The sequence below is a fragment of the Thermobia domestica genome, chromosome 18, assembly GCF_964235325.1.
Source record: "Thermobia domestica chromosome 18, izTheDome1.hap1.1, whole genome shotgun sequence".
In the NCBI taxonomy this organism is placed as follows: domain Eukaryota; kingdom Metazoa; phylum Arthropoda; class Insecta; order Zygentoma; family Lepismatidae; genus Thermobia; species Thermobia domestica.
The window spans coordinates 134,252,776-134,829,491 of NC_137471.1; the positions used below are offsets into that span (position 1 = coordinate 134,252,776).

Here is a 576,716-nt window from a genome sequence, read left to right on the forward strand (position 1 = left end):
AGGGTCTCCAGAAAACTTGTATCGAGTTGCCTTCGTCCATCCAATTTATAGGGTCCTTTTGGGTGGCGGTGGCGCTGCTGCTCCGATGTCGTCTTCTGCTCCGTGGGAGGGGCCAGAAGCCGCCGTCTGCATGTGATTATAGGTCCCTCTGGTGGGAGATCCTCTTGCCGAACTATGTGGAGCTGTTTGTAAACATTGATGTGGAATTGCTTGTTTACCACATCACATAGGATATTACAATATACTTATGACAGATTTTGCCGGACCATCCAAGCTTGCCGCTCCACGCAAATGCACGTGTTGCATATATGGTAGAGTCGGCTCTGCATATCATATATATCTAGTCGACAAATTATTTATATATGACATTTAGAAAAATACTATTAGGCAAATTAGTATTAGTTTTTGCCTTTAGACAAGTTATTGGATACTGTTCGTGACATTATTTTTGTACTTATTAAAGGCCTGCTTTCACGAAAAAACAAAATTTCATTTCAACTTTTATTTCTTAGTTGATAGTGATGAAAACTGCTGAAACCTGAATAGTTAATAGGTATGATATTCATGTAAATTGTAAAATATTTGTAGCGTATCAGTATCTAGCGTATAATTTATGTTGCACTTTACGGTAATTACACCTACATAAAAATATTTCATACTTAAATTGACGTAAGATGCATTACAAATGACTATTTGAAAAAAAACGAAATTTAGAAAAAAAACGAGAGGCAATGTTTTTTTTCTAAAAAAAACGTAAATTTCTGAAAAAATACGAACCGTTTTTTTTCTATTTACAACACTAGACAGACCCAACATTCTGAGTACTGTCTGGCCTAAATCCCTAATTCAGGTATCGCCCTTTATTGGACAACCCTTAAGGAAATAGCTAGCTAACAATCTTTAATAAGAAAAAGGGAAAGGGAAAGGGAAATTTCCTTCATTTAGGAATAAGCACCTTCATTCAGGCTCGGTAGTAGGAATAAAACTCAAAACAAACAACAGCCTGCCATCCCCTTATGTGAGGAATCAGCTGTGAAAAATCTAATCGGCTAATCAAATACAACCAAGAAAAAAATATTTACCGGCTCGGTTGCCATAGCAACAGCATTCCCTAAGAATCAAAAGAAAAAATTTTCTGCAAACATACAGCGTCCAAAAAGAACGTTGCCACAATAGATCTAAAGATCCCTGCTAAAATTCATTTCCTTAAAAATTCCTAACCGGGAATCGAACCTATCCTTAGACTATAAAACCAAAGGACATACAATCAGAATTTAAATATTCTGATTCGTATTCCGCTAAACAAATCTAAAGGTTGATCCTATACACAGCCATCTCCTTCGGCTGTACCCCTGCTCTGACTTAAAAAGAAAAGTCGCGAAGCAAAAAGAGATTCACGGAGCATGAAAGCTCCTCCCGTAAGCAATTCCGCCTCGACTATATGAAAGAATCCTGAATCTGCCTCCCGCTGTTCTTTCCCTTCTTTCTTATATACGAACTTTACAGGCTCCCCCTCTCCGCAACGACTAGAGAACCGTCGCCCAGCTTATCAGTGTTTCCAAATAGCTACTAAACAACTTTAGCCTTACTTGGAATTATTTTTCTAAAACTGAAAAGAATAACTTTCAAGATTAACATATACATATATATATATACATTAAACAATACATAAATGCACACATGAAATATATAAATTTATATAAAGATTAATAGGCATATACCAAATCTATAATAATTTTACCAGCGCTGGTTCTTACCACTAATTGTATATGTATTAATAAACAAAGAATAATATGAATATTATATACCTTCAATATATATATATATATATATATATATATATATATATATATATATATATATATATATATATATATAAACTAGCAATGGGCCTGAAAGTGCTCATTGCACAAATAAACATTGGTAATAACTGAAATGTCTCAAACTTGGAATCTCAGTACCTGTTTTCCTTCTCATGCGGAAATACGCTTCAACCACGCACAAAAGGAAATGAAAAACTGTAGCGAAATCTTTGAAGTTTTACGTCTCACGGTTATGCAGGCTAGGCTAAAGGAGACGGTGATGAGAATTGGATGAAATAGTGGAATGAAGAAAGTGGGAGGAAATGGGAGAACCTCGAGAAAACTCACACACATGTGCTTGTCCACCAGAGTTTACTTGGCGCGAGCTGAGATCGAACCAAGGACCCCATGCACCACCAGGCACGCACAAACGATGAATTTATATAATCAGCGTAGTTTCAGCGTCAAATTCAGTAATTTCCCAATTCACAGCAACTTCCATTGTTTGAAAATCGACAAAGCGCACTCAATATTAATATTTATTAAATTATCTTCAAGAAAGAAAAAGTAAGTAAGAAAAAGTTTAGATTTCATGGCTTTTCTATAAGAGCAGCACATAAAAATATACAGTTCATTGAAACTTTAATTTATGTCTTCCTTGTTAATATAAAAAAATAATCATTTATATGCTAAATAATTAAATAGCTCTGATAGACAGGTAATATAACCTAGTAATGATGAACAGTGCAAAAACGTACATTTTTGTCTCCTGCAACATGTCATAATTAATTGAAATTCATTTAACACACGAAGAATGGAAACGTAACTGACTGCACCGGGATTTGAACCCGGGACCTCTGCCGATCTGTTAACCACTACTCCACCCAGTCCGCTTCCAGGTCGTCAGTCAGTCATTTGTTCTCTCTTTGTGTTATAGAATTTGCATAGAGGATCAAGTGTGTAAAAAATCGGTTGTTTCATACTTTCACTAGTATAGATGAAATCACAATCGGCATAAGGTGTTCGGTATATGGACACAGGATTGTCCAATCACAGTAGGGGTCTGTGGTACAACCCACGTGGGCCGAGATGAGAGCACCGACTCTTGAGTTTTTGTTTCTTTCTTTCTGATTTCGAAAGCACGGGTTTTTTTTCACCTGAGTCCTTGCTCAATATGTATTTGTCAGTCACAATTTCGACAAATTCTGGATTCTACTCAGTAGTACTGGAAAACACACGAAACTACAGCTCTTGCGGTTTCACATTTCCGCATGATACAAGTGTACATTATCATGCATTTTCTTTCTTCCTCAAAAATTAAATACCTTTTTTATTTAATTTTCTACCTCTTCCTGATTCTAAATTCGTTGTCCCTAAGTTTTCGTTCTACAGAAGTTACATGTTAATAGTTTTTAATCAATCAATCCAAATTGTATCTCACTACTTTTGGGTTCGGTCACAACAATTTGATCAAAAACTACGGGTACTTGTGAAATTATTACAAGTGTAACTATTGTTGCGAAATGAAACAAACAAATTACAAAAATATCATTTTATTTATGTACAAAAACGGAACATATAAAATGTATGATAGATCAGCTTTCTTGAATGAAGTAGTGTGTATATGCCATTATACCTACAAAATAAAAACAATAAAAAAAAATCGTAAGTACATATTAAAATTTTATATTCAAATAAATTTTATATACAAGAGATTAAAATAGTTGATTCTTTAAGAGGAAATAATTTTAACTAATGAAAATTTGACAATAACAGTAAGAAAAGTAAAATAAAATAAATTAAAATGATACAGTACAACCTCCTTTATCCAGATTAACTGGGACTGAAGGCAATCCGGAAAATCGAAAATCAGAATAATATGAATAATAAGCAAAACAAATCCTTAAGGTTAATGTACAGGAACAAGTTTTGCCAATAGATGTCACTACAGTCCTCGTATCTTTCCCATGTATTTTTTACCTTTCACGAAAATTTACAATTTCTTTTATAAATTTCAACCTAGAGACTTCAAATTTTTAGAGAAGGAACTTCATAACCTATTGAAGGGAACAATCCGTGCCGATTTTTTATTTAGAATTTTCTTCATTGTTGAAACAGTTTCATTGTTAAATATTTGGATATCCATTTGAACAATCAAGCTACTTCAACAATGAGGAAAATTCTAAATAAAAAAATGGCTCAGATTATTGCCTTCGATACATTATAAAGTTCCTTTTCTAAAAATTTGAAGTCTGTAAGTTGAAATTTGTAAGAGAAATCGTGAATTTTCGTGAAAGATAAAAAAATACATGGGAGAGATACGGACTGTAGTGCCATCTATTGGCAAAACTTGCTCCTTTAAACCAACCTTAATAAGCAGACATACCGTTTTTTACAGTAACTTTTCTCACAATTTCTTAACACAGAATTAGTAAATTGTCTTCTGTGTTAAACACGTGTACCAAACCTTTCTTACACTTGACAAAGAGCATTTTATGTACAGTATTACCATAATTTATTATACAATCTACGCAGGAATTGTACATTTAATCAAAACCGAATGTCTGACATACTTATAGTTACGTTTCTGCTATCATAGTTAAAAATTATTATGTATATGATCATTAAATAAAAAAAAAAATGTATACAAATCTGATCCGGATCAACGAGGGCCGGATAAACGCGGTTGTATTGTACTACTTTGTCAGATGACACATTCGTAACTAAAAAATAGATGCATGGTACCGGTTTTCAACTTCGGCGAATGTGCCCTTTCGTCGTATAAGCGATAATATAATGCAGCTACAAAATATAATCAGTAAGTTAAATATATTTGAAAACAGGGGTGAACTACTGTAATACTAAAATGATTTTTCAAATTAATATGCATCCATACATATAATCTTTATAGCAAGTCACTATCACTAGTAGCGGAAGTAGTGGAGGGTACAAATTCAAATAAACGATAGTTGGAAAGTTCTTGAATGAGTTATAATGACAACGTCACTCCAACTGGTGAAAAATGTTCCATAAAAATGTACGAACAAAAAGGGAAAAAAATACTATAATTTCTGTGTTCACTATATGTTACTTTCATCTCTCTGATAATCAATGTCAGTTTAAAAAATTATTTATGAGTTAACGATATAATTTTATGTTATATTTCAGTATCGATACTGAGTGCTGTCGTCCTGCCAGTGTCATAATGAAATGCTTGACGGACGTATATCTTACAAGGAACGGACATGAACCTTTCATCCGGACATCCGAATCAAACCTAGTCCATTTTATGCACAAAAAATTAGGTGCTATGGACAACGGAGTAAGTCCCTGGGCCCATTAACCCTGTTAGTATAAAGACAATCATAGACTCGCAGTGAAATAGCTATTGTATCAACACTGTTCATTAGAAAGTCATAGTTTATAGCTCATTTTCTTCAGCATGAAATAAGCTTTCCAGAGGCGCTATGTATTGGAGTCCATAACGTACTTGAACAGGGAAAATTGGGAGAATGTCGGGAAAATTCCCTCCAGAAATTCCTCCCATCAACTTTGCACCCCTCTGGAGTGGCCCTGTATAAAAGCATACAATCCAGATGTATTTTGAAAATTACTATAGGAGATAAGAAATCAAGGAATACAAGGACTTTCGGACACTCTGGATTTTCGTGTTACTATGAGGGACGTTCCAAAAGTAAGTTTCGTCATTTGTTTTCATTGATTGATTGAGGACGTCAGCAGCGAGGCTATTTGTCCTCGTCTCGAAACTTCATTTGTTTCGAACGAGAAGATGGTACACCGGGTGAAACAAACAATTACCATAAGAAATCATACCCGTTGCTTGTTCAACGACGGAAGGAGAGTAAGCACAGGCCGAATGACGCATGCACAAAGCGCAGAAGAATAGAAAGTAGCAGAAGATCCGAGCCCGAGAGAAAGTAGCAGCGTGCCCGACGTTATTCGAGTACAAATTACGATGGCATACAGACGGGTGTTGGCAACATTGTCCTCAATAAAGTATGTGTTGTTATTCGGTATGAATGGGCACGTGGGACTAGTATGTACATCATCCATCAACGCCTACAAACCATGTATGGTGAAGAGGTCATGTCTCAAGTAGTTGGTCGCTGGTGTTGCATGTTCAGTGAAGGTGGCAGAGTGTGGAGAATGAAGGTCGGAGTGGGCGTAACTCCATATCCACGAATGAAAACAACATTGCTAGAGTGCAGGACATGGTATTAGCGGACAGGAGCATAACGGTATCAGACGTGGCATTCACATTGCGTATCGGTCGTGCTCAAGCCTATCACATGCTCCATGATTGTTGCGTTACCGAAAAATGTATGCAAGATAGGTGCAGAGAAACCTGACTGCGGATCACAAGAGTGCAAGAATGGGAATCAGCCTTGATCACTTGATGCGGTACGCGCGAAAGGAAATGAGTTCCTGTTCAGAATCATCACAGGCGATGAGTCATAGGTGCATCACTTTAACCCAGAACCAAGGCCGGCTCAATGACGTGGAAGCATCCCAGTTCATCAGTGAGGAAAAAATTCAAAGTGTCACCCTCCGCAGGAAAGGTTATGGCCACAGTGTTCTAGGATGTGTAAGGTGTGATCCCAGCAATGTCGCACGATACCGCGACACCCTCACCAAACTCAGGTCCATCATTTGACGAAAGAGATCGGGGCTCTTGAGTGAAGGCGTTGTGCTCTTAGACAACAACACAAAACTACACATAGCAAGGCTCACACAAGATAGATTCATTGCTTCGGATGGGAGAAATTGGACCACTATGCCTACAGGCCCTATCTGCCTTATCGGACTTTTATCTGTTCCCCGCATTGAAAGCCACACTCTCGAGACGTCACTTCCAAAACAATGCTGCGGTGGAGCAGGCTGTGTGAAAATTCCTTGCACCGCAGGGCACAGAGTTTTACCAGAATGGTTTCTTCAAACTGATTGCACGCTACGACAAATGTCTCAGTGTCGGTGGCGACTATGTCGAAAAAGTGCAAGGTGTAGAGTTCATGATACCATGGTGTATTTGTGTTTGGCAATAAAGTTTCCGTGAGAAAAAATGACGGAACTTACTTTCGGAATGTCCCTCGTATAATAATGTGAACTGAAATGATGAGTATGATACATTTGCTTATGTAAAGTAAGAAAAATGAGAATGATATTTTATTAAATCTTTCAGTTTTACGGTCCCACGGTATGCAGGCTAGGCTAAAGGAGGTAGATTAAGGATTTAGATTTCTGGGCTTTCAGCATCTATAGCCATTTATCCCCTCACGTTTGAGGGATGACGTCCCTCGGCGAGCATACCATCCAGGGAAAGAAAAGGAAGGAAGCGACCTTGGACCAATAAGTTAGGTACTATCCTGGCATTTACCTGGTGTGAACGAGGAAACCCCAGGAAAACCTCATTCAGGGTGGCTGGCCTGAAAAACCGTTTTACACCTTTTTGGACCGAGTACCTGACCGCGAATAGAACCTGGGACCGCTTGCACCACAAGCAAGAATGTTAGCGACTACGCTACACGAGGCCACCCTCTAAAGGAGACGGTGATGATGAAAAACGAATGAAATGGTGGAATGAAGAAAGTGGGAGGAAACGGAAGAACCCCGAGAAAAAAACACACACACACACACACGATGTTTGTCCATCACCAAGTTCACTTGGCGCGAGCTGGGATCGAACCAGGGACCTCATGCACCACAGCTGAAAGCTCTCCACTGAGCCACCGCGAAAATGGGAATATTACTACTACGAAATCAAATGGTCGTTCCCATAAACAAAGCAGTATTAGTTTTAAAATAGCGGACTTTATTGTTAGAAGTCTCTTATATTTACAAGAAGCATTCAAAGTAATATGATTGAAGGTTTTCATGCAAACATTTAAAACTATCTGTAAGAAAATGTACTTACTTTCGATTCTCTTTTTCATCTCCTTTTCTTCTTTGAACGATCCCAGTAATGTAAGTACAGAATTGGAGCTTTTGAAATCTGTTCCTTTTAAACAAATATGCATCTTCATACATCTATAAATACGTTAAGTTTAATAAAATATCCAGGTATTAACTACAAGTACAAGAATATAAATTACATTCCTGATCTTCAAAACATCTTAACTTAATATCTTATAAGGAACTGGACTTTTACATACGAAGGATTCATTCACCTTAGATGGTCAAGACTTGTCACGGGCACACGCACACCTTATGAGGAGATAATGTGTTTCTCAGGCTATCGAATGCTGCAATGAGGCAAATGTACAGAAGGTCGTTTCATCCTTATGGTATAGAATTACACCCGCTTGTCTTAGCTGTGAAACTCTTGTTCCACCACCGATCACGTTCAGTATGATAACCCTGGCGACGAACAATTGCACGACATCTGAGTTCTCATTGAAGGAAGCTTCTATTCAGTACAACCTGATCCAGTTTTATCTACTCTTTTTTGCATACTTTTCTGAGTTCCTCAAGTGCTGTGACTTGAAGTTTTGTGATGTTCCGTTTTAATACGCCTTAAATACCAAAGTCCATACGTGACGCATTTGGCGATTTAACAGAGATGTAGTCCTTCCAGTTGGTTTAGAGGCTAGTGAGTGCGGCTCAGGTGCACATGGTCTCGGGCTCCATTCCCAGTGGGAGAGCACCAAAAATTTATATTCAGAATCATTCGCCTCCTTTAGAGTAAAGGGCATAAACGTAAGACGTTAAACTAAAAACAGAGATGTGTCTAAATGGGATAGCTTTGATACCTGTCTTCTGTTTCATATGACCCATGTAAGCTACCGCTGTTTTGGCAGTGTGACTGTTGGCCTTGTCTTTTGGGTGGATGTGGACTTTGGCAGTCTCATTGCCATATAAAGCAGGGGCATGTTGGTGGTATACAGGACCTAAAATATGCTGTATATTATTATTATTAAGTATTCTCCCTTTCAGCAGGTTCTGAGACTAATGAAGTTTTATGTTTCTTTTCTTCTTCTTAGTGTACGCGCCTTTGGCGTGGGAGACCTGGGTTGAATTCCCGGCGGGAGCTAATATGGTTCGGATTCCACGTTAATCAGTAGGTCCATATAGCCTCGTATAGCCTCGCTGCTGAACGGGACGTTAAACTCAAAATCAACTCAACTCTTTTCTTCTTCTTCAGTTTCTGTTTGGGCCTGGAAATGTTTTTCTTCCATGTTTCTCGCTTTTCAGCTTTCGCTTTTAACTCCCAATATTTTCTTCCCTTTTTGAAATCATCTATCACATGTGTTCTTCTTCTTCCTGTTCCTCGCCTTTCTTCCATCTTTTCTTCTATGGCGGTATGAAGAAGTCAATTTCTTTGCAAGATGTGTCCTATCCAATTGGCTTTTCTACGAAGGATGCTGGCTGCGTCCTCTCCTCTCCTATTCGTTTCAAAAGTCTTCATTTGTTATTCTCTCTGTACTTTCTTCTTGATCTTCCTCCAACAACTCATTTCGAAGCTCTCTAAATACGTATTTCTACTATTACTTCATTCATGTTCAAGTCTCTGAAACATAAAGGTTGCTAATTAAGAGTGACTTTTTCTTGTTGAATGCTTCTTTGGCTAAGGCAATTCTCGATCTGACCTCTTCGGTGCAGTACGCATCTTTCGTCAAAATGCTTCCCAGATATTTGAAATGATCGACCTCTTCAAGTATTCTTTGTTCTACTCTGACCCGTAAGGGGTACATTTCCACGGGATATTCTCATGACTTTCGATTTTTTTTTCGATATTGATTTCCATTCCATATAGTTTCTCAGTGTCAACTATTTCCCAGTGTATATTAATGCTGTATATAGCAAGCAGCATTTACTTTCACATTAAACGCTGGTCTGTATACAGGAAGCTTCCCTTTATTACAGTAACCCGGCATTGATATAAACCATTTAGGGAAATTGCCTTGTACGTGCGAATCCATTGTGCATCCATAGTGGGGCCAACGCTCGAACTTCTAGCGAAAACCCAAAAAATAAATATTGGAAATCCATTAAAGTAAAGCATGGAATGTATTGCTAACTGTCCATAGAAAGAAGCTCTGCTTAGTTGCAAGTAAAGGAGGAAGTGCATGCTTAAACGCGTCAGTTCTTACAGCTACTGCTCACCATCGCATTTATGCCTGGCTTCCGGGACAGAGTTCAAGTGCTCATATTTCTTCAGTACTATTAGTCGGCTTCAAGACATCATTTATATCATTATTCATACCATGTTTGTGCCAAAAGTGCTAACAGAAGCTGCGTATATTTACCCTTTTTCGACACATTGAATTTGATTCTATAGATTAATGTGCACAAGTGCGGACACACACGCACACACACACACACACACACACACACACACACACACACACATATATATATATATATATATATATATATATATATATATATATATATACAATGCTGTGAAAAGGATACAAGGCATAGTAGTATCTCCAAATATCTTCTACCCATTCAAGCAGCATATACAATGATGGTTGTGTTGAAGTTCCAATAACAAGGTCCGTTTCCATTTGCCTCACATCTAACTTCTGGAACGAGTTCTCTACCGACACTTGGTAGTTTCTCAATTCTTGATTCATGGAATTTAATTCTTGGCTGAAAATTATACGAATTGAAAAGTAAATTATGCATTGATAGCAAAAATTCCAAGGACAAAATAATCATGAAGAGAATATAGTCATACTTACAGGCTCGAATTTATATATATATATATAACAACTGAAACTATGCATGCAAAAAATGCACTAAAAAGCTACAATCCGCAATATATAAAATAATATCCACTTAAGAAATCACTTAAACATTTTAGATTATTTTTATTTACATTATATGGTATGTGCACGATGAATTTTCAAACTACATTAATGATATGAATATGCAGGATGAATTTCACACGAATTTTCACACATCACTAATATCTAAAATCGACTACTTTAACAGGGCGAAGTGAGCCAAACTTAGAAACTCCCAGCGTGTAAAGCTGTAGAACACAGCCTCTGTTGTCGAACCGAGCCTGTCCCTGGCCAAGTTCGGGCACCAAATATAGTGATCTTTAGTTCTCAGGTGATGGGTTACTTGCCCAGCGAATTTCGTTCAGATCCGGCCAATAGTTACCGAAAAAAATAAAATACAATACACACACCTTGAGTTAAACTATAAGCTTCCGTATGCCTACGCCGGGAGAAGAAGAAGAAGAAGAAGAGGAGTACTAGTAGTAGTAGTAGTAGTAGTAGTAGTAGTAGTAGTAGTAGTAGTAGTAGTTGTAGTTGTTGTTGTTGTTGTTGTTGTTGTTGTTGTTGTTGTTGTTGTTGTTGTTGTTGGTTGTTGTTGTTGTTGTTGTTGTTGTTGTTGTTGTTGTTGTTGTTGTTGTTGTTGTTGTTGTTATTATTATTATTATTATTATTATTATTATTATTATTATTATTATTATTATTATTATTATTATTATTATTATTATTATTAAGGAGAGGCTACAATCAGTAAAGTTTTGTCGTTTTACTATCTCATGTGAACATGATAATGCGACTAGTTTATCTTTCAAGAGATATCAATGACGCAAAGGATGGTTCTGCACTTAAACAAGAAAATGAAATGAAATCTTTGAGTTTTACGTCCCACGTGTATGCCGGTTAGACTAAAGGAGACGGTGATGATGAGAAATGAATGAAGTGGTGGAATGAAAGTGGGAGAAAACGGGAGAACCCTGAGAAAACCCACGAGCACGGTGTTTGTCCATCACAAAGTTCAAACGGCGCGTGCTAGGATCGAACCGGGACCCCAAGCACCGGAGATTAACGCTCTACCACTGAGTCACCACCCCCTCCCCCTGCACTTAAACAAGAGTTCGATCTTCGGCCACTGATGTTGCCTGCGGTCTTGCAGTTCTGGGCTTCGACCTAGCCCTCTCTATCTATGTCTTCGCATAACAATCCAACCACTTCCTCACAGTTCTAGGTATGTTGACTCATCCCAATTCAATCGCAGATAAAATACTATCTATGGATGTTGGATTAGTGATGCAGAGCTCATCTTTGGTGAGAGAATCTCCTGATTTAATTCCGGGCCATGTGAACTTGTGATAGACATTGTGCTTCTAGTTTTCCTCGAGGTTCTTCAATGAAAGACTGAATGTAAACACAGACTTGTGTTGAAGATCAGAGTAAGATTTTGTATACATTTATTTATTGTCTTGTTCTACATTTATGAGTGCTATTACCTTTATTTTTATTCAAGGATAAGCTCTACTTACATATACGAATATAATTATCTTTGGGGAAATTATGGTAAGTGTGACTTATTAAAAAAAATCGTGAAGCTACTTAATGACTTCTATCAGTACATAAACCTTGCCTATAAGTCACCACTGAAAGTTAAATTACCTCAGGCATTTTTGAAATGTGTATTTGGTTTCTGTTTCAACTGTAAAAATACTTTTTTTATATATAAAACTGTGACATTCATTACAAAAATTAGTGTATTTTCGGGATTATAAAAATCGATCAGTTATTACGTTTGTCAATAAAACATTGGCATTATTTGCAATTTCTTAAATATATGTAAAGAAAAAACTAGGTTTTGACCTAAAAACCAATATATAATGTAAAGTAATCTCATTATTTATAATGATTTATAAACAAACAGAAAAGTATGAGATTCAGTAAGCTACTCGTGGATTTCATAAGTTGGTTACAACAACTATTATAGCGACAGATCATTAAATTTGTCTTGAGCTCCTTAAGACTTACAGCTCTTAATATTTCTTCAGATTCGGTTAACAATCGAATTCAGGATTTATATTTCGAGGTGAGAAGTCACATATACTAATCTATTCAAGGAACACATTTCAACTTATAAGGAGGAATACTTTCTACAATTTTAATACTTTGCACTTCTTTGCAGGTATTTTAATATGAACTACTGCTTCATTTATCATAGAAATATCCATAATGTTAGTCACATTATCTTTGAAAGTTTCAAGTATAAATGTATTCATTCCAAAGTTATAGTTTTCCATTTACTTATGTAAAGTGCTTTCAAAACTAGAAACAAATTAACAGCTCAAAAGCAATGCAGATTTGTTTTGAAGAAGGAGCTCTACGTCACATAGTTATCGCGGTCACTCAGCGAGGGTCGAATCATAAATGTCATTTTAGCAACAGTGGGTGGAGGGTTTCCTTGGCGAAACAGACCTTAACATTCCAATGTTGCCGCTAGAAAGCACGTGTTTTCAGAAGGAAAGAAGCTATTTTAGTCTTTCGTTTGTTTGTGCGTGGTAATGATTAAAAACCACATACACAGCCCTCCTTTCCCAACATGCACAAATGGGACGAGAAACATAACCTTTCATCCATCCAAACGAACCAATATTTCGAGACCTTCCTTTTCGTTAAGACTCACAGCACAGCTCCTGCTGATGACTTACCGGAATGCGCACAAAGTGGCAACAGCGTACCACATGCTTCTCCAAAGGTCAATTTTTTTCTAGTTTTGAAAGCACTTTAATTAAACGTAATACCATAGTAACATTTGAATTATATTCGGTCTTTTGTTTAGAACTAAAGGTTGCTATTTTATCTCTTTAAAAAAAGTTTCAGAAATATAAATTATGGAAGGCGATGTGCTGACCATCCATCAAATAACTGAAGTTAATCTGGCCGATCATAGTTGTTTATCGACTGTAATGGAAGAGAATTTAGCTCCCAGCCATAAACCTATGACTCAGAAAAATCTAAAACTCTCTCTCTCCTCTTATAAACACATACTTCATCCTCTTTATTAAAAAAAGAAAAAAAAATGTGCAACAAAGAATAGAACACAGGCCCCGAACGGATGGTACAGAGTATGGATCCATTAATCTAAAGAAAAACATATAACACCGCTCATGTAACCTATAAATATGAGCTATATCTTTTGATTTAAGTTGTAAAAGTATGTAACAGCTCACTAGTTTTATTCTTTCTTCTTTTTGTTAACTTTTATCATCTTTCTCTAGTGTCCTGTGTGAACTGCAATATATATATATATACACAGGGTGTTTCAAAACAACACCGACAACGTTTGGCAGGTGATTCCTGATACCAAGATAAAACAAAAAGTATACATCAACTTAGGTGCCAAAACAGACTACAAAGAGAACGCAAATGATTGAAAACACAAAAAACAAACAGAAGCCTACCATCTTCTTGAAAGCAAAAGAAAATGAAAATATTACCACAGTTAAGGCGAACTTTGTCAGATTAGTAAATCCCGCTAAAGAAAAAATAAAAATAACAGCAATGAAAGAAACGAAAAATACATTAATTGTGGAAACTGCCTCAAATGCAGACATGGCTAAGATAACGAATAACAGAAACCTGCATCAGATGGTTAAAGTCGAAAAGCCAAAAAAGAAAAAACCGTTGTTGATAATATATGATGTTCCAGCGGAATACACCAACGAAGAGCTGGTAGAAACATTGGTAGAAACATTAATTGAACAGAACTTTGAGGAAGAAGAAATAGAAAAAGCGAAAGAGGAAATAAAACCACGCTTTAGAACGGGACCCAAGAACAAAAGCAAATGCCATCTCGTAATCGAAACGAGCGCCGGGATAAGAAGGAAGCTCATTGGAGAAGGTAAAATATATCTGATGTATGAGGTTCACGGAGTCAAAGACTGTAACTATCCCAAGGTTTTGTTTCAACTATGGTCACGTGAGTAAACATTGCAAGGAGGAGGAAAAAATCTGCATACAGTGCGGAAAACATGGACATGAACGTTCAAATTGTATTGAAAAAGACAAGGCAAAGATCTGTATACCGTGCAACAAAAGAAAAAAGAAATGTGAGGCTAAATCAGAGAAGGACTGCGCGACCTACAAAATGTTTTACGAGCGCACCATCGCAAGGATAGACTATGATGGATAAGTATCCTGAAAGATTTATTTATAAACAACAAGGAAAAAACACAAAAAGTAAAAAGAAAAGTCAGTCCAATATAATAAGAGATAAAAGTAGGTCTGAAAATAGAAGCAAGAATTTCTTAAAAGCAAAATTTGAAGATTGGCTAGAAAAATCAACACCAATAAGCAGCGCAGAAAAGGATATTATAATAGAAGGGGGATATATCGATCTTGAAGATACGAATACGTGTGTAATGCATCTCATTAATCCTGATTTGACAACATTCCCAAAAGGTTTTGCTGAGAACGTGGTTAAAACTCATGAAAACTTTAAAATAGACAAAATGTATTATGTGGATATTAAAGAGGGAGACAAAGTCATCAGAGTAAATTACTCCTCGAATAAGTTTCGCACCAACTTCATCCATATAAGATCAAATAAAGAATCGACTCTGGAAGACCTAGAAATAGTGTTAAGATTTATTTTAACCCTGGAGATAAGTAAAGATAAAATAAGAAAAGAAATTCTAGTTCCAGCACTTGCGATGGGGTTATGGAGCAAAAAGCCGCAAGAAGTAATCCAGAGATTATTCAAAACAATAAAAAATACACAAAAACTAACTCTAAAAATGAAAATAATGGACTCAAGACTCCTCAGTAGCTCAAAACTGGCACTTGAATATTACGAAAAAGAATGTAGCGAGACGGTTTGTCATGGGTACAATGAGAATGAAGTTAGAAAAGACTTAGAACACCCACAAACAAAAATAATGAAAGAAAGTATTAAAGAGATGGAAAAGAAAACAGATTGGGATGCATCTGACAAGATGGACAGACTACTAATAGGAAGGGAAAAATATGAGAACAAAGAAATACCGGACACGGAAAAACTATATAAAAACATTGAAACGCAGATGATCCTTGGAAGATTAGAAGAACCTAAATTGCTAACTACGGCATTGAGACACTTAGTGCGACAACATATTGAACTCGGAAAAACCATTGTCTTCCCGCAGTTGGAAGACGTGGATGAAATAGAACTAAAGGCAAATGGGATAACATCTGATCCATACCATCTTTTAGAACATGTCAACAAAGTATACAAAAGAAGAGAAATGACACTGGACTTGCAAAAGGTGTATAGAGAGTTCGCTAAACAATATGGGAGAATCGTCTATGACCATAAAGCAGAGTGGCCACACTGCCACGTCAAAATTTTTAATCCTTGACCATCAAAATGGTTGAATTAACTGCAAACAATACGACTAAAATCATGCAGATAAACGCAGGAAACTCAATAACGGTCATGGACGAGATTCAAGAATTAGCAGAAAAAGAGGAGATAGATATTATTCTCATACAGGAACCCTACACCAAAAACAATAAATTAACGGTGATGGGATCAATTGAAGTTATCTATGCAGGAGAGAAACCTAAAACTAACGCAGGTGATAAACCAGGCACGGGGGAGAAACCGAACAAAAATAACACAGGAGAGAAACCAATGGCAGTTATAGTAAATAGAAACAAGAATTTCAAAACATTAAATTTAATTCAATTTAGAGATCCGTGGACAATTAGCATCGAACTTAAAACAGAAATGGGAAATTATAAAATCATAAATTGCTACTGTCAGTTTAGTCTGGACATCGAACCTTTTTTAATAAATTTGACAAAAATATGCGAAACATATAAAAACGACGAAATACTTATTTGTATGGATGCAAATGCCAAATCACCAATCTGGAATAGTAGGATTACAGATGAAAAAGGGAAGAAGCTAGAAGAAATGATCGCGCAAAATGAGCTAGTGGTTATAAACGAAGAAGGACATCCGCCAACATTTAGAAACACGCAAGGTGGGGAATCGAATATAGAAGTAACATTATCAACATTACATTAACTAAGTAACAGAATATGCAACTGGAGGGTCTTAGATACGGCCACGCTAAGTGAGCACAATGTTATTATGTTCGAGATTGACGGTACAAATGTGAAAGAAAATATGAAAGCACAAGAAAACACACTAGTCTACAACACCAAAAGAATAAACTGGGAAAAATTTTGGAGAAACATAAACTTACCGAATATAAATGATGATGATGATGTGGATGATTTGTCAGTAAAAATAGAAGCCGAGATAATAAACGCTATCAAAAGTTCAACAAAAACAAAATCACAATATGACAAACCGATTAAAACAAAAAAATTTTGGAATGGGGAGTTGCAAAATCTAAAAACGAAAACCAGAAAAGCAAGGAAATTATACCAAGCCACGTGGGATGCCGAACTCAAAGGAAGAAGATTAGAAAAATATAGAAAAATTAAAAGCAAATATCAAGATAAATTAAAAGAAACAAAATTAAAAAGTTGGAAAGCATTTTTAAGGGAAAACATAAATCTAGACATATGGGGCGAACCATATAAAATAATTAGTAACAAAGTAAACAAGCCAACAACACTTTCTACCCTCAAAATGGACAATGGAGAACATACCAAGGGTTGGGAAAATACAGTAAATTATTTAATGACAAAGCTCTTACCGACTGACGACCCAACTAAAGACAACGATGAACATAGGCAGGTACGAAATCAGATGAAAATACCACCTAGAAATGATGAACAAATAGAAAAAACTACAAACGAAGAGATAATAGCATACATAAAAATGCTGAAAAACAAGAAAGCCGCAGGACCGGATAATATAAAATCAGAAATATACAAGGATCAAGTGGAGAAATGGGCACCATACTTATCAAGACTGTACAACTTGTGTCTAAAACAGAGAAGGGTACCTAAAAACTGGAAGAAAGCCAATTTAGTCATAATCAAAAAGAATGACGACAAAATGAACGACGATCCAAAAGCTTACAGACCAATATGTCTCCTAAATACAATTGGCAAACTCTTCGAAACAGTTATCGTAAAAAGATTAAACAAATACGGAAATATAATGATAGGCTACAACATGGTTTTCGGAAAGGAAGAAGTACTGAGACTGCAATAAGGAGACTTTTGGAACTAATTGAAAAGGGTAAGACGGAGAAATATCAGGTAGTAATATACGTAGATATAAGTGGGGCCTTTGATAACCTATGGTGGCCATCACTATTTAAGCAATTTAAAGAAATGGGGGGTACCAAAGTCTCTGTATGAATTGATGATAGATTACTGTACCGATAGGAACACAACATACATAGCACCAAATAAAAATATAACTACATACAGTACAAAAGGATGCCCACAAGGATCCATATCTGGCCCTACATTGTGGGATATTGTAATAGATCCATGTTTGAAATGTCTTAATCGACTTGAAGAAACAGAGGGAGTAGTTGGTTATGCTGATGACATAGCGATAGTGTTGTCGGCATCTTCAAGACACGAAGTAGAAAGAAAGGGAAACATAATACTAGAAAAGCTACAAAAATGGTGTTCAACAAATAATTTAACACTTTCCGGAACAAAAACAAAGTATACAATTTTTGGACAGAAAATTCAGAGAGGTCCTATTCTAAAGATATCCAACAAAAAGATAGACAGAGTTTAAGTACCTGGGAGTATGGATAGATGAAAAATTAAATTACGGAAAACATATAGAGGAGATTACGAATAAGAGCAAAAAAGTAGCACACAAATTACTAACAATAGCAAGAAGAGACTACCAAATCCCTAAGAGGATATTGCAAACTTACAACAAAACAGTGATCATGCCAGTACTTAGCTATTGTGCCAGTGTGTGGTGCCACAGACTTTTTATGAACATAAAACTAAGACAAACAATAAATCGGGCACAAAGAGGGGTACTTATAAGAACCCTAAATGTAATAAAAACCATGTCAACGGAGGCTCTACAGGTACTGGCTCAGGAAGAACCAATACATTTCCAGGTACTAAGACAGGCCTATAAAATGTGGACGAAAAATAATGAAAATGCAAAAATTTTAGAAATACTAGGACAAATTCCAAATAACGAAGCAGAGTTAGATAAAATTATTGAAAGGAAATGGCAACGGGAATGGGAAAACTCAAGTAAAGGACAGAAACTAAAAGAATACATACCGACGATACAAATAAGGAAAGAGATGCCAAACCTAAATAAGGAGACCATGGAGACACTTTCTGGCCATGGACCATTTAAGTCACATTTATACAGGATCACCATAGAAGAAAATCAGACATGTATCTGCGGAATGGCCCAGACACCCGAACATGTAACATGGACTTGTGCACACTTTATAACTAGAAGATATAATAAATATTAGAGACGAACTCAAAAATGAAACATGGGAAAACATCAGACAGGATAAAATAAAGCTACAGAAGTTCCAAGAATTGACAAAACACGTAGTGGGAAACATGTGGAACAGAAGAATTGAAAATAGAAGAAGGAGAGAACGGAACACAGACTAGTTTTAGAGAAAATATAACATACAGAATTCTGCTTACAAATAATAAATGCATTTTATAAAATTCCTGGAATGAAAACCGGAATAGGAAGACGCTACTCTTGTTTTGTGTTTAGTGTTTAGTGTCAGTGCTAGTGTCATATTGTTAATTGTGTGTCCTATATGTGAATGTTTGGTGCGATCTCAAGAAATAAACAAATAACATAAAAAGAAGTAATAAAAGCCAGGAAAAACTCTGAAGAAATTTGTACAAACCAATATTTGTTTCGCACTGTCTCTCTTGTTGTTATATTGCTATTAATGTATATTCTTTTTAATTTACTTTCAGGTGGCGGTAGAGGAAACAGCCCAAAATAGTGCAAAAAAAAAAAAAAAATTTTTTAATGAATGACAACTGATAAAAAAAAGAAAATTATCTTTTATATATTTGTAATATTCTTTTACAGGTTTGTCCGTTTTTTTGTAAAAAAGGAAAATAATAATAATAAAAATGAAATAAAAAAATAAAAAAAGGTACATTAAAGGGCATGGTTTAAAGTATTAGATGCCATGCTAGTAAAATATGCCTCACCTCAACCTGCTGAGGAATAATAGCCGAAAAAAAGAGATACACGAAAATAAAAGTAAAGAGAGAAAATAAAGGCAGAGGCAAAGTAGCGACTGCCCTATAATAAGTCCAAAAGTAATTGGCAACGGCAGGGGAATGTAGAGGCCTTAAAACAAAACAAAAAAAAAAAAGGCAAAAATGATTCCTTTCGGAGTTATAGGCTGCCGAAAACACTAAAAAAATGAACTTTAAAGGTCCATAGCTCCAAAACTATGGGACCTACCGTAGTCGGGTCAAGACTTCACTTAGGAACTGGTATGAGCTCTATCCAAGTATCCAACTTTCAGAATCCTAAAGTACTCACGCAACATTTTTTACGGAAGGAGTTTGGCTACGGGCATATAATCTGAAGTACTCACAAACTACCTCTATAAAAATAGTTGAGGAAGTACCGCAGGATTCTGGAAGTCGGATATTTGGATAGGGCACATACCAGTTCCGAAGTGGTCTTGAACCGACTACTATCGGTCCCATAGTTTTGGAGCTATGGACCTTTAAAGTTCAGTTTTTCATGTTTTCGGAGCATGAAGCCGAAAGGAAGCATTTGTGCACCCAGGTTGCTCTATACTTTTTGTCCTATCTTGGTATCAGGAATCACGTCGCAAACGTTGTCGGTGTTGTTTTGAAACACCCTGTATATATAGATTTTGTTAGGGATTTTGACTTTCAAATCTCTAGGATTTTGTTAGGGATTTTGACTTTCAAATCTCTAGAACATTTAATTAAATTGTGAAGTTGTAGAAAGTTACGCATACGGATTTTATCCTTATATTAAGGGCCAAACATTTTTTTATTATGCAAGACAATATAAGCCTATCACAACACCAAAACAATGTCAGAATTTTAAAGAAAATTAAGAAATGTTTTAAACTGAATGTACTGTCACAGACTCTATTCAAGTCAATTATTAAACTTTTATCCGTAATTGTATTTTTAGTGGTGGCCCCGCATAGTGTAGTCGCTAACGCTCTATACGCTTTCGGTGCGAGCGGTCCGGGTTCGATTTCCGGTGAGGGCACTCGGTCGAAAAATTGCAACAAGCGTTTCCAGGCCAGCCATTCTGATTGAGGTTTTCCTAGGTTTTTCTCATTCACACCAGGCAAATGCTGGGGTGGAACCTAACATGTAGGTTCCAGGCCGCTTCCTTCCCCAATCATTTCTTTCTTCCCTTTCCCTGGATAGTGAGATCGCCGAGGGATGTTATCTCTCAAAACGTGACAAGCTAAATGGCCATAGGTGCTGAACGCCCAGAAATCTAAATCCCAATCTTGGCATTTTTAGTTAATTACTCTTCAAATAACACACAAAACAATTAAAAAAAAAAAAAAAACTTTAAATATTTCAAAACTCAACTGTGCATTCTTTATCTGTAAAAACTACTATGTAATTATGTCTTTACATTTGATTCCAAATACTGGAATTATCTACATTTCATAAGTCATAGTGTAAGTTCGTGCATTCACAAATTGATGAAAGAAGTATATTCATAGGTACACGTACTTACGATTTCACCACGAGTTCAGTAAGTGCAACCTCAGTGCGAAAAAAAAAAAAAAAAAAAAAAAAACTTTGCATTCCGAGTTAGTATTAGTTGCAACAAAAATCTCAAAAACGTTGTATCAACACTTTGGAGCTAATCTCACCATTAAAAACACACAAAAGTATATCATCAACTGAACGTCTTTTAATCATTATCTATAAATCTAAGGAACGTATTCGTTTCATATTTGTCAATGCCAACTCATAAATCAATACTTGCAAAGTTTCAGCGAACATAAATCAACATAAAATTACACACATTAAAATCGTTCCCCCAAACTCTATTCTCTCATTTCACTATAAACAAAATATTCACAAATATTGGTATACAAATCCTCAATGTCTAAATTAAAAAAAAAAAAAAAAAAAAAAAAAAAAAAAAAGGTTGTTGCTATATAACTACAATACCTCTCGCGTATGTCTCGTCCTATGTTAACCATGGAAAACACATAATGTAACCGCAGTACCTGAAGGTAGGTTCTCAATTGAGTGAACTAGATACACTCTAATTAGAAATCTGCAAAATACGCCTATATAAAATTATTTTTTAATAATTCCAAATTATCTCTAGAACTATATACCACAGTATTGCGAGTGGTGATGATATTTAATGAGAAATGCAAACAGGCTACTACTCACCGCAAAAGATCTCTAGTAGAGTTTCCTTCTACATGTAACAAGTAGCGCTTTCGGAAGAAAACCCTTTCTTCATCGGTTTGCTTAAAATTCAAAAAGGATTTAAAACATGAAGGAGAATTTGGAAGGGTAAAAAAGGTAAAGAAATGTAGAAAATAACTCTGTCAAAAAACTTAAACACATGGGAATAGCACTCATTACACACTGCTGTTCACTGTTTACTTTTCTTGCTTTCCAGATGGCGAAAGCATGTAATGAGATTACTCTAAATAATATTTATTGCTCCTCTATCCAAATTACGAATGTCTCTCTCTCTCTCTCTGGATATAATATGATTCTTTGATGTTTCGTTCCGTTGTTGTTTTTACATTTTCAATCAAACAGGACACCGCGATGTGACGGTTAGAATCTCTCAGATGCGTTGCTAGACCAGACAGCTGTTCTCTCGAAACCAGGAAGAAAATTAAACAGTGAACAACAGTGTGCAATGACAGTGAGTGCCATTCTCATATGTTTAATTTTTTGGCTGAAGATTTGTTTTTTTACATTTCTTAACATTTTTTACCCTTCCAAATTTTCCTTTATGTTTTAAATCCTTTATGAATTTAAGCAAGCCGATGAAGAGGTTTCTTCCGAAAGCGCTACTTATCACATGTGGAACACTCTACTATAGATCTTTTGCGATGAGTAGTAGCCTTTTTGCTTTTCTCATTATCTCTAGAACTACCTGGCTTATTTTTCCAGACAAAGTCAATTTTCTTGACTTTTCCCAATTTTTCAGGATTCTAATTGAGCAGTCTTCTGCAGATTTCTAACAAGTGTTCCATTGGAATTAAAACACATTTTGAATTTATTGTTTGCACTACATATTACTACACTTACGTAAAAACACTAAATGTTTAGAGCATACCTTACACTAGTCAATGTCTTTAACTCCTGATCTATTTCACATTCAATTTTACAAACTAATCTCTCCTTAATTTGTGGGAATCGTCCAAGAGGAAACCCTTCTACTTCAACTCTGAAATAGAAAGAATAAAAAATGTGATGTAAAAAATAAATAAATAAACAACTAAAAATAAATTTCATAGTTATTTTAGCTCAGTTTAATATAGTAAAGGAAAAAATATATCATTTTAAATCTTGTTGAATGCAAATATATTTTAATTATTTTAAAGTTTTCTTTATCATACAACCTGAAGTAGATGCAGTCAAGTTTTCATCAATTATTAGAACGTCATTATTGTTTCTGTTTTCTTTGTATATTGTTGAAACATCTCCGCTAAAGTGTTTTCTAATCATCATTTGGCGAGATTTGTACACTTACTGTAAGACGTATATGTACGCACTTGCTGCACCACACTTTTGACCAAACAGAACCGAAGTCAAGAGAGCTGTTATTGAATATTCTCATATAATAAGAAGGATCTGACGTCGTAGGATATCCACGTTGACAGGGTTACTATGCCATATGCTAGTGACAAATGAAATTAAATCTAAGTTTTACGTACTACGGTTATGCTGGCTACGCTAAAGGAGACGGTGATGATGAGAAATGGTGGATGAAGAAAGTGAGAGGAAACGGGAAAACCCCAAGAAAACCCACGCACTCAGTGTTTTTCTCCACCACAGAGTTTGTTTGGCGCGAACTTGGGTCGAATCAAGGATCCCATGCACCAGAGGTAAGCGCTCTACTATTGAGCCAATGTAGCCGACAACAATGAAACAGTCATCTGAATTCAGGGAGCGGAGAGCTTGAAGGTGACTCTCTACCAGGAAAACCTAATGAAGCAGTAACCACACCCAAATTGCTAGATAGAGGGCTTATCAACTGTAAGTGTTGACAAAATTATCACCTAGCATTAGAAATGAAAAAAAAAAAAAATGTCAGCGAGATTGGTACCTAAGCCCTTGAACCTTGATCGAAAGACTACCAGATGCAACTATTCGAGGGACAATCTTCACTTTTGCGACCATATCAGATTCTTTTCTGACTCGATTCTTAACACTAGATCCGGAAAATGAAAATGAAATGAAATCCAAGTTTTACGTCCCACGATTATGACGGTTAGGCTAAAGGGGACGGTGAAGATGAGAAATGAATGAAATGGTGGAATGAAGTGGGAGGAAACGGGAGAACCCCGAGAAAACCCACAAGCACGGTGTTTGTCCACCACAAAGTCCACACGGCGCGAGCTGAGATCGAACCAGAGACCCCAAGCATCGGAGGTGAACGCTCTACCACTGAGCCACCGCGCCCCCCAACACTAGATCCGGGTCCATCAGTATCAACTGGAGTCAAAACGAAGTTTTAAGCAATAGGAACATTTATCATTCACACTTGCAAAGAAGACTTAAGTTATTTTTGGAATTTGGATCGGGTGATGATGGAAGATTATCTTCCAAAAGAACAAACAGTAATTGAAGATTATTATGCAAACCTCCTATGAAAGCTGCATGATCATATCCAGCAGAAGGTTGACGGGATGCTCTTTTCCATCTGGACAATATCCCCATCCATCATTTTTACCAGTGCATAAACGCACTAAACACCGATACATCGATGGGCAAATGCTTTGAATTGTCAGAGGACTATCTTCAAAAGCAACATTAAACTTAAGCTCTCAGCTGCTCCTTTTATGGTTAGATTTAGATTTTTTGTCACAATTCTGGTATATACGCTCTCACGCACACTCCGAAACAAAAAAGAATCATCCATCACTTTTTCTGTGCAAATCCCATTCATGTGTATTTGTAATTGTGTTAATACATATTCTATCTCGCGTATGCTAAATGATTTCCGCACCTGAACCATCTGAATCTGTTTTGAATAATTTCCCATATCTTTTAATGGACTGTCAAAAGTTTTAATGTCTTCTTGGCATCTTTTGCAGTGTTCAGGAAGATGGCGGAGCAACTTCTTTAACTTGAAAATTTTAAATGGGGAACCCCATTTGTTATTGCACATTTGGATTCTCCAGAAAAACTGACGGTGATTTAACCCAGAATTGAAAACAGTACCTTCAAGGATAGCGCTTAAATGACACGGAAAAAAGCGAGGGAACCAAAACGTTATGAAAATGAGAATTGTCAATCCCGTACTCTGTGGCCATGCGGTTAGCGTACTGGACTGCGTAATCAGAGGTCCTAAGTTCGATTCCTGTGCTGAGTAACATTTTTGTGTGCATTTTCTGTACTCAAATAATGAATTCATACATTTCAACTTCAATAAAAATAATGTATAAGGTCGATGCATAAGTTCGTGCGTTGACTTTTGGGTTGGCAACAATGCAGCGTGAAGCGATTGTTTATCGTTATTCTGTTGTTTTATTGTAATTTGGAGTTTGTGTGTTATAAAACACAGGTTTTCTTAATTGTGAACGTGTTATTGCATATATTTCAAACTAATATGAAATCTTAAATTGAGAAAAGTAACAATTTCCGTCACATTTTACTCTTCGAGTTTAACCGAGTATCCAGTGCAGCAGAAGCTACGAGAACAATTGTGTAGTGTACGGGAAGGAAGCAACTGCTGAAGGAACAGTACAGAAATGGTTTTCCCATTTTTGAGCAGGACGGTTTGATTTGTCTGATGATCTACGTTCTGGAAGACCTTCAGATTTTGACGAAAATAGCTTGAATGAGTTGCTTCATGAGAATCCTCGTCAAACAACGCGGGATAAAGCGCAAGTTTTTGAATGTGATCAGTCAACTATTGTACGCCATTGGCATTTGATGGGTAAGGTACAGAAATTGGGTAGATGGGTATTACATGTGTTAAGTGCCAGTAACAAAAATCAACGAGTAAACATCTTTTCGTCATTGCTTGCCCGGCACCGGTTGGCTTGTGATAGGCACAAAGCATTCCTTTCGAACACTGTCTCAGGTGACGAGAAATGGTGCCTGTATGTCAACATGAAGAAGAGGAAAGAGTGACTCAGCCCATAAAAAAAAAGTAACTCCCAGTGCCAAGGATGGTGCCCATTCACAGAAAATCATGTTGTAGTTTGATGGAACAAAGATGGCATTCTTCACCATGAACTTCTTCCGAAAAACGTAACGATTACTTCAGCTGTGTATAGTGACCAGCTAAGTCGGCTTGCTGTTGCTGTTGAAAACAAAAGACCGGGACAACTTGTCTTATCACTCCATGATAATGCTCGCCCGCATACGACGAAATTGACCAAAGATGTGATTGTTGAACTTTCCTGGGAACTACTACATCTTTCGTATTCCTCTGACCTTGCCCCCTCAGATTTACATCTTTTCAGCTCTCTCTCTAACCACATTCAGGGGCAAATGTTTCCTGATGAAACTTCTCTTGACCAATGGCTAAGAGATTTATTTCAGTCAAAACCCAAACAGTTCTACAGGCTAGGCACTGAACTGCTACCTGAACGTTAGCAGGTCATAATAGTGGAGATGAATACATCACTGAGTAATTGTGAGTGACAGTAAAATGTATGCAATGTATTGTTACACTCGTAGAATATGTTAATGTTATGTCTATGTTGTATTTGTATTTGAATTAACAGAACAGCAGAATAAAAATAAAATATAAAATATAAGAACCGCACGAACTTATGCATCGACCCAATATTTGTCCATAATTTATTAACTTGCAAGAAAATACAAATGGCTAAATGACAACAAAAATGGTTTGTTTTTGTTGTAAATATTCGTATGAATTCTAACCCTAATAGCCCTATTATTAAGAAACACGTCATAAAGCTAGTTTGCAAAACAATTATTGAAATTTTTATTGTATGTAACTTGAAGAAAGTACTAATTGAAGTTAAAACGTATGGACTTATTTATGGAAATAACAAAAGAAAAAAAGATTGACTTTATCAGGGATGGAACTTAGGACCTCTTGCCCTGCAATCCATGAAGGCACTGTTTTCAATTCTGGGTCAAATTGATGTCACTTTTTCTGGAGAATCTAAATGTGCAATAACAAATGGTTCTCATTTAAAATTTTCAAGTTAACCACTTTACTCCTGAAGGGGTGGGGATAGAGGGTTGCGTTTGGTATCATTGGGTAGCATTTTTTTAAACTATTTAACACGTGTTTTCTTGTTTTGTTTTGTTTTGCTGATCTGTACATTTCGCGAGATATTGGACCGTTCCGGGACTTTTTTTCCGCACGTCCCACGGTTATGCCGGTTAGGCTAAAGGAGACGGTGATTATGAGAAATGAATGAAATAGTGGATTGAAGAAAGTGGGAGGAAACGAGAGAACCTCGAGAAAATGCACGAGCACAGTGTTTGTCCACCACAAAGTCCACACAGCGCGAGCTAGGATCGAACCAGGGACCCCAAGCACCGAAGGTGGTACTCTCAACAGTAACGACTGGTACAGATTATGTTTAACTAATTTTCTTACGTTCCATCCACCGTCATGTCATACTGCTTCAGTTGTTTCTGATTCCTTTGTCTCTCTCCCAACTAAGATGTTTATCTGTGTTAGACCAAAGTAGGAAGAAGACAGGCAATTACCAATCTCAGACCAATAAAGAAAGAAAGAATATGCAAATGGTGTAGAATAATGTGCTCAAAAGTACTACGAAAAAATTCTCGTGCCTCAATAAATACTTCACCCAATCAACCTATACACTTAAATTTTTTTATCCCTTGAGATTGCAGTTTTTTCTTGCATTGCTTCTAATGCGTCCTAATTTCCAAGCTCTTCATTTCGTCGAATAATGTTAGCCACAGCTTTATAACAGTTTATAATAAATACATATTCTTTATACAATTTAAATTCTGTACACGTTGTTCTCTCTATATATACGAGGGTGATTCAGAAAGTAATGCCTCCAAGGTGGTATCTTTAATTTGTATTTGACAGAAAACACCGATACAGATATCAGTGGAAAGCTTGCAATGTCAGCTACAAATGGTGGCATTATCTTTCAACATAGTCCCCATTACGGACAACACACTTGCGCCAACACGAAACAAGGCTTTTCATGCTGGTGGCTGCTGGAGACACTATTGCCAAACTGCTGCTTCCACCTCCGCGTCACAACTGTAGCGTTGGACCTGAAGGTGATCCCTAAGTTTGAGGAAGAACCAAAAGTCTCACGGCGCAAGATCCGGATTATGGGCAGGATGTCAACAAACACTTTGCCAGCACATCGGACAACTTTGAATCTTTTGGCGGAGGAGTGGACGTGTGGCTGTACTCCATCGACTGACTCTTCGTTTCTGAATAGTAATGGTGTATCCACGACTCGTCGCCGGCGATGAATGTTCCTTCCGCAGTCCGAAATTCAATGACAGCCCGCTGATTCAACCGGACGTCACCACTGGATTCCATGGATTGCTTTATTACTCTGGAACGAGAAGAGATAGGACAGTGAAACAAGTGATATTCTATTGCTTAAATATCAGTGAATTAATGATAAACAATTCACAATGTTTGCAGTACTATTGGCCAAGTAGTGGGCTTGGAGGCATTATTTTCTGAATCCCTCGTAGTTTACAGTGGCTTACAAAAAAGTTCAACAACTGAGACAACTTAACAACGCATGATGCATGAGTGAAGTACACGATACAGATTTTCATGTAAAAATAATGTGTTTATCCAGTGGCGGCTCCAGAGTTCTACAAGAGGGAAGTTCTATCATAAATGGCAGTGAAACTGTTTTTACTCCTCTCCCAGTAAAATCAATCCTTAACTTAGAGGCCTCCTATGATATTAACTTTGAAGACATTCATTAAATTCTTATATTGGCAGTAACGTACGTAATGGGGTCAGGATTTAAACCTTCCTGAGCAAGATGTTATGGAACAAAAAACATTTATTAAACCTATATTAAGATATGAGACAGAGTGCTTAAACCGCACCTTGATGAAATTCTGCGTACACCACTGTATGTGAGGTACAAATATTACTGGAAAAATAACAACGAATTTGTCATTGCATAATCTCATATCGAGTATACTTAATTTTACATATTTTACTTAACACAAATAGTTCAAGCTATTTAAGAAGTGAAAAACAATTGATCTTTAAACTTTCTTTTTTAATTTGAATTTCTCAATCAATTCTGTAAAAATCATCTAATTGCATATTAATTAATATACGTACTTATTAATAGTGTGGTTTGAAACGGAAACAAAAAACTAAGTAATGACTGAAACGAAGACCTAACATTCTTTGATAATTTATTCTACTACAAGACAACTTATCAAATCCCATCCTGTGGGAGCCAATTTATGCAACGACCATATTTATATTTTTCGACCTGTGTTTATTGGGCTGAAGAATAAATTTGCTTCGGAATCCAGTCGAAAAAAAAAAAAAAAAGAAAGAAAGAAATAATTTACAATGTTACATTGATTAATGTTGATTTTATACACTTTATATTTCAAGTTTGTATTGTTCATTTGTTCTTACAATACCGATTCGCTTTTGTTCATGATTGCTTAGCAACATATAGAACGAGTTGTTTATGAAAAGTGGTGAACGTCGTATCGAATCTTAGTACAGAATAAGTGTAAAAACTTATGAGTTCAAATAATCTTTTAAATGCTAATATAGGAAATTTTGATCACTCTGGCATATATTTTCTTGGCATTTATTGTTTAAGCAACTTTTAACCATGGATTACAAACCATTCGTAAATTTTACGAAACAGCATGTCCAAAATTATTGAATGCGCTGAACCGCGAATACGCGGCCGCCCTCCTTCCCAACAGACCTTCCTAGTTCTTACAGCAGAGGCCAATTTTGGTTTGAGAGCCATGTCAGTCGGTTGTATGATAAGTATTTTGAAGGTCTAACAGGGTGTCTAATAAAATTCCAAAATGAAATTTCGTGACTTTTTCGTGACCTTTTCTTCACCAAATCATAAAATTTCCTAACATTTTCAAGAGCAAATTTGGGTGCGAATTAGGCCGAATTTTCATTCATGCGATAGAAACGTACTTTGCTTGCGATTTGGTAGCGTCTAAAGCCGGCCATAGACATTTTTGATGGTGAATTTTGACGTTTTATAGAACAAAATTTTCCAATCTCTACTTACATGTGTACAGCTAAAAAAAAAATCGTGACCCAAAAGCTAAATTTCATGACTTTTTCGTGACTTTCATGACCGTTTTCTGATTTCGTGACTTTTTTGTGACATTCGTGACTTTCGTGACCGATAGACACCCTGTCTAATAGTAATTGGTGCGAAAGGTTTGTAACCACGTTAGTTACTTTTTACAAATTTTAATAAATGTATTTTCTTGTTTTTAACATTAAATGAGTGTTTTCTGGACTATAACAGTGCAAAGAGTTGTGTAATAGCATTGTAACTATTTCTTATCTTCGTTGGTGGAGAAACTATGGGTGGCAGTGAGGAAGAACGTGAAAATAATCAAATAAGAAGGTTGTTGGATGAGATAGCTCCTGATGAAGACTCTAGTGATACTGCTAATGAAGCGCACCCCCATCACTAACCCTATCGCAAACCCGCCACAAGGAGCAAGAAAAAATTGCTTTTACTGTCCGTCACTGAAAACGAGAATGACAGCACACTTGTGTAAGCACTGGAGTTAGGCGATTTGTGCTGAACATAGAGCTGTGTGTTGCGTGGTGTGTGACGAGGGAAAATAACAAAGCTTAGAAAGACAACTTTCAAGTATTGCACCTAACTACTTTCTTCGAAGTTTATATGTAAAATACTACGTTTTTTAATTGCCTTGGTTCTTTTACTTTAGTTATCTATTATAGTAATATCTATAAAACAATTTACCCACATAAATGTAACTATTTCTTCGTGACTTGTAATTCAAGTATACAACTAACAAGTTATATACAAAACTTTTTACATGTACTTGTTCAATAAATTATTCCAAAGGCATCCAATATTATTGTCGATGTAATTTTATTGCCGATTAAGATTTAAAAAAAAAATGTACTGTAATAATAATTAAAAAAAAAAAAAAAAACACAAATTGAGTCGTGAAATGTATGAATGATTTGTAACCACGTAGACACAAAATAAGGTTTGTAATCCAGGGTTAAAACGATAAAAGTGCCAAAATATTGAGTTGGACGAAGTGGTAGGTTATATATAACATAATAGGTTATAATATATAAAAGAGTAAATCCACTGACCCACTTACCAACAGATCTCTGAAACTATTAGGCATAGGACCTTGAGATCTTGTACAGTCCGCAGCAAAAAACCTGCAACATGAGCATGTAAGTTTATTGTGAAACGACGAAGTCTTTTGCTCCAAAATAAGTGTGCAGGGGAAGATGCCGAGGTTTCTCCTGCCGTGATTCGTGCCACTTAGACGTTATGTTGATTCCCTGCGCTGTTAGGCGTAGTTTCACAATAAACTTACATGCTCATGTTGCAGGTTTTTTTGCTGCGGACTGTACTAATGTTTTCCATGGGTCCTAGGCTGTAGATAAAAAGGGATTTTGCGAAACCATGGAATAAACAGGGAATAAAGGAGCCTTAATGGTATTTTGCCGTTCGCCAATCTCCGAAACGATCACGCACAGAATCTTGAAATTTTGTATAAATGCTCCCCTTGCACTTTAATGTTTAAATAAAACAATACTTTGTGAAATGCGACCCCTAAGAGGAAATAAGGGACTTTTAATATTTATTTTGTCGTTCGCCACATTTCCAAAACTATTAGGCGCAGAATTTTGTATAAATGTTTTTCTTGCACTCGAAGGCTCCCTTGTGGTAACATGGGTCGCTTACGCGCCTTTAGGATGTGAAACGCAGAGTCGATTTCCGGCGGGAACTCATGTAGTTTGGATCCCACATTAAGCTGCAGGTCTACGTCTCATATAGCCACGCTGCTTAACGTAACGTTAACAGTTCCTACATGTTCTGATTAAAAAGAAATCTCTGGCTTTCCATGTCTTTTTATAAGATTCCATGATTATATGCAATTCGTGTGAAAAAGAAGGCCTCTTCTCCCCATACAGCTTTTTTTTTTTTAACTGACTGCTTTTATATCCATATTTATTGTCACTATATTTTCATTTCTAAAAAAATACTCCACACTTGCCTACAAACAAGATTACGTATCTCTACATAAAATGCGTACAAATATGACCAGAACTTTTAAATAAAGAAAGGAGAACGGCAGTTTATTTGAATTAAAACTATTAAACTATAATTAAAAAACACGATTAACACAAAATTGTGACCAATGACTTTCGCGGCAGGGAGTTACAGAAATTTACGTCAATAAAGTCCTTTGTTCTTGCTCTAATTCAGTTCGGTATCAATAGCTTCCTCTTTTTCATCACTTTTCCATTTCAGGTGTATCTTCTGTTGCTTTAAGTCTCTCAGTTGTGCACCCAACATTCTCTTCTCAGCTTCCTTTTGTTGTTGTCCTCATTTACCTCTTTCTTCTGCTGGTGCAAATACCCCTCGTAGCATCTCTGAAGCCTTTCATATAAAGCGAAATCTTCTGGTGATTTGTATGGATTCAATGCTTATCAATATGCCTTTCTGTTGAAATAGTCTTTCCATGGCTATCTTCCACTAACAGAATACTCGTTGTTTGCACGGGGAGAATACATTTCATTTTGGACATAAAGTACTAATGTAGGCTGAATTTGGATTTAAATGGCATTGGAAGTGTTACTGTTCATCTCAGTGGCCCCGGAAACTATGGATTGACTAATATCGGTCATTTTCGATTAATTGTATATATATCTCCCCCTTCCCCAAGTTGCGGAGCTGAATTTGGATTAGACGGCATCGGAAGTGTCACTGCTCATCTCAGCAACCCCGAAAACTATGGATTCGATACTAATATAGGTCATATTCGATCATTTTTAAATATCTCCTCCTCCCCTAAGTTGCACCGTGAAAGTGAAATAGTTGCACCGTGAAAGTGAAATAATAGAAACAATCCCAGGCCCGAACATCATGTATGTGGCAAATTTGATCGAGATCGGTCGTGTGTGTCAATGGTTATTAAGTTTTATGTATATTTTATATATCTTCCTCCCTCCACCACGATGTACAGTCAAAGTGAAATGATTAAAACCATTCGAGGCTCGAACCTCATCTGTTAAAAATTTGATCGAGATCTGATCGAGTCCTTTCATTCTTGTATATGTTGCATTTTCATGCGAGAATGACAATACAAATTTTACTACCTTTTATGAATGTATTCTTCAGTGCCAGCAAGAAACTTGCTGCAAGCTGGGTCACATCCTAATTCGTTACAACTCTGAAGAATGAGGGAAGATATGCATTCTTTCTCCGAGCTTTAAGCATGCGCATCATCTATGATATCAGACACATGAAGTTCGTCTAGAAGATGAGAGAATCTCTTTTGACTTACATGGGGTGAATGCTCGTAACTTAGGATCTAACGAACACAGGACTTTAGCTGCTTTGAACTCTAAAGAATTACTCCGCTGAAGTTTGGTAATCATGGAAGTTTGGGTACAACAGCAGTAGTAAAAATTCCTGTTTCTGTTGCTTCCTAGTTACTGTTCCTATTTGTGACAGAAAACATCAGGCAGTAAATCCAATTTCAACATTTTTAATCACAAGACTTTCTGCTTCTGTTCCATCAACAATCAATATGCCTGTATCTGTCAATTTCAGCAATTCTGGTTTCATACATTGAATCATGAAATCTTGTAAAAGTTTTCTACAGCTTCAAAGACGATGGGGCCAACGGTCTTGGAAGTCTCAACCTACGCAGGAAGGGCTGACATTCAATGGCTACCATCTTGCAGAAAGCCAGTTTGTATTTTATAACTGGATCGCTTACTGCCTGCTTCAGCTGATGGTATTCGGCAGCTTTGTTTGTTGTAGAAATCTAATTACATAGTCCCAAATTTCTAGCACCCTCTGAAAAACAAATGGCATCTAATCAGCGGGCATCGCACAACTTCCAGGAAATTTTGTGTTTTATGCGAGCTCAGCAAACTTTTCTCGGCTATCTGGAGAGTCACTGAATAAGCAGTGCAAGAGACGTGGTAAGTTATACATATGCCAGTCCCCTGATTAATCATGCCATTAATCTGGCTTCACTTTACAGATAGTTCTGTCATTTTAAAATGTTCACCATTTATCAAAACAAAAACATCCGAAGAAACGTCAAATTTTCCCCTGATTTTTAATCGGTTTCCATGACTCTCTGATTTTCAGTTCATAGTAACCATGCCTAAATTCAAAGCAAAACAAATGAAATACCCTTGCGCGCTCTAAACTGTAGATACATCTTTTTGCGAAATACGATCTGTTGGGGTGGGGGAGGTAGTAAGGAGGTTGAATATTATTTTATTATTTTGACAGATTTCCGAAACTATTAGTTGTAATATCTTGAAATTTTTGTATACACGTTTTCCTTACACTCTTAGGTTGTAGACAGACACCATTTTACGGCCTCTAAGGGTGGATAGCGAGACTTGAACGATTCCCCCCCCCCCTACATCTCCGAAACTATTACGTGTCCCCCCCCCTACATCTCCGAAACTATTACGTGTATAGTCTTGAAATTTTGTATAAATGGTATAAATGTTCTCCTTGCACTCTATTTAAATATGTCTGTATGCGGAAGGGAGGCTTAAATACTTTTGCCGTTATCTAAGAAACTATTAGGCGTAGAATCTAGAAATTTTGTACATAAATATTTTCCATGTACCTAGACTGAGGAAATAAAGAAGATTTACAGGTCGAAAGTGAATCTTGAGCATTTTCTTCGACTTTTACCAATCTTTGGAACTCTTGGGCATAAGAACTTTGCACTTTGTACAAACGTTTTCCTTGAACCTTAGGCCGAGAGTGATATTTACGAGGAATGAAAGAAAAAGAAAAGGCTACAACTACAAAGTATAAGACTTTTATGTTATTCACTGTAACTTCATGAAAATTTATTTGTAGATTAATAACATATCTGCAGGTTTGAAGACTTCGGATTCTGATCATGTACACCCGAGAAGTGGATATTAAAAATGATGACTCGTCTGGAAAATTGGTGAAGAGTAGGAACAGGTCACCTGTGCGGTTCCTAGGGGGGAAAAAAAAGGAAAGAAAAAAAAAACTATACTTGCTGACATTCATAGGCAGATTGTAGATGTGTATAGGAAGGGCTAAATTTCACAGCAATTGTATAGGAAAGTGCTGTCATGCCTTCAAAGAAAGACGGACCAATGAAAACCCTGGACAACCTTTCTACAGTCCTGACCTAGCCCCAGTGACTAGGTCACCCTTTCACCTTTTTCCTGTTCTAAAGCAAAAAATGCCTTGCTACCATTATCTGGCATGTGATTATGTCAAAACCGCTGCCCCACGGTGGCTACGAGAACTTGACGCAGATTTCTATGCAAATGGTATACAAAACTGTATTTGCCGTTGTGATAAGCGGTTGAACAAAAACTGCGATTATATCGTGGACTATTGTTGAGTGCTTTCTATCATCAGGTGTGTTGATCTTCCAGCTATGTTTCACAAATAAACTATAATAGCCTTTGTCTCAAATAGCCTCGCTGCTGAACAAGACGTTAAACTCAAAGTCATAATTGGTTTTGTAACTGTTTTTAAATCATCGCTCGTAGAACGGAATGACACTCTACAGGGAAGAAAGGGAACCTTAAACTTCTATCAGATCTTTGGAACTCTCGGATGTAAAACCTGAAATTTTGTACGAATATGCTCACTAGATCCTAGACTGAAGATAGGATGAAGTTCTACGAAAAGTGAACCTAAGGTAACGGAGGACGAGACGTCGATTTAGACAGCCCCCCCTCCTTCTCAAAATCGTTTCGAAAATGGTGTCAATCGTTTGTGCATCGTTTGTGCAGAAATGTGCAACACAAATTTTCGTTTGTGCAACAATGAATAATAAGTTGGAACAAAAACAAAGTGGAAGCTGTCTAAACGTTGCCCCCACCTTGCCCAAATTGGTCGTAAATGGAGTCAATCGTTTGTGCAGAAATGTGCAACACAAATTCTCGTTTGTGCAAGAACGAACAATGAGCTAGAACAAAAACAAAGTGGAGGGGCTGTATAAACAGTAAAGCCTCCACCTTGTCAAAATTATCCAAAATTGGTGTCAATCGTTTGTGCAGAAACTTGAGAAAATTGGTGTTGCACATTTCTGTACAAACCATGCACAAACGTTTGAACCATTTCGATCAATTTTGACAAGGTGGGGTGGCTACTGTTTAGTCAGCCCCTACTTTGTTTTTCTTCTAGCTCATTGTTCATTGTTGCACAAAAGAGAATTTGTGTTGCACATTTCTGCACAAAAGCTTAACTCCATTTTCCACCAATTTGGGCAAGGTGGGGCTAACGTTTAGACAGCCCCCACTTTGTTTTTGTTCTAGCTCGTTGTTCATTGTTGCACAAACGAAAATTTGTGTTGCACATTTCTGCACAGACAATGCAGAAACGATTGTCACCATTCTCGACCAATTTTGACAAGGTAGGGAGCTACCGTTTAGACAGCTTCCACTTTTTTTTTTTTTTTTTTTTTCTAGCTCATTGTCCATTGTTGCACATTTCTGCACAAACGATTGATACCATTTTCGAACAATTCTGAAAAGGTGAGTGGGCTGTCTAAATGGACGTGAGGAGGAGGGGAGTTGGCTTGGACTGTTTGTCGCTATTCACTCTTCTTCACTCTTCACGCCAGGCAACTGGAAATTTATAAAAATATTTCCCTCCGTCTCTTGACTACGGATAAGTTTAGCGCTTTTCTTTATTAGTTTAAAAGTTACAATGAGGTTTCAAGATAAATTATCCATGCTATATATGCGTTTAAATATGACGTATCATTTAAAGAAGAATTTTAGAAAACCTAAAAATGGATCAAAAGATTGCGATGTTGATTAGTTTTTGTATCCGGCGCTACAAAATTTTTGAATGGTCCCTACATCGAATTTTCGTATTTACTACGGAATAAAAACATCATACTGAGTTAAATGATGGTTTGGGTTTGGCTACAATATATGTAGTCCTCCAGACGTAAGGCCTGTAAGAAAAATTTTGATTGAAATATATTCGATATTTTGATCCAAATTAAAATAACACGTGAAATAATCTAATAATAGCGTTATTTTTTAGAACACGTATACATCTATACACTACATACTCGCAGAAAGACTAAGAATTCGAGTCACAGATATTTTACTGTCGAAGTGTGACGAGGAGATAATACAAACAATTAAACAAGAACACACAAAATCCAATCGAATTGTCAATCCTCAGCTATTTTGTGTCATCGCACAACGGAACGTTTAGCTCCAAACTTTTGTTCTGATGAAACAGGAAACAGTTTTACTTACTCCTGGATCATTTGAAGCTGTTCTGCGTAATTTCTTAGAGCTTTCAGTGGACTGTCTGCCTTTTTCATGACTTCCTGCCATTTTTTGCAATGCTTAGGAAGATGGCGGTAGAACTTCTTTAAATTGGAATAAACGTCTTCCATTTTAGAATTGTTGCCTCATCCACACAATTCTGAAAAGAAGGAAATAATAATAATATAACAATGAAGTAGAAAATGTATGTTACTATTTATCTGAGAATATATATATATATATATATATATATATATATATATATATATATATATATATATATATATATATATATATATATATATTTCAACTATTTATACATTAATTTAACGCATATTCCTATTTTCTATACACAGAAAGCAACTAAAGTTTTACTCATTTATGAGAACATATATTAAAATCAGGGTTGGCTGTTTTAAACCAGATGTTGTTTTTTTTTCAAAATAAATAAATAAATAAAAATTGTTTAAACCAAAAGAAAGAATAAGAAACGAACAATGCTTTAAATCGTGTGAACTTTATGATGATGTTTCCACATATCAAATCATCTGCATTAGTTTTATCTCCTTTTCACCTTTTAATCAAGGCGTCCCATTTTCAATCCTCGGTCGAACCACAACCTTTCTTTCAAATTTAAGTGACACTTTATGTGAGTCTTCTCATTGATAACCTCTGTATTACATAAGGATGTTCAAATCAAACCCATCAAATTGCATATTTCTGCTTGCCTGAATGCCTGTTTTTTATAAAGAAACAAAGTTGCTTAAATATATGGATAGAAATTGGCAAAATTTATCAACTGCCTACGTAGTTTCCAACATTAGCTTTGATCGGACTTTCTTTTAGTTTTATTGAATGATATCTACATACTAAATTTGTAATTTAATCCCTCAGTTTTAACGCACTGATTATAATACGTTTACCTTAAAAGTTTACATAAGAAGCAATAACGGGATTTTCCCAATGACTAAGGCGGAAGTTTCCCGATTTATATATAATGATTTCATTTGTGCAAATGTTTATCTTTTTGTCCTTCTGAAATGACTCTTGACGATTATATTACAAGTATGTGAAGATCAGTACAATGTATTTTTATCAGGAGTGCTTCGTGAGTGAGTCAGCAGACTCATCGTATTTGTAGCCAAATAGTCCCGGTGTGAATCTAAATGGAGGACAATTTATTTCGGCTGTAAGCCGAGAAGCAGTTTGGATTCCGCTTTAAGCTTATGTGACTCCTTCCAGCACAATCCTGTTGTTGCATAATACACCAAGGCAAAACAAACTTATTTCTGTCCATATGTAATACTAGCAGCGTTCACCCCGCTTCGCTGCGGTCACCCCGGAACGCAATAAACTTTGTTACTTAGATAATTTTTACTTTTTCGCTTTCAAGTGATATGATAAAAACCATAGAAGATTGCAGTAAATCTTAACATTATATCGCCTGTCATTTATGTTAACCCGCCCCGCTTCGCTGCGGTCATCCCGGTGCTGGCATATTGTAAAAGTGTCTGTAAAAATAAGCAAATCAATTAAAAAATTTTAAACAGAAGATTCAAGCTATTTTCCGCTGTATATCGCCTGTCATTTATGTTAACCCGCCGAGTGACACGGTCATGCGGGTTGCATATAAATACGTTTATTTTTACCTATGATGAACTAATAACAAAGGATTTGTACGTTATGGACACTTGAATGGTCAATTATCTCAAGACACTGGTAATTAAAAATTAAAGTGATATGATAAAAAACATCTAGGGTCCAAATCCTAATAACCCCCCAAAAATGAAAGAAATTGGTTCAGCCGTATTAGCGTGATGAGCGGACAAAATTTTGTACGTTCTCTTTTATATATATAGATAAACACATAGAGCAAATCATTTAAACCAAAAAAACGGGTTTAAACCAAAAAAGAACAGGTATTTTGGTCTTTTCGGGAAAAAAATATGTTTTTTGTCAACTCTGATTAAAATAAAACTATACTTTTCGTTTACACTCATTTGAGGTATTGACAAACAAGTATAAATACTAACCTACAAATTCAGTTTGTACAATGTATATAATGAAAGATGAATGATATAGCGGAAGGCATCAGGAGAAATCTTTATTGAGCGTGTTTCACGTTGATAGATAAATCAAACATTACAATTACGTGATGAAGAATTGTAAAATATATACATACTAGCGGTGGGCACAAAAACCGGTTTCTAGTTTTTAGAAAAATGAGATGAAATGAAATTTTTGAGTTTTATGCCGGTTAGACTAAAGGAGACGGTGATAATGAGAAATGAATGAAATGGTGTAACGAAGAAAGTGGGAGGAAACGGGAGAATCCCGAGGCAACCCACGCACACGGTGTTTGTCCACCACAAAGTTCACATGGCGGGAGCAGGATTTGAACCCGGGACCCCATGCACCAGAGGTGAACGCTCTATCACTGAGCCACCCGGCCCCTAGTTTTTAGAAGAATCAAATTGGCTTTAAAACTTTCGAGAAGTCTGTTTTTTGATAACTGGTTTGCCTTTCCATGAAAATAAGTTTTTTTATTATCAAAATCTGTTTCAGTTTACTATCAAAACTTGGTTCGGTTTTCTATCAAAAGCAGTTTCGGTGAAAAACAACCGATTTTGAAGAAAACTGAAATGTCGGTTTTTCCGATCTCTAATGCTTATACATAAATTTAGTTAATGTATATACACCAGAAGTATAGTTCAAAGAAAGAATCCCCTCAAATAACCGTACCTACTAAAAGTGGGCAGTTGCATATAAAATATAAACATTGAAGGCATTTGTTTATTGCAATAAAGAAAGGAGTAAACTTCGTTAGTTTGTATCTCACGAAAATAACATTTCATAAAACTTAGATGGTTTCATTATATATTTCTGAAAGAAATTTGCCAAAGTAGAAAGAGTAGAAAGAGAAGAAAACTATATATAAAAAAGAAACGAACTAATTACACATAGCGTAATGCACAAGGTTGTAATACGGCTGCGATGTAACCCTTCCTATTTTCATTTTTAACGATCTCCTTCCAAAAATATAATTAATATACCACTCTTTCAATATTTAAGTGGCCCCGCGTAGTGCAGTTGCTAACGCTCTCGCCTTCGGTGCGAGTGGTCCTGGATTCGATTCCCGGTAGGGACACTCGGTCGAAAAAGTGTAAAATGCTTTTTCAGGCTATCCACCCTGAATGAGGGTTTCCTGGGTTTTCCTTATTTCTCAGGCAACTGCCGGGATGGTACATAACATACAGGTCCCAGGCCGCTTTCTTCCTTGTCTTTCCCTGGATAGTATGCTCGCCGAGGGGCGTCATCCCTCAAACGTGACGGGTTAAATGGCCACAGATGCCGAAAGAACAAAAATCTAAAACCTAACCTAAGCTAATCTTTTAATATTCAAATAATTAATTTCAATTCATGCACGTTTACGAGTAAAACAACTAAAAGCATTACAAAATGACACACAATTATAACATCGACTTCCGACAAACAGTAAAATAAAATAAAACTACTTGTTAACCGTATTTCATGAACATGTAACTCTCACAACCACCAGACAGACAACAGACAACTCGACGGCGAAAGTGCAAGACCTCGTTTCTCCCTTTTTATATATATATATATATATATATATATATATATATATATATATATATATATATATATATGGAATTTTAGATTTTGTTTGCATTCAATTCCCCACATCTGAATCTACGTGTGTGCAAAACCTCATAAACGAAAACCCAATAAAAACGTAAAAACTAACTTTTTGAAACCTTGTATCGCATTTCTTGTGGTAAAAGCAGAACGATTTTACTACTCTCCTGAAAAGTTTGGTTTTGCACTTTCGCCGTCGATTTATCAAACAGCAACATTACGTCACCAATCATAAAGCTTAAAAATCAGTAATCGCCACAGAAAAGTGTATATACAACCAATTCACTGTCAACCAAATCAAAATGCACTCTCTCCAAATACATGTTAACTTGGGATAAACACATTCTCAGTGAAATGAGGAAAGCAATATAAATCAATGGGTAAACACCAAACGACTTCCAAATTGAATTTCTCTTAACATGAACAAGTTAATGAGGGATAAACTACGGTCAGGGTGTCCATACAATTTGGGCAAAAAAATTCCCTGACTTTCCATGACCAAAGTTCCAGATTTCCCTGACCACTGCATAATTTAAGAATATAGGAAAAAATGAAGATACCCTAGTCTCCACCATTCCCATAGCTGGCCTTGTTCTATCTCCACTTCTATTTCTTTTTTTCGATTTCCTTTAATCCAAAAGAACATAAATTTACAAACATATGCATTAGATTGATAGTGATTACATATTACACAAAATGTAAAGTTACAAACGAAAGTGTGCAGTATACAGAGACTTAAGATATGGAAAAAAAAAAAAATTAGACATTACATGTTTACACATTATAATACCAATTACAAAGCATTATAATACTGCTTATAAGTTCTCAACAATGAGATTTTTGTTTATTGAAAGAAACACTTTTAACAAATGCGTTTCCGCAAGAGAAGACAAAACACAGCTTCATAAAAGACCATAAGTCAACAAAGTCCTTCTCATTTCCTAAGAGAAGTAAAAAAAAAAAATCATCAAGTTCAATACTGTCCCTGTCCTTAGCTATGAAATCATTAAATCCTTAAATCCTTAAGTCTGAGGTTTTACTGTGAGCTGAAGATACTGTTTCTTTGTGTTCCCAATTATTAGTCCAGATACCTTCTTGACACCATGCAATTCTTCTGGAACAGCATCTACTCTTTCCAGCCCCTAGCTAGGCTGTGCAAAATAACTTTAGGGTCAAAGCATGATAATCCTAGAGCAAGATGCGATATCAAAGGTCTTCTTTCTTTCCGCTTTTCTATCATACTCAAAAAATTTCCGTTTAAATCGCAATATCTAGAAGTAGCTTTCCATCTGGATTGTCAACTGTTAGTGTATTCTGAAGTTCCCTTAGAAAACTTAGTTTTACATTGGGGCCGTCCATTGAAACCTGCAACATATTTTCTCAAGGCAGCTAAAGACCTTTGGTGAATACTCGAAGTACACCACACGGTCATAGCAATTCTTCAAGTCTTCCTCCAAGCACTTTCAAAAATAAGGGGCTAACCCATGGTTCATGACATAAGATGCTTTAGTTATATTAGATGAGAAGTTCTGAGCAATTTTGTTGTCACGAAAGAGACTCCTAAAAGTTGAAGAACTTCCATCACATGAGTTCAAAGACATATGTCCAAGGACAACCTCCACTCCCCCATACGATCTCTGCTGATGTAACATCATCATCATTCACGGTGAATGCCTATACATGTGTCTGCTGCAATACTGGAACAGGTTTAAAACCACAGTCTGATACCGGTAACAAAATCGCTGAACTCCCAGGACGTGAACTAGTTGATGGTGAAGGGACAGAACATACGTTACTTTTTTGTTTAGTGTAAAATGAAATGTTTGGCTCTGAAGATTTAAGTGGCACATCCTTCTGGTGTTTTGTGTCCTTTGCATGAGATACAACAGCAGTTTTCCCCATGTTACTTAGTTTAAAAGAGTTAAAGCATAACTTTGCAATATGCATTAGATGGGTCCCCTGGAACCACATCCAACTATCTGGCAAATTGTGGATACAGTTTACCACTGCTCACTGAATGTATACTGCTTAGCCATACTAGTCCTTGGTTGTTCTTGAAATCTGGAAAATAAATAACGAATTTTAGAATCAAAAGAAGTTAATTAATTTAATCTCATAATTATTCGACGTTATACAACACATGCTAGAAGAATCTTAAAACAAATACCCTCTCAATTTCACAACCTGCCTTCTTACTAGCACCTATTTTTAAATTAACAATGCAAGTTCCGCGATATTCTACACACAATACACTTTTAATAATGGCTGGATATAAAAGCAAAACTGCCAGGATGCAGCTAGATGTGTTTTCTCAGAATACTAGTTCCAACAACTATTTCAGAGAACACTGTCTCCCTCAATACCATCAATGGGAACACCACTTTTTACATCCAGTAATCCAGAAACAGTAAACAAATTAATACTTACTGTTTTATAAATTCAATAATTGAACAATGGACCTAAAACGACCAATCTGACCAATCTGCCATTTCCCTAATACATTTCTTTTTCCCTGACTTCCACTGACTAATCATGTGGACATCCTGTACGGTACTAAAAAGTTACTCTCTCGAAGCATGTGTTCACCACTCTTGGGAAGTAACGTAACGGAAGTACCGCGTTACTTGTAACGCATTACTTTTTAAGTAATGATTCTTAGTAACGCGTTACATTTTTTCCAAAGTAACTGTAACAGTAAAGCGTTACAAATTTTTACGTAACGTACCTAGCTTGCGTTACATTTCGAATGAGTAACTATATATATATATATATATATATATATATATATATATATATATATATATATATATATATATATATATATATATATATATATATATATATATAATATTTGGAAACAAATGTTTCTTTCCTGTAAGTAAATTTCTCAGAATGGAGGAATGAAGCATGAACTACGTCAGTGACAGACAGACATTCACCGACTCCCAGAGAAACAGATATGATCTTAGTGGCACTTGCTGTTTTTGGAAGATGAGGATAACCTCAGAGAAATCACGTGTACTGATTGCAAACACCTGGAAAATTTTGTCATTGATGTTGAAGTTCAAATCAATACATTCAGTGAGTGAACTGCGAGTGCAATGGTAGTGTAGTTTACTTTGGTTGGTATTGTTTTTATGAAGATGGAGAACGAAAATATCTTACCGTTCGAACATTTGAAAACATACTTTTTCTTAAAGGTGAGGATGATGGTGGATATAATTTAAAAGTAAAGTGTCTGACGTGTCCTGGCGGGAAATATTTATCAACAGGCAGGAGTTCGTACACAAATTTGAAGTTTTTTTCTTTTTATTATTATTTTTTATTTGAATTTCTAGAGTAGACCGAAACAGCACACACACAAACATTTGGGAACAAGGTACTGTCCAAATGTTAATAACTTGTTTACGCGTGCTCTTATTAATATTATATTAATACTTTATTCTTATAAGTGCTATTCTGTTTATGCTTATGGAGACTTTAGAAGTTGCAGTTTCTTCATGGAAAAAATGTTTCAATTGCAACAAAGTAAGAAAAAAGATAAGATTTCATTTTCTCAAAAGATTAAATACAGAAATGTATATTGAGTGTAGATGAAGTAGGAAGTGTAGTATGTTGATTAGTTATCGTGACAATGGCATAGTGATTTTCTAAAATATACTCTTTCAACTAGAATAAGTAAATTTTAAATTAGTCAAAACTTTGATGTAAAAAATATTATAAATTCTTTTACAGGATATGATTATCCTTATATCTCAATAATTAAGAATCATAATTAATATAAATATTTTTTAGTTTTCAAAAAAAAAAAAAAAAAAAAAAAAAAATATTTGTCAATAACCATGTTTACATTACGCTACAACAACTGCAAATAGTGCAACATGCATTTTTTTTTTTTTTTTTTTGTACGCGTAAACTGCAACGACTTTTCATCACTTCTTTTACATGAATATGGGTACAACAAGAGTGCAACTTGTATACAAAATGCGCAGAAACTTCAAGGGTGCAAATCGTGCACATTTCTCATACGTTTTGTACACACTTTGCACTCTTCCTGTCGTACACACATATATATATACATGTAAGACAAGTGATCACAAGCAGGGTTTGAAAAAACCCGGGCTTTTTTGAAAAAGCCCAACCCACCTGGGCCCATATGGGTTTTTTCGGGTATTTTCGGGTTTAATTGGGTTTTTTCGGGTTTAATCGGGTTTTTTCGAAATATTTCAATGTCTTTGGGGTAAAAGTGTTAAAAGGTGATTTATATTTCATTGTCACAACTTGCAACTATTTTCTATTCATTGCCGTTTTGTAAAAAGGGCCGCCATTTTGAAATTTTACATTTGATCGCCGAGAAAATCTATACAGCAAATTTAACATATCTTGTGCTTCCACCGTCAAAATTTCAACTTAAAAGACTGAAAATTGCGCTTCGTAGCGTAGATACTCGTTGTTTTAAAAAAATGACCGCCATTTTGACATTTTACGTTGGTATGCCGCCAAAATCTATACAGAAAATTTAGTGTGTCTCGTGCGTGTACTCTGAAAATTTTAACTTAAAAGGCCGAAAGTTGTACCCTGCAGTGTGTGTGGTAGAGGCAGACATACGAATTGAGTTGATTTTGAGTTTAACGTCCCTTTCAGCAGCGAGGCTATATGAGACGGGACCTACTGATTAAAGTGGAATCCGAATTACATGAGCTCCCTCCGGGAAGCAATCCCAGGTCAATCACGCCGAAGACGCGTACACTAACCGCTTAGCCATGAAGGATCTCGGCAGACAAATGAACAAATGTAGATCAAGTCATCCAGAAGCCTGACTGACGTTCGCCAAATATGAATACCAAAAGGGGGTCTATTAATTTAAAACAAAGATACAATTCATGTTGTATGAAATAAATAAATGTTTCAAAATGCCTTACATGAAATTAACATCTTCCAGCGTAAATAAACCTGCCATATTTTTTCCATGAGAATAGGGACACCTCAGATTCTCCCCCCCCCCCTCAACTTTCCAACACAATGAATTGAACTATAGTCTGGTTAAGAACAAAGTGTAATAGGCCGCGTGGCTCAGTGGTAGAGCGTTCACCTCTGGTGCATGGGATCCCTAGTTCGATCCCAGCTCGCGCCAAGTGAGCTTTGTGGTGGATAAACACCTTGTGCGTGGATTTTCTCGGGATTCTTACGTTTCCTCCCACTTTCGTCATTCCGTCATTTCATTCATTTCTCATCATCACTGTCATCTTGAGCATAGCTGGCATAACCGTGAGACTAAAAGTAAAAGATTTCATTTTATTTATTTTATTTATTTTTTTTTTTTTTTTTCAAGAATATAATTGGCGAAAGTTCACTAAGCAGCAGCTGCTTTTCTCTCTTCGTACCCTGCAATTAATTGTATGGACTAAAGATGCCTAAAAACTTAAGATGTGCTATAAAAATGCTTTACAGGAAAACAATATGCAAATTATTTAAATCAGTGGTACAATCTACCTTCAATATTCTTCACGCGTTTAGCAATATTTATTTACATGGCTGTATTTGCCAAAATTACGTTCGTCAGTTTAATCTGATGAAAAGCTGATTTTTCTCCCTGTATCGTGTGTAATTGTCAGGACCAGATTTACATTTTTCTAAGACCTGGAGCAAAGCACAATTTTGTGCCTCTAGCCTCTGAAAAAGATTATAATTCTTGTTAACTTATCTAATGTGTTGCTGGAGAACAGGTCAGCCATCTTCCCTGTGTTTGTAAATGTAGAAACACTCAAAGCCTTTTTTTTTTTCTTTCTTAATGTTCCGGAGAGTATCCGAGTTTCCATCAAGTTCAATGGAAAAAGTAGCATTGCAAATTTCACTCGCTATCAAGTCGAACAGGGTGGTGTAATAACTTCCTCCGAACTGCTACATGCAACAGCGTACTGTTCATTCACTAATTACAGGATTCCCAGCCAATGTCAGAATTTTTTGTTTTTCACTTTTCGAATAAGCTGATATTGTTAGCAGAAATGTAACGGAGTTAAAATATGGACATTTCCCTGTCCCGACTAAATTTACGGGACGTATAGCAGGCTTAAGCGTAAAATAAATAGTTTTATTGTTGAAGTATTCATTTCCGATCCTTCTGCGTTTAATTCGGGAATTTCCCGAGCACTTCTTTCACGGCATGTACATCAAAACTTCCACTAGTACGGAAATTTGAACTCAGCACTTGAAATAGTAAGCGTTACATAGTCTTCGGAACCCCGAGCATTAAGCTTCTTAAATCTGACAAGAATTTTTACGCTATTGCTGGTGTTGATTCTACAGAATGCTTATTTGAAGAGTAGCAACAAATGACCGAACTAAACCGTTATTGTTCAACCAGATTTTAGTTGAAAAAACTTGCGTTTTAGAACAAAGGTAAGAAATAATACTAATAGTTTTACTAATGTATTTACATATGTACTGTTAGTACCGGCACCTATGACCTTAAACCCGTCAAACGTATGAGTGACAACGTCCCTCGGTGTCGCCGAGTCGATGAGCACACTATTCACGGAAAATATTTTCTAAAGTAAAAAATTACTTATTTTACTTCAAAAGGCTATAAGCATAATCCATACATTAAATTGTTCTATAACTATCTCAAGCTAAGGTAAGTTTAGTTTTTTTTTTTTCTTTCTTTTTTAATTCATTTAGTGCATTCAGAGCTTTATAAAGGTCTTATGTTGAATGTTGTTGTATACCTTAATGTGAAAGCCTCTAATTCGTCCAAGGAAAGTCTAAAATCTGATAAAAATCACTTACAATGTGATTACCTTAGTTGTACCAATAATATACTAACAAATAAGTCAAAAACCCAGGTGGGCTTTAAAGTGGGTTTTTTCAGGTGGGTCCAACCCGAAAAAACCCGTGGGTTTTTTCGGGCTGGGCCCACTTGGGCAAACCCTGATCACAAGTCGATGTAGCTTACGCGTACAAAAAGTGAACATTTTATTTACTTCGCATTACAGCATTTCAATAATAGCGCATATTGTATACGCGCTATATAATATATATTACTGTGGAAATGTTTGATGGGTGCCATAATTGACGATACACAGTAAGGGGTTAATATGAATAAACTGTGACTGATGAGCAGGCCAGTTTTGTTACTAGAAAGAAGAAGAAGAAGAAGAAGAAGAAGAAGTAGTAGTAGTACTAGTAGTAGTAGTAGTAGTAGTAGTAGTAGTAGTAGTAGTAGTAGTAGTAGTAGTAACAACAACAACAACAGAAGGAGGAAGAGGAGGGGGAAATTAAAACAATAAGATTATTTTTAGATATTCAAAGTTTCGGACCTAAAAGTAACGCGTTACATTTTAAGGGAAAGTAAAGTAATTTGTAACGCGTTACATTTGTACAAGTAACTTACCCAACACTGGTGTTCACACAATAACAAACCTACTCAAAAAGTAGGAGGTGCAAGTTAAGCAGTAGATGTCGATGACACAATAATATAAAGTATTTTAGCTCCCCCCGTAACACCAACTTTCGCCTTGGTGTTATTATGCAACAACCGGTTTATGCTGGAATGGGTCACTTACGCATAAAGCGGAATCCAAACCGTTTCTCGGCTTACATTCGAGAGAAATTGTTATTCATTTGAACTCGAAACCAGGACTAATTGACCACAAATGCGATACGTATGACGACTCACTCACGAAGGACTCCTGATAATAATACATTGTACTGATTTTACATACTTGTTAATTTAATTGACACGAGTCATTTCAGAAGGACATAAAGATAAGCAGTTGCATAAGTGAAACCATTATACAGAATTAGATACGGACAATTTCAAAATACTGTAGAGTACAGAAGAACTAATTTAGTCCAAGTTAGTTCACTACGACTTTTATTAGTCATAGTTAAAGAAATATGACAACTTGATTTGCATATCAGTGAGAAAAGTGAATAAAGATGCGAATTATTTGAGTCCACTTTGGCTCTGACCCATTTATACATAAACAGATAGCAAAGATGCTTCTGATTTCAATAAATGCCTTTCGTATGACCCCTCCCCCTGTCGTATGACAAAAAAAGTACACCATTTCGATGTATTTTATCAACAGTAAACATTATTAAAACGAAACAATATTTAAGGTTTTATTTGATTGCAATTGCTTAACAAGAACAAACTATAAAGAAAATCACAAAAGAAACATTCATAAACTTATATTTGAAAAAAAAAAAAATCTGCTTTTGTAGTATAATCTCTGATTAATGAATGGGGAATTTAGGTCTGAAAATAATACGAATAATATACGGGAGTGAAACGTAATAACCAACAAATGTGTCTTCATTAAGATTTTATAAACAGTTACACTTTTACGAACATTTTGCGTTTTTTGATTTAAACCAGTCAACCTTGCAATAAATATTTAATAATTTAAAAATGCCAACGTAACACATCAACATTGTAAGGTACACTTGTAAAGTAATGGAGTACGTACAATTGTAAGTAATGATATACATTTTTGTAGCCCACATGTAAGCTCTTAAAAATTAATATGATTTAGTTGAATATTTTCCGAAAAGTAGCCCCATATTATTAACCAGCATTACGAATTTTGATATTTGAACAATTGTTTGGAGCAGCTTTCCAACTTCACCAGTATCATGAACAGGTCTTCTCGGGCTAGCAGCCAGGTAAATACTGTTATATCTTGCGACGTTTCGAGGGCTGACATCGTCCTCATCGTCAGGCGAATATGATGGTGCAATGGAGTGTATGGAATATATATAGTCATGTATGTATGATTGGACTCTTCTGATTGGTGCTTGAAATGGCGGGATATGATTGGTGTCCATGTTTTACTCAGTTGGAATCCTGTGTCTCTGTTAAGGTTCGTTTTTTCTTGTGTGATTGCAACGGCTTCTTTTATCCTCCTGTCTTGAGTGAACTCTTGAGCATATTGCTATTATTTCGGCATCTGTAAATAAAATCTTATGTTACTGTTTGCTGCTATGTTCAGCCAGTCCGGATTTTTCTGGTTGGTTTAGTCTGATGTAACTGTTGTGTTCTTTGCATCTGGCTTCGATGGTTCGTCCTGTTTGTCCAATATATGACTTACCACATTCACATGGAATGCGGTAAACTCCAGGAGTTCGGAGGCCCAGGTCGTCTTTGGTTGATCGTATTAAGTTTATTTTTGCTGGAGGCTTGTGTATTGTCCTAATGTTGTACCTGGCAAATTGTCTGCTGAGCTTTCCAGAAGTGTTCCCGGTGTATGGGAGGCAGATTGTGTTCTTCATTCACAGTTTCTTCTGCACTTTTGTCCTTGTTGTCAGTCACCATTTCAACCACCAATCAGAAGAGTCCAATCATACATACATGAGAATACATATTCCATACACTCCATTGCACCATCATATTCGCCTGAAGATGAGGACGATGTCAGCCCTCGAAACGTCGCAAGATATAACAGTATTTACCTGGCTGCTAGCCCGAGAACACCTGTTCACAATACGTCGCCAGGAAAGCTTCAATAGACACTTCACCAGTATCAATTGAGAATTATCATAAAAAACCAAATCACTCGGTGTAGCAGCCCTTTTGTGGGCCCGAGGCGCTCCAATGCCATCTGTTACCGACCAGATAAACTACGAACAGCGTGGTCAGCGCGCTGCGACTCCCTACTTCTAATGCTTATCACGTGTACCAGAAGTGGCCGTCACGTTTTCCATGTGATTGCCCAGTTTGACTGACGACGCTGGGCGGACGCCGAAAGTTTGATACTGGTGACCAGCACCGGCCTGAAATCGAACCCAGGACCACGCGGACATGAGTCCAATAGACTAAGATGTCCCTGTATTATCCTAAGAGCCAATGCAAATATTGGTCAATATTTTACAGAAGGGTCCACACATTAAGGACATAAAATGTATGTTAATTTAGAGTGGATTAGGCCATGGCACGGTTAGAAAGAGTAGAGTATGATAACATATGTGAGGGTAGGCTGCATCTGGAACTCTTTTGTAAAACTTTATCCCAAATATTTTAAAAAGAATATATCTCTGGTGAAAAAATAAATAAATAAATAAATAATAATTCCAACAGATGTATAATCATTTTTATTAAACTATGGTTTTTTAGCTTGCATGAAATCAACTACCAGACACTTATCTTTCAGCCTTGTGTTCTGCAGAAGATCGGCCAACAATAATGACACAAAAATGTGTATAAATACAGTGTGAGCATATGCTATAAAACACGAACCGGTGCAGGTGCAGAACATTCCGTCAAAATAAAGAACATTCTTCAAACGATTCCCTAAGACATTCAGGTCTGCTACCTTAGCTCGTGCTCAAATAATTGCGTAGAATAATAACTTGACAGAATGTGTTACCCCTTCCAGGTATAAATACGTGTCCTGACGTACGTCATAAAAATGCTTCACGGAGAAACACAAACTACTTGTGCTAGTGGCTGCTAAAAGCGAGGATGTTATGTAACCTAGTCAGAGGAGGTGTAGCAGTCGGAGCGATGAAAAGCAGTGCGCGGGGGTACCTCTATAGGGAGTGGACGCATCAGTGACGGAGGGGATGCGCATAAACAAGGTTAGTGATTTAAAAAAAAAAACACTAGATATCACATAAAAACATACAGGTTAGATCATTAGTGATTGTTTCATACAGTTTCACATTAATAGCTCTATACTTTTAAACATGAAATAGAAGTTCCCCACATCGTTTAGAAATACTCCCCCGGTAGAAATTAGGAGATAAGTTCTGTTAAGTACCGCCAAGCCAAATCTTACCTAACCTATTCACAAGTCACTTTTGTCATGTTGAAAAGCTTGCTGGAGTTAACGAAATAAATGCCGAACTTAGTATTTTCTACAGCTCTTACTTATTTCAATCCTAATGTGATCCTTGTAATAGTTTGAAACACCATTTCACTTGTAAACGTAAAATACTTGTTTCCTACATTATCCAGAATTGATCCGATATTCATTAATATCCTATACTAACCTTTTCGATGCAGTTTAAGAATAGTCCATCAGATTAAAAAAAATAAATAAATAAAATAAAAAACATGTCACTTTTCTTGTTTTAAATGACTCTTCAGAACGTTGACACTGTTACTAACCTGGTGCATATCCAAATCCTTGCGTACAGATTAATAATATGCATGCAAAGTGCATTAATAATATACATGATTACGCGCTATCCTATTATTCGCTATTATTTCAACATAAAAAAAATGAAGCTGTCTCTTACGGTAAGAGTTGCATTTATGAGCGCAGATTTACTTTACAAGGACTGGTGTACATCACTGTCAAAAAAAAAAAAAAAAAAAAAAATCAATCTGACTACTAACTCGCCATCACATGCTTTTGCCTGCTCATCGTGTGAATTGAAAGACACAAACCAACTTGTGTTACGTAGTAACTAAAAAAAAAAGTATCTAACCAAGTCAGCACAGGGGTCACGCGCAGTAGTACGTCCGCGATGGAGGGTATTCTCATAAACCAGCGTGTAGGCTTACTTTTGGCGCACCACTCGAAATAATTGTTGAAAAATTATAATCTTTCAGTACGTTTCTTCTTATTGTCTACAAAATGATTTATGCTGGGCGACATGAAAATATTTCACTTGGCATAGATAAAATTCAAGGGTGTCATCAGAAGTAATTGTTGAAAATTAACAATTATTTCAGGATTTCTGTATAAATATGGCGTCCGGATGTAGACACAAAAACTACAGTTAAAAACACAAAGCAACCTGTGCTAGGTGGCCACTAAAAAGCATGAGCTGAGATGACTTTAAGTTTAACGTACCTTTCGGCAGTGAGGCTATACGAGACGGGACCTATTGATTAACGTGGAATACGAACCACATGAGCTCCCGCAGGGAATCGAACCCGAAAGGCGTACGCTAGTGCTTAGTCAAGAAGGAGCTCTAGCACGAATGATGTCTAACCGAGTCAGACAGAGCAAAACCGGGGACCATAATGGAGCGAGGGGATGCGCGCGAAAGTAGCAGGTGCGTCAGAGACGGTGGGCATACTCGTAAGCGAGGGCAGTAAAAACAAATAGGTCTTGTTAATGATACAAGGTGTCGCGGTCTCTTACTAGTAGCGCTCCACTTGTAATCACAAAATATAGCTTCTATACATTGTGCAGAAATACACCGCCCGTAGAAAATAGTATCTAATATAGTCATCTTTCACATGTACTTATTATCTTATCGCTCGTAAAATACTTGTAATTATTTTAAAACAGTAACTCTACACGTGTAAACCTAAAATACTGGTGTATTACTTTGTATTTAATTCAATCGCTTGAAGAAATCTCTTCTTTATTAATATCTCTTTTCATGTAAAGTATTGAATTTTACCTGTAAATCTTGCAAAATGTGGTGCGCCAAAAGTAAACCAGCACTTGAACAAGGTTAGTGCTAGTTGATATTATACAGTTAAGAGCACTTATAATGGCTTCACACTTTTAAATATTAAATTTTTTGCCAATAATGGAATTTATACATTGTTCAGCGTAAGCTCTAAACTCCGATAAACAAAGTATTTGTATCCTTCCGCTTGTCACAAATACGATTGTATAGTGATGTATCACTCCCACTCCCCACGGGGAGGAGCAAATTATACACGTGCATTTTGACAATATTGTCTCGTGTTGTCCAGATACTTACAGCAGCAGCAGAAAAGAAAGAAAATTAACTCGAAAGATTAAAAAAAAAAAGTATTTGAACTTCGCTCGTAAACAATTGTTGCTTAGTGACTAAAGGTTTGCGTTGTTGGTGTTTCACCACAACACTCGCGGAACCGGGATTCATGCCAGTCATCTTTCAGACTTTAAAAGCAGAACACCCGTCCACAGTTGAGTTGGCGCCATAATTACTGCGCATGCTTACTGTTTATTTCTATTGTTTCATTAACCACACTCGAGTGCAGTATTATTAGATAATCCGTATTATATTTTTGTCATTTATAATAATATAGCAGTTTTATATGAAGCTTCATAGTAAAAGTCATAATGCAATCACATGAACTATTTTGCGGAGGAGTACAAGCGTCGGTAGGACAACAGCAAATCAGCGAGATTTAGTTTCACCTGGCTTTGTTTATCGCAGTTTAGAGCTTACACCGAATAATATATAGTACCCGGCAGGTCTTTATTCTGACAGTGACTTCAATCGGTCCTTATAGCTTCAGTCATATCCTGGAAATGTTTGTGTCTCAGTCAGTTGTTGGAACTGTCTGTACCTTTGGTGCGACATCCTTGGTTGTCAGATAGATTAGTGGTAGGTTACATTTTTTTTCCCTAGGTGTCTGTCTCTAAAAAATATGGTAGTTCGCTACTGTGATGTCACGTGTTCCCTTTTATCTACTTATAGTCGGTGTGTCAGCTGTTAGGCTTGTGCGGTTGTGAAATACGTTGAAGCGCGTAGTTCAAGTTTCCTTTCATGGCTAATGAACAGTTAGCAAATGCGATTGAAAAACCGTTTAATGAATTTGACACAAAGAATTTGAACTTTTCTCTTTTGAATAAGTTTGTATTAGAATCGGAAATTGTTATCGTTTTGCAGCATTATGTGGTTTAATTGAGTTAGATAGTTGTTATAGAAGGCTGGAGCTATTTCCGACGTATGGTAAAACTCGACGTTTATTGATTTCCCTTGTCTGTAATAACAAAAATTGTGCTCGCTTTATTAAATCGACGTTTGTACGGAAACCAACATTTTTCAGTAATGTGAAATTGAGTATTGGCCAAGTGTTCTTGTTTTATTTTTTCGTATGCAAAGTCAGTAACTACGAGTTTCTTATTAATAAGCGTTCTGGTATGGCAAAAACTTTCAGTACCGGTACTAAAACTGCCTACGACTGGCTAATCTTTTGTTGGAAGCTCTGCTTAGAAACTTTAGTTAAAGAATTAGGTGGTTTAATAGGTGAGGCTGGTTTGTATGTAGATGTCGACGAGCATGCTGGATCATTAGTGGTGAGTGTTTTTTATTTGTTAATTAACATTATTTTTATTCTTGATTTGTTTTGCATTTGTGCAATTTTTTAAAAAATTACGAAATGTTTTTATAGATTTTATTTTATCCAGCTATATTTTAGGGTGGTTTGGGGAGCTCCAGCCCCCCACCTACTTCCGAATACAAGCTGTTCACATTTTACATTTTTTCTTCTTGAAACTTTCAGCTGAGGATTAAATATCGTAGTTGAAGATTACGGATAGTTTGGATTAGGTTAGTTTAAAATCTGGTTTTCACTTCATTTGAAGTATGTTAGTTCTATTTGTGGCTGTTTTTGGAGAACTTGTGAATTACGGTTATTTAAGAATCGATTTATCTGAACCGGTTTCCAGAGTAGTTTGGGAAGCAATTCCTAAAGATGCTTCTATTCTCCGGACTAGTCTAGGAGTGAGTTCTGGGGGGAAAAGTAACAGGCTGTCCGTTCCGAGGAACTGACTCCTAGACTCCAGTGATAAACTGAATCGTTCTTGGGAAATACTTCCTAAGAACTGGGAACTAATAACTGCTTCGGGAACTGGGTCAGGTGAATTGGCTGCAGTCACTGTCCGAGTCAAAGTAAAGACTTGCCCAGTACCCTACACAATCCTCTTTCATATGCACTCGCTTACGATAACAGTAAAATTACCGTTGTAATGACTGAAAATGAAATGAAATCTTTGAGTTTTACGTCCCACGCATATGGCGGTTAAGCTAAAGCACAACCTTGAGAAAAACAAAGCACACGGTGTTTGTCCACCACAAAATTCACTTGGCGGGGGCTGGGATCGAACCCGGGACCCCAAGCACCAGAGATGAACGCTCTACCACTGAGCCAACGCGACCCCTGTAATGACTGAGTGTTCTTAATCGGTACCCCCTTTTTCCATGTACACTCATGCATTTTAATTCTTAAAATTACCACTTTTGTAATGGACTATTCTGCATTAGTACCCATGAACCTAACCTGTCCTAGCTTACCACAGAAAAGTACACACATTTGACGCTTTTATATGGATTTATAAAAAAAATGTACAAGAGTCCGGTTCCATTTTTCCTTAAATTTTATAAAAAATTCCCGATGTTGGTCCCATTCTGCGGAACAAAACCCAATTATTCATATTAACTATTTCAGTTTTAAACAGAAAATTTCGGTCTGGATATTCTCGATCTCCGTTGACATGATCGAGTGGTATGTTTCTTTTCAATTCTTTCAAGCAAAGTTGTTTTCCTTGCTAAACACTTAAAACAAGCCTTTAAAATGTATTATTTCTTAGTTTCATACTCACGTGCATTTTCAGTAACCATTACTGTACATTAGAATTTGCAATGGAAATATAAACACAGTTATATCTCTTTTCCTAACAAGTATTATCATTTACTATTTACATTGAAAACGCCTGAAACCACATTGCAGTTTTAAGCAGACTTCACAAATGTTACCAGGCCAGCACAATCAGTGCTGCCAGACCCACCATGGGCAAAAATCGCACACGAAATAAAAATGGTCCTTTTGCCCTCTGCAGAGCCGTAGAAAAAAAAAAAATCATGAGAAACCACTTTGCATTTGAAACTTTAACGTATCCAGACATTTTCATCATTTGTCTTTAGGGAATAATTTAGTTTCCGGGGGTGGGGTATAATCAGCAACGAAATATATCAAATCTATATATCAATCGAATCAGCTTGGAAAAACAAATCGATCGATACTAATTTTAACTACTTCCGGTTTACTGAGCCTAATATAGTTTCCGGGGGTGGGGTATAATCAGCAACGAAACATATACAATCTGTATATCAATCGATTCAGCTTGACAAAACAAATTGATCGATACCAAATTTAACTATTTCCGGTTAACCAGATCCCGTTTACTAAGCCTAAATTAGTTTCCGGGGTCGGATTATGGAAATGTCAAAATTCAGAGAATTCTTTCAATAAAGTGGATACTTTCAAATATCTACCATAACAGTGCTAGGCATGTGCCATTTAGGTGTCTGAGCTACTTTTTAGGTACCCGACACTTCGTACATATGGTATTCATGTGTTAAGTATGTATTTCAACTAGCTAAAGTTTTAGGTGGTTGTTAAACCTAATTGATATTTGCGGCTATGTACCACAAGTGTAGCAATTATATACCTGGCTCAGTTTAGCACTGTGATGATCATTTATTTTTATATCGTCACTTGGGACATATATCTTTCATGTTCGAGGTACTTACTTTAGGTGCATACTTTTTCAGATACTTATGACATAATTGTTATCTGCAGCGACACACTAATGACAGTCAGCTCTTTGCATTTGCTCATGCGCAGTAACATGCAATGGTTTCTCGCGTTTTTTGCTCCACTTTCTGTCCTAGTACACAATCGCTTAGAAAACGTAGCAACAAATGAATGAAGTTTGGGAGATAAATATAGAATAAAGAAATGACATAACTGATGAATAAAAATTAAGATGAATCTTTCATACATATGTGAACAGTTAATTATTTACGTAAGTAGGGATAAAGAATTGTACTTTTTAGATGTCAACTATCGCCGATCATTTGAAAGTGAAAATGGAAAAACCATGAAATAAAGTAAAGAGAAGCGCGTCATTTTGTTATAAAATTACATGGCAAGCGGATTTTATCTGATCTCAAATGGTTATCATCGAATATACAGGGTTACAACAGCACTCTGATTAGCCAAATTAAAAAGACATCAAGGATTTATCCATCTACAAGCAACATTTTCCCCATCGACTTCGTGGCCATGTCGGAAGAGAACGCGCCTAGTAATCAAATGGTTGCTGGTTCACACCCACCCTGAGGCACATTTTTTTTACTTGGTTAAAGTGTTTTTTAGACTCACCTTAATGTAAATATATTACGCATATAGGTGATTTAACATATTTTGGGTGAATAATTATGTGGTTCATTGATGCTTGCGGCATGGGGAACCTATTTGGAACATACTAGGTAAGTTTCCCAGGTACATATGAGCCATGTTCTTAGGGGCGGACATAGACTGTGACTATCACTTGCCATCCATGTGGTTTCTCTTTCACAGGTATTTACATAAGGCTCATACTGGGAACATTTTCATGTACCTGAGGGAACATGATAGGCATATGCCTGCTATATAATTGTGCTGTTAGGGTAGGATCAATATTAACAGGCCAAAACGATATCTACGAAGAAATAAGATCTCGACTGAAAGCAGGGAATTTGTGTTATTATTCAGATCTAGGGATGCGCACGAGTCGAGTCGAGTCGAGATTTAAGCCTGTCTCGACTCGTCTCGAGAAAATGTTGTCTCGACTCGAAAATATGTTGCTGGCTGTCTCGACTCGACTCGAATTCGAGTCGAGACATCTCGAAATTCGAGTCGAGACAAAATATACGAGTTAAAATATACACACACATCAGCCAGATCATTATGACTACCTACCTAATTGTTAGTATGTGCACCTTTTGGCACGAATAACAACGGCAACGCGTCTTGTCATGGTCACAATGACCCTCGGTGGGTCGCTGAAGAGAGTTGGCACCACATATACACACATAGGTCATCCAATTCACGTAAATTCCGGGGAGAGGGTGGTGCACCATCACGTCACGTTCAATCACATCCCAGATGTGATAGATTGGGTTCAGATCCGGAGAGTTTAGGGGCCAGCACATCACTTGGAACTCGTTCCTGTGTTCCTCGAACCACTTCATCACACTCCTGGCCTTGTAACATCTTGTCGAAAAATGCCACTACCGATGGGAAACATGGCCGTCATGAAAGTGTGTACGTAGTCTGCAAGCAGCGTGCGACGCCTAGGCCGTCATGGTGCCTTGCTCGAGCTCCACTAGACACATGGATGCTCACCTGAATGTTCCCAAGATAATAATTAAGCCGCACCCAGATTGTCTCTGTCCCGCAGTACAGATGTCAAGGAGCTGTTCCCTTGGAACACGACGTATTCGCACCCTCACATCGTCATGATGAAGAAGATATCGGGATTCATCAGACAATGCAACGCTCTGCCATTGTGCCAAGGTCTAGTGGCGATGGTCACGTGTTCATTTCAGTTGTAGTTGCCGATGTCTGTGTGTTAACATTTGCCATCGTTAGGAGTCTTCGGTGCACTGTGTGTTCGGACTAGTGTTGTGAAGGCCTGTGAAAAAACGGAAATTTTGGGTTAAAAAACAGTTTTTTTACGGTTTTCCCGAGCTGGGGAAAAAACGGAAAATTTGGGTATAATCAGGATCATCGTTTTTTGTTAATCACAGAGTCATTTTAGTTAATGTTAAATCAAACATATATTTCATAGAGATATCTTCATTGTTCTATGTAGAATTCCGGAAATTTTGAAATCATTAGAAAAAAATAATTTGTTCGAATATATTGACAAAAACAGGAAAATATAGTTTAAAAACTATTGTTGGCCTGATGCTAGTAATCTTACTTGCTGTAACGTCTGCAACATATGCAGTGGGAAGTCGAAAATCCGGACTAATTGGGACCACAGGTAGTTTGGATTTTCAAATTGTTCGGATTTTCGAAAATGACCAAGAAAATGCCATTTAGGCTTACATATACTGTACGGTATGTTCCTCTATCGATACAGTGGTTATTCAGTATATACAGTAATTACAATACCGTACGTAAGGCTACTTACATTTAATGTTTCTGAAGAACGTGCTTGTACTCTAAATAACACTGTTCTTGTAAGTCACACTTAAAACTTATAGGCCTAAAAAAATAAAAATACATGATAAACAGTTACATATAAATGAACTTTTGTAGAAACACTGACTTCACATAACGTCGATGGACACGCTATTAATTGTTTATCGCTAGCGTGAAGACAAAATGTAAAAAGCTTCTAGGACTGCGTTCGGATTTTTGACGTTAGGATTATCGACGTCCTACTGTATATACAATGTATTTCGCTAACGTAAAAATGCTTAAGCAACAGGTTTTAATTCTACTTTACACACATATACCGCACAAGTGAGTAAATTTGAGCAGCGAGAAATATATTAAGTGAAACTTCCGTTAGTTATTATTACAGACTAGCAGAATATCCGTTCTTCGCACGGGGAGAATACTTTCATTTTGGACACAAAGGGCACCAAAACTGTAACCAATGAACTTGTGGAGCCCCAAAACTATGAATTTGACATTAATATCGATAATTTTCAATTATCTTTACATGTCACCATCCCCCTTAGAGTACTGATGTTGCTGAATTTGTGGATTTAAACGGCATCATCTGTTCATCTCAGCGAGTATGGATTCGAGGCCATTTTCGATCATGTATATATATATGTATCATATAAGGGGGGCTATAGGCTCCCCTTCACACTCGAGTATACACTGCATAAAATGGGCTTCAATCCTGCTTTACACTGGATAAAACTGCAAACTATGGTTTAGCCCCTCCCTTGCTCATATCCTGGATCCGCCACTATATATATATATATATATATATATATATATATATATATATATATATATATATATATATATACTTACTATATTGCTCAAAAAAATTAGGGGTTCAGCTGAAATATCATACAAGACCTTAAGATAGTGTATGAATAAGCTTGTGTTTGACTCATATATATCATACAAGAATGAATGTTTTAAGATACACTAGAAAAATGGGGCACATACTGGTGTTGGGGCACGGAAAACCTTGTTCACATGGCTCATGACACAAGACGGTTATGTGTGCACTCTCGAACTGCTCACAAACAGGCAAGACAACAACACTGATTGTTTCTTAATATGTCATATGATCACTTCGAATAGCCAACACAGCCTCGCACCTGCGTGGCATGGATTCAATCAGATTATCGATGAGTTCTTGGGGGATGTTGTGCCACTCATCCAGAAGAGCGATTTCTAGCTCTGGAATGGTTGTTGGATTTACTGGCCTAGCGGCAATTCGTCTGCCAAGCATATCCCAGGCATGCTCAATTGGAATGAGATCCGGAGAGCATGCTGGCCACTTCATCCGAGTGATACCCTCAGCATCCAGCATCTCATCCACTAACCGAGCTCTGTGAGGATGAGTATTGTCATCCATGAAAAGGAACGAATCACCAATGGCACCAGCATAAGGAAGAACAAGAGTTTTCATGATTCTATCCCTATATCTGAGAGTCGTCATAGAGTCATTTCGGATGATGTGGAACTCAGTATGCCCACCAATGCTGATTCCTGCCCACACCATCAGTCCACCACCATGATACTGGGATCGCACAAACACGGGATTGTGTTCCACACTCAGATGAAAACACGTCGATTATCAGACTCCACACTGAATCGAGACTCGTCAGAGAACAAAACATTGCCCCATTTATTGCGTCCCCACGCACGATGTTCCTCCGCCTACGCTCTTCGATCAACACGGTGTCGTGCAGTTAATGGGACACACACCATAGGCCTACGTGGTTAGAGACCACCTTCTCGAAAACGATTGCGGATTGTTTGAGTGGATATTGTGCGTCCTGTTGTTGTTCGGAAGGCTCGCCGGAGCAGAGTTGTATTCTGACGCCGGTTTCGACGGGCTGTTAACAAGAGATAACGATCGTCTCTGTCTTTGGTTGCTAGTGGGCGGTCCTGTCCTTGTCTTCTTCGAACATTTCCAGTTGTTTGAAATCGATTCCACAATCGGGAAATCACACTTTGTGCCACTCCTATGGCATATGCCACCTCCACCTCCCGCTGTGACTGACCAGCTTCCAACCCGCCGATAGCTCGCCATGCCAACGATTCTGGCAAATCACGTTGTTGCGCAATTTCACTACGTTGATTTGTGACGCACTAAACACAATGAAAACAAAGGTATCCTGGAGCTGGAATGTGTTGGCAGCGCTACACTACAAAATGATATCTGGTAGCGCCACGTCACCGATCACGTACACAGATGTTCCAAACGGTTTGCTTGCACGTTGGACCTTCATGATTTTTATCTGAACTGGACAAGATACAGTGTTCTCACATTATTCGTAAGAAGTTTTACATGGGTTTTCATCTGATTCCCTAATTTTTTTGATCTGTATATATATATATATATATATATATATATATATATATATATATATATATATATATATATATATATATATATATATATATATATATATATATATATATTAGCTAAATATACCCATTCTTCGCATGGAAGTCAAGGCCTGTGGAAGTATTACCCTCATTACCGCGACCGCAAAAACTATGGATCTGAGACTAAATCGGTCATTTTCGATTACTTTTACTTGTCTCGGTATCCCTTCCCCCGCTGACTCCCGGCCGACATACAATTTTAGCTGAATTTGCAAATCATCGCTAATGGAAGTGTCACTATTGATCTCAGCGACCGCGAAAACTATGAATTCAACACTAATATAGGTTATTTTCTGCTACTTTTACATGTCCCGGTAAACGACCCCTGAGACTCCCCTGGTTCGAAATTTGAAAAAAAATGTTCGTCTTGATCTGGGGCCTAGGCCAAGGTACGCCTGATCAAAATTTGGTAACTCTCGGTCTACTCGTCTGGTCCCCAGGCCGCACAAAGACAGAAAAACACAAACAAACTCTTTTATTTTATTTATATTAGACAGCTGAATATACCCATTCTTCGCATGGGAGCAATATTTGGAAGACAACGCCTGTTGAAATATTACCATTCATTTCTGCGACCGCAAAAACTATGAATTTGACACTAATATCGATCATTTTGAATTACTTTTACATGTCTCGGAATCCAACCAGGGGGTCTCAGGGGGCGTTTGCAGGGGCATGTAAAAGTGGTAGGAAATGGCCGATATTACTGTCGAATTCATAGTTTTCACGGTCGCTAAAATCAATGGTGAAACTCTGATCGCATTAACTTCCAAATTCACCCTATTCGGGCCGGGGGTCACCGGAGGGCGGATACTGCCCCGCTGAGAACCCTACTAACTCCGGGCTCGCATGCAATTGTAGCTGAATTTGCATATCATCGCTAATGGAATTATCACCATTGATTTCAGCGACCGCGTAAACTATGGATTTGACACTAATAACGGTCATTCTGGATTACTTTTACTTGTCTCGGTATCTGACCCCCCCCCCCGGTGACCCCTCGGCCCGAATAGGGTGAATTTGGAAGTTAATGTGATCAGAGTTTCACCATTGATTTCAGCGACCGCGAAAACTATGAATTCGACAGTAATATCGGCCATTTTCTACCACTATTACATGTCCCTCTAAACGCACCCTGAGACCTCCTGGTTCGAACGTTGAAAAAAAAAAGATTCGTCTTGATCTGGGGCCTGGGCCAAGGCACCCCTGACCAAAATTTGGTAACTCTCGGTCCACTCGTCTTGTCACCAGGCCGCATACAGACAAACACACAAACTATTTATTTTATTTGTATTAGACTAGATAGACTCTTGCAAATTATGCCAGATTTTCATATTATCTTTCCGAACTAATTTTAAAGACCCGCTCCTACTTATTCTTTATATATATATATATATATATATATATATATATATATATATATATATATATATATATATATATATATATATATATATACAGTATATCTTTATTTATATCTATCTATATCTATACATGTATATAACAAACGCAGGAATTACCCTCTAAATAACACTCCTGGAGGACCTCTTTCTCAAAAAATTTGCTGGGGAAACACTTTTAGAAACTTCAGTTTTCGTGCCGGACGATTACCGAGACCTGGTGAAAAAAACTCCTTTAGCTATCGAATTAAAAAAATAGTTTTCCTCAGGTTAGTATTCACTGAGAATATTTTTATAAAATTTAAATTTGATGGGTAAATCAGTGGACTTTGAATACATCCACATCGTATCCACTGAGTTGCGAAATTGTGTACCTCCAGACATGGGCGGCCGAAGACAATTTTCTAGGGGGGCATCTTCAATATTTGTTATATTAGTCTGGCATTTAATGTGCATGGTTTGTTATATTACGTATACATTTTCATGAGCCAGGGAGGTTCATTCTTATCAAACACGGAGATTATGAAGGAGCAGATCTACTGTACAAAATATAATAAAAACATCTCTTTCGGATTTCTATCATCCCGCAGTCCAACCCCGAGACGGAAACATAAGAGCTAGGCTTTCTTGTTTTTAAACAAGATAACATGCCCAGCGAATGCTTTACATTGTGAAGATTATATTAGTGAAAATTAAACGAATATAATTTAGTAATATGTATATTAAGTTGTAAAATGTTGAGCTCCCCGTTGCTACTGTATGTGGTTAGCGTATGTCCTTTCTCGAAACGAGGTTTGATTCATGGTAGGAGTTCATGTGTTTCAAATCCGACGTTAAACTGTACGTTCACGTCTTGTAGAGCTTTGCTCCTGAAAATATAATCTAAAGTATAATCTAATTTAATATTACTAAATATTAAAAAATAATGACTTACCAAGGTGACTTCAATTTGGCATTCATCAAATCCATTTTATACTTTCACTTAATCCAGTGGATATTAATATAACAATTACAAGACACACGCGCATATAAATACTCAGAAACAAGCACATACACACGTACACACACACAAATATGAACACTTCAAATCTATTTACATGTGGTGGACTGCGCTGCATCAAGCACTGTTATCTTCGTCATCATCTTCTCACGTATCTGCATTATTTGATTCATCCACAGATTTGTTATTTATACGCATCATTCATTTTAGAATTTTCGGGAGGGTTCAGGGTTCTTTCTTCATTTAAAGAGTCGGTTCTCTGTATTGAAAAGAGAATCAGGAGAGGAAGGGGGAATTTATACTTTATGAATGGATAACATTTTAAGAAATATATACAAAACATGCCGCTTCCGATGCAGCACTGAAGCATTTCTGACGATCATACCCCCTCCCCTCTCAAGTTGTAAAGTGAGAAGGGACAGAAACATCCCAGACACTCAGGGCTCAGTTGACAATAATAAAACTATGGGTAAGTAAACATCTTGTGCAGAGTCACGTTTTGCTTATTTTTGAACACTTCTGTGAATTCAACAATACAACAGCGGAAATACTAACTGCTTTTATTACTCCAACCATCGCTTCAACTAAGGAATAATTCCCAACGGTCAGTGAGCCATCTAAATTGTCGTTCTTTTTCTATTCTCCAGAGGAAAGAATGAGATTTTGCCAAGATGCTAAAGTCAAGATGATAGATGCTAAAAAGGAGTGAATTATGTTAGATCTAGCACCAAGATGCCACATATGGCTTCACTGGCGGGCTTTGATATCTACAGAAGTTTCTGCCAAAGCATACAAAGAAACAATAGCATAATAGTTTCGATAACATCTGTGTGGTCCTTCAGTAGGCTACACATCCGGTAAGAAGCTCAATCCTAATTGTAAAATTGGTAGTAGGAGAGTAGTTTGGACTGCACCCGTGGCCAAAACAAAAGACTCGTAGCCGGCTTGTATAGACAATTGAATTCAAATTTTCTAGTGTCCATTTACTGAATGCCCATATCGTGTATGCATGCATTATTTGATAAGTAAATAAATTACACACACAATGAATTATGTCAGTGGTAAATGGTGTTTATTGAAAAAAAAAAAAACCTCTCCAAACAATGAAGATTAATCTTAGACTGGAGAAATAGTTATCCTTCGTTTTCATTATCATTTGGCCATGAAAAACGCCTGACAGATATACAACCCCTATATACAACTATGTGATGTTGGAATATATAGCTCGTAGGGTATGATGCTTTACTTTTTCAAAAATTTGAGTACTTCTAGTGAAATGATGTCTTTAGTTTTACGTCCCACTGCTATGCCGGTTAGGCTAAAGGAGACGGTGATGATAAGAAATAAATGAAATGGTGGAATGAAAAAAGTAGGAGGAAACGGGAGAACCCCGAGAAAACCCACTAGCAAAATCCACCACAAAATCCACACGTCGTGATCTGGGATCGAAGCAAGGACCCCAAGCACCGGAGGTAAACGCTCTACCACTGAACCACCGAGCCCCTACAGTACTTCTAGTGTACCCCTAAAAATGTAATAAAGAACTAATGGTCATTTTTTAAAAAATATTCAATTAGAACTGGACAATTTACACAAAATTTGGAATCGACAAATGAAAACGGCACGTTTCTAGCACTTGTGGGTTCGAGATCTCATTGTTGAAAGGATTGAAGACAAACATATAAACTTGTCTGTGAGGAGAAACATATACGCGTAAATCTAGTATTTTAATATATAGATAATAATTGGAATGGTTTTATTTTCGAGTCCTATTTTTTAATATTCGCAATACTTAATTTTTTGAACTTACATTTTTCGCGTGTTTGAAAAAAAAGATATCATTACTAGTAATATTAACCTAATATAAACATATTAATTTTTTCAATTTTTCCGGAAAATCGTAAAAAACTTTTTTTTTAAAAAAAAAAGGTTCAAAATTTCCGGAAATTTGACAATACTAGTTCAGACACACTTGTACTTTGCCCAGCATTAAACTCTGATCTTAGTTCCGACCCAGTTCGCTGCCTGTTTTGTTTTACCAGTCTGCCCAGCCTACGACGTCCGACATCTGTAATGAAGTGGGGGGCGCCCAACCCCTCGACATTTGGACGTCTTTTCCCCTTGGTTTCGCCACTTGTTGAAGACAATCACCTCAGCACTTCTCGAACACCTGACAAGTCCTGCATAGTGATGAGCAAATGCAAGACCAAGACCAAGACCCGGGTGGTCTTGGTCTTGGTCTTGGTCTTGGTCTTGCACATGCGGTCTTGGTCTTGGTCTTGCACTGGAACCCTCGGTCTTGGTCTTGGTCTTGGTCTTGCACACCTAGTCTTGGTCTTGGTCTTGGTCTTGCACACCCAGTCTTGGTCTTGCTTGCAAGAGTCTTGCAAATTTTGCTTTTAAGAAATCTATGATTTTCATAAGTAAATTTTACTCTGGATATAAGGAATAATAAATCCTACATTGCGTCAATAGTGAGGGAAATACAATGTATGTTTCTAAATGTAATATATTTTACCTTCGTGTAAGTGTGATGATACTGTATAACATAGGCGATGACCTTTACTTTTTTTTTCAATGGGTGATCACGCTTCACTACTTAGAAGATAAATCACAACATTTCGTAATATTTTTATGTTTTAACAGATACAATACTCCACTGGTTCCCAAACTGGGGAGGCTAGCCCTGACAGTGAGACGCACGAAAGAAAACCAAGACGGCAAAGATTACTGAAATACCATAAATTGCAAAATTATTTTTACACTCTAAAGGTGTCAGATTTTTTTCTTTCCAACCACGATTAGCTCATCTTTGTATTAAACAAACTCCCAATTAAATATTGAAATTTTGTTTTACTGATTCTAATATGTACTGTATGGGGCAGAAACAAGGACATTAAGCAAAAACGATGAAACAGTTAGACTTTCGAAATGTGGGCATGGAGTAAAAAGGAGAGAATCAGCTGGGTTGAACGGAAAACGAATGCGAAAGTTTTAGAAATAGTAGCAGTAGGGGAGAAAAGAAGAATTTTAGATGTAATGAAGAGGAGGACATTGGCTGAGGAGGAACTGTATTATGAGGGACATGCTAGAGGGAGGGGGCGAAGGAGATTGTAGTTGAAGAAAGATATTAAGACAGAAAATTGCTACGTTAAGACGAAGAGACTAGCTGAGGACCACATCATTGAACCTTCTCAGCTGCAGCAAGTGACCTGCCAATAATGGCAGAATAGCTATTATTATGACGATGATGGTATGTTTTGCAATATTGACCAAAATAGAGAGAAAAAAATAAAATAATAATAATAATTAAACCTCTTAATATTTTCGAATATGAAATGAAATTAAATTTGTGAGCTTTACGTCCCACGATTATGCCAGCTAGGCTAAAGGAGACGGTGATAATGAAAAATGAATGAAAATGGTGGAAAGAAGAAAGTGGGAGGAAACGAGAGAACCCCGAGGAAACCCACGCACACACCCAAACCCACGTTTGTCTACCACAAAGTTCACTTGGCGGGGGCTGGGATCGAACGCGGGACCCCAAACACCCGAGCTGAACGCTCTACTACTGAGCCACCGCGGCCCCAATATCTTAGAATAATTTGAGTGAAAACTGAAAATGACTCAACTGTCTATGTCTTTTGTGTAAACTCAATTTATGTAAATACTTTTGACCTACATTAGAAATACATAATAACGGCATCAAACTTCAAGTTATTTGAAATAAGTACGAAATCACTCTCAGTTGTAAATATAGATTATTTATTGCTGTATAATGTTATATCGTTAAATCCTAGATATGGCGTATACCTAAGGGGGCTATAAGTTATATTGATAAACAATTATTCAACGTATAAGCATCCACCTATGAAATCAAACTTGCGGTCACATGCGCTAAGTTTTTGTCAATGTCATGAAAATGTTATTTCAATATTAATTTTATAAGTACACATTAAACATTTCCAACGGATGCTTGAACCTCAGAGCCAAGGCCACACCCATGTAGTCGGCATGTATGGTGTACGGAATTGCCGATGTTCAATACTACATTTCTTTAGTTTTGGAAGGAAGAACACCATTAATATGTTTTGAAATGAAATGAAATATCTACTTTAACGTCCCACGATTATTACACTGAGGCTAAAGGAAACAGTGATGATGAGAAATGGTGGAATGAAGAAAGTACGAGGAAACGGGAAAACCCACGCACAGGGTGTTTGTTCACCAAAGAAGCTCACATAGCGCAAGCTGCGATCGAAACAGGGCCCCATGCACCAGAGGTGCACGCTCTGCCACTGAGCTACCGTGTCCATAACATGCTCTAGTTTATTTTTGCTTATTCACTTCTTATGGACACAACTATTCTTCGTATGATTTCCCAAAATCCAATCATGGGCCGTCGTGAATGATCAAATGATGACCAAAGTAAATCAGACACTGAAGTTATTATAGCTTGTAACAATTCATAGAATTATGCTGTCGGTCGTCTCGTGAACAACCGATTCAAAAAACGACATACTGTAGCTATATGTTACAGGAGCAGATCGACTCACATGGATTGCATAAACTACTGGGAACAAATTCACTCCGGCGGTATTTTCACTGGAGCCAAGAAGTTCACGTGAAAGATGTAATGATTTTTCCCCTTCCTTTTTACATTCTATAAAAAATCAAGTAGTACCATACTTATGCAAGACTCTTGCGCAAGAGTCTTGGTCTTGCAGGTATGGTCTTGGTCTTGGTCTTGGTCTTGCAGGTATGGTCTTGGTCTTGGTCTTGCATCGGGATTCCTGGTCTTGGTCTTGGTCTTGGTCTTGGTCTTGGTCTTGGTCTTGCATGCAAGACTCTTGCAAAAACTGCAAGACCAAGACTCTTGCGCTCATCACTAGTCCTGCAGTTTCCGAAATTCTCTTGCCGAGCGTTTCTGAGTGAGTACTTTCTTCAAAATAATATTAAAAATTATAGAAAGATTTTCGAGACATTCGAGTCGAGTCGAGATTTTAACCAGCTGTCTCGACTCGATTCGAATCTCGCCTCGAAAATTCGAGTCGAGAGATACGTTTGTCTCGACTCGTCTCGGATTTTACAAAGTGTGTCTCGACTCGTGCGCATCCCTATTCAGATCAGAATCTTTTATCTTCAAGAATTCTGTCGTACAATTTGAAGCTTAACATCTAAAAAACGATAATCATCCCTGTTGTACTTTATGGTTTTGAAACTGGTCGCTTACTCTGAGAGAAGAACACAGACTGAGAGTATTGGAGAATAAAATCCCTAGGTGAGTATTCGGTCCCAAGAATGACAGGAATGGGAAATGGCGGATAACGAGGAACTGCATAACTTATATTGTTTATCAAACATTATTAAGGTTATGAAATCTAGGTAGCTCAAGTGGGCAGGTCATGTAGCCAGAATGGAAGAAAGCAGGAGTGATTTGAAAGTTTTAACTGGAAATCCAATTGGAGAAAGACCAATAGGAAGATCCTAGGTGAAGATAGGAGGACAATATTAAGACGGATCTCGCAAAACTGGAGTATAAAGTAGAAACTGGATCCTGTTGCCTAAGGAGAGAAGTGAATGGAGAGTTTTTGTGAATACAGCATTCAACTTTCAGCCTCTATAGTCCATAGAGTTAGTTAGTTAGCAGGCCTTTTTGCTTAAGAACAAAACAGAAACATGGAAAAGCATTACATGAACAGAGAACATTAAGAATTTCGATGTTTTTATTTCGGTTATGTAGTTACATCTACGTGAAGTTAGCCCTTGCTTTCAAATTTCGATTCGATACCAAAATCTTTTGTTATTGATTGTTTTAAAGAAAAACTCGTTTGTTTCGAAAAAATAAAGAGATATTTACAAAATAAAGTGGAGGGGGAAGGATAACTTTACACTGGCCCTGTGCTTTAAAATATCAATTCGAAATCGAAGCCAATCATTTGTTTCATTTGATATTGATTGTTTTGAAGGAAAAAAAATGTTTCAAAGAAACAAAACAAAACAAAACAAAAAAAGCAACGTAAGGGTTACAAAGTACAGTTGGGGGAGCAACTTCACACTGGCCCTTCTTACTTTCAAATTTTAATTCGAAAACGAAGTCAAGAGTTTGTTTATCGTTTGTTATTGATTGTTTTGAAGTAAAAAATGTTTGTTTCGAAAAACGTAATGAGATATTTATCCAATAATCGAGGGAGTTCCGAGGCAACTCCACACTGGCCTCTCCAATACTTTCAAATTTTGCTTTAAAGTAAAGCCAATCATTTGTTTTCTCTTTTGTATTAATTGATTTGAAGGGGAAAAAATAGCTTGTTTCGAAAATAGTAAGAAGATGTATAAAAAATAATGTTGAGATGTGGCCAAATTTAGCCAGGTTCCTATACTTACAAATTTTGATTGAAAACCAAAATCAATTGTTTGATGTTCGATTGTTGATTATTTTGAAGAAAAAATAGTTTTCGAAAAACATAAAAAGTGTTTACAAAAGAAATGGGTGATGAAACTTCACACTGTAAAAAATCGTGTTATTTCAACGACATGCCTATGTGTTAACACGATTATGTTAAAATATAACACAAACAAGTGGTTGGAACAACCCACTCTCCATTTGGAGTTGTGTGTCAAATGCCGGTAGTTGAAATGACACACAGCCTGTGTGTTAAATTAACCCAAGTGTAGAATCTTCGGTGTTGTTTGCGTGATTGTCAAATATGTTGGGCATGTAATTATAAAGTCTTATGAATTGAAGCTACAAACAAACACAGTAGAAAGAAAAATCTTAAACAAATCCAGGTATACGCAAAATTTCAAAATGCAAACCGCGCGATGTGTTTTCAATTGTTTTACGTAATATTTCTGAGAAAACCCTAACAGCACAAGATGTGCTAGACATATGCCATTTAGGTGTTTTAAATTCATCTCCCGCATTTGATGCATTTATTTTTTCTTTTTCTAAGCGATTGCGTACTAGAAGCAACAAACGCATCAACTTTATTAGATGGCAACTGGCGCCGATCATTTGAAAGTGAATATGGAAGAACTATAAAATAAAGTAAATAGACAGTCATTATTTTGCTATAGAATTAGGTCTACATGGCGAGCAGATTTTATCTTGTCCCGAACGGTTATTATCGAATATACGCAGCTTAAGGGAGCAATCTGATTAACTAAATTCAAAAGACCTCAATAATTTATCCCTCTACAAACGACGATTTCTTCATCGCCTTCGTGGCTAAGTCGGAAGAGCACGCGGCTAGTAATTGAAAGGTAGGTGGTTTGTGCCCCCCCCCCCGTCACTATAGTACATTGTTTTACTTGTTTAAAGTGTTTTTCTTAGACTCAGCATAATGTAAACACATTACGCATATAGGCGATTTAAGATATTTTGGGGAGTAATTTTGTGGTTCATTAACGCTTACGGGACGGCTCAACACCGGTTGTGTGTTACAGACGTAACACACCCCCTGTGTTAAACGCCAACACCACGGGGTCTGTGTTGAACTAACACAACATAGTGGTAGTCACGCTGGAACCACTGCCCTGTGTTAAAATTGAGTTGAATTAACACAACCATTTTTACTATGCACACTGGTAACACCGTCATATTTCGAATCAAGCAAAAGCTAATTATTTGTTATTGGTTATTTTGAAGATTTTTTTTTGTTTGTTTGGAAAAATAGACTTATCTGTTGTTGATTGTTTTGAAAATAAAAATCCCTTTTTCAAAACACACATACAAAAAAAAAAATACGTTTCAAGATATATTTGGTGGTCAACTTCACACTGGTCTTCAAAGTACTTTTCTGCTTTTAGATTTCGATTCAAAATTCAGCCAAATTGTTTATTTTCCTTTCTTATTGAGTGGCTTCAGGAGAAAATATTTTATTTCGAAAAAATTTTAAAGGTTATATAAAAATAAAAGTTGGGTGATCCAATTCACACCGATCTTTCAATTTATTTACTTTCAATAAAAAAAAAATAGATAAAATAATTCTTAAATGTTTACGTTGCCAAGAACGTGCTCATATTATTGTTTAACAGTTCTACCCAAAAGATTTGTTTCTTTGAAAGCACACGACTTTCTTAGTTAAGTTTACGAAATTTATATTTATTTAAAAGCATTTCTGACAAAAAGTAATAATGAGATAAAACACAAAAAGAAAAGAGCGAAAGAAATAAAGCTAACCGGAAGAAGTTAAAATCTGTATCGATCGATTTGCTTGGTCAAGCTGAGTCAATTGATATACAGATTGTTCGTTGCTGATTATACCCCACCCCCGGAAACTAAATTAGACTCAGTAAACCGGAGGTGGTTGTCCGGAAGTAGTTTAAATTGGTATCGCTAGATTTGCTTTGTCAAGCTGAATCGATTGATATACAGATTGTATATGTTTGGTTGCTGATTATACTTCACCCCGGAAACTAAATTAGGCTAATTAAACCGGAAGTGGTTAACGGGAAGCAGTTAAATTTTGGTATCGATCGATTTGCTTTGTCAACTGAATCGGTTGATATATAGATTGTATATGTATCATTGCTGATTATACCCCACTCCCGGAAACTAAACAGGTGTCTAATCATTTTAAATGATAATTCTAATTGCAAATATCAAGTTTCTATCTTAAGTGTTTTTATCTGGCCGTTCATTGCCCACTCACTCACCTAGGGATTAGTGTTATGAGGTTTCACACTCTCCATAGAATATTGGCTTTCTATAGATATGTAATTTTACTAGTAAATCATCCCGTGCCAATCTTCGCAAAATCCTGCGTACGGCAACGCAACGCAAAAAGACAAAAAAGTCACTATAACTGCTATTGAGATTATTGAAAACTAATTAGCAAAATATGTGATTGCTGGATGGAAATAATTAAATGAACAGAACTTTCACAGACCTGGCTGCACTGATTCTCTCATAGGTATGCGCGAACGTGTGATATCTGGCATTCTTGCGCAAGCGTCACGTTGTTCATTTGTTCCTTGTTTTTCAAAGATCCCACAGTAGGAGTGAGAGGCGCTCTGTTGAAACATATTATGACAGTATCTGTTGCGGTGAATGTGCTAGTGGGTCGGTTGTGATACTTTGTGAAATAGTTTGTGAAATTATGTGAGAAAATTTGCGTTGTTAAATGAAAAATAATATAAGACACACACTGATGGAGAGCAACATGAATGGTAAATTACCGGCAGGCGAAGAGTATGCGCTTCAGACGGATTTGCTCAATCCATTTGTGCATCGTTTGGAGCTCTCCACTACCTATGACAAGATAAAGGTTAGTGTTCACAGTCTTCGTATAAGTGTCAATTATGTATATTTTCTGAATGGCACATTAAACTTTTGAATAGTGCTAGTACCAAGTACTCGAAGTACTAATAAACGTGGGCATATTTAGTTATTTATAACGAAGGAAATTGAAAATTCGTGCAATTTATATCGCGAAGGGGAAGGATGAATTTTGCCACCCCTAGAAGACTACGTTGAATGTCGCGTGGTAATAATGTATTTTTATGAGTGTTTCGGAAGAAAGGACACATAATAAAGTATTTAATGTCCAAAATCGTTAGTTTAATCAGGAAAACACAAAATTCACCTTGTTGATACAAATGGCACTTGACATGGTACCGGTACTTTTCCTAACTGCAGATTCTCTAAAGTAATAGCATGATGCTTCGTTCTTGTGATCTGATTTTTTCTAGATCTTCCATTTTCTTACGACTTATATTGAAATTAAAATATGTTGGATTTTTATGTCATAGTTTCGTAATATATAGACTATATACGCAAAATGGTCTCAACATATGGAGTTGATAAGTGCCCCTGTGGTGGAAGACCGGGTTCGATTCGTGGTAGTTCATGTGGTTCTGAACCTACTTTAAGCTGCAGGTGCATTATTCATGTAGCGTCCGCGCTGAATGGGACGTTAAAACTTAATCCAATCATTCCAATTATTTCTAACCGTGGAATGAAAGAATGCACTTTACAGTGTACGCTCGAACTTCGCATTACTTTAAAAAGGTATTGTATAGTAGGGTCGAGATGTGTATGAGAAGTTTGAAGCCATTTTGTCAAAAGTTATTGAGTATAATTCTTCGTTTAAATCTGTCACACGCACACACAAAAAAAGACATGATATTCTTAAGGCTTAAGTTTGAATCTTAACAACAGAACATGTCTCGTGTATCATATGAAAGATGCCCATTCGACTAATATACATTTCAGAACGTATGCTACGATTTGTTGCTTATTGTATTTTGTATACGTGTGTGTCACCAATTGAAATAACGGGTTCGTAATTGAACGCTCACTTCATGTAGGAAGTGCCTCTGGACTGGGCCCCAGGCAAGGGCGTCGATCTTGGGGGGCGAGGGGCCCCGGGCCACCCAGAGGTCATTTGGTACCTCGTATTGTATTTCTGAATATACAATATTTTGCATAATTTGAATGCAATGTCTTAAAGTCCTTATATATATTCTTCATCTGAATCCCCCTCCAAATTTACAGAGGAATATGCGCCCTTGGGGTGGCATTAGTATCTGCCCAAACCGTTTCATGGCTCCAGAACCGCGTGCCTTGTTTTTGTATAAATTGTGATAAAGGTAGGAAAATGGACCCTGCTAGGCTTCTAACCCCCCCCCCCTTCACTCGCTTAGCTATATTTTGTAAAGTAAATAATCTGGAGATAACACTGGAGATCTTATATGTGCAAGATTGAGGGATATACTAAATATCAGCTGGCTTCTATTATTTTGTTCAGGTGTACAGGTCAGAGCCATGAAATATCATAGGTGTGATTTTCTTACTATCAATAGTTCGAACGGGGCCCGCGGTGCGTCAGTAGTAGAGCCTTCACCTCTGGTGCATAGGATCCTTGGTTCGATCCCCGCTGACGCCACGTGGACTTTCTTGTGGACAAATACCGTGTGTGTGGGTTTTCTGCGATTCTTCCGTTTCATCCTACTTTATTCATTCCAACATTATACTCATTTCTCGTCATCACCATCTATTCATTTCAGCATTTTACTCGTTTCCCATCATCACCGTATCCTTTAGCTTAGCCGGCATAAGCGTAGGTCATAAACCAGAAGGATTTCATTTTAATTTCTGTCGTTCCAGTTTATGGTTAGCATGGGTATCTTTGACAGGGTAAACCTCGGTTTGATCCTTAGTGCGATCTCGTGTATTCCCTTTCCAGCCTTAGAAAAAAGTAGATGTAAACAAACCCATCTGACTACTAGTTTGTCGATGGCCAGTGATTGGTTGTTGGTCTCAGTACACTAGTATCCTACCGCAATATAATCCCTACTAAAATAATAATTTCAAATAAAAATATCTGAATTTATCCTACATTTTGTGATAATAAGCGCAATATATATAATATTTACAAACAGATGTAGCTTTATTTCAACCTCACCCAATTCTGGACATATAGTATTTACTGCGCATGCGTATGCGTTCACGCGCCTTCCCCCACTCATTTAAAATTATAGTAGAATGCAGAGTTTCATGGTGACGATGTCTTGTGTTATAAAACACAAAAGAGGACAACAGGAATAGGGACAATCTCGTTTATATAAGGATTTAAGAAAATGTATATCTCCAACATAGCAGTAGTCAGTCAGTCCGTTAATTATTTACCGACAAACTGTAGCCTCATAGTCTGGAAATTATGCGACGACAGTAAGTAAGCAGACGATCTTGCTGTTCACGTCTCTCTCGCTGCCGAAGCACGTGTGAGCCGCGGAGTTATTCATTTCGCTTTGTTTACGCCTACTTTGTTCTAAGGCTGGAAAGACTTTAGTTCGAATTTCTCGTCAGGTCCTGTCAGCCTGGCGCGTAAAGGAACAGTATACTTCGATACCACTAAGCAATGAATGGGCGGCGATAGGTAAGATAAAAGTAAAGTGACTGAAAAATAAAACAGATTTTATCGGCGGATTTGTACGTTACATTGCTCCTATGTAATGGAAAAATGATTTTTCATGTGTCTGATTTAATTGGATTAGATTAAATTTAACGTGTCTTACATCAAAGGGTCTATATGAGACTGAACTGCAGCTTAATGTGTGATCTGAATCAATTGAAATCTTGCCGGGTATCGAATTCCTGTCTCCCACACCACAGGCGTGTACACTATCTACACATCCATGAGGAAGCTTGCATGCCTGTGTGTCCCGATGTATGTGCACGTGTAATACTGTTCACCGGCTTAGTTTTTTTCGGTTTCTATCTTTAACTGTAAATCCAAGTCTCAAATAGCCTCGATGCTGAAAAGGGATGATAAACTTTAACCACACAACAAAAAATTTTTACCAAAGAAAGTTTAGGTGAGGTAGTTAATGCTTGTACACTTAACGCCCCGCGATTATGCAACGAAGCTAATTGCAACGCGAAATTGTGATAGTGGTAGAATGACGGAAATGGGAAGGAATGGGAGAACCCCGAGAAAACCCATCCTCACGGTGTTTGTCCACTACAACCTTATTTGAAGTGAACTGAAGTCGAACCATGGACCACATACGCTAGAAGTGAGCGCTCTGCCACTTGTACACACACATATAATAATGCATGTAATATAAATGAAAGTGTACAAGTCCTAAGTTTTACGTCCCACGTTTATGTTGGCTAGGCTAAAATAGATGGTCATGATGAGAAATGAAGGAAATGGTGGAATGAAGAAAGTGGGAGGAAACGGGAGATCCCACTCACATGGTGCTTTCCACCACGGAGCTCACTTGCCGCGAGCCGGGATCGAACCAAGGACCCCATGCACCAGAGGTGAACGTTCTATCGTTGAGCCACCGCGGCGCGCATATAATATAATATTTAACTTTATTGTTCGTATTATTTGGAATTTTTAGATCTATAATTTCGGCATTTTCAGTTCCTGACACTTTCCTAAGGAAATAATACGCACAGACAAAGAAGAGCTAGTTACCGTATATTTTATGCTATATACATTATCCAGAAGGGATGGTTTATTCTTGAGGTCGAGTTCTTTTCGGAAACTACGCATATTTGTTCGTATTTCTTAAATTTCTATTAAAACCCTACAATGTGGTGTAAGAAATTTCTAATTTAAAATTTTAAAAAATGGAAATAGAAGTTCTTGAGGGTGGGTTTTGTCTTTAGACGATTTTGTTTATATTTTATATAGGGTATATGAAGGTTTCGTTGATAATTTTACATAAGTTTTTTTTTTTGTTAGGGATGAGTAGTTTTTTTAATATTATTATTTTAGATTTGAGTTTTTGGGTCGGTTTTCCCAAGAACTATTCATGGGATTTTGTTCGTATTTCATGCATAAGTGCTTAGTGGCGTTAAGTGATTTCTCATGGGAATCTCTGCAACAGCTAATTTGCTTTGGGGATTTTTTTCGGATAATTTTCTCAACTATGACAAACGATTATATCCATATTTTATAAATAAGTAATTCATTAAGTACGTTCTGATGTGACGTAATCAAATTCTTATAAAGAAAACTATGTAAAGTAGTTTACTCTTCGAGGTGAGTTGGGGCCACGGTGCCTCAGTGGTAGAGCGTTCACCTCTGGTGCATTGGGTCCTTGGCTCGATCCCAGGTGAGTTTTGTGGTGGACAAGCAACCATGTGAATGGGTTCTCCCGTTTCCTTCCACTTTCTTCATTCCACAGTTTTAATAATAATTTATCACAGTCTCCTTTAGCCTAGCCGGCATAACGTGGGACGTAAAACTTAAATATTTCTTCGGATAGATTTCCGGAGTGTTTTATATGTGTATATATTTTGTCATAACATTACATGATTCAATGTAATAAATTGGGTTAGGTTTAGTACAGAGGGATGGGTCGCAATTGTGTAGTGATAGCGAGCTTGGTTCGTCATAGAGACTCCTTGCTTACATCAGAACGTGTGTAAGCTTGTAGTGAGTGACGTCGTAATCGTGGATTCTTCGCGATTCTTCCGTTTTGATTCACTGTTCGATCGTTTCCATTGCGTAAATTCTTTAATTCATCCATTCCTTTTAGATTAAGGGGGCAGACTACTAAATATTTTTCAAAAGCTAACAATTTTTCTTTTGCCCGTTTTTCGTAAGTGAAAAGAGGTAGTGAAATGTAACTTACCACAATAATAGATAATGTTGTTCTACTCCCGAAAATACGAATGGGAAGAATTTTCAATGTTGCCATCCATAGGAATTAGAGTATGACCAGAATTTGAATTACCCAAAAATCTAGGTTATGGCAGCGACTAGAAAAATGAACTCAACGGCAATTGATGGCTTATCATGCTGCCTGTGTTCCTTGTTAATTACTTTTTAAATAATATTTGTATTTTAATTCTAGGGTTTATTAAAAACTATTTATTTTGTACTCTTCATTACAAATTAAATACATTTATTATTTAAAAAGTAATTAACAAGGAACACAGACAGCATGATAAGTCATTAATTGCCGTTGGGTTCATTTTTCTAGTCGCTGCCATAACTTAGATTTTTGGGTAATTCAAATTCTGATCACTATAATTTCTATGGATGGCAACAAATTCTTCCGATTCGTATTTTCAGGTGTAAAACAACATTATCTATTATTGTGGTAAGTTACATTTCACTACCTCTTTGCACTTACGAAAAACGGGCAAAAGAAAAATTGTTAGCTTTTGAAAAATATAGTAGTCTGCACCCTTAAGGACTGTACTATTGTAGGGCACTAAAGGAGTTTCTCTTTCTTTTGTCTGATTTCATATAGTTTTCAAGGTAGTTCTTCAAGCGATTGAAATCTTTCTGGTTGAACAGCACTTTAAATCAACATCCGTTGTCGTAATCGATTGTTATGGGAATCAAGAGCGATGTATTAGATACGCCTTTTGATGCCTTCCCAGTTTAGGGGGCATAAATTGGTAAAATTTACGGAAGAAATAGGTTAGTTGATTTCACAATAAAATTGTATATGTATACAAAATGTATTGAGATCGTACCTCAGATAGATGTGCATATGTATGCGATATAGAAATACGGAATACAAAGTGTATTCTTTACTACGTCTCTATAAGGAAGGCATGAAGTGAATCGTTCTGTAAAGGCAGTGTACAAATGAACACAGAAATGTCGCAAAGTTGTGTCTTACGCAGGGCGTGTGTTTTTATGCCATTTGAAGTGTTTTTTCGAATGCTTTTTTTCTCCCACCGTTACTGACGCACCTGCTGCGCTTCTGTTCTGAATCTGTTAGGTGTCATTCGTGTATTTTAAGGGTAACGTAGCAGAAGTTGGTTTGTTTTCGACTTGGTTCATGTTTTATGCACTGTAGTTCTTATGCGATATATGTGCATACTGTATTTATACTCAGCCCTCCTGCAGTCAGTCAAGAACCATTAATGTAAATCTTCCCTTATAAGGAATAGGAGTGCACTTTATAAGCAATAGGAGTGCATTTCCTGCCGAGTGATGTCGATGTTTAGTGAATGGAAGTATGCTCTCCTAAAATGGTATAGTACGCACTCTTCTTCTGGCAATTTTTTTTAATGTTATTTTTCTGCCTTCGCAAAAAACGTGTATTTTTATTTTGTCAGAAGAGACACTTCTTGTGTTGACAAGCAGAATAAGTATTGTTGACCTGAGGTAAGGAGTGGATCGGTAAATGAGTACAAAGTGTGTCAGCGATGGAATAATGCAATTCTGTTACTCCGTAGAAAATTGGTTTACATTTGGGTGCCCATCCTCCTCCATGGGCAAAGGCGCAACTCACTCCGATTTACTATTTTCAGTTCGATTTTACACATCTTGAATGAGAAATTGTGCCCCTAAATATTCTCGTGAGGGTAATCTGCGCCATGAAACCCGTCTATGGGTACAATCTAATAAGTAAGATCAACGGTCTTTTTCTGAGGCCTTAACTTTTCTTCATTTTACGTGACCCTTTAATTGTGGTATGGTTTGCGGAGCATTCTGAGTTTTAGAATTTTTTGAAAAGCTTAAAAACAATTATCCAGTAAGTGATTATTTCACGGGCGTGCAGGGAGGAAGTCCCGCTTTCCTGAACTAAAGGATTTCTCGAATGTCCGAATGCAGTATGTCCGAACGTGCTCTTTATCGGTTACCAATATTTTCGTAGTACTGTGCTACTTACTGTAGTTCAGGGCCAGCTCTGCCATATGTGCAACACGTGCTTTTGCATTGGGCGCAAGCTCTGTCATAACTATACTATTTAAGATAATTATTTCTAGTTGCAGTGATGATGGTAGTTAAATTTACTAAGCTTACTTATTTGAATTCTAAATTTATAAGTTATGTTTCGGTTGCATTAGTTTAAGATTACATGGACAGTGGTAAAGCGAATAGTCAAAGAAATCCCAGCATAAGTTGCTTGGTTTTTGTCAAATTCAAGAACTCAATTCTCGAACAGTAGTGAACACCTGTTCCCATTAATTAAATATCACAGTTTTGATATGAAAACTAGTCTTTGTCACAAACAAGTTCTTTATCATTGAAGAGTAGCCCCGCGTAGCATAATCGCTAATGCTGTTGCCTTCGATGCGAGCGGTCGTGGGTTCGATTCCCGATGGGGCACTCGGCCCAAGCAGTGTAATGCGCTTTTTCAGGCCAGCTGACCTGAATGAGATTTTCCTCATTCACACCAGGCAAATGCCGGCATGGTACCTAACTTATAGGTACTAGGCCGCTTCCTTCCCCAATCATTTCTTCCTTCCTTTTCCCCGGATATTATGCTCGCAGAAGGACGTAATCCCTCAAACGTGACGGGCTAAATGGCATTAGATGTCGAAAGCCCAGAAATCTAAATCCTAATGCTTATAATTGAAGGTGAACAGTTTTTAAAAAAGAAATCGCAGATGTAGGAGGAAAATCGAGAAATAAAGATAAGAGCTAGTTACTCTGGAATTTCTAACTGGTATATAAAGATGAAGCTCGATATTGAATTCTATAAAAAGTATTAACATCTTTAGTCTGCAGGTTTCTTTGCTTTATCTTTCACTAACGTAATGGATTATTATTATTAAAAAAAAAAAAGAGAGAGAGAGAGAGACTGTATTTGTGGTGTTTAAGTTTGAGTGCGAGTGCGCTTTCCTTCCCTTCTTGTTCATGATGGGGTCGGACAGTATATTTGAAGTCGTGGTTTTTTAGGTTTGGTCTTTCTGGAGAAAGGACTGGGGCAAATGAAAGCATTGCACGAGGCGGCAAATCGCCTATGGCCGGCTCTGCTATAGATTAAGAAACTACAATGGTACTACTTTCACCCCCTGGGGGTAAGATCGTCTTAAGTCATGGCTGTGCCCAGGGGCCTTCGGCTCAGTTACTTCGTGTTTGTGAATCTATATTATCCAGTATTCTCTCAAGAGCTTACATTACGAAGAAATTATGTTAAGAAGTTATCCTAGTTGTGCTTACAGTTTGATCTTTTTCTTAATGCAGATAGTGCGTTTAGTAGTGCACGGTAAACTAGTTTCAATTGTGAATGAAGGTAACAGTAAGCATGATGTGCTTTGTAATAAAATCTATGCCTTTTTTGAGTTTCACACTTTGAAATTTTTAGTGAATACCACCTTTAGGCAACTGTGTTTTAGTTAAAAATATTAGGTGCTCTCCTTAAGGGGTATTCACTGTATTTTCATTATATATTTCTGAGGGAGGGGGGGCATCAGTGGCTAAGGGGTGGGGCTTTCACCTCTGGTGCATGGGGTCCTTGGTTCTATCCCAAATAGCACCAGGTGAGCTTTGTGCGCTTTCTTTATTCCACCATTTCATTCATTTTGATCATCAGTCTCCTTTAGCCTAGCCAGCGTAACCGTGGTACGTAAACGTTATAGATTTCATTTCATTTGTATATTTACGGTTCTGAAGATCGTTCATAGGCGTGTACGCATCCACTATATCGGGCAGTTAAATCACATTTTTTCTTCGCTGTTTGCGTGATAAAAGAGGCGTGTTGTGTACACATCAAAGGAAGAATAAAAAAAAAAAAAGTGTATCCGGTGGTGGAGGGGAAGGACAATTCTTCAATGAATCATTCTTATTTACAGTACTTTTTGTTCGCGTGGGGGCGTTACAATGTGTCAGGTACGTCACTTTCATTTACTCGTCAAATATAGTACGGCTATCTATCATGTGTCAAAGAGTGAATAAGGTAAAGTTATAATTATTCGTGTTTTTTTCTTTTCAATTTTACGTTCGACGCTTATGCCTTGTGCACTAACGAATGATAAATATCGGTTGGTTGTGGTTTAGCATCCCTTTTCAAAACCGTTCGTATAGCGTTAGAATCGAGGCTATATGGAACGCAGACCTACAGTTGGAATCCATACAAACGGCAAAGTTATAGAACACAGGTCCACCACCAGAGGCCAAGTTAGTTGAATTACGACGAAATAAACTATATGAAACTATTAAGTGGGTCAGAGGCCCCAACCCCCGACGTATATTGTTTTAGAATTGCGTTATTTGGAGAAATCCTTCATTGCAACTGGAATTTTGGTTAATTAATAATTTCAGATAATTTATTTTGCCGTAATTCACCTAACTTACTCTGAAAAGCAAAAGTAACCACGAACATCAGTAACATAGATAGTGCAAAACAATATCTCCATTGGGAACAAATGAACTTCAAAGAACACTCTGTCACGGAAAAGAAAAGGAAATGTAAACCACCAAAACCCGAACATACATACAAACACATTAGGCTCAAGAAATTGAACACTAAGAGAAACTATAAAATGCACACAGTACACACGATGTATAAAGCAATAGATTGCAATGTATAAATATTCCGACACGTTCACACAATGCAATAATATACCGTGTTTGGCGTCAATGAACAATTCAACATCGACTCCGAAGACGAAGCAAACTAAAATAAAATGTCAAAGATATAGCAAAAAGTAATACTTTATGTATAAATCAAGAGATCTACATAGTGTGGTTAAGAGTCTTCATCCCGGCGAAATTAAAATACCGCTAATTTTACAGTAATTATATGATATCTTCAAATATATAAAGGATAATTAAAATGTGGAACAAGAGCGCCCTAGACAATATTATTTTGCGTGAGGTACCGTTATCCCAAGCCACCTAGTGGTTTTATGTTTTCAGGTGTTTAGAAACGCGAAAATAAATGCCGATTTTCAAAATGGCTCTAAATCGAACGCAGATAAGTGAGTCGTGATAACAGTTTCTCATGTAAAATGGTATTGTCTAGGGCGCTCTTGTTTCACATTTCGATTATCTTTTATCTATTTGAATATATTACATAATTAATGTAAAATTAGCGGTATTTTAATTTCGCCGGGATGAAGACTCTTAAGTAAACAAACTTGATAATGAGCTGTTCTAAGGATAAAGTTCAGCGTTCTTAGTTTCGGTAATAATATGTTGCAATGATTAAAAAGTCCAAAAATTGGAAGAAAAGAATAAGGTACAAAGAGGAACCAAAACAAGGTACGTAAAATATATTTTATTAGTTTTATAAAGGGGGATCTGTGTTCTAGAACCTTCCCAGCACGGAGGTCGTATGGTTAATTAAATGGTTATACAAGAATTGGTAGGGATATACGAGAATACCTAGAAACAGTGTGTTCACCACAAACTTATATGTCCAAGGATCGAACTAGCCGAACTCTTGCACCAGAAGTGACTCCTTTTTCGCCAGTGTTAGAATTTTGCCCAGCCAAAAATACCTACTTCTTTTTCTTTTGGATAAAATCCATATAAGGGATAAAGTAAAAAAAAGTTTTGGAAGTTTAACGCTCGAGTAAATTCGCTTTGACAGTGTTATTATTTATTATGGTATACACAGCACCACCTGTCCACGACGCATAATGCTTTAAACATTAAAAATTTGTAACGGTAGTATCAGTTTGCATTATATGTATGCAAGGAGGGTGGGAGGAGGCAGTTACCCCCCACTTTTTTGAAGTGACCCCTTAATGTATCTACTTTCATTTGTACGTATTACTGGTTCATAGAAAAAAAATGGTGCAATATAATATTTGCCGTAGCGTGATTATGTATTGGTTATTTGTGTTATCGTGGAGTTAAGAAAGCTTCAGGAATTGCGACGGAAATTTAACCTTTTGGAGCGCAGTAATTCCAGCGTAGTAAGGGCTCGATATGTTAGCCACTTTCGCACAGAACATTTCGCAGAACAAGAAAAGTTCTTCACAAGTTATTCTTTAATTGCACAAAAGTCGACAGTTCCTAAACTCTTTTAAGAATCAGCTTATACCTTTTTGGTTGTTTTGCCTACAGGATTTATGATATTTACAGTACAAATGCAGTTACAAATTTTTGGTGAAAGGAGTTTAAAAAAAAAAAAAAACTAGGAGACACAGCAATGTCCTTTTTGCTGGCTTTTTTTCTTTGAACAGAAAACAAGGAAAAAACAGTTGAGAATGCTCAAAGAGCATTGCCAGAACGAAATTAAAAAGAATTATTTTTTTTCGAAATTTATATGAAATTTTATATTAAATGTATTTGATTACATGAATAGATAATACATTTACATATTTGGAACTTGCGTATTAAGAAATCTGTTGAATGGGTTATATTGAGATGTCACTTTTTATCACCGTATATATATTGAAAATGAAAATGCAGCCAGTGACTACCGGTTACTATTTAACAAAATGTTCACCATCCTCTTAAATAATGATCAACACTAATATCATCTCTATATGGCTTACGGTTCCCGAAATGTGGCTTCTTAAATCTCTCGGAATCGGAACATTTTTGGCCAATATATGGGGAACGGTGGCCAGTTGACTAGTGCCACCATTTACTATCTAGTACCAAAATGTTCACCATCCTCTTAAATATTGATCAACATCAATATCTCTCTGACTTACAATTCCCAAGATATGACTTCTTAAATCTCCTGAATTCGGAACTTATTTGGCCAAAATCTTTGCAACGGTAACTCAAGAGATGATATTATTGATCAATACCTAAGAGGATTGCGAATATTTGGTACCAAATAGTGACCAGTGGCTACTGACTAACTGGCCACTGGCCAAATCACAATTTTCCAGACAGAATTTTAAGATGTTCATGAGTAGGGAATCAAATCTCTTCTTCTTAGGTCTTCGTTGTTTACGAGTACAAAGGGCTAGTGCCTATTTGCGTTGCTCTTGTCAATTTACTTAATAAAGTATGAAATACGATATATGGTATTTTAACTGAAAATATTTTATCCTATTAATTATACAACCTTTCGTCAAACAAAGTGTTAGGAACAATCAGGAAAGCTAACATTGATATACAAATACTCAGATAATATTTTGCTCCCTCCCCACTTTTAACGTCCAGTCGCCGCCACTGTATGTATGTAATAGAGACTAGTAAGTGCAATGTAACGTTCAAAGTACATTATCACTCAAGTATCAATCACTGACTTTTAGAACTAAGTTTATACTATATAAGTATTTGCTGCTTTTTAGTACATTTTGTGAGAGCTGGATTAAATTTAGAGGAAATGTATATTTTTTGTGTGGCACCTAATATGAAATGCTGCTTTTTGTCTTTGTATGTCAAGTTTTGGCCTTATATCTAATGTACCGTATTACAATGTTGATAATTTTATTATTCTAAAAATTCCTCATAATATATAAGAAATATGTCCAAAAGTATCGGTATCTGGTATCGGTGCATCCCTGTATGGAAATTCAATACTCGAACTTCAAATAGTGTATCTATAAACTGGTTGCAATAGATTAATAAGATCAAAAGTAGAACCTGTTCCTTGAACGCTGAATCCATGCTTGCTATTCCTTACTATTTTTGTTATATGAAGGTAAAGCTTAAATCCAGAAATCGTTAATTCCGCAGATCTTAAGACCTTTCTCTCCCTTCGTAATCATCTGATGCTCTAGAGAGTTCTCCACCTTAATTCGACAACTGACTCCTATAATCCTTGCAGTTCGGAACCTTTCCTTCTGTTCACAAGAATCACAAATTTCGTCATGATATGGATGCTGTCCGATCATTTTTCTCCACTTCTAAACTTGCACATGTAGATCATTTCCCTCTGTCTCCATATTTAAATCTATCTCTCTTTCTCTGTGTCGTCCATTATGAACGCATATAGCTTAGGATCAAACATTGCGTGACTCTTGAAACCAAATGTAAGCTCTCTAGCATTGTGCTATTAACATTATAGACTTGTTGCTAAAAGCAGCGTCGTTTTAGATTTTGTTTTGGGGGAATTCTCCGCCGACATACTAGTTTCACTTTTGATATCAGTATTTTACTATAAATTTTGGTCAAACGTTGTGTTTATCACACTCAAGGGAGGGGGAATTACACCCTACTATCCTACCCAAATGACGCCTCTGGAACATTTGCCTGCAATTACTGGGAAACAAAATAAAATTAATTATTGAATACCACTCTTTCTGTTAGTAGTTATTAGAGCTCCCCGCATTACACATTTTGGGAAGTACAAAACCTACTGCCGTGATACATAATTTTCACCCACTTCACAAGGAGTATCTTCATATCTTGATGTTATATACACTCTTTAAAGAGGGAAGGATAGAATGAAAATAAAGGCATTTATGGCGCCATGAAAACATTTTGTGACAGTTTTCTTTTTTTATTCAGGCTCTAAAAATTAATTTAAGAATAATTCATTTACATGGCGTTTACATTCAAAATAATAGGAATTTTGGTGGCATTAGTTCGGGTATTCTTCTTTTTCGAAATGAAGACAATAATAAAAGCGATACGCAAAGACAAATAGTATTATCAGTACTAAACTTTATCAATAATGATTGCTAGGAAAGTCTGAATACGCTCTCTTTTATCATCTCTCATGAGCTGCATTCATTATTAACAAAATTTTTTAAAAAAATTCCTTGCACGGGATTCGAACTGACGTCCTTTGCGTTTGTAAGGCAGCACCTTAACCACTACACCAAAACAATTTCTTGGTAAACGTTTAGTTGTCGGTGTGTTTGTTCGTATTTGTATTTTATGTTCCCATTTCGACAATTTTTACTCTTTTTTTTTTTTTTTTTTTCGCAGTTTAGCAGCTGTTTCTGGCTTTCTTTCGGTGTCGTCCTTTATTTACTCTCTGCACTATTCGTATTCACAGCTTGTGCCCCTCTGCAATGTCTTATTCAGATTAGACTTTTCTTCTTGCCCCCCACTAAACATTTGATTGATTTAATTCTCATTCTTCATGGCTGGAGCGCAGGAATGCCAGACTCTAGGAGCAGGTGTAAATTTACTTTCCTGACATTGTACATTTCTGTGCTTGTAACAGTTACGATTTCTTTCTTTGTTTAAGTAATGTGTATATTTAGAACAAACTGTACGACGAAAATGCTGTATATACAACAAAATGACAGAATAAAATTTGTACAAGAGTATATAGAGCACAGTAACTGAGGCAAATTAGTAATAAAAAGTCTATAATTATTTTCTTAGAATAGATAAACTTTTGCGTCACACACCAGTTGTCAAATATTGTATAGGTGATTCTTTTTCCTATTCTGTATCTTATTATAAGGGATTACTCACCGCTTTGGTACTCAAGAAAATTGTGTACTTCCTTCTTTCTAGAAATCGAAATGGGGAAGTGTCAACGCTGTAACGTGAAAACACTGATGGGGCTTCATGGATTCAGTTTGTGCAACAACGATTGCATAGTTTAAAGTGTAGAATAGGACATGAAGCCTTAAGAGGCCTAATCACTACGAAATTAAAATACCGCTGATTTTACAGTAATTATGTGATATCTAAAAATTAATGAAAGATAATCGAAAAGTGGAACAAGAGCGCTCTAGACAATATTATTTTGCATTAGATACAGTTTTCACGAGTCACTTAGTTTCCCGTTTGTAGTCATTTACGTATAAACGCGAAAATAAATGCCGATTTTCTAAATGGCTGGAAATTGAAAGTAGGTAGAGAGTCGTGATAAGTGTCTCATGTAAAATAGTATTGTCTAGCGAGCTCTTGTTCCACTTTTCGATGATATCACATAATTACTGTAAAATACGGCGGTATTTTAATTTCGCCGTGATGGGGTCTCTTAAGTGGAATTTAAGTAGGAGTACGGCTTTAAACGTACGTACAAAATGTAATTAAATCCAATTTTACCCATTACAAACCCACTGGACTATTAAAAAAAAAAAAAAAAAAAGCTGGGTTTTCCACAACCTTGTTTGCCATTAATCACCTTGCCTTGTACTTAGTGAGTTTTCACATTTCCTACTGATTTGATTCCCGGTGTGGGGGAGGTGCGCTTGCCTCTGGTGTTTGGGTTCCTTGGTTCGATGCTAGCCAAGTAAGTTTGTAGTGGACAACATTGTGTTCGTGAATTTTCTTAGGGTACCCCTTTCCCCCTTAGTTTCTCATTCCACGAATTGTTCCATTATCTTTTACTTGCCTTAAAAATCGTTTCCCTTAGCCTAAAGGACAGAGTCGTGGGACGTCAAACTGAAATCCTTCATTTCATTCTTTTTTGCTTCCCGGTAATATTTCATATAGTGATGAGCAAATGCAAGACCAAGACCAAGACCCGGGTGGTCTTGGTCTTGCACATGCGGTCTTGGTCTTGGTCTTGCATTTGCTCATCACTATATGAAATATTACCGGGAAGCAAAAAAGAAAGAATGAAATGAAGGATTTCAGTTTGACGTCCCACGACTCTGTCCTTTAGGCTAAGGGAAACGATTTTTAAGGCAAGTAAAAGATAATGGAACAATTCGTGGAATGAGAAACTAAGTTTTTGTCAATGTCGTGAAAATGTTATTTCAATATTAATTTTATAAGTACACATTAAAAATTTCCAACGGATGCTTGAACCTCAGAGCCAATGCCATACCCATGTAGTCATCTATGGTGTACGGAATTGCCGATGTTCAATACTACATTTCTTTAGTTTTGGAGGAAGAACACCATTAATATGTTTTGAAATGAAATGAAATATTACTTTAACGTCCCACGATTATTACACTGAGGCTAAGGGAAACAGTGATGATGAGAAATGGTGGAATGAAGAAAGTACGAGGAAACGGGAAAACCCACGCACAGGGTGTTTGTTCACCAAAGAAGCTCACATAGCGCAAGCTGCGATCGAACCAGGGCCCATGTACCAGAGGTGCACGCTCTGCCACTGAGCTACCGTGTCCATAACATGCTCTAGTTTATTTTTGCTTATCCACTTCTTATGGACACAACTATTCTTCGTATGATTTCCCAAAATCCAATCATGGGCCGTCGTGAATGATCAAATGATGACCAAAGTAAATCAGACACTGAAGTTATAGCTTGTAACAATTCATAGAATTATGCTATCGGTCGTCTCGTGAACAATCGATTCAAAAAAACGACATACTGTAGCTATATGTTACAGGAGCAGATCGACTCACATGGATTGCATAAACTACTGGGAATACATTCACTCCGGTGGTATTTTTACTGGAGCCAAGAAGTTCACGTGAAAGATGTAATGATTTTTCTCCTTCCTTTTTACATTCTATAAAAAATCAAGTAGTACCATACTTGTGCAAGACTCTTGCGCAAGAGTCTTGGTCTTGGTCTTGCAGGTATGGTCTTGGTCTTGGCCTTGCATCGGGATTCCTGGTCTTGGTCTTGGTCTTGGTCTTGCATGCAAGACTCTTGCAAAAACTGCAAGACCAAGACTCTTGCGCTCATCACTAATTTCATACTATTCGAAACACACATTGAGCTGTAAGATAAGTTTCTTGGGTAGCCACAATGTGAAAAAGGCGTTACACTACGCTCACGTATTTCTTTATTTTTGTTTGTAGTCATAAGATTATGTAACTCGAAAGTTATTTATGAATAACCTGTTGTATAAAGTACGAATAAAACCCATAATTAGACGTCCATATTACTATATATGTGTGTATTTTTCAAAAATTAAAGCCTCGAATAGAGTTCCGTCTTCGAGCTATCATACCAAATAAGTGACATAAATATTTCTGGTGGCCGTTCAATGCTCGATTTCGGCTACTTCCAACAGAATGCTGTGGCTAACGGAACGTCACTACAATTCTTATGCAATGGTTCACATGTAATACGAGTGAAAGCACACATCCGTACTATGTGCGGTCCTACAGTAAGTTCATTATCTACCGTCATTAACTTCAGGAATTTTGATTGCATTATTTCAAATGGCTTTTCTTAGTGTGAATTATGCTCTCTTTCTTCGGGCTGATGCGGGCCGCGTGGCTTAGTGGTAGAGCGTTAACCTCTTGGTGCGTAGGGTCCCTGGTTTGATCCCTGCTCGCGCCAAGTTGACTTTGTAGTGAAAAAGCACCATGTACGTGGGCTTTCTCGAGATTCTCTCGTTTCCTCTCACTTTCTCTATTCCTCCATTTCATTCATCATCACCGTCTTCTCTAGTCTGCACGGCATGGTGTAAAACTGAAATATTTCATTTCGTTATTCGGGCTGATGAAAACTCGTGTAAGGTATGCAGTACCGGCTATTTTTTTTTTTTTTTTAATTTCAAGCTAAGCTATGCATAAGCTAAGTATAGGGAGTCTAATAGAACAGCTGTGTCTATCTGTTTGTCGACTGATACGATCAGGAAATAATTATAATAAAGGATAGAGCCTAATGTTTTCCGATGTGGTTTTAGCATCCCAAGACCAGTTATCTTGTCTGCCTGTACCACTCTACTAAAACTGGAAGTGAATGAAATTCACTCAGTACCGTTCCGTACAGGGGGCAAGTGGGGCGATGGCCCTGGGCGCCGAAGGGGACCAAAAATTCGGGAGAGAAAAGGAAAAGGGAGAGGAAAAAATACCTGGAATATATGTAGGGGCGCCGTTGTATATTCTCGCCCCGGGCGCTGATTTTCCATGGCACGGAACTGAATTCACTGCAACTGTCAGTTTCAACAATGATTCTAGTAGAGCAAAAGCGGCACTGAACAGTTGATAATCAGAGATTGGTAGATCGATCACTTCGCATTTGAATATTGAACCCCTATAATCGGTTTATTGGGTGAAGTTGGAAAAGGGTAGTATCTGTTTTCAGTACCCGGGTTATATGGGACGTAGATTTACTGTTTAACCTTTTCAGGACGGGCAGGGATTTCAAGAAAACCGTAGACCTTTACTTTGGCGGCCCTAGCACCCCTCCTAATTCTTCCATGGGTATGAATTATACCTTGTTGGAAAGCTTATGAAACAAAGATTCTAGTAAGATAACCTTTGGGGCTACCGTACCCAACCCGTAGAAGAAGAAGAAGAAGAAAGGAAGAGAAAAAGTGAAAAAATATTTTTTTCGAAATTTGTGAGAGTCTGGCAACACTGTTTCTAGTCGTACGCTAGAAAAAATATTCTGACCTGTAGGCCAGACATTGGTAATAATTATACCAAAAAATGAAGGGCAAAGGTACAATAGCTAGGTAAAAAAAAAATCGGAAGATAGAATCTAGGTGAATCATCCTGTTTCTATTTTCCCGAGAAATTTTCGTCTACCCTTACGTTGGCAGGCTTGGCGACCTCCCTAAATGTCACACATAAACAAACCATACCTCGTTGGAAACCTTATAGAACAGACATTTCAGCAAAGTAACTTTCGTGTCTCTCGGACCAAATTAGTAAAAGAAGAAGAAGACGAAAATCATTTTTTTTCCAAAAATACAATTCTTCAGATTTTGTCAGACTGTGGCAACGCTGTTATATACCGTACGCAAGCAAAAAAAATCTCAGATTTACGCCAGACACTGGAGACAATGATATCAAAAAATGAAGGGTTTAGATTCAATAGGAATAGAGGGAAAAATTCTGAACACCGAGCCTACGTGAATCATCCTGTATTTTTTCGATAGATTGTGGTATACGCTAACATTGGCAAGTCTGATGATGCCCCTAATTGTCACAAGCATATCAGCCATACCTCGTTGGAAACCTTATGAGACACCCATTTCAACAGGGTAACTTTCGTGTCTCTCGGACCAAACTAGTAAAAGAAGAAGAAGACGAAAGTCAAATTTTTTGCGAAAAAATCTATTTTTTTCAAATTTGTCCGACTATGGCAACACTGGTATTTGTCGTACGCAAGGAAAAAAATTCTTACATTTACGCCAGACATTGGGAACAATGATATAAAAAAATGAAGGGTTTAGGTACAATAGGAATGGAGGAAAAAATTCGGAACCCCGAACCTACGTGAATCATCCTGTATTTTGTTCGAGAGATTGTGGTATACGCTAACATTGGCAGGCTTGGCCACGCTCCTAATTGTCACAAACATATTAGCTATACCTCGTTGGAATCCGTATAACACACACATTCCAACAAGGCAAGTTTCGTGTCTCTTGGGCTAAATTAGTAAAAGAAGAAGACGACGAAAATCAAAATTTTGGTTGGAAAATCCATTTTTTTAAAATTTGTCGTACTATGGCAACGCTGTTATTTCTCGTACGCAAGAAAAAAAAAATCTCACATTTAGGCCAGACATTAGGGAAAATGGTATAAAAAAATGAATGGTGTAGGTGCAATAGAAATGGAGGAAAAAATTCGGAGCACCGAATCTGCGTGGATCATCCTGTATTTTTTTTCGATAGATTGTGGTATACGCTAATATCGGCAGGCTTTGCCACGCTCCTAATTGTCACAAACATACCAGCTGTACCTCGTTGGAAAGTTTATGGAACAAACATTCCAACAAGGTAACTTTCGTGTCTGTCGGGCCAAACTAGTAAAAGAAAAAGAAGACAAAAATGAAAATTTTGGGTGGAAAATCAAGTTTTTCGAAATTTGTCGGACTGTGGCAACACTGTTGTTTGTCGTATGCAAGAAAAATAATTCTCACATTTACCCCCGTTATTGTGAACAATTGTGCAAAAAATAAACCGTGTAAGTGCAGTAGGAATGCAGAAAAATTCTCTTACTAACGGCAGAGAATAAACTCGCATTGGTTCACCTAACATTGTCCGTCGCAAGATCATTGCTTTTCTTTCCTTTTGCTTCGGCAGGAAGATTTTTTTCTAAAACTAAATAACTTGTCAAAGGAGGGAGTTGAAAGAAATGCATATTTACGACCCTTAGGTTCAACTGATAGCTACAGCTGATTTTGACCAGGCTAAAAATAGAACGGTGCGCTCTGAGGTGATAACTGTTTTCCTTTCGCTCTCTCTCTGTGTGTGTGTGTGTGTGTGTCTGTCTGTTCAATAAGTTACCTTGTTGGGATGTCTGTTCTATAAGCTTTCCAACGAGGTATAGCTGATATGTTTTTGACAATTAGGAGCGTGGCCAAGTCTGCCAATGTTAGCTTATACCACAATCTCTCGAAAACATACAGGATGATTCACGTAGGGTCGGCGTTCCGAATTTTTTTCTTCACTCCTATTCCACCTAAACCCTTCATTTTTCTACATCGTTGTTTCCAATGGCTGGCAAATATGTGAGAATTATTTTCATTGCGTACGACAAATACCAGTGTTGCCATAGTCGGACAAATTTCGAAAAATTTTAATTTCCCCCCAAAATTTTGACTTTCGTCTTTTTCTTCTTTTACTGGTTAGGCCCGAGACACACAAAAGTTACCTTGTTGCAATGTTTGTTCCATAAGCTTTCCAACGAGGTATAGCTGATATGCTTGTAACAATTAGGAGCGTGGCCAAGCCTGCCGATATTAGCGTATACCACAATCTATTGAAAAAAATACAGGATGATTCACGTAGCTTCCAGGTTCCGAATTTTTTTCTTCACTCCTATTGCACCTACACCATTCATTTTTTTATATCGTTGTTCCCAATGTCTGGCGTAAATATGAGATTCTTTTTCCTTGCGTACGACCAATAACAGCGTTGCCATAGTACGACAAATTTCGAAAAATTTGATTTTCCACCCAAAATTTTGACTTTCGTCTTCTTCTTTTACTGGTTTGGCCCGAGACACACAAAGGTTACATTGTTGGAAAGGCTGATCTATAAGGTTTTCAACGAGGTATGGTTTGTGTGTCTGTGATAATTAGGAATGTCGCTAGGGCTGTCAACCTTAGAGTACACAACAGTGGATATTGAATAATATACAGGATGTGTCACGTAGGTGTGGGGTTCTGAATTTCTTTTTCCATTTGTATTGAACCGACGGGTTTGACTTTTGTGTATCATTGTCCTAAATATCTGTCGTAAATGTGAGATTTTTTTTTCTTGCGTACGATGGATAACAATGTTGCCAGAGTTCCTCAAATTTGAAATATATTTTTTTGTCTTTATAAGAAAATATACAATAAGAAAAAGGGTAAATTCAATACCCCTCCTATTCACCCCTCTCAAGCCCAAAAGTCATGGACTGGGTATGACTAGTAAGTGTGTTCATTTGTCTCTACGGATGCCATTTTTTATCCTTGTAGCTCCATCAGGGGGGTACCTCCCCCCAAATTCTGAAGGGAGAGAGGGAAAGCTATAAACACCCAACTTTGCCCCCCTCCCCCTTCACGGCGGGACCCACTACATGAATCATATACACAGGATTAAAAAGTTCCATCCTTTCTGAAGAGATACATACCAAAATCATATGTCTAGGTTAATTAGGAGCTGAGCTAGAGAGGTTTGAATTGCTGGCTCAAGGGTTGAGCCGTTCGTCCTGAAAAGGTTAAGGTAAAATCCGAACGACTGTTAGTTCATTCAAATTTCAAGGTTCTCCTAACGTGAAACGTAGCCAGCACCCCGTGTATTGAAGGCACTCATGCGACCCACTAGACCAGTCGTGTGCAAGTTGGAACAGAGGACGTGCCAATCATAAGGAACTTACTGATGTCGAGGGACGTATAACGTTTCCACATTACTAGAATAGCCGTAGTGAATGGAGAAATTTCTTCATTGTACAGTAATACACAGGAATAGAAACATTGCTATAACACTAACCAAAATGTTTACTAACTAAAGGAACTCAGAGAAATCTATCTACGTACTGTTTTAGTGGGAAATTTGATCATTCATGTTTTGAATTAGTCTCTCAATATTCGATGGTACATTGAATATTCCAAAGCGGAGGATATTTCTAAGGTAAAATCATTTACCAGGAAAAAAATTCAATTCAGGTTATGAGATTACGTAAAAATACATTTCCAATAGTTGATCTGGTAGGCTGGATGAAAGGTTCCAGTGGGTCGCAACCGACCCGACGACCGACTGTTGCACATGACTGCACTAGACCATTGGGGAGGACTCCTAGTTTATCTTCCGTAGTTTCGCAATGTGTAAAACAAAAATAACTTATCATATATATATATATATGATGCTTTGTAATAAGGAATATTGTATGCTTGAGCTGTACGCGAATACGGAAGATATATATAAACTTACTATAATTATCTGAAACATCACTGCTAATATTAGCAGCACCATTCATTCCTGGAGCAAATATATTTGATATCGACTTGTTTCTATTATGAGTTTCGCGGCAGTATGATATTCATTACTGTGTAATTTTAATAGGAGATGATAGTAGAACAATAGAAATAAATCCAGAGGTCTTACTAAACGCTTGCAGGGACATGGGTTTAGAACTAATGCAGAGGAAACTAAATATATGGAAGTTCATCTTGATCGTAATACGGCTAATTGTGGATGCGTTAAAATATCAAATAATAGTGTTGCCACGAGACGAGACGGAACCCTTTTAGACGAGACACGAGACGGGACCACTACTTGTCCCGTCTCGTGTCTCGAAAATGCAAACGCTGGCGGGAATGGCCAAGATTGAAATTGCCAGTGGTCATATAGATTGCAAAAGGAAAATCCCCTTTGTGAGAAAACATGTTGAAAAGCCTTCATAGGAAAATGTCCTCTGTCTATTGAATGAATCAATCGTGATACATGAGCTTCCAGGAATATCATCCTTAATGTCTTGTCCCCAATTCCACTTGCTGTAAACTGAGGAATTCTCATTTTTTTTTTTTCATTTCTGGCTGGAATGATGACAAACAAAATCAAAGACAGGGAAGATTTTTACAAGGTCATGAAACCGAACTACCACCCCATCTATTCAATTTGAAAACTGGATAAGGTCTACACTCATTACAGGCTGTAGTTGAAAGTTCTGGTTGAGATGGCGGATTCTCTGGTGGCGGTATTCTTTTTGCTATATGAACCGAAATTAACCGAAAACGGCAATTGAAGTATGTCATCTTGCAACTAATATTTTGTCTTCTCTCTCGTTCTCTCTCTCTCTCTCTCTCGTTCTCTCTCTCTCTCTCTCTCTCTCTCACACACACACACACACACACACACACATACACATAAAAATACACTTTTACCATTTTACCAATCGGTCGCTTATTATACAGCAGTCATGTTGTAAAATTCACCTCTTCGTTTGGAAGGCGGGCGCAGGACAAAAAAAAAAAAAAAAGCAGATATTATCGACGAACCCTTCAAACTGTTTGCTTTCAGCAAATTTATGATACTAACAATAACACTTTAAATGAAGAGGTTTTACAGGGGGACCTTCGTTTTGTTACGCGGAAATGTTTGATCTGACCAGTGTGCGAAATTGCCCTCTGCTTCCAAGGTTCGCCGACCCTACTGTTCCTTTCCTCTTTTAAGGTCGCGTCATAACTACCCTTCTTTGAAAACCGAAGATGCAGTAAAATTGTGACGTCACGGCGGGAGCAGAAACAGCTTTCGCCCAAGGTCCTTGTCATTCACCCTTGTTTGTTTCTTTGATTTTTGCAGGAAAGTGAGTGATTCTTGCTTTCCTGTATTAAGAAAACATTAATTACTGTAGTGCTCGTGTTAGCCTATAAGCATGTCGAATTCTACACTAAGTATTTGTCGCAATTATAGTAGAAATACTACGGGTTCCAAAGTTATTTATCATATATTTCCCTCGGTTCCTTTGCGGAAAGTTTGGCGAAAGAAATGCTATCGGAAAGATATCTTTAAAGTTGAAAACGCCAGCGTCTATTCCGATCATTTTATTCCCGAAGCTTATGGACATAATTTAAAATGTGAGCTTCTAAATATTCTACCCAAGAAAAAGTTTAAACAAGACGTGCCTTCACTAAACTTACCTTTACTATACGGAACCGTGTTGATGTAAATAATGAAAGAATTAAATGTACGGAAGTTAGGTGTTTAAAGAAAAAACAAATCAGACATTGGGGTGCAGCCAGATGAAATAACTATTGTGACTGAAATAAAAAATAACTCTTTGTTTATGTTATTTTTCGTTAATTTTGTGGAGAGTGAGGGGCATAAACCAAAGGAAGAGCTCTCCTTTTTGCGTAAAGAGAACGAAAAACTGAAGTCTAACAGTATGTACAAAGCCAAAATAATATGTTTATTAACGAAGTTAAAAGAATTGGAAAGCAAATATAATAAAGAATTAATTTCAAAGGCCAGTTCTAAAATATAATATTGTGATCGTTTCAATAAAGTGGTTAATAACCGGTGGTGGATATATTACGAAAAAGTTTTATACAGGGCCAAGTAAATATGCTAATGAATGGCAAGAAAAAACTAAGATGGATTGATTAAGATATCATTCGTGCATTAACACAACATGCCTCATTGATAAATTATACAATCATCTGCGGTTACAAGTTCGAATCCCCGTACCCAATGTGTCAACATTTCGACATTGTATGATTGCGAATAGATCACGACAATATAAGAAACTTTAATCCAAAATGGCCACCCAAAAATCAACTTTTTTTAGACCACTAGCTAATCTGGGTATACTGTCATGAGTTTGTTACACAAACGGGACAACCACCATATAGTGGCACACACCCTGCGGTTATGGGAACAGATTTGTACCATGGAGGTGAAGACTGGCCCCAAGCATTCTTTGGTCCGATGTGTCGTTCAGCTCCCATTACTATGGCACTTTAAGTAGAGCTTACTGTGCAGTAACATATAAAATTTCAATCAAATACATTCCATTACTCAATAAAATTATTTGGTTCCGAGCTTTTTTTTAAAAAAAAAAAAAATTGCAACAAATCTAAACATGCTAAAATGAAAAGTAGTTTTTGGATTGGTATGGAAACCTAAAGGCTGGAATATATGAAATCAAAGTGTACACACATATCTATCTCTCTATTTATCTATATATCTTTCCATCTCTCTGTCTGTCTGTCTGTCTCTCTCTCTCTCTCTCTCTCTGTATATATATATATATATATATATATATATATATATATATATATATATATATATATATATATATATATATATATATATATATATATACAGACACTATAAAGCAAGTGGGCTGATAGTACACGATAGTGTCGGGGATGGTGACACCTTTACATCGAACTTTGCTTGTCGTGTAAACATTATTTGACATTAGTGTCTTCATCTTCAACGTACCTATGAGCAATTTACTGTATATTCGTGTATTGAAACTGGTGAAACAAATTTCAATGTTTCAGAATGTAAAAAAAAAAAAAAAAGCCAGGGTCGAGAAGCCTCAGACAACTAACAGCAGAGATATATTATCTTGTAAACTATTTGTCCTTGCCTTGTGAGCTTATTTGAATTTATTTTTAAGACCTTTAGGCAACTTTGGCCCACCCCGAATGGATGATGATGGGAAAATTAGTGGAATGAAGAAAGTGGTAGGATACTAGACAACTTCGAGAAAACACACACATTCGAAAAATGAAATGAAATATTTGAGTTTTAGGTCCCACGGTAATGCCGGTTAGGCTAAAGGAGACGGTGATGATGAGTAATGAATGAAATAGTGGAATGAAGAAAGTGGGATGAAACGGGAGAACCCCGAGAAAACCCACGCACACGGTGTTTGTCCACCACAAAGTTCACTTGGCAGGGACTAGGATCGAACCCGAGACCCCAAGCGCCAGAGGTGAACGCTCTACCACTGAGCTACCGCGGCCCCCACACACATTCGATGTTTGTCCACCACAAAGCTTACATGGCACTAACCGAGATCGAACCGACTACCACATACACCAGAGGTGAAGGCTTCACGGTGTAGTTACCGTGACATTTCTTGTCTTTGTGTTCTAGGTAATACTTGTAACTTAGTTGTATGTTGATTAGCATGGGGCAGCCTGCTACATTTAACTTTCGTTCCCATGGTATGCTGCCATATTTTTTACGAGACAAGATGAGACAAAACGAGACGAGACGGGACAGAACCTCTCGAGACGAGACACGAGACGGGACGAGCACATTTTTTCGAGACGAGACACGAGACGAGACACGCTTTACACGAGACGAGACGAGACAACCTGAAGTCTCGTCTCGTCTCGTGGCAACACTATCAAATAATACTTTCCATAAAGTGGATTCTTTCAAATATCTAGGATCTGTATTAACAGACTAAAACCATATTCACAGAGAAGTCAAATGTCATCTAAAAGCAGGGAATTCGTGTTTTTATTCAATTCAAAATCTCTTGTCGCGAATTCTGTCGAGAAATTTGAAGCTTAAAATATATAAAATCATGCCTGTTCTATAAGGTTGCGAAATATGTCGCTTACTCTGACGGAAAGACATGGACTGGAAGTATTTCAGAACAAGATACTGAGGCGAATATTCGGACCTAAGTGAAACGGAAATGGTTATGACGGAACTTCAAACGAGGAACTATATAATTTATACGGTTTACGAAACATTGTTAGGTTCATCAAATGTAGGAGCCTTAGGTGGGCAGGTCATGTAGCCAGGATGGGAGAAAGTAGGAACGCTTTCGAAGATTTAATTGGAAGATCAATCGGAAAACAGCCATTAGGAGGACCTAGACGCAGATGGGAGGACAATATTAAGATGGATCTCGCAGAAATAGAAATACAAAGTTAAAACTGGATCCAGGTGACTAAGGATAGAAGTCAGTGGAGAGCTTTTGTGAACACGGCATTGAACCTCCGAGTTCCATAGGCCATAGAGTGAGTGTGTTATATTTTCTGAGTTTTTTTTTCCTTCCTTCATAAACATATCGATTTCCTCCTATTCTGGTTTTATCGAAACCCAGTAGTCAGACCGTCATGCCATTCTTATATTTAAAACTTCCGAACTATGCTGTCTGGAAAGTTTTGTAGAACGATTATGTTTGGGTGTAGACAGGAATCACAGCAGTATCGGTAAGGAATGGGTGAAGTTTCTTTTGTTTTAAGAATAGTTTCCGTTCCTCTGTTTGAACCTGGAAGTGACAGAACCTTTCATTTGGGATTTTAATATTGGATCCATATAATGTGGAACTACCGTAGTTTCATGGCCTGAAAGAAATCAGTCGCTTTTGTTTTACTTCTGAAGACATTAGAATGAAGTTTATGATTTTATCTAAAATAAGAGGTTTTTCATAGTGATTGTCAATGAACTTGTGCCCAAGCTGTTGTAGTGTTTATCTTATTCGCTAGGTCGTTATCTGCCAGGCCAGCGTTTCCCAACTGGTGTACCGCGAGGGAATTGAAACAAAATTATCAATTCTTTGGCAACCAAATTGGAAGACATAGGAAAAACTGTATACTTGTATTTTCACATTACTGTGAACCTCTACGATGAAAAAAAAAATACTGTAATCGTAATATATTATTGTACATACAGTTCATTACTGTGTGAGGGACCCCTTTGCGCATTCTTTCCTGCAGTCAGCAGAATTGAATGTTCAGGGAGAAAGCGAATTGGTTGATGTTTGAAGTTCCAGCACTCACAGCAAGACATGACATCATTCTGGACTCCTCTCCGGAGAGAATATCCAGCTATTTCTGCAAAGGCTGTGAAAGTTCTCATTCCCTTTTCAGCATAGTGCTTAAGCAGGATTTTCTGCAATGAACACAATCAAATGTAAGAAAAGGTCAGAACTTAACTCTGGGACACCATATGAGGGTGTGTTTATCAACTATTCATCCACAGTTGACGGATAGTTTCACATTAATTTTGCTTAGTGCAGGAACTTGTTTTCCTTATTTTTGAAAATTTATAACTTTCATATATTATTATTAAACAATTGTAACCTTTAATTGATTTTATTGAAAAATTGTTACATTACTAATATTATTGAACAATTCTAACCTTCATATAAATTAACCATGTTAATAAATTGTAAGTTTAATATTGTGTTGCTTTTCTGTACATTTTTAATGTTGTTAAGTATTTATCGTTTTTATAATCATTATTGTTGCAGACTATTTCGTAACTTAAGATTTCAAAATATCATTCAATCCTTTCGACAAAGCAAACATGCATACAAGTTACCTGCATTTGTGTCTAAAAGGTACAAGATTTGTTTGTTCGTTATTTAGTAATCTTCCTTCCTAGTGAAAGGTTGGATACAGTTTTCAAAAGAAAGTATTTTTTAAAACCTGAGTTCTATATTTCATAGTTTTTTTTTTCTATTTTTAAATAAGAATGAAAAATAAGCATAATAATTTACAAAAAAAAAAAAAAAAAATCGAGGTTGGTTTCTTGTGTGAAGATCAGTAACCACAGGAAAAAGTAATACCACGGTATATTTATTATTATTATTAATAATAATATAATAATAATAATACCTATGAGTGTGCTGCGAGAATTCGTTACATTCGTAGTGTGCCGCAAGTTGAAAAAGGTTGGGAAATGCTGTGCCAGACGCATGTCAATTTTATTAACTTGAAGGTTGGGGAGGTTATACAGAGCTATGAAATTAAACAGATGGCCAGCTTCAAGGGTGTTACTTTGCTGGTAGTGTCTGGTGAAAATGTGTACCAATCACGGATATGTGCTTAATAACACTTGGACCAACTTGAGATGTATCGTGTGCCGTAGAGGAGATTGTTTATGGAGGTTGTTCGAAACAGATTCAAAGTGATTTAGTAATTTGCGTAAAATAATTATAGTATTAATGTTTTTATTTTATTTAAGAACATATGCGGGTAATTCTACCCAATTACAGTGTTCATATCAGAGTTACATAGAGTAGGTGTCAGGCCCGTATCCAAGCAAGGTATAGGGGGGCCGGGCTCTCTAAATTTTTACCGGCCCCACTAAAATTTTCACGGTAGGCTTGCAAATGGACTATAATATGGTTATGAACTATAATATAATTGGATCGGCCCCCTAACTTCTACCGGTCACCCCTATTTTTTTGGGCTAGCTACCGGCCTGGTAGGTGTAATTGCGAAATCTATCCTGACGCATACCATGTATATCCAGAACATTTTTATACTTACTCAGTTAATTGTACATTACACCCATCTTCCATGTTGGTGGTTGTTTTATTGCATTTGTTCGAGATTTCTTACGATGAAAATAATTTCTATTGCCTTCACGTACGTTTCTATTGGGGACTCTGATATGAAAGGGGGAGACCAAATCCATAGTTTAATTTATTTAATATTTTATGCAAGAAAATCATGTCATTTAACATTCTTTTATGGTTGAGCGACAGTGTTAAAATTTTCATTAGGCGAAATACTATTATATATCATACCTGGGGCAGGGGTAGAAGTGCGGGGGGACGCAGTCTTCCCACTTCCAAAAAATATGTACAGCGTTTCCTCAGTTCTTAAAAATGTACAGTGGGCAAAGATAGGCAGGGGACGGTGTGACGTCATGCCGCTACCTACCTTCCCCCTACCTTTTCAGATCCACTTGTACCACTGATCTGGGAAAGATGCCTTGTTCTGTTGTATACCAGAAACCGCAGAAATTTATTTTCAACTCTTTCTATTCTAATAGTCTTTCTTCGTGTGGGGATTCCATATAATAGCCGGATACTCTAATGTTGATCTAACATCTGAAAAATATAGTTTCAGTAAAGCATTCGAATTATTAAATTCCCTTCCCATTCTCAAAATAAATACAAGATTCCTGTTTACGTCATTTACAATTTGATTTCTATGATGCTCAAACGATAGTTTACTATCATATGTTACACCCAGATCTTAGTTTCTTCCCCTTTATTTGTTTATCATGTATCTTATAATGAAATTGAACAACATTCGCTTCTTAGTGAAAGACGCTGTTTTGCATTTAGTATTTCCTTAATACACGTTAAGACAATAGCACGTTAAAGTATATATTATTTCCTAATTAGGGCCATCTTTCGTGTAAGCGATTTAGTGTGGTGGAGAAAGGCGTATGTTATGAAGATCTTGCATAATGGTCTATGCATGCACACCCTGTAGCTGCACCAATTTCAAGCTTCGAACGTGATTTGGAATCCACTGTAATAAAATGAAATGCGTAATGTTAATGTCATGATTACGTCGTGTAAGGTTCAGGAGACGGATGGTTAATGATAGTAAATGACTGTGAAAGAATTGGTGGAATGAGAGTGTAGGAGGAAACAAGAAACTTGATAACTTGTGTTCACCACCACAAAGCTCACGTGGCCTGATATCGAACCATGGATCCATTTCTCCGGAGGTGGGCATTCTACCATTCCCATGTTAATACTAAAGATATACCACATTGACTTGATCCCTAGTCTTCCGTTGCAAGCGCTGCTATCGGCTGAAGGAATTCCACTCACTTTCTCTCGCTTAGCAACAGCTGAACCCTTATTGGCTCAACTCGTGAGGGTGTGAGCTTTAGTTCGCATTTTTGCCACGGCTCAAGACATTTTGGCAGCACAATAGTAGATACTGTTCTTAAAAAAAAAAAAAAAAAAAAGCCTTCCTGTTGTGTAAGGACGTAAAAGACTGAGGTTCAAAGTAGTTTCCTCATTATTGAAGTTGTCTTTTCTGAGATGTTTCTGCTGAGATTTTATAAAGTTATGGAATATTTTAGATGAGTTTAAAGGAACGCTATAGTCCAGAAGGTATAACGTCGTTGGCTTCCCGCGCTTGGACCTGCTCGTCGCTGGGGGTGTGGTGAAAGGGTAGCCAATCACCACCAACCGTCTACGGCGCTCAGCGAGTCACGAGTAACCAAGCTGGCTACTCCCCATAAACGTCACTACAACTTTTCGCGGGAAGCCAACGGACGTTATACCTTCCGTACTGTAGTGATCAGTAAGGTCGCAGCACTTTTTCTCTATCTTATCATTATGTTTTGGTAGGAAGCAACATCATTCACAATTCAGTCAAAATCAAAAGATGGTTTTAAAGGTTTTTGTCCAAAATCAAGTTGAACCTATAACCAAAGGATAATTCTTGGAATTTTTTTTGCTGACGTATTTATTCACTATTTTCTTCATGGCTAAGTGGTGAGCGTACATGCCTTTGGCACGGGAGACCTGGGTTCGATTGCCGGCGGGAGGTCATGTTCAGATTCCTCGTTAATCATTAGGTTCACGTCTCATAGCCTCGCTGCTGAACGGGACGTTAAACTCAAAATCAATAAATCATTTCACTGTTAAGAGATAACGTTACAGGGAGCATTGGCTACATGAAAAGTAACATTAATTGCTCTCGACAGTGAATAAAACAAAATAAAGATTTCCACTAATTATTCTGCTTCTTACAAACTACCTGGTTGGTTGTGATGGACAACATTGTGTCCGCGGGTTTTCACGGGGGACTCTTGTTTCCTCCCATTTTCTTAATCCACCAATTCTTCCATTCTATCTTCCATTGCTTTAATCGTTTCCTTTTGTCTAAAGGGCATAAACTTAGGATGCTAAACGGATTAAAAAAAAAAAAAAAATACTGAGTATCAGAAGTCTGGAGTCTTAGACCAACCCTTTTAGGAGTAAAAGATACGAAAAATGAAAAGAAAAGAAAGCTGTTGAACTGTAGGTTTTCTCTAATCGTATCAGCTGTTTGGGCTCCACACTGATAAGGCGCCTTATGTTGAATGAGAGAGGAACATTTCCAGTTCAACAGGCTGGTCGAACAGATTATAAAAGCACGCACAAAAGACACGGGGAACATGTACTGTACAATGTTATGTGAGGGGAACTTACAACCAGTGCCATGGAAGATAAGCTTTTCCTTGATTTTAAGCACTTTTCATTACTTTTTTCCTTCCATTTTATATGCATGTCTTTTTTTTCTTTCGAATTTTGCGCCCGGGGTCGTCGCCCCGCTCGCCCTCTCTACGGCACGACATAGCCTATAATACCTCGAATCCGTTTCTCAGTAATGCTGTGTTGTTGGTATTATGAGGCCCCAAAGGAACAGTTTGCTGAGCTGGCAACTTTGTTTTTTAATGTAACTTCGTACGCCTTACCAATGTGTGACCGATATGGCTGGTGGGACTGGAATCATCCCACCATTTTAGGATGAAAATAACCTATTTCGAACAATTTTCTTCTCCATTTTCTCCGTATCTTTATTCATAATGGAGTTACACTATAATTCCGGACTTTTGATATACCCTATATATTGGAAAGGTAAGGGAAACCTGCTGTCGTCCTATCAATGGTTGAGACTTACATGAGTACGTAAGAATAGACATGACCATAGCAAATCAATTATAGGTTGAATTTGAGTTTAGCTCTCGTTTCAGCAACAAAGTTATTACGAGACATGGGATCCGAACCATGTGCGTTTCCATTCGGGAATCGAAACCGGGTCTCTTGCCAACAGCCAGTACACTAAGCGTATTTCCACAGGGGAACTCTCAGTTCCACTTCAGTTAAATTTAGTCACAAATATATTCTACTTACTGTTACACACTTTCGTAATTTTGAATGGTTTTACTCTATGTGAAATACTGTACTGTGTGGGGCGGATACATGGGCATTACGTAAAAGCGGTGATATAAAGACGAGAAGATTTCGATATATATGTGTCGAACGGAAAATAAATGAGAGTATTTGCAGTGGTGGAGAAAAAAGAATAACTTTAGATATAATTGAAAAGCAGAGGAACTGGTTGGGAGATTAGCTGAAAAGAAACTTCAGGGTTAGTATAAATGGTTCATTGATTTTGAAAAGGCTATATTTTCAAAAGTATTATTACACGTACATACATGAAAGATATATGAAAAGAACCACAAACTCACCAAATTTATACACCCTGTACGAAGGGCGCCCATATTGTGGTTTCCAAGGAGGGGCAAGTATGAGCGAAGTTTCAAATTTTGCTGTAACTAATGTAAAAATTCTATTGTGTTTTTTGATATTTCCAAGTACAATTTTCTCCAAGGAGGCGAGCGCCCCACCTTGCCCCCCCGTGATGGGCACCCTTGCCCTGTACAAATGTTCAATATGTGCCTCTTTGACATCGAAACGTTGAACTTCCGCATCGCTGGATTGGGTGTGTTGGTGAGTATGGGTTAGCTTTTTCCCTGGCCTCCCAGATCTCCTGATTTAACGCCCTGCGACTACTTCATTTGCGGTTACATTAAGGACCTTGTTTACACCCCCCCCACAGCCACAATTCTTAGTCGAGCTCAAAGAACGCATCAGTGCTGCAGCGCAGACAATTGACAGGGATATTCTACAAAATGTACGTATGGAATGAGCTCGAGTATCGTCTTGACGTATGTCGTGTTATCAAAGGAGCACATATTGAACATTTGAGTGTGTATAAACTTGGGAGTTTGTGGTTCTTTTCATATATCTTTCATGTGTGTACGTCTAATGCTTTTGAAAATATAGCCATTTCAAAATGAATGAATCATTTATGCTAGCCCTGTATATCATGAAGGACGTGCTAGAGGGTATTGTGGTTACAGAGAGCAAAGGAGGCTACATTTGATGGCAGAAAAACCTACGTGAGGATAGAAGTTAGCTGAAGACTGCGGCGCATGGAGGCTTCTTAGTTCCGGCAGATGATCTCGGATAATGTGATGATTACTTTGATCAATCTTAAGTGGCTTACTTGCTTTTACAGAATATTTAAATTGCTTAGTACTTGAATGTACTTATCTGATGTTTGTGATGTTGTCTTATCTTGTAGTTCACAGGAAATTTCCAGTGTTGATGTACTCGACAGCCGACTTCAAGGTTGAATTGGTTTGTTTTCATTCAGCTTCCGCCCCTCCCCATCCAATAATTTCATTCATAAAATTCAGCTATCAGTAGATGTTTTCTGTTTTCCTTGACTCAGCCTATGTTTGATAGGCTTTTGATTTAACAATTGTCCGGGACTTTTTCTTCTAGCAATAAACTTCTCGTCGTGTATGAATCAAAATGCAAGACGATATTCATGAAGCGGAAATGCAAGTATTTCCCGTGTAACCAGATACTGCCATGTGTTCTTTATATGAAGCGTCACCCATGTGTGTTTGAGGTGAAGGAGCTGTCTACGGACATGTGATCTGTCCTTGAAATGTCTGTGCCACGTTGGAGAGTAGAAGAGAACAGTTTGCTGCTATTTTTACTCGCAGAGTTCCGAGGGAAGCCTTCCACGTAGTAAGCTTCTTCGGGCTTTCCCCTGTGACAATGATGATACTGCTTCAGATAAATGTTCACAGAGTTGAGTACCGGTGATTTATTGGTGTCCTTGTTCGTAATGTATTCTTTTCATTCGATAAATCTTTCTGATATGATTGGTTTCAATTATGCTTCAGTGACACACAAATCGTGTTGGGGTTCGCTTGCCAGAATTAGCCATTGTGGACGATTTTTCAGTGTGAATCACAAAATTCTTCGTGAAAGGGGGATGGGCGATGTAGAAGGATGTATCAAGGTCAGGGGCGCGGGAAACACCGGGTCTGGGCCCCACCAAACTTCAATTTACATTTGTACACTTTCTTAATAAAAGTATACTTGTGTAGCAGAGAAATGACTGACGTAGCATAAATATTTGACCTTACAATTCTGTACTCTTTCTTTTCTTATAAAAACAACGTAGTTCCGTCATTTTTATGAGAATATAGACTTGATATTATTTAACAGTTATATTGTCTTTTCGGGAGCAGAATAACACCGATTCAATACTACATGGACGTAATGTCTTGTAGTGTTGGACCTCCCAAAATTTGGACCCCTTCCAGCAAACATTTCTGGGTGTGCGCCTGATCAAAGCTCGTGTCGTATTTTGCTCAATGTTCGCTCACGGTCAGATTGACCCACTCTTGGTAAGATAACGTCTAATATTCCATTCTGGGTCGCCAGATATGAGGAGCAAGGCAGTCCCTGGTGCCCCTGGTATAATTGTTTCACATATGTCTTTCTGAAGTGAATAAAACCTTATCAATTTTACTCATGATGAGTTACAACAGGATCAATAGGTAAAGTCCCAAATAAGAATTTTAGAAGTTTACGAGCTAAACCTGTGCTCTCTACACAGCGCATCATTCGCATATGAGCATAAATATCCTTCTCTTTCCTCACATCTGTACATGTCCCTTTACAGACACAAATGAAAGACGTCTTGATAATAATAATAATAATAATAATAATAAAAATCGGCAAGAGGTATCATAAAGGGGAGATTTTTTCTATTTTTTCTCAATATCTCGCGCCGTTTGCAAGATTTGAGCCTACTTCCGGTTGGAGTTTTTAATTCATGCATGACCAAGTGTTTTCTTTCTTCTTGCATGCAGTATGTAATAAGCAAATACATTACATACACCTTAATTATAATGGCAGTTATATGTGGTGTTCATTGGGCAAAACACTCCAAAAATAAAGATTAATTTTACACTGGAGAAATGGTTATCCTTCCTTTTTCATTATTGTTTGGCCATGAATCAAACGCCTGAGGCATATGCAACCCCTATGTACAACAGTGTGGTGTTGGAATGTATAATGCGTATGATATGATGCTTTAGTGTTTTTAAATTTCGACGCTTCCAGTGTACCCTTAAAAATATAATAAAGAAATAATTGCTTTTTTAAAAATATTCAATTAGAACTGGACAATCTGCGCAAAACTTCCAATCGATCAGTGAAAACGTCATCTTTCTAGCGCCTGTAGTTTCCGAGATCTCATTGTCGAAAGGATTGACCACAAACATATAAACGTCCACAGCATGTAGTTTAAAAGAACTCGGAAGATGGAAGCACAATTCACGTGCATTGATTTTAGAGAAGTCTTATTAAAATACAAAGGCTTTGAGCAATAATTTTATATAATAAACTTTATGAAAAAGATCTAGTTAACTAATTTATTTAAAGTACATAGACTCAAAATGTTTCTTTGTTAAACGTGAAATCGCACATAACCGTAAACGAAAGATTTGAAAGCCCAAGTTATAGGTTGGAGCTCAGGCGCTTTTAATTGCTATTGTAGCATTTTGATAGATATTCATATTTAACCCTGGAATACACACCAGGGTGCTGAAACACCCCAGTAGTTATACTAATCACAACAGTGGCGCTGTTTTCTGGCATATTGGTAAGTACTTGTATTGTCATTAAAGATAGTGACATTCTCAGTGGTAGTTGTCAAGCGCTTTCGTTTCTGAATAAAGACAAATAAGGAGTAGGGTTCTGCAGTACCCCATGTGTGTGTTTACGTGAAATCCGCTGTTGTCGAAGCTGTACATGCAATATTTTCTGATGGCGAAAGTAAGTGCAGGTTCAAGCAAGTTTGCAGACTTCGTACTGAATACAATACACCTGATAGGCCTATTATGCGTTTCTACAAGGAAACAAAAGGAAGTGTTGACTTTCGATCAGTTACTTCACATATATAGTGTCAGCAGGAAAACGCGTCGATCACCTCTGCGTTATCTTTGATATGTTGGATCAGGCTTGTGCTATCGCAATGGTTCTTCTCCAGTATTGTGAGTCATCAGAAGGAAATCTTATGTTAGGATTTTCTTGAAGAACCGGGGATGCAGTTAAGTAGGCCCTACGTGATGGAAGTCTAAAGTTTAATCATCCCACGAACATGTCTATTGCCATCAAAAATATTTTTGGTATTGAGAACAGCCTATCATCTACCTGTATGTTGTTCAACACCATGTCTTCCGAAGCGAGCACTATGTCGAATGTGTTCGAGGTACAAGATGGCTGTTTGAACTGAATACGTAAAGGAAGTATATATTTCTTGCAGTAAGAAATAATTATGTTCAAAATGCCAAGAAATTGCTATTGCGTATCCTTGTATGGAATAAAGTGATATACAGTGTGGCCCAAAAGTAGGTACTGATCAATTCATTGCTTCTTATATTATTTGTTATTGTTACCCATCAGGTAGATCTCTTTATTATTTGTTCTTAATATCTTTTTACTTACAGCTTAGGTTCAGAACAGCCGAAGCAAATAAACCTATAAGCTAGAATGTTATAGTTAATCAATCCAGGGGTGTATACCTACTTTTGGGCCACCCTGTAGATTTGTTCAAGTTCGTTTATTATTGGTTTTAGTAGTATTTTATTAAATGAGGTACTCTGACACCCCCACGTGTGTATTGACATTTAGCAAATTTTTTTTTTGTGCATGTATTCCAGGGTTAATGTTATTTTGTAGAAGTAATCAGTGACGATTAACATATAGTCGCTGCGCCTCGAAGAACCGCTATGTGATTTTTTTTTCTAAAATGAGTTATACCGTGAAAATAAACCTGAAAGCTGTCAGGCAGCGTTCTTTATAATACGATAAATGAATATTCAATTGTTTCGACACAACAGTGAAAAAACAGATTGTAATTGAAGGCTTCAGGTTTTCATCACGTACGTAATGATTAATGTATACAAATCCTCTATGTGCTTATAAAGGCGCAAAAAGTAAACAGACATGTGCCATGTAAACACAAAAATAGTAATATAATATTGTTGAAGCAAGCTACAGCAGTGTCCAGTGCATAATATAAACAGAACTAATTTTATTATATTTTTCAAGTGCTTCCTTGTATTTGGCAATACTTTGACTTTGGAATGTTTTTTGCTTCTGAAAAGTTGTGGTTTTAACACACACCGATTCTTCGAGGCCCAGCGACAATATACTGTCCACTACCAATTTTGATACTGAATATTTAATGGTCCGCCTAAGGAAAATACGTAATAAATATTGACGTTACCCCTTGACTGGGGAACATCAGTTATTGTAGAGTTGGTATAGTTGAATGTTAGATAACACTACTATATCTTGTACTCTTTGGTTGCAGTTACATTAAAATAATAATAATAATGCTGGTAATAAGTATGTTTCATAACATTCGCAAAGTGCAGCCTACTTCTGCTCTACGTATACGTAAGCTGCTGGAAAGTTCTAAGCGTACACGTTAGCTCTTTGTAGCGATGTTTCTTTTCTTTCAGTTTATGTAGGTTAACTTCCGTCAATCAGAAGAAAAAGGTTTTCTTTTTTGTTCAAGAGTATTTCAGAAACGTTTCAGAGACGGCGGTTTTGTTGTATGAAAGCTTCTAACAATAAGACACGTTAACCTACTTTCTTGCTTCTCGTATCCCTGTTGAAGTGTTTATTTTGCTTGAGTACTATGCAAATATTTCCATCGAAGCATTTTGCACTCAGACATTTTTTTTCTTTGAGAGGTGTTGGGAGAATATCTCTCTAACAATGTATCATGAAAACGACGATGGAAGGAGCAGTAGTGATGGTGTACAAAATACTGTATAATGTGGATTTTAATGTTGTAAGATACCTCCCGTTCACTTTGTGCAAGTACTAATTTAGACGAGAGGGCAAATTAGTGAGTAGTCCGTCAGATTCCTAATGAGTGGGAGTGGAAATGCTGCTTCATCTCTCCGTTACGACTAACGGAATTTAATGTACCGGCAGGGTTGTTTTGTTTAAAACAAATCATTAAAACTTGTTTTAAACAATTGATTTTGTTTGAAACAAATTTTGTATAAGTTTTAAACATTTTGTTTTAAACACGTGCATTTTTAAGACTTGTTTTAAACATATATTTATTTTTATTTTACTTTGTTTTTGTAAAAAAAAAAAAAAAAAAAATCGGCCAGAGAAAGAAAATTGTCAAAACGTGCTCCCCACTCCCACTTGAGACTATTTTCTTTCCATGTGAATGTTTTGATTTCTCGTGGCTGCAGCAGGTCAGTGTGCTGATCTACAATTTATTTTGTCTCTTTTTTTTTTCCCTTATTTTTAACGTGTATTGTTTAAATGCTTCTCAGTTAAATTCCGAGAAAGTGTCGTGGTCGAAAGTTCGACTACTTATAGAACTGATATTAATAAATAAATAAAATAATTATCATGGAAACAATTTTTTTTTTGTTGTATTCAGAAAACAAACAAAAGGTTATTTGCTAAATTGCGGTTCTGAAATCAAAATATCGCAGGCATTCCTTGATACAGTACATGCTGCTTCTCAGTCTGCGTACAACTTGGAATCGTCTAACATGAGTTTTGCGGGAAGAAAAAAGGACATCATTTGGAGCGAATTTATTAAAGTAACTCAAACTATATAAGATAAGAAAATGACCATACGAGCTCGTTGCAAAACGTGTAAGAAAGAAATGACTGGTTTAGTTCAAAGAATGAAGAATTATTATGGGAAATGCAATGCTTTGAAAAAATTGGAAACCCAAACAAATGGTAAAAGTGTTGATCCTAAAATTGCTTCTGATGATTCTAACGTCAGTGATATGGGTGAGGCGCAACGGGGAACTTCAGGTAACAATTAATTTTGTATCACCAATTTCTTTTTCATTATATTCTGAAAATTATATTTCGTCCCTCTTTTAACAAAAGAGACACTGACCAAAGCTTAAAACTTTACTTTATTTTAAATTATAATTTCGATCGTGTCTGAAGAAGGATATGCTAGATATCCGAAACAGTTACAAATTATAATTTAAAATAAAGTAAAGTTTTAAGCTTTGGTCAGTGTCTCTTTTGTTAAAACAATTAATCCAAAGCCATGAATAGTCTTACTATCGTCCCTCTTCTTCACCTCCGTTCTAAATTTTCTTAAAAACTTCACACCCTGGCATACCTTATATGAAGGGACCAGGTGAGAAAGCGCAAGTTATGGCAGTCGCCCGCGTAACTAACCATTAAAGCGTGATATTTATTATAACATCAGTGGTTAACGTCAGTGTCTGGGACAATTTGGTCTCAATTTTTTCGTCTGTCTGTATGTATGCACCACGCTACAGGGCGCAATTTTCTGTCTTTTAACATTAAATTTTGAGAGTAGAGGCACGAGATGTCGGAATTTGCTGTATAGATTTTGACTGCGATCCGACGTCAAATTTCAAACTTAGTGGTTCGGATCCCACTTTAAACAAAGATCCTCTGTCTCGTTTAGCCTTGCTATTGATGCAAGACTGTAATCAAACTAAACAAACTAATTTTATGCGTTTCCAACAAACTTGGGTTGGTGGATAAATTTGGCTCCTACTCAGTTTTTATAAAATATTTTTAGACATGGGGCGTTCAGAGCACAAGGGATCCAAGTCCATTTTCGGAAAGGTTCACTTTTGCTCAGCAAACGTAGTATCTTCGTAGCCAAGGGTACAAAATAAATGAAACAAAAACCGCGTGAAAGGGTATGGACTAGAGTTACATAGGACAACCGCTAGACAAGGGTGTTGATGGAATGGGGGAGGAGGGCTAATTTTCCCCTCCTTGCTCAAATTTAAGATATTATGTATACGCTGCAGCGTGGGAATGATTAACAAGTCAAGCTCTGGATGCCAAAGTCAATGATGCATAATTACGTTAAATAAATACAGGGTGTGTCCAAAAGAATACACCAACGGAAAACGTCGTATTTTCGCAACCACGAATCCGAGATGAAAGAAAGAAAACCTACATGACAAGATGCAATCTAGAATTTTATATAATGGCCGCTAGAGAGAGGCGTTAGTTTAGAGGTCATCCGCCCTCTATCCTGAATTTCAGATTTTGAGGGCAGTAATGCAGATTTAGAAACCTTTTGCTGAGCAATGTCCAACATAAAAAATTGAAGTCCTTACATCGAATAAATACGGATTTTGATAAGTTATAATCCATTTCCATTGGCCGTAAGGAGCTATAGGCCTATATGCTCTCTTGTATATTTTTTGGCCCAAGGATTTCGAGTTTGTCTGCTTAAAATTCTGGAAATTGGGCCTAAGCAACTCTCCAGTTTTAATCATCTGTATGTTCTCCGTATTTATTCGGTGTAAGGATCTCCGGCTTGTTCTGTTGGACTTTGCGTATCAGAACATTTCTAAAACTGCCTTACTACAACAAAATCTGAAATTCAGTGTGGGGAAGGGGGCGGTTCCTCTCCTGTTCCACTGACGTCCCTGTCTAGCGGCTGTCATATGAAACTATCCCACGCCCTTTCGCATGGTTTAGTTACATTTGTTTTGGACTCTTGACTGCGATGATATTACGTTTTGAAATAGAATTAATTTGCTGAACAAAATTGAACTTTATTGAAAATGGATTTAGATCCATTGTGCTCTGAACGCCCCAAATATTACCTTTCTTCAATGAATTGACTCGAAAAGCAACGAATTACATAGGCTTGCAGAAAATGTTCTTAAGTTAGCATAACATGAAGTGTGCTTCAAACATTACTTTTCGAAAATTTATTAGCACCAGTGTTATGAAATAGTAATCAAACTTTGCAACAAAAGTATCACCCGCCTCCACGAAACGAGGCAGACTAGAAAACTTTCAGAAGCGGTAACTCCGAAATGACTTGCTTTAGGGCTAAAATAACCGCACAACCGTATTCCTGGTAAAATTCTTGCCTTAAAACATTGCCATGTATATTGATAGATTGTGTGAAATCTCTATAGTAGGTAGATTTTAAAATCTACCTGAAAAGCTTATTACAGCCAAGTACTTACGAGAGTCGCTAGCAAGAGGATGTAATAAAAGGGGGTCGTGATATGAAATAAGTTGAGAATTACTAATTTGTACAGAAATATTCTGTACCCAATACATTGTAGTCTTAACGAGACTAAAGTAGATGAAAAGATCGGTTGCACGAGCAAAAAGTCTTAATAAATATACGTTATTACACGATTTTGAAATATATTATGTTTTAAACTGTTCAAAGTGTTTAAAACATGTTTTTTGTGTGTGTGTTTTAAAACATGTTTAAACATTTTGAACGCATCTTTCATGTTTTAAATATTTTTTGTTCTTTTTTTTTAAAACTATTTTCTCCAACCCTGTGTACCGGGGATATTTTGTTTATCTTCTTGAACTGTTAAAAAATTAGTTTTACGCAAAGCATTACCTACGTTCTTTTTTATTAACAGTAATTACCAGTAGGTGTAATGTAGATTTTTTTTCTTACTTGCGAGCGATGATACGTGAGAAGAAAGTGTGGTGATCGTTAAAGTGATTTGAAATGAAATGTTTGTTTTACGTCCCACGCGTATGCCAGCTAGGCTAAAGGAGACAATGATGATAAATGAATGAAATGATGAAACGAAGAAAGTGGGAGGAAACGGGAGAAACCCGAGGAAACCCACGCACACACCGTTTGTCCACCACAAAGTCCACTTAGCGCGAGCTGGGATCGAACCATGGACCGCATGCACCAGAGGTGAACGCTCTACCACAGCTACCGTGCCCCTAATAATTACTCGAGTAACAAACAGCCATATGAGTAATTCTGCAGATATACTCTGATTAATTCTGCAGTGGACTATGATACGCATACGGTTTCTTGTTTTCATATGTATATTCTGGAATGGTGTTTTTGGACCTGCCATATTGTTCATCATCCTTGTTTTATACTAAGACCTTACTGTATTTCTTTGTGAAAACAAGAACGCATTTTGTTTGTCACGAAAATTTAAAAAGTTCACAGTAGTAATTGAAATTGGGTAATTTCTTCAGATCGTTTGTGTTTCTCTGGTGATGGTCGTTTCCTAGGATTCGATATCCAGTTACATGTTGATCGATTTGAGTTGAATGCTCAAGGCAGTTTGTTGGAAGAGCAAAATTTAATTAAAGAGAGAGGTTTGTATTACATCGTCTTCGTGACAAGGTTGTAATTATAAATGCAAGGCCTCGCATGACATATCGGAATAGCATTTATTAATTTATGAGCAAGTGACCTCTTAAGGTTGAACTGCTAGATCATAATTTTCTAGTTGCGCAAATTCTTTGTAATATGGCAATGCAAGAATATCATTGGGTTATACGAGAATGGTTCAACTTTTGATCGGAAATCCTTATAGTGTACAAAGTAAACAAATTAACTACATTTCTGACTATTACTTCTTTCATCAATTTGTGAGCGCACGTATTCTAGCAATGTAAACTATTTTTTGGACGGTCTGTGAGCCGTCTCTACACATTCTTTGACTTCGTCATTGGAGTTAACCTTCCCCACAGGCGGTCTTTTAAATGGCCCAACTTGGGCCACGGTAGCTCAGTAGTAGTGTTCACTTCTGGTGCATGGGGTCCTTGATTCGATCCCAGCTCGCGCCAAGTGAGTTTTGTGATGGACAAACTCCTTGTGCGTAGGTTTTCCAGAGTTCTTACTGGCCAAGGAAAGTCAGGGAAATTTTATAATATATATATATATATATATATATATATATATATATATATATATATATATATATATATATATATATATATATATATATATATATATATATATATATATATTAACATTAATTGTACACCAATTTTAGCTTAGCCAACCATTAATGATTACGGTATGGAACGTTGCTACGATTTTCTCTATAGAATAAATGTTCTCATATATAAATATTCAGTTATTTTTTCCTTATTTATATGTCATCATCCGACACCTGTCATGAAAGTCAGGGAGTTTCCTGCCAAAGGTCAGGGAGAAGTCAGGGAAATAGATTTCTCGAGATCAGTAGGAACCCTGTTTTCTCAAGAGTCCTCCCGTTTCCTCCCTCTTTCTTCATTCCACCATTTCATTCGTCGTCAACGTTTCCTTTACCCAAGCCGGCATAACCACGGGACTTAAAACTTATACAGGGTGCCTACTAGTTAGGGAAAGTCAGGGAATTTGTAGGGTTAGGGAAAATGTCAGGGAATTTCATTGTGTGTCAGGGAAAAATCTTTCCCAGGATCTCTATAATGGGAACTGACCCAAGGCTAGCTGAGGCTTCGCCCGAAGACCCTCGCGCTAGCTCGGGCTACGGTCTTGCATCTCATAAACGTACAAGCATGCCAAATTTCGTCATTATGGCCCTACCGGAAGTACCAAATTTTGGGGCGCAAATTTGTGCCAATTAAATAAGATGGGAAAGATTTTTCAGTTTTTCGCAAAACTCACCTAAAATTGATTTTTTTTATACTTAGATAACGCTATCAGAAATCCCCCCCCCTGCTGTCCTATTTTTTCCTATATTTTGGAAATTTGTGTATATTTGTCCTATATGTGTCCAATATTTTGTTCTTGTCCTTTATTTCCTGTATTTTTCAGTTATTGAATTATTAAAAGTAACTAAATAATAAAAATAGGAGTGGCTGTGAGGGGTGAAAGGAGGCCACTAAAATAGTCATACATTGCAGATGAATGAATTGGTTCGCTTATACGTTTGTAGAATATTGTATAAGCCCAATATTGTAAGTAGCCCAATCAAGTAAGCCGATACCAATTACTGTTTTCACTCAAATGTGAGAACGCACGTCATCTCAAAGAAATTTTAAAAATCATTCTAAGGTTAGTTTCTTCACTGAGCGTTCTGGAATAATTGGCTGGGCAAAACATTTTTTTTTTTAATATTGACATTAAGATATTATTTACTCCGATACTATTTTAAATTTTAAATAACTTATGAAAAACTATTAATTTATTAATTTGGCAACGAATATTAATTAGCTATCAATTTGGCGTCTTCCACCAGAATTCGTTATCATAGAAATGGTGAATTTATTTAATTTAATTTTTTTTCTAAACTTAGTTTTTTTAAACACATTACTCAGTCGGTATTGAGTTTTTTTATGCTGCCGCGGGAGTTTGCAGCGGGCAACAGAACGGAGTAGTTCCCCTCCCTCCTGAATTTTCAAAAGAGTTCTGTTCTTCGAATTACCCGTCAAAACATTAATTTGCTTACTTTCCAAAACATTAGTTTCCTTACTTACATATAACATTTGTTGTATTTACTGTGATTGAAAAAGCTATGTAATGTACGTCAATAATTGTTTTACATAAAGTGTTAGTGCAATAAGGTGTATGTATTCGTTTGTGTCGTCTCTTTTACCTTTAGAAAAATTCTTGCGGGCGTTTCTGTATTGTGCCATTCCGTTCTTTCATCTGTCTAATTCGGGAGAGTAATGACGAACCCAGTTTATTAGTGCACATGAATCAGTTGTTTGAGACACCCGACTTATCCGTGAAACTCGGTTTCCGCTACAGATAAAGACTAGTCGCCTTGCTCTTGGTTTTTGATGTTTCAGTATCCATTACGGAGACTTCCTATACACTGCACAGGTCAGGTTTTCCTTGAAAACGCCAGATTTACTCTTTGATTTGATTTTAATGTCTGATTCAGCAGCGAGGTTATATGAGACATTGACCCACAGCTTAACGTTGTATCCGAACCACATGAACTCTCACCGGGAAGATTTACTTTTGGCAATTTACTATTTAAATCATAAAATGATTTTTCCGGACAATTCTAGTTTTCCAAACTATTGATTCAAATGTTTTGGAAAGAAGTAGTAATCTTCTAAAGGGTATAGCTCCAAATGCAGTAAATATTTCTTTCTTGCGTTTCTTCTGGTCGAAGGTCAGCATTTTAGGGATATAGGTGATGTGTACAGATGTTTATGGATTGTTGTTTCAGCTCTCCCAATACTGGTGTTCGTTTCTAAGGCTAGTTTCATTTATTATATTCTTAACTGGATTGAGAGTCCCCACCCCCATCACGGCGAAATTAAATTACTGCCAATTTTACAATAATTGTGTGATATCTTCAAATAGGTAAAAAATAATCGAAAAGTGGAACAAGACTTGGTATACAATATTTTACATGTGATATCGTTATCACGACTCACTTAAATGTGCTTTCGATTTCCAGCCATTTTAAAATCAGCATTTATTTTCGCGTTTCTAAATGGCTGCAAACGGAATGCTATTAGGTGAGTGTTGATAACGGGACCTCATGCAAAATATTGTCTAGCGCACTTTTATTCCACATTTCGATTATCTTTTATCTGTTGAAGATATCACATAATTACTGTAAAATTAGCGGTATTTTAACTTCGCAGTGATCAAGTCTGTTAACAACGCTAGCTTGTTGAACACGGCAAAATCCATAATGCCTTTAGTTCTAAACGTTATTCATATAATTATGACTATAGGATGTTCACCGTTGTGAAGTCAATCTTCTGAATGTTTCAGGTGGTTTCACATCATCTTTCGCTATGAGCTTGATGATGACAGTACTCAATACAGTGTTGGTTGCCAGTTTCACTCTACATCGGTATGTCTGTACTTGTCCTAGTTCTGTTTCACTAAAAGTGAAGGATGTTTCTACCGGTGCTTTGAAAGCAAAGTTCGAATTCTGTACAATGAGCTGTAATGAAACATTGTATGTACGTTGAACTACCTTCGTGTATATGTTAGCAGTGTATATCAGAAGAAGCTGAAGATTTTTGTAAGCAAAGTTTTGGAGATTATTTTGGTGTAAAAATAGATGAATAAATGTATGAAAAAAGTTTCACGATGCGGAACTTATTAGGACTTCGTCAGCGAATGTCACGCGGATAATTGAATCAAGACCTCTAAGATGGGTGGACAATACACTTTGTACTAACGGAACATAAGTCTGTGGATGGGTATGGTATGCGAGAGTTGTTACAAAAGTTTTTAAGCCTAAAGCCAGGTTGTTATTTTACAAGAATCTTGTAGCTGTCGTAAAAAAATCTTGCAAACATATTTATCCATGTAAACATAATCTTGAAAGGGTCATACAAAATATATATTGATCTTGCAAGGAGTCAAACCATGTGTAACTTTCTGGGTCGTCTTGCTTGCTACCTGCTATCGACTTTCCGCTGACATAAAGGAAAGGACCAGTTTTGCTGCTTCTTAAACTACGGATTCTTTTGGAAGGGAAGCGCGCCAAAATGCAAGTTTTTAATTAGTAGATTCACTTTTGTTCAGTAGAGTGCAGTGCTGCATGAATTGAGATATCTCTCTTTTTTTCAGAAAGTTGTAATGTGTAAACAGTAAATAGAAAGAGCGGGTTGCAAGATTTTTTAAAATGACAGCTACAAGATTCTTGTAAAATGACAACCTGGCTTAACTACGAACAAGCAGCTGAGAATATAGTGATAATCAAGTTGTGACTGGGGCATTGTTCTGATGAAAAAATACGCCTTTTGTCAGTTTTCGTGTCCTTTTGTCTAATATGATAACTCAGTTTTCGGAGGAGGTCTGCATAATGACTTCCTGTAGCTGTTTTTGCCCCCTTTGCAAGATAATCTGTTATCACCACCCCGTCCTATTCTTCCTCTCCAAACAAAACGGTAGCCATCGGCTTTCCTGCTGAGGGTATTCATTCAGCTTTTGGACGTTGGTATAAAATGTGGGTTGGTATAATAATGGTGGATCTAGGTCTCATCTACTTGTATGAATATGGTCAGAAAACAATATGAATTTGCCTGGTACATTCCCTTGAAATGTTGCACCTTGCTATTTTGGATCTTGTCAATGTTTTTCTGGGTTAGTGCTTCAAGGGACTTCCTGGTTGAGGATAATCTTCCGTATTGATTCCCCCTTCCTGAATTCAGTTGTGAGCTTCTTCGGTGTGGCATAAGAAGGATACAGCTAGAACTCGTATCGAAATGGATATCGTGCAGTGTTAAATCCTTATGGAAATATCCAATAACAGTTCGTGGTGTTAGCTTCTACATTTATCAAAAATTGTCTACCCTAGTGCTTGTTTTTATCAAAGAAAGAAAGAAAAAAAAACAGAAAAAGTAGCTATTAGCATCCTCTAAAGGTCCAATAAATCCTAAATTCCAGTCTAGTTATAATACAGTATTTCTTAACTAGGTTTAGAACTTATAAAACCTGATTTAGAATTGGTTGAATTAGGAAGAAAGTGACATGCTAGTGATGAACCAGGTCCGCGGGATGTGATTTCCTAAGTCATGGAGTATATCAGGACCTTAAAGAAATATCTGCAATTATTTTGGCTTAAATTCGGGCTACTTGTATCTATAGTTGGTTTACTTGACAATATTTTGATGATCGCTTTTATAGCTTTCAAACTTTCCAGAAAAGTTGCAGTTAATCTTTTGTTTTGTTCAGTGTTTAGGTAATAGTAAAGGTATAGGAGTATTGAGCCGTTTGTGCACGAAATGCCGTTAGTGTCCCAAATCTCATGGTATATGAGACACAGCGGGCGAAGCCTAACATCATTTGACAACTGACAGTTGAAGCTAGTAGAGCCTCTCTATTTCAAGTATGTCTTCGAAAAATGTGTGAAACATACTTCGGCCCTATACGTACCAACCTCTTACGGAGGAAACCCTCCCTGCGCTTTGGAGGAAGAAGTGAATGACGTCGGCTGTGTTGCTAATTTGTCATTCAGTCGTTTGGTCTTGACGAATGAAGATCATAAGCTACTTAAAATTGCTAACTAGGCAGTGCACAGCGAAATCTGTGAAATAATTCATTGTGGCAACGCTGGATGCGTATCCAAGTATTGAAAGATCTCGGTCACAGCAACTTGTCCCTCCTCTTTCAAGGGAGGTACGGGAAAAGACACATCGATAGCAGCGCCAGGTGGGGCGCACTTGAAATAGAAACGCTCTAGATGTCCAAAAAATGTTCTGTGAATTGGTGCAAATCGTGTGATCTTCCTCCCTTGCATTCTTTTCTATGGGGTTGGTCAGGTCTATGAGAATAAGTTACGAATAGTTCGCGAACTGAAAGTGTATGTTCAGCGTACTATTGCGAATGCATCTCGCAGTATGCATGCCAAAGTGATGCAAAACTAAACCCTCAGAATCCGTTTCTCCCATATTCTCACCAGTACGAATGTCTTCAAAACATAATGCCGTTGATTGTTTATCTAAATAAGAGTGTATTTCATTATCACTTACAGTTTTCATTGTGTCTCATTTTAAAGTTACGAATCTAGTTGATGTTGGGTAATGAGGCTTAGTGTATGGAATGAGGCTTAAGCAATGCTTTAGGGCGGAAAGTATTTTAGTGTCAGAACTGTATTAGAAAAAGAGAGAGAGAGAAGTGAGAATGTCAACAAGAAGAGTGAGTTATATGTTTTAGAATTTAAAATAAGAAATTTATCGAAGTTTGAGAATAGATTGTAGAAAAAAGAGAGCATCAATTGTGGTTGGAATAAAGAATATCTGGAGAAGTTTGTGGTTAGTTGATATATACTAGCTGAACCTGTGCTCTCTACACAGCGCATCATTCGCATATGAGCATTAATATCCTTCTCCTTCCTCACATCTGTACATGTCCCTTTGATTATTTTTTCTCAATATCTCGCTCCGTTTGCAAGATTTTAGCCTACTTCCGGTTGGAGTTTCTAATTCACGCATGGCTAGTGTTTTCTTTCTTCTTGCATGCAGTATGTAATAAGCAAACACATTACATACGGTACACAATTAATTATAATGGCAGTTATATGTGGTGTTCATTGGGCAAAACACTCCAAAAATAAAGATTCATCTTAGACTAGAGAAATGGTTATTCTTCCTTTTTCATTATTATTTGGCCATGAAACACCTGAGACATATGCACCCCATATATACAACAGTATAGTGTTACAATGTATAACGCGTAGGATATGATGCTTTAGTTTTTTTTTTAAATTTCAACGCTTCCAGTGGACCCTAAAAAGTGTAATAAAGAAATAATGGCCATGTTTTTTTTTTCTAATATTTAATTAGATCTGGACAATCTACGCAAAATTTCCAATCGATCAATGAAAACGTCATCTTTCTAGAGCCCGTAGTTTCCGAGATCTCTTTATCGAAAGATTGACCACAAACATATAAACGTCCACAACATGTAATTTAAAAGAACTCGGAAGATGGAAGCACAATTCACGTGCATTGAGTTTAGAGAAGGCTTATTAAAATACAAAGGCTTTGAACAATAATTTTATATCATAAACTTTATGAAAAAGATCTAGTCAACTAATTTATTTAAGGTACACATACTTAAAATGTTGGTCTCTGTTAAACGTGAAATCACACGTAACCGTAAATGAAAGATTTAAAAACCAAAGTTATAGGTTGGAGCTCAGGCGCTTTTAATTGCTATTGTAGCATTTTGATAGTTTGATGACCAGAAAAGTTACTTAGTTTTAAAGGGAGTTGTGTGTGTCGGTAACAGAACGTTAAATAAATATATTATCATTTTCAAGATAAAAATACAGTTTAACAGTTGGTACATCCTGTAGTTAGCTGAGGACTTAATATATGGCTATCCCCGTGTAAACTTGAGCTCTCCTCCCTTTTTATTGTAACTAATTTTGAGATATGTACAATTTTCACAATTCTTTTGTAGAAAATGTCAATGTATTTTGAATGCGTGCTGTTACAGACCATTTCAGTGTTTTCTTTTGTTAAAACCTGCGCACGTAGGTAATATTCTAAGGAGTGTTGTTGGCTCTTGGGCTTTAAATTCCGCGCAAAGAAAAGGAAGAACAACATATCAACAGAGCAAGAGACGAAGAGAAAGCAGTAGACAGCCTTCGTGTGCTTGCGTCAAACGGCTCATGTAAACATGAGTACACTAAACAGAAGTGATGATTTCACTAGCATTTTCTTACAAATACAGTGTGTTTCAAACTTCTTAAAATTTGAACTTCGTTCAAATTTTTACTGCCATTGAACGCTCTATGCTTTTGAGCAAACTACAATTCCCATGTTCTTATAGTAAACAGGATTTTTTCTCCGTGTAAACAGGATTTTTTTTTTTTTTGATCAAAGATCCAATATATTTCAGTCAAAAATATTCTTGTACGCTTTATATCTGGAGAACTACAAACAGTGTGGCCAAACCCAAACTATCAGTTAACTCAGTATGATGTGCTTTTTCCGTACATAATACGAAAATTCGATTTAGGGGTCGTTCAAAAATTGTGGCCCCTGATCCAAAAACTAATTATTAGCCAAGATTGCAATCTTTTGATGAATTTTTTTTGGGGGGGTCTTTCCTAAAATTATATATTCCAATCTCTGCGAGATCCATCTTAATATTGTCCTCCCATCTGCGCCTAGGTCTTCCTGATGGCCGTTTTCCGATTGGTCTTCTAGTCAAGAGTTTGAAAGCGTTTCTACTTTCCTCCATTCTAGCTACATGACCCGCCCACCTAAGCCTCCTAAGAATATATATAAGCAGCGTTCTATTTATTTTGGTTACTAGAAATTACAGTTTACTTTGTATCTCAACGCGAATAATAATTTCAGCTTGTGTTGGCTTACTGTCAGTTCAAAGAACGGTAATTCTATTTAAAGTTTCTGCTGTCACGCGTTTCATTTTTACAGTGTAGCGGGCTATGAGAACTGATTTTGGTGACATACTATTTTGGTTATGAACGACTTGTTTAACTTGTGACAAATGATCAGGCTTACACTTTGATGGTTAGCAACACTGTGAGATAGTGGGTATGCGCTGTCGATAATACTTTTATTTAAAACCGCGTAAATACGATACAAATTAAAAGGTGCATAAATTAGATTTCCAAATGAAGTATTAAACGTATTGTATGTGAAGAAATACAGATTTCTGTGTACAATACTGGTGCTACAGATGGTCATAGGCGCTTATTGACAAGCGGTTAGCTTTTGCAGAAAGTGGCGGTCGGAATGAACCGCGTTGTCCCCAGACGAAATTGACCACACGATTTCTTCGTAGGAGTACCGAATCTAAGAAACTTTGAGAAGTAAATTATAGCAATCCTGGAAATTGTTGATAAATAGATTCCTTACCTAGGATTTCACTGTGGAATCTACGAATGGTGAAACAGAATGAGTTAGAACACTAAGAACTGAATATGAACTGAACTCAGTTACATAATCATATACTATAGGGATACATTTTCTTTTACATTACGTTAGTGTAGTTTTGTGCAGGTTTATTATTATCCAGGGACTTGTCAATTGTATGGGGTCAAGACTCCCAGATACTGATTTTTGAATTAAGACGCAAGTGGAAACTAGGAATCAAAATGAATAGCGGATGATTGAGCATTCTCGTGTGCATATGCAGATAAATAGGTACCAAAATAATTGGAACATATAAAGAAGTGCAATTTACCTGCTTAATGCAGAGCAAAGAAAAATAAAATGAAATCTTCGAGTTATGCCGGTTAGGCTAAAGGAGACTGTGATGATGATGATGATTAATGAATGAAATGGTGGAATGAAGAAAGTGGGAGGAAATGGGAGAACCCCGAGGAAACCCACGCACACGGTGTTTGTCCACCACAAAGTCCACTTGGCGGGGGCTGGGATCGAACCCATGACCCCAAGCACCAGAGGTGCAGAGCGAAGAGCAGCACTGTCAGCTAGGATAGAGGGGTATATCTGATCTGAAGTCGGCTCCAGAACTGGCCGTACTTATTCAATAATGTTGAGGTCTGGAGATTAGACGAACTGGAAGAGATGCTGTAGTCCATCGCGATGCTCATCAAGCCACACTTCAACAGCTCCAGCAATGTGAGTTGGCTCATTGTCATCTTGGGAAACTGTCATTGGCCGGAAGAACACCTGGATTTAGGATGTGCGTTATTACTTAAAATGTTCATGTAATTAATCCGGCAGTAATGCGTCCTGTGATTGTGAGTGTGAGTGATCGCAGGACCAACAGAATATCGGAATATTATGGCCCACAGCATCGTAGAAAACCTGCCATGGTTCATGGAAGGGAGAAGACAATGCGGAGCGTAAGCTTTTTTCGTTGTCTGCTTTAGCCTAAAGAGTATTTCCGTGTTTTATAGCGGGGCCACGGTGGCTCAGTGGTAGAACGTTCACTTCTGGAGTATGGGGGTCCTTGGTTCGATCCCAACTCGCGTCAAGTTAGTTTTGTTGTGGAGAAACACTGTATTCGTGGGATTTCTCAGGGTTCTCTCGTTTCTTCCTACTTCCGTTATTCCATAATTTCATTCATTTCTCACAATCACTGTCTCCTTTAGCCTAGCCGGCATAACGTAGGACCTAAAACTGAAAGCTTTCATTTTTTTTCCCCATTCTGTCATTGTGTCACGACATGACACCATTAAATTCTCTTCCAATTACGTGTGAATTCGTATTCTGTGTCTAATTTCTTCGAGATGTTTGTGGACTCGTTAGTTCGCTTGTTTATACAAACTAGATTCTTACACTTTATCTACCATTACCTTTTCATTAGCAAGTTTGTGCTAATCATTTTCTCCTTTAGGCTTTTATCCAGAATTATTCCCACACTGTTAAGTTCACTTTTCTTATTACTTGGATGTATAGAATTGAGTTGATTTTGATACGCTTCTGTCTATCAACAAGCATCAGAGTAAAAGTCAATAAGAGGTATTGAGAAATGATTTTAGTTTAGATTCAGTGTCTGAAGAGGTCCCTACTCTTATTATCCCTCTGAAACCAGAAGTGGTATACTTCATTTCCAGTTTCATTACTTATCTCCACAGAATAATAGTGGTAAGAGATATTGAGAATTAGTGAATTCATCGTCTCAATAGATTCTATTCCCGTGATTATTTCTCTATTGAAACCAGAAATGCGAGGTGCGTCTATGAAGTATCTAAACTTAAAAAAAACTCCTTTTAAACTTTTACAGTAGTATGACACCTATGTCTGAGCTTCCTGTTAGCAGGATTTGCCTAAGTGAACCCACTTGAAAAAAAAAAAAAAATCCACCTGGGTTTTTGAGCTTTTTGTTAATATATTATTGATACAACTAAAGTGATCACATTGAAGGTGAGTTTTAATAGATTTTGGACCTTCCTTGAACGAATTAGATGGTTTCACGGTAAGGTATTCAACAACATTCAACATAGAAGCTTTATAAAGTTCTGAATGCATTGAATGAATAACAAAAACTTATTTAAGCTTGCGATAATTGTACAACAAATTAATGTGTGAATTATGCTTATAGTCTATTTAAAGTAAAATATGCAATTTTATATTTTAGAAAATAATTTCCGTGAATAGTTTGCTCGCCGATACCGAGGGACGTTATCCCTGATACGTTTGACGGGTTTAAGGCCATAGGTGCTGGTACTACAGTAAATATGTAAATACATGAGTAAAACTATTAGTATTATTTCTTACCTTTGATCCTAACAGAAGTATTCTTCAGTAAAATTTCCTTTTCCAACATTTGTTGCTACTCTTCAAATAAGCATTCTGTAGAATCAACACCACAATAGCGTAAAAACTCCTGTCAAATTTAAGGAGCTTAATGCTCGGAGTTCCGAAGACTACGTAACGCTTACTATTTCAAGTGCTGAATTTAAACTTCCGTACTAGTGGAAGTTTCGATGTACAGTAAAGAAAGCTGCATTTTTGAAAAAAAAAAAAATCGTGAAAGAAAGTGCTCTGGAAATTCCCGTAATTGAACGCACAAAGCACCAGAAGTGAGTACTTCAACAATAAAACTACTTATTTTTACACTGGAAAATATTTATTTCATATAAGACATTTTGAAACATATCTTTGCTTTAAATTAATATATTTGGTATTCGCGTTTGGCGAACGTCATTGAGGCTCATAGGATGACTCGATCTACATTTGTTCGTCTGTCTGTCTGTACCACATATATTTCAAGGTACAACTTTCGGTCTCTTAAGTTTAAATTTTCAGGGTACAAGCATGAGACACACTAATTTTCCTGTATAGATTTTGCTGGCATACCAACGCAAAATTTCAAAATTGCGGCTATTGGTTTTTCAAAGTATCAGGTATCCATGCTGCAAAGCACAACTTGCTATCTTTTAAGTTGAAATTTTCAAAGTAGAAGCTCTAAATTCGGTGTATGTATTTTGGCGGCGATCCAACGTAAATTTCATAATGGCGGTTATTTTTCAAAATAGCAGGTATCCACGCTACAGAGTGCAATTTTCGGACTTTTCGGACAGGGTAGAAACACGAGACACCTAAGTTTGCAGTGTGGATTTTCTCGGGGGTGTAATGTAAAATTTCAAGATGATGGCAATTTTTTGAAAACAGCAGTGAATAGAAAATTGTTGCAAGTTATGACAATCTTGAAATATAAATCGCATTTTAACACTTAAAATATAAATCACATTTTAACACTTTTACCCCAAACATATTGAAATATTTCGAAAAAACCCAGTTAAACCTGAAAAACCCAATTAAACCTGAAAAGACCCATACGGGCTCAGGTGTTTTTTTTTTTTAAATATATATATTCTGCGTGTTAGTGCTTGTTTAAACCATTTTGTATGTGAGTAAGCCTGCAACAATTGTATATAATTCAGTGTTGTCAGATTTTGGAAATTTTCCACAGATGAGGGAAATATAAACAAAAATTTTGATTGTGGGGGAGAAGGGAATGATTTAAAAAAAGGCATGTGAAATTTTAAGCGAAGAATATCATTTTAAAAGTGGTGTAATTTGTAACATACAGAAAAGTTGATTTGGTTATTTTACCAAAAAAACAAAAAATGTATTTAGTAATATTTGGTAATTAGTGTTGCATGCGCATGATGCAATATACCCCATCCACTGAATTAGTTAATTGTCCCGCGTCTGTCTCCGCTCGTGAGCAACCCAAATTAGAAGTGAAACAATCGAAGTGCGCTGACAATTTTAAAAAAATAGCAAAAATTGAAACTGGTGAAATTGTTGATAATATCAAGACAAGTTAAACGTATTTAGGGTCGTCTTGGATCATTACCATTGATACAGTTGGGTTCCTAATAATTCTACATCGTAATACAGTTTCCTCTTCATCTACATAGTTTCGGTAAAAGGTTTTATCAAATTTCTAACAAATTTTTATATGAGAATGTTCTATTTCGATGGATATGTTTCGTACCACGACTTCACTCTCACATGCATTTGTCGCGGACTTATCCAGATACGAACTGCATCATCCTGATTTAAACAGGCATGAGTAGGTACCGTAGACAATGATCTTTGCAGTGTTGTCTAGTGTTGTAAAATTTTCGGAAGTTTTGAACCTGTTGGTTAAAATGAAAAAATGGGAAAAGAATAAAAATCTTTGCATTAGGTTAATTTTATTACTAATGTATTTTTTAACGCGTGAAAAATGTAAATTAAGAGATTTCAGTATTGCAAATATTTAAGAAGAAAAAATTCGAAGATAAAAAAATGTTGTAATTACTATTTTCTTTGTGCGTTTTAGTAGTTTATTCGTGGATGTGCTTTAATTACAGAACTTTATAGTTACATACAAATCTACTATCATGAAGCAACAATTAGAACTATTGAAAGAAACTGAAATCTTAATGTGCCTTTTGATCCGGTGAACTTTTGTTAATTTTAACTAAATTACTTCATAAAAGAAAGAGCAGTAGGTAAATTTCACTAATACTCGTGCACTAAAACGTATAATTACTATTGTATAATATTCTAATATAGACTTTTATATAAACTTTACATGTATATACAAAATTCAGTGTGAAAACAAGTACCTGTTCTCTACTACGACAAATTATCTTGAATCATAACTCTATCTAGGATTATATTTTAATTTGTTTTGCAGCCATAGTGTGTTGACTATTGTTAACATCTTTTAACAATCTGTAAAATATTAAACAGTCGTTCTATTCGTAATTTGATACATAACTTATACAAATAAGAGAACTTCAAAACGAAGAGAGGGAGGTCAATTCTATCACGATGCTAACTTTAAAGTGTTTGAATGAGTGGTGTATATTTGTTACCAGAAAATTTCCCTATTCTAATACAAGAAACATAAATACTCAATGATCTTAACTGTAAACTAGTAAATTTAAAAGTTCTCATTTTAAAAGCATAATATGGTAAAATATTCGAAAATTTAAAAATTTTCCAAAATTTCCGTTTTTTCTAAGCTCTGGAATAAAACTGTAAAAAATTGTTTTTTAAACCCAAAATTTCTGGTTTTTCATGCCTTCACAACAGTAGTACGTCTGTAGGGTTCCTACTGGTCAGAGAAGTCAGGGAACCTCAGGGGAAAAAGATTGGAAATCAGGTTGATGAAATATATTTTTTCTAACATTAATTGCACACCAATTTCAGCTTAGCCAACTATTACATGGGACGTTGCTCAGATTTTTATGGGAGTTAAGTGGAATGTACGTATGAGCAATTGATTATTATTTGTCTCTATAGAATAAATGTTCTCATATATAAATATTCACCGTTACTTATTCCTTATTTATATGTCAACGTCATCCGACACCTATCATGAAAGTCGGGGAATTTCCTGCCAAATGTCAGGGAAATAGATTTCTCCAGATCAGTAGGTACCCTGGTCTGTCACTTACTACTGTATTTATATTGGATCTCTATAGAGTGAAAACGAAGAAAGGCTGTTTTTATTATTATTATTATTACCATCAAATAGGGCTACTTTGATACGAAAAAAACACTTTCTTAAATATTTTGTGAACAACATGTTGTAAACCCAATTTTATATTTTTATAACCATGGCACAAAAGAGTATTATCACTTTGTATGATAACCATTATTGTCAGATAATGTCTTCAGCTAGAAAAAAAAAATAAATATGCATGTTCAAAGTAGCCCCATAAATGGGGCTACTTTGAACGTAATGTTAATTGTTCTAATAAAATTCTACCTATAAGCTGTATGATATTCTTTGATGAGTTGAAAAGAGGAAAGTTTTATGGACATTTTGATATATATTACATAGTTGTGCGATTTTCTTAACGGGCTACAGAAAATATTTTTAAAATGTACTTACCCAATATTTTCCAAAAGTTGATGTCGATCGTAGCACTATTGCAACATTAATATTTAAAACTTTAAAAGGTCTCTTTTGTAATAGAAGGGCCATATGTTCATATGAATCTAACAGATAAGTTTTTAAACAAAGGCTTTTTTTTTGTACAATGAAAAAGCACTATTTACACTATATACAATTGCAACATGCTTGAAATTATTGCAAATTGAGACCTTCAAAAGAGATGCCATCAAACTTTAGAAGCCCTCGATTAGTAAGTGGGCTCTGGTACCACCTGAACAATGTCTTCTGTACAAACTACATCACTGTCTTCATTTTCGGGCCAATGGAATGTCATACTAGTTCCCGTTTTATTAATGCGCGTAAACTTGACTTTCCAATCGCAGCTCTCTCTGTCTATGATTTGCCCAACATAATGCCGTTTGCGTTTCTTTAGAACATACTGTACTATTACCCACGAACTGATTTTTAGGTCATCCATTTGTTCTATTTCAGATTCTGAAATCCCAAAGGATTCATCCATCACTGATTCACCATCGCTACTGGTGCTCGGAATGTCTTCGCAATCTTCATCGGAAGAAGAATCATCTGATTTTTGTTTGGAAGTGGTTTTGCGTTTTGTAGGGCCTGTTTTTCGGTTTTTACTATTACGATTGAGCATGTCTTCACGGCAATCCTCAGGTGAAACGCTGCAGCCAGCTGATATGTTGAGTTTTTTTCTTTTGGACGAAGTTGCCTTTGGAGTATAGCAAATATCTTGTAAAAGACCAATGATAACATTATTCATTGCGTTTTTCTTTCTCGTAAAAATTACTAGTTTTTCAGTAGTTGGAGTACTGGTAACTAATGATGTGCTGCTTGTTGTTGCTGTACCTTCAACAGATGTTGATACCGGTACCGGAATGGCTTCTTCACTTAGGATTCTAGGGAAATGTTTAAGAACCTGTTCTGCATCCAGAGGTCTAATACCAAATGCAACAAATCCAGATAATATGTTATTTTTAAGCTTAGGCTGTAAAGCCTCGAATAAGCTTAGAAAGAAGTTTAGGGAAAACCTCTTTTGGAAGACTGTCGAATTTCTTTCCTGGTCCTAGGCTCCATTTTTCTAAAAACTGACCGCCACGCCTTTTTCATTGGACCATATACAGCTACATCGAGAGGCTGTGTAAGATGCGTGGTGTTAGCAGGTAAACGTATAAATTTGATATTACTCTCTTTGCATTTTTGAAGAATGTCTACGGAAAAATGTGAAGAGAAATTATCCCCGATGACTACTTTTGGACCGGGAGGTAGCTTGTTTGACCATGGAATCACAATCGAAGTAAACCAATCCCTAAAGGTTACAGCATCAAACCAACCACTTTTTGTCCGATTGTATCGACAACCTTTAGGTCCGCCTTCTGTCCATGTACTCCAGAGTGCTTCAGACTTGTACACAACGTACGGAGGAAGGCACATACCATTATCAGTGACCGCAAACATCAAGGAGAAAGATGTTTTAGTTGAGTTCAGTATTCTGTCTGGCCGTTTTGTTTTAGCTTTAAATATTAATTTTCTATTTTTAGGATCATTTACTAAATTTGTTTCATCATAGTTCAAAATATGTCCTTCAGAAACATCTACCAACTGTTCTTTTAAGTTAGAGAAATACGCTTGAATTTCCTCTCTAGTCGTTTTAGCTCGATTTTGTTTGATATTTTGACACATCCTTTGTGGTAATACTCCTGTGCCTTTTCAGGAACGTCAAAGCCCAGACTCTTCCTGGAAAATTGTCTTTGAATCTGCTAACAATACCCATTGCATCGAGATAGGCTTTTACAAGTGATCACAGTTGCATTGTACTTTGGGGAAATCCCCATTCACTCAATATTGATACACTGTCGACAATTAAGATATCATCTTCTTCTGATAAAGTTACCGGATGTCCTGGCTTGTGCCTATTTATTTCAACTTCCGGCTCTAGTTCATGTTCAGGTACATTTTCAGAATTATCATAATCAAACTGTGCTGAACTTTTCACTGATTTGTATTGACGTACATATTTCACTAAAGTCCCAATACTGATTTTGTACTGTTTGGTGGCATCTCGGAATTTCAACTCACCATTTGCAACGAATTCCACAGCTTCTTTCAAATGTTCATCTGTGTAGTTGCGATAGATACGTGCACCAGGTTTCTTTTTGTATGTTCGCACCATGTTCAAAACGACAACACACAAACACAATCCACGAAGTAGTAATAAGTAACGTTCTTTGTAAGCAGCAGTTTTCTACTTTCCTAATTATGCCCCACTATTACTGGCAGTATACTGGTATGGTGTGTCAAAACCTGTTTTCCTACCACTTTCGTAGATACTGTACAGGACTTCGGTCACAGGAACCACTGAAACAGAAACAATAATACAGCTACCATCACAAACGTTCCAGCGATTAGGTTCATTACATGGTATGTTCATTGAAGCCCCACCAAAATCAGCTGTTCATAGTGACCCCATTTCTTATATAAAACGACATGAGATTTTCAAAAATTCACCAAAATTTAAATATAGGTTCGACAGCAATAGTCTACTGCACTCGATAGATAATGGATGAGATTTTATCAGCAATACTGATTTAGTCAGTTAATGTTTTAAACCCGAGTTCCAGAGACACAATTTTCTGGTCGACGAAAAATTAGAAAAAAAACATCGCTTCATATTTATATATTTTTTTTTCTCATACATCATTGTTAGTAAAGTTTATAGGTTTGTCATGGTTGAATTCAGAACGTTCCAAACTACTACTTGCAATATTCAAATGAGTCGCAAATGACTTTTCAGGACATGAAAATTTTGATTGAAATATTTACGCAGTTTTGTTCAAAGAAGCCCCCATGTTCATAGTAGCCCCATTTGACGGTATTATTATTATTATTATTATTATTATTATTATTATTATTATTATTATTATTATTATTATTATTATTATTATTATTATTATATAGATGGATTGAACACCTCAAGGATAAGTTCTGTCTCCATCGTTCTGCCTTCAAATCGGAAGTATTTGTTCTGTTACTTCCTGTTCCAATGTTTGATCTCTTTTCTTGGGAAGTAATTGCATATTCCTCAATATAAATGAAAGGTCGCATTGGTAAATTGAAGTGCATGTTACCGTGAAATGTTCTTTTCTATTTATTTTTAGCTGCAGTACAGAAATGTACAAATAGAACAGTTTCTTTTTTATTACATTTCAGTTACGAGAAGATATTTATTTGAATGGGCAAGTGCATTAGCGAAAGTGGTTTGAGCATTTTCTCATTGTGACAGACAAAAAAAAAAAAAAAAATGCAGTTTCTAGTCTGTATGAATCTCTTGTTTTGTCCGTCTTTCTGAAATACAGTCTGAGCTCAAATTGCGTGGATTTATGTCTTGTTTCCCGTTATGCCTTACGGCTTCCGATGACCGTGAAAAGCCAGCCATCTCCATTCTCTTTCGTACATGCAGGTCACTAGGCTTGTTTTGCTTCACCCACATATAATTTACTTCTGCTTTCCGATAAGATTAAATAGTTGGAATGTTCCTGAAAAAGCAAAACAAAACAATTTCCTTTACTTTTCGGGCAGAAGTTCCGTAGTTTCGGAACATCGACTGTTAGTCGTCAGATTTCATGGTCATGATCTTTGTCTGTATTCATTTAAAATAGTGAAAGAAAGAAAGAATATAGAATTGAAATTTTATTTATAATTTTTGTAAAGAAAGGATGTTTGAAGTTAAATGGAGTTGACATTCATGGGAACACTGTAGATCTGATAAGTCGCTGTATGTATACCTACATGAAAAAAAGGTCACATATACTATGTATACAGTGTAATTGATATTTTATCATATATGTAATGTATGTATATATATATATATATAATATCATTGGGTTTTTTTGGCAGTACGCAAGGGTACATACCGACACCTTTTTAATAATAACGGAATATTTCCTCTTCTAAACTGAACTGAACTGCTGAACTAAACTGAAAGCCAGTACAAAAATTCTGTTAGGACTCTACCTCTGTACTTTCTCCGCAGAGGAGCCTTTACTCAGTTCCCATTTTAATGTATTTAATTAGTTGTTTTTATTTATTAGTAGGAAGAGGATTAAGTGAAAACATCCCCTAGATTTTTTCGCGAAGTTTATCCAATAATTTAGTAGAGATTTTTAGAATATTTTGGTAGCATTACTAGTATTTGAGAAACATTATGTGAACAAATTACTGCATTGAAAATAAGTGTTTGTGGAACTTTTGATGTCTTCTGAAAACGAACAGTAGCAGATTACTGTCGCCCGTTTACAAAGAGAGAGAGAGAGAGAGAGAGAGAGAGAGAGAGAGAGAAAATAGAACAAATCACTAGGAAATATTGATTATCATTACGTTTATTGTATTATAAAATTAAGATGTAAGAACCAGATATTGTAAAATCATATATATATACGTAAGAATTTTTAGTTACAACACTTAAGTAATATGCTACTGCACTGGACATTATTATTATTACACTGAAATGTATCTATGCAGCTTTCTAACCATTATGAAACTGAGGTCCAGCATACCGCCACCTTTATTCTTAGAAATAAAATACTATAATATATATATATATATATATATATATATATATATATATATATATATATATATATATATATAAAATAGTGATATATATGAAATGCCTGTTTTTAGCATGGGAGAATAATTGAAATATCCTACCCCCGCAGAATACGCTGTCAAGTTGATATGAGTAAAAGACAAAGCTTGCAATGGGTACCATCTATCTTCCAAAAGTCATATCAAATGGGTCAGACTTTTTCCTGTTCAGCTGTCCTGAAAACTACGAATTCGACACACACATGTCATTTTTGACATTGTATTTTTTACTTATCCGCTAAATCCCCCCGCCCCCCCATTGCCGATGAAGATGAACTTGGAATTAAACGACATAGGGAGCATCACTGTTCATTTCAGCGATTTTGAAAATTATGGATTGCACATTCATATCAGTCGTTTTTCATTATTTATACGTCATTCCTTGCAACTCCCATCTCTTGGGGTATCTTATATCCACAGTATTTTTTCCCAGATTGAATGATAATTTGTCTACAATGTTCGGTTAAAATTGCTCCAGACATTTCGCAGTTACGCTGGAGTGTATATATATATATATATATATATATATATCTTGGTGTCAGGAATCACCTCCCAAACATTTGTCGGTGTGTATTTTGAAACATCCTATATATATATATATATATATATATATATATATATATATATATATATATATATATATATATATATATATATATATATATATATATGTGTGTGTGTGTGTGTGCGCGCGAGCAACGCCTGTGCCCCTGCATGTTCCCAATCCAGCTGACATGATCGTTCATGCCTAAACTTTGAATTAAATGTACCGGTAATCGCGATTGTAACCCAACAGTTTGACGAACCCAAACTATGGATTCGGCACTAATCTAAATTGAGACCTTTTATTTTCCATCCCTTTTCACCACCATCATGATGAGGATTGAGCTTTAACGCTCTCGGGGGTGTAATTATTAATCTCAGCGTCATCGAGAGGTATGGATTCAATATTAATGTGTGTCGTTTTTGATTATTTTTACATGACAATTCCTTTCCACCGCTCTAGCGGTGCTAATGGGGGTAAAATGTAGACTTAAATGGTATAGAAAGATTTTTTTGCCAAGCAACGGGACTCCGAAAACTATGGATGCGGTATTAATATCTCTCGTTTTATATATTTTTTAATGCCACTATTCTCCCCCCTTTCCCCCGCGAGGTTTGTATAAGCTGTAAGGGAATACCAGTTTTCATACCTCTAGGCGTAAGGTATCTCGAGACATCCTATTATGACAATTGCGACTCCCATCTTTTTTCGTCTCTTGTAGGGGATATATAACACTGAAAAATATCTTCTAAATGAGAAGTGCAAGCACCAATTTTTGTCTCTAACCTTCAGCAATTCCGAGATACGGACATTGCCACTTCTCTTTTCCCCTTAACCCTTTAAATATTCAGATCTTTCCTTAGTGGTACCTTACATCACAAATTCTGTGCTCCGTCATAATTTTACTGGCTTAAGCAGTTTGATCTGGACATTGATCAGTCAGTCTCTTATTTACTGAGAACTTTTTATAGATATAAATTTCTTCTGCAAATTGATGGAACTACGGTATTTTACTCTGTGTGGTATAGCATCTTTTCAGCATGTTACGTATGTGTATTAGTTATCCCTAGAAAATGTGTCTAGAATGTAATAAATATAATTAATATCACGTTTCAACTTTTTTTGTTAACTATTTTGGTTGATGCAGTAAAAATGATGTTGATTTATGATTTGTTTTGTAGGTGAGTGTTGCAGAAGATGTAGCAGAAAATTGTAGTTGAAATTAAGTGAGTACATGAATGACTTTTTATTTGTGTTTGTTAATTAATAGATACAGTGTATTTATTGAGTGAAAAGTTATTTGTTTTAATAGAAATGAAATTAGAAGGCGAGGGGCCGGAGTCAGTCACTCGCTTTTTCCATATCAACTTAGTTATTTCAATATAAACACTGTCCCGAGGAGTTGAGAATGGTACTCAACCAACATAACGTAAAATGAACATCTTAATAGTAATGATAAAAAGAACTGTTATTACTATTTTATTTTATTGGAGTTGAACACAACAGGTTAGAACCCATTTACACTGTTCATACATTGTTTATATTTCTTTTATAGATACTATATACAGGGTGGCCCAAAAGTAGGTATACAGTACTGTACTAATCAGCTCATTGCATTTTATATCATTTCTTATTGTTATCCATCGGGTGGCCTTAGTTTCTTTATTTGTTCTTTGTTTTTACTTATATCTTAAGCTCGGAAGAGCCGAAGCAAATAAACCCACGAACTAGAATGTTATACTTGATCAGTGCAGGAGTGTATACCTACTCTTGGGCCACCATGTACATTATTAGAAGTTCCTTTTACTATATTTTTTCTTAAAAGTTTGTATCTTACAACTTAAATCAATTTCTTTAATTTTAGTTGGCGACTTATGGAGTATAATAGTCCTTGGTTTTCTGCAATAAAATACATCAAAGTTATCTGGTCGTGTGTTTCGAGGTAGAACGTGAATATGAAAAGATGACATAAGCTCGTTACAGTTAATTTTACCATTAAATATTTTATAAAGGAATGCCATATCAAATACAGTTCTTTGTTGTATACTCATGATATCAAATTTAGTATTTAAAGAGTCACTGTTATCTGTCTGTGGGTACGTGTTTGTTACTTTGTACGTTAGATGCCTTAAAAATTTTGATTGAATTTTTTTTTTCCAGTTTGGCAATATTGCTTTTGAAGAGCGGATTCCAAATTATACTTTTGGAACGAACATAGACTTCATAAAGTCTTTGAAGTTTTTTTTTTTTTAAATTCCGCCCAATTCCAAGTATTAATCCAAGATTTCTATGCTCTTCATTAATGATATTGTCAATATGACAATTGAATGTTAATTCGAAATCATATTAGATACCTAAGTCGCTGTTTCCGGGGCTGGTAGTATCATGTTGTCTTGTAATTGTCATTACTTTACATTTGTTAACATTTTATTTCAAGTAAATTTTCCTTGATCTGTACGTGCAGAAGCGAACCCATAAATCAGCGTTTCCCAACCGGTGTGCCGCGGCACACTGGTGTGCCGTGAATGGACCGCTGCTGTGCCGTGAGGAATCTAAACAAAATTATTAATTTTATAGCAATCAAATTGCAAAACGTAGGGGAAAATGTATATCTGTATTTCACATTACTGTGAAACTCTACTATGAACCTTCAATTTTAAGTTTCATTCCGGGTTACTATTCTGTACATTTCTAATGTTGAAAAAAGTATTTATCATTGTTATGACCATTATCGCTTCTTTATTGTTGCAGACTATTTCGTAACTTGAAAATTTAAAATATCATTCAATCCTTTCGACAAATTACCCACATTTGTATTTTAAAAAGTAAATGAGATTTGTTTGTTCGTTCGTTATTTAGTGATCTTCCTTCTTAGTAAAAAGTTGGATACATTTTTTAAAAAGAAAGCATATTTTAAAAAAAACCTGAGTCCAATATTTCATTGCAATTGTTTTCTATTTTTAAATTAGAATGAAAATAAGCATAATGATTTACCACGGGGAAAAACCAGTGATAGAGCTTTCTTCTCTGTGAGAAGATCAATAATCACAGAAAAAATACCACTGGGTTTCATATTTACAAATAATAATATCTATAAGTGTGCCGCGAGAATCCAAGTAACACCCGTAGTGTGCCGCAAGTTGAAAAAGGTTGGGAAACGCTGCCATAAATGATTACAACCAAATGTTGAAGTTTTCAGTTGTTAAAGAGTTTGGTTTACCAAAACTTTTTTATATATTTACGCTGTGTATCGGTGTATTCGTCCATCCGGAAGACGAAAAATTTCAACAACTATTTGCTTGATTGCCATCAATTGTGGCCAGGGTGTGGATTGGTGGAGGTTATCCATCCACCGGAAGTGGTAGAAATCAACCATTTCCGATTCAAATGTTGATCACCACAGAATACAAACGGTAATAGATAGCAAGTAGCAGTTTCTTGCTATCGGTTAAGCATCCCCAAAATACTTTCATATCCATCCTTAACTCTTACTAAAACCGGAAGTACGAGAGATCTACTAAAATTTCCGGTTCATGTTTAATCTACATAGAACAAGAAACGATTAGAAATGGCGTTTTTTTTTTTAATCGAATCGGTTTAGTGTTCTAAGAATAATAATAATTTTCTTTTCACCCTTTATTCTAGTGATCGTCGAACAGTTTGTCGCGACCTACTTGTAGCTCGCGGGGACATTTTCGGTTAGATCGCGTTAAGAGCCTGCATTACTAAAAATAATGCAAAACTTACCCTTGTTTTTTTGCTTGTTTATTCATAAGTGAAAGGAGATAATGAAATGCAACTTACCACAATTGATAATGTTATTCTTCAACAGAAAATATGAATATGAAGAATTTCAGTGTTGCCATCCTTAGAACTTAGTGTTTCCAGAATAACAACGCCCCTAAAATCTAAGTTAAGGCAGCGTTTAGAGGAACGGTCTCAACTGCATTTGGTTACGTATCATGTTGCTTTGGTTTCCTGCGACCTACTTATTTAAATATTATTATTTAGTTTTAATAACTGTATGTTAAAATTATTTTATTACAAACTAAATACAACTACTATTTAAAAAGTAATTCACAGGAAACCAAAACAACCTGATACGTAACCAAATGCAGTTAAAATCGTTCCTTTAATTACTGCCTTAACGTAAATTTTAGGGGCGTTGTTATTGTGAAAACACTAATTTCTATGGATGGTAACACTGAAACTTCTTCAGCTTTATATTTTCTGGTGAAGAATAATATTATCAATTGTGATAAGTTGCATTTCATTATCTCCTTTCATTTATGAATAAACAAGCAAAAGAAAAATTGTAAATTTTGTTTTGTTTTTAGTAAGTCAGGCTCTTAACACACAGGTTGGCTACCCTTGACTCCTCCACTGAACTGATGCTAACGACAGGGGGCGCTGACGGCAACTGCTTGTTTCTTCCGTGCATTTGCAATTGTCAGCCTAATCTCAGTTGATTGTAAACGCGACGTGTGGGATTTTGTACGATATGTTTTTCGTGTGTATATTAGATGCTTGCTAACTTGGATAGTCTGACTTCATATTTATTTATTTTTTTTTATTTATTTATTTAACCATCACCAGAGGCCATTTTACACTGGATATCCAACAACAACAATGGAAAGGATTTGGGAAGGTATCGGCCAGGTCCTGATTAGTAGGTACCATCGCGGCATTTGACTGGTAGGACTGAGGAAAACCCTGGAAAACCTCAGTCAGGATGGTCGGCAGCGGGATTCGAACCCACGACTTCCCGAATGCGAAGCCAACGCTCTACCACTTGAGCTACTTCGCTCGGTTAAAGAAATGTAAGTTTATAGGCAATAAACAAATGTAAGATTGAGAAAAAAAGTTGGTACTTCTTTTGGTTGGTAGCTCACGGTAAGATCAGAAAACGGTACAGTAGCTCAGAAGCTTCACTAGTTTGGCGATCACTGCTTTATTCAAACCGGAAGTGTTAGGAATCAACATTTCCTGTTTTAACTTTGATCACTATAGAGTTAAAGCTATAGATAGCCAGTTGATTGATGTAATCAGTTAAACGTCCCAAGAGTATATTCAATCTTAATTCAAATCTCTCTACTACTAAAGGCGGAAGTAGTAGAAATCTACTACCACTTCCGGTTTTAATACTGAGAAAATATTCCATGTATACTAAACTCCTTTGCTTGGTGTACACGTTGTTCTGCTATTTGTTAGATATTAAACTTATCTGTAGGAATTGTTACGTGTCTTAGAATCAATGTAGGTATTTATTGGATAGCACATCTGCGTGCATTGGATATTTAATGGACTATAATAGGTATTTTCTCACACACTTTAACTCTGATTTTGATTTCAAAACGGTTCCAAAGAAATATTCAATTAATCCTCCTCGATCACCAAAGCTCCGCGAATTCTGTGTGGTTAAGTTTTTTTTGTAATGTCCAGAAAGCTCGCTGTCTAGTGAGTTGCGCTTCTCTCTTACGTTCTGGTACTTTCCTGTATTAGAATTGTGTTTTAAAACTTTCAAACGATGCTGTGCATAAGTGTCGGGAATCTTATGGAACGGCTATATCCGTCTGTTCACAGGTATCAGAGCAAAAACGGTACGAGATATTGAGAAGCGGGTTTTTGCAGTTGATTCAGCGTCCCAAGAATAGGTTTCTTCTGCGTTCAACTTCTATTCAGACCAGGGGTGGTTGAAACCAACCATTTCCATAACGTTCATCACCACAGAATAAAAACGGTAATACCTAGCAACAAGAGTTTTGTTTTTTAAATCTATTCGGCGTCTCAAGAAAACATGCCGTAACTATCGTAATAACAAACTTATCAATAACTCTTAAACTTAAACTGACATCGAGGTCCTTGTTTCAATCCCAGCTCGCGCTAAGTGATCTTTGTGGTGTACAAACACAAAGTGTGTGGGTTTTCTCGAGGTTCTGCCTTTTCCTCCCACTTTCTTCATTCCATAATTTCATTCATTCTGATTATCAGTCTCCTAGGTTAGCCGGCATAACCGTGGGTCGTAAAATTTGAAGATTTCATTTCATTTTGAACCGACATTGTTTGCACAAAAGTAACATTATAGAACACAGTATTACTAGTATTTTGGTTTATACACTTTCCGCAGATAGTGAATTAGATATTGAAATTACCTTATTGTATGCTATTCCATAACTTGTGAGTGACCCCTCGTAACGTAGTCTCTAACGGTCCCGAGTTCGATTCCCGGTGTGGACACACGGCCGGAAAAATGTAACAGCTTTTTCAGGCCAACCATCTTGACTGAAGTTTTTTCCTGGGTTTTGCTCATTCACACCAGGCAAATGCTGGGATGGTACATAGTATAATGTGGTCCCAGCCCGCTTCCTTCCTTCCCTTTCATTGGATAATGTGCTCGCCGAGGGACGTCATCCCTCATATGTGACGGGCTAACATGGCCATAGATGCCAAAAGCCCAGAAATTTAAATCCTAATCCTAATCAAGGGCTAACATGGCCATAGATGCCGAAAGCCCAGAAATCTAAATCCTAATCCTAATTCATAATTTCCGAAATATTTTTTACTCTCCATCGCTCGCACTTATACTAGTAGTTTAAAAAAATCAAGTAATTTGTTACATACTAGAGTTCTAAACTCATTATAGTCAGAATAATTAAATAATCCTATTTGCTGTAGTTGTATGTTGTCGACTTGAAGATTAACAAATATTTCCTCTTTAAGGAATTCTGATTTTTTATTGTATTTTTAAATGTTTAATTTTTCCAGAGTTAGTACTATTTAATTTTTAATTCATAATATATATATATATATATATTTGAATTTTTGTGTTTCTTTACCCGTCTAACATTCAAGGCAAGTGTTTCGTATTGTTATATTATTCAATTTCCCATTACCTGCGTGACTAGTTGTTCCTCTGTGATAACGAACAATAATATTAATTACTAATGACTAGTTCGGTCTGCTGAATCCGTGGTATTATGCTGTGAGTACACAGGCCTTTTGTTAGTGGTTAACGCTTTGTGTAGATTATTCAAAGTTAAAGTGCTATAGTGGATTTACTGTAATTAGTTTGCTACTCCTTTATTGTGCAAGCCTTACCAGTGACAGTGAATATACGAGGTGTGGCAATTAAATAACGAGACGTGTCATAAATGTGATATATTGCAAAGAAAGTTACAATTGACTGTTATCCCCTTCAATATACCCTCCCCTATCTATACACCGCTGCATACGTGCCTTCCATTGTTCAAAGCAATGCTGTAGGTCATCAGATGTCACCCTGTTCAACAATCTGCCATTTTTCGTTTCTCCTCTTCCACAGACTGAAAATGTATTCCCTTCAATGTACTTTTCACTTCTGGGAATATATGTCACAGAGAGCCCGGTCTGGGGAATAGGGAGAATAATCGAGCACAGGCATGCACTTGGCTGCTAAAAACTGCTTCACAGAAAGGGCATTATGGACACGCGCATTGTCTTGGTGAAGGATCCATACATCGTTCTTCCACTAATCCGGTCTCTTCTTCTTTATTCTTTCTCTCAGCTTGATCAGGACTTCTTTGTAGTAGGTCTGATTCACCGTTTGACCCTGAGGCACCCATTCAGTCATGATGAAACCCCTGATATCGAAAAAAAAAAATGAGCTTTGCCTTCACTTTCGACTTGCTCATTCGTGTTTTTTTCATTCTTGGCGATGTGAGAGTCTTTCAGTGCATGGATTGACGCTTAGTTTCGGGGTCATACTGGAAAATCCGTTTCATCACATGTGATGACATGTGTTATCAAGCCTGGTTCTGCTTTGAGTCGTTCCATGACGTCACAGCAAATAGACTTTCGAATGTCTTTTTGTTCCTGAGAGACGTTTTTCGGGACAGTTTTTGCACAAACTTTTGTCATGTTTAAAATGTCATGCAAAATTTGTCTTACTGTCTCTTTGTTAATGTTCGTCATGTCTGCGATCATCCGAATGCTCAGGCGTCTCTTTCCGCACATGTTCATTAATTTTTTGAACATTTTCGTCAGTTCTTGAACTGAAAGGGCGACCGGGTCGTTCATAATCTTCAGCCTCCTCCCTACCTTCTGAAAATAGATTGAGACATTCGAAAATTCGCGCATGTGACAGCATTATCACCATACACCTCTTTTAACATTGCACAACATTCCGTCGCTTTCTTTTCTTTTTCTTTGTTTTATTTATTTATTTTTTTTTAATTAAATTTCACCAGAAATTGGGTGTTAATGCGCTGCTCAACTTTCCTGTTCACCATGATTCCGGCACTACTATAGAACACTGTCCTCTTCATGCAAGCCTGCAAAGAAAAGAAAAGCTTTCAGAATCATGAAACAGTGGCTGCTCATGAAGGTTTAAGATCAACAACACATCATTAGCTACTCCCCCCCCCCCCACGATCCTGCGCGACAGGAGGTGGGCAGTCTTATTATTTAATTGCCACACCTCGTAATGTCAAACAAGGAGCAATCATGTGTATACAACGTGAAGAAGTTTGGTCTTGTGGCGGGATATTTTCTCAATGAATATAGAAACCGGAAATTGTGGCTTTCTATCACTTCCGGTTTTCGTAGAGTTAAGGATGGAGATGAAATGTGTTCTCGGGATGATTAATAGATTGCAGAAAACCGCTTCTCGCTATCCGTTACAATTTTAGCTCTTTAGTGGTCTATGTAAAAACTGAAAAGGGCTGATTTCTAGGACTTCCTCCATCAAAGGAATTAAATGAAATCTTTGAGTTTTACGTCCGAGGGTTATGCTGGCTAGGCTAAAGGAGAGTGTGATAATGAGAATTGAATGAAATGGTAGAGTGAAGAAAGTGGGAGGAAACAGGAGAACCCCGAGAAAACAGACGCACACTGTATTTGTCCACCATAAAGTTTACTTGGCGCAAGCTGGGATTGAACCAAGGACCTGATGTATCAGAGGTGAACGCTCTACCACTGAGCCAGCGCTGACCCTCCATCAAAGAAATAGTTTCGTTACTTTTGATCTTCTAAAACCTACCCATAACTAGTGTTGATTAGGGATGGTCAAAATTTTCGGGAATCCAAAGTTTCATTTTCCGGATTTTGGTAAAATTCCGGAATGTTCTAGATTCATTTTTTTTCGAACTCCGGAGTATTCCGTGGCTCATTGGTTGAGCGCTTATCTCTGGTGCATGGGGTCTCTGGTTCGATCCCCTGCCACGTGCGTTTATGGTAAACAACATCGTGTTCATGGATTTTCTGGAAGTACTCTCATTTGCTCCCACATCCTCATTTCACAGTTCTTCCATCATTCACTTGCCTTAATCATCCGTCTCCCTTCGCATTGAGGGCATAATCCTGGGATCTGAAAGATTTCATTTCCATTTTAAAATACAGTAGAGCGTCGATTGTCCGAAGTAATTGGGGGACATGGGTGTTCGGAAAACTGGTTTGTTCGGATAATCGAACTGTAATGTTTATTTGCCATGCGCGGAGCGGCACGTCTCAACTCTAAGCTGGCGCAGCTGTTGCTGTGAACAGCTTTGATACTGCCGCTACTTCTACAGCCAGTGCCAAACCGACAGAAGTGTGCTGATTGTTGAAACACAGCGACTGGCGGCTTGGCCGGTCAGCAGCGCCTTATGAAGGCCCCATTAGAAGCAATGTTCCGCCAGCGGTGGCTCAGTGTGGCGACTACTTTGGGAAACTTGGTTTGGGAGTGAGGGGGATGATGGACGGTAGGGTGGGAGAGTAACAGGTGCGAGCGAGTACACAGTTCGGTTAAGCGGTCGTTCGATTGATCGACGTTCGGATAATCGACGCTCTACTGTATACTTAATTTCAGGTAAAATGTATATTCAAGCGTAGGCTTAAATTTAATTTTCGAAAGAATTTATTTTACAAAAAAGTGAGAGTGCTACTTTTTTTTTGGTAACTTTGTAAACCTAGGAGTTTTATGAAAAATGTGACACACGTCCCTTCGTGGGCGAATGGCTTGCGCGCTTGTATTCTGTACGCGTGGTTAAGATTCGATTCCTGCCGGCGTTCGTTGCCTTAGATATAAATTTGATTAGTGATTGGGATCCTGGTTTAAGTAACAGGTCCCGTCTCATCGGCACAGGAAAAGAACGTTAAACTCAGTAATGAATCTACCACCCAAACGTCAGTCAGTTTTTCAGGTAAATAAACTGATTCTGTATTATACTGTATGTGTATTTTAAATGCGTTATGCTAAGTTAAACGCTGGTAATCGGAGAAATGAATTTACTTTTACGTCCACGGAGCTTTTAAATAGCTACTGAAGATTAATCTTAGAATTGAACCCTGGTCTTCACATTCGAAAGATCCGGTATTAAATGCTCAAATTCTTCAGCAAGTAACAGTCAAGCCTAACGTATAGAAAACCTGAAAATTGAAATAATAAAAAAAAAGTAATGTGATATACACAGTGATTGTTTACTTTTCCAACTGTATATACTTTCGCAACTTCAGTGACGTAAAAGTAATAACCAGTTGTCGTAAAGCTTAAAAAAAGAAAATAATAAATAAAAATAAACGATGCAATCTGGATAATTTCGCTTTAGGTTCAATATTTCTGTGTCAGCAGTTTTATAGCCAAATAACAATAGGCACGGACAGCTTTAGCAGTCTAGTTTTACTTTATGCTTAACCAACAATAAAGAATTGCCCATTGCATAGATTCGTTTTGGACTTCATGCAATAAGAAATGTTTCTAATTACGGAATACAGCAATCGTCTTGCTTTCCAGGGAGTAATGCTTAAAATTGGAAATCTTATTTTAAAGAAAGAAAGCATGAATCTAGTTGTTCATGGATTATTATTTATTAGTATTTCTAATGCATTAGTTCGTAATAATGTTACCCACGAATCTAGAAACTCATCTAGACTGGAGAGCAGGACAGGGATTGCGTTTCTCGTTCCATCTCGAAATTCAAAATATTGTCTAGCTCCCGTCTTGTTTTTCGCCCTGTCTACTTGTTACAGTACCGGATGATGTGCAGGATGAACCGAGATCAATGAATAATACAGCTACATTAACAAATACAGCCAAAATCATAATTTAATCATAATTAAAAAAAAAAAAAATCAGAGAACCAACTTTGTCAGCATGACACTTATGTACATTACAGAAAAGTGATGTGTTTAGTGAAGTGATGTGTGTGCAGTGTTTAGTGAAGTAATGTGTACATAGTGATTATTAACCACACAGAGGAAACCATGACACAGGAGAGGAACACACACACAGGTGAAAATCACGTAGGTGAGAAACCAAGATTAGGAAGAGAACAGCATTAAGCAGACACCGAAATTATCTGACTGGAGATCAGAGCATAACAGGAAAATTTTTTCGTGCTATTTTAATGAACTCTAAAATCAATAAGACGAAAATAGAAATTGTAGATTTTGGAAATATTAAAGAATTATTAACATAATATACATGACGATTTAGGTAGGAGCTAGATAGCAATCGAATTCTGTTAAATATTATGATAATAAAATTTGGTAGGAATTAGATAGTAATTAAATTCTTGTTAGTTAGCAATATTGTTGAGATAGCTCAAGTCCATTTTGTTTTTCTTTTCGTTTTCTTTTTGTTTTTCAAAATGTTTTGTTTTGTTTGTTGTTCATTGTTGTTTGATGTTGAGTGTTGTGGTTCCGTCCTTCCCACCCTTTTCCTTGTTCCCTTTTTCCCTTCAATTATTGCAAATAAAGGATGATGAAAAAAGGCTAAAGAAAAATAAAATGCGATGATGATAGCCCGTTTCGGTTAAAGTCTTCAGATGCCGAAACTGAAGAGGCGGATCTGAGCATTTAAAAAAAAAAAAAAAAAAAAAAAAGTACCGGTGTAACTATTCACTGGTCCCAGTACAAGACGTTGTTGAAAGTTGTCATTGATCTCGGGACAAAGAATATTTTTCTCGAAATATCATATTTTGTTTGTCTCGAATCCGAAGGCTTGAAGACTTTTTTTTTTTTTTTTTTTTTTTTAATGAAAGGATTTCTTTCACGCATTACAAAATGTTCAAACGACGGAAGAGTTTCTTCATACAAGACATTCCAAATACTGCTGTTAACTTGAGCGGATCAGTCTTCGGACTCGAGGTATCACAATGTGAATATTCCGATTCTAACAAGCATAGGGTACGATATTGGGACTCGAGTTGTGCAATAAGAGATATATCCTTAAAGAGCATCAAATAGTTAATTACTAAGTTATTAGGTGCAGTCCGCCAATGGTAAACACAAGACAGAAATAAAGCGTTTCTCCAGTGTTTCCTACGTATTTGGGAAATTGAGATAGCGATTCAAATGACATATTGAAGCCACAGAGTTAATGTGGAGAGTAGAAAAAATCGAATTATCCAAACGAAAGCAGTTTGTACAATGTGCACATCTTACAACGAACAAAGACAACGAGCTTTCCGACAAAATTGTTCCTGCGAATGTCACACTCACGAAGAAACTGATCCCGGCTGGATGCACAGGACCAGCGTTGCCAGATTACAGAAACAAATTTATCGTCACAATAACTAAAAATTATCGAATATCAGAAGAAATCATCGTATTTTTCGTGCACGTGTGTGTGTGTGTGTGTGTGTGTGTGTGTGTGCGTGTGTGTGTGTGTGTCTGTGTGTGTGTGTGTGTATGTATGTATATATGTTCCACACATGACTTATAAAATTGTATAATGGGAGGGAAAAGTGAAAAAACAGGATCATCAATTCACTTGTTGTTCTCGCCCATCAAAAAGAGAACCGAGTTTCACTGTGATTTTATGGTCATTTTGGTGACGTGAGATTTGTCCGCTGAAGGGGTTAGGGATTCAAAAAGGAAAATGTCATTTTGTTTCCTCTTTCGTTTTACAGACGATATTTTTGTTCCTTTCCATTTCCGCACAAACAGCTGTTCTTCCTTATGCAAAAAAAAAAAAAAAAAAAAGTATATTCTATTCAACCCTAAAATTATCGTACGTTCTATAATTATTATTTTCTATCAACCGGAGCTCAAAATTATCTTAAGTTTTGATAATTATCGTACAGTCTGGCAACGCTGCACAGGACTAGTGCAGCCCTAGGATGTGTACTTTTTCCGTCCTTACGAAAACTGTCAAATTCGTCATTGACACAATTCCAGGACACGAACATCTGGCACCCTGATAAGTCTTTGAATCTCCAATCGTTTACGCCAGTTTCTTAACCTATGGTACGCGCACCACTGGTGGAACGCGAGCCGCTGTTGGTCGTACGTATGACTAATGGTGGTAATGCTTTGATGGTACGTCAGTGTAAAAGGTTGAGAATCCCTGTTTTACGCGATATCAGTTCTGTGCTCCACTGTTCCACAGCATGGTTCGATTTGCTTTCTACAAAGCAGGATAACTGTATATCGAACCGGAAACACTCTAGATACCCCCATTCAGTACGGCTTCGATTCCCTTACTACTGAATTGTAAGATGTGCACATACTGCACAAACTGCTTTTGTTTGGATCATTCCATCCTTTTTACTCTCCACATCAACTGTATGGCTTGAACATGTAATTTGAATCCCTATCTACCTTCCCAAATACATAGTAGAGACGGAATAAACGCTTTCTTTCTTCTGTTTGCATAGTCCCCAATTTACTTTTGAAGTCCTATCACTTTTCCCTTATTGGCGGACTGCAGCTAATAACTTGATAATTAACTATTTGATGCTCTTTAAGGATGTATAACTCTTATTGCGCAACTCGAGTCCTGATATCATACCCTTTGCTTGTAAGCAAAATAACAGCAAACACTCGAGTTTCATGTCAACTGACGGAAGAGAGCGTATTTGTAATTCAGCTCCACCTCTAAAAACTGCCCGCACTACAAAAAGTACAATATCAACTTTATCATGAGTTTGTGAATGAATAGTGTTGCGCGGCGACATTCTACAATAGCCTATTCAATCCGAAAATCATCATGGACACATTTACGTCGTGACTTTCCATTTGAATGAATTGACGAATGTTCCTAGACTCACTAAGGCCTAGATTTTGCCTGATTATGTTAAAATGTTACAAGCTACAGCCTTGGTCAAACTTTCTGGTTTACATTCGTGAGCAAGGTTACTTGGCGAACAAAGATGGGATTATCATACTCCACTGTGATGCCATATTGTATCCACATGCCAAGGTAGGATGCAAGATCATTGGTTACTTGCGGAAAAACAACGAATACAGTAAGTTGCATTGATTCAGAAAAATAAAAGAACCTTCAAGTTCATTCTGTAAAAGCAAAATAGGTTGTGAATGTTTTCCTAAGAACTGTTATCGAAAGAGAATAGGGTAACTTCTGTTTCTGTTTAGGCTCCTTATCGGTAATCGTAACACGCCTTCATAGTTAAATTCCTAACTGTGGTGTTTTTGTTATATCGTTCTGTAAATCAATATATCAACCTGTTAATAAAAATGCTGTCATTGTTGGTTATCGCTGAACTTCGTGCTTTGTCAGCTGAAGAAATGTCTGTAAATTCTCTCTCAATATTTCATTTTGAGCTCCTCCGTGGCTAAGCGGTTAGCGTACGCGCCTTTGGCGCGGGAGACCCGGGTTCGATTCCCGGCGGGAGCTCATGTGGTTCGGATTCCACGTTAATCAGTAGGTCCACGTCTCATATAGCCTCGCTGCTGAACGGGACGTAAAACTCAAAATCAATCAATCAATATTTCATTTTAAGAAATTGATTCACATTGACTAACGTAATTTTTATTTCGTAAATGATTTTCAATGAAAAAAAAACTTTTCATATAACTTCTTGGAGATCTATAATATGCATCATAAATTTTGATTTAGTTACCTAATTGTTTCCATTTTTTTGAGGGGGGAGGGAGGTCGCTAGTCCGTGTTCGGCTTTCCTATTATGCTAAAGAAAAAAAAAATGAGCACGTTATGAGCATACTGGCAAGGACTTGTATTATAAAAATGCAGTCGAATCTCAGCCGACGGAACACGTTCCGGTCACATATTTCTTGATTCTAGTTGCTGTTATATTTTCCCATTAAACCTGCGAAGCTGGTAAAAGCAGCCGTTTTTCTCCGTCCACTCTTTTTGACGTTAAGAATATCACCAACAACCGTTCCATTCTTTCAAGACACTTCCCGTATCTGATTGTCTATTAGTGCTTATGCAGCCCACAGAATTCTAATTTCAACCGAGAATTTAGGAAAAATGAAATGTAATCTTTGAGTTTTACGTCCCACATTTATGCCCTGTATGGTAAAGGAGACGATGATGAGGGATGAAATGGTGTAATGACAAAAGTGGGAGGAAACGGGAGAACCCGAGAAAACCCACGGTTACGGATTTTGTCAAGCACAAAACTCACTTGGTGCTATCTGGGATCGAACCAGGGATCCCACGCACCAGAGGTGAACTCTCTACCACTGAGCAACTGCGGCCCCAAGAGAATTTAGAAAGATATACATCTGTTTATTTCTTGTCTGTGTGGTTACTGCTGATGTATGGTCATTGCAGTAGACTGGAGTAAGTATGCCGTTGGTTGTAAGGTTTAGTTTTTGCCAAAGAGACGATACGAAACCTAGTTCTTCCTAGAAACGAGACCGGGATACTTCTCGGAATAAGACTGCACTCGCAGGACACCTTTGCGAGACGGGACAGCTCGAAATCGTGTTTCGTGGGTAACAGTTCAATATGAGTCAAAAGTGAATTATAACAATTACAGAAAGGTGGTGATTTTGCTTGGGTGTGCCTTTAGCATATAGTAAATGAAGTTACTCGATTTGTATTGTATTAAAACGGACTCTGCAGCTTGTCTACAATGTACTGTAAATAGTGTAACTCGGATGTGACTGCAAAACGGCATCAGAACTCTGGTAGCAAAATGACCCTAACGCAGGGAAGCTTGCTTCCTCGTGGCTAAATGGTCTTTAAAAATGAACTTTAAAGGTCCATATCTCCAAAACTGTGAGAGCTACCGTAGTCAGGTCAAGACTTCACTTATGAACTAGTATGTGCTCTATTCAAATATCGAAGTTTCAGAATCCTGCTGTACCTCCGCAACAATTTTTATAGCGGTAGTTGACGAGTACTTCAAATTATATGCCTGTAGCCGAACTCCCTCAATAAAAACTGTTGCGGAAGCACCGCAGGATTCTGAAACATGGATATTTAGGAAGGACACACATTAGTTCCTAAATGAAGTGTTGACGCGACTACGTTAGGTCCCATAGTTTTGAAGCTATGGACCTTGAAAGTTCGGTTTTTCATGTTTTCGGCAGCCTATAACTCCGAAGGGAAGCATTTGTGCACCCAGGTCTATACTTTTTTTTTTGACTTATCTTGGTATCAGGAATCACCTCCCAAACGTTGGTGTTTTGAAACACCCTATATATATATATATATATATATATATATATATATATATATATATATATATATATATATATATATATATATATATATATATATATATATATATATAATATTTATTTATTTATTTATTTAAAAAAAATTACATGCTTAGTTTATTAGATATCGACACGGTACTTCTAGGATATATTAATAGTATACCGAAGTTTATTCTATGATGGAACAGTGTTTCCAGCCATAAAATAAATAATTTCCGGTTTTACGTTGGGAATTCGAAAAAATCCCATTTCACTATAATTTCCCTCTTGTTGCCTACATTAGAACAAACTTACTAGTATCTAAAAACCTCCTCTTTGGCCTACACAACGCACCGTAGAATGTTTCAGTAGGATAGTGAAGGGAAACTGCAGCACCTGAATAACATTTGAATTTTGCTTCTGAGGCGGAAAAAGTGTCAAAATTTCATGTGTACGATGTGAGGATTTTTTCTTGTCTTTGTATGACACCCAATGATTTCACACTTTCCCTATGCGTTCTCGACAGACAAAAGAATATTTTGAGATGACCTGGACCCATGTGGCAACGGTGATGCCAGCTGCAGTCTTAAAATTCGGTTAGGGATTTTTGTGAATTTTCACCCCTATATTTCCCTCCATTCCTCCCGTTGGCAACATTGCAATCAAACTTACGCCTTAAAAATTGCCGCATTATTATTCTTAAAAAAAAAAAAAAAAAAAAAAGATAACCATATCAATTGAGTAAATAATCGTTGAGCAATAATTCATTAAGTGAAAGTCTAGGAAAGCGTCAAAAGTGGCTGGTCTCGAAAGGTTTAAACAAGTGATGTATTATTTAAAGATAGTATGATTGCATTCAAAACGTTGTGAACTACATTCTTCCAGAGTATTTTGTCAAAACAATTCACGTATGCAAACACTATGAGCTTTTAGCGTAGTGTTATCTTTTCTTTATCATTTTTCAGTTTATTATAGTCATGTAAATGTGTAAATGACATTGTCGTCTTTCTTACGTGTGAGATAAGAACATGTTAGCACTATAAAAGCAATATATCAAAGCATGTATTAGTTGTTTGTTTATGTGCTTATTATGTTAGACCAGCGTTTCCCAACCTTCTTCTTCTTCTTGGGGCCGCGGTGGTTCAGTGGTAGAGCGTTCACCTCTGGTGCATGGGGTCCCGGGTTCAAACCCTGCTCCCGCCAAGTGAACTTTGTGGTGGACAAACACCGTGTGCGTGGGTTTTCTCGGGGTTTTCCCGTTTCCTCCCACTTTCTTCATTCCACCATTTCATTCATTTCTCATAATCACAGTCTCCTTTAGCCTAACCGGCATAACCGTGGGACGTAAAACTCAAAGATTTCATTTCATTTTTCCCAACCTTCTTCAACTTGCGGCACACTACGGGTATAACTTGAATTCTCGCGGCACACTTATAGATATTATTATTTGTAAACATAAAACCAGTAGTATTTTTTTCTGTGATTACTGATCTCCTCACAGAGAAGAAAGCTTGACCATTAGTTTTCCCCAGTGATAAATCATTATGCTTATTCTTCATTCTAACAATTGCAATAAAATATTGGACTCAGGTGTTTAAAAATACGTTTTCTTTTTCGAAAACTGCATTCAACCTTTCACTAAGAAGGAAGATCACTAAATAACGAACGAACAAACAAATCTCTTTTACTTTTAAAACACAAATGTAGGTAATTTGTCGAAAGGATTGAATGATATTTTAAATTTTCAAGTTACGAAATAATCTGCAACAATAAAGAAGCAATAATAATGGTCATAACAATGATACTTTTCTCAACATTAAAAATGTACAAAAAGTAACACGGTATGAAACTTAAAATTGTAGATTCATAGTAGAGGTTCATAGTAGTGTGAAATAGAAATGTACATTTTCTCCTACGTTTTGTAATTTGATTGTTATAGATTGTAATTTGATTTTGTTTCGATTTCCTCGCGGCACACCAGCGTCCCATTCACGGCACACCAGTGAGCCGCGGCACACCGGTTGGGAAACGCTGTGTTAGACGAACATGTAATGCTATATTTCAATTTTCGTTTAATAAACAAATAGCTTTATTTTTATGTAATTGAATGGGGACGTGAAGGCTTAGTTGCACAGCACTTGTCTCTAGTATGGGGGTCCTTCAATCGATCCTAGCCCATGCGAGTTTGTGGTGGACAACATCGTGTCCGTGGATTTTCTCTGACTTTTCTGTTTCCTTTCACATTCTCATTTCACCAATTCTTTGATAATTTTCTTTTATCCTAGAGGCCATAGACGTATGAAACTAAATTAATTTGATTTTAATAGTGGTGTTCCTTTTTAAGATAATACGAGAAGTGATCAAAAAGTAAGGTTACAAAGCCTGCAGCGAAACGTGTACATATTATTTCATACAACCTATACAGCCAACACATAGTATATACAGGGTTTTCATAAAGTCTGGACGGATTTAATTTGCTTATACTTTTCATAAAAATGCTCATAATGAAATCAAAGTGCAAACGGTAGCGGAAGGATTAAATTTTTACTTGGCAACACTGTTAGATAAGCGGCAACTCTGAACACGTTGAGAGAGGGAGAGGGAGGGCAAGGGTCAGTTTCTTACCAAATTCCATCCATTGTTGTTTTCATTGTTTTTTCAATGTTGACTGTTAAAAGTAAGTTGTAAGCGTTTGGGGCACGGAAAACCCAAAGGAATTTGAGACACATGAGAGAGAGAGCCCTAAATTGAACGTTTGGTGCGCTGTGTCCTATGATCATCTGATTGGACCGTTCTTTTTTGAAGAGGAGACCGTGAATGGAGATTCGTACCTGGATATGTTGCAGAAATACCTCATTCCGGAACTGGAGGCACGTGGAATCCAGAACGACATCGTGTTCCAACAGGACGGGGCACCCCCTCACTATGCAATCAAGGTGAGACAGTTCCTTGACGAGAAATTCCCTAACCGATGGATTGGCCGCGGTGGCCCGACCGCTTGACCGCCAAGATCACCCGACCTTACCCCCTGCGACTTCTGGCTTTGGGGTCATGTGAAAACGGAAGTTTATGCAAAGAAGCAAAGTGGTTTGGAGTGGAGCTGGTGCAGATTACAGCTAAAAATTTAATCCTTCCACTACCGTTTGCACTTTATTTGATTTCAATATGAGCATTTTTATGTAAATTATAAGCGAATTAAATCCGTCCAGACTTTATGAAAACCCTGTACATTAGGTTATTTTTCAACATACTCTCCATATCGGTTGAAGCACTTGTCACATCGTGGAATGAGTTTGAAGATTTTCTCCTGGTAAAAATCCTGTCCTTGCGCTCTGGCGTCTTTGGCATGTAAAATTTGGCGGGGACATCAAAGAAACTGGCAAATAGTATTACCTCGTCCACCTGATTATTATCTTCGATACCATTTGTTACCATTGTTTGCCTTCACGGATTCCCTAAGATATATAATTGTTACAATTGTTTCACAGCCTGAAAATTATATTCCAAATAAATATTATTATTATTATTATTATTTATATGTTATTCTGTCGTCAGTAAATAAATTAAATTAGAATAAAATATTGAATATTTTGTACTTCAAAATATTGGGTGGATGCGTCCCCATCGTCCCCCCTCGCCAGAGACGCCCATGTCCTTGCGTGTTCACTACCGCACCATGTATATCATACCCTCAAAATATCTGGATTACAAGCAGTGTTGCCAGACACGACAAGCAAAATTACACACACCTTCCGTCCAAATTGCACAATTTTACACACAAGTTGTAAGACAGTGCACACATCATTAAACAATACATAACTACCTATCTATATGTATATTATGTCTAATGACGTACATATCTATAAGTACACTCATGTCCAAAATGATTATCGCATATCTATAACAGGCTTGTTGAGCGAATTTATTTGGATAATGATATCGCAGGGTACATTTAACACTCTTACTATGTGTATAATCGGCAGACATGTATGTGGTAAATTTCATGTCAGAAGATCTGTAAATAAGAACAATATAACGAAAAAACTTTTCTTGTCCATTTAGCAACATTTTGATGTACTCATCCTAATTTTCGTATTTATATTTTTTTATATATGAAATTTAGCACAAATATACATGTCCCGATTATACACATAGTAACAGTACTAGAAGTGCCTTGCGAGTTTATTATCCAATTATATTCGCACAACACGACCGTTATAGATGTGCGACAATCATTTTGGACATGAGTGTAGATTGACGAGCCACTGTTCAAGGATTCAGCGTTTGATTTATTATTATTATTATTATTATTATTGTTATGATTGTTGTAAAACCGTCACCCTCCCGCCCATTGTCACTTTCATTTTACTTTCAACCATGCGCGCCGACTACGTGGGTGCTCCACGGCTCCGTCACCCATATAAATAATCTTATGTGTGCGGCGTACCCACAAGATTTTTAGCTTGAACCCGGGTTTGAACCAGTTTCTCTTCCGTTTAAATCAGTCCTGTTACCGACTGAGCTAGGGCAGCCCCAATTTATCCTTATAGTACAGATATATTTTACTTTCTCACAGTACAGGCCTTTATGACAATGTTCATAAAATATTTTAACTAAAAGTAAATCAATCAAACATCGAGACTTCCCTAAAAACATATAGGCCAATATGACCTGTCATTGATATGCACCCACATAAATCTTGGAAAGTCTGCGCCATTGCTTTCAACATACTTAATGTTTTTAATTGGACATCGTTCACTCTGTCGTTCATCTGTTTGCAAAATGGCATTTTCTTGACAAGTGGTGAGAAGACAAGACTTCTTACCACCTCCGCCTCATGTTTTGGCCAACATCAAGGGTCAACATTCATTCACATTGCTTGCTTGAACAAAGCGTCTATGCTTGGGGATGTCATGACACCTGCCTTTGAGAAACAAGAAGTGAGGTACCAAGGAAGCAAGATAGATTTTATCATACTGTAGAGAAAATAACAAGAGGTTAACAATAAGAACAAATAACTTATTTTATCTGTGGTTTTATTGCATTGGCCTGGAGTCAGGCGTTGGAGCTCGTAGTTTTCAGAAGGCAATTAAAAAAAAAAATTAATATAATGAATATTTGAATGAAAGGAACTTGGTAAAAATCATCAATGATCGAAATATTTAATTGTGCCAAATTACACACAAAATGCACACAGATTGGCATTACACACAAAATGCACAAACAGGCCAGAATTGCACACATTTTGTGCAATTACACACACATTGGCAACGCTGATTACAAGACCACGCCAGAAAAGTTCGGGATTACGGGTTCCAGCCTCAATGCTGCAAATATTTTTTTTTTTCAATAATGACCTTGATAGGTTGATTGTTGTGATTAAGTGTTTAGTTTTCTTTACTCTGCCAAACATGCCCTGTTAAATAGACGAAGAATATTTTGTTAGTCTTTGTATAACTAAACAAGAATATATAGTGTTAGTATATGGATTCATATGCATATACAAACCGCTTCATTGTGTAAATTAAAAATATCAGTACCATTACCGTTTAACGAGAAAAAAAATCCTCGAAAGATAAGATGTATATACGAGGAATGATCATAAAGTAAGATTACAAAGCCTGCAGTGAAACGTGTATATACTATTTCATACAACCAATAAAGCCAACAGGTAAAGTACATACATTAGGTTATTTTTCGGCATACTCTCCATATCGTGGGATGAGTTTGAACATTCCCTCCTGTTCAGCCACGTTTTCAAGAAGAGTTTAACTTCCTCGTCTGAAGCGAAGCGACGGCCTCCTATGTGCTCCGTCAAGTGTGGAAAAAGGTAAAAATCACTTGGAGCGATGTCCGGGCTGTAGGGAGGGTGATCGATGATGTCCTAGCAAAACTGCTTCAACAGCGTGGTCGTCTTCTGTGACGTTTTCTCTACCAGATGCACACTTTCGACATCATTCTGCGACATACTGACGAGACATTACAGTATGTCCGTAAACTTCTACCAGCTGCCGGTGAATTTCAGCCGCTGTTACATGTTTCGCCCATAGAAATCGAATAACTGAGCGGACTTCTTCGCGAGATCAGTTTTCCAAACGAGTCACCATTTGTGTTTACACACAATTAGCGCCATAGGTAGCGGGTGGCTGAAACTCTGTCCTGTTTTCAACTCAGTCAATGTCTGTCTGTCTGTCTGTTCGGAAGACAAAAAGTCTCAAGTAGTATGTGATAAATCACCAATTTTCGTCAGGATTTAAGATTGTCAAAAATTAGCAATCTAATTTGTTGGGGATGGAGATATTCAAACCGGAAGTGGTAGAAATCATGCATTTCCGGTTTCGACGTTAGTCACGATAGAGCAAAAACTGCAATAGATATCGAGAAGCGGTTTTCTGGAATCTATTAAGCGTCTTAGGAATAGGTTTCATCTCCATCCTTAACTCTACTGAAACCGGAAATAATAGAAATCCACAACTTCCGGTTTCAGTATTTATCTATAAAGACCAAAGAATGATAAGAGATAGCAAGAAGAGTTTTCTGGGATTGATTCATCGTTCTATGACAATAGATGTATCATTTTACCTCTTAACCCTCTGTTCAAATCGGAAGCTCACAAAATGATTTCCATACACCACGGTCTGCCTGATTCATCTTCACTTGGTATCCGTAATCTAGGACAGCTATCTACAACTAGCCGATCCATGACGTTTTTGCAACCCGAGAAAAGCGTAGAAAAACCCAATGAGAATGGGAAGTGATGGTAAGAACTAGGAGAATGAAGTAGGGAAGTATTTTTAGTGTAGTCATAGTCAGTCATTCACACTTATTACGCTGAAAAACCATCGACTACGTTATCGATGCTCTTGTTTGCCTATCACAACTGTCTTTTTATCAATGTCACGTTACGTATTAACTCCTTCCCCTCTCCGTGTGTTTTACCGAGAAAGGGAACAAGAATCTGTGACGTCACAGAGCATTCAGTTGGATATTACAGGTCTAAAATTAGAAATATTGGCGTTGGGAATCCATTTGAATTCAGTTGAATGTAGTTATCAAATATTAAAAATTCGTTTATGTAAGTTTGTAATGTCCAATTTATAAGGAGTTTGGTTTATGAGAAACTTCTTGCTTTTATACGTGGGTCGTTCAATATAGGTTTCCCTGAGCTGTAAAATATTTATTTTTTAAGATATATGCATAGGCGAGTCCTTGCTCACCTCTCCACGGGGTTTATAAACTCCTCCACATAAACTCGTACATTTTGCTCACCATTACACTAATTTGTCCAAACGCTTTGAAAAAAAAAAAAAGAAAAGAAAAAAAAGTTGTGGCTGTTTAGCACTCATATTCCGCTTTACTTCTTTATCTGTTTCGAATCGTTCAGTTTACAATTCAAACTTAACACCGGAGAAAGATATAAGTAATTCGGCGCTAAATTGAAGCTGTATGGAGAGTGGAACAGCCGTTTCCGCCATAATTTTTCAATTTTGTGTCTTGTTTGTGTGCTGACGGCGGGTGGCGTTATCGTCAAGAAGAGGTGACCAAGTCGCTTATGTCGAATTGCGTTTCCCCCTGAAAGAAGAGTTCAGGTTCGACATAAGCGACCAGGTCTCCTGTGAACTGGTGATGAAGAAGTTAAGCGGAATGTAAGGAGAACGTTAAATAGCCAGAGTCCTGATTTTTTTTTTTTTTATTAAGGATTTGTACAACTGGTGCAACGGTGACGCAAATGTTTGAATCTCAATGCGGATTATGTAGAGAGCCGAGGAAGGACTTGCCTACACATTTATGTATAGTTTACAAATGTATCCTAAAAATACTTTTTTACAGGTTAAAAAAAATATATATATATTGAACGACCCACGTATATTTACGCTATGGTGTACTATGACACTATGACAAACCAAAATTATTCACGTTTTGTACAGTGTGACAAACCTAGATTGTTCATGTAGAGTATGTACACTGTGACAAACCTAGATTGTTCACGTGGTGTACACTGAAAAAAAAAAAGATTGTTCATGTAGTGTACACCAGAGTTGGCGTGGGTCAATAAAAACTTGACCCACGACCCACTGACCCACCACCCACGGTGACCCACTCTGACCCATCACCCACCATGAACTACTCTCATCCACTTTGACCTACTCTGACTCACCAAAATTATAAGAGTGCGAAATTGTCACTAATCGGAGTTTGAATTTCTAGTCAATCGCTCAAGCACAACTCTGTTACAATAACGGTGGATCTGACCTTTACGATATAAAATGGTAAAGTGTTTGTCAGTGAGGAAATTGAAGCAGTTCGAGGTGGGGGGAAATTAGTGTGTGCCTAAAATATACTTGTACTAAGAGTATTCTTGCAAGTGTTACTTTCTGAACGCATTCCCGAAGAAACTTCTATTCGCAGGAAAATATCCCTGTACAATATGGAAAAGGTTATGGTTTCTCAGTTCACAGTATTTTTCTCTCTCTCTCTCTCTCACACACACACACACACACACAAAAAAAAAAAAAAACAACTTAAAATCAGTTTTTCATAGTGTATAAAGGTGGTCTGGTACCCTATGTGAGAGCATTTCCATAAAGCATGCTCATAATTGTAATTTGTGTAATCACTAAAACACCACGTTAAATATGTTACAAATATGAATAATTGCAGTTATTATGAATATTTATTCAAAGTAGTTTACCTAAAGCAAAGAAGAGACTTACTAAAAATTAGGTACAAAGTTGAATAACATAAGTAATTAGCCATTAGTAATACAAGTATACATTTTCCGTAACTCGTAATTTTCCACCTTAAAACAAATCTGAAATCGGATTTATTTCCTGTTGGTAACTTTCTCGTGGTAAATCGTCCGCAGCGGAATGATGTCCATCCTTCAGCCAAGAAATAACTAGCTCGTCTATTTCGAGCTTGTCTAGCGGTGGGTCATTAACATTGATGACCAACAAGTTAGACATTGTTTGAGGACTTAGTCTATTTCTAATATGTCATCTGTAAATTCATAAGGAGAAATCCCCGTTTGCACTCTGTCGTGGAAATTGATAATACTTCTACCCGATTTCTGCAACTTCTCATCGACAATCTACTTGTTAGACTCAAGTCTGATAACGATTTTTCTTGGTCAGGTTTGAAATACTCAGCAAGAAGTGTCATCTCTCCATCACCATACAACATCTTTTCCATATCGACCATGTCAGTTGGCAGTGTCGACCCATGTAGAACAGAAACTTCATCTACCACACCTTTGATAGGGAATCTTGTGAATAAATTATCAGTTAAAGCCTTATAAACTGATGATTTCTTATTTGTTTATAAATTTAATTTTTGTAGTTACACATGAAGGTTTGATACCATTACGAAGTTTCCTCCCCCGTCTAGAAAGCGAAAGGGAACGACGTTCCTGGAAAGTGTTGAGAGGTGAATGGGAATTTCCCTCCTTCCCCTTCAATTACCACACTGCTGTTTGCCATGTGCCAAATTACGATGAATTTCAATTAAATTATCATAATATAATTATTTCCTTGTTGAATTATCAATACTTTTCAGTGGAAAAAAGGATGAAATTTCAAAGTTCCAAATCAAAGTAAGTAGACCAACATAAAGGAAAAAAGTGTAAAATTTTCCATACAATTATGCGTACAATCCAAACTTAAAAGTTCCGTGTAATTAAGCTTACAGTACAAATTTTATGCCTATTTTTCTCACAACTTTATGGGTTGATTGCCCTGTGCTGTAAGCGCTCCATATAATAAACATAAGCTTCAGCAATTACTATAACAGAAAGCAATGGATATATGAAGCCAAGTACTGTATTTTTTGTTTCTGATTTTTTTTTTTTCTTAAATAACATCGATCGTTTTCGATCATTTTTACTAGAGGTGGGCACGAGTCGAGCTGAAACCCGACTCGACTCGAAGTCGAGTCGAGTTTCGAGCCGTGTGAAAGGTTGTTTTCTCGAGTCGAGTTTCGAGCTGAGTTACTGTTTTTGAGATCGAGTTTCGAGTCGAGTCAAGTTTGGTACATGGTTCGCTCGTTTAGCTCGATTTGAAATCATGGCCTGATTAAACTGTAAAGCGAAAGCCATGAGAAATGTAAGCCGTACTGTGGAATACTTTTAGTGTTGCTCACGAGAGGGGACACTGCTTGCATCTCATCTCGTCTCGATAACGAGAGCACAATAGATTTTTTTTTTTTTAATAAAAGGACAGCCTCAAATGTCGTGAGCACCAATATATGTATATACTGTAGTTTTTACCATCAAGGATGAGACCTGCACGGTCGTATTTCTGAACCTAAGCAGAAGCCCAACCCGGGTAGTGATGTCAACGGGCTCGGCTCGGTTCAACTGAGCAAACAGCTCGAGCCGGCTCGGTTGGAATGACCCATCGGCTCGGCTCAATTGAGCCGATGGCCTGAGCCGACTCGTTCGGGATGAGCCACCGAATCGGTTCGGCCCTGGTGAGCCATCGGTTTTTGCCGTCTCGGTTAGGTGAGGTGTTGACTCGGTTCATTTCTCGGTTCGGCTCGATAGTAGATGAGCTGTGAGCGGAGCCACTCGATCCGTTGACAACCCTAAATACGGGCGGAGCACCGCGGTGAGTCAGATAACTGCTAACTCCAGAACAGAAAAAAAAAAAAACAGGGTTGCCGGGGTATTCTAAGATGGATATAGGCCTATACATGATATGTCTCATGTAACCCCTCTTTAGTCAAATTGATGTGGGCATCAATTTATCTCCTGGTATACACCTTTATGCTATAGCCGTGTTGAAGCAGCTCTCACGTTATGAATACTCGTAATTAATTAATTAATACATAAAATTTACCATAGTTTCCAATATTTTATCATATATATCTCGAATAACCCCTCCAACCATAATTATCAACATTAAATCTCCTTGTCTTTATATATGTGACTGTGTATAGCTGTGTTGAAATGGCTCCCATTATGAATGATTAATAAAAGGGATAATTCAAAATCGACACTTTTCTGAATATCTTATCATAGGCTATGTGGAGAAATTACTAATTTTTCAGTATTAACATATTGGTTTATTAGTCTGTTTTTCTGTTAGTATCAATCATTATAAAGAATTCTAGTGACAAAAGAAATCATACTTAACTTTAAATTATCTTCATAATACTCTTTAGTAATATTCCTATATTGTCTTTAGCTTTATAATTTTCCTATGGTATTTTTAAATTCCTCATATTTAGAATTTCTTGCAAGAAGAATAATCGTCATCTAGTTTCTACATATTATTATTATTATTATTATTATTATTATTATTATTATTATTATTATTATTAACAATATTATAAAAAGCCTATTCCGGATAACAATGTTGTTATTTGTATAATATGGGCAGCTCGTGGAAACATAATTGTATGCCACATTTTCTGACTTTCGAGTAAGTATGAAAAGAAAGTTCATCATTCCTATGCAATTCGATACAATGACACATACCAAACAAGTTTCCTTTGTGGTTTAATACCAATCCGGTCCACCTAATAACATAATTTTACCAGAAGTGACAATTGTCATGATGTTCGCTAAATCCTCTCGTATCATGGTAAAAACGAAATGAATCTTTAAGTTTTATGTCCCACGCTTTTGCCGGTTAGGCTAAAGGAGACAGTGATGCTGAGAGATGAGTGAAATGGTGGAATGAAGAAAGTGTGAGGAAACGGGAGAATCCCGAGAAAACCCACGAGCACGGTGTTTGTCCACCACAAAGTCCACACGGCGCGAGCTGTGATCGAACTAGGGACCCCAAGCACCGGAGGTGAACGCTCTACTACTGAGCTACCCCCCCCCCCCCACACACACATCATGGTAAATAAAGTGATGACTTCGCTTCTTCATATTTTGTATGGCCGGAAATTCTCTTTTATCTTATTCATTGGAGGCAAACGTTCTTACAGATTTAGACTGGACTGCAACTGAACACGTGTGGTTTATTGTTCAACAGCCCTGCAACTCTGCAAGTAAACAAGTTACCACCAAACGGAATCTGTAATCAGAGGTCCCTCCCTACAGAGGTTCAGACTTTTCTTTACTGAATAGTTTTAAGCTCTTTCCTTTTTTATAGGAGGCAATAAAAATAGGAGAAGAACAATATTACTTTTCTGCGGCAGTGTGTCATTTATTTGAGCAAAGCTATGGTAGTCAAAATTTGCAGACACTCCTCAAATAGCAGGAAGAATCGCAAAGCTATTTACAAAGGCAATCGGAAAAACAAGTTCATTTCTCTGCTTTCACGAAAATATTTACATGTGTGACACTTTGCGTGCTGAAATTATAATAATAATAATAATCTATATATATAAAAGAGAACGCACAAATCCTTTGTTACCTCATCACGCTAATACGGCTGAACCAATTTCTTTTATTTTTGGGGGGTTATTAGGATTTGGACCCTAGATGGTTTTTATCATATCACTTTAATTTTTAATTACCAGTGTCTTGAGATAATTGACCATTCAAGTGTCCATAACGTACAAATCCTTTGTTAGTTCATCATAGGTAAAAATAAACGTATTTATATGCAACCCGCATGACCGTGTCACTCGGCGGGTTAACATAAATGACAGGCGATATAATGTTAACATTTACTGCAATCTACTATGGTTTTTATCATATCACTTGAAAGCGACAACTTCCGGGGTGACCGCAGCGAAGCGGGGCGGGTTAACATAAATGACAGGCGATATAATGTTAACATTTAATGCAATCTTCTATGGTTTTTATCATATCACTTGAAAGCGAAAAAGTAAAAATTATCTAAGTAACAAAGTTTATTGCGTTCCGGGGTGACCGCAGCGAAGCGGGGTGAACGCTGCTAGTAATAATAATAATAATAATAATAATAATAATAATAATAATAATAATAATAATAATTATTATTATTATTATTATTATTATTATTATTATTATTATTATTATTATTATTAGTAGTAGTAGTAGTAGTAGTAGTAGTAGTAGTAGTAGTAGTAGTAGTAGTAGTAGTAGTAGTAGTAGTAGTAGTAGTAGTAGTAGTAGTAGTAGTAGTAGTAGTAGTAGTAGTAGTAGTAGTAGTAGTAGTAGTAGTAGTAGTAGTAGTAGTAGTAGTAGTAGTAGTAGTAGTAGTAGTAGTAGTAGTAGTAGTAGTAGTAGTAGTAGTAGTAGTAGTAGTAGTAGTAGTAGTAGTAGTAGTAGTAGTAGTGGTGTCATTGATAATAATTGTATTGTGTATGTATAATACTTGAAGAGAGTACTTGAACTACACACACGATTAGGCTCGATTTGGCTCAACTCGAACCAAATTCGAGTCGAGTTCAAACATGTCTGTTTCGAGTCGAGTCGATTTTCAAAGAAAACTCGCTCGAACTCGCTCGTACCCATCCCTAATTTTTACAAACCAACTCACTACTAATTTTCAATATATAGAAAAGTGCCCCTCTCCCACATAAAGGAGAATTTTAAAAATGCTAGGACACATTCTGTTTATTTTCAATAAAGAGTTAATACACTGAATTTCAGCTCCGTAAGTTTAACGGGTTGCGAGATACTCATTTTTTTTTTCCGCAAAAATTTGAATCCTCACTACCTCCTTAGGATATTATGCATTATAATAAAAGCAATATAACATCCCAATTTGGATTAAGGCCGAACTATATACCAAAAGTAATTTCATTTGACTTGGCAATTTGACCGTGATGATCAGGCACACACAGTTACATGCATTTTTTTTTTTATATATTACAGTGATTCAAAAATGTATTTTTTTCCAATAGTTAGCTCTAAAAACTCACAGGTCTCGAAAGCCAAGTTGTAGTGTAAGTCCTATTGCTATTATTACAATTAAAAATATCAATATCCAAAAGTGCCTGAAGTTCTTTTTTCACTTGGTTAGATATACTCACCTCAGGTAGGTAGACAGAAACAAGTGGAAAAGGAAGGGAAATGAAGGTCTTGAAAGTAAAACAGAGACAAATTTACCAGTCTTCAGAAGATACTGTCTACAATGCAGTGAGCAGAGAGGGTCGGTAGACCATACTGAGTCGGTGGGTCACAGTGGGTCATGGTGGGTGGTGGGTCACAGTGGGTCGCATGTTGTTGACCCACGACCCACTGACCCACTCAGAAAACTTGACCCACTTGACCTACCGACCCACTGACCCACTCCAACTCTGGTGTACACTGTGACAAATAAAGATTCTTCACGTGGTGTACACTATGAGTACTTTTTCTTTAAATGATCTATTTCAAGATCGTAATTTAAAATTTTACTTAAAATCATGATTTCTGCACGTGAATTGGTTAACAAAATTAACCAATTTATCCTGAAGCAAAGGAAATCATAGCAGCTGCTAGATGTTAAAAAAAAAAAAAAAAAAAAAAAAAAAAAGAGGGTGATAGGCTGTGAAGTTGACAGCTGCATCTACAATGAAGGAGGGTGTGAAAGCAAAGTGTGTCACGATAGCATTCAAGGTCGGATAGTATGCTTGCTGCGAAACGTTTTTATATTTACAGATGGATGCCTCGCCTCGCGTATAAATATCCTGTAATCACGTTATAATTTGATAAAGAAAATATGTGGGAATGTCTTCCCGCTATTACTGATTTTTTTTTTCTAAGCGGAAAGCAGTTTGCTTGGAAAGAGCTTGGAACCGAAATATTATAATATTACTTAATTTATCACTCAAACGATGAAGACGACAATTTGTTTCTCGTATGTCCTTATATGTCATATTGTATTATACCGAAATTAACCCCTGAAATTATTGTAATTTTTGTATGTTTAAATTTTGCATTTTATAAATTCGTTCTAGTATTTTGAGTCTGGTTTGAATACGAAAGCACCAGTTCTCTGGATTGAAATGTATTTAGCCAGTATGTTTTCCAGAATGTAATTCGAATATTGAGACAAGCCCAAAACTAACTCTATTCTGCCAGCCAGCCAGGGGAAACTCTCAGACAAGGAAATACAAAAGGCATGCGGATTGCATTCCGTCGTTTCAAAGGGACCCTCTGGATTCATTCAATTGTCGAACACACTTAGCTCTCTGGAGTCTTTGTGGTCGTTTGTATTTTTTTTTTTTTTTTTGTTTGTTTTAAGTTACGGAAGTCGTTGTGTGATTCAGCCTCTGAGATAGACTTCGGTTACACAGAATAAGAATGTCAATTCGTCTTGTCTTTTTTGACTATTTTAAGGAGATAGGTTTAATTTACGCTGTCTCTCTCTAACTATCCTGGAGACAAAAGAAATTCAAGAACTGTTTAATGGATCGATATCAATTTTGGTTAGGATGTAGAACATCAGAAGCTAAGAGTAGAGTTCGTTGTTGCTGATATTCGATCCGGAACTGGTAGAAATGAACTATTTCCGGTTTTAACGTTCATCACTATAGAACAAAAACTGTAATAGATAGCGAGGAGATGTTTCTTGTAATCGATTAAGCATCTCAAACATACATTGGATCTCCTTCCGTAACTCAGGCGCGCAGTGGCTCAGTGGTAGAGCGATTATCTCTGGTGCGTGGGGTCATTGGTTCGTGTCCCAGAGTTTTCTCGGGTACTCCCATTTCCTCCCACATTATCACGCCATAAATTATTTCATCATTCACTTGCCTTTCTGAAAGTCTCCCTTAGCCTTAAGGACATAATCGTGGGACGTTACACTAAATAATTTCATTTCATTTTTCTTTCCGTATCTTTCTTCTGAAACCCAAAAAGATAAAAGCAATCACTACAACTTCTGTTTCAATATTGATTTAGTTAAAGCAAAAACTATAGCGATTAGTTTTTTTTAAATCGATTTAGCTTTTTAGGAATAGGTAGAGCAGTGGTGTCCTATTATAATGAACCCGAGGGCCATAACAGTCTTTACTCGTAAAGTGGAGGGCCGCAGCTATTATTATTATTATTATTATTATTATTATTATTATTATTATTATTATTATTATTATTATTATTATTATTATTACGCTAGGAAAGAAAAGTATAAAATTGTATTTGAAATATTATATACCTATTCAATGTGACAAATGAGGGTGACTAGCACCGTTTACAAAGGGCTGGGATATCTACAGCCATTCCTGTTGTTGTGAGCCGCAGCGGATGTAAAAAAGAATAATCTCCAAGGCAGATTCTGAAGCGATTCTTCGCAATTTTAATGTTGGAAAATGCACTTTCACACAAATAAGTATTAGCAAACACTGACACTCTTTTCCGACCAAACTCCCAAGATTTAGGAAAAGATTTTGCCGTGGATTCCCGCGCCTTTTTGTTGTATAGAATCGCTAAATGGATGCCTTATTTCGAAAGAAGAGTGAAAGCTTTAAAAGAATGAATAAATATAAATGAAAATAGTATCAGTAATGACAATCGTAAATCTTAAGAATTTGTGGGCCATAGAAAAAAGGTTTGGTGGGCCACCATTGGATAGCACAGAGGAAGTCTTCTCTCTTGAAAGTGTGAAGTGACAGAAATCAGCCACGTTCGGTTTTAACGATGATCAATGTAGTGCAAAAAAAGGTAATAAATAGCGAGAGGATATTTTGTGAAATCAATTAAGCATCCGAAGAATATATTCCGTCTTCATCCTTATCTCTTTACTAAACCCATAAGTGGTAGAAATATACTATCACTTCCGGTTTCAGTATTGACAAAATATTATGCCATATAAACAAAACTGTTTCCTATAGTGTTCACGTAACATTGTGTACCGTAAGCCAAAACATTAAAATATTAAGGAAAATAGATCTAAATAAATTGTCATAAATTTTGTTATATCAATTAGGAGTAGAGAATTCGTACATCAGATTAAAAAAGAGTAAAATTAAACGAATGGTAGCAATCTCTTATTTCCACAAGTGACAATATTTTATTAATAAAAGAACTGACTAACATTGGTAGTATAGTGGATAATTTTGTAACAATATAAATTAGTTACCTGTAAATATTCAAGAGTATTGAGTTCATAACCAGACATAGTATGTTATCGTAACTGCATAACATATAACTATAAAGTTACTCAATAGTAAGCCAATTATGACATAAATAAGCTGAATATTCAAGTATTTAAATTTGCCTGTTACTTTCAGAAACCTCCTAATATCATGTTTACATACAAAATATACAAAGTTTGCTGTAGTCATACTTTACCTTAGTGCATATTTCGCTTGTTTTTACCAAACAATGGTCTCTCTTGCGGTATTTGTAATTTCTTATAGACCTTTTCATTGTGATGCTGGATGTAGGACCCAGAATGCAGATGATTTTTTTTAGTTGCAAACTTGGTCATTTTATATGGACTATTGTCGTAGTTTGCCTTAATTATTTTTCCTTTTTTACTTTGTTAAAAGCCAATATAAAAATTTACAAAATCTTAGGAAAGTCCTAATTACATTTTTTTTTTTTTTTTTTTTGAAAAATATTGTTATGTATCTGATGTAAAAATAAGTATTTTTAAGCTTTAATTTACATTCAGGTTTGCTTTTGTCTTTTTTTTTTTTTTTTTGTGATTTTATCCAAATTGTTAATTACTACCGACAAGCATTGTTATTTGACTACAGGTGATTCTTGACTATTTTGCTTTTGCTTCCAACGATTTCTTGATTACAAATACTGTCCTTGTGATTTTTAAAACTAATGTTATGCACGTATCCAACAGTTGAGATATTACGAAAAAATTTCATTACACTTTCACCTACCAAATTGCCATTATGATTTTTGAGTAAAAATGATATTTTAATTTTTAGTTCATGGTTTCATTACAATTGGTACTTGTTAGGTTTTCTGCTGTGTATGTCATTCACAGTATTCCTCCTGCTTATGTTGAAAATAATTGATGGTATTAAAATTTCTGGAGCGCTAAATTACTTATTATACATTCTCTTCGTTACGTTGCTTCTGTCTCTCGCAATATTCTATAGGCAACTAGTCTTACAGAGTAGATCGACAGCTAATAGCAGTGTTGCCAGATCTGAAGATTAAAAGGTATTGAGCTCGTGCTCCAAAAGTAGCGGATTTGAAGTACTGTATGTGTGGTCCAAACAAAAATGTCAGATGCCAGGGCTGGCGGAGACTGCAGTTTCGGACTGTTTGCGGGGCTGTGTTAGGGCAAACTCCATGCTACGTTAGCTGCAATAGAACTGTCGTGTGCAATGAACTGAGTAGGCGGTAATAGTATAAAATGCTCGACTTTTCTGATTTTCAAGGAGACATGTTCGCTTAAGTCATTTTTGTGGGCTTTGAAATGCACTACAACGTCTACAGCATGTTTATTCATGTTATTCCTCATTTCTTTAATTCATTTGCTAAATTATTTATCTGGGATCACAAATTTTCGAAGATTTATTGTAATTCTACTTACGCATTATGTCAATATGGATAATACGGGAACAATTAAATTCACGGAGCCTTATGCAGAGTCGTTCAGACGCGTGATTAGTGTCATACTAACGAGTTCGACTAACATATGTTTCCTGCAGTTTTCAGATCCTTAATATGGCGCTAATCATACGTCAAAACGACTCTGCAATCTGCATAAGGCGGACGATGTTTATGTTTACACACCTCCCTTTAACTATTAGCCTCAGGGATTAACTGAGACAGCAATATGGTTAGTGATACTGCTACAACGTAAACTTAACAAAAGCCTAGTTTTGTCAGATCTAGAGATTTAAAAAGTACTAAAACAAGAATTGAACTAGTATCGAACATGTTAGTTTTAATAAAGCTACTCATTGTGAATATATTACTCAACAACAACAACAAAGTTTTATTGTGTTACATAAAACTAAGAGTTTAAGATTTTGTGTATGAAAATAACAAAGTAGCACATTCTTAAGAGTTATAGCCCGCAGATAATTAAAAATAGACCAAAAAGTGGCGTGTCGCCCAATTTGAAATTTTGGTAGCGATTGCACTTAAAAATTCGCCCAATCGCTACTTGTATTGGTCAGGGAAGTCAGGGAAAATGGAACAGGTCAGGAAAGCTCAGAGAAAAAGACTGGAAATCAGGGAAATCTTATAAAATATATTTTTCTAACATTAATTGTACACCAATTTCAGCTTAGCCATTCATTATGATACCTATTATTATGGGAGGTAAGTGGAATGTACGTGTGAGCAATTGATCATTATTTGTCTCTATAGAATAAATGTTCTCATACATAAATATTCACCGTTATTTATTCCGTAATTACCTATATGTCCACGTTATCTGACACCTGTCATGAAAGTCAGGGAATTTCCTGCCAAAGGTCAGGGAAAGTCAAAGAAATAGATTCCTCCAGATCAGTAGGAACCCTGTTGCACCCCAATCTGGCAACACTGGCTAAGAGTTCGATTGTCGGTTAAATTTTTGCTGCATAATCTTCACTGACTATCAGTATCTTATCTAGATGTCACGCTGTTTAGAATCTGAAATGAAGAAATTACTCGACTCATTTACTGTTTTGTCAAGAATTGTATTTTACTTATTTTGCGTATTGGAGCTGCTAATCTTTCGCATTGAAAATATTCCGTTACCCATGTGCTTTCTTCATCTGTATATATACTTCGTAATCCTTTCATCTTCGTTCGTTCCATATCTTGATATCCTGAGATTTAACAATGAAACTTATTAAACGAATAATCGCTCTGTATTGTGAAAATAAACAATTGGCACGGCGTGGGTGTCATGCTCTCAATAGCCTTGAAAAGAGTTACTAACGTTTATATGAGTAGTAATTGGCCCTTGAGCTATCTTTTGTACACGGTGTTTAAATGGAGAGTGACGGAGAAACCTAGAAAGAAAAGATTCATCGTGGGTCACGTCTGTAGTAATCTCAACAATGTTGATTCTCGAGGAAGAACATCTATGTTTTAAGTTCTACAATAGTAAAAGGATATAGGGAAAAGAAGTCCAAAGATGAGGCCTGGCACAAGACACTATGTAGTATTGAATCGGTGTTATTCTGCACAGGAAAAGATAAGCAATTGATAAATCCTGCTACTTGTTTTTAAAGAAGAAAATGATAGAATTGGATTACTTTTATAAGAATAGAAAATACAGATGAAGTGTAAGATAAAATCGTTATGGTATATCAATCATTTCTTTGTTAAATAAGTGTAATTTTGGGGAGCTAAGGTGTCTCCAGTAGTAGCGCTCACTTCTGGTGTGTGGGATCCCTGATTCGATCCCAGCTCGTGCCAAGTGAGCTTTGTGGTGAACAAGAACCATGTGCTTTTTTTGTTTCGTGGTTCTTCCATTTTCTTCACTGTGCCCAGCATATCCTTTAGCCTCGGTGCATAAACTCGAAACTTTAAACTAGTAATTTAATGCCATTTCAATTCGCCCATTTAAGAAAGTGTACAAATGTCGAGTTTCGAACTTTTGGGAGGAATCCGGACCCGGCATACTTCCGTGTAGTTGAGCCTCGCGAGGCGACATAAAATTAATGGCTAGGTCTCGTTAAGCTGAACGACATGAAATGCATAAGAATAAATCTTCATGCGTAGTTTTTGACGAAATCTAGAAAACTAAGTGTCTGTGTCCAACAATAACATGCTCGATAACACACCGCCTGTTAAGTGAAGCTAAAACATATCCCATCAAGCCTATCATTATGATACTAGCAAGAAGAGATTATTAGGATTAGGAATTAGATTTCTGGGCTTTCGGCATCTATGGCCATTTAGCCCGTCCCGTTTGAGGGGTGACGTCCCTCGGCGAGCACACCATCCGAGGAAAGGGAAGGAAGAAATAATTGGGAAAGGAAGGGAGCGGCCGGGACCGATATGTTACGTGTGAATGAGGAAAACCCAGTAAAACCTTATTCACGATGGCTGGCCTGAATAAGCTTTCTACACTTTTTCGACCAAGTGTCCCCACCGGGAATCGAACCCGAGCCGCTCGCACCGAAGGCGAGAGCGTTAGCGACTACGCTACGCGGGGCCACTTAGCAAGAAGAGAGTACACAGTATGGTTAATGAAATATAATAATCTAATATTACGATTCACTTGTAAACTTCAAATTTATACAGTCTTCAGTAATTGTTTTCAGTTATACGCCCCAACTCGCGCCAGGTGGGCTTTGAGGTGGACACCGCGTCAGTAAGTTTTCTTGGTGTTCTTCTGTGTCCTCCCACTTTCTTCATCCTATCATTTGATTCGTTTTAATCATGACAGTCTTTCACCTACATGATATAGTCGAGGGACGTAAAACTAAAAGATTTCTTTTTCTGAATTGGACTTGGCTTATGATGATGTCCATTATGCAAGTGGTTTGCCGTAATTCAGTATTTACTTACCGGAAACTTACGGGGGTCTATGCACTATGATTTTCCGCTGATAGTTTCGTTGTGACGGAACATATGCATGGTGAATGCTTTAGTCTTAACCCCTACTCTTCAGCAAAGTACTATATGTGATAAACATTTAACATATTGAAATATGTGTAAACAATGACAAATGTACTGAAACTATATATATAATGAGTTTAGATGCTTGAACATCGCTCTTAGTGAAATTAAGCACGCTACTCCTCTTTTTAAAATCATATATATCAATGCAATAATCTTCTTCCCTTTTTTTATATGTCTGTTGCATCACTAAATTAATTACCCTGTTTTCTTTAAAAATATATTTCTAAACCTCATACTCGTAGGATAAGCGAGACAGATAGTTAATAAAAGAGAATTAAAGAATTTATGGAATAAAAATGTGGGAGGAAACAGGAGAAGCTCGAGGAAACTCAGAAGCACAGTCACAGATGCTCAGAAAAATGTGAAGAATCGAAATATTACACTTTAAAGCAATTTAGCGAAAGTTGTTTTTCCATAATGTTAAGTTATTCGTAGTCAATCTGTAATCTATCTAATTTCTTTATTTCTAGTAGTTTTATACCTATACCATACAGTAATGTAATTGTTCTCTTCAGCTGAATTAAACACTGCTTTGCACGAAACTGTTGCACCCTGTTAACCACTTAGGTTCCACTCGAATGCCTTAATAATAACAGTACCTTAACACCCATTTATATTCGTGAATTTCAACAACATGCATTACGACTCGTCTCTTCTAGAAAACCAATTTGCTACTCAAATTAATCCTTAACTACACTTTATAATTATTCTGTTAACCTCAAACAACAAACATAGAAACGCCCTTCAACTTTTTCTTTAAATCATAACACTTTGTCCGATTAATTATCAACCTCCAACACATAAGTGCACAGTCTTTTGCCACTCTTGAAGAGTTTTTGCTGAATACGTAATATTTTATATTGTTTATCCTTTAATATTAGATAGGATTTTATTCTGAATTAGATATGCAAGAGGTTTGCTTTTTGGAAAATGGAAGGATTTTTTTGTTTTGTTTTTATGATTTATTTATTTAACAGCCAAAACAGCTATCCGTTTTTTAGTAGTAGATTTTAGTTTACTGATACGTCATAACATTCAGTATTTGAGTCCTAAGATACCACCATCTTTACGAAATCCCTTGTCTTCCAGATCAGGACTGCATGTTGCAAAAGAAGTGTAGCAGCGATGGTAACTACCTACCGAATAGCCAGACGAAGAATCATGTGAAAACACAATTCTTCCTGTCTGTGAATTCCTTCTTGTGAATTCAACACTTATACAGCGGTGTTGAAAACAACAGGAAATACCACACACTGTTCCCTAGTTTGCCGCAAGAGAAAGATGACTATCTATACAAAGATAGTCTTTCCGTAGGAAAAATATCTCCCTCCATTCGGATCTCTGAAAGGAGGGTTTCTTGGGAAAGACTGTTAAGCGAGAAAATAACAAAGTGGGAAATTCACCTAAAGTTTTTTTTAAAAAAAAGTATCAAGAACAATAGAGTTTGGTTAGAAATATGGAACATAGTACCGTGTTACAGAAAGGATAATTAAAAAGTCTTAAATGAGAGATTATACAAAGTTACCTTGATTTGATAGGAGTTTGTGAAATTAGGCTGAGAAGGTAATAGGGAATTTCAGCGAAGAATATAGAATATTTCATTCAAGTAGTGAGAAGGCCAGTATACATGGAAATTTGTAATAGATGCCAAAGATAATAGAGTATGTTTTGATGGAGGAAAATAATATTTTAGTAGGCTAATTAAAAATACTAGCTGAACTTGCACTCTCTATATAGCGCAGCATTCACATATGAACATGAATCTCCTTGTCATTCCTCACAACATCTGTACATGTCCCTTTACAGCCACATAAAGAGAGATCTTGATTTTTAAAAAAATCGGCAAGGGTTATCATAAAGGAGATTTTTCGATTATTTTTTTCAATATCTCGCATCTTTTGCAAAATTTGAGCCTACTTCCGGTTGAAGTTTCTAACTCGTGTATGATCAACGTTTTCTTTCTTCTTCTTGCATGCAGTATATAATAAGCAAATGCAGTATTCATACAATTAATTATAATGTCAGTGATATAGGGTGTACATTGGCAAAACACTCCAAACAATAAAGATTCAACTTAGACTAGAGAAATGGTTATCCGTCATTTTTCACTATCATTTGGCCATGAAACAAACTCCGGAGAGATATTAATCCAGTATACAAATGTGTGTTGTTGGAATGTATAACTCGTAGGATATGATGCTTTTTAAAATTTCAATACTTCCAATGTACCCCTAGAAAATGTAATAAAGAAATAATGGCCATTTTTAAAAAAAGGAAATATTCAATCAGGACTGAAAAATGTACACAAAATTTGTAATCGATCATTGAAAATGACACCTTTCTAGAGCTTCCGAGCAGGGTTGGCTGGTTTAAACCATGATTTAAACCAAGGTTTAAACCAGCTGTTTAAAAAAAAAAAAAAAAAAAAAAGTTTAAACCAAACAACAAAGAAATGTTCGTAAAAGTGTAAGTATTTGCAAAATCTTGATGAACACACATTTGTGGGTTATCACGTTTCACTCCCGTATATTATTCGTATTATTTTCAGACCTAAATTCCCCATTCATTACTCAAAAAGATTATACTACAAAAGCAACTTTTTTTTATAAGTTTATAAATGTTTATTTTGCGATTTTTTTGTAGTTATTATTGTTATGTAATTGCAATCGAAGAAAAATTCTAAATATTGTTGCGTTTCAATGTTTACTATTGATAAATACATCGAAAATGCCGTATTTTGTGTGTGTGTGTGTGGGGGGGGTCATACAGACCCCACGAGAGGCATTTAGTGAAATAAGTATGTTTGTTATGTATTTATGTATAAATGAGTCTGAGCCAAAGTGGACTCAAATAATTCGTATCTTTATTCACTTTTCTTATTGGTATGCAGATTAAGTCGGTGTATTTCTTTAATTTGAACCAATAAAAGTCGTTGTTAACTAACTTGAACTAAATTAGTTCTTCTGTACTCCGTAGTACTTTGAAATCGTTCATATGTAATTCTGTGTAATGGTTTCACTTGTGCAACTGTTTATCTTTTTGTCCTTCTGAAATGACTCTTGAGAGCTATATTAAGAAGCATGTAAAGATCAGTACAACGTATTTTTATCAGGATTCTTTCGTGAGTGAGTCGGCAGACGTATCGCATTTGTGGCCAATTAGTCCTGGTTCTCAGTTCAAATGGAGGACAATTTCTCTCGGGTGTAACTCGAGAAGCAGTTTTTTATTCCGCCTTAAGCTTATGTGACCCCTTCCAGCATAACCCGGTTGTTGCATAATATCAAGGCGAAACAAACTTATTTCTGTCCATATATGATATGGATATATAGAGCAAATTATTTAAACCATAAAAACCTGGTTTAAACCAAAAAAAAACCGTTTTTTTTTGTTTTTTTAATAAAAACCATGGTTTTTGCCAACCCTGCTTTCGAGACACCATTGTCAAAAGAATTCGCCAGAAACACAGTTTTCTTCACCAGACACACACAGTTTTCTTGACCATAAACATAGCATTTTAATATATAGACTAGTACTGATTTTGGTATAACGCTATTTTTGACAATACTAGAATAAATCATTAACTAACTAGAAGAATGTATGACTGACTATTTTGTGCTCTCCTAACAATAACTCGGTATGAATCGCGAGAAAGTCCTACATTTTTGAGAGATGCAGGGCAGCATCATTGGATTGGAAGATGTGAGGAGCTCCGTGGGAGACTGTGTCAGAGAGAATGAACAATAACGTGGATTCCGTTATGCATTTGTAATAAGAAAAAAAAATAATAATAATGATTGGTTACTTTTCACGCTACTAACCTATTTATATGTAGCTCTGTTGTTGTAAGATTTGAACAGCTTTTGTTCTGTAATGCTCCTCCTGAATTGACCTTCTTTGCGTTAATAGACATTTCTCTGAATAACCCCTTCGTATGTGTATAGTAATAATGAAGATATAAATTTAGTGGTTTATTTTTGTGATATGTACTTATATGATGTTCTTTTATATAGGTTTTATAAGATGTTAGGCTTAATATGTGTAAATGAGATATTAGAGGGATAGTTTTTGGATCAAAATTTAATCAAAAATTTTCTTATACGCCTTATATCCGGAGAACTACATACAGTGTAGCCAAACCCAAACTATCACTTAACTCAATATGATGTGCTTATTCCGTAGAAAATACGAAAACTCGATTTAGGGGCCGTTCAAAAATTTTGTAGCCCCTGATCCAAAAACTAATTATTGGCCAAGATCGCCGCAATCTTTTGATCCATTTTTGGTTTTACTAATTTTGTTGTTGAAAAGTCTAAGTTTAAAACGTCTGTTACTATTAATTATTTATAATTAGGCCTGTACTTAATAAAGTTACGCGTTGGATCTTTTAAGTAGTGTTGCATACAAGACGTGATTTGGGGCTTCTTGAAAAGAGGTATGAAAGCAGTGGCGGATGTGGACGGGGGTCTAGACCCCTCCTGCTGTTGAGTGAGAAAAATAATTTAAACTATTTATATATTTTTGAAAATTTATAATCTCATGATATACCTATCATAGTGTGGGTTCTTGCTGCCTTCTAGATCCGCCACTACATAAAAGTGCTGTCTCGTCTAGTGGCTACCACTTTATAACTAAAAATTAGAAACTGACGTTGAAATTATATTCTGCATTTATATCATTGTTGTTCATACGAGAGCCATTATGTTTTATTTTTTTTTTTTATTTCAGTTCTGTGATAAGTACTTAGATAAAAGCCAACAATATTTCGTGTTTCAAAAACTGTATCCATAATTAACTTAAAATTTTCTTGCCAGATGATAATAGTCAAAAACAGTAGGCAGTGGTTTCTCAACCTGGGGGCCACGAAGATAAGCGGAAGAAATAAATGTAATTATAATCTAATACCGGAAAATATTTTTAATATTATTTTGAATTTTGTTCTGATCGGCATATTTTTTTATACATAGTGTTAAGAACCACAAAAATTAGGTTTGTTAAAACATTTTCAGCACATGAAGAGTTGTTTAAAAATCAGTTTAAATGAAAGAGGTAAGATAGCAAATTAATGAGAACTGCATATTGAAATATCAGAAAAATACAAACAAGAAACCATGCATGTTGAAGTACAATTAAAATTGAAAGCTAATGAGATACGTGGACATGTGATTTCTCTAGTGCGGGAATGTCGGTTCAGTCTTCCTGACGCGCATTATCAAGTCATTTAAAATACTCAATAACTTTTTTAAACAACTGTCAAAAGTTTTTTTTAAAAAAAACTAAAATTAGAATTACTTTACTTTTTTCTCGTATAACCCAAAATTAAGGGAGTTATGAAGTTTCAAAATTTTCGAACGGTCTCCATTTTGTAACAGTATGACGGATCTGATTTGGTATTTGTGATATGAATAAATTGACCAAATTTGGTTTTGATCCATTCGCTTTTAGGGAAATATCCATTATATACAAGAAATGGATTCTACTATTATAGAAATAAATGGATATCGTGAGTTTTCCGCAATAGATATATTAAAAATCCCACACAAGCTTATTACAAACTAGAAATTATGAGAAAAGTCGCTGCCAAAGATGTGATAAAATGAGGTAATAAGAATTAGGTTGAGAACCACTATGATAGAGCAATAAACAGAACAGAAACGTACTATCTACTCAAGGCTACTCATACGGGTTGCACATAAATTCTATTATTAATCCCACATTTTCATTCCACCATTTCCTCCTAATCATTCATTTTAGCCATCCGTCCTCTTTAGTCTAAAGGACATAATAATGGGCTGTTGAAGGTATTATGTATATGTATGTTGTATGTGTGTTGGTATTGAAATTTCTTAAGAGAATAGGCTCGGTTATAGAAAGTTTATCGTGAGGATTATTTAATTTCCTAGAATCGTGTTCTCTTATGACCGGCCGTCGTGCGTCGTAACACGGTTGATGATCACATGTACTTGACTATTTGCAAATATTTTTGGGTCTGAGATTTACAGCTCTGGTGATTGCTTCAATAGTTTTAAAATTTGAGGTTTTGAGTTGAAGAATATTTAGAAGTAATATATATATATATATATATATATGTATATATATATATATATATATATATATATATATATATATATATATATATATATATATAATATATATATATATATATATATATATATATATATATATGTATATATATATATGTATATATATATATGTATATATATATATGTATATATATATATGTATATATATATATGTATATATATATATGTATATATATATATATATATATATATATGTATATATATATATGTATATATATATATGTATATATATATATATATATATATATATATATATATATATATGTATATATATATATATGTATATATATATATGTATGTATATATATATATATATATGTATATATATATATATATATATATATATATATATATATATATACATATATATATATACATATATATATATGTATATATATATATGTATATATATATATTGTATATATATATATGTATATATATATATGTATATATATATATGTATATATATATATGTATATATATATATGTATATATATATATGTATATATATATATGTATATATATATATGTATATATATATATGTATATATATATATATATATATATATGTATATATATATATATATATGTATATATATATATATATATGTATATATATATATATATATATGTATATATATATATATATATATGTATGTATATATATATGTATATATATATATATATATATGTATGTATATATATATATGTATATATATATATATATATATGTATATATATATATATATATGTATATATATATATATATATATGTATATATATATATATATATATATGTATATATATATATATATATGTATATATATATATATATATATGTATATATATATATATATATATGTATATATATATATATATATATATATATATATATATGTATGTATGTTACCAGTGCTGTCAATACCAATGTACATACATTTTTCTGGCGGACTGTTTATTTTTATTCCAATACTAGCTGAACCTGCGCTCTCTACACAGCCCATCATTCGCACATGAGCATAAAGATTCTTCTCATTCCTCACATCTGTACATGTCCCTTTACAGACACAAGTGAAAAAGTCTTGATTTAAAAAAAAAAAAAAAAAAAAAATCGGCAAGGCGCATCATAAAAGGGACCTCAATATTTCGCACCGTTTGCAAGATTTGAGCCTACTTCCGGTTGGAGTTTCTAATTCATGCATGACCAGTGTTTTCTTTCTTCTTCCATGCAGTATGTAATAAGCAAATACATTACATACGCAATTAATTGTAATCGCAGTTACATATGGTGTTCATTGGGCAAATCACTCCAAAGATAAAAATTCCTCTTACTGGTTAAACTGGAGAAATGGTTATCGTTCTTTTTTCATTATTATTTGGCCATGAAATAAACGCTGGAGACATATGCAACCCTTATATACAACAGCGTGGTGTTGCAATGTATAACGCGTAAGATATGGTGCTTTAGTTTTTTTTTAAAAAAGTTCAACGCTTCTATGCGTACCCTAAAAAATGTAATAAAGAAATAACGGCCATGTTTTTAAAATATTCAATTAGAACTGGACAATGTACGCAAAATTTCTAATCGATCAGTGAAAACGTCATTTTTCTAGAGCCTGTAGTTTCCGAGATCTCATTGTCGAAAGGATTGGCCACTAACATATAAATTTCCACAACATATAGTTTAAAAGAAGTCGGAAGATGGAAGCACAATTCATGTGTATTGATTTTGGAGAAGGCTTATTAAAATACAAAGGCTTTGAACAACAATTTTATATCATAAACTTTATGAAAAAGATCTAGTTAACTGATTTAATTAAAGTACTCGCACTTAAAATTGTCCCCTCTGTTAAACGTGAAATCACACATAACCGTAAATGAAAGATTTGAAAGCCATGGTTATAAGTTGGAGCTCGGGTGCTTACTCCACCATCCGTACCGACCGTCCCGACCGACCCCTTGGAGGAACAGCAATTCTAATCAAAGACAGTATCCCGTACGACCCTTTCCCTCTACCACCTCTACAATCCCTGGAAGCTACAGGGATCACCCTCCACTCAGCTAATGGACCGATAATAATAATAGCAGCCTACAAGCCTCACAACAACAACCTCAACGCAACAGATCTGCAAGCCCTGCGACAGCTAGGACACCGGATTCTACTAGGGGGAGACCTCAACAGTAAACATCCGGCGTGGAACTCCAATGTGTCAAACGGAAGGATCCTCCACCACGCTCTCACCACTATAGACTTCACTCCCACGGCTCCAACGGAACCCACGCATTATCCAAGAAACGGCGGGATGCCTGATGTACTGGACATGGTACTGACAGCGAACCTGGCAATCCTAGGTGTACCTCAGGTTATCCACGGCCTCGACTCGGATCATCTACCCGTTCTACAAACGATCGCAATCAGCTACCACTTCACAACTCGAACCCTTCCAACTCTGCGCACAACAGACTGGGACCACTACAGATCCTTGCTCAGCGACATGTTAGATCCACGCCGGATAATTGAAACAACGGAAGACATAGAGGCCACCACTGCGTCCCTGACCGCAGCCATCAACTCAGCCATAGCCATCGCCTCAACCACCTCAACAACGACTCATCCATCACACCAGACCACTCCAGAAGAACGACGCACCTCAGCCTTGATCCACTTGAAGCGTTGGGCCCGGAAGCAGTGGCAACGTACCAAATTCCCCAGTTCAAAACACTTTGGAACCACCTAGTATCCAGAGTCAGGAAAAGGCTCCTTCGAATCAAAATCAGAAACTGGAACCTCCACCTCCAGGAGCTAGATGCACCCAGCAGGCAATTCTGGAAGTTAGTGAAAAACATCACAAGACCAGAAGCAAACTCCAGAACACTCACACTTCAAACTCCACAAGGAACAATACACGAACCGGAAGAACAGGCAGAACTTTTCGCCCAGACCCTGGAAACCACCTTCCAGATCAACGCTACCAACACGCCAGCAACCACCACTGCAGCAGTACATAGATCCTACCACCTCTCCCGAATAGAAGACCCACCTCCTCCAGAAGCCCTCACAACACCGCGGGAGATACAAGCAATCATCAAGAGGATCAATGCACACCGGGCTCCAGGTCAAGACCGAGTGACGCCGCAAGCACTGAAGCACCTCCCGAGAAAGGCCCTGGTCCTACTCTGTAAGTTGTGCAACGCCATTATGAGAACCGGACACTACCCAGAAGCCTGGAAAGAAGCAATAGTCATAATGCTGGCCAAACCAGGAAAGAAAAGATCAAACCCGGCCAACTACCGCCCTATCAGCCTGCTCTCGCATACCAGCAAGGTGTTTGAAAGAGTACTGCAGAGCAGACTTCAGCAATTCATAGAAGATCACGACATCATCTCGGACCACCAGTTCGGCTTCAGGAAAGGACACTGCGCGGATCAGCAGCTGGTACGGGTGGTAGAGAAGATATGTGACAGATTCAACGAGGGAGGCCACACCTTGGGGCTTTTTCTCGACATAGAAAAAGCATTCGACAAGGTGTGGCACGAAGGCCTCTTTCACAAGATGATGCTCCAGGGCACTCCGCACTACCTTCTGAGAATCATCAAATCCTTTCTTCAAGGAAGAACCTTTCGTGTTGCCCATGCAGGACACCTAACACCCTCCAGACCTATCCTAGCAGGAGTCCCCCAAGGATCCTGCCTATCCCCAACCCTCTACGCCATGTACACGGCGGACATTCCCACAACCCCCAACACAGCGGTAGCAACATTCGCAGACGACACGGCAATCTTTGCCAGCCATGGAAACATCAGATACGCTGAACTATACCTCAGACGACACGCCGAACTTCTCCACCGATGGTCTGAAGAGTGGAAGATCAAAGTCAGCGAACAGAAGACCTCAGTAGTAAACTTCACAAGAAACAGAAGAAGGGTTCACGTCAGGATCACCATGGCTGGAACACCCCTCCAGAACCGAGATGATGCCAAATACCTCGGAATAATACTGGACAGGAAACTTACATTTGCTCACCACATACATTCCATCGCCAAGAAAGCCAGTCAACGCCATCAAGCCTTGCTACCGCTACTCCTCTCCCCATCCCTCACCCTGAAAACCAAACGCCATATATATCAGATGAGCATTCGTCCCATCCTGATGTATGCCCACCCTGCATGGCAACACGCAGCAAAAACGCACCTCAGCCAACTACAAGTCATCCAGAACAGAGTAGCCAGGGCTATCACTGGACACTCGAGAGACACTCGCCTCGAGCAAATACATGAAGATTTGGAACTCCCATTTCTACATGACTACAGAATTCACAGATCAGCCAACTTCTGGAGGACAATCAGAGCCTCGCCACACCAACACATAGCCACCATAGGAACGGCCAACCCAAGAAGACGAACTTACAAGATGCCGCACCCCTAAAACGCACAACCACTAAACTGACATAGGAACAGCAAAAGAGGAGCGCGACAGTTGCGTCCTCTCTCACAACAAATACGCACGCAAAACAAACGACAGTCAACAACACAAATGGAAGGCAAGGGCCCAAGCCCGGTACTTAAATCAACCACAAAAACCGCCAAGAAATCTCTGCTCTGCTCTGCTCTCTACTTTTAATTGCTATTGTAGCATTTTAATATAGATGATTTTTTTTTTGTAATAAAGACACTGTGGTAAATAACCTTTTCAATCGTAACTATTTTTAGATGATTTTTTTTTGTAATAAAGACACTGTGGTAAATAACCTTTTCAATCGTAACTATTTTTAGTCACACTGAAATCATAAGTAAATGAAACAGTAGAAAAGGTAACTATGATACTATAAGAAAATTGTCATTTTTGTAAACTATTATTATTATTATTATTATTATTATTATTATTATTATTATTATTATTATTATTATTATTATTATTCAGAATTGAAATTTGTATTTACTTAATTTTCGTCGAGTGTGGGCTCCTAAAAACGATGCAACCCTAAGCCCGGGCTTAGTGAGCCTAGTGGTAAATCCAGCGCTGAATAGTGGAGATTAGGTCGAGTAGCCACTTAAAATCAGTGGCGGCTGTTCGTAAGAGGTCATATCGGTAACAATTAGCGTACAATTTTGTCGCTACAACCTGAGGGTGGAAAACTTACGTAGTGGCCTAATTGGGTTAAAAGGGAGTTACTGTGGCCCGGTGTTTTTCATTAAAAAAATAAATAAAATTTAGATATCAATGAACTTTGTCCAATGGCACCACTTTTGATTTCCGGAACCGACTGCCTCAAGGTCAAATTAAGGGTCAAAATAGAAAGTGGGACCATTTGAGCAATGCGGATCAGTGACCGACTGGAACGAAATGGTTGTCATTCGATTCGTATTCATATGTACATAAATAATTGATATACCATTTTCCCGAAAATTAACTAAAATCCGGGATTTTGGGCAATGTGGACCAGCGACTAACTGGGACGAAATGAGTGTCATTTCATTCATATTCACACGTACAGTATATGAATAACTGAAATTCTGTTTTTCCGAAAATTCTATCTTGCCCCCGAAAATTCACAGAAATCTGTAACTTTGAATCTTTATATTTTCATTAATTTTCCGGATCAAATTTGAATTTTTGGGAAAATGGCATATCAATTATTTATTTATTAATACAAATCAAATGACACCTATTTCGTCCCAGTCGGTCACTGGTCCACTTTGTCCAAATGATCCTATTTTTTATTTTTGACCCCTAATTTAACCTTAAAGCGGTCGGTTCCAGAAATCAAAAGTGGTGCCATTGGAATCAGCTAATCGAAATGTACATTTTAAACCCAAAAATGTTAAATACGGGACCACAGTAACTCGCTTTTAACCTCCTAATTATTGTATTCTTGTTAAAGAACTCACACAATGTATTACTTCTTTATACAGGAATACAACAATTAGACCAACAATACAACTACTATGTAAATGTTCATATCGTAGTCTATTCCGATAAAATAGTAATTTTTACCGATGTGACTTACCTTGTGAGCCGCCACTCTTAAAAAGCGTATGTATTATTGATTAGAAATAACCAGACAGACGAGCGAGATGTTTCGTTAGAACAAAAGCAACAGGTGTAGATGACATTCCCGCAGAGCTTCTACAAAATGGTGATGATAAAATGAAAAACATTATGACACGATAACACATGGTATAAAGTTGCCATTCTCAGACTATACAAAAAAAAAAAAAAAAAAAAAAAAAAAAAACACTTTTATAGAATGTTAGCTGCCTTGTCTCGTGGTTACAAAATTCTTCTGAACATAGAAATAAAATGGATTAAATTTTATGTAATGATTTTCGAACAAGAAATGATACTTTGAGATGCAGTAATTGTATGTAAAATCCTAGAAAGAAAACGAGATCTGGAAAACGTACTGATTATTGCTACTTAATGATATAGAATCAAACTTTATATAATGTTCACTAGTGGCTTCTGTTTCAAGCAATGCACGGAATACGACTTGACTAGAGGGTTAGGAAATCTAATACAGTACAACCCCTCAAATCCGAACCCCGGAAATCCGAAAACCCGGCAAATCCGAACACGTTCTCAGGAAAAAAAATTAGCTATAGCTGGAAAATGAAAAAAAAAAATAGATTTAATCACATAAATTTAGTTTTTTTTTTTAAAAAAAAGGTTTTAACATATTTAGACTTAATGATTATTCAAAACGTTATAAAATACAGTTAAGTTAGATAAAATAGGAAATAGTTTACGTTTACTTAGGTATTTCAAAAAATCCAAAACAATGAAATCATTTTAGGTTAACTGGATTACGATTCACACGAAAAATTACAACACAAGATTAAACAAACACTGATTTTTCACTTGAAATCAGTTATCTTTAACTGTCGAAGATTAGAAAATCTTCCCGGGAAGGCAATTCCAAGCCAGCATCGCATGAACATCACGTCGTTTGAAGTGGCTGACGGGTTGTTGTTCCGATCATTTTGGACATGAATGTACACCCACCAGTCAAGGTCAGTGCCCTTTCGACCACTGTGCCACCCTGTCTAACCTCAGTCGTTGTTTTACCGCCAATTCAGTGACGAAATAAGTACGTAATATTATTTCCCGGGTAATCCGAATCCTCCGAAATCCGAACAGGCTTCAGCCCCAATTAGTTCGGATTTGAGGGGTTGTACTGTATGTTGTTATGGAAGTTCAACGCCCCTTTTGAGCATCGACGCTATATGAGACGTGAACCTTTAACACTAAAGGTTGAATCTGAACCACTGTAATGCAATAAAAGTTTTCCCACCAAGAATCGAACCTAAATCCATGTGCATCAAAGGCGTCGTAGCCACTAGACCACCGGGAAGGACGTGGTTAGTTATAATAAATTTTAAATACTGTGTTCTAAAATAAAAATTAATGGTAGGAGGAAAGAAGCAAAAACAATGGCAGTATTACAAGGTTGACCATCATCATCTTACTTGTTGGAGCAAAGCTCCTATGTACTCTACTTAACCGTTCATTTATCCGGATACTCCTCCGAGCAGTGCTTAAAGTGAGCCGGTTATGCATTGGAAAGTTCGAAAATCGGCCGGTATGCCATACCGGTAAATATAACTTGATTTAAATTGTAATTTGCGTGCAGAAAAAAAAAATCTTACACATAGAAATAAGTACTACTCTAGCATTGTCTCAACAAATATGTTCGTACTATCAAAGATTTCCTTGCTGCTGTTTCGAAAGTAGAAAAACATTTCCCCCCATCACCCTATTCAATGGCAAAATTTGTGTTCTTGATTGTTTACAACACTTGTGCGAGCAATTTTATCCTTAAACTGTACCACCCGCCTAAAATGTTTAACCTGGATCTACCCATGGTGTTGACAGAACCTTTGTAAATTCAAAATTATTCTTTCCAAATTATCTGGGCTTCTGTGTTTACAATTGAGAAAATCAGTGTAGACCAGGAGACGAGACCAGAAGTTTTTGAAAAATGGAAATTAGATTGGAAAGATTCATTAAATGCTAGTGGAATACACTTACAATACAATGGAATACAACGGAAGACAATATTCATTGAATACTAAGCTGATGATAATGAGGAGTAAAACATTTACATATTAGTCCTCACTCTCTCTCTTTCTATAGATTTTCACGTCAAAAATGGTGCAAAAATGTCAGGAGTAGAGATGATCTTTATGGTTCTGTCAAAATTACTGCTCTAAGGGCTCATATTTGTTCCATACCGTCACCTCATCTAATGTCACTTTAAACACTGCCTCTGAGATAGCAGAACCATTCTTGACCAAATTTGACATGGTGATTCGTGAGCGCGCGCTGAGTGTTGTAAGGGGTCGCATGACCTGATTGGGTATACCATTGAGGAATAATCATCGAAAAGTGGGATGCCTGTTAACTGACAGCTGACCTCCTTCTCTACGCAAAAATTCCTGCAGCCTCTTCGTTACATTGTTCATGGTATGACGTAACATCTCAACTGGAATTTCGGCAATTACTTCTCGGATTTTGGCTTTCAATTCTTCTATTGCAGCAGGTCGACTAAAGGACATTTTTCTGTTAAGATGACCCCGCAAAAAGAAATCACAAACTGACAAATCAGGGGATCTGGGAGGCCATTGAATATTACCATTTTTCGAAATTTCACTTTTCCCAAACGATTGGCGTGCAGCAGCTATCGGTATTCGTGCTGTATGGGACGTTGATCCGAGAAGCAATTGCCGAATTAAACCATGAATGTAACTAAGAGACTACAGGAATGCTTGCGTAGAGGAGATCACCTGGAAGATGTTATCTTCCAAAACATAAATTGTACTATATGTGTTCTAAAATGGCGTTTAATATTAAATGAGATAAATAATTTAAAAAATTGTTTTCATGAAATTATTTAATTTTCAAAATTTCTAGTTTCTTTGAACCACCCTGTATTTGACTTGAAATGCATGAAAAGCTGAAATGAACCAAATAGAGGTATAGATAGTATTCTCAAAGAATGAAGTACGATATTACATGTATTTATTGGACCGGTAGAAAGATAACATTTTGTCATCTAGAAGTTCAGTGAAAAATACTAACGTAGTGACAAGAGATTATTTATATTCACTATTCTTTTTTGTTTTTACTTTGCTTAGGTGATGTTCGTATTATATTTCAAGGATAGTAGGAAAGCATGCAAAAACATGAACAAGCTAAATGTCTCTTTGAATGCAAGATGAACATCGTTCAGTGTTTAACGCAGAGTATCATTTGCATTAATTTGCATGTTGTCTTTACTTCTAACTAACTTCGCGTTATGCCATTAAGGATTTCAGTTTGTTTAAATGGATAACGGATGTTCTTTAGGTAAATTACAGCTGAAACTATGGCAATCAGTGTTTCCAACTTTAATTAGGAAACACTGATTGCCATAGTTTAATACATTTCAGGCTGTTCCTTTTCAAGGGAAGAAATATAAAAACTAATCATTGTGCTACGGGTATTCTTATATCTTGATCCAGAGATCTTTTGCAATATAATATATTTCAGTGTAGCTTTTTCGTTATTGCATTTTCGCCTATATTCAAATTCTTGGTTGTTAGTTGCGTGTAGGTGCTATTACAGTCATTACGGTTATTACAGTTTCCACTTTACATTGATGTACTACATAATATGTCAATTTGTAGCCTCAGGTAGATCGTAGCAGTGTATTTCTTACTGCTTTAACCGTACTTTTACTAGGGTTCAGATAAAACCTCGTGAGATTTGTAGTTGAAAAAGCTTTGGAACAAAAGTACCTGTTTATCGGCAGCATATACCTATGAGAAATGTAAGAAAAATTTGTGGTTTCACAAAATTCGTCTTTGTATCAGAAATTCTTCTTCTACAACAGCAACAACAAATATCAAACATGATACTCAACATTCAGCTCAACAGCATCTTCTGTTCCAAAGTATTGAAGTGGACGTACTTGCGTTCCATGCTGCACAAGCAACACAAATCATTACTCGTTTTACTCATAATGAAACATTTGCAAATAAATTGCAATGGTTACTATGTTGTCCGGGGAAGATAGAAAAGAAGTGGGGACATTTACCGACAATTATCAAATGCCTTCTTCTGCGTCTTCCGGTTAGAGTTCGTCTGAGCTCCAAATTTTGCACAAAATTAGGGTCCACCTCCTCTCTTCTTTCTTTCTACGTCAAATATACGAATAAAGTGAAACAAGTGTGTAATTATTTTAAAAGTGAAAAGTGCAAATACCGAGTCTAAGACCGCGTTGCCACTTTACATGATCTTGTAGCTGTCATTAAAAAAAAAAAAAATCTTGCAACCCGATCTTTCTATTTACTTTTTACACATTACGATTTTTTGAAAGCAAGAAAGATATCTCCATGTATGCAGCACTGCACTCTAGTGGACAAATAGTGAACCTCATTAAAAACGTATTTTTGCGCGCTTCCCGTCTTCCAAAAGAATCCGTTGTTTCAGAAGAGGCGAAATTGTTTTTTGTCAGCGGGAGGTCGATAGCAGGTAGCAAGCAAGACGACCCAGAATTGCACACGGTTTGACTCGTTTCAAGATGAAAAAATGTATGTCCCTTTCAAGACTGTTTACATGGAGAAATATAGTTGGGTTGCAAGATTTTTTTTAAAAAAAATGACAGCCACAATATTCGTGTAAAATGACATCATGGCTTAAGGGATTCCAATATATAATTGCAACCCCATCCTCCCTTTTCCTTTCTAGATCATAGATATCGAAATCGAAAAACAAAGCCATGCATTGTCTTTTCTGATGCTAAAGAGGTGGTCAGTTCTGAGTTGATACCACCTGGGCAGATCATCAGCGCCAATTTTTACGTGGAAGTCTTCGAAATACTGAAATCGAATCGCATCAGGAGCGAGATTAAGGATTTGTGGAAGCTTCGCCATTACAACGCTTCCAGCCACACCATCTTTGTCATGCGCGGCTACCTGACTCGTATCGGGATTACAACGGTTCCGTAATCGCCCTGCAGTTCTAACTTGACCCCACGAGACTTCTTTCTATTTCTGAATGTAAAATAATCCCTGACAAGACATTATTTGGACGCCATTCACAACATCGAAACAACTTCGACGAGGCTTTTGAAGGACATCCGGGGGACATATAACGCATGGAAACTCACTGGCCAAAATGTATCGATGCAGGAGGTAATTCTTTGAAGAGTCTAAACTGATTGTACCAATCTGCTGATCAATAAACAAACTAGAAAAAGATATCTGGGATAAAACCTGTATAATAGAACTATAGTTAAGTCTACCAAGTGGAAAGACATTTAGCTGCTTCTCGCTATGTAAGATTTACTTTTACGATTCTTTTACAACAGCCAATAAACTTTTTTCATTCCAACAGTCAATGTGTGTGAAAATGTTTGTAAGATCCTAGTTTTACGTATAAATTAACTGAAACTGCGCTGTCTACTCAGCGCATCATTCATGGCCATTGATCTCCTTCCCACTTCGTCACTATATTTGTCCACTTCTCTTTACATACGCAAGTGAAGGACAAGACGCCTGTCAAAGGGACTGAATTGCTATCTATTGTAAATCCATATTCGTCCGAGTAAGCCTCTTTGTGGCTCTCGAGGTGTTTAAAGTTGCTAGTGTGCAATAAGGTTTTGCTATTGAGATTTAAGTAAACCGCCTGCAATGTCCATCAACCCGCCATACATAACTCCTCTTCTGGTTGCCTAACGAGGAAATGAATCAACTTCGTCCTAGCGATAGTGCTAATCTTATGGGCTCAAAACGACCCATCAAATGTTGAATAGAACAATGTCACTTTTTTTTTTTTAATGAATAAGAACTGACAGATCAACACAAAATTTGAAATAGACCAGTGAAAATAGGACGTTTCTAGGGCTTGTGGTTTCCAAGATCTCGTTGTCAAAAGGAATTTGCCACAAACATGTAATTTTTTCTTGACCACAAACATATAAACCTAGCATTTTGATATATAAATAATAATAATGAAACTCTCTATATGGTTTATCGTAGCACCATCTATTGAGCAACCTTGTAACTTATTAAAACTTAAAATATATTTCGCTTTATGGAGATAGATAATATGTTCTCTGTCAAAATTGGTGACTGGTGGAACATTTTGGTTTACATATTTAGATTTAGCACAGCCGAAAATATAAAAATCAACAGTTAACATACCAAGGAGAAAATGTGTGCCGACCAGTGTAATTTCTTACATAACGAACCGTACTGCTTTCACTTGGGTTAGATTTTCACCAATGTGACGTGAAGCGTGAGGTACATGATCCATTATTTCCTTACTGTTATGCAATAGCGGAGCGATTGCTCTACATTGTTGTTGTTGTTAAAGGTTCAAGCTTTTTATTTTAGAATATTATTTAATATCGAAGTGTGTGTCTGAATGTGTTAAGTGTCATTCAGTGAAAGCTATTTTGTTTTTGTTTTGAAAATTGACCAGACTTAAAGTTCAATGGATGAATCATTATTTGCCTAATTATATAAGCTCTTCTTCGTCATAGGTTAAATAATAGTGCGCTTCTTGATGTAAGATATGTATACACATACAGAACATCTGCTGCTGTAAAAAGTGAGATACGCAAACATCTTAAAAGATAGAGAGGATGCATTTTAATTTTTAGTAGTCTTCCGGAGATAATTTGGGTATGCCTTTTCTTTCCTGTCTCGGGGGGGGGGGTGAAGCGGTGGCTCAGTGGCAGAGCGTTCACCTTCGGTGCTTGGGGTCCCTGGTTCGATCCCAGCTCGCGCCGTGTGAATTTTGTGGTGGACAAACACCGTGCTCGTGGATTTTCTCGGGGTTCTCCGGTTTCCTCCCACTTTCTTCATTCCATCTCTCATCATAGTCTGCTTTAGCCTAACCGGCATAACCGTGGGACGTAAAACTTAAATATTTCATTTTATTTCTTTCCTGTCTGTGCAACGATTTGATGCTGATAACAGAGGCGGATCTTGAAGATAAAATCTGGGGGGGGGGGCAACCAGAATCATAATAGATATATCATGAGTTTACTATAAACTTTCAAAAATATATAAATAATAGCTTCAATTATTTTTGTCACTGAAAAAATCTAAGGGGACTTAGGCCCAGGACTAGCTCCTCCTCGGACTGATAAACGCCACATTCCTGCACTTTTAATGGAGTCGCGGTGTCGTAGTGTTAGATCATTCACCTCTGGTGTAGAGGATCCTTGGTTCGATCCCAGCTCGCGCCAAATTAACTTTCTGGTGGACAAACACCATGTGCTCGGTTTTCCTCGGGGTTCTCCCGTTTTCTCCCACTTTCGTCATTCCACCATTTCATTCATTTCTTCTCATCGTCTCCTTTAGCCTAGCCGGCATAAACGTGAGACGTAAAACTTAATTTAATTTCATTTGTATAAATCTTTAAAATCCAATTTTAGTCATATGTATTAAACTAGTAAGGATATTTACTGCTAGTACTTTTCACTTGTATTTATGAAGCTAACCAAAAAAGTTCTGTCGCTTTTTTGGGGAGATCTGTGTTTAATTGACCCTCACACCGTGAGTTGAATGCGAATGGAGGTTAGGCGAAGGTCAGCTGTTGGTGTGGGTGTATCAAACGTAGTGACTGATTGTGGCAGTTCAGTTACACCGTGACCTTATGTAAAGACAGAGTGAACATGGAACTTTCACAGAGCGTCATAAGGGCGTGTATGCTGCACGAGTTCAAACTGGGGTCAAACACCGCTGCAGCGGGACGGAAAATATACCAGGCCTTTTGTGAGTGTATCGTGAGTACGCGGACAGTGCAGCGGCGGTTGAACAAGTTTATGGACGGTGACGAAACACTCGAAGATGCACCACGTGCGGGAAGACCACCACATGTGAAAAATGAAGATCTTCAGGCAGCAATTGAGGCGAACAGTGGCCAGACATGTGAGAAACTGGGACTACAATTCAATGCGAGTGGAGAAAGTATTCGGCAGCACCTCCATCAACTTGGGAAGCACTGCAAGTTTAATCGATGTGTTCCACATGATTTGACTCCGGATCAGAAGGCAATGCGAGCAGTCACCTGTGTTTCTTTGCTGTCTCATATGAGGAAGGAGCCATTTCTGGACAGGTTGTTGACATGTGATGAGAAGTGGGTCCTATACGAAGCTCCACGGCGCCATTATCATTGGTTAGCATCCCATGAACCGGTTCCAAAACAGCTAAAACCAGCACTGCACAAGAATGTCCTCCTGTGTTTGGTGGACTGCTCTCGGCATCGTTCAACGGGAACTATTACCAGCTGGTCGAGCATGAATGCAACTGTGTATTGTCAGCAGTTGAGCCGTGTTCAAGAAAACTTCAAAACTCTGGGAGTCAGAACTTATGAATCGTAAAGAGGCCTGTCTGTTACAGGACAACGCTAAGGCTAAGATGACCCGATACACCATCCTGCGCCTTGGATGTGAAACCCTATTGCATCCGCCATACTCCCATGATATTGTACCATACGATTATCACCTGTTCTATTCCTTAGACAATCACCTTAGAGGAAGCCAGTTCAAATCCCTGCGATGGAATCCATGGCCTTCCAGAACGTTGGTCGTCAATGCTGATGGGGACTATTTTTGATCTTCCAGGTACATCTTAGGTGACATATCGATGTTCGAAGATGGTGGGTGAAAAAGCGACAGAATTTCTTGTTACCTTTATATTTATTACCTTATTCACTAGCAGACTGGCCGTTAATCGCATGGAAAGAATAAGTTTACGAAAAATATTTGAAAGGTAATAGGCTGTGCATTTTTTTTTTTTTTTTTTTTTTTGTTCAAAATACTTGACGCAAGTTTGATTTCACTGCAGTACTAAAACTTTCATCTCAGTTTCTCCTTTTAAAGTTCACATTTCGTAAAATTTCATCTTATTAGCCTTAGGGCACATGGGGAATATTTCTATAAATTTCAGAATTCTGCATCTAATAGTTTTGGAGACGTGAAGAACAAATACAAACATATATACTCCTTTTTTTTTCCCATTACGGGTCGCAGTTTGCAAAATGCTGTTGAAAGTTAGGGTACAAGATTATACTAGCACAATACCCGTTCTTCGCATGGGAAGAATAGTTTCATTTTGGACATATTGCAGCAAAACTGTCAGAGTGAACTTTGGGATCCCAAATGCTATGAATTCGACAGTGTCGTTTTCGATCAATATATATAATATAATATATCGGGTGTTGCAAAATAAGTGTTACAACTCTTGGGAGGTGACTCCTGTCACTGAGACAAGAAAAAAAGTTCTCTTCAATTTTCTGCTATCGGACATAGTTTCAGATCTACAAGGTGCCGAAAGCGTGGGAAAATGACTTTCGGACGCCAATAGTTCGGAAACTATCCAACATAAAGAGGGCGGGTAAAAAATTCACTGAAGAAGTCATACCTGCTCTATTAAATTTGGCATGTTTCACAATCCTACCGTGCACGCGCAAGGGATTCCCCAAAGGAACGTAGGGAGTCCCGGATAATCTGCCAAATGAAACTTGGTTAAATGGATATGAATTGATAGGCTTTCTACCAGGTAACAATAATTCGTTTGTCTTAAGTCGTTATCTGGAACGAATACAAAATGGCGGACACCTTTATGCCCGTTGTGTGTGGTTGCATAATCGCCAGGAACGGATGCTGGCCAACAGTGACGTTCTGAGTATTAATTGTAGCGAATTTGTACTCAAATGCTCTAGAAAGACATCTGGAGTGCCGGTAGAGCATAAGAGATGAAGCAGGGTGATTCACATGTGTGGAAACACTTAACGAAAAATGCCAAGAAATGCACTCATACTCAATAAACGTGAGTTCAAAGCGTCGGAAATGTAAGGATTAGCGTCAAGAACATGAAAACCATTGCCAATTCACCAATAATATTCCCTCAAACCAAAGCAATATGATATGCACGGTTGCATACCAATAAGGATGAGGCCAAGTTCAAATTGTGCAATGGACTCACAAAGAAACTGAAAAACTAAAGGAATGTCACTAGTGGGATCGCATGATCGATATTGAAATATGGCCAATGTGTGTGTTGATATCAACATGTAGCTAATGGACAAATGTCAACATGTCGCACTACTGCCGGGACATCGTCCCACGTGCGAAAAATAGGAAAATAACTACACGGGTGTTGAATCTGAGGCCGTGGGCTCCCAGTAGGATTGGAAACTGCGACCACGCGAGCAAAAGCGAGCGCTCTAGCCCTGAGGTTCGAAGGAGCCTCACTTTCTCTGTATTCATTTCTTTGAAGAGTACCCACTTTGGCAAGCCCTCTTGTACAGCCTCCCGACATACTTGTGTGTTTCATTTTGTTACTTCTACTGCACAGTTGTAAACAATCAGAGCTTTAAGACGTTTCTTTTTATTTCTCATGTCGTTTTATTTTCCATATCTATGGTGTTCCAGCTGTAGTGTTAAATGTGCCAAATCGGTTCATTTTCGTCTTTGTCTTGGGATGTGCACTGTGTGTAAGACGAATTTCTGGAGGTGTTTTCCTATATTTCGAGTACGTCATATGTCTCAGAAGACGTGGGACATGATACAAGTTTGTTATTTTCACGCTCTATCAGAATTTGAACCATGCATTATGAGATTTCTTTCCATATGTGTCGACTGTGGGACAATGTCCCAAACAAAGAGGGACATTGATACAATCGTGTTCTAGTTACGTTCTACCAAAAGGTGCACCAGATGTAATAGCAGAATGTACAACGTTATTTTCCTAGTTTTCGCACGTGAGATGGTGTCCCAGCAGTAGTGCGACATGTTGACATTTGTCCATTAGCTACATGTTGATATCAACACACACATTGGCCACATTTCAATATCGATCATGCGATCGCACTAGTGACATTCCTTTAGTTTACCTAGTTTCTTTGTGAGTCCATTGCACAATTTGAACTTGGCCTCAGTTGTTGTATCCTTATTGGTATGCAACCGTGCATATCATATTGCTTTGGTTTGAGGGGATATTATTGGTGAATTGGCAATGGTTTTCATGTTCTTGACGCTAATCCTTACATTTCCGACGCTTTGAACTCACGTTTATTGAGTATGAGTGCATTTCTTGGCTTTTTTCGTTAAGTGTTTCCACACATGTGAATCACCCTGCTTCATCTCTTATGCTCTACTGACACTCCAGATGTCTTTCTAGAGCATTTGAGTACAAATTCGCTACAATTAATACTCAGAACGTCACTGTTGGCCAGCATCCGTTCCTGGCGATTATGCAACCACACACAACGGGCATAAAGGTGTCCGCCATTTTGTATTCGTTCCAGATAATGACTTAATACAAACGAATTATTGTTACCTGGTAGAAAACCTATCAATTCATATCCATTTAACCAAGTTTCATTTGGCAGATTATCCGGGACTCCCTACGTTCCTTTGGGGAATCCCTTGCGCGTGCACGGTAGGATTGTGAAACATGCCAAATTTAATAGAGCAGGTATGACTTCTTCAGTGAATTTTTTACCCGCCCTCTTTATGTTGGATAGTTTCCGAACTATTGGCGTCCGAAAGTCATTTTCCCACGCTTTCGGCACCTTGTAGATCTGAAACTATGTCCGATAGCAGAAAATTGAAGAGAACTTTTTTTCTTGTCTCAGTGACAGGAGTCACCTCCCAAGAGTTGTAACACTTATTTTGCAACACCCGATATAATGTGTGACAATACACATACACGCGAAATGTATTCTATTTGGCCGTAAGCACGCATTAGTGAAATAGCAGCTCCCTACGAGAATGTTAACCCGTGCTAACTTGACGAGGAAGTCATGAAATGACAATTCCACATTATAATATAATTTAGAATGTCCAATCGTTATAACGGAAAAACCAAAGAAACGAAACTTCACGAAACAACTACAGAAAGGAGGACAATGTTGAACAATGTTGTCAACCCAAGAGGAAGTTAGTTTTTTGTAAATCGAATAACGTAAATTAGATATCAAATTGGAAACAACAATTAAAATAAAGACAAGAGATAGTAAACACAGATCAGCGTTGGAAAGTTTTCGACAAATAACGTGAAACACGTGTTAAATGCAAACGCCGTTGGCAATCTTTTGCATACCACACTTCTCAGCTTTAACAAGATACCGAATATCTGTCAGTACGTGACTTATTGATTTCGGATAACCACAATACTGCTCCTCATGCTCTACCGCCTTGCTTTATAGGTTTTAAACCATATTGCACGAGTGACCTTTTCCGAGTTATTGTACATTTTCCGAACTCAACTTTTCTCTTCTGTTGAGGCAACACTGTTCAACGGACCTTTCTAGACTTGGAGTCAGCATAAACAGTTCATGTCAATATTTTTATTTAATGTGTACAAATCGTTAGTACCTCACTCTCTGTACGCGCCAACTGCGTTTGGATTTAACACATGTTTCACGTTATTTCTCAAAGTTTGCAACACTGATCTGCGTTTACTATCTCTTTTGTCTTTATTTTCATTGCTGCTTCCAGTGATGATATCCAATTTATATTATTCGATTTACAAAAACATCCTGTTGGTTTGGCAATAATATTAATCCAGTGATGTTTGTCAGTACTCAGGACGGTGTCCTCCTTTCTCTAGTTGCTTCGTGCAAAGTTTCGTTTCTTTGTCTCTTTTGATTTCTCCGTTATCACGATTGGACATTCTAAATTATAATGTGGAAATGTCATTTCATGACTTTAAGTCGGCACGGGTTAACGTTCTCGTAGGAAGCTGCTATTTCACTAATGCGTGTTTACGGCCACATAGAATACATTTCGAGGGTTTGAGTCTCTAACACGAAACTACCTTATATAAGGGACATTCCAATATATAATAGGGCCGCGGTGGCTCAGTAGTAGAGCGTTCACCTCTGGTGCTTGGGGTCCCGGGTTCGATCCCAGCCCCCGTCAAGTGAACTTTGTGGTGGACAAACACTGTGTGCGTGGGTTTTCTCGGGGTTCTCCCGTTTCCTCCCACTTTCTTCATTCCATCATTTCATTCATTTCTCACCTTCACAGTCTCCTTTAGCCTAACCGGCATAACGTGGGACGTAAAACTCAGATTTCATTTTCATTTCCTAATATGTAATATAATTGTTATAAAAAACCTTGCTTAAATATATACAAGTTACAGCTATTATTATTATTAAGAATTAAAACCTGTTTTGAGTTGACAGTTGCATTCTAGGGAATACGATTTATGATATAACATTTTCACTGCATGGTGCGATGATTTCTACATTTCTCTTTGTATAAAGGGCAAGGAACACGTGCCAAATGTCTCGTAATGAAGATTGTAGTTGTAATGATGGGATCAGTAACAACAATTGTTTGTAATTAGATCTTCTGTTTATGCCTCAAAATATTTTGCTTCTTCATCACTTAATGAAGCAAAACATATTTAGTATGGTAAACAAGGATGTCATTGATGTTCCGTTACTTTTCGATTCAATACTTAAAACGATGTATCACGAGCTTCATTTACATTTTCTGTTCTTTCCAATGTATCGTGATACGCCAATGTAAGAAACTTGTAAGAAAACAGAAAATTTGTAAAATGTTTCATAATAGAAATCCTAGTCGAGCTTTTATCCTTAAATATGAGTATAGAAACCCTACAGACAATATTAGTTACTATGATTAAAAGACAATTAGTTGTTGTATTTGTTGTATTGAAAAGGAAGTTACCAAAGGATTACTAAAATCCCAACTTTTTAACGGAAATTAGTAAATAAATATGTTTGAATAAAATTTCCTCCATGCTCAGCCACAAAAGAATAGTGGTTTGCAGTACAGTTACACACACATTTCGTGCTTGTCTATTTACGAGGGTGGTTCAAGAAGTGAGACAACAGGACCTATTAGGAGTGTCATGTTTCACTTCTAATTTCTCACCAGGCAGTTACAGTTTCCTGGTTTGCAAACAACAAACTGTTTCTAAACTTCGACAAAACATCTTGCTCATACTTTCATTCTAAGCACACTAAATTAGCACAACATCCAATACTTCGAATAGACGAAAAAATAACGAAGCCAGTCAAAACAGTGAAGTTCTTAGTCATCTGATAGATAATAATGTGTCCTGGTCTCAACATACCTGCAAAATTGTCCTAAATTATTCTCCGTTATTTTTCTAATAAGATCTCTTGTTCCCATATTAAGCAGAAAATCAGTACTAACAACTTACCGTGTACTGTTCCACAGCAAAATCAGATATGGACAGCCTTTTAGGATTCATCCACCGAATTTAAGAAAGATTTTATACTCCAAAGGAAAGTGTCACAATAGTCACTTCAATAGTCACAATAGTCACTAATACTTCATTTTATACTTCTTGCAGATTGCTATTCAAAGACCTAAATATTCTTCTACTTTCATTTTGTGGAACTGTACTAAAGAAATCAGATAAGCATGGATATAATACGAGAACAAAGTCACATCTCCAGGTTTGTCTTCATAATACTACTTTGTTTTCGAAAACAATTGCATACAATTGTGTACAACTCTTTAACTCATTGCCTAATCAAATTAAATCTCCTACCAAACATGAAAGTTTCAAACAGTCAGTATGCACTCTGTTGCTGAATCACTGCTTTTACAGTGTGAGGAATACTTGCAAACTGATCTAGATTTCTGCTAAGTCGTAAAGTAATTTTTGTAATAAAAAAATCTGTCTTCTGTATAGAGAAACCACAATATTTTGTTTTTCTATCATCTAGGAAATATTGTAAACGTAGTTACGTCTTTAGTATAATATGAATATAGGGCCTATAGACTATTTGTATTTTCACATTGACATGTTCTATACCGTATGGCAATCAGCCAATGTAAATGGTCATTTATCGCAATAAAATAAAACTCAATTCAATTGCTTTGTCACGCAGACGTTGGATAGAGCATATCAAACAAATATCGGAAGGATTGCTGCACTCTGCTAATAGGTGTCGCTACATGAGCTGTCACTTCCTTTCCTGACGCTAATAGATGTCGCTATTTGCGGGGGGGGAGGGTTCTGTGTAACAGTCCTTGAATAATTGCATAAAAATATAGTTTGGGGTGGTTCATGGGAAAGTAGAAATAAATGAAGAAATTTGTTAAATGTAAACAAAGTTTTTACGAGAGCCGTTCGGAAAGTAACCTCCGATTGGCTAAAAAAGAAGCACCAGAGTAAATAAGAATTTATTATATACATCTGAAAACTACTTCTTTGCTCTATTTCTCAATATAGTTTCCGTAAACATTCAAGTACTTATCATATCTGTACACTAGCTTAGAAATTCCATCAACATAAAAATCTCACGCCTGTGCATTGAGCCAGCCTGTGACTGCATTTTTCAGCTTCTCATCATCACCAAAGCGTTGATCCTGGAAATTTGTGGAAATTCATCGGAAATCTCCGAGATTGTGAAACGTCGATTTTCACGAACGTTTTCATCAATTTTCTGAACGAGCTCATTAGTGACCGCTGATTGCCTGCCACTCCTCTCTTCGTTATGAATGTTTGTTTTTCTACTTTGAAATGATCGAACCCATTCACGAACAACTCGTTCACTCTTCATACTTGGTCCGTAGATGGCACAAGATTTCCGGTGAATAGGTGCTGCTGGATATTGTTTTGCCATAAGAAATCGTGTAACAGCTCGCATCTCGCACTTGGCAGGGTTTTCTATTGCAGCACACATTTTGAGACGCTACAAAAGTGGAACTATACCCTGGCCGGCGAACGATGATTTCTGACAGCTCAGCTCGCAAGGACGACTGAGGAATATGGTGTTGCCATATGCTTCTCGCGCAAGGGGAGAATCGTCTGCTTCCTCGTTGAGGATGAGAGGGGTAAGTGATAATTTGGCATTCTGCGGTGGTTACCATGGAGACGCGACAGATTCCGAGGCTAAGGCTAGTTTTAGACGGAAGCATTTATCGTAGCAAAAATCGTATCATCGATATCCTACCGTCTAAGTAGCAAATGCTATAGCATTTCCCATGCCATGGCATATCCTATGGCATTTCTTGTCGATGGAACCTGCTCTATTTCGTAGCATTTTCCCCAGCATTTCTGCTCCGATTCCAGCGCCGTGGTGTGTTAAAAGGAAGCGATGTGTGGGAAATTGAATTGTAGTAAAGAAAAAAGTTAGAGTAGGGATACTATTATTATGTTGATTAAAAAAATATGAGGAACATCCTTGTTTGTACAAAGTTAAAGCGCGCAGTTTCACTATACGGATACATACAGAAATTAATTTAAAAAAAACTTTCTCGTTTCATTTATTGGTGTGCTCTTGCATTCTCCGGTGCAGGTTCACTTTAACAGGTGGTAACGTGTAGTTTTACTATACGGATCCATAGTATAAGTAGTAGTAGTAGTAGTAGTTAGAGGAGGAGTAAGTAGTAGTAGTAAGCAGTAGTAGTAGTAGTAGTAAGAATAATAGTAGTAGTAGAAGTAAGTAGTAGTAAGAGTAGTAGTAGGAGTACTTAGTAATAGTAACAGTAGCTGTAGGTGTAGTAATAGTAAGAGGAGTAGTAGTAGTAGGAATAGGAGTAGGAACGGGTCGTAGTAGTAGTTGGAATAGGAGTAGTAGCGGTAGTAGAGGAAAGGGGGACAAAGTGGATATAGCTATGAGGCAAAGCGAATAACGCAATTTACAGTCAACTGAAAACAGAGGGCAGGAAATGTTTGCCCCAGATTATGACGTCACTAGTGAAAGAAGAGAAGGACGTTACTGTTTTGTTTGTACGTGTTGTTGTTTAGACGAGAGATGCGAAAAAAAGAAAATACGCATTTTGCTAAAAAATTCAAGACGTAAGGATTTTGAAATATTTTCTTACTATTCCGTAGAATGTTTGCGAACACACTATGCATGGACAGGGTGGGATCTTACCTTTGTTATCATGTTTGAGAATTATCGTAAATAGGTCGTCCATATGCTGTAGACAGTCTTTTGTCTCATGTGGTAGTGTGGGGCAAAGAGAATAATTTTAGAAGGGGCAAAGCGAATAGCGATTCACTTTGCCCCAAGCATAATGCAGTACTGTTTTAGAACATCTGTTTGGCACTAAATGTGATATTGACGGTACGTATACGTTGCAACGCAGATAATTTGAATATTGAAATTCATATTGAATTTGTTCCGTTAACACTCGCCGAACAAAAACATAGCAGTAGTAACAGCAGTAGTGGTGGTAGTTGTAGTAGAGTAACATCAGTAGTAGTAGTAGTAGTAATTTGGGTTAGGATAGGAATTCAGTTAAATAATCGCAACGGCTATTAACGCAACTTATCCTATATTAAAATATGTAATTCTATACCACTGTTAAGAAACTATTAGTTGATTTTACATCTTTTAAAATGATTTTAATTAACTTCAGTTCTTTGTTTGTTTCTTCGTTTCTATACTTTTTGCCTCGAATCAATTTACGTAAAGTGTTCCATATATGTTCAGTAATAATGACTACAGTGGCGTACGGTGAAATTTTGTTCGGAGAGGGTGGAAGCTTGAGGTCTCTACGTGCAGAGGAACTAACGAGTACCCCTACCAAGGAATGTTTAAAACAGAAGAGTGCGAAGAAGTATAGCAAGTCTACTATGTCTACCGAACCAAGTACGGGTGCAACTTCCGTAAAGGAAGTACCAGAGAAAAGAAGGAAATCTACCATTCAGGGTTCTCCTGCAAGAAGAAATGTTTTGCTGCGGCTATAGCTCTTCCAAGTACATCTGGAATTACAAAGAAAAACATTCAAAATCACCAGAAGGAGACGGTAGTTACCAATGCAAGTTCTGTCATGAATATTATTCAGATCCACTTAATGAAGATTGGATTCAGTGTTCTATTTGTCTGTCATGGTTTCACGAAAACTGTACCGATTATTATAAGGGACAAGACATTTACATTTGTGATTGTGTAAACCAAGCGTGTGATGTGATATTATTTTCAGCCTTAAGCCTTATTGTTTTTTTTTTTTTTTTCAATCTGTTTGCTACTACGTAGATTGTACTCATTAGGGTTACTATAGATTGAAAGAAACTAGATACTAGATGCCTACTTGATAAGAAAAAAAGACTTCTATGGACTTGAGCTTTTTAAACATATTTAGGGATCATGTATATGCAAGCTTTGTCTAGACTTAATTCCATATTTAAATGTGTTAGGCTAATACTCACAAAATATTAAACATTTTAATCTTCTGGTAGGTAAAGCAGTTCATTTAGGTGTCATTCTTTTATTATCTTAGACTGTATACACATAGATTGTTCTTCTATACGATTTCTATTTTGCATATCTGTATTAAACCCTGACTTTTAATATGAGTTTTTGCTTATTCACTTTGCCCCACTATCATGATTCGCTTTGCCCCACCGGTGGGGCAAAGTGAATAAATTGCAGTAGTTCAGTAATTAAGCAATATCATTTATGTATATGCAATCCTTGTTACTATTGTATTGTTATTTGAAAGTTTAATAATCATAAAATATTTCCTCAAAACTTTGGTTTCCTAGTCTTAATTTTAGTTGCCATTTGGGGCCCTTGAAGTTAAGTGATCCGCTTTGCCCTCCTTTCCTATAGTAGTAGTAGTAGTAGTAGTAGCAGCAGTAGTGGGAATGGATTAGAAGCCCCGATGGGGATGGTTGGGTTCTGTTTTCGATACAAAATGGGGAAGTTACAGACCTGCCAAAATTTTATGGCAGCTTATTGAAAATTACGTGCATTTCAGGTTCGACTTTTTAATTTCTATATTTCCACATAAATACGCATCTCAGATGTAAGTGCACGCCATATTTGCATTACTTATACACTACTTTATTAAAACATTAGAAATTTCTTCTGTAAATTTTAAAATCTATGGATCTGTATAGTATAACTGCACCGTTAAAAGTCCTTTGTATCATAATAACCATATGCGAAAACGGGCTTTAGAAGAAATAGTGACTGAAATTTTTTTTTTTTTAAGCCATAATTGCGCTCTTCTCCAGTGATTTGATTTCTACGTCACGACAAAATGCTTATCAACATGCTACCATGAGAAAGCACAATATACTTTTCATGCCATAGAATATTATACGAGATTTTTGGCAGCACATCTGCTACGATAAATGCTTTCGTCTAAAACTGGCATAAGGTTGGTTGGCCCTCTGTCTTCTGCTCGCTCGCGTGGTCTTGTGCAAAGTTGTTAGAAATCATCGTTCACCGGCCAGGGTATAGTAAACAGACAACCTTCACTCTACCACGGCTGAATGCAGACTGATCTACTGCGCAGTCTCTGTGCAGAGGTATAGCACTGTCCATCACTACTTCACACACAGTGACCAATCGGAGGTTACTTTCGGAACGTGCCTCGTAATTAAGCACAATTTTAATCTAATGTATACAGCGGCCAAAAGCTTCGAACAACTAATATTTTGTAAGTAAGAAGTAATTAATTTATTAATTGACCGTTGTTAACAATTCTAAGGCAAAAAAACTTTATTTTGTTCTTAAAGAATAATGATTATGTATTAACTGTTGAAATGACTTACAAAAGAAAACACTAATTTTGTTTCCTGATGCTTACAAATTACTTTCTTTACAATATTGCTGCTGTTGCGCTGACTAATAAGTTTACATTACGCATAAGTAATTGTGATTCTTGTATGCGGAATGTCGCCTAGATTTTGACCTTTCAAATCGGTGACTAAATCACTTGAACTTAATATTTGCATACAATGAGTCATGAATTGTGGTGTGCTCTGTACTTTTTATACTGTTGTCAGCAAATTTATTACAGAAATGTGCACTACATTTTTTTTTTCCGTTAGCATTTGGGGCATAATCCTCAAAAAGCGACAAATTTCTAGTATTAATTTAAATATCTTTACCATCACCTTCCTGTGTCGATCCTAATTCATGAACTAAGTGTTCTTAACTACCTTTCCAACAGGAGTATAGTACATGGAGTTCTCTTAGTTTCCCTAGGTTCCCATTTATAATTTTGATAATCCGTCTGAAAAGTAATTATTGCTTTGCTGATTTCTTTCAACATAATGTTTTATATTTACGAATGATGTTCTTTGCACTTTAATTTTATAACGTTACTAACTTTCAACTATACGAGGGTCACTACGAAAGTTTTGAGAAGTTATTATCAATTTAACACTTATATTTTCTCAAAGTATTCACCATTACACTGTACACACTTTTGCATCCTCGAAAACCACTTTTGGAAGCAGTGTTGCCAGTCTTTTCCTTCAAGTGTTGACAGTTCATTCTCGTAAGCCATTACAGCTTCTTCAGGGCTGCAGAATCTCTTCCCACGCATACGATCTTTGATCCTGGGAATCAGAAGAAAATCACACGGGGCCAAGTCAGGGCTGTACGGTGGATGAGTCATAAGTTTGACCTCCGTAGATTCTAAAAATTGAATTGTGATGTTGGCCGTGTGTGCGGACGCGTTGCCATGATGAAGCAGGATTCCACGCAATCTAGTTCTTGGACGCCGTTCCAGAAGCTTCTGGAACACTTTTGCTAGGCAAACAGTGGTGTACCTCTGAGCAGTAACAGCCCTTTGTTCTTCAAGTAGAACAGTTGCAACATGGCCAGATTTGGAGAAGAAAGTTGCGACCATCTTCTTCCCCACACTTCACGGTCGCTTCACTTTCGTGGGTGGATTTTCGTCTGGAAAGATCCAAACTGTAGACTGGCGTTTATTTTTAGGGTCAAATTGATAAATCCAAGTCTCATCACCAGTAACAATGTCAGAGACGCGTCGAGAATTGCCTCCATCAGATCTTGCAAGCATTTCTTCACACCATTTCACACGCATGCGCTTCTGGTGTTCAGTTCAAGTGTGAGGCACCCAACGAGATGAAACCTTCCTGAGCCGAATATGATCATGAAGAATTTTTGTTACTGCTGGCGATCCAATGTTCACTGTAGATTCAATGTCTATGAAAGTTGTTCGAGGATTTTCTCGAATCATTTGTTCCACAGCGGCAATGTTCTCATCTGACACAGCTATTGCCGGACGTCCAGCTCTCTCTCTTCATCTTTAAGGGAGTTCCGGCCTCTTCTGAATTTACCAAACCACCGAAAAATCTGAGCAAGGTCCCCAAATGCCCCCTGCAAACGGTCAAGGCTTTGTGTCTCGTACAAACCACTTTTGAAATCGTAAAGGACCATTGCCCGAAAATGTTCCCTTTCGAGCTCCATTCTAGACAGCCGAATACTGCTCACATCAACAAACAAGTGAAGGCGATACGGCCACGCCGATAAGCGAGGCGAGTTGAAACTTGCTTCGCTTCTTCGCTCTGGATACCACTACCGAACGCAATTGTTAAAATTCAAATACTGTGCCACAACAATGCGTATCTCAAAACTTTCGTAGTGACCCTCGTATTAAATTTGGACTTTCTAATATGAACTGCTATTCAAGTATTCATACTACTCCGGCAGAATACTAAATTTTCCAGGCTCTCCAAAGAACGTTCTCGGAGTTTGTTTTACCCACTTGTTCAAAATACGATCGTGTCATTTAAGTTACGAAGTTGTATACCACGCAGATGCTCATAATTTCTTTCTAGAATTGAAGAGATACTCAGAGGTAGGTAAGTTGAATAAGGTGGATGTGGGAATATTGCCCAGCGTAATCTTTTGTGAACTTCCATCATTTGGCAGGCAGTGTATCGTCTTGTCACGTTGCACAGTATAGTTATGGAGCTTTTCATGCAATGCTGGATTAACCCATCTCGAGGCCCGCCCGGGTCTAGAAAAAATGTGGCCTCCTGCTGACTTCACCTAATACATTTATGTGAAAGTACAATAGAAAAGTTAAGGGAATATGTTTAATATGCTTCGTCATATTTTATTTTATGATGATTGTATCTTCATGATTCCTTTTACATAATCAGTTGAGATTTTGATCCGAGTGGAGACCCCTATCCACTTGAAGGCCCGGGGCTATATCTCCTAAGCCTCCCTTTAACCCGGCCCTGTTTTCATGCCAGTGTTCAATGAAAATTCGTTGTAATGAACCGGAGGAAAGTGTGTAATTGTGGTTTTCTTTGTAGGTAATCCATAGGGACTATCCCATGACAGTCACAAAATACTATAATCGTTATCTTAGCAACAAAAGCAACATAATTTTCTTTAAGTGGGTGTCATTTTAACCGTCACTTTTTGGAGGGGTTTTTGGTTTCCGAATTGAAGTATGGGATCTTTGTTCTACAGTTAATTTGCCGTTGCCACATTCGGTCAGCATCACTTGAAGTTCACGGAGAGTGTCAGGTTTCTTTGCATTTTCTTCGATTCCAATAGGTTGGGTACACAAAGACCTAAAACTTGTCGACTAACGAACAACCGTGTAAAATCACATGAAGCTGCATGAATGATTTTACTCACGTTGACCTTCCTAATAAATATTTGACAGTTTTCTGCAGGAGATTCTCCATAGTAGCGATATTCACGCCATTTACAAAAGGTTTTGGACACCCATTACGTGAATCATCTTCAAGAGATGTTTTTCCAGCTTTTAGGTCGATCAGTGCATTGATAAAGCGTACCTGCTAGAACTGTGAAGAGAGATCCTAATGGTCATCACCTCTTGCTGGCAGTTCGTTCTGGGTTGTAGTTTATACAGATCCGTTACATGCTTGTAGTCATTGAACGATTGAGATGTCTTAACACCCTGTTTGCACTGGAACGGAATAATAGCTTTTTAAGAATTAACCACGTTTCTCACATTTTTAAAATTAGCATTCAAAATTAAACTGGGGGTCGTCGATTGATAATGGTTAGAAAAACATCTCGCTACTTGTTTGTACTGTTACATACTTCGAAAGAGTTAAACTAGTAAAGAAATGAAGAAAATTATATTGTGCTACATGAATTACTTAAAGGGAACAGTGAATTCATAAATTAAACGAATGGCGGTTACAATGTCTTATTGTCGTGAATGACATATTTTGTTGATGAAAGAATTGGCTTACAACGGTAGTATAGTGGACACTTTTCGTAACAATTAAACTGTGGATATTTAAGTGTTGTGTTGGACACCTGACACAATACAACAGAATTACGTAATAAATAATGTATAAATTTAAAAATGGAATGAAATCTTTGAGTTTTACGTCCCACGGTTATGCCGGTTAGGCTAAAGGAGACGGTGATGGTGAGAGATGAGTGAAATGGTGGAATGAAGAAAGTGGGAGGAAACGGGAGAACCCCGAGAAAACCCACGAGCACGGTGTTTGTCCACCACAAAGTTCACTTGGCGGGGGCTGGGATCGAACCCGGGACCCCAAGCACCAGAGGTGAACGCTCTACCACTGAGCCACCGCGCCCCCCATGTATAAATTTACTCAATACAGAATTAAACTGAATATTTTAGGCATTCAAATTTGCCTGTCACTTTTACAGATCTCCCAAAATCATGTCATATGCAAATAGACATTTAAGTTCTCTCATATTATAGTTTACCTATTGCAGGTGAAGTTTAGCTTTGACTAGTCAGTGTTCTTTCTTTCTGTATTTGAAGTTTTTATGGTCGTGGAAACTTCTTGGAGACTCCTCCATTGCGACTTGGAGATTTGGTGCAGGATGATTTTTGGGTTGAAAACCATGTCATTTTATATGAATTATTGTCCTTGTTTGTTTCAGCTATTTTTCCGTTCTAATTCGCTAAAAGGTCATTATATTGTATTTTAAAGTTTACAAAATCTTAGGAAAGTCCTAATGACAAACATATTGTTATCTAATGATGAAAAAATATGAAGTATTTTGAAGTCTAAATCACCCCAAGGTTTGCTTTCAATTTTTCATTATTTTATCCGAAATGTTAATTACTTTTATCTACTGACAACATTGTTATATTACTACAGGTGCTTTTGACTCTGCAAACACCTTGCTTCTACTTCCAACGATTTAAGAAAGATACCAAATCCTGTCTATGTGATTTAAAAAAATAATACATATTATGCACGTATACAAAATTTAAGATATTACAAAAATGTTAGTTCCGTTTCACCCACAGAATTGATATTATTTTTTAAAATTCATATTTCGTGATTTCATTACAGTACAAACATGGAGGTTTTACTTATCAGCAATACAGAAATTTTCAAAACTGTAGAAATGTCTCTCATGTACATAAGTGCGCTTACTTTATTTAATTAGACTTTTATTCTTTCTGTTACAGGTAAGATGTCGACCTAAAATGTCAAACAAGTTGGAAGGTCTCTGTACCTCTGTAAGTATAAAGTAAACTTGAGCGTGTATACTACTTAACATTTTACGCTAACATTCTAGTACCTTGATCGTCTGAAATAAATTGAGAAGTAATGTAACGTACAATACAGGGAAAATTCCATTGATGTGCCGACATCTGCGGGAAGGCACGTACAAATGCACTGCATATGTCACCTACATGGAGACTTTGTGCTACATACAATAAAGTCATGAAGGATTATAAAGATGTATCTACATTTCATTGACCTGAAAAGTCATTCAAAAAAATTAACATTGAGTGTTCTGTTTTAAAAAAGTTTAAGTAAAATGTATTATTTTAATTTAATCTGTATTCAAGCATCAATTTTTATATTCAAGTTTTACGTTATTTATGTCTAACGTATGTAGACACTGTAATTGGGCAATAGTGCACGTTGTGTCAGTAAGTAAATAAATATTTCCGAATATATTATGTGCTACCTTCATATATTATCGTAATGAAGTTATTGCATATAATAACTTATATGCAAATTATGAAAAGCAGACATGAGTAATGCATTTTATCCCGTCGCGTGGTCTCGAAATTGAATATTTTTTCTGGATTTAAAAAAAAATAAATTTATTAGAATGGAAACAGATTATATAGGCAATAAAGAAAACTCCAATCGAAGCTTTTTTTTTCTATGCTATCAACACAAATGTTTGAATATAATTTCTTGTTTTAAATATGCATTTTACTTAGAGTAATATTGTTACATATGAAATATGGAGCACGTCCGCCTAGTTTGAAAATGATACAAAATTTGTTTTATATTTGATTCATTTTCTTGTAAAATCAAGATACGTGTATAAACTGTGTACACTAAGAATTTTAAATTTCTTGGATATATTGTAGTAGTAGTTGACTGTTTTCTGAAAATCCAAGAAACTAACTTATTTTCTCAATTTGGAAGTTCCTTTTCTTTAGTAAAAAGTGTTAGAAAGGCACCATTTGCATTCTATAGCTATAAGGTAACATTACATCACCTTCAAAACGAGGTATTACTTATATATTTTTGTGATACTGAGTGAGTCAGCAATGTATTTCTTTATAAACCCACGTAATTTACAATAAAATGGGAGCTGTCCGGACAGGTTAAATATTATAAACATAGTGAATGCTCTTCTTTAAATGGATACAGACTCTATAATTTATTCTCGGATATTTATTGCACTGACGGTGAGTCGTATGCGTATGAAACTGTATTAAAATCGATGGCTAGCTCGCTTCGCGTTTGAGATGAGTTTTGTTTAGAGTGAAATTTAGTATACGAAGAATTTAAATTGTATGGTCTGAGACATAAGAAAGTAAAATAATGAAATTATAGTTTATACATAAAGTATGTTATTTTCATCAGTCGATGTTTGTAAAGCACCGCCTGTGATAGACTTTATATTTAGAGTAAATGATTAAAAAGATGAGGTAATCAGTGGCAACTCTTGAGTTATACAAGAGAGAAATCATCGCTTCATGCCAAAGGGAATATAACTTAACTGACGTATTAATTTTTTTATAGTAGTTGTATTTTTCTACATATGTAAATGTCATTTTCTGTATTAATATATAATAAAAGTTAAGGCCTTGTTATGCCAACGTATCTCCTTTACTGAATTACTAACACAGGAATGCATTTACAGAAACATTTCAGACGCAAGTCAGTTTAAAATTTAACTCAAGAGTTATTCATTTATTCCCTATATGCTAGAAAAAAAAAAAAGTGAATACATCAGATGTTAATAAATTTCAATATTGTGAAGATCTGTATTAAGAATGTTCAATTCTCCTTTAGCGTAACCGGCATAAGCGTACGACGTAAAACTTAAAACACTCAAAGAAGGTTCAACATTACTCGAATTAAGAAAGTATGTTGGTTTTTCGTTCATAATCTGTATATAGGCATTATATTTGCTAAAAGACAATCCTGATAAAATTCCATTGCATCGCTTCTTGCCGGGTACTGAACGCTGCAAACGTAGAACGTTCCTTTCTTTCTGTTAACCGTGGAATCAGTGTGCTGTTTATTTTCAGCGCGCAAAGTAGTCGAACAAGTTGTTCCCTACCAGTAAAACATAAATGTGCAGATTCCGCAATATAGGATATTTACGTATAGATTACAACTCTTCTGATTTCTCTCTTCGTTTCTGAGGAGTGTACAAAAAAGAAAAGTCAGTCACATTGAGAGTGTGACTAATATAAAGTGACCCAAAAGTAGATATACACACCCTGCATTGATCAAGTATAACATTCTAGTTTATAGGTGTATTTGCCTCGGCTCTTCCGAGCTTAAGATGTAAGTAAAAACATATTAAGAAGGGACCGCGGTGGCTCAGTGGTAGAGCGTTCACCTCTGGTGCTTACTGTCCCGGGTTCGATCCCAGCCCCCGCCAAGTGAACTTTGTGGTGGACAAACACCGTGTGTGTGGGTTTTCTCGGGGTTCTCCAGTTTCCTCCCACTTTCTTCATTTCACCATTTCATTCATTACTCATCATCACAGTCTCCTTTAGCCAAACTGGCATAACCGTGGGACGTAAAACTCACAGATTTCATTTCATTTCTCACATTAAGAAGAAATAGTAAAGAAACTAAGTCTACCTGATGGATAACAATAAGAAATTATGTAAAATGCAAGACTATACTGTATACCTACTTTTGGGCCACTCTGTATGGTAACAGGCTTGAGCGAACAAAGGCCTACCCTGAGCGTGTGCACCCTTTTGCAGTGCGTACTACAAGAGCAAGGGAGAATGAAGCAAGTTAGAAAATTTAGACCCAAAACCATATCAAACATTTATGCTATCGCCAAATATGTAATGGACAGCAATGAAAAGTTGGTCTTAATTTTGAAAATAACTAAAATTTATGTTCTGTCGTTCTGTAGTCATGTACAAGTTATATTTCCATATTTATTTGTTTTTTTAAAAAAATTCTTCGTTTCAGTAATTGGAAAGGCCTCGTGATTATATAGTAGAGCCGAACCTGAATGTAGTCTTTTTACATAGTAGTTACTTCAGTGCTGTCGCCGTGTAGATGTCACGGTGACTTATTTATTAACTAATTTTTATAATCTGTTAGTACCAGAGATGACGTGGGTCAATGAAAGCTTGATCTATGACCCACTGACCCACCATCCACTGTAACCCACGACTCACTGTGACCCATTCTGACTCGTGATCCACACCCGTCTCTACTGACTTTACACTTGTAATAAAACAAGATTGTGAAATTATCACCAATCTATTTGAATTTCTATGGCCAGTCGTTTAAGCACCGCACTGTTATAATACCGAGGATCTGATCTTGACGATATAAAATGGTGAAGTGTTCGTCAAGGCCATATTACAAATGAATTTCAATTATAGAATTCAATTTCAATGTAATACAGATACATTAAATTACAGATACTTTTCAGTGGAAAGTAGGGTGAAATTTGAGTCTCAAATCAAGGTAAAATAGGCCAAAGGAAAGGAAAAGAGATTGTAAAACAAACTAGTTTAACCCCTATTGCTATTATGACAAAATATCAATATCCAAAAGTACCTGAAGTTCTTTTTTCACTTAGATATACTCATCATAGGTAAGTAAATAGAAACAAATGAAAAAGGAAGCAAAATGGAGGCTTTAAAGGTAAAACGTAGACATATTCACCAGTATTCAGAAGATGATGTTTACAATACACTGAGTAGAGTGGGTTGGTGTGTCAGAGTAGGTCACGGTGGGTGGTGAGTTGCAGTGGGTCATGTCCTGTTGACCCACGACCCAGTGACCCCACTCCATCTCTGGTTAGTACTGCTGTTCGCAAATAAATGTTGTTTAATAGCAAAATTGTAGATTCCGTAGATTAGTGTGTAAGAATTTACATGCTGTACAGCTCCTATGTGGCACAGTGTTTCCACATTTCTCACTGCGTTTGTTAGGGCAGAAAGGACAGCAAGAAATCACTTTGACCTATGACTTGATCCTATAGTCCAGCCATTTTCAACTGGATGCTCTGAGGTCAGTTTTGTGCTCGTATTCTCAGTAAACTTTTCGCACAGAGTAAGGAGAAGGCAGCAAACCTATCGTTGTTAGAAGGCAGTAGTGACAGGCAAACAATGCGTAATGAGTGGTGGCTTTGCAGAAGCATTATTCGAAGCATTCAGGATTAATCGAACACTGGTAACACGTCTTTTCTTCCATTCTAGAGCTTAGCTCACGAATCTCTGCCGCGATTCTAATTCTTTTTTGAGGTCAAACGCGGGAGAGACTCGTGAGCGAAACCATACCCAACTCATTCCCTCCCCTTCGTTGCACAACCTGTTCTTTTTCTGGCTGTAATCGTAAAAGCCAGGTGCTGCGTCAAAGAACGGCGAATTGGAAAAGATTTCTGTAGTCCATTGGTCACCAAACTTATGAAGCTTTTGAAGTACCGTACCGTTTTTAAATCCTACTGTGAACTACCAACCAAAACAACTACCAACTTTTTTTTTTTAAATGTACATTTGTTTATTGCCTATAAACTTACATTTCTAGTAAATATGAAATCAATTTTAATTACACTGTATATAACAAAAGGAAACTTTAATTTAATTGTACATAATAAAGAAATTGTGGTGTAGTTAGTAATAGTGGAAGTCTATTCCCCAAGATTTAGCGACTTTCACCCCAAATTGGCATCACTGAGTAAGATTAGCCAACCGGGGCGTTAACGCGATGTACCGAAAATGTCTGCGCGATCGACGGTTTGGCGATCACTGATATAATCCATACTTTCTGAAGATGATATACTGTTATAAGTAAGGGCCTATTCCGCGGAACGTATGATGGCCTTCCTTCCACCAAATCCACCGGTTTCAAAGGTTAGTGTAATTTTGGAACAACCCACATATAAATAGTAGTTCCCGACCCTCATATCTTCATATTGTATAAAGATGTACAGCAGAAATCAATGTAACAAGCTTTAACTAGAGTCATTAGGTTAAATTTGGCTGCATAACCTTAGAATAAGATGATACGAATATGCTAAAACTTCGTTTCTTAGTTCGCCGTGTATTAATTTGAATTTTTAATTTTTAATTAATATGTGCACTATTCAGATAATTCCTATCCTCTGTCTTCTGGCTTTTAATTAATTTATACTATTCAGGTGATTCCATTCTCTGGATCTTTCTACCTAATGTGCGGTAAAATGTTTCAAAGGAAGTAGGTCATCTCCTTTATAGAACACTTTTACGTACGTTTTATGGCAAGTGATATTCTTTTTATTTCGTGTATATGAAACTCTCGTGATTTAGTAGTAATTAAAAGAGAACGTAATGAAAGAGAAATAAATATATAGTCATCTTAAAATTTTAACATTCACATTTAAAGATAGAAATATACACCTTTACATTGCAAAATTACATATTGATTAGATCTTCCAGCGAAGAGTGTTTGGTTCGGTTCCAGACGATGCGAGTTTGTACTGCATAACATGACGTTGATTTTCAGTCTACGGGATAGAACTGCAGAATATTAAAGATTCAATAAGAAGGCTGTCTAGAAAGTAACAGACGTTTTGAAATAAAAAAAGTAACAGAATGAATAAGCCAAAATGTATTATATACATTTAAATGGTACATTATGTTTTTTTTATATACATAATCGCCATGCAAATTAAGTCATTATACCGTGTCACAAGTTTTTGAAGTACCAGGCAGAAATCTGCCGGCTGCGATTTCAACCACTGGCTTACATCGGCATGGATTTCGACGTCAGTATCAAAGCGTTGTGTAACGAGCATGTCTTCATCGCTGGGAAGAGGTGATAATCGTGAAACGACAAATTGCATGAATTTTGTCGTTGATTTGCCTTACCACTTCATTCGACACAAGGTGAAGCTTACCACTGCGGTCCTCATCGTGAACATTGGAACGATCATTTTTAAAATCAATGCACCATTGCCTCACTCGGCCTTCTCGTTATTTCATATCCGTACACTTCACACAGTTGGCGATGGATTTCAATTGACTTGTGGTTTTTTGCCAACAAAAAGCTAATCACAGAACGCACCTCAAGAGGCGGGCGGAATTTTCTATTACAGCACACATTGAAACACGTCACAGAAAGCACAGTAAGAGCATCATAGTCCTCACGCTACCGCAGTTGGATGTGTTGACAACCTTCTGACACCAAGATTCGACCTAGCTCCGCCCACTGCCGCGATAGGCCAAAACGTCTGGTACTTTCTGGAGAGCCCTCGTAATAATAATAATAAATTCATATTATTGAAAATTACAATAGCCTATGAGTGTGTATAAGGAAAATAAAATCAATTAGAAGAAATATAGTTTGAGTTTGTTATAAGTAATTTTATTTCTTTTTGTTTGAAACAGCCGTATACACACCTAAGCACTATTGTTTTATAGCTTTAATATAACCTCTTGTTGTAAGTCTTCCCATTTTAAAAAAAAGACTTGAATCCAAAATGGCGGATTTCAAGATGGCGGCCATCAAACCTCTGTTCCCATCATCACTTTTTACTTTTCCCGTCGATTTTCAAACTTATGAAGGTGTCCAAGAACTTTTTACTCACCCTGTATATATTCACTTTGACGGTAGAACCTAGGAGAGGGAAAGGGGGAATTTATATATGAAAATAATTGAACCACCCAATCATCTTGACAAAATTTTCAACATAGATGAGGTTCGGGCCTGGAATTGGTATTTTATCTATTCACTTTGGTGGTAAAACAGGGGAGGGAGAGGAACAAGTTAAAAAATAAATAACACTTAATAACTCTTGAACCAAATGATCAATCTGAATTAAATTTTTAACATAGATGAGGTTCGGGCCTGAGATTATTATTATTTTTTTTTATCATTTCTCTTTGACGGTAGAACTAAGGGATGGGGGAATAGGAGGGGAAATATATAAAAATAAATAAAACATAATAAGTCTTGAACCACCGGACCAATCGCAACCAAATTTACAACCTAGATAAAGTTTGAATTTGAGGTGGTTTTTGTCATATTATTTTGAAGGTGTTACTCAGAGGTGGGCGATGGGAGACACATTTAAAAATGACCGGTACTAATGTTGAATCCAGTTTTCGGGGTTGCTAAGATGAACAATGACACTTCTGACGCCGTTTAAATGCAAATTCGGCCCCACAACGTAGGGGGAGGAGGAGGGGAAAATATGATTGAAATAAAAAATATTAGTGTCAAATACATAGTTTTCAGGGTCGCTGAGATGAAGACTTAATATGTCCGATGCCGCGCCTCGCAACATGGGGAGTGGAGGGGATATAAGTGTCATGGAAAAATGAACGATATCAGTGTGTTTTAGGAATAGTAAAAAACGACTGACTGACGGAACATATTACTATTTTTTTCGTAATTTAACCCAGCGAATCGGATAATTGATACAAGTAAATAAATAAATAAATAATAATCATATCATTTACAGTTTGTTATACGGAAATCAGTATTGAAACCGGAAGTAATAATGAATTTGAACCACTTCCGGTTTTGGTACAGTGTTTCGCATAATTATATGTTTTGAAACGCTCAATCGTTTGCAAAAAGCCGCTTTGTACTGTTTTTTTTTTTTTCGTTTTTGGCAATGAACATTAAAACCAAATGTTCTAGTAGATTTGAACCACTTCCGATTTTGATAGTATTGGTGGATAGCCGTGATATATTATCTTTAGACGGTAAATTGTTTGCAGAAAACTGGTTGTCCCTATGTGTTACAATTTTCGTTTTATGGCGATAAACGTTGAAATCGGAAATGGCTCATTTAAACCGCTCCCGGTTTGAATAGAGAATTACGGAGAAATCGATTGCAGAAAACAACTCGATATCGCGTACTGTTTTTGCTGATACCTGTCGACAAAGAGATGACGGACAAACTCATTTTATGACTTCCGACACTTATGCATAGTATAGTTGGCAACATTGACATTGTACTTTTCCATACATATGAAGCTATTCCTTCCGAATTCACTCCAGCCTAACTTAATAAGTCTTTTGTAATTTCTTCTTTAGTGCTGCCATTCATGGATATTTTCTGTCAGTTAGATGTGGGTATTCATTTCTTCTAATTCATAATTTTCTTTAGTTTTGGACTTCCTTGCGAAGTTATTGAAGATCAGTTTAGTCCCTTCCATAGTCTTTTTCAGCCCAACTTCCTTGCTCTTGAAATTAATTTCTTCTGTCATATCTTGCGGTTCTTTTCTGTTTTGAATCAAATGATGCTATCAGCGAAATAAATATGGGTTCCCGTTTACGTGTATTCTTTTGTTCTTCCAGTTGAGAGATCACAACACATTCAAATATATTTATAAGAAGCTTGGAAGAAACAGTATCCCCCAATAGTACACTCCTCTATATTCTTACAGGCTCTGTATTACCAAATATTGAATATTTGTCCTAGCTCCTTTATACGTATTCAACTTCTAATAAAAGCTTCGATGTCATTTGACTTCAGGGCGTTAATATTGTGGCGGGCCGGCGGTATGCGTTTGCGTAGACCGGCACCCACACAAGAGAGTTTTGTAATTTCCCAAAATACTTCTATTTAGTCAACCAAAGTTTCTGCAAAACACCAACTATAACTCGAGCGGTAAAGTTATACTGGAAACAGGAACTCAGCTAACAAAACAGTCTGAAGAATCTTAGTATTACACGGTAGCGTTGGCCGTGGCCAAGACTTATCTTCTAATGGAAACAATGGAATCGTTATCCTGATTAAGGTTTTATAACCAAACAATCCTTTGGGATATCTCTTGAAACAAAACTCGACAAATATGTTCCTTGCAGTAAGCCTGCAGTTTATTGGCTCTAAGCAAATTACAAGAACCAGAGCCGGGGCGATAGTGTAAGTACTGTGTCTATATATAAGAGAGTTTAACTTACGTGGCGACGTTCCAATAGGTAGTAAAAATAACTCACTGAATGTCACTGAATAAAACAAACTAACTGTAGCACTTTTCACAAATAAAACAAAACTGCACTAGACTGGGAGGGCACGAATCAGTCCTAGTGGGTAGGTAGGTAAGAGGTATACTATTTGATCTACCGGTCTGCGAACAGACATCAAATAGGGTAGGCTACCAGAGGTTAGGAACAGGTTACCGTTTGATCTACCGGTCTGCGAACAGACATCAAACAGGGTAGGTGTAAAGGTTACCGTTTGATCTACCGGTCTGCTAGGCAGACATCAAACAAAGTTGGTTACCAGAAGGAATTAAGGTTACCGTTTGATCTACCGGTCTGCGAACAGACATCAAACAAGGAAGGTGTAAGGGTTTACCGTTTGATCTACCGGTCTGCGAACAGACATCAAACAGGGAGTCACTATTTGATTACCGGTGCGTTTTAGGCCAGCTAAGCAATAAACTTAGAGTCTGTCAAAACACACATCAAATAGGGGTGCGACAGAACTTTAGCCGTCAACTTCCTAAGCTTGCCAGCAGTTTCTGGAGCGAGTCCGGGCTGAAGCGAAACTTGCGGAAGTAGATTGCCAAGTTCGGAAGGAGGTAACTTTAGCCGTCAGTTTCCTAAGCAGACCAGCAATTATGGGAGAACCCTGGCTGAACCGTCTTGCTTTCAGAAACAGATTGCCAAGTTACTGTGAGGATTAGGTAGGGTAGTACTTTGACCGTCAGTTTCCTAAGCCGACCAGCAATTATGGGAGAACCCTGGCTGAGCCATCGAGCTTTCAGAAACAGATTGCCAAGTACTGGGTAAACCAAGGTAGTGAGGTAGGTAACCAAGAGATTGAGTAGGCAGGCCTCCGTAGAGGCAGAGAGGTTTGAAGGCAGAGGGATGGACAACTAGAGACTTCTTCGTGATAAGTTCCTGAACTGAGACGTACCTAACGAATTGCGTACTCCTCGTAGTCTGCACGTCTCTGAGGGGTTCAGGAGAGGGACGTTGTCCGACGAGAGAGGCCAAAACATGCGTTTTTAAGGGCCTCGGTCGGAGGTGCAAGCGGCACCAATTTACGGTCTGTGTGCAAAATAGTAACGTGAGCAAACGTTGCACGAGGACCGTAAGGTCAGAGGTTGAGCATGCGTGGAGATCTAAAAAGTACCTAGGGCGGAGCCCGAGGGGGACCAGTATCCTGAAAAGAAAGATTATTGGCTTTGCACACGATTTCGGGTGCAGATGACCTCGGAAAAGTTCCACTCTGAGGGGTGGAGCGACTAACTATTGGAACGAGCCATGCCATTAACATCTAGATTGGCTAGTACAAGGTGCCTTGGGCGGAGCCAGGCAAAAGATAAGATTTTGTGTGTGCGCATGCGTGTGCGTGTGATGTGTAGTCCTTGAGTTTAGGTGTGTGAGCCCCTTTCTCTGGAAGAATGAGATTACATCGAGATATTACAGAGAATGGTACAAATAGTATCTTAAACTATAAACATATACTAAACATAAAAGATTTCAAGTAATAAACTTGAAAGGTTTTATACATAATGAACTCAAGACCCTTCAACAGTTTATCTTACTCGTTTTCGACCAAAGACACACATATATATTTAATGTTCTGAAGAACGAAAAGAATCTTCTTTCAGAAGCAAAAATGACATTTTAAAGATACACAAACTATATGGGTTTTCTTAACAGTATTCTACCACTAATAATAATAATCTAACTTGTTAAAAGACTACATCAATATAAAAAAAAACTAAGCTTCTGTATCGAACCAGAAGGGGAGAATGTTTATCTTAACTGCGGTTGACCTACAGGTCAGAAAGGGGGAACTCGGTGAAGGCAGACAGGATGTCTGGTTTCCAGCTAGGAAAAAAAAAGAACACTCAACACGAATTTGTATTTTAAAAGAAGTAAATGAAATACGAATTCTGTTGCAGTTTTAAAAAAAAATAAAAAGAAAAGAAATAATTATTCGCAAAAAAATAGTTTGCGAATTTGCGGCACTACAATATCCGTCGAGGTCTTCGCCTAATCGAAAGCCTTCTCCAAGTAAATGAACCAAAGATATACAGAGATATGAAAGCTGTTCATACTAGTTTGATCTTTTGATAGCTTCTTCACTACTTTGAATATGATCTGCTGTAATCACTTCTAAATCCAATCTGTTCTGTGGGACGCGGTGGCTCAGTGTTAGAGCGTTCATCTCTGGTGCGTGGGGTCCCTGGTTCGTTTCCCGCTCACGCCAAGTGAACTTTATGGTGGACGAACACCGTGTGCGTAAGTTTTCTTGGTCTTCTCCCGTTTCCTTCCACTTTCGTCATTCCACCACTTCACTCATTTCTCATCATCACCGTCTACTTTCGCCTAGCCGGCATAAAAGTGAGACGTAAAACTTAAAGATTTCATTTCACTTTATTTTCCAACCTGTTTTCTTCATTAGGTGAGGTCTGTTTCTTTAATCAGAGTGTCAGAACTTTGTAAACACGTGAGAAATTGCAGCGAGGTAGATCTGTAGTTGCTCGTATTCTCGGAAAACAATTTTAATAAATATTTGCGTAAAAATCAATGATGGAAGAAATTGGTGGAATGAGAAGATGGAAGAAAGCGGGAGCGCACTCTCTCTCTCACACACACACACACACACACACACACACACACACACACACACACACACACACACACACACACACACACACACACACACATGTCCAAAACTTAAGCATAATGCAAGAAGTTGCATGTAAAAGGCGGGAAGGTCATCGCGAGCACAGGAGTTTTGGTGGGTATTGCTTGTGAGGAGCATTGAACCGGCTATGGCAAACGTTCCCCAGGCCTCCTATGAGAAAAATCGAGAACTAGTGTCTGGATGCAAAAAAAGTGCCTTCCGTGTGTGCAGTGAGTGCAGTATTGTTGTGAGCGGAAGGTGCTGCTGAGTTGAATGTAGCAAGACATTAATGAAATATGGCGCAAAGACGTCAGTTGGATGCGTTTACCAAAGGTCGAATCATTGGGCGCTTGGAAATAGGTGACACACAGACAGCAGTAGCACGAGCCATCAATGTGCCACAAAGTGTCGTGTCTAGGTTGTGGAAACTGTTTTGCGACACCGGAAACTACCACTGTAGGCCCGGTGGGGAACGTCCACGGGATACAACTCCACAACAGGACCGCTAATTAACCATAATTGCGCCTCGGAACCGGACCCTGCCTGCAAGACAACTGTCAGTGGAGATTGCAGCTGCCTCAGGGATGTGAGTGTCACGCCAGTCTGTGTATCGGAGACTGCGTGCCAGTGGTCTGTATACGTGTTCCACTGACGCAGGCACAAAAAGAGACCGTTTAGTGTTGTCGGGAACATCACCAGTGGACCCCCAACGAATGGAGCCGCGTGCTCTTTACTGATGAATCCTGATACAGTTCCCAGAGTGATTCCCATCGTACTCTGATCTGACGCGAACAGGGAACTCGCTTACATCTCACGAACATTGTGGAACGGCATCGATATGGTGGTAGTGAAGTACTGGTCCGGGCAGGCATTATGATGAATAGTCGTACTGACCTGCACATCTTCGATGCTGGGTCTATAAATGGTCAGAGGTACAGAGACGAGATTCTGCATGCCCATGTGCGGCTTTTCAGGGGCGCAGTGGGCCTACAGTTTCTGCTCATGAATGGCAATGCCCGTCCCCATAGGGCCAAACTGGTGGAAATACCTCGAGACGGAAGACATCCAACGTATCGATTGGCCAGCGCGTTCTCCGATTGAACATGCGTAGGACGCATTAGGAAGACGTGTTGCAACCCGCCAGTCGCCCCCCCCCGGTCACGCCAGGAGCTCTGTACTGCTCTTCGAGAGGAGGGGAATCAGCTACCCCAAGAGCTCTTCAACAACCGGATCTTGAGCATGGAACGACGCTGCCAGACATGCATGACTGTTCGAGGTGACCATATCCCATGCTAACCTGTTTTCGATGCCGCCAGTGCGTTTCAGTGTTTTTGTGATATGTATATTATGGTATCACGTTGTGAGTTTGTGTTTTGTGACCCCTTCTAGCATGTTTTCTTTCCAATTTGGCCTGTCCCGTGTTCATGTGGCCTTTACGTGTGATATGTTGGTATGGTAGTTCCATTTGATGTGCCTTCTTGACGTTCTTCGTCCTCTATGTACTCGAACAGTCATTATGCTTAAATTTTGGACACCTGTGTAATAAATATATGTACAAAATTAAATAAAATTTGTTTTTCTCAGTTTTGTTTCAATCATTCCTCATTGTTCACTGACCGAATGTCTCTTCTCTGCGTATACATGAAAATGTTCATAAATATTAAATCTGAACTCCTTAACAAACCCAATGAACACAAAGGCCTGAGAACTCGGAAAGTCCTGGTAGATATTGTTGACAAGTGAGCGTATCAGGTCCCAAAGCTGGCATATCTGTTATCTATATTGGAGTTCGTTATTCGCCAATACAAGAAGCTTTTCAGCTACTCCACTACACTGGCAATAACCATCGATAAATCTGTGCTTCCTGGGAATCAAAGCAGATATACAATCTATATATATAAAAGAGAACGTACAATTCTTTGTCCGCTCATCACGCTAATACGGCTGAACCAATTTCTTTCATTTTTGGGGGGTTATTAGGATTTGGACCCTAGATGGTTTTTATCATATCACTTTAATTTTTAATTACCAGTGTCTTGAGATAATTGACCATTCAGGTGTCCACAAATCCTTTGTTAGTTCATCATAGGTAAAAATAAACGTATTTATATGCAACCCGCATGACCGTGTCACTCGGCGGGTTAACATAAATGACAGGCGATATACAGCGGAAAATAGCTTGAATCTTCTGTTTAAAATTTTTTAATTGATTTGCTTATTTTTACAGACACTTTTACAATATGCCAGCACCGGGATGACCGCAGCGAAGCGGGGCGGGTTAACATAAATGACAGGCGATATAATGTTAAGATTTACTGCAATCTTCTATGGTTTTTATCATATCACTTGAAAGCGAAAAAGTAAAAATTATCTAAGTAACAAAGTTTATTGCGTTCCGGGGTGACCGCAGCGAAGCGGGGTGAACGCTGCTAGTAAATGTTAAACGTTTCAATACATCTTGACAATCTGACGATTTACTGCGATAAATTTGGCTGATCCTCCGGTAGCAACAAAAGTGAATTGCTTCTCTTGGTTATTATTGTTCCTAATTATTATAATAATCCGTAATTATTTTATTTCTAAAGGAATTCTTAATGACTGAACCTGAAATATCATTTTTGTAAAATAGCAGTAGGCAACAGGATGTTTGGAAACTGTGTTGGAGACAACTTCTTGTCAACAGATACTAACCCGTGTCAATTTAATGGAGGAGGGCGCGATGGCTCAGTGGTAGAGCGTTTTCCTCTGGTGCGTGGGGTCCTTGGTTCGATCCTCGACCAAGTAAGCGTACTTTGGTCATTGTGCATGTGGGTTTTCTCTGGATACTCCCGTTTCCTCCCACTTTCTCATTTCACCAATTCTTCCAGCATCATTCACTGTCTTAATCGTAGTCTCTTTTATTCTAAAGCAGGGGTTTTCAAACTGTGCGGCGCGCCTCCCTGGGGAGGCGCCGAAGGTTGTCAGGGTAGGTGCGATGACTTTAAAAATGACCGTACAAAGAAACATAATGCGACACGCATACTCAAGTTTGTACCCTTCTTCTTTAGTAGTACATAGTGGACTAAGCCTTTGTATCACCTCTGTTCCACATACGATCAGGGATGACCCTATCACCGTTTACTTAAACGTCTAATAATACTTGTTAGATGGCCACTAACGATCTTCTACTGTACTTTATCTCTGTAGAATAGTATGTCGTCCTAAATATGTCTGGAATTTCGCGCGATGACATGAGAACTGAATTTCTCTTTCTCTTAATTTTCTGTTATTTTTGGGTCGATTCTTGAGTTTTAAATCTTCTCTAATGCACTATCACCATTCACAAATAGTCTTATTTGGTTTATTTTCATTGGTCGAAGCCGTCTTGCGTCTTGCCATTTCAAAATATGTGCCGAGATTTAATAAATTGTATGACTCAAAACAAGCTCATACATTCCAGTGACTTTGCTCAACACTTAAATGTGCCAGTTTTTATTATTTAAATTCCTTTTGTGCTCGTATTTTTCGATTTTAATATAAATATCTGACAACCACAATTTATAATTAAAAACACCAGCTAATAACATTAAAAACTGGAGTTAGTGTGTACATGATATATTTCCATTAGTGATTAATGAATGAAACATAGTTTATCATAGTGATAGTCTTTCTTTTAGAGATACATGTATTAATGTGGTTGAGACATTTCATTTTTGACAGGGGAGGCGCGTTCAGATTTTGGTGGTTGAGGGAAGCCTCAATTGCAAAAAGTTTGAAAACTCCTGTCCTAAAGGGATATTCGTGGGACATTACACTGAACTATTTATTATTATTATTATTATTATTATTATTATTATTATTTTAGCCTAATGGAAGAGTCATGGCTGAAAACAGTCTCGAATAAGTGTAAAAATTGTCTCTTTATCACGAAAATTCTCCTTTCGTACGTGGGCATTCTTATTTGAAAACGTGATAACACTAAGGTTGTTGGGCTTCCTTTACTGGGTAACTACAAAACAAAAGTGAAACTGCGTGCAATATTTAGGATGTCCATATGAACACAACGTAAGTTACTGAACAATAACGGAGAGAGGTGTTTGAAGTTCTTTCATTTCTCGATCGGAGAAAGTTTAATGTCACACCACTATTTTATCATCCGCAGGAAACTTTCTTTCTTTAATAACAAAGAAACAAAAAGTGGTTGTTGTATTCTTCCAGCATATAACATTTATCCATATATATATATATATATATATATATATATATAATATAATACGTATGTGTGGATGTGGGTGGAGTTATGATCTCAAAGATTTTTAATCTCGTAAGCTGCACTTTGATGAATGAATACTGTACAAGTTATAATCAAGAAACACTTATCAAGTTCAGGTGGGATAAAAGGCACTTTTCTGTTTTCTCAAGAGAAGGATATGTGTGTGGTTCCATTACGTAATCAGTACATTAACCTACAAGTATGTATAGTATTCAAATGTTTTGTATCAAGACATTTGGCAGATTGAAACTTACGTATGATTATGCGTATTCGATTTAAAAAAATGAACAGTAAAACGTTAGTTTTAGTGAATCTCTTGCAGCAATTATAATTTTTTCTCCAGCCACTTCCTTTTGTCTTTAATATCATAGAGCGTGCGTGGGTTTCCTCGGTGTTCTCCCGTTTCGTCCCACTTTCTTCATTCCACCATTTCATTCATTACTCATCATCATCGTCTCATTTAGCCTAACCGGCATAACCGTGGGAAATAAAACTCAAAGATTTCATTTAATATCATAGATCTGAAGCGTAGAATCTCTGGTTCAATCCCCGGCCAAGTAACTTTGTGGTGGACAGCATCGTTAGGGATGCGCACGAGACGAGTCGAGACAGAATTTTCCTCACAAAATTCGACTCGACACAGCTCTTCCAATAGAGAAGAATACATTTTTCGAGTCGAGACATCACATTTACAGCACAATTCGAGACGAGACAGCCTCAAATCTGGTCTCGTGCGCCTCCCTAAGCATCGTATTCGTGGGTTTTCGCGGGATACTCTAGTTTCTTCCCACATTATCATTCCACCAATTCTTCCATTTTCATTCACTCTCCTTAATCATCCGTCTCCCTTAATCTAAGGCATTATCGTGAGACGTTAAACTGATAGAAAGATTTACTATCATAGTTATTATACACTAGCATATAACTAATTAAGGATTTTGAATATTAGATAAGAAGTAAACGTTATTTCGAAACCGAATAGTCACTACACTAATTTGAAAAGGAACGATTTTTTCTTTTTTAATTACCGATGTAATCCATCAAAATCTAATATATTCCTACCAAGTTATACGAGGCGCATGCAAGTTGTAACACCTCCCGTTTTTTTTTTTTCCAGTACTATTAACGTGTTGTGTTAAAATACGCGAATGCTCGTCGATGCGTGACACGAGATGGCAACACCATGCGACACTCTCACTACTCGAGCAGCAAGGGCAAGAGTGATGACCAAGGATGTTATAAATAGAGGATCTGCTCATACGTATCTTCATCATATGAACTGAATGAAGCCGATAAACAACCGAGCATCGTCTGGTTGGCTACTCTCGTTTCGCCATGATTGTTGGCTCGAAACATTGCGATCTTAGTGGCGCGGAGTGGGCAGAGTAGGTGTAGCGAAGCTGTGACGTATGGCTTCACGATTTTGTTGTATGGGCAGATCCTCTATTTTATAACATCCTTGGTGTGATGACTGTTTCTGATACGATACTCGTCGTTTTCTCCATTTGTGTCGTGTGATACTGCTTGAAATTCATCGCCAGGTGAGTGAGACATGCGATGATTGTGTCATGGATGTGTCTAATGTGCATTGGTGGGTGCGCAAGTTCAAAGAAGGTAGAATGTCGTGCAACAACAAACCAAGCACAAGCCGGTCTAACGACATGATTGAACTAGTAGAAATGTTTTGGACGATCGCCGAATGGATGTGGAACACATCGCTTCAAAAATTGACATTTCCGTGGGATCGATGCACACTGTCGCGAGACCTACTTGCGCGAGGCCGAGGTTGTCTTGGTTTGTTGTGACACGACGTTCTGCTTTTTAGAACTGTTGCACTCATGAACGCACATTGGGACCATCATCACATGTCTCACTCAACTGGCGATGAATTTCAAGCGGTAATGGAGAAAACGAATGATTACATGCTGTTTTTGTAATGAAAACGTGGCAATTTTACGAGTATCATATGTATCAAAAACAGTCACCACTGCCGCTCGAGTTCTGTGCGCCGTACGGTGTTGCCATCTCTGTCACGTTGACAACGAGTTCCCACGTATTTTAAAACAAACAGCACGTTTCTGTAACCAGTTCTTGGGGGGTGGAGGGGTGGAAGAGTTATAACTTCAGTGCACTTCGTAGGTAGCGGTGATTGTATATATATAAATGAAATTGTATGTTGAGGGGGTTCGTTTTCACATTTGATAGATGTAGCGTTTCTCAATATATTGATTCCAAAAGAAGAGTGGAAGCTTTGTTTCGATGTGGTCGAGCTGGTGACTCACTGAACGATAGAAAATGTAACACACAATAATAGTTTGTGGAAACATTGAAAGGAGGTACGTTATTTCCGGTTGAAAGGTGTTTACTCTTTAGTGCAAGCTTTGCATGTCAGGCACACAGAATGAGTATGACCTTTCTTTTCATGTATGATATCCGCTCGTTTTGTTGTGATGGTAATTTTAAGATCAAATTACTGATTACGAAAATGTAACTAGAAATAACTTTACCCTTTCGAAGTTACGAATTTCTTTATGCTTCTCCTAAATTAGTTTCTCTTTTGGTAAAGATTAAACAATCTTTAAGTCAATTCTGTTAGGCAAGAGAAACTTCTTGCAATATTTTAAGTGGATATAGCAGTAACGAGGATTGATGGAAAAGTTTCTCCAAACTACTACTAACCTGGTGCTAATGTTCTATCATAAAATACGGAAATATAAACATTTCTATGTTTAAATTATCCTTAATTGTTTGTTTTCATATATTCGTTTATTTTTCACAGTAGTTTAAAGTAGTAGTTCAGTGTGAGAACTGAAAATTTCTCGAATATTTTCTGCAAGTGAATAATATTTTGTGATTTCAAACATACAAGGTGGCCAGAAAATCCATTTATACCCGAACTAAATGTGTGTAACAAAGTAAAATGATAAAATATTTAAGAATTGAACCTCCACCCTGATCATTGATATGGCAGCAATGCTTCTCACGTGAATTGCCACGTTATTGCCGTATAACTGCCGTATGACTGCCTGTGCCCATGTGATGAAACTCGCGGGCGCGGCGGATTGTGATTGTCAACACAGACTATGGGAAATGCTGCTTGATCTCTTGCACCGCAGTCGTAGGACAGTTCTGAGTGACAATCTGCTTTAATGCTCGGGACTTGTCACTGAGGGTTTTCTTCCTACCTCTGTTCTTCTTGGTTGATGTGGTTTTGCGGCGGTGGCGTCATCACCTTGAACACGCTTTAAAGTGACGTATATGTGGAAAATGTTTAAAATGATTGTCGTTACGTATATTATTATAGTGGTAATCTTTGGTAGTTGAATTTTCAAGTTCTTGTAATTACATAATTTTACTCAGTGTTGCAAACTTTACTAATATTCGTCATATCTCTGGAGCGGTTTGACCTATAAAACTGCTGGAAATGACATTATTATTATTTCGTTTATTAGAAATTAATAACTCTTCAGGTAATGTAATCATCTAAGCAGTGTTTCGAAATAAAAATAGTCAAATTTTTAACCCTAGGGCTCCCAGTGGGGTCCAATGGACCCCAAGACTATGTTTGACAGTTCGTCAGTATTATTTTCCGGGATTCTAAGGGTTAATTCGTTGTATAACTTTTTTTCTAATTATTCGAAATGTATCATATTATATAATCATAATATCTGGCATAAGTTTCGTTAGATATGCATCGCCTCGTTGATCTCAGTTGTGTTGTTACTATTGAAGAGTTTCCTACATTTTGGGTGTTTCTGATACTGCAGGACCTTTACTTGGCAACATTGAATAGTACATGTGGTATTGTCAGTTTTCGTTTCACACGTAAAGTTGAAATGTAGCAACAACGTCATCTTTCTAGAGCCTGTAGTTTCCGAGATTTCATTGTCGAAAGGATTGGCTACAAACATATAAACGTACACAAGCGTATAGTTTAAAAGGACTCCAAAGATGGCAGCACAATTCATTTGCAGTGATTTTGGAGAAAGCTTATTAAAAATACAACGGCTTTGAACAATACTTTTAAAAAGATAAACTTTACGAAAAAGATGTCTTTAAATTATTTATTTAAAGTACACATACTTTAAAATATTTGTCGTTGTTAAACGTGAAATCATAAATAACCATAAGTCAAAGATTTGAAATTAAACGTTAGAGGTTGGAGCTGTGGCGTCTCTCATTTGCGGACCACCTGAAGACTACAGCCCAGAGAGCTACAGTACGGTTCAAAGCCCTTTTACCCATCCTTCTAAGTCCTCAACTAACCTTAGAAACAAAACGGCATGTATATCAGATGTGCATCCTTCCCATCCTGATGTATGCCCATCCCGCATGGCAACATACATTCCCAACACACCTTCGCCACCTTCAGGTGGTCCAAAACAAAGCAGCACGTGCCATCACTGGACACTCAAGGGATACACGTATCCTGCAAATCCATGAAGACCTCGAACTACCGCTACTCCAAGAACTACGAACTCAACATTCAGCCAAATTCTGGAGGAATGTCCGCCAATCAACCAACCCAACAATCAACACAATAGGAACAAGAAATCCACCGCGACAGATGTACCGAATGCCTAAGGACGCACAGTAGTGAAGCACCTCCCAAGACGATAACTCCAGGGATCGGCGACAGTCGCGATCCTAAATCTTACATACGCAGGTGAAAAGAAAAACAACAGTGAAGGAAAAACCACACAGATAGAAGGCATGGGCACTAGCCCGAAACTTCTGAAATCAAACATCCGTCAAGAAAATGCCTGCCTGCCTGCCTGCTTTTATTGCTTTTGTAGCATTTTAATAGATAGATGGAAGCGTGCTTCTAGAATGAAACAAGTGTAGGTAAATTTATAATGAATGAAGTTACCAGCTTTGGAAAGAGTAACAGAAGACTTCTTGGTACGATCTCTCGTATTAGTTTAACCTACTTCCAGTAAAGCACCACAGGACAAGTCATATGGTGAAGGTAAACTGTGATTTGTGTCCTTAGAAGGTAAATAATTAGTTGGTAGACTGTGCTTTTAAGAGTTCATAATGACATTATTATTGTAGATTCCTAAAATCCGACGAAGACAGATAGTGAAACTTACGGTATAATCATAATTAGAGATCGGATGTTAAATAAATTGCCTATGTTTTAATATTAAAGATATGATAAAAAAAATGTTTTTAAGTTTGTATGGGAGGTTATAGTTTCGATTTAGGTCAATTTTATTTTGCCTCTTATTGCCTAAATAATTGTTTTATTGCCTAGTGTTGCTCATTCTTTGCATTTTCTTCAAAATAAGACTTCATTGAGAATATGTATGTAATATTCAACCTTCGTAAGAAGATATTAATAAACAGGTATGTTTCTATATTCTTTGAGCATTATTTAAGACTTGATTTTTATTTTTTAATTGTATAGAGTATGTATCTTCATTATTTGCCAGGTTTTTAACGCCTAAACATCTGGTCTCTAATTGTAATATTGCTAGGATAATGTAAATTGATAGTCATTTAGACAAGTAATCATCTGCAAATTTGACTAATTAGATAACGCTCTTAATAATAGTGTGTAACACCTCCGCTACGTAAGAAAAGAAAAAGGAAAAGTTACATTTAACTGAAATATACGGCACTAGAAATAGGGCAAGAAATATAGATAAAGGTAGTCGCTGAGAATACAGTAGCTGAAAGACATGAGAACGTATCAGTTGCAACAATGTTTTCGTTACTTAAAAGTTGCAATATCAGCATCTACGATCTCTCATGCACACACATGTTACATAAATGTTAAGTTCTGTAAACTGAGACAAACAATAAAAACATCACAGTAGTTTGTAAAATGCTCCGTCTTTTATGTTACATAAAAAATCGATGAAGGACAAGGTGAAAATCTCCAGTAATAATAATAATAATAATAATAATAATAATATAATAATAATAATACTAATAATATATGCACATTATCAGTAAGGTGAGTAGTAGAAACACTGATAATCTACTTTCTGACTTTTAACCCTTTGGGGATTTTATGGTACAATTTGTACCATACGCGTTTTTCATGGTACATTGCGTTATCTCTCTCCTATTTGAGCTTTTTCATCCGTTTTTTTTTTTCAAGTACAGAGGCATTGTAGAAGACATTACGTATGGTTTCACACCTTCCTGCGTCCAGACATAGGAGGTGATGACGTCATAACTCTAAAATATATTTTTTCATTTATTAAGCCTATGTTCAATATTTTTTGGCGCGCTTATTTTTGCACGTAGAAGATTGAAATTTTGCACAAACATTCAGTCTATCGAGTAGTATTTACCAGATTTTTTTCCTTCAGATTTGTGAGTTAAAATAAGGAGGGAAGCAGGGGGTCAAAGGGTTGAAAAAAGGGATATTTTTACCCCCAAAATTCCTTTCTTCGGGATTTTTCCGCCTTTTGTACATGATAGAGACACGTGAGTCATACCGTCTGAAAGGTAATTTTATTCTGAAGAGAATGATGTGCAAAACATGACCCTAGGGTAATTAGGGATGTCTCAGGGATTTTTTAAAATCCCTCTGTATACGGGAATATGGTACATTGTCGGTATATATATATATTTTGGTGGGCTTACTTTTGTACCTAGAAGATTGAAATTGTGCATAAACATTCGGCCTACCTAGTAGTATTTATCAGATTTTTTTCAGATCTCTGCGTTAAAACAGGGGGGTCCAGAGGGGCTAAAAGTTGAAAAACGGGACATTTAGACCCAAAAAATCCCTTTCTTCGGGATTTTCCCGCCTTATATATATGATGGAGACACGTGAGTCATACCGTCTGAAAGCCAGTTTTATTCTGAAGAGAATGATGTGCAAAACATGACCCTAGGGTAATTAGGGATATGTCAGGGCATTTTTATCAAAATACACTTCTGTATAGGGGAATATGGGGCAATGTCGGTATATATATTTTATGGCGCGCTTATTTTTGTACCTAGAAGATTGAAATTGTGCACAAACATTCAGTCCACCGAGTAGTATTTAACAGATTTTTTTCCGGATTTATGCGTTAAAACAGGGGGGTCCAGAGGGGCTAAAATTTGAAAAAAGGGATATTTAGACCCAAAAAATCCCCTTTTTCGGGAATTTCCCGCCTTAGATACATGATGGAGACATGTGAATGGTACCGCCTGAAAGACAAGTTCTATTCTGAAGAGAATGATGGGCGAAACATGACCCTAGGGTAATTCGAGATGTCTCAGGAATGTTTTTCCCTGAGATAGTTTTTTTTTTTTTGGTAATTTAGGGCATTGTGGGAATTCTTCATAAAATTTCTCCCGCCATTACTATTCAAGATTGAAACTTGAAATTTGGCGCACACATTCAGTATACCAAGTACTATTTATCAGAGTTTTTTAGATGGCTACGTTCACACAGGGCCTCTCCAGGACGGGCCAAAGTGCGAGAAAAAAATTCCCCTCCGAAATTTTCTCTTTGACATTTTTCCCGCTTCTAGTATATGGTATGAGCACGCAATTGGTACCATTTGAAAGCCAGCTCTATTCTGAAGATAATGAGGTATAAATCATGATCCTAGGGTAAATAGTGACGATGCAGTAGCTATTTGACTAAAAGTCTAAAAAATAGGCCAAAAAGCCGAAATCTGGAAAGGGTTAAGACTTTTTTTTTTTAAGTGATACTTTTTTCCTGCTTTTCGGGATGAATACTAGAACTACCTTTCAAGTAAAGGCCTGGCCGACGTCCTTATCCATTATTGTTCTTGGTTTATTTTTATCGACGACTTCTTTGACATAATGGCACACATTTCTCCAAATTCATAATTTTTGCTGGTGTAGTACAACGAAGAAACAATAAAGCAGTGGTTCCCATTAAGTATATCGCGGAAGATTAAAATTTAAAAATTATAAAGCGTCTAATAAGTAGTTAAAATCCGTTTTGAGACACTTGTCAGTCAGCGTGTTCAGCAGCAGCAACATTGCTCAGTACTACATAGTCAATACTTTATAGAAATAGTCTTACACAACATAACGAGACACACACAGTACAGGCAAGAAAATTTCGTGAATTTAATTTTAAATACTTTCAGTTCACTAGTGGAAACTAACTTGTAAATATATGTATATTTGTTAATTAGGGAACTTTTAATTAACCCTTTCGAGACCGGGTTGCCAAAGTAGCCCCTAAGGTAGGGCTACTTTCTTAATCCTCTCCTGTGTGTATACTAATTACCGGGATGATTTTTCTATGCTAAGTATGGTTGGATTATAGTTTATCCTGATGGTATTTTTTTCCTAAGTGTCGAATTTCCCTCTCAAATTTGATCCCAAAATAAAAAAATTCGAGAATTTTCAAATTTCCAGTTTCCTTTTCTATTTTTTAAAAAATATAACAGTTTTAGAGAGATCTGCCTAGGACTTGTCAGGTATATACCCTATATGAATACCTAATTTTTAAGACCAATTTGAATAACTCAAAATCAGTGTTGCCAACTAGGGAAATTAAAAGTTTCCTATTTTTCGATCTAAATTTTCGAAATTCATGTTTATAAATGCGTACCTATTCGTACGAACGCATGTCAGCTTACGCTAGTCGAACATCTCTCCTTGCTGAAAAAAAGCAAGTACAGATTGTTACAAGTGGGTAATTAGCGGGCGCACGAAAAATTCGAATTTCAGTTCTAAACCTTGATTTTTTTTTTTTACTTTTCTGTTTACCATAATCTATTTTTTTTAAAATTACAAGCTTCGTTTCTGAGATATCGACATGATACTTAGGATATATTAGTGGTGTTCCAAAGTTTATATTAAGATACTTTGCTTCTGTCTAGTAGCAGAGTTTCCAGCCATAGAAAATCTTAATTCCCTGTTTTAGAAGGAAAAAATTCGGAAAAATCCCCTTTTCCCCTCTTGTTGGCTACATTTCCGTCTTTGCCCTACAACACGTACCATAAAAAAGTTTCAATGGGATAATTGAGGGAAGTACAGTTGAAGTTTATAGTAGACCTTGTTCTCTAAGTGGAAAGATAATTGCTAGTTTTTTAAAAAAGGTAGAATGAGATTCTTTTTAATGACATGCTTAGTTTATTAGATATAATCATGATACTTATAGGATATATTAGCGGTGTATCAAAGTTTAACATAGTTTCAACTTGTCTGGTAACAGTGTTTCCAGCTACGTAAAATTTTAATTCCTGATTGTAGGTGAAAAATTCGGAAAATATCCCACTTTTGCTTCTATAATTTCGCTTTTGTTGGCCATATTGGAACGAACGTACCAGTATCTGAAAGCCTCGTGTTTGGTCAACACAGCGCACCATAGAAAGTTTCAATAGAACCATTGGGGAGGCTGCAGCACCTGTATAACTGTTGGTTTTTGCTTCTGAGGGGGAAAAAGTGTAAACATTTGGTATGTAGGATGTGAGAGATTTTTTCTTTCTGTCTTTGTATAGCAACCAACGACTTTCCGTTTTGACTGTGCATTGTGGACACACCAAAGAATTTTTTAAGGTGACGTGAACTCATGTGCAACAGTGGTGCCAGCTCCAAATCTTAAAATTTGGTTAAGGAATTTTTTTGTAAATTTTCATTCCTACATTTTTCTTAATTTCCCTCTGGTTGGCAACACTGCAATCAAACTTACGCCATAAAATTGCTACATCCTTCTTCTAAAAAACAAGGTCTTAACCATATCAATCGTGTAAATAGTCTTCGAGTTATAATTCATTAACTGAAAGTCTACGAAAACGCCAAAAATGAGTCTGAAAAGGGTTAAGTCATTACCAACTTTTTCCAGTATATAAATTTCAGTTACAAACTACCGAAAAAAATCAGAAATTAGTAAAAAAAATATTAATGTAATTTATAGGGCTGAAATTTGCTTGCCTATAAAATGTGGTATGTTTTGTCATTTTCGTATAATTTATCTTATCTTAATAATGCGTAGTAACAATAGAAACAAGTCGTGGTGGACTTTCAGTAATTTGTGTCGTCAGTCAAAAAAAAAAAAAAAATGTTAGAAACCACTCCTATAGAGCATCAGCATTAACAAAAAATGCAAAAAGAAAATTACATTCAAACTTCTTTAGAATGAAAGTGATTCAACTTTGCTCTCTTGTTGAGAACTCTTTAAGTAGTTGTTGTTTTCGTAGACTCAGGTAATCAGCAGTCCTCGATTGCTATAAGATAATTCTTCTCTTCAGTAAATGTTTTTTTTTTTTTAAACGTGGTTTATCAATCAGATTTATTGTAAGAGAAATTACAATGATTGATTCTTCTTGGGTCCCTGGTTCGATTCTAGTTCGCGCCGTGTGGACTTTGCGGTGGACAAACGCCGTGCTCGTGGGTTTTCACGGGGTTCTCCTGTTTTCTTCCACTTTCTTCATTCCATCATTCATTCATTTCTCATCATCACAGTCTCCTTTAGCCTAACCAGCCTAACCATGGGACGTAAAACTTAGATTTCATTTGTTCTTGACCAGGAGTATATACTTACTTTAGTTTAGTCTAGTGCGTGCAAGCTAATGGAACTTTACGCTTCTTTGAAGTAATACATCAATAGTTGAACATCTGACGAACATACGAGGCACGTCCAGGAAATGTACTAGATTTTTGTAAGTTTTAAAAAATGTACTTAAAACTTTTATGTGATTGTATCAGTCCATATGTGAACTATTTTTCCATTTAGTCACCATTCCTCTCGATGTACTTGGCGAGACTAGGGATTGATTTTTTTATGACTTGGTCAAAGAAGTCTGTCGCCATCTCTTCTGCCCAATTCTTCATCTTCACTTCCTCGTCAGTACCCATGTGCATCTTCAAGGAAGTGAACAGATGATAGTCTGAAGGTGCCAGGTCAGGAGAATGCACATATCAGTGAAAATCGACGTCTTCCACTCCTTTGCTCATCATCCACATCACTACGACCATTTAAACACACTTGTACAATTCATAATTCCTTCGCCAGAGACTGTTTTGATCTCATTAAAAGGTTCAGACGAAGGATTTCCCTTCACAACGAGGTAACGGATCTGCGAATCTCGCACTTGGTGGCAGATTTTATTGACTTCTTTCACGGGAGACGTTGCTGTGGCCACAGCTTCGGTCGTACTGACGCGTGATTGGGGTAGGTGCAAAGAGTACGAACTAAGTTACACGGCAGTGTGACCAACATAGCAATAACAAATTCCCTCTGCCCGCAAGGGCCTTAGTTCACTTTATTTTGTGGACGAGCCTCGTAGTTTATTCTTGTTGAGTTTGAGAGAAATTTACATACACTTACAGCCGGATTTAATCATTTGCCACAGTAGGCCGAAAAGTGAACTTCAAAATTTTATCATGAAAATGAACTCAGATAAAGACATATGCAATCCGTAAATCTTAAATGTTTTGATGGTTGATATTATCCTTACGGGAAACGTACTTTTTATGAAGGAATAAGATACGGATAACTGCCTTTTAAACCCCCGTTAAGTGTGAAGATGTTTGTGAATTGACTCGGTCGAGATAATCGCTGTATCTATCGCGAAAAAGAAAAAAGAAAATCAAAAAGTAGTTTTCGTTCATTATCGTATGGACTAACGGACGTACTAACATTACAGTGTTATAATGCTCACTAGCATCATATTTATTTAGAAAAATAAACCTTTTTTACGCATATCTTTGTTTGAATAAATTTTAACGTATTTTGGTATGATAAGGTGTTATGAGGCGCACATGCATAGGAGCGCTTTACGGGGTTGCGCTGTACACCGGTAAACATTACGCGCCTGCCCTACGCCTCTGTCTACTGTAAGTACATGTTAAAATTGCAGTAAGTACAAGTTAAAAGTGGTGCACTCAACTTTTACCACCAATGATTGAAGTCAATACAATTGTTAAGCGATTATTACCTAGAGCGCTTACTTCGACTTTCCTCTTGTTTTATTTTTATTATTATTATTATTATTATTATTATTATTATTATTATTATTATTATTAGTAGTAGTAGTAGTAGTAGTAGTCAACGTTTGCATCAAGTTTTCGTTCAATGTGCGCTCCCCCAGGCCATATAAATTCGGGTCTGCGTAAACTGTAGGGCACATTTCCTACTGAATTCTTATATATATATATATATATATATATATATATATATATATATATATATATATATATATATATATATATATATATATATAATGTGTTTAAAAACTACACTGACGTTTGAGAGGTGATTCCTGACACCAAGATAAGACGGAAAGTATAAACCAATATGAAAAAATGAACTTTAAATGTCCATAGCTCCAAAAGAGACCTACCGTAGTCAGGTCAAGACTTCACTTCAATATGTGTGCTATCCAAAAATACATGTTTCAGAATCCTAAGGTACTAACACAACAATTTTTATAGAGTCAGTTTGGCTACGGGCATATCATTTGAAGTACTCACTAACTACTTCTATAAAAGTTGTTGCGGAAGTACCATAGGATTCTGAAACATGGATATTTTGTAGGACACATACTAGTTCCTAATTAAAGTTTTAGCCCGACTACGGTAGGTCGCATAGTATTGGAGCTACGGATCTTTAAAGTTAATTTTTTCATACTTTCGGCAGCCTATAATTTCGAAAAGAAGCGTTTGTGTACGCAGATTGATCTATACTTTTTCTTATCTAGGTGTCAGGAATCATCTCTCAAACGTTGTTGGTGTTGCTTTGAAACACCTGTATATAATATAATATAATATAATATATAACCAAACATACTGTCATTTTAACTTCACTGCTGTTCTGTGTGTGTTACACCTTCAGTGTGCGACAAATATTTCAACTGTGAAGAATTTCATTGTTTATATTTTTTTCTACGAAGTGTTATTCAACTCAGTTGAACGTGTATGTAATTCTTTATACGTTTATTTAATATCGAAGAAATGAATTTTAGTTCATTTTGTGTGTTCACAAAACTGAATTATGTATGGGGTATGCTAAACACAGACGTTAACACGTACGTGAAGGGTTCGACGTTAAGAAAGAAAGGTTAAGTCTAGCTACAATTTTTGCTCTATGTTGAAGTCATTGAGCCAAGCTTGTGATTCTAGCCGCAGACGTGCAAACTATTGTGCTGGAAATCACGAAGCGTGAGAACGGCAACATACTTTCACTAGTAATGTCAGCAAGACAGAACTTTCTTTACAGAAACCAAAACAAAAAAATGTATATGAAAAAGAAAAAACAGTGCAACTAGCATATACAGAAATTTGTAAAATCCTTCTCTTTTATATTTTTTCTTGCTGAATTCGAAAAACAAACACACACACACACACACACACACACACACACACACACACACACACACACACACACAAACACACACACAAACACACACACACACACACACACACACACACAGAGAGAGAGAGAGAGAGAGAGAGAGAGAGAGAGAGAGAGAGAGAGAGAAAGTTGAATTTTTACAATGTGAATTCTGTTTGGATTTTTTTTTTTTTTTTATTTGAAGGCTAAATTTAGCGTGGTTCCTTTTAGTTCGAGGCTACTGGGAACTCTTACTTGGCAGGTAGTATGTGTTTTTCTGTATATGTTTTCATGTCATTGTTCATCTTATACTGAACACACACAAACTATTACTAGAAACAAAATTAATCTGGAATTAAGTCGTCAATTCATCAATACCTCAGAACAAGCTTACATACGGCGAAAGACATCATATGCGAGGGATATTTGAAATTATAGAATTACGCTTTACATCTAGTCCTTCTTAAGTTCTGGTTGATCATGCAGTTCCACAAAGTACCGTTAATTTTGCGTTATTCTTGTAGAAATATTCTTGATGTTAAACTACCTATAAGCTTTATAGAAATCTGAACTTCGTAATTATACAATGTGGGCATGTATTAAGGAGCGCGCTCATGGTGTAAGGCCACAAAGTACGGATCCCCTCCACTCCCCCACAAAAAAAAAAAAAAAAACAAAAAACTTCGTAATATTTTAAAAAATATAATATTTGTACTTTGTCTGCACAAGGGTTGCACTCAACAGGATTCGCTCGGACCAAGCTCCATCAAATCTTTCGATTCTGGACCCTCAATCAAATATTTCTGGCTGCGCGCCTGGCGTACACTAAAACATGCTGTGCTAAAGATATTATTCTAAAATATACTAAATATTACGGCAGCATCTCAGAATTGGCAAGTGATATTGCTTTTACAGTATATGAAACAGCTGATGAGTATTAATAAAAAATATAACCATTATGTAAAACGTGTAGTAAAGCGTGATTTTTTTTTTTTTTTTTTAACATATCGTCACCATCCCTTTTATATTGCATCATCCGGCGTTCCTCAAGGATCTAAGTTAGATCCTTCATATTACTCGTACTTTTCATTAACAACTTGCCATCTACCGTCAACTACTCAGTCATTACTTTATGCTGATAATCTAAAACTGTATAAGGAGATTTAATTCAATTGCTGATTCTAATTAACTACCTCGATTCGTGTTATCAGTGGAGTGTAATTAACGATTTAACATGTGATGTTAATAAATACTCTGTTATGACTTTTACGAAGAAAAATTGGTTTATAAAATATAGCATCAATGAAACCTCAGTTGAATAAGAACGAGTTTATTGGTGATTTGGGTATTACATTTGATACTAACATTTAATCTGCATTTGAAGTAGTTAATTTCCGAATCGTATAAACTTCTTGGTTTCGTCATAAGAACAACGAAATCTATGACATTTCTGCAATTATTATTTTTTTTTTTAACAACGCTGATTAACATTGCATTGATTTTCTTACCATTATAATGAAATTAACTATGTGATGTGACGTGTACATTTCGCAGAAATGTAACTCCCAGTACAATTAGTAAGGAATGTAGAATCGTGAACTTCTACACAGAAGTGAACCGGAGTCTCCTTGTTATTAAGGAAGCGCGAAAATGTGCTTGGGTACAGGAAGCTTATTTCATAATTTTGAAGCTATATTACACAAGTTCTATTATACCATGCAAAAGGCATCTCTGCGTTCTTGTAACGAAAATGTATGTGCAAGACCACAGTTTTTCTGTTCTGGGATGCACTAGCTCAGCGTTTCTCCCTCAAAGTATGCGTTTATAGTCCTCTTCGATTGAAGATTAATCCAGGAAGACAGTAAAATAACATTCAGTTAATTTCGTACCTGTCACTTACTAGTTGAGAGTAGACAGTCTCAAACAGTTATGATCAAACGAAATTGATAAAATAAAGATTATTACTCGTATGAATTCTAAGAGCTTATTTACGCATTAAAAATATACGTGATGGCCTTCAATTATTAGTTGAGAATGCTCCAAGAGCATTGACAGAACGAACTTAAAAATAATTATTTTTCCTTATTAACTTCTACATTCTTTATACCAATTGTTCTATGTACTTTATTATTATAATCATTAAACAATTCTTGTAATATAATCAATTTATAATTTCCTTGTACTAAATTTTTGCCACATCTTTTGTTTGAGTACGAAGACACATGCTCCAAATGGAGGACTCAAAATTAAAAAACCCACAAAATATCATCTCTGTATGACGTACGGTTCCCGAGATATGGCTCCGCAAATCTTCCGAAATCGGAATTTTTTGTTTTTTGTCAATATCTCGGGAACGGTAAGAGTGACGCGAAAAATCCCATTACTTCTTTGAGATAGTTTTTAATGCTCTATCGAATGGAGAGTTCAAAATTGAAAAATTCTCAAATAATAGACACACACACACACACCACACACACACACCACACACACACACACACACACACACACACACACACACACACACACACACACCACACCACACCACACCACACCACACCACACACACACACACACACACACCACACCACACACACACACACACACACACACACACACACACACACACACACACACACACACACACACACACACAAGTGTTCAGTAACGAAGTTCGTTGAAAAAGAAACAGGCTATGTATTTTCTTCTGATAATACCCATTTAAAATTACAGGAATTGATTTACTATTATTTTAAAATGCCAACTGATGTATACTGAAAACATGAAGTAAATCGTAATTTTGCTTTCGAAGGAGACGAGAATAGGGGATAAGCAGAACATTCTGATAAAAGTAATGTGTGGAAAAAAATGAAATATGCTGCAATAGCTTATCCTTGGTAATGTCTGTTGCTACAACAATTTATTCCGATGTATGGACGGAAAGTTGTTAACATGATATTTTCCTCGATCAGAGTAATGTTCTCCTTCTCGTCAGAGGTTTCAAATATTCGAAAGCAAACCTCAAACTGTTAGCTATATACCACCATCCATAGGTACTAGGGATTGCCAATTCCCCGGAAAGTAAAGTTGAAAAAAAATCGAAATTCGGGAAAATTCCGAAATTCAAATTCTGGATTTCGAAAAAATTCCGGAAAGTGAAATTTTCGATTCCAGATTTCGGAAAATTTTGGCCATCTATTAGGTACGTGTTATTTTCTGGACTAGCACAGAACCTTTTCAGTTTATATACGTATAAAAGTTTTTACTAAGGAACAGTTTGCCAGCCTGAACATGCCTATTGGTTACAAGTCTTACTAGAAGCATTTTCTTCTGTACTCTGCAGGAACATTGGAGATCTCAAATCTGTACAACTGAAAAAGTACCGTTAATCTCTTATTTTTTTCCTTTTCTCTTTCTTTTCAGCTGCTAAATGTGCATGCTAAGCAATCGTCACACACGTTTAAAGTGTGAAACTATTAAATAAAATCTCTTAATGTATGAATTCTATTTAAAAACTATCATTACGGTTTTAACAGTAACCTATGGTAGGTATAGGGAGGAGATTCACCTTTCCACATAAAAAAATAAAAACATCGAAATTGGAAAATGAACAAAGTGTGCAGTAATTAATTTTGCATGCTAAACACCACAATTGTATGCATTAGTATCAAAGTATGAATTCCGTAGAATACATAATGCGAAAACCGGTTCTGCAGTGCATTATGCAGACGGTGTACTTGCATATTCTACTACAGGACATATAATCCATGACTACTTCCTATACTGCAGTCATTTCCAACTGGTCAATGCATAACGTATGAAAATATGTTTACGATCAGAGAAATCAGAAAGATAGAGGAAAATAAACAGAACAAAGGAGAAGAGAATACGGGATAAGAGAACTGAAGAAATAACTGTTGGCGTGGTACGAGTTCATTGATTCAGTTATTTAAGTGCGCAAAATTGTGGATCCACAAGTAGCACTGCATACAAAACAATGGATTACTCTATCTCGCCTGTCACCGCTGTTCATTCTCAACGCCAGATTATCTGCTTTCTCCTCTTAGTGTGGTTTGCTAAGAAGGGGAGCAATAAATTGTGATATAGAGCAAGCATTTAGTTGGAAATGAGTCCTACAGTGTATGCAGACGCACTGTATGGCTTAGGGGGATGCACATTGAACGAAAACTTCAGAAAAAAGAGAGGGGAAATGCAAATGTTGATACCATCACTACTACTACTACTTACTACTACTACTACTTACTACTACTACTACTTACTACTACTACTACTTACTACTACTACTACTTACTACTACTACTACTACTAATAATAATAATACGATTATTATTATTATTCAACAAAGCGCTCCAAGTAATAAGTGCTTTATATTTTTATAGATTGAGACTGAATGTAATAACTTGAGTTACATTGTCACCTAATAGAAATAGAAATAACTATGTGGTAGCTGTTTAGTTACATTCCGAAAGTAATTTAGATTGTTTTTGTACTATTACTAGTTCGAAAACCACGAACAAAATAAGGGTCGATTTTAAATAGTTGGCGTTAACGCTTTGTATTATGGAAAATTGGTTTGCTTTCCATTGAAAAGTTGTGTGGTTCTGATCTCACGTTGTGCTGTAGGTTGCCTCCTATTTAGTAGAAAATCATGAATGAACCACCTGTTCTAAAAAGACATATGCATTAATTTTGGCGAGTGCTGAAAGTAACCAGTGGACCTTTAAATGGGTGAAGGAAAGAGTCATGGTGTCGCTTATCCAGATCTTTCTTCGAAGACAAGTTGCCAAATTTTGTATTCAGAAGGGAAGAAAGGTTGCTATGAGTTATGCTCCAAAAAGAATACGTATAATTGTGTTAATATGGTTTAAATTAATTGGAACAAATACTTCAATAAAAAGTTTTGATCAGTAATATATTAATAAGCACCAAAATACCAAGCTCAATTCTTCATATTCATTTTTAAATAAAGTTGATTTAATTGGCTTCTACCGAGAATTGACCTCAGATACAATCAACCGTCAACCTGGTTACCTGCCAACCAGCCGTTAAAAGTCTACTATTACCCTTCGTTTTGGTGAAGTTCCAACTTCCAGGTAAAACTGTGTCTGGTTTTTTATATTTTTTTCGAAATATCGTGGGAGCAGCTTCTAAGTGGAATTCCTAATTTTGTAAAGCACACAATCAAAATTGGGAACATATTCCACCTTATGCTGAGTCGTTTTGACGTATGATTAGCGTCATACTAAATGCCTGACTACTGCAGGAGACATATGTTAGTCGAACTTTTTAGTATGGCACTAATCACGCGTCAGAACGACTCTGCATTAAGGCTCATTAAGTCTTGCTATTTTAGATCCTGACGGACTAAAGGAGAATTTATACAAGTAAAGTTCGTGATTACGAGTAAATGTTTAGTTTTAAAAAAAATGCTGATGCAAGTTGTCCGTACTCTGTTGAAGTGTGTGCTATAGGGTTACGATGTAATCTGCAAAGACTATTTCATCTATCTATTAAAATGCTACAATAACAATTAAAAGTGTCTCAGCTCCGACCTAACTTTGGCTTTCAAATCTTTCATTTGAAGGGTAAGGGAAAAAAAAAATACAAGGAATGTCCATGTATGTGCTTTATCGGGTGCTTTGTCCTATCTGTTGGTGACACTTGGTACTATTTGACTGTATATGCCATGCATGCGTAGATGGAGAAATGTCCATGTAAAAAGGGGCAAAAATTTAACTAACCCTATTCCTTTTACGCGGTTTTCAATATTAAAACACCGTTTCCTCGAAAATGCAGTTTTGTGACATACCTTCTTTTTTCCCGTCATTTACGGTTGTGAGAGATTTCACGTTTAACAGAGACAAAAATTTTAAGTATGTGTACTTTAAATACATTAACTAGATCTTTTTCATAAAGTTTGTTTTAAAATTATTGCTCAAAGCCTTTGTATTTTAATAAGCCTTCTCTAAAATCAATGCACGTGAATTGTGCTTCCATCTCCCGAGTTCTTTTAAATTACATGTTGTGGACGTTTATATGTTTGTGGTCAATCCTTTCGACAATGAGATCTCGGAAACTACAGGCTCTAGAAAAATGACGTTTTCACTGATCGATTGCAAATTTTGCGCAGATTGTCCAGTTCTAATTGAATATTTTAAAAAATTGCAATTATTTCTTTATTATATTTTTTAAGGGTACACTGAAAGCGTTGAAATAAAAAAAATCATATCCTACGCACTATACATTCCAACACCACATTGTTGTACATAGCTGTTGCATATGTCTCAGGTGTTTGTTTCATGGCCAAATAATAATGAAAAAGGAAGGATAACCATTTCTCCAGTCTAAGATGAATCTTTATTTTTGGAGTGTTTTGCCCAATGAATACCATATATAACTGCCATTATAATTAATAGTGTATGTAATGTATTGGCTTATTACATACTGCATGCAAGAAGAAAGAAAACACTGGTCATGCATGAATTAGAAACTCCAACCGGAAGTAGGCTCAAATCTTGCTAACGGCGTGAGATATTGAGAAAAAAATCGATAAAATCTTCCCTTTATGATACGCCTTGTCGATTTTCTTCAAGACTTCTTTCACTTGTGTCTGTAAAGGGACAGTAAGGAATGAGGATATTTATGCTCATATGCGAATGATGCGCTGTGTAGAGAGCGCAGGTTTAGCTAGTATTATATAATATTTCATATTTGTAATGGTTAAATAGTTTTGCAGAGTGGGTCATAAATTTTTTATTAGTACGAAAGGACCATGAAATTGTGTGTGTGTGTGTGTGTGTGTGTGTGTGTGTGTGTGTGTGTGTGTGTGTGTGTGTGTGTGTGTGTGTGTGTGTGTGTGTGTGAACACAATATAACCTTTATCCGCCATTATACATTTAGCCACAGTTCCTTCCATGGCAGACGCTATCTGTTACACTACTGTTTCACACACACAATAAGTTCTTGGTCACTACAAACTACCTACAAAGATTTTGAGCTTTCAGACAACCAAACAAAAGGAAATCGGACGGGGCCAGGTCCGGACTATAGGGACGGACTACTTCCTATACTTTCTTCTCCATACGTCTGATTTTCTTATGTGTGTTATCAGCAGAGTATGTTTGCTTTCTGTTTTCTTGTGAGCGCGTGTGGCACTCAACGGGTACAAAATTTCCTGTAGCTTACATATACACAACCCACAAATAACAAAGTCGCTTTAACAAGCTGACGTGTGATTACACATCGGTGATTCCTTAATGTGATGTTTGTTAACGTCGTTCACTATAGTGCCGGACCATGGTTTGTCCAGCAGACTGAAACCACCACTGTGGAACCTTTATACCCAATAACTGGAAACGGGAGAACCCCGAGGAAACCCACGCTTACGGTGTTTGTCCACCACAAGGTTCACTTGGCGAGGGCTGGGATCGAACCCGGGACCCCAAGCACCAGAGGTGAACGCTCTACCACTGAGCCACCGCGGCCCCATGGCTGCGATAGATTGGTTGGTATGTCTTTGCATTGAATTGCATTGCAATTATCAATATTCTTTTCGAAAGTTAGAGAAACGTGACATGGCATTATGTCCGCCCAAGCTGCTATATATATATATAATATTCACTTCATAATTTCACCTTCAGCATATAAGTTTTTAAGGAAACGAAAATACATATGTCAGAGATTTCATCAAAGTAACCTTTTGGATTCTTCATGTGCAGTTGAAGGAGAAAAATGAGAGACTTTTTTGTTTCGCTCCTTTCTGATAAGTCCACCTGCAAATTCACCTTTGACGGCGGTTGGAGAAAACAAAGTAAGGATGTAATAAAAGTTCACGCCCGATAAATCGATACAAAAGGTGTTTGGTAAAAATAGGAAAACAAATCGGAAACGAGAAATGGAAAAACACCCGCGAATTTCTTGGTAAATTCTTCATTGATAGCAATGAACAAAATACTGCAACTAATATTGAATTAAGACGAAATGGCACTCTACGAGAACCGAAAGGGACGTAACCGTTCATGCAAATCTATTTCTATGGTTCCATTTTTTCTGTTGTTTTGTCGTTCCGTATTCTGTATCCGTTTTCTGTTGTCTGCGAAACGAGACGAGCCGTTATTTTCTCCTTTCATCTCGTAAATTGTACATTTCTCGTGTCGTCTCAATTTTCGAACAGAGCCGTGGCTAGAGATGTCGACGCCCGGGGCAAAGTAGAATTCGGTGGCCCCACACTCACCTTACCAACCTTTTCTTTCTTTCTTTTCCTTTTTTCTTTTCTTTTTTCTTTTTCCCTTTTTTTTTTTTTTTTACATATAAGAGAAGCAGTTTTTGTTATGCTACGCTGAATTTCTATCGAGTTGCTTGGACAGATAATTGCAACCGTGAAAAGCGATAATTATGTATTCTTTTACAAATAAGAGCTGTTTCCAGGGGTCCTATTTTGGACTTTTTAGTAAACTGGACAAAACTGTTTGGTTGTATACATGTCCATTCGGAGAACAGTTCTGGAAATTTATAACTATTTACAACGTTTCATACTAGCGATAAGAAATGAAATTTCAATGCATTAAAAAGTAGCTATGTGCTTTTAAAATGTTCGAAATGGGGTGACTGCGTTAATTTCCAGAAATAATTGCAAAATTCTGTATGTGACCACACACACAGCATTTTAATTTTTTTTTTTTTTTTTGTTTTTTTACGGTTAAAATATTTTGTGAAATGTAACGGAAATTCAGAAGCTGCCGCCTTTGCGAATCTCTCAAAGCTTTCGTTCTCACTGTCGTGATTAATCTGGTTGGGTAGAAAAAGCGGGATTAACTAACCAAAGTCATCATCATCAAAACGCTGAACACGAATTTAAGACTTTGACCGTTTCTGATTTTGAAAACTCTTCTACGTACACTATAAGTCATTACTCGGTACCTTGTATACCACGTCGTCATTAACAAATCATATATAATAACTGTCTAAAGTAAGAAGTAAAAACTTCTTGTCACTTTTATTGAATCGTTTGGGTTGCGAACGGAGCAAGCAAGAACTTGCTTTAAAAAAAAAACCTTTGTAAACTAGCAACAATATTGATTTAATAGGGCGCCAATACATTTTTGGGGCGACACGTTGTTTACTCATGTCCAATACTTTTTCTTACTTCTTGCTCGTTCGGTGCCCCCTTGCTGTCAGCGCCCGGGGCAACGCCCCTGCTCTCCCCGCCCCCCCAGATCAGCTCTGTTTTCGAAGAGTTCATTCTCGTCTCGTTTTGTAAAGTTATGTATAAAATGTATACGCTATTATTTTCCTTAATTTTTATCTAGAAAGGCACGTACCTAGAATTTCATTTTGGAGAAGACAAGGACATGAAAGTCTTTCAAAGTTTGTTTCAGGAACTTTCTTAGGTCTGCACATTGCGTCTGGGATTATTTATTATTATTATTATTATTATTATTATTATTATTATTATTATTATTATTATTATTATTATTATTATTATTATTCTGCCTTTTGGCAGGTCCTGGGACTAATGAGGATTTTTTTTTTTCAATTTCATGTTTTTGCGTGGGAATGTTTCTTCCACGTTGCTCGGTCTTCAGCTTCCTCTTAACTCCAAATATTTTCTTCTATTTTTCAAATAATCTATCAGATGTGTTCTTGTCTGCTCACTAGGAAAGTGCCATATTTTGAGGAATGATAGTATTGGTCATGACAAGCAATCGATCGAGATATCGATGAAAATTTCACTTTATTTTGTACACACTGCTTCTGAGATACATATCTCGAGAACTAATAAAGACATTGGAGTCATTCAGAAACGTGTTACAGATAGGTAACACACGTATTAGACATTAGGAGCAGTTCACATATTATGTAACGCTGTTTTAGATCAATGTTATTACTCCCTCCCAGGGTTGGCTGGTTTAAACCAAGGTGGTTTAAACCAGTTTTCTTAAAAGAAAAACTGCTTTAAACCAAAAAAAAAAAAAAAAAAAAGCTTGAAATCGTGTGAACTTCATGGTGACGTCTCCTCATATGAAACCATCTGCATTACGTTTATGTACTTTTCACCTTTTAATCAAGGGGTCCCGTGTTTAATTCTTGGTCGAACCACAACCCATCTTTCAAGTGTAAACCAAGTAGCGATTCGAAAGTCTTCTCCGTGATAACCTTGGTATTTCATGAGGATGTTAAGCCTAAACATACGAAACGAAACCAAATTATATATTTCTACTTGCCTGAATGCCTGTTTTATAAAGAAGCAAAGGTTGCTTAAATATATTTATAAAAATTGGCAAAATTTATCAACTGCCTACACAGCTTCCAGCATCAGCTTGGATTTGACTTTGTTTTAATTTTATTGAATGATATCTACATACCAAATTTGTAATTTAATACCTCAGTTTTAGCGTAGTGATTATGATACGTTGACCTTAAAATTTTATATACAAATGCATTTAAAGTAATAACAGGATTTTCCCAATGGCTAAGGCGAGAGTTTCCCAACTTATATATAATTGTATAATGTTTTTACTTGTGTAACTGTTTATCTTTTTGTCCTTCTGAAATGACTCTTGACAATTATATTAACAACTAGGCCTATGTAAAGATCAGTTCGTTTTTTTTAAAACCAGGAGTCCTTCGTGAGTGAGTCGGCAATCGTATTTGTAACCAATTAGTTCCGGTTTCGTGTTGAATGGACAATTTTTCTTGGATGAAGCCGAGAAGCGGTTTGGATTCCGCTTTAAGTTTGTGAACCCATCCAGCATAACCGTGTTGTTGAAGAATAACACCAAGGCGAAACAAACTAATTTCTGTCCATATCTAATATAAATACATAGAGTAAATTATTAAAAAAAAAAAAAAAACCTGGTTTAAACAAAAAACCTGTTGTTTGTTTTTTCAATAAAAACCATGGTTTTTGCCAACCCTGCTCCCTCCCTCTTTGTTACTTAACGTTTTTTGATTTGTTTTTTCACCAATTTTGCTTATTTTGGGAGTTATCACAATAAAAAGAATAATTTTAATATCAGAACTTTTCATTACAAAATACTTTTATTTTAAATATATTTGTAGTTTTTTTTTTTTCGCCAACAAATCAAAGTATTAGAAAATGGTAGTGCCGTATTAATATTTTAACCCCATAAGGTTGTTTATTTAATCAGTTTTAATTCTTCGAAATTCCATACTGTTGTTTTCCCAAGGAGATCGCACCCATCCTCTTAGGTCACCGATGATTAGCAAGAAGGAAATGCTGCGGGAAGATGCAGCTGAAACAGGATCTAGAGAATTGACATTGACCTCTAATTTCGTTAATCCAGGATGCTTCCTGTATTTGAGGTTTCCCAGTGTCGACGATACAAGAAGTTCTGTTCCCCGTAGATCACTGATTCGACGTGGCTGCGTATGTGAAGGAGCCGGGACATCTCGTTTGTGAACAAGCTTTCAGTCATCTCCTTTCGACTTCAGTTTATTCCTTTTCAAATTATTCTTATCCTAAATCAGTGCCAGAATACGAATAAACTCCATTCCTCTCGGAAAATTCAAATCTAAAGATTAAAAAATCAGTATGAGACGAATATCCGACGAATTCGGTATTTAATGTTATATTTTGCTTGGGTCGTTCCGTCGCGGAAAATATTATTTCACGAAAAAGAGTTTCTTCTGTTTCACATGCGAAACTCCTTGGAAGGATAAAGTGAGTAACGATTCAAATCAAAAGTTTTAAATCTATTCTCAGAAATAGCGATACGAGTGGGAACGCGAGGGCATTTTCAAGCGGTAGTTACGATCGCTAACAACTAACTCCAGAAAAGCGTGTACCGTAAATGCATTGCGACGATAGGCACAAAACAGAGCTTTATTGTATTATAATACACGCAGGGTTCGTCACCAGTCATGCTGGTGTCTAGTAGCAAATCCTTTCTACATGATTCAGTTTATACAGGCTGTATGTTTACAATTTTCCAAAACAATATAAATATTTATTTATAAAAATGAAAAGAACTGAGTAAAATTATTTGTTTAAAATATTGCATATAAACCTCAGAATAAAAATAAAGATTACAAAATAGAAACACGTTACGTAACGAAGACGTTAACCCCTCCTCCCTCGTGTCATACTTCGTAACGCAATGCCGAACCCCCTTCCCCCCCCTTTGCCGAGTTACATAATATGTGGACGACCCCTTAGAAACGTATCACATTCATTACACTCAGAGATCCCAGTATCCCGGACAAAATCCCGGAATTCACATTCAAATTTGTCTGTTTATTGAATTGAAACAATTGAAAGTTATTTGTTTTCACAACAATACAAGCGAGCGGGAAAAGTACAAAGGTGCTTTCACTAATTTCTCTCACTTTTCTTGGCCAGGCTTCTTTCTTTCACTGTTGGTTAGGTCATGCGTGTGTGTGTGTTTGTCTTGAGTATAACGAACGGTTCTGCACTGCAAACTCGAAATATTTTAACCGGTTCCAGCAAAGCGGCTGAATAGTACCACTAGTTTTGAATCTCCTCTCGAAAACGAAATTGTCATGTTTCTTGTCTCTTAAAAACATTCTGTTAAGAAAATTACTTTCAATTTTTATTTATTTATTTATTTATTTATTTATTTATTTATTTATTTGTGCACGACTAATAAGTAAAGCATGGAGCACTTTCATATACAGTAACTTGATTTATATGAGAGTTGGAGAACTTATAAATTGATTATATATGAAAGCGCTCCTCATGCCTTTGTTTTCAGTCATGTAAATAGAAAACATGTCTAATTTTTCTTGTATAAAGGTAACCAAGAAAGTTCTCTCGTTTTTGTGGAGCTCTGTGATCAGTTGGCCCTCACACTGAGAGTTGAATGCGAACGGAGTTACGGTGAAGGTCAGTTATTGATGTGGGTATATCAAACATACTACCTGGTTGTGGCAGTTCAGTTACGCCGTAAACTTGCGTAAGGACAGAGTGAACATGGGAGCTCCACAGTGTCAAGGGCGTGTATGCTGTACGAGTTCAAACTGGGGTCAAACGCCGCTGCAGCTGGGCGGAAGATATCTCAGGCCTTTGGTGGGGTGTCGTGATTACGCGGACAGTGCAGCGGTGGTTCAACAAGTTTAAAGACGGTGACGAAGCACGCGAAGACGCACAATGTGCCGAAAGGCCACGTGCCACATGTACAAAATAAAGATCTTCGGGCAGCAATTGAGGCGAACAGTGGCCAGACACGTAAGGAACTGGGGCTATAATTCAGTGTGAGTGGAGAAACCATTCGGCAGCACCTCCATCAACTTGGGAAGCACTACAGGTTTAATCGATGCGCTCCATATGATTTGACTCCGGGCAGAAAAAAACGGGAGCAGACATCTGTGTTTCTTTGTCTCGTGTGGGGAAGGAGCCATTTTTGGACAGGGTGTTGACATGTGGTGAGAAGTGTGTCCTGTACGAAGCTCCACGTCGCCGTCATCATTGGTTAGCATCCCATAAACCAGTTCCAAAACAGCCGAAACCAGCACTGCACTAGAAGAAGGTCCTCCTGTGTGTTTGGACTGCTTGCTGCATCGTGCATCGAGAACTGCTACCAACTGGTCAGAGTATCAATGCAACTGTGTACTGTCGGCATTTGAGCCTTGTTCAAGAAAAACTCTAAACCGTGGAATCGCAAAGGGGTCCTCCTGTTACAGGACAACGCTAAGCCCCACGCTAGGATGACCCGGGATACCATTCTACGCCTTGGATGGGAAACACTATTGCATCCGCCATACTCCCCGGGCATTTCACCGTCCGATTATTACCTGTTTCATTCCTTGAACAATCGTCTTAGAGAATGTCAGTTCAAATCCGTAGTAGAGGTGCAAAATTCACTGTCTTCTTTGCTTCACGGCCCACCAAGTTCTACCGCGATGGAATTCATGGTCTTCCAGAACGTTGGCAGAAGGTCGTCGAAGCTAATGGGGACTATTTTAGATCTTTCAGGTACATCTTAGGTGACATCGATGTTCGGAGGTGGTGGGTGAAGAAGCGACAAAACTTTCTTGCTTACCTTTATACTATCTAAATTGAAAATATAGTAGTACAGTCAGTTACCATTCATGTGTACATTATCAGTCAACTAAGATAAAAGAGAATATGCCACATTCATACAACAGTGATCCTTGCATTATTATTATTATTATTACTTAAATCTTAAGCAAAACAAGTTCTGCAGGTCAGTTGCTGTTTACAGGAGTCTGCGAAAGAAAACAAAGACTGTAGCTGAAGCAGTGTGCAGTCACTTTGTAACAAGTGTTGTTAAGCCTCTTAGTATATGCATCGATGCTTCATCTGATTTGCCAGTCACGAGATGGTACGTGAGTCACAGTAAGAAAGTGTTTATAGCGACCCACTTCGTTACAGGCAACACTATTGTGTTTTTCAGATGTAAAGCATCACGGGCAGTAGCCAATGCTGTGCGATATTCCGCGCGGTGTTGCCGGATTTCGGACTCCCCTTTCCCTTCTCGCTCTTCCTCTAGTTGAGATTATTAAACATACATTGGCAACATTATTCACAATGTAAATATACTATTTTAGCAAACTCAAAGAATTTGGCTGTGTATCCTAGAAGTATATATAGCAACTGAATAACCTACCTATTAACTTATTCCAGTGGAACTGCTAAACGTTCGTCTTCAACACTACTTTCACTATCGTCTATGTCAATTAATATTTCGCCATTGTCTGAATCTGACTCTTGTAAATTTTTTATTATGAGTTCCAAAAATTGTAAACACAAAAAATAATTCTTCGAGCTTCACTTCGTAGCACTTTTTTTTAAAAAAATGAAAATTCCGCACTTGTACTGGGTTTCCTTAAAGACATTGTCAACTATAATTTTGGAGAACAAATGAACTACCACGAAAGAAAGCAACCCAGACACTGATGAATTTTGTTTATGCTAGAAGAGAAGCTGCGTTCCTACACAACACACACAATCAGCTCCTTTGCTTCCATGTCTGTTCCTATAATAACATACTCTTATACTTGATGTAGGTCTCACAACAACAATCCATCTGATTCGTAAGCAACACGATATGGTCGAGTTTGTTTTGGGTTACAATAATTTATGACACCACTCAGACGCCTGGTGCTTTTGCATCCCTGCTAGAGGAATAAAGAAGGAGTACGTAATTGGCCACACATACGTAAGGTATTGAAACGAAGAAAAAAAAATCACACTGCGTTTCTTCTGTCGAATAAGGAAGAATCTTGTATGAAGGCAATTTCAAAACAATATTACGAATGTCCCATACCTTCTGTTCTTCCACATGAGCTCCCGCCGGGAATCGAATATATATATAAAAAAATAGATATATGAATCAAATTGCAGAGGCTTATTATTTAATTCGATCGCTTACTATTCTCAAGGGTGTAGAAACGGGAGAAAAGAGGGTCTTGACTTTCCAAACTATTTCCAGCCCCGAAATGAGATTCATCTGGTATATGTTTAGCAAACTTATTTAATAGTTAATGCAAATTAGGAACGTTTATAATAAAATAAGATTTTTAAAAAAAAGAAAAAAGAAAACATCATCAATACAGTTTCTGTACCTAATTACAAGAACGCTGATTTCTCTGTAAATTGGGGGGGAGTGCATTCAGATGCAGAAAGCATATATGATGATTTTAAGACAAATTGCATTCAAATTATGCCTAATATTGCACATTTACAAATAAAATGAGGGGCCCTGGCTCCCTCAGTCCCCCCAGGATCGGCGCCCTTACCTAATTAAAACAACTAATTAATTATATGCTTTCTATTCTCATTTTCCTAACTGGACGCTCACCGTGTGATCTCACTACTATATTATTGCATAATAATATCTGAGTTGATATTTTTTCGAGTTTTTTATTTCCCTTTAGTATTTTAACCTACATAAACACAAAGTCGGATAAACAGACTGCTAGAAACAGCATTTGTTTTCTTATGAATAGCTTATTGATTTATGTCTTACAATCCAGTTTTCAATTTCAGTACTGTCAGGATCCGTCTTTTGTTAAGGTAGCATCGAGAAAACATAATATGTATATAGTATACATGGTGAGTTAAAATGCTTTTATATTCTGAAAGAGGTCATTTGTTCTGTTCTTAATGTGTGAAAAGCTTTCCTCCCCTGAAAGTAATGTTCCCCTAGAACAACCTGCTGGTTACACCCATGATTATTCTGTAATAAAAGTTGAGTTCTATTTCCAAATTGAAGAAAAATCCACTGGAAATTAGACGCGGGACTCATCACTCGTTTTACTAATTGTTTTATATGGAAACTTTTAAAAGCGTGTATCATAAGAACCAGTTGACATAAAAAGATGTAGTTTTCACGTATGTGTTCGTAATTCTTTTCTCTACTTCGTAAAGTGAGCAGTTGATGTGCTAATACAATATTTCTACTAAGCGCCTCTGGTATTGTCAACATTCGCAGTAGCGCGAGAAGTCAGCGTGCAGAACTGCTTGTCGCGAATTGTCAACACCGCTCAAAGCCAATTGGACGCCGCGTGAAGCCAACTCAAGGCCATGGCGCTTATCATCTGAAATCTGCTTTACTTACATAATTCAGTAACGTCAGAAAGATGAAAGCTTCACTCGCTTCTGCCTTCCATGGAAACCCACCGAAGAAACGCGGAAACAAAATGTTGCATATAATTAGAGATTTGAAATCAAAACATGTTTATAATAGCATGTGACTTCAATATGTAAGGCAGTTGATGCAGTTGATCTGCATCCATATTTATTTTTGAGTGACGTCTCAACCGCATTTATTCTCAGAGTTGTATTAATTCGGTAAATTGTTGTACAATTATTGCGATATAATTTTAACCCGAGAAAGCCCATGTTAATTTTACCCTTAAAAGGCCCAGGGGGTGCCTCTGAGGCTCCCTGCTGCATATAGAAGCTACCTGAACTCACCGCTACTATTTGTATTTTCCGGCATTAATAGGAAAGGCTAGTCACTACTTTGCTATGAAATCATGTGTCAATGGTAATAAACAATATTCCAAAGGGGGCATATTCCAAAGAAATAGGAGAATTCTAGAGCGGAAGACACGCGACGAAACATGTATTAAGAATAATTGCATTAAAAGTGGAGCAGGGTGCCTCTTAGGCACCCCCTGGGCTTTTTCAGGTTAAATTTACATTGTTGTTTTATGTTTCAGCATTTAACAGCTAAATATTGTTATAAATTACAGTTTAATACATAACCAAATTCCCATAAGGAAACTACTGCTTACAGGTTGCTGTTTGTGCTTTCTGGGCATGTGTTGAAACCAAAACTGGTACTAAATTGGTGGTGGTCGTTTTCATAGAGGGATGATTGCCGAGATTGAACTTATTATGTGATGTTAAGTTTGTATGTAAACAATTATTTCTCGCTATCTCCTAACTTCTTCCATAGCAGCCAATATTAAAAAAAAAAAATTAGAGTTCTGCCTTTTCCTGTGACAATGGAGGAATTACGAGTTGTGATAAAAAAAAAATACGGTGAATCATTTAAACAAAGTTATAAGCTTACATGGAATTTGATTTAATCTCCTTCAAAATACTGTTCTTGCCCTAGCAATAAATACATTTATCCCAAAGTTGAATCCATGACTAGAAACATTTCTAGAAGGTTTCTTTTGGAAGGGCATTCAGCTGCTCTGTCGTGGCCCTCTGAATGTCAGGAATGGTGTCATAACGTTTTCCTTTAAGCACGGTTCTAATTTTTGGGAAGAGCCAGAAGTCGAATGGTGCTATATCAGGGAAGCACGGTGAATGTAAACAGACAGGAATATTTTTTTCGGCAAAAACTCACGGATCAAAAGCAAGGTGTGGTACGGTGTTTTCGTGATGAAGGAAGCCATTTGCCTATTTAATCGGCAGTTAAAATGGTTTTCATGGACCTATACAAGATGTTTAGTTCTTCGGAAAGCTCTCCAGTAGTCATTCGCCTGTTTTAACAAATCATTTATGCCTTTTTGCATGTTTTCATCTGTTTCTGTCGTCGAAGGACGTCTGGACCGTTGCTTGTGTTCAACCAATTCCTTGCCGCTTTTGAATCGCTCATACCACTTGTAAACAGTCTCCAATGCCACCGCTTCATCGACATACACTGATTTTGACATTTCGTGAGCATCTTTGACACTTTTTGCAGCTTAGAACAAAAAAACTTAATGTTGGCGCGCCACAGACGCCCTTAACACGCCCTTGCTCTTTTGCCTCTGGAAGCCAACTAACATGTCATAACACATTCAAACTCGATACTAACTATACCAAAGGTTTGGGCTAACAGGCTTTTTAGCTGAAATGGATACGACATCTATAGATGACACTGTGCAATTGCATTCACTGTACTTTTGGATCACACCTTGTATTACAGGGTGAGTTTCGTTTCAGAGTAAAACTAAAGTAGACATGAAAGTAGATTTTGTTTGCAATAGAATTATAAAATGAAATATAAATAGAACCTGTTTCTCGGACGCTTAAGCATATCAGAAAGCCATTAAGACTTACTAGCTCTCTCTTACTGTTTTTGTTCTCAGTTTTACGTCTCACGATTATTCCGGCTAGGCTAAAGGAGACGGTGATGATGAGAAATGAATGCAATGGGTAGAATGAATGAATGGGAGAACCTGAGAAAGCCAACGAACACAATGTTTGCCCATCAGAAAGCGCACTTGGCGCGAGCTGGGCTTGAACCAAGGACCCCACGCACCAGAGCTGAACATTCTACCACAGCCACCATGTCCTCTACTTCCGGTTTGAATAGAGGGTTAAGAAAATGGAACGTATTACTGAAACGCTGAATCGATTTCAAAGATAACTTCTCGCTGAATCTCAGCATTTTAGTTACCTATCCACAGACAGACTGGTCCACGGATATTGCTATTCTATAAGACTTCCGTTACTTATGTATACAGTAGCATAATTTGGGAGTCTAAAAGTAGTTAAGTTCTTTGTTAAAAATTCACACTTTTCTTCTGCTGCCTTTTTCTTCATGATACTGCTGGTATTTAGTTTTGATAGGCATTTTCGTAATTGGCCAATTGCGTGAAATTTCCCAAATAAATGTCTTGTTAATACCTTATAAATAAGTTTGTGTGTTTTAGATGTACTCGAATGGATTAAGTTTAGTCTCTGAAAGACCTGTACAAATTTTTAATAAGTTACACATCTGTTGTTCAACGTTATAATTTTATATTGTTGCCATGAGCAACATCTGTGACGTGCAATGAAAACGAATTGAAATGTTCTATTATCATTGTTAATTATAGATTACCCAGTTTGTCACTGACAACCAGAATCAGCTGAGGAAAACTGATTTCTTTGTTTTTCTTTTTCGTTTCAGACTGCTGTATTTACAGTGGCGGTTTTGCCGTTCCGAGTATTAGCCATCATGATCCTTCTCGTCATGGCATGGTGCCTGGCGTGCGTCGGCCTTGCAGGTCTTACGGAGAAAGAATTGAGGGAGCGACCCATGACTGGGTGGAGGAGGTAGGTGATAAAAAAAAAAAAAAGAGGATCGTTGGTTAGAAGAGGAGCTAGGAGAAACGTCACCTACGCATTATATCACTAAGATTGGCAACTGTAAATTTCTTCAGATATCTTCCTCGTAGATTTTAGTAGCCAGTTTCATTATTTTATTGTTAGCTAAGTTTATTTTTTTTTTCAATTTAGTGAATAACTTATATAATGAAGGATATCAAAAATATAGAAAGGGAGCCAGGTCGTATCTAGACAACGCCAGATCTTTTCTTATAGACCAGAAGTTGGGGTGCATAACTTATGACGTCATTTGTTGGGCACCCTAATTATACACTACGCGGAGCGTGTTGGAAATAATTATTAGTTCATATTATAATATCCTTTACATAACTCTCTTGACAAACAATCTACAGCCGTTAACCATGTGCATCGTACTAAGACTTACTACAGTGGCAGACAACAGGAACATTAGCAACACCGCTGGTAGTGTCATGATGGACTACCAGCGCCACCACCACACTGGAACGTCTATAAACCAGGATTATTATCAGTTCAGCTGGTCATCTCCATTTTTTCAGCTTACCTGGAGCTTTGAAAGGAACCTTGCCCAAAGCGTTTAGTATTTTCGGAGCTCTAGGCCTCCTTTCATACCCACTTAGCTTTTTCGGAGCTCTTTTAGGACACCTAACTTGTCACCTAACTTACTTGGAGCTTTGTGGCCTTTAACCCCCCTCTGCTTGCACGGAGCATTGGGGATCCTAAATCCACTTCACGTAGCTTGCTTGGAGCTCTGTAGAGATCCTACCATAGACTACTCAGATCTCAAGATACCATATTTTACCCAAGAATTAGACGATTTTACATTATAATGATTTTTGTAATACACCGGGGATTTTAATAAAAGTCGATAGTGCGAGAAAGCGCTTACGGACTATACTGTAAGTTTATCTACCTATACCTGCATAAGCAGAACTTTACAATATAATATGTAGGGAAGAGTCTTAGTAAATAAAGTTAATAGATTGAAATTATTGTTCACATTAATATGTACGTACATGATGATGTTCTGATTCAATACTATAATAACTTTATAATCAACACTAGATTATTTTGGTGAATATCTCCATTGAAACTGACACTTCGTATCCAAAGATCATCATCATAGGTATTCTGCCATTATTGGCAGGTCACTTGTCGAACTGTGATGCATCCGTGCTCCACAGTCTTCCGTTATGGGGATATGTTCTCAAATGCGACGTTTATTCTTTATGTTACGGCCACCAACAGAATATTCCGGAACCAGCTGAAGTCACCATTTTACGGTAACTTAATAACCCTAGACCAGTCACAAAAGAACAAAGTTGACTGTGAAAGTTAACATTTCTGGAAAAAAGCTTATAAAATGTTGTACTTTTCGTGTGTGTACAACGCCATGACCTCCATTAAAAATTAACTTTCTTACAACGAAGTAAAAAAGGTTAATTAAATAACAGAGAACAAAGCTTAAATTAATTTTGAACAGGAAACTAAGTGAAAGAAATATATATACTGCTATACCAATCATTTTTTTTGAAAAACAGGGGTAAAATTGAGGGGGAATGCGGGGAATGTCGTTATCCCACTTCCAAAAAGTATCTATGACGTCCCTCCACTTCCTAAAAAACATGCAATCGGCAAAGATAGGCATGGGGGACAACCTGATATCATGCGCCCCACTACCTTTTCAGATTCACTTTTACCCCTGATGAAAAGCAGTCTTATGGTAATGGTAGAGATCTGCATAATTCATGCACATATGCATTGTATTTCTTAATGTATACATGTTACAAATGTCTGATTGATGGAGCTTTGTTGCGATCTGTTCGAGAACTAGAAAGAAAGATAGAAGCGTACACCAATGATAAAAAAAAGTTGAAATGAGTAGGCGAACGTAAAATTAGAAGAGTTTCTCAGTGTCACAAAGCACAAAGTATATAACGCCAGACGAGTCCCCTGCCAATTGGACCGCAGAACAAAAACATTGCGTCAAGAAAGGTCTTTTTCAGAACTTTTTTTCTTTCTTTTCAAACTACGAGTTGGATGCATGATAAAAACTTGCAAAGAGTACTGGATCAAGTCTAGTATTCAGGAATCAACATGATCTTATTATTTTTTTTTTTTTTAATTTTAGTGTGAAATGCCGCAATTAGGCCGCAGTGGCTCAGTGGTAGAGCTCTCATCTGTGATGTGTGAGGTTTCTGACTCAATTCCAGCCCGCGCCAAGTAAACTTTGTGGTGCACAAACACCGTGTGCGTGGACTTTTTCACGGTTCTCTTATTCCCCCCCAATTCCTTCATTCTACTATTATAATCCATCTCATCAGTATTGTCCCCTCTTAGCCTCGGTGAGATGTTAAACTATAAAACAAACAAATGAATTTCGTTCTACAATGTTAAACGGAGGTAGACTTCCAAATTATGAGAATTCAATACTCAAACTTGAAATAATACACCTATAACTACTGGTTGGAAGAGAGGAATAAGATCAAAGATAGATGCTGTTTTTCAGACGCTCAATCCATATCATTCTTGCTCCCTCACTGTTTTTGCTCAATGGGGATTCACATTAAAACCGATTATTGCGTTATCTCCTCTGATGGCAATAAAAATAAAAATCAGAGATAAAGCAAATCCTTTGTACCGAATCCATATAAAAAAACATTTGAGAATGCTCCAAGAGCATTGCAGAACGAACTTTAAAAGAATGGAGAGATGGAGTGGGAAGGATAAGTAGTTGTTCCTGTATGTAAAAGTAAGTCTTTTTATCCGCACCTTCTGTTTCTCGCAAAAATTCGCAAAGCAAGATCTCTCTGACATGGTTTCCGAGATAAGGCTCCTTAAAAGTCTCCCGAAATTCGAACTTTGTTTGGCCAATATCTGGGGAAGGTGGCCATGGTTACTATTTGATACCAAACTGTTCACCAACCTTTTAGGTATTGATCAACACCAATATCATCTCTCTATGACTTACGATTCCCGAGATATGGCTCCTTAAATCTCCGGAAATCGGACATTTTTGGCCAATATCTCGGAAACAGTAAGAGTGACGCAAAAAATTCCATCAATTTCTCAGATATTTTTTGATGCTCTATCGAATAGACGGCTCAAAATTGAAAAAAAAAAAATCGCAATAGAGATACACACGCACACATATACACACACAGACAGAGAATTCAGTAACGAACTTTGTAAGTTCGTTGAAAATCTGTTTGTCGTTAACTATTTCCGTTTTATCCATTTATGCGATCAATGTTGTAATCAAATAAACGTCGATTTTCACTACTGCTGGTTCTAACAGTTAGACAAAAGTCAAGACAGTCATTCTTGGGGCGCTTAATCAGTATCAAAAACTGTTTTTCAATGTGTCTTACCTTTTTTGCTCTCTGGAGATAAGCATTAAAATCGGGAATACTGTAAATTCCAGCAACTTCGTAGTAGTGTTTCGGATTGTGATGATATATTCTCTTGAGACAGTGAATCGATTGTTAAAATCCGATCGTCACTATCTAATAATTTTTGTTCTATAGCGTTCAAAGTTAAATCCAGATACGGTTCATTTTTACTACATTCCATTTGATTAGAGTATTAACACAAGGTATGGGACGTATTCTTCTGGGTCGCTGAATCGATAAAAAAAAAAAAAAAAAAAAAAAAAACTTGCCGATTTTACTCTATGGAAATCAAATATTTAGCGTGTCTATCGGTCACGAAATCAGAAAAACGGTCATGAAAGTCAAGGAAAAATCAAGAAATTTAGCTTTTGGGTGACGATTTTTTTTTATCTGTACAAATATAAGTAGAGACGGAAAAATTTGGTTTCTATATGACGTCAAAATTCAGCGGCAAAAATGCCTGTGGTCGGCTTTAGACGCTACAAAATCGCAAGCAAAGCGCGCTTCTATTGCATGGATGAAAATTCGGCCTAATTCGCGTCCAAATTCGCTCTCGAGATTGTCCTTTAGCTGGCATCAGTGAGCAGTGGCGATACAAATCGCATCGCATCGCCGAAACTGCCTACACATCTAACCAGTGTACTCAACTGTGAGAAGACACCAAGTTTTTATACCTCCAGGAAACACACTTTGGAAGGTAGAGATACCGTCAAATGGGGTGAATAGAAACACATTTTTGGCTATATGAGTATATAAGTCTGGTGATGTTAAAGATTTCGCGTATCTGATTATTCCACAAAAAAAAAAAAGTCTTAATATGCTAATGAAGTTCAGTAAACGTCATATTAATTTATCAACTCCACTTTTCTTCATGTTTCTGTTCACCCCATGCGTAGGGGTGAATAGAAACAATGACTTTATTTTCATTGTTGTTTCTTTTATACTATTGGAAAGGTAAAAAGAAACAGCGTATTTGTTGAAACGAACTATTAATTTAATACCTGCAAGATATAAGTTCAATAAGACCAGTATTACATAAGTTACAAACTTATAAAACAATACAATGCACAATATAGGTACAAACGACCATACAGTTTTGATTATATTTGAACAAGATTTAAACCACTGAAATCACCAGGGAAACTTATCATGAGTTGAGTTGATTTTGAGGTTAACGTCCCGTTCAGCAATGAGGCTATATGAGACGTGGACCTACTGATTAACGTGGAATCTGAACCACATGAGCTCCCGCCGGGAATCGAACTCGGATCTCCCACGCCAAAGGCGCGTACGCTAACCGCTTAGCCACGAAGGAGCCCGAAACTTATCATATACTTAAAGTGTGCTGATGAACTCTTAATAAAACCCAACAGTTTCGTAACAATATCCTCATGTAGTAAGAACGATTCTTCAGAAGTTTCTGAAAATTTCATTGTTTATGTGCTCGCTTCTAAAACACTCCCACATATCCATCATGTTCACATTTTCGCACTTGGGTAGTGAATAGTCTCATCGAGTTTTAGCTTCTCATAAACCTTTACCACAGCAAAATCACCAGCTTTAGAACACCATCATCTAGTTTGTGATCGTCTGGAATGCTGTCTTTCTCCTCTTCCGACAATACAAGGGTAAGTTAAGTTTCGTTGTGATTTGATGAAAATGTATCATTTTCAGAAAACAAACCAAAACTCTTACCAGAAACATCTATTCGTACTCTCTTCTTCCCTTGTTTAATTTTTTCATCTTCTCTCATGCTCTAGAGAAGATCCATAAGGGAACGGTTTACAGTCTGAGATGTCTTTTGCTGTTCTGTTTCTTCTCGCTCGTTGTCTCTTTTTGGCAGCATCCTTAGTATTTGGTCTCGACAAGGAGGAAAAATTCCACACTTTTCAAATCCAGCCCTGATATTTTCCTCCTTCAGTTTCACACTTTTTTTTCTTTTTTTCTTTTCAGAAGACTTGGAAATTTGTTCTTAGAGATGGTTGATTCATTCCTATCAGGTCCTTTTTTCCGCTTCTCAAGGATTTTCCACTCCTCAAGAAGTGTTTCTATTCACCACACTAATTAAAAATCATAACAATAACCCAGTAAAGTTAAATTTTGATTACATATAATTTACAAAAGGAAAACTTTTACTATGAACGTCAGTAAATGAAACAACAAACTACAAAATAGGCATATGTTCAAATGCAACAAATATGAAAATGTCATACTTACCAAGAAAGTTTGAGGAGCGCTAAAATACCGTGTAAGATTTCAGTAACACATTAATGCTACTGCCGTCTACCTCAGTGTTCCCAACTCAGTAAATCATTTTGTCTCTGCTCTGAACACTTTAGCCGTATAAGACTATGTTAAGAAATTTCAGTTTCCTTGATTAATTTATCGTCCAGATAAATCCAAAACTAATCAGGGAGTTTTGTTTCTATTCACCCCCATGCTTCTATTCACCCCATTTGACGGTAATATAAAGATAAGTGCTAAAGAATATAGGTACTGTTGTTGGTTTTTGAATGTCACGAGATTTTATGGTTTGGTAAATAAAAGGCCATGAAAAAGTTACGAAATTTTATTTTGGAATTTTAGTAGACGCCTAAATATTGGAACTGGAAGTATTAGTAAATGTCAACCATTTTCGGTTTCGGTAGTATATTGCAGGTGGTGATGGTATGTTCTTTAGAGACACTGAACCGATTACACTTGTTGCTATCCAATAGTTTCTGTTCTATTGCGATGAACGTTGCAACCGGAAATGGTTGATTTCTACCACTTCCGGTTTGAATAGGGGACCAACGGAGGAAATGAAATCTATTCCTAAACGAAGCAACAATGGATTCCGTTAAACTTCTTAGTGAATAGTGGTTACTATTTAAATTAAAGGCGGTAAGGATTATAATAACAATAGCTTCAGATACGTAAAAAAAAAAATAAATAAATAAAAAAATAAAAATAAAAAAAAAAAATCTTTGGATCTTCCTAAGGGGCTATCCGGTTTGCCATAAGAACCAAACAGTGTCGCGTTATCAGGTCAAAAGTCATGTTGCGTGCTAAACCGAGTCTGGATGTTCCAAAGCCAGATGTGAAAGCACGTAACCTCCGCGTGGGGCGCCCTGGCCAATTCGCAGAAGATGCATATACTTTATCATTATTATTGATTTTACTCAAACAACGTTTGTCAGTATCCTATCCATATTTACCTTACGTACAATACATAGTTTTTAAGCTCTTCATTGTCTTTGCATTAAGGTTTCAATTAGCCATCTCCTTATAGTTTTTGAGATGTGTGGACTTCATTTTTTTTTTTTTTTTTGTTTCGTTGCTTTTCCCCTGACAATGTTCATGTTCCTTGATTCTTTTTTAAAAACTGTCCCATCCATTGTAGGGCAATTTGCTTTTAGAATATAGAATCCATATAATCTCGTCTACATTTGAGCTGAATTTCAGCAATTTCCCCCAAAATCTGTTCACATCATTGTATCCGGTAGGCCGTTTAAATCACTATATTATTATTATTATTATTATTATTATTATTATTATTATTATTATTATTGCTACCGATGTACAGATCAATGCTTTTAATTTAAACTAAAACTATTTCCAACCTCTGTTTAGACTGAAACTATTTACATTTCTTACTTTTGAATCGTCTTCCTGGTGACTACACGAGGGGAAGCTACCCGAAAGAATGAATGTATATGTAGGCAGTTTGAATATTTCTCACATACGAATTAATGAGATTGGTGTTATACAGTTACACAAATGTTTTGTTAGCTACCTATTTAACCAACTGTAGCGCAGTGTGTATGAAAGCATGTATTTTTGTCTTTTAAACTCCTTGCTTATTTATTTTTAATTTGTTTTGTCTGTTTGGAATAAAGAATCCGTTTTGATCACTTATGAGACAAGTCATATTTACAGTTGTTTACGAATGTAACCATGTGTTCTGGGATGACTGTAATTACGACTTAGTTTAAGCTAGGTTGCTATGCTGCAAGAATCTTTTAGTTGTCATTAAAAAATCTCGCAGCGTCATCTTTCTATTTACTAAATTCTATCTATCTTTGTATTTACACATTACAGCTATCCGAAAGCAAGAAAGATATCTTCACCCATGGAGCACTGCACTCTAGTGGACAAATAGTGAACCTCCTCATTAAAAACTGTATTTTGGCGCGCTTCCCCTCCCCGTCCAAAAGAATCCGTCGTTTCGGAATCCGTCGTTTTTCTTTATGTAAGTGGGAGGGCGGTAGCAGGTAGCAAGCAAGATAATCCAGAAAGTTGCGCGTGAGTTGACTCTTTGCAAGATTATATATATATATATATATATATATATATATATATATATATATATATATATATATATATATATATATATATATATATATATATATATAGAGGCCTATGACAGCTATAAGATTCTTGCAGCATGGCAGCCTGGGTTAACTTAGATCAATGGTTACCGAATGACTGCCCGCGATAACATTGAAAAAATAAAGTAGAGGAAGGGCGAGCAAAGCGGGTAACCTGGGCAAAGAGATTAATGTTCATAATCCCTGAGTTGCATACAATAGGGGGCCAAGTGAGAATTATGTGAAAAACAAGGAAGATGGCTTTCATTTCTCAGTGCAAACGTTCTTCTGCTCGTGGCTTTGAACTCATGGGTGAGAAAAGAATCCAACACCCCTTTAAGGCAAGTTATTACATATCAAAATACTATGCATTTTCAATAATTTATGTTTGTCTTGTAAGTTGCATTGAGGTATGAACCTCTATCCACCGGAATACCGCAGTTGTTTTAGCAAGATTAGCTTTAGCGGGCAAAGTGAGTAGACAAAGCGGATAGATATCCAGATATTTTACCACTTCTTGTGAGATTGAATTTGACAAAATTAATACTACATAGAAAGAAACAAATTAGTTAAAATTGACGGATATATATACTTTCTGTAAAGGAAGAAGGTTTTAAGTATCATAATACCATAGGATTCATTCATTCAATAGTATTTTATATATGCCGATAAGATGGTGCTCCACCTGGCTCACACGGGACGTGTATCGACAACAGTTGGATTAACGTCGATGCATTCATAGCTGGTTAAAATTCTTTGTTGAAAATTTGCATCCAACAAATGAAAAAAGTGTTTCTTTTGGACAGTCCGGACCGGAGACTCATAAATATTATCCTACTTTGTAGCACGCCTCTACAGATAATGTGATTTTCCTATTCCTTTCTCCCCATATCACTCACAAACTACAACCACTGGATTTGTCGGGGTTTTCTTCGCTAAAGGAATACTTTCTACAAGAATTAATGATTTTTTAAACGCAACACTAGGGCCGAATCAATAATCAGTATGACACATGCAAGATTTTACACCAAATTATATGAAATCAGTGTCTGCTCAAAATGCAATTTCTGGATTCACAAAAGCGAAAAGATTAGTTGGCCGTATAATCCAAACACATTTACTGAAACATATTTTGCTTGAATAATGCACCATGATTCGTCAGAAAATGCCGAACGAATGTGTGGGTGCAGAACAGGAAATGTGCCAATTGTGTACATTATCTAGGGATGTTTCTTCAACTTCATCGATTAACTTCAGTTCTGCTCTTCAGCGGAAGCTTTATGCATACCTCTATTTCGAATTTCTCAACGAATTGAGTTAGTTCCAGTAATAAACATTCAGCTACACCTACGCAAAAAGCTTCACCTTTAGACATCAGACCTTTGGCGAAACTGGAAGCAGGTAGGCTTACTCGAAAGCGCAGTTGTCAACAGACGTAGGTCCATACTTCCACTTCAATCAGGACAGTCCAGAAACTGAAACATCTCTAGGGAAAGAGCAACAACATTAAAAGAAAACTACTGTGTAAAGATTCTGATAAAACAATCGAATACGATTACAAGAAAACTTGCTGAACCTGCGCTACAGTGCATCATCCACATATGAGCATGAATCTCCTTGTCATTCCTCACAAGATCTGTACATGTCACTTTACAAACACAAGTGAAAGAAGTCTTGATAAAAAGCGGCAAGTGGTACAATAAAGGCAAGATTTTTTTTGATGATGATGATGATGATGATGATGATGATTATTATTATTATTAAATATGTCGCACCGTTTGCAAAATTTTGGGCGTACTTCCTTTTAGAGTTTCTAATTCATGTATGAATAGTGTTTTCTTTCTTCTTGCGTGCAGTATATAATAAGCAAATACAATACACACACAATTCATTATAATGTCAGTGATATATGGTGTTCATTGCACAAAACACTCTTAAACAATAAAGATTCATCTCAGACCATCCTTCGTTTTATCATCATTTAGCCAGGAAACAAATACCTGAGATATACACAATCGCAATATACAAATATGTGGTGTTGGAATGTATAACTCGTAGGATATGCTTTTTTTTTTTTTAAAAAAAAAAATAGTTCCAGTGTACCCCTAAAAATGTAATGAAGAAATGACGGTCATTTTTAAAATCAATTAGAATTTAACAGTATACACAGTTTGCAATCGATCAGTTAAAATTGCATCTAATTTATAGCCTGTGGTTCCCGAGAACTCATTATCGAAAACATTGGCCACAGTTATAAACTTTCCTTGCCCACAAACACATAAACCTAGCATTTTAATATATAGAGGACTTGACAATCAGAGGCTTTTGCTCATTTGCTTGTGCACGAAAATTTTGGTGAGCCTCCTTTTGACGATTGGATCCAATGTAGCGATTGTGAAGCATGAGTATATGAAGGATGCACATCCTACGGTGGTTTTGGATCCTGCTTTTATGATATGTGTCATGAATAGCGAAGTGAAGTGAAAGTGTAACCTAGTTCATTATAATCATTGTTACCTTAAAATAAAAACATCAAGTTCATACAACATACGAGTAACCCACAGGCAATGGACAGAATCTAATAGTGAAAATCAATACATTATCTTTTGTACTACGATAATTTTTAAACTGTTTTACGTTAAAATAAAGTATGTTACAGTAGAACGTATTTTCTGTTACATTTCCTCTGGCATCTGAAGGTTTTATTTTGCCATAGAGATTTAATCAGTTCGTCCGGATGGTTGTGGAAAGTGATAAAAAAAAAATATATATATATATATATATATATATATATATATATATATATATATATATATATATATATATATATATATATATATATATATATATATATATATATATATATATAAATAAATAAAAAAACTGAACAGATCTAAATTTCGTGTTATGTAACTGCATTGTAGCCTCAATTTTAAGGTCTACTGTTTTAGTAAGAACAATATGAAAAGTAGTAGCCCTGTCAATATTTAGTTGTTTGCTATTATTAACGAATAAATAAAAAAAGCTGGCTAACTTAATTCGCTTTGCCCAACCTTCCTATATGATTTCTTACTCTAGGCGCATAAAACAGAAAGGAGGGTATGTACAGGAAAGAAACAAAAATAACATTCAGAAAACTTGTTTTCGCACATTCAGCGAACTGTCATCTGAGTGAAGCAAGGAAAATAAAAACTAGACTTCACGTACAGTTCTTATTTTGTTCTAGTCTCCATTGCTTTAAAATTTATCATTGTTTTAGATCATTAAGTATCTAAAACCACACCGACAAAGTTTGGGATGTGGTTCCTGACACAAAGATAAGACTAAAAGTATAGACTAACCTGGGTACACAAATGTTTCCTGGAGTTACAGGCTGCCGTAAACATGGAAAATGAACTTTAAAATTTTTTATAGAGACCGTTTGGCTACAGGCATACAATTTGAAGTACTCACCAACTACCTCTATAAAAAATTATTGCGTGAGTACCGTAGGATAATCCTACGGTACTCACGCAATAATTTTTTATAGAGGTAGTTGGCTGCAGTACTTTCAAATTGTATGCCTGTAGCCCAAACGGTCTCTATTGAAAAATCTTTAAAGTTAATTTTTCCTCATGTTTTCGGCAGCCTAGTAACTCGAAGGAAACATTTGTGCTACCCAGATTGGTCTCTACTTTTCGTCTTGATGGTAGGAATCACCTTCCATACGTTGTCGATGTTTTCAAACACCCTGTATATACCTATAGTTAATGTTTTACATTCATAGTTTCACAATATGAAATAGCTCATTTATTGTAAGTACACATCGGATTTTTATGCACTTAAAATTTATGAAATATGCGTGCAACTATGCTGTTAAATATGTTAAAATAAGCACTTAATATGCTCTAACAATGCAATGAAAGAACATTTTCAAAACATACAGCGAAGTTGTGACAAAGTTTTGTAAATATAACATCTGAAGTGTTCTTGACCTTTAAGAGAAATATAACACCGAAATTATACTTTACGTTTCAGGAACTATTGTTAAGAATTTATTTTCATGAGATACAGTTTATATACTCCTTAACTTTGTAAAATACACAAATTATGATATATATGAGAATACGGTCTTTAGTGGGTCGCGGTGGCTCATTGGTAGAGCTTTCACTTCAAGTGCATGGGGTCCTTGGTTCGATCCCAGCTCGTGGCCAAGTGAACTTTGTGGTAGACAAACACCATGTGCATGGGTTTTCTTGAGGTTCTTCCGTTTCCTTCCACTTTCTTCAAGCCACCATTTCATTTATTTCTCATCAACATCGCCTTTTTTATCCCTCACAGCATAACCGGTTTACATAAAACAATTTCATTTCATTTTTACATTCTTTAGTTTCTTTTTCTTTTTGCTTTTTACTGTATTTTAGAGTTGTTTGACGAAATAATACGAATGTCACTCTAAATGTTTCCACTGTAAAAAAGAAAGCTTAGAAGGATTTACTCCTTGTCGTAATTAGCCTTACAGTATATCACGAGATGCTTCTCTACATTTTTCATGTCAGTTTGTGACATTCGTATCCAAAAAGTGACCTCTCAATATCAACAGACGTTATTGGACAATATTTATAGAGAGGAGCAAGTTTAGTATCTATTTTCAGGAAAGTTGAAATCTGACTTTCAAGTGTGTTTCTCATGGCTTGAATTGTTTTGTAGACTGAGTTTCTGGTAAGAATATCCGTCAATTTCATTTCCACCCGAATTTATCAGGAACTAACTGGGACTCATGCTGAACATTAACTAGAGCTAACCTTTCACTGACTAGCATTCCTCGCGTCTCTGGTTTCTAAATTGATTTCAACACGATATTAGAACGAGTCTCCATTATTATCAGATTTCTCTTAACGTCTTAGCAATGGTAAGCATCTTTCCTCTGCTGATCAGTTACTAACATTATTGGTCCTCCATAAACTAGCAATTCTTCCATGTTCTCATGCAAGAAACCATTCTGTTGCATAGACATTTTAAACGCATTAAAAATTCGAACTGAAACTGGATATATTGCATACTATAAAAATACATCTGAAATAAAAACTTATAGAATACGCTCTTAAGCACTAATAAATGCGTTAACCTTTGAAATATGCATTTATATGCACTATAAAACTCCAAATTCGAGGTGTATTATTGTTGTTAAAAACCCTTATCAAATTTATGAGATGCATATAAGCTAACAAAATATGCATTTGCATAAAAATCCGATGTCTACTAATTATAAGTAAACAAGGAACAAGTATTAGATGGTCAAACATAGTCAAACTACCGTATGGGAATTCAGTATTAAATCCGAAGTAGTAACTGTAACTATTCCGATTTCAATAGTGGGATGAGAAAACAGATGCTATCTGTTGTTGATGATGAAGTTATATAGAAGAACTAATTTCTTACTATCCTGTGCCGTTATTTTTCTATAAGGACCCAATATTTTAACCGGCAAGGATAGATCTAATTCTGATTTCAGTTGATGAGCGGTAACAATGATGATAGTTACATTCTTGGGACGTTCAAGCCATATCAGAACAACAATTTCTCTCTGTTTTAATATTTTCAACAAACTTAAAAAGTTAATTCCTGAATTCTCTGTCTGTGTGTCTGTTATTTGCGAATTTTTCAATTTTGAGCCTTCCATTCGATAGAATAGCAAAAACTGTCTAAAAGAAGTGATTGTTTTTTGCGTCACTTACCGTTCCCGAGATATTGGCTAAAAAAAAAGTTCGGATTTCAGGACATTGAAGGAGCCATATCTCGGGAACCATAAGTCATAGAGAGATTATATTTTGCGAATTGTTCAATTTTGAGCCCTCCATTTTGAGCATCTCTTTGTGAAACATATCGCAGAACGTGTTAATAGAACTCTTAAACAAAAATGAAAAAAAAATTGGTACTCAAGAAAATTATAAATGGATAGATATATTACAAAAATTGTTTGAGTATAATAATAAAGTACATAGAGCAATTGGTATGAAGTCCGTAGAAGTTAATATGAAAAATTAATTATTTTTGAGTTCATTCTGGGAATGCTCTTGAAGCATTCTCAGCTGGTTTCTTTTAATACCTGTCGAGGGCCGATCGAATAAACTCACGTTATGTTTCTTACATATAGCCTGGTTTGGAAGTCGAAAAAAAAAAGTTACACCAAAGAAAACTGCATCAAAATGCATTGCTGTTCATCTGCAAGAAGAATGACAACTCAAAATTAAGCTTTGAAGCTATTTCCACAAATGAATACATACATCATAGTTGCTGATATTATTTTTAGAAAAGCATGCAGTAAAACATATTCTTCTCCTTAGAAAAGTGTAAAATGAATTTCCCGTGATTTTTGTGTCCAATGGCATTATGGAACTTTTAACTTTTAGTTAAAAAAAAAGTCAGGTACAGACTTAAGAGGCCAATTTACACAGGAATAATTACAGATGTTGAATACTGACTTTTATTTATTTATTTATTATTATTTTTTTTTAGCTTATTCATATGAGAAATGAACGGGGATTTTAATGTTTGATTTTACTGATTTCTCCAGATCTAGTTAAATGACCCTTGCTATCTTAAAATAAATTTCCATTATATTTGTGCCTCACGAAATAAACAGGGGTTTAAGTTTGATATACAGTATTAATATATATAATATTGTGAGATGCATTGCATTTTAGCGCATGCTCAATATGTCTACCGTCATGGTCTTATTTCAAGATTCCAGCCACGTGGTAGAACAGGAAAATGCCCCTGGACAATATCAAAATGGCCGTGTATAGGACTCAAGGCCTTAATCTGACCATTTTGAAGTAAGAACTCTACCCACCTACGTCGATGCTATAAACGCTAATTTCGTTGCCTGCAGTTCTGTTATATAGGTCTTTCGCTTTAATTATTTGATAGCTAACATAACTCATACATATCAAATTAATCTTTATACTTGTAATTAATATTATTGGTCTCAATACTCATGTGAATAGTTCAGAAGAACTTTGAATATGGCGTGGAAGTTTAGCTTTTGTTCTTTGACGTCTGAGATGTCAGTTTTTAATAGAAAGTTATTTCCCAGTCTGAAATTGAACTCGGGACCACGCGTATGAAAACCACTACCGAAATTCCCATATGTATGTATATTATTAGTTCTTCATCTCAGGATGTGAAGATATATTCGTGTGTAAAACTCGGTATCGTTTTTTGCAAAGGAAATGAACTATTATGTAAACCTGCTTAACATGACGGATCTATTCCATGAGGTAGTGTTTAGCCTTGAGGAAGAAGAAAACACTTATAAGGCTTGTCTTCAAAAGGAAGGAAGGAAGGAAGTATATCGTAAGAAAGTCTGTGTAGAGTCATTGACGACGGAGCAGGTTTATTGTATAGTGTATGAGTTCCATTTCCTTTACTTGGATATTAATACAATCATTCAACTTGTTCTTTTTTATTTATTGTTTTTAAAGAAGAATGTTGTTTCCTAGTTACCAAACATTGCATCTTTACCGGAAGTTGGTTGAAAGAAATTTTCACTTTATAATTTTCTGCAAGGTTTTTTGCTAGTATATATGTAGGGCTTTATAGGTGTGAGAGACCGTCTCCTCCCAAAATTTTGGAATGAAGTTCTTATCACTGCCTCTTGTTTAATTATAAAATTGCCTCTTGTATAATTATTGTTCTGAAGATCATCAATTAACTAGTTTACAAATTTCTTAGTTTTGTTCATAGTTACCGATATATACGATTGAAAGAAACGTGAAAACCATTAGGGATGAGCACGAGCGAGTTCTCTTTGAAACTCGACTCGACTCGAAACAGACATTTTTGAGCTCGACTCGAGAACTCGGCTCGAAAAATTTCCTCGAACTCTACTCGAATTTGGGTCGAGTTTCAAGTCGAGCCAAAATTAGCCAATTCGAACTAAACCCTGTATGTAGTTCTAAGTACTCTCAAGTATCCTACATAGACAATATAATTATCAATGATACTACTACTACTACTACTGCTGCTACTACTTCTTTATTATTATTATTATTATTATTATTATTATTATTATTATTATTATTATTATTATTATTATTATTATTATTATTATTATTATTATAACACTGTGTATAACTATGAAAGGTAGGCGACTTGTATCTGAATACTGAAAACTAGTTGACTGTCGATCTCGGTCGAGAAGTCATCAGGAGGCAAGGACGTCATTCACGAGTTTGTGGGTTTGAGTTCCGGAAGAGCAAGTATTCGGGCTCGAACCAAAAATTGTTAAACCTTATAGGGCGCTGGCCAAACATGCTCAAAACTGCTCGGCCTGGGTTTAGGGTTGTTAACAGCTCGAATGGCTCGGCTCATAGCTCATTCACCATCAAGCCGAACTGAGAAGTGACTCGAGCCAACAGCTCACCCAACCGAGATTGGTCGAACCAGTGTCTCATCCGAGCTGAACCGAATTGAGCTGATTGCTCACCCAACCCAGCCAGTTCGAGCCATCGACTTAGTTGAGCTGAGTCGAATCGAGCCGATAGACTAGTTTCGATAAAGCTGGCTCGAGCCAGCTCGAGCCATTAGCTCAACTGAGTCGAGTCGATGGCTTGTCCCAACCGAGCCGATGGCTCATCCCAATCGACCCGGCTCGAGCAGTTCACTCAGTTAAACCGAGCCGAGCCGCTTGACATCACTACCCGGGTTGGGCTCAAATATTCGACAGTGCAAGTCTCAGTCTTGATGGTAAGAATAACATACTTATGTTGGTACTCACGACATTTGAGGCTGTATCGTGATAAAAATCTATTGTCATCTCGTTATCAAGACGAAACGAGATACATTAAAAGTACACCAAAAGATACACTAAAAGTACGAGACGAGATTCACCCCATTCGTTAGCAACACAAAAAGCATTTCACATTACTGCTTATATTTCTCATGGCTTTCGCTTTCCAGTCTAATCAGGCCATGGTTATAAAACGAGTTAAAATGAGCTGAAAGAGCGAGCCATTTACTAAACTCGACACGAAAAATTACCTTTGACTTGATTCGAATTCAACTCTGGTTTCGAGTTGAATCGAGTTTTAGTTCGGCCCGTGCTCATCCCTAAAAACCATGATGTTTCCCTTGATGACGGATGTGGGGCCAGTGCCGTGCTGTGGAAAATCAGCGCCCAGGGCGCCCCTTACATATGAGTGAGGTCAACAGACAAGCCATGAAGCGCCACCATGGTTGGCGCGAAGCGTAAGATAATTTTCAAAAATAAACCCTGCTTTTCCGTGATTTTGAGCACCTATTATTTCTTCCTCCCATTTTATATATAGTCGCGTGCATTTTGTGACCCTGGTCAAATTAAATATTGGATTCAAAAATACTGTTTTTGATCTAAAATTTTCCAAGTAATTTTCCTCTTTTTCTTTCCTTTTTCCTCCCCTTCCTTCGGCGCCTGGGGTCGTCGCCCCGCTGGCCCCCGCAACGGCACGATACTGTGAGGGGACGTGGGGACTCCAGGTGCAGAGCGATCAACTCTCGTGCAGGGGGTGTTTGGTTCGATCCCAGCTCGTGCCGTGAGGTTTGTGGTGGACAAACACCATGTTCGTGTGTTTTCTCAGGTTTCTCCTGTTTCCTCCTACTTTCTTCATTCCATAATTTTCATTCATTCTCATTATCGTAGTCTGCTTTAGCCCACACCGCATCAAGGTGGGACGTAAAACTTTTAAAATTTCGTTTCGTTCTGATGATTTATGTGTTGTTCGTTCTTAAAAAATAATGTTGATGTCCCTCAAATTCTACAGACATTGCCGAAATTACCTACGAAAAGGGGATACAAACCACCATTCACAACACAATTAGGACATGCTGCAGAAAGTTTGGAAAAGAATCAAGATTCAGGCTCAATCTTTCATAATCATAAATCATTTTAATCAATTTTTACATTTAATTTAGGATATTAGAAAATAATTAGTATTAAGTGCTAGTTGTTGCGATAATTCGAATCCGGCCACCAAATTTGGCTTAGCAACTATTACGTGCCCTATTCAAATATCCATGCTTCAGAATCTTCCGGTACTTCTGCAATAATTTTTAAGGAGATAGTTGGTGAATACTTCAAATTATATGCCCGTAGCCAAACTCACTCTATAAAAATTGTTGCGTGTGCGCCTTAGGATTCGGAAACATGGCTTTTTGGATAGGGCACATACTAGTTCCTGTGAGAAGTCTTGACCCGACTACGATAGGTCCCATAGTATTGGAGCTATTAACCTTTAAAGTTCATTTTTTTTCACGTTTTAGGCAGCCTATAACTCCGAAAGGAAGTATTTGTACACCCAGGTTGGTCTATACTTTTTGCCTTATCTTGATGTCAGGAATCACCTCCCATACTTTATCGGTGTTGTTCTGAAACACCCTGTACATATACCTGGAGTGAAACTATAAATTCCCGTATACATACGCCAAGAGTTAAAAAGAACATCTGGATGATAACATTATGTTGGAATATTTTTAACAAACTAGCTTGTGGGTTAGAGGTGCCCTCCTACCTTGGGATTCCACAGAAAGTTTGCAAAAAATCCGTCAACTAAAATATAGAACATGAAATGTGATATGGCGCGCCTAGAAGTCTCGTTACGACGCAGATTTGTTTGGCGATGCGCTAATTAAAGAGAATGAAAACATTTCAGAGCCTTGATAATCAGTCTCTGCTTGTTAAATGCTATCTCTTAAATACATTTGTATGCTAAAATTATATGATTTAGAGTATAAATACTAGTAGAAATGAACGCATAATTTTGGTGATATAATCGTAGGTTTGGGACTGATTAGATGGAGGAAAACCAAAATACTAACATGTACGGTACGTAATAAATACGTTTATTTGTATATTTAAAGAAACTAGATAGATGGAGGTAATGTATCGGTGTTGCCAGAACAGTCTTGTTATTGAGCTATAATAGCTAAAATTATTATTTGACTAAACAAAAAGTGAAATAGCATATAATAACAAACAACCTATGAGAGACTTTTGAAGTTACTCAGCTCAAACACTGAATAGAATAGATATTCAAAATAGGATGAATTAATGGGAGTGCAGCTGTACCTATTGCACTCACTATGCGGAAGCCTTTAGATACTATAACAACATATCTTTTTCAACACCTAAAGCGTCCGGTTTTACGTCAGAACAAATGCATTTCTGTAAGCAGGACAGTTTGAGCAACACGTGCATTACACGGCGCGGCAAAATCGGTCGTAATGATGTTATGTAAAATGATTATTTCTTGTTGGAAACAGACTTCATGATGATGGTAGTTAAATTTACTAAGCGACTCTCTGTTTGAATACTGGATTCATAAATCATGTTTAGATCGCATTAGTTTGTCACATGGACAGTGCTAAAACAAATAGTCAAAGAAATCTCAGCATGAATTGCTTAATTGTTCTTAAATACAAGAACTCAATTCTCGAACGGTAACGAACACTGTTCCATTTAGTTAGTTTTCACAGTTTTGATATGAAAACTGGTCTTTGTCACAAACAAGTTCATTATCATTGAAGGTGGAAACAATTAAAACAAAATAAATTAACAGATGTAAAAGGAAAATCAACAAAGAGCTAGTTGGACTGTAATTGCAAACTAATATATTGAGATTGAAGTTCGATATTGAATTCTATAAAAAGGATTACAATCTTTCCTCTACAGATCTGTTTGCTTTATCTTTCACTAACATAATAGATTTAAAGGAAAAAAAGACACACAATGAGATCGTAATGTTTAGTCCTGTCTGAGTTTGAGTGCCCTTCCGCTCCCCTTTATTGTTCATGATGGGGTAGCATCATGGGCGCCCATCAAGGGGGGCAAGGTGGGGCGCTCGCCTCCCAAGAGGAAATTGTACTTGGGAATATCGAAAACCCAATAGAATTTTTTACTAGTTACAGCAAAATTTGAAACTATATTTCAAACATTGCTTATACTTGCTCCCCCCCTTGGAAACCACAACATGGGCGACCTTGGGTAGCATACTTAAAATCGTGGTTTTTAACATTTTTTTTCTGGATTAAAGGTGAGGGGCGGCCAATGATGCCATTGCACGGGGCGGCAAATTGCCTAGAGCCGGCCCTATCTGTAAAGATAATGAGGCAAAAGTTTGTTATTAAACATGCATTTCATATAAATAGTTACTAGTTGTAAAATTGTCTTCATTGTCGCGACTAACAGTAGACAAACGTGGTCCCCAACATTAATCAATTCGAGGGCTCCTAGGTGTCCCAGTTTAGCAGAGACAGTCCAGGATTTAGATTTTCTATCCCCACAAAAAATGTTCCAAACTTCAAATGATCCATTTTTCCTCTAAAATAAGGATGCGCACGAGACGAGTCGAGACAGGATTTTCCTGACAAAATTCGAGTCGAGACACGGCTCTTCCAATAGAAAAATATACGTTTTTCGAGTCATCACTTTTACAACATATTTTCGAGTCGAGACAGCTACAAATCTTGTCTCGTGCGCATCCCTACTCCAAAACATAAGTTAGTATCATTCGTGCGACTCTCACTCACGTCGGGTGAGTGTTGATGGAACCAGATTGGATCGAACGCCTCCAGCAATGTTTTATGCATGACGGACTATAAATATATATTGTAATTGTGTACTACGTATACTATTTTTGTCTTGTACGTTTTTTATGCAGTTACCCAATTTTGGACACTAGCAGTGCTGTTGTGTCGGTACTTAAACTCTCAGGTGGAAACAAATTTGTAAAATATGTTTGCATAAATCAGAGGAACTTCCTCCTGTCATTATTACCTCAGACGACCAAATGAAAATATAACCTTCACCCAATATGGTGGATTTCAGAATGGCGGCTGTGAACCAGAAGTACCCTTAAACATAGGGCCGATGTTTCGATGTAGAATGACGAACCCAAAAGAATGATATCTTTTTAACAGTCTATATATTAAAATGCTAGGTTTGTATGAATGTGGTCCAGAAAAGTTTGTGAATGTTCATATGTTCGTGGCTAATTATTTTGACAATGATTTCTCGGAAACCACAAGCTTTAGAAACATACCATTTTCCAACCATTTTCCACAGTGATCGATTGCAAATTTTATGTAGAGTGTTCAGTCCTAATTGAATATTTAAAAAATGGTCATTATTACTTTATTACATTCTTTTAGAGGTACACTGGGTGTATTGAAATTTTAAAAAGTGATTCAACATATCGCACGAGTTACACATCCCAACGCCACACATTTGTATACGGGGTCAGTATATCCGGCGTTTCTTTCATGGCCAAATGATGAAAAACGAAGGATAACCATTTCTTCAGTCTAAGATGAATCTTTGTTTGGAGTGTTTTGCCCAATAAACACCATATATCACTGACATTAAATTGTGTGTGTGTAATCTATTTGCTTATTACATACTGCATACAAGAAGAAGAAAAAACATTGATCATACATGAATTACAAACTCCAACCGGAAGTAGGCTCAGATCTTATTGAAAAAAATAATCGAAAAAAATCTCCCCTTTATGATACCCTTGCTGATTTTTATCACGTCGTCTGTTACTTGTCTGTAAAGGAACATGTACATCCCCCCAGGAAAAGTATATCCCCCACATAAGTGCACTAATTCCATTACTTGTGGTCCAGGTCATTTGCAGTTGTGAGAACGCCAAGACAGATGCAACCCAACTTACATGGAATTTTTCTCAACACTGACAGCAGTTCGTAGCCCTAACCTAGTTGTTTATGCAGCTAAAATTATAAAGTAGGTGACTAACGAATCAGTTGTTCATTCTAAGATGAATCACTATGGTTCAGAGCGTGTTGTCCGATGAACACCTTATTATTCCCAATATTGCTGTGTATGTAATGTTTTATGTCGTTATATACTGTATATTCAGAGAAATGAAAATACTGACCACACATGAATCAGGAAATGCTTGAAAGTAGACGCAAATATCACATCTAGAGCAACTGCTGGAAATAAGTTTGTAAATGATTGCTTCCATTGACAGACCTTATCCAATTTCAACATCTTTCTCTTTCTGGACAGAAGATTATCTTGATCGTCACACTGAGCATGCATTGGAATTGAAACATACATAATAAAGTTTCAACCTGGCCTGGATTTGAACCCGTGTCCGTTCATTGCGCTAACGACTTAACTACCGCGTCACTTCAGCTTCCATTCAAGCTTTTAGCTAGTTAAAATCGTTGCATGTAACACTATATACAAGATACTAATGCTCTTATAAGGAGACGTTTCTTCTGTGACTATCACAATGACTTACTGCAGATTTCCTACTTTAGCTAAAAAAACAAGTTGTATGGACCTTCGTCAATGAGGAAAATATCACAAAACGTTCTTCAAGTTGAGGCTACCTCATAGTTTTTAACCAGAATCCAGATTTACATTACTATTCTTGCTCATCTAAACTTGTAATTTCCGAAGAAGAAAAGATAGTAGACATTATTTTTTCATTCTTTGAGTTGTATCAACACGTGTAGAAATATAAAGTTCCGTTTTAAACTTCCACAACTACTAGTTTATTTTCTTACGTTTTTGAATGAGGAATTTGTAGTAGAGTGGTAAAGTATTGAACTCGTATGGTAGGACCTGGGTTCGAGTCCGGTCGTGGCAATTATTTTTTCTTTATGGTAGTTACTGTTTACGTAATTAATATTGTAATTCTGTTATTCCGGTATTATTATTATTATTATTATTATTATTATTATTATTATTATTATTATTATTATTATTATTATTATTAAGTCGTCAAGACTTGGCTACATATTTTATATTTTATAAAGCTTTTGATTGAATTTTAAGTCTCTTTTTTTGGTATGGAAAGTATCTGAAATGAATTGCTTAAAACATTAATATTTTTAGCAGTAGTAGTAGTAGAAACTTACAAGCAACTGTTGGGAAGCAATAACATTTGTGTTTTATCAGTCGTATTTTTGACCCGTACAAACGATATGCCTTACGTATTTATCAATTGTTCCCTTCAACACGTTACGTTCCCAGACAGAACGAATCAAGGTACATACGGCTGACGTCTTACGAGGAAACCAATTCAAGTGTGACACGAAATTGTTAAGTTTATGCGCAAACGAAGTGTTTTTGAGTACAATTAAACCCATTAGAGGGGAAAATCCTCGATCTCAACCTTTCTGGAGATATAGAGGAATAAGGGGAAGGCTGCTGCTCTAATTGCTAAGTTTTGAGTATGTAGCAATAGTACAAGTAAAATAGACTTTCAAAATTGAAGAATTCCTCCATCCACGAAACTTTAGTAATACGTTGCATTAGACATGAAAGGTACAAAACCGAAGATTCCATAAAAGTTCTAGGGGAAGAATGTTTTTGAAGGGGAAGGCGAAAATAACGGTGTTCAATTGTTCCCTCTGAAATAGGCGTGCAAGGTGTCTATGTATAGGTTTCTTGGTACGCTGATTCGAATGAAAACATAATTTGGTCAAATATAATGAAAAATATAAAAGAATGGTGGACCTTTGCAACAATGTGTTTATCGCTCATATTATATGATTTGTTCGTCTATAGCGCTTTTGCACAGAATATGACTTATTTTATTTCACATAATAATGTCTGTTCCTTTGGCAATATAATTAATACATTTTCAGATAACTTCCTCATTTTCTACGTACTAAAGACATGATATATTAGCAAGTAATATCATACAATTTTGTTTTTCGTGTCAATGGCGTTATTCCTCATAGGCCCTTTCTCCTGCCACGAGTAAAGCTACGCCACTCATCTCAACATTCAACACAATTTTAATTCGCTGTGGTGCATCTTTCTTAACGTTTAAATACAATTTTCAAACATATTTACTCGCAACATAGCCGATAATCTACAAAATTTCAGAGCACCAACTTTCCTCTTACCCCTCTATATATCCGGAACGGTTGAGATCAAGGGTTTTTCACTCTAATGGAATTCATTGTTCACAAAAACACTTCGATTGCGCATAAACTCGTCCACAATTTCGTGTTACACTTGAATCGAATTCCTCGTTAGTCTTGAGACGACTTTCTTCAGTGCACTCGCAATAGAACAGTGACCAACGAAACACAAGATGACATCAGTCGTATGTACCTTGATTCGTACTGTCTGGGAACGTAACGTGTTGAACGAACAATTGGTGAATACGTAAGGCATATCGTTCGTATAGGTAAAAAATACCACTGATCAAAAACAAAGGATATTTTTCCCGACAATTGCTTATGTTTCTACTTCCTCTACTACTACTACTACTGCTAGAAGTTTTAATGTTTTAAGAAATTCACCATTTCAAATACGTTCCATATCAACAAAAATACTTTAAATTGAGTAATCAAAAGCTTCATATAATATAAAATATGTAGCCAAGTCTCGACTTTCTAACAACAACAATAATAATAAATAAGACTTACAATACCAATTACGTAAACAATACTTTCCAACAAAGAAAAAAAATGCCGCCATGGAATTCGAACCCTTGTCGTTGCCATACGAGTTTTATGCTTTGCCATTTTTTTTAAATATAAATCGCCCAAACCATGGTATTGTTTGTGAGTGGCACCTTAAATGCTTTCCACTTATTCCAAACACGACAGGAAGAAGAGAACAGTTAAAATTCCGACTTTGCTCTTCAGAGTGATTCGAACCCCGAATGGGCTTCACCTCTTAATTTTCAGTAATCTGCTTCAAATTCCTCATGCAAAGGTAAGAAAATAAACTAGTAGTTATGAAAGATACAAATAGAACTTCCTACACGTGATGATACTATTTAAAGAATGAGAAAATGTCTGCCGTCTTTTCTTCTTTGGAAATTTGAAGCTAGAGGTGAGGAAGAATAGTAATGAAAAACAGGACTATCGTTAAAAACGATGATGTAGCTTCAACTTGAACGTTTTGTGGTATTTTCCCCTTTACGAAGGTCTATATAACTAGTTTTCCAGTTAAAGAATGAAATCGCGAGTAAGTCATTGTGACACTCATATAAGAAACGTCTCCTTATACGATCACTAGTATCTTGTTTATCTTAGTCTTATATATAACGATTTTAACTAGCTCAAGTTCGAGTGAAAGCTGAAGTAACGTGGTAGGTAAGTTGTTAGCGCATTGAACTTTGACTATTCAACGGAGCCGGGTTCAAATCCCGGCTAAGTTGAAACTTTTTCAAATGTTTCAATTTCAATACATACTCAGTGTGACAAAGAAGATTTCTCTAGATGTTGGAAGGAGAAGATCTGTCAATGGAGGTAATCATTTACAAACTTACTTCGAGCAGTTGTTCTAGATTTGATATTTTCATCTACTTCTAAGCATTTTCTGATTCATGCGTGGTGAGTGTTTTTATTGCTTTGAACATACAGTATATAATGAAATAATACCTGTACACACACAGCAATATTGAAATTCATATATGATGTTCATTGGAAAACGTACTCTGAACCATAGATATTCATCTCAGAATGGAGAAATGTTTCGTGCGTCATCTACTTACAATTTTACTTGCATAAAGACCTGACTCAGTGCTACTAACTGCTGTCAGTGCGGAGGAAAGTTAGGTGTAAGTTGGGTTGCATCTGCCCAGGCGTTTTATAAAGTGCAAATTATCTGAACCCGAAGTAATGGAATTAGTGCACTTATGTGGGGGAGATAATTTTGCTGGTGGCTGTACAGATATTATGAGGAATGACAAGGAGATTCATGTTCATATGTTAATGATGGACTGTGTAGAGAGCGCATGCTCAGCTAGTATATTCTAATTTCATTATTGAATCACTTTTGATATTGGACAGAAATTTGCCTAATGAGCAAATGCTATTCCATATGAAAAGTTTCCATACAGTTACAGTTAAGAATCCAAACATGTTCCACAAAGTACAGGTGATCGATCGGTCGTTTCAAAGTGATATGCTAGATGTTGCTTGGTAACGGACAGAGAGGGAGATGTTTTGCTGTTTGAGAGAACGAGACAGAGAATGATGTAAAATTTCCCTCCATTAACCACGTCTTATTTTGATTTCACGTTTTGATGTACAGTCACACTCAAGGGCGAATTTTTGCAAGTTTTCTGTGCCTGTAATTTCTAAATGGTACCGCAGAAATGCACACACAGACCCTACCTTTTGTTTTTGTCAGCAACTTACAAACAAAATTGATCACTTGGAATATAATTCTGGTTTTTGATTGATCAATTGATTGTTTTCGAGTATAGCTTCCATTTTCAGCAACGAGGGAGACGTGGATTAGAGTTGTATACGAGGTAGTGGCGTTGTCGCTAACGCTCTTGCCTTTGGTGCGAGCGGTCCCGGGTTCGATTCCTGGTGGGGCCACACAGTCAAAAAGGTGCAAGAGCTTTTTTTCAGGCCAGCCATCTTGAGTGAGGTTTTTCCTGAATTTCCCTCATGCACAGCAGGCAAATGCCGTCATGGTACGTAACAATGGTTCGAGGCCGCTATCTTCCTTCCCCAATCCTTTATTCCTTCCCTTTGATCGGATAGTGTGATTGTAGAGGAACGTCATCCCTCATATTCGTGACAGGCTAAAGACCTTAGATGCCGACAGCCTAGAAATCTAATTCCTAATTGTATACGAGGTAGCAGCTGGAGCTGTTTCATCCCGAAAAAGTATCATAAAAGTGATGCTGCGAATACTGTCTAGTCTCGTGGGTAACCCTAACGTGAAATCTAAATCCTGGTTTACTGCGTCGAAGGGCATATGATGATAACGAGGGGCGTTCAAGTCAATCCGAGACTTAAATAGAAGAACAAATTTAAAGGAATGTAAACTGCTTTTATTTTCTCATAACGCCCTGCTAGTTATACATTTGTACCAGCGCTTAACAAGTGCTATAAGGTTTTGGTATAGGAAGATTTGTCAGTATGTGTAAACCATTCTATGTAGAACAGCCTACTTCACTTCATCACTGTGGGAATGTTTCGATCCAGAAATTATTGCAGGGGCCGTGACGGCTCAGTGGTAGAGCGTTCACCTCTGGTGCATGGGGTCCTTGGTTCGATTGCAGCTCGCGCGAAGTGAGCTTTGTTGCGCCAAGTAAGCTGGGATCGAACCATGGACAAACACCGTGTGCGTGGGTTTCCTCGGAGTTCTCCCGTTTTCTTCCACTATTTCGTTCATTTCTCATCATCACCGTCTCCTTTAGCCTAGCCGGCATAATCGTTGGAAGTAAAACTTTAAAAAATCATCTCATTTTTCCCCCCAGAAAATACTGACCTCTTTTCATAGTCGATTCAGTGCTTCAACTCTTTTTATGGCAGTCAACAGTGGAGAGCTGTTCTGAAAGCCAGCGTGCACTCACTTTTTCAGAGCAGAAAATGATAGTGAATAGACGTATTTATATGTTTACTGTTCCTAACGGAATATTACACACCTTTGGTAATTTCACGATTAGAGATGGAGTGGGCCAATGGGTCGTGATCATGATTTGAGATTGGGTCGTGGGTCAACAGGATGTGACCCATTGCGACCTACCACCCACCGTGACCCACTCTGACCCACCGATCCACTCTGCTCAGATCATTGTAAACAGCATCTTCTGAAAACTGGTAAAGTTGTCTGTTTTACTTTCAAAGCCATAATTTTTCTTATTTCATTTGTTTCTATTTACTTGCCTGCGATGAATATATTTTTAAGTAAAAAATAACTTCAGACACTTTTGGATTGATATTGCTAAGTGTCTTGCAGAGAACAACTTTTTTTTTTTTTTTTTAAATGTAATGAGCCATATTATACATATTGTATGTGAAGTATATGTAAACTTGTTATAACACACATGGCCTATTCAACCTTTTCTTCGAATATCCTAAATACCACATTTCATACAATTTTCGATTGTGTTCAATACCATATTGTGTACTGATTGGAGGTGTAAAATACGTAATTAAACTAAATCACTCACTCTATGGCCTATGGAACCCGGAGGTTCAATGCCGCGTGCACAAAAGCTCTCCACTGACTTCTATCCTTAGCTAACTGCATTCAGTTTCTACTTTGAATTCCAATCTCTGCGAGATCCATCTTAATATTGTCCTCCCATCTGCGCCTAAGTCTTCCTAATGGTCGTTTTCCGATTGGTCTTCCAGTTAAGACTTTGAAAGCGTTTCTACTTTCTTCCATTCTAGCTACATGACCTGCCCACCTAGGCGTCCTAGACTTGACGACCCTAACAATGTTGGATAAACCGTATAAATTATGTAGTTCCTCGATATGAAGTTTCCGCCATTCCCGATTTTCGTTCCTCTTGGGTCCAAATATTCGTCTCAGGATCCTGTTCCCAAATACTTCCAGTCTTTGTTCTTCTCACAGAGTAAGCGACCATGTTTCGTAACCATACAGAACAACAGGCATGATTATGGTTTTGTATATTTTAAGCTTCAATTTCCTCGACAGAATTCGCGACTACAAGAGATTTTCAACCGAATAGTAACACGAATTCCCTGCTTTTAGTCCACATTTAATTTCTTCGTGAATATGATTTTCCTCTATTAATATTGATCCTAGATATTTGAAACTATTCACTTTATCAAAAGTATTATTTAATATTTTAACGCATCCATAATTTGCTGTATTCCGGTCCCGATGCACTTCCATGTATTTAGTTTTCTCTGCATTTACTCCTAAACCCATGTCCCTGCAAACGTTTAATAAGATCTCTGTATTTGTTTCTATTGTTCTCCTATCATCCCTTATTAAATTTACATCATCAGCATATGCCATGACCTGATGAATACCGTTCAACTGTAGGCCCTGGTTGCTATCTTTGATTTTCCTTATAGCGTATTTCAGAACAAAGTTAAATAACAATGGCGACAACGCATCTCCTTGTTTCAGGCTATTTTTGACGTGAAAGCTCGTGGACAAAAATTTTCCTATCCGGACTTTACTTTGGGATTCATTTAAACATATCTTAATTAATCTAATTAGCTTTCTCGGTATTCCAAGTTCTGTAAGAACGTTGTATAATGTTTCTCTCCTAACCGAGTCGTACGCCTTTCTAAAATCAATAAATAGTTGATGTACCGGGGAATTGTATTCCCACTTTTTTTTTCTCGAGTATTTGGCGAATGGTAAATATTTGGTCGATAGTTGATCGATTTCGTCTAAATCCGCACTGATAATCTCCAATAATTTCATCTGTGTTGGGGGTCAATCTTGCTAACAGAATATTTGAAAGGATTTTATACGATGTTGACAGAAGAGAAATGCCTCGATAATTATTACAGTCAGTTTTGTCGCCTTTCTTGTGAATTAGAACAATGATTCATTCTTTCCATTCTTTTGGCAATTCATCCTTGTTCCAGATAAGGAGAATGAGTTTGCGTATCTTGTTCCACAATTTTTCGCCTCTAGCTAAAATTAACTCATCCGGAATTTCATCTACACCCGGAGATTTGTGTTTCTTTAATTTCTTTATATGGGTTTCTGCTTCTATTCGGTTGGGTTCTGGAATATACGGTTCTGCGGTGTGTATCTCCTTTTCTCCACGCACACTAGTTTTTGGTTGCGTGTTAAGCAAATCGTCAAAAAAATCTTTCCATCTATTTAAGATGCTATCCGTATCAGGGAGAACTGTACCGTCAGATTACTTTAATATATAAGCACGAGGTTGATAACCTTTTTAAAATTCGCTGATCCCCTTATACATGTCCCGGATGTTTTTATTTTTATTAATATCTTCAAGTTCCTTAATTTTAGCTTTCAGAAAATCGCGTTTTTGTTCTAAATGTTTTGGAAGTTTTCCGCCTGGTATCTGCGAAATTTTGTGTAGTTATTTCATTTGGATTTTGTAGCCAACGTAACTTTGCCTGTTTTCTCTTGTTTGCTAGTTTTGTGCATTTCTGGTCGAACCATGGTTTGTTCCTACGTATTTCCGCGTGTCCCAATTTTCGTTTGCTGAAATTTTATTGCTATCTCTAATTTCAATCTAGGTATCCTCAACACTAGTGCACTCCAAATCTTCTAAAGCCGAGAATCTATTCGAAACTTCAATCTGGTATTCCTCTCTTACCTGGCTTTCTTCTAATTTCTTTAAATTGAATCTCTCCGTTTTCGGACAATGAATATTACCTTTATTCAACGATAATCTCTCTCGTATTACCGCTGCTATCAGGTAGTGGTCAGTGTCACAATCATCCCCTCTAAACGACCGGACATCAATTATGCTAGATTGCCTTCTTCTATCTACTAAAACGTGATCAATTTGATTATGTGTTTTTCCGTCTGGTGATGTCCAAGTGTATTTATGAACGCCGCGATGTGGGAATTTTGTACTCTTCACGATTAGGCTTTTGGATGTTGCAAAGTTCGAGTCTAACACCGTTGTCATTACTTTCCTTATGCAGACTTGCGTTCCCTATAATCGGTTTGAAAATTCCTCTCGTCCTACCTTCGCATTGAAATCCCCTAATAGAATTTTCATATGGTATCGCGGGAGTTGGTCAAATATCCGTTCCACTTCTTCGTAAAAACTGTCTTTTATATCGTCATCCTTAACTTCAGTTGGGACATGTACATTTAAAACAATAATATCACACCACCGTCCCTTAAGAGTAATAAAAGAAAGTCTGTCAGTAACAAATTCAACCCGTTTAATTGCTGGTAATATTCGTTTGTGAACGAAAAACCCTGTTCCTAACTGGTGATTTTTATTTCCTTCCCCGTAAAAGAACGTAAAATTTCCGGGATTCACAGATCCATTTCCTTCCCACCTAACTTCCTGAACTTCTACTAGGTCCATCCTATATTTCTCTAACTCACTCGTTACGGATTTTAACGCGCTTGCCGTATAAAGACGTCTAATATCCCAAGTTCCAATACGGAAAAAAAAAAAAAATCCAGTGTAATCTGTATATAAAAGTAGTACTGACTGACTGATTAACGCCATGCCAAACAACTTAAGCTAGAAACTTGAAATTTTGACAGTGCATGTAATTTGTGACATAAGATACCACTAAGGAAGAATTTTTCGGAATTCGACGGGGAAGGGGAAGAAATGGAGTGTTAATTATTATAGTAAATTCTCCATATCTCAGACTCTGAAGGGTGGAGACATGAAATGTAATATGCGGGCTTCCAATTGTAAGTAAACACGTGTTGACCGTTTTTAGACTTCCAAACTATGCTATGCAAAGTGTTGGAAGTATTATAGAGCGGCTTTGTCCATCTCTCTGTCGCCAGATATCAGAGCAAAAACTGTAAAAATATTGAGGTATGTTTTTTTGCAATCGATTCAATGTACTAAGGGTAAGTTCAGTTTCCTTCGTTAACACACTATTCAAACGGGAAGTGGTTCAAATTAGTCATTTGCGGTTTAAACAGTTTCGCCATAGAACGAAAACAGTAACAGGTAACGAGAAGTGTTTTTTGCAAATGATTCAGCGTCTGACAATAAATCATGACTATCCACAAAATTCTACAGAAACCGGAATTGGTTCAAATTTAGTACTACCTCCGGTTTCAACAGTGGTTTCCACTGCAAATACTGTAAGATATATCGAGATAATTGTCTTCAGTCGATTGATTGTGCGAAAAGTAGGTTTGATCTTCATTAACTCTTTTCAAACCGGAAGTAGTTCCAATTAACCATTTCCGGTTCCAGGTCAATTTTCATATTGCAAAAAAAAATTTAAGTGATATTGAGTTTTTTTTTTGCAATCGAATCGACATCGCAAGAATAGATTCCATTTCCTTCATTAATTCTCTATTTAAACCGGAAGTGGTTCGGATTCGTTATTTTCGGTTTTAACATTTATCTTTAAACAAAAACGGTAACAGATAGCAAGAAACTGTTCTTTTTTGCAACCGATTCTCAAGGTAACGTACTACGACTGTCCCCAAAACCTCTACCCCAACCGGAAGTGATTCAAATTTAATATTACTTTGGTTTGAATACTGATGTTCACAGAGGAAGAACGGTAGAGATCGAGGTGCAGTTTTCTGCAATCGATCCATTGTCTTAGGTATAGCGAGTAATCGGTTTTTCGAATATATTCAGCGTGTGAGGAACAGTTTTTTGATCTTTATTACCTATTGCAACTAGTAACTATAGATGTACTTCTTCAAGTTTGAGTATTGAATTCCCATAATTTGAAAGTGTACCGTGGTTTCAGACTATGAAACGATACTCACTTGTTTCACGTTTCTCCCTAGAAGGGATGTAGAAATGGTGGGGGTTGCAACTGTTAAAATACGATGGCCATATATATCAGAATTTGTTAGAGTTAGCGATATGGATTTTGAATTTTAAACTTTTAATTTAAAATAATTGGAGACCTGTTTAACCCGTAAGTACTCGGCCCCTTTTTTCTAACACCAGTACTCGCGCGGGGGTCCAGTAGATCCCCAAATTGATATTAGTTTTTTAAAATAAAAAAAAACATTTTTTAATAATTAAGATAATGTAGCATAACTCTATACACTTTTTAAATAGTATATGCTGCAATTAATTTTTTTTTCGTACTCGTTTTGAGATATTTTTTGGGGCCGTGGTGGCTCAGTGGTAGAGCGTTCACCTCTGGTGCTTGGGGTCCCGGGTTCGATCCCAGCCCCCGCAAAGTGAACTTTGTGGTGGACAAACACCGTGTGCGTGGGTTTCCTCGAGGTTCTCCCGTTTCCTCCCACTTTCTTCATTCCACCATTTCATTCATTACTCGTCATCACCGTCTCTTTTAGCCTAATCGGCATAAGCCTGGGACATAAAACTCAGATTTAATTTCATTTCATTTGGGATATTTTAAATATTTTTTCGTTAGGTCTTGTAGCTAACACCAGTTACCTCTTTCGGGGGTCTGTGAACACCCCGCGCGAGTACTTAAGTGTTAAGGCTTTTTAGATATTTATCCTACAAAAGGGAAGGGGGGGGGGAAGCGGGAAGAAAAAAAAGAATGGGTGTTTGCAATTGTGAAAATCTATCTCGCTCTCTCTCAATGCTTTAAGGTTAGAGACATGAAAAGTGGTATTTTGGCTTTTAATATAAAATAATTAAAGACATGTTTTCTTTATTTTGTTTGTAATATTTTCCTTAGAAGAGAAAAAAGGGTGATGGTTGGAATTGTTATAATAAAATGGCAATATCTCTAAATCCCTTAAGATTAGAAACGGTTACGGATATGAGAGATGCGTGGCATAGGCTGAGGAAATGCTGAGGTTTTCGGGCGAAGTCCTCAGCTACCAAGAAGCTAGTATTATGTAAAAGAAATTATTGTTATATGTGGCACAGGTATATGCGTAAAAATTAAAACTGAGCCTTTGAAAGGAAACAGAATAATGAGATACGTGTCCTGTGTGTGTAAGTTACATTTCACTGCACAAATAAACAAACAAACAAACAAACAAAAAAAAAAAAGTGCGAAGCAATTGTCTTCGTACTACTACGCAACGGTATATGATGTGCAATGCAGCAACCTCGATGAAGAGATGCATTTATCTTCGGAGAGTAGAGAGGTGTGACTGAGAATGTGAATACGTGTATGTGTGTTAGTGTGTATGTTAACTGCTGAGAGGAGAATGCGGTCGGTAAAGTAGGTAGAGTTTTAGCCCTTCCGTCGTCACGTGACGTGCCTTGGAGCTCCCGGAAATCGATGAGCGGGTGAAGCGAGGCTGGAATCCTGGCAAGGTCGTGGGCAAATTTGGTCGCTGTCCAAGCGAGCGACTGCTCTGTGCTGGCCCTGCTGCTTTCCAAAGGCCGCTCAACGATTCTTTGGGATGCTGCGACCACGTGGTGCAGGCCATTTACAGTCTTTGATACCCCATCTCGCCGCAGAACATCGACCTTGAATTTCTTTGAGTTCAAGTGCAATTGCGAATGCTCCGTTCTTAGAGTACATCTTTTTATTCTTATTTTCATGTTTCTTTGTTTCAAAAGTTCATCGGAGGTGGATTTAAGTGTAATGGGAGTATGTTAAAACTCTTTATTCTGTAGAATTGATTTTCCCTTTTCCAGTCGAGAAGTTCCAGTGTAGTGCTCCTGTGCATATCACTATGATTTCGCTGTGGCCGCGGTGGCTCAGTGGTAGAGCGTTCCCCTCTGGTGCATGAGATCTCGGGTTCAAACCCTGCTCCCGCCAAGTGAACTTTGTGGTGGACAAACACCATGTGCGTGGGTTTCCTTGGGTTTCTCCCATTTCCTCTCACTTTCTTCATTCCACCATTTGATTCATTTCTTATCATCACCGTCTCCTTTAGCCTAGCCGGCATAATCGTGGGGCGTAAAACTCTAAAGATTTCATTTTCGTTGGATTTCGTAATAGCACTTTGATTTTAGGAGCGATGAAAATTGTCTCATCCCTGGACTGGATTGTTATATAGTACTAGGGACCGCGTTGACTCAGTGGTAGTGTGTTCACCTCTGGAGCGTGGAGTCTGTGGTTTGATTCTCACTTGCGCTAAGTGAACTTTGTGGTGAACAGACACTGTGTCGTAGGTTTTCTCGGGGTTCTCCCGTTTCCTCTCACTTCCTTCATTCCACTATGTCATTCATTTCTCATCACAGTTTTCTTTAGCCTAAACGGCATAATCGTGGGACGTAAAATTGATAGATTTTATATAGTACTATTGCTCATTCGCTTATGATAGTATGTTTATATTTAGGTATGCAAGTTCGTGAAAATGAATTTTTAAAAATAATATCTCTAAGTTTGTTTCTCTTCAGCAGGGCCGGATTAACCTATCTTGAGGCTTGGGGCTAGAAAAAACATGTGGCCCCTTCTGACTTCGCTTCATACAGTTCTGAGAAAGTACAGTAGGAAAGTTAAGGGAATATACGTAATTCTCATCAACCATGTGATACATTAGATATTATACCTAATCGAACTTTTGGATGTGGATGTAACAAACGAAGAAATTTGTTTCATATTTTGGTCATATTGTATCGTATGATGATGATTGTATTGTGTATTACTTTATATATATATATATATATATATATATATATATATATATATATATATATATATATATATATATATATATATATATATATATATATATATATATATATATAATATAAGCCATTTGAGATTTTGATCAGAGTTGAGATCCCCGCCTAAGCCCCCACTTAATTTGGCCCTGCTTTTCAGTACATAATTATACGTGACGCAAATCTTCAATTTAAGGTGGAATCCGATCTGAAGTATTATGTGTTTAATGCTCTTTCATCGAGAATCGAATACAGGACTACGTGCAGACAGAAAAGACGCGCACGCTATCCATTGACAAGTGGGAAAGACGCTCCTTCACATCTTTGGCTAGTACAGCAAAAGAGGTCGATAAATAAAAAAGTCAGGGAAATGATTAAGTGGGAAAATGAGAAAGTCAGAAGAAAGTAGAGGAAACACAGACATGATACCAGGTTGTCTAAAAATATTAAACCTTTAAAGGTCAAAATTAAAAATATATTATTTATTTAAAAATAACATTATAAAAACATATATGCACCATTTTGTTCGATTACCTTCTGCCATTTTCCTGGCAACACCCATTGCTGTAAAACTTCAGGTTTCTGGTTAAAAGAAAAAAAAATGTTTTCTCAGGCCTCTTACGAAACTAGCTCAGCACCATTCAGAGAGGTCAGAAGAGACCGAAACAAATGATAGACTGATGGTGCTACGTCGAGGTTGTACGGTAGATGCATATGGAAACCTCCCAGCATAGTTTGCTGAATTTCTGATGGGTCGTTAAAGATGTATGCGGTTTGGCATTGTCATCGTGTATAGGACACCCTTTTTGTTCAACAGTTCCGGCCGTTTTGTTTGAATTTCTATAAGTGCAATCCCACTGATACTCGACAGTAGGTGTACAAGCTCGAGTTATGCCCGGCAGCAACAGCTCGCGATGAACGATGCCATTCCAATGCTACCAAACGCACAACCGAACCTTCCTGGGCGTCAGTGTAGGCTTTGCCTCAGACTGACGAGTTTTTCTCTTTTCGACCATGCTTCCACCCCCCACAGATTTCGTAGGTTATCAACTTTTCATTCCTCATCAACCGCTTCAGAAATGACTCGAGTTTGTTCAATTTCAGTAGATTCACAGATGAAAATTCGATCCAGTAAATGATTGACAGTTTAGATCTTGTGGTACCCAAACATCGAACTTCTGTTTGTAGCCAGGTTTCTCGAAATAGTTAAGTCTTCATCCCGGCGAAATTAAAATACCGCTAATTTTACAGTAATTATGGGATATCTTCAAATAGATAAAAGTAATTGAAATATGGAACAAGAGCGCCCTAGACAATATTATTTTGCGTGAGGTACCGTTATCACAAGTCACCTAGGGGCTTTCCGTTTTCAGCTGTTTAGAAACGCGAAAATAAATGCCGATTTTCAAAATGCCTCGAAATCGAAAGCAGATAAGTGAGTCGTGATAACGGTTTCTTATGTAAAATAATATTGTCTAGGGCGCTCTTGTTCCATATTTCAATTATCTTTTATCTATTTGAAGATATCACATAATTACTGTAAAATTAGCGGAATTTTGATTTCGCCGGGATGAAGACTCTTAAACACTGCTTAGTGATGAATGCTTATATCATTGGCGATGTCATGACTGCTTACATGTTTGTCTTGCTGGACTTTTGCCAGAGTATAATATATTGCTGATTTGTCATCCATTGCAGGGAGAATGTTGACCATCGGAATTTCCAGAACTAAAGCGACAGAATCGCCATTGAACCATTGCTTTTGATAATTTATCTTGCCTATAAACAACTCAAGTTTCTGGACGGACCAGCACAGCATTTATATCTTTATCAAAATAAAATTGTAAAATGTAGCACAGTTTTGCGGAAAATTCACTAATCTTTGCGGCGCACTATCTTAAGTCTGTTTAGAAGAATTCTTCCCACCCCCGCATCTATTAGGCTCAACTGTCAGCTGTGAAATGACGTTAGGTCTGACCTGCTGCGAGGAATACCCTGATATTTGGGACACTAGCGCGATCTCGTGCGCAAAAAGGCTTACTAATTTTTGGACTCTTGATAACACCACAAACTTACATGATCTGATAAAATTGCGATCAACTTGAGGGCAGGAACGTAATTTGACTGCTTATTTATTTTTTGAACACACATTTATGTAAATACTTAAGTAATCAACTAAAAGTTTCACTGCGGGCTTCTTTCCCTTGTCCATCCCCCAGCTATAAGCTTGTGCAAAATCTTGCGCGAAAGCGAGCGACGAAAGACATGAAACTGCATTTACGGAGCGTTTTCCAGAATTGTGTGATGGCCTAGGTGTTCGGGTCTACAAACGCCGCAAATGACACTCCCCCCCTAATTCCGCAGCTACGGCGAAACAGGGTTATAAGAGTAGTGCGGTTGGTGCATTGTCGCGGTTCAAACAATGCATAAACATTAACTTCATGTGCAAATTGGGGAAATCTGCTTCAGAGACTTACTTTGATAACCTAAAAATCAGTTGATGATGTCAGTGCTGTAAGGAAAACAGCACCGATGAAGACATTAACGCGACGCACAGTGGGGCGAAAACGCAAAAAGCTGGCCAAAATCTGATAACTATATTCAAATTGAATTAAATTTAGTATTAAGGGGTTATTGAGGTTGCTGATTACGATTCTGCAACTCAAGTTGAAAAAAAAAAAAAACAAAATGGCGGAATAAAAAGAATGTCAACATACTTCGTAATTTTCACAATGTATCTTTAACAACATTCACTTTTTTCACATATTTTGATGAACAATTACTTGTTACTTACGTTCTTATTTATTAGAAATGTATTATTACTTAAATGACACAAATTATTGATATTTGATTCGGTTATGGTAACTGCAACTGCTTGTCACTGTAACATTAAATGAACCAGGGGTGCCCACAAGGGGGGGCTATGACGCAAACTGCGTCATTGAAATATTGGGGGGGGGTTAAAAATCTATATAAATATGTTCGAGAGGGTGTAAAAATTAATCGAAAAGATTTTTTTTCTTTCATGGAAGAACACCTACGGATTGACAATTGACGGGGGTGCGTCATGGACATGAGGGGGGGGGGTGGGCACCACTGAATGAACAATAATTAACATCAACACGCTTCGTAATTGGCACGTTTTGCCAGCTACGTTTTTGTCGATAGTATTAATTAATATTCAAACTACCATTCTACAAAATATGAACGTGGTGCACGAGGGCGCACATAATGTTTTCAACGCTTTAAGTTAATAAAATATATAAACAGTGTGAAAATTTTGCCTGACTTGCGATTCAAATTATAAATTATTACATCATTATTATTAATTTTTCACTTCATACTCTTATTCTACTTACCAGTACGATATAGGAAAACTTTACAGATTTAAAAACTATGAACGCGTTCGAAAGTTACAACCGTTTAAACGGACGCGTCACAATTCTTCTATTCTTCTCTACGCACTTGACCTGCTGAAGGATCTACTTAAGAGTCTCTCAGGTAGTCGGAATAAAGTAAAAACTCTATTCTATTTATGGATTTGGGCCCTTCTAACATCACTCTAGCCAACTACATTAAAAAATTGCTATATTACTAACTTTCGTTTTTAACTTTTGGTCAGCTTTTTGCGTTTTCGCCCCACTGTGCGACGGCTGAAGTTCGGAAGATACCAAAAGAGGACTTTCGGTGTTTTCAGCAACAGCAGAAGCGGTGGAAAGAGTGTGTATGAAAGCGATTAAGTAAATGTGTATTTATATTATAGTAATAAAGAGCCACAATACAATTCCGGGAACTCCTTGACTGCTCCTCAATATATATATATATATATATATATATATATATATATATATATATATATATATATATATATATATATATATATACATACAGTGTGCGAATTAGATAATCTATATTGGGGGGGATAAAATTAGGCCAAAGGACATAGTCTGAAGGTTCAAATTTCAAAATGAGACAATAAATGCTTTACCCCCCATATATATATATATATATATATATATATATATATATATATATATATATATATATATATATATATATGTGTGTGTGTGTGTGTGTGTGACCTGTAATAAATGAGAGATTTATTAATTTAATAAATCTACCGACAATAACTATGCACATATATATTGTCTGACATACACACACTCCACTAAACCTTTCTGAACGTGTTTTAATGTTGTACTCACTCTTGTCCCCATAGCTCTCTAAGATTTATTTAGTTAATAATTTGGCTCAAGCGATAGCCATGATCACAAGCATATGTTAATTTTCCCACTCATATTGAAAGCTTCCACTTTGCATTAATACATACAGGTTGCGAAAAGAAACCTACTTCAGTCTTGTGAAAACCACTAAAATTATCAGTTAAACCAGGCATTTTTTTTTTTTTTTTTTTAAGAAAATCTAGATATTAGCCTATCGAATAAGAAATGGATTGTTGCTGGTCCCAATTTCTCACATCAAGGTCAAATCGAAGGCCAAATATTTAAAATCTCTCAATTCAAATTTCGAGCTTGTGCTTCTACTTCCCCCTAAAGCTATGCTCATCACAACTTTTTTTCTCCAAATATCGATTCCGTGATGGGCACGGAAAGTCAACACTTAAAAATTACTTTACTGTTAGGTTGAAGATGAGTTGATTCATTATGGGCTACGTTATTTAAATAAAGTAAAACATTACACTGAAGTTTTTCAGACAACATTAATTGCGTGGACAGCAAACTGTACAGCGAAAAGATGGAAAAATGAAGGGTTAACTTTAAAAAAAAAAACCGCTCCAGTTGAAATGCTTATACAGACACGGACAATGACACGGAGAACCAGTCGTATTAACAAATGCTGAAACAAATCTTGAATTATTCGCTTATTCACCTAAAAATCACCTTCATTAACATGTCTGCTCACTAGGAGAGTATCCCCCAGCGTGTACGTTAACATATACTTACGAGAGAATACCTATATCTCAGATTTTGAGTACAGTTTCAAAATTTCATTTCCGTAAACTGTAAAAGCAGTGATTACTATGCTAATTATCACAAATTAAATGCAACTTTTGAGTTGCATACACACAACCTACTAGGGAATGAAGACCATGTGCTAACAAAGAGTACACTGGAAAATGAAATAACATGTTATAACAAAAATTAAAATAAGATGATAATCGATACAAATATAGAGGATGAATAAGACATATCCGAACTTCGCCAAGTATGGTAGAAGCTGCTGTTTGTTTACTTCTTTTTGGCCAACCGCTAAGAACATTTATAAATCTATATGCGGCATTGTTATACGCAATTAGTACATTCAAATTCACAAACGATGACGAACTGAAGGGTACGAAGGTACAGTTGCAAGTAACAACCGTAGTCATAATAATATAGTTCAACTAAACAACATTGAAAATAGTGGGTAATTAAGTGGTAAGTAGAAATGACCAAAACTGAACAGTTTACATCGATCATTTCGAAATACAGCTAGAAGATTAAATTTACAAGAAATAACAAAAATCAGTGAAATTTGGAGTTACACTAAGCATAGTTTGAGGGGGAAAGCGAGCATCCCCGGTGGGGATACTTCAGCTGACTTCTTTGGGGGGGAACAAAATGTGATTGAGGGGGAAAATCCCCCTCATCCCCCCGGTAATTCGCACCCTGTATATATATATATATATATATATATATATATATATATATATATATATATATATATATAATATATGTGTGTGTGTGTGTCTATATATATTTTATTGGTTTTTACTGCCCCATGGAGATGCATGTTTTGCACACACGAAAGAGCCGCCCCTGTATATATAAAAAAAAACAATAAAGAATTGAAGATGTATTTAAAAGTATTATATTAGAAACACAAATGAAAAGGAAATTGTGTGAAAGGGAGAGTTTTTTTTTTTTTTTTTTAACTTTCTGTTTGATACGAAAAAAAAAAAAGTACTACATGCTTATTGGGAACTAGAAACCGGTATGTCCAGCCTAAGCTACAGTATCACGTCACAGTATTCAAAAACTAATAATTCAAGTTCTGAAAAAAAAAGGGGGGGGGGAACTAGAACCAATTATAAACACGTGAACCATGCAGCTACAGCCACAGGAGAAAGTATTTTCGTGTCTGGAAAGAGTAAGCAGGAAACAGTGAAAACAAGAGGAGGTGCAACATGTGATGCGGTTTTCCTTGGCATTCTTATGGCATATTAACTACATGTTGAAATTATGTGGCCGGTGAAGCACTATACTAGTTTGTATGTTGCGTAAGAATTAGATTCAATAAAAGTAATGATAATAATATTAGGTGACACTTACCTGCGTAACTAGAAAAGTCTTCCTCTTCCTTGACTTACCAAGGTCAATGCCACTTGTATCAGTCACCTACTGACACGTGGAGAAAGACCGAATGACACAGAGATGTTCACCCTCGCGAGGGTGGCCCTCTCGAGGGCATCCTCACCCTCAAGTTCCCTCGCCCACAGTGACGCGAGGGCGAGGGAGCGCGAGGGCGAGGACAAGTTTTGGCCGCGAGGGCGAGGGTGCGCGAGGGCGAGGACAAGCTTCGATGGCGAGGGTGAGGGTGCGCGAGGGCGAGGACAAATTTTGGCCGCGAGGGCGAGGGTGCGCGAGGGCGAGGACAAGCTTCGATGGCGAGGGCCAGGGTGCGCGAGGGCGAGGAAAAGCTTCGACGAAGAGGGTGAGGGTGCGCGAGGGCGAGGACAAGTTTCGGCAGCGAGGGCGAGGGTGCGCGAGGGCGAGGACAAGTTTCGATGGCGAGGGTGAGGGTGCGCGAGGGCGAGGAAAAGCTTCGACGAAGAGGGCGAGGGTGCGCGAGGGCGAGGACAAGCTTCGATGGCGAGGGTGAGGGTGCGCGAAGGCGAGGACAAGTTTTGGCCGCGAGGGCGAGGGTGCGCGAGGGCGAGGACAAGCTTCGACAGCGAGGGTGAGGGCGCGCGAGGGCGAGGACAAGCTTCGATGGCGGGGGCGAGGGTGCGTGAGGGCGAGGAAAAGCTTCGACGAAGAGGGCGAGGGTGAACGAGGGTGAGGGTCAAGTGTTACTGCGGGAGCGAAGGTGCACGATGGCTAGAGACAACTTCCTTCAGGAGAACGAGGGCACGCGAGGGAAGAGGACAAGCTTCCTTAAAAGCAACTGTTTTGGAGTTTGCTGTTTGACCTCTTTTGGAGAGAGGCAAAATTTAAAATATCATCTGCCATGTCCCCTAGATGAAAAGTTAGTGTCATAGCAAGGTTATACATTGATCGTATTTTTCCTTTCAATTAATTGCAGTAGACAATTTCTCGTGTGTACGTACATAATTATTAAAAATAATAATGCAAATAAGAATAATATTTGATTTTTCCCATGAAAGTTTCCGGGTAGAAAAAGCGCTACATTATGAAGTAAGTGTGCCTCATTGTTGCCTTCTCTGTGCTGGAGACGTTTTAGATAAGAAGTGTCTACTACACTGTCATGTTTAAAGAGTGTTGGTAGACACACAGACAGTCACTCACGTCATTCAGCAGTAAATGACAAGAGCGCTGATATCTGAACAAACACAATCAATGAGAGAACCATCAGAATGCAGTAGATCAGATGGAAAAAGACTTGATGGAATGACTTTGGTTCATAGATGGCCATTTTGCTCTGGACTCTCTCGGACTCGGGGTAATTTTTTTCAATTGGGCTCTCGCTCATTTATTCCTTTGGGAATCGTGCTCGGGCTCACTTCCCTCAGTTGGACTCGCGCTGACTTATTTCATTGGCGCTCGGGGTAGCGCTTAATTATTGAAGCCGAGAACGGTTGAGCGCGAATACCTTGCTAGCGAGCGTTGGGCTCGTGAGTTTGGATGCCCATGAAATGGGCTGATTAATAGCATCCTCCTCCTCCAACCACTGATGAAGTTGTTACAATTAATCGGAATTTTTAACTTTTCATAGTTTTGTGACAGCTCAAACTATTATCTGAATCGATATTTGTTAAAATAATGTCAGTCACTATTGTATCGATTTTCATTGTTTCTGCTTTTATAATCTACGTGGGTAGAGCTATCATTTAGTTACAAAATAAATAATATGTTTTTTCTTGTCCTTAAATAGAAATATCTGACACGTTAATACTGAAATTTTGTTAAAAGAGCTGCTTTAACAAAATAAATTTAATAAGTTCCACAAGACATAAGTTGTTTATGCAGCCGAAATTTGCAACTGTTGACTGATTGCCGTTTAGCGTCCTCTTTCTTCGGCGAGGCTATATGAGAAGTGGACCTATAGGTTTAACGCGGAATTCGATCCACTGTCGTTCAATGTTCTCCCACTCGGAATTGTCCCCAGGACCCCATGCACCAAAGGTTCGCGTGCAAGCCAGTGAAATATGGTTTGTATGTTGTGTTGTTAAATGATTTTTCTTAGGAATAAAATACGTTACAGGATGATATACTGATTGCAAATATTATAGTGCAAGTATTGAACGATTGTGTGGTAAAAGGAGAAATATAAATTTGGACAAATTAAAAAAAAAAGGCCTGAAAAAAACTGTAGGATATATGAAACATATAAAACTTAGGAAAAGCCACTTCAGCAAAACGAGCAGGATTTTGTTGTGGGTAAACAGTTTAATCATATTATTATTAATTTCGCACAAATGTGCCACACATCATAGCATGGGCGGCGATTAGGGGGGAAAGGGGGGACAGTTACCCCCCACTCTTTTGAAATGACCCATTAATGTCGCTATATAGTTTCATTTGGAAATATAAAGTTTTTGTATGTATTCAGGTTCATAGAATGAAAATGGTGCCATAAAATATTTGCCGTTCCGTGAGTACATATTAGTTGTCTTCCCGTGAAGTTAAGAAAGCTACAGGAGTTGCGTTTTAATTGCCACGAAAAATGGCTCAAAAATTAACCTATCCGAGTGTACTTTCATATTCATTTCTTCTTACAAGGGCTCGATGTGTTAGTCAGCCGCTTTAGAACTAATTGAGATAACATTTCGCAGAAAAAGAAGTCCTTCATAAGCAGTTTTTTTTTCAGAAACAATGTTCTGGGGGGGGGGCCACTTGGTATCCCGGGGCGGCACTGCAGGTACTATTCTATTCATTATTATATTATAGACGTATTATTTTGGTCTCCTTCGGGGGGAGGCTCTCAGAGCTTCGGGGGGCAGTACCCCCAAAAAAACATGTCTGGAAGAAACACTCTTCACAACTTATTCTGTAATTACACAAAAATCGACAGTTCCTGAAATGTTTTTTCTTCTTTCTAATAGTAAGGAATATTTGATTTGATTTTTTAATATCCCTTCAGCAGTGAGACTATATGAGACGTGAACCTACCGATTAACGTAGAATACGAACCACATGAGCTCCCGCCAGGAATCGAACCCGGGTCTCCCACGTCAAAGTTGCGGCATTGTTTTGCAGTGTAATATACGAGTTCAGGGGTGTACATATACAATTTTGTATATACAATTAAATTTAGTGAATTCAACATAATTCTAGGTTTTAGGATTATTTGGGATAACTGGAGTGTGGTGTGATTCTAAGTATTGTTGAAATGAAATGAAATGAAATCTTTAAGTTTAACGTCCCATGGTTATGCCGGTTAGGCTAAAGGAGACGGTGATAATAAGAAATGAGTGAAATGGTGGAATGAATAAAGTGGGAGGAAACGGGAGAACCCCGAGAAAACCCATGAGCACGGCGTTTGTCCACCACAAAGTCCACACGGCGCGAGCTGGGATCGAACCAGGGACCCCAAGCACCGGAGGTGAATTACTGAGCCATCGCGCCCCCTTAAATATTGTTGAGTTTTGATATATTCCAAGAAAGTGAAAACTGCACCTAATGGCAAAAGTATTTCTTTAAATGTCGCAGCATATGCTTGTAGTATTTACTGTCTTTCTAAGAGTAATAACATATAATAGCATGCGTGGAACTAAAAAATATAAATTGCTCATTAATTCCCAGTTTCAATATAACTTTTGCAAAACAAGCCTCATTTTTCATTAGTATTCGATTAATATTATTCTTTCTGTTTATTTGTTTGCAAATTTGTTATTAAATAGGCCCCTAATCTGATCATACAAATTTCCAGACAGAATTATAAGATATTCATGCATGAGCAAGGAATCCAACCTCTTCTTACACCTTCGTTGTTTAAGAGTACAAAGCGCTAGTATCTACTTTGCGTTGCTCTTGTAAATTTACTTAATAAAATATGAAACGATATATGGTATTTTAACTGGAAAAGACAGTATCCTAATAGTTATACAACATTTCGTCAAGAAAAATGTTAGAAGCAATCAGGAAAACTAACATTGATTTACAAATATTGAGATCATGTCTTGCCCCCTTACTTTTAACGTCCAACCGCCGGTACTGCATCATAGCCCAAATACTGAACATATTTACCTCTTCTGGGATGCTTGTCTATCAGCAGACAATTATCCTGGACATAACAGACATCAAACATTACGCATAAATATCTTTTTAAAAAAAAAAAAAAGAAAAAAAAATTTAGAAGGCAGCTTTATATCATGAGATCGAACCTTTGGAGTTATAATTAGAAATTTAAGGAGACTTTACAGGTATTCAACATTCATGAAATTACAGAACTTATAATCACAACTGCTAAACGTTTCTCCAAGGTGTTAAACGTTTGGTAAAGGAAGTAACAGGATCTGATATCAGTGATTACACGTGTTGGTTAAAACCATTTTATAAGAAAACAGCTATTTCTGCGGAAACTAAAAGCAAACCAAGAGGTAAAAAGGAACTTTCTCTAACCCCTTCGTATCGGTTTGAATGTAACACAAAGAAATAATGGTACTTCAGAGGGTACTGCAATATCAATGGTCTCTTTCAAAATATACGTATTTCAGTTTATTTAATCAACTTTGGTCTCCATCCAGCCCATCTAAAGGGAGGGTGCTAACCAAGGCACTCGTAAGAGTGAACGCTTTTTGAGAAATTTTGACAGTACCTCCCGAGCACTTACCTTTTTATATGAAGAAATACTACAGTGGTCTTTTACTGCAGAAGAATGTGATTAAGAGAGAAGGAAACGTAGATTTTTTTTTTTACATTGTATTTTTAATTGGAGTCGGCTTGTGAGAGAAATAGCACGTAAAAATTAAAAGATTTTTGTTGCTTCAAACTATTAGAAAACTTTCCAAAGGTCGTAATATGACCCCGTACGATAATTGTAAACAATGATCAGGCCCGGAATTGGACCGATTTCTCCCAATCTAGCCCCGCGCTAGAGTGTTATCCAATCCATTCGACAGTGTCGTCTTAGCAGCCTAATGGACCCTGTAGAAACCAGTGTGGCCCCTACGACTAAATTTTGCAAATAATACATTATAATATATTCTATAAGTAATATAATCTGCTTGCGGGGCCCTCGGCCAAGTGACCATCAAGTGGCTCTGTTACTTTTGGCTTGTGAAGTACACATATCATGTTGCAATACAAGCACATCCATGGACGTAAATAAGGGAGCGTATGGTCTCTACCTAGAATTCAAATGAATGAATGAATAGTTTGTATTGTTTCTGGAAACAAGTAATATGTTCTAAAGTTGATTTGAGCTGGAAAGTTTATTTCTTTACGTTTCCAGCTTCTGTTGTAAAAGTATATATTATAAGTGATATGTGATATGATACCTCCATTAACATCCGGTTGGTATAACCTCAGTGCGATTTCTTTGTATGTTTCTTTCTCTTGTCCCACCCAAAACCAAGACTTATATGCTCTCTCTCTCTCTCTCTCTCTCTCTCTCTCTCTCTCTCTCTCTCTCTCTCTCTCTCTCTCTCTCTCTCTATATATATATATATATATATATATATATATATATATATATATATATATATATATATATATATATATATATATATATATATATATATATATATATATATATATATATATATATATATACATGTGTGTGTGCATGTATGGCTTGGGGCAATATAGTATGTGCAATATGTATGCAGGTTATTTGGGAACCTGGGGGTCCCGCAATAATGTTCCCAATCGGATCCTGCACCTTCTAAGTCCATTAGATTACCTTTTTTTCCTTACATTGAAGCAAGAAAGGTTTAATTTTTTAACTATGTGACTTCCCTCAGGAACAGCCTCTATCTTTAATTATGTGTCCTGCTAAAATACATTAAATAGTATAATTTCTTAATTAGTAATGAAGGTCGGTCGGATACGTGTTCTTATACTGCATCAACGAAGAACTGGATGATCTTTGCTTTAGACGATAGACTATATTACCTACTCACCAACCAGTACGGAGTACGCATTCCTTGGAAAAGTCAGAACAAACCTTCAATGTACGATACCCGAAAAAAAGATTTTATCTGCAGCTATAACGCGTACAGGTAATCTAGGTTGGAATTCATGGTTGGATTTACGACGGGCTCCTGGGGGGGGAGTGAAAGAATCCTTCGATGATCTGAAGCTGCCGCACAATAGTGTCGCTATGGGGAGGGGCAAACGGCACTTCGTCCTGTGTTTATGCAAAGATTTCTTTGAATTTAGTACAGGTGTCTTTCTCATCACCATAGTAAAAATAGAAACTAACTTCTACACACACAAGTGGCATTTGTATTCAAACTAAAAAATGGATCAGAGATTTTTGCACATACGAAATGCATATATACCACATATTACAAAGGGTGTTATTGCTGGAATTGTAAACGAAATTCACGAAACTAATTTCGTACAAATAACTAACTCAAATCTTTACGTACATCTTAAATATCTCCTTATATGTTAATAATTATAAGAAACAATATGTTGAAAGCAACACTTTTTATACCTCATCACCGTTATAATTAATATAAATAGCACTACAAGACGAGAATTTTTTCGAGTCTTGTGAGCAACATAAGTTTACCCAAGTTTTAGGTCTCAAGCACTATTTTAGTGCTAAATGATCCGTATGTAAAACCTATAAATTGATAAGAGTAATTGTACGATCATAATGAAGAGCATTTATGAAGGTAAATCACAATATATTATAATAATATATATATAGTTTAAATGTTGTTAGATACACCCTTCTTACAACTCTCGTGACGCAGAAGGATTCTGAGAACTTCTAGATAAAGGAATATATTTTGTACGTAAATTTACAGAAAGAGACGAGAAATGAGCCGTCGAGAATCGAGACAATAAAGGAGTTTCCGAAAATTGAGACGAGACGAGACTTCTGTAAGATTTATGAGACGAGATGATAAACCTTATTTCTCGTCTCGTCTCGTCTCATGCTCAACATTAGTTTGCACCGAAAGATGTAAAGGAAACTATTCAAATATTGCCTGAACATTTTCATGGTAATATTAAGCTTGGAGTACTTAATGATTTCAGTAAATGCTAGTAGGTATTATTTTTGGGGAGGGGGGATGACCACAAACTTTCGCTCATTCGATTTTCGGTAGCTGACTCAAGATTATAGAACTCATATTTTTCTTTTCAATTCTAGTTTCTTTATCTACATTGTGGCGTATCAGAACGGAATAAAATAAACTTGAAGGAATCAATTAAGAGTAAGGATGAGGGCATCATTAATATTTGAGTGTGATGACGAGTGAGGGGAGTGTGAGGAAGTTCTCTGAGAGTGATGTGAGGGTTAGGAAAGAAGAAAGAAGGCTATCACGGAGATAAAATCCTGAAGGATGTTTGTTTAGAAAATTGTTGAAATAGCACTTTTGTGCGAATTTCAAATAGAAAAGCAAGCTGGTTGGCATGGAGAAACATAATTTGATCGCAAATGAATTTATGTTTGTAATTCTTTCGTAATTACCTTACATACATTATGGAAGTAATAAAGATGATAACAGGTTGAGAGTGCGGCTATGTTAGTTTAAATATTAAACTTATCTTTTTGTCGGGGAGAGCATGGGAAATGGAGTATGTAGTGTATAGTGTTCCCTCACATTTCGTTTATCGAATAAATAAATAAATAAATAAATAAATAAATTTTATTGATGTAAGTGGCCAACATTGCTCCTTTCGTCCGAGCGATCCCACGATAGATTTTAATTCATTTACTCTCGCGTACCATAGTGGATCCATACGTCTAGAAAGCAGAGGTGGGGTCGATAGCTTCTTGTATGAAATGTTGACCTACAGAGGGAATCCGAACCACCCTAATGTCTTCAGTGCCCTCCAACAAAAAATTGAACTAGTAAGCACGTGATCCAAAACCGCACGCGCTAGCCACTAGGCTATCTGGGAAACAAGAATTTTTATGACCTATAGGCCTATGTGCTGTGATGGAAATTTACCTGCACGTACCATATTTTTTTCTTTTTTTTAACGTACGAACGAACTGTTTGATTTGAGTACAGTTGATTTGCTTATGTAAGCGACTGAAATCTATAACCTAACTGAAGAAACTTTTTCTAACCTATTATAGGCTGCAGAAGAGGTACAGAGTGGACATGTATTTTTGCGTCCGCATATACGTGTAATATAAATAGTATCAACTATTCTACTCTTATCTGACGGATGTCATTTTTATATTAAATTTAATGCACTTTTTTTAAATCTCCTGATCTTCCTCTTCCGTCTCGTTCTAATCTCGAATTATCGAGAGTCTCGGTCTCGGTACCATCCCTACCTATTATTTAGAAATGTTCTGGTTATTTATCGCGACGCAGTTGAGATTCTTCTAAGCTAATGTTATTTATTCAGTTATTTATTCATTATATCCTAATATTAGAATATGTATTATATTCTAAGAAATGTTCAAGTAAATGAAGTAGTTAAAGTCATGGAAAAATAAGGAATGATCGCATTGTCTACTGAGAAGGGTTTCTATTCTAAGGATTTAGTTTTAAGGAATAGTGGAATGAAACAAGAGAGAGGAAAATATATTGCAAAACTAGAAATGACCATTTTTACGTCAGCAAATTTGCAGTGCAACGTAATCTACGTACTCTTTTTAGTAGAGGCAAATAATGGACACTACTAACGATGACAGAACATTTATGATAATGAGGTAAGTATTAAGATGGTATCTTAGATGCTGACAAATTACATTTCTTTTCAAATGTTTCCTTTATAGTATTAACCATTGGTAAATGTCCTCTGTGTTGTATTGTTATTGTTTGGCTTCTCACACCCTTCATCAGCCAATTCACATGAAACGAGACTTACAAGTTAACGTGGTATCTATCTAAGCTACATGACCAAGCGGGGGATCAAACTCCGGTCTCCCGCACCACTTAGCCACGAGGGAGGGAGTTAGGTTGTATTTTGTGAATTTAATATATCCATATTTAAAAACGTTCTGTGTTTAGAAGGAAAAAATGTAACTAACAGGTGAACAGAATAATTTTTTTCAAAGTGTAAAAAAATAAAACTGTTGGGTGTCACACTATTCTTTGTTCGTGGAATTTTCCAATGACTCGTTTGAGTTCAGAGGTACTTGTTTGTGTCGCTTCCCATCTCAGGTAGAAATATCTTAATAGTAGCCAGCAGGGATTTGCAGAGGTTTATGCCTTTGTCGGAAATATTTTTAGCGATCTGATTCACATCTCTGCAATTCATTCTTCAATAGTGAGACTGAGACTACCAAATGTGTCACTTTGAGCATAATTCAATTCCTAGAATTTGCCAAGACCAAAGAATTCTGTGAATACAAGTGCTTCGTTTAAAAGTGCGTCCAAGCGTAAAATCATGTGATGCTTGTTTGAAAACAGAAATTTCAACAATTAGATATTCATTTGATTAGAAAGCTCGTTCTCTTTTTGTTGGATGGAAACAGATACGTTGATCATAAACCACAAAGCAATGAAGGAAAAGAAGGGTTATATTTAACTATGTGAAGCTGTCATACATAACAGAGTAAACTTTCGAAGAGGTCTCGCGTTCAATTCTGACTATGATTTTTTTTTCCTGGGCGTCGTAACGAAGGGCTTGGGTGGTCGCGTTCCTCCCAGATTTTCGTCACACGTATGTAAGCAAACTAACAAAATAAAAGCATATATTCAGGGGTGTAGTCGAGAGTATACGAAGGTGTATTGCTCAATCTTAGTCACTTGCGCATACTTTCTGCTTCAAGGCGTTTATATTCAAAACTAGCATATATAACCTGTGAAATGTTTAAGACTAGCGTATACTCTGTGAAAATTTTAAGACTATGGTGTACGCCGTGTGAAATTTTAGGACTTGAGCAGGAAGTTTTTGATAGTCTATTATTGCAACACAGCCCCTAGTTATTCGCCTCTACTTTCTAAACATTTTCTATATATTTTACATCCCTGGAGTTGGTGGCCCCGCATCGTGGAGGTTGTGGGGACATTATCTAAGCCTTTGGTCAAGTGACCTTACATTTGGACCTGTCAAGTGACCTTACATTTACATAGATTACTATTAAGATAAGTGGGTAAAACTGCATTCAGGTTTACACCTACAATTAGTGTTCATCCTCCCGAAGGGGAACTTTCGAAGATGTCCTCAATTCTAACTATAGAGAAACGTTCTCACACAACAGAATAAACATAATTTCAAACCGTTCATGATCTATATTTATAAAAAAATAGCACTCTACTAACGTAATTTGCTGTTTTGGAAAATATAAGTTTAGCTTATGAATATCTGGGAATCAGTCGATCTGTCTGTATTCTGACGTATTAGAGTTAATGTCCCTTTATAATTCATCACCGATGCCGATGCTAATTGGTACGTGAATCTATAGTTTATGGTAGGATCCGAACCACCATAACGCGTTCAAACTTCACTCAAGGGAATCGAACCTGAGACTTGCTGCAAAGCAGACATGCTTGCTAGACACTATACTAACTTCCTTTGTATATTTCAATATCATTAACTTTCAGTAATCACCGGTAACCGACCTATAACCAGAGTCGAAGTCTAAGAGGGAGTTATTGAAAATGTTTAATTATCCTAATTTTTATGTAAATATTTCACTTTAGAATATTAGCGTTTAAATACTCCTCTCCCCCATACAACCATTACACACGCTAATACTATGTAATAAGCAGTAACGACTACATATTATCAGCTGCAACATTTAATCAATCAACATATAACATATAAAGCTTATAAAATTTTAATTAGTCAGCTGGATTACATCTTATGAAAAAAAAGTTGAATAATTTCCACCTTATATGTTAGTTGTTTGACGTAACGTAAGCATGAAGGTAAGCTTAGATCTTTGTTCGAAATTCACATTGAAATGATATTCGCAAAGAATCTTCAGTGGGCTGAATCTCTTTCGTTCTAGGTTGGCTACAAGACTGCGATAATCGTAGGACGTAAAAATGAAGATTTTATTCCCCAGTCAGAATTTTTAAACTATCCTATCTCTTCAAGTCAATAATTGTCTGTTTTGCATTATTACTTTTCAATCATAGAACAAAATAATTCAGTCACTCTACTCCTGTTTTAATGATTTATGGCAGCGTGTAACAAATTGTCGCGAGGTCCTGGGCAAGAAAAGTTTGTGATCGCCCTTTCAGTTTTTAATTGCTAATTATAATAAAATTTCTGGAAATCAATTAATCTACACATTTAGTTATTTGTGCTAAAGAAAATAAAGGTTTGTTCTCTTACTTTTCCGTTCCACCATTTCTTTCATCATCATTCACTTGCAATTTCATCCATCTCCTTTAGCAGTTACATAACTCTGGGGCGCTAAACTAAAGATTTCGTCTTTTCTTTCATTACTACAATCTTAAAGTTTGCACGTATTCAAGTTTGCACTATTCAAGTTTGCACGACATTATTAATTGTTGAATTGGTGGATTTATAAAAGTCAGTGCTAAATCATTTTAGGCTCGATAATCTTTCCAAGGCCCCTGGAGGCGCTAAGCTCTGAGCGTGCCATTTAGGGAGGAACGGTGGCTCAGCGATAGAGAAATTACCTTTGTTCGAAGGGTCGCATGTTCGATTCCCGTCCAAGTAAGTTCGTGGTGGAGGACATCGTGTTCGTGGGTTTTCTGGGGATTTTCCAGTTTCCTACCACATTCTCATTCAACTATTTCTTTCATCATTCACTTCTGTCTCCTTTAGCATTTAGCTTGCATAATCGTGGGATCTTAAACTAAGGATTTCATTTTTCATTTGCCTTTACGTATTTGTAGTGTAAGGATTCCTTGAGACAATGTTTGAAAGATATCATTTCATAATTGTGGGAATTACTGAAAATAAACTTTCCAACAATGATAGCTGCCAAAATTGAACCAAGACCAAAGTGATAAAGTGCATAAATTGGCCCCTAGAGTAGTTTCTTAAGACAAAGTTTCATATTTATGGCAATTATTGAAAAAAATTAAAAATTTTAACATTGTTAAGGTAGGACAAATGTATCTCTATTAGTGGTGAATATTAACAATATTTGAGCATCGAAATTAACCTTACAAGCATATTGACACATTTCAGTTTATATTTTAAAATACCAATTAACTTAGATTCACATTCAAATCAATGAAGTCATTCATGTTATAGGTTAGAGTGGGTAAATATTTCCGAGTGATAATTCAACAATAGTGTTCTGAAGTATTTTATTTGTTTGCTGACGGAGTTTCAAAATTAAGCTCTTTAGATCTTTCCTTTTGAATTTGTTCAAATTCCTCAGTTACGCTACATACATCAGGGATGGCCAACGTGTTGACTGTCAAATTCTGACAGATAGTCCGCGGCAGTCACTCTACCGCCACTCATCAAACCTTGATTTCACCCTCACCCTCATGAGAGCCGCCCTTGTGTGGCTGAATACTTATGCTTGCATCGTAGTTCAAGGAACATTTTGAAGTAAAGGCATTGGATACTGTTGATAAATGATGTAAACGTCACTATCGACCGAGATCTCCATTGTAACAGTTGTTCCATTTTAGGTGTTCCACAGTAAGTTATACGATGATATGTTTAGTTTCCTTTCTTTAGGACGTATGTTAAGCAAGGACGGATCCAGGACGGACTTCTGGTGGGGGTGGTGGGTTGTAATACTGCTACTTAGAGCCAGAGATGGAGTGGGTCAGTGGGTCGGTGGGTTAAGTGGGTCAAGTTTTCTGAGTGGGTCAGTGGGTCGTGGGTCAACAGCATGTGACCCACTGTGACCCACCACCCACCGTGACCCACTGCGACCCACCACCCACCATGACCCACTGTGACCCACCACCCACCGTGACTCACTGCGACCCACCACCCACCATGACCCACTGCGACCCACCGACTCAGTATGATCTACCGACCTTCTCTGCTCACTGCATTGTAGAGAGTATCTTCTGAAGACTGGTAAATTTTTCTCCGTTTTGCTTTCAAGACCTTCATTTCCCTTTCTTTTCCACTTGTTTCTGTCTACTTACCGGAGATGAGTATATCTAACCAAGTGAAAAAAGAACTTCGGGCACTTTTGGATATTGATATTTTAAATAGTAATAATAGCAATAGGACTTACACTACAACTTGGCTTTCGAGACCTGTGGGCTTTTAGAGCTAACTACTGGGAAAAATACAATTTTGAATCACTGTAATATATAAATTATTATATAAAAAATTGAATGTAACTATGTGTGCCTGATCATCACGGTCAAATTGCAAAGTCAAATGAAATTACTTTTGGTATATAGTTAGGCCTTAATCCAAATTGGGATGTTATATTGCTTTCATTATAATACATAATATCCTAAGGAGGTATGAGGATCCGAATTTTTGCGAAAAAAAAAAATTAGTATCTCGCAAGCCGTTAAACTTACGGAGCTGAAATTCAGTGTATTAACTCTTTATTGAAAATAAACAGAATGTGTTCTAGCATTTCTTTTAAATTCTCCGTTATGTGGGGGGGGGGCACTTTCTATATATGGAAAATTGGTAGTGAGTTGGTTTGTAAAAATGATCGAAAACGATCGATGTTATTTCAAAAAAAAAAAAATCAGAAACAAAAAATACAGTGCTTGGCTTCATATGTCCATTGTTTTCTGCTAAAATAATTGCTGAAGCTTATGTTTATTATATGGAGGGCTCACAGCACAGGGCAATCAACCCATAAAGTTGTGAGAAAAATAGGCATAAAATTTGTACTGTAAGCTTAATTACACGGAAATTTGAACTTTGGATTGTATGCATAATTGTATGGAAAATTTTACACTTTTTTTTCCTTTTACGTTGGTCTACTTACTTTGATTTAGAACTTTGAAATTTCATCCTTTTTTCCACTGAAAAGTATTGATAATTCAACAAGGAAATAATTATACTATGATAATTTAATTGAAATTCATCGTAATTTGGCACATGGCTAACACCAGTGTGGTAATTGAAGTTGAAGAAGGTGTGATAATTGAAATTCCCATTCACCTCTGAATACTTTCCAGGAACCTCGTTCCCTTTCGCTTTCTAGACGGGGGAGGGAACTTGGTAATGGTATCAAACCTTCATGTGTAATTACAAAAATTAAATTTATAAACAAATAAGAAATCATCAGTTTATCAGGCTTTAATTGATAATTTATTCAAAAGATTCCCTATCAAAGGCATGGTAGGTGAAGTTTCTGTTCTACATGGGTCGACATTGCCAACTGACATGGTCGATATGGAAAAGATGTTGTATGGTGATAGAGCGATGATACTTCTTGCTGAGTATTTCAAAACTGACCGAGAAAAATCGTTATCAGACTTAAGTGTAACAAGTAGATGGTCGATGAGAAGTTGCAGAAATCGGGTAGAAGTATTATCAATTTCCACGACAGAGTGCGAACGGGGATTTCCCCTTATGAATTTACTGATGACTGATATTAGAAATAGATTAAGTGCTCAAACATTGTCTAACTTGTTGCTCATCAATGTTAATGGCTCACCGCTAGACAAGCTCAAAGTAGACAAGCTAGTTATTTCTTGGCTGAAGGATGGGCATCATTCCACTGCGGATGATCTACCGCCAAAAAGTTACCAACAGGAAATAAATCCGATTTCAGATTTGTTTTAAGGTGGAAAGTTACGAGTTACGGAAAATGTATACAAGTATTACTAATGGCTTATTTGTGTTATTCAACTTTGTACCTACTTTTTAGTAACTCTCTTCTTTGCTTTAGGTAAACTACTTTTGAATAAATATTCATAATAATTGAAATTATGCATATTTCTAATTTAAATTTAACGAGGTGTTTTAGTGATTACACAAATTACAATTATGAGCCAAGTCTTTTGTGAGAAAAATACTGTGAACTGAGAAACCATAACCTTTTCCATATTGTACAGGGGTATTTTCCTGCGAATAGAAGTTTCTTGTGCAATGAGTTCAGAAATTAACACTTGCAAGAATACTCTCTTAGTACAAGTATATTTTAGGCACACACTAATTTTCCCCCACCTCGAACTGTTTCAATTTCCTCACTGACAAACACTTTACCATTTTATATCGTAAAGATCAGATTCACCGTTATTGTAACAGAGTGGTGCTTGAGCGATTGACTAGAAATTCAAACTCCGATTAGTGACAATTTCACAGTCTTGTTTTATTACAAGTGTAAACTCTTTAGTCAGTTCAGAAGAGGCCCTGGATCGTGTTCAGAGTTGATGACGATGGATTTTGGTGAGAGTAGGTCAAAGTGGATGAGAGTGGTTCATAGTGGTTGGTGGGTCAGAGTGGGTCACCGTGGGTGGTGGGTCAGAGTGGGTCATCGTGGGTGGTGGGTCATGGTGGGTCAGAGTGGGTCATGGTGGGTCGTGGGTCAGAGTGGGTCATGGTGGTGGTGGGTCAGTGGGTCGTGGGTCAAGTTTTCATTGACCCACGCCAACTCTGCTTAGAGCTACTTTTAAGAGCTCGAAACTCTCGGATGCGTTTTATTTGTATATATGAAATAAAGAAGTTTCCTCTTCTGGGGGGGAGCGATCGCCCCGATCGCACCCTCTGGATCCACCACTGACGATAAAGAAATGATTCAATAAATAGGTTGAATAATTGATGCTCTGATCCTCACGAAGGAGGCCCTCTCGAGGCCTCCTCACCCTCAATTACCCTCGCCCTCAATGATATGAGGGCGAGGGTGCGCGAGGGCGAGGAAAAGTTTTGAGCACGAAGGCGAGGGCGAGCGAGGATAATGGACAACTCCTATCGCGAGGACGAGGGTGCACGAGGGCGAGGACAAGCTTCGATGGCGAGGGTGAGGGTGCGCGAGGGCGAGGAAAAGCTTCGATGGCGAGGGTGAGGGTGTGAGAGGGCGAGGAAAAGCTTCGACGGCGAGGGCGAGGGTGCGCGAGGGCGAGGAAAAGCTTCGATGGCGAGGGTGAGGGTGCGAGAGGGCGAGGAAAAGCTTCGACGGCGAGGGCGAGGGTGCGCGAGGGCGAGGACAAGTTTCGGCAGCGAGGGCGAGGGTGCGCGAGGGCGAGGACAAGCTTCGATGGCGAGGGTGAGGGTGCGCGAGGGCGAGGACGAGTTTTGGCCGCGAGGGCGAGGGTGCGCGAGGGCGAGGACAAGCTTCGACGGCGAGGGCGAGGGTGCGCGAGGGCGAGGACAAGTTTCGACAACGAGGGTGAGGGCGCGCGAGGGCGATGGACAATTCCATTCGCGAGGGCGAGGGTGAACGAGGGCGAGGGCCAACTGCTACTGCGAGGGCGAGGGTGAGTGAGGTCGAAGTAAAATGAACATCTATGGAATGACATATAGGAACATATTGTGGGACCTTCTGATGCTGTCATTTCTGCATTTTTATTTCTATGTTGTTTGAATTTTTAAATGTTTGCAGTTGGTTTTGGAGAATTCGTAAAAAAAAAAAAAAAAAAAACATGGTTTAGAAAGTTTTGCAGATTTCGCACAGTATTTGACATTGAAATAATTCAAATAATTTTTAAACTACGCTCTTATGGATATAAATCTGTTGGGGTGTCAACAAGACCAGATAGATAAGTACAAACTCCACCAGAAATATCTGTAGCTGCACTCTTTACATATAAGTAAACAGGGCTGCATTTGTTCCTTAAATGAAATATACATTAATCGCTCACTTCACATATCTTTGATCCTACAAGGGTGATTCAGAAAGTAGTGTCTCCAAGCCCACTACTTGGCCAATAGTACTGCAAACATTCTGAAGTGTTTATCATTGATGCGCTGATGTTTAAGCTATAGAATGTCACTTGTTTCGCCTTCTCGTTCCAGAGTAATGGAGCAATCCATGGCATTCAGTGGTGACTTCCGATTGAAACAGCGGCTGTCATTGAATTTCTGACAGCGGAAAGTTGTGTGCCCAGGAACATTCATCGCCGTATGACTGCAGTTTACGCGGATGCCTGTGTTGACAACAACACTGTCAGTCGATGGAGTACTCTGCTGGCACTGTTGTTGATCCTCTTCTGAGCTTGGGATGGTGTCGTGCATACTAAATTTATGTGAAACGGTCAGATAACAAACTCAGATCGCTACATTGACACCCTAAAACAACTGCGGGCCAGATTGCAACACACTCCGAACATAAACAGGCAGTTTTGCACCACGACTCTCCTCAGTCGCACACAAGCCACAAAACTCAAGAAGCAGTGCAGCACTTGAGGTTCACGGACATTCTGCCTCAACCTGCCTATAATCCGGATTTTGCACCCTGCGATTTTTGGCTCTTCCCAAAACTTAAGGATCACCTTACGGGTCAACGCTACAATTGTGACGCGTAAGTGGAAGTAGCATTTCGGCAGTTATATCACAAGCAGCCATCACAATTCTTCACCGACGAGTGAAAAAACTTGTTTCGCGTTGGCACAAGTGTGTTGCCCGTTATGGGGACTGTTGAGAAATGCCACCATTTGTGGCTGACATTGTACGCTTTCCACTGATACCTGTATCAATGCTATCTGTCAAACAGAAATAAAGATATCACCTTGGAGAGATTACTTTTTTGAATCACCCTCGTATGTTCACTGTGACGTATGAATAACAGACTTAAACTCAAAACAATTAATATTTGTATTTAAGGTATGTGACAATTTCCTTAATCTTTATCCTTAGACTTTGTCCCAACAATCCCCAGATTGTTTTCATCCTTTTTCTTACTTGAATGCAGTTACCTTTATCCAGTTCTGAGCGCTATAATCGATTCTACTGAGCACCGAGCTTTCTCTCAGCGCGAGCTTTTCTTTTGATCTCAATTTATAGGGTTTACTGCCTTACCGTGAATCTTCTATGCATGAACTCCTTAGGTTGGCACTACATCGCAACTTATATTAATCACTGTGTTATTTTCCCCGTTGTAACTACTTCTCACTCCTTGAGCTAGGGGGTTACTTTCCTATCGTAACTCATTCGCACGTTCACAAATCAGGGGGTGACTGCTCATTTCGGTTATTCAGGGGGTTTGTGCCTTTTGCCGTTCAGAGAGTTTTCCCAGAAACTGCATCATGTATTGACGTTTTTCAGTAAACTCGTTTATTACGTCACGTATTCCAGATCCATACATCATACTAAAAAAAAAAAAAAAAAAAAAAAAAAAAAAAAAAAAAACCTACGATTTTATATATATATATATATATATATATATATATATATATAATATAATATCTATCATGATGTAGTAACCCTATACTGTTAATCCTTGCATTGAGTGTTCAATGAAATATTGTGTTCATGAACATTTATTTTTCTTCTGTCAGAATTATTTCATTATTAGATATATTTTATTGCAAGCTTACATCAGTCTACCTACCATACTCTATAATTACTTTTAGCATAAGTATTTTCATTTAATTAACAAAAATAAATAAATAAATGAAATTCTCAAAATCATGTTGATTTTTTAAAAAGAAAATATCTTAAAATATATTCCTTTTGTTAAGCTGTAAATATTCCAGCAATCCACTTTTCGTATTACTTAAAATAACTGCCACTAAGGAAGTTTTTTTTTTTAAAAAAAATAAATAAAGAAAGAAATGCAAATTTTTCACTTCAGAAGACGAATAACACTTATTTTCATGAATGTAGAATTGTCACTTAGTTCAAATGACAAATAGTTTTGTTTTCGGAAGATACGGAGTGACGAGACAGTGAAAAATATGAAGACACTTCGTTATCATACTTGTCAGAAAGTTTCCTTCAGTTAATGTGTTAGCTTACTTTATCGTCCATCCTTTAGTTCGGTCCGTTGTGAAAACTGTTAATATTTACATAAGTAATGAATTCTAGGTAATGAACTGCCAGTTAAATCGTACGTAACTACGTTGTTTACGAATTTAAAACAGATTATACCTTATTACGAAATATATAGGTTTTAGTTCCTGCTGAGTGTCTAATCCACCTGGTTTCTGTGCAGATGGTGAGATACATACAGTTCAGTTCTCGCTTTAAACCATCTAATATAATCTCGACCCTCAAAGGAGGACATTTTCAACTTTCTGCGACGACTTAATCATCGACGGAAAAATCCAAAAATGTTCTGCAAGCGTTTTGGTAACACCGTAGTAATATATATATATATATATATATATATATATATATATATATATATATTAAAGCACATAAAAGCAAAAATGTTTTTACAAGTTTTCTAATTTTTTACTGATAGCATTCTAATTTATGGAGAAATATACAGGAAGCTTATAGGGCTCTATAATACGGAATAAGTAACCAATCAACAAATCTCCAGATATATTTACTCAAAAAGAATTACAAGTACATATCTTAAAACATAGTGATGAATCATTTAAATATCCTTGAATCCTTTCAACTGTGAATGTCACCTCGTTAGGCATTTAATGTGTCTCCAGAAATAGGTTTTAAATAAATTGTGATATTGACTACTAGGCTATATTTGTGACATAAAGCCAGTTTCAAAAATTTTCTGTTTCCAGGTGACCAGCAGATCTTCCATTTATCTTGATTTAAGCCAGCATATCAGTTGTGCCAATCTCTTCAAATGAAAAATCACTGTTTGCAGGGCGGTTAGTCATAAGACCCTCAGCTTTCACAAATCGTCCGGAGGTAGCCATTTTCTATACAATCATACACAGTGGCCCAAAAGTAGGTATACAGTATCGTACTGTTCAACTCATTGCATTTTATATAATTTCTTATTGTTATCCATCAAGAGCAGGCTTAGTTTCTTTATTATTTGTTCTTAATATGTTTTTACTTTCATCTTAAGCTTATAAGAGCTGAAACAAATAACCCATTGAGATACTAGACCAATGCATCGGTGTATATCTAGTTGCGGGCCACCTTGTATTATAACCACGACAGTAGCGCTACCAAGCAATGCGCAATGGCTCAGCATGCATCCCACCACCGGACGACTTAACTGTTCCCTTTTGAACCTCTCAGGTTTATCAGTAGGCCCATATCAAATGTTTAATTATTGTGATTCATGTTTTATTTACGGAGAAGAAAATCTTTCTGTAACCGTAATTTTTATTTACAGAGTAAACAATCTTTCTTAGACAGTAATTGTCCTCTAGAGGTTAGCCAATCTTTCTTCATCCCACATTTTCTTTCTGCAACATTGTCGCTTTGTCGTCTATTGTTCTGCTTTGGGGATCTCGACTAGTTCACGGATTTATGGAAATTAACGTTTAGGATTCGCTTTTCAGTGAAAGTGTAATGTTAAAATCCCGTAAGATAATCAATTTTTGGCATAAATGTTTGAACCTCCGTACTCACTTCGGACCCTTTAATCGAAGTGACTTGATAAAAATCCAGTTTGAGGTAGTTACTAATTTCGTGTGACCAGATTCTGACAAGCGGAAAGTTTAATCTTCTATATAAATATATCCATCTTCTATTATAAATAAAAATGAAAGTGTCTTTGTTTGGGACTTACCACTCGACCGATCTCGATCAAATTTTCAATGTAGATGAGGTTCGGGCCTGGAATGGTTGTTATCCTTTCACTTTGACGGTGCGACTTGGGGGAGGTGGGATATATATATATATATATATATATATATATATATATATATATATATATATATATATATATATATATATATATATATATATGATCGAAAATGACAGATATTAGTATCGATTCCATAGTTTTCGGGATCGCTGAGATGAACAGTGACACTTCCGATGCCGTTTAAATTCTAATTCAGCCCACAAAAGTAATATTTAATTTTTAAGACAAGAAACAACATCGTTTATCTGAGAACGCTTCAGTAATAGTAAAAGGTAGGATTGAGATTTCTGGGCTTTCGGCATCTAAGGACATTTAGCCCGTCACGTTTTGAGGGATGACGTCCCTCGGTGAGCACACTATCGTGGGAAAAGGAAGGAAGGAGGCGGCCTGGTACCTATAAGTTAGGTACCACTCCGGCATTTGCCTGGTGTGAATGAGGGAAACCAGGAAAACCTCATTCATGGTGGCTGGCCTGAAAAGTGCCTCCACCGGGAATAGTAAAAAGTGACTGAGTAACGGAACATATTACTAATTTTTCTTATTTTAAGCCAGTGAAGCGGGTAATTGAGGCTAGCAGTGGCGTAACTAAAGGCTTGGGGGCCCTCCCGCAGATAATGTGGAGTGGGGCTCCCTTCTCTAGTCCCACATTACGATTTGGGGCCTCTGATGGCTTGAGGCCCCCCGCAATGCGGGGTCTGCGGGGCCATTATTTACGCCCCTGGAGGCTAGTAGTATACAATAGCCTAATACGTCGGCAATACGCATGTTTCTGTTTCTGTTTCATTTAACGTTGTTAATAATTCATTAAAAAAATACTCAACAGAAATATTAAAGGAATTCAACACTACTACAAGATACTTTCATGAATGACAGAAGATTGATGAAACAATTTCAAACAATTTGATGGAGTAACGTAGTCACTTAAATGAAAAAGTAAACTTTAGTATTTTAAAGCATAAAATTTTAATGAAACATAAAAATGCAGTTCGTCTCAACGATTATTTATCCAGTACCTTGCAAACTTTTTCCAGAGATGTTAAAAAATATATATTTTCATTAATTTGTGACATGTGTTTACCAACGAAACATCAGTACAGTACTTGGTAGCGCGCATTAATTTACTATTCTGCAAAATCATCTCATAGAAATCACTACAGGTACAATCATAGTTACATTTGGTTTTATTACTGTAGGTATTTTAAGTGTTTCAGTTTTCAACTAAGATTTCTCATCAGTCTACAAATTATTCATTTTAGAAAATACCCTGTCAGTCGGAGCATTTGTGGCAGAAGCACACGTACGGAGCTCCACAATTTCACATACTTCGGAGTATGAAATTGAATTTTCTTCAAAATTCTTGAATAATTCACTCCATCTTTAAAAATACTCTCATGTGATCAGTGTTCCATTCTTTAGTTTTCTCAGAAGTAGCATGTTTCTTTATATTTGTAATCTCATCAAACAGGTAGGAATATTTTATTTCTTGTCCTGACAATTTAATGTACTTCAATCTGCTCTGGACATTTTCCCATTCAATTACCGAAATAAGTCTTGCCCAAATCAAAATGTTAATGTCTGCGAAAGGAGTGGACCACTTGCTCAATATACTCAATACAAGTTGAATAAAATGAACATATATCGTCGCATGAGAACTAGAGGAACGTACCTTCAAAAATGCGGTTTTAGTTTTCTTCATGTTTGGACATAATTTTAAAAGCCTCACTTGGTGTAAATGGAACGGAACACCCATCTATTCTCCTTGTTGATCATCTGTTGTAATATAGATCAATTACTGTCTTATTAAAAACACATCTTTCTAAGCAAATAATATTTTTGCCTTCTCGCCTGTAGACCTACGAAAATGGAGTTGCGTTCCTCTGCTTCCCATGCGACGATATTTTAAAATTCGATACACATACTACCTCATTTTCTTCAGGATTTTTTAAGTTTTAACTGAAGTACAAGAGGGAGAAAAACAGTTGTATCTGTCAATCAATTTTGCTTTGAGTTCAGCGACCAATGCTGAACCATCAACTATTGGAAAGGTACTGACCTTCAAGAAAATGAATAAAATCACTAAAATCTGATGCTATTGTGGATAAAGAAGAGCCATATTTCAAACAAAGAATCATTGAAAAACATGTCAATGATTGTGGAACAGTTATCTTAAAAGTACAGTTTTAAGGCTGGTAAAGTGTACTTTCTATAGGTGGCAACCAAAAAAGCCATGTAGATTTACTGAAGGAAAGGAGTTTCGAGTACTCGACCTCCACAAAGTCATAAAATTTACGCAATATAGATTCACGTACGGTGTATATGTAAAAAGTATGAATATATTTTCTTAACCACACTATCTATGCAAACTGGTAAACAGTCTAGAGCAGTTTGTACACAGTTATTTAGCATGTGTGCAGCACAACCAGCACCCACAATTGGTTTGTTCAACGAATTCTGAAGAATACTGTATACATCCTTATTACCTTTCCTCGATGCACCTCCAAAGTTGCAGTGGGTATTATCGGCACACACCGACGACTTTTCTTTCACTTTTGTACTCCTGTCTGTTCAGACAAATAACACTACTGAAGGAAGCGAAAATTCCGGACCCCAAGTCGCAAATAGGCGAATCAAATTAATTTCTATTATAATTCATTAGACACGTAATTAATATTTGAGCTTGTGGCTTTTTATGAACTTAGTGAAATTCTGTGTAGGGCTAAATATTATTATTATTATTATTATTATTATTATTATTATTATTATTATTATTATTATTATTATTATTATTATTATTATTATTATTATTATTATTTACCAGTTTTCGGAGCGTGGAATTTTAAGGAATGAGGGAAAATTTAGGCTGGCACGAGGGAACTTCTACTTAACTTGGTTAACATCACTATCGTAACTTAAAATAAAAAAATCTTTTCTGCCTTACAGACATCTCAACAAGGCCTTCTCAGTAAAAACAAGTATTGCAGAACAATGGTTTGTTGATTGTTTTCCTTTTCGAACAATAATATTTTGAGAAGTGTTGAAAAACACAACGGTTTATCATTCAGAAAAAGAGTGCATATGATTCGAAATCTGAATAAAGAATGAAACGTTAAAAAGATGAAAAATGAAATGAAATCTGTAAGTTTTACGTCACACGTTTATGCCGGCTAGGCTAAGGGAGACGGTGATGAGTAATAATGAAAAAGGTGAAATGAAGAAAGTGGGAGGAAAACTCCGAGAAAACCCACACACAGTGTGTTTGTCCACCACAAAGTTCATTTGGCTCGACCTGGGATCGAACCAAATACGCTATACATAAGAGGTGAACGCTTTACCACTGAGCTACTGCGGCCCTAAATCTACAGTGCAGAATACAAGTTGAGAGTTTCGTTGTACTAGCTGTCAAAAATAGGTTGTATTAAATAATTTTCAGATAATGCTAAGCTTCAAGCCTGTGTTCCTCACTTTTAAGTTATTGCTGGTTAGACCACTATTCTATCAATTTATAGCATTTAGGCCTATACTGTGAATCATAACACTAAATCAGTGTGAGAGATGTAAGACTTGAGTGAACTAGTAGGGGGGGGGGTAGTGGTAGAACGCTTACCTTTCATGCATGGGGTCCCTGGTTCGATTTCCGGATAAGTATGTATGTGGTTGACAACATCGTATACGTAAGTGTTTCTCGAGGTACTCTCGTTTCCTACCAAACATTCATTCTACCAATTCTTCCATAATCCCCTTCTCCCTTAGCCTAAAGGGCATAATCGTGGGACGTTAAACTGAAAGATTTCATTTTAAGTTATATAGTGTTGTCCACGAGACTCAAATTTCTCCTCTCAAAAAACTAGATGAAAATTGTCATGTTGTCAAAAGACGTAAATACAAGTTAACCAGTATTTATGGGTCGAGTTTCTCAGAATTGTCTTTGCTTTGGTTCAGACGATACTTAAAAGTTAGTTCTAAAATATGTTTTTCCCCACTTCTTGCTCAAACAAGTACATTTGTAAGTCTCTTTCGTTCCCTCGTCGCGGTAACTCAGTGGTAGAGCGTTCACCTCTGATGCATGGAGTCACGGGTTCAAACCCCGCTCCCGCTAAGTGAACTTTGTGGTGGACAAACACCGTGTGCGTGGGTTTCCTCGGGGTTCTCCCGTTTCCTCCCACTTTCTTTATTCCACCATTCCATTCATTTCTCATCATCACCATCACCTTTAGCCTAGCCGGCATAACCGTGGGACGTAAAACAAAGATTTCATTTCATTTAATTGTTTTTTCGTTCCCTTCTAGCTATGACGATAAGCTGGGATTGGGAATCTTTCTTCTTAGCGAAATATGATTAATTAGGTTATATAGGGACAGATTTGTTTTTCATTTGGGGCCGCGGTGGCTCAGTGGTAGAGCGTTCACCTCTGGTGCATGGGGTCCCGGGTTCAAACCCTGCTCCCGCCAAGTGAACTTTGTGGTGGACAAACACCGTGTGCGTGGGTTTTCTCGGGGTTCTCCCGTTTCCTCCCACTTTCTTCATTCCACCATTTCATTCATTTCTCATAATCACCGTCTCCTTTAGCCTAACCGGCATAACCGTGGGACGTAAAACTCACATATTTCATTTTTGTTTTTCATTTCTTCCAAACTATGCGTGAATTCTCGTGATTTATAAATGTGACTGAGTGTTCAAGGGAACAGTAAACCTGCAAAATATTTAAAAACAACCTGGCGTCAGTAACTGTATGCATAGTTGTAACTGCACTTACAGAAAATGGGGTTACGAGGGCGTTCGTCTCCATATCGTGTGTCCAGTGGAAAAGGGTGTCAGTCGACGCCATCAACCGTTGATTCCGTTGGATGCAGGATAACACTTGTGTTATTTCATTCAACCGTAGACTTTGAGTGTATTGTTTGAGTATGTTTTCAGAGATAAATCTCATACTGAACTTGTAAATCTCATTCTGTTTCGTCCCACTTCGGTGAAGAATAAGTTTTTTTTTTTCTTTGTACCTTCGGTCAATGACTTCCAAGTACAGTTCTGTTGTTGATCAAGAATTAAGATGGAAAGCACGTACTTCGGTGGATAATGACAATTGCTAAGTGTGATGCTTCGAGCTTCTGCTGAATAAAGTATGATCCCAGTTTTGATCTATGAACGTTAATTTTAAGTTCAAAATCTCATTTCATGGTTTGCGATATGGACTCTATAGTCAATTTGCAGGGGCCGCGGTGGCTTAGTGTTAGAACGTTCACCTCTGGTGTGTGGGGTCCTTGGTTCGATCGCAGCTCGCACCAAATGAGCTTTGTGATGAACAAACACCATTTGCGTGGGTTTTCTCGTGATTCTCCTGTTTTTCCCATTTTCTTTATTCCATCATTTCATTCATTTCGCATCATCGTCTCCTTTAGCCTATTCATTTCAAAGATTTCTATAGTCAGTTTACGATATGATCTCTACTTAGTTGACCACATGTTCTCGAATTCATGATGTGTGGATATGGCAATCCAGCAACTCCGCTGACGTAGTTTCGAAGGGTTTAAGCTAACAAGTACAAAATGTCCAGTAGCCTACAAATGCGAGTACTGCCTGCAGCATAAATCCCTGGCCTTCTTTAGTGTACAAAACAATCGTAAAACAAATAAATTGGAAGAATGAACAAATAAAAAAATAAAAATCAGTATGTATTTTATTTTTTGAGGTGGGGGTGTGTCCTTTCACGCAAGTTTCATCAATTTAATGTTGTGAAGATTAGTTAAAGTCTGATGAAGGTAACGTTAAATTATGGAAACTGTTACGACTTATGTTAATTTTAATAAATAAGTATATACTCTGATCAAGAAAGTGTTTTGTTCCAGAGTAAAGATGGATTAACTTTATTATTATATCAGTGAGATCTCGATAACTCGAAGCTGAACGGAATATACAAAAAATCGAGATTTTCGAATAATCAAGGTTCGAGTGAAGGTGGCCACAATAAAAGTTCAAGGTAACCGAGGTTCCGCGTTTCTCATTACCCCCTTACCGCATGCCGTACCATATATGGCACATCCCCTTTTTTCACTAGCTTTTATGTGATTTATAAAAGGCACCAAATGACTGTTTTGCCTGCTGTGTGAGATTGACGTGTAGGAATAAGAGATTTTGGTGTCATCTGGCATGCTCTTTGTGAGTTGTGTGTCATATATGGCACTTACTTCTTGTCGGAATTAAGTGAAAAATCTAAAATTCACAGGGTGTCCACCCACCGGGAAACCGGGAAATAGCCGGGAATTTCATGAACCTGGAAAAAAACCGGGAATAAGCCGTGAATTTCTTCAAAGAACCGGGAAACACGATAACAGCCGAAGAAGGCCGAAAGTTAAAAACGAAAGGCGTAGCTCAATTGTTTTCTACCGATAAGTCACTCGGCGCTTCTGAATTCATGATCCGTTGGGTCGGATCTAGCGTCATCCTGCCGGTATCCACCGTTTGGGGCGTCCGAATTCAGCATCAATGATGAATCGCAAGTGAACGTGGCGACGGTGAAACAGGCGATCGCTTGAATCCTATGTTGAGGTTCGCTTATCGACCATGTTAGTTTTGAATTTAGAAAAAAGAATAGAGTAGTGATGCGTCAAAAGGGGTTGTTTGAAACCTGAAAGAGCGCTATGTTGTAGTCAACAATCATGTGTGCGGTCTGTTGTTGTTTTGGCCTTGGTCTTTTAAGAAAGAAAAAAAAAATGGATATTATTTAACTATAATTCAATTTTAAGTAGCAGGAATTGTTCCTTTGATATATTCTTTATTATTTTTGTTTAAAAATGAATAGCAATGTAAAGATGAATGCGAATAGTAAATGGCGGGAATGAGATTGTCTAGTTGGCAGTTATGATTGCTTGTTTAGTAATAGGTCTGGTTCTACAGTCTCCTGATATCTTTAACCACCAGATAAGTTAGCAGTAATTATTTTACAGTAACGTTGCATCTCGAGCCCTATTAATGATATTATCTCATTAATATATATATATATATATATATATATATATATATATATATATATATATATATATATATATATATATATATATATATAGCATGTGTCAAGAAGAACAACGTTCTTAGTTGTAGAGAAAAAATGCACGAGAAAATGCTAGCACCAAAATTAGCATTTTTCTCAACTATTGCTTCAATGGTGGAACCATTTCTGACCGAATTTCAAACAGACCAACTCATGGAACCCTTTTTGCATGAAGAGCTCACTTCTCTCGTACAAAGATTAATGGAAAAAATAGTGAAGGTTGATGTTCTTAATAAAACAGGTGTATCTGTTCAAAAAATATATATATCAGATCCAAACAATCTTCCTGCTAAAGATGTGAACATAGGCTTTACAAGTGGGGATGCCATGTATGGAATCAAGGAAATAACGGATCTAGACAAGCTAACACTGCGACGAACGTGCAGAGAAGCTATCGCAGCGATGATTAGTAAAATAATGGATAGGTCACCATTGAAATACAAACTTACTCGAGCTATTTCGTGTCTCGATCCTGTGCTTTTGGTCACAACCTGCCACTAGCGGAGAAGCGTTTGACATTATCTTTGGAGGAGATGGTAGCTAAACGATGGTTTACAGGAAGCAAAGCAGGTAAAATTATGGGACAATATCGGAAGGTATTTTCGTCACCTGAATCTATTCATCAGTGCAAAACGTTTAAAAGAAAGGATAAGCGTCTTGATGCATTTTATGTTGAACTTCTTAGCGTATTCACTGAGGAAGTGTACGAGAACTCAATGATTTTACACAATGTATTTTGATACTGTCACACGGAAATGCATAAATAGACAGAGGATTTTCAGTAAATTCTGAATGCATTTTTGAGAATCAAACAAGAGAGCCTTATTGCCTTGAGACAAGTGTATGATGGTGTGAGTGCATTAGGTGGATTGGAGTCAATTAAAATCAGCAAAGATATGATACATGCGGCCAGAAATACACATGCTCGATATACTGAACATTTAAAGAAAAAGGCGAAGGATTTGAGTGAAAAGGAAAAAAAAAAGGAAAGAGAGAGAAAACGTGTAACGCGAGAAAGACTGGAATTGGAAGCTAAAAAAACAAAGGTAATTGCTGAGGCAAAAAAAGAAGCTGCTCTTCTAGAAGAAAAAATCAATCCACTTATCGGGAAGTAACTAAAACAGGTAAGAAAATATAATTTATTTCGATAGCATAATTTTATATTGTTCGGGTGAGAACTAAATAATAATCCTTCCGCCTCTTTCGTAAAATATTAGTCTTTCAGTGCCTGTTATAACCGGGAGTTTATCTAGTAGAGCCGGGAAAACCGGGAATTTCAAAACGCTTTGAGAGTGGACACCCTGATTCAAGTTTAATTCATTTTTCAAGTTCCCATATGAGGATTTCTAATACTGATTATTATTATTATTATTATTATTATTATTATTATTATTATTATTATTATTATTATTATTATTATTATTATTATTATTATTATTATTATTATTATTTTGCTAAAAGATAAAATCATGCAGAAAGGGGTTAAAAGTGACTATTATCTCTCTAGCTCGAAGTTTTTTTATTCGTTCAAGCTCTAGAGCTCGGAAGTTGTGAAAGTTCCTTAAATCAAATAAGATGGCTAGTAAAAATAAAGTATTATACGTGTGTTTTGGAGCGAGGGAGTCTTTATGTCTAGACATTAAGTAAAACACAAGTACAGTACACGTTAGCAAAAATAATAATTACATAAAGCATAGAACTATAGCTTCGAGTTAACCGTGATCATATCAAGAGAAATTCAAAGTATGGAGGTAAACTTCGGCTTGTAGAAGTTCGCAGATACGAAAGTTTGAGTTACGGTACTGAGGTTTTTAAATATGGGTATGAAACTCTTAAAATTCGACTTACAGAGGTTATTTTAGCATTAAGTGTTAGGGAGTGTGAAAAAAATAGAATTATCGGTTATATATATATATATATATATATATATATATATATATATATATATATATATATATATATATATATATTACAAAACTCTTAGATGGTGAACTAGGTAAAAATTCTAATGACTATGACTTGACACTTTCATTCTTGGGGCTATTTGACAAATTCCAGTTTCCTTCCAGTTTAGTGCATTTTGTAAATATGTGTATCGGGTAACAAGAAAAACGTAAGTAGGCGTGTGAAATACTGGCAAATAAATCTTAAACATTCTATTTTAAGATGGATACAACATTTATTGGTATTGTTTGGTAGGATTGCTGCAATATTACCGAGCAAGAGAATCGGATATAGTCCATTTGCATTAATAAGTTACTCCGAATAGTCCTGCTTGGGCTTAGGATCGAAAGTGTTAAAGTAAGCTTTAATTATGTAAGTTTTGAAGAAAACAACCGATTTAGGAGAAAACAGTTTTTTTTGAAAATTTTCAAAACCCAGTCCCGGTTTTGCTGGAAACCGGGAACCGAAAAACAGTTTTGTGTCCACCACTACTTTAAATATACCAAATAATGTTGCGTAAGACAAACAATGTGATCCCTTTAATGTTTACTTCACTATGGGCCTCGGTTAGCTTGTACGGTAATACATAATTGTGTTGTTCTTTGTATGAAACCTCTAGTTTTAAAAGAAAGGGGAAAAAATGATTTGGAAGTTTAAGATCTTTTCACATAATGCCAATTTGGAACAAGTTGAAGGAATATTTTCGACTTCTGGATACATATTTCCGCCCCGCTTTTAGCGCATAAAAATATTTTTAGTTTTTTTTTTAAAATCACGTAAATGTATCTTTGAAGCAATGTCTTACATCAGCAAGTCTAGATTATACTCCGAAATAATTTTATTTCTATTTTTTGAATACATAGAAGTGCCTGCCTTCCATCAGCAAGAGTGAAATTGTATTCTGGAAAATCTAGTTGTTGCAGCGAGTGCTCTGAGTATTCGCGCCTCCATCGATTCTCCAGCATCGTCACGCCACACGATCACGTGATGGCTGTGAAAGCTTGCACATGCGCCGTTGTGTATCCAAGATGATGATGTTTCTATGACAACCCGGCTGCTTTACTGGGAACAACATTAGATTGTGTTATCCAACTATTTCAGAGATGCAAAGTCGCAAATGCTTTTAGTTGGTTTATTGGAAGTCGTTAGCATTGGTACTAAATCATTTTACAATAGCAGTAAACCAACTCTGTGAGTTCTGTTCCAATGCCTCCGACATTAATTCTGTCTCCTTTCATAACGAGATTTTCAGTTACATTTTGCATAAATTATCTGAAATTCATCAGAGCTCAGACTGTATATGCCCATTCAGGCATACCACTGCGTGTAAATCATTCGTTTAGAAAAATGCAACTCATTACACGTTTTTACGTTTCTAACATCGTGTTTAATATGGAAAGAGAATGGATGTTTTAAGATATTTAATTATTTCATTTTACGTTTTCCTGCTTTACGATTTGCGCATATACGTATTGTGCCTCAAAGAGCAACATGATTTATTACTGTTAGTGTTACTGTTAATGCTATCAGCTTGTGTTTCCAACCAGACATGCAAACTGAAAGCCCAAGGTTCAAAAACAATACAGAAAAAGATGTAACATTAATAGGATCGTTTGATCTGTATTTGGGGGAATATGTAGGGTGGTCCAAAACCTACATACCAACGTAAAGTAGTACTGGAAGTTAAAAAACAAACATAGACAGTTCAAACTAGGGTGATCAGAATGCATTTAAAACATATGTTCAATGTGTTTACCAATCACTTCAATGACTTTACCTACTAAAAAAAAAAAAATATTAGTAGAATCACGAACTTGGAAAACATGGGGAAAACTGCCAAAATCTCACGCTCGATACATTTTCCAGCTTATTGAAGGTCTTAAGGTTCATGTGCTACAGCGTTTGTTTAGAAAGTAATGAGTCTGGGTCCAGGAAATAACATTTATTGATCCAATTGGTACATTTTGTTAAAATTCGTCGAAGTACTCTCCTTTATTATCGACACACCGCCGCCAGCGCGATTTCCACTCGGCGCACGCCTCCTGCAAGTCAGTTTCCGACAACCTGCTCGGAAAACTTATTTCTGCTTGGATGGCCAAAATATCGTCAAAATAATGACCATTCAAGCTTCATTTTAGGTTGGGGAATAGAAAAAAAAACACCCTCTGGGTGTATGTCGGGACTGTCTGGTGGCTGCCTCACCGATTCTAGCCCATAATGACGTCTCAATGAACGCAGTGTGACACTGTGCGTTATTGTGATGGAACTTCCAGCATTGCCGGTCGGACCCGATTGACTGTTAAGTAGCTCATGTCCTTAGGATCCTATAAGCTGTAGGTCCACGTCTCGTATAGCCTTGATGCTGAAAAGAGTCGCAAAACTGCGAAGAAACCAACTAATTTATCCAGCGGTATTCATCCACGCCTCAAATGCATGGACACAATTTCCCCAAATTTTTCTTTCCTTCCCAGAAAGTAGTAGAGGAGACCGAAGTTGGTTGGGACAAAACCAATATAACAACTTTGCAGACTAAATTTTATTCAATTTATCGTTTTTCAAATCGTTCTATAGTGTAAGCAAATTTTGAGTGTACTATTTTTCAATAAAAATTTGTCCCTCCCAAAAAAAAAAAAAAAAAAAAAAGCAATCTTCCCCTAAAATTCGACTGGTGGCTCCCTTAATATTACTATAGCTACAGAATTACCGGTTACATAACTTACTTGTTTATACAATACTCTGTTTTGAAGTTTATATATACACAGGATATTCAAAATAATACCGACAAAGTTTGAGAGATGATTCCAGACAAAAAGTACAGACTAACCTGGGTGCAGAAATCTGTCATTTCGAAGTTATAGACTGCCGAAAACATGAAAAAAATGAACAATAAAGATCCATAGCTTTAACAGTATGGGACCTACCGTAGCCCGGTCAAGACTTCACTTACGAACTAGTATGTGCGCTATCCAAATATCCATGTTTCAGAATCCTACAGTACTTATTTAAGTTTTTCTAGGAAATCTTCTACGGCCCTATAATTTGAAGTACTCAACAACTACCTCCTATAAAAATTGTTGCGGAAGTACCGCAGAATTCTGAAACATGGATATGTGAATAGCGCACATACTAGTTCCTATGTGAAATGTTGACCCGATAGTATTGGAGCTATGGACCTTTAAAGTTCAGTTTTTCATGTTTTCGGCTGCCTATAACTCCGAAAGAAAGCATTTGTGCACCCTGGTCAGTTTATACTTGTCGTCTTGTCTTGGTGTCAGGAATCACCTCCCAAACGTTGTCGGTGTTGTTTTAAAATACCCCATATATATAATATGTAATTATGTATGTATGTATAAATTTTATAAAAGAAAAAGATACCTGTACGGAATGCGTAGGAAGAAATTTTAATCTCAGTTTCAGCTACAGAGGAAAGTGGTTTTGTTTCCTATTTAAAACATGTGTTAAAGCGCAGGTGACGTTCTCCTTAGTTTCGTTTTAGTACTACTTAGGGAAGTAATATTGATTTATATGTAGACTATTAAGTACTAGTAGTATTTAGTCTAATATGAAGCTTAAAATTTATACGGAACTATTCTTGAATGTAGGTAATAAGGTGTTTATGAAAATCAGTTGATCGCATTAGGAAATGTGATGATTGGGGAAAAATGCTGTACGTATGTTGTTAACAACGATAACTCTCTCTCTCTCTCTCTCTTTTTTTTTTAAATAGTTACTCCGTGACCAAGCGGTTAGCATACGCGCCTTTGGCGTGAGAGACCCGGGTTCAATTCCCGGAGATTCTCATGTGGTTCAGATTCTACGTTAATCAGTAGGTCCCGTCTCATATAGCCTCGCTGCTGAAAAGGACGTTAAACTCAAAATCAACTGTCATTTTTATTTAAAAAAATATTTTGGTATTATAAAACCTACTCTCAATAAGCTTAAACTGCTTATGCAGAATCAAAGATAAAAGAACAAGGAAAATGGGCTTGGATAGGCAGTTATGGGATCAGTAGGATTATTCAAGTGTTTAAACAGTTACTTTTTTATCTGCCGCAGTAATATATATTTACTTTCATCATGCAGTACCGAAGTTATGAAGGACAGGAACCTACTATTAACGTAGACTCACCCCCGAACCACGGGCTTAGCTTGAGTCCCGTGCAGTTGGCAGAGGTCACAAACATAGGCATCCAAAGAGGGACGCCCCTTGGCTCACGAAAATCTATACGTAATATAGGAAACCACGTGTATTAAATACCAGACGTGATATAGCAACCAGGGAAATGCTCCCCTAGAATTTTTTTTTTCCCGGGCGCCCATGGTCACAGATCATGCAAGATCACACCTCACAATATAGGTGATACTCCACAACACTACCTCACCTAGAGATTTGGGTTTCAGTATAGCGTTATTAAAATTCGAATGTCATTATTCGAATAATTTATTCTTCGGATACGTTATTCGAATGAGTAATTACTCGAATTCAGATAATAAATGATTATTCGAGCAAATAATAATTCAAATATTGAAAACCAATAATAATCGAATATTCGATAACAGAAAACGTATTCGAATAATTTAACAGTACTATTAACAGAACCATATCGCAAGCCCTGGCTAATGCAGTAATAAGAAACCAGTACTTGTTTTGACTGTTTACTACGAGGAGTGATCAGAAAGTAAGGATACAAATCCTACAATGAAGTTTGTGTATATGTTATTTCGTACAACCAACAGATAGTACATACATTAGGTTATTTTTCGATATAGGCTAGTCTCCGTATCGATTGAGGCACTTGTCGCATCGTGAAATGAGTTTGAAGATTCCTCCTGGTAAAATTCTAGTCCTTATGAGTTCAGCCACTTTATGAAGTGTTTTCGTCGTCTGAAGCTAAGCGATGGTCTCCTAGGTCTCCTTCAAGTGCAGAAACATTTGAGAAAAGTCGCTTGGAGCGAGCTAACGTGATCCTCCTGCTGTTCTGAATCAGCTCCTCACGCGTACTGTGTTCAGATCTGTTGATAGGGTCGGCCACTGCGCTCCATGTCGGTGACATTTTCTTTTTGAGCCGCAAAGTTTCGACACTACTTTACGACATGCTGACGGCACAGTTTCTCCGTAAAGCTCTACCAGCTGCCGGTGAATTTCAGCCGCGGTTACATGTTTCGTCCACAGAAATAATTGAGCAGACTTCTTCGGGACACCAATTTTCCAAACTAGTTACTGTTTGTGTTTACCTACAACTTGCGCGGTAGGTGGCGGGTGACTGAAGCTCTTCACAGTTGCTAATTCTGTGTATTAAAATTACCACACACTCCTCATTCCCCTATAACAGACAAAACTCCAGAAATATCGGCATTGTAACCTTAGTTTTTTATCCTCCCTCATGTTTATTACAGAAAATACTTTCTGGAAATTTGAAAATAAATCTTACATTGACCTATTCAAGTGATCCAGCAGTTACCGATGCAGTAGTTGAGTTTTATCCAAGAAGAATACCCTCAGTGGTAAATGAACCCGAGACCACGCGTTCAGAATACACGTTTAAATACTTAGCGTTAATTACGGGGAGGGGGTAATGAATTACAACATATTTCTGTAATACCACTCATTAGTATATATGGTACTTCAGTTCTAATTATTTTTAATCTTTTTCACAAAATCATGGCTAACATTAGGATATTTTACTTCTCTGAAGTCTTTTATACCGAGTGTACGAAATTTCAATTTTAATCGATGAATAGTACCAAATGTTATATCCGAAAAATCACTTATTTTATTCTTTTTTAACGAAAAGAAATAGAATTGCAATAAAATTTTGTTTTTATAAAATATAGCCTTTATTGAAGCTAATTGTAGTGGTAAGTAATCTTGACAATGTTGCAGTGTTACTGTTGCTTTTATTATTTTAATGCTTAGTGCTCTACAAATTATTTGAATATTTTAACGTTAATCTTGTTAATCCTGCACTACAGTTTGTAAAAGTGCAGCACTAAGAAGGAATGCTTCCAAACCTAACAGGATTTGTATGGTATAATATAACTTACGAACGATTATAATCTCAGCGGAATAGCGCATATGTATGTATGCTCTCGGTCCTGTGCTGGGAGTAGTACCGCGAGACGACGGTTTACGCAGCGTCCACGCAGTGATTAGTGGATAAAAGAACAGAAAACATATGGTCAAACAGCACTGTACCTCGTTGTCTTAAGATCGTAGTATAAGCAGATTACTACATTTGAACGGAGCCACATAGTTGACTTGCGGGAGGTCTCTTTTCGTAAACGGAAATTAGCACGCGCGTATAGGGGATGTCGGCGTAGCGATGATGCATATATGGAATCAATGGAATGCAATCATCGATGACCACGCACAATGTGACCATATAGGTTGACAGACACCCTGTCTATATGGCCGTGACGGACCTTAAGCGTTGTCCATTGTTAAACGACACTTTTTTTTTTGTGCCGTTTATCCGAAGTTATTCTGTAATTAGAAACGCGTCAGTCTACAGTGGGCACACAAACAGTCACTGTTGTACTGAGTGGCCATTCAGTAGTATTTGCAGGTAGGCCTAAATCCTACTTCCACCTGTTATGTGAAGACCACATAAACATTAGACGTTGTTGTGTTGAGCGGAATCTGTCAATGTGCATTGTCGAGCGTAGCTCCGAAACAGGTGTCGTGTGATAGACCATTATACGATGCAATCTCGGCTGAGCATAACCTCACCAGCGACGTCTGCGTTAAGGAAGTTCTGCAGACTGTGCTCCTAGCCTTCCTCCAAACAACTCTTAAATTTCAACGAAATTCTGCCAATCCTCATGTTTCTCGAAATGTGTAAGTCTTGCTTCCCTGACGTACACGGTCGGCCATGAGTATTCGATGTATTCAATAGGATTGCTTAAGTTGCCTGGCACCTTCTTCGTAACGAACCTTCAGCAGTGAGAGCCGATGTCTTGTGGATTCGCATGAAGCAGCACGGCAGGCGATTCATTAGAAATACATGTAGCGCCTATTGATTCAATACTACACCGTGCAGAGATTGTGATTGCAACATGTGAAGGTTTCCAGCCATACTAATTTATCACTCTTAAAGGTGTTGTACAGTTCCGATGCTCTGTGATGTAATCTGTGTTGGCAACTTCATCTCAATCGCACAAGTCCTTCTTGGTGTTGCAACTTTTACAAACAGCCTTATACAAAAGTTGTAAAGAAGTCATTCGTTGGGAAAATTAAATACTTTAAATCAAAAAATAAATAGAAAATATAGTTTAGGAAAGTAGAAAAAAAATTCTACGGGATTACAGAATATTAAAATTGTAGTTTTTACTTTGATACTCAAATTTTAAGGTGTATAATTCTCTGTTCAAACTTGTTCTGTGAATGGTAAAAAATCAACATGAATTTTTGTATCATGGCAGATTAAAACATGGAAGAGAAAAAAAAATATCCACATGTTAACACAAAAATTAAATCCAGTGATGAGTGATACGTACACTCATGTCCAAAATTATTGTTGCATATATATATAATATGTTGGTATAGGAATATAATTTGATAACGAATTCGCCCGGTATTTCTTATAATGTTAGTATGTGTATAATCGGCAAAAACATGTGTGGCAAATTTCATGTCAAAAGAGCAGTAAATAAGAATAATAAAACAAAAATAAAATTTTCTCGTCCATTTAGCAACATTTTGTTTTACTCATTCTAATTTTCGTATTTATAATTCTTTTCCTATGAAATTTACCACAAATATGTATTAAAAGTACCCTGCATAATTATCAAATTATATTCTTGTAAGAAGACAGTTGTAGATATGCGACAATCATTTTAGACATGAGTGTACGTTATTTTAAGTCTCTTTGAAATATTGTGGATGAAAAGTTTGCTGTTCCTTTTCCACTTATGTCATAACGAAGGGTTTTCGACATCCACTAGAAATTGTTGCAGCACTAAGATAAGATGTACAACATAATGTGAACTGGTACCTCGAGATAAATGGCGTTAAGCTTTATACAAATTGACGATACAGTTGGATCCCCTCTACGATGTAGATTATTCTGCCTGCAGCAGTCTTGCGAAATTGTCCGAATGTGTTGACTTCGTCTGCTTCCTTTGGAGAATCCAAAATAAGTTACAAATCTTTCTGATGGCCAGTAGAGATGTCATCTTGCAGGAGACTGTAGAGCTTTAGTATACATGTTTTTTAGTTTTAATTATATAATATGCAATATCTCACATTCTACAGAAATTCATGTTGAATACCGCCATATATAGTATATGATTCCTTGGTGACTATATTGTGTACGTTTCTATGTGTGTGCTTCTACTTTAAAAATTTAATGTGTGTTCTTTCCCTGTAGAGAAACGAAGTCTGTGATATGTGTGGTGATGAGAGCCCTCTTCTTGGCAGGAGGGTTTCACTGGGTAACAGTCAAAGGCAAACAAGCAACAGCGAAAGAAGCTCCTATTTTGGCCCTTGCTCCTCATTCGTCATATTTCGATGCCTTACCAGTTGTTTGTTTGGGGGCTCCCAGCATCGTGGCTAAGGGTGACACCGAACAGATTCCATTCTTTGGAAGTATGCAATAATCCAATTTTATTCATGTTATTTTATCACGTTTTTGCATTCTCATCATTATTGTGTCACATTTCAAAAGGGTCAGATAAGTCATATGCATATAAAAATGAAAGGCAGAAATGCCTCGGCAGTGCTAAATTAATAAATTTATGATAATACAGATCACACACAGGAGATACACAAAAATAAGGAAACGCTTGAAAAATTGCACATGTCCTTTTATTAATAGCGAGTTAGGACCACTTTTAGCACAGAACGGCCTGACAGTCGACGGGGAATGGAGAAATACAGATTGCGTATGGTTATCAAAGGGATGTTGTACCATTCTTCTGCCAAAGCAGCTGCAAGTTGTTGTAGAGACGGTGGTGGTGGGTAGCGGGCTCGCACCTTAGTATCCAAAACTGACCATAAGGGCTCAATGACATTGAGATCTGGCGATTGTGGAGGCCATCGCAGATGTGTCACTTCATCTTCGTGCTCATCAAGCCAGTCCTGGACGATATGAGCTGTATGAACAGGGGCACTGTCATTTTGAAACACGGCATTACCATCTGGGAACAAAGTTTGCACTGCATCGTGGGATGTAGCTGGTCATTCAAAATGGTTACGTAGCCCATCGCAGTGACATTTCCATTCAGGATGATGATGGGTCGAACAGACTACTAGGATATGGCTTCCCAAATCACTGAACCACTGCCATGTTTCACACTTCGTAATAGACAGTCTGTATCGTACGGTTGTGCTGGCGTTCTCCACACGTAAACTGGGCCAGCGGTTGCAATGTAAAGGAAGATTCATCCGACCAGACGACAGTCTTCCACTGTCCAGATTACTTCTCCATGTAGCAGCATGGTCAACAGTCATGAGTGATTTGGGAATTGCAGATCTGCCATAAATACCCTGCTTGTAAAGTTCTCTTTTAACTGTTTTGACGCTAAGCACTGTATTCAGCTCAGCTATGATTGGCACTGTGGTGATGTGCTTGGTCACAATCGTACCTCATGTGCTTCTGTCACGCAACACAGATTGCATCCACGCTGATGCGGTTTTTCCGAAACACTCGTAGGCAGTCATGATCTTCGAGATTTTGCCTCTTGATATACAAAACATTTTCACTACTTTCGTCACGGAAGCTCCCACCATACGCGCACCCACAATTTCCCTTTTTTGAAACTGTCAGATCAGACATAATTCACGATAACCTACGTGGACCGGTCGCTGAACTGTAACTGGCCCATCAACAGAAATTTAACTAATATTTTAATTCTTGTATGCAGGATAAAAGAATATTGGGTTACTTTTCTTCCCTTAGTTTGTGGCAATAAATTGCCAATATTTACCAATGTGGCTTCTCTCAAGAGTCGCCTTTGGATGCACTTTTTCTTTTTGTAAACGAAAAGCTTCCTTACACTACGATTCTGAGCAATGTTATATGCGGAATGCTTCAATACGCAATTATATGCTTCAGTAGTGTAAGTTGTAATTTTTCTCTCTTCTGTTTTCCTTCCATCATAATACCTGCAAAGTCACTCAGCATACAATCTCTTGTGTTTTCGAAGCCCGGTGGATAAGTGATATATCGCGAACCTTACGAGAAGTCTCTGTAGCAGTTTCTCTATGTTCGAGAGTATTGTTATTAACGCTGTACATGCTATTGTATGAAACTATTTCTTTATTTTGAAAAATAAAGCGAGCTGCAAACAATTAGTCCATGGCATTATTGCTTGAAGCTCTGACATGGACAGAAATATGATCTCTAATAATTTGGTGGTTACTAATGAACACAAACCTTTGAATTTTAAGAAAAAATCGAAACAACGAAACTAAGAGACAGTTAAAAAAAAAAAAAAAAAAAAAAAAATAGGCGAATGAAATTATATTTGATGGAATTTTCCCTCTTCACATATATTTATTCTTTTTTTATGGATTGAATTTCTTTGGAAACTTTCCCTTTTTTAAATGTGACACAATAATCTTATATTCCTTAAACCCCTTGTAGTTTCAAACTTTGTATATATGTAATATATTATACGTGTGTGTGTTTTGTGTGTATATATATGTATATGTTAGATTATTTTTATTATGGTGATAGTTGTCATTGCACGCTCCTAATATTTTTAGGCAATTTAAAATTCTACCCTTTTCAGGTATGTTCGCCTTCTAAACAAGTATTACGGGAAGATTGCAGTATTTTTTTTCTTTCTTCGATTTTTAAAGTAATGGGAAAACAGGAATAGTGCTGGTAATCATTTATACTCAGAAAATACTACGAAACAAATTGGCTATTATACTGTGGAATAGGCACTAAACAATATTTCAAAGAACTTGAGCGCCGTTTCATAATACTAACTTACCGGCAAAGTCTTCCCGTAAGTTACTATGTAAAGTACAGGGCAAGTCAAAATCGTGGACCCGATTTCAGAACTTTATTCGGTGAAAGCTAATAAAACATATGTTATTGTGACACGTGTGCTTAGAAAGATAAGCTGTGAAAGGTATCTTCAAACATATAACAAGAATTCTAGGTGTATATGAGCACCTCGCATAACACGGCACACATCAAGCCGATAGATAATCTATTTCCTACCAAACGTTTTGTATCATGTTGCCATCAATATAAGCAATTGCTGCTGTGATGCGTAGCGCAAGTTATCCAGTCTTGTTGGAAATGGTGATACGTAACCATGACCCGTATTACGCGAGATGTTCACATACAGCTAGAACAATTGTGGTATGTTTGAAGAAACATTTGATAGGTTTTTTTGTTTTTTTTTAGCACATGTTTCACAATACCATATGTTTATTTGACTTGCCCAGTAGGCCTATGAGATCTTTAAATTTTAACATTATTCTTTGTTTTCCGTATTTTGAAAAATTAAAAAAAAAAAAAAAAAAAAGTATGAGGAAAAACATATCTGCTGCGATCTGTTCTTAAGCAACATAAAATTTCTCGTATAATATGTTTAAGGTTTGCATCTATTCATCTGTGAAGCATATACGAGATGTGACGAGAGCAGACAAAACTATTGTTTGAACAATTAAGAAAAGCTGCTGAGATATAAAAAGGCTACTCTCGTCATAAAGTGTCATGTTGACAATCAGGGGTCATCATTATCACATGTATTCTGCCATTATTAGCAGGTTACTTGCTGCAACCAAAAAGCTTCCGTGCTCCACGGTCTTCTGCTAACTTTTTCATCTTCACGTACGATTTCTGTATTTTAATATTGTCCATTAGCCTGTAGTCTTCTTTGCCTCCTCCCCCTCTTTCCTGCTACATCCCTCATGATAAAGTACCTTCTTACTCAATTTCCCAACCAATTTCTCCTCCTCCTCCTCTTAATAGTATCTAAAATTCTTTTCTCCCTGACTGTTTTAACACCCTTCCATTAGTTTTCCGCGTGATCCACTTATCTCCACTCTTCTCCACTCCTACATTTCGAAAGATTTCAAGCTTTCTTCATTTTTACGTAATGACCATGTTTCTGCCCCATATAGTACAATACTCCACACGAAGCATTTTATGAGTCTTTTTCTCAACTCTTTATTAAAGGTCCCACAAAATATCTTCATGCTCCTAAAGGCTTCTTTCGTCATTCCTATTCTTGCTTTTATTTCACGTTCACACTTTATAACATCACTAATAATAGTACCCAGGTATCGAAAAGTAGTCACTTGTTTTGTTTTCTTCCCTCCTACTTCAATATTTGGCACCGCCCACTTCGTTCCAATAGTGGTAGAATACATATACTAGCGCACAGAAACTCATTATTCAGTAGCTAGCGCACATGATGTATTCTTAGGCAGTATTCCTTCTTGATAAAGATTAATTCCTATTAAGGGTCGAGTATCTACGCAGTCCTTTTCTTTTCCTTTCTTTTTTCCTTGATTTTTATGTAGAGAAGAATATTTTTCTTTCTTTCTTTGATTTTTCTATAGGAAAGTATTTAACTGTTTCTTTTTTCTTTGATTTTTATATAGAAAGTACTTGTTTCCTCTTTTCTTTGAATTTTATATAGGGTCGTGTTTTTGCTTGCTTGCTTGCTTGCTTTCTTTTTCTTTGATTTTCATATAAGGAAGTATTTTTTCTTTTTTTCTTTCATTTTTATATAAGAAGTATTTGGTTTTTTCTTTCTTTTTTCTTTGATTTTTTATATAGAGAAGAATTTTTCTATTTTTTTTTCTTTTTTGACTTTTGTAAAGGGAAGTATTTTTATTTTCTTTTTCTTTTATTTTTATATAAGAAAATATTTTTCTGTTCTTTTTTCTTTCTTTGATTTTTATATATATAGGGAAGCATTTTTGTTTTTTTTCTTTGGTTTTTACATAGGGAAGTACTTTTCTGTTTTATTTCTTTTTTTCTTTGACTTTTATATAGGGAAGTATTTTTCTGTTTCTTCTTTCCTTATTCTTTGATTTTTGTAGAGGGAAGGAATTTCTCTGTTTTCTTCTTGGAATGGAACTGAAATTTTAAATGTTTGTTCTTCAACTCTAGTTAAATGTTTTTATTTTCTGAAAACGAATTTCATAGATTTAAAGAAGAAAACCTGTAAAATTAGACCATTGAAATTTCAGTTCATTTCAGAGAAAGCAGAATAATTTCTCATAAACTAATGAACTTTAAAAAATAGTGCAAGTATCAACACCGTTAATTAAAATTTTCTGGTACTTCGAGATTCAGTAATTTTCTTCACCATAAAAGATCGAATATTTTGAAATAAATCTAGTTTAATAATGAACAGTTAAACATAAAATTTCCAATCCACAGGAAAGATGAATAGATGCAATTTTTCGTACAAATGTTCAGTACAGCACGAACTAATCAGTACGGGAGTAAAGCTTACGCAAGCTGATTGATCTATTTGATTCGGTGATATGAACATTTTGTCACTGTAACATCATAAAAGATACTCCTATTTTGCTGTTCGTAGCAAAATTGTTTCTTAGCACGGTATAGAACTATATACCTGAAAAGTATGTAGCAATTAGTACATTTGTAAATTTATTGTCGTATTTCTTTCATATACTTGTAAATATGTGTATATTAAGTTTGGTTTTGGCGCTTACTTTATAAAAATGACGGTGGATTTAATTATGTATATTTGGAAATAAGGATGAACTTTTGTACCATAGCCTATTTATTTTGATTACGAAAGTATGACTGTAGGTTAAGTATTGTCTAATCCATTATTTATGATCTTTTGATTTTTGAGACCGAAAGATATTCGCATTTTTAAAGAGGCAATTACCTTAATGTGTTATGGTGATATTTTGAAGTTGCTGTCTCTCGTCAGCACTGAGGCTCTAGGAGACGTGTACTTGTAGTCTAAGGTGGAATCCGAACCACGTGCTGCCGTGGGAGACCGGAGCTCGATTCCCGGCGGGGGCTCATGTGTTTCGTATCCCATGTTAAATTGTAGGTCCATGTCTCATATAGTTTCGCTGCTAAACTGGACGCTAAACTCTCAAATCAAATCCGAACCATCACTAGACGAGCGGGCAGATCATACTGTGGTTTTTAAAGAAAACCTAAGGTATATTTGTAATGACGAGACCAGAAGTGAAATGATTACTCAATGGAAACTGAGCGGGTATAGATGAAAGATCTGGATTTGGACCCTACTCCTAGCCATCGTGGCTTTCCTCAAGAATTTGTCAAATCCACCAAACGAATGCGAGTTGAAGTCCTTAATATGGGCTCTGACTGGAAATTTATTACCGTATTTCATGGTTGATTCCTTTGCAGTATGACTTGATACTTCACACAGTATCTTAACATTACGTATATCAAGAAAATAAGTAGATAAAAAAAATGGTAATATCCGCTAGAATCTTTACGATTTCCAACGCCAATTTCGCGACATGTCACTAACTGGTTCAGAACAGACTCGAAGAATTCCTACGACACGAATTAAAAGAACTGTATACCGTACTTAAATACGAAGTTTGTGGGAACTACGAAGAAACATCGACAACGTATTCAGATGTTTGTTTTTAATCATATTGCTGACGGAATTTTATTTAAAGACACACTTTGTGTAGGGTTCCAGGTATAGCTTAAAAATGTAAAAATCTTTTGATTTGGTCAAATATATTAAATTATTACCACTAAATTGTGCCCATAGAATGAATACAAAAAAGTGAAATTTTATTGTTTGATATATTTAGATGATTTTGATTGCGGTACCATTAACAAGTCGGATAAATGTGAATAAAATTCAGGATGTCCAATCCTGTTGAAAAAATCTTGGCTACCCACTTCTTTTTAACAGGCTGTATATTGCAACTGGGCGTAGAAAATTGATAGTTTGTCTCTAAACAAAGATTTTAGTTAACCTAAGAAACTCAACATTTGTTAGATTTAATTAAGAATATGGATTAGAGGGCTTTTCAAAGAGAAGTGGATGGTCAGATTTTAATGTTATTAATTTATTTATTTTAACAAGACTGAAAATGTAAGACTTGTGTTGCATCAGCTACACTTTTGCCTATTAACTCATATAGGTCAGACTAAGCCAACACGAACATTTGTTTTCAAATGTTTCCAGTCGTAACTTGTGGGTTTTCTTTTGTTTATGAAGAAAAGAGAGTCTGCCGTTTCGTCTATGTTTAGACATTTCGTCTATATTTACCATAAATTACAGTCTTTGATCTTCTTCAGGCCTATGGCTTTCTAAGCAAGATGTCGTCACAAAATGCACAAATTATTTATTTAAAATTGAAACTTTACGGTATATATGCAAGAGCAAAGTATATACAGGGTGTTCCATAATGACGGGACATTTTAAATACAAAATATCTGGAGTTGCAATAATAAGTTTTAATGCGAACTGTAGTGAATACATACGCGACATACAAGAATTTTGCACTCTACATTAAGTTTTGAAAATCACGTCCTTTAGGTGGCCACCACTACAACGAGAACATTCTTGGGCTGTATCTTTAAGCTGCAGAACGGTGCGGTAGAGCGTGTCAACTGGAATGGCTGACATTTTCTTCTGATTTCTTCCTTTAATGCATTTTTTGTTGCGTGTACTCTCTCCTTCAGGTAACTAACGGAAATAGTCTGCCAGTGATAGATCTGGTGATCTTGCTAGCGAATTGATGTTATCAAATCGTGAAGTGAGGGGCCCTGGGAAGTGTTTGCGGAGAGTTGCCATAAGCTGTCGTGCTGTGTGACAAGTAGCAGTCGTCCTGTTGTATTCACATTTCCAACAGACCACGATATTCTAACTCAGAAATGAGAAAGGTATAGAGCTTGTGCTTACAGCGTTTACTATTGACGGTAACGACAGAACTGTCTGTCTGTCTTCGAGAAAGAACGTAACGATGACACATGCATGGATCACGACACACTAGACGGTAACAGACACGATGCAAAGGTTTTTCGTGCACATTGCGAGAGTTTTCTCGACCCCGAAACTTAGTTTTGCGTATTAATGTAACCAGATAATTGGGCCTCATCTGACGAGATTAGCTGCACAAGAAATGTTTCTTCCTCGTTGCACTTACCCAAGAACGTATAACACAATGTTTTTCGACTAAGTCTTGTACTACCTGTGTTTTATACGAATACATGTGCTCATCTTGTCTTATAATCCTGTGAACGCTGCTATGGGGAAACATTCATTTCCTGAGACTATCGACGGATAGACTTGCTTTGACTCAGTGCATGACGTTTGCAGCATGTTGAATTGCCATGAAAAGAAAACTGTTAAAGCCGTCCAGTTTATTATTATTATTATTATTATTATTATTATTATTATTATTATTATTATTATTATTATTATTATTTATTACCTATTTCTCGGAAGTTCGTCACTGCACAGAGGATCATTTTCCGGGATGGTGCATCGTGTTCATTGAAGTATTGTCTGAATTTTTTTTTTTGTGCTGTGATCATAGTCGTGAGAAGCAAAGTACGCCTCTGAAACGTATGCAGTTTCCCTTGGGGTCCATGGCATCATCAAAGACTATACACTTGCAACAAATAATGACAAAATAAACTCAAATAATGGGCTTTCAAGAACAGTAACATATACAAGTATTCAAGATCACTCATGTCCCTCCAGGATACAAATAAAATGTGCTTCATCATTAAGAAACACCTTGTGTATATATAATATTAAATCAGACTAATATAATTTACTTCTATGTTGTAAATTGTATTAAAGTTATCCAATTTATTTGTATTGTTGAATACTGTCAGATGATTTGATTTTAACTTTTTTTCCATATGCACTATTTATTTTAAACCCCATAATCATTACAGGGCTTACGTTATTAACTTTTTAAATAAAACTTTGTTTTGGTCAGCGAGTAATTGAATTAGATTTGAGGATATTTAGTATAAGATAGGTGTAATCTAAAATATTTTTCCGGATTATAGTAGGTGAAAACCATAATTTAAAACATACTTTCGCAGAACATACATTGAATGGTGCTTAAAAGACAGAGCTACATTCTTAATGAATTTTACCTGTCGGCAAAATCTGTTACGAGAGGCTTTATTTATATGTATTGTGTGGTTGCATGAACATGCAGTCAAGTGATTAAAATACAAATACCTAATTGACGAGCATCTATTTGAATGGCCAAAGTACTGCAAAGCGCTTGTTTTGCGATGAAAATCTATACAATAAGTGTCTATGTTGTTTAAGAAACCCAAAAGTTTATTATCGCAGAAACAGAAGCTTGTCAGTGAATCTTATCCTGCGTCGAATTAATATGGTCCCGATTCTTGCCAAGTCAATTCAGTTGTGATCTTGTGCTAAATCAATCCAGTTTGTATCCTACGATTCTCCAAATCGATCCAGCCCCGACTCTGTTCCAAATCGATCTAGTCCCGACTCTGTTCCAAATCAATCAGATTCAGATTCTAGCCCAAATCAGTTCAATTCAAATTTTGTTCCAAATCAATCCAATCCAATTCAGATTCTGTTCCAAATGAACCCAATCCAATCCAATCCAATTCAGATTCTGTTCCAAATGAACCCAATCAATCCAATTCAGATTATGTTCCAAATGAACCCAATCCAATCCAATTCAGATTCTGTTCCAAATGAACCCAATCCAATCCAATTCAGATTATGTTCCAAGTCAGTCCATTTCAGATTCCGATTCAGTATGCACGTTCCCAGTATCACTTTTACTTGCACTTAGTTCAAACAGCCTCCTGAACTGGAAACATTGCCTTATTTAATATAGGGTGCCTTTCCAGTGTGAAGCCCAAACGACTGTTGCAGCTAGAAAAGATATTCACTATTTTAGGTTGAAAACCATCTATTTTCAACAACTTTCCATTTTTTCGTATCTTGACTCATAATTGGCTTATTGCTGACTTTTGACATACCCTTTAGTTTTATTTACCTTATCTTTGTAAGGAAGAAAGTTTTTCCTTACAGATCTTCTGTCTATTTTTCTAAATATAATTCGTTGGCAGTCGTATGTATTTCTGATATCGTGAACTATAGCCTTTGTCCTCATGCACAAAAACTTCGTATTGTCCGCCATTAATTATGTAGTCTAATATACAGTGTGTCTCTGCTGAATTTTAAGACTAGCGTTATCAGGAAATAATGCAGAAGAGAATTACCATGATTGACTGCTAATCTTCAATATATGGCCCTTTTTGTTGTATATGGGCAGCTGCACGGCTGTATAGTTTCAGAGTTCTTTTCTGGAAGTCATGTTGTCCGACAATGTTTAGTTCCTCCGTAACAGTCCTTTGGATGTCTGAAATTAAGTCAAAATGTTTTCTTTTCAACGTCATTTTGACCTTTGGAAACGAGAAATAATCTGCTGGGTCCAGGCCAGGTGAGTAGGGCGAGTGGTTGAAACGTGTCACTAGTTTAAAAAAAAATAATTATAAATATCTGTACTTCAATAGCTCTGTGCAACAATGCGTTATCGTGCAACAAGAGTGAGTCACCCGAATGAACAATTTCCAGACGAACCTGTTGCACTCTCTGCCAGTGAACATGCCAAAATATCTGTAAGTCGTAGCATTCACAGCTTGCCTTTCTGGAATCAATTCTTCATGCACATCATCTTGCTAATCGAAAAACGCCACTAGCATTGTCTTCACATGTGACTTCTGAATGGAGAGTTTTTTTGTTGATGGGGAATTATTCCCCAGGATTTTTGTAAGCTGTTTGATTCATGTCCACGGTCTCCGTGACTGTTTTGCCAGGTTTTATACAAAACTTGACGACTTCTGTCTGTTTCACTTTACTATCCATGACAAACAAAGACAATACAGTTCACTGAAATTACTATAACTCAAAATTTGGAACATATAAATTCGTGAACTCTTCACGCAATGCAAAACACACTCGGTACTAAAAGCTACACACAATAACTGCTTGGTGACTCCATTGGTTATCTTACAATGTTGCCAGTCTTAAAATTTAGTAGACACACTCTGTAGTTATAAATTCGTCTTGTAGCATTTTTGCAAAGTGATATTCAGAAGTATATGCCTACTTTGATTTCGTTGTAGTTATCTATGTAGGACACTTGTAAATATTAACTTAATATAACTACCGTAAGAAATAAATGACATCAAAATGACAGTGAAATAGATAAGTAGCACTAGAAATGTTTGCAATATTTTCACAGTTTAATCTAGCAGAAGTATTACGGATATTACTGATGCCATAACATTAGTTTATATTTTACTAACAATTTTGCATTCATCATGTTTCAGCTTAACAAGGATTAAAAGGAACTATACTGGGACTTCAAGAAAGAAAATAAATAAATAATTATTCTAATAGGCAGTTTGTAAAAAAGTTGGTGAAGGAAAAAGTTGTAAATTAAAAGCATGGTGATAAGGGATGCATAAACCAAGTGGTCAAGTTTGTGCAGAATATACTTATGCTTTCTATTGCATGTTTTAATATTTTCTTTATAACATTTTATCTTATAGAAGTTTGTTGGTACTTTTTTTAAAAAAAATTCTTTTCCGTTTTATGTGGTGGTGGAAGCGTTCCGTGGGCTGTATAACATAAAAACAAGTTTTCCTTTTACATGAAATGTATTCTGAGTGCAGAGTTTAGTTTTTCCATATTGCCATTTGAGTTCGTGTATGCTCGCAGTATTATACAGAAAGTGGAACGTTGATAAAGACTTACTTCCTCCCAACATTCAATATGTATTCTATCTTGGAGAAATTTTTAAATATTTTATGATTTAAAAGAACTGCACACAGGGAATAGTTGTCGTTAAGGGTTTGGTATCTTCATCAATCGTATTAGATACTGCATTCTGGAAACATTTCATATTTTTCTTTAAAAACTAACAGCTTGTGGATAGCTGGACTTAAAGCCAAAAGAAATAGTAACCTGAAACTTTAATAAATCTCTGTTTTTAGGAACTACAAGGGAATAACTTACGTCCAGTATAGGATTCAAAACGAGAATGATTGGAGGCAGCCCATGGTATTACTCAAGACACCCTCTCGCCTCGAATCTACATTTCTGTTCTGTTTTACACATACAAAATTCAGCATCAACTTTTGAACTCGACTCGGTTCACGCATTTGTTAACACAGACGGGGTTGCTCCCAGCTGTAGAGGCAAAACTGCCTGGATCAAGTATACAGTTGTATTTCGCACGACTTCCTGCTTCGAATTTGTACTCAGTTTTCCACATATATTTTACTGGCATATTTTACTAATTTTTCTTATACTTTCTCTTCTTACGTTTATTTCACACACAGAAGCACAGGTATTGTAGAAACAAAAAATAATGTTCATAAGGTGAAGGGGATGAGGTTACTAGGTATATAAAATAGATTTTTCTCATGAGGTTATTATTTTTGCGTAATTGTTTAATAGGGCGTTGAAGCCTTTACTTTGCACACTTGGGCAATGTGCTTACCAGGCTGGGGGAATGAGTATCAGCGTGAAAGGCCGTCAAGCGTCACGGAAAGAGGCACCAATTCTTGTAATTGCACCTCACTCCACCTTCTTAGATGCAGTTATTGTCTATGTTACTGGATATCCATCCATTATATCACGCAGAGAGAGCGGACTGAATCCATTTATTGGAAGTATGTATTTATTTATCGCCTTTTTTTTTATATAGTTTTAATAAATATTTGTGTGCATTTATTTTCGATGTATTTTGTGTTTTTTGTAGTAATGTGTTGTTGTATGCGGTTGTTCTGCACAGATTTGACACTTGGAAAATATTACAGAAAAGGAAGAATATTGACTTTAGTTGTTTCAAATAATTTGGTATTTAGGAAAGTACTTTGTTTCACAGGCATTAAACGATATCACTGCATAAAAAAACTTGATGCATTAAAATATTGTTCACGTAGAAAACGCTACACCACAATAACTAATGTAATTCATAACTAGTACTAGTAAGCTGCTAGAATTATGTATGCATTGCACGTCAACTATATAATTACACACTGAAGACTTATTAAACGATGTTGTCCTTTCCTTCTTCATTAGAGATTGTTTTTTAAAGGAATCCCTAATAAAAATATCCAAATCTATTACTACCTGTGACTCATCTTGTTATACGTCAGTATATTTAATTTCTAGAATTTTCAACGGAGGATCTCATCTTCGTCAGTGGCATTATTCAAAACATGTACTGCAACTCCTAATTTTTTTTGGGGGGGGGGGAGGGATTGCATCTATACAGATATGCCTAATGGCAATCATATCAATGAAGAAAGTTAACAATAATTTTAGAAATGATACAAAAAATGGATCAAAAGATTGCGATCTTGGCCAAGAATTAGTTTTTGGATTAGGAGCGACAAAATTTTTGAACGGCCCGTAAATCGAGTTTTCATATTTGCTATGGAATAAGCACATCATACTGAGTTAACTGATAGTTTGAGTTTGGCTACACTATACAGTGTGTCCCAAAAGTAGTATACAGACCTGAATCGATCAAGTATGACATTTTAATTAAGTTAATGAATTTTTGCTTCGATTTTTTCCGAGCTTAAGGTATAAGTGAAAATAAATTAAGAACAAATAATGGAGAAACTAAGTTAACCTGTATGAAAAAAAAGAAAAAAAGTAAATGATATAAAATGCCATGAGCCGATTAGTACGGGACTGTATACCTACTTTTGGGCCACCCTGTATGTAGTTCTTCAGATATAAGGCATATAAGAAAATTTTTGATTGAATATATTGGATCTTGGATCAGGGGCCACAAACATTTGAACCAGGGTTGTTGGAATTTTCCCCAGCCCAAAACTTCCCAATGGATTTTATTGGGTAAACCCCACAATAAAACCCAAAAAAGCCCACCTCAAAAAAATACATTCCAAAACTTGGATTGAAATAATAATCATAATATGAATATAATTACTTTTTTTTAATCGTACTTCTTAGTGTATGCCTAGATTTAAAACTGGTTTAAAATATGTGTTTACAACCAGAACAGAACAAAAATACCATTGAAAACAAAAAAATTTTGGGAATCATTCGTAGTGAATTTTATTTGCGCTCGATCAAATTCGCTGTAACACTGTTTAACTGTAATCTGTTATATAAAAATGAAAAGAATTTTGTTTGTACGCCCAACACGGGAAAACAATTAAACCGTTTGGAACGAATTTTTAGATGCAGCTATCACGTACTTCGAACTAGGTGTTTAATCAGGTTACTTTCATTAAAATGTGTGTTCTATGGGGGGAGCAGATGGTCAAAATCTATGCGAAAAATCTTACTATCTCACGATTCTGTCCAGTTAGGAAGATGACATTTTTTTTGTGTAAACATCCCACGAAAAATAAGTGTACCCGTGTCCCAGTATTTTTGAGAGTTTCCATTTTAAGTGGGGAAGGGAAGCATTTTCTATAACTTGAAAGTGATTTTACCTGTTGTTTCTGATCGCATCACACGAGGAGACGGTTAAGCAATTTGAAATGAATTTTTGAACATACAGTAGTTAGTACCTACTCTGAGCTGAGATTTTTATATTACTTTGATTCAAGGGTGCATCCTAGGAGAAGGAGCAGAGGAAGTTCGAAATTTATGTAATAATGTCATGAGCTCGCCAAGTTAGGAAGATTAAACTCGGTATATAAACTTTTCTTTAAAAATAAACTGGCATATGTTGTAATGTCTCTGAAAATTTTCGTTTTAAGGCGGAGGGGGTGATTTTCCATAATTCCTTTGTTCACATTGAAAGCGATGTTGTCTGTTGTCTGTGGTCGCATCACGGGGAAACGGTTGAACAATTTGAAATGAATTTTGGTACATAGTTCATTATTATTATTTATTTAGTATTTGACTGTTTTTGAAAATTTCAATTATAAGGGAAGAAAGAGGATGTTTTCTGTAATTTCTTTCTTCACATTTAAATCGACGATGTCTATTGTTTGCCATCGCGTCACGGGAAATGCTTGAACAGTTTGAAATGAGTTTTAGAAGATATTTAGTACCTACTTCAAACTAGGATATTATTAGAGATGCAAGGGCTCGGAAAGAAACCGGCTTTTTTGGAAAAAAACTTGGTTTTTTCTGCTTCGCTTTTTTGCTTGGGACATTTTGGTTTTTTTTTCAAAATTCTGCTTTAAATTGATAAAGCAGACTTTGTTTCGCTTGTCTATAACACAAAAAGTCATTTAATTAGTGGTTGATGCTGATAATAATATAAAACCTCAAAAATAAACAATGAATTTCGAAAAGAGATTTTAAACAATTTTACTTCAACATTTCCACATTATGAATTCCAAAGGATTAACCAATGTATGTAATAATAATAAAAAAAAAATAACCTCCTATATACAAAAGTAAGCAGAGTTGGCAAGAACCATGGTTGTTTCTGAAAATGCCAAAAACCTGTTTTTTGGGGGCAGTTTAAACCAGGCTTTTTTGGGTTTTAAACCAGGTTTTTTGATTTAGATATTGTTTTATGTATTTATATTACATATTCACAGAAATAAGTTTGCTTCGCCTTGGTGTTATTATACAACAACGGGGCTATGCTGGAGGAGGTCCCACAAGCTTAAAGAAGTCCGGTCAGTAAATTTCTTAAATTGAGAAACTCCCGCCCTAGCCATCGGGAAAATCCCGTCATTATTTTAAATGTAAAGCAATAACGGGAAAATCCTGTTATTGCTTTCCATGTAAAATTTAAAGGTCAACGTATTATAATCAGTACGCTAAATTGAGGTATTAAATTATAAATTTAGTATGTAGATGTCATTGAAAGTCCAATTCAAGCTAATGTTGGAAGCTACGTAGGCAATCGATAAATTTTACCAATTTCAATCAATATATTTAAGCAATCTTGGCTTCTTTATAAAACAAAAGGCATGCAGAAATATATAATTTGGTTTCGTTTCGTATGTTTAAGCTTAACATCCTTACGTAATGCCGAGGTTATCAAGGAGAAGACTTTCGCTTAAAGTGACATCCGAACCGCTACTTGGTTTACACATGAAAGAAGGGTTGCGGTTCGACCGAGAATTGAACATGGGACACCTTGATTAAAAGGTGAAAAGGAAATAAGACTAATGCAGATGGTTTGACATGTGGAAACGTCACCATGAAGTTCACACGATTCGCATTTTTGTTCTCTTTAATTTTTTGGTTTAAACCAGTTAAAAAAAAAAAAAAAAAAAAAAAAAGGAATATATTTAAGTAAAGCTAAATACAACTGCACAACAAACATGACTGAATGGTTGGCTTTTGCGCTTCTATCGGGAAGTCCGAGATTCAACCCAGCATTCGACCATTCTGACCAAGCGTTCCTTCATTCCATCTGTGGATGTAGAAATAGTGCGTGTACTGGCCGACTAGGAGTGTAGGAGTTGGCTGACTTCCTTTTTTATTGGTTTTAAAGTATTACTAATTACCAGCAGTGACGGTTTTGCGAAGGTTAGGGGGTCGGTCTTTCGGACTGAAGCCTGTTCCCCAAAGTTGCGGAATGTCTAAAACTAACGAAATATCTATTAGTTATGCCTTTACTCATAAACTTTAAGCTCCCGTCAAATAAAACGTACGAATGTTTAGGAAAACTAAACGTTAGTAGTAAGAAAACCCCTCCCAAAATACTTTTTCTAAATTCACCACGGATTCTCAGTATAAAATGATCTTCAAGGTTGTATCCAGAAGATTATTGCTAAACATATAAACGAAACGAAATATTAGTTATGCCTGTACTCATAAACTTAAGCACCTCCCAAATAAAATTAGGACTTTTTAGAAAACGAAACAATCAGAGAAACCCCTCCCAAAGTACTTGTCTAAATCCGCTACTGATTATTTGTATAAATTGGTATTCAAGGTTGTATCCGGAAAATTACTGCTAAATCATTGCACAACTACAGTATAACAGAAATGTGGAAGTGCGCTTTGACGGACATATTGATAAACGTATGCTTTGACAGATATATAGAAAAACGTAAGTTTATCTTTTGTGCTAGAAGCTAGAGTATTAAGCTCTTAGAAATGAAACACGGATGACAAACTAAAATGATCTAGAGAAGAAAAAAAATGTCGATAACTCAAAAGTTAAAATAAAGTTAAATAGCCTCTAAAATTGCCCTCAAATACTAATTCTTCATGTTAGCTTTAATTCGTAAAACATGTGCTCTATCCATCTTGATGGTGAATTACAGAGCTAAATATGGCATTTAGGTCATGGAATTCTTATCTAACTATAGAATATACTATAAGAAAGCTATTTGGATAGAAAAATCATGAAAATGAAAAAAGCCAAAATTTCCAAAATTCTAGTTTTTTTTTTCCAAAAAAGCCGGCTTTTTATGTGAAAAAACCATCGATTCAAAAAAAGCCGGCTTTTTTGCATTTCTAGATGATATTATGTAACTTTCCTTAAAGGGCGTAAGGGAAGGGGAAGGTAACTTTCCTAAGGAAAAAAAGGTTTTAAAAAGGCAGAAACAGAATATCTTACTACATTGTCATTGATATGCGTATCCTAAGGGGAGACAAGGCGCTCACGTTTTCCTTGAGCCTAATTCTCCCCGTACAAAGAACAGCCACTTCAACTAGTATGGAATCAAAACTAATGCGGCTATATTTCCTTTGTTTTTGTTATATACTTGGGTATTAACAGATAGAATGTCTTTCTCCATGTGTCAGTTAATTACAATTGAGCGCTTCACTTGAAAAAGGAAATTACTAAAGATACACCTCTATCTTCTCAACATTAACGGCAATCAGATCGTGGAACTCCCTAACTCTTCTTGCGCATCTTATGGAGGATGTGAAGCACAGTACAATTGTTGTCACAAAAACCCTTTAATCGTAAAATATATTGTAAGAAATCAAATTGGCAACTGAAAATGAGAAAAACAAATCCATTTCCAAGATATCAGTTCTTTTTTTTAAAAAAAAAATTATTTCTTTTAGAAAAACAACATCCATTCAATAAAGTCATTTTTTATCTCTGGCTCCTAAACTTGAAGTACTATCCCCCGCGTGTTTTAATTGAAACTCAGGACGGCTGGGTCAGGGATTTGAATCATAAGTGGAGGAGAGGATTTTATTCCTATTCTGTATTACGTAAAACTATCGACCTCTTTGTTACTCTAGAAAATTTTGTACTTTCCTCTTTCTAGAAATCGAAATATAAGCGAGTTTCAATGGTGCAAAGAGTGTCCCACGAAACGCGCATGGGACTGCTTCCTTGTGCATTATTATTATTATTATTATTATTATTATTATTATTATTATTATTATTATTATTATTATTATTATTATTATTATTATTATATTTATGTATTTATTTCTAAGTTTAATTCAGTGTCTCATGATTATGCACCACGGCTAAGGGAGACTGTGATGATATGGAAACTAATGGTGGCATGGCGAAACCAGTCCGAGAAACCCATGCACACGATGTTTGTTCACAAAACGCACTTGGCAGAAGCTGAGATCGAACTAGCAACCCGCGCCAGACGTGAACTACCGCATTCTCACATGGAAATTCCATACTTTTGTGTGTACAGTAGAACATATATGCTTAAATAATTAAGTAGGAATATGGCTTTAAATATGCGTACAAAATTTAATAAAATCAAATTTTACCCAATAAAGCCCACTGGGCTGGGTTTTTAAAACTGTTTTTCACAACGTTGATTTGAACGGCCTCAGACCTTGAACTTCTAGATAAAGGAATGCATTTTGTACGTAAATTTACAGAACGAGACGAGAAATGAGTCGTTAAGAATCGAGACAATAAGGAAGTTTCAGAGAATTGAGACGAGACGAAACCTGTAAAATTTATGAAACGAGATGATAAACCTTATTTCTGGTCTCGTCTCGTCTCATGGGCAGCACCAGTTTGCACCGAAAGATGTAAAGGAAACTCTATTCAATTTTTTTCTGAACATATTCATGGTAATATTAAGCGTAGAGTAGTCAATGATTTGTTCCATTTTAGGTGATCCGTTGTAAGTTATACGATGGTATGTTGAGTTTTCTTTGTTTAGGACGTATGTTAAGGAAATAATTCAGCAAATAGGCTGAAAAATTGAGGATCTGATCCTCGCGTGGGCTTCCTCACCCTCAAATAACCTCGCCCTGAACGATATAAGGGCGAGGGCGATGGACAACTCCCTTCGCGAGGGTGAGGGCCAACTGCCACTGCCAGGGCGAGAAGTTTCCAGTACGGGAACGAGGGCGCGCGATGGACAACTCCCTTCGCAGGAGCGAGGGTGCGCGAGGGCCAACTTTCACTGCGAGGGTGATAGACAACTCCCTTCGCGAGGCCGAAGACGTTTCCAGCACGAGGGTGAGGGTGAACGAGAGCGAGCGCTGTCACTGCGAGGGTGAACGAGGGCGAGGGCCAACTGCCACTGCGAGGGCGAGGGTGAGTGAGGTCGTTGTAAAATGAACGTCTATGCTATATACCAGGAACCTGACTGGTCGGGTTTTTAAATTTCTTTTTTCTTGCATTTTCCTTGATCAGCCAATGTACACATATTTAATATGTTGGAGTACGTATTGTTTGCTTTCTTGTTTGGTTTACACAAAAATTAAACAGACTGGGTGAAACAGAAGCACACTCTGTAATAGTGAACCTTTTAATCTCTGTACTAAGCCACTTGCACTGAAACCCTTAGCATCAACGTGCGCACTTTACTGTCAATTGGTTGGCAGCGCTGAGTTCAATACCGGTTATTGCACAACAACGGGCAGAGAAGCACGGCCTTTGCCGGATGAGCAAAATTTTTTGCTGCCCGCGTGCCGATTTCTGCTACATGTTTTCAATAGAGCCACGAATGAAGATAGAAACCTCCCTTGAAACGTTTAACAATGTAATATATTGACGTATAACAAGGTGAATCAAAGTTAATTTAGTTATCGTATGCCAGTTTAGTTACGTCACTAATTTTTCAGATCTACTTTCTAGTGTATCTAGTAAGATAAACTACCAAGACAGTCATAATTCAGTTACTTCTCATGGTAAAGTCACCTGTTATAGGGTGACGACTCAGTGTATCGTCATTTGTGAATGCTGTTAGAATTAAGATCACAATAGCTGATTTTCTCTTTTTAGAGGTCAAACTTTTCATATTTCTTTTCACTACTTACTTGAATTCTTTTACCAAAATTTCCAGAATATTCAGCATAACATTTTGAGAATATTATTATATGAATTTCCATTGTTAATGCTTACTTTTTACATAAATTAAAAAAAAAAAAACTTTGCCTAACACTTATTTGCTAAGAAAGTAGGCGTAACTCGTGAATATATTTAATTAGACAAGTTGTCTCCATGGAGTAATAGGTAAGGACAACATTATGTATAGAAAATAAATAAACAAACTTGATATTGACTTGACCGAAGGTTCTTTCGAGCTTGCATTTACTTTGGCTCTTCAACAATTAAATATTATTTAACAGACTACATAATAGACATTGATATTGCATTTGGTTCCATATTTTAAGTGTATCTTATATTTTATTTAAATTAACGCAATCTGAAGATCCTCATTCCTACATCTAAATCTAGCTTTCTTGATTTGTATTAGTTTTTAAATTCGTAAGTACATACAGGGTGTCCTAAGGGAAAGTGGCAATAATTTTGGATAGTATGGGTGATTTTATGCAGACAAGTTCATATGACATGTATCGTCTTCTCAACAGTTTGAGAACTACAAGTTGTGAACCATTTTTGATCTTAACGTTGATAATTGCGCACCCTGTAATTATTCTATAGAGGTGAGACATAACCGCATTTGAATGATAATGGAATGACTTTTCCAGTGGTATATAACATGTCAGTGATGTCTTTGGAAGGGAAGTTATCAGTGTTGACATCCAATTTCCTTAAATAATTTTAAGGGAATTTGTAACACCGATTCCTAAATGTTCCTCAATATAACTTCCCTTCCAAAAACGAAAGGATAACTACAGAGAGAGCAATAATCAACATAAGGGGAAAAACGTCTACAACGTGTACTTCTTGAACAGTTGAGATTCATAGATTCATATATAGTTTTCTTTTTCTTTTTGTTTCTTTCTTCGAAGAATCACCCATACCGTTTCCCATCAAGAACACCCTGTATATGCGAACGATACAAAGTGCAGCGATTTTTAAATCTTCGTTTGCCCCATATTGACGTAGAATATTTTGTATTCCATCTTTCAGACATAACATACTACAGTTAATAATTCAGAATACCTCATCCTACTTAGACCATTCTTAACAGCAAAATATTTTACTTAATTCAGTTTAAATTCCTCAGGTAGATAAGCTCCTCTCCCGAAGGTAAAGAAAATTTGCAGTCACTGTAGGTGACTGAAATGGTAACTTACAATGACTGCACCACCATTTACCTGTAATATTTCAACGACGTATTATAAGGTATAACTTGCAAGAAATAGGTACTTATTGCATCTAAATTGCACTATAATTAAATTATATTGTTTCGGCAAATTTTGTCGCCTTCATCGATATTTCGGGTCTACTCACATGTAACTCTTTACCTTTATCTAGTCTCAAACTATCATCAATGCGAGTTGCCCTGAACCTCGAAACAGTATAGTACAATTTAGACGCAGTAATTATTTTTTACGAATTTTTCAAATATGTATAAATTTTTATCTATCGAAGGAAGCTTTATTGAATTCAGCAAAACATTATAATTTTTTCTTCTGCTTTCGTTTCCAAAGGCTGTGTTTGAAAACCTATACTCGTAATTTGCTAAGTAATTTCTGAATTTACATAAATTATTATGCGTTCTTCACAAATACATACCAATTAATTTAAACTCGCTTTAAGATTTCTCTGTGTTTTCATGTATTTAGGCCTTCGTTTCTGTATATTTTATCAGAAGCTTTGTCTTTCTTATTCATGAAATGAACTAATGGAAGTGTTGCCTACTGTTCACTTAAAATATTTAAGTAGAACGGACAAAGTTCAGAGTAATTTCGTGGAAAAAGAAAGAAGAAAAAAAGCCACAAAATATGAGGTATTGCTGTAGCAACTATTAAAGGTACATTGATATCAGTTCCTTAGATGGTGTATTTAGTATGTTGATTTTGTACATTTACTTTTTAATATTTATTTCAAGAATAAGTGAGTTTCCAGTTTACTAAAAACAAGTGTATAATTGTTTCTTCTATTAGAACTCATAAATTACACACAACCAGTGTATGTTTGGAGAGAAGATCCCAACTCACGACAAAATACAATAAAGGAAATTATCCAGCGTGCAACGTCCAGCGAAGATTGGCCACAAGTAAGACTATTGTGTACACGTTATTTTCTTCTTTTTTAAGTGTAGAGCAAGTAAGTGTAATTGAAAACACAAGGTCGACGAAAAATAAATATCACAAACTTCATGCTGCAGTGTTGTTCAGACATTTCGAAGACGAGATGTAGTACTTAGTGCTGGAGTTTTTCTTTTAAATACCTGCCGATGAAAGAACAAATTTCGGCATACTTTGGAAATAACTTATTTTGGAGAGTGCATGGTTCACACTGCTGTTCTGATAAACTGAAAATGCTGGTTCAATCCACATTTATTTTATAGGAAGTATGAAGATTACAAAAATATGCAGCGTGGTCTCTTGGTGACCGAAAGTTGTGATAGAGCCAAATAAGATTTGTTTTTTCGACTGCAGGCGCATGATTCTCAGCAATTTTTAAACCAAAAGTGTTAGTAACGTGTCTTTTTACTTATCATTGCGTTTCATTCATTGCTAAAAAAATTTAAAGTTTCAGCTTAGTATTTCAGAGCCCACTAAATGTAGACTTTGACGGATTCAGTGGAAAATCACTTACCATGTAGTGTTCTCTGAGTAGAAGTATCCAAGTAGCTATCTAGGTATATTTTTATGTGCGTATATTTGAGGCGTATAGTTTCTAAATCCGCCATCTCCAATTTTCAAAAAAAAAAATGAGCTAAGTAGATTTACTGGTATTCCTTTCCATGCCCTACATGATGGTGAAAAGAGTTGTTTGAAATGTCGCCACCTCCACCCTCAATTACTGCTTTAAAGTTCAGGGTATTCTTCAAAAGCCGCCATCTACACTCAGCAGTGTGTTTCTAAACCCCATCATCTCGATTCTATTCTATTCTATGCTATGAATTGAAGACCGATGTTAATGAAAAAATGTTGCAAGATGTTGTTCAACTCCTAACGAAACACTTCGGGGAGAATTGGCATGCTAATTCAAACTTAGCCATTTATGTTGATGCTGAAAAGAGACTGACTGCTTCAACAGAAGAAAGTGTAGATGAGGATTAGGCTGAATGCCAGTGTTTCGAACATGATTCTGATGAGAACTATATCTGAAGACAGTGTAAAGATCACTTTCAATCCTTTTCTTTTTGGTAAAGGTGGCATTTATTCCGAAGTTCCCATCCTGTTATGTCAGGCTATGTTAGGTTAGGTTAGGTCCCAATGGGTTAGATTAGGTTAGTGAGGTGAGGTTAAGTAATCTTATGTTAGGAGACGATATTTCTAAACGGGCTGGGAACTTCGGAACATGACCCGTAAATAGCTAACGTACTATGATTATAGCTTCATTTTGTTTTCCTTGTTTGTGCACATTATAATGTCACCCAACAAGTTAATATCGTTGTTTAGATTCAGTTTATCTCCATCTACTGTTCTGTTCTGAAATAGTTATCAGAAATTATAATAGTAATGACTCGGAAGCAAATAAACCCCAAAAAACTTAAGTACGTTTGTTTCAAAGTCCTCCATCGCCAAAAGTTGTTTTCAAAATCCGCCATCTCCAAACTGCTTTCTGCAATAACCGAGAAATGGGATGAGAGAGATTTTTGTCATTTGGTAGTTATAATGAATGTCCAGAAAGCAGTAAAGTATTTCTAAAAAGAAAATTTTATCTCACATAATCTCTGAGTTATCAGTTTTTCCTGTTTTTCTCGGAACCGTTTATGAAGGAGATGGCGGATTTAGAAACTATACGCCTCATTTGGAATATATGAAAATATCCTTTTACGTACCAATTGTACATTTAAAAAAATGTAATCTACACGAGGTTAGTTTTCAGATTTTGAAGTAACGTAGGAGAATAAGGAATTTACATTAAAAGGAAACCTTGCTAGAATCCATCCCAAGTGTAGGTAATTCCACTGAAGTACCTTATTTTGTCGTGTATAATCTGAATCCAAATTTTGGGGCTAAATTGTACAATTTATTTAATTTATTTTTTCTTTGCCTCCTATCTTGACATCTGAAGAAGTTTTTTCTTTCAAAATCTGATGACACTGTCAGTTTGAGCAGGTTCGAAGTGTCTTCCGGTAACTCTAATACTATACTTCTAGCATATTTTATAACTTTTAGCTTAAAGTTCTCTGTATACGAAAACTATTTGGACATTTTCCAATTGTTTTTCTAACAACTTTTGTAAAATGTCCTTTAACGTAGATAGGTAGTTCCCCGCACAGTGCACAAGCGTAAATTATGTGCTATTCACGCAATATTACAAAGTCAGTGCCACCTATAATAATCACAATGCTTTCTCTGCAGTCAGCAATACCTTGATATTAATTTCTTTATACTTAACTGACAGCTGCATTCCTTGCAATAGTAAGCTTAAAAAAGAATCTACTTCTAGTATTGCATCGTGTTACTGGTAATTTGTATAAGGATGTCGTTATTGCTTTCAAGGTAACAATTGCAAGCCATAAATACATCATACAAGAATTAAAGACATTTATATAGATAAAAAATTAGTACTAGTGTAAAATATGCATCCTTATTTTTCCCTTTAAAATGTTTGCAAAAAGGTGTATATTTATCCCTATAAATAGTTGAGAGTGTAAATATCCTTATTTATCCGTAAATATGTTAGCAAAATGCGCACATCTTTATTTTATCATTTATAATGTTGGAGAAAAGGATACGCATTATACACGGCAAAATACGGTAAATTTTTCCGGAAATTTTGTCTTCATTTCTCCTGTGATATCGCCGTGTTATCTAGCTTCGAAGGGAATTACATGGCGATACCATAGTACGAGAATGATTCAGAAAGTAATGCCTCCAAGATGATACCTTTATTTGTGTTTGACAGATAGCAGCACCGATGCAGTTATCAGTGAAAAGCTTGCAATGTCAGTTGTAAATGGTGACATCTTTCTTGAACTTAGTTCCCATTACGGACAACACACTTGCGCCAACGCAAAATAAGGTTTTTCATGCTGTCGGCGAAGAATTGTGGTAACTGTTGGCGACACTGTTGTCGAACTTCTGCTTTCATCTCCGCGTCACAACTGTAGCGTTGGCCCTTAAGGTGATCCTTAAGTTTGGGAAAGAGCCAAAAGTCGTAGGGCGCAAGATCTGGACTAGGCGGGATGAGGCAGAATGAGGCAAAATGTAAACACCACTTTGCCAACAGATGGGACAACTTGGAATTTTTTGGCGGAGGAAAGGACGTGTGGCAGTACTCCATCGAATGACGCTTCGTTTCCGGGTCGTAATGGTGTATCCACGACTCATCGTCGGCGATGAATGTTCCTGAGTGCACAACTTCCCGCAATCCGAAATTCAATGCCAGCCCACTGTTTCAACCGGCCGTCACCACTGGATGCCATGGATTGCTCCGTTACTCTGAAACGAGAAAAGATAGGACGGTGAAACAAGTGATATTCTATAGCTTAAACATGAGTGCATTAATGATAAACAGTTCAGAATGTTTGCAGTACTATTGGCCAAGTAATGGGCTTGGAGGCATAACTTTCTGTATAATCTTCGTAGAATATTAAGATGTGCTCTCTGAGGAAATTTACTCAAGTGATAAAGTTTTTTCCTTTAATTTTGATTTTAATCACTTCTCTTTTGTTCCTTGAAAAAATCTGAAGACTAACGTTATGTGGGCTCGAAACATTTTTTTTTTCTTTTCAGATCCGAAATATACGAACAAGTGAAAGTATAATTCTATATTTTATTACGAAGCACTATTCATAGATAATATAATAACGTTGTTTCTAATTAGTTAGGTGAAATGATGAAAGAAGATGCAGTCGGTAGTTGCTTCCAGTTTTATGTATATATATATATATATACGCAGAGGGTTGATTAATTCGTGTGTCAATTTCATTTGTTCACTGTGCAAAAGTGGTATGAGGTAAAGCAGTGCAATTTTGTGTGACTTTAGACGAAGGACATAAGTATTGTTTCGTCATAGAAGCATGTCACTTGTACTAAAGATTGAAGAGATATAGGGTCAAAGGTCAAATTTCGATTTTTTCCTTATGGAACTGCAATGGTAAATTCTGAAAGAGCGTAAAAATACGTAAATCGAAGCCATAAGAAAGAAAAAGCTGTATGGTATGATTCTATGTCTCAAGCCGACCAAATATGCGTCAATCAAGTGTCAAGGTCAGAGATCACGATCAGATCAAGGTCACAGGTCATCTTGAGAACCCATTTGAATACATTGAAAACAATGCAATGTCCATACCTCATCATGTTAAATGGATTCTCAAGGTGACCTGTGACCTTGATCTGACTAACTTCTGACCATGACACTTGATTGACGTATATTTGGTCGGCTTGCGACATAGAATCATACCATGTAGCTTTTTCTTTATCACTTCGATTTACTTTTTTATTTATTTATTTATTTATTTATTGGGCTCTTTCAGAATTTACCATTGCAATCCCATAAGGAAAAAATCGAAATTTAACCTTTGACCCTATATTTCTTCAATCTTTAGTATAAGTGACATGAGTCTATGACGAAACAAAACTTATGTCCTTCGTCTAAAGTTACACCAAATTGCACTCCTTTACCTCATATATATATAATATAAAGAAATGTGTGACTTGCATGTATTTTCCACTGAGCTTTATTAGTTACTAACGACATGAGAATGTACGTTTAGAAGTTGACCTTTCATCAAATAAGGTGTATTATGTATTTATATTTTATCTTTGACATTTTGTAGGTGTTGATATTTCCCGAAGGAACGTGCACGAACAGATCCTGTTTAATAACATTCAAGCCTGGTGCTTTTTATCCTGGAGTTCCCGTGCAACCAGTGTGCATTAGGTACCCAAATAAGTTGGACACTGTTACCTGGACATGGGAAGGACCAGGAGCGTGAGTTATTTTTCAATATTAATAGTTTATATTTTCTTTTAATTGCTTATATAGTTACCACTTCTAATTATAGTCATTGACCCGCCGTACGTTAAGATATAAACAATGGCGTATGGGGCCACTTCATATCAAATCAAACCGGTTTTATTTCTTCCTCCGATTTTAATTTATACTGGGTGTCCTACTTGAAAATAGCCCCAATTAGAGTTGCCAACTCTGGAAAAGAAAATTACCGGCACCCCCTCAAAATTCCCCGTGATAGAGGCCTAAGTGTGAATTATGTCTGTTCGGACACACCCATGAGAAGGAAATGTACAATCATGGACAAAAGTGCATTAACACCTGTGTTCTGCATATTCTTAGTACATTCACTAATAAGCTTAATAAATACATTATGCTAAAAATGATAAACTAAAGTTGTTATTGATTATTTTATTGTATTCATCAGTAAATGCCACTTCTTTAAAATAATGGAAACAGATGAACAAAAGTATATTCATCCTTACGTGACAATATTGAATTTACAAAATGAAATCTACCCTTTAAACTTATACTTCAACTACAAAAAATTGCTTTAAGAAGTCGTGCAGCAGCTACGGACGTGAAAGTAAACAATGCAACAAATATTGTTCTAACAAAATGCTTAAAAGTTATTTACCTACAATCGATGGACCATTTAAATTTATCGCTATATTTCTGCCGTACAATTATAACAAATTATACACTTCTGTCTCTATTGTCACAAAAAAATCCAAACATTATCAAATTTCTTATGTTAAGTAAATAAATAAAAAAAATCTGTCATAGATTAAAAACAATATCGCTTAATGTAAAATACAACGGAAATTTGTATTTGTAAAGGAACTGTTGAAGAATTTCAATGTTGGATGTTCTATTCTGGATTACAGATTTCAAAATACCGGTCATAAAGGAGCTTGTAAGAAGTTTGTACCGGTCAAAATAACAGCAATATTTCCGACCAGGCCGGTGAAATACCAGCCAGTTGGCAACCCTAGCCCCAATATTCGTCGTCTTCTTGTGGTAATATTCTAAGAATTACATTCATATGTTAATAGTATGTTCTGTAGTCCAAAAGAAAGACAATATGGCAACGACAGTAGACGAAGAGAAGTAATATTGCACCGAGTGCTGCAAGTTATCAGTTATCGGAAGTGAGTGTTGCCGATGGGAGTGAACGTTGAATGTGTCTTGATGTTCTGTAGAAGAAGGAGTGTTTCTTGTGAAGATTTGTTGGATTAGTGGATTCATTAAAAAGAGTCAGAGAAAGAGCCTATCCGGTTGCAATGTTGTGAACAGACTTGACTGACTTGTGTGTTGACTGAAATTCAGCTCAAATGTAGGAGAGACGATGTAGATTCAGTATTCCAAAAACAAATTGTCCTAAAATGGATGGAACAGGAAAAAAAAAAAAAAAGCACGAAACATTAATGTCAATGGAAAATCAATGAAAAACAAATAATTTATCCACATATATCAAAAACTAAAAGAGGGAGATAGCACGTAAGGTAAATATGGATAGAACATTGTGAAAAGTCAAGTTGTTTGAGTAGAATTAATAATAAAGTATATGCATATTAGAATTACTCAGGGCGCCCCACGCGGAGGTTACGTGCTTGAAATATCTCACATTTGGATTTGTAATCTCCAGACTCGATTTAGCACGCAACATGACTTTTGATCTGACCATCAGTTTGGTCCGTATAACAAACTGGATAGGCCCTTTGCTAAAACGCTTAGGAATTTTAACAATTTTTATGTGACTTTAAATTTTGATCCTTGGAAATTCTTTCTCTTTCCAAGCTTTTGTCTCCCCAGAAGCCATGTTCACAAAGTATAAAAATACGAGCAAAGAGCTATCGGGGAAAAACAGTGTTGTTGTTGCACGTCAAGTGTCAGTGTGGTACACTCGGATAATTTTTTTCTCACACCATGCCACATCACCACTTGACGTGAACAAGAGCAATTGAGAAGATGTATCTTCATTACTCTTGCCCGGTCATTCTGTTCCTTTTTATTTCCTTGATGTTTTTATTTCTTTTCTATTGAAAATGCGAAGAAATTCTCAGGAATCAGAACTTAAAAGTGAGATGATAGTCAAAGGAGGTTCGTTGGCCGTGACTCGTCGTTCAAATACTACATTCAAAACTTCGTTAAAATATCTAACTGTAAGAACCTTGTTGAATCAATATAGGCAACCGAAAGCGCCCACACATACATTACATGAGGTTGTAGACTGTTTAAAGCTACTTTGCATGTGTCCCTTGAAAGTGAAATATCCAAAAGTACGTGTCAAAGAGCTGCGAAATATTCCTCCTTTTATGCATACTGATTTAGTTTCCCAAAAGCTGAAAGAGACAGTCATGAAAAACGCATGGCATACCTCCATTGATTTGAGACATTGTGTGTTGATAATACAGGAATACTGAACTATATGTGATTAAGCTTCGAAGTTTAGTTTGAATACGTAATATGCGTATGTGGGCTAGTGAAAACACGCACACACTTCACTAGAGCCCCTTCATTCTCAGGAAGTCGACATGCCCTGTGCTTTATCACAGCGCCATATAATCGAACAATTTTGTTTGAAACAACTGTGACACGTGCTCTCTACATTGAAATGTTACATGGCTATGCGATCCAGTTAGGGAATGAGGAGCTCAAATTTAACTTCTATCAACAAGATATGGGAACATACGAGTATGGGATGAGTATGATACGAATATGAATTCTTCTTACCTGGCGTTCCTTTATAAGAGGGCAACAGCCTCCAAGATCACACGATTTTTTTCTATCAGACTCTTGTCTGTGAGGTCATCTTAAAGGGAGATGTACATGAACAGATCACGTATGCTGAAAGATTTACGGGAAAGTATTGGGCGCAGGATTCAGGAGGTCTTTCTCAGGTTCTGATTGTCATCTTCAAGAACATCCACCACCATGTTTAGCTGTCTTTGGACGCTCAGGGGGGTTCTACCACCTATTATGATCGTCTTCATTTTTTATGTACACAGATGTGAAATATTGGTATTAGATTTCCTCTTGCGCTGTTAATTTCAAATGACATTTTCCAGAGCATCTTCGAATAGGTCACCCGGGTTATTACAATTGATCTTTCAGAATTCAGAAAAACTCATTTAATGAAACTCAGATATATATAAGTGATACCACTGAAAAGAGAAACTCAGTTTTGTTTCGCATCAGACTTGTTTTCCATATCGGACATTTTCAATTTGAACTCCTTTCGTTACCCAGCGCACATTAAATCTGTAGTGAAGTTACAGCTATGATGATCTACAGATGCAATAGTTTCAAGCCTGTACGTGCTATCTTTAGCGCAGCTTCTGAGAAAAATCACAAGGCTAATGTCCCGGTAAAGTTTACTGTCGGTACATCCGCACGGTTTATCCCTAGTTGGTAGTCACCAATTCGGTTCTTTCCTATCAGAACATGAAATCAGGAATGTCTTCCTTTCAGGTCCGGGAGAAGTCATGTTTGTAACATGTTTAAGTGCGAAATTGCTAATAGTGTTTCCTTATCATAAAAAAGAGGGTTCTAGTGTAAAACACAATCACCGGAGATGGGAATCTTTTTGTAACACTACGTTTCTTTATTTTATCAGGAAAGTAATACGTGGCTTTAATACCTAACAGTGTGGCGCAGTTGAACGATATGCCGAGACTGGAACGAAGTAACATGTCAGATGATTTGGTCAAGAGCCTAATAGACAGAAAAGTTCCACTCAAATCATAACTAAGAGCATGACTAAATTGTCAGGTGGCACTGCCTTCCGGTTTAATATATATATAATGCTAATGCATATTTTGTTTGCTTAATATATGCATTTCTGATAAACTTGGTAAGGGTTTCTAACAATAGTACAGCTCGAATTTGAAGTTTTATGGTGCATATAAATGGATATTGCAAACGTTTAAAGCATATATTAGTGCTTAAGAGCATATTCATATTCTGTGAGATTTTATTTCAGATGTATCCTTATGTATGCTATAAATCCAGTTTTAATTTGTATTTTTAATACATTTAAATGTCGATGCAACAGAATGGCTTCTTGCGTGGGAAGGTGGAAGAATGACTAATTTATGGAGGACCAATAATGTTAGTAACTGGCAGGGTTGGCTGGTTTAAACCAAGGTGGTTTAAACCAACTGTTAAAAAAAAAAGTTAGAAAACGAAAAACGTTCGTAAAAGTGTGTGTTCGTAAAATCTTGATGAACACACATTTGTGGATTATCACGTTTCACTCCCGTATATTATTCGTATTATATCATACCTAAATTCCCCATTCATTACTCAGATTAACTACAAAGCAACTTTTTTTTTATATAAGTTTGTTTTTTTAATGATTTTTTATAGTTTATTATTATTGTTATGCAATTGCAATCAAAGAAAAAATTAAATATTGTTTCGTTTTAATAATATTTACTATTGATAAAATACATTGAAATGCCGTACTTTTTTTTTGGGGGGGGGGAGGGTCATACAAACTCCACGAGAGGCATATATTGAAATCGCAAGTATCTTTATCTATTTATGTATAAATGGGTCAGAGCCAAAGTGGACTCAAATAATTCGTATATTTATTCACTTTTCTTACTGATATGCAAATTAAGTCCTTGTATTTCTTTAACTTGGACTAATAAAAGTCGTAGTGAACTAACTTGAACTAAATTAGTTCTTTTGTACTCTGCAGTATTTTGAAATTATCCATATGTAATTCTGTATAATGGTTTCACTTGTGCAACTGTTTATCTTTTTGTCCTTCTGAAATGACTCTTGACAATTATACGTATAAACAAGTACGTAAAGATCAGTGTAACGTATTTATCAGGAGTCCTTCGTGAGTGAATCGACAGACGTATCGTATTTGTGGCCAATTAGTCCTGGTTTCGAGTCCAAATGAAGGAAAATTTCTTTCAGATGTAAGCCGAGAAGCGGTTTCGATTCCGCTTTTAAGCTTACGGTGTATGTGACCCCTTCCAGCATAACCTGGTTCTTGCATAGTGACACCAAGGCGAAACAAACTTATTTCTGTCCATATGTGATATAAATACATAGTGCAAATTATTTAAACAAACAAACAAACAAAACTGGTTAAAAAAAACAGGTTTCAACAATTTTTTTTTTTTTCAATAAAAAAACGGGTTTTGCCAACCCTGGTAACTGGTCAGCATAGCGAAGATGTTTACAATTGCCAAGACGTTAAGAGAGATCTGATAATGTAATATCGTGTAGACATAAATTCAGAAACAAGAGATGCGAAGAGTATGGTCAGTGAATGGTTAGCTCTAGTTAGTGAAGTTCAGCACGAGTTCTCTTCAGTTTCTGATAAATTCGGGCGCTCTATGAAGAAAGAAAGAAAGAAAAAAAATTGATGTGCTTGACAGAAACTCCTCCTATAAAGCAATTGAAGACGTAAGAAATACATTCGAAAGTTAGATTTCAAGTAGATACTAAATAGGTACTAAATATAAATAATAAATACTGCCTGAAAATAGACTCTAAACTTGCTCCTCTCTAAATATTTTCCAATAACATCTGTTAATGTTAAAAGGTCATTTGCTGGATACAAATGTCAGAAACTGCCATCAAAAAATGTAGAGAAGCATCTCGTGATATACTGTAAAGCTAATTACGAGGAGTAAATCCTTGAAAACGAAAGTTTATTTTATTTATTTATTTATTTATTTATTTATTTATTTATTTATTTATATATATATCTATATCTATATATATCTATATCTATATCTATATCTATATATATATATATATGTTACCGTCAGAACCCGAAATTAGGTAAAACTAGAATTTCCTAGTTAAAACTAGTTTTCTCAAAGCCGCTTCGAAAGAACTAGTATTAACTAGTCAATACTAGAATTTACTATGTTAGTTAGGTAGTTCTAGTTTTTACTATTTTTCCTTCTAGTTAAAACGTGTTATTACTAGTCAAAACTAGTATTAACTGAAATGTGTTACCGTCAAAACCCGAAATCTGTTGAAACCAGAATACCCTAGTTAAAACTAGTTTCGTCAGCCTTTCGTATTAACTCAGTATTAACTAGTGAATTGTAAAATTGACAACGCTTATTAAGAATGCGTAGTTTACTATTTATTTTCATTAAAATACAATATTACTAGTGAAACCTGAAGAAATGTATTTATTTTAAGACACTTAGAAATAACTTTTCTTTTGCACAAACATCATAAATGTTTCTATATATTTCTAAAAAGTATTATGGCACTCACAATATCATAGAAATCCTTTGTTTTTGCAGTACCTTGCGAAATATAAGCCCTCTTGCATGCATAACATGTGAATCCTTGTCGTTCAAATACAATTCTATAGAAACACTTATTTATTAAGAAATACACAGAAAAGACTTCCGTTTTGCAGAAATATCTGAAATGCTTTTGTATGTTAGCACAAGGTAAAATACACACTACTATTGCACTACTACTTATTCAATTCGGTGGTGCCAAAGCAAATCTACTGACGTAATATTGTATATTTATTATGAAATACAAAGAAAAACGTTTTTATTGCTAAAACATCTGAAATGTTTCTATTTGTTACCACAAGGTAAACTATCATGGCATTTTGAGTTGCAGAGAAAACCTTTTTTCTTGCACAAGCATCTTTTCGAAATACATGCTTTCTTGCACACACAACGTGTGAACCCTTGTGGGGTTAATGCTGCTTCCCTGGCTGCAGTTCTCAACGAAATTTCAGTATCTGGTACTTCGACTGGTGTCAGGAACTGCTCGTGGCAAATGTCGAATTCAGACCTACAACAGACACATTTTGTTTAATCACATGGTGTGGGAATCCTGAATCACTTATATTAAAAAATAATAATGACTTTTCAAAACAAAATAATAATGTATTTTAACGCACAATTTCCACATCGTCATAATTAGTATTTCAGAGAAACACCGGTAGTTAATCTGCGTATTTCCTACAAAAACGCCTATGCACTAAAGCACATTTCACGAGTACCGGTTTCACAAGCTAAACAACAGTCTTTTACCGGGATCAAGTTCGTGACATGTTATCAATCTACTGGTGAGTACACAGCAGACAACAACAGATGGATTACACATTATTAAATCGGTTCCGGAAAAACATAATGGACATTATAACAGAAAATTATTTTGACATAAAATGATGTGAAGAATCCATCATTATTTCGGTTAATAATAATATTACAGATACGTATAAAACACTTGACCAAACTCCTCCCCATTAATTTTTCCGTTTTTTGAAGATTGTGAGAAGTTGTAGGTCACTATCACCATTTTGGAAAGCAAGCAAGACAGAATTTAAGTAATTCTATGATCTAAAAGGATCAGCGCTGTAAACAATTACTTTCTGTATAGAAATTTGAATAGCTGTGAATAATGATGTCACACGCTGACTACTCAAAAATCTAAACAAAAAAATAAGTTGTTTACAGGAATAATCCTTTCAGATCACAGACTTATTAATTTCTATCTTGCTTGCTATCCAAAATTGTGATAGTGACCTACAACTTCCCACAATCTTAAGAAAAAGAAAGAAAAGAAAGTGGTGGGGAGCTTAGTCAACAGCGTTAACATATACAATATAGCTCTTAATTACCGAGCGGCCATAGATCAGTTGGTAAAGTGCTGGCTTCGCATTCGGAAGGTCGCAAGTTCGCGTCCAGCGGCCCACCATCCTGACTGAGGATTTCCAGCTTTTATCCCTCTCATACCAATCAAAGAATGTGATAGTGCCTATAAAACTAGGCCTTAACCAACTTCCTTCCCATATGCTATCTCGTACCAGAGATGCTTAAAGGCCTTAAATGAAAATGCTTAAGGCCTTCTGCGGGCGTGGTCGCGGGCTCTAAATCCCGCTGGGAGCCCTCCGCCTCGAATACAAACCCGAGCAATGGTTCGGATCATACTTTAACCTGTAGGTCCCGTCGTTAAAAGCTCCTTAGCTTGTTTAGGACGTTAATACAAATTCTATCAATAAGGAGCACATAAAAGACAGAAAACTTACCTGCAATATAATTTATCCAGCTTTCCATCCTTGGTTCCAATCTTGTGCAGATCTTCATTTTTTTCTAGAACAACTCCAATGACATTCCGAAAATCCGCCTTTGCTCTGTCCACATCCGGGATTGGTATTATGACATTATCTCCCACTTCAACAGGTGGATGGGTGGCATCAGAGATACGTTTCATTTTCTTGGCCTGCTTTGACAAATTTTCACGTGCTTCTTTCCTGGATGATGTGATATCAACCGCACTAGGACCAGCCTCATTTTCTCCTTCATCAAATGTTTCATGTTCACTAAGGCGCTCATTCATGTTCTCAATAATACTCACGAGGTCGTCCTCATCGTTTATGTTTTGGAGAACATCTGATGACAGTGCTGAAGTCGTAAGTCCTACTCTTGGCTCAATGCCGAACATCGCACGGTATGGAGACTGTTTTATTCCGGAATGATAAGCTCGATTTTTCATAAACTGAACAAAGCGGAGACCATTTGACCAGTTTGTTGTTTTATTATCATGCATCCACGAGGCAAGCATATTTTCTATATCTTGATTTGCCCGTTCTACTGACCCTTGGCTTTGGCTGTGCCTGGGCTTTCCGTTGACTAACTTTAACTCAGGCCAGAGTGTCGTTAGTTCCTTGATGACAGAATTAACAAACTCTCTGCCATTATCAGAATGTAAAATGCAGGGGGCACCAAATGTCAAAAATATGTCTGTCAGTTGGTAGGCTACTTCTTCAGCTCTTTTGGTTTGCAGCGCTCGCAGTAAGACAAACTTCGTCAGATGATCCTGGTATACCATGATAAACTTGAACTTACGATCAGGGTGTGCTTGCATGTCTATCAGGTCCACTTGACATCGGCTGTTCATTTCTGTGTGAAGTATTGGCTTAGAAACAAAGCCCTTCTTTTTCATACTTTTCTTCCGTTGACATGTTTCACACATTGACAGAAAAATATTTATCATTTGAGTCGTAACGTTGGCATATTTCCTAGAAGTTTCAGCTTTCATTCTATCTCGACCTCCGTGTCCCACAGCAACATGTGATGCTTCAATAACATCAAAGATCTCCTCGGCAGGTAAGTAGTACTTCATAGGCTCACTATTCGACACCAGTTTTTTTGTTTCACCAATTTCCAAAACATTAAACCGTTTCAAACGTCTGTACTGTAAAGGTGTTTTCTTTGCAGCAGATTTTGCCTCTTCAACTTCAGTTAAAAGTTTACTGTAAACGTCCTTGGTCATTGCATTATAGTGACTGTCTTTTTCATTTTCCAAACGAATAATTTCTTTGAAGAATCTTTCCTTCAAAATTGTTTCTTTATCGGACTGACTCATTACAATGAATAATCACCTCACACTTCCCGAAACACTAACACACGCGTAGCCACGACAAGAGAGACGCACCTGCACACTTTACAAAGGCTCCGAACAGACTTAGAGAAAACAAAACAATACTTTCCCAGTAGGAGCAAGTCCGAACTTGCAGAAACACTGTTAACTGATCCATTTTGGTCAGAACTAGTTTTAACTAGTAAAAACTGTATATGATTCACATTATATAGCCTTTTTCGTTAATTCCAGAATTACCTAACTAACATAGTAAATTCTAGTATTGACTAGTTAATACTAGTTCTTTCGAAACGGCTTTGAGAAAACTAGTTTTAACTAGGAAATTCTAGTTTTACCTAATTTCGGGTTCTGACGGTAACAATATATATATATATATATATATATATATATATATATATATATATATATATATATATATATATATATATATATATATATATATATTTAAGTGGGAACATCTCGAAAGTAAGGCTGGTATTATTTTGTGTAAAATAAATGCATCTAGATAAAGAGCGAACTCCGACTAAAGAAGAAAGAGATGAAAACACGTAAAAGGAATTTAAACTGTGACAAAGAGACATCTACGGCAGCTTTAGTAGGTGATGACATCAACTCGAAATGGCAAGCCATGAAAGCAGGGATTTTAGAAGCAGCCGGTACGCACATAGGAAGAGAATCGAGAACCCCATATAAACCCTAGATAACAGCAGAAATATTGGAAATGATGGTGAAAAGAAGACAGTTCAAGATGATAAACAAAGAAGAGGAATACAGAAGGTGTAGAAATCACAACAGAGAAGTGAAGAAGGCCAGAGAAAACTGGATAAACAACTTGTGCAAGGAAATTGAGGAAAATATCGTCAAAGGCAAGACAGAAACAACATTTAGAAAGGTTAGAAAACAGTTCGGTGAGAGAAAGAAACGCACAGACATTATCATAGACAAGGACGGGACAACGCTAATAGAAGAGGAACAAATGGCAAGAAGATGGAAGGTATACATTGAAGAACTCTACAAAGGAGACAGAGTGATCGAAGAAGAGATAGAGAAGGAAGAAGACGTCGATGAAAATGAATTAGGACCATAAATTTTACAGTGCGAATTTGACAATGCTTTGGAGAAAATACAACATAGTAAAGCCCCAGGAATAGACCAAATACCAACGGAAGTGATTAAGAATCTCGGAACAGCAACAAAGAAGAAACTATTTAATCTTATTAATGAAATGTACATCTCGGGAAAAGTACCAAATGACTTCGAGAAGAGCATATTAGTCCCTATCCCGAAGAAAAAGGCACACGGAAATGCAAACACAGAACGTTAAGTTTGCTTTCCCATGCATCAAAATTACTGTGCAAAATTATCGCAAAACGAATGGAAGGGAAAATCGAAGAACAGCTATCGGAGGACCAGTTTGGATTCAGAAGGAAAAGAACAACAAGGGAAGCGATACTGAGTCTACGGTTGATCATGAAACAGCACATCAGAATAAACTAACCAATTGTGATAACATTTGTAGATATAGAGAAAGCTTTTGACAACGTAGATTTGAATATCGTATTCAGAGCGCTGAAGAGTCTGAGGTGTATTACAGGGACAGAAGAATAATATACCAACTTTACAGGAACCAGACAGCTGTTATAGGAAGAGATCAGAAGGAAGCAAGAATAAGTAAAAAAGTAAGGCAAGGCTGCTCAACGTCTATATAGAAGAGACTATGAAAGAAATCTTTGATAAAAACGAGAAAAGCCTAAAAGTAAATGGCCAGAGTTTCAGCACAGTAAGATTTGCTAATAACATAGCACTGATAGCTGAGAACGAAGAGGACTTGCAGGAATCACTTTCAAACTTGAACGACTAACTGAAAAGAAAATGCAAAGTGAAGATAAATAAGAAGAAAACCAAAGCGATGAATTCCACAAGAGCTGGACAGGAAGGGGCAAACGTATGGCTAGATGAGAAAATCGAAGACGTTAAGACGTTCCCCTATTTAGAAAGTCTAATATCCTCGGACGGAAAAAGTGAGAAAGACGTAAGTTCCAAAATAGCACAAGCTAAACAAGCATTCAATAAGAAAGGAGGACCGCTAACATGAAAAAATGTGTCCTTGCACGTTCGAAAACAATTAAGACTTTGGTATGGAGTGTGACGCTTTACAAATCAGAGACCTGGACATTGAGAAAAACTGAAATATCCAAACTGGAAGCATTTGAAATGTGGGGTTGGCGCAGAATACTGCGTATATCATGGACCGAAAGGAAAAGGAATGAAGACGTACTAAAGAAAGCTAACGAAGGACGGCAGATCATGAAGATAATAAGAAAAAAAGAAAGAAGAAAGAAATAACATGCTTGGCTATCTTATTCGGCACTCCGACTGGATCACCGTGTTGATACAGGGAAAAGCAGAAGGAAAACCAGGAAGAGGGAGACTAAGGATAGAATATCTAGATGCAATTACGAAGAAGAGACTTTATCGAAGTATAAAACAGCTCTCCCAAGAGAAGGAAAAGTTTAAAAATTTCTAGGTTGCCCATGGTTGAGAGTCTCATATCTCAATTTCTGTATGTTTTAAATAGTTATGGAAATAGTACATAAACTGTATGTTATGGAAATAAATTCTGAAAAAAAGTTTCTGAAAGGTAAAATACACTTTCAATGTTGTACTTCATTCAAAGGTAAAGTACACTTGCGATGTCGTATTTCACTTACAAAATTTTGTCACAACTTCGCTGCATGTTTGAAAATGCTCTTTTATTGCATTTGTTAGTGCATATTAAATGCATATTTTAACATATTTAACAGCATAGTTTTTGCATATTTCGTGAATTTTAAGTGCATAAAAATCCGATGTCTAGATATGAAACAAGACCTGGAGGATTTTAAGACGGAATTTCGAAAAACAGTCAAAGAACCTGTTGACAATTTTAAGAAAGGAGTAGATTGATTCGATGGGAAGGAAATAAAAGAACTAGATTATCTCCATGAATTCAAAGGAGGACAAATTGTGGCTTTAAGATTCAATCAAGAAGAGGAAGAAAGAAAAAAAGGGCAAATGTGAAATCTAGGAAGTTGGACTCCGAGGTAGCTGTGGAAGGTCCGCTACTACTAAGCGAAACAAGAAAAGTTAACGATACTGATTAAATTGAAGAAGGTGCCCTACCTGAATATTTAGAGTATTCACTATACAGCAAGGTCGTCAAGAAGTCGAAACATGTTAGAGGTTACAAATGTTTCTATTGTGGGATTTGCCCGAGGACACCTAAAATAAAACACAAGTCGATCTGGAGTAAGCATTGTACAGATATCAAGCTAGGAAAACTACCAATGAAATTTGTGGATCAATACTACCATTCAGTCAGGAAAGGTAACCAAAATACGCATTGAAGAAAAGATAGTAAAGACAAGGAAGAAAAACTGGAATTAGTAACACAAGCTAATTTTGACTCCAGCCACTGGTACAGAAGGTTGTTCCCTATGTCCGACCATTTTCGATTCGGTGCTGCCAACTGGCGTATCATGCTGTAACTATGGGTTTGCTGGCGGGAGCAGAGTTGTGTCTGACCTTGTAGGTGCATGAGTGTTATCAAATGGCGCCGAAAATCAACCGGCATTGAGAGGGTTACGTAATTGCCGCTTTTCCATGCTAAGTTTTCGTACGTACGCATTGTGAAACACTGTCGGGAGAATAGGTTAACACTCGGGGTGACTGCTGCGAAAGTTATTGTGGCCTGTTCTATACAACATATTCACCTTGCGAAACATTCACCCATGAAAACCACCAGGAGAAGAGCTGCAAGTAAATTAATACCGATAGTGCTAAGAGGAGTTCGTTGATTGGCGTGCCAAGAAAATATCCGGACGTAGCATGATGTGGGCCACAGATTCCACCTTGCACTGTCAACCGTGAACAAAACAATTTGCGAGCTCCTCAGGTTGAAGTGTGTGTGGAAGGCTCGTGTACACCACCTGCTAACGCGTCACATTGCCGAACGTAAGACGAACTGCAGGAAAGTGTATGAAAAGTATCTTGCGGATTCCAAATGAAAGAAAGTTGTCACAATAGATGAACCATATGTCAATCTCGCTGCTGGAGATCACATTCGGGCGATCACCTACCATGACATTGACAACAAGGTGCACTTTGTTCGTCAGTGCAGGGAAAGTTTCCCTCGTGGCTTTATGGTTGTTATGGGATTCGGACATGAGAGTAAGTTGTTGATGCGCAAGGTGGACAAAAACATAAAGGTCAATGATAGATACTTCCAAGAATCCATTCTAACTCCTATCTATCTATCGAAGAGACATCCCACAATTGTATGGAATGGACGCGAACCAGGTGATGATCCATATGGTCAAGGCTTCGAGTCATACCGCCAGAACTCACTACATTTTTATCAGGAAATGGCATAAGAATTAAAAGTTCGTGTTATTCCATTTGAAGACATTACTGTGAAAAGCTCAGATGCCAGTCCAATGAATTTTTTGCGCATGTGAACCGTTGAAATGACGTCTTCAACATCGTCGTCCGCGTACTCTGAATAGTCATTTGAAAGCGTGCAGGGAGGATGGGACAGAATTTCTATGCCTGTCCTGTGCCGGAGCTTGCTGCAGTGGAAACTGCAATGCTGTGTGATAGTCCACAATGCTGATTACTGTATTACATTTTTACCAGTAAAACTTGGACAATTATAATACTTACATGTAAAATTTTAAGTATTTTGCACAATTCGTAAAAACATTATTAGTAGTTACAATCGTTTTGAAACACTCTATATTACAGATTTTGTAATCCCTCCCACTTCTTAGATTTATTAGGTCTAAGAATTTAAGGCGATATTAAAATTAAAAAAAAAAAAAAGAAAAAACCCTAAGAGTTCGCTTGAACTCAAATAAAATGAGTTTGTGCAAAAGAGAACTATATTTTTGACTTCTTTTGTATGGGTATTTATACAGTGGGTTGTGAGTAGTTTTATTTAAGGAAGATTCAGATTTTAATGAGAATGAGTTGAAATATATGTTAAGAAACTGATCGGAGCGAAGTCTAATGTCTATTGTTCTTATTTTCCAGGCTGAAGCTTCTGTGGTTAACCTTAACTCAAGTTCACAGTAGCTGTGAAATAGAATTTTTGCCAGTATACCATCCAAGTGAAACAGAAAAAAATGATCCCAAGTTATATGCTTACAATGTAAGGCAATTAATGGCCAAGTAAGTACTCGAACTTATTTATTTTTCTTCTCTTAGCTTGTGTGTGAAAGGCACGATGGCTGTGTGTGCACGAGGTCCCTCGTTCGATCCCCAACCAAGTAAGTTTGTGGTGGATAGCATCATGTGTTTGGTTTTCTCGGTACTTCCATTTGCTCCCACATTCTCATTCCACAATTATTCCACCATCATTCACGTGCCTTAGTCATCCATCAATCCTAGTCTAAAAGCATAATCATTAGACGTTAAACGGAAGGAATTCATTTTCATTTCATCTTCTGTGTTTATCTTGAGGAGAAAGAGAATTGATTTAGAGTTTAACGTCTCGTTCAGCAGCGAGGCTATATGAGACGTGGACCTACTGATGAACGTAGAATCTGAACCACATGAGCTCCCGCCGGGAATCGAACCTTGAGGAGAGAGAGTGAGTGATTCATTGAGAGTGAATGAATAAAGGAGAGAGAGTGAATGAATGAATGAGAATAAATGAATGAATGAATAAATGAGTGAGGGACAGAGTATGAATGAATGAGTGAGTGAGAATTAATGAATGAGTGAGAGTGACAGTGAATAAATGAATGAATGAGTGAGTGAGTGACAGTGAATAAATGAATGAATGAGTGAGTGAGTGACAGTGAATAAATGAATGAATGACTGACTGAATGAATGAGTGAATGAGTGAGGGAGAATATAAATGAATGGGTGAGTGAGAATGAATGAATTACTGAGTGAGTGAGAGTGAATAAGTGTATATGTTATCAGTAACAACTGTTACGAAAAGAACTTTCAGTTGTGGAATTAAAGCAATATTATATGAACTCAGATATGTTTTATAATGCTGTTAACGGTAACTTGAAACAAAACTTGTGTATGGATTAAATATTTTTGACTCTGTACAATAGTAAACTAAAATACATATCCATTCAATGCTTCTTATTTTACCACTAACTAAGGAATAAATTTTAGCTACCTTTTGACGCTATTTTTGTGAGCTTGCAAAGAAAGTAAACCGAATTAATATATTTCTTCCGAAGTTTTCAACAAATTAACTTGTATAGAATGGTTCTCAAAATGGTCTCGTTTTCTCCGTCTTTTCCATTTCAACAATTCTTTCGTCAACATGAACTTTTATATGTAGTTTGTCTTGTTTAGTATACAAAGTCCGCCAGAAAAATGTATACATTCTTTGTCATCCTGTATCAAGATACTGGCATTGACAATTGTTCTAAAATTTAAGTATGTTGTAGTACGGTTTTCCGCTCAACAGATGTCGGTACTATCAACACGGTTAGTAGATAAGAAAATGGCAGGAGCACGCTTGATTTTCGAGCAACGTATGAACGTTTTGAAGTGTTTTATCAGGTTTCGGAATGCCATCGAAGTGCAGCGTGAGTGAAGAGGGGAGTTTTTACCGAACCACCAACCCGCGTAACAATCAAACGCATTGTTGAAAAGTTTACGCTCGAGAACCTGCGCCAGAAGATTACAGAAGCTTATGCATCGGTCTCCATTGATACATTGACCGCTAGAGCTCAGCGACTGCTCGTCGTTCTGTTAGGTGCTTGGCCGCCAAAATTTTGAACATCTAGTGTAAAAATATGATTACTTGAAAGTTTGTAACACATGTTTGAACAATAATTAAAAGTAAGAAATATAATATATGAAGGGTAAGGGGAAAAAACAAGGAATGTCCATGTATGTGCTTTTTCGGGTGCTTTGCCCTATCTGTTGGTGACTCTTGGTTCTATTTGACTGTATATGCCATGCATGCGTAGATGTAGAAATGTCCATATAAAATGGGCAAAAGATTTAACTAACCCTATTCTTCTTACGCGGTTTGCAATATTAAAACGCCGTTTTCTCGAAAATGCAGTTTTGTGACATGCCTTCTTTTTTCCCCTTACCCTTCATATTCCTTAAACAGTGTGTACATTTTTCTGGTGGACTCTGTATATTGCATACTAACACAAATCTATAGATTTCATTATATGTATAGGTGAGTTTCCACTTTTGATCTCAATTGTGCACTTCCTCAGTGATCTATATAAATAATACTCTCCTCATATGATTTCCTCGTACTATATTTGAAATTTACATTACGTAACTAGTATTTCACTATTGCGAAAAAATTCATTCTTCTTTGATTTTTAGCAAATCTTCGTTAAAAATGCGCACTACATTTACGGTATTGTTAATCAATAATCTCATAATTTACTTCATTATGACTCAAATTAATGTGAAACAAGTTTATTCCATGTATCTTTGATCTACAATAAGGAGGAATTCCAAACACGAACTTCTGTGGCCCTTAACTCTGTATCCAAAGGTTGGAACAGAAAGATATTCGTATGCGTACTATAAGTGGCGGATCCAGGATATGATCAAGGGAGGGGCTAAACCATAGTTTGCAGCTTTTATCTAGTGTAAAGCAGGATTGAAGCCCATTTTATCCACTGTATAGCTGAGCGTCAAGGGGGTCTATAGCCCCTATAGCACCTCTTCCCCTGGATGTGCGCCTGCGTACTATCCTGGTCAATGTCTACCACTATGCTTTCATGAAGATCACATGACTTCACCTAAGGGTCGTTCGGAAAGTAACCTCCGATTTTTTTTTTTTTTTTTTTTTAATAAGTAAATAAGGAGAATTTATTACAGTGAAACCTATGTTGGCCACCATTGGTTCCATTCAAAAGTGGCCAACTTACAGAAAATAAGTGGGATTGGAGTATTTTTAGAATAGGATTTCTAGTATTACTTGATTGTAAAATTTTAATAACCAATGACACGTAAGCTACTTTTAAATAATGTATATAGAATAATCATAACAATATACCTTACTAGAAAAAATACTACAGTATGTTTAATATACACAATTTATTCAACTTTCTACGTTTTGAATCTATTATGAATTCATGAATTCAACACATCCCCTTCCACTGAACACACACACACACACCGAAATCGGATTCGCTCTTTTGGTATCTGTAGAATAAGAAACTTTCATCTGAACTGATTAAACAGTGACAGATATTTTCTGTAGATACCTTTCGACAAATAGGAAATTATTTATTAGTAAATTTATTTATAATGGTTTATTCTCGGGGTGTTTCTTTTACTCTTTTTGGCACATATGCACATTCTAATTTTGTAGTTAACTACCTCTTGTTAATGAGCTACAAGTGTTTCCCTCGGAGGAAAAGGTGTTGTTAGAAAATCTTAAGGGAATTCATCTCTCAAAACCTCCGCTACATCTCGACAAGCCGTCAGGTGCCAATAATTGAAAATTGAAATGGTTATCTTTAACACCTTAAGAATTTTCCAGAATTACTAAAGCTTCCCACTGTTGGAAGGAGTCGATATAGCTAATGGTTTTACAAAAAACAGACAGGGTAAACAAATACGTACAACCATTTTCTGAATACCTGTACGTGCTTTTTCTTATTCACATCTTCAAAACCCCTTTATCAGGGTAGTGTTCTTGGCATTGACCTTCAAGAACAAATAGTGGAAATCCATACTTCTTTATCTCCACTTACAAATACAGAACATCTGCCTGTTTGTTCGTCCACTTTTAAGTGAAGAAACCCATTCACGAAGAATTCCTTCACTCATCACACTTGGTATATACATGGCACAGAGTTCCCGATGCTCCCGAATATTGTTTTACCGTAAGAAAACATATAACAGCTCGCACTTGGCGGGATTTTCTATTGTAGAATACATTTTGAGACGCTATAAAAGTGGAACTAGTGATCAGACAATCTTCATTCTACCAGGGCTGGATGTATTAGTGGTGGTCACAAAAACCGGTTTTTCGGTTTTCGGTTTTTAGAAAAACCGAAACCGGTTTTTGGAAATTTAAAAAACCTGTTTCGGTTTTTCACGGAAACCGGTTTCGGTTTTCTTCAAAACCGGTTCGGTTTTTCACCGAACCCGGTTATGTTTTCTCCAAAACCGGTTCGGTTTTTTACCTGGTCCGGTTTCGGTTTTCTTCAAAACCGATTCTGATTTTTTTCCAAAATTTGTTCTATTTCTGACCAGAATGGTGTTTCGTTGTTCTCCGGAAACCGAATCCATTTCCACAGAAATAGTTTTGTGTGTTTTCGAAAAGTTTTCACCGAAACCAGTTTCGGTGAAAACCGAACCGGTTTTGGAGAAAACCGAAACCGGTTTTGGTGAAAAACCGAACCGGTTTTGGAGAAAACCGAAATGTCGGTTTTTCGGGTTTCGGTTTTTATAGAAACCGGTTTTGCCCATCACTAGGATGTATACTGATCTACCGCGCACGTCTGTTCGAAGATGGTACCGCTGTTCCCACTACTTCTCGCACAGTGACCAATCGGGGGTTACTTTCCGAACGCGCCTCGTATATATACATACTGATTTTTTAAGAGGAAAAGTCAAGTGAAGAGCGAAAACAACATATAGGGGAATTATTTTTAAATACCTCAAGAAGTAATAATAATAATAATTTGTTGAGATTAAAGTATGTTCTGTTAATTCAGAGGAGCATGAACACTATGCTATTTTTATGCAACACGAAAATAATTTTCCGTATTTTTCTTTAATGGTAGCCTACCAGGTTGTCTAGAAAGTATTAAGCCTTTAAAGGTAAAATTAAGAATGTTTTTTTTTTTAATTTGAAAGTAACATTGAAACCACATGTAATATATATATATATATATATATATATATATATATTTCTTCTTGAGATGAGTAAACAAAATATATAAAAACTGTTACATTTGAGGAAAATACGTACATAATTTTATATGTTCGTATTTTCCTCAAATGTAACAGTTTTTATGTATTTTGTTTACTGATGTAAGGAAGAACTTCTGACTGCTTGAAGTTGGAAAATAGATTAAGGCAACTTTCATTTTATCAATATATAACACCTCCCAGGTTAACTACTGACAAACTTAGTACTAAAGCAGGTTATTTATTCATCTATATCGAAAGATTTGTTTCTAATGTTAGAATTTTTAAAAGCTCTTTGACACTTGAGACATTGTTTACATTTACATTTCTTTTCAGAGCTCTTGGTGTTCCTGTATCTGATTACACTTACGATGATTGTCGATTGATGACACGAGCAAAACGTCTGAACTTGCCTTGTGCGTCAGGCCTTGTTGAAGTCCATAAAATAAGAGGAAAACTAGGGTATGTAAATTGAAGTGATTTAACATTTTCACTCTAATATAGTACGAGATTTTTAATTACTTGTTGAGCGTATGGAATGCGTTTGCAATAATGATAATGACATCTCTATAATGTTCCTTCAGTTTATATTTTTAAAGCTTATATTTCTGTTGCTGTAGTGCGCAGTGTTCGTTAGAGCAGAAGGCTTAATCTTCACATATTTGTTGCAGCTAACAGTGGTAAGAACTTAGTAGAATCACCAAATTGGGTCTTTTAATGAGTATAATCCTTCCGTGTTGGAAACGTGGTGACACAAAGCCAATAGTTTTTTTTTTTCTTTTAAGGGAAATTGGAGTCCATAATGAACATGGAGTTTACCCCCCCCCCTCTCCTGTGGGTCTTCCTCCCTCAGTTTCCAGATATACAGTGAAACTTGTTTATATTGACCACCATCGACTTCATTGAAAAGTGTCCAACTTATGTAGGTGATCAACTTACAAAAAATAAGTGTCATTGGTGCATTTTTAGAATAGAATTTCTAGTATTACTTGATTATAAAATCTTGATAAGCAATGGCATAACAGCTACTTTTAAATAATGTATATAGAGTAATCATAACAATGTACAGTACTAGAAAAAATATTACAGTATGTTTAATATATGTACATACCTGAAAACTAGTCTGGTGCACTGAAATATTCGTATTGAAAACACGATAACACAAACAGCCATAAAATAGAAAAATATGTACGCAGTTCATTGAAATGAGCTACAAGTGTTTTCCTCGGAGAAAAAAAGATGTTTTGAGAAAATTTTAAGGGAATTCATATCTCGAAGTCTCCGCTACCTTTCAACAAGCCCTCCGAAATTATTAAAGCTCTCTATTGTGGAAAGAAGCCAATATAGCTAGTAGTTTTATCAAAACAGACAGGGTAAACAAATACGTATAACAATTTCCTGAATTCCTGTATGTGCTTTTTCTTATTCACATCTTCCTTCACCACCCCTTTATCAGGGTAGTATTCTGGCTATTGACCTCCAAGAACAAATCGTGGGAATCCATGCTGCTGTGTCTCGAGTCACAAATACAGAACATCCGCCTTTCACTATTGGAAATATTGTATATTTCAATTTCAATTTGGAAAAGTCAAAAATGATTTTTTGTTTTTGGTTTTGATATTTCAGTTCCATACAACACAGCCTGTGAATGTTGATATTTTTTTTATTATTTATTTATTTATTTATTTATTTATTTATTTATTTATTTATTTATTTATTGTAAGCATCTTTGTAATGCTACGTTTTGTTAACACAAACACATTGCATCGGACAGTGTTATGTAAGTTATGTAAAATTCAGAGTGCTGACATGACGCTCAGTCTTTAAGAAGAATTGGTTAACTAATGTTTCTTCAGAGAAATCTCGTTCGCACTGTAATGATTTTGACGAATGTTGGAAGTCAATTGCTGCAGTGCAAGTATCTTTGTTGTTTAAATACTTGAGTTTATTTCGTCACAGTCAGTCTGGATTAGAGTCTTGGGCAATCATAATTGTAGTCTGTTCCCATTTCAAGTGACAACGTCGATATTCAACAACAGTTTAGAATCAGATATTTGTAAAGTTACTCGAAGAATCTTTTTGAGAGATTGTTGACTCAACTAATGGTCTTCTTTGATTTGGTTATCACTATCAAATACGTTAGGTATTATGTAGTTAATTTCTCCTTTTTTAGCGTAAGAATTGTCATACACTTTTGTCTTACATAACACATTCGCTACGTAAACACACATTCAAATACATTAAGAATAAATCAAAATATATGTTAACTGTCACTTTAAATTGTGTTCCTCATATATATATATATATATATATATATATATATATACACACACACACACACACACACACACACACACACACACACACACACACACACACACACACACACACACACACACACACACACACACACACACACACACACACACACACACACACACACACACACACACACACACACACACACACACACACACACACACACACAAAGAGAGTGAGTTCTGTTTTGCCGACTCAAAACATTGATGGAGATCCCCAAAGTATCTCAAGGCACATTATAGGTGCGTTCATTTACTATTAGTAATGTTGGTAATGTAACATGTACCTCGAGCTAATGCTAGCAATCTGGGTTTATTCATAAAGCTCTATTAGTTGAAATGCTACATTCCAAAGTAAATTTTAAAGGAGTGACAATCCAAGTTGACAATATAAAATCATTGTGTTCTTAGTTTCATCGTAGCTACGAAGTTAATACGATTACACACATTGAATGGATATTTAGTCTGTCATGCAGAAGCTCTAGATTTTCACTACATACAGACGACTGCTTTTGTCATAGTTGTTCGTCAAGAGTATCGTCACTTGTAGTGTTGGCATTCCGGGAAGTGTGACAGCTTCCCGTCCAGTCCCTAATTATCATATTTATAGTGACGTCGGGGCATATTAAGCCTGACGAGTGTTTCACATTCATCGTATCATACATTGTAGAAAACAAAAGTTTATGCAATGTACTACAAGAAAAATTATTTCAGTAAATGATCACACCTTCACTTGTCTTCCCAGCCTCGTATTAGAAGAGAATTCAAATTGCTGTTCAAATTTGTGTCTTCTATGACAGAAATATAATATGCAAAAGTATAAAAATGTGACATTCTTAATCCATGACTCATGTATACTTCTCAAGGTACATTCAAGTAAATTGGTCTTAAAAGAACAAAATCACAAAAATACACTACGATTCAAAAGTCACCGAATTCTGAGTTTAAAATGTAATAATTGAAGAAACGCGAAAATAATTAGAACATTGTTTTTTGCAATATTTGTGAGAGACTTCGGTAAACATTGGCCACCACTCGACAGTAGCGCCAAAGAACAGCCCTGGCGCTGAAGTTGGCAGGAAGTCAAGCAAAGCCAGATCGCTATGAGTCTTATACAAGGAGAGATTTGCTTTAATCGAAGCTTATTTTGCACAAAAAAAAAAAAAAAAAAAAAAAAAAAAAGTTTGAAAGTTGCTGCGGTATCTTTCAACAGCTGTTACCTGATATTCCTATACCAGAGAAAGCAGTAATATGTATATCTTAGTGAACTGTTTTCGCGAGACATTGATTGCTGCGTAGCTTCATTTTTAGGTGCGAATTGTGAAGACATTAAGGCTAGTGCTCAATATTTTATTTTAATAATTGTTTTTTTTTCTTTTTTTTTTCCGACAGCACTGTAAGTTCACATATATGAGTTTACATTGTCACTATGTACCGACGTATGGGGCATCCGTTATTAGCTCAGAGTACAGTTACCAGAAGCTAAATTAAGGGATGTAAAAGATTGAGATGAAACTGGTGTCCTGCACGGGACTTAATAAAAGTTATTTCTGAACATAAACTCAATTCATTTAAATTGATGAAATAACAAGTGTAAAAAGTAAGGTGAAATAAGGAAGGAAAAGGTTATTAAAATAAAAGATTGAGCACTAGCTTTAATAGTTCCTGAATGACTGGCGTCGTCTTTGTCGTCTGGTATGACGAATGGAATCTTTCCTGAGTCTTCCACTCTGGAAACTGGAGAAGTTGAAGCAGGTTGACATCTGGAACCAAAGCCTATCAAGCTGCTAGGGGGCGTCGGAATGAATCTACGGTGAGAGTTGCTCTTCACCTCTGCATCATGAAATGGATGATCTTAGACTATTTCTGTGGCAATGCATCTTCAGAACTGTAATTCAAATGGCATAAAGCGAAGTAGTATCCAATGGTGTTGAACGTTTTCCTCGATGTTACATCTATCAAATCTTCATTACGATTACCCCTTGAAAACGTGTCTTCTGTTTTTTCTTTCTTTCTTTCTTTTTTTAAATCGGGACAATGACTTTTGCATATAATGAACGAGGAAGTTCTTGGCTAGGCGGAAGGGAATGTATCAGGAAGAAAAGGAGACTAGTCTTACATTTATTGGTAGCTTTTGCAGTGACAATAAGAATATTGTAAAATTTCTTGGGTAGAGCAATAAAATGTACTCGTGATTTGGACTTTTCCCTTCACCTTTTTATTATAAAAAGCTTATGTACACAAATTATAATAAGAAATTCCACTAATATTTAGGTAAGATTAGATAGGAGCCCGGTGACCAAGCGTCGTGGGCTTTGAGGTGAGATACTCTCGGTGTACAAGCGTCGTGAGAGGGGTTTTAGGTGTTTCGATCAATCCGGGAAGATTGATGTTGGTCGAGGCATGCAGGTCCTTTTTATCCTGTCTTGTCGGCTTCCTTCGTTGATTCTCGTCCTTCCGACTGTTGGCGATGGTGATCGACTCCTCTTCGGGACCGTCGTCTGTTTGTTTTTATTTATTACTAACACATGTAGTTCACATGTGGTTATTGCATGACGTATAGACATGCGGAACCTTACAATATACATATTTACTCAAGCTGTCTGAAAATGTACAACAGAAATAAGAGTTTTGTCTTGACAGAGTAGAAGATTTCAATAATTTATATATAATTTATTTTCAGAAATGAAAATAAACTGACCAAATGATTGTTATTAATTTTAACAATTTTAAAGCAGGAATACTTATAATTGTTACTATCTACATGATGTAATATATCTTGTGCATCACTAAATTGAAGTAATTTCAGTTCAGAGTTTGAGAACTTCTAAATTAGAGTGTATATCGTATGGAGGTAATAGAAAAAAAATAAATTTGAGAACCAAATAAATACTGCATAGGTTTGTAAATATTCTTCTTAAACACTAAAATTGAACAAAGTACGAATATATGATAAATATATGGATATATGTTTTTAATATATATTTTTTATTTTTTTAGCCTTACTGAAACAAATATTGAAGAGAAGATACTTGCAGCAAACCCCCATATTATAACAAATGAACAAGGAGAGACTACGTACGAAGAATTTGCGAAGGTGTTGAATGTTCCAGCAAGTGATCCAGCGTTACAACAGTTATTTAGGTTATACGATAAGGTAATGATTTCTGTATTTAAAATAGACGAGTTATCTCGTAATGTTAGATATGTTTTTATAATGTCACTGATACCATGTTAAAAGAGTAATGTGAGTAACACAGTTCCAATTTAAAGTATCTTTTCTTGCGTACATATCAAATTTTCCTTACTTTCTGTACCTTATAGCAGAAATGATTGTGAGTAAATATAAGTAATTCTGAGTGTAAAATATTGAGCTGCTTTTTTTTTTTTTTTTTTTTTTTTTTTTTTCCATCCATAATAAAGAACGAAATTTCTTACCTTAATAGCACAAATTTAATTTATTGCTGGCGATATTTTCAGTTGAATGTTCTGCAACCATCTGCAGACCAATTTGTCGAAAATAAACACGTAGGTACGTTTTATACATAAAGAGTGAAGAAATGCATAACTGGACCTAGAGCCAGTTGTCCGGTTTACCGTGTGGATGCGTTAGCTGCTAAATTATCAAGTACAAAGTTTGTTATCCTTAATACACACATTTTATCATCCTAAGTTGGTGCTATGGTTCACTTAGACCACATGGGCTGTACCGCACGACTCCTTTTGTGCTTGACCGTTCAGTGTCCATAGAACACCTCTGACGGTTGAATTACACATTATTAATGTTAGCTGAAATGTCTGTTAGATGAAATGCACGAAGAGATTATTGAAAATATTTGAACCCCATTCCTCATCATGAGATGCGCATTTCAATGAAACTATAATGATAAAATTCCGTCAAATTTTCAATTTTTGGCGTAAATTTTGAACCCTCCTACCCCCTTAGGGTACATCCTATATTCGAAGTGACGTGACAAAATTCCAGGTGAAGGTAGGTATTAACAGCGTTTTATAATTCATTACGAACGGGTCAGCCGTTTTCCCGTGATATAATCAGACAACATCGCTTTCAATATGGTGAAAAGTTGTAGACCCCCTTCCTCTTCTCTGTTAAAACCTGAGTTCTGGAAACGCTGGAACACTTTTTAATAATAATAATAATAATAATAATAATAATAATAATAATAATAATAATAATAATGAATGTATTTACCAAATGTCATTGTCGTAACTTGTGACAGGATCGTGAGATACCTTGTGTATGGCTGAAATTTTGATAGTCAACATCTCTCTTTGGATACGCTATTGAATAGTGAGATGATAAACCATAGCTCGAAATAGGTACTAACTCACTCACTCATTCTATGGCCTATGGAACTCGGAGATTCAATGCCGCATTCACAAAAGCTCTCTATTGACTTCTGTCCTTTGCCAACTAAATCCAGTTTCTCCTTTGTATTCCTATTTCTGCGAGATCCATCTTAATATTTTCCTCCCTTCTGCGCCTGAGTCTTCCTAATGGACGTTTTCAATTGGACTCTCAGTTAAAACTTTGAAAGCGTTCCTACTTTCTTCCGTTCTGGCTACATGACATGTCTACCTGAGCCTCCTAGATTTGATGACCCTAACAATGTTTGTTAAGCGGTATAAATTATGCAGTTACTCATTATGAAGTTTCCGTCATTCACCATTCCTGTTCTTCTTGGGTCCGAATATTCGTCTCAGAATCGTGTTCTTAAATACTGTCAGTCTACGTTCTTCCCTCCGAGTAAACAAGGATGTTTCACAACCATACAAAAAATAGACATAATTATCGTTTTATATATTTTAAGCTTCAAATTCCTCCACAGAATTCGGGACGGCAAAAGACCTTCAACTGAATAATAACAGATTTCATGCTTTCAGTCAATCAGCCATGGTCTGTTAATATTGATCCTAGATATTTGAAAGTATTCACTTTATCGACAGTATTATTTGATATTTTAACGCATCTATAATTTCTAGTATTAGATCTCGACGATGTATTGATTTAGGTACTAACTACATTATAAAATTTGTGTCAAGCTGGTCAACTGTTTCCCGTGATGCTATTACATAAAGCAGACAACACAGCTTTGAAGAAGACGAAAAATATTTTAAAAATGCCCACTTCACCTCCCCTTAGACAGGGATTTTCAAAAACGCTGGAGTGCGTGCCCGCGAGTTTTTTAATAAGGAGTTTGTGTACTGAGTTTTTATCTTACGAACTTGACGGACTCATACTAAAATTTTTCATATAAATTGTGAACCCTGATCCCCTTTCTCCACTAGAATATGAATTTTAATCGAAGGTGATTAGTATCTAGTCTTACCATAAATACTGTCCCAAAGTTTTAGGTAAATTGACACAAAATGATCAGGGATGTAACATGAGTTACCTGGATGCATTATGAACCAAAATCACAAATAATTATTCAGAATGATCACCATTAGTATGCACATAGTCCTTAAGTCTTTGTAGCCACTCGTCAATTGCAACACGCAACACATCAACTGGAAAATCTGCAGCTTCCGAAGAGACCACTTGAAACTTTCAATACTGGAATGTCTCTTCTTGCAAGTCATCTCTGAAGCTTTGGCCACAATTTGTAGTCCAGAGGGTATTGGTCTGCAGAAGGCCAATCTGAATTGGGAATGGAAGTCCGGATCATTTGCCTTCAGCCACTACTGGGTTGTTCATGCCTTGTGCTGTTTCTGAGTCCTGCTGGAAGCTCTAGTTCTGTCCATGGAAGAGGAAGTTGGTGAAATTCTTGACTAGTCTCTCAAGCACTGTCTCCTGGTACACTTTGGCTGACGTTTTAACCTCCTTTACACAGAAATGGAACTCCGTTATGCTCTCATAGCTCACATCCAATCACATCATGACTGAGGCAGGATGCTGACATATTCAAAAATTCATTTTCCATGATGCGATCACTCACAAAATTAATTTCATTTTTGTATATTGGATATGATAAATTCAGGAAACAGTTTATTTTTCTTATTAAGTTTTCTACGAGTGTGAATTTAGTGATACACAGACTGGACCGAGCCCGGAACTATATATCAGTGGCTGAACACCGACCTCAAGAGCTGTGTATGTTCATGATTGAATGCGCACCCACATAGGAATTCGTGTGATATAAAATCGGTTGTTTCCTTCATTTCTCATATACAATTACATCTTTCCGAATGTCTTCTTTTCTTGGTATATGGGGTGTTTTTAATTTATAGATTGCAATATCTTCAGTTGAATTTGTCTTGAAGGTGAAGATGCGTTGTTTCCTTTAGTAGTTCAAGTAGTCTGGCAGGATGGTATTATTGCAGAAAACAACACATCTTTGTCTTCAAGACAAACTTAATTGAAGGTATAGTGATCTACAAATAAGATAGCTCATATATCAAGCAAAGATGATGTAACCAGTTAGTAGTGCACTTGTGACGAATTGGTCTACAGATGTCGGTAGAGCATTCAATTAACATTATCGCTACCGACAATAAATATAGTTAAGGTAAGAAATATCATTCTTTACTTGCTTATTTGTTAGCTGTTGTCAAACGTTTCTGAAATACTGTTACAAGCTTAACTATTTATCAACCTTACATTTTTTTAATGATACCTGAAGTAATACATGCACCCCATATACAAAACACTTTGAATTCGTAAAATTTGTTAGTAATCTATTTACTTATCAGAAGCCACATAGAAACACTATAACGCAAATACAGTTAAAAGTAAATTACAATATAAACTGACTTCAAACTTCAGCAGGTAGAGAGGGAGAACGAAGTTTTAATGAGAACTGTAACTGAGAAACGTCACAAATATTAACACACCATCGAAACTAGGCTCCGTAGTCTTCAAGTTATGGGTTGGTTGAAAAAGTGATTCCTTTCAAACTTTTAGTACTTTTTATAGATCTAAAATAAGTAGGTTTTCCATTGACATTCATTATAATTTTCTTTCGTTCATTTAATATATACGTGGGAATACCTGAATGAAACGGTACTTTACTTTTTTTTTTAAACTTATTTATTTACATTTTAAGGACAAACCTTCAATCCCCTTGAAAGTACTCTCCACTTGCCGTTATACACTTGTTCAATCTTGTATTCCATTTTCACACTATTGTTTAAATTCATCTTTTGTGATGCGTGACAGCGCCTCCGTCGTTTCTTTCTTCACTTCAACATCAGCAAAACGTTTTCCTTTCACGTCTCTTTTTACTCCTTGACACTAAAAAGTCTATATCATTTCAGGACTCTTCTTACAAAGCACAGCATGCTTCCACGCGATCTTGTATTTTGTTCAGCATTTAGCAGTCGTGGCACGAATTTGGAAGCCACTCTTTTTATTCCCTAATCTTCTGTCAAAATTCTTTGCACTAAACTCCAAATCACAGTTCCACAATTTTTTTAGTGGTCCGTCGTCGATCTTCATTGATGATTGAACGAATTTCTTCAACATTTTCCAGATGTTCGGGCTGTGGAAGGACGACTAGAATGAGGTTTGTCATCAATTGACATTTTACCATTTTTGAAACGGGAAAACTACTCTAACACGTGAGTTTTCCCCATAGCATCGTTCTTTTACGCCGTTTTCAAGAGTTTCTCTTCCATTTTTTCTGAGCAAAAAACAGAATTTAATCGCCGCACGCTGTTCACGAAAATAAGCTATTGCAAAAACGACGATCACAAAACAGTTGTCACTATAAACTCTGCCGGAACTAGTCCTGATCTTCTTCAGCGACGGCACTCTGCTTACTGACTCAGGAATGTTCGCTCTATGCGCTCCTAGCGGCAAAATGCGGTACTACAAAAGCTCTGTTCACCAAAAAATTAATTCAGTTTCTTTGAGGTACCCTCACATACATAAAATTTGGGGTGTTACTTTTCAGCAGCCTGTATATGAAACTAAAATTATTTTTCCTTATAACTGCATATAAATTGTCATTATTATTGACAAACTTGTGTGTTGTTATCTTGCTGCGAGAAACTATTAGTTTCAGCCAGATCAAGTTTCAGCCATGGTTATATGTTTGATGGAATTCAAAGTCTTTTTATACTGAGAGCCTGTGTTATATTCTCAGCAAATGGAATCTCTACACAGAGTGGATATAGCGGATGTGCGGTATTCTTCACCATCATTATTTAACAATCTGGAATCGACTGGTGATTTTCTTGCAATTCAACAATGCAGCTCATTGCAAGTTATGAAATTCGATTTCGAGTGTAGAAATTTTACCACATACCAATTGTAAATTCAGTCTATTGTTATTTTAAGGATCATAGGTTAATTCTATGGAACCGCCTTCCTCCTAGTACGCACCAAGAATTTAGTCATTGGCAGGACGTTGAAGAAGTCGGAGCCCTATTCGGAATACCAGTTTGATCTTCCAATATCCCAGTACCAAAAGAGTTTCAATCATTCTGTTAGCTGTGATTCTTCAATTTTTATTTCCATTCTCAAATGTAACCTTTATCCAGCTTTCTCTGTTGGCAAAACTCTTAACTCCTGTCGACTCACATCAAGAACCACCCATAGTCGTGCAGCGCCGAAGTTCTCCATCTATTGTGCTAGAACACACAACTAATTACCGTAGTATATTTGAGCACATCTATCCTTAAAGCTCTTGCCCCAGACTCTTTCATGTTCTTCAGAAAGAGATAGGAAGACATTAAGACATTTCCATTATTTTTCTAACCGCAAAGCACCCCAGTGGTCTTGACCGTCTGTAATACCCACTGCACTACAATCTGTCCGTTATCCATATTCTGTATATATATTGCACGTAGTTTCTGATATAATGTGTAAATTTCTTTGTCATTTAATCTATCTTCGTCAGTACTGTTAACGATCAACCCTTCCGTTAGTTTAACCTCTCTCCATGTAAAACGTGCTCGACTTTCTTGCATGGGGGCCGCGGTGGCTCAGTGGTAGAGCGTTCACCTCTGGTGCTTGGGGTTCCGGGTTCGATCCCAGCCCCGGCCAAGTGAACTTTGTGGTGGACAAACACCGTGTGCGTGGGTTTTCTCGGGGTTCTCCCGTTTCCTCCCACTTTCTTCATTCCACCATTTCATTCATTTCTCATAATCACAGTCTCCTTTAGCCTAACCGGCATAAACGTGGGACGTAAAACTCAAAGATTTCATTTCATTTCATTTTTCGACTTTCTTGCAACACAGGACGCTCCAAAGCTGTTTGTTCGTGCATTTTTTCTTTCTTTTCTTTTCTTTGCTTCTGATGACTCTTTAGCGGAAGTGCTTATAATGTACTTCTATAGTGTGTGTATAGAAGTACATGGGGGCACGGTGGCTCAGTGGTACAGTGCATACCTCTGGTGATTGGGTTCCCTAGTTCGATCCCCGGTAAAGTAAGTTTGTGGTGGACAATATCGTGATTGCGGATTTTCTCGGGGTACTCGCGTTTCCTCCCACTTTCTCTTTCCGCCAGTTCTTCCATCATCATTCACTTGCTTTAATCATCGTCTCTCTTTAGCCTCACAGGCATAATTGTGGGACGTTAAACTGTAAGATTTTCTGTAGTATGTATGTATGTAATAGTTTTTACTATGTTCTGGTATAAGACGACTGTATTTATCTACCGCACAATTTATCTTATTTTTAATTAAGACAAATTAATGAAACCGTAAATCAGGGTACGAATTATTTGTCATATGCTGTTAAATTAAGAGAAAGGATGTGTACCTAATGCGACATGTTGACTATTGAGATTCAAAATAGTTTGCGTGAACGTTGTCACAATCTTCCTCAGCTGGCGGCGAATCGTAATGGAAAATACTTTTCATATCTCTGATACATAGGAGTTATCTTCATTTCAGTTTTCCCTGTCAGTAAATAACACGTCGCCTAAGGTAAAATGCTTTTTAAAGAATTTGGTTTACCAAAACTCCTTTATATGTTTACCCTGTCGATATATAAAGAACAAATTGAACTATCATCAAATGTGGTCTGAATGTAGAGGGTCGAAGGCGTTACCGGTACCGAAAGAAGGAGGTTAAAGGAGGCGATACCGAAACCGGAAGTAACAGAAATAGTCAATTTTCAATCTTCGCTATAGAGCAAATACGGTTAATAAGTCGCAGAAGCTGTTCTCTACAATAGATTAAGCCAGGGTGCAAAATTTCCGGTCGCCATTGGCGAGTAGAAATTTAGAGCTGGCGAGCAGTGTTCAGTAGGAATGGTTTCTGCCTAACTCACAGGGTTGCGCAGTTTCTGTTTCGCACAAAAATAATTGTCACTCGGTGAGAGAAAACACGGAATGTGAAATCTTCACAACGGACATGGAAAGTAAGGTCTTCACAACGTTGTAATTCGTCCCTCCCTCAATCGAAATGGTTTGCCTTCTGGCGCGTGATCATGAAGGAGAGATCGTTTCCCCCTGTTTGAAGCTAAAACAGCTGGGGGAACAGCCCAGTGCCTAGAATAGATCAACCAATTACGTCACGATGTCATTGATAAAAAATAAATAACAAAATAAGTAAATATATAAAACATTTTTTTAAAAAATAGACATTTGTATGAGATACCGTTGTCACTACAATCGACAACTGGTACTTCAGTGCAGAGAGAAAGCGTTACACAAACATGAAGTCTTAAGGTAAGATATTTTTACAAATGTATTTGAATTCTCCAATTCAAAATTGATTATCCTGAATCCAATTGTCAGATTTTGAAATTTTATGGCCTTTCTTTGTCAAACCAAAGATCGTGGGGAGGGGGGGGGGACCTCTCATAATTTGTACGTGAGAGATACTGGCGACCATCAGTTCTGGGTTAGTGAGTGCGCCTGACTTTGAAATTTTGCACCCTGGATTAAGCGTTTCAAGAACATTCTTTATCCCCATCCCATCCTTAACGTTCAACTAAAACTGGAAGTGCCAGAAATCAAGGCTTAGGCTTTAACGTTGATCATTATAGAGTAAAAACTCGTAACAACGAGAAGCTGTTTTTCTTCAACCAATTAAACGCTTCAAGAATGTTCCATATCCACTCTAATCTCTTTATTAAAACCAGAAGTGGTAGAAAATCTGCAACTTCCTGTTTTAATAATAAACAAAGAATAGAAATCTCAGAGCTCACAGCGAGTCACTTTTTTTTTTTTTTAAACTAAAAGTTACTTTTTTTCAAGTTGGTCACTAAAAGTTACTTTTTTTTCAAATTTGTCACTAAAAGTTACTTTTTTGGGAGGTAAAGTGACTTTTTCGTGTGATTTATGTTTTGCATTGACAGTTTTGTAAAAATAAATAAATAAATAAATAAAATAAAAAACCAAAAAATAAAATAATAATAAAATAAAAATAAATGGGAAAAGGCAAAAACTTGTTACTCATTACTCTTCTGAAAGCTTCAGTACTTGCTGCCCCATGTGAAACAGTCAGTTTTATTATCACTTCAGCTTTTATTCTTTGTAAAGCACAGTGGATGATTGGCGGATGCTTAAGCTCTCAAGGTGGGGTTGAGAACCCTTCTGTGTCTATTCTTTCTTCTATCATAATAGTCTTTTAGTTTTCTCTCGCAGTAGTTAACACTCCGCTCAACGTTGTGTATGTATTTGTGAGGTTCATCATGTTCGTCTTGTATTATGCTTGTATGTTCTTCTTAAGAGTAGCTGATGAATTTGAGTATTTCATGGCTTTGAGAACTCTCAAGGCTAAGTTACATATAATGTCTGGGATGAAGAAATTCGGAAATAGGCCAGAACTGGTTCCACTTACTCAGAAGCTTCTTACATCTGCAAAGTCTGCTTACCGCAACTACAAACCATAATTAGAAAACCTAAGAAAGGAGGAAGCTCAAAAAGAAGAAGTAAAGAAGAAAAGATGAAACAAAACAACAGAGAGAGAGAGGCGATGGAGAAATTGACAAAGGAAAAAGGGGCATGATGAGATTTTGGTCACTTTTTCGTTTTTCTTTTCCTCACTTTTTCGTTTACTTTAGGTCACTTTTTCGTGTGCTTTTGGTCACTTTTCAGCTATTTACAAGAAACCAGACCACTATGAGCCCTGATATCTTAGATAGCGAGAATTGGTTTTCTGTATTCAATTAAGCCTCTCAGAAAGATTTTCCATCTCCATTCTAATCTCTACTAAAACCGATACAAGCAGAAATCAACCCTTCCCGTTTCAACGTTGATTGTGTCGTAGATTTTGATTTGATTTGAGTTTAGCATCCCTTTTTAGCAGCGAGGCTATATAAGACGTAGACCTACAGCTTGACGTGAGATCCGAACCACATAAACTCCCGCCAGGAATCGAACTTTAGTCTTCCATACCAAAGACGCGAACGTTAACCGCTTAGCCACAAGGTAGCTCGATTGTGTCGTAGAAAGACATACTAGGTAGAGTGAAAAGATTTTCTGCAATCAGTTACTCTTTCCAAGAATATGCTCCATTCCACTCTAATCTCTCTCTCTCTCTCTCTCTCTCTCTCTCTCTCTCTCTCTCTCTCTCTCTCTCTCTCTCTCTCTCTCTCTCTCTCTCTTTCTCTTTCTCTTAAGACCGGAAGTGACAGAAAATACAACACTTCCAGTTTTAACGGTGATCGTTGTAGAGTAAAGACGGTAGTAGATAGAAGCGGTTTTCTGCAATCAATCAAACGTTCCAAGAGTACATTCCATCAGTACTACAGTCTCTATTGAAACCAGAAGAGATAGAAATTGCTACCACTTCCTGTGTCAATGTTAATTGAGAAAATACCACGCCATACAACCCGAACTCCTTCATGTCGTGTGCACGTGACATTGCTATTTCTTCTTGCAATAAACCAATTAGATAAGAAGTAGCATGTACCATATTTATTTAATTAGCATATAATTTATTAAAATTCTTAAGACTGTCTAACTTACCTTTGTTAAACCCATTAGGGTGGTTTTAATTCCACTTTAAATTGTAGGTCCATGTCTCATGTAGCTTCGATGACAAGAGACGCTAAACACCAACAACGAATGATTAGCTGCATTATTATAAAAGATAAATGTACAATACTTTCGCTGTTCCACTTTTGAAAAGGAAAATGATTCATTAAAAACTGTGTATATATCAGTGTATTGATTTTACGAGGGCTGTTTAGAAAGAACCAGATGTTTTGACCTATCGCGGGAGTGGGCGGGACTAGTCGCCATTTTGGTGTCAGAATGCTGCCCCACACAGTACTGTAGGGCATCCAGCTGTGTTAGCGTGCTGACTGTGCCGCTCTTACTGTGCTTCCTGTGACGTGTTACAATGTGCACTACAATAATAAATCTCGCCTCTTGTGAGGTGCTTTCTGGGATTAGCTTTTTGTTGGCAAAAAAACACAAGTCAATTGAAATCCATCGCCAACTGTGTGCAGTGTACGGATATGGAATAATGAGTGAAGGCCGAGTGAGACAATGGTCTACACACGGCGAAGCGTACACGAGGGGGGCCTGAGTGGTTTTGGAAGGGAAGTGTTCGATCACCCACCATACAGTCCGGATTTGGCGCCGAGCGACTACCATTTCTTCTCGGCAATGAAGACATGACTCGCTACACAACGCTTTGATACTGATGCCGACCTGCATGCCGGCGTGCGCCCGTGGTTGTATTCGCAGGCGGTAGATTTCTACTGTGATGGTATTTAAAAACTTGTGCCACTGTATGATAAATGCCGTAATTTGCGTGGCGATTGTGTGGGTAAAAATAGCCTAAGAAATATATATAATACAATTTTGATTGTTCACTGTTACTTTTTTTTTTTTTTAATTTCAAAGCGTCTGTTACTTCCTGGACAGCCCTCCTAATATGTAATTGTTCTGTAAAATCTTTAATAACCATGTGTCTTTGTTGTCAGTAAACTTAATTGTGAGTTTTATATTTTTTTCCAACACACACACACACACACGTGTGTGTGTGTGTGTGTGTTTTTTTGTTTGTTTGTTTGTTTGTTTGTGTGTTTGTTTGTTTGTTTGTTTTCTTTCAGCAAACTGAATTACGAATTTGATATTTGTTTTGTAAAAGCTTTGATGTCTCACGTCTATTACTAAAATTAATTATGAACTTTTGTTTTTTCCCAACAGCAATCTAGAGGTGTGATAGACATTCGAGAGTACTTGCTGGGCGTTCTAGTATCGAAAGCGAAGAATACAGAAGAAATGATACAGATGGCGTTTAAGGTCACTTTATTTTAATTAATTTTATTTATTTTTTAGTTTGAAACTCAATTTGAAACCCTAAACTGTATCTAAAGCAAAATATCTTACTATGAGGCGCGTTCGGAAGGTAACCTCCGATTGGTCACTGTGCGTGAAGTAGTGAAGAAGTGCTACTATCTTTGCACAAACTTGTGCGGTAGATCAGTCTGTATCCAATCGTGGTAGAGTGAAGGTTGTCTGATTACTTCTCAAAATGTGTACTGCAATAGAAAAGTCCGCCAAGTGCGAGGTGTGAGCTGTTATACGTTTTCTTAAGGTAAAACCACATTCGACAGCAGCAGGTATTCATCGGGAACTTTGTACCGTGTATAGTCCGTGTGTGATGAGTGAAGGAGTTGTTGGTGAATGGGTCCGTTCCTTTAAAAGTGAATGAACATTCATGACGAAGAGAGAAATAGCAGGCCATCAGTGATCACTGATGAACTCGCTCAGAAAAATTGATGGAAAAGTTCGTGAAAATAGACGTTTCACGATCTCTGAGCTTTCCAATGATTGTCTACAAATTTCCAGGACTGTGCTATGACTGTGCTAGTGACAGGCTGGTTCAGGTCACAGGCGTGAGGTTTTTATGCTGATGCAATTTCTAAGCTAGTGCAGAGATATAAGTGCTTGAATGTTTATGGAAACTTTGTTGAAAAATAGAGCAAAGTAGTAGTTTTCAGATGTATATAATACATTCTTATTTAATTTGGTGTTTCTTAAAAAAAAAAATTGGAGGTTACTTTCCGAACGGTCCTCATATTTTGTTCCTTCGTAGACTTTTATTACGGACTAGCATATATTACCCGCTTCGCTGGGTTGAAATGCACACTGATATTCCTTATTTTCGATCAATTTAACGTATGTCACCCCTCCTCATCCCTCAAGTGTCGGGACTAAAAATGGATTTAAACAGCATCAGAAGTGTCACTGTTCATCTCGGCGACCGCAAAAAAATGTGGATTCAGCATTAATATCGGTCTTTTCGGTTATTTTGAAATTTCTCTTCCTCCCTCTCCCCCAAGTTGCGGGTTTGAATTTAGATTTAAACAGGATCGAAAGTATCACTGTTCATCTAAGGGACCCAGAAAACTATAAATTCAACACTGATAGTGGCCATTTTCGCTCCCTCCCCCAAGTGGCGGGGCTGATTTTGGATTTAAACCGGATCGGAAATGTCACTGTTCATCTGAATGATCCCGAAAACTATGGATTAGATACTAATATTGGTCATTTTCGATCATTATTATATATAGAGCTCCCCCTCCCTCTCCTCCGTGCTACGGCACACGGCATCAGAATTGTCACTATTAATCTCAGCTACTTCTAAAACTATGGATTCGACACTAATATTAGTAATATTCGAATATTTTTAAATGATTATCCCCCTCCCCTACGTTGTACCCTCCCGCTCCCCAACAATCAGGGCTGAACTTTGATTGAAACAGCATCAAAAGTGTCAGTTTCTCTCATCGACCCCGAAAACTATGGATTCAACACTAAATTTCTCTCCCCCTCCCCTACGTTGCACCGTCAAAGTGAATAGCCTAAAGTAATCCCTGCCCATAAACTCAAGTATGTTGAAAATCTGATTGAGATCGATCGAGTGGTTCAAGAGTGATGAAGTCACAAAGGCAGTCATTTTTATTTTTACTTTTTTTTACATATATCTTCCCCCTCCCTCTCCCCTACGTTGTCTTGTCAAACTGAAACGATAAAAAAACACCCAAGGCCCGACCCTCATATATGTTGAAAATTTGATTGAGATTGGTTGGGTGGTTCAAAAGTTATTAGGTGTTATTACATTTTATTTATACGTCTTCTCCCCTCCCCCTCCCCTATGATCTACCGATATAGTGAAATCACAAAAGTGTTTGCAGATCCAAACCTCATGTATCTTGAAAATTTGATTGAAATCAGACGGATAGTTCAAGAGTTACTATTAAGTTACAAAAATAGCCACTTTCAGTCTTATATAAATTGATTTTAAAAATATATCTTCCCTTCCTCCTCCCCTACGTTGCTCCGTCAAATTTAAATCGTAAAAACGACCCCAGGCCTGAACCTCATCTATGTTGAAAATTTGATCAAGATCGATCGAGTGGTTCAGGAATTAAGAAGTTTTATTTATTTTTTACACCCCCTCCCTCAGTTCTACCATCAAAGTGGATAGCCTAAAACCAGCCCAGCCTTGAAACTCCTCCACGTTAAAAATTTGATTGAGATCGGTTGGGCGGTTCAGGAGATTTAGTCACAAACAGTTATTTTGAATTTTAGATATAGATTGGTAGTGTCGAATCTAGATATTTTCCTATTGGGGCAACGTAAAATTTTACGGCCCTTTCCACCAGCCGCCCCCTTCTTTTCCAACAGCATGTGTTAAGAAACAAAATACGTAGGTGGATACGCACTTTCTCCTATCGACTGTTCTTTTAAGTCATAACACGTATGCTTCCTTTTATAAAAATCAATAAGGACATGAATTAGCGTTATTATAATTGTTTGAAAGGTTTTCCTTAATTGGTGTTAGTTCGTAATTTAGTCATCTATCTTCTTCCATTTTCCTATCATCTTTTCTTTACTTCTAGGTTTAAAATTTTATTATTTTTTCGGATACTGCACTTTTCATCTTAGTTACAAGTCTTGATTTACATTCAAATGTAATCTTCTAAATTTTTTTATGTTCAATTTATTATAATTATTATTTATTTATTTTATGATATCCACTGCATATATACCTTGTATTGCTGATCTATTTTTTCTCCTGTTAAATATAATCTAAGACTGTTGTATATGTAGGGTTGCATGTATATCATGTGCCTGCTGTCTGGGCGCACTAGTGGCTATGTATGCTATGCTGTTTGCTGCCTAATAAACCTTTAAACTTTACTATCATTCGAAAATTGTGAAAAACAACTTCACAATTTTGGTAATAAAAAGCGGAAGAGAAAAAATGCTAACACAGCTTACCGTAAATTGTAATTAGTATACGAATGTGGTAAATAAGCTGTAGTGTGATATAATTTGTTGTTTGTGTAAAATGTGTACACCATTTTATAAAAGCATAAAAATCACATTAATGCTTCATTATTTCAGATATTCGATAGAGGAGGAGAAGGAAAAATGTCCGTAGATGATCTCAGTCTGGCCCTGAAATACACATTGAGCATGACGTATGAAGAAGTACAACGGGTATTCAAACAAATAGATACCTCAGGGAAGAATTATATTACATACAGTAAGTACTTTGTGTTGCAACCTTCTTAATTCTTGAAGTAGTAATGTCAAAAACTCGATTGCTTTTTAAGTAAATAAATAAACAATAATAATAAAAACTCGTAATAAGAAAGACACAATTATCGCATAAATTACATTTTGATAAGCTTTAGTCGCATTGAACTTGATTTTAGTCGCACTATATTAACGAAACCCAATACGCGCTCCTGTAATATTTTCATTGATTACCATTCATATTTCGTGTGTGTTACAAATTAAATCTAAAAATAAAAGGATTATCTTTGACCATTTTGGGATTTTTAAGGTAAATTTTTGACTTGAAGTCAAGCATACTGCATCATCACTATTTATCCGGGATCATGGTTTCTATACTCTTCCCTCTTCAGAATAAAGCAACTTTCCAAAGGGTATCATTTACATGTCCATATCGTATACCTGAAAAGGGAAATTCGAGGAAAACGGATTTTTTTCTGAAAAAAGTTCCTTTCTCAAAAGTCTAGGCCCCTCTGGACCGGTCTTGTGTTAACGTACAGGTCTCAAAATCACTTGAAAACTAATAACTGGTATAGCTAATGTGTCATGTATTTTGTCTGATGGTCATGTCGACGACATATATATGTGTTCTGAGATCCCATAGAACCTTTTAGACAGCACTTGCGAGAGAACAAAATAAGCTATTATCGTTGTACTCTTGAAGGTCAAACAGATGACGTCATGACCCCCTCTCACCAACGTGAGACCTCCTCCTCAAAACACATGTGACCTGTTTCGCAATGCATGTACGACTGAACAATAAAAAAAAAAAAAAATAAATAAATAAATAAATAAAAATCCAGCAGTAATAGATGTTATACCAGCGTTTTAAAACAATACACAGGTATGGAATACATACATACATACATATATGTATATGTATGTATGTGTACCATAAATCCCGAAAGAGTTAAAGCATAATGCATAAAGAAGAATGCTTAAGAAAAGAATTCAGAATTTTTAGAATTTTTGATCTTGTGTCTGCTATTATGTTAATAATCATTGCTTGGTTTGAATGAACTTTGATGTTTTTAATAATTTGAAAGCTACGAAATTCGAACCATCTACAAAACAGATCTTTCATGCAGGGTAATTAAAAGTATTTTTTCTTAAATTTATCCGTCATTTCAAGATCAGTAAGAAACTATTTCGTTTTTCTTCATGTACATTTTAATGCAAATTTATATGTCAACAACCGACCGTGATAATAATGAAGTAGAAGTAATATATGACGAGATTAGCGACATATTTCATCAGAAAGTAGAGGGAAGGTTAACGCCATAGTAATGGGAGAGTTCAACAGTGTAGTGTGAGGAGCTGCGAATGGGGTGACAGGATCATTTGGACTAGGTAAAAGAAATGCACGGGGCCAAATGTTGATAGACTTTTGTAATCAGCATGATATGATGATGATGATGATGAATATGTGGTTTAAGAAAAGAAAAATCATGTTATACACATGGAAAAGTCCAGGAGATAAGAAATGCTATCAAATCGATTACATTCTTGTCAAGCGACGTTGCAGGAGTAGTGTTCGAGACATAAAGGAACTACCAGGAGCAGACGTTGATTCGGACTACAATCTCCTAGTGGCGGAAGTGAAAATCTAGTTAGTCAATAAAGAAAAATGTGAGGAGAAATCGAAAATGGAGCTTAGAGCCAGTAAGAAATATGGATAGTGATGTGAAAGAAGAGATTAAAGAAAAATTCTGTGCAATGGGCAATATGGTAGGCAGTGTAGAAATTATCTGGGGTAAAGTTAAGCAGATTTTGTTACACTCCACAACAACATCGGCAGGATGAAAAGAGAACCGAGAAAATCATAGGGAATTGATGCTTGGGAAGATGGAAGAACACAGAAGGGCGAAAACCACGGACATCAAAGAATACAGAAGCCTGAATAATTAATTGAGAAGAGAAACTGACAAAGCCAAAGAGACGTACATGGAACAGATATGTGAAGAAATAATTTAACTTCAGCGGCGTGGCAGATATGATCTGATGTATCAGAAAGCACAAGAATTAGAAGGGAAAACTAACAAAAGTAGCATGCATGTTTGGAATCGAGGACCAAGGCCATGTAGTCATAGATAATCAAAGAATCCTTAGAGTCTGGAAGGATAAAGGATCTATGTGATTAGAAGAACGCTCCAAAGATATTGCGATCGAAGCAGAGGAAGAAGTGGATCCTAAAGAAAAAGGACCCAGCACATTGAAAAGTGAAGGAGTACAAGTCATCGAAGACATGCGAAGGAGGGAGGTCACTGGAGACTACGACATACCAGCAGAGTTGCTCAAGAGATTAGGAGACAATGCAATGAAAGTATTTACTTCACTTATTAACAAAACCTACATGTATGGAAAATGGACAAATGATTTTCGTGTGTTACAGTGGTTGCATTACCCAAGAAAAAGCAAGTAAAGAAGGCACTGATCACAGAACCATTAACCTTCTTTCCCACACTGAAAAGATTATTGCGCACATACTGAACATTGGAAAATAAGATGGAAGAGATGTTGGAGGAAGATCAATTTGGATTCCGGAAATGAAAGGGCACCAGAAATGCTATTGAGTTGATGCGAATTATATCAGAACGAATTCATGACATAAAGAAAGAGTTGTGTTTGTGCTTCATCGACTGGTAAAAAGCTTTCGACCGGGTCGATTAAACTAAATTTCTGAAAAGATTTAAAGAAACCGGGGTCAACTGGAGACATCGGCAACTCATTCGTAACTTGTACATAGGACAGCGATTGAAGTTGCGCTTGAACGAAGGGGGAACCAATAGTGTGGAGATTGGAAGAGAAGCCAGACAGGGATGTAGTATGTCACCCTTGAAGGATGTGTGGGGAAGGCAGCATAGAGTTGGAAATTTCAAGATTAGAGGGCAGATCATTAACAAGGTGAGATATGCGGATGACACTGTTATTATAGCTAGAACCGAAGAAGAACTACAGGGGGGGAACAAAATAGTTGACACTGTGAAACGATATTGAATGGAAATTCACATAAAAAATAGAAAGCCATTAGAATATCCCGTGGAAATACGCATTTACGGATAAGATTGGAACAAAGAGAATTTGTAAAGATCGATCATTTCAAATGTCTAGGAAGTATTTTGACGAGAGACGCTTATTCACCAAAGAATTGCCGTACCCAAAGAGGTATTCAACAAGAAAACCTCTAACTAGCAGGCTTAATATTGGACTAAGGAAGAAACTGGCCAGTACTATATATGACCTATTGGACTGTACGATTCGGAAACTTAGACATCACAGAAGTTAGAGAAGAAATATTTAGACTTCGAAACGTGGTGTTGGAGGAAGAGGGAAGAGATAAAATGAACGGAGAAAGTAACAAACAAAGATGTTTTAAAATGGGTAGGAGAAAAGGTCTTCGGGGTACTTGCATTTTCTTGGGCCTAGTGGCAGAGAATCATCCTGTATTTGATTGTATTTTAGTTCTATCCTGTTTTCAGTATGGATCTCTTTCATATATGTTATTAATCAAATGCAAGGAACGATAAAGAAAAGAATAAACAAAGCATATTGTAAGTGAATCGAAAAGTAAATAGTAATTCAGCATTCCATAGGGTAAAATTGTTTTTTTGTGTTTCAGAAACTATGATGAATATACGAGGATAAATTAAAAATTATCCGCAATGTAGGTAGAACTTTTTTAACATTGTTCATGCTTACCTCTGGCCTCGTTTATTTTATTGTTATGCTGTTATGGTCATACTACAGGATGTCTATCGGTCACGAATGTCACGAAAAAGTCACGAAATCAGAAAACGGTCATGAAAGTCATGAAAAAGTCACGAAATTTAGCTTTTGGGTCACGATTTTTTTTAAACTGTACAAATGTAAGTACAAATTGGAAAATTTTGTTCTGTGAAACGTCAAAATTCACCACCAAAAATTTCAATGGCTGGCTTTAGACGCTACCAAATCGCAAGCAAAGTACGTTTCTATCGCATGGATGAAAATTCGGCCGCAAATTCGCTCTTGAAAATGTTAGAAATTTTATGATTTGGTAAAGAAAAGGTCACGAAAATGTCACGAAATTTCATTTTGGAATTTTAGTAGACACCCTGTACTATGAAGGTTTGTTCCTAATTCCTCCATTTGCCTTCCTTTTGTTGCAGATAGATCATGGCCGCTTCATTAGAAGTTTGGACCACAGAGTAACAACGAGTAGTGATCCAGTTTTTATGGTCTGAAGGTGTATCAGGGACCGCAGTACTCAAAGACTTTTGGCACAATACGGGAACAATGTCTTTTCGCAACGGAGTGTCTACGACTGGATTGAAAAATTCGAAATTGGTCGCACAAGTGTTAACGCATGGAGAAGGAACCAAATGACCATGTACGGCCACAAATGATAACATTGAGCGCGCATGTGACATAATTCTGTTAGACAGATGAGTGACTATTGAAGAAGTGGCATATCGTCTGGAACTTAGTCATGGTTCCTGATACATCGTCCGACCATAAAAGCCGGATCACTGCTCGTTGTTCCTCTTTTCCTGGAAACTTCTAATGGAGCGGCCATGATCTACCTGCAACTAAAGGGAGACATATGGAGGAATTAGAATCACATTTTCATAGCATGACCACAACAGCATAACAATAAAATAAACAAGGACAGAGGTCACGTTAAACAATGTAAGAAAAGTCATAGCTACATTGTGGATAATTTTCGACTTACCCTGGTATGTAGAAAGTAAATCTTATTACACCTGAAGAAACAAAAACCCAATGATGAGCGCTAGTTCAATTTAGTGAGAATTGTAAATTTTAAATTATCACGTTTAATTAATAAATTATTTCACAGTTACTTACAAAAACATAAGCGACATTTGTTTTCAGTAGTCACCTCTGTACTCCCTAAGGACAAATATTTGTAAATAACAATCGGCGACATGTTTCTAAGACTGATCCGTCTTCTGGCAACAACAGATAGCGAAATTTACACATTCCGTTTTCTTCTCTTATTTTAGATTCATTGAAAATAGTTAGAAGTGTTCTGTGTTTTTATCCAATGTAATTAAATGAACATTACACAGATAATTATACGCCTAACTCTGATTGGAATAGGTGTGCGATTTGTGTTACATAGACAAAAAATCACATCTGGAAGGTGATATTCATCGTAGTTCATAATGCAGTTTTCAAGGCAAGAGTTGATGCTCCAGATGCTTTTTATTGTCTCCTGAGTGATTTGCTGTATCTCTGAGTTTGAAAAACTCCATTATTGATGATGAACACCACCTTCCGGATGTGATTTTTTTTTTTTTTTTTTTCGTACGTTACACAAATGTCATTTCTTCCATATCTATTCAAACCTTAAGTGGTAAAGTTTGTTATAATATTATCTGCGTAATGTTCATTTAAAAATGAGCGCACTTCACTATGTCATCCTGTATATACCCGTAATAGAAAAAACTAAAAAGAAAATTGACGTAAAGAAATGTGTAGAACAGATTTACAGGTTCGATGCGTTCCCTTCTAGCCAGCGTATAAACACAAATGTATTATCTTTAGGCGCACCGCTATAAATAACAAATTATTGTGCTTAAGCTAGTTAGTTAAGTTGATGTGTGGCTGATGTTCTGTATGTCCACATATTTAAAGAAAGATGTTTTGCAGTTCATTTAATCTCGCAATTGTTTATTTTCTAATACTGCCCAACTTTGTTATGGTAACTTTAAATATATGAATATATAGCAACATAGCTAGTGACTTCTTTTTAATCAGTAGGTTTTATATATGATTGGCAGATTTTGCTGTGTTGAAATGTGTTATGTGTTATTCATTGAGGTGCACCTAAAAGTTATGTACTTACTTTTTCTTTCTTTCTGTCTTTTTTCCTTTTCTTTCCTCTTCTTTCTTTTTTCTTCTTTTTTCTTCTTTTTCTTTTTTCTTTTTTCTCTTTCATTTCTTTTTCTTTCTTTTTTCTTTCTTTCTTTCTAAGTTTGATAGAAAATTACACCCTTTTAAGGATTTTCAGTGTATCTAAAATGCGAAACAAAATAGGAACATGTAAAATCCACAATATCTTGCTACCAGGAGGAGACTGTTTAGTCTGTCACAAATTTTTGCAATCAAGGAACATGGAGGTGAAGTTTGAAGATATTTTGTATTGATACATTTGAAATCTGACTCTTTAAAATGTGGTGCGATTTTAAAAGAGCATCCTATATTATGTATGTAAAGTCTTTCGAGTGTTTTGAGATCCATATGCAGAAAGTAAGTTCATATTAAAAAAATAAATTTCAAAAACTTAGAATAATTTTATTTATTTATTTTTGTTTATTTTAGGTGATTTTAGGCTGTATGCACAGAGAAAACCAGAATATGCAAGAATATTTAGAATAAAAGAATCCGAGAAGAAGAAGAAACCCACGCAAGTGAATTGTATTGAACGTGAGAAGGCTAAATCAGAGTAAAAAGAAATGTGTGTATATATAAAAGTAGTACTCAGAATTTTAAGTTAAACATATAGGAAAGACATAAAATACACATACACTTTCATAAATACATACACCACATCCACAGAGTACACATGTCTGAAAAATAATTCCTGTTGAAAATTCGGGTGAGTGTTTTTGAAGAATGCGCTGGTATATCACCAAGTTGCGTTTGTGTGTATGAGTGAAGCGAGAAAATTATATGAATGGAGAAACTCTTTTAAGTTTATTTAATAAGAAATGTAATAGTATTCAAGGCAAAGGATAATACATTTCATCTGTTAAAAACAATGCAGATAATATAAATAAATAATATCTTTCGCAAAGTATTATTTAAAAACTTAAGCAGCGGTGGGAGAAAGATATTTGTATTAGAAATAGACGTGTATGTACATAGTTACATGAATTTTAATTTATTTGCAAGCGAAATTGCGGTTTCTGTATATATAAGAGTTTTTCTTTGTTTTTTAGTTTCATCTGTATCAAATTTTGCAGAAAGTATGCGTTAGTCTGTGCATTGGCTTGTGACAATTGTAAAGGCTCATTTCTTTGATAAATATTTTTTGATGAAGATACTAAATAGGAAGTGCCAAGCTTTAAGTAACAACTTTATATTACCGTGTGAAGATTTTATTAGGATGATATTGTTATCTTCCACTTAGTGAGACTGATGATAAAATGTATAGCGCGAGATCGTATTTTGAGAATATTGCGGTGCTACGATTTCTTCATTTGTTCTTAGCAGCTGTTTAAGCAAGTGTTTCTAGATATGTAAATCTGTGAAGCATTGAGAAAAAACAATCCAGTCTCTTCCAGCTTAAATTAAGATAAATACTTTGCTAGTATGATATAGCAGATCATATTCCTTAAACGTGCAGTATTGTTTAAAACATAAATGAAAGCATGTATGTATAAAAAGTGGGGAAAACTCATTTAAGACATGATGAAAAAGATTGAATAATGTGCCACCAATAAATATGGGATAAAACCGTTCAGCAGTTTCCAGGATATAGGACAAAACAAGATTAGCCATTTCACCGTGTCTCTAATACGTGGTAATCGGATATACCTAAACTTAGAACACGCAGAAGCAAATTATATCGCGTGACTGTAACTCGAATTTCCAGTTTCATTTCTTACATTCAATAAATGTGCAAGGACTACTAAGAAATGCTAATCAGTTTAAGGTCCAATTCCAGCGCAAGTAAGGTTGATATCAGTTTATTTCAAGCCTTCTCCCATTTCACCAAATCATACTAATAGGATTTTAAAAACAGTATTATTATTATTATTATTCAACTTGTTACTTTTATAATTCACACACATATATATAGGGTGTTTCAAAAACACTGACAACGTTTGGGAGGTAATTCGTGACACAAAGATAAGACGAAAAATATAGACCAACCTGGGTGCACAAATGCTTCCTTTCGGAGTTATAGGCTGCCGCAAACACGAGAAAATGAAGTTTAAAGGTCCATAGCTCAAATACTATGAAACCTACCGTAGTCGGGTCAAGACTTCACTTAGGAACTAGGATGTGCCCTATCTAAATATCCAGGTTTCAGAATCCTGCGGTACTTCCTCAACAATTTTTATAGAGGTAGTTGGTGAGTACGTCAAATTATATGCTCCTTGCCAAACTGCTTCCATAAAAATTGTTGCGTGAGTACCTGAGGATTCTGAAATATATATTTTTGTATAGCGCACATACTAGTTCCTAAGTGTAATCTTGACCTGACTACAGTGGGTCCCATAGTTTTGGAGCTATGGCCCTTTAAAGTTTATTTTTTCATGTTTTTGGTAGCCTATAACTTTTGAAAGAAAGCATTTATGCACACAGGTTGGTCTATACTTTTTTTTATCTTATCTTGGTGACACGAATCACCTTCCAAACGTTACTGGTGTTGCTTTGAAACACCCTATAATACTGATAGATATTTTGTCCAAGTTTACTTGATTAGACAGAGTTGGTTGTACTTGATCAAGAGGCAAATGAAATAGTCTGGACGAGCTTCTCTACTATTTTGTCCTAAATGTAGGGCTCCCAAACGTCCCGGTTTAGCCATGACAGTCTTGGATTTACATCGTCTATTCCCTCCGGAATTGTTCGCTGTTTTAGTTTCCCTCCAAAACATAATATATCATTCATGTGATATTAAAAGAGAAAATCCTGCTTTCATTAGTCGTCGATACGAGAATTTACTCTGTTACTCACTTTTAGTGAGTGATCTTTAATTCTCGTGGTTAAGCAAGTGCATAGTTATGAATATATTGTAAAGTTTTATAGGTGTCGCGGTATTTTAGCGTAGAAATATGGGAACCCTACCTAAGTGTTAAAAACTGTTTAACTATTTTGTCCCATGTTGACATATACATGTTTTCTGTCAATTAGCCAATTAATCTCTAAGGAAGCAATCCAATATTAAACATCCCCCTCGTTTGTAATTTACTTTTTTAGAAGTTGTTGGTTTTCTATAAAATAAAAAGAGCCTTTGCCATTGCATGGAAGCTACACAATAGAAATATACATGCTTTTGTAGGTTAGGTATAGTGTGCATTTGGGATAAGCAACCTTTTTCTTGTTGCTGATAATTTGGTTGAAGCAGAAATTCGTGTGTCATTGTTTTTGAAGGAATTATGTTCTCTTTGTCCTGACACTATCCTGATTGTATGCCAGTATAATTGTGTGGTGTACAATTGTGAAGAAGCTGATTAGAGAAATATTTCAATTAATTGTGAGTCAAAGAATAAAGACTTTCAAGATGTACTTTGAGAGCATTCCAAGAAAAATGTAAATGATTTGCAGTTTTACATACTATTTTCATGGGCACTTGATTTTTTTTTTTTACTATTTTTTATGTGTATATGTGTGTGTGTGTGCGTAATGTTTCATATTTGTTAAGGTATATTGTTTGAAGCACATATATATGTTTCGTTCCAAATTTTAATTTTAAAAAATGAATGAATTTCGGCCTTCGAGTGAAAGAAATAATAAATTTGTTATATGCTTCAGTGCCAAATATTACATTGATTACCATACTTGTTACCATTATGTATAAAGTTATTTTTATAGGTGTGAAGCTGCATCTCAATTATTTATTTAGAAGCATGTTGAAAAACCAAAGTATTTTGAGTTCGGAAAGACGAATTATAAGTTCGTTTGATAGACGTAATTTTATAATTCCAGTATGTTTTATTAGAAGTATAAATGTTCTGTGTTCTTAAAGGAGCAAATTTAAACAGACCGACTGCGGTAGAAAGCTCTTTTTTGTAGGAGTTATCTTTACATTTTTGAATGTGTAATATAGAGCATATGGACATAAACAGTTCTATAATAAACTTTCTGTATGAGAAGAGAAACAGTAAGAGTATCCACATCATAGAGTACATTTGTGACAAAGAAACAGAGCGCTTCTGTAATTCCAGTTTCTGTAATGTGTTGTACTATTTGCAGTTTCTTAATTTAACTGAGCAGAGCTGTAACAGAGTTAATCTTGTGATGACAAGAATATAACAGTAAGTAAAGTAAATGAATAATCACACTTTCGTTATGCTTATTTTAGTTTGTTCCCGTAGTCTGCTTAATGTTACCTCCGTGATTGTATATTGCTCCATCAATGTAGTGGTTAGAATTGTTCAATGTAAGTTCCTTATTTTGTCAGAATGGAGGCTGTTTGTCATGCCATGTTGATTTTATTAAATTTTGTATTATTTGCGCTTCTCAGATTAGCAGTATTTCAATTGGTTTGACACAGTTTTCCATTCTTCCCTATTCTAAACCAGACTCTTCATTTCCGTATTATTTTTTTCTCCTACATCTTGTATTATTTGCTTCATATATATTTCAATTACAGCCCTCTTTGAGATATTTTCTCTTGTACCACTTTCCCCATAGCTAATAGATGATTCTTTCATGTCTGAATCTCTTTAATTATCTTACCTCTTTTTTCGATATATTCTTCAGTATACCTCTCTTTTCTCCTACCTTCCCGGCGGGAGCTCATGTGGTTCGGATTCCACGTTAATCAGTAGGCCCACATCTCATATAGCCTCGCTGCTGAACGGGACGCTAAACTAAAATCAACTTTTCTCCTACCGTTTCCAATACTCTTTCATTTTACACTTTATTCACATGTTCTAAGTTTTAATATCCTTCTACAGCACCACTGTCGAATGGCTTCTATCCTCATGTTTTCCTCTTCTAGAGTTCATGTCTCACATCCAAATTCCACATCCCATGTATATGCTTTCATCGGCCTTTCCTTAAGTTGTCTGTCAATGTTTCAGACTAGTCATCATCATCATCATCATCATCATGGGTATTCTGTCATTATTGGCAAGTCACTTGCCGCAGCTGAAAAGCTTCCATGCTTCACGATCTTCCACTAACCTCTTCGTCTTCACGTATGATCTTTCTGTTTTGATATCGGGGCTGGCACATCCCTTTTGATACAGTTCCTTCTTAGGCAATGTCCCAGCCAGTTTCTCTTCTTCTTCTTAATGATATCTGAAATTATTATTTTCTCCCCCACCATTTCTAAGATCGTCTCATCCTTTTTCCGCACGACCAAGCTAATTCTCTCCATTCTTCTCCACACTCACATTTCGAAAACTTCCAGTCGTTTTTTAAAATCATTTTTGCGTAATGTCCATGTTTCTGACCCATACAATACAATACTCCAAACGAAGCATTTTGAGTCTTTTTCTCAACCCTTTATTCAAGGTCCCACAAAATAGTCTTTTCTTCCTAAGGCTAATTTCGCCATTCCTATCCTTGATTTTATTTCAAGTTCACACTTCATATCAACATTACTAATACTATCCAGGTATCGAAAGCTAGTCACCTGTTCTACTTTTTCCCTCCTACTTCTGTATTTGACACCGACCCCTTCGTTCCAATCACCATGGCTTTTGTCTTTCCTTCTTCATATCACTATTAAACTATTCTTAGAGCAAAAAATATTCGTAATTTTTAATAATCTAGTAACTGTAAATTAATATTTATGTACAGTTTACTTCTTCAACTTATTTCTTAATTTAAGAATTTGACTTTATGGATCTGTTTAACTTCAATTCTCGTGTATGTCTTCTCTGTAAACCTACTACGTACGGATGAAATAAAGTTTTCCAGTAGCTTATCGCTTGCGTTCCAGTTTTCGTGCGTGTGTTCGGAGCTTTTCGCATAAAAAAAAAAAAAGAACAAACCGTGGTTTAAATCCCACTCAGTAAATGTTGGTCTTTTGTGGCCACGAATTTGCAGAGAAACATAAAGCAGAAATTAGGAAATAACGCCAGTTCTTAAAACAAAGCTCTCGAATCATTACATTTATATGTATTGTCGATCCATTTCAGTAGATTATTCCAACAGATATACCTACATTGTGAGTTTTGCTTTTTTGCTTTAGAAATTAGTGTAAGATTATAACCTTCCAAAAATATATGTTAAATTCTTAAAAAATAAAATGCAGAAAGAAATTTAAAAAAAAAGAACAGTAGGTATTGATTGTGTATTAAGTTATTCCTTTTCCAATAGTGTTCTTGTATCTATACTTATGAGCGACGTTAATACTTTATATCGGATTAGAAAACAAGTTAATATCTAGGCCTAAATTAGTTCGTATCAATGTCTCCACTAATGAATGATAAAAGTCAGTAGCATAAAATTACTTAATTTTTTATTGATTTTGTTTGTACTGTAGTATATTTGAACAAATAATTCAAATTGTGTGCTTTCATTATACATTTTAAATGTTTTGATTTAGACAGGTTAGAATTTAAGTAAAATGCTTTTAAATGTTGAATAATTAGGTTACTAAAGTCTTCTAGGAGGAGAGCAGCTTAATTTAGAAATTTATTCAATTGATTCTGTTTCTCTGTTAAATTAACAATATTTATACTACTACTACTACTACTACTACTACGAGGAGAGTCAAAAAGTAAGTTTCCCTAGGCGACTGTGAACAGAAGTGGGGACGGAAGACCAAAAATTGTATATGACATTAAAGTTCAGACGTACCTTTATTTTTCCACGTAAGTACCACGTACATTGAGACAATTGTCATACCGGTCTATAAGCTTCAAAAACCCTTCCAGGAAAAATATCAGGGCTGTATATACGGAAGAAGCGCCGAACAGCTTCTGTGGCTTCAGCATTGCTTCCAAAGCAACCTCCTGGGGTCGCGGTGGTTCAGTGGTAGAGCGTTCACCTCTGATGCATGAGGTCCTTGGTTCGATCCCAGCTTGCGCCAAGTGAACTTTGTGGTGGACAGTCACCTTGTGTCTGGGTTTTCTCGGGGTTCTCCCAGTTTCTTCATTCCACCTTTTCATTCGTTTCTCAATATCACCGTCTCCTTTAGCCTAACCGGGATAACCGTCGGACGTAAAATTTAGATTTCATTTCCAAAGCGACTTCCACAAGGCGGTTATGGATTTCTGCTCCCTAATACGCCACGTGCCTATTCATAGCTGACAATTGCTCGCACTTCCTCCTTTGACCAGGACGTCAAAACGCGCCTTCTCGCCATAGCGACCAGGCTCAGACTGAAAGACTCGTCTCCACTTTGCGCAGGCGCTACGACGGCGCCATCTGCAGGATCGCGGGCGAACGATGCCACTTTGAGTGTGTTGCGCGTGCAGCCACTGTGTTGTTTTCCCCATTGCTGTTCGGTTTCGTGGGTAAATGAGAGGGGAAAACTTATTTTCGGACTCCCCCTCGTATGTTTAAATAATTTCAATTGTAAATTATAGTAACGTTAATAATGTAGAGAACATGATTTATCCTTATGCACTTCGAGACACAGTATAAGAAATTTGAATTACAGAAGTGATTTTTAAACAAGTTTTGTAGAAAATAATCCAGTGTGTATATGTCCAGGTATAAAGTGTAACTTTCTATCTACATTAATTATATACTACTGTAAATCTTAATAGCAATTTTCTCTTGAATAGAATACTAAATTTATATTCTTTAACTGAGAGGCAACAATGTAAAGAATTACTAGTATCAGGTTAGGACTTGAGTCTTACCTGCTCCAGTATTATGATCCTTCTCTGTATAAATTCGTCAAAATTGTATGTGAAAAGACGTAAGTTAAAAGAAAGCTATTTGATCTGAATGTGTATTTTCATTATTCCCTTTTTTAACTTTTAGAATACAAATACAGTAAAACTTGTCAACTTGGCCACCTCTCTTAGTTGGCCATCTGCTCATCTTGGCCTGTTTCGTCGTGAATCTGCATTTTCCCATAGGACATTCGTTACTTATTACTCTGTAAGTTGGCCGCATTGAAGCAGTGTTTACTCTGTGATGATAGATTTACCTGCATATCTTGGCACGCAAAATACCGTTTTCTTAATTTGCTCAACTCTTTCGCATTCCCATATGAGAGGCAGATGTTCTGTATTTGGAACCGGAGACAAAGAAACATGGATTTCCACGATTTGTTCTTGAGGCCAATAGTCAGAACACCACCCTGATAAAGGGATGGTGAAGAAAGATGTGAATAAGAAAAAGCACGTCCAGGAATTCAGGAAATGGTTGTACGTATTTGTTTACCGTGTCTGTTTTGGTAAAACCATGAGCTTTAGTAATCCCGGAAAATTCTCAAGGTTAAAGCTAACCATCTCAATTGTCAACTATTGGCACCTGACGGCTTGTCGAAAGATAGCAAAGGTTTTGAGATATGAATTCCGTTAAGATTTTCTCAAAACATCTTTTACTCCAAGGGAAACACTGGTAGCTCATTAGCAAGAAGTAGACGATACAATACAAAAACTACAAAATTAGAATGTGCATATGTGTCAATAAAAGAAATACATTTACAATGAACCACGATAGAATACGTAATTTTTTCCAGTACTGTATATTGTTATGATCACTCTATATACGTTATTTAAAAGTAGCTGTCGTGTCATTGCTTATTAAAATTTTACAATCAAGTAATACTAGAAATCCTATTCTAAAAATACATCAATCACACTTGTTTCCTGTAAATTGGTCACTTTTCAATGGTACCGATGATGGCCAACATAGACAGATTTCAGTGTAGTAAAGTTTTACGACTAACTGCATTCTCGCTATCCGTTGATTGTAACCTTATACAGAATCATATTAAGATTAGACTGTGGTGCTTCCCAAACTTTTTCAGCTGTGGAGTCGTTTCAGAAGCGTTTCTTATAGAGCCCTAGAAGTATTTAGTTCAATCTATGTTCTGAATAATCTATATATTAAAATGCTGGGTTTATATGTTTATGGTCAAGAAAAGTTTGTTTGTGGCCAATCTTTCGACAATGAGACCTCGAAAACCACAAGTGCTAGAAACGTGTCGTTTTCGCTGGTCGATTCCAAATTTTGTGTAGATTTGCCAGTTCTCATTCAAATCCCCCTCCCCCCCAAAAAAAGTCTATTCCACATACTGGGCGTTGTTTAGACCCTATTAGTTTAGTATTGCCACGAGGACGTTAAGGTTGATACCCTTGTGAAACGCAACCAGTAGAAGGTCTACGTATAGCGGACTGATAGACATTTCAATCGCTTTCTTTAATCTGAATGACAAAACCTATTGCAAGCTCGTGGACACACAATGAGGCGTACTTGGATATGGAATTATGTAAAAAAAAAAATTACATTTGGTATCTATTACTTATCCACATTTGCCACAAACTCACCCCAACATTCTATATATTAAAATACTACATTTATATGTTTGTCTATAGCAATTCATTCTTTTTGAGAGCCTTCCTGTCCTTTACTTGTGTCCGTAAAGGGACTTGCACAGAAATAGTGAGAAGTGGGAAGGAGATTCACGCTCATATTAGAACTGTGCGCTGTGTAAATAGCGCAGGTTCAGCTGCAGTATGCGGCAAAACAAACAGTACTGAAATTCGCGTATGCATGGCGCGCAAGTGCATTGTGATATGAGCTATAAGCGCCACGTGTGTGTTCAGTTGTGTGTAGACAAGCGAAGTGTGCAATTGGTGTGAAGATAATGTTACTCACAACAGAGGAGAAGGTGTTTATTGTCGAGCACTATTTCCGCTCATACGGTGTGGGGCAGCATCTCACTGCAGATGAGCGCTCGTCCACTGTATTGTTCTGGACCTATAGCATATGAAGATGAAGATGAAAGCCATGTGTATCTTGATTTCTACATCAATCGACAGTTGATTATTGACACAGTCTTGCATGGCTTGCGCGGTTTTTCCCACGCCAAAAAATTGCCGTTACAACAGTGGTTCCAGCAAGGCCGAGCTACTGTCCACACTGCAAGTGAGTCATTTACCCTTGAGCTCACAAGAGTTTGGACATTGCTTGATTTCCCATGGAACGGGTTTTCCATGTCCTTCCCACTCTCCTGACCTCACGGCTCCAGATGCCTCATATCGGGTATGCTGAAGGAAACACTTTTTCCGAACAGATAATCCCGTACCACTATACTGGGATTAAGAGAGAAGATTCGGTTTTGTTTTGTCTTTCCAGCAACCCGTGTTCACTAACACGTTCATCAATTTAGATAACCGCTATGAAGAATATGTGCGACGTAATGTACAGGTGCGATTCCTTTTAAATTTACAATTTGTGTTGTGTAACATTTAGTTGACATTTTATATGTTTCTTTATGTTGTACAACAAATAAATAAATAAATAAATAAATGTCAACGATGTGATTTCAGTACTGTTTGTTTTGTCGCATACTGCAGTCATAATGAAAAAAAAAATGAATAAAATAGCTTGCTGCACGGCAGGGGCGGATCCAGGACCGACTTCTGGGGGGAGGGGCGCTGGATTGTCATACTGCTACTTTTAAGGGCTCCAAACTTTGGGATGGGCTTTATTTATATATATATAAAATAAGAAAGTTTCTTCTTCTGGGGGGGGAATCGCTCCCCCCTGGATCCGCTCCTGCTGCGCGGATGGAATCTCTTGAGAATCATTTAAGGAGCCCCAAGGACAAAGCGGAATGCAATTTAAGGATAATTAATGTATTCCTTATTCAAAAGCAATGGATTAGTTAATGAATTGGCAGCGGCAGTGGTATGATCTCATCACGTGAATGTAAATTCTTGTTCGATTTCTCTCTGAATTTCTTATTTGCTTAAGAAAAGGTGTTTAAGATTTTCACTCTTCTAAAGTTTACCAGTGTATTTGGAAGCAAAAATTTAGAAGGGAACATCAGTATTATATACAAAGGGTATCTATGAATACATGGTATTGGAATAATAAAAATCGCAATATACGAAAGAGCGTTCGATTTCTGATGGAAAACTACAATTTCTTCTTCTGAGACTTGCTTAAGAGCCTGACATACTAGAAATAATATAAAATTTATCCTTTTTCTTTTGCTTGTTTTTCATAAGCGAAAGGAGATAATGAAATGCAACTTCCACAATCATAGATAATGTTATTCTACAACAGAAAATATGAACGTAAAGAATTTTCAATGTTGCCATCCGTAAAAATTTTAGTATTGCCAGAATAACATTTCCCCCAAAATCTAAGTTAAGACAGCGACTAGAGGAACGAACTCAACAGCATTTGATTATTGGGGCGATGCATATGTTCGTGCGGTTTTCTCTCGGGTTGGCAACAATGCGGCGTGAAGCGATTCTTTATCGTTATTCCGTTGTATTACCGTAGTTTGAAGTTGGTGTTGTGAAACACAAGTTTTCTTGATTGTGAAGTTATTATTGTATATATTTCAGACAAACTAATATGGAATGACAAGTTGAGAAAAATGATCATTTCCGTCACATTTTACTCTTCGAGTTTAACCGAGGATCCAGTGAACCAAAAGCTGCGAGAACAATTTTTACAGTGTACGGGAATGAAGCAATTGCTGAAAGAGCAGCACAGAAAAGCTTCTCTTGACCAATGGCTGAGAGATTTCTTCCAGTCAAAACCAAAACAGTTCTATAGGCGAGGCATTGAACTGCTACCTGAACGTTGGCAGAAGGTCATAGATAGTGGAGGTGAATACATCACTAAGTGATTGAGAGTTAATGTGAGTGACAGTAAAATGTATGCAATGTATTGTTATACTCGTCTACACTCGTTGAATATGTTAATGTTTATGTTGTGTTTGAATTAACAGAACAACAGAATAAAAATAAAATATAAGAACCGCACGAACTTATGCATCGACCCAATACGTATCATAGTATCTTGCGATCCTGTGAACTACTTTTTAAATAATAGTTGTATTTAGTTTGTAATAAATAAAATAGTTCTAACATGCAGTTATTAAAGTTAAACAACAATGTTATGTCAAAATTACTTGGTTGTAATTCTAAATTTGTTGTAATGTGCTACGTTACTTGTTCTATCAGCCGCAAACTTTCGACACCATTATGCGACATGCTGACGAGACATTATGGTCTGTCCGTAAACCTCTACCAGCTGCCGGTGAATTTCAGCCGCAGTTACATGTTTCGCCCACAAAAATCAAATAATTGAGCGGACTTCTTCGCGAGACCAGTTTTTCAAACAAGTCGCCATTTGTGTTTACATACAACTAGCGCCATAGGTGGTGTGTGGCTGAAACTCTGCATAGTTGCCAAATCCATGCATTTAAAATTACCGCACACCCCTCATTCCTCTAGAACAGAAGAAACTCCAGAAATATCGTTCTTGCAACCTTAGTTTCTGATCCTTTCTCGTAGTTTAAATTATTTAGTATCGATTCTGTACGTATCATAAAAGTGACTTTTTCGTATCTCTCAACAAGTGAAAATATTTTAGTAAATCTGTGAAAAGTGAAATATATGAACATCAGGTATTATGGTAACATGCTCAGAAATTTTAAGTCATAACGGTAAATTTTAAGCTATTCTGGAATTGTAGAACATGAAAAGGAGAGTAAACTTAGCTACTTGGATGACATGATAAGTTTGGCAGTACGGTTTTTCATAAGCCCCCTACAAGTAGACCTACTGTGTAGACATTATGGGCCTTATGCAAAGTCGTTTTGACGTATGATTAGCGTCATACTAAAGGCCTGACTACTGCAAGAAACATATTAGTCGAACTCTTTAGTATGGCACTAATCACGCGTTAGAACGACTCTGCATAAGGCCCTATAGATCCACACATTCACCAGTAACCAAAGCTAAGATATGAAAGAAACTCCCCCCCCCCTTAATTATGTACCGGTATCTATGAGAGGTAAGGCTGCCCTTTTAGTTTAAAAGAAAGAGAGAGATTATCTAGTTTTAAAAGTAATCAGAATGGATATCCCTATTTGCTTGATTAAATTGGCACAGTGAGGTTTAAAAATTTTAGGTTTCGACAGACCTAACTCCTCTACTGGTAAGAAATTGGTTAGACTACATACACTCCCTAGATTGGCAACTGCGTTGAATAAGATTTTTTTTTTCGCTGTCCAATCTGTACATGTCGTTAAAACCTCTCAAAACTGTGGATAATATTATCACTCAATTTAACAGCGACTACACAGGGATTCCAATAATAATAATAATAATGAGTCTATGGAAGATAATGCAGCTGCCTAAAGAGTTATATAGACATGACGAAAACAAAAATAACTAGTAGAGTGAATGAAATACATAGTACTAACTTTCTTCGTACTCCTAAAGAAATAATATTCGATACTTCGGATACTCGGTAACGTATGCGAAATATCGGACGTTACTGTACAATACTTTCTTAGCAGGGACGTACGCAGGGGGTAGGTCCTGGGGGTCCGGACCTTCCCCGAAATTTCTACTTTGTGTAAATTTAGCCTAATTTTAGGAATTTTAATATAAAATACCCTCACATTGAGTTTGGACCCCTCCCGAAATAAATTCCTGCGTACGCTACTGTTCCTTAGGAATACAAAAAAAATTAGTGTTATTTTATATATAATGAAAAAAATCTAAAGGTACCGGTACGTGTCAGGGAACATCTTAGGAGTGCTGAAACAGAACATTTTGATTTCAGACATTTCGAAACATTTTATACTAGATAATCATACAGTAAACTCAAAGAATTTTATTTGGATCCAAAAATGAAACACGAAAACGCACAGAATCGATACTCGTTTTGATACTTGTTTATTCTTTTAAAACATCAAAATCTGAATATAAAAGTTTGTTGAATAAGGCAGCAATTAAAAAAATACAACCAGAATTGACACAACAATACAAACATCATAATGAATTAGCAAGCTCGCTTCCCGAATAAATAAATAAATAATACAGTGGTGCCCACCCCCCCTTATGTCCATGACGCACCCCCCCCCAATTGTCTATCCGTAGGTGTTCTTCCATGAAAAAAATCTTCTTTTCGATTAATTTTACCCCCCCCATCAAACATATTTATATAGATTTTTAACCCCCCCCAAATATTTCAATGACGCAGTTTGCGTCATAGCCCCCCCCTTGTGGGCACCCCTGAATAATAATAAAAACGCACAACTTGATCTCGCCATTTCACAGTGTGCCACATCGCCACTTGACGAGTAACAAGTAGCACTCGGCTAAATGTAGCTTCATTGATCTTCCCCGGGCAGTCCATCTCTTTATATTTCTTTGATGTATTTATTTCTTTTACTCTTATTTCCAGTGCTTTTTCCATACATGTTTCTGGGGGGACTTCAACCCCGGAGCTCTAAGAGTGCCCCCTCGGAGGATACCAAAATAATGTCTATAGTAATATTTAATAGAATAGTACCATGTGAAAATAATGTGCCCCTCCGAATATTATTTGTGGCCTCCCGGATTTTTTTCTGAAAGAAACGCTGTTTATTTCTATGCTCTATCATCAGTTTTTTTTTTTTTTTTTTTAATCTTTTCTAAAGCATGTGTAGCTTAAATGAGAGAAATGTATCAAGTTCAAATTTGTTAAGAATATGAAACATGAAATGCTAATTTGACTAAACTTTGACGACTCTTTGAACTCCGTGTATTTGCGACGTAAATTTACGGGTTATTATTAGCAAAATACATAGTGCGCAACCTTCAAAAGCGGAAATATGAGGCTACTGACCACTTAGCTGGGCGGAAGAAAACGTCAGGCATTAAGAACAAATCATTACATCATGTAAAGTATTTGTGAAATTTTGTTGAGTTTATAACGTTTTGCGTTAGCCCTGAGTTCGTTATGTTTAAAATTATAGAAATATTTGAAAGGTGATTTATATACTAACTGTTAAAACGATAACACAAGAAATCGAATTTATTTGAACTACTGTATTTTTCGTGGATTGTTTGCATTTAACGTAATATTTTGATAATTAATCTTCTTTTTAAACGAACTTACATATAGCCACTATGGCTTCCTCACATACTAGTGTTGCCACAGTCCTAGCTCTGAAGTGGGCTGAAAAATAGTACCAAATTAAAACAAAAAGGACTGAATTCATTATTTTATACCAGTGCAATACATGGCTCTATAAGACAAAACTAAAAGAGGTAAAATTCTAGAACACTCCCTCCAATAGTCAAATCGAGAAAGTGCTCTTTTTAAAAATTACTTTTTAAAAACATCCAAATAGGAGAATCCCGAACAACCGTGGAAGTAAATGGAACTTTCCTCACACGTAGAAAGTAGGACAGAGGCCGCAAATTAAAATGGAAAACAATTGTCTTCGGTATATATTGTAAGGAAACCAAACGCGCTTCTATTTCAAAGTGATCAATAAACAAAAACCATCATGATTAATAAATATATAAAACGAGGAATAAATTAACCATCTCCGAGTTCGTGTGTAAACAGTACGTTATAATAAAACATTAAAATATAAATTATTGCACCTTATTCTCGCTTATTTCACGACCGGAGGAGGATAATAGAATATAAGGTAAGTAAACTGACATTTGTAAAAAATGTAAAACTTGTCCAGGGTGTAGAACCTTCCCTGAAAGATATCACAAGAAAGAGATATTGAAAAAGTCTTACTGACACTTTTGCAAATGTGACAAGTATTTGTTAAATAGTACTGAATTGGGTAGAATTGCACTAACTTTTTCACAAAAGGGGCTGAAAATGGCAGCGTGGTACCAACGGGCCGATGAATGACAAAAAGGGCTGAATTTGGTACAATTGTACCAAGTGTGGCAACCCTGTCACATACTATATATAGAACTATCCAGAAAGAACAAGTTTCTATATGTTTGGCCACAAAAGAAGGTAATGATCGTGTCCATAAACAATACAAATTTCTTCACAGATGTTCGCAGCACTTTCGCTTTTATCGAAATAAAATTTTCAAATGTAGCGAGGTTTGCTTCAAGTTCACTAATCTTCACGGCATCATATCTTTTGTCTGACCATAAGAATCCCCTCCTTTTTTTTCTTTTTCACATATTACTAGCTTCAACTGTTAGCTGTCAAAATAATATTAGGCATGACTCGCCGCGATTCATATACCCTGAGATTTGGAACAATGTCATTTCATGCACAGAACTATCAACACCTTTTAGACTACATAATAAAATGTCCAAAATGACTAAGGTTAATGTGCAGTCAGTAGTATTCGGAGTCGTTAAGGTGCTTGGTAACAGCCCCGATTTCATTTGAACCCAAGAACGTGCATATGAACAGGCCAGCGAATTGAGAGGAACAATGCCAAATGCGTTGCTTGTGACTTATCCTGTTCTTTATTTTCTGACAGGGCAACGCTAAAGGCGTTTCCCTGTCAGTTAGCCCAGAAGTTGACATAAGCAGTGTCAAAGGCGTTGTTCGTCATTATTTATTCTGCTCACAAGTAAGGGGATCCAATGGATGAATCGAGTTGCGGGATGAGACACAGTGCGCCTGATAGAGGATGTGAAAATGTGTGTATGTGCAAAGTTATAGCGGCTGAGCGCCATAAGAAATGGAGGGGAAGGGGTCAAAGTTGATGGGAGACGGGAGTTACTATGTTATTGAAATACATCAAATAAACTGTTGAATCGTAAAAATATTGAAAGATAGACAACGCAAACGATGATAGTTTCACATACTGGCGAAAGAAGAATGGGCAGAGTAGATAACGAACGAACCTCCACCGCCATCTTGAAATCCGCCATTTTGAAAACTGTAATATATTTTAAAATGGAAAGGTAGTGATGTGATATATTTAATTATGGCTAGCGTATTCTCAAAAAGTCAATTATGAAGTTTAGTGATCGTTGTCTACTTATTTGGAAGATTTAGGATCATCTTTATAGATATTTACGAAAATGTAGGAGACTGATACTCCTATGTTCAAAGTTTGGATTATCACAAAACTCGTGTAAGTTAAACATATCTACAAGTCAAGAAAACTAACAGTGAAATCTGATATCCAAGTTATATATGTATTATTACATTATGTTTATCAATATCACTGTTAGTTTTTTCTCTTTTAGATATGTTTAACTTACATTGGTTTTTATGATTAGTGCTCTCAACGGGTCGGGTCGGGTTGAAGACCGACCCAAACCGTGATCCGACCTGACCCGCCAACCCGACCCGAGCTGACCCGACAACCCGACTCGAGCTGACCCGACAACCCGACCCGACCCGTAACCCTACCCGAGCTGACCCAATCCGAGTCGGGTCAACCCGATCCGCTTGAGAGCACTATGGTCACGACACTGGGTGAACGCCAAAATGCACTCCCATTGGGAATTAAACCCGGACTACGTGTACCGAAGTCTTACACGTTAACCACTAGCTAGATCAAGCGGGGGATTTGTATATGCATCTTAATGAATATTTGGCACTTTTGAGGTTTGGTTATTTCTTTTTATAACTGATACCAATGTCCGACGTGGGAGAAATTTATTTTTTTTCTTGCTTTAGTTCTATGTGACGAAATTTTTCTTCAAGGTCAGTGTTCTTACCTGCTCGGACGGCAGTAGCAAGAGTCTCTTGGCGAAGACAAAAGGAAATCGTTTAACTACAATGATAAGGGTTGAGGAAACAGGAGAACACATGTGACTTTTTCCAACCCTTCAACTTTCATTCCAAAATAGGTTCTTATGATTCCGGGACCTGTGCCACTTTGATTTTTCTTTCTCGGTAATTAAAACGTATTTTACAGTATATATAGTTGCACGTAAGAAGATACATAATATGAATTTTGTAATTTAAGATTTAAAAATACAGTATGATATTTAATTATAAAGTACTAATTTTATTTCATCACTTTCAGCCCAACAAATGAAATTCAAACAATTCGCTCCCTGGGTCTTGGTCATCAATACTGCGTCTTATTCTTTGTCTTGCAGTCAAGTCTTGATCCTGCATTTCGTAGTCTTGGTGGTCTTTCATGCTATACAAGAGCCAAGAATGCTCCCCTCATCGGTACAAATGAAGACCAAGTGTGATTTTGATTATGGTTTTTCATACTATACGGAAAGCAAGAAAATATGCTCATCGCTACTTGGTGATAACCAAAACAAGGCCAAGAGCAAGATTACTATCAATTCGTCTTGCATATCCAATCTTTATCTTGTTCTTGTATCGATGTCCTTGGTCTTGGTGAAATAAAATGAAATATTCAGTTTAAGGTCCCTCGATTCTGCACCGAGGCTAAGGGATATGGTGACCATGAGAAATGAATGAAATGGTGGAATGAAGAAAGTGAGAGGAAACAGGAGAACCCCGAGAAAACCCACTACACGGCGTTTCTCCACCACAAAGCCTACTTAGCACAAGTTGGGATCGAACCATGGACACCATGCACCACAGATGAATTCTCTACCACTGAGCCACCGCAGCCCTGCTTGGGCTTGGTCGTCCATATCCAATCTTTCTTTTGGCCTTGCTTAAACCACTTCTAGTTTTGTTCTATATCCAGACTCCATATTGGCGTAGATATTAATATTACAGTCGATTGGTAAAATCAATCTTCCACATTTAAAAATTAAAGTACACACAAGTACAAAAATAAGCATTTACCATAAAAGCACTAGCTGCAAGTGTTCAAAATAGATTTATGGTTTCTATAAAATCAATTGAAAATTGCTATTTTTAATTAGGCAGCTAGTGAAAAACAGCAGTTTTCGACTCTAGCCGAGTTTAAGCTCAACCTAAACTCAGTTGACCCGACTGACCCGGCCCGAGCTGACCCGACAACCCGACCCGACCCGTTTGAGAGCACTATTTATGATAATCCAAACTTTGAACATACGACTATCAGTCTCCTAGATCTTCGTAACTAAATCTTCCAAATAAGTACAGACAACGATGACTAAACTTAATAATTGACTTTTTGAGACACATCCATTAAAAAAATCACAGATTTCAAGATGCCGGTGGAGGTTCGTGATCTATTCTGCCCATTCTTTTTTTGTCAATATCTGAAACTACCACCATTTGCGTTGTCTTTCAGTATTTTTACGATTTAACAGTTTATTTGATGTATTTTAATAACATAGCAAATCCCGTCTCCCACCAATTTTCACCCCTCCCCCTCCGTTTCTTATGGCGTTCAGCCGTTGTAACTTTGCACATACACATATTTTCACATCCTCTATCAGGCGCACTATGTCTCATTCCGCAACTCGATTCATCCATTTCGCCCCTTTACTTGAGTCAGTTCATTATTTTTAAATATTGTGCATAAAAATTATTCTTCCTGTGCATAAACATTATTTTATGTTTGAATTGTAATCAGTTTCCTGTAATTTCCCTAAAATTTTTGTAACATGAGTTATGCCCCTTTTTAAAAAATAATAATAATAATAATTCAAGTTAAGGTCACAACATTCACTTTGTGGAAAAGGCCTTTCGCATAAGATAAATTATTGCTGGTCTTAAAGTCACAAGATAAGCTTGGAAAATACCCATTTTACATGGTTGCCGAGAAAAAAATCAATGATATTTTTTTAAAATTGTTATCCATTTTTTACAATTATTTATTGAAAATTAATTCCTAGAAAATTTAATTGATTAAATTAAAAATTAACAAAATTTTAAATTAATGTTATCGCTAAGTTTTAAGCGGATTAATTGCAAGCCTAATGCAACTTTCCAACACGTGTGAGCAGTATCCTATTTAATGCTTTTCGCTATCTGTAATACAAACAAACAAACAAAGGTACTGCTGTCATTCATTTTTTTTAAAACACAACATTAGCCAATAGTTAATGGTGAAAAATACAAGCTTACTTTCTAAATTTAACATTACCAGTTACATTTCAATATACAAATAGTCAACTATTTGGAACCAATATAGCCCAGTCAACGTGTGTCTTGCCTTTGAAGAATTTACAATAGAAATGAGACGTTCGCCAAAATGATGCTAAACGAGTAATAATAACAGCAGCAAACGAACAAAATATTCACCTAATTACATAGTATATCGGAAAAGTAACGAGACTTTTTCATTACAGATAACCACTAGCTCCACCTATTGAAACAACATATCATCGGAAATCTGGATATCTGCTCAACAAAACGAGATCACAATCATAAGAACTGATTAACAGAGTGTCAAATTATAGCAAGAAAAGTGAGTGTATCTGGCATCACCTCGTCACAAAAACACGATGGAGCAAAGAGCCAATATTAAAGTTTGTTTGAAGCTAGGTAAAACATTTACACAAACATTGGAAACATTTACACAAACTATTAATGGTGAATATTATCTCGGTGTTATGGAGTGTTTGTGGAAGCGAATCGTTCGAGTGAGGCCCAAATATCGAGCACCAGACAGTTTGTCTTTATTGCACGACAATGCACCATGTCATAGAACCGTCGCAATTCGTGACCTGTTGGCTACCAAACAAATCTGTGTGCTTCCACATCCTCCGTATTCGCATGATTTATCGCCGTGTGACTATTTCATATTTTCAAAATTAAAATTGGCCATGAAAGAAACATTTTATAACAATGTTACACACGTCCAATCTGCCGTGACGAGGGTCATTGAGGCGATTCCGAAAAGGGACTTAAAAACTCTATGCTAGCATTGGTTGAACTTGCCCAGAGGAAGGGATGTATTTTGAGTTGAGTTGAGTTGAGTTTGAGTTTAACGTCCCGTTCAGCAGCGAGGCTATATGAGACGTGGACCTACTGATTAACGTGGAATCCGAACCACATGAACTCCCGCCGGGAATCGAACCCGGGCCTCCCACGACAAAGGCGCGTACGCTGGGATGTATTTTGAATAAAAAGAACTACAGTTGGTAAAATACCTAATTCGTTTTGTTTAATTTAAAAAGATCCGTTATTTTTCTGACATACTGTATGTGCTTCCAGTATGTGTAGAAAATAAACATAGTAGAGGTGTTTAATATTTCATTGGAAGTTAAATGTAATGGTAAACAACTTTTACAAGCTCTCTTGAAACTGTAATTTTGATCTAAAGCCACAGAATTACTCCGTTTGTTATTATGTTTGCTGTAAATGACGGTTCACAGCGGCCATGTTGGATTTAACAATCTTCCAGACGGAATATTTCTGTAGATTTCTTCAAGCCTGTTTACAGTGTACACAGCAAAAATGTGTACTGTTATACAAGCTTTACCCTCATATCTATTCTGTCTATCAGCACAAAACTTGGTACAGTCCGCGGCATAAAATTTGTTACAAAAATTCTAAGTCCAAATGAATAACAAACTCTTGCCCAGTTTTCTTATGCATTCCCGCAACACATGTATCAATCGATTAGTTGCTTCTAGTATTTATTCCAACTTCTCCCCGTCCTCCACCTCTCCTTGTCTAAAAGTGTGTGTGACGTAGTACACTCTTTCCATTCAGCTGAAAAAGAAACAGGAATCAAGTTCACAACGCTATAGCTTTAAAACAGTCTTTTCCATTCGTTTGTTCTGAAATATTTTTAAGAGCCTAAATTAAAGGAAAGTCACACAATCTTCCCAGAGCTTCATAAATATCTTTAGTTTCATTCTTTTCTTTCTTTAAAGAGTGCAAGCTAGTAAGATGCTCCCTAAGAAATCTATGGAAATTGCCAAGAGCTCTAAAATATCTACGGACAGAAACGAGTTTTATTCAATGATTCATTTAATTTCTTTTCAGTAAGTGCAAGCAAATGTTTCAGGGGCGTCATTTGGGCAGGACAGGAGGGTGTAATTCCCCCTCTCTTGAGCTTCATAAATACGTATTTTTTTGATCAAATGTATAGTAATACACTAATAAAAAGTGAAAATCTTATGTCGCCGGAGAATCTCTTCCTCCCCCCCCCCCGAATAAAGTCTAAAAGACACTGGCTTAACAACAAACCTATAGAGTTACGATAGCACATTGCTAAAGAGCTTACATTTGGTTTCAAGAGTCGAAGGTTTGATCTCAAGCCATATGACTTCCTGGGTGACATTGAGAGAGAGAGGGATTATTTGTATACACAGATTTAGAATTGGGGAAAAATGATCGGACAGCATTCGTATTATGACGAAAATTCTGATTTTGTGAAAGATAAGAAGGGAAGTTTTCGAACTGCGAGGATCACATTAGGCAGTTGTCGAATTAATGTGGAGAACTCTTTTTAGAGCATCAGATGATTACGAAAGGAGAGAAAGATCTTCAGAACTGAGGAATTAAGATTTTAAAAAATCTGGTTTCGGCGACGGGTTTCGAACCACGAACCTTGTGGTCATCGAACCATGACTTCATCCATTCTGCTACGGAGGATTCTATTACTCGTTTACATACGTTTCCCTTAGCTGCGTTGAAAGCTACCTTAAGGGGATATTCCAAAAGTTGACTCGGTAGATGCGCCGTTCAGTTAGGACGTAAACCTCTTGTAACTTAGTTACAATGTGGAAAATGAACTTCCTCTTCTTCAGGACACTTTTTAAAGCTTTAATATTTGTTACTATTGTTTTAATTAAGTTACATTTGATACAACCATCTGATAAAGTAGCGCCAAGCCCTGTGCGTCATTGTCTGTTAGGTTAATGGTTAATGTAAGTTACTTTTACGTGGATGGTCCGAGCTTCCAATCAAGACCATTCTTATTGATTATTTTATTTGAGCTACCCTCATACTGTATATTCCACAAGTTCAAGTTTGAAGTAATGTAGTCACAGCTAGTTTAATTCGAAATAATTTTCCAATATTATATTTGTTACTAAATTTACATGGCACTCCTCACTTGTTTGTAGCCCTGCATAAATGCAAAATTGTTTTAAAAGTATATTTTACTTTCAAGTATTATTAATTTTTTAAAAAATTGTCCTTCAAATTTATTTTATAATTATTTTCTATTTCTTAATTATAACATATTTTCTATTTATATTGTATTCTATGTTACACGTTTATTATTTACATTTTATGTCTTACCTTTGAAGAGGAGCTTTTGACAATTCAGAGCAGCAGGGACATACACAGGATGCAGGCCTTGGCAATCCAGAGCTTTTACCCCCACGAAATCACTACTTTTTTTGTATATATATATATATATATATATATATATATATATAATTTTATAGATGGTGATAGCAGGGGCGGATCCAGGGGAGTGTGTTTGGGGTGATCGCATCCCCCAGAATAGGGAACTTTTTATACTTTTTATTTTAAAAATAAAACATATCCTAAGTATTTTTCATCTTTCTATTATAAACGTAAATTAAAACCTAAAGTAGATAGGCCTTACTTTCTTAAGAAAGTTAATTCTGCAGAAGAGCTACTTCTCCTTTTCTAAATTTGTTTTTTTCTTTTCTTTTCTTTTCTTTCTTTTTCTTTTCTTTTTTTTTGCAATCCGCTCTTACCTTGATTTGACTTCGAACGACCGCCCCTCCCAAACAATCATCCTGGATCCGCCCCTGGATGATAGACATTTTAGTAAAATATGCCCTCAATCGCTGAAATAAAATCCTGTCAAGCTTTCGATCGCTGAAATAAATTTCTGTCTACGGCCCTGCAAAACAGTGACGATTTTAGGGAGTGATCAGTTAGTAATGCCTCCCTGGAGCAACGACACTTCCCCCAGAAGTCATATCTCCGATAATTCAGAATGTGATTTGTGCATTATCACTTTTCACTCTCAGTGTCTTGAAACGCACCAAAAAGGAACTGTTCTGAAGTATTTACTGGTTCTCCCTATGACCCTATTTCAATATGGCCAACCTTGGACATGTACACATATGAAATATCACCTTTTATGTCAGTGATCCCGAAAACTATCCATTCGACACAAATATAGGATATTTTCGATTCTTTATTCCTGTCACCCTCCCATTGTCAACTCGAAGCCAACCAAGGCTTATTTTGGACTTACGCAGCATCCACAGTGTCACTTTTCATCTCTGCATATGAATTCGACACTAATTTCGTTCGTATTTGACTACTTTTACATGTCACCTTCACCTCTTGGTAGGAATTTTTTCAGTATCTCGCCCCCACAACTATGGAGAAATTTCATCCAACTAAGTATAATTATAAATTATCATCTGAAACACAACATTACGGGTGATCTTTTTTCGCAGAGGAATTCGTTAACTACTGTTTCAATATCAATGTATTGGCCTTTTTTGCTGTCCATACTGAAGATTGCCAAAGGGCTAAACTTCATCTGCACTATTGTGCAATGAATATAGGTTTTAGTGGTTTAATTTACTGAATACTCGCTTAGATGTTGCTCTCGTCACAGAAAAAGTGATATACAGTTATAAAAAAAAATGAAATGAAATATCTAATTTTTACGTCCCACGATTATGCCGACTATGCTAATGGAAAGAGTAATGGTGAGAAATAAATGAAATTGTTTAATGAAAAAAGTGGGAGGAAACAGGAGAAACCCGAGGACACTCATGTACACGGTGTTTGTCCATAATAAAGTTCATTCGGCGTGAGCTGGGATCGAACCAAGGACCCCATGCACCATAGGTAAAGTTATAAAAGAATAGGCGTCTAAACAAATACGGAACACTACTATCAATGAGAGTTATATAAGATTAGATTTTTAGTTATTTCATTCTAAGTTAAAATTTCAATCAATCTTGTTCTTCATTACTGTTCGAAAACTTAAAGTTGTTGCTGCAAGGACGTGATAAATCTTTTCAGTAGACTTCGCAGTCCCCTCCACAGCTTCTTTTTCATGTAAGGCTAAAGTAGTCTCATTTTAGACATCGAGGAAAAATAGTGGAATTACGAATTTTCAATGGGCCTCGTTTTACTCTGGGCTCCCTCAACGCAGTGTCGTTAGTTACGTCATTGTTCAGGATGCATGATGCAGCTTCTGCTTTTGGGAATACATTCTAAGGCAGTACGAGTTTTTTTTAACTGCTGTGTGAATTAAGTTGTATTTGCTAGAAGTGCCGGTTAAAGGAAACTAAAGATCCTACACTCAAACACAAATAATCTCGTTCGAAACTCTAATGGAAAACGAAACGAATCGTCCTAAACATGTTACGCTTTTGAAGAGAAAAATAGAAAAGCAGTAGTTGCACATACGCTTAATGGTGTTTCTTGGATACAAATTTATAACTTACAAAAGTCATGTTCACGTCATGGTTAGATAGATGAAGGGTTAGTAAAAGGAATTCTTACGCTGGTGGTCGTGGGTTCGAATCTCTGCTCTTCTTGTTACTTTTTTCTCTTAGCTACACTTAGTTTGTGCATTCCAAACCTCGAAGTTTGGTTTGGATTATTTATGAAAGCAGGTAGAGAATTAATAGTAGTCGAAATTAGTTTCAAATATGAGATTATAATTACATATTTTGTCTTTAACTTATTACGTATCAATTTTTATATCAAATTTTCCAGTCTTTATTTAATTCATCTTCTGGTGTAATACAATGAACATTTGCAGAGCGACGTCAGTCGGACGAAAGTACTATATTCCATTGTTACTCTAATATACCTAGGTCTTTGTTCATATATTTATAAATTGTTTACTAAGTAAAAACTTATGGCGGTCCACATTATGTGTCATAAAATAGACCGTACGAAGGCGGACATAGCAGAAGGCGTATTGCAAATATTCCTGGTGATAAAAAGTAGGGGTCTTCTTCACTAGATTCGAACCACTATTACAGGCGGTTTTGGTTTACATAGCAAGCATAATACCACTCGGCCACCAAGTCTCGCACGTTAGCCTCTTTATTGATGCAGAACATACTGAGACACTTACATTCACTGGTGTCGCGTAATGTATTTCATAAAATTGTGTTAATAAGTGGGTCGAATTAGGTAGCCCTCGAGAGGGCTGATGGTGTTGTGGGCGAGCATTTATTAATAGTGTGTATAGTCCCCTTGGGACTCGATTACAGCTGCCATACGCCGTGGCATTGAATCCACCAGGCGAGAGATATAGCGTTGGATGCAACAGATCGACCACGCATCTTCAACACGCTCCCAAAGATAATTAGATGTTCGTGGAGGATTGTTCGACCAGGTTTCCCGCAATGTTCTTGCAACAGAGGCTCACATATTTTCAATAGGGTTCAGATCTGCTCCATGAGGAACCCAGTCAACTATTTCGACATCAGGTTTGCCTCTGCAACCATGTCTGAACCACATTTGAATTATGTATCGAGCTATTGTCCTGTTGCAAGTATAATATGCCGTCACCTACATGAGCTTTTAGTTCCGGAAGCGTTTCATCCAGATGTTCCACATACTTGTGGGCGTTTAGGCGACCAGGAATCCTGTAGATTCCTTCGAAATTTGCAGCCTTGCATATCCATGCCCAACAGTGGACAGTTACATGTCCCATTCGAACAGAACGGGAAACGTATTCAGAGACATACCTTTTTCCAGGGGGGCGATAAACACGCTTTGGCCCGAAGTATGCACTGGAAAATATTTTTTCGTCTGTGAAAACGACCACGTCCCACACACGTGCAATATTTAATTGTGCAAACACCAGATGGTCAACCATGTGGTCTTCTGTTAGTCGCTCCTTAACAGCTGCCCTGTTGATCTCAAACCAAAGGATTTGAGTCTACGACGGACAGTCGTAACATCGCTTGGGAAATTGGTTTCTTCTCGTAACTGTCGGGCAGACATGAAAGGGTGCTCACGGCATTGGGCAATTAAACTCTGGTCTTTTTCGGCAGAGGAAACTCTTTCTCGCCCACTTCCTCTTTTACGTCTTACATCTCCTGTTTCCTCATATCTCCTCCACCACCTCCGTGCTGTAGCACGGTTAACGCCATATCTCGCGCCTGCCTCGCTATAGTTAATGCCCGCATGCTCAATTAAAGCAATCACGCTACTTTTAACAGAAGCTTCGTAGTGAGCCATTTTCACACCAGAAGCAAAATGATAGCTTTGCTTAGGTGTTTGAACGGAACGTGCTTCATGTGACGTCACGTAACAAGGCGGAGTTTCCTCTCATTGCTGTAGACGATATCGTCCGCCGTGACGGACGTTTCGTGACGGAAAAATTACTTTTAAGCAGTTCACGGCGACCGCTTTGAAATCAAATGTAAAGTATGAGAATTAAAATTGTCATATCTGTAGTTTGGTGTAGAGACAAAACAAAATTGGAAACCAAAGGTTTAAGAACCACTCAGATTATTAATATAAAACAAGTCAAAGATTATTAACTTGTATTATCATACAAGAAATGCGAGAATTTTGAAACAAAGAAAAATAACTTAGAAATTTGCAACTGAAGACAAAAAAACAAACTTAAACTGAGGTGTTCCTGGTTGGGTACGTCAACTTGAAAAGCGCTATGTTAGTTCGATTCTCTTTGTTCATAGCTGACGTTAGGGGAAAGGAAGAAGAAAAAAATGTTGGGTCGCCGATATTATTCCTTTCTTAAGCTACGATTATAGACCAGTGAGCACAACGCTATTTAACTCCAGACTCTTGCACACTAATGGCATCGTCGGTACGGAGAAAGAGGAAGATAAGAAAAAAAATCATTTCAGAACTACACCACATACCTTGCAATCAAGTTTATTTAACTCTCTTGTAAATAACGTATAATATTGAAAATAGCATTGACATTAGTTATCATGGACAGCTAAACTCAACTGTTAGAAGGAAAAAAATCATATGTATTCTGTCTTTAAAGATTCCAGAAACTTTTAGCGCCAACACAACTAAAAGATGAGTAACAACAATGTTTGAACATTATCCTTAATAACAGCAGAAAAGTTGTTTACATTTCTCGACCAAATATTAGGACATAATCTTCGGTAGGTTGCATCACAGCGAGTGAAGGGAAATTACATATTATATTACTGTTTACAAAACATCTCACCGCAGAGGGAGTAAGCATGTGGCTGCGTCGACTAACCTTCCTCCCTAAACACATAACGTTTCCACTACTCTCCGCAACCAACAGTTAAGAGGGCATTTCCCTCAACATAACTTACAATTTAATAATACATACTGGCGGTAATAATAATACATACTGCAGAAACATTATAGGAAGCACAAGACCAACCAGTAAATTAGACTCTACCCCTGACACCATCACATCAAAGTGTGAGTGCTATCGCAATGCCCACCGTCTTCGACGCGTCCTACTGAACTAGTAAGTAGCATTATAGCTAGAGATATGACATGAAGACAACTCTAGGATTTACATAGATTTTTGCTGTGTGGCAACTTAATACTTAGATTATGAACTATATATATATATATATATATATATATATATATATATATATATTATAATAACCAATACGGAGTGTCCACTACCGGACAGACATGAGCTAGCCATCGCTAATCAAGCTTTTACTTCACCAAACGTAGTACTTGTGAATAGATAATACGGAGTGCCCGCTACTGGACGAACATAAGCTAGATGGTAGCGAGTGATACTTTATACATCTGCGCAACTCGAGAAATGATTTCATTCAAAGCAAGAGAGAAATGGTGTTGATATCAGACTACCCCGTCGGCGTATGATTCGACTTACTGGATAGAGACTCACTTCCGTTTACTCAAATATGTTACGGACAAGATTTACTTGAAACGATATTATGGACATTGTAGAATTGATATACATATAGTATGTAAGTTCACTAAGTAACCAATGATGGTTAAATATATATTATTTTTGCTTTATAAAACGATTTGAGACAATAGAATAAACACACGACGGTGATAATACAACACTGAATATTATAGACAGAAACAACTTGAACGAATTATATGAACGGCGGACAATTCTTTAGTTTCCAGGACAACATTACTCCTTCTGTAGATTGAAGTAGAAAAGTAGTGAAACAGAGTTACCTGAAACGGAGACCAAAGCTCACCCAACCTTTTGACGCTTACTGGCACCCCAAGCCAGTTCAAAGGGCTCAGTTTCGTGCAGCATCTTCGGGCGGCAACCGGTTCCAATGACCTCTCAGGCATCTCAGCACGTAGTAACAGTAATCATAGCCACAGGTGCAGGTTGACCAAATGACGACCTTCCTTTCGGTTAACAGCAATCAAGTATACTTCATTAACTCTCTCACCAGATGAATAAGATTTCACCGTATAAGTTGCTGGAACACTTACGTTCGCAACAACAACCACAGATGAAGATTTCACTGAATGATACGCTTAGGTCCCACAGAAGCAAGAGGAGTCAGCCGGCAAATAACAAGGGATGGAGTCCCAAATTAAGGAAAGGCGGAGGACGGAGAGTCACTACTTCAAGAGGAAGAGGCCGTACACAAGATCGAACTTGATCCAAGAGACAGTTCTCGGTGGGACTATCAGATTCCACTTACAACATAGCAAACGATTAACAAGTATCAAGCCAATCCCAATAATATCCGGAACGAGCACGAGCTGAGTGTTCGTAGGTGAGTTATCGTAATTCACTACACGTACACTGAATCTATTATCACTATTCGGTCATGGCATCTTCCATTAAAAGGTCTGTAATAGAAAACCATCACTTTACTGTATGACACGCAGTAATTCATGTCTAAAAGACAGAACGAAGAACTACGCCTCCATTCTCACCACCACCATTTTTTTCAGTGCGAAGAGCTAAGACAAAGGGAGCGCGCTTCTGCATGCCGCTCGTTCTCTAATTGGTCGCTCTTTACTACGCATCAAAGCGTAATACCGAAACGACAACTTTAATAGTAAAATATATATAACTAAATGAAAATAGAATTTACATGAATCAATGTTTATATATATACGTTTTTAACAAATCCCTCCGTTTAAACGAAACACAAAATTTCAAATTATTTCAAGCAGTCAGTGCCATCTGCCGAGACTGAGACACATCCGCTCGACGCAAGCCATAGACATACAAAAGAAGTAGCATATTTCAACTATACATGCTAGTCCAATTGTCGACAATCTTGAATCCTTCATGAGGGTCGAGAATTGAGAAAATAGAAAATAACACTAACTAAGAGCTGATTAAACATCTCTACAAATAATCTCTTTGAGAAAATGTAACGCTCAAAGAGGAACGTTACATCTACCCAGGGGACAGGAAAAATAAATGATCCAAAAGATCGGTTATTTTTGAACACCCTATATATCACTATTTAAAGACAGAAATTATTTATGTGGATAATTTCGAAGAAGTTCATCTCCGTTCTTTGGAGCAGTTGAATTTCTTCAAGTTGTGAAAATTTTGCGTTCCCCAGTGAGGGTATGCAAAATCGTTGAGTTTTTCAGAACCTTTCTAGCCAAGAACGGGCCCGAGAAACATTTCATATATTTAGCAAATTCTCCTTTAACTGAAGAGGAAAGATGGTGAAGTCTAACCATTACTAGGTCTCCTTCTTCTAACTTAACTTCTTTTCCTGTTCGTTTCAAAAATTTCTTAGTTTTATTAGTAACTTTAGGATACAATGTAATGTGACGATCTTGGATAGGTGTTTTTTCTAGAACACCAGGCCAAGAAAAATTCTTTTTAAATGCTTCAATAGCAGAATAAGATAAAAATAGCTCTGCAGGCGTACAATGAATACTACTACATAATGAATAATTAAGAAGTTCCTGACATCGCTTAAGTACAATACTCGACTTAGAATGATTACTATGACACTCTAAACGAATAATTCGGTTGAGTTCTTTATGACTCCTCTCTGCCAAGCCATTCGAAGAAGGGGAATAACTGGACGTTAATATCGATTTCATATTATGCTCCTTACAATAATCCTGCCAGGGACGCGAAACGAACTGTGAACCTTTGTGTGAGACAATAGCATTAGGATAGGGAAACAAATAAAAATAATTCTTTTCTAACACTGAAATTATACCTTTAACATGAGCAGTCTTCAAAGGAAAGAAACAAACAAACCTAGAATAAATATCGATAATAGACAAAATATAATAATAACCATTACTAACTGGGAGTTTCCCAACAAGATCGACCGCTAGACGGTCGTGAGGTCGACTAGCTTCTATATGAATTTCTTCTTTAAGTATTACTTGATTGGCGAACTTTGTCTCAGCACAATCAAGACAATCTCTGATATACTGTCGAACTGACAGTCTTGGTTTCTTCCAGTAAAATAAAGAACGACATGGAGACATACATTTCCTAGCCCCAAAATGACCACGCGAATGGACTATTCCAATTATTTCTTTCACTAATTCTTGAGGAATAACCAAAAGCCATTGGTTCGAATTCCTATGCTTGAAATATAACAAACCTTGATAGCAAGTGACATGTTCTGGAGAACTATCCAATAAAGACCTTAACCTAATACAAAAAATCATCGTACTGCTTCTTTTCCCTGACTTTCTCCAGGTTGAAAAGAGACGAATCTTGAACAGACAAGAAATTGACATGATACTCTTTTAACTTAGAAGGCACTTCCGGTGGATTCCTACTCAATGCATCCGCTACGAAGTTCAAACTTCCAGGACAGTGTTCGAAGACAAGGTCAAACCTTTGTAATTTGAGAAGCATACGAGTCGTCCTTGTATCTAAGTTCTTCATAGAAAAAGAATGAGTGACGGCAGCATTATCTGTATGAATATACGTGGTTCTCCCAAGAATATATTGTGAAAAACGTTCAGACAGAAACAAAACAGAGAGCAATTCCAACTGAAAAGAAGACAACGAAAGTTCGTGAGGTTTAACTCTACGACTAGCGTAGGCAATAACATTTGGATTATCAGACCCATCAGGGTACTGTGCCAGAAAACCAGCCAAATTCTCTGAACAAGCATCCGAATGGATGTGGAACGGCAAATTGAAATCAGGTTGTCCCAACGCAGGTGGATTACTGACGATTTCCCGCAATTTATAAAAGAGATCCAAAACTTCGGGAGTGAGTTTGTACTTAACATCCTTCTTAACCCTTTACTGTTCACTATGACTTACAGTTGACCAAAAAATCTCAAACTTGTACAGGATGATATATAGGCACTCTATATCATCTCTACTGATTTTGAAAATTTTCCCGCCAAAACTCTTCAAGTTATGAATTGTTACCATATGGTTACAGTGTACAATATGCATGTATTCATAGTTGTAACCATATGGTAACATTGGTCAATATGGTGTGCTTGTTATGTAAAAACCATTTCTACTAGAGCAGTACGATAGCAAATTGATATAAGAGTCCAGTTGCAAAATACTGAATATATTTTAAACCGTGTTCAATTACAAACAATACTTTTGTGTTACAGTTCCTAAATAGTCATGTTATCAAATATCTGGGGCATATAATTACAAGTTACAGCCACTTGTCAAGAAATGATGGTGACTTTTTTGCGTGCAAGTTAGTATAAAAATGACAGTGTATTTATTTGGACTAAATAAATTACAAATAATGGTTATGGTATTGGATGTTTTCTTGCACTGTAATGTAGTGCTTATGGACATATTTCTTTACCATATAATAAAATTTTTAGAGCAGTATAGTTAGTTTCTACGAATGAAATACCAGAAAGCAGTTTTTTGTTTTTATTTCAGTAAAAGACAACCTTGCATCACATTTCATGCACGTAATTCGACTAGTACCATATTTATAAACCGGCACCTTCCTTTAGACGTATGGACAGTGGGGTATATTATCTGTTGTAGTATGATCACCCGGGCGAAGTTTTCAGTGGTTGACCTGTCTTTCCTTGCGGTTCTATTGTCGATTCTATAGAGGACCATCCTCTCTTTGGTTTCCCACACGTAGCAAGTGCGTAGGTAATATCAGAACGATATACCTTCAACCGTATATGTAATTCTCTAACCATTTTACGGTCTCTCCTGCATATCAGTCAGCTGTTTACTACAGCCAAGTCTAGGATGTAGCCGAAGATTTTGAGGTACCAATGTTTGGCTTTCATTGTACGATAAATTATAGTTAGCATATTTGATTTATCCACTGCCCCTATATGTTTGTTTTATCGTTTGATAATGGCTAGGCACTAAACATGCATTTTTTCTTTGAAACTTCAGAGTCAGCATCAGAATCGGTTATGTCATCCGGTAGAGATGTAAGACCTTTTGGAATGCTATTATTCTGAAAAAAGAAACAAAGGTAAAATTATTCTAAATCAGATATTTTTCGATGTTTTTTTTTTTTATGAAGTAAAACCTTCAAACATGAAATAGATTTGGGTGAATATCTGGATTCAACGAACGTGATTTAAAATTGTATTATGTTACATAGAATTTACTGACAATACCAGTAGCAAGTTATAGATATTACGCCAAAGGACGAGAATAGTGAAAATGTAGGAAACAAAAAGGGAAGGGTTTTTATCCACTTTCTTTCTACTAGTAGTTTTGAAGTGTGTTATCAATATCAAGCATATAATATGCTAAAATTTAGCAGCAACACAAAGAAAATTTGCAACAGCAGAATACTTCTACGAGATGCATAAACATATATATGTGCTAAATGATTCAACATACCTCACTGTCAGGTACATAATCTTGATCTTGAGGAACTTAGGTCTTCATCGGATTCGGACGAATCAATGTCAGGCAACTGCGATGAATTGGATATAACAGCTGTTGCTCCTTAAGACTTTTTCGTAAAACACATTGACCGAGATACCATCCCCATCCATTTTGAGCGACGACGAACTGAACTCTGAAATGAACAAACTAAAAAATATAATAAGTCAGTAAGCTATAAATTTATTTCTCATAGATCAGCGTTCAGGATAGATCTGGGTAAAAGAAAAAGGGGTACACAAATTGTACCTAAAACACATTTACATTTAACGATATCCTATATAAAAGTATTATTAGAAATGGTGTAATACCAACAAAACCTTTACTGACAACGCCCCTGATCACAGTTCACTAGATTTACGAAAGCCGAAAATGAAAATGGACACGCCTTAACGAAACAAATTGATGAACCAAACTGTAATATGGAAAATTTCACAGAGTAAAGACAGATAAAGCATTTCTTTCATGTATGAATATAAACAATTCAGTAAATACACTTGTACATAAAATCGCGAAGAATACAGTTCAATAAATAACATAATTTTATTCCCTCATTGAACAATGTAACCATATGGTTACGCGAGGTTTAACAACCCTAAACGTACTCATAAATTGATATAATTGATAAAATTAAATTTAAAATCTTTCAATTAGGCTTTAGAAACAACTAGAAGTCAACAAAACAAAATTACTGTTACTTACCTAACAACCAGGAATATTTCCTCTTCACCCTCTGTGAATTCTGGCTTCTACTAACAAACACAACACATCTTTCCCACATAAAGTTACCCCAACCCACTACAAGGTGTCAGAACGAGTCAGCGCACGAAGCGGAAAGGTGCAGCCATATTGTAACAATGACCAACAACGGAATATTGAATTAACGTTCACGTTAGACAAGTTCGATTATTTTGTAACCATATGGTAACAAAAAACAGTAAAGGGTTAATGAGATCGTACAACGGAGAAGTAAGAGTCAAATAATTGGGAATAAACCGCTGTCGCCATCCCAATAATCATAGAAATTGACGCATTTTCTTCTTGGTTTTCGGAATGGGATAGCAACGAATTGGCTCATTATGACGTGGGTCAACTTTAACAGTTTGACCACTAATGACATGTCCCAGGAAGTTCACTTCCGTCAAAAGGAAGCAACACTTCCGGAAATTCAGGGAAAAATTTCCACGCTCAAAAATTTCGAACACACGCTCCAGATGGGCGAAATGTTCATCTAGAGAAATACTACAGATTAAAATATCATCCAGAAACAAAGTAACGAAATCTTTAGTACTTTGATCGAAGTAATTATGCATTACGCTCTGAAAAATGGCGGGCTCACTTTTGATTCCTTGAGGTAAGACCATCATTACGTACTGACGTCCTTTATAAACGAAACTTGTACAGGGATATGACGAAGGATGGAGACCTACGCCATAGTATCCTGACGAACAGTCGAATTTTGAAAAATATTGCGCTTTCGCTACACGGTTCAATATATCACCTATTGGTTCCACTTGAGCCTTAGGGGCCCGAACGCGGAGGTTCAGTAGGCGAAAATCAATTACAGGCCTAACAGCACCGGACGCCTTGTGAACACAATGCATGGGGTTCCGGTACGGTGAGGTCTGTTCACGGGCTATGCCTAATTCAATCCATTTCTGTAATTCTGCCTCAAATTCCATTTCCATGGATTTTGGCACAGAATAATACGGTCCTACGACAGGTTCTTCATCAGTTGTACAAAGGCGTTCGTATCCTACGGGGATACTCGCAGAAAATATTACGATATCGGAGTAACAAATTATATAAACGTTGCTTGACATTGTTATCTAAATCTTCTCGAGATGAGATGTAGTCCTGAATTTCAGCTTCTGAAAGATTGGATTCAGGAACTATATGCACATCTGACACAGAAAGGACAGCTGAATTTTCTACTGGAGGAGAAACCTCTAAAATATTAACATCAGAACACGAAAGTTCAGAGGGAAGTAATTCCTGCTTATCGGATGGCCATTCAGTCCTCCCGATCTCAACCTTGTTTGAAGACAAAGCTACCATAAGAATACTAGGTTGATCAGTCGAAATCACGACAAGACTACCAGCATTATCACGCAATCTGATTTCCTTTCTCTCCCTGTCGACAACAGCTTTAAATTTGTCTAAAAATGGACAACCCAAGATAAGGTCAGTTCGAAGATATTTTATAACAAACAACGGAATATCAAATAAATGACCCTGAATATTTAAACTAAATATCTGGACACCTTGAACTGAAAACTTTTCTGTACCGGCAAAGGCACCCAATGATAAACCAGTATATGGTCGCAATTTAGCAGATGAAAATTTTAGTTTTAACTGTTTCCAAATATTCCAATCCAAAAGGCATAACTCAGACCCACAGTCAATGGTACAAGTTAATTGGACTTCTCCAATGTTCCCTTTAACAACAGGGGAAGAAGAAAAATAATAGGCTTTTCGTTTTCTTCATCCTCTTCAACATCAAAGTTTACGTTAAATGACATAGCATTATTGCTCTCATTATTGTTTACATCTCCAGATAATGACTCGACCAAGACATTATAAGTTTTGACATTAGTTTCAGAATCATTATCTACGGGGACTGGAGAGATACAGCAGTCGTTTCCCCCGTGTTCGGAAAAGACTGCGACCTTAGTTTTCCGAAGTAGATGAAGGTTGATCTTCCCTCGGATTGGAAGATGCCTCATCTCGTCTCCTATCATTATTTTGATATCTTCCGTTACGTCCTCGATTTCTTCCACGATAACGGTTTCTACCATTCTCTCGATATCGATTATTATACTGATAATTATTACTATTACTGTTATTGTTATTATTATTTTTACTTTCAGTCTGAACATAGCTTAAAAATTCAGTTTGACAGCTGCTGTCAACATGTTCTGAATTACGATTAATAATTTTAGCTTGCTTAGCGAATACTTTCTTTGTCGGAGGCCTAACTTCATGCATGGAAGTATCCTCAATCCCAGATAAGAACGCTACTTTACTCATTAATTCATCAACACTATTATATTGCTGAACAGACAGCAAACACATATCCCTAGGCGGTAAACAATTCAAAATTAATTCCACAAGTTCCGAAGTACTCGGGGTTTCACATATATTGTAGTAACTTTCAACTACAAACCAAACGTAGTCTAACAATGAAGCAAATTTTGTCTTATCGTAACGCAAAGATTTCAACGATTTCTTCTGTGCACGCTCTATCTGAGGCGAACAATACTGATTCTTAAAAAGACGCACAAAGTCTTGATAAGTTTTGATTTCAGAAGCTACTGAGCTATACCAAGCAAATGTGGCTCGCACCATACAATGTTCTACGACCCGTAATCGGTCTCTATCAGTAAGTGAATACATACTTAAACATTTCTCAAGATCCCTTAAAAACTTCCTTAGGGCTCCAGGTTTAATATCCCCAGAATACGAAGGAAAAGATTGTAAATCTTTCTGCTTAATCGCAAAGGGCAATGAACTCGGTGTTATACCACTGAAGGTGGCAACACTGTTACGCGGTACTTGACTATTCGGTACAATAGTAGTGTGAAAAACACTAGAATCATAACCAGGCTTTAAATAGCTAGTATTAAACACCGGTGGGCTATTACCAACATAAGAAATGATCCCTCTCGACACCGACCATGTGACAGTGTCAGTAGTGCGAGTACTATTACTTACATTATTATTATAATAAACAGAAGAATTGACATTTGGAAAAGTATTTAAAGCACTGGCAACCACTTTCATTTCACCAGGGCTAGCTGGCCACTCATATCTAATATCAGGTTCTGATTGCACAAACACAGGTTTACTTAAATGACTAACAGAACTAGTGACAAACACATTACGTTCAGCAGACGTGCCAACAATAGTATTAATAGGCAAATTATCCCTTGACTCAGAAAACGACACAGGAGGGTCAGCACTAATACAAGGACGTTTACAAGGAACACCTTCCTTACTCAGGCTCCCACACTCAACTGACGTAAATTTCGGTTTCTGCAATTTATCCACTTTATTAATTAAAGTTAACACTTCAGAGAAAAGCTTAGATTGACTAGAATTACACCCTTCTAGTTCAATTTTTACCTCATCCCTTTCATTTTCAAGTTTTTTTATTTTATCGAAAACAACCTTTAATGCTTTATGATGAGATTCAGCCTCATTTTCTATAGAATCAACACGAGATTCCACGGATTCAATACACAACTTATTATTCTCAATACACGACTTATTACTGTCAACTTCTAATTTAATATTATCTAACTGCACTTGCAAATCCTTTTGGTTAACAGTTAGAGAACTGCAAAGATTTTCTACACTACCTATTCTTTCATCAATCTTTTGCATAGTAGTGGAAAGGCTATGTAGATTTTCAACAATGCATTCGAATTCTAGCATTGTTAGCTTCAGCTTTTTCATTACTTTCTGCTATCTTATCATTACTTTCTTTAACTCTCTGCTCAATGCTTTCTATTTTGCTGTTAATATTAGTATTACTTTCTTCTATCTTCCTATTAGTATTAGCATTACTTTCTTCTATCTTGCTCAATACAAGAGCGAACATTTCAGCGAGTTCATTCGCCTGCTCTGTCCCTTTTTCGCTACCTTGCGGGGACTTAGGCGAAGAAAAATGTTTGGGAGGTGATTCGTTCTCACGCTCCAACACTTCAGGAGAAGTATGTGCGTCACATTTAGGACAAACCCAAACAAAAGAATCTGAGCCAACAGCTTCAAAAACACTACTAGTATCCTTTAATTTAACACAAACAAAATGTGACCATTCGTGACACCTGTCACAAGATATAGCACGTTTCTTATCAGAATCAATTTGTTCCGCGGCAGCAAGAGGCTCGCTACAACAAACGCAAATAATATCATTTCCATTAGGAGGAAGATTCCTCGACTCAGCCGACATCTTACTTACTTATTTATAAATCTAATGAACATAAACATATATGAGCTCTATCCAGTATATCTCTTCAACACCAACGCGACAGTCTGTATCACTCATTTCTTCCCGCATAACACGACAACAACCAAATAGTGTGACATTTTAGACAATAAAATAATCCTACAGCTGGGTTCGCCAACTTGAGGCGCTCCTGGTTGGGTACGTCAACTTGAAAAGCGCTATGTTAGTTCGATTCTCTTTGTTCATAGCTGACGTTAGGGGAAAGGAAGAAGAAAAAAATGTTGGGTCGCCGATATTATTCCTTTCTTAAGCTACGATTATAGACCAGTGAGCACAACGCTATTTAACTCCAGACTCTTGCACACTAATGGCATCGTCGGTACGGAGAAAGAGGAAGATAAGAAAAAAAATCATTTCAGAACAACACCACATACCTTGCAATCAAGTTTATTTAACTCTCTTGTAAATAACGTATAATATTGAAAATAGCATTGACATTAGTGATCATGGACAGCTAAACTCAACTGTTAGAAGGAAAAAAATCATATGTATTCTGTCTTTAAAGATTCCAGAAACTTCTAGCGCCAACACAACTAAAAGATGAGTAACAACAATGTTTGAACATTATCCTTAATAACAGCAGAAAAGTTGTTTACATTTCTCGACCAAATATTAGGACATAATCTTCGGTAGGTTGCATCACAGCGAGTGAAGGGAAATTACATATTATATTACTGTTTACAAAACATCTCACCGCAGAGGGAGTAAGCATGTGGCTGCGTCGACTAACCTTCCTCCCTAAACACATAACGTTTCCACTACTCTCCGCAACCAACAGTTAAGAGGGCATTTCCCTCGACATATCTTACAATTTAATAATACATACTGGCGGTAATAATAATACATACTGCAGAAACATTATAGGAAGCACAAGACCAACCAGTAAATTAGACTCTACCCCTGACACCATCACATCAAAGTGTGAGTGCTATCGCAATGCCCACCGTCTTCGACGCGTCCTACTGAACTAGTAAGTAGCATTATAGCTAGAGATATGACATGAAGACAACTCTAGGATTTACATAGATTTTTGCTGTGTGGCAACTTAATACTTAGATTATGAACTATATATATATATATATATATATATATATATATATATATATATATATATATATATATATATATATATATATAATAACCAATACGGAGTGTCCACTACCGGACAGACATGAGCTAGCCATCGCTAATCAAGCTTTTACTTCACCAAACGTAGTACTTGTGAATAGATAATACTGAGTGCCCGCTACTGGACGAACATAAGCTAGATGGTAGCGAGTGATACTTTATACATCTGCGCAACTCGAGAAATGATTTCATTCAAAGCAAGAGAGAAATGGTGTTGATATCAGACTACCCCGTCGGCGTATGATTCGACTTACTGGATAGAGACTCACTTTCGTTTACTGAAATATGTTTCGGACAAGATTTACTTGAAACGATATTATGGACATTGTAGAATTGATATACATATAGTATGTAAGTTCACTAAGTAACCAATGATGGTTAAATATATATTATTTTTGCTTTATAAAACGACTTGAGACAATAGAATAAACACACGACGGTGATAATACAACACTGAATATTATAGACAGAAACAACTTGAACGAATTATATGAACGGCGGACAATTCTTTAGTTTCCAGGACAACATTACTCCTTCTGTAGATTGAAGTAGAAAAGTAGTGAAACAGAGTTACCTGAAACGGAGACCAAAGCTCACCCAACCTTTTGACGCTTACTGGCACCCCAAGCCAGTTCAAAGGGCTCAGTTTCGTGCAGCATCTTCGGGCGGCAACCGGTTCCAATGACCTCTCAGGCATCTCAGCACGTAGTAACAGTAATCATAGCCACAGGTGCAGGTTGACCAAATGACGACCTTCCTTTCGGTTAACAGCAATCAAGTATACTTCATTAACTCTCTCACCAGATTAATAAGATTTCACCGTATAAGTTGCTGGAACACTTACGTTCGCAACAACAACCACAGATGAAGATTTCACTGAATGATACGCTTAGGTCCCACAGAAGCAAGAGGAATCAGCCGGCAAATAACAAGGGATGGAGTCCCAAATTAAGGAAAGGCGGAGGACGGAGAGTCACTACTTCAAGAGGAAGAGGCCGTACACAAGATCGAACTTGATCCAAGAGACAGTTCTCGGTGGGACTATCAGATTCCACTTACAACATAGCAAACGATTAACAAGTATCAAGCCAATCCCAATAATATCCGGAACGAGCACGAGCTGAGTGTTCGTAGGTGAGTTATCGTAATTCACTACACGTACACTGAATCTATTATCACTATTCGGTCATGGCATCTTCCATTAAAAGGTCTGTAATAGAAAACCATCACTTTGCTGTATGACACGCAGTAATTCATGTCTAAAAGACAGAACGAAAAACTACGCCTCCATTCTCACCACCACCATTTTTTTTCAGTGCGAAGAGCTAAGACAAAGGGAGCGCGCTTCTGCATGCCGCTCGTTCTCTAATTGGTCGCTCCTTACTACGCATCAAAGCGTAATACCGAAACGACAACTTTAATAGTAAAATATATATAACTAAATGAAAATAGAATTTACATGAATCAATGTTTATATATATACGTTTTTAACAAATCCCTCCGTTTAAACGAAACACAAAATTTCAAATTATTTCAAGTAGTCAGTGCCATCTGCCGAGACTGAGACACATCTCTCGACACAAGCCATAGACATACAAAAGAAGTAGCATATTTCAACTACACATGCTAGTCCAATTGTCGACCATCTTGAATCCTTCATGAGGGTCGAGAATTGAGAAAATATAAAAGAAAATAACACTAAGAGCTGATTAAACATCTCTACAAATAATCTCTTTGAGAAAATGTAACGCTCAAAGAGGAACGTTACAAAACACACTAAAGGGTATGAGTAGGGAGATTAATGGGGACGTCAGCAATGAGGCTCTATGTCCCCGTCTCGATTAACGCGAGGGATGGATTTTACCATTTCACTTTGACGGAATAACGTAGAGGATGGAGAGGAGGGGAAGATACATAACAGCTATAAATATAAAAATAAAAGTAATAATGTTCGGTGGTGAATAACTCTTGAACTACCCGATCGTTCTCAATCACATTTTGAACATAGATGAAATTCGAACCTGGGAAGCTTTTTGTTATTTCATTTTGATATTAGAACTTGCGGAAGAGGAGGGGAGGGTAAATATATGAAAATGAATAAAAGTTAATAACTCTTGAACAATCCGACTGATCCCAATCAATCAAACATTCAATATAGATAAGGTTCGGACCTGGGATGTTTTTATTTTTTGCCTTGACGGCACAATGTAGGGGAGGGGAAGGGGGGACTATGTAAAAAAAAAAAAAATAAAAATAAAAATGCTGTCTTTGTGACTTCATCACGCTTAAACCACCGAACTGATCTTAATCAAATTATCAACATAGATGAGGTTCGGACCTCGGGTGGTTTTTATCATATCCCTTTGATGGTAGAACGTAGGGTAGGAGGAGGGGAGGGGAGATATCTATAAAAATGAATAAAAATTAACAACTATTGAACCACCTGACCGATCTCGATCTAATTTTCAACATAGACGACGTTCGGGCCTAGAAACTTGTGTTTTAATATTTTCACTTTGACGGTAGAACATAGGAGAGGATAAGAGAAGGGGAGATTAATATATAAAAATAGATAGAACAACTCTTGAACCATTCAACAGATTTCGATCAAATTTTCAACGTACATGACATTCGGGCCTGGGATAATTTTTGTCATACCGTGCCCCCAACATGGAGAGGGGAGAGGGATACATAAAATCATCGAAAATGACCAATATCAAAGAGTGCTTTAGTAATAGTAAAACCATAACATATTACTATTTTTCTTTAATTTAGCCCAGCGAAATCGGGGTGCGACTTAGATTCGAGGACGTCTTAAGTTCGAGTAGTTATCGAGAAATAATTAAAGATATTAACGTGTTATTGAATTACTTTGCTAATAATAATAATAATAATAATAATAATAATAATAATAATAATAATAATAATAATAATAATAACTATTATTATTATTATTATTATTATTATTATTATTATTATTATTATTATTATTATTATTATTATTATTATTATTATTATTATTATTATTATTATTATTGAAGATTTGATCATTCAAATATTGAAAGATCAAAATATTCAAATACCTTAAGACAATTAAACGTGTGTCATCGCCGACTAATGATCACCAAAACTTCTAAATTTAAACAAAATATTCACACATGGTTCCGACTTGAGAACCTCCAGATTATTAGCTAGCGCCTTGAGCACAGATCCACGCTCTATATGCGCTAAATGGTATGTTTTAGTATGTTTAAATTAGATTTCCTTGCCTCCAGTTACAAAATTCTAAGTTACTATTTTTCGTTCTTTCAAAATTTCTTTCGATTTTCTTTAATCATATAAGTCAATAATCTTTGGCATAGTTTATATTAATAGCGTGGTTGTTCTTAAACCTTTCGTTCTCTATTTGGTTTCTTCTCCACACCAAACTACAGATATGATACGTTAAATTCTCATACTTGTCATTTGGTTTCAAAGCAGTCACTATTATCTGGTAAAGCAATTTTGTTCGCCACGATTCATGAGTTTTGTAACAAAACACGTCAAGAAATGAGTTAAATGAAGGCTGCAAGAGTTTATATCAAAGTTGAGTATTGTGAGCTAGTGACAAGCATGTAATAACGTCTCGTATTTGAAACTAATGTTAGCTACTTTTAATTCACTAACTGGTATTAGATTTAATTCAAGCTTAAAGAATTGGAATGAACAAACTCAGTGTAGCTTAAAGAAAAAAACGTAAGAAGAACGGGATCACGGACATAAAAGGTGATATTTCATATGTGTATATTTCCAAGGTTGGCCATATTGAAATGGGGTCATAGGGAGAACCAGTAAATACTTCAGAACAGTTCCTTTTTGGTGCGTTTCAAGACACTGAGAGTGAAAAGTGATAATGCACAAATCACATTCTGAATTATCGGAGATATGACTTCTGGGGAAGTGTCGTTGCTCCAGGGAGGCATTACTAACTGATCACTCCCTAAAATCGTCACTGTTTTGCAAGGCCGTAGACAGAAATTTATTTCAGCGATCGAAAGCTTGACAGGAATTTATTTCAGCGATTGAGGGCATATTTTACTAAAATGTCTATCATCCAGGGGCGGATCCAGGATGATTGTTTGGGAGGGGCGGTCGTTCGAAGTCAAATCAAGGTAAGAGCGGATTGCAAAAAAAGAAAAGAAAAAAGAAAGAAAGAAAGAAAAGAAAAAAAACGAATTTAGAAAAGGAGAAGTAGCTCTTCTGCAGAATTAACTTTCTTAAGAAAGTAAGGCCTATCTACAGTAGTAGTCCCCCCCGTATATGCAACTGAGTCAGCAAAAATTTTTGTGACGTCATAGGTCAAAGGTCAATGACCTTGGCCCGGGGTCAATGACCTAGGGGTACCTAGGACCACCCCCTCTAAATTTTGGCAGGGGTACCTTGGCCCACCCCCTAAATTTTGGCAGGGGTACCTAGGACCACCCCCCTTAAATTTTGGAAATTGCCAAATCTAAAAATTGGGTATGGTAGCCTAGGACCATAGTATGTACCTCTATCAGTATTGGGTGTCTATGTCGTTCCCTTTCATGGGTAAAAATTGCCAAAAATTTAAATTTCGGAGGTTTTTGACCTAATTTATCCCCTTTGATGAGGTATTATTACCTTATATAGTTATATGGGCGTATACAGGGGTCCATTCCCTTTCACAAGACATGGGTATATTAATGCACCCCTTCAAAAATTTGGGAGGGGTACCATGGCCCACCCCTTTAATTTTGGAAATTGACCAATTTCAACATTGGGTATTATAGTACAGGACCCTAATATGTATTATAATAAATTTGGGTGGTCCACCTCATTTCCTTCTAGGGGTACAAAATTGCCAAAATATAAACGTAAGCAATACGTTATACCACGTGTTTGGTTTTCGACCTAATTTATCTCCTTGGATGAGGTCCTATTACCTTATATGATTATATGGTGATGTATAGGGATCCATTACCTATCATAAGACATAGGTGCACCCCTTGAAAAATTTGGGAGGGGTACCTTGGCCCACCCCTTTAATTTTGGAAATTGCCCAATTTCAACATTTGGTATTATAGTATAGGACACTAATATAGATCACAACCACGTGTTTGGTATTTGGTACATTTTATCCCCCTTTGATGATGTCCTATTACCTTATATGGTTATGTATAGGGGTCTATTCCCTATCATAAGACATGGGTGCACCCCGGTAGGGGTACCTTGGCCCACCCCTTAAATTTTGGAAATTGCCCAATTTCAACATTGGGTATTATAGTATTGGACCCTAACATGTATTATGATAAATTTGGGTGGACCACTTTGTTCCCTTCTAGGGGTACAAAATTGCCAAATTTTAGTACAACCACGTGTTTGGTATTTTGGCTCATTTTATACCCTTGGATGAAGTCCTATTACCTTATATGATTATATGGTCATGTATAGGGGTCCATTATCTATCATAAGACATAGGTACATTGGTGCACCCCGGGAGGGGTACCTTGGCCCACCCCTTAAATTTTGGAAATTGATCATTTTATATATTTGGTATTATAGTACAGGACCTCAATATGTATCATGATAAATTTGGATGGCCCATATCGTTCCCTTTTAGGGGTACAAAAATTGCCAAAATATAAACGTTGTACCACGTGTTTATTTTTTTGGTCCATTTTATCCCCTTTGATGAGATTCTATGATTACAGGGGTTCATTTCCTATCATAAGACATGGGCACCCTTCTTAAATTTTGGCAATGGGGGTCCACTGAAATTGTCCAATTGAAGCATAGTACAGGACCTCAATATGTTTCGGTGGTCGTATTACCAAATTTGTTTAGTACAACCACGTGTTCGGTTACTGACTCAATTAAGGTTATAAGGTATGGATGGGTATCCCCTTTCAATTTGGTATAACCCTTCGGGTGTAGTACAGTCACGTGATCAATGATTTGGTTTTGATGCGCGACGAGGTCCCTGGTCAATGTTCTCTAGGAATTAGGTGGAAACTTTGAACAAGATTCTTGGCATTTAAAACTTTTTTTTTCAACTTTTCAAACTAAAAAAAAATGAAAACAAAAATTGAAACGAAAAAATTTCGAAACAAAAATGTTCAAACAAAAAATTTTAAACAAAAAAAAATTCGAACATTTTTTAAACTTAAATTTCAAACAAAGTTTTTTAGTTTGAAACGAAAAAATTTAAACAAAATTTCAAACGAAAAAAATTTAAAAATTTTGAAAATAATTTACAAACAAAAACTTTCAAACAAAAATTTTCAAACAAAAATTTTGAAACAAAAATTTGAAACAAAAATTTCGAAACAAAAATTTTCAACAAAAAAATTTGAAACGAAACATTTTCAAACAAAAAATTTTGAAACAAATTTACAAACAAAAATTTCAAACAAAAAATTTGAAAAAAATTTTCAAACAAAATTTTTGAAACAAAAATTACAAAACAAATTTGAAACGAAAAATTTTCAATTAGAATTTAAATCAAACAGTGATCAGCTTTCACGGTTAACCGTTAAACTTTATCCGGTTTTTAACTATTCGATTAACAAATAAACGGTTTTCAATTATTCGATTAACAAATAAACGGTTTTCAACTATTCGATAAACAGATGAACGGTTTCTTTCCTTTTCACACCAGTGAGTGCAAGAATTGTTGTACTCGCTTTAAATACGCATCATTTTTGAAACAAGGTGTTAGTGTTCATCATGGATACACAGTGGAAACATCCATTTACCTGTATTCTCGCAGGGCCTAGTGGGTGTGGAAAAACGTATTTTGTGAAGCGATTACTGTCACATCTCCCAACCATGATCAATGCAAAATTTCGTAAGATATACTGGTATTATGCAGAATGGCAAGACGTGTATGCAACAATGCCAGTTCCAGTAGAATTTCACGAAGGACTTCCACGAATGAAAGATTTTCAGCCTCAAGATGGACCACATTTGATTATTATTGATGACCATATGCGAGAAGTGAATAGTGATATTGTTGATATGTTCACAAAAGGATCACATCATCGAAATATTAGTGTGATTTTTATAACACAAAATGTATTTCATCAAAGTAAAGCAAATAGAAATATGAGTTTAAATTGTTCGTATTTGGTGTTGTTTAAAAATCCACGTGACAAGTCACAAATCAAGCATATGAGTTATCAAATCATGCCTGAGCATCCACTGTTTCTACAAGAAAGTTATGCAGACGCAACAAGAAATCCACATGGCTATTTACTGATGGATCTTAAACAAGATACACCCGAAGAAATGCGATTTCGTACAAATATTTTTCCCGACGATTTGCATCATTATGTTTACGTACCAACAAAACATGTTTAAATTATTGTGCATGTGAAAAGAATGACTTAGTCTGTCACGATGTCTCCTACAGTGAAACACGCTGATCTGCTACGTGCTCTGCACAAAGCTAAACCAAGATTGCGTAAAGCTATTATTGCCAATGCAGACGCTTCATTAATTCATAGTATTTGTGAATGTTGTTATAATGTCTTAAAAGGCAATGTTCCACTGACAAGTGCGCAGAAGTCAAGATTAAAGCGTTACAAGAACACGCTCCGCTATCTCGTAGACAATACAAAATCATTGGATAAAAAGAAGAAACATTTAGCCGTACAACAAGGAGGATTCTTACCTGCATTACTTGCACCTATTGTAGGAAGTGTGTTATCCAGTATTTTGTTTAAACAATAAACTTCATGGAACATAGCAAGAAGATGGTTTTAGTACCACCAGAAATGCTTCAACGAATGCATGCATCATCATCCCGTGTGAGTGAAAATCGAGAATCTAATCTCGATCGTGAAATGCAATCCATATTGAATACATCGTATCCAAGTGATGAAGAAAAATGGAATCAGTACAATAGAATATTACAGAAATATCTTTATGTGATACGTAAACAAGAAGAACCAATACCACTTACAATTACATCAATGAAACCTGATGGTGACGTCCCGAATGTTGACGATAGCACGAAACAAGAAATTTTAGCCGCAATACCACAAATGTATCGTAAGAAAGCCGAACTACTATTCCGTCGTTTAAAACAAGATGACGCAATTACGTGGGATCATAAAGGAACAGTGTACATCAACGATAATAAACTACATGGATCCAATATTGTAGATTTAATGTGCGATGTGACTCGACCGAGGAAACATTCTAATCCTCAAGGCTGGGAATTGTTTTGCAACTACCTTGCATCGTCAAACACACCTCAAGAATTGATTGGTAATCCACGAAGATTAAACTATATTGTCAAGCATAATAGTACAACAGCATCTGAAGGATCTGCACCACCAAAACCGGCACCTGAATTATTTTCTTCCGGAGAAGAAGAAGAAGAAGAAGACGATGATGATGTTTTAGAAGTCCGACCAAAAAGAAAACGTATCATTCCACAATGGTCAACGTACAAACCATGAACAAAAAGTTGAAATCCATTTATTACAATCCAGCACATCCTGCATCGTTTTCTACTGCAAAGAAATTATGGCAAGCCACAGGAAAATCTATACCTCTAGCCAAAATAAAACTTTGGTTAAACAAACAACCTACCTACACGTTACATCGTCCTGTACGTCGTCGTTTCCGTAGAGATTTTTATCTTGTCAACAATATTGATGATCAATGGGAATGTGATTTAAATGATTTACAATCACTTCAAAACTATAATGACAATTACCGCTATATTCTTACAGTGATTGATGTGTTTAGTCGGTACGGATGGTCTGTACCACTAAAATCAAAAAGTGCCGAGGATATAGTGAATGCATTTGAAATGATTTTCCAGGAGAGGAAACCAATTGTACTACGTAGTGATCAAGGAACTGAATTTACCAACAAGACAGTACAAAAGTTTCTCAGAAAACACAACGTGCAACATGTTACAACAAAGGATCCAGATATTAAAGCCAGCATCGCAGAAAGATTTAATCAGACATTGAAACATCGTATGTGGAAATACTTTACCAAATATCAAACATACAATTACATCAAAGTATTGCCTTTACTTGTAAAAGCATACAATGAAAGTCGGCATTCCAGTATTAAAATGGCACCTGCAAACGTTTCTCAGGACAATTTACTGGAGGTGTGGCATAACTTATACGACAAAAAGCTACAACGTTCAAAACAAGATACGGATTTATCTGTTGGTGATACTGTTCGTATAAGTAAAACAAAACGTATCTTTGACAAGGGTTACCTCGAGAACTGGACTTGGGAAATATTCAGAGTAAAAGCCATTGTACCAAGAAACCCACCAGTGTATCGACTAGAGGATTTAAATCATCAACTTATCGATGGTGTTTTCTACAGAGAAGAATTACAACCAGTACCGCTCCCTTCGACGTTCCTCATCGATAAAATATTACGTACAAGAACAAAAGGTCGCAGAAAGGAGTATCTCGTCCAGTGGAAAGGATATCCTTCCTCATTCAATTCGTGGATCCCTGCAACTTCATTGAAGAAGAAGAAGAAGAATGGAACCTGATCAAGATTTTTACGTTACACTTCCCAGTAATAGTTCCATGGATTATTTTCCAGAAAATACATTGACTTCATATATTACGAAATTACAACGACGTGTAGAGTTTCGCCAGAAATGGGATGTGGCAATTGTAGAGATTCATTATCCACATTCTTTGCTGAACATTAACAGTAAAAACAATAAAATATATTACAAATCATCAAGTAGTAATGATCAGGAACCGTGGAAGGTTGTAACGATCCCTGTACGCTATTATAACAATATACGGGATCTTATTCATGCAATTAATATACATCATAAAGAAACCAATTTATTTATATCTCATGACGCAACTAATAATATATGCCTCATAAGACATCCCAAAAAGGAAATCCATACTTCTGTACAATTGTCACCAAGTGTTAGTTTAATGCTTGGATTTGACCCGAAAAGTGATTTAAAAGATATGGAAAAGGGACAATATACACCGGATGTACGATTAGGCTTACCATCACAAATGTACGTCTATTGTGACATTATTGAATCTGTCATTGTTGGAGATACAATGGTACCCTTGCTACGAATTGTCAACATGGATCCTGTAAATCATACTTTTGGAAGTCATGCAGTACAAATCTTTAATCCTGCACATTATGTTCCGGTGGAAAAAATGAATTTTGAGCAAATACAAATCGATATAAGGGATAGCACAGGTCATCGGATGCCATTCACCTTTGGAACGGTGTCTACAAAACTACATTTTCGTCGTCGTCGTCATGACTGATCCGTATTTGCAATACTACCAAAAACAAGCGTTGTCCGGTATCGGCAACGTCTATGTGGGAAGTCCCTATCAAGCAGGACATGGCATTGGAAGTTTCCTTGGTGGCTTATTTCGTTCAGTGTTACCACTTGTGAAGCAAGGCGCTAAAACTGTGGCAAAAGAATTATTAAAATCAGGTGCCAATATGATTAATGATGTGGTGATCTCGAATCAACCGCTGGAAGAATCGTTTCATCAACGTATGCAAGAGGCAAAATCGAATTTACAAGAAAAAGCTAAAAATAAGTTGAAAACTATGCTGGGAAGTGGATATCATAAACGAAAATGGGATGACTGCTCTCAGTTTGAGGTTGACCTTCCAACGATCAACAACACCATCAATCCTACAAAGAGACGTAAATTATCACATAAGAAGAAGAAGAGATCATTGGCATCGTCACCAGATATTTTTGATTAATTCAACGATGGCTTTCTTACATCATCAATCCTGTGAATGTGTAAAAAGTGAATTGGACATTTTTTCAACGTTGCCCACGCAAACCAGTGTTCTGGACAATCGTATTATAGGCTACAAACCAATTAGTTCAATAGCTGAAAATTCACCAATAGAATTTGTAGTGAGTGGTAGCAGTGATGAATATATTGATTTACCACAAACCTTATTATACATCCAAGCACAAATTGTGAAACCAGATGGTTCCTCCTTCATCAATACGGATAAAGCAATTGCACCTGTCAATGATTTTCTAAATGCTATGTTTAGTGAAGTACAAATCTACTTGAACAATAAACTGATTTCATTTCCGTCACATAATCATCCATATCGTTCGTACATGGAAAAACTACTCAATTATAGTGATGGAGCTAAAAATACACATTTACAAACAGCAATGTGGTTTCAAGATACGGCTGGTCATATGAACGCAACCACAAGTGAGAACAAAGGATTTCAACAACGCTATGAACTGACAAAACAAAGTATGAAATTCGATATGATTGGACATCTTCATTGTGACATTTTTAATCAAGATAAATTTTTAATTCATGGAGTCGAATTACGTGTGAAACTTATTCCTGCAAAGCCAAACTTTTGTCTCATGGCCGGTGAAAGTGGTGTCAATGCAAAAATCAACATTCTAGATGCATCGTTGCAGGTGAAAAAAGTCAGCATCAGCCCTAGTGTCAAATTGGCACACAATAAAATTTTACAATCTACACCGGCAAAGTATCCTCTGACAAGGGTTCAAATGAAATCATTTACCATCCCGAAGGATATACAATCCAAAACTATTGATAACCTGTTTATGGGAACATTGCCAAATCGTATTATTGTAGGATTTACATCGAATGAAGCATCCAGTGGAACTATTACCACCAATCCATTTGAATTTCAACATCTAAACATTAATTTCTTTACACTGTACGTGGATGGAAAAGCTGTACCATCAAAACCGTTGCAACCCAACTTTGAAGAAAATCTCTACATTTCATCGTACCACACATTGTTCTCAGGCTCTGGCATACATTTTACCAATACTGGAAATACAATTTCAAGAGCCGACTACAAGAATGGATATACACTGTTTGTATTTGACCTAACTCCCGATTCTTCTGCTGGAGATTGTCACTATTGGAATTTACAACGACATGGCGCCATCCGATTAGAAGTTCATTTCCAAGAGAAATTAGCAGCACCTGCAAACTGTATTGTGTATGGAGAGTTTTCCTCACTCCTAGAGATCGACCACCAGCGCAACATTATCCTGGACTTTTAAATTACAAGGTACGTATACGTTATGTATCATTTCCATTCACGATGTTGAATACATTACAATTAGCTAGTGCTTTAAACGGTAGTCCATTGTTCAGAAATCATTTTACCGGGGTATTTGCAAGCGATGAGTTGCCCTCACGGATTTCTCTTCCTCTGGCAATGATTGTAAATACAGATCCATCCACAAAACTAGGAAGTCATTGGGTTGCAATTTATATTGATCATCGCGGTGTTGGAGAATATTTTGACAGCTATGGCCTTCCTCCTTATGTAACACAACATGTTGCATTCTTAAAACTTCATTGTGTGTACTATAAATATAATAATAGCCAAATGCAAAGTCTTGGTTCATCCGTATGTGGCTATTATGCTTATTTTTATTTGTGTTGTAAAGCCCAAGGAAAATCTCTGCGTGAAATTCAATATTTGTTCACTACAGTACCCACGGTTAATGATCGTAGACTGCTGCAATATACCTTCCAGGTAATTTTATCATATTTATCATTGTAAGTGTATTTGTTTTATCATCATCTATTTCTATACTAATCATCTTTTTCCTCGTTCTTTTTTACAGAATTCACAATACGAAGCTTTGCAAACGGGTGCTATGCTGCAAAACATGGAAACAAATCATCGCAATTAAGAAGAGGAGGCAGTCTAATGAAGAAACCCAGCTCAATATACAAACATTGTCAATAAGAAAGAAAAAGAAGAAACCAAAAATATGAATAAAATACAATTTATGCTTATTTATGTGTTTTTATTGTCCATTCCATATACAACGTTATCAGATTCTCCTAAAGAACTGTGCGATATAAGACGAGAACCCTGGGCAAAGTTTCCACCTAATTCCTAGAGAACATTGACCAGGGACCTCGTCGCGCATCAAAACCAAATCATTGATCACGTGACTGTACTACACCCGAAGGGTCCTACCAAATTGAAAGGGGATACCCATCCATACCTTATAACCTTAATTGAGTCAGTAACCGAACACGTGGTTGTACTAAACAAATTTGGTAATACGACCACCGAAACATATTGAGGTCCTGTACTATGCTTCAATTGGACAATTTCAGTGGACCCCCATTGCCAAAATTTAAGAAGGGTGCCCATGTCTTATGATAGGAAATGAACCCCTGTAATCATAGAATCTCATCAAAGGGGATAAAATGGACCAAAAAAATAAACACGTGGTACAACGTTTATATTTTGGCAATTTTTGTACCCCTAAAAGGGAACGATATGGGCCATCCAAATTTATCATGATACATATTGAGGTCCTGTACTATAATACCAAATATATAAAATGATCAATTTCCAAAATTTAAGGGGTGGGCCAAGGTACCCCTCCCGGGGTGCACCAATGTACCTATGTCTTATGATAGATAATGGACCCCTATACATGACCATATAATCATATAAGGTAATAGGACTTCATCCAAGGGTATAAAATGAGCCAAAATACCAAACACGTGGTTGTACTAAAATTTGGCAATTTTGTACCCCTAGAAGGGAACAAAGTGGTCCACCCAAATTTATCATAATACATGTTAGGGTCCAATACTATAATACCCAATGTTGAAATTGGGCAATTTCCAAAATTTAAGGGGTGGGCCAAGGTACCCCTACCGGGGTGCACCCATGTCTTATGATAGGGAATAGACCCCTATACATAACCATATAAGGTAATAGGACATCATCAAAGGGGGATAAAATGTACCAAATACCAAACACGTGGTTGTGATCTATATTAGTGTCCTATACTATAATACCAAATGTTGAAATTGGGCAATTTCCAAAATTAAAGGGGTGGGCCAAGGTACCCCTCCCAAATTTTTCAAGGGGTGCACCTATGTCTTATGATAGGTAATGGATCCCTATACATCACCATATAATCATATAAGGTAATAGGACCTCATCCAAGGAGATAAATTAGGTCGAAAACCAAACACGTGGTATAACGTATTGCTTACGTTTATATTTTGGCAATTTTGTACCCCTAGAAGGAAATGAGGTGGACCACCCAAATTTATTATAATACATATTAGGGTCCTGTACTATAATACCCAATGTTGAAATTGGTCAATTTCCAAAATTAAAGGGGTGGGCCATGGTACCCCTCCCAAATTTTTGAAGGGGTGCATTAATATACCCATGTCTTATGAAAGGGAATGGACCCCTGTATACGCCCATATAACTATATAAGGTAATAATACCTCATCAAAGGGGATAAATTAGGTCAAAAACCTCCGAAATTTGAATTTTTGGCAATTTTTTACCCATGAAAGGGAACGACATAGACACCCAATACTGATAGAGGTACATACTGTGGTCCTAGGCTACCATACCCAATTTTTAGATTTGGCAATTTCCAAAATTTAAGGGGGGTGGTCCTAGGTACCCCTGCCAAAATTTAGGGGGTGGGCCAAGGTACCCCTGCCAAAATTTAGAGGGGGTGGTCCTAGGTACCCCTAGGTCATTGACCCCGGGCCAAGGTCATTGACCTTTGACCTATGACGTTACAAAAATTTTTGCTGACTCAGTTGCATATACGGGGGGGACTACTACTTCTACGTTAGGTTTTAATTTAAGTTTAAAATACAAAGATGAAAAATACTTAGGATATGTTTTATTTTTAAAATAAAAAGTATAAAAAGTTCCCTATTCTGGGGGATGTGATCGCCCGAACGCATTCCCCTGAATCCTCCCCTGCTATCATCATCTCTAAAATTAGATATAATTTACAAAAAAAAAAAAAAAGTAGTGATTTCGTGGGGGCAAAAGCTCTTGATTGGAAAGGCCTGCATCCTGTGTATGTCCCTGCTGCTCGGCATTGTCAAAAGCTCTTCTTCAAAGGTAAGACATAAATATAAATAATAAACGTGTAACATAGAATTCAATATAAATAGAAAATATGTTATAATTAAGAAATAGAAAATAATTATAAAATGAAGTTGAAGGACAATTAAAAAATACAATAAAACTTGATCATTCATTGGCGCGATATCATTCGTTGGCGTGTTATTAGTTCGAGTTCCCATAACAGAACATTTATCCCGAGTCCAATTTAGTGTTGATCTAACATTTTGATATAATTTGGTAGCTGCTAGAAGTGTCGAACTTGCAATAATGCAAGATCTAGACTGGAAGTAATAACTGCGAAGAGATCAGTCACACATTACTCAACTAACCGGTAAAACACGCAAAAAAGTTATTCTCCATTTTCTCTTCATTTTACGTATAAGTTAGGAATCTAAGGTATACATACCATAATTTTTCACAAGTTTGCATAGCAGATCAAGTTTACCATCATACCAAGTTTGATCCAGATCTGTAAGTTCGGTTGGTTGCTTTGTTTCCGAAAATGTGACTCTGAATTTGATGGACCATAAGTAGTGTTATATAATAAATCTGCACATAATAATGCATAAGGTTTTTTAAATATAAAAACTAAAATTATTAAAAACGTATTTTTAGTGTATATTTTCGTACACGGAAAGTGAAAATAATAAAAAATAACAACATATGGTCAAGGTTAGTTATGTAAATAAAAAAACAAACTTTTCCATCAAAAGCAACAGCAGCCAGTTAACCTCTACGTAAGCTTCTCGGCCCGTTGCTTTTTTCAAAACATAAACACATCTAATAACAAACGTATAAACTAAAAAAACACTTATTAAAAACAATTTTTTAAATTTTTCTGCGTAATACGTCACAAAATTAAAAAATATGAAAAGCACGGGAAAAAAACATAAAAAATAACTATTCACATCAACAAATCATACACTAAATTAATCACCAATAACCACAATAAAATTTAAAATTACCTTATAAATACCCTCTCTTTTTCTATAATATTCCTTCTCCACTTTAAAAAAAAAAAACTTCAATAAAACTCTACCATCTAGCATGCTTAAAAAATCATTTATCATTATAAATATAAATCTCCTATAACAAACAACCCACTGTACATTTCAATTTTAAAAATTTATTTTTATATTCTTATAAATTCAATCATAATAAATTATAATTTAAATAAAACTTCATATTTTCATTTCAAACCCTAAAATTTAACAACACCAAAAAATTTAAATTAAACACCAAAAAGCATGACATTGTAAATAAAATTGCATTTTTTAATATTTTAGTAGGGAATGAAACGACTGGCTAACATAATGTTTCACACACTTAAATAAGATAAGGTTTACCGCCATGATAAGTTTGATCCAGGTCGGATGCGTTTCGTTTGACTTGCACGGTATATACATTAGGATGTCCGTTATGTAAAGTAATTTCGTGCTACGATACACACACCTGTGAAATGTACTCTATGTGACCGTAAACACGCATGAGTGAAATAGCAGCTCTCTTCGAGAATGTTAACCGGTGCCGACTTGACGACAAAGTCATGAAATAACGTTTCCACATTATAATATAATTTAGAATGTCCAACCATGATAACGGAGGAACTAAAAGAGACAGAGAAACGAAACTTTTCACGAAGCAACTAGAGAAAGCAAGACACCTGCCCGTGTATTGACGAACATCACCGGATTATCAGTGTTGCGATACCAAGAGAAAATTTTGTTTTTGTAAATCGAATGATCTAAATTGGATATCATCATTGAAAGCAACAACGAAAATATAGACAAAAGAGATGGTAAACGCAGAACAGTGTTGCGAACTTTTTGAGAAATAACGGGAAATATGTGTTAAATGAAAAAGCTTTTCGCATCACAGAGAGTGAAGTATCAAAATTTTGCACACCTTAAATTAAATATCAATAAGAACTGTTTACGCTGATTCCAAGTCTAGAAGGGTCCGTTGAACAGTGTTGCCTTCAATAGAAGAGAAAGGATGAGTTTGGAAAATTTACAATAATTCGGAAAAAGTCACATGGTTTAAAACCTATAATGGAAGGCGATATTGCATGAGGAGCAGTACTGTGGTTATGTGAGATAGATAAGTCACGTACTGACTGAGATATTCGGTACCTTGTTAAAGCTGAAAAGTTGGTTTGTAAAGGTTGGCAACGCTGCACAGTGGACCGGAATCATAACAACTTTGTCAAAATATGAAAACAGGCGCATTTAACACATGTTTCACGTTGTTTCTCGAAAGGTTTGCAACACTGTTCTGCGTTTACCATCTCTTATGTCTTTATTTTCATTTTGCTTCCAATGATGATATCCGCTTTAGGTCATTCGTTTTACGAAAACATAACTTTCTCTTGGGCTGGCAACACTGATCATCCGGCATGTTCATCAATATGTACGCAGGTGTCCTCCTTTCTCTAGTTGCTTCGTGCAAAGTTTCGTTTCTCTGTCTCTTTCAGTTCCTCCGTTATCATGGTTGACATTCTAAATTATATTATAATGTGGAAACATTATTTCCTGACTTTGTCGTCAAGTCGTTACGGGTTAACGTTATCGTACGGAGCTGCTAATTCACTAATGCGTGTTTACGGTCACATAGAATAAATGTCACGGGTGTGTATATTGTAGGATGAAATTTACCTTATATAAGGAATACCCTAATATACATATGTACTGTCCTCGATTAAAAAAAAATCAATGATGGATGAAACGTCGTCTGGCTAGCTCGAGTCCACCGTGCTGTATAATACGAGGAAGTTTATTGCAAAAGGAAAGTTAACATTAAATGTACAGGGTCCGGCAAAAAGACCTTCTGAATTTGGAGAGAGCACTGTGTGCGTTGTGATGGAGATATGGCGGCGGAGGGCGTATCGATCGATAACGGTATACATACCATTTTCAGTAGTTGCAGTGGCGTGGCACGATAAGCATCGTGCATTTGTTGTGGAGAAGTATATTCGTAATGGGTTCTGTGATTACCACTCACCAGACATTTCACATTCAGTCCGGATTTGGCCGACATGATTCTGTTCCGGATTAAAAAAAAAAAAAAAAACTATTCAAGTTTAGGTATCTAACTTTAAACATGTTTTGCACTGAAAGAAAATCGCCTGGCCGACTTCGGACCTTAACAAACTACCCACTCAAAAGAGTAATGCTCCCGGAAGTACGTTTTTTCGCGCGCTATTCTAGCCAGCTGCTTTACGCGCTATCCTAGTCAGTTGTTTTAAGTTAGTCACAAAATTTATATCATGGAGTACAAGGGGAACAAAACGAGCCCTATATCATGGAGCCCTGTGGGGCTTCTAACCCGTTCCTACTACTACTACTACTACTTATCTGCACAAAAGTAACTAAATCACTTTTTTGAGTATTATTTTCATATTATTTTAATTTAAAAAGTGTTATAAAAAACTTTCTTCAGGCCGGGTTTGAACTCACGCCAGAAGCTATTTTTGTTACTAGCATATAACGCTAGCCCACTCGGCCATGAAGACTCACGGCAGCAATTGTTTGATTTCTGCTGTTTGAATGCAATGTGGCAAGAGATGGATAACGCCAACCAATCAGAACTGTGTTTTTCGTTCCTACTTCCGGGAGCATTACTCTCCTGAGCTAGTCCTCTTAACAAGGGCAGAAAATGTGGCGCGTGTGAGGACGTGCTTCCAGCAATCTCCAAATATCTAAAACTTGAATAGTTTTTCTATCCAGAACAGAATCATATCGACCAAGTCCAAACCGAATGCGAAGTGCTCGGTGAGTAGTAGTCGCAGAATCACTATTATGAATATACTCTTCCATAACAAACGCACGATGCTCACCGCGACACACCATTGCGTCTACTGAAAATGGCACTATACCACTATCGATCGATACCCTCTTCGCCCCCGTATCCCCAACACAACTCACACAGCGCCCTCTCCAAATATGCAAGGTCTTTTTGCCGTACCCAGGGGTAAAGGTGCGGGGGAAATGCGAGGAAACGGCGTTCCTCCAGTTCCTAAAAAATATAATAGGCAAAGATAGATGGGGGAACGGCGTGACATCATGCCGCTACCTACCGTCCCCCTACCTTTTCAGACACACTTTTACCCCTAGCCGTATCCTATACAGAAGTACGAGGGCTATCCAGAAAGTAGATTACGTTTTCGTCTGTGTCCGCTAGGGGCGGGGCTAGCGCGGCCATCTTGGGGTCAGAGCGTTGCGCAGCTCAGTCGGCATCTAGCCGTGCTAGTGAGAGGTTCGTGCTGTGCTCCGTTAAGATACTGTGACGGTTTGAAATGTCTGCGTTAATTGAAAATCCCGCGAGCTGCGAGGTGCGTGCAGTAATAAGGTTTCTGACAGCAAAAAACTGTAAACCGATAGAAATCTATCGGCAGCTGTGTGAAGTGTATGGGGACAACATTATCACTGAAGGTGGAGTGCGACAGTGGGTCATAAGATTTAAAAATGGCCGAACCAATGTTCACGACGAAGATCGAAGTGGGAGACCCAGCAAAGTGACTGCCGAACTTGTCGAAAAAGTCGATGTTAAAGTCCGTGAAAATCGAAAGTTCACAATAACGGAACTTTCTTTGAGTTTTCCACAAATTTCGCGAAGTTTGTTGCACGAAATCATCAGCGAAAAGCTTGGTTACCACAAGTTTTGTGCAAGATGGATTCCAAAAATCTTGACAGAGGACCACAAAAATCAGCGAATGGCTGCAGCGTTGCACTTTTTGGACGCCTACAATAAGGATGGTGACTCTTTACTCGATCGCATCGTTACTGGTGACGAAACATGGGTGAAACACGTGAACTGTGAAACGAAATTGCAATCAATGCAGTGGGGGCACACAGGTTCTCCCCAAAAACCCAAGAAATGCATGCAAACAATGTCGGCAAGGAAGATGATGGCGACTGTTTTTTGGGACAGAAAAGGTGTGATTTTGGTGGACTTCCTGGAAAGAGGCACTACAATAAACGCTCAAAGGTATTGCCAAACTCTGCAAAACCTCAGAAGAGCAATTCAAAACAAGCGCAGAGGAATGTTGAGCTCTAAGATCTTGTTGATTCACGACAACGCCCGGCCCCACACGGCAAATGTCACGCGTGAAGTTCTTGAATCTTTTCAGTGGGAGTTGTTTCCTCATCCGCCGTACAGTCCCGACCTGGCACCGAGCGACTTCCACCTATTCCCAGCAATGAAGAAGTGGCTGGCTATGCAGCGTTTTGATGACGACGAACAGCTGCAAGAAGAGGTAACGAAGTGGTTGAAGTCGCAGGCGGCCGAATTTTTCGACGAAGGAATTTCCAAGCTCGTACATCGCTACGATAAATGCCTTAATTTGAATGGTGACTATGTCGAAAAGTAGTATTTGTGTGTGGCTTTCATCTGTATATAATAAAATTTGTTTCCTATACTTTGTTGATTTTTTATTCCAAAACGTAATCTACTTTCTGGATAGCCCTCGTATTTCGTTATCGTTTCTTAGTAACAGTTACTGCAAAATCAGTTTCAAATAGTAAAGCTCAAATTATAAGTTTAAAGTTAGTCTGAAATTATCGCCTTAACTGTGTATAATACTCTAAATCATGTTTCTTTCCGTTTTCTGTTCTTCCTTTTGTGATAATATTTGTGAAGATCATAAAATTTAAGTATTCAATTCGCAATGATACCTGTCTTATCTCTGAAGACAATGCTTGTTCTCGCTTTCAGAAGTAACTGAGAAATGACTTTTGACAGAATGAAAACCGGAAAGATAATAATAATAAAAAAAAAAAGCTCTCGAGTCGACGAAGTTTCTAAGCAGAAAAGCAAAGTTTTCCGTTTTAGTACTGCAGTGTTAATGAGAAGTGATTTACATACGAATATAAAGACTGTGTCTAAGACATTAATGCTTCTGTTTACGTTGTCTATTATGCTAATTTCTATCCCTTCCTCTTCTGCGTCTCCTTTCTTTCAAATGCTTATTGAATTTGCTGGAGAGACTGCTCTTTCCAAAAGTAGGATTTAACCTTTGTTTCAAAGTTTGCGAGACTTTCCTTTCTAATGACGAATTAAACGAGTTTGATTCTAGTAATTACGAGATAAACAGTCTATAACGTGAATTGAAATTTAAGCTACAATAGGTTTTTTTTTTGTCTCAAAGTAGAAACACTCATATACAGTGGCGGCTATAGAATTTTCTTTCAGAGTTGCAATTTTTTGTACACCTTTGACGTTCCACCACCAATTCCTAATGCTACTTCCTTCTCTTATTGTTCACGTAGTGCACTTTTCAGTGTTTTGGAAAATTGTGACATGAGGAGCCTTATGCAGAGTCGCTTTGACGTATGATTTGCGTCATACTAAAGACCTGACGACTGCAGGAAACATATGTTAGTCGAACTCTTTAGCATGGTACTATTCACGCGTCAGAACGACTCTGCATAAGGCCCGATATGTTTAAAATGTCTAACCATATGGGCGGTGTTAGGAATTGTCTGCTGGGGGAACAGACCTTTTGGTCGGTCTCGGACCTGTTTGACAGGTCTTGGTAAGTGGCTATCTTATAGGTGACATTTTTGTTTTTGTCAAAAAGTTGGGGAGATGTCCTCCATGCTCCGCCTATGTGTGTAATGCGTTGTTAAAAGAATATACAGTTGCGCTTATAAGCGGTGAATTATTGTATGTGTTTGCAGACGTTAAAGAGGAGCTGTGCTGTGTAAAAGCGATTTGGGTCGGATATTATTTCGCTGAAATCAATACATTTTGAGAAAGGATACATTTTTGTAATTTTTATGGTAAATTTAATACAAGTACAAAAGTGGTGGGGGATACTGTAGTCCAGTGGTTAGAGCATTGGACTCTTGTACACGTGGTCTCGGGTTCGGTCCCCAGACGGTGCTTCCAATTTTTGGCGTCTATCCAGCATTGTGAGGCAAACTGGGAGTCATGTGAATAGAAGACGTGACGCCACTGGCCAAGAAAGCTCCTGGTACACTTGTTCGAGACAGTGTAACACAGCGCTTACTACGTTTTCGTCGCTAGATTGAATGTAGTTTAGCCGGTTGCTAACAGATGGCTTAGGCCCATAAGGTCTGTCATGCCAGTGATTAGTTACAATAGTGATAGTTGAAAACTGGTTCTGCAAAGGTTTTTCGTTTTATTGCAAGGCTTAAGTTTTTAACGTTCTGTTTCATCAAGACTATTGCAGGGGGAAAAATGGATCTGAAAAGGTGGGGGGATGGTAGGTAGCGGCATGACGCCAGGCCGTTTTCCCTGCCTATCTTTGCCCATTGTATTTTTTTAGGAACTGGGGGGACGCCGTACATATGTCTTTGAGGTGGTGGACGGCGTCCCCTCGCGTTCCCCCGCACTTTTATCACTGGACTATTGAAACATGGAATCCAAATTAAATATACTTGAGAGTGAATCGAATTCGGGTCCCCATACTAAAGACGAGAATGCAGAGCTGATGCTTCGCTGTGACCATTTCCGTGCAATGAATATACACGTTATCCCAAATCGTATAGAAACGATGCTTCTCCGTCACTATTTTCATGCAATGATCATGCAATAGATATTTGAAATCGTACAAAAGTGACACTTTACCGAGACCTCTTTTGTGCAGTGAAAATTAAGATTATCCAAAATCGTGCAAAAATAATGTTCCTACCTCTGTAATTAAACGATATGCACTAGATTTTTCTAAAACTTCATATTAATATATGTACGACAGTTATGAATCTTAACTTAAGGCAACCATTTAGCAATTTGTCCAATCATTTACGAGGGGTGTTCAAATGAAAAAGTACGAAACGACACTGTGGGTATAATCGAAGTCTTTCAAAAGTAATCACCAAAGATCTGGGCACAACTAATCCAATGTTTCACGGCCTCAGAATTCGCTGTACGCAGAATCCCTTTGGCTATGACAGCAGTCAGTCCTTCACTGTGTCCTTCAGTTCGTAGTCCGAGTTTAAGCGCTTTCCTTTGAGATGTTTTTTCTTTCTTTTTATAGTGGACAAAAGAGACGGAAGTCGCAGGCCGACATGTCCGGGCTGTAGGGCGGATGCTTAAGCTGCTCCCATTTCAACTTGTCCAGTACATTTTGTGTGACCTGGGAGACGTATGGATGAGCGTAATCGTGGAGCACAATCACTTACTCCGTGAGCAGTCCAGGCCGTATGCTCTTGATGGACTTGCGTAGACTACAGAGTATCGCACAATACACCTTACTGTTAATGGTTTTTCTGTGCTTGAGGAATTCGATTAGTATCGCACCTGGGACGTCGAAAATGATGGTGAGCATCAACTTTGAGTTTTTTTAGGGGGAGGTGACGACGCATGTTTCCATTGCATGCTGTCTCGCTTTGCCTCTGGCTCGAAGTTATGACCCCAACTCTCGTTACCGGCGACGATCGACTCGAGGAGTGCGGAGTCTTCGTCATACTGGAACAGGTGTTGCAGCCTTGTACGCGGTTCCTTTTGCGGTTCGTTCAGCATCTTCGGAAACCATTGCGCGCACACCTTCCGGTAACCCAACCTGTCATACACAATTGTCCACGCTATTCCAACGCTGGCCCACATGGAAAGAAAAATCTAAATCTCCCAATTGTTCTTTTTAAGAAGAATGCTCTCACTGTCTTGTTTTACAATAGCTTGCAATTCTATTAGATTTCAAAAATCAATATTTAGGTTTTAGCGCATAATACGAAATTAATAACATTAAATTAAAGTTGTACTTTAGCCTTTCTGCACCCCTCTTGCTGAATGAACTCTTCACGTCCATCACCATCATACCATTTTTTGCCACATAACAGAGAGTTATTAAGTCAAGGAACGCGACCAACAAAGATCAACAAATCCATCTACTGTGAAAACGATTGTGCTTATGCAATGTCAAGCGATCCACTTCTCACCATGGGCTATCATCCAGGTGAAGGTATTTATATCTGACGTTTCGAATACAGACATCGCGTTCATCTTCAGGGATTACAATCATATATTCGATCGTGCTCAATGTGGACTACCAATGTTTGCCCTCCACCCGCATATTGAAATTCCCCCCGAGAATAATTTTCTGAAGTCACCACTGTTTATAAATAGTTTTTCGTTACAAATCAGAGGATACACAATAATGTCAAACCAATAGTTTGTTTCAAAGTTTCAGCCGCTGGCTGGTGCCAAATGTCTAGGCTGAAGTGAAGAAACCCGATCAGTCTATTGTTGAGTTGTTGCTAATTTGAAATGGAATGCTAACTTGAAGGGATAGGTGAACACAGAGCGATAACGTTTTACAAACCCCTGCGCTGATAAGCTTTAACAGCATTGTGTTTCAGAGTGGCTGTGATGAGGATTTCAGTTAGCCCTTGCCTCTCTTAAATACGTTAGATAATCAGGGGTAAAAGTGGGTCTGAAAAGGTAGGGGGACGGTAGGTAGCGGCATGACGTTACGCCGTCCTCCTGCCTATCTTTGTCCATTGTATTTTTTTTAGAAACTGGGGGGACGCCGTACATATTCTTTGGAGGTGCGGGGACGGCGTCCCCCCGCGTTCCCACGCACTTTTACCCCTGTAGATAATTAAAAGAAACACTGACTGTCACTCGTTTACCTCACTTACCTCTTGGCTTTTACAGATGCTACCATAGTTTTATTATTATTACCCGATTCCCTCGTTATTCTTTAAGAGCCTGACTTACTAAAGATAATACAAAATTTACCATTTTTCTTTTGCTTGTTTATTCATAAGTGAAAGGAGATAATGAAATGCAACTTACCACAATCATAGATAATGTTATTCTACAACAGAAAATATGAAGTTGAAGTATTTTCAGTGTTGCCATCCATAGAAATTACAGTGTTGCCAGAATAACATTTCCCCCAAAATCTAAGTTAAGGCAGTGACTAGAGGAACGAACCCAACTGCATTTGATTACGTATCATGTTTCTTGGTATCCTATGAACTACTTTTTAAATAACATTATTATTTAAATTTAAGAACTATATATTAAAACTATTTTGTTTATTACAAACTAAATACAACTATTATTTAAAAAGTAGTTCACAGGAAACCAAAACAACATGATACGTAATCAAATGCAGTTGGGTTCGTTCTTCTAGTCGCTGCCTTAACATAGATTATTGGGGAAATGATATTCTGGCAACACTGTAATTTCTATGAATGGCAACACTGAAAACTCTTGAGGTTCATATTTTCTGTTGTAGAATAACATTATCTATGATTCTGGTAAATTGCATTTCATTATCTTCTTTTACTTGTGAAAAACAAGCAACAGAAAAATGGTAAATTTTGTATTATGTTTAGGAAGTTAGGCTCTTAAGTTCGCTAACCACTTGGGAAAAAACAATTTTGTAAATTCTGCATAATATTTATATGTGGCCCATACGATTCGTGCGGCCCTAGGCCAGGATCTAGGATGGCCTAGTGGTAAATCTCCCTGATTATGAAAGAATTTGTACATGAGAATGTGGGAAAAATGAAAGAACCTCGAGATAATTCCTGGATAATATGTTGTCCATCACGAACTCACAGGACCCGGGATTGGTCGAGGAACCTTTCATACCATAGCTGAGGGCTCTACCGTTGGATCACCGTGCCCCGTGCACTGATACTGAACTAATCGTTACAAGTTTGAATTGTTTAATTATCTTTAGGGAACATGCCAAATATTTTTCATGTTTGTTAAAAAATTGGAGTGAGAAAAGTATAAAGTCGATAATAAGCCGAAAGAGACAACCAACTAAGACTGAGGTTCTACAAGAATTCTAAAGTGCTAAAGCTTAAAAGGATTTACGCGACTGGAAAAAGCTAATGCTATTGTGGAAAGACAAAAGTTGGATCATTTAGAGAAGCCATTAACAAAATTGTTGATGGAAGCTGCTGGAAGAAAGGCAGTAGAGCTGGATCAATGTTGAGATTATTTTTTTTTCTCGCACTGTTTTAAAAGGAATTTGCATAAAGGATAGTTATTTTGCAGCGATAACTCGTTCATTTTTCTCACGCTCTGCTACCACTGATTCTGTCTTCCTCTTTTCGTTTTCTATTTTAATGCTCCAGAGATGTTTCTCCAGATATACATATATCTTTATTTTTTTTCCGTTTTCTTTGTACTTCAAGGACGATCGTAATTTCGGGTTGTTTGCATAACTCATGAATCGCGGATGAAACTCAATCCCATTCGCATAGTTTCCGCAGTCGTTATCACGTTCACATTATAAGTCATCCATTTTCACTGCGCTATAGACACAGACAAGTTACTTCCTTTTTCTTCTACGATTTTTCTTTTACCTTCTTCCCCTTCTTGTTCTCTTTCACTTTGAAATGCGCCAAAAATTCCTTTTGTACAAAGTATATTCCAAATGATTCAGTTCTGCCAGATCGTATCTGTATACTATCAGCTACAAAAGCCAAGAATTCATGAGGTGTTCGTTGGGATATGTTTTCAAGCGAAAGATTTTGTCTATTACGGAAAATCAGATCTGCCAACTTCGGAAGCTTTCTTTCTTTTATTTTTTAAAAATCTATGATGTGCATTTGTTAATTTTAATAAATTATATTTCAGTATAGAATTATATTTATCTACTTGTATGCAGTATATAATACACTAGCAGAATACTTGTTCTTCGTAAGGGGAGAATACGTTTCTTTTGGATATAAACTGCATCCGAAGTGTCACTGTTCGTTTCAGCGACCAAGAAAACCATAGATTCGACATTAATATCAGCCATTTTCAATCATTTATATATATATATATATATATATATTCTCAATTCCTTCTCCGAGGCTGAATTTGGATTTAACCGGCATCGGAAGTGTTACTGTTCATCTCAGCGATCCCGAGACCAATGGATTCGACACTTATATCGGTCATTTTCGATCATATATATATATATATATATATATATATATATATATATATATATATATATATATATATATATATATATATATATATATATATATATATATATATATATATATATATATATATATATATATATATGTCTTGCTCCCCTTCCTCCTCCCCTAAGTTGCACCTTCAAACGGAAATGATAAAAAACATTCCAGGTCTGAACTTTATCCATGTTGAAAATTTGATCGAGATCGGTAGGGTGGTTCAAGAGTTGTTACGTCATAACATAGTCACGTTCATTTTTAACTATATAGAAGATAGATAGATTAAATCCTTTTTTCACTCAATAATTCACTCATCAACAGAATTTGGAAACTCAAATGGCCAGGAACCTCAAATTTTGTATAACCCTTCAGCCTGCACCATAAGTTGTATGAAAGGTGGGGTTTTGCGAAATGCGAGTCTAAAGGAATGGAAGGGGGATTTAATGATTTTTTGTCACCATATCTCCAAAACTGTCAGGCGTATGAGCTTAAAAGTTTGCTCTAATGTCCTTCTTGGCTCATTTGTTAGACAGAGAATAAAACAGGGTTTTTGCGAAATTCGATACCTGCGGACGGAAGGGGGCTTGAATGTGTTTTTCCGTTTCCCACGTCGTCTCGGGAAGTTCAGTATACGGCAAACCAAACAGTATTAAAATTAGATCGTTGATATTTATTGATTTATTCCTAGCAAGATAAGGCAAAAAGTATAGACCAACCAGGGTGGAAAAATGCTTCCTTCCGGAGTTATAGGCTGTCGAAAACATGAAAAAAAATGAACTTTAAAGGTCCATAGCTCCAAAACTATGGGACCTACCGTAGTCGGATCAAGACTTTACTTAGGAACTAATATGTGCCCTATCCAAAAATCCTTGTTTCAGAATCCTAGGGTACTCACTCAATAATTTTTATAGAGGGAGTTTTACTACTGGCATGTAATTTGAAGTACTCACCAACTACCTCTATAAAAATTGTTGCGCAAGTACCTTAGGATTCTGAAACTTGGACCATTTCATTAATTTCTCATAATCACCGTCTCCTTTAGCCTAACCGGCATAACGTAGGACGTAAAACTGAAAGATTTCATTTCATTTTTTTCAACAAACTAGGGAAAATTGGATAAGAAAACAGAAAATTTTGTGTCAGTTGAGGGAAATTTGTACCTCTCAAACCGTTGAGATTAGGGCTTATGTTCATATGAACATTTTTGCTTAGTATCACCCATACTACCATCTCCCAAAATAATATCCCTTCCTCCTGGTACACCCTGTGTTTACATTGGATTTGTCTCAAATTGCTTAAACTTATGGAGATCTTTAGACCATAAATCCAGGAATTGTATTGATTTAATTATCCAGAAACATGATCATTATCTCTATCCAGTCTCCCCAGCATCATTACTGTGAATACTTTTCGTTTGGTCTCCGTCCGGTACAAGTGCTTCTTAATATTCCAGTTGGAATATGTAGGCGTCAATGCTTATGTGTATGTTGGGTACTGTGGACTGATTTGGGTACAAAATCTCGTGGCCGAAACTTGGCACCTAAAACCAGGCGACCCACAATCTTGCCTGACCGAAACCTCACGAATCAAAGTTTCGCGGGCTCGCCTGACCAAAACCTCGCGGTCCAAAATCTCTCCTAGGCAGCATTGTGCGGGATGAAATCTTACCATAGGGATTTCTTCAATACAGAATATTTCTTCAGTATGTACTGTGTATTAAGAATAGCATATACAGTGAAACCTCGATTAATGGACGCCACACGATAGTATACACTCCCGTAATAAGGACTTAGTTTTTGTTCTGTTGAAATAAACATATTATTACAAGACAGATCCATCTATTTCCTGGACACTGACCGTCTTTTAGTAACCTCTTAATAACGGACAGGAACTAGTTTTAATTGACACGTATTTAGCAAGAGAACATTTTGAAAATCTGAGTTTGTAGATATAAAATTAATTTCAAATAGTTCAGCCGTCTTTACGTGATGATAAGATAGAAAACGTTGATTTGAATGAGGAGAAGAAACTATATAAATTGCTTCCTTTAGTCTTAAAAGTGGGATTCTTGAAAACGCTGGAATGTGTTCATTTATTTCTAATGACTTTATGTGCAGCTGCATCTTAACTTAAGGGGTTAGTGAGATACTATCCAGGATCTTAGGCATAAATTTTGAACCTCGTTAGTAGACACAATTCACAATCACCAAAAAATTACAGTAAAACAGATACGATCAGCGGCGTCGTATGCGACTTCAGGGAAACTATTGCTCCCTCAGTTTTGGATATATATTACTACGCCAAATTCTACTTCTATCGGAGTCTTGTAATCCCTCCCCCCCCCCCGCAAAACGAGATCTGAAATGCTATTACTGGATTCGACGGATAAGATATCTTCTAACTTCGGTTTATTTTACGATTAAATATCCATTCATTTTGAACCCGTCAATTGTTTAAGCTTGTAATGTCTGAAATAATAATTTCTGATCCCACGTTACTTAACTATTTCTTCTTCTTCTTCTTCTTATTATTATTATCATTATGACCCCAGAACCTCTTATATATAACGTTATGATGAGGGTTTGTTCTGACGAGATTTCTTCCTATGAGTTTTGACCCAGGGAGTTTTGAACCGCGAGCTTCGACAGTAAGGCTTTGACGAGGCGACAGTTTGGACCGCGAGAGTTTGTTCTACTAGGTTTTGGTTATTCGAGACTTTGCGAGGCAAGATTTTCGCCACACGAGATTTTGACATGCAGGATATTGGGAGGCGATGTTCTGTTTGTGAGATTTTCTTTGTATATCCCCTGAACCAAGACATTTGTACGTACATGTATTTCTCTGGAAGCGTATCGAACGAAAGGAAGATGAATCACGAACACATTCGATAGTTCATTTTACATTCCTGCGCTCCCACTACAATGTTCATATAACGTAGATCCCATCCAGTCTTGATTATTAATTTCTGGGTGGCGGAGTTTTACCATACTTTGCCCGAGAACGTCCTGTTTGTTCTTCAGATAAACTTAATGACACATACATACGCACTGAAATTACTCTTGAGGGACCTACAATTTCATGCAAAATTATCTACTGGATAAATAAAGATAATGTCAACTAAAACTGGGAGTTCATAGTACAATAAAACCTATGAACTAACATGTTACATAGTTCTTAAAAAATGTGCAAATTTGTTAAGATATTTTGTGAACATCCTGTGTTTGCACACTTAATATGATGACAAATATTTCTAATCTTGAGAATTTTCTAATTTAGAAATAATAATTGGCTATTGGTTAGTTTTTCAACACTGAGACTAAAAGAGACGTGAATCTAAAGTTAAAAGTGAAATTCGAACCACTATATTCAGTGTCGCACTGGATAGGGTGGCGGGGCGGAGATGTCCGCCTGCGCCCAGCCTCTTATGGCGCCCCTTTGTCACACTAAAATAGGCTTAGTTGTATTGAAGTCATGATAATTTTAGTTAAAATTTCCATTATCGTCCTTTTAAAAAAATACCATAACAGAGTTTTTGCAGGTTTGTGTAGATTATTTAAAGGCTATAAGCTGTCAAGTCGCTATGCACACTTCGTTGCGGGTGCCAGCACTTCCCAGGTGATATGCAACAATTTAGTCTTATCTAGTATTATCACAAGTGGCCTTGTGACTCCTGATGGCTCATCTCTCGTTGCGTTATTTGACTGTGATAATATCGAGACTTAAGGGACTTCTTCGTGCTTGACTATTAATACAATGATGGATGAAAGTTTGAGCAGCAGCGTAATAGTCAAGAAAACAAAGAAATGTTCGGGAGCGCAGAATAGAACGAGAAAGCAAAAGGAAAACAGCCACATTTGCCTTTGGCACAAGGAAAATTCCGTTTTTTCAAGTTTAGAAGCACCAGTTAATTAAGAGAAGGAGTGTGAAGATTAAGCGCAATGTTCTGTGTCTGATTTCGCAGACACAGTGAACTTTAATTCAGCTATACTTCATCAATCGGAGACTCCAGTTTCTATTCTTGATTCAGCTACGAATCCTACCACTTTGCCAAAGAAATCGAACCCCCTCTTTCAGTGACAAAGATGTCTCGGTACCCGAAAATGGGAGCAGCCAGCAGATTTCTGCTGTTTCCGCAACAGAAGGCTCTGAAATAGGATCAGAGGATCAACTTGATTGTCCCTCTGTGAGTTCAACAGATGATGACGCTGAGAATGTTGTGCGCCACCTAGGACTATTTATTGCACCAGAAACGAAAGTATTGTCTCTAACCTGCGTTTCTTGAAAATCATCCTATACAGCCTGTCAGTGACAAGGATCAGTGGCGGATCTAGAAGTTAAGAACTGAGGGGGCAGCCAGAACTCAGACTGTGATAGATAGATCATGAGTTTACTATCTACTTTCAAACGCTACTATAAACTTTCAAAAATATATAAATAATAACCCAAATTACTTTTCTCACTCAAAAAACTAGGGGGGGGGGCTACTGACAAGGATACAAAGTTGCCATTTGATCATAAACGTCTACTATCGTCAATGGCGTATTTACGATTTTGCTTCGGGAGGGCTTTGCTAACTTTATTCCTGGAAATGTAAAAATTCTGCAGATTATTTAATTTACTTTAAAATAGTAAATGCAATTTCTGAAGGGGGCTTGAGCCGGGAAGCCCCGTTAAATGCGCTACTCAATATCGTGTTATTCCAAATGGAGATTTAGTTCAACGTAGTTTTTGTCCTATAGTACTGAATGCATATTGCAGTGTTTGTACAGTATTCTCCAATGGCATTAATAGTCCTGGGTCAAAAACAAAACATTCAACCGTCATGCAGAAATACGAAGTAAGCGTAAGTAATGAGAATTTCGTTTTTGCTCTCACATCCGATAACGCGGTAACGACATCGCTTCGCTTCTGAATTCCAACTTAGCAACTGTCCACAAGAAAGAAACACAAGAAAGCTGTTGAGTTGTTGAGCGAAAAATTGATATTGTTTTGTTCATCGGCCGTCAGGGTATTGCCTATCGTGGTAAAATGGAAAGTCTATGGAATGCCTACTGTCTCTCTGACAGAAGTGTAAACTATGAAAACTTCTTCGAGTTAGTACTGTTAATTGCTGAATATGATTCATTCTTAAAGAAACATGTTGAATTGTTTTTTAAAACATAGATAAAATGAAGAGAAAAGACAAAGAGCACTTTTTAGGACACGGTTCCTTAATTACATTTGTTCCAAAGTCTTTTGTTAATTATAGGTAGTAGTTTTACTAGGAAAACATTTTCAGAAAACTATTGTTACTAGGTAAGTTCTTCCTGCTGAAATTAATAGTTTTCAAGCAGATTCTACTCAAGATAAGTCAATTCTAGATCAACTGTGCATCGTTTTGTGGTAAAACTTTTCTTTGTGAAAGCTTAGTTAAGCTAATTAGTCTTCACAAGACCAGAGGAAAAGAAGTGCTGGAAGTTATAAAACCAGAGCTCTGCAATATTGGACTATCTATTGACAAGCCTGTTGAATGTTTATTTGACGGTGCAGCTAATATGAAGGGCAAATATACGGGCAAATATAATGAAACCCTACTAAAACAAAAATTCTTGAGTGGTGTATACTTATTGTATGGCACATGTTCTTAATCTTGTTGTCAGTGATGCAACACAGTGCCGCGAAGAGGCAAAAAAACTTATTTGGATTATTTCAATGTAACTTTCATTCGAGATTCGCATTTGCGAATGCCGGTTTGGATGGAAACAAATGAAAGGGAATATAGGGGTCACGAAAAGAGTTAAAAGGGTTCAAAAGCTTGAAGTAATACGATGGTGAGCGAAACGAAGATCTAAGTTTCTTTCAGCCGTGTTCTGTAAGAACGAAGATTCTGTTTATGATATCAACTAGTACGGTTTAATAATCAGTGTACTGTAGAAAATAAGTACAACCAGAACTTTGATGGAAATATAGCCAGAGCAACAAGTTTACGAGACAAATGGTTGAAATTCGAAATTCTAATAACAGAAACTCTTTACACAGAGCTATTTGAGCTTTCAACGCTAACTTCAAATTATCTACTGTCCCCAAAGATGGACTACTTAATGGCATGAGAAATGATCCCAACACTAGCAACAAGTTTAAAGTTACTCAAAGAGAAATTTTCTCACCTGTAAAGAAACTTTAAAATGTTTTCAGAAAATCTTGCCATAGAAAGGGATGAAAACGAACTTCATCTCGGGGTGGATGCTCAGATGCAAAGAAAAGAATTCGGCGTAAAAAAGCGGTTTTTGATGAAAACTGTTCTGATGAAGACTCGTTTTTGCAAAAAGAAGGCCAGTGGAAGAAGTTCCAGGTATAAACCTTCTACAGAATTTATGACACCGCTTTTACAGGTATTGAGTAGAGGTTTATTCAAAGTGAACATTTAATGAAAGATTGTGCCTGTTTGGACCCAAAGAGATTTGAAGAAATAAAGAAAAGTGGATTATCAGATGGAGCCCTGAAAACATGAGCAGAAAACACAGAAGTGTGTAAAGAAACCCTGTCACGCGAACTCAAACAATTTGCGACTCATAAAAATTACTTCAAGAATCTGCAGGTCACTTTTGGGGCAAAATCTACTAGAAAATTTAATTCTCCTTAATATTGAATATGTCCAGAACTTTCCTGTAGATTGCGGTGTTATTGGAAGCGAAATAGCAGAAATCTCAAGAAATCTTAAAGGATTACTCATAATGTGAAATTAATATAGTCATACAATTGTATTTAATGGTATTTTTTTTCAGTCTGTTTGTGCTGGAATAGGTAGGCTATTGCTAATTTATCTATCATACATTCACATTTTTTGTTGGCTGTAATTATAATATTATTGTGCTATGCAACATTTACGATATTTTGTTCTAGTTCTTTAGTGTATAAATGTGTATGCTTAATGCTGTGAACAAATTAAAAATGTCATTTTAATAGCCAAAATAAAATTTAATAAATTTATATAAATTTGTCCATGAGGCGCCCTTCTAATTTTCCGTCTCCGCCTAGGTCGGACAGCTCCAGTCCGACACTAACTATATTGCGTTCAATGTTCTCCCACCGGAAATCAAACTTAGAATCACATATATCAAAGATGAGTACACTAACCACTAGACCTGCCACAAAGAATTTTAAAGGACAATGATACTAATATGTACAGCATATAAAATTAGAGATAACTTTCTGACTTTGCTTTGAACTAACTAAGAAAAGTAGCATTTCATTTCATCTGTAATAGGAACCGTTTGGTATGTCATGGAAAATTACTATAACATGCCGTCTGACACATTTCAATTCATCTGTGAGTTCCTTATAAAAGGAACGTGCCATTCATACTAGAAACAATCAACACTTTGTTAGGTCGCTATATAACCTCAGTCCCTTCACTGGTGGTCAAATGTTCTCTATGAAACGTTTACAATAGTCTCTCCGAGTAGAGTAAACACATTATTATGATCGTGGTGGCGGTGGGGATTTTGGGAGGGTAGAAATGAAGCTTGGGCTATTGAGCTGGCAGCGTACAGGACTTGCCTGTTGCAGGGTCAGCTATATTTAGAGTTTCACATGAGGTCAAACGAGGAACCACGTGCGTTTGCTGGTTTTCTCCCCCTTGATTCATACGCAAGCGCTTTAACCCCTCCACACGGATAATTTCGTGAAAGAGTCTCTGGCTTAATACAATCTACCTACTATATATTAATATGCTATATTTACATGGATGGTCTATAGGCCTATATATATATATATATATATATATATATATATATATATATATATATATATATATATATATATATATATATATATATATTGATTTTTGCCCAATATTGAAATGTTGTTTATGCTTTTGTATTTTAATAGTGTTTACTTACCTCAGAGTCAGCAATGAATTAGTTAGTACTAAAACATGGAATAAACGTGAAAAGATATACAGATGGTTATCAAAATAATACGAACATCTAAAACGTACAATTTACACATTGTCGAGGCGTTGGATCACCTTCCGTCCTCAGAACAGCTTTGATGTGACGTGGAATGAAGTTATAGAGACCGTGAATGATAGCAAGTGGGATATTACACCATTTCCATCACTCAATTTGGTAAGAAAGAATGGAAGCATCAGTGCTATGTTTCAATAGCCAGAAAAGTGTATATATTTCAGTTAGCGAGAAATTTTGCATCTAATTGGAAAATTGCGTGGCTTCAGACAGGGAATTTGCAATTAGGAAACCGAGAACACCGTGTTATATTTTTGCTATATCATTTACGAATAGTGATCTTTCCGTAACGACTGTGATTTGGTTTAATTCCAGCAGTATAGCAAGCCTTCTTACTGGTATGGTTTGAATAAATGGTAAGAGGTCATTCACATATTACGTAGCGCGGAAAGGGGAGGGAGGGGTTCGGCTTTGCATTAAGAAGTGTGATAAGAGGAGAGAAAGGGGTTTAAGCTTTCGTTACGTAACGCATGTTGTTTTGTTGTAAATTTTATTTTTATTTTCAGATTTATATACAAGCAGGACCGGATCCAGGATTTTCTGAGGAGGGTGCACCAATATCTATCTGTACATTTGAATCAAATTTATTTTTTTTAATGCCTTTAAGCATCTGTGATGTGTATGAGGAACTGACTTAAACTATTGTGTTTAGCAAAACCGCTTTCTTTTAAGCCCGAAACGGAAACATGACATGAAATTTTAGGAAAGTATTGCTATTTCCACTACCAGTTTCTCACTGTAGATAGTGTATATTCAGAACGGAGGGGGGGGGGGAGGTGCACGTGCTCCGGTGCAACCAGCGTAAATACGGCCCTGTATACAAGTACTTAAATAAATAATTTTATTCAGTTTGTTTTGGGAAATTGCGAACATATGAACTATATAAAATGAATCATGCAGAAGGAATTCGAAGACGCAAGTACACTGCAGCATGATTAGTGACGAACTCTGTGTGTATTACAATACAATAAATCTCCGTTTTGTGGGTATCACCATATTGCATTATGACAAACGAAGCTTTTCTGGAGTTAGTTATTAGCGATCATAACCACCGCTTAAAAATGCCCTCGCGTTCCCACTCCTATCACTACTTCTGAGAATATTATTTAAAAATTTTGATTGTTGCTACAAGTATGTATGTAACTGTAACTGTAAGAGTGCATATGTAACTATTAGGGGTAAGTGTGTAAGTGCCAGAAATATATATATTGCTGTTAGAAGTATGTATGTAACTTTTAGAAGTATGTATGTAACAGTGTATGTATGTAACAGTTAGGGCAGTGGCGTATTTAGGATTTTATTTCGGGGGGCTATGCGCAACACGTGAATAAGCACTTATATTTTTCCTTAAAAATGGTAAGAAGGCTTATTGTTGCACGTTGAATTTCGGGGGGGAGGTTTGAGCCCGGTAGTCACCCCCCTAAATACGCCACTGAGTTAGGGGTATATAAATAACTGTTATGGGTATGTGTTGCCATTAGAAGAAAGCAAAAAAGAACAGACAGAGTCTAATAGTTAATAGTACATAAATATCTTAAATACTTTTGCAGATAGAGTATATAAATAAATGAACAACATGTTCCAGCATACTACATTTTATTAATTCTTATTAGCAACGAACATCATTCGTTTTAACAACTTAAAAACTAGTCGTTTCGAAAACTGCGAATATGAATTTACCTGTAAGGATGTAATTTTGTTCAGCGCGATGTCATCTATCAAATGATAAATGCCTCATTTTTTTTACAATATTATATGGCCGTAAAGTTGCATAAAATTTAAAGATTAAGATTTACTCAAACTTTGATCTGTATCTCATTACCAATACTGTGCACTGGCGAATGTCCTAATGAAAAGTTTGATGTGTATACACTTTTGTATCAGTTTCATTTTAACATGTGGTATGGTTATCGTTAACTGCACCAATTTTTAGGTTTACTCCCTCGGTTTGCGATTTTCTCGATAATTATGCTTGAGCATTTACATTAACCCATATTACTTTCTTTAGGGTTTGATTAAATTTACTTATTGTTCTTTGGACATTTCCCCCCGTTATATGCTAATACGAGAGTGATTCAGAAAGTAATGTCTCCAAGCCCACTACTTGGCCAATAGTACTACAAACATTCTGAACTACTTATTATTAATGCACTGATGTTTAAGCTATAGAATATCACTTGTTTCACCTTCCTATCTCTTCTCGTTCCAGAGTAATGGAGCAATCTATGGTAACCAGTGGTGATGTCCGGTAGAAACAGCGGGCTGTCATTGGATTTCTGATTGCAGAAGGTTGTGCACTCAGGAACATTCATCGCCGGCGACAAGTCGTGGGTACATTATTACGACCCGGAAACGAATCGTCAGTCGACGGAGTACCGCCCCATGCCCTCTAAAGTTGTCCCATGTGCCGGCAACGTAATGTTGACATTCCTACATATATAGTCCGGATCTTGCGCCCTGCGACTTTTGGCTCTTCACCAAACTTAAGGATCACCTTTAAGGGCCAACGTTAGAGTTGTGACGCGGAGGTGGAAGCAGCAGTTCGGCAATTGTGTCGCCAGCAGCCACCACAATTCTTCGCTGACGGAGCGATAAACCTTGTTTTTTTTCCAGGCCTTTACAACACTAGTCCTGATCTTGCGCCCTGCGACTTTTTGGCTCTTTCCTAAACTTAAGGATCACCCTAATGGCAAACGATACAGTTCTAACGCGGAGGTGGAAGCAACAGTTCGACAATAGTGTCACCAGCAGCCACCACAATTCTTCGCCGACGGAGCGATAAACCTTGTTTTTTTTCCAGGCCTTTACAACACTAGTCCTGATCTTGCGCCCTGCGACTTTTTGGCTCTTTCCTAAACTTAAGGATCACCCTAATGGCAAACGATACAGTTCTAACGCGGAGGTGGAAGCAACAGTTCGACAATAGTGTCACCAGCAGCCACCACAATTCTTCGCCGACGGAGCGAAAAACCTTGTTTTTTTTCCAGGCCTTTACAACCATAGTCCTGATCTTGCGCCCTGCGACTTTTTGGCTCTTTCCTAAACTTAAGGATCACCCTAATGGCAAACGATACAGTTCTAACGCGGAGGTGGAAGCAACAGTTCGACAATAGTGTCACCAGCAGCCACCACAATTCTTCGCCGACGGAGCGATAAACCTTGTTTTTTTTTCCAGGCCTTTACAACACTAGTCCTGATCTTGCGCCCTGCGACTTTTTGGCTCTTTCCTAAACTTAAGGATCACCCTAATGGCAAACGATACAGTTCTAACGCGGAGGTGGAAGCAACAGTTCGACAATAGTGTCACCAGCAGCCACCACAATTCTTCGCCGACGGAGCGAAAAACCTTGTTTTTTTTCCAGGCCTTTACAACACTAGTCCTGATCTTGCGCCCTGCGACTTTTTGGCTCTTTCCTAAACTTAAGGATCACCCTAATGGCAAACGATACAGTTCTAACGCGGAGGTGGAAGCAACAGTTCGACAATAGTGTCACCAGCAGCCACCACAATTCTTCGCCGACGGAGCGATAAACCTTGTTTTTTTTCCAGGCCTTTACAACACTAGTCCTGATCTTGCGCCCTGCGACTTTTTGGCTCTTTCCTAAACTTAAGGATCACCCTAATGGCAAACGATACAGTTCTAACGCGGAGGTGGAAGCAACAGTTCGACAATAGTGTCACCAGCAGCCACCACAATTCTTCGCCGACGGAGCGATAAACCTTGTTTTTTTTCCAGGCCTTTACAACACTAGTCCTGATCTTGCGCCCTGCGACTTTTTGGCTCTTTCCTAAACTTAAGGATCACCCTAATGGCAAACGATACAGTTCTAACGCGGAGGTGGAAGCAACAGTTCGACAATAGTGTCACCAGCAGCCACCACAATTCTTCGCCGACGGAGCGATAAACCTTGTTTTTTTTCCAGGCCTTTACAACACTAGTCCTGATCTTGCGCCCTGCGACTTTTTGGCTCTTTCCTAAACTTAAGGATCACCCTAATGGCAAACGATACAGTTCTAACGCGGAGGTGGAAGCAACAGTTCGACAATAGTGTCACCAGCAGCCACCACAATTCTTCGCCGACGGAGCGAAAAACCTTGTTTTTTTTCCAGGCCTTTACAACACTAGTCCTGATCTTGCGCCCTGCGACTTTTTGGCTCTTTCCTAAACTTAAGGATCACCCTAATGGCAAACGATACAGTTCTAACGCGGAGGTGGAAGCAACAGTTCGACAATAGTGTCACCAGCAGCCACCACAATTCTTCGCCGACGGAGCGATAAACCTTGTTTTTTTTCCAGGCCTTTACAACACTAGTCCTGATCTTGCGCCCTGCGACTTTTTGGCTCTTTCCTAAACTTAAGGATCACCCTAATGGCAAACGATACAGTTCTAACGCGGAGGTGGAAGCAACAGTTCGACAATAGTGTCACCAGCAGCCACCACAATTCTTCGCCGACGGAGCGAAAAACCTTGTTTTTTTTCCAGGCCTTTACAACACTAGTCCTGATCTTGCGCCCTGCGACTTTTTGGCTCTTTCCTAAACTTAAGGATCACCCTAATGGCAAACGATACAGTTCTAACGCGGAGGTGGAAGCAACAGTTCGACAATAGTGTCACCAGCAGCCACCACAATTCTTCGCCGACGGAGCGATAAACCTTGTTTTTTTTTCCAGGCCTTTACAACACTAGTCCTGATCTTGCGCCCTGCGACTTTTTGGCTCTTTCCTAAACTTAAGGATCACCCTAATGGCAAACGATACAGTTCTAACGCGGAGGTGGAAGCAACAGTTCGACAATAGTGTCACCAGCAGCCACCACAATTCTTCGCCGACGGAGCGAAAAACCTTGTTTTTTTTCCAGGCCTTTACAACACTAGTCCTGATCTTGCGCCCTGCGACTTTTTGGCTCTTTCCTAAACTTAAGGATCACCCTAATGGCAAACGATACAGTTCTAACGCGGAGGTGGAAGCAACAGTTCGACAATAGTGTCACCAGCAGCCACCACAATTCTTCGCCGACGGAGCGATAAACCTTGTTTTTTTTCCAGGCCTTTACAACACTAGTCCTGATCTTGCGCCCTGCGACTTTTTGGCTCTTTCCTAAACTTAAGGATCACCCTAATGGCAAACGATACAGTTCTAACGCGGAGGTGGAAGCAACAGTTCGACAATAGTGTCACCAGCAGCCACCACAATTCTTCGCCGACGGAGCGAAAAACCTTGTTTTTTTTCCAGGCCTTTACAACACTAGTCCTGATCTTGCGCCCTGCGACTTTTTGGCTCTTTCCTAAACTTAAGGATCACCCTAATGGAAAACGATACAGTTCTAACGCGGAGGTGGAAGCAACAGTTCGACAATAGTGTCACCAGCAGCCACCACAATTCTTCGCCGACGGAGCGAAAAACCTTGTTTTTTTTCCAGGCCTTTACAACACTAGTCCTGATCTTGCGCCCTGCGACCTTTTGGCTCTTTCCTAAACTTAAGGATCACCCTAATGGCAAACGATACAGTTCTAACGCGGAGGTGGAAGCAACAGTTCGACAATAGTGTCACCAGCAGCCACCACAATTCTTCGCCGACGGAGCGAAAAACCTTGTTTTTTTTCCAGGCCTTTACAACACTAGTCCTGATCTTGCGCCCTGCGACTTTTTGGCTCTTTCCTAAACTTAAGGATCACCCTAATGGCAAACGATACAGTTCTAACGCGGAGGTGGAAGCAACAGTTCGACAATAGTGTCACCAGCAGCCACCACAATTCTTCGCCGACGGAGCGATAAACCTTGTTTTTTTTCCAGGCCTTTACAACACTAGTCCTGATCTTGCGCCCTGCGACTTTTTGGCTCTTTCCTAAACTTAAGGATCACCCTAATGGCAAACGATACAGTTCTAACGCGGAGATGGAAGCAACAGTTCGACAATAGTGTCACCAGCAGCCACCACAATTCTTCGCCGACGGAGCGATAAACCTTGTTTTTTTCCAGGCCTTTACAACACTAGTCCTGATCTTGCGCCCTGCGACTTTTTGGCTCTTTCCTAAACTTAAGGATCACCCTAATGGCAAACGATACAGTTCTAACGCGGAGGTGGAAGCAACAGTTCGACAATAATGTCACCAGCAGCCACCACAATTCTTCGCCGACGGAGCGAAAAACCTTGTTTTTTTTTTCAGGCCTTTACAACACTAGTCCTGATCTTGCGCCCTGCGACTTTTTGGCTCTTCCCCAAACTTAAGGATCACCCTAATGGCAAACGATACAGTTCTAACGCGGAGGTGGAAGCAACAGTTCGACAATAGTGTCACCAGCAGCCACCACAATTCTTCGCCGACGGAGCGATAAACCTTGTTTTTTTTCCAGGCCTTTACAACACTAGTCCTGATCTTGCGCCCTGCGACTTTTTGGCTCTTCCCCAAACTTAAGGATCACCCTAATGGCAAACGATACAGTTCTAACGCGGAGGTGGAAGCAACAGTTCGACAATAGTGTCACCAGCAGCCACCACAATTCTTCGCCGACGGAGCGATAAACCTTGTTTTTTTTCCAGGCCTTTACAACACTAGTCCTGATCTTGCGCCCTGCGACTTTTTGGCTCTTTCCTAAACTTAAGGATCACCCTAATGGCAAACGATACAGTTCTAACGCGGAGGTGGAAGCAACAGTTCGACAATAGTGTCACCAGCAGCCACCACAATTCTTCGCCGACGGAGCGATAAACCTTGTTTTTTTCCAGGCCTTTACAACACTAGTCCTGATCTTGCGCCCTGCGACTTTTTGGCTCTTTCCTAAACTTAAGGATCACCCTAATGGCAAACGATACAGTTCTAACGCGGAGGTGGAAGCAACAGTTCGACAATAGTGTCACCAGCAGCCACCACAATTCTTCGCCGACGGAGCGAAAAACCTTGTTTTTTTTCCAGGCCTTTACAACACTAGTCCTGATCTTGCGCCCTGCGACTTTTTGGCTCTTCCCCAAACTTAAGGATCACCCTAATGGCAAACGATACAGTTCTAACGCGGAGGTGGAAGCAACAGTTCGACAATAGTGTCACCAGCAGCCACCACAATTTGTCGCCGACGGAGCGATAAACCTTGTTTTTTTTCCAGGCCTTTACAACACTCGTCCTGATCTTGCGCCCTGCGACTTTTTGGCTCTTCCCCAAACTTAAGGATCACCCTAATGGCAAACGATACAGTTCTAACGCGGAGGTGGAAGCAACAGTTCGACAATAGTGTCACCAGCAGCCACCACAATTCTTCGCCGACGGAGCGAAAAACCTTGTTTTTTTTCCAGGCCTTTACAACACTAGTCCTGATCTTGCGCCCTGCGACTTTTTGGCTCTTCCCCAAACTTAAGGATCACCCTAATGGCAAACGATACAGTTCTAACGCGGAGGTGGAAGCAACAGTTCGACAATAGTGTCACCAGCAGCCACCACAATTCTTCGCCGACGGAGCGATAAACCTTGTTTTTTTTCCAGGCCTTTACAACACTAGTCCTGATCTTGCGCCCTGCGACTTTTTGGCTCTTCCCCAAACTTAAGGATCACCCTAATGGCAAACGATACAGTTCTAACGCGGAGGTGGAAGCAACAGTTCGACAATAGTGTCACCAGCAGCCACCACAATTCTTCGCCGACGGAGCGATAAACCTTGTTTTTTTTCCAGGCCTTTACAACACTAGTCCTGTTCTTGCGCCCTGCGACTTTTTGGCTCTTCCCCAAACTTAAGGATCACCCTAATGGCAAACGATACAGTTCTAACGCGGAGGTGGAAGCAACAGTTCGACAATAGTGTCACCAGCAGCCACCACAATTCTTCGCCGACGGAGCGATAAACCTTGTTTTTTTTCCAGGCCTTTACAACACTAGTCCTGATCTTGCGCCCTGCGACTTTTTGGCTCTTCCCCAAACTTAAGGATAACCCTAATGGCAAACGATACAGTTCTAACGCGGAGGTGGAAGCAACAGTTCGACAATAGTGTCACCAGCAGCCACCACAATTCTTCACCGACGGAGCGATAAACCTTGTTTTTTTTCCAGGCCTTTACAACACTAGTCCTGATCTTGCGCCCTGCGACTTTTTGGCTCTTCCCCAAACTTAAGGATCACCCTAATGGCAAACGATACAGTTCTAACGCGGAGGTGGAAGCAACAGTTCGACAATAGTGTCACCAGCAGCCACCACAATTCTTCGCCGACGGAGCGATAAACCTTGTTTTTTTTCCAGGCCTTTACAACACTAGTCCTGTTCTTGCGCCCTGCGACTTTTTGGCTCTTCCCCAAACTTAAGGATCACCCTAATGGCAAACGATACAGTTCTAACGCGGAGGTGGAAGCAACAGTTCGACAATAGTGTCACCAGCAGCCACCACAATTCTTCGCCGACGGAGCGATAAACCTTGTTTTTTTTCCAGGCCTTTACAACACTAGTCCTGATCTTGCGCCCTGCGACTTTTTGGCTCTTCCCCAAACTTAAGGATCACCCTAATGGCAAACGATACAGTTCTAACGCGGAGGTGGAAGCAACAGTTCGACAATAGTGTCACCAGCAGCCACCACAATTCTTCGCCGACGGAGCGATAAACCTTGTTTTTTTTCCAGGCCTTTACAACACTAGTCCTGATCTTGCGCCCTGCGACTTTTTGGCTCTTCCCCAAACTTAAGGATCACCCTAATGGCAAACGATACAGTTCTAACGCGGAGGTGGAAGCTGCAGTTCGGCAATTGTGTCGCCAGCAGCCACCACAATTCTTCGCCGACGACATAAAAAAAAAAGATTGTTTCGTGTTAGCGCAAGTGTGTTGTCCGTAATGGGGACTATATTGAAAAAATGATGCCACCATCTGTGACTGACATTGTAACCTTTCCACTGATACCTGTATCTGTGCTATCTGTCAAACAGAAATAAAGGTATCACCTTGGAGGCATTATTTTCTGAATCACCCTCGTATTATTGTGCTATTTATTTTTGTGGGTAAGAACACACACATTTCGTTAGAAACCAATATGTAATTTTCCACATTAAATTCTATGCCAAACCTTCAATCAAGACTGCTGATCCGTTTGGTATTCAAATATCATATTGATCTACCTTCCCATCTTTGCTGACACAAGATCACAGTGATCATGCTATCGTTTCGCGTCGATTGATTCCAGTCTGTAGGTAGCACAGATCCGTCTCCTGGAAGTTGAAGATTAGGAGAACGATTGATGGGTGGACGTGCTTGGAACGTTTGTCACGTAGAAGGCAGATGAATCGATTGGGAGTCACGTTCAATGCTTTCCTTTCCGACTTAGAGAAAGGCTTGTTAGCTCTCTTGCATCGGCACTAATAGACAATCAAAGAACATGTCTTTAAACTAAAATTTAAGCAACACAATACAATACTTTAAGAAGAAAAAAACGGAAAGATTATACGGCATTATTACCTCAAATTGATGATTGAACTTTTGTTCATTAATATAATTCCTTATTGGAATAAAACTAATGATACTACATGTTGTAGAAGCCAGCAAGAGATACTTTCTTTAATTCGAGATTTTCATCTTGTCCTTTACCAAATTACCATGGAAGAATCATTATACTACTACTACTACTACTACGACTACTTTTAATACTACTACTACTACTATTATTATTATTATTATTACTACTACTATTACTAATATTACTATTACTACCAATAATAATAATAATAATAATAATAATAATAATAATAATAATAATAATTATTATTATTATTATTATTATTATTATTATTTGCGAAAATTTGTTTTAGTTGGAAAGAATAAAATCAGTTTTATATTCTCAAGTGATTCTCCACTCAAGCATTTATGTGAGCGTATATCGCAAGATATATTACATGTGCAATAATGTTCATCTTCAGTACATTTCATCTCTACCTGTTCAAACACCGTACTTCACATAGTGATCTTGTGTAAAATACCAATTTGTAAATTTTACAACAAATGGTATAATTTTATTTTCTCACGAAAAAAGCACAAGGAAAACGCATTTCCATATAAAGTACAGATTTCATATTGTACAGTGTAGTTTTCCCCCTCACATTTTCATATGTAACTTGAAGAAGATATCATAACCTTAATTATTATATGAGAAAAAATGTACATAGAAATAAATGGAAAGCTTCTGACAATAGCGTTAATTTCCTTTGATTTTACAATTTACTTCTTTCAGAAAGTGTGAAATGACCGTATAGTGTCAAAGTTTCACAACTATGTACCCTTCCGTCCACACCATTGATTGGACTGAGTTCTTGACATGTTGTATATAGACTGGAACCAAGAAATCAACGTTGATAAGGACGTAGGTTTACATATTCGGAGTGTATCATTCTTGAACTTTTCATTTAAATAAACTATCTTCATTATTTAACTTTGTTTTTGCTCTTAACTATCGGTTCATACCTTAGGTTTTCATTCTTTTCTAACATTCAGCAGATCCATACAGTTTTGTTGAAAGTGACAAGTGACACTTTGATAACTTCCTTCCTTCGTACATTGCCTACATGTTATGCAACCCAATTTACGATGAAGAATGAAAAGTTGCATATACATCCAGTTTTAAGTGAAGTTGATAAATCATCTTTGTTTTTCTTTTTATTAAAACACATTAAAAGCTCCTAATATTTCTAAAAAAAAAAAAAAGTTGATCAATATTGCAAATCGCAAAACCTAGATGCACTGGAAGAATGGGCAAAAATTTCTCTGTAGATTCTTCTTTTTCTTTACAAATGAACATATTATAATCAGGATCGCGTCACAACACAGAACAAATTAAGCAATGCAGACAAACTGAATAAATAACAAGGTTAAAAATAGAAGCGAAATATGACGACATTTTGAGAGTTCAGTAGAAGGGTGGCTAAATAATACATCTTATAATGAGAAATGTCCTTCATTGCTCATTGATAACAGAAAATTACACACCTGCATTTAAAAAGAGCTATTGGAATTGGAATGTTATTTTTATATTTTTACAGTGTATAAAGTAAAACTTGTTTAAATAATAATAATAATAATAATAATAATAATAATAATAATAATAATAATAATAATAATAATAATAATAATAATAAGCGTGATTTTTGCCACTTGAAAAGTTCAATGTTTTTCCTTTCAAAATAAAAAAATTAGACTTAATTCTCAGTGGCTAACATCTTGAGCTTAGAATATATTTCAACCTTCATACAACTATCATTTGTTATGCTAACTTCTAAGCATAATAAAAGTTACAAAATCAAATTACTGTGTATCATTTCGTGACTCCCTTTCCAAAATACACAGTTCCCTGTGGCAATCACTCAACAAATCTGCTAACCGCAATAGTTAGAATTTCTTAATTCGAGAACCGGAATAAACAGCGACTTCAAGTTTTTTTTTTAAAGTTGAACCTTTCTTCATATTTTGTAGACTGTATATATATGTATCTTAATAGGCAGAAAGTTAATTGCATTTGCATAGTCTAATTTCCATGTCATGATAATATGTTGCATAGTAAATAACTGTGATTTACAATATTCCTTTTATTGGCGAAGTTATCTTATCCTGTATATAATCTTTATAAGATATTGAGGGAGGTCAGATGACATGGAAAGCAAAACGTAGAGTTTTTACAGTTCACTTTAGTACATGGAAAGAAAATTAACATTCGTTTTTACAGTTGAAAAGTTATTTACAACACCTGGACATTATTCTTGAAAGCTCTGAAAGGAGTTGTCCAAAATTATCAAATATTGACTTATTCCCGTGTGAACTGAGCGCATCATTTCAACATATAACATACAGAAAATTAAAACATTCACATGCTATTTTAGATTAATAATCGGACTGTAAAGCAGGGCCGCGGTGGCTCAGTGGTAAAGCGTTCACCTCTGGTGCTTGGGGTCCCGGGTTCGATCCCAGCCTAGTGATGGGTAAATTCCCGGGAAGATATTTTTCGGGAATATTTCCTGGGAATATTCCCGGGAAGATTCCCAAAATGGGAATTTATCAGGGAATTTATGTTCAATCAGAAAGAAAATTGCATTCTATTACTATATTATGATTTCAAAGTTGAATTAATTTTTATATCACAGCATATGATTACTGTTGTCCACAGAGGATTCTTTAGAATGTATATACTGAACGGTACTATGTTACTTTATTAACACTTTATTATATTTAGAGAGTACGCATAAATGTATATTTATTTACAGTATGTTCTATCAATTAAATATGTATGAAAAAATTATATGGTAAATTATATAGTAACAGTTTAAATTTATATGTAAGTGCATTTGCTCAACTTGACTCTATAATGATATTATAAACACATTAAATTTATAAATGTTATAAACCAATTATATTGGGTAAATGCTAGAAGATAGGCCTACATGTCTCACCAATTTATCAACATTTGCGCCAACATATTTATGTTCACAAAATTTGCAAGATACTTACTTATCTTTATATTTTAGCACGTAACATTGCCATACACGACCTTTCATTCTACATATTTCTCGGAATTCTATACGTTAATTCACATGTAAAAAAACGTCCGAGTACTTCTTCAGAAATTCGAATCAGAGAGAGGAGACAGACCGAAGTCTATTACTAATGGTGGTTCAGGGTTTATTAATAGTACTTCATCTCTATTTCTACATAATTCTAAGTTACTTTATAAAATGGTTCCTTTTCGTCATTTGTAAATTAGTACTTTGCTAATTTTGGCTGTTCTTTAGCTTTGGCGGCCAGCTTTTGCACCTACTTTTTTGCGATATTCTATTCCGATGCTGTTGTTTTATGGTTTCATACGTTAAATTACGTTACCAACATTAAATTCAACAGCGTTGCAGAGCGAGCGTTAGCGAATGAAGGCGGGTTAGAGCCCCGCATGGCACGTTGTTTTCTATCTTCATTACCAACAATTAACTTTCTTTTCTCACATAAATCACTTCCACTTACCTTTCCGTTTTGTATAAATCCCCTACTGCATTAAAATAAATGTGCTCGATACTTTCTTGACTACTTGAACATCACTATCAACTCATTTCTTCCGTAAATCATCCTACTTTTTGCTAGTTTTGGCCCCCCCAATTCTAAACAATTACCTTACTTTTTAGTTCAAATTTAAATGTAACTTAAAAAATCATATTATTAGTTATATAAAGTACCGTCAAATAACTTTAAATTTTTTAACCTCAAAATTCTTTAAAACCTAGAAGTAAACCATAATATATTAAAATAAAGTAACTAGTCATATGGTTCTTATAATTTGGAAGATAAAGTAAAGAAATGGAAATAAATTCCTTCCCGTGAATTTATAGGCCAGGGAAAAAACCGGGATTATTCCCATTTTTAAATTCCTTCCCACCGGGAATATTCCCACTGCCCATCACTGTCCCAGCCCCCGCCAAGTGAACTTTGTGGTGGACAAACACCGTGTGCGTGGGTTTCTCGGGGCTCTCCCGTTTCCTCCCACTTTCTTCATTCCACCATTTCATTCATTACTCATCTTCACCGTCTCCTTTAGCCTAACCGGCATAACCGTGGGACGTAAAACTCAAAGATTTCATTTCATTTTTTTTCGGAGTGTAAATGTGCAGAAATGTTGTCGAAAAGAAAGTTCGAACTTCTATCAAGCTCACAACTTAATTTTTTACGACAGTAATTCTGCGAATATTATGTTAGACAAATTAAAGAAAAAAATTAAAAGGGGCACACCTCCTTTATGAAGAATACAGTTACGTAGATGGTAGCAATTTTGTATCTTGCCGATATACAGAATTAAGAACGAAAGTAAAGCACATGGTAAATGCCGTAGCTGTGCCAGTTACGCCGGTGTTAGCTGAAGGCACCCAAACATTGTATTTGTCAGCCACTCCTGTACACACAATGTGCTCCATAAGTAATGAGATACATAATCATTAATTCCAGTGGCACTTTTATATTAATCGCGATTAACTAAGCAAGCCAGTGTATTTTTTTAAAACAAAGAATTCAATTATTTTATATAAGGTTTTATTCGTGGAATGTTACGAATTAAAAGCATGATATTTTAATGTTGATTTTTAGCCATTTTTTACGTCGCCGAATAATCGCTACATAAAACTAACCATTTCCATGTTAAAATCTTATCCACTAGCAACACTTTTTCTTACACCTGTTTAGTTGTAAACAGTGTCTCGGTTTTTTTATAGTATGCGGTAAACGATTCTTTCAAACGTTGCGCAAGCTGGGAAGTGGAAAATTTAGAACGAATTGTCATAGTAACGGCAACGTGACTTGTAACTCAACTAGTGATGGACACAAAAAACAGTTTTTCGGTTTAAAGGAAACCGAAACAGGTTTTTGAAAATTTTCAAGAAACCGGCTTTCTACCGAAACCGGTTCGGTTTTTCTCCAAAATCGGTTTCGGTTTTCCACTGAATCCGGTTTCGGTTTTCTTCAAAAGCAATTCCGGTTTTTCTGAAGTTGGTTCTATTTCTGACTAGAATAACGTATTGTTGTTCTCCGGAAATCGATTCCGTTTCCACAGAAATAGTTTTATGTGATTTCCAAAATTTTTCACCGAAACTAGTTTCGGTGAAAACGGAACCGATTTCGGTGACGAACCGAACCGTTTTTTTACAGAAACCGAAACTGGTTTCGGTGAAAAATCCTAACCGGTTTTCGAATAAACCAAATTTGTTTCTGTAGAAAACCGAAACTGGTTTTGGTGAAAAAACTACCAATTTTGGAAAAAACGAAATGTCGGTTTTTCGGATTTGTTTTTTTGAAACCGGTTTCCGGTTTTGGTCATCCCTAAACAATTCGAAAGTTTTGTAATTCTGCAGTTCGGATATTATTAAACTAATTCTATGGCCCATGGAACCCGGAGGTTCAATGCCGCGTTCACAAAAGATCTCCATCCTCCTTCTATCCTTAGCTAATTGGATCCAGTTTCTACTTTGTATTCCTCTCTCAGAGAGATCCATCTTAATATTGTCCTCCTATCTACTCCTAGATCTTCCTAATGGTCGTTTTCCAATGGGTCTTCCAGTCAAGACTTTCAAAGCGTTTCTACTTTCTTCCATTCTAGCTACATGACCTGCCCACCTAAGCCTCCTAGACTTGACGACCCTAATAATGTTGGGTAAACCGTAGTTCCTCGTTATGAAGTTTCCGCCATTCCCCATTTCTGTTCCTCTTGGATCCCAATATTCGTCTCAGGATCTTGTTCTCAAATATTTTCAATCTATGTTCTTCCCTCAGAGTAAGCGACCATGTTTCGCAACCATACAGAACAACAGGTATGATTATCGTTTTATATATTTTAAAGCTTCAAATTCTTCGACAGAGATTTTGAACCGAATAGTAACCTGAATTCCCTGCTTTTAGTCGACATTGGATTTCTTCGTGAATATGATTTTCGTCTGTTAATATCGATCCTAGATATTTGAAAGTATCCACTTTATGAACAGTATTATTTAATATTTTAACTCATTCGCAATTTGCCGTATTACGGTCCCGACGCACTTCCATGTATTTAGTTTTCTCTGCATTTACTTATAAACTCATGTCTCTGCAAGCGTTTAATAAGATCTCTGCATTTCTTTCTATTGTTGTCCTATCATCCCCTATTAAATTTACATCATCAGCATATGCCATAACCTGGTGAAAACCGTTGAACTCTAGGCCCTGGTTGCTATCTTTGATTTTCCTTATAGCGTATTCCAGAACAAAGTTAAATAATAATGGCGGAAACGCATCTCCTTGTTTCAGGCCATTTTCGACGTGAAAGCTCGTGGACAAAAATTTTCCTACCCGAACTTTACTTTGGGATTCATTTAAACATACCTTAATTAATCTAATTAGCTTTCTCGGTATTCCAAATTCTGTAAGAACGTTGTATAATGTTTCCTTCCTAACCGAATCGCACGCCTTTCTAAAATCAATGAATAATTGATGTACCGGGGTATTGTATTCCCACTTTTTTCCGAGTATTTGGCGAATGGTAAATATTTGATCGATAGTTCATAGATTTCGTCTAAATCCGCACTAATAATCTCCAACAAAACTCAATACATTTGAATCTAAAAATCGGCGTTGCCAGTTTAATTCTAATTAATACCGTAAGATAATTGCCATTTGAAATTGTAATTTGAACATTAACTGTGTACTTAATCATTTTACTTCTGTTACCATTTGTCAACCATTAGTGGTGTAGTCTACTTCATGGATTCTCTTAAATGTAGATGTTACAGTTTATTCTCTTGAAACACGTATAATTCAATGTTCTTTAAATAATGCTCAAAAAGCGGGTTAATTGATTACATACGTGCTCTTAGTGATATGATTTGATGTGAAATAAAATATTTGAAATGAAATAAAATATTTTAGTTTAACGTTCCACGATTATGTCCTTTAGGCTAAGGGAGACGACGATTAAAGCAGGTGAGTGATAATGGAAGAATTGATAGAATGAATTGAATTAAATTGAAAAGCTTGGGGTGGGTTCGCTGACGACGGAGGTCTTTTAGCACTCATCACTAGATAAGAGGACACGCAGTAAACGCGAAGAGACGCAAACACACACAGTTATATAAACCGTACTGTCCGTAGAAGAGAATGTCATAAGGAACACACTAAAACAGTCACTCAGGACACCAGGCAGAAAAAGAAAAGCACAAGATAAAATAATAAATAATGCAAGAAATGTCAAAAGCGGTGCACCCACAACGACATAAACTTAGAAGCGTTTTTGTCATTATCCTGAATTCTTGGCCAGAATTGACTAACTTATGGATCAGTGTAACCACGGAGCGCCTCACAGTCACCATGAACTTCTTAGAGAACAACTTTGGCTCTATTGCCCCATCGAATCATTGATGGAATGTGTCGGTTGTCGTACAAAATTGAATTATCTTGCATGTGTGTATGTATTCGAGAAATGGATCGCTTTTGTAGTGCAGGAGCAACAACATAAAGGAGAGTTCAAATTGATCATTTCTAAGATTTTCGATGAATTTACCCATCTTTTCCCTTTTCTAGTTTCTCTAAATGCCAGCTACAATTCAATGATAGACCCTTTCTCTGCAACTTCATGTGTCATTTTCCGCGGATCTTTTTCAGTGATCAGCTTTCAAATCGTAGTTTCCAACAACCTTACGACGTCCGTAACCTTTCTTATCCACCAAACATAAGTCACCACAATACAATTTTTAGAACCAACGTTGCATGCTATATTCGCTTACATTGTTTTAATTTATCCTACACTTTGATTAATGTTTCGAATTCCACTGCTATCGAATTTAATTACGGTGAAGCAGACTTTGCGAAAATTGTATTTCGATTTTCATAGTTTCAGCTCTGAAAATAGACGAATGTAATGACGTATATATATATATATATATATATATATATATATATATATATATATATATATATATATATATATATACAAACTGATAAACATGAACTTTCGAATTATATGTCGTTGCATAGAGACAGCACGTTTTATGACTACTGGCATATGTTAAAGTGAAAGTATTCAAATGCTTCATTAATTTTATGCAACTTAACCCAAGCATCACCATTATTAAGTATTCTGCTTATTGGCTAATAGGAGATCTTTAGGTTATGCATATTATGGTCAAGGAAATGTATCTCTATCTTCAGTTTCCTCCTTGAACTATCAATATTTTCTTCCTATTATTGTAATCATCGATATATTGTGTTCTTGTTCTTACTTCTCGACTTCCTTTCATCTTACCTTATATACCAGTATGAAGAACACTATTTATTTGCAAGATGTGTCCAATGCAGTTGACTTTTCTATGTACAAAAATACTGAATAAGAACATGTTCTTTTCTACTCGTTTTGAAACAACTTCGTTTGTTTCTCTCACTGTTCATTTTATCTTCTTCATCTTCCTCCAACAACACATTTCGAAGGTCTCTAGAAATTTCTTCTCCGTACAAACTTCCATAATGTCCAACCCCATGCTTCATATATGGCAATTAACCAAGTTCTTTCCTTGTAAAATGTTAAGCCTGCTAGTCAGGAGTGACTTTTTCTTGTTGAATGCCTCTTTTGTTATAGTAATTCTTTACCTGTTCTCTTTGGTACACTAACCTTCTCTCGTCAAAATACTTCCCAGATATTATAAATGATCGACTTCTTCAAGCTCTTTTTGTCCTACTGTAATTATTAAAAGCGTGTTTTCATGAGATATTCTCATGACTTTCGAATTTTTGTATTGGTTCCTATTCCATATTGCTTCTCACTGTGAACTATTCTGTTTATATTTCCTTTAGTCTTGCTCGGTTCTAGCTATAATAACCATGTAGTTTAAATACCAGTTGATCACCGTGTGTTGATGATCTGTCTCCCAATTATGAAATCCTCAACTTCAGCTATCACTTTCTTTATTAAACATTCACTGTGAACGTCCAATAACTGGAATAACATACTACATTCTTGTCTGACTCCTCTTCCAATCTCCAAACTGCTCGTTTCTCCGTGGTTCAGATATAACTTCACTGTTTTTCCTGTGTACAGTTTGCCAATGAGTTGACAGTCCCTGAGTTGACTCTGATTTCTTTAAGCATTTTCAGAAGTTTCCTCCAATTGACCCCGTTGAAAGTTTTTTGCCAGTCGATGAAGCACAAGCACTTTCCGTCGAAAACTCTTTGATATAGCTCTTATCAACCCAATAACATTTCTGGTGCCTCTTCCTTTTCGGAACTCAAATTGATTTTCTTCCAATATCCACTCTACCTTACGTTGTAACCGCTTATTCAAAATGTGCGCGATAATCTTTCGAGTGTGAGATATAAGGCTAGTGGTTCTCTGATCACTGCTTGTTTTCTCTTGTGTAATGCAACCATTGTAACATCTAGAAATTTCTTCGGCCAGTCTCCATTCAAGTAGATCTTCTTAATAAGTAAAGTCAGTACTTTCTTTGCATTGGCTCCTAATCTCTTGAGCAGATCCGCTAGTATTTCGTCGTCTTTAGTGGCCTTCCTTCTTCTCAAATCTTTGAAAGTCTGTACTACTTCACTTTTCAGTATACTGGGTCTTTTTCTTCTTCATCCACTTCTTATAATACTCCGATTACGATATCCCTTGAGCAGTTTTTGTGGTCATATATGCTTTTTATGTATTTTCCCAAAGATCCTAAGGATTCTTCAAAGGTCAGTAACTACATGACCTTGTTGATATTCGATTCCAAAAGCCCGTGTACTTTTGTTAGTTGTTCCTCCTGCTCTTTCTGATAAGATCATATCTGCCACGGCGTTGAAGTTCCATTACTTTTTCGCATATGTGTTCCAAGTACTTCTCTTTGGCTTTGTCAATTTCTCTTCTCAATTTATTATTCAGACTTTTGTACTTTTTGACATCTGAGGTTTTCACTCTTCTGCGTTCCGGCATCTTCTTAAGCAACTTTTCAATTACTCATGTTTTTTCGTCAATCTTTCCGTCTAAGCAATGTCATTATGGAGTGTACCTAGCAGAATTTGCCTAACGTTTCTCCAGTTTTCTTCCATGCTGCCTATCCTATCGTCCATCACAGAATTTTTCTTCTATCTCGTCTTTAACATGTCCGCTCCTGATAGTATCTTAACAACCGTATACTATTCGTGAAACGTTGCTTCTCGAGAATATAATCGATTTAGTAGCATTTTTTAATCTCCTGCACTTTTCCACGTGTACAATTTTGTTTTTCTCTTCCTAAACCAGGTATTTGTCTTCAATCAATCGCTTTAGCGTTTGTCGATTTAAAACAAATCATGACCGTCCTCACTTCACAACTGGCAGATTTTCAATCGGAATACTCATGTTAACAACGTATTATGAACAAACGAGAAGCAACACGAAGTTCACACGTCCAAAGCTGGATGCACAATGAAGAGATGAATCTATAATTTTATTCTTGTACTTACTTGTATATTCCCTTATTTCATTTCAGTTGTTTGACACCTTACCCAGAATGCGGGATTTTCTGTGGCCATTATATGCAAAAAAATGTTATAGTAAACATGTATACATATTTTAAATCTTATGTAAACAGAAAGTTAGTAGTATATTATTGTAAACGTTACAAATACGAAGCACCAAACGAGATTCATAGAGCACTCTAAATTAGGAGACAAGTCTTTAATACTGATGCAGGTGGTTTTGCCTCTTATATTTATAAGAAAACTAGTCTTTGCCAAAATGGGATCTTCGCTCCAGACCCTACGCGTTTGCTTCTTAATATTCTCTTCACTTGTATTTTATTTTTACAACAATATTTGTTTTGCCATAACAAAGTATCGATTTATTTACGATGTTGATATGTTGGGTTTTGATTTTGTGAGCTTTCTATTGCTTTGCAATTATTAGATTTCGGAAAGGAAATTCGGAATTTTTGCTTACCCAGACCCCTCCATCTTCCCCCTAGTATCAATATTGTAAGGTTCTATACTCTCACGCACAGCAACCACATGGTTTTACTATGACCACGTGTTTTTACGTTCATACATAAACTATAGCAGACAACAGAAAAAGACTATACGAAGAGGATTTGAAAAAAAAACTACGAAGAAGCCCGATGCATATAAAAGAAGACGACGAGAAAAGGAAACTACCAGTTCATTGCTGATCATTCACCTAGCAACATTACCTTCTGAGGCCGCCATGGGCTATGGAGACTCGATTTGAAACCATTTCCTGAGGTTGCTATGAGCGAAGGAGATATCCTTTAATCACTTACTCCTGGAAGTGCCATGAGCTACAGAGTATTCTGGACACCTGTCCAACAAGGTAATTCGCGAAGTGTCCCCTCGGGATTCATGTAAAATTGATTCAAATGCAAAGTTCTCCGCGGCTCAGTGTATACTGCATTAATTTTAGAAGCCCATATCAATAATTCGCTTATTTATGGGCCTTCATATATCCGGAATCCAGTCATACACTACTGTAACGCTCGAACACAAAAGTGCTTTTGGTTTCTTTAGATGTAACTGGAAATGAATGTGGGCATATGCAAAACAATTTGGATCAAGTACTTCGTCTCTGACGCATGTTATCCACCTCGGTCGCCATCTTAGATTCAACTTTCTGTTTTTCAAATGCGAATAGGTACAAGTGATACATTAAATTCATATAAAATTTTCTCGGAAATTCATTGGCGTAGTGAGTTTTACTGTAGCTTGTACCGTTTGAAAGGTATTGCGTGTTAAATGTCAGACACTTCACGGATATTGAACCAAATAGAAAGTTGTGCAGGACCCCGCATGTATATGTAATCTTTTACATGATTTATCGTTGACGAAATATTCTCTGCAAATATTCTTTACAACATACGTACAGACACAGACGACAATACGGAAATGGTAGGTCTTCACTCAAGTCAGGTTGTATCTGAATTTACATTAGGCATTTTGACCGCAATACAGTGCTTCCTTGTTATAGTATAACATGGAAGTAATAACAATCACTCACAGAAATATAATAAGATTATGACACTAATGTTGTAAAGAGGTTGTTTATACTACAGTATTTTCCAGTTAGAAACTATTTTGATCTATCAACGTCGAAAACGTAAGCTTAACTGATATTACTCTGCAATGTCTATTGGCAAAGTGCCTGGAGGGGTTTAACATGCGATACTTACCAAACGGTACAAACTACGGTAAAATTCACTACACCAGCGAATTTCCGAGAAAAGTGTACATTAATTTGATATATAACTTGCACTATTCCGATTTGAAAAAGCAAAAGTTGAATCCAAGATGGCAGCCAGGATGGGTAACATGGATCAGAGAAGCAGAACTTCATTCAATTTGTTTTGCATATGCCTACATTCGTGTTTAATTACATCTAAAGAAACTAAAAGCCATTTTGTGTCCAAGCGTTGCAGTATATGATTTAATTATGGTTATATGATGGCCAATAAATATGCAAATTACCGGTATGGGTCATAAAATTAGTATAATACACATTGGGCTGCGAAGAACTTTAAATTTGAATCAATTTTACACGAATCCCGAGGGACACTTCGCGAATGTACCTTGTAAGGCTACTGTAGGATAAAGACGATTTATCTTTACTCCGAGACCATTTCGTGTGCTGAGGAACTTTGTTGTACACTGAAAACATTTAGAGACTTACAAGAACTTCGTAAAATCTTTTATAAGGCTTCATTTTCAGAGGGCGGTGGACAAGTCCACGAAAAGGGCGCCCATGCAAACGTGAATACGTATATATATATATATATATATATATATATATATATATATATTGTAACTTAATTAATATAGTAAACACCAGGAGGCGATTCCTGTCACCGAGATGAAACGGAGCTATGACCACCCGAAAATTTTCGAAAAAATGCAAAAACAGCCATACTTGAAACCAAAATGTCTGATCGAAATCGGGTAAAAGAGAATGTCAATTATTTTTAGTCATAGATTTCAATAATGTATAATCGAACGTAGTGCAGTGGCGGTGCAAGGGTGATTCCCAAAGGGAGTGGAATATTCCTTCGAGTATTTTATCAAACATTGAATGAGGAAAATGAACACAAATCAAGCACAAGATTTCAAACGTAATAGTACAAACAATCAAAAGTGATAGTACATTGTTCAAATTAGAACACAAGGAACCTCTCTGAGTAGAGGTCGGGAAAGCAAGAAATCGTTGGTGGCATTATATGCCTCTTCCCATCAAATAACCGTATACAAAATATTAGCTGCTAATGGCTACCACAGGGGGAACCAGAGGGGGTTATTATCATGACATACATGTGAAGCAATTTCAGGAGGACGTGATGGACACGAGGGAGGTGGAAGTAATGTGAATCTTTGGAAATGAATAGGCAAAGCAAAGATAAGGCGTACGTATTTCATGGAAAAAGCTAGACAATGATAGGGCTGGGGGGAATAAGCCCTGAAGTGATTCACATTCGGCGAACTGAAGGAATGGTATCCGGTCACAGCAGAAGTTGACAGAGCGACTGGGAAACGTTGTTAAGGGCGACGGAAGTGCCACTGAGTACTGACGGCGAATGCGTGTTAGTAGTTGACAAGACGTAGGGATGGGTTCGCCCGAGAGGTAGTCGAACAGGGTGGAAGATGCAGACAGTAAAACACGTGAACGCGCAGTATCGAATGTGGCAAATGCAACAGTGTAGTGATTTGTTTGAATGTAGCAGAAAAAGTAGGTAGCAATGGAAGCATTAATAGGGCTAATATTGCATGGTATTTGCAACAACAGTTGCCGAATTTGATATTTCGCGTGCTAAGAACAGAAGGGATATGCGATAAGGTAAAGGAAGTGGCTAATGTAATTTTCGCATTTTTACAGGACGATACAGTTTATTGCATGATAGCAGACACGCTATATTGTGACGATAACGTAGAGCTGGAGGCTCATGAAGACGAGGAATATAATAGGGACAGTCATACAGCAACCGATATTGAGGCGGGATCGTTATCAGCAACATCAGATGCCACTATCCCCTCCCCACAAAGTAAACGGCGGAAAGGAGAAGCAATGCTAGTGAAAGAGATACAGATCATTATTATCTATATGAATGAACATCCACGTCATAAAAAGAAAACAATTATAAACCGATTTCGAATTAATGAACATCAATATGATCGAGTAGTACATAAAAGAATACGGGGAGTCACAGGAGGATAAAGCAAGATTGTTACGATAACTTGTGTTCATGTGATTCAAAGAGGCTCGGGACGAATTGCACGATGTTCATGATAGTGATATACAACGTTATGGGTTTCAATGTGCACGTGATATTGGGTACACTGACTTTCAAGCAAGCAAAGGGTGGCTGGAGTTTAAGAAACACTACAGAATAGAGAGACGTAAAATCACAAAATTTCAAACAAGACGACAATGTGCCGATGAACAAAGAAGTATAGCGTCCGTACGAGAATTTCTAAATGAGATGAACGCACTGATTTCAACTCTCCGCAGGAACTGTGTTTTCAACGCAGACCAGTCAGGATTCAAAGAGGAAATGCATAAGAGACGTACCTGGCTATTCGTGGTATCAAGACAGTTGTGGTGCGAGCAACGTTCGTCAGTGCTTTGACCCACTCTTACACCATAATGCCAATTATTCGGTTAGATGGGACGTTAGCACGCAAATTATTTATTATTCTGCGTGAAGTTGCGGGTTCTCTACCGTCCACAATTAGGCTCTGTGTGGACGAACTTACAAATGCATTAAGGAATGTGTACGTCACTGCCAGCAAGAATGGTAAAATGGGATTGCAAGAACTGCGACTTTTTTTTAATGAACATTGCTTTTGGCCTATAGCTGGTGACAATAACTGGCTTTTGCTGGACTCCCGGTCTGCGTATAAAAATCACGATATTCTGGATCAAACTATCTATCCTGGAAAGTGTGTGACATTCAAATTTATTCCACCTGGAACCACTGGACAAATTAATCCATTTGAGTTTGTTTTTTCGAGCCTGTCCTTACGCGACTTCGTTCCTTTTTGTGGCCTGACGGTATTTCTATATTTAGACCCGCATGCAGCACTTCCGGGGCTTATGCCCCCGGCCCCTGTCGTTGTTCAGCTTCTTCCATGAAATACGTACGCCTTATTTTTGCTTTGTCTATTCATTTCCAAAGATTCACATTCCTTTCACCTCCATCGTGTCCATCACGTCCTCCTGAAATTGCTTCACATGCGTCTGTCATGATAATGACCCCCCTCTGGTTCCCTCTGTGGTGGCCATTAGCAGCTAATATTTTATGTACGGCTATTTAATGGTAAAAGGCTTTTAATGCCACCAACGGTCTTGCTTTCCTGACCTCGCACTCAGAGGGGTTCCTATTTAGAATTCGAAAGAAAGAGAGACATACCAGATTATGTTTGATCTATGTTGTCTCAGCACAGAATAAACTCTCGAAAGAAGAATTTAAATGAATAGAAGTCTTTTAACGTATCACAGTTATAACTTCTACGCTAGTGGTGACGGATGACAAATGAACGGCTTCCTGTCCAAGTTAAGAGTGTGTGAAAGTGGAAAAAATAACTTTGATCCAGATTAGATGTTATAACGACAGTGCATAAGACAGTCAGGTGGCAAAAGATCACGTATGATAAACGAGAGTACAAGGGATTCTTCACATGACAACAGTGATTCCTACAAATTATATGAATACAATTTGGGCGAAAGTAAGCTGCATTAAACGATTTCCTCTTCGTAATAGTAATTCCGTGGAAGATATTAATTCCGAGCACAGAACCAATGAAACTCGACGAAACACAAGCTGTTGCGCGTGTTGCACAATGATACAAAGAAATACAGCTTCAAACTACCGATTTATTCTGTTTCGTACAAAATAGGGCAACTGTGAAATACCCAGAGGTACCTTGTATAGTACGTGTGCAATGCAGTATGTGTACACGAGACAGTTGTGAAGAATAACAGTTCACAGTCTGATATTGTCGAGCGTTGACCGCGTTGCAAAGATGACATCGACGAAGGAATTTTTTCCGCGTGCGGTCAAACACATCCGAAATTTCGCAGATGATTATTAACTCGAGCAACAAGTTCTTCGGCTGTCGTGGCTGATGCTGTATACAAAAGCCGTTTCAACCTCTCCCTCCTCAAAGAAAAAGAGAAATCAAGTGGCGTGAGGTAGGGTGAACGAGATGGTCATAACTCACGTCCTTCTCTCCAATCTAACAATCTGGGAACGTTTCATTTAGGTATTTCTGCATATTGCTGTCAAAATGTACAGATGCACTGTCATGCTGAGAATCACATCTGCTGTCTTATGTTCAAGGGCACATGTTCTAACAATTTTGGGAGAACATAACGTAAAAATAAAACATACATACTTCCACACAGGCGGGCCGGTAATAAATAAGGTCCTACCACAAAATTATCCAACATACCGCACCGTATGCTCATACTAAATCTCTGCTGCTTATCATTCACTAGAGTTGCATGTGGATTTTTACATCCTACATATGGCTACTGCTACAGGACTGTCTCTGATCATTCTCAGTACGCTGTCTTGTAGGAGAAATTGAAGAGACCCTATCTCTAAGGCGAATATGAAAACTTGAAAAAATACAGGAAAATATAATCTCCTTTGAGGGTCACTGTCACGATATAAACGCCTCGTCTCCGGGCTACTACCTCTTCCTTCTCCATAAATGAGGTGTATGTCTGCCAGCTCGTGGACAGGGTAATCTGCAATTGCGCAGGCACGTACAGATTAACACAATCAATTTTACTTCTAACACCAACGTCTACGCTTTTACACGACCTTGAATACCTGGACATAATCCTCTACCGTTGAATGCAACACTTCCTATCCTGTTATACGGCAATCCCACACGTAACACCAGAACATTGGACTCACTCACAAGTGTGTAGATGCCTATTACAACACAGCCACGCTAATTGACGGCATTCCACAATAAAACTGCAAGACAGCCTTCTGCAACTCGCTCGTAATTGACACACAAGGGACGATAGTTCCGTAGTGTGCGACCAAAGCATCATCCTTCAGTGAAAGTACTATGAGATACATAGGTGCTGCAACGTGTACGCAAAAGTTCTACATTCTCTTTCCTCCTGTTTATTCCATCCAGCTCCAAAGTACATTAGAACGTCGAAAAAGATCTACCCTCATATTTTGAATGTAATTCCAACGAGCTTTTCGGGTGATCAAGGCGCCGAAAGGAGGCACTTTTATGTCCAAGTTGGTGTATACTTTTCGTTTTATCTCGGTGTCAGGAATCATCTCTCGACATTTGTTATACCCTGTATATATATGGGCGCCATTTTATGTATTAAAACCACCAAATTTGTTTAGTAAGGTGAATAGTTAAACTGGGAAAACTTTCTTACTAGAGAAAAACTTTTTAACTCTTGTGATTTTTTTTATCAATATAGCTATAAAAACCAGGCACTGATTATTCGAACACTGTTCTAAAACACACAGGAACAATCAAATTTGTAAATAAAGAGCTTTAAAAAACTTGAATTATTTAAACTGCGCAATATCGATTGGTCTTAGCTTCTGAAAGTTTTTTTTTTTTGTCAAAAAATGAGTAGCAGCACGAAATACTTCTATATTATCTTAGCAAGTAGACCTACATGTTAATTGTTTTACTGGCTTTATACATATCTTTTGAAGCGTGATTGCACTCTTTAGCTGTTCTCTGCCAATAGCAACTGTATAAATGTATGATACGAAACTGATATTCAGAAGAATTTAAAGATTTTTTATAATGTGATATTTCGCAGGGTGCCTTTTATAAGGGCGAATTTACTATACAGAACTGATATACAGAAGAACAACTAAAACCACTTATGTATAATGTGATGCTTCGCAGGGCGCTCTACGCATAGGGCGCTTGCACTTCACAGATGCTTTATCAACAGTAATAATATGTATATGTTGTACAGAATTGTTGCTATACAGAAGAGTAAATAAAACTTTTTATCTTTGGTGTGGTTTCGCAAGGGCGACTTACGTAAAGGGCGTACTGTACTCTTCACGGGTTCTTTACCAACACTAATATGTGTTCATTGTACAGAACTGTGCCGTACTAAAGAATAAATAAAACAGTTTATCTTTGATGTGGTTTCGCAAGGGCGCCTTATGTAAAGAGCACCCTGTACTTATCACGGGTTCTTTACCAATAATAACCTTAAGAATTTACTATAACAAAAATTGAAACTTTATTTAGGTCTATAATGTGATGTTTCGGAGGGCGCACCGGGACATGTCCCGGTGTCCCGGTGGGCCAGCACGGGCCTGTTATAAAGCTAATGGGTTTAGTTCCCGAATTCGTTATTTAAGACATTGCCACACAAAACATTGCAATATTAAGTAAGTAACTAAATCTTATACAGGTTTGTGCGCAGAATCCGACTCTGCAATAAGAAATAAAAGCTTCCATTTCAAATGTTTCAGCTAACACTACTTAGCGGTAGGGTGCGGTATCGTGTTTGGTACCATTGAATAACTTTGTTGATGCGACGCGTATTTCTCAAAATACTGCATCTCGTACAGACGGTCGAAGCTAATATCAAGCTCATGAACGAAGAGGGGAGCATCTAATATCGCCGATTACAGCGCGATATCATACATCGACGAAAAAGTTTTGATTATACCTTACATTATTTGGGATATAGTCTCCGAATCTTTAATAAAATATGGGAGTTTCCATTTAAAAAGTCAATGCCTCCCCGCTCCTTTCCAGAAGGTGGGGGTAGAGTGTTGCGTTTGATATCATCGGATAGCTTCTTGAAACATATTAAATACGTTTTTTTCTTGCGCTTTTTTGATCAGAAGTGTATTTCTCCAGTTACTCCACCGTGGCCAGACTTTTGGTTCACCCGTTATTTCAAACATAAATTAAATTGACAGTTACAGGCTATTTTTGATAATTTCACACCATTCGAACATTTGCACGTTAGAGGGCCAATTCTACACTACCCTGATCTATTTTTATCGTCATATAACATTGGTCGCAGTGGTCATGTGTTATTTTGTGTCAGATGACATTTACTACCGCGACAAGGTTGGATCATTCCGATGATTTATCTTTACCAGAGAATGGTACAATCGACCCTAATGAATGTCACATTTTAGCGATTAGGAAACAGTTATATCAATACATTTTCATCTCAGACACAGAAGTAAAAAAAAAAAAAAAAAAAACACCATAGTGCAATAAGCAGATAATTCAATAGCTACACTTTTTAAAATTTTCCTTTTAATTTTAATTGTTTTAGTTTTTGTCCTCTACTCGCCGCTTTTGAATTTTCTGGTTGCAACACTGATACTGCCCGAAGCCCGAATGAAGAAGGTGTGCCTTTCTCTGTGTCTTCTGTCTGTGTGTAGTGTGCTTCTATCCAGTGACGAGAAGGAACACAGAAATGAACCAGTAACACTGAACGAGAAAAGAGGTCGAAAATATTACCAAGCTCATGAACGAAATGGGGGTATTTAGGAGCCATTTATTTTCCCCGATTACTGCGCCATATTATGCATGAACGGAAAAGTGTTGATGAAACTTTACATAGTTTGGATCGTAGAATCCAAATCTGTACTCAAGAATTCGGGTTTCCACTTGAAATTTCAAAGTTGACTCCACTCCAGCCCTCAGGGGATGGGTCTAGAGTGTCGAATTTGGTTTCATCAGATAGTTTTTTTAAGATTACTAAACACGTGTTTTTGCGTTTCTCGATCCGAAGGTCAGTTCTCGAGTTATTCCACCGTGTCCAGACTTTTAATTCACTCTGTATATATTCTGGCGAAGACATTGCGAATGTTCATTCAAAACGTAAAGAAGTGGTTCCCCTATTTTTAATCTGCACGGGATTGATTCCATTAATTAACTCGGCCGATATATCGCTCTAGCAATCTATTTAACATAAAACAAAAAAAAAAATAAATAAATAAAATAAAAAATAAAAAATAAACATAATAAAAAAATCGCTTTCTTACAAGTATTATCGTGCGGAGTGAAATACTAACAGAACAATCTTTTAAGTTCCCCTGAGTGTTCCTAATAATGAATTTATTCTCGAAATTTTTGAAATATTCTACAGGGTGATTTTTTTTAAAAACTCACTGAAGTCATTTGGGTCTAGAATTTCTAACAGAAGTCCGATTTTCATGCGGTTTATGGCAAATGATCAAGGATGGGAGATTTATGGGATCATGGGAGATTTATGGGAGATAATGTTTACTGGTTTAAATTCATCCAGGGTAATATCGGCCACGCCTGAAGAAAAACTGCAAATATTCGCCAATGTACAGTGACTCAAAAAAGTATTCATACACCCAAAAATTTGGTCGTGGGTGAGTTTTATGAGAGAGCAGAAAATTAAACGTTATATTGAAACAAAGAGACGGAAGAACACTAACAGTTGTGTGAGTTGAAAATCTTCCAAGGCTATAAGGAGACGAATACAATGCGAATCACTTAATTATGATACTCAAAAAAGTATTCATACAGAGGAACTGTTATACTGTTCTATGCCTTGAACACATGTACTGTTCAACTCGAGCAATCGTACTATGCCTGTACTGTTCAACTCGAGCAATCGTACTATGCCTGCATTGTCCGTTACCTGCAGCTCATTGCATTCTGTTAGTCTGCTTTTGTTGTGAGTGCTAGTAGTCAAAATGGGAGCAAGAAAAGTGAACTTTCCTTGACGCAACGCGATGGGGTTGTTTCTCTTTATAAAGAAGGTAGGAGTTATCGTGAAATTGCAAAAACTCTCTGAATTAGTTTTGGTACTGCAGTTCCATCATAAACAACTATAAAGAAACTGGAACAACATATAATAGACGAAGATCAGTATGTCCAAAAGTGCTTAAACGCCGCGACCAACGGAAAGTAATCAATTTAGCACGAAATCACCCTTCAGAAGTGTTGTGTCTTTGGCTGAAGAAATCGCGTCAACATCTATTTGCAGTGTGAATCCTCAAACTATACGAAATGTACTATATAGTGCAAATTTTCATGCTAGGACAGCCAAAATTAAAAACATACATCTCAGAGGTAAACCGACAAAAGCGCCTAAAATTTGCTAACGAATACCATACTAAACCTAAAGAATTTTGGGATACTGCTGTATTTTCCGATGAATCGAAGTTTAATATATTCGGATCAGATGGCAAAAGATGGGTATGGCGAGAGCCAAACAGTGAATTGCAATCGCAACATATTATCCCTACAGTAAAACACGAAGGAGGAAGTGTGATAGTTTGGGGATGCATGGCGTCTTCTGGAGTGGGAAACTTAGTTTTTATTGTACGGGTCATGGATGCTAATAAGTATATTAGTATGTTGCGCCGTAACTTATCAAACAGTGTGCAGAAGTTGGGTCTTGACAGAGTCTTTGTTTTCCAACAGGATAATGACTCTGAGCACACCGCTTTGAAAATTAGAGAATTGTCACTGTACAACGCTCCATAACTGCTTCTGACTCCTTCACAAAGTCCAGATGTCAATTATATCATACACTTGTGGGATTATCTTGACAACACCACCCGTACAGTACAGAAACGCTGTCCTTCTTGCAAGAAAGAACTACAAAAGATATTTTTGGACTAGTGGTCTAAGATTTCCCCAGAAATTACCAAGACGCTTGTTCGGTCCATGCCAAGGCGTCTCGAGGCAATGATTTGTTTTATAGGTATGCATACAGAGTATTAAAAATTTGGTTTTCTAGTACAGATTGTTAGAACTCGTCGAGATTTGTAGTTCGTGTTGCTGTATGAATACTTTTTTTGAGTTGAGAAAGTAAATTTGTTTATTTTTGTCATCTAAATATTTCTTCTTTTGATATTTTTGTACAAACAAACATAATAAATTATGTACATTTTCAGATGATTGTAACATTGTTTTTATTTAACCTTTATATATAATCCTACATCAAAAACTTTGTGTGTATGAATACTTTTTTGAGTCACTGTACCTTACAATTGGAATCAAGTGCGGTGCGGTGTGAAGATTTGAGTTTTCTTCGTACATGGAAACCTCGCCAAGGTCAATAAGAATAAGAAATAGGAAACTGGGCCGTTATATTGGGAATAGCGCTGTATATTACTGTACTACTGTGTGAGTATAATGAGGACACAGTGAGAATAGAGTACCGGTACTCTTTGGAGCAACATGAGTATCGTTAAAAGTGTTTGGTAAACGGAATCTGTTGTTGCTTCGCGAAGGTCATTTAGAAACAAATTTGCCTCACGTTCTGCCTCAGATGGTAACATAATATACCTATGGTCGCTAGTGAATAAATTGGAAGAAATAGAATCGCTTTTGAGTGAGACAGGGAAGCATCGGACCCTGTAGGCAGCTCTTGTAGAAAATGTCATTTATCGACTCCTTAGGTCGCCCAAAAAATCTCTCCGTTGTTTGTCTCAAGAAATCGGCTGTAGCTATTTAACATGGGATTTTTGGGTGTTCCCGCTAACACTTAATTTGTATCCTCACTAACACTTAATTTGTATTCTGCAGTTTCGCTTCAAAAATCCAAAACCTCATTCCAATTGTAAGGTACACTGGCGAATATTTGCTATTTTTCTTGAGGCATGGCGGTTATTACCCCGCATGAATTTAAACCAGTAAACATAGTACCATAAATCTCCCATCCTTCCTTGATCATTTGACACAAACCACATGAAAATCGGACCTTAGTTAGAAATTCTAGACCAAAATGAAATCCGTGAGTTTTAAAAGAATCACTCTGTATTATTTTTATACACGTAAGAGCTTTCCTTGAAATATTACTATTATTTTCTAGTTTTTAGTTTCTTAATATAAGTTATTATTTTTTACTCTTTTATTTATTTTTAAAAATTATTTTCTTCTTTTAGTGTTCTGAAGTTTGTAATTTTCAACGTATATCTATCGAATGAACAAACAGTGTCAACCATAAAAATACTTATCCCTTTCCTAGTTGATAAATAACCGAAAATACTTCAGGAACGGAAATGCATAACCTACAGGACACTATGTATTTAAGTGGAACAAATTCACCTTTATCTTTCAACAAACAAACAATTATACACTCATGTGCAAAACTTAACGGAATGGTAATTTCAAAAAGTAACTCTTATGTCATGCTGAATCACAAAGGGGTCCTCCTGTTACAGGACAACGCTAAGGCCCACGCGGCTAGGATACCCGGGACACAATTCTACGCCTTGGATGGAATACATTATTGCCTCCGCCACACTCCCCGGACATTGCACCGTCGGATTATCACTTGTTCCATTCCTTGGAAAATCACCTTAGAGAACGCCAGTTCAAATCCCAAGCAGAGGTGCGAAATGCACTTGATACCTTCTTCGCTTCACGGCTTACCACGTTCTACCGCGATGGAATCCATGGCCTTCCATAACGTTGGCAGAAGGTCGTTGATGCTGATGGGGACTATTTTTGACCTTACAGATACGTCTTAGATGACATATCGGTGTTCGAAGGTGGTGGGTGAAAACGCCACAAATCTTTCTTATTTACCTTTATACATTATATTCACAGTGTTAGGATGGATACAATATCTAAATCCTTGCGGGATTATTATCAAATAGGCTTTGTAAGACAAGGTAATTTGAGTCCTCCCAGGATGTGGTGGGATGTCAGACGCATCTCATATAATTCATGACAATTATTTCATTTATAATTCTTGAAATTTCTCTAATCAAACACAAGTAGATATCTTTAACTGTGTTACAGATTTCTGACGAGTTGCTCTTTATCTCCAATATTCAGAAATACTTGACTATACGCTAAAGTGGATAGAAATTTGTAGCAGACCTTACTTGTATCACGTCAAACTATATACCAAAGGTTACACGAAATCATGTTGTATACACGCCTACCCGCCAGATACATTCCCTTTACACATCTGCAGCTCCAGACACGCCAACATTATTGTGTAGCTCATAGTGAGTGAAACTGAGAACAATAGAGTAGTGTACTCAGAGATGTGTCACGATTCAGTTTGGAGGGTGATTCTCACCGTCTGTTTGTTTGGAGAGCACCAGGAAATCGTTACCACCGCCAAAATATTGTTGAGAGACAGGTATGGAGGTTTTGGTGTCAAGGTGTGGAGTGGCAACATGTTAGAGGTCCTTAAACAACATCATATATTTCAGTACCTCTCGGCAACTGCTGACATATACAGAAACGTCATCTTTGAATAATACAACCAAGTGTTCCGTGTTGCATACAGTCTTAAATATAGTTTTATGAATGATAATATACGTCCTAATAGGGCATAGTTGGTGGAGGATTAGATGTAGCATGAAGACATCATGCATCTAGAGTGGCTAAGCGGTCATCGGACCTCAATCCCATTGAACATGCATATGATGTCCTAGGATAGCCGGAACACCTTCACCACCGTCGATTGCTGGATTGCGCAAGGCGCTTGTGTAAGAGTGGAATGCTTTATCAGAGGAGGTGCTTGGTGGCTTAATCTTTAGTATGGGTGCACGCTGTGCAGCTTGCACAGCTCTTCACGGTACCCACACCATACATTGAATATTTCTGTCAATAAATACTTGGGCTTGTGACAGTCAGCAGATGGAGACCCACATGATAAGTGTAAGTAAGACCTCATCAAAGGGGATAAATTGGGTCGAAAACCTCCAAAATTTGAATTTTTGACAATTTTTTACCCGTGTATGGGCAGAAGATGAACCTCCAAAACTTACAGAGGTACATACCCTGATTCTAAGCTACCATAACGTATTTTTAAATTCGACAATTTTTAAAATTTAAAGGAAGTGGTTCTAGGTACCCCTGCCAAAATTTAGAGGGGTAAAAACTTTAACATAATATAGTCTTTCTGAATCAAATATAATTCATGTTTAGAGAATATGTATTTGCTCGACATAAATCAACATGATCTGTGGCTAGTTGTACAGAAGAGAGATGTATATTATGAGAATGTATATTTAATATACTCGGTGATATATTTTATAATATATTGCTCCTGATGGCTATGATATATCATAATACATTGAAAGATGTGATTATAGATGACGTCATGAGAATTGTTATCTGCATTCAAAATTGTCATTCTAATTAAGCATTACCTGCAGGGTCATCAAAAACATGTTTTCCTTTAGTAGTTTGGACATGTTTGGGCTCGAATCTCTTTATAGCTGTTGTTGTTCTTCTGCAAGGTTATTGCAACGGGCAAGTTCCTGAGATTAGTAAGTTTGTCCAGATTTGTATTCTTCCATTAATTCTGCCTACAAAGCTAGAGGTCGTGACATCATATGATAAGTTCTACTTTTGTTATCTTTCTGCACACCCATATGAAAAGTTGTGTAAACCCATGCGAAAATTTCTGCTTTCATTTTCTTTGTGCACACCCATATAAAAAGTTCTGTTTTAATTATCTTTGTGCACATCCATATGAAAAATTCTACTTTAATTACCTTTGTGTACACCCATGTAAAAATTTCTGCTTTAATTATCTTTGTGCACACCTATATAAAAAGTTCTGTTTTAATTACCTTTGTGTACATCCATATGAAACATTCTAGCTACGCCTAATCGATTGATATGTACGAGCACACAGAAATATTTCTGATGCTTGAGTAAGTACTGACGTTGAGTTCTTATTTGCAAAACATAAAACATTAGCCTTACGAGGCATGGTATTTAAGTAAATCGATGACATTTTGTGTCAAATGGTACTATTTTTTACAGAGTACCTCAATTAAGTTGTTTGTTTGCTGGCTTGTGAGACAATTTGTGCAATTTTAGTTGTAGGAGATGCTAAACATTTTCTATATAATCCATTTCAACGGACTGTTCAGACCAAATCAAAGTTTGAACCTCACTTTCCCTTTTCCAATCGTGGTCGAATTTTACCATGTTATATGATGCCTCGTCATCCATAAATTGGATAGCAAATTTCGACAGTTCGCATGTTTTGTCAATCCATTTTGCAATACCTCGGTATATTTTGAAATATTGGTGCGCTCATAGCAAAAACTGAGTTTACTAAGATCACCTCTAATTACCCATTGGATGACCTTGCGTAAAACTCTGTCTGTTTCTCAAAGGTATGTTAACGTACATGGTGCCATTTATACTGCATGGTCACATTACTCTACAATCTATGTCATACTCGTGTGATTTTTCGATTTGTACGGTGTTTCTATTAAACGTGTTATTCTGTGGGTGTCTATTTTCAAATGTCATAGCAATATAGAGTTAAATGTGAAGTATTTACGAGTACAAAGAGGTACTTTACTTTTGCAGGAAAATCGAAAGTATTTATTTTCTATAATCAAATATACATTAAATAATGAACAAATGAAGAACTTATTTTCAAAAGGGAATTTTTCCATCTCTATTTTTATTTATTTTGCGAAATTTATTTTTAACCGCTTCTCAGTCTTTGGAATGAAATGTTCCACAAATTGTTAATTTTACAGTAGAAGCGAATGAGCAAGGTGGATATACTTCTTTCACACTGTCCGACAATCAAGTAATGACACTGATTTTATTGTGACGAAACACTGAATGCAATTCGTAAACTAATACGTGCATTAGAAAGAGTAATCTCCCTCTACAATCTGGCAACACCGCATTGTCGCACGCGAAGCATGACGGGAAATACGACGCCATTACCAGCAGTCACAGAGAGGCCCTCGTCATGCTAGCAGCATGGAGCAGAGAGTGAATATCAAATTCTGTGTTAAGCTGGGTAAAAAGTGACACAGAGACTATTGATTTGCTACGGAGAGTATGGGGATGTGGGGATACGGAGAAACTTCGACTTCGGAAGGAAAACTGAAGGTAATGTTCCTGTGTTTCTACGACAGATGGGTATCATTCATCATGAATTTGTACCAAAAGGTCTCACTGTGAATGCTCAAGTTTATTCAAGTGTTTTGGAGCGTTTCATGATGAGAATACGTCGCGTTTGACCTGAATATTGTAAGAATCCCCACATCACGACAGACGCACGTGTCAACGCAACACGTGCTATTGATTACAAACAACCTAGCAGACAAGAAACCGACACGAAGAACACCGAGGAACGCCGAAAGAAGACGGACCTCACGGAAGGACCCGAAGAGGACAAATAAAAGGAGGACCACCGAGGGACCAAAAATCAGTCGTTCAACTGATCAAATCACCTACACCGCCCTGAGGTCGCACTGGACTAGGGTACATCTATCCTTCCCGAGGTCGCACTGGACTAAATCCTATCCTTTCTACAACCAAGCCTCGCGAAGCTGCCTTGAGCTGAGGGGTCTATCCTTCAAGACTCACCGGAACCGGCAGGTTCCTTGGAGACTGCCTTGAGAGAAGGGGCACCGTGCAAAACACCTATTCTCCTCTTAGTTGGACATTAACAAAAGAAAACACTATTTACTCTTTGTAATCAAAGACGTTTTGTATTTTACAAATTTTTGTAATAAATTGGTGAAGGGGATAAATCTCAGTCCATTATTGACTCGACCAAAATCATTACAATATTCCGTCCTCGGTAGCTGGTTCCTTATCCATGACAATGCACTAGCTCACCGGACAGTATTTTACTAGGGAAATTTGGCCAAGAAACAAAGTGTGTGTGCTGCAGCATCCCTCTATTCTCCAGATATGTTCCCCTGCAATTATTTTCTTTTCCTTCAAAATGAAATTAGCATTAAAAGGACGACTTTTTGACAATGTTGAAGACATCCAAGAAGCTGTGGCAACGGCATTACGGAACACACCACAAGTTGAATTGTAGAGGTCGTTTCACTTCTTGCGTACTCGTGCCATTCGCTGTATTGGCGCAGGAGGGATGTACTTTGAATAATGAACAGGCATTATGACATTATCTTTGTTTGCTTGGTCACAATAAAATCAGTGTCATTACTTAATAGTTGGACGGTATATGTATACACGACTAATTGAACTTTACATTGTGATTTTTACCAAAAACATTCCGATTTGCAAAAACTCTATCACGTAATAAGACAGAATTTATTCCATAGATTTAGAAAACATTATAGACCAATTTAGCAAAAATTTGAAATATTCCTTTTTGGAAAAATAAGGTCCTCAATAGAACTATTCATACTAATAAATAGTGTATTATTCCCATAGGTTTTTTATAACCTTTTCTGCCCATAGTTTAAAACGTTTACTGCGTTCTGAATTCAGTACACCGCGTATTAGTGTCCTATTACTAAATCCACAAAATACGTCTTTTTTATTCTTTCTTCAGATTGTATTTGTGACTGAGATTTGCTTAAGTCTAAAGATTTAGAAGGAAGTATTGATTTAACCAAAGAAAGGAGTAGGTAAGAGAAGTTTTACACACAGGAGAGACAGGGACCAATATATAAAGTGTAAAGATGAAGAAAGTGTACGAAAGCAAATGATTAATGAGCCAGGAAGGAAGTGTTTCTGAGTTTTAAGTATTAGAAAGAAACTTCTTCACAGTTTTTGACATGCAATTAATCGAGGATCGGTTTTCTTCTTGCCGATCTCTCCTGCTGTTAATTTCTTTTACCCGTTAATCGCCACATCACACTGGTTCCACTATTAAAGCGCCCAGGGTCTTAGGGCGTCTGGAAATTTCCTTTTTGTTTCGTTGCACAGGAACACTCTGAGAGTCTATCGTTTGAACAGAGACTAAAATACAGAGCGAAGAACGCTATTAAAAGTTACTCGAAAGTTTCGTTAAGTTTTTGTTTTGTTTTTAAAAGGAAAAAAAAATGGAATAAAAGCTGCGAAGCACTCTTTCACTTAGCTTATTTTACTTTTCCCCAACACTGTTCTCTATATTTAGGTCACCGGGTAAATTAAAAGGTTCACGACCTTATCCGGATCATTATCCTAAAACTGGAGCAAACCAAGCTTGTGATTAGCTAATAGAGGCAAAAATAAACCGAGTTTGAGTCTTCATTCTGGAAACAAGGTAAGTAATTTTCTTCTTGTTTGTGTTCATGCTCTACTCTCTGTTCCGAAACTTTTTTTTTTTTAAATCGCGGAGTCGTTTTTTCCGAAGCAAAAGTTTCATGTGCTGTCCCAAGAATATTTAGTTCTCTACCTACCTATGTATGTTCTGAATACATAAAATAGGAACACATTTATTATCCGTTTACTTATTAGAAAGAATAGAAATATAGAACTGAAGATAATATTATCAACGAACTTAAAAAGTGCGTTACTGAATTCTCTATGTTTGTGTATGTGTTTGTCTCTGTTATTTGTGATTTTTTTCAATTTTGAGCGCTCCATTCGATAGAGCATCAAAAACTATGTCAAACAAGTGATGTAATTTTTCGCGTTACTCTCACCTTTCCCAAGATATTGACCAAAAAAGATTTCGGGAGATTTAAGGAGCCATATCGCGGGAACTATAAGTCACAGAGAGTTGATATTGGTGCTGATCAATATCTAAGAGAATAGTGAACACTTTGGTACTAAATAGTAACGGGTGGTCACTGGCCAACTAGCCACCGTTCCCCAGATGTTGGCCAAAAAATTTCGATTTCGGAAGATTTAAGGAACTGTATCTCGGGAACTGCAAGTCACAGAGAGACGATATTGGTGTTGATCAATACCTAAAAGGATGGTAAACACTTTGGTACCAAATAGTAACCGGTGGTCACTGGTTATATCTGCATTAGTGTATATACGGTGATAAAAAGTGACAGCTTAATATAGCTAATTCAAGATATCCCCTAATACGCAAATTCCAAATATATCTATTGTAAGTGTATTATCTATTGAATTTAATCAAATAAATTTAATATACAATTTCATATAAATTCCGAAAAAATGAATTCTTTTTAAGTTCTCTCTGGCAATGGTCTTCGAACATTCTCAACTGGTTTATAACTGAAATCTCCAAAATGCTATAACAGTTAGTTTGCTAAGATATTTGATTAGAATTTAGATTTCTGGGCTTTCGGCATCCGGCGAACACACAATCCGGGGAAAGGGAAGGAAGAAAGGATTGGGGAAGGAAGGAAGCGGCCTGGGACCTATAAGTTAGGTAGGTGCTGGTCCTGCATTTGTCTGGTGTGAATGAAGAAAACCCAGGAAAACTTCATTCAGGGTGGCTGGCCTGAACAAGCGTTTTACACTTTTTCGACCGAGTGGCCCCACTGGGAATCGAAGCCGGGACCACTCGCACCGAAGGCGAGAGCGTTAGCGATTACACTAGGCGGGGCCACTGCTAAGATAGTTGAAAAACATTACAACGTTACATGTATACTGGATCTTAATGTAAGTGGGAGAGCGCTTATCTTTGGTTCGATTCTCGAGCAAGTACGCTTGTGGTGGATAACATCGTGTCCGCGGGTTTTCTCGGGTACTTCCGCTTCCTTCCACGTTTTCATCCCACCAATTCTTTCATTATCATTCACTTGCCTTAATCACTCGTCTTCCTTAGCCTAAAGGACATAATTGTGGGACATTAAACTAAAATATTTCATTTTTGTAGTTAATGTACAATAGAGGGTGACTCAAAAGTAGATATACAGTCCCGTCCCGTATTTTATATCATTTCTTATTGTTATCAAACAGATAGACCTAGTTTCTTTATTATTTGTTCTTAACGCCTTTTTACTTAGAACTTAAGCCCGGAACAGTCAAAGCAAATAAATCCATAAACTAGAATGTTATACTTGATCAATGCAGGGTTGAATACCTATTTTGGGCCACTCTGTATGTCTTGTTCTTGCAATTGTGTTTGTCAATGTCCAGCGTCACAGAAATCAGTTGAAGATTCATGTTGTCTTGTGTCCAAATAAATTCGATATTTAGCTTTTGTAAAAAATGAACTCGAAAAGGCCGTTTTATAGAGGTACATAATACCAAAACGTAATAAGAGCAATTGAACTTTTGCACTTAATATCGAAAAATCCTTCCTAACGGAGCCCGAAATGCAGAAAGTGGTTTCCTTTTAAATGATGTATGACAATAACTGTCCGAAACAATATCTATAAGGACATCATATTCTGCCGCAATGAGGACTCTTATTATTGGATGGCAATGATTCATTCATTGTTATTCCTATTCCATTGTATTTGCTTTAAAAATGTTTGAAGTCAATGTGAGACATGTCAAATACTTATTCTCAACGCTTTCTATGTATAATGCTATTTTTTCTCTGCAACCGAACGCTTCAGTTTTGTCATTACCAGGGCCCGGATCTTGTTGACCTAAAATTTTCTAGAAAGTGACCTATAAAATGACACTAAAATTCCTGTAAAATGACCCTAAAATTCACAAAAATTGACCTTAAAACTTGCGTTCTTTTAAACGTTTATTTCGTTAAACATTGACATTTTTTAAATATGCATTGTATTTTAATTAACGTTTTTCACTCATATTCAAAAAGTTTTGTTTCAGTTAGTTGCAGTCCATTGATCAGTCCATTGTACGGCGTTGTACGTACTGAAAGCGTCAATTCTGAATTGAAACTAGGAAGCGCTCTTACACAATAAAAGTTCGCAACTTTAGACTGCACGAGAATAATAGATAAAAACCCTGTTTAAAATCTTTGTACGCCTTCTAATCCATTTTTAGTTATTCACGTGATCACATCTTTTGTGGTCAACAACCCAAAAGTATCTGTTTGGCCACCTACCAACCTCCACCTTTCGTCAACCAACTACAGCTTAGTTTTCATTAGCTTGTTAAGAATGCAATTTTTCCACCCCAACAGTCAGGAAGCATGAAGAGAGATTATTTAACTTCGTCTTTTTCACATCCGTAAACAGTGTTCATTTTAAGATTTTCTTATGTAGAAGAAAAAGAAAAAAAGACCATAAGTGACCTAAAAGTTACTTTAAAATATTAAAAAAATGACCTGAAACTTCAAAACGACAAAAAGTGACCAAAAGTTGACCCTAAAAATGTATATTTAGAACCTAGAGTTGATGGATAACGTTTTTATTTGAACTTGCCTTGTCCTATGCGTAACAGAAAAAAGTTGACTTGTCAACAAGATCCGGGCCCTGGTCATTACTATAGGATATTGCCGGTTCTTCCCTTGTATGGATGTAATGGATTCGTTCGCTATAAAAAGAGAATGCTTGACAAAGTAACCTCGTTTTAACAATCGCTCATCATCATTCAGAACATCTGCTAGCAAACTGTTTTGCCCATTCTAAAGCGAATAAACTTCTGTTCGAATTTCAGATAAATGGAACAATACTTTACCTAGTGACACTCACTGTACTCCTTTCTATAATAACAATAAGTTGTGTATATTTCCGATATTTTCACATAGTATTTTGAGCAACCTGCACAAATTTGAAAATTTTGATGGAGTTGTCAGTATCTTCTTTAATACCGCTGGGATTTTTTCGTTGCGAAGGCGTGTCTCTGTAGTACACAATGATTACTTGTGCAGCAGGGGTGTAGCCAGCAGGTTTGTGTAGGGGGGCCCGTCGTTTTTGAGGGGGGGCCAGCTACAATGTACAAAGCCAAAAAAAAAATATGTTGCTGGTAGTGTTTTTGAGGCTTGAAAGAAAGGAAAATTTTGGTTTCCTTCTGTAAAACTAAAAACACTAGTTTAGCTTCTTCTTCTTCTTCTTCTTCTTATTATTATTATTGTTGTTGTTATTTTCTCCATAAATTATATTCAAGATAGTTTTTATTATGCTTAATCAAGAACTACTGTCTGGGACCAAACGCTATACTTTTGTGCATAACTATAAAGGTAACTAAGAAAGTTCTCTCTCTTTTCGTGGAGGTCTGTGTTCAATTGGACCTCACACCGTGAGTTGAATGCGAGTGGAGATAAGGCGAAGGTCAGTTATTGGTGTGGGTATATCCAACATACTACCTGGTTGTGGCAATTCAGATGCACCGTGAACTTGCGTAAAGACAGAGGGAACATGGGACATCCACAGAGCGTCATAAGAACATGCATGCTGAACGAGTTCAAATAGAGGTCAAACGCCGCTGTAGCGAGACAGAAGATATGCCAGACCTTTGGTAAGGGTGTCATGACGACGCGGACAGTGCAGCGATGGTTTAACAAGTCTAAGGACGATGACGAAATACCTGAAAACACCACGTGCCGGAAGACCAACACATGTACAAGAGGAACTGGGACTACAATTCAGTGTGTGGAGAAACCATTCGGCAGCACATCCATCAACTTGGGAAGCACTACAAGTTGGGTCGATGGGTCTCACATGTTTTGACTCGGGGCCAAAAAGCAACGCGGCAGTCGCCTCTGTTTTTTACTATTTCGGAGCCATTTCTGTACAGGGTATTGACATGTGATAAAAAGTGGGTCCTATACGTAGCTCCATGGCGCCGTCATCATTGGTTAGCATCCCATGAAGCGATTTCAAAACAGCCGAAACCAGCACTGTACTAGAAGAAGGTCCTTCTGTGTGTTTGGTGCATCATGCATTGGGAACTGCTACCAACTGCTCAGAATATCAATGCAACAGTGTAGTGTCAGCAGTTGAACTGTGCTTAAGAAAAACTCAAAACTCTGGAGCCATCACTTCTGAATTGCAAATGGGTCCTCGTTTACGGAACAACGCTAAGTCCCACGTGGCAAGGATGACTCAGGACACCATTCTCCGCCTTGGATGGGAAACAATATTGCAACCACTATATTCCCCGGGTATTGCACCGTCCGATTATCACCTGTTCCATTCTTTGGACAATCATCTTAGAGGACGCCAGTTCAAATCCCTAGTAAAAGTCCAAAATGCACCTGATACCTTCTTCGTTTCACGGCCCACCAAGTTCTAACGCTATGGATTCCATGGCCTCATAGAACGTTTTCAGAAGGTCGTCGATGCTGATGGGGACTATTTTTGATCTTCCAGGTTAGGTGACATATCGATGTTCGAAGGTGGTGGGTGATAAAACAACAAAACTTTTCTTGGTTACCTTCATATTTAAATATAAGATCTTGTATACAGAACCTATCTACACAAGATTGATTTTCTTTGAAATTTCACTTAATTTCTTTACGGTTTCCTGACAAAAATATTTATTTATTATTCGTGACTTAAAAAAAAAACATAATTATTTTATTACACTGAGTAGAAATAAAAGAGAGAGCGAATGAAATCCAAATTGAATAAAAACATTGTTTCTCACAAAATTTTCCATCCTCTATGTCTTTTAAAAACACTTATTACAGCATATAAAAATATACTGTACTTACAAATCAGTTTAGTACCTTTGTTTTATGGCTGTATTTGTAGTACCTTGTTAAAATGTTTGTCTTCAAACTGTCAAATATAAATCGCAGTAAATTGTGTAATCTGCTGTCACAAAAAAAGTATCCTATTTTTCGATCGGTATAAGGAGGAGATACCATACTATTTTTCGATCGGTATGGAAAAACAATATTTTTCCATACTATTTTACCGTAAATTATTAATTGTCAATAAACTTTGTTACTTTTAAAGGAATGAAGCGAGATACTTTTACTATGATGTTTTAAAAGTTTTTCATTAAGGGGGGCCAGGAAACCATTTGAGGGGGGCCTGGCCCCGATGGGTCCCCCCTTGGCTACACCCTTGTTGTGCAGTCTTTTTTTTTTTTTTTTTGGAACGTTCTTGATTTTTGTTAGAACTGCAGATCTCGGAAACCATTAAGTATAAAACTTTAAAATTTTACCATGAAATTGCGGACGAAGAGAAATGGAGGGGAACGAAAGGAACAGATGGATAATATCGCAGAAGTATCCCGCGTGAGTATAGAATAGTAATTGAGAAAATGAAATGAAATCTTTGAGTTTTACGTCCCATGTTTATGCCGGCTAGGCTAATGAAGACGGTGATGATGAGAAATGAATGCAATGATGGAATGAATGGGAAAGTGGGAGGAAATGGGAGAACCCCGAGAAAGCGCACGCATAGTGTTTGTTCACGACAAAGCTGACTTGGCGCGGGCTGGGGTCCAACCAGGGACCTCATGCGCCAGAGGTAACGCTCTAGCACCAAGCCACTGCAGGTTAGTAATTAATAAAAAAACAAAAATGTTTTTTTTAACATATATTGATGTATACGGACGAGCTCATGAGATCATAAGTACAAAAACTGAACAATCAATTTCAATTAGGATTTCATACTACTTACTCATTCAGAAATAGAAAATCCAAGGTGTATCAAATACAAAATCAGGTAGAATCAGTGGTAGCATACTACATTAAGAGTCTAATATCATATAAAATTAGTTGAAAAGAATATTAATATTTAGATGTGCGAGTAATGGGTTGAAGGATGGAAGAGCACCATAGTACACTTGAATTAAGAGGTAAAACTATCTTATTTATGAAACGAACTCGAATTTAAGTTTCTATTATAATTACTTATCATTACATCTCTAAATACTAAAAATAGTAGTAGTAGAACTTATAACACCACATGCACAATAAAGAAATTAATTAGCGGAAAACCTAACAAATCCAGTCTTCTGGCAAGCGACCTGCCATATTGATGGAATACATATGATGATATTATTATTAGTCTTGATAAAGATGATCACCATTTCCGTATAAAACATACGTTTTCAGTTATACGTTTGCTGCAGATGTTACATATAGCCGTACGCTAACTCTGAAAACTACAGGATTTACGCATATAACCTACGATGTTGCGTACGCCACATACGCTTTTTTTCTCTGTGTAGCATCTGCAAGAGTACATTTAGCGATGTCAAGGAAACCGCGACTTATGTGGTGCATAAAAAGTGTCTGTAACGGGCACTCAAATGTCAGAGACTAAGAGAAAGTCTACTAGTCCAGGTTTAGTCGTGTTTCTTCTTCAACATTTATTAGACCTATAACTGTTAATATATACGAACAGCGCTGCTCAAGAATAGTTTCTTTTGGCCTGTAACTTCTCATGGAATTCCATAATTTATAAGTGAGGAGAGTTTTGTTCTTTCATAGAACAGCCCTACAACAGCCAAGCTATTTTCCTAACATAAACAGCCAGAGTGAGTCCAATGGACTCACACTGTTGATGACATATTATCAGACCCTACATTGTGTTGCAAAGTGTAATTTCGTATATGTTTAAATGTTTGCATACAGAACATGTAAGCGGGACGTGGTGGCTCAGTGGTAGAGCATTCACCTCCGGTGCTTAGGGTCCTGGGTTCGATCCCAGCTCGCGCCGTGTGGACTTTGTGGTGGACAAACACCGTGCTCGTGGGTTTTCTCGGAGTTCTCCCGTTTCCGCCCACTTTCATCATTCCACCATTTCACTCATCTCTCATCATCACCGTCTCCTTTAGCCTAATTGGCATAACCGTGGGACGTAAAACTTAAAGATTTCATTTCATTTCAGAACATGTAAGTATAACAATCACGCAATTTTTACCAATATCATAAATATAAAAATATGTCTACTGAGCAACAAATTATTTACAGTCGAACAAACATTATACGCAATGAGTCCATTGAACTCACGTTGGCCGTTTAGGGCCGCCATGATATAGCTGGTAATATAACAAAAACACTATTTAGGAAGACCTAGTTTTATCATGATCAGAAGAAATCCGACTAGTTATTTTTTAAAACAAAACATTATGCATTACAAACATAAAGAAAACATTTAGTCTAATCAAAAGACTTCAATAATCTCCTATTCAAAGGCTTAAATCAAATCATTTTAACGAAAAAAATACAAAACAGCGAACATAACGTTTTTTAATTTTTTTTTTAAATCGAAAACAGTTCTATGCGGGAGCTCCGCGCATTTTTCATCTGAGAACCGGATTCGATTCTCAGTGGGAGCTCATGTGTTTCGGATTCTATGGTAATCAGTTGGTCCCGTCTTATATATCCTCGCTGCTGAAGGGGACGTTAAACTAAAATTCAACTCAACTCAATACAGTTTTATGCACAAGTCGGGATCCTCAAACGATTGATTCATTTCCACTTGCAGTTAGTAGAACATTTCATTTCATACATTTGGAACGATGTAAATTCTTTATACTTTACAAATAATTTGGTTTTTCAGGAGATAATATTATTTGTGTTTTTAATGTTTCATAGTTTATAATTTAAAGAGAAATAAGTTTTAGGGTAAGACATATGAACTTGCATTTCCGTATGCAATAATCTTTCGTAACACTATTACTTAACTTGATATCCGATTTCGAAATTTCACGCTACGTCACTTCTACTCAGACGTCATTATTAAGACACACCTTCGACAACCTTACAATCGTATAGAGGATTCGACGTTCTTTAAAGATATTGCATAGTTCTCGAATAATAAAATTTCTTACAATTACATTAATTAAAACAAATTTAAATTAGAATAAATTTACGACGACGAAAACATTTGTCAAGTAAAAAAGCTGTAAATATTAAAGGGGATAATGCAATTCTATGCATGGAATGATCGGAGAGGTATTCTACAGTGAGAAAAGCTTCATATATTTTAACATAGGTAACCAACATTTCTGTGCTACTGTGTAGGCTGCATAGAAACTAGGGATTGCTATAGATTTTAACGGGATATGAATAGCCACCAATAACCGTGAAGATGTTAAAGAATTGATTAAATTAATGAACTTAGCGGAAATAACCGTCTATTAAAAAAATACATAAAAATTTGTTTCCGTTCAAGAGATATCGTATGGAGTAACGGATGGGCGTACAGTCATCGTAAAAATAAATCTGAGCACACTACTCATTTTTCATCTGAGCACAATTATTTGCATTGCTCATTACTGCATAGTTTGGAGGAATGTTTGGGACGGTAATCCTATTATGGCACAAAGTTACTCCCCCAAATCCGCGTTCCTGATGCTATTCCATGGATTCACTTAAAGGTTGTGAAACACGTTTTTGACTAATGTTCCATTGATTCGAACTAAATTATCAACTTGGTATTCTGTAAAGCATCCTCAAACAATGACGCTGTCTTCTTTGTGTCTTACTGTAGTTATTACACAGTAGTGATGAAACCGGTTTTCGGAACGACGATGCTAAAACTTCCAGAACTGAAGGAGAAAAATTGGAATTTACATTTGTCGGTCTAGAGTGCCCTTTTGTATTGTTCATCGTTCCAGTTTTTATTTTATACTCAAAGATCATAGATCTGAAGGCGCTGGGCCTCTGTCCTATTTGATACAGATTGGAAATGGCTCATCCATAGCTCTATTAGTTCTTCCTGAGCAGTTAGCGTTTTATCTGTTTGCTTATTTTTCCAGTGAACTTGTTCTTAAGAGAGATTATGTTTGGACGCCACTTTGTGATTATGTTTCAGGAATCCGACACACTGAGCGAATGTTTGCTGAGAATGACTCTTCTCTTTCGACTCTAACTTAACAATTTCGCTTCCACATGGTAATATTTGCGTATTCTTCACACTACTCGACTGAAAAATAAGGTAAGATCGCATGTCACAGATTTGCATTCACTTTTGCCCATATTGCGATACGATTGAATAGCGCATACACAACTGGTTGTTGAAGTAAAGAGACAACTATTGACAAAGGTTTATACGTACACCACCAGGTGTCGTTGAAACGATGCATACATCAAACAAAGCGTGACGTTAGTTGTCTGTTCATTAATTATCTGTTTATTGCCAGGCAGTTTCTTCAATGAATTTCTCTCGATGTCAACAAGATCATGTGTATCTTTTTGTTATTTATTTTCAAAAGTGAATCCGATGAACATGGTTTTGTATGGCACAATGTCTTTTATTTGGAAAATTCTGAAAAATCAATAATGTTCTCAGACTTTTCACAATGACTATACGTACCAACATTATGATCTTATAAAGGCCACTAGCATGATTTTAATAAGGATAGTTGATGCGAAATTCCATAAAATAGGATGAAAAATCGAATACCAAATTCAGTAACGGATGCAGAAGTTTGGAAATGTTGGTGCTGGTTGAAGATGGATAGGACAGAGTAAAACGAAAGTACTTTTGTGTACGTACTAAATACAATTATGCGTATATTGAAAAACACTGTATACATCATGCCCATGGATGTATTGATGGAAGCATCTGAGAAAATAAAAATGTGTATGAGTATATATTTGAAATATATACAATTTAAGAAAACAAACACGAGAGATTTTATAACATTTTTCTGTTGAATGGAACTATGGCTTTAAATTCTTCAATATCTTCAAAATTTATGTTTGTAGAAATCGACGTAAAGCAACATGATGGAGTAACATGACCCGAACACAGAAAAAAAAAAAGGTATTCAAAACTGAATGAATCGTTATAGGAAGAATAAAATCCAGAGTAATCCCTCTTTCATACAAAGCCATTGAGTTGCGCCATCGAGTTGCGCTACTGCTTGTGTAGCATTGCTTTAAATTGGAACTTTCATACGAAGCAATCGCAGTTGCTGCCACTAAAATAGTGACTGCTACTGTATGCTGTAACGTAACCATCTCGAGCAACTCCGCCACTCATGAAGAAGCATTATCTTAAATGAAATATTTCGTACGGGGACACTGAAGTAGCCGCCTCCGCACAAGGTTGCCAATGTATCTTCTGTGAAAAACATAACCTTAGTTGAATTACTGCCAGAAACGAAAAGTACGCAATTGTTTATCGCTGAAAATTTACCCTATTTTACACCATATAATGGAACTATCGACTATCTTAAAACAACTATAAACTTTTGCTATATTTTATGTTACAATGCAGTATCATCTCGTGATGAACGCATAACATACAAGGAACTGATTGGTATCTGCTCGTTCATATTACTACTATCTTTCAAATTACCTTTAGAATCCTGAACTTTCTGTATCATACTACGTACCGATGGGAGCTAAGTAGTCGTCTATTATGTTTTATTCTTTATATACTAATCATCCGATTTCTAGCCATTGTTATTTGCCAAATGAAGCCTTTCCGATCCATGTATTATTATTGTTATTATTCAATGACTAAGGAAAGAAGTAAAGGAAGGAAATATGTTGTCGACAGAACCAAACATACATTGATGGAATTTCTCATGGCTAAGTGATTAGATCTTCGCTGTCTGTGTAGGAGGCCGGGTTTGATTTCATGTTGTAGCTACTGTGGTTTGAATTGAAGCTAATCTACATCTATATAGTCTAGTAGCCTAGGTGCTGTATATTTCTATATATTTACTATGTGTCCTGGCAATCCTGTCACACTACGAAGAAAAAGAAAACGTGGGTATTGAAAGATAAAAACAAAGAAAAACAAAAAAAAAAAAACTGTCAGTGTCTTGCCTGGTATATATTTTCCTTCATACTAGTGGTATTAATCGGTGGTGCAACTCAGTTGCTGTGTATAAAAGGGCTGTTACTGTCCAACTGCACCCATTGTATAACTGTCTACTCCTATATTACGTTTCCCTACACCAAAACTTTAGCGAAATATATAAGTAAATTCAAAATATTTAGCATCTATAGCTCTCATAAGCATCGCATATTCTGTTTTGCATTACCCTATCCTTAGTTAGTCATGAGTTTCAAAGTTGTTAATGTAAGGCTATGGAAAACATGAAACCTGATACTTGAATCTGAATCTTGTTGTTCGATAAAGACACAGCAGGGATGTAATAATTATGTGAATTACTGTGAAGTTCTTGTTGATTACAACTCTTTTTTTTCATTTGTAGACAAAAGTAAAAGCAGTCTATCTCTTGTAAATAAGGATAAGTGACCGCAATCTTCTGTAATCTAGCTACCACCAGCTGAGTGGGCAAGGAAGGGATTGTGTTACAATGATTTCCTGAAATGCCTTTTGTGTTGTGCAGACTCCGTGCTTTCCTCTTCCAAGCCACTCGTAGGAGAAACTCTCGGGGTTCTTGTTTCATCGATAATGAGGTATATTGTTCCCTCGTCCATTGTATTTCAACTGGAGACGTTCTTTCATTCTATTGTACTCAGTACTGCGTAATAATTTTATAAATTTATTACTCAAGTTAAATATACGCGTTCGAAGAACTACAAATGTACACTTGAGATAGCATATAGAATTAGATGTTTAGCTTCCGTCTGTGTTGTAGATGGCTTAGATTCGATCCCATGCTTAGGATTTCTTGAAAGATGAAATGAATATAACCGTAACTTTATGTATGTGGACAGAAAGAAGTTTTGCTTCAAAAACAAATCTTGTTTACCCGGTGTTTACAAGTTTTAAAATGTTTTTATCTTTTAGGGCTTCTTTACATTAGCGACTAACAGAATACCCATTCTTTGCACGGGAAGAATAAATTTAATTTGGACATAACGGTCAAATAGCATCGGAAATGTCACTATTCATCTCAGTGACCCCGAAAACTATGGATTCAACACTAATATCGATCATTTTTTATCATATATATATATATATATATATATATATATATATATATATATATATATATATATATATATATATATATATATATATATATATATATATATATATATCCCTCTCCCCTAAATTGCACCGTCAAAGTAAAATTATAGAAACGCTCCAAGGTCCGAACTTCATATATGTTGAAAATGTAATCTAGATCGGTCGGGTAGTTCACGAGTAATTAAATCACAAACATAGCCACTTCCATTTTTATTTATACTTACTAAATCTACGCTCTCTACACTGTGCATCATTCACATATGAGCATGAAACTCTTTGTCATTCCTCACAACATCTGTACTGTTTCTTTATAGACACAAGTAAAAGACATCTTGATAAAAAAAATGGGAAGGGGTATAATAAAGGGGAGAATTTTTTGGATTAGTTTTTTCACTATCTCAAACAATTTGCAAGATTTGCGCCTACTTTCGGTTGGAGTGTCTGCAGTGTTTTCTTTTTTCTTGCATGCTTATGTAATAAGCAAATACATTACATACAGAATTAATTATAATGTCAGTGATATATGGTATTCATTGAACGAAACATTGCAAACAATAAAGATTCATCTTACTCACTCACACTCACTCACTCACTCTATGGCCTATGGAACCCGCAGGTTCAGTGCCGCGTTCACAAAAGCTCTCCACTGACTTCTATCCTTAGCTAATTGCATCCAGTTTCTACTTTGTATTCCTATCTGTGCGAGATCCATCTTAATATTATCCTCCCATCTGCGCCTAGGTCTTCCTAATGGTCGTTTTCCTATGGGTCTACCAGTCAAGACTTTGAAAGCGTTTCTACTTTCTTCCATTCTAGCTACATGACCTGCCCACCTAAGCCTCCTAGACTTGACGACCCTAACAATGTTGGGTAAACCGTATAAACTATGTAGTTCCTCGTTATGAAGCTTTCGCCATTCCCCATTCTCGTTCCTCTTGGGTCCGAATATTCTTCTCAGGATCCTGTTCTCAAATACTTTCAGTCTATGTTCTTCCCTCAGAGTAAGTGACCATGTTTCGCAACCATACAGAACAACAGGCATGATTATCGTTTTATATATTTTAAGCTTCAAATTTTTCGACAGAATTCGCGACGACAAGAGATTTTGAACCGAATAGTAACACGAATTCCCTGCTTTTAGTCGACATTTAATTTCTTCGTGAATATGATTTTCGTCTGTTAATATTGATCCTAAATATTTGAAAGATTCATCTTAGACTGAAGAAATGGTCGTCCTTCGCTTTTCATCATTTGGCGATAAAACAAATGCAGGAGAGGTATACTAACTCGGTATACAGATGTGTGGTGTGGGAATGTATAATTCGAAGGATATGCTGTTTTACTTTTTAAAATATCAATACTTCCAGTGTACCCCTAAAAAGTGTAATAAAGAAATAACGGCCATTTTTTAAGTATTCAATTAGAAGTGAACAATTTACAATCAAAATTTTAAATCGATCAGTGAAAACGGCATCTTTCTGGAGTTGGTGGTTTCCGAGATATTGTCAAAAGTATTGGCCACAAACGTATAAATGTCCACAAACATATAAGGCCGCAGTGACTTAGTGGTAGAGCGCTAACCTCTGGCGCTTGGATTTCTAGTTTCGATCTCAGCTCCCACCAAGTGGGCTTTGTGGTAGACAAATACCATGTACGTGGATTTTCTCGGGGTTCTCCACTTTCGTAATTTCATCATTATCATTCATTATCATCATCACAACCTTCTCTTGTTTCGGTACATGAATGTAGGACGTTAAGAAATTATATGTATTAAAATAGTATTTTTGTCTACGCTCTGCAATACTCTTTTCTAACATTTGAAAATAACACTCTTATGGTATTAATTTCATTCATGTATATTATGCAACGTAAATCGTGGAAGAAACGTTTCGAGGCCCAAACTTAAAATTAAGAAGAAAAAGAACCCTCATAACTCTCAGGACGTGCCAACAGGCCAAATACTTAATAATAATAATACGTTAGTTGACAGTTGTAGAAACAATTAAGGGTCTGGAAACTCAAGTTTTATCCCTCTGCAAATCACTAGAACTTGTTAGGAAAACAATTGAGGAGCGTTTTTTTTTTAAAACTCGATAGAGGAACTTTTGAGAAACGGAGACATACATGGGATAGGTATTCTTTTTACGTTACCAATTGAGCTGTAAAATCAGAATTACCAAATCTCGAAATGTGCCATATGTATAGGATACAAAATCATGAGAGTTTTGTCAAAACTCGGTAGAGGTTATGTGCAATAATAACAAAAACGCAATTCCTGTAAAAAAAAAAGAAAAAAAGATCGTTTTGTGTTCTATCGAGTTTTGATTGATTGATTGATTTTTGAGTTTAACATCCCGTTCAGCAGCGAGGCTATATGAGACGTGAACCTACTGATTAACGTGGAATCTGAACCACATGAGCTCCCGCCGGGAATGGAACCCGGGTTTCCCGCACCAAAGACGCGCATGCTAACCGCTTAGCCACGAATTAGCTCTATCGAGTTTTGAAAAAACGGTCCTCAATTTCTTCCTTAAGCCATGCCCCAGGTGAAACTGGAAAAGAGATTAAAGAGAATTTGAATAAAGTGCTTATTGCAAATTCAGGTGTATGAAAGATTGATTCAACCAACCAGTGCATGAATTACATCAATAAATGTTGAGTAGATGAACGTTCCAAGCTTTCTTTATCATTGTGTAAATATAATCCAGTCATGTAAGTTGGTGTTGGGAAGTCCTTTTTCGTCTATGAACTTAACTACGAGGGAAAGTCGAAAAGTAAAGGGACTCGCAATTTTTCGCACTAGGGTTTGGTATCACTGCTAGTACCCAGTGCTGAATTGATTTCGTCTGCAACACTTCTATGCTAACATGTCACTTTTATTCCCGCATTAGTCGTTGGAGTATAGCAGACCGTTAAACATGGCAGCTCCATTGTCGATATACTGCACAAAGGAAGAAATGAGGGCAGTGATTCGCTTTTTGTTTGCGGAAGGTGTTAAACCTGCGGAAATTATTCGTCGAATGCAAGCGTAGTATGGTGACAGCTTGGATAGAGCGTTTCTAATGGATAGAGCGTTTCTAACGGAAAACTTGTTTACGTGACGAGGAAAGATTGGGTAGGCCATCGACGTCAACGACTGAGGACAATTTGAAAGTCGTTGAGGGTATGGTGATACAGTCCGCCACAGAGTCTAGTCTAGAGATCAGTGGAAGATTTGCAACCGATGCAGAAATCATTGGTGCGGTGCAGAATTGGTTACAGTTGCAGCCGAAAAACTTCTTTTTTTTCCCGACGGAATCAAAAAACTTGTGAAACGTTGGGAAAAGTGCGTTGAAGTGTAGGGAGATTATGTAGATTATGTTTCAGTTTTCTATGATTAGAATAAATGAGGACCTTTTTTTCAAAACTAGATAGAGCAAAATTTGAGAAACGGAGATATATATGGGATATTTATGCTTTTTATGCTACCAATCAAGCTGTGAAACCACAATTGGCAAATCTCGATATGTGCCGTTTGTATAGCATATTAAATCATAAGCGTTTTGCCAGAACTCGATAAAGATTATGTACAATAATAACAAAAATGCAATTCCTGTAAAAATCATGTTTTGTGGTCTATCAAGGTTTGAAAAAACGCTCCTCAAATGTATCTTTCCTCGAAAGTCCTTCACTTTTTGACTTCTCTTCGTACATTTTAACATGAAATAGAAGCTAATATAAATAAACGACACTAAATATATAAGAAAATCTCTAAGATGTGTTCTTTTAAATAAATTATAATGAAATTTCTCTTTTGTTGAATGTCTTTTAATGTTAAATTCTCTAATTTCTTATATCTCGAAATAATAAATTGTTTTTCGACCTAAGTGATAGACTTGAAATAAAAAAAAAAAACAAAAAAAAAAGAGATTGTGTTGATTTCTTCATACTTTGAGGAAATTAAAAGAAACCCAAATGTTACCTAGACATTAGATGTCCGATGATGTTAAGAACTTTATGAGCGTTTATGCTCTCTACTTCCAAACGTCAAATAATGATTAAATCAATACTAAGATAGGCTTTTACAGAAGGATAATATTTCCATCCTAAATTAAGATATGATCATCATCACATGATGTTCTTTTTCTAATGTACCATCTTACATTTCGATCAGTGGCTTTTGCTGTCCCTAATCTTGGTGGTTATCTTTCGTTGATTGAAGTTCTAGTTGGTTTCCATTAATATTTTGAAGTGGAAATGTTGTCACTTGATAAAAATGAAATCTTTGAGTTTTACGTCTCACGGTTATGCCGGTTAGGCTAAAGGAGACGGTGATGATGAATAATGAATGAAATGGTGGAATGAAGAAAGTAGGAGGAAGCGGGAGTACCGCGAGAAAACCCACTTACACGGTGTTCGTCCACCACAAAGTTCACTTGGCGGGGGCTGGGATCGAACCCGGGACCCCAAGCACCAGAGGTGAACGCTCTACCACTGAGCCACTGCATCCCCACATTTTCACTTGATAGTACAAATTATTATTTTTTTGCATCCTCTGCATCTTATAGCGTCTTCTCGTATCTCCATATTCTGCGATGTTGATCATTTTGTTACATGTTTCTTAGATGCGGATAATTGGTAGTTCACTTGTAAATCTTGTTCAACTTTTTTTTTCTTTCAGCCAATGTGTTGAGCAGGTTGTGTACCTTCCAGGCTAATGGATGTTCAACATATCCTACAAAATTCTCTCTAGTTTAGTTCGGCTTACCTGTTAGAAGCATTTCTGAAGCTTTCACAAGCATTTCTGAACATTGAGGGAAAAGCACAGCTTGTTAGAAATCCCTAACAGTAAAAGATATCCACTCGGGTGTTGTAATTAGACAATTTCTAGAAATTAAAAATGAAATAATTATTTCGAAATATCTTACCATAACCTGATAAGACTCGAATTACTTTGTTTTACAAGGTTTTTACCATTATATCCATTCCAACATTGTAAGTGTAATGTAATACTCACTAATCTTCTGCAATGAACCTCTTGCTGTACCAACCTCATGCTCTACGTACTAGCTTCCAACACCTGAGCTAATCGTCGGTTCTCTCCAAGATCCCTCGTTTTCCGAGATCTTGAAGCTTCTTCAAACTTAGTAGCAGCATAGAGCTTAGCTAAGATCTTATGAAACAACTTATGATGTACAAATACTTCCTCTACCTGTGGCATGATGTGTACGTTAACTTTTTTATTCCGTATACAACTATGTTATTTACATTTCCGTTTCATAGCATTCTTAAAATAGAAGAAAGAAATTGTTGAAGATTGGGTACTTTACAGTAGACCCTATGTAAAGCATGTAAGCGTGTTATTGAAAAAGTGCGATTCAAAACATTATTAGGATATTTATCTAAGGCATATCACGCAGTCTTGAATTGGTCCGGGGGCCACGAACAAAACGATCGTCCGCGTTAATCATTTATTTGTAGGAACGAAATACCCATATCTGTGGAATTCACAATTCTTGTACATGGGCACATTGTCACAATTCTTGACATCCTTCGAAAACAAGAAAGTCTTTGTAATAGGCCTATTTTGAGTGAGTTGTATGCTATATGAAACAGGAACTTTTCCTGTTTGTGTCTAAATCTTAGAAACAAAATTGTTATGAAAATCTATAGCGCCAGATGCTGGAGTGCTCGATGTGTCTCTCCTGATTCTGGACGGTAGTCCAGCATCGTAATTTCTATTGTAGAATCCTCCGTTGGAGAGCTACGAGGGATTCTTGTTCCATTGCTCTATCACAGCTTTCCAGAGTCGATTCGCAGTTGACACACGCCTTTTACTCAAAGAAATTTTATGCAATACTCATTTACAAAAAGCCAACTGACTTGCATCTGGAGATTTCAGAGGTATCTCGTTGAGGTGTATGGCTAATATTCCAGTAGCCTTCTTCATATTCTGGAAGAATGCGAGAAATTATCATGAGATATATAATGAAGCTTTGTCTTGATGGACGCGAACTACTTTGATCTTGTTTCTGTACATTTCTAATAGTTCCTGCTTGGAGATCTTTCTCAGGATCTCGTTCTTGCAATGCTGCGAGTTGATTTAGCAGTTCTTCTTGACGCTGAAAATCTTCAGTTTGCCTCTGTTACAATACCCAACAACGACAATAAATCCCTTTGGGAAAGAATCTTTGTATGCTCGCACCAACTTAGTGAAGCGCTTCATGCCTTTGTCTCTGTACATGATTGTTTCTGATTCTGGTTCGCTGCAGTCGGAAAGAAGCTGCCATGCCGCAGCCAATGTAGTTCGGTTTGCCAGATATCATTCGTAGAGCTTTCAATGATCTATATTTGGCGGAGGGGGGGAAGGGTTTTGTTACAAGGACGTTCGGCGAAGTTTCGCCTGCATGCTGGAAGTGGCTTGTGTGTACCTCTGCGTTCTCGTTTCTTTGCTGGAGAAACGAACGCTAGGGATACTCCTTATATAAGGTGGTTACGATTAAAGTGCCGCTATTCACGACGGTCCAGCGCGGGCTGTAATCAACGTATTACATTGAAATTTGGTAAACATGCTAATGAGACCATTCGAAAGTTAGTCACGCCGGAAAAAGTATTACTTCCACTTTCCACCACTAGGGCAAAATGTGGCGCCGTACAGGTAATTCGCATATGGAAATGGTCCTGAGTATATGGATAAGATTATTAGATCGAAGAAGTCAAACATGTAAGATAAATGTAATGCAAACAAAATGAAGGGCAGGTGATTGTACCAAATGGTGCAAAGGGAACAACTTTAGGAACAATGTATGGGTAACAAAGGTGATACTTTAATTCTCGTGCAATGGGAATAACTTTATTAACATTTGCGGTTACAGTAACCAATTTACATAACCATGCTCCATATAGCTACCAGACACATCGACGACATATTGTATCCGCAAAATGGCGTGCGCAACAGTTGCTCGCAGCAGTTCCGGTGGAATTGCTGCTATATATCGCCTTATGCTGTCCTTGAGATCCGCCAGCAACTTGACATTTCCCTGGTAGACCCGGGCTTTCAGATATCCTCACAGCCAGAAATCACGCGGATTTAGATCGGGGAATCTTGTGGCCACTCATCTGGAAAACCTAGGGAGATGATACGATCAGCAGTGAAGGTTTCACGAAGCAAATCTTTCACATGGCGACCTATGTGCGGTGTTGCTCTGTTTTTCATGAAACAGTCGTCTCCAAACACTTTCGTGCTTGTAACGCAGGAATCAGATGTTGTGCTAAAAGGTGATTATAATATGCCGATGTCACCGTACAAGTGACAACTCCTTGGGGTGTCATCTCCTCGAAGAAAAACGGGCTACTAATGATCGTTCCTGTGAATCCACACCACACAGTCACACCGCAGAGTTCTGTGAATCCATTCCACAGAATGTAATGGCTGCTTCTGCACAACATGCTGATTATCCGAGCCCATACCCGATGGTTTTGATTGTTTACAGCTCTTTCTAGTATAAAATGCGCCTCATCGGTCCATAGGATACCCCACGACCACAGGTCTTCCACTTCCATCCGTGCCAAAAACAAAGGAGCAAACTCAAGGCGTTGCGGCGGACCTTTGAGTTTCAATTGCTGTACTGTGTGAATCCTGTAAGGATACCAATGTAAAATGGCTCTGCGAACTTTCCTCACTGTTAACCATGGGATGGCCAATGTCCGTTACACTACCTTGCTGCTAACGGAGTATGGCGCACATGCTGCGTAGTTTACAAGAGTCACAGCAACCTCGTCAACAACCACTATTGGAATGGGTAGACCTTCCTCTTCCTGAAGCCACACTTAACTCACCGTTGTCTCGATGAGTGTGTCATAGTTTAGCAACGTTAATTAATAATCTTCTATGTAAAAATTTGATAATATTTTTATAGAACACTTACATAAAATTAGGTCTAACGTAATTCTATTTAAAATTTTTTTTCAGGTACATTATTTATAGAACCCATAATTTCATCATTATCGTAGAAAGTTTTACTTTCATTTATTACCAATTCACTATTATCTGTTTGTGGATTTGTATGCCTCTAAATTAACATAACTTGTAAGTAATTGACATTGGTTTGCAAAATTATCGGAAGCTGGTATCAGATTCAAAATATTTTCACCATTAAGCATGTTAAGGGAAAAGGCCTTATTTTCAAAATCCAAAATAACACGTAATTGTGTGAGGAAATCAATACCTATTAAGGGATTTTCATTCAAATCTTTTATAAATAGTACAGACATAGAAATATGATCTTGTAGGGTAATAACCACTTGACTTTTACCCATTAATCTTTCTTATGTTTACCAGTAAAATTGACTAACAAGCAAGGTTTTTCAAGTGTTACATTGCGATTTGCTTGAAACTCTTCCAATGACTAAAGGAAATAAAAGTGAGACATAAGTTTTTTTATCGGCCAACGTGGGGGATGAAGGAAGTAAACACTCCCCTAAACTGCGAACATACGCAATACTACCTGTTAAAAAGACAATAACTACTTACGCCGTTAGAGATATACATTAGCTAAATTCGGAAAACAGCTATAAGTTTGGTCACTTTGCGTGAACTAATATTGAGCGCCCGCTTAAGTGCTCACAACCACGTTTTGTAGACCGTAAATGATGCGAGGTTCTGCTTCTGACTTGCCTGGAGAGCCCTCCGCTGCAGATCCACGTCATACAGCGGTAAATGTGCGCTGACGACGGTTTGAAAGTTCAGAAGCACGGCGAGCGACACATCATGCAATTGTCTTTGCGTGTTCCACTTGAAGAGACTTGCTTTTCCCAACAGTACGATTGTTTTCGGGACGTTACTTTTCTTGTAATGTAGCATAAAGGACGTTACGTCAATTTCTTTCGTTTTTCACTCTTCCATAATTCAACTGCGTCCCTCTTGTATTCCAAATCCACAGACCCATCATTCATAACACCGCAGGTCACCGGTGCTCTCCTTCGCAGATATTCCGAGTAAGTTTCATCCACTTCTTTAGAGTCGATGATATCATTTGGTTCCATGACGTCCTTATCCAAATCGAAGTGTACAGTAACATCTTCCTTGTATGTTGACATGGCTATATCTCCAGCGTTATTGATCAATTCCCGGAGGTAATTTGCAAGGTGTATCTCTGCCCTGTTTTGAGGTGGTTCTGGAATGTCTACAATAGCAAAATAGACAGCAAGTAGACGAATGACATTTAATGCGTTTAAACTCGTTTTGGATAGGACCCTATAGCTTTGACTTATTACAGCCAAATAAACATAATGATAAGCATGTCTTATTGTGTATATATAATATACCCTTCAGTGCATGTCATCAATGATATATAGGACACAAGGCATACGATTAACACATTTGACAATTGTTCACTGATTTGGAAGTGAGAATATATTGCTCTGATAGACGCTTTACTCTGGCGTAATTGTCTTTTTATTAATACGAGATAACATTCCACTTGTAACACGCTTATCAAAGATAAAACGAATTAAGTTCAGTGTCCAATTGTGTTATGAATTTTTCGTAATTATAACTTAATTTGTAATATTGTGTGACGTAGCCATGCTCTAAACACTCAACATATTGCTTTCTAAAATAGGTACAAGCGACAATTCAAACTATAGTAAAGAATTTCAATCTTATCTCTCACCTTGGCCAATATTTAAAAGGAATCCATCTAATGTTTTTCTTAAATCTCTCCATAGTAACAAGAATTCATTGCATATCTCACATTGCATGCAGATGATGACACAATATTCGTACTTGATCCGCCATTTGCCAGACGTATCGACTACTATTACAATGTTTTTCACTTACTGTTTCTTCCTCTACGAATTTTGAAAGCGTCTAGCGAATCGAAAGAGTGCGTTGCTCGTTATGGCCTTTCCTACATGGTGTTATGTTGCCCAATGTTCACAGTTTAGGGGGTGTTCCCTATTCCCTTCCTCTCCCACGTTGGTCGATATAAAAAACACGTATGTCCTAATTTTGATTCCTTTATTCACTGCAGGAGTTTCAAGCAAATTCCTATTGTGCGTTGCTAGTTATGGCCTTGCTAAATTGTGTCATGTTGCCCTATGTTCACACTTTAGAGTGGTGTTTAACCTCTTCATCCCTCACATTGGTCGATGTGAAAAAAACACTTATGTCCTAATTTTGATTCCTTTATTCACTGCAGGAGTTTCAAGCAAATTCCCATTGTGCGTTGCTAGTTATGGCCTTGGTGTCATATTGCCCTATGTTTGCACTTTAGAGGGTTGTTTACCCTTTCATTCCTCACGTTGGCCGATATAAAAACACTTATGTCCTAGTTTTGATTCCTTTATTCACTGCAGGAGTTTCAAGCAAATTGGAGTGTGGCACTTGAAAAATCTTGCTTGTAAGATCAGGCTCTATTAACTTTACAACGCTAAATTAGAAATATGTTTAGTAAGTTTTTGTCAAAAGGAATAAGAGATCAAGCATCAGACTGAAGCACCAGTAGCAATCAAAACTTGAATCAGTTTATCGTTAACTTTAATATGTATCTTAACGGTTTTTAAGAAAACAAAATCATTATCAGGCAAACAAGTATCATCCACATTATCATCTAACGTCCAATAACAATTACAGATTGGAATATACTGGTGAGCATCAACATAATCTAAGACGTGCCGAAAAATCTATAGAACAATTTATAGTTTTATCACTAGAAATTGTACTGTAAGTTTTATAACCCTGATACTTAGCTGTTGACGCCGTTTCAACCCATACCACGCTAGCTAGTATAGTCTAGTTTAATGGACTGCTATTTAACGGTTTAATCAAATTACATTGAATAACGCTTTCGTGAGTAGAGCCTTGTATACAATTCACTTCACCATTTCTTCGTCTATAGTTTGGAAAATTTCTATCTCTGCGATTGCCATTAAATCGGGAAATACATGCTAAGTTAGGTCGATTCTGTATGTTGTGTCTAAATGTAGCTCGTCCATTCATTTTACTATTACGGTAAAACCTAAAATACTTCTTGCAGTATCTTCTTTAACATTAATGTTGCGAATGGATCCATGATTAGGTTAAGTTTTATTACTAAAGTCTTGTGCTGACATTTGATTCTCATAATTCTGAACCATCTCTAACAAATGGTTCATTTTAAGGCACTGAGAAGAAATTAATATATGTTGGAGTTCGAACAATAACAAAATTCGTATAGATGCAATGATGTGAGATTTCTGTTGATACGGATTCAAAAGCTTCAGGTCATTATACACAGAGATTACAAATTCAAAAATACTTTTATCTACCTTAGGGACAAAACACTTGTTTCTAATATGTGCATCAAGATCAGCTAGCATGAAATCATTTCCAAATTAGCTATTAATGCATTTTTGAATTCGCGGTAACCACGTACGTAGATTATATCGAATAGCTTTATACCACACTGAACAAAGTGGCAACAAAATATGTGGTAATATTTTAAGAAAATGAGACCTGTTTACACCTATTAACTCACATTCTTCAAAATTTGTTTTTCAGTTCCTGTGCTGTGTAAGGATTAGTTTCATAGACCTTGCTCTGCAGATGTTTCCAAAGGAAGAAATCACATGTTGCTAGGTCTGGTGATCATAGTGGTCACAAACCTTTGCTAACGGTTCTTTCATCAGAGAAGACATCGTGGTATCGTTCCAGAGATACCTTAGAAGTGTGGCATGTTGCCCCATCTTGCTGGAAGAAGCAATATTGTCTTTCATTTTCAGTGAGTTGAGTACAAAATGCATCAAAAATGTCCATATATGCAACAGTGTTGAGGGTAGTGTCAACAAATATCGGTCCCATGATGCGCGTTCCTGTTACACCGTACCAAACGCCAATTTTTTCATCATGGAGTGGTTGCTAACAATGTTAGGGTTCTCCCTTGCCAAGTACCTCGTGTTCTGTGAATTCACATGACCGGAAAGATGAAACTATGCTTCATCATTCGTGAGGTAATGGAAAGGATCTGACAAACCATCCTTGATCTTATTCAAGAATGCTAACAATCGATAATTCTTGTATGTCGATTGTTGTGTATTATAGATTGTTGAAGAAATAACATAATTGCATGAACTGTACCTTATTGTAGCTGTTTACTCAATTTCAGAAGCTGGGGCTGCCGTGGCTCAGTGGTAGAGCGTTCACCTCTCGTGTGTGGGGTCCCTGGTTCGATCCCAGCTCGCACCACGTGAACTTCGTGGTGGACAAACACCGTGTGTGTGGATTTTCTCGGGGTTCTCCCACTTTCTTCTTTCCACCATTTCATTCATTTCTCATCATTAACGTCTCCTTTAGCCTAGCCGGCATAACCGTGGGACGTAACATTCAGATTTTTCAATTTCAGGATCCAAAATATTGCATTCGCATTAGAAGGGGATGCGGGCTACTTTTAACTGCGCCACCTGTATTTTTGTAGAAATTGTATGTTTCTTCTTTTGTATTTTATTTGGGTGTTGACTTTTTTTAATCTTCAGTTTCTTTTATTTTACCATCTCTCTCATCTGAACACAGGCCCGTATCCAGGTAGGGTCTAGGGGGGCCAGGCTCTCCTAAATTTTTGCTGCCCCCCCCAAAAAATCACGGTAAGCTTGCAAATGCACTATAATATGGTGATGAACTATAAATGGTTGGATCGCGCCCCCCCCTAACTTCAGCCGCCCCCTACATTTTTGGGCTGGCTACCGGCCTGTCTGAACAATGATGTCATGCTCATTTGCTTAAAGGGTTCTGTGTGACAGGCAACTCATTAAACACACTGTATACTGACGTTTAAATTTGGCTTTATAAATTAAATTGTATAACATAATTCTGAAATTCAAATACAAGAAATCAATTTATATTCCTTTTCTTTAAGCTTAAAATATACAAAGCGATCATCATGCCTGTTGTTTTGTATGGCTGCGAAACATGGTCACTTACTCTGAGGGAAGAACATAGACTGAAAGTATTTGAGAACAAGATCCTGAGACGAATATTCGGACCCAAGAGGAACGGGAATGGGGAATGGCGGAGACTTCATAACAAGGAACTACATAATTTATATGGTTTACCCAACATTGTTAGGGTCGTCAAGTCTAGGAGGCTTAGGTGGGCGGGTCATGTAGCTAGAATGGAAGAAAGTAGAAACGCTTTCAGTCTTGACTGGAAGACCAATCGGAAAACGACCATTAGAAAGACCTAGGCGCAGATGGGAGGACAATATTAACCCTTATCCGGGCAACCGGGACCTCCCAGGCCCAGTAGCTTCATTTTTCTAAAATTTCTCAATAACCATACATATTTCGAAGACATAAAATACTGAATTCTTCTATCTTTCGTCGAAGTTAAGATCATGAACATATCGAGTTGGAAAAGCTAATGTTTTTTTTTTTTTTAATTTGAAAATCTTTTCCTGACGTAACCGGGCAACCGGGGCCTAGGAGGCCCCGTATAACTTTAGTGAAATTCCTGTCAAATATTAGATCAAATTGTTACATAATTATATATTTAACACGTGACTATTGTAACCTTTAGTCGGAACAGCATGCGGCAACAGACATTGAATTTTGAGTGTTCTGCACTTAAAATATATACTGGGCCTGACAGACCCCGGTTGCCCGTTTACGTTACAAAAATGTCTGGACCGGATTTGCTATTCTGCTTGGCTTACAAAAGCGTGATACGAAGTTTCGCTACTTGACAAAAATATATACCGGTACATTCTAGACTAGTCTGAACAGTAAGTGACAATAGGCATTGATTTTGTGTATTCTGCACTTAAAATATATACTGGGCCTCACAGGCCCCGGTTGCCCGTTTACGTTACAAAAATGTCTTGCCCGGATAAGGGTTAAGATGAATCTCACAGAGATGGGAATACAAAGTAGAAACTGGATGCAGTTAGCTAAGGATAGACGTCAGTGGAGAGCTTTTGTGAACGCGGCATTGAACCTCCGGGTTTCATAGGCCATAGAGTTAGTTAGTTAGTTTTCTCTTTTAAGTATGGTATAAGCTAGTTTTGTGGAAATCACGTATCAAAATTTTATATATAAGGTAATTTCGTATTACCCTACGCACACCCGCGAAATGCATTATATGTGACCGTAAACACGATAGTCAAGTTGCAGCTCCCTACGGAAACATTAACCCGTGTCGAATTGACGACAAAAAATCATGAAATGACGTTTCCACATTATAATATAATTTAGAATGTCCAACCGTGATAATGGAGAAACCAAAAGAGACAGAGAAACGAAACTTTGCACGATGCAAGTAGACAAAGGAGGAGACCGGTCCGTGTATTGACAAACATCATTGGATGAACAGTGTTGCCAACTCAAGAGAAAGTTATATTTTTGTGTATCAAATGACCTAAATTGGTTATATCATCATTGGAAGCAACAATGACAATAAAGAAAAAAAAAGATGGGAAACGCAGATTAGTGTTGCAAACTTTTCGAGAAATAATGTGAAACATGTTATGTTTATTTATTATTTTATTGGAAGAACAACTACACAAATCAGCTTCCTTATTAGTTATATTTCACTTTCTCTTCTGAATGAATATATGAATAAATAAATAAATTTTCCGACATAAAAAGTTCTTCAATTTTTCCATACAAGAGAGAAAATATTTCGACTCATGAAAAATTGTTTCACTTGTTCCTACATAGTACTGAAAATTGTCTGAGCCATGAAAATTTTCAGATTTTATAAACGATCTTTCAATTTTTAACATTTCTATTCATGAATTCAACCAATTTTATGATTGCTGAGGAATTGTTACTTGACTACTGATATTTTTTTAGAACGGAAATTTTCCGGAAAAATACAGCGAAAAATTTTCCACCTACATCACTAGATAAGGTGAAGATCAATTGTTGGTGTGGGTATATCCAACATACTACCTGGTTGTAGCAATTCTTTACACCCTGAACTTGCGTAAGAACAGAGTGAGTATGCTGTATGGGTATGCAGTAAGGGCGTGTATGCTGTACGAATTCAAACTGAGGTCAAATGCCGCTGCAGTGGGGCAGAAGATGTACCACTGGTAAGGGTATATTCTGGTAAGGGTGTCGTGACTACGCGGACAGTGCAGCGGTGGTTTAACAAGTTTAAGGATGGTGGCGAAACACTCGAAGACGCACCACGGGCCGGAAGACCAACACCTGTACAAAATGAAGATCTTCAGGCAACAATTGAGGCGAACAGTGGTCAGACATGTGAGGAACTGGGACTACAATTTATTGTGAGTGAAGAAAGCATATAGCAGCACCTTCATCAACTCGGGTAGCACTACAAGTTGGGTCGATGGATCCCACATGATTTGACTCCGGGCCGCAAACTTTCTCACTGTTTCGTCTAAGGAAGGAGCCATTTCTGGACAGGGTGTTGACATGTGATGAGAAGTGGTACTGTACAAATATCTACGGCGTCGTCATCATTGGGTAGCATCCCATGAATCGGATCCAAAACAACTGAAACCAGCACTACACCAGAAGAAGGTCCTCTTGTATGTTTGGTGGACTGTTCGCGGCATCGTGCATCGTGAACTGTTACCAGCTGGTCAGAGCATCAAAGCAACTGTGTACTGTCCGCAGTTGAGCCGTGTTGAAGAAAAACGCAAAACTCTGGAGCCAATAATTCTAAATCTCAAAGGGGTCCTCGTGTTACAGGACAACAATAAGACCCACGTGGCTAGGATGACCCGGGACACTAGTGTACGCCATGGATAAGAAACACTATTGCATCCGCCATACTCCCCAGACATTGCTCCGACAGATTATCTTCTGTTCCAACTCTTGGACAATCATCTTAGGGGACCCCAGTTCAAATCCCAAGTAGAGGTGCAAAATGGACTTGGTATTTTCTTCGCTTCACAGCCCACCATGTTCTACCATGATGGAATTCATGGCATTCGAGAACGTTAGCAGAATGTCGTCGATGTTGATGAGCGTACGTCTTTTTGATTTTCCAGGTACGTCTTAGGAGAAATATCGATGTTCGAAGGTGGTGGGTGGAAAAGTGACAGAACTTTCTTGGTTACCTTTATATAATGCGTGGTACCGCTGTTGTGGTTCTATTATAAAAATATGTTACAACTGTGCAGGAAGCGATATAGACGTCTTTTTCTACATTCCTTAAGAAAGAGAATGATAATGAAATATGTTTGATTATTTGTACTTGTTCAAGTGGAACTAACATAAACGATGGGAAAGTACACACAATCTAGTCGAATGTCTTGGCGTAGCTCTTGAATGACATAAAATTGTATTCTTGCCTCATGGCTATAATCTTCTATTGTTTCTTCTGCAGAATTGTTAAAATAAGTTCTCGTACATTTGGTTAAAGAAAAGAATTTTTATAACGGGAAAAGTTCAAAGTGAAAATCTGAAAAACTGAGAGAGAGAATTATTCTTCCCCAGATAGCAAAAATGACTTGCAACAAACTTGCAGCAGATTTGCAAGTCAAGTCTGCCAAACTTGCAGCAGACTTGTTATGCAAGTCTGCAAGTTTGATGCAAGTTTAATGCAAACTTCCTTGTTGACGCTCTTCGAACTTGCAGCACGCCTGCAGTGCAAGTGTATGGTAAGTTTGCAAAGCAAGTTTCTGCAAGGGATTTACTTGCACAGCAAGCCAACTGCAAGTTTCCACTTGCACTGCAAGTGCACAGCAAGTCGGCAGCAAGTTAGTGCAGGTTTGACGCAAGTCTCTGCAAGGATACCACTTGAACTGCAAGTCTACAGCAAGATTGTAGTAAGTCTTCTGCAAGTTTATAGTTGCATTGCAAGTCTACAGCAGGTCTTCAGCAAGTGAGTGTAGTAAGTCTTCTGCAGGTATATACTTGCATTGCATTGCATTCCTTTTACAAACCGAACATTTACTCTATACGAACATTCACACAGTATATTTTTCTCAACAACTTTGTCAAACAATACACATCTAAAATTATACACAATAAAGTTATCTCAACATACTGAATACTTACGTAATCATCTTAATTATCCATTTGTTTTAACGCTTCACACACTTCACACCTACTACAAATGGCGGCATGGCGGGGAGATTTCTAAGATTAGACTTTTATGCCATCTGTTGGTAGAAACTAGAACTGACACACGTGCTACAAAGTTGCAGCAAGCCTCCGAGGCAAATAAAATCTAGCAAGTGAAAATCAAATTACGATATTTGCGGGTAACTCTTTCAAAATGCCTGCAGCAGGTGTACAGTGCACGGAAAGTCTAGCAAGTTAAAATCAAATATAGTGAAAGACTTGCAGCAAACCAATATGCTATTAGGGTCACTTTATCTTGATACTGATTTGTGAATGAAACATTAATCAATAAATTAATTGAAGATTGAGAAATGTGTGTACTCTAAATATGAAATTTAGAAAATATTTTACGAGGGAAACTCAAAAAGTAAAGGGACTTTCGCATTTTTTAGCACTAGAGTTTGGTAACACTGCTAGTATCCACCGCTGAATTAGTGTCGTCTGCAACACTTCTATGCAACGTGTCACTCTTACTCCCACGTTATGCGTTGATCTGCACCGAGGAGGAAATTAAGGCATTGATTCGTTTTTTGTTTGCGGAAGGTGTTAAACCTGAGAAAATTATTCGTCGAATCCAAGTGCAGTATGGTGACAGCTGTTTATCGCGACGCATGATCTACGAATGGATAGAGCGTTTCAAACAAGGAAGAGCTTCTTTATGTGACGAGGAAAGATCGGGTAGGCTATCGACGTCAACGATAGGTACATCATCACAAACCAGAAAGTAAGGGTGCGACCACGGTTTGGAAACACTCATCATCACCAGGAGTTAAGAAATTTAAACGTCATCCATCAGCAAGTCATTGATGTAGTGTAAATTGGTTACAGAAGCAACCGAAAACCTTTTTTTTTTTCGACGGAATCAAAAAACTTGTGAAACGTTGGGAAAAGTGCGTTTAAGTGCAGGGAGATTATGTAGGAAAATAATATATGTTTCAGTTTTCTATCATTAGAATAATGCGTTGAAGTGCAGGGAGATTATGTAAGAAAATAATGTATATTTCAGTTTTCTATCATTAGAATAATGCGTTGAAGTGCAGGGAGATTATGTAGGAAAATAATGTATGTTTCAGTTTTCTATCATTAGAATAATGCGTTGAAGTGCAGGGAGATTATGTAGGAAAATAATGTATGTTTCAGTTTTCTATCATTAGAATAATGCGTTGAAGTGCAGGGAGATTATGTAGGAAAATAATGTATGTTTCAGTTTTCTATCATTAGAATAATGCGTTGAAGTGCAGGGAGATTATGTAGGAAAATAATGTATGTTTCAGTTTTCTATCATTAGAATAATGCGTTGAAGTGCAGGGAGATTATGTAGGAAAATAATGTATGTTTCAGTTTTCTATCATTAGAATAATGCGTTGAAGTGCAGGGAGATTATGTAGGAAAATAATGTATGTTTCAGTTTTCTATCATTAGAATAATGCGTTGAAGTGCAGGGAGATTATGTAGGAAAATAATGTATGTTTCAGTTTTCTATCATTAGAATAATGCGTTGAAGTGCAGGGAGATTATGTAGGAAAATAATGTATGTTTCAGTTTTCTATCATTAGAATAATGCGTTGAGGTGCAGGGAGATTATGTAGGAAAATAATGTATGTTTCAGTTTTCTATCATTAGAATAATGCGTTGAAGTGCAGGGAGATTATGTAGGAAAATAATGTATGTTTCAGTTTTCTATCATTAGAATAATGCGTTGAAGTGCAGGGAGATTATGTAGGAAAATAATGTATGTTTCAGTTTTCTATCATTAGAATAATGCGTTGAAGTGCAGGGAGATTATGTAGGAAAATAATGTATGTTTCAGTTTTCTATCATTAGAATAATGCGTTGAAGTGCAGGGAGATTATGTAGGAAAATAATGTATGTTTCAGTTTTCTATCATTAGAATAATGCGTTGAAGTACAGGGAGATTATGTAGGAAAATAATGTATGTTTCAGTTTTCTATCATTAGAATAATGCGTTGAAGTACAGGGAGATTATGTAGGAAAATAATGTATGTTTCAGCTTTCTATCATTAGAATAATGCGTTGAAGTGCAGGGAGATTATGTAGGAAAATAATGTATGTTTCAGTTTTCTATCATTAGAATAATGCGTTGAAGTGCAGGGAGATTATGTAGGAAAATAATATATGTTTCAGTTTTCTATCATTAGAATAATGCGTTGAAGTGCAGGGAGATTATGTAGGAAAATAATGTATGTTTCAGTTTTCTATCATTAGAATAATGCGTTGAAGTACAGGGAGATTATGTAGGAAAATAATGTATGTTTCAGTTTTCTATCATTAGAATAATGCGTTGAAGTGCAGGGAGATTATGTAGGAAAATAATGTATGTTTCAGTTTTCTATCATTAGAATAATGCGTTGAAGTGCAGGGAGATTATGTAGGAAAATAATGTATGTTTCAGTTTTCTATCATTAGAATAATGCGTTGAAGTGCAGGGAGATTATGTAGGAAAATAATGTATGTTTCAGTTTTCTATCATTAGAATAATGCGTTGAAGTGCAGGGAGATTATGTAGGAAAATAATGTATGTTTCAGTTTTCTATCATTAGAATAATGCGTTGAAGTACAGGGAGATTATGTAGGAAAATAATGTATGTTTCAGTTTTCTATCATTAGAATAATGCGTTGAAGTGCAGGGAGATTATGTAGGAAAATAATGTATGTTTCAGTTTTCTATCATTAGAATAATGCGTTGAAGTGCAGGGAGATTATGTAGGAAAATAATGTATGTTTCAGTTTTCTATCATTAGAATAATGCGTTGAAGTGCAGGGAGATTATGTAGGAAAATAATGTATGTTTCAGTTTTCTATCATTAGAATAATGCGTTGAAGTGCAGGGAGATTATGTAGGAAAATAATGTATGTTTCAGTTTTCTATCATTAGAATAATGCGTTGAAGTGCAGGGAGATTATGTAGGAAAATAATGTATGTTTCAGTTTTCTATCATTAGAATAATGCGTTGAAGTGCAGGGAGATTATGTAGGAAAATAATGTATGTTTCAGTTTTCTATCATTAGAATAATGCGTTGAAGTGCAGGGAGATTATGTAGGAAAATAATGTATGTTTCAGTTTTCTATCATTAGAATAATGCGTTGAAGTGCAGGGAGATTATGTAGGAAAATAATGTATGTTTCAGTTTTCTATCATTAGAATAATGCGTTGAAGTACAGGGAGATTATGTAGGAAAATAATGTATGTTTCAGCTTTCTATCATTAGAATAAATGTACCTTTTCTCAAAAGCCCTTTACTTTTTCGACTTCTCATATATCTATTTTGTTCGTGCATGTTAGAAGGCAATTTGATTTTTTTAAAAAAGAAAAAGTAGCTAAAGAAGAAGAATGAGAGTTGAGAAACATCATTCAAGACACGGTAGAAGAAAAGAGTTTATATAAAGGAATAGAAAAAAGAAAGAGAAAATGAGTGATAAAAGCAAGAAGGAAATATTAAATGAAGAATTTGATGGAAAAAATATGATGCGGGAAGTAAAGGCAGGCGATTTTGATGGAGAGGAGAAACACGCTGAGTACGCAATACATTGCGTGCTACGCTCAAAGCCTTCTGGGGTTTTCATTGTCTTTTAGAAGAATAGATTATTACTAAAAGTACGTATATTTCTTGGAACAATAAGGTTGTACAGATTCTTGAAAGGCTGTATTGAATGAAGCTGAGGAAACCTCCGTTGGGGATTGATGGTTCATACAGGAAAGGTTTTACTTTTAACAAGAGAGTAAAAGTTACAACAATTTCAATTTTCCAAAGCTTTTATAAATTCTTGAGAAGTAAAAAAGTAACCACAACCATGAACGACGTTCATCACTGAATATTCGATACAAGGTACACTCATGTCCAAAATTATTGTCGCATGTCTAGAAATATGTTGTTGTAGGAATATAATTTGATAACGAATTCGCCCAGTATTTCGTACAATGTTCGTATGTGTATAATCGGCAAAGACATGTATGTGGAAAATTTCATGTCAAAAGAGCAGAAAATAAGAACAATAAAACGAAAATAAAACTTTCTTGTCCATTTAGCAACATTTTGTTTTACCCATTCTAATTTTCGTATTTATAATTATTCTCCTATGAAATTTACCACAAGTAAACATTTCCCGATTATAGTATAGTATCAGTATTAAAAGTACCCTGCAAAATCATTATCAAACTAGATTCTTACAAGAAGACAGTTATAGATATGCGACAATCATTTTGAACATGAGTGTACATATACCTTATCATAACATTTTCGTTTCCTATGTAAAAGAAGAAACAAGCGACTATTTATACTATGCTCTGGGTGATTGGTACGTACTAGTATTTGCACAACCTCTATGATCCACTGGAAATTTATATAAGTATTTTTTTTTTTAAATTTAACGTCCCATGATTATACACCGAGACCAAGGGTGACGGTATATTAATAGTGAATAAAAGAAAGTTGGAAGAAATGGAAGAACTGCGAGGGAACTCAGGCATACATGTTTATCCATACCAACGCTTACTTAGCGATAGCTGGGATTGAACCAGGGACTCTATCGACAAGAGGTGAGCATCCAAAGCCAACGTAGCTTCAAATTTAAAGTTTCATCATCGTTCTTCCCTATTGTTCATAGTATAGTTAGCTCACGCAAGTAATTTAGTAACAATAATACGAACATGTAAGCCTAATTATAAATGAAAACAATATAAATATGAAAAACTATCAGGACAACGACATGACTCATTTCTGCTGCTGGGAATTTATGATTCCATTCCAGTCCATACTATTTTGTGACAGGCAACATTGATTCATTTACTGATTATAATGTGTTCAATGGCGACGTCAGCAGCGAGATGTACTACGAAAATCAGATTAATTTAAAAATATAACTACAGCTATGTCATCTCTTTAAGGACTCCAATATATCTTAAAATTTTAAGAAAGCAAATAAATGTCTTCTTTCGCTTATATCCCTTTCCTTTTATAAACAATTTATATATTGATCGGCTTAAGAAAGCAAATAAATGTCTTCTTTCGCTTATATCCCTTTACTTTTATAAACAATGTATATATTGATCGGCTTAAGAAAGCAAATAAATGTCTTCTTTCGCTTATATCCCTTTCCTTTTATAAACAATGTATATATTGATCGGCTTAAGAAAGCAAATAAATGTCTTCTTTCGCTTATATCCCTTTCCTTTTATAAACAATTTATATATTGATCGGCTTAAGAAAGCAAATAAATGTCTTCTTTCGCTTATATCCCTTTCCTTTTATAAACAATTTATATATTGATCGGCTTAAGAAAGCAAATAAATGTCTTCTTTCGCTTATATCCCTTTCCTTTTATAAACAATGTATATATTGATCGGCTTAAGAAAGCAAATAAATGTCTTCTTTCGCTTATATCCCTTTCCTTTTATAAACAATGTATATATTGATCGGCTTAAGAAAGCAAATAAATGTCTTCTTTCGCTTATATCCCTTTCCTTTTATAAACAATTTATATATTGATCGGCTTAAGAAAGCAAATAAATGTCTTCTTTCGCTTATATCCCTTTCCTTTTATAAACAATTTATATATTGATCGGCTTAAGAAAGCAAATAAATGTCTTCTTTCGCTTATATCCCTTTCCTTTTATAAACAATTTATATATTGACCGGATTGTTTTTCTTTATATTCTCTGTATATTTTTTTTATATGAATTAACAATTCCTAATATTTTAATAGCATACTGAGCTTAATAAAAATATTAATTCTTAAGCTATGAATTGTTTGTTTATATTACCACGGCAATTTTGCACAGTACATAGGTTAGTCTAGATCAGGTTCCCGAGAGAAATTCATTAGGAGGAAGCGAAAGGAGATGTAAATGATAAATGTAATTTACGATCTATCTAATAGCGGGAAGTATATTTTTAAATATTACTTTTTTAAATTTCTCATTTTGACACATATTTTTATGTCCATACTTATTGTCAGATACTGCAAAATATATGAAACATTTTAAACTATTAAAGAATCTTTTACAAACAATAGGAATGATTATAAAATAAAAGAAACAAATGTTACTCTACTTTATACACGTAACCACATGTTAAAAACGTTGCCAACAATAGAAAGAATAATGAATGTTTTATGAAAGCGTTCCGAAAACTTCGAAGTACAATCCTGCGCTGTTATGCAACCATAATCACATTAAAGAATGTGTGGTGGCCTATAAGCATATTATTTGCCATAATCCGGTATCCGTTTAGGTGCTTTGTAGTCTAGCTCCAAGGATTACCTGAAGAAATTTATATGTGACTGTGAAGGTATATTCTTTCAAACAAAGACGAAGAAGAAGAACCTACGAATAGTGTAAAAGATACACGAGTATATAAACGGGTTGAATTCAGACCTATTTTTTAAAGGTCGGTTCTAAAAGAGAATGAAATTGGTTGAACACCTACGTACAGGAACAATTCAAATACCTAGGTAAAGCAAAAACTGTATGTTAAAATACAATTCTAAACGAGGGCTACAACATGTACAACTGCAAGCAATAACTAAATGACAGCAAGCATCCTCCAGCGGGTGACATCTACCGGACGAAACAGAAATTTCTAGAATTTGATCCTCTTTACTGTCTACCAAAGTTTATTACTTACTGACGGGCGTTCTAGCTCAATGTATGAAATAGTTGCGAATTATGCATCAACACTTTTAATCAAGGTTGTTGGAATTTTCTCCAGAGCAAAAGTCCCCAGTGTTTTTTGTGGTAAAACCCACATAAAAACCCACAACAAAAAGCAATAAAATCTAAAAATAGAATAAAATAAAAAAACACAATAACATCCAAAAGCACAATAAAACCTAAAAAGCCCAGAATAAAATCCAAAAAGAACACAATAAAATAAAAAAAGCTCACATTAAAATAAAAATAAAACACAATAAAATCCGAATTGTATTTGTAAACTGCAGGTAACTAGAAAACTGTAGTTCTTAACTAATTAGGATTGAAATATAACCTTGATATGATAATAATTACTATTAATAACTTCAATCAAACGAAACATGGGTTTCAGGAACGTTATGAGAAACATAAGGTCTCAGGGACCTACAACTCAATTTTGTATTATATTTACTTTGAAATGTATTTAAGGTTTTCTCTATACATGGTATACCAAAGTATAAAATAAAAGAACCAAATGAACTTAAACTTTCACGAGCAACTAGGGGTACAACCTTGTGTTTACCACTGGGTCTCACAGACCCATGTTTCGGTTAAAGTATCAGAACACCATTGAGAAAGATAAAGTTTAGGAATCATTCATTACGAAACTTGTTTGCACTCGAACAAGTTAACTGTAACAATCTTTAGTTATGATTTAATACGTAAAATACATAAAATTGAAAGTGACTATGTTTGTAACTCTTGAACCAAGCTATCGATCTCGATCAAATTTTCAACATAAATGAGGTTTGGATCTTGGAAAGTTTCTATCATTTCACTTTGATAGTGCAACTTTGGGGAGGGGGAGATATTTAAAAATGATCGAAAATGATCGATATTAGTGTATAGTGTCGAGACTAAGCAAGACTGTGATGATGGGACGGATAAACATGGTGGCATGACGTAAGTGGGAGGAAATGGGAGAATCTCGAGGAAACCCATACACACTATGTTTATCCATTACAAAACTCACTTGGCGGGAGCTGGGATCGAATAAGAAACCCGTACTAGAAGTGAGCCAATGCGGCCCCATTACAGAATTCGATAGCTTCATGTGTACAATAGAACATAAATGCTTAAATGGTATCTAAAGCAGGAATATGACTTTAAATATATGCACAACATTTAATAAAATCCAAATTTGTTCAATAAAACACAGGGTTACTCCATAAAACCCACTGGGCTGTATTTTTAAAGAACCTGGGATTTTCACAATCCTACTTCTAAATGAGATGGATATTCCTAGCTTCATTTTTGAACAATATTTTAAAAAAAATCCATAACCGAACAGTGGTAATTCCTTTCTCTAACTTTTTATATTATTTCTTGGTTTATTACGATAGTGAAAGTCTGTAAGTTCAAAATGAAAATGAAACCTTTCAGTTGAACGTTCCACGATTATGCCCTTTAGGTTAAGGGAGTTGAATCATTAATGATGATGATGATGATGATGGAACAATTGGTGAAATAAAAATGTGGAAGGAGACGGAAGTACGTCGAGGAAACCCACAGACACGATTGTTGTCCACTACAAACATATTTGACCGGAAATCGAACCAGGGACTCCACGCACCAGAGGCAAGTGCTTTATCACTGAGCCACCGTGCCACCTGTAAATTCAAGATGAAGCAAGTCCTTGCGATCATCATCTTACCCAGTATTTACTCGGTTCCTGCTATTTTTAGGTAGTTAAAGCACAAGTTATTTATGTCACAATCCTTTAGGTAGTTCAATTCACTCTCACAAGAGCAATTAAGAGTGTTATTTGACACGTTCGCTGCATAAGAGAATCACCTACTCTTTTGGTCATTTTGTACGTATTTCATCTTATAAGTTTTTTTATTTCAGCATCTCTTAAGAGTTTAAAAGATTTATATCCAGATATTGTAAGTATAAATGTAACCAAGAAAGTTCAGTCGCTTTTTCAGCCACTACCTTCGAACATCCATATGTCACCGAAGAAATAGTTAGAAGATCAAAAAAAAGTTCCCATCAGTATTGACGACCTTCTGCCAACGTTCTGGAAGGCCAAGGATTCCATAGTGGCAGAACTTGGTGGGCTGTGTAGCGAAGAAGGTATCAGTGGATTTTGCACCTCTACTAGGGATTTGAACTCGCGTCCTCTAAGGTGATTGTCCAAGGAATGGAACAGGTGATAATCGGACAGTGCAATATCCGGAGAGTATTGCGGATGCAATATTATTTCCCATCGAAAGCGTAGAATAGTTTCCCGTGTCATCCCAGCCACGTGGGACTTAGCGTTGTCCTGTAACATGAGGACCCCTTTGCGATTCAGAAGTGCCGACTCAAGGATTTATAGTTTTTCTTGAACACGGCTCAACTGCTGACAGTACACAGTTGCTTTGATGCTCTGACCAGCTGGTAGTAGTTCCCGATGCACGGTGCCGTGAGCAGTCCGCCAAACACACAAGAGGTCCTTCTTCTGGTGTAGTGCTGGTTTCTGCTGTTTTGGAACCGGTTATGGGATGTTAACCAATAATGACAGAGCCTTGGAGCTTCGTACAGGACCGACTTCTCATCACATGTCAACACCCTTTCCAGAAATGGCTCCTTCCTCAGACGAGACAGCAAAGAAACACAGGTATCTTGCTCACATTGTGTTTTGGCCCGGAGTCAAATCATGCGAGACCCGTCGACCCTCCGAAGTTGATGGAGGAGCTGTTAAATAGTTTCTGCACTCACTGAATTGTAGTCGCAATTCCTCACATGTTTGACCACTGTTGGCCTCACTTGCTGCCTGAATATCTTTATTTTGTACATGTGTTGGTCTTCTGGCACATGATGAGTCTTCGAGTGTTTCGTCACCGTCCTTAAAGTTGTTAAACCGCCGTGCTCGTGACACCCTCACCAAAGGAGTTGAGTTGAATTTGAGTTTAACGTCCCGTTCAGCAGCGAGGCTATATGAGACGTGGACCTACTGATTAACGTGGAATCCGAACCACATGAGCTCCCTCACCAAAGGACTGGCATATCTTCCGCCTAGCTGCAGCTTTGTTTGATCTCAGTTTGAACTCCTACAGCATGCACGCTATTATGCTGTGAACGCTCCATTTGTGTCCTCACGTTACTACCAACCCAGATGACCACAATGGATTTGCTTCAAAACGATGGAAGGGAGGGTAATACAGAACTCTGGTAGCCCATAACTAGAAAATGAAAGATCTTAGGAAAATATATTATATGTTTACTAAGCAGAACAACTCAACTCCTATAATATAAAAGAACAATGTTAATTTTTTTCCATGTACTTTAGCGTACCGTATAAAGTTTATGTATTTATCCCACAACTTTCTTGATTAGACTTGATTCCCTTGTGCTCTGAACGCCCGATTTGCATAACCTTATTACAAGTAGATGAAGACAGGGACATTGTTTGGGGTTCCAGGGGTGATAATTGCCCACTATATTTTTATATTTTATGTCCTTTTAACCAATAGGAGAATAATGGACCAATGAAAAATGCGGAAGTCTACTTATATCGATGTATCTTGCTCCAGAAGCAACATATGAAATCACTCTCTGCCAATGCCAAGTTTAATGAAGATAAAGTGAGTTGATGTAAGGATATAGAGATGTGATCAAAAACTACGATGAATAACTTTATTAGAAACAAAGTAATGAGATTACATGAAATTTGATTTAATTTCCTTCAAAGTACTGTCCCTGACTAGCAATACACTTATCTCAATGTTAAATCCATGACTGGTAGCATTTCTGGAAGGCTTCTTTTGGAAGGGTGTTCAAGCTGTTCTGTCGTGGCTCTCTCATGTCAGGAATGGTGTCAAAACATTTTCTTTAAAGCACAGTTTTAATTTTTGGGAATTTTAATTCACGGACCCATACGAGATGTATAGTTCTTCGGAAAGCTCTTGAATAGTCATTTGCCTGTTTGAACAAATCATTTTTGCCATTTTTTGCACATTTTCATCTGTTTTTGACATCGAAGGGCATCTCGATCGATGCTCGTTTTCAACCGACTCCTTTGCAGCTTTTGAATCGCTCACACCACTTGTAAACTGTCTTCAATACCATCGCGTCATCACCAAACACTAATTTTGACATTTCATGAGCTTTTTTGGCACATTTTTGCAGGTTAAAGCAATATTGGTGCGTGACAATTGTCAACTTGGTCGTATAGAAGTCATAAAACATTGGACGTCTGAACATCTCTAGTGTCAATGGGATTGCCATTGTTTATTTATCCTTATCTTATAATATTACTCTATTTTCGATTGCTATAAAGTTATCTTTTTGCTTTAAATTTATTCTGAGCCTCGCTATTTTAAATTCTACTCCATCTCTTAGGAAGATTTTAGATAAAAAAAATCTTTGGATTTCGTTCGCCTTTGGAGCTTTATATCTACTTTAATATCTTGACAAAGATCTTGGCAATCGTAGCAGCCTTTTTGTGCGCTTTTTATTTGTTACTCTTCCTTGCGATCTTTCTTTTTGTTCCTTATGAGCTGCAGAATATCAATTCCATGCTCTACAAGAGACACTGCCGAAAGAAGAGATTTTAAAATAAACCCAGAAAATGATAAGAGAACAAAAACAATGGTAGTTTTTTATGTTACATGTTCACTTAAATCAGTCTTACCAACTCCTTGATAACAATTTATCTGCCGTAACATAATTTATAAATACATTATAAAGCAAATGCTAATCTTAAGTTTTGTGATTAAGATTATAGGTAACATTAAGGTAACATATGCGTCATATCAGGGGCGGCCTTAGGCAATTTGCCGTCCCTGCAATGGCACCATTTGCAGCTCTCCCTTTCTCCAGAAAGAATAAATCTTAAAAGCCACAATTTTAAATCTTTAAAGTTTTGCATCCCACAGTTATGCCAGTTAGGCTAAAGGAGACGGTGTTTATGAGAAATGAATGAAATGGTGGAATGAAGAAATTGGGAGGAAACGGGAGAACCCCGAGAAAACCCACGAGCACGGTGTTTGTTCACCACAAAGTTCACTTGGCGGGGGCTGGGATCGAACCCGGAACCCCAAGCACCAGAGGTGAACGCTCTACCACTGAGCCACCGCGCCCCCTACTGGAGCCAATCGAGCGTAGCGAGCGAAGATCCTGTTTACTTGACTTAGGCGTTCGTCCTATCCAGATACTCGTATAAGGTGCCCGAACTATTCTTCGCCAAATTTAACATGGTGATTCGAAAGTACACACTGAGTGTTATAAGTGGTTGCATGTCCCGAATCGGACGTACCAGTGAGGAATAATCACCGAAAAACGGGATGCCCATAGACTTAACATTGCAAGTCATTTGACGCGCAATTCTGATCGTAATCAATGGAAAATTAGAAATTTCAGCATTAAAAATAGGGCGAAGCCTTTTTCGTTTTGTTGTGCGAATACAATTTTTCAAATTCATTCTGCTTTCTTGCTGATATGCCAAATTGAACTATTGAGTCGAATTACTCTGTTCTGTTCTGTGTTGAAATAACAACAATTGACTATACAATTATTGCCAATAATACCTACCTCTACACGATATTTCCCTATACCGGTAACGGTACCACTCTAGTAAAAGTACTTTACGTAGATTGACATATAGATCTGTGTCCACTGACCTAATCACACATCATTTGACTTTTATTTAGAGAAACACTCGTTTCACTCAGAAAGTTACTTTCCGTAGGCAAGTTTCCTATACTATCTAAAATGCATTCTAACCTTTTTCATTAATTGGACGGATTAAGTTTACAGTGCTGTAAGTCACATTTTATTTTTAAAGACTTTAAGCATAAGTAGTGTAGTAAGTGTTGGAACGAAACGGTTGCTTACATCAGTAGATCGAAGCAGGGAGTTCTAGGAGTAGAGGTAAGCGCTCTACCACTGAGCAGCTGTGCACGCAAGAAACTAAAGAGTATTGGAATCAGAGAGGAAGTGAGAATCTACAGGGTGGCCCAAAAGTAGGTATACACTATTATACTGATCACTTCATTGCATTTCTTATTGTAATCCATCAGGTATACTTAGTTTCTTTATTATTTGTTCTTAATGCCTTTTTTTTCGTTTACCTTAAGCTGCTAGCAGACGAAGCAAATAAACCCATAAACTACAACGTTATACTTGATCAATGCAGCGGTGCATACCTACTTTTGGGCCACCCTGTATGTTTACGGAAGCAATTGAAGAAAATGGAAGAATGGAAGGAATAAAATTAAAGTATTGCCGAGATACGAATTTAAACATAGTGGAAGCTGAGAAATGAATTATAAAGAAAAATTGACACAGACGAGGAAGATATGCGACAAAAATAAGGATTAAGAAAGGATAGGAAAATATTAATTAGTATTAGCAAGTGAAATCATGTATACGTTAGAAGAAATGACTGACCAATTCTCCAATATTATTAATGTATAACTTAGAAAAATGTCCAATGAAGAGACAATCAAATAGATCTCATTGAGCCCAATAAAATAATTGATTCGACTGCAGGGAGAATCTTCCCAGGAAAGATGTAACAATGGTAAGAAACTATTTGATGTAACAGGGTGGTAAGAAACTATTTGAATAAACTTCGGGAGGTGATTCCTGACACCGAAACAAGCAAGAAGTCCTCCGGAACTTTGGTCAGTGAGGGATAGTTTCGGCGATATAAGGTGCCGAAAGCGTGGAAAAATGAACTTCAGAGGGCTGTGATTCAAAAACAACGCAACGTAGAGAGTACGGTTTAGAACATGACACTCCAAGTCATACATGGTCGATTGAAAAATGTATGCTTCAGAGATCCACAAGATGTGTGCGAGGTATTCCCCAAAGGAACATAGGGATTAATTGCCAGCTTATAGGGAATCCTTTGGGGAATACCTTGCATACATTTTGCGAAGGTTTGAAACATACGCTTTTTCAATCGAGCAGGTATGACTTCGAGTGTCATGTTCTAACCCGCACTCTCTACGTTGCGTTGATTTTGAATTACAGCCCTCTGAAGTTCATTTTCCCAAGCTTTCGGCACCTTACATCGCCGAAACTATCCCTCACTGACCAAAGTTCCAGAGGACTTCTTGCTTGTTTCGGTGTCAGGAATCAACTCCCGAAGTTTATTCAAATAGTTTCTTATCTCCCTGTATATTGTACGCGATCAATGAAACTCTTCAAATGTTGACCAAACTTGGAATAGTAGTAGTTACTAACGAGATTAGTTACCATACAAAATATTGTGGTGTGCAGACCATTAGTTCCTGATATAATAATAATAATAATAATAATAATAATAATAATAATAATAATAATAATAATAATAATAATAATAATAATAATAATAATAATAAATTTTAATAGCTACTAGCGTCAATTACCAGATTCGCTGGGTTAAAATAAAAAAAATGGTAATATATTCCAATAGTCAGACAGCGATACCGAAAGCTAAGGATTCGACACTAATATCGACCGCTTTCGATCATTTTTATACATATTCCCCTGCCTCTCCCCTAAGTTGCACCCTCAAAGTGAAATGATAAAAAGCATTTCAGGCCTGAACCTCATCTATGTTGAAAATCTGATTGAGATCGATCACGTGGTTAAGAGATACTAAGTCACAAACATAGTTATTTTACTTTTATTTATTTATATTTTGTTTAGATAGATTCAGAACAGACATCCGTGGAGCAAACCCGTTTAACGTTAATTTGAGCCATTAGAAAATAAATGGTGAGACGGTTGGTTACATATTTGCAAATTTAGTACGTACAACACACATGTCCAAAATTATTGTCGCATGCCTATAAATATGTTGTTGTAAGAATATACTTTAATAACGAAATCGCCCGGTAATGATAGTATGTGTATAATCGGCAAAGACATATTTTACATGTGGCAAATTTCATGTCAAAAGAGCAGTAAATAAGAACAATAAAACGAAAATAAAACGTTATTGTTCATTTACCAACATTTTGTTTTACTCATTCTAATTTTCGTATTTACATTTCTTTTCCTATGAAATTTACCACAAATATTCATTTCCCGATTATACACATAGTAGAAAAAAATATCAGTATCAAAAGTAACCCGCAAAATCATTATCAAATTATATTCCTACAAGAAGACAGTTATAGATATGCGACAATCATTTTGGACATGAGTGTACCTACTTATAATGAAGATTTAAGCATTAAAGGATCATCTTTTCCCACAATAGTAATTTTATACTATCTGGGTTAGATTTATACACTAGAATCAGGCACACGCACAGAAAGTTGTGTTCGGTGTGTCCGAAGTTTGGCAAGGCTCACCGCCACTACTAGTCACTATGTCCAGGTAGTATTCAACTAGTATTATGGATATAAGTAATTTTAAAGTACTGTCACCTATAATCTTAGCAAAATTAATAAAACTTTTTTTTAAGAAAAGAAAGCGTTAGATATAGTGTAATACCAAATTTTTAAGGAACCATTTCTCTCCTAGAACAAACATAGTTTTCTTAAGAAAGCAAAGTAAATGAAATGAAATCTTTTAAATTTTACGTCTCACGATTATGTCGGCTCGGCTAAAGGAGACGGTGATGATGAGAAATGAATGTAATGGTAAAATGAAGAAAGTGGGAGGACCCCGAGAACCCCCCCCCGCACACACATGGTGTTTGTTCATCACAAAGTTCACTTGGTGCAATCTGGGATAACACCAAGAACCCTATGCACCAGAGGTGAACACTCTACCGCTGAGCCACTGCGGCCCTTCTTAAGAAAGTGTAGAAATATTTGCCGAGTTACGAAGTTACGGAGGGGGTTCGGACTAGGCAGGCCATCCCTGTGCGTACGCCCCTGATTGGAATACTGCATATACCCAGAGCCGGATTCAGGTTTGGCGGGGCCCTAAGCTATTGAAGGTAATGATTCCATTACTTATATCATAAGATCCTACACAACACGAAGCATTAAAGTTGCTATATTTAGAGTTTATTTCATTTATTGTTTTTTCTTACATTTTTGAAATGTATATCCAGTTTTCGTTTAATTTTTGAGGGCCCCAAGAGAGTGCGGCCCTAAGCTATAGCTTGTTTAGCTTATGCGTAAATCCGGCACTGCATATACCATAATTTTCTCTATTCACATACAATACATCATTAATTTCAATAATTTACGAAACTAGGTTTTAATAGAAAGTCGTTTGTACTACATAAAGACATTTGGCAACATTGACTTTTTATTGCGTGTTATTTTAAGCTTGAATACTTTTCTTTAATCTTGAAAAGTAGACAACACATTTGTTGTTTCCTTTTTCCATAAGACGTCAAGAACAAAAGAGCGGGATGTTGCTGATATGTTGTTCCACTTGAGCCCAGACAGTTTATTTCGATGTATGTATATAATCTTTGTGCAATGAAACATTTCTGTACGGCGTGTTGAATCTGTGTAGGCAAACGGGCGTCTGGTATCTTGACATTTATCCAAATAAAGCAGCGTCCAAGAATTGTCGCTGGAGTCTAACTGACGGCATTTTTTTTTAGAGATTTTGGATTAGATTTGGCACTAGGGAAGAATGCGAAATATGTGTATTTCTCTATCAAACATTTTAAGATTTTCTGTTTGAGATCGGCAAAGGAAGGAATTAAATTGTGCGAGGATAAGTCAAAAATTATCCACAATGTGGCTATAACGTTTCTTATACTGACATCTGTCCTCGTTTATTTTATTGTTATGCTGTTGTGGTCATGCGATGAAAGTTTGATCCTAATTCCCCCATTTGCCTTCCTTTTGTTGTAGATAGATCATGGCCACTCCATTAGAAGTTTGCACCAAAGAGAAAAAACGAGCAGTGATCCGGTTTTTGTGGTCGGAAGATGTATCAGGGGCTGCAATCCATGAAAGACTTTTGTAAGAAATAAAAATAAACATGATTGATTGCCATAGGGCAGGTAGCATAGTGCTTGAAAGCAGACAAATAGATTTTTAAAAGAATAATACAAAACGTGGGTTTATTGCATATGCGTACATAATATATGACCGTCACCAAAATGATAAGAGAGAAATGAATAACATTTAAAATAAATGAGGATATGGAGAAGATAATAAACATATTTTGATTTACACGGGGTTACATATTTTTGTTTTTATGTTAAGACTGCCATATGCATATTTCATTATAATAACGGACAGAGTTCATGGTTGCGTACTTACACTTGGCTGAAGTTCATGATCAGGCACACTCAATTGACAGCTGAGTCTACACACACTAACGCTAAGTAGAACGCCAGTGTAAACGGTGTTGTGCGAATGCGTTGAGGTAGAGTTGTGATTGCAATGTGAAGTGAAAATTTTTGTAAAATTTCTAAAGTATATATATTTATTTTCCATACTTTCATTTTCTATTTCGGATTTGAGAAAATAGGATTGTTCATTTTCTCCTGTGAAAGTCTTCCGTGTTTACAATATTTGTTTTTAACTTTCACTATTTTTACCAGAATGTTTTTTTCGATATTTTATTTAAAATATTTTACTTTTACTAGTTTATTGTTTGGTTTCCCCGAGAGATTAAGAAAATACTTCAGTTTTTAATATCACAAAATAAAAGAATGTCTTATTTGGCACAATACGGAAACACAACGGAGTGTCTATGACTGGATTGAAAAATTTAAAACTGATGCAAAAGTTTTAAGCACGACGAAGGAGCCAGACGGCCATCTACGGCCACAAATGAGGACAACATTGAGCGTGTACATGACATGGTTTTGTTAGACAGATGAGTGACTATTGATGAAGTGGCACATCGTCTGGAAATAAGTAATGGTTCCTGATACACCTTTCGACTACAGAAACCGGATCGCTGCTTATTGTTCCTCTTTGGTGCCAACTTCTAATGGAGTGGCCATGATCTATCTGCAACAAAAGGAAGACAAATGGAGGAATTAGGATCAAATTTTCATAGCATGAGTTTGAACCGCAACAGTATATTAATAAAATAAACGAGGACAGAGTCAATATGAACAATGTAAAAAAAAAGTTAAAGTTACATTACGGATACTTTTTGACTTATCCTCGTATGTTGTTGTTATAAAAGATTATAAGGAGATAACTGAAACACAATATACAGTGAAACCTCTACTAACGGACACCTCTATAAAGCGGACACCTCCCTTAACGGACATATTTTGTATTCCCCAAACACTGGAATAGGAAAAAGCATATTGACAAACCTCTCTAAAGCGGACACTCTCTAGTACGGACACGGACAGTCTTTTCTGTCTTTTATAGGTATCATTTACCTCCGTATTACGGACACTTTCTCTGGAAATAAGTTGAAAAGTGTAGTTAAAATACATTTTTAGTAATTCATACATGTATCACCAAGGAAACATTGTGACATTTTGCCCCCTCAACTGTCTGCTCAGCAACCCAGACGAATCGTCTCTGTTTAACAACACTCTTATGTCCTTTGCTTGCATCCCACTCCCACCAAAGCTGTTTTAGACACAAAAGTGATTGACAGTTGCCCGCCGTTAGGGATGACACATTATGCTACTGTCCCGTTGGAGTCTCTAACCAACCAGAAGACAAGTTTAGTACTTTTTGCCCTCAGGTATGCATATTGTCTCAAAAAGAACACTTCAGGACTCCAATTACCCCACAAATTAAAGCGCCATACTGGAAAAGAAGGAAGTACTGATAAGTGTAAAGTGCAGAGAACTATAATATGTTCTTTCCATGTTGTGCCTCGAACATAGAGTATTGGATGACAGAGAATAACGCATGTAATATTCGTAAATACGTCATTAATGCAAAAATATTTTTTTCTAATTGTATATTTACTTGCTCACTAATTTATATAAAAAATACTGAAACCTCTTGAAGGCGGACACCTTTCTATAGCGGACAATTTTTGATTCCCCGCGGCTGTCCGCTTTAGAGAGGTTTCACTGTACTATATTGCACAAAAATTTGTGGCTGAAGTTCTGCAAATGTCATTAACGTCTGACGGGTGGTAAGAGTGAAATCCAAGGTTGAGAAATTCCAATAGATAGTTCTCATTGAGCTAAACAAAATAATATCAGTGACCAGGGCCGGATCTAGGATTTTGTGAGTGGGGTGCACCATAACTACCAAAATAAATAGTCTTGTTGAAACTCTTCAACGTGATATGTGACAATATTCTTTACAAATGATACATAGAACGTGGAGGGGGAGGGTATTTTAAAGACGATCGCAAGTGATATGAAGGAAATTGTTCTCTCTTCCTGGCTTCTGTTTCCTTTTCTAGTTGACAAATGTTATATTGCTTTGCTTGATGAATCCTTTTTCTTCAAGGGGCCGCGGTGGCTCAGTGGTAGAGCGTTCACCTATGGTGCTTGGGCTCCCGGGTTCGATCCCAGCCCCCGCCAAGTAAACTTTGTGGTGGACAAACACCGTGTGCGTGGGTTTCCGTGGGGTCCTCCCACTTTCTTCATTCCACCATTTCATTCATCTCTCATTGTTACCATCTCCTTTAGTCTAGCCAGCATAACCGTGGGACATAAAACTCAATAATTTCATTTTTTCCTTTTCTTTCAACCTTCAGAAAATCGACTTAAACTATTGCTTTTGCAAAACTCAGCTGAAAGTTTCGGAGAATGTTCCCTTTTCACTGCTAGGTTCTCATTTTAGATAGTGTATATTTACAGTGAACGGGGGTGCACGTGCACCAGTGTACCCCCCTAAATCCGGCCCTTTCAGTGACTATAAATCCTAATGCGAAGTTGAGAGAAAATCAACAAAAAAGGATTTTATTGCAAACTTAAAAGGAATGTCTCCCACATTCGTCATTCCATTATTATTGTCCATTTTGTTATCAGTGTGTCCCTCAGCTTCGGTACATAATCGTGAGACGTTAAACTTTTAAAAATAATTTTTCAATAATTACATAACTACATAGTTATTTATAGCATTGATATACATATGGAAAGGGTCACCCATGGCGATGTGGACCTTACCTTCACATTTTCTTGGCTTTGGCACGTACATGAGGTGAGCTGGTGAACCTTCAGTCGAAGTCTAATAGACCTGACTGCAACAAGAAACCTCGAGTCCCCTAAAAATACGACGGCGGACCCAAAAGATACCGAACTTTTGTTCTAAAAATAATTTATTGTTTTTTTTTTTTAACAGAATTCTTTCAGTTTCCTTCAAAGTACTCTCCACTAAATGCGATTTATTTCTCCAGTCTTCTTTTTTCCACTGTTTGAACACTTATGGAACTCTTCAACTTTTACATTGTCCAGTGCGCTCTGTGAAGCTCCTTTTACAGCCTCTACACCGTCAAAACGCTTTCCTTTTAGATTTTGTTTAATTCTAGGAAACTTTCATCAGGATGATCAAAAAGTTTGGATCACTTTCAAACTGATTAGTACTACACTCTTTAGTGATCCTTACTGTATACAAGGGGATAATGATCATTCCTCTTTAATAATGCGGTATTCATTTAGTTCTCAATGCTATTTTAAGTAATTTAGGCAGAATCTCTTTTTGCATGTACAAATATAAGCAGATAATTAAGCTCCTCCCCCTTGGTAAACTTTTCTTTTTAATTTCTCAGCACCTGTTATGTTTCGTGGCTTTCAGAGTCTGTTTTAGCTCATTCAAAGTATGATGTTTCACTCGTTTTGTCTGTTCATGTTGGATGTTTTTTTAAAGAAAGGTTATTTCATTGGCTTCTATTTTTTAAACAAAAAATACTCCAACATTTTCCACGTTTTAAAAATACTCCATGTTTTACGTATTCAAGTTTTTTTCTACTTTTGAATTTCAATACTCAGAAGTAGAAGATAATAATTATGTATCGGTACCAAATCCTGTGAAAAAAGCAAACTACAATATTCCCTTCCTTTCTTCTTCGCTGAATCTGCGATATTTAAGCGTCGGGACGTCGGGACGCAGATCTCGATTCCGTGACAGTCCCGGATTTTCTGGGTCGTATGGCAACCCTAGTCAGCTTATCCATAAGGTGTTATTTTGTGGTTTGTTGCGAGAGATTTCAGTAGCCTAAACATAACCAAATTTCTCTACTATACTTCTGATAGTAAAACTTTTATGATATGAATTGGAACATAATTCTAGGCATGAATAAAAGATACAAGCCTCAATGTGTAATTAGTTTAATGGTTCTCATTGTTGGTTGTTATATTGCGTCCGTGACGTGTTTATGTAATGTGACATGCATGGCTGTTGACAAATCTCAATTAAGCACATACCTGCTTATTTTCAGTGACCTATAACTTGGTCACTTAGAGCACAATCTCAGAACCAGTACTTTATCTAGTGGAAGTCCACAGAAATGACTGCAATTTGATAGTAACTGCCATACTTCCGAACTTTCACAGATATTAACGAAGAAGTTTGAAGTTTGAAGTTAATATATAATTCTAGTCTCAAGAGCGACATAGTGACGACATACGATGTAAAATCCGGTTAGACAAAATACTTTCCCGGAAGTATCTTAAGGCAGTAGCGTAGCCAGGATGTGTGTTTGGGGGGGGGGGGGGCAAGTGCTGTTATAGGTACATATAGAAAAATTACAAACAAAAAAATATATAAACATAAAAATATATAAAACATTGCAAACATCCCCGGCCCCCCCCTTCCCTACGCCACTGTCTTAAGGCTTTATACAATTACTTTTGTTGAGGTTGTTACCTAAACTGCCCGCATGACATAGAGCCATGCGCTCAAAAGACTGACCAGAAATTCGGGATCATGTACACTCATGTCCAAAATGATTGTCGCATATCTATAACAGTCTTCTTGTAAGAATATAGTTTTATAATGATTTTGCAGGATACTTTTAATACTGATACTAGGTGCATAATCGGGAAATGTATATTTGTGGTAAATTTCATAGGAAGAAAAATTATAAATACGAAAATTAGAATGAGTAAAACAAAATGTTGCTAAATGGACAAGAAAGTTTTATTTTCGTTTTATTGTTCTTATTTACTGTTGTTTTGACATGAAATTTTCCACATACATACCTTTGCCGATTGTACACATACTAACATTGTAAGAAATATCGGGCGAATTCATTATCAAATTATATTCCTAAAACAACATATTTCTAGACACGAGACAATAATTTTGGACATGAGTGTAGAAATCGGAATTTGGTTTAGGCGATAAAATTTGCCAATGCGAGATTTACGTAATGGGGGGTTTATTGTGTAAGTTAAGCTGTCTTTATCACATAAAGTGAATTCACATACAAAGTTATATAATAATAATTAACATTTTAGCATGGATTTTATAGCGTAAAATTATGTGTAGAATTTTTTTTTTTTTGGCTTGTTCATCTTCTTGACAAACGATATTAAATTTGAAATAAAAGCACAATAAGAACAAAAGTTTATAATTGACCGGTTGTAATTGTTATCTTTGATGAGACGTGGATTAATCTATCAGATTGTAGTAAAGTCTGTACTATTACATACAGATGGAGTTTCCCAAAAGGGTTTATGATTGTAGCCAGTTTCTTGTACAGAGGTAAACTGTGTTTCCAAAACGTGGAACAAAATGTCAAAATCAATGCTGTATACTACCAGACTCATATATCCTGACTGAAATGTAGCAGAACGAAATTCCATAATTGTACGGACAGGACGTGGACCACCTTGACAAGGTTTCAAGTCACATGGTGAAAATATTGTTGGAATGCTATTACCGTAGGAACAGGAAACTGAAATTTTCTTCTCCTGATATGTCAGTCATGAGTCCAGATGTCAGCCCAATGGACTATTGTATTTTCGGACTCTTTAAGCAGTGGCTGTCCCATCGTCGATTCCGCACCATCTTCGACCTATTTAAAGCCTGTAAAGAGAAGTAGGATGCATTATCCATGGTCTACCTGCAACAAAGTCTCGTGAAGAACATGAAGATTCGAACATGGAACAGCTGACTGGTAGGTAAGAAATATACCCACTTTGTGAAATATTCACGTGCTGACCTCCCGCGATAAATTTTAAACATTCAAATGATTTCTTAGATTTTTATTGTGTAAAACTTTTTAAAGTTAATAATTTTTCTTAGCGGTTTTCCTGTTTAGCCTGCGTGTTACATTATTTGTGATATGTTTCGTGAACTACATTTGCAAACGTAATATATTTTGTTATTTTACCAAGATTCACAGCTTTAAAAGTTTTAACAAGATCAATTAAAAGATTAAGTGAACTGATTTTCTCATACCTTCCATTGCCACAGAGTCAAAGGATATTATCCGCGGACAACACGCATTTGTTTATTGTAAAATATAACATTTAAATACATGCAAAGATGACCGTATTCCAATACTTTAATGCAATAATAATGAAAGTCGAAACATTTTAAATTCTCGATGGAGTGATATTGGGACAACAGATAGGCTGTCCCGACATAATCGGAACGGGTAGCAACCCTATTATAGATCTATTGGATGGATAAAATTTATTTTGAAATTCTCAAGTTTCCTGAAATTCTGCATGAAGTTAAATGACCCACTTGTTAGAAAAGTATGTTTTAAACTAAGAGCATTAACCATTCGAAGTTAATACAATTTTAACTACTACATCAAATTATAAACAGGGTGATTCAAAGAAACGAGAAATTTTGAAAGTTGTGTTGGCAACAGTAGGCGCTTGGTAACACTGCATAACGTACACCAGCCTGTCAACGATACTCTGCCTTTAGTTATCATGAATGTATGCAGTGGAGCGCAATGTGCTTTCACTATCAAAATTTTAGATACTTGGCACAAAACAATTCTAGGGAGTTACACCAGCATCCATTGCACGGCAACAAAGTTACTGTATGGTATACTGTTATCATATGGTATACTATGTTACTGTATGGTATACTATGTTATGATGAGCAATAATTTTTTGAGCTTAAGAATCGCCATGCGATTACAGTCACATCGAATAGTTACGTCGCCATTTTTGAAACCTTTGTTGTGCAACAACTACAAAGATTTCCACACATTATTGACACAGCCCAGTTGCCACAAGATGGATCAACGTCCCACACAGCACGATTATCGATGGTCGCTGCACGCCGATATTTTGGAGAACGTGTAATTTCGAAAAATGGCGACATTCAATGTCCTAAATCCCCTCATTTTTCAGCTTGAGATTTTTTTTCGGAGTCAACTTAAAAGCAAAGTATTCCTTAGTCGACCTACTGCAATGGAAGAATTGAAAACCAAAATCCGAGAAGCAATTGAAGAAATTCCAGTTGAGATGTAACGTCAAACCATGAACAATGTAACGAAGAGACTGCAGGAATGTTTGGGTAGAGAAGGAGCTCAGCTGCAAGATATCATCTTCAAAAAATAAATTGTACCGTAGGTATTCTAAAATGGCATTATTTTTACTATAAATAATGAGATAAATATTTTTTAAACTTATGTTTTCATGAAATTATTTCATTTTCAAAATTTTCCGTTTTTTTGAATCACTCTGTATGTTGAAAGTTAACTGCAAACTAATCATTTTGTAAAAACGTAAGCAATATCGTGAAAATCGTTTTGAAAATGATTACAGTATAAAGAAACCAACAATAGTAATGTAAGAGCACGTTAGCTCACGAACAATGTCTACCACGAAAATTATACTAGACCTAATGCAGCTCCTACGCACAGGAACAGGAATATAGCAAGAAACTAGATAATGGCTATTATAGAAAAAATTTGCACTACTTCTCTAAATGCCAATATTTTGTAAACATGAATTTGTTTTGTCAGATTGATACTGAGAATATTAAGAGTCTGTTTTACTAAAATAATACAAAATTTACCCTTTTTTCTTTTGCTTGTTTATTTATAAGAAAAAGGAGATAATGAAATTCAACTTACCACAATCATAGATAATGTTATTCTACAACAGAAAATATGAACCTGAAAATTTTTTAGTGTTGGCATCCATTACAGAAATCCATCCAGAAGTTACAGTGTTGCCAGAATAACATTTTCACCAAAATCTAAGTAAAGGCAGCGACCAGAGGAACGAACTCAACTGCATTTGATTACGTATCATGTTGCCTTGAAGGTCTGTGAACTACTTTTTAAATAATAGTTGTATTTAGTTTGTAATAAAGAAAATAGTTTTAACATACAGTTATTAAAATTAAATAATAATGTTATTTAAAAAGTAGTTCAATGGATACCAAAACAACATGATTCGTAATCAAATGCAGTTGAGTTCGTTCTAGTCGCTGCCTTAACTTAGATTTTGGGGGAAATGTTATTCTGACAACACTGAAATTCTTTAGGTTCATATTTTCTGTTGTGGAATAACATTATATATGATTGTGGTAAGTTGCATGTTATTATCGTTTTAACTTATGAAAAAATCAAAAGAAAAGTGGTAAATTTTGTATTGTTTTTAGTAAGGCAGGTTCTTAAGAGACCTC

At 36.8% G+C, this 576,716-nt stretch overlaps 3 protein-coding genes across 4 annotated transcripts; 1 reads left to right on the forward strand and 2 right to left on the reverse strand.

The window, feature by feature from the left end:
- Positions 1 to 3,339: 3,339 nt before the first annotated feature.
- Positions 3,340 to 56,283, reverse strand: LOC145676101 (uncharacterized). Its single transcript, XM_081746989.1, has 6 exons — positions 56,126 to 56,283; positions 37,173 to 37,344; positions 22,803 to 22,913; positions 10,236 to 10,415; positions 7,735 to 7,847; positions 3,340 to 3,438 (listed from the first exon to the last, which is right to left on the reverse strand). The coding sequence occupies exons 2-6, from the start codon at positions 37,313 to 37,315 to the stop codon at positions 3,398 to 3,400; spliced, it is 588 nt and encodes a 195-aa protein (XP_081603115.1). The 5' UTR covers positions 37,316 to 37,344; positions 56,126 to 56,283; the 3' UTR covers positions 3,340 to 3,397.
- A 17,010-nt stretch (positions 56,284 to 73,293) lies between these two features.
- Positions 73,294 to 417,184, forward strand: LPCAT (lysophosphatidylcholine acyltransferase). Of its 2 annotated transcripts, none has more exons than XM_081745922.1 (11): positions 73,294 to 73,613; positions 258,636 to 258,781; positions 349,788 to 350,002; positions 359,538 to 359,650; positions 364,337 to 364,491; positions 378,979 to 379,116; positions 384,151 to 384,276; positions 389,133 to 389,289; positions 400,210 to 400,305; positions 403,420 to 403,561; positions 409,918 to 417,184. In XM_081745922.1, the coding sequence occupies exons 1-11, from the start codon at positions 73,470 to 73,472 to the stop codon at positions 410,043 to 410,045; spliced, it is 1,560 nt and encodes a 519-aa protein (XP_081602048.1). In that variant the 5' UTR covers positions 73,294 to 73,469; the 3' UTR covers positions 410,046 to 417,184. The 2 variants fall into 2 exon arrangements, with proteins under 2 accessions (XP_081602048.1, XP_081602047.1); XM_081745921.1 differs by lacking the exon at positions 349,788 to 350,002 and adding an exon at positions 337,730 to 337,947 and having other exon boundaries at positions 73,298 to 73,613.
- On the reverse strand, positions 370,419 to 374,242 carry LOC145675992 (KRAB domain-containing protein 2-like). The gene is made up of 2 exons (XM_081746825.1): positions 372,554 to 374,242; positions 370,419 to 371,313 (listed from the first exon to the last, which is right to left on the reverse strand). Exons 1-2 carry the CDS (start codon positions 373,891 to 373,893, stop codon positions 371,091 to 371,093), a joined length of 1,563 nt encoding a protein of 520 aa, XP_081602951.1. The 5' UTR covers positions 373,894 to 374,242; the 3' UTR covers positions 370,419 to 371,090.
- Positions 417,185 to 576,716: the final 159,532 nt, after the last annotated feature.

Excerpts from the sequence above, each read along its gene's own strand:
- LPCAT (XM_081745921.1), top strand. The coding sequence starts at position 73,470 with ATGAAAAATAATATAAGACACACACTGATGGAGAGCAACATGAATGGT. Across the intron at positions 384,277-389,132 it reads AAAATAAGAGGAAAACTAGG|CCTTACTGAAACAAATATTG; the intron begins GTATGTAAATTG and ends TTATTTTTTTAG. Across the intron at positions 403,562-409,917 it reads GAAGAATTATATTACATACA|GTGATTTTAGGCTGTATGCA; the intron begins GTAAGTACTTTG and ends TGTTTATTTTAG.
- LOC145676101 (XM_081746989.1), bottom strand. The coding sequence starts at position 37,315 with ATGGAAGACGTTTATTCCAATTTAAAGAAGTTCTACCGCCATCTTCCT. Across the intron at positions 22,914-37,172 it reads CAGCTTCAAATGATCCAGGA|AGTTGAAGTAGAAGGGTTTC; the intron begins GTAAGTAAAACT and ends TTTCTATTTCAG. Across the intron at positions 10,416-22,802 it reads AAGACATTGACTAGTGTAAG|CCAAGAATTAAATTCCATGA; the intron begins GTATGCTCTAAA and ends TATAATTTTCAG.
- LOC145675992 (XM_081746825.1), bottom strand. The coding sequence starts at position 373,893 with ATGAGTCAGTCCGATAAAGAAACAATTTTGAAGGAAAGATTCTTCAAA. Across the intron at positions 371,314-372,553 it reads CTGGATAAATTATATTGCAG|GTCTGAATTCGACATTTGCC; the intron begins GTAAGTTTTCTG and ends TGTCTGTTGTAG.